This window comes from Ctenopharyngodon idella, chromosome 16 (genome assembly GCF_019924925.1).
Source record: "Ctenopharyngodon idella isolate HZGC_01 chromosome 16, HZGC01, whole genome shotgun sequence".
NCBI classification, from domain to species: Eukaryota; Metazoa; Chordata; class Actinopteri; order Cypriniformes; family Xenocyprididae; genus Ctenopharyngodon; species Ctenopharyngodon idella.
This window is the reverse complement of record NC_067235.1, coordinates 30,417,274-30,993,989: the sequence shown is the minus strand read 5'-3', so window position 1 is coordinate 30,993,989 and position 576,716 is coordinate 30,417,274. Positions and strand designations below refer to the sequence as shown.

General features: G+C 36.9%; 23 protein-coding genes, 8 long non-coding RNA genes and 2 pseudogenes across 47 annotated transcripts in view; 20 read left to right on the top strand and 13 right to left on the bottom strand.

Annotated features, from left to right (window-relative positions):
* Positions 1–11,832, top strand: part of xrcc1 (X-ray repair complementing defective repair in Chinese hamster cells 1) — a 23,881-nt gene extending 12,049 nt beyond the window's left edge. Inside the window, exons 12-18 of the mRNA XM_051865863.1 lie at positions 2,229–2,307; positions 2,556–2,649; positions 6,526–6,568; positions 7,717–7,856; positions 7,948–8,038; positions 8,197–8,272; positions 10,834–11,832. Of these exons, the coding sequence (XP_051721823.1) occupies positions 2,229–2,307; positions 2,556–2,649; positions 6,526–6,568; positions 7,717–7,856; positions 7,948–8,038; positions 8,197–8,272; positions 10,834–10,941 (631 nt within the window). The 3' untranslated portion in view covers positions 10,942–11,832. The remainder of the gene's footprint in view (positions 1–2,228; positions 2,308–2,555; positions 2,650–6,525; positions 6,569–7,716; positions 7,857–7,947; positions 8,039–8,196; positions 8,273–10,833) is intronic.
* A 1,549-nt stretch (positions 11,833–13,381) lies between these two features.
* Positions 13,382–34,952, top strand: drd2l (dopamine receptor D2 like). The gene is made up of 8 exons (XM_051866540.1): positions 13,382–13,524; positions 20,925–21,295; positions 23,030–23,139; positions 25,105–25,241; positions 30,755–30,960; positions 31,094–31,177; positions 31,280–31,616; positions 33,069–34,952. Exons 2-8 carry the CDS (start codon positions 20,945–20,947, stop codon positions 33,263–33,265), a joined length of 1,422 nt encoding a protein of 473 aa, XP_051722500.1. The 5' UTR covers positions 13,382–13,524; positions 20,925–20,944; the 3' UTR covers positions 33,266–34,952.
* A 417-nt stretch (positions 34,953–35,369) lies between these two features.
* Positions 35,370–49,800, top strand: LOC127497794 (transmembrane protease serine 11E-like). The gene is made up of 10 exons (XM_051866539.1): positions 35,370–36,458; positions 38,156–38,690; positions 39,111–39,215; positions 39,322–39,447; positions 39,552–39,726; positions 39,914–40,092; positions 41,816–41,911; positions 41,985–42,127; positions 44,369–44,546; positions 49,652–49,800. Exons 1-10 carry the CDS (start codon positions 36,444–36,446, stop codon positions 49,660–49,662), a joined length of 1,563 nt encoding a protein of 520 aa, XP_051722499.1. The 5' UTR covers positions 35,370–36,443; the 3' UTR covers positions 49,663–49,800.
* Positions 49,801–51,413: 1,613 nt separating this feature from the next.
* ethe1 (ETHE1 persulfide dioxygenase) lies at positions 51,414–57,313 on the top strand. The gene is made up of 7 exons (XM_051866372.1): positions 51,414–51,889; positions 53,148–53,292; positions 53,382–53,530; positions 53,952–54,081; positions 54,803–54,892; positions 55,124–55,240; positions 56,849–57,313. Exons 1-7 carry the CDS (start codon positions 51,716–51,718, stop codon positions 56,893–56,895), a joined length of 852 nt encoding a protein of 283 aa, XP_051722332.1. The 5' UTR covers positions 51,414–51,715; the 3' UTR covers positions 56,896–57,313.
* A 6,428-nt stretch (positions 57,314–63,741) lies between these two features.
* LOC127497677 (pleckstrin homology-like domain family B member 3) lies at positions 63,742–90,818 on the top strand. 3 transcript variants are annotated; one of them, XM_051866341.1, is made up of 16 exons: positions 63,742–63,975; positions 66,373–66,438; positions 70,128–70,276; positions 70,949–71,059; positions 71,138–71,275; positions 71,365–71,493; positions 72,269–72,436; positions 76,122–76,232; positions 79,780–79,881; positions 79,985–80,066; positions 82,349–82,520; positions 85,705–85,789; positions 86,923–87,060; positions 88,744–88,948; positions 90,026–90,111; positions 90,303–90,818. In XM_051866341.1, the coding sequence occupies exons 3-16, from the start codon at positions 70,130–70,132 to the stop codon at positions 90,435–90,437; spliced, it is 1,809 nt and encodes a 602-aa protein (XP_051722301.1). In that variant the 5' UTR covers positions 63,742–63,975; positions 66,373–66,438; positions 70,128–70,129; the 3' UTR covers positions 90,438–90,818. The 3 variants fall into 3 exon arrangements, with proteins under 3 accessions (XP_051722301.1, XP_051722300.1, XP_051722299.1); XM_051866340.1 differs by having other exon boundaries at positions 63,744–63,966; positions 88,741–88,948; XM_051866339.1 differs by having other exon boundaries at positions 63,744–63,975; positions 88,741–88,948.
* A 2,150-nt stretch (positions 90,819–92,968) lies between these two features.
* LOC127497197 (polyadenylate-binding protein 4-like) lies at positions 92,969–101,509 on the top strand. The gene is made up of 13 exons (XM_051865501.1): positions 92,969–93,226; positions 94,773–94,966; positions 95,050–95,165; positions 95,238–95,377; positions 95,457–95,551; positions 95,939–96,076; positions 97,289–97,384; positions 97,451–97,726; positions 97,810–97,888; positions 99,065–99,148; positions 100,333–100,463; positions 100,716–101,006; positions 101,077–101,509. The coding sequence occupies exons 1-13, from the start codon at positions 93,046–93,048 to the stop codon at positions 101,134–101,136; spliced, it is 1,881 nt and encodes a 626-aa protein (XP_051721461.1). The 5' UTR covers positions 92,969–93,045; the 3' UTR covers positions 101,137–101,509.
* An 8,010-nt stretch (positions 101,510–109,519) lies between these two features.
* On the top strand, positions 109,520–116,083 carry pabpc1a (poly(A) binding protein, cytoplasmic 1a). The gene is made up of 16 exons (XM_051865051.1): positions 109,520–109,850; positions 109,930–110,167; positions 110,977–111,170; positions 111,260–111,375; positions 111,683–111,822; positions 112,174–112,268; positions 112,346–112,483; positions 112,601–112,696; positions 112,917–113,189; positions 113,915–114,005; positions 114,095–114,208; positions 114,294–114,442; positions 114,789–114,873; positions 114,991–115,121; positions 115,549–115,644; positions 115,754–116,083. The coding sequence occupies exons 2-15, from the start codon at positions 109,975–109,977 to the stop codon at positions 115,636–115,638; spliced, it is 1,905 nt and encodes a 634-aa protein (XP_051721011.1). The 5' UTR covers positions 109,520–109,850; positions 109,930–109,974; the 3' UTR covers positions 115,639–115,644; positions 115,754–116,083.
* An 8,648-nt stretch (positions 116,084–124,731) lies between these two features.
* Positions 124,732–126,500, top strand: nr0b2a (nuclear receptor subfamily 0, group B, member 2a). Its single transcript, XM_051866251.1, has 2 exons — positions 124,732–125,455; positions 125,842–126,500. The coding sequence occupies exons 1-2, from the start codon at positions 124,930–124,932 to the stop codon at positions 126,081–126,083; spliced, it is 768 nt and encodes a 255-aa protein (XP_051722211.1). The 5' UTR covers positions 124,732–124,929; the 3' UTR covers positions 126,084–126,500.
* Positions 126,501–129,219: 2,719 nt separating this feature from the next.
* On the bottom strand, positions 129,220–135,194 carry kdf1a (keratinocyte differentiation factor 1a). Its single transcript, XM_051866250.1, has 4 exons — positions 134,891–135,194; positions 131,382–132,421; positions 131,215–131,292; positions 129,220–129,954 (listed from the first exon to the last, which is right to left on the bottom strand). The coding sequence occupies exons 2-4, from the start codon at positions 132,400–132,402 to the stop codon at positions 129,902–129,904; spliced, it is 1,152 nt and encodes a 383-aa protein (XP_051722210.1). The 5' UTR covers positions 132,403–132,421; positions 134,891–135,194; the 3' UTR covers positions 129,220–129,901.
* Positions 135,195–135,563: 369 nt separating this feature from the next.
* Positions 135,564–139,663, bottom strand: tpbgl (trophoblast glycoprotein-like). Of its 2 annotated transcripts, none has more exons than XM_051866594.1 (2): positions 139,242–139,663; positions 135,564–138,433 (listed from the first exon to the last, which is right to left on the bottom strand). In XM_051866594.1, exons 1-2 carry the CDS (start codon positions 139,532–139,534, stop codon positions 137,500–137,502), a joined length of 1,227 nt encoding a protein of 408 aa, XP_051722554.1. In that variant the 5' UTR covers positions 139,535–139,663; the 3' UTR covers positions 135,564–137,499. The 2 variants fall into 2 exon arrangements, with proteins under 2 accessions (XP_051722554.1, XP_051722555.1); XM_051866595.1 differs by having other exon boundaries at positions 139,227–139,657.
* Positions 139,664–142,060: 2,397 nt separating this feature from the next.
* On the bottom strand, positions 142,061–149,059 carry tmem222a (transmembrane protein 222a). Its single transcript, XM_051866598.1, has 6 exons — positions 148,893–149,059; positions 146,134–146,218; positions 146,021–146,052; positions 145,573–145,669; positions 144,531–144,661; positions 142,061–142,758 (listed from the first exon to the last, which is right to left on the bottom strand). Exons 1-6 carry the CDS (start codon positions 149,009–149,011, stop codon positions 142,671–142,673), a joined length of 552 nt encoding a protein of 183 aa, XP_051722558.1. The 5' UTR covers positions 149,012–149,059; the 3' UTR covers positions 142,061–142,670.
* Positions 149,060–155,191: 6,132 nt separating this feature from the next.
* wdtc1 (WD and tetratricopeptide repeats 1) lies at positions 155,192–168,924 on the bottom strand. The gene is made up of 16 exons (XM_051866590.1): positions 168,689–168,924; positions 167,365–167,515; positions 167,071–167,154; positions 164,902–164,948; positions 164,714–164,825; positions 164,439–164,626; positions 162,117–162,299; positions 161,113–161,207; positions 160,909–161,024; positions 160,724–160,799; positions 160,370–160,454; positions 159,420–159,593; positions 157,677–157,912; positions 157,412–157,580; positions 157,084–157,276; positions 155,192–156,272 (listed from the first exon to the last, which is right to left on the bottom strand). The coding sequence occupies exons 2-16, from the start codon at positions 167,428–167,430 to the stop codon at positions 156,075–156,077; spliced, it is 2,022 nt and encodes a 673-aa protein (XP_051722550.1). The 5' UTR covers positions 167,431–167,515; positions 168,689–168,924; the 3' UTR covers positions 155,192–156,074.
* LOC127497840 (uncharacterized) lies at positions 164,986–180,608 on the top strand. 2 transcript variants are annotated; one of them, XR_007925669.1, is made up of 5 exons: positions 164,986–165,554; positions 169,958–170,042; positions 170,191–170,322; positions 170,867–170,985; positions 172,284–172,423. It is a non-coding gene; the product is annotated as an uncharacterized LOC127497840 (long non-coding RNA). The 2 variants fall into 2 exon arrangements; XR_007925668.1 differs by lacking the exons at positions 164,986–165,554; positions 172,284–172,423 and adding an exon at positions 179,975–180,608 and having other exon boundaries at positions 169,904–170,042.
* cndp1 (carnosine dipeptidase 1) lies at positions 169,827–177,354 on the bottom strand. Its single transcript, XM_051866591.1, has 12 exons — positions 177,035–177,354; positions 176,819–176,926; positions 174,695–174,838; positions 174,433–174,595; positions 173,226–173,314; positions 172,930–173,127; positions 172,530–172,614; positions 172,278–172,436; positions 170,835–171,001; positions 170,617–170,758; positions 170,162–170,309; positions 169,827–170,082 (listed from the first exon to the last, which is right to left on the bottom strand). Exons 2-12 carry the CDS (start codon positions 176,924–176,926, stop codon positions 170,010–170,012), a joined length of 1,476 nt encoding a protein of 491 aa, XP_051722551.1. The 5' UTR covers positions 177,035–177,354; the 3' UTR covers positions 169,827–170,009.
* A 210-nt stretch (positions 180,609–180,818) lies between the features above and the next one.
* LOC127497838 (uncharacterized) lies at positions 180,819–182,586 on the bottom strand. The gene is made up of 3 exons (XR_007925665.1): positions 181,243–182,586; positions 181,051–181,107; positions 180,819–180,987 (listed from the first exon to the last, which is right to left on the bottom strand). It is a non-coding gene; the product is annotated as an uncharacterized LOC127497838 (long non-coding RNA).
* Positions 182,587–184,468: 1,882 nt separating this feature from the next.
* si:dkey-256h2.1 (uncharacterized protein LOC337520 homolog) lies at positions 184,469–249,229 on the top strand. Of its 3 annotated transcripts, none has more exons than XM_051866587.1 (12): positions 184,487–185,161; positions 186,414–186,553; positions 186,666–186,841; positions 186,925–187,085; positions 189,531–189,671; positions 189,900–190,021; positions 190,110–190,278; positions 190,388–190,533; positions 193,221–193,345; positions 193,872–193,998; positions 194,117–194,250; positions 249,122–249,229. In XM_051866587.1, the coding sequence occupies exons 1-12, from the start codon at positions 184,698–184,700 to the stop codon at positions 249,134–249,136; spliced, it is 1,920 nt and encodes a 639-aa protein (XP_051722547.1). In that variant the 5' UTR covers positions 184,487–184,697; the 3' UTR covers positions 249,137–249,229. The 3 variants fall into 3 exon arrangements, with proteins under 3 accessions (XP_051722548.1, XP_051722547.1, XP_051722546.1); XM_051866586.1 differs by lacking the exon at positions 249,122–249,229 and adding an exon at positions 195,295–195,758 and having other exon boundaries at positions 184,491–185,161; XM_051866588.1 differs by lacking the exons at positions 193,221–193,345; positions 193,872–193,998; positions 194,117–194,250 and adding an exon at positions 248,139–248,263 and having other exon boundaries at positions 184,469–185,161.
* On the bottom strand, positions 206,203–236,360 carry LOC127497836 (collagen alpha-1(XXVIII) chain-like; annotated as a pseudogene).
* On the top strand, positions 234,217–235,113 carry LOC127497837 (uncharacterized). The gene is made up of 2 exons (XR_007925664.1): positions 234,217–234,479; positions 234,625–235,113. It is a non-coding gene; the product is annotated as an uncharacterized LOC127497837 (long non-coding RNA).
* Positions 249,230–254,287: 5,058 nt separating the features above from the next.
* Positions 254,288–258,936, top strand: LOC127497833 (glycoprotein-N-acetylgalactosamine 3-beta-galactosyltransferase 1-like). Of its 2 annotated transcripts, XM_051866597.1 has the most exons (5): positions 254,288–254,437; positions 254,522–254,675; positions 255,313–255,962; positions 257,334–257,485; positions 258,353–258,500. In XM_051866597.1, exons 1-4 carry the CDS (start codon positions 254,435–254,437, stop codon positions 257,334–257,336), a joined length of 810 nt encoding a protein of 269 aa, XP_051722557.1. In that variant the 5' UTR covers positions 254,288–254,434; the 3' UTR covers positions 257,337–257,485; positions 258,353–258,500. The 2 variants fall into 2 exon arrangements, with proteins under 2 accessions (XP_051722557.1, XP_051722556.1); XM_051866596.1 differs by lacking the exon at positions 257,334–257,485 and having other exon boundaries at positions 254,289–254,437; positions 258,353–258,936.
* Positions 258,937–259,002: 66 nt separating this feature from the next.
* On the bottom strand, positions 259,003–282,856 carry LOC127497835 (collagen alpha-1(XXVIII) chain-like). Its single transcript, XM_051866599.1, has 35 exons — positions 282,719–282,856; positions 282,125–282,261; positions 276,538–277,103; positions 273,731–273,751; positions 273,126–273,182; positions 272,995–273,048; positions 272,864–272,908; positions 272,743–272,769; positions 272,550–272,594; positions 272,419–272,463; positions 270,180–270,233; positions 269,619–269,687; positions 268,369–268,437; positions 268,213–268,281; positions 267,594–267,662; positions 267,441–267,509; positions 267,129–267,197; positions 266,508–266,576; positions 266,335–266,406; positions 266,172–266,240; positions 266,019–266,090; positions 265,846–265,914; positions 264,417–264,485; positions 264,275–264,343; positions 264,078–264,146; positions 263,909–263,977; positions 263,059–263,127; positions 262,892–262,960; positions 262,542–262,622; positions 262,345–262,380; positions 261,590–261,626; positions 260,938–261,492; positions 260,025–260,080; positions 259,274–259,469; positions 259,003–259,180 (listed from the first exon to the last, which is right to left on the bottom strand). Exons 2-35 carry the CDS (start codon positions 282,252–282,254, stop codon positions 259,005–259,007), a joined length of 3,360 nt encoding a protein of 1,119 aa, XP_051722559.1. The 5' UTR covers positions 282,255–282,261; positions 282,719–282,856; the 3' UTR covers positions 259,003–259,004.
* LOC127497839 (uncharacterized) lies at positions 261,371–267,073 on the top strand. Of its 2 annotated transcripts, XR_007925667.1 has the most exons (4): positions 261,371–261,383; positions 262,633–262,650; positions 264,277–264,504; positions 266,472–267,073. It is a non-coding gene; the product is annotated as an uncharacterized LOC127497839 (long non-coding RNA). The 2 variants fall into 2 exon arrangements; XR_007925666.1 differs by lacking the exon at positions 261,371–261,383 and having other exon boundaries at positions 262,530–262,650.
* Positions 282,857–288,398: 5,542 nt separating the features above from the next.
* LOC127497831 (glycoprotein-N-acetylgalactosamine 3-beta-galactosyltransferase 1-B-like) lies at positions 288,399–300,752 on the top strand (annotated as a pseudogene).
* Positions 300,749–320,714, bottom strand: LOC127497829 (collagen alpha-1(XXVIII) chain-like). 4 transcript variants are annotated; one of them, XR_007925662.1, is made up of 23 exons: positions 319,618–320,713; positions 319,018–319,154; positions 312,134–312,193; positions 312,003–312,056; positions 311,872–311,916; positions 311,751–311,777; positions 311,551–311,595; positions 311,426–311,470; positions 309,644–309,697; positions 309,091–309,159; positions 307,195–307,245; positions 307,055–307,123; positions 306,867–306,926; positions 306,696–306,764; positions 305,875–305,943; positions 305,694–305,762; positions 305,338–305,418; positions 305,141–305,176; positions 303,461–303,497; positions 303,185–303,366; positions 302,263–302,339; positions 301,501–301,726; positions 300,749–301,401 (listed from the first exon to the last, which is right to left on the bottom strand). XR_007925662.1 is itself a non-coding variant. In XM_051866592.1 (22 exons), exons 2-22 carry the CDS (start codon positions 319,018–319,020, stop codon positions 301,621–301,623), a joined length of 1,308 nt encoding a protein of 435 aa, XP_051722552.1. In that variant the 5' UTR covers positions 319,021–319,154; positions 319,618–320,713; the 3' UTR covers positions 300,749–301,620. The 4 variants fall into 4 exon arrangements, 2 of the variants coding, with proteins under 2 accessions (XP_051722552.1, XP_051722553.1); XM_051866592.1 differs by having other exon boundaries at positions 300,749–301,726; XR_007925663.1 differs by lacking the exons at positions 303,185–303,366; positions 303,461–303,497 and having other exon boundaries at positions 319,618–320,714.
* An 820-nt stretch (positions 320,715–321,534) lies between these two features.
* On the top strand, positions 321,535–334,427 carry mios (missing oocyte, meiosis regulator, homolog (Drosophila)). The gene is made up of 11 exons (XM_051865696.1): positions 321,535–321,623; positions 322,505–323,841; positions 325,366–325,464; positions 325,636–325,890; positions 329,290–329,459; positions 329,565–329,630; positions 329,714–329,872; positions 330,632–330,784; positions 331,703–331,907; positions 332,004–332,127; positions 333,378–334,427. Exons 2-11 carry the CDS (start codon positions 322,536–322,538, stop codon positions 333,466–333,468), a joined length of 2,628 nt encoding a protein of 875 aa, XP_051721656.1. The 5' UTR covers positions 321,535–321,623; positions 322,505–322,535; the 3' UTR covers positions 333,469–334,427.
* Positions 334,428–336,182: 1,755 nt separating this feature from the next.
* LOC127497181 (glucocorticoid-induced transcript 1 protein) lies at positions 336,183–352,627 on the top strand. The gene is made up of 8 exons (XM_051865482.1): positions 336,183–336,596; positions 341,619–341,740; positions 346,842–346,928; positions 349,048–349,140; positions 349,587–349,727; positions 350,110–350,245; positions 350,404–350,524; positions 351,771–352,627. Exons 1-8 carry the CDS (start codon positions 336,332–336,334, stop codon positions 352,030–352,032), a joined length of 1,227 nt encoding a protein of 408 aa, XP_051721442.1. The 5' UTR covers positions 336,183–336,331; the 3' UTR covers positions 352,033–352,627.
* Positions 352,628–354,315: 1,688 nt separating this feature from the next.
* ica1 (islet cell autoantigen 1) lies at positions 354,316–364,139 on the bottom strand. The gene is made up of 13 exons (XM_051865480.1): positions 363,998–364,139; positions 363,552–363,581; positions 363,299–363,464; positions 363,136–363,208; positions 361,498–361,621; positions 360,994–361,192; positions 358,991–359,116; positions 358,556–358,654; positions 358,180–358,268; positions 358,050–358,099; positions 357,119–357,358; positions 356,213–356,293; positions 354,316–355,937 (listed from the first exon to the last, which is right to left on the bottom strand). The coding sequence occupies exons 2-13, from the start codon at positions 363,566–363,568 to the stop codon at positions 355,825–355,827; spliced, it is 1,377 nt and encodes a 458-aa protein (XP_051721440.1). The 5' UTR covers positions 363,569–363,581; positions 363,998–364,139; the 3' UTR covers positions 354,316–355,824.
* On the top strand, positions 364,068–376,124 carry LOC127497183 (uncharacterized). 3 transcript variants are annotated; one of them, XR_007925474.1, is made up of 5 exons: positions 364,068–364,157; positions 364,857–364,912; positions 372,573–372,656; positions 372,764–375,678; positions 375,978–376,124. It is a non-coding gene; the product is annotated as an uncharacterized LOC127497183 (long non-coding RNA). The 3 variants fall into 3 exon arrangements; XR_007925473.1 differs by lacking the exon at positions 375,978–376,124 and adding an exon at positions 375,826–375,959; XR_007925475.1 differs by lacking the exon at positions 375,978–376,124 and adding an exon at positions 375,826–375,952 and having other exon boundaries at positions 372,764–375,602.
* On the bottom strand, positions 365,597–372,815 carry LOC127497182 (neurexophilin-1). Its single transcript, XM_051865483.1, has 2 exons — positions 372,671–372,815; positions 365,597–366,343 (listed from the first exon to the last, which is right to left on the bottom strand). Exons 1-2 carry the CDS (start codon positions 372,725–372,727, stop codon positions 365,597–365,599), a joined length of 804 nt encoding a protein of 267 aa, XP_051721443.1. The 5' UTR covers positions 372,728–372,815.
* On the bottom strand, positions 373,552–512,916 carry LOC127497179 (thrombospondin type-1 domain-containing protein 7A). 4 transcript variants are annotated; one of them, XR_007925471.1, is made up of 29 exons: positions 512,485–512,916; positions 461,486–462,338; positions 454,315–454,563; positions 450,248–450,429; positions 446,133–446,201; positions 442,351–442,506; positions 439,897–440,100; positions 434,639–434,833; positions 423,974–424,205; positions 416,184–416,299; positions 415,205–415,340; positions 414,671–414,774; positions 412,545–412,739; positions 404,313–404,576; positions 397,018–397,202; positions 394,549–394,682; positions 394,305–394,458; positions 393,462–393,603; positions 392,770–392,885; positions 390,880–390,997; positions 388,925–389,070; positions 387,220–387,394; positions 385,829–386,002; positions 384,555–384,635; positions 383,517–383,599; positions 382,169–382,382; positions 381,198–381,285; positions 380,812–381,063; positions 373,552–378,245 (listed from the first exon to the last, which is right to left on the bottom strand). XR_007925471.1 is itself a non-coding variant. In XM_051865478.1 (28 exons), exons 1-28 carry the CDS (start codon positions 512,615–512,617, stop codon positions 378,158–378,160), a joined length of 4,986 nt encoding a protein of 1,661 aa, XP_051721438.1. In that variant the 5' UTR covers positions 512,618–512,915; the 3' UTR covers positions 373,552–378,157. The 4 variants fall into 4 exon arrangements, 2 of the variants coding, with proteins under 2 accessions (XP_051721438.1, XP_051721439.1); XR_007925472.1 differs by lacking the exon at positions 446,133–446,201; XM_051865478.1 differs by lacking the exon at positions 380,812–381,063 and having other exon boundaries at positions 512,485–512,915.
* A 23,409-nt stretch (positions 512,917–536,325) lies between these two features.
* zmp:0000000881 (uncharacterized) lies at positions 536,326–543,095 on the top strand. Its single transcript, XM_051866412.1, has 5 exons — positions 536,326–536,480; positions 539,600–539,754; positions 539,843–539,981; positions 540,523–540,630; positions 540,979–543,095. The coding sequence occupies exons 2-5, from the start codon at positions 539,609–539,611 to the stop codon at positions 541,828–541,830; spliced, it is 1,245 nt and encodes a 414-aa protein (XP_051722372.1). The 5' UTR covers positions 536,326–536,480; positions 539,600–539,608; the 3' UTR covers positions 541,831–543,095.
* A 5,234-nt stretch (positions 543,096–548,329) lies between these two features.
* On the top strand, positions 548,330–549,454 carry LOC127497807 (uncharacterized). The gene is made up of 3 exons (XR_007925656.1): positions 548,330–548,460; positions 548,659–548,724; positions 548,970–549,454. It is a non-coding gene; the product is annotated as an uncharacterized LOC127497807 (long non-coding RNA).
* A 7,597-nt stretch (positions 549,455–557,051) lies between these two features.
* LOC127497808 (uncharacterized) lies at positions 557,052–560,475 on the top strand. Its single transcript, XR_007925657.1, has 5 exons — positions 557,052–557,176; positions 558,071–558,155; positions 559,136–559,206; positions 559,335–559,380; positions 559,872–560,475. It is a non-coding gene; the product is annotated as an uncharacterized LOC127497808 (long non-coding RNA).
* A 4,569-nt stretch (positions 560,476–565,044) lies between these two features.
* Positions 565,045–573,148, bottom strand: LOC127497872 (uncharacterized). The gene is made up of 3 exons (XR_007925680.1): positions 572,728–573,148; positions 570,416–570,533; positions 565,045–565,628 (listed from the first exon to the last, which is right to left on the bottom strand). It is a non-coding gene; the product is annotated as an uncharacterized LOC127497872 (long non-coding RNA).
* Positions 573,149–576,716: the final 3,568 nt, after the last annotated feature.

The window sequence follows — 576,716 nt, the reverse complement described above, 5'->3', positions numbered from 1 at the left end:
AAAATACTTCCACTTGAGTGCAGATGCTAATTGTTCATGTTTTTAATGTACAGTTTAAAGGAATATTTCACCTAAAACTTAAAATTTGGTTGAATTTTTTTTCATTTTATCAAATTACTGTATCCTTTTCCGTGAAACATGATGTGACATAACAATAGTCCATATGACTCATATATGCTATAATAATTTTATTATGCTTTTTTTTTTTTTTTTGGAGATTGACAGACCAGTTTCCATTATCTTTTGATTGGAAAAGAGCACTCTGGACATTCTGCTAACTAGCTAACTAGGGATGTAACGATTCACCCAACTCACGATTCGATACAATTCATGAAACTGGTTTCACGGTTTGATTTTCTCACGATTTTTTTTTAACAAAATGAGATTTAAATGAGGAAGGGTCTTTTTGTTATTTCTCAGACAAAATGCTGCATATTTCTTTGTGAAATTGAAATATCTTTATAGCAAAACTAAATTGAAATCCTAAATCAAATAAATAAATAATACTAATAAAAGAAATCTCTTCATATGAGTACATGAACAAGATGTTTATTTGCTCTATTACAGGCTGAACTATCTGTAGCCATTTAAAATGAGTGGCAACCACTGCATTTTAATCACAATCCCAACAAAGATGCTACATACAGTTTTTAATTTAAATTAGACTGTATAATTTTTAACATTGAAGCAAAAACACAATGTTCAGACTTTAGCTTTGTGAAATTATGCTACATAAAACTTAATAACAGCAGACGGGCTGCATGAGAATGCAAATTCACTGTCTTGACAGCAGGTGGCGCTTATGGAACAGTGGCAACACAGCGCTTCAATGGTTACCGCTATAAACAAAGCAGCGCTGTGCACTAAAACTAGTTTAAAATGCATTGTACGGAAGTAAGATGAAAATACATCTAATACTTTTCTGAATGCATTCAGTTCCTCTCAGCTATACATTCATATAAACCCCCGCCCCCAAATGTATTGCGATTCATTTATCATCTCAACCGACTTGAATCGTCACATATTTTAACTGATTTTCAACCGGTTCTGGATGCATCGTTACATCCCTACTGCTAACAAATTGTCTGTTTACACTGAGTGCAAATAGCTCACCTTGTTGGCAGAGGCTATTTACACTAACTCCAATGTCTGGTTGGGCAAGACAAAAGTAAAAAAAAACGCCTGTGACCTGTCTGCAGCAGTGGTGTAGGGAGTAATGTGTGCACACCAACAGCAAAGCGAATATTCGCATTGCGTTACTCACTCTAGATTACTCGCTGGATTACTTGTTTTTCATGTCACTTGCGCAAATAAAAACATTGTGCGATGAGGAGTGTCTTCACGTGCATCATCAACAACAACAATTCTTTCTGCCATTTTTTTTTTCCATCATCAACCATGTAAAACTCATAGCTAGAATCAAGTAACAGGTGCATATTTTCATCACTTACCAGGTAGTCCAACTTCCTTGCTTACTTTTCTCCAAGCTATCTCCTTTTTTGTCCTGTCTCTGTATGAATGAGAAGTTGTTATAAATTTCGGGGTGCCCGCAGATGGCTACAGTAATGCTCTCCTCCATTTTCTGATACAACTGGACATGTCAATAAGCTCTTTGGTGATTGGCTTGTGCAATAACTCATGCGAATTTCCCGCTTGAGTTGAAATTTTTCAACTTGCGCGGAAGACGTGAGGTGAATATTGCGTGTTTGCGGCAATCGAGTCGCCCAATTCCTGTCAATCGCCTCGCCCGGCATGAATTCACGTCTATTCGCGTCTTTGCATTGATTTTGTATGTATTGTACTTGTACATTTATTTTCAATAAATATGAAGAAAAATATGTGAAAGTGGAATTAAAGCTGTTATTTGATAATAAAATGTTTATAGGGTAGGGTTAGGGGTAGGTGTAGGAAGTGCTTTATTGTCCCAATAAGGCGGCATTTATTTAATAAATAATAAATTTCACTCAATATGTTATTTCATAATGTTTTATAATGTACTAAAATACTGAGGTGCACATGTGCAAAATGTAAATGTACAGAATAAATAAATAAAAATACCAGGTCTGATTTGCTCTTGCATCCCTCTTTTAGTGATGTGATTGTTTCCCTAAATATATTCATCAATGCCTTCAAACTTAATTCAGCTTCTGTAATTGATGTTTGGACATCATACATTCTCATCCAGTTCCAGCAATACTCAGTCTGCTGTTTCTCATTGTGTTTTTCAGGTATCTCATGGATGGAGCCGAGTCCAGTTCGGAGAGTGAAGCAGAACAGGATGAGAGTGAGGAGGAAATGCAGAAAACGGTAATTGCTTTGTCTGTTTTAGGAATCATGTCTTAAGAAACATGAAAAACCCCCTTAATGCGGTCTACCCATTATGGTTTTCATGTGTGAATAAAAAGGCGACATAACCTTGGTGCAGCGTGCTGTTGCCATAGAGACATCCTCCTCAGATTTGTTGACTTCCCGACATGCATCATCGACTCGCAAGCAGGAAACACATAAGTGACATTAATCCGAAACCAAGCATCGTTTTTCTCATGCTTCCCTAGAAAACACCAGAAAAGAGGCATGTGACCCCAAAAAAGCAGCCGATTAAGGAAGAAGAGGAGGATTATGGTGGTTCAACAGATGCGGAAGGCCCAGGTAAAGACAGAATAAAATAGAGATAAAATGAAATCAAAAATGACAAATGCAGGGTCTTTTTTTTTTGTCCCGTGCTTACTTATTTCTTATTGAAAACATGAAGTCTACTGCATTCTAGTCAGATGAGAGGGGAGAGAGTTTTTGATTGGACAAAAATATGTGTAGTGCAGCATAAGCCACAACACATTGAATATCTTGTTACACTCAGAAGTGCGTCAGGGTCTGAAAGTAAGATGGGTTGTGAATGGCATTTCTTGTTGACTTTAATGCTGATGGAATTTGTTTCTACAACTTGTTTTACAGGATCAGTTAGGTTAGACGTGCTGTAGTGTGTGTGTCTGCTTTGATGGAGATTTCTTTGTTCATGTTCATGTCTTGCAGCTCAAGAGATTTCATACAAACCAGTAGAACTCTTCTAAATGGGCAGTCAAAAATTAATTTTAAATGTACTAGAAAATGTTGCTAAAAATCATATTTCAGCTCATGATGAACATTTTTGTGAAGGTTTACACCAGACTAATTTTATTATTATTTATATGCTATTATAGTATTTATTAATCATTTGAATGCTTTTTTTACATTTTCAGTTTTCATTATAAGTTTTAGTAAATTACTTTTTGTCATTTTTACTATTTTATTAATATTTCTATTTAGCTTTAATTTATATTTATTTTAGTTGTAGTCTGATATTTACTCTCCCTCATGTCGTTCCAAACCGTAAGACTTTTGCTCATCTTTGGAATACAAATGAAGATATTTTTAATGAAATCTGTGAGATTTCTGTCCCTCCATTGACAGTCCATGCAATGACCACTTCGATGCTTCAAGAAGTTCATAAAGAGATCATAAAACTAACCCATATGAATTGTGTAGTTTAGTCCAGATTTTCTGAAGAGATACCCGGCCACAAATCCGGCCCACCAATCATCTTCATCCGGCCCGAGGGCATCCCAACCTCCCTCCTCCTCTTTTCCTGACAGTGCGGCTAAATTTGGTTGGATACGTGGCCACAGTGGCGCCTGCAGCTGTACGGCTATATATGCACTGTTCGTACCATGCACGCTCCTCCGATTAACCTGAGAAACATTTTCCGTGCAAATATTTCAGCAGTTATTATGCGTGTCCCTTATTTCTGTCGACGGAACCAGCGAGCCCAATCATTCGTGAAATGAATCCTTCTTTTGTCTCGATTCTTTCTTTTCCGTGAATTGGCCAAACGCGCTTGCATAACGATCTGAAACGATTTGAATTTGTTCGGACCGCTCTGTCACTGAATCATCTGAAGTTATTTCTCGGTCAGTAACAACAAATAGCGCTGTTTTCAGGTTTTTCGCTAGTTTACTTTAAACTACGCAACACAGCCCAGTGGATTACGGAATGAAAGCTTAAAGGAGCTGCGTTTATTCCCGGTCACCATTATTAAACAGCATTGTGACATCCAGTGAGAAGCGTTTCAATTCGACACACACCTCTCGACACACACCACAAATCACTCGATGATTAAACTAGTTTTATATGAAACAGCCTCAACATTCCCAACAAGACTGATGAGGAAAAGAGGAGAAACGTGCCATGAATGAAGTTAGAAGACTTTTAAATCCCAAAATCACCACCCTTACAAACATTTTATCATGAATGAACTGTAATAATTTAGTAATTTACCACGGTTTCTGGAAATGTGGAATATTTATATTGAACACTATGTTAAAGCCATTTATATTGCAATATATTTATTAAGTGGGTAGGGGAATATATAATTAATTTCTTTGTGAAGGTGTGTATAGTTTTTACCTGTTTTAGGTGTTTTTTTTATAGGCCTATATAACATATCATAATATAATATCATTTGACAGTGTTAGTGAGTAGCCATGTATGGTTTTACCTGTGGTTACCAAGTCTCACTGAGAATATTTGCATTTAAGCCTAATAATTATAAATAAATAAATTATAAATAAATAATTCTTACCAATAAGAACCCCCCCCCGGCCCACCTCAACTTTTTGATTTGATAATCCAGCAATTGAATGAAACTACTTGAAGAGCCCTGCTTTACATGATGAACAGATTGAATTCAGGCTTTTATTCACATATAAACACTGATCAGCGAACATAAACAGAAGCTCAACCATAATTGCTTGATGCGTGAGAATAAACCTCATTGGTTCTTCCGGGAAAAAAATATCTACATTTGTGTTCCAAAGATGAACGAAAGTCTTACGGGTTTGGAACGACATGAGGAAGAGTAATTAATGACAGAATTGTCATTTTTGGATGACCTGACCCTATAACAACACTGGTTTACACACAAGTCAATAAAGCGGCACTATAGCAAAGCTGTTCTCCACTTTTGACATCAAAACCTAAACAGACATGCACAAGGCATTGAAAAAAAGCAGACATGACTTCAATAAAGTTGTTTACATGCAAAGCCAGGTCAGGGTAATGGGTGACAATGTAGTTGCTTCGATTTCACTTTGCTTAAATCGCTAAAGTCCTTTCACCCTGATAAATGAGTGGCCTTTCAACATCTACATGACCTACACTGTCGTCTTTTTAAGCAGAATCGGTGATTATGCAGGTAAACCTAGACAGTCATGTACGAGAGAAGGGGTTTGATTGTTCGTCCACAGCAATGATGTGTCACCGTTCTCCTCCATCAAAATCAATAATGGTAATTTTGAAAGATTTATTGATGCTGCCATCTACGTCACCTTCAGAAGCTCAGCTGCCTGAACACGGCAGAACAGGTAAGGCATGTCAACTACATGCATGCCTGGGGCTCATGCCCTCATCGAAAATCGTTAATATGTCAACCTTTTTGTCTTGGGGTCCCGTCACTTCGGGAGGGGGAGAGGCTGGTTTAATGAAGTGCGTGTAAAGCAGCACTCCAATCAATCAGAAAAAATAAAAAATGGAGGGCCAGAAGAGAGGGCAGTAGGATTGAAGAGGCTGGAAGTGCGTTACAGACACTTGCCCGGAGCATTCGCAGAGAGGAGACTTGGGCATGTTTCTCATTTCTATGTAAATTGAGGGGCCGCAAGAGCAGGCGTGAGCAAACCTCGCTCTCCTGAATGTGTTCATGCAACTTGAAACCATTGAGAAAGGAAAATGGTGAATCATTGTCCATGAACGCTGCTTCATGATCATCATTAGGGCTGAGCGGTTGGACGGCATACTGTGCAGTGGTAGAGATGTTTCAGCAGGTAGAGGTTTTGATCTAGCATTTATACCACAGGTGGATATATTAGCACAGTTGTGTTGCGAAAATACAGAGCTGCCCAAACAAGTCGGCGTGAGGAGATGCTTTTAGCCATAAAATAGTGCATTTTATAATATTTAAATCTCAAATGTTTCATGTGAATCTGTTTTTACACTGATATTCATGTTTTGCTTTGTCCTTCAATTTCTTAAAAAAAAAAGAGTGAAAATGGTAACACTTTACAATAATGTCCTATTAGTTAATGAGCTAACAATTAGCAATACATTTGTTACAGTGTTTATTTATCTTTGTTAAAAATACAACTGTTCATTGTTAGTTCATGTCCATTAAATAATATTAACAGATACAACTTTTGATTTTAATAATGTATGTATGCATAAATGTTGAAATTAACATTAACTAAGATGAATAAATGCTTAGAAGTATTTTTCATTGTTAGTTCATGTTAACTAATGTAGTTAACCAATTATGTTAACAAATAAAACCTTATTGTAAAGTGTTACGAAGAAAATAATCAAATGAGATGAAGCCCCTTTTATTTTCTGGACTGTCCAAAATAGGCTTACTGCATCATTATTAACAATAACATTTGACATAATGTCTACTACTACTGATTCATGTTTTTTGATGTTGTACGTCCCCTCATCCCCTCACAGATGATGACACGTCTGGCATGGATACTGAAGATGAGCTGAACAGGTAAGATATTTATTGCGTTACAAATACATTACCCAAATTTAGTCTAAAGGTTTTTAGAAAAAATTAATCTTTAAAATCTCATTTAGTTTTATTTTTGAGTAACTAAACCTGTCTCTCGCCATGAATATAGCCATAGATGCTGACATGGCTTTAAAAAGGAAAAAAGAAACAAACACGTTTCCATCATGTTTTAATCAAAGCTCATAATTGTCCTTGGACGTTCCCTGTTTGTGCTCCTTCTCCAATTGTCTTTAAATTGTCATTATTCAGGCTCTTGAATAATGTTGTCTAAATGCATCTGTGCTCCCCGGCGAGCTGAAGAAGAGTTATTGATCACAGCCAAAGAGCAAACCTGCATGATGGTTGTTTTCAGATTGCATTAGATGCATATATACAGTGCTGTCATTCTTTCAGTTTTACATACACGACATGTCAAAAGTTTGGGGTCAGTAAGATTTTTTTTAAAATGTTTTTGAAGGACGTCTCTTATGCTCACCAAGTCCGTATTTAATTTATAAAACATACAGCAAAAACTGTAATTTTGTGAAATTATTACAATTTAAAATAGCTGTTTTCTATCTGAATATGTTTTAAAATGTCATTTATTCCTGTGAGGCAAAGCTGAATTTTCATTACATCACATGATCCTTCAGAAATCCTTCTAACATGCTGATTTGCTGCTCAAGAAACATTTCTGATTATTATCAATGTTGAAAACAGTTGTGCTGCTTCATATTTTTGTGGAAACAGTGATACATTTACAGATGAATACAGATTAAACATACAGATTAATTTTTTGTGACATTATAAATCTTTACTGTCACTTTTGATCAATTGAATGCATCATTGCTGAATAAAAGTATTTCTTTTGCAAAAAAAAGTCATACTGACCATGCCTAAAGTTACCTAAAATATTTAATAAAAACAAATGCATGGGCCCACCCTGTGCATGCTTATTTATTTAATATTTTGACTAAATTAATGATGCATTATAATTGACAGCAGAATCTCTATTGGTTAAAACATTTCTACCGTTGTGCCGTATCATATCTGCCTCCTCTCAGCCCTACCAGACAAAAGACCTCACATTTACAACCTATGAATGTCATCTGACGTATAACACTCCTGTGTTTGTTCGGCTGTTTTAGGGTGGAGATGGAGAGCAGGAGGAAAAAAGCAGTGAAGGAAAGCGCAGGTGTGGTGAAAGATGAAGATCCGTACGGCGGCTCTACAGATGAGAACACGGATGCTGAGGAAGAGGAGGATAAACCCATCCCTGAACTGCCAGGTCTGACGCCTCCCAGTTCACCTTAATATGGAAGTCTTGAGTATCATCAAGAGCATCTCTTTATTGAATCATCTTTATTTTACTCCCTCAGACTTCCTAACAGGGAAGCGCTTCTATCTCTACGGCAAGTTCCCGGACAACCAAAAAAGGCAACTTCAGCGCTACATCATCGCCTTCAACGGGTATGAGACAGTCATGTATTCAGATAAGTGCAAGAGCGCGAAGCGCCTGTAATTGATTTGAAGCGGTTTAGATGCATGGCATTAGCGTCGGCAGCATTTCTGAGAGGCTGTAGGTGGAGCGTGACTGATGAAGTGATCTGATCTATTTGATTCCTCAGAGCTGTTGAAGACTATATGAGCGAGAAGGTCCAGTTTGTCATCACCAGTGAGGGATGGGATGAATCTTTTGAGGATGTGAGTCTTCCTTATTTTTTCTTGAAGCAGAACAACTTTTAGGTGGTGTCAAGTCACCTTTATTTCTATAGTTCTTTATACATGACATGGATGACATGAAGCGCTCCATATTTTTGATTGGGCCCCCCATTCACTACCATTATAAATCTTTGGAGAGCAAGGATATTTTTGAATATATTTCCGATTGTGTTCGTCTGAAAGAAGATAGTCATATACACCTAGGATGGCTTGAGGGTGAGTAAATCATGGGATAATTTTCATTTTTGGGTGAACTATCCCTTTAAAGTTTCAGACTGGTAACCCGAAGGTTGCAGATTTGAGTCTCAATACCAGCAGGAAATGACTGAGGTACCCTTGAGCAAGGCACCTAACCCCCAATCACTCCCCAGGCGCCACAGTAAAATGGCTGCACACTGCTCCGGGTGTGTGTCCACAGTTGCTCTGTGTGTGTGTTTACTACTCACTAGTACTCCTAATGTGTGTTCACTAATTGGATGGGTTAAATGCAGATGACAAATTCTGAGTATGGGTTACTATGGATGCACAATATATCGGCCACAATATCGGTATCGCCGATATATGTTAATTTTTAATGTTATCGTTATCAGGCCTGATAAGAACATTTTGCCGATATATATCTTCAGCTGAGACACTTTAGATGTGCACTGATCGCAGTGATGGTTTTGAATCGCTTGAAAAATGATTGAAATTAGTGTTGTTACGGTACCAAAATTCCAGTAGTCGGTACCAATACCATTAAAATGTTCCGGTTCTCGGTACCAATTTCGGTACCACAGGAAAATCTGTTGGAACTATTTTACGATTTTATTTAACTAGCCTATTTTAAAAACATATTAAATATGATGGTAATCATACATATAAATATTTGGAGCGTGTGTGTGTATATATACCTCAATTAAATAAATTATAAAAAAAATAAATAAACGCTCAAACATCCATTTTGAAACAGACGTGTGTGTTTATTTTAGCTATTCCTTCAGTGAAACGACACACTACAACCTGTAAAACTATGAAATAAATATCAGTAAATAATGGTAACCTAAATAATAAGCAAGTTAAATATTATTTTAAAAAACATTCGTTTTTTATTTCCACTCATAGATGCATCATATAGCCGCTCTGCGCTTTGAGAGGGATGAGGGACACGAGCAGGAAAGAGACCATTTCTCTTTAATAATATCTTCATGTTATCTGATGTTACAAGCAACTGACACTTGTTGAAAAGGTCTGAAGAGCGAGTTTTATCTTCAGACATTCAGGCTGTGTTTGATTTTGCCCTGCCAGAGAAAACGAAACTAAAAATCACCGGTGTGTGTGTGAAACCTGCTATACAAATACACTTGATGCACCTTATCGAGTCTAATAACAAGCACAAACTGTGTTAAATAGAAATTTACGTGCAAGCAAAAAGGTTTCTGTCCTACAGTGTTTTTTCTACTTTACCACAGTAAAGAATGCGAACGAAAGAAAGAAACGTTTATAATCCCTTGCGTGATTTGGGAAAATAAACAGAGATTCCATGTTCAATGGAATAACTAATGGAATATTGTTAAATTCTCTGCTAATCGGGTGACCAGATTCTTAAAACAGGATACAAAACCGACAAAGCTTAAATTTATGGACTCGTGTACCTCTCTCATTCGACATGAACCAAAATGTTTCCATGGCTGCGATGTCACATTTAATTGCTAACTTATTATTTATACTGTAGGCTAAACAAAGCTTTGTGCTTCACTCGTGTCATATTCACGTAAATACTGGCACAGCCCTATCAGTGGGTACTGAATATACCCGGATACTCGGTACTCCCGGTACTACAGAAATGCTGGTATTGTCACATTTTCTAAATTTCAGTACCGAGTACTTTTGACAACACTAATTGAAATCATTTCAAAAAGGAAAATACAGTTAAGTGCAAGTCTGTCATATAGGTTACATAAAATTATAATGAGAACATGCTTGGAACATGGCTTTTAATGGTGAGACTTTTGTTTTTGTAATCAGGCTCTCAAAAATTATATAAAATTGCACTTCGATTTATTGGCCAATATATCAGTTATCGGCTTTCAAATATAAATAATTACTGATTATCGGTATTGGACAAAATTTTCATATCGGTGCATCCCTATACTTGGCCATCAGTTGTTATTCAGCTTGAGTCATGTCAATGTTGATTCAGTTCAGTTCAATAACATACATAAAGTTGTCAAGAATGTGGTAATTTTCTATGGTGTAGGTACATTTTTATACATTTTCCAATATTTATAAAGGACTGGAAGCGTCCATTGCTTTTTTCTAAATTCATTGGTCTCTCTCTTTTTCATATCGTCATGCTTTAATAGACTACATTTAAAAGGCTTTGAGAAAGTCTTGAGCGACAGCACATGCAGATCTGTTTCTGTTCAACCCGAGTCATTCATGTGATGTGATGTTCTTGTAGTAATGAAAACTCTCTGCTCTCACAACCCTTTTGAACATCTCAAGTCAAGGTCCATTCTTCCTTTTCATCCTTTTTTACTGTCTGTTCTGTCTTTTTACAGGCCTTGATGGAAAATGGAAGTCTGAGCTTTGTGAAGCCTTCGTGGATTTTCGCCATCAATGACAGGCAGAAAATGTTGCCGTACCAGCCCTACACTGTAGTCCCTTAAGAGATTATTAAACGTCGTCTTGCTCTTTGAGAGGATATCCATCAATCCCAGCCTTGACCCTGAGCAGACCTTGCTCATCTTAGGGAAATAGTTCAACCCATAAATTGTTTACTCACCTTCATGTCGTTCCAAACCTCTGACTTTTCACTGTTGATCTTTTTTGTTTCGCAAAAAGCAGCTCAGACATTCTGTTAAACATCTTTTCTGTTCTACACAAGAAAGTCGTACGGGTTTGGAAGGACATATGAATGAGTAAATTATGAATTTTAATTTTTGGGGTTGAACATTAATAGGCTGTATCTGTCAGGTCTTTGTTCTGATGTTGAAAAAATGGACTAGATACCAACCTGCCAACCCAGAGATAAAAGACTCTGATCCATATTCATGATCTGTTTTACCAGCGATCCAAAAGCTGTTTATGAAGCTGTTAATTTTTAATTACTAAAGACTGAACCTGAATTCCCTTTTGAATCTGACTTATGCAGAACATACTCATTTAATATGTATGTTCACATATATGGTCAATTATTGATTAGATGATCCATATTCATTTTTGTTCAACATCTGTAGGTGTGGTCTTCAGAATTAATATTACAATAATATTGCTTATGTTTAGAGCTCTTTGATGAATATTCAAACAACCATATTTAAGAAAAAAGCACCTGAAATAAATATTGCTGTAAAAACACTGATTGGTTACATTTATTTTGGAGAACAGTTTATGATGTGAACTCTCATAGTTTTATTGTTTGTTTTTGTTTGTTTTTAAAACTTTTATTTTGGATTCCCTTTAATGTGTGTCTCAATTTCTATTTTGTTTTTTAATGTAATTAATATTTTGAAGTTCCTGTTTGAAGCAGTTGCAGAATAAAGTTGGAAAATAGTTGTTTATCTTGCTGACCACCACTGCCTTTTGTCTGTCTTGCTGTTTGGAAGAATTTTTTTCTAGTGTTTTATATGAGTGATTTCATATTTTTCTAGTTCTGCTCTGCTCTAAAGTATTTTACTAGTTAGATATTAATTTTTGTAAATAAGCCACTGTAAAACATCAGTTGAGGGTTTTATTGGAAACAATTGTGCACTAATGACTTAATTATTTGCGTCTAATAATTCAAAAGCTTGATATCACTCTTAAGAATAAAGGTTCTTTATTGGCATTGATGGTTCCATGAAGAACCTTTAACATTCATAGAACCTTTCCATTCTACAGAAGTTTCTTTATAGTGGAAAAGGGTTCTTTAAATTATTAAAATGTTCTTTTAAGAACTGTTTGCTGCTGATCTTAGCTGGTTTAAAACTATTGAAAAACTGAAAACCATCAACGTCCAAACTAGTTTGGTGTCTGTCCCAGAAAACCACCAATTAGGCTGTTTTACTTCAGCGGATCATCAAACAGAATTCTGAATTTGTACAGAATGTCTTGTTACTGTACTTGAGTCGTTTGAACCATTTCATTTCCTTTTTTTTTTTTTTTTTTACTGGAGTGTGTCTCATTTTTTGTCCCTCACTGAATAAAGCTGTCTGTCTCCATCTTTCACTTGTGTCCTGTCAACGTCTTCGCCAGACGGCGGAATTGCTGTCAGCAGGTTAACCGTGAATTTACTATCATTTTGTCCTTAGTATTTTTGTTGATTTTTGTTCCTTGGCCTTCACTCAAGTGTTCGTCTTTTCGAGCACATCTGTTTTGTCCCTGACTTATCAGCTCATCCTATTTCAAACACACTTCACTCATTTGAGTCCTGTTCTCCACTATAGGTCTCACATGAAAGTTGTACATAAAGTAGAAATATACACCTCTATGTCTTTTTATATCTGCCTATCCGCCATTTTATCTGTCCGTCCTCTTTCAACCGCTACTCTTCTTTTGGCGCGTTAATTTATAATATGAGGTCACGTGTCTGTTTTTCAACGGCTCTTACCGCAGTTAATCCAATCAAAAAATTTAAACAAACAAAATTAAAACTGTTTCATTTGATTTATACGGACAATCGAGGCAAATACATAAACGCTATTAGTTTATCGTTGCCGCTGTTCCCGTCGTAGGGAGAAATAAGCCGCTTGAGTTATTATGGCTCTTAAAGCGATTTATGGCGCGTTAACTTAAAATGTGCTGTCACGTGTGCGTTTATCAACGGCTCATATGATCAAAATTTTAAAACAAAGTTTAAACAGTTTCGTTTGATCTGAACTGACAATCACTGCAAATAAATAAACGCTATTAGTTTATCGCCGCTGTTCCCGTCATGAGGAGAAACAAGCCGCTTGAGTTATATGGCTCTTAACGCGCTTTATTTTAGACACGTCTTTTCACTGTTGATTTTATTAACCGTTAAAGTAAATGAATATAAATCGGATGAATAACAAGCAGGAGCGGTTTGCTGGGCGGGAGGAGGCGCGCGCCTGTGAGAAGCAGAGAGCGCGAAAATGAGCAGAGATCAGGTGCATCTGCTGCAATGTACAGGATTACTTCATCTGCTGCTTCTCAATCATATCTTTATTCTGATTCTCCATTAATATGAAAGCAATTTCTGTTGTTTCATTGTAGGACTGTTGAGATACGTGTGAAGCTCCTGCTGAATGACAGTAAGTCACTTTACCTCATTCATTCGTCGTATTTTGATCGTTCTGCGCGTTTTGAGTGCGGGGCAAGTTGTCACAAGGTATGTATCTCAGTAACTTTGGGTTTTGAAGTAGGCTTACTTGTTTTCTTTATAGTGCGGTTTTGTATGTTGGTTAAACTCTTCAATTAGAATGATTTCTGTCCTAAAAACTAAAAATCCGTATCATATTTTTTGTAAAAGCCTATCAGTATCAAGTGAACACAATAAAATACATTACAAATACATACAAAATACATACAAAAATCATTATATATAATGATGGTAGCTATGAACTAAAAGGTTCATGCTTCACAGGATATTTTTTCGTCTTTAAAAGGTCGGGGCAAGTTGTCACACGTGTCATGATGTAGGCTAATTTCAGTCAATAAATTAATTACAATATCATTTAGCGTAAACAATAGTTACTTTAACATGATGTTTAATGAATTGTTTTGTCTTTCATAGTTGTTTTACTTGCTCAATTTATCTGAAAAGTCTAATAAGCAGATTCTCACTGTGACAACTTGCCCCACTATTGGGGTCAGTGTACAGTAAACTGTATTTAAAAATAAATACCCTAAGAAATAGAGTGAAATAAAAAGTGATAACTTGCCCTTCTCTGCACAGGTGTTTGTTTCTCTGGATCTGTTTCAATTTCACTGATAAAAAGCGTCAAACCTCATAATTAATTTTGACACTTACACATGAATTATGCTTTCATTTTTGTCAGTGAATCAAAATTCTATATGTTTTTTTAATTTCTTGTTCATAGAAAAGTGATGTTCTGCAGAAAAATGATACGGTGGGGTCTAAAAGTCTGAGACCACTAGTGAAAATGCGTTTGCTTTAAATGTTTGTGATCAAGGTTTTCATTTGTAAGAAATAAGTAGAAAGTTTGTGAGATGAATGTACGAATCTCTCCAAAGGGGATCTTCCTTCAATGAATAAGGAAAATCTATACAAAGAGCCATCTGATCAATAAGACTCAATTGATTAGTCACATAAAAAATAGTGCAAAATCTAAAACATTGTGACCATTATGTTTATTAAATCCCTGTGTTTTTTTTAGTCTTTTGCACCCTACTTTACTCTTATATTTATTTTCTTTTTCTCCAATGCTCCAATTTGTTTCTTTTTTTTCTCCTTTTACAGTTTGTTTTGCATTAATATACATGATTCAAACTTCAATAGCTTTCCTAAGCAAAAAGAAAACACTTCCCTCTTTGGCTTTTGATCACTTGTCTGGTGCTCTGATCATTTTTGAGGAGGTTTGTGTGCATCCCAGCGGCCCTGATCGGATGAGTTGTCACAGAACAACAAAACAAAAGCTTGTCGCATTAAATGCAAACAGAGGGAGCGTTGCTTGAAAAGCTGCTCATTTTCAATTCAACAACGCCGCATCTATGGACAATCACTGACTCTCTAATGCTGCTAGGATTTCTATTGCGCACTCACTTCTGTTGTTCATGCATTATCTGGCTACTCGCATATGCACAGATGCAATAATGAGCTCTCTGCATATACATATTTATGTTTTTGTTTGTGGTTTCTATAGGAACTATTTCATGCACATTATGTGTCAAAGTTTATATAGTTACTTTCAACTACACACAATTCGTGTTTTCATTCATCTATTGAACTATATGAAAGATCTTTGTTGTTGAATAACTCCTAGAAGTGCTAAAATATGGATCTGAATTTGAGCTCTGCGGTGGTTAATGAAGCCGTCCAGGCATTGAAAGTGAGTGACACATTCCCCTGCAGCAGATGAGAATCCTTATTACTGGCCATCTCTGCACTGTAAAAGATTCATCTGAGCTTCACATGGGCCTCGAGCAACGGTACGCTCAAATGTGTGAAATCTTGTGCAACCTGTCAAGAACATGTGCATATCGCAGCCTGTTTTCATTACGGTCAACGTGAAATCACTGTTTGCTTTCTCCACATTCCTGGTCATAATGTCAATGATTGTCTTCACAAGTTTCATGCAAATGTAATAACTCTGAAACGACTTTCCAGCTGACGCCTGTCAGATAGAGACACGGTTCAACATCCAATAATCATCAATTATCCTGGATAAAATCAAGTCCTGACCTACGTTTTCTTTCTCAATGAATATCCCGTTTCACTCTGAAACACGTCAAATTTAGGAAGTGAAATGAGTTGTGAACTCTGTTTCATTGTAAGATGATTTTCATGTCAATTATGCACATTTTCCTCCTAATTGTCATTTTCTCATTACCTACTCATTACCACTTTTGGTCATGTGAACTGAATCAGGCATTTAATGACCAAAAGAGCAGTATGGAGGATTTTTGTTAGTTTTTCTCAGTATCATTATTATGCAAAAAAATTTCTCATTACTGTAATGTTTGAAAAATATTACACCTAAAAAAATGCTGGGTTAAAAACAACCCAAGTTGGGTTGAAAATGGACAAACCCAGCGGTTGGGTTAAATGTTTGCCCAACGTGCTGGGAAGTTTTATTTAACTCAACTATTGTTTAAAAATGACTATGGCTGGCTTAAAGTGAACCCAAAATAGGTTGGAAATTAAAAATCAGACACATAATTACTAGAGGCAACAATAATAATCAAAAGGTGAACATTTATTAATAAGCAATATAATAAATGTTTATTCATTAATTATTCTTCGTTAAACATTAATAAATGTTCATTTATTAAACATATTAATAAATGTTCATTTCCAACATATTTTGGGTTCATTTTAAGCAAGCAGGGTTAAAACAACCCATTCGCTGGGTTTGTCCATGTTCAACCCAAATTGGGTTGTTTTTAACCCAGCATTTTATATCGTTAATGATTTTAAGAGCCATAATAAAGTATTATGCTATGATTTCCACTAATGCAGTAAAATTTCTACACGCTCTAAAAAATGCTGAGTTAAAAACAACCCAAGTTGGGTTGAAAATGGACAAACCCAGCGATTGGGTTGTTTTAACCCAGCGGTTGGGTTAAATGTTTGCCCAATGTGCTGGGGAGTTTTATTTAACCCAACTATTGTTTAAAAATTACTATATGACTTATTTAAAATGAACCCATTCGCTGGGTTAAAACAACCCAATTCCTAGGTTTGTTCATTTTCAATCCAACTTGGGTTGTTTTTAACACAGGATTTTTTAGAGTGTAAAATGAATTTGTATGGACCCAGGATAAAGTCTGCTTAAATGTCATGGAAAATAATGTCACAATGCAAAAAACATATATGGTCCAATTAAAACAAATATATATGCTCCACTTCGTAAAGTGCAGTGTGACATGTATTCATGAGGAGACGGCTGTGAGATTGAGATGTAGCAATTAAAACTGATCATCAGCTGCAGACATTTTTAGGAGATGGAGGTGATTATTAGATTAGGAAGCAATTATTAGAATCAAACTGCACGCAGAGCTATTAATTTTTAGAGTGCATACATACATTAGCTAATACGTAATTATCACACAGGCATCATTTTCTCATCAGTGATCAGTGTTTGTGTCTCTGTAATGGCAGATTCATCAGCTCTCAGATTAAATACAGATACGAGAGCTCTCATCAGTGTGTATTGTCCTGAGTGATTCCTGATTAACAGGCATGAGAATGAGAACTGAAGCTAGGATAGAGATTCCCTTTTGGAAAGTGTGCTGAGTGCCTCTTTCTCTTTAATCAGGGTCGGACCGGTCCGCTTCACTGCCGCACAGCTGCAGCCTCGTTTGCATAATTCGTTTAAATGAACTGCTGCCCTCTGAAACATCGACATCATAATGTTGTGATGATGGTCTCAGTGAACCTGAAAAGATTTGTTGTGCTAAGCTGCATAAATAAAACATATTGCTCTTACTATTACTACTAATTACTGTTATTATTTATAGTATGATCTAATATGGGGGGGGGGTTTGATTTGAAGCCAAAAGAAAATGCATCCATCCATCAGAAATATAATCCATACGACTCCAGGGGGTTAATAAATGCCTTCTGAAACGTAGCAATGTGTTTTTGTAAGAAAAATAGAAGTATTTAAAACTTTATAAACTAAAATAAGTGGCTTCCAGCAGACAAATGAGTAAAGACCAAAGTGTACTTCACTTTTTACGCGTACGCGAGGGTCAGTATACAAGTGCACGTGACGCAAATTTTGTCATCAGAACACTTTGTATACTTTGTACGCGTCAGTTGTACATGCGCATTTAATTTTTTTTGCAATAATTAGTTTATCCACAAGTTGGCAGCCATGCCCTGAGGGCGTCGATTCACAAGGTAGTCAAAGAAAAACTGCATAAACAGAACAGACGGGAATGCATGCAAGCTACGACGACAGTGGAGACCTACATAGACGAGAGATTGTGCGAAGAGGTTAGAAAGTACCCTCATTTGTACAACTCTAGCATGAAACAATACAAAGATGTTTACATGGGTTGTAACTCGTGGCGAGAGATTGCTCAAAACTGTGCATGCATCGAATGCCTGCGTACTCTCACGAGTCAAATGAAGTATACTTTGCAAGGCTGTGCGTTCGACTGTGTGCGTAAAAAATGAAATATACCCACTTAACCCCTGTTGCGATGTATGACCCAGGATGTAGGAGTATCGTAAGCTTAGACGCCTCTCGCGGTTCAAACAAATAGAGCTGAGCAACAAACTCAAGCTCCTCTTCTCTTATATCGAAATCCTCCGACATTTCTCTTTAAAATTTCTCGTTTTTAGACTTCTAATTCATGACCAGTGTTCATGACCTCTGAGCCTCCGTGTTCGTCAATACGTCATCCGTCAAGTCAGGGGTTACTCTTCTGCCAGAAGCTAGTTATTATAGTTAATAAAGTTTTAAATATGGATATTTTTCTTACGAAGACCCATTGCTTCCCTTCAGAAGGTCTTTATTAACCCCCTGGAGCCGTATGGATTATATTTATGATGGATGGATGCATTTTTTTGGGGGGGGTGTCATATACACCTTGAGGGTGAGAAATCATGGGATGATTTTCATTTTTGGGTGAATATCCCTTTAAAGGTTGAATAGATATATGGAAACAATCGGTCATACCCTCAAAATAAATGTTTTATTAACGATGTGATCATTATGCCAGGCTAGCAAACAGAACATAAAATTACCTCAGGTATCCAGCGCTAGTTTCGAGAATATTGTCTTGCTTCCTTTGAAGTTGCAGTGAAAAAGACTAGGTGTTGTTTTTATTCCACTATATTGACTTCGTCAGCTAAATTCACTGTTAGATTAGATCGATTACACTAGCTATTCACTCGAAGCATAGCATGCTCAGGACATCTACTGGTTAAAGCCATAAATGCAACAAGAACAGCAAAAACATGTTGTACACACTTTGAAGCCGCAGCACTCGAGCTTAGAATAAACAGACCGTTATCATTCGTATTGTTATCATTCTTGGTGTATATTAATAATGAAGTGGATTAAATGGATTTTTGTGATACCCTAACAGCTTATTTACAAGGTGCTGATGTGATATGGATATGGATATTTTTCTTACAAAGACCCATCGCTTTGCTTCAGAAGGTCTTTATTAACCCCCTGGAGCCATATGGATTATATTTATGATGGATGGATGCATTTTTGGGGGGGCATTTTCAGTCTTTCTCACTGATTAGTCTACAGTTTGCCTGTAGACTTAGTGTTGTGACTGTGTCCATTGATCTACACTTCTTCAAAACCAATCAATGGAGCACAGCAGATCATTACTAATTGCTTTTCCTGTTTTTCATTGATTTTTCTTAATTGTGTGAATTTAATGTGATTGTGAAGCTTAAAATTCAGACTCATTTTAGAGCATTGTTGAAGTACGTTGTACTGTTTTCGAAGCAGATAAGAACTGTTACTTTGAAACTTTTTTACACTTTAGTTTTTACTGTGAGCTGAACGGTGGATGAACAACCTTCAAATGCGATTAAGTGCTTCCAAGGCAACTGTGTTTTTGTTCGATAGTTTCAATAGTCTATTAAATTAAAAACCTGCCGTTACGTGACGTGTGCGTGACTGTTCTGCGTGTAGCTGCAGTCGTGCTTGCTTTACCTCGCTGTAGCTTTACATTTATTCCCTTGAGCAAAGCTCTTGATGCCACAGAGCAGACCGCTGATGCAATTAGTCCCCGCGTTGGGCGCCACTTTCACTGAAGTGCTTGCAAAATGACAAGTAATGAGAAGTTACATTTTAATGCGCTGAAGGCCTGATCATGCATGTGTGTGTATGCTGGGAACAGGATTTAGCAGCAATTGCATTCAAAATTCATGCTTTAAATAAACTGTTGGAGCTTGAAAGAATGTTTTTGTTTGCTCTTGATTCAATGACATGCTATTCAACAGGCATTTAATCACTGGTATTAATAAGCAGAAAAAGCATCATTTTTTAGTGCTGTTGACTACAATTAACCAGTTCCTTAATATAAAAGAAACTAATAATATTGTTCACTCTTAGAAAAGTCATTAAAAATAGAGCACAATGTACTGTGTTGATATGTCTGTATTGATTTTCACAGCATTGCATTTTGTTGTTTTAGAGTTGAAGCAAATGTCCCTAATCTTTTTGGCAGTACATTTCCAGTACCTTTTATTTTTTTTTCCTAAGGCCTGTTCACACCAAGAACAATAACTATAAAGATAACAATAAAGATATAGTTCTAAAAATCGTTCTAAATATAAAAGAATAGCAGAGTCCACACCACAGCTATAACGATAACGATATAGAGGAACGATATAGTTGTGATCATTTTCTGAACTATTTTTTTCCAGCTGTTGAATGATAAAATACTGACAGCCAATCAGAATCCATTCTAATTGAAGGGATCGCACATTTAAAGTGGCAGACAACATTGCGGAGAAGTTAATCGCGCTAATCAAGCGCTAGTTTCGAGAACATTGTCTTGCTTCCTTTGAAGTTGCAGTGAAAAAGACTAGGTGTTGTTTTTATTCCACTATATTGTCTTCGTCAGCTATATTCACTGTTAGATTAGATCGATTACACTAGCTATTCACTCGAAGCATAGCATGCTCAGGACATCTACTGGTTAAAGCCGTAAATGCAACAAGAACAGCAAAAACATGTTGTACACACTTTGAAGCCGCAACACTCGAGCTTAGAATAAACAGACCGTTATCGTTCGTATAGTTATCATTATAGTTATCTTTATAGTTATCATTCTTGGTGTATATTAATAATGAAGTGGATCAAATGGATCTTTGTGTTTCGCTAACAGCTTATTGATAAGGTGCTGATGTAATAAACCAGTTACACCTGTGCTCATGGGAAATATCTGGTTGAGGAACGTTGCAAAATGGTTAATGAGTAAATAATGACAGATTGTAATTTTTGGCGAAACTATTCCTTGAATTATTTTTATGTCATTCATGTCTTCCCAGGTGCCCAGAGAAGCTGCATAATGCCTCTTCTCGACGTAATGGAAGACAACGACTCCATTGCCTCCCCAACCCCGAATTCATCTCCATCTCTTTCCTCCATGGCGTTTTCCTCCCTCCCTCCATCCCTGTCCTCGTTTCTCCCGCAGTCGAACTGCTCCGTGGCTCCGTCTCCCTCCTCACCGCCGTATAACTTCTACGCTGTGTTGTTGGTGTTGCTGATTTTTTGCGTGGTGTTCGGTAACGTGTTGGTGTGTGTGGCCGTGTCACGAGAGAAAGCGCTGCAGACCACCACCAATTACCTCATTGTGTCACTGGCCGTGTCGGACTTGCTCTTGGCCACACTGGTGATGCCCTGGGGCGTCTACCTGGAGGTTAGTAGATGTACTAATTGGTCAGTTTAATTGGTAGTTAAATGTACAGTAGTTGCAACCCTGATAAGCACATAAGAAGGGCCCTCTGAAATCTGTTTAAATTTTCCCAAATTTAGTTTATCTGGATTCCGTTTGTATAGAGACCCGTACATGACATGCAGGAAAAAAATAGTAGGCTAAATCGTGTGCACAATTTAGTAAAACAAGGGAACAAAATAGTAAATCATGCACACGATTTAGTAAATTGAGGGAAGAAAATAATAAATTGTGCGCACGATTTATAAATCGAGGGAACAAATTAGTTAATTGTGCGCACGATTTTGCAAATCGAGGGGACGAATAAGTAAATCGTGTGCACAATTTAGTAAATCGAGGGAACGAATAAGTAAATCTTGCGCATGTTTTAGTAAATTGAGGGAAGGAAATAATAAATTGTGCACACGATTTATAAATCGAGGGAACAAATTAGTTAATCTTGTGCAAGGCTCCATGCATTTTAGTTAAAACTTTAACAAAAACTATTTTTAGGGCCCTATGAATTCCATTTTATTTTTTCCAAAATTAATTTTTTCCATTTAAGTTTTTCTGGATTCCATTTAAATGGTTTAATTAGATTTTAATAATCAAAAAGCATGTCTAATCAATTTAATTCCTAAAACTATTATTAATTGAACTTAAAAAACTAAACAATTTAATAATGTATTACTTTTTTCTTTTTTACAATAATAGAGTCCTATGACATTTTTATTTTTTCAGAAATTCAGAGTTTTAATTTTTCTAGATTTATGATTTAATTTATTATCAAAAATGGTGGTAATCAAATAAAGGCATGAAACATTAACCATTTAAAGGTGCAATGTGTAAAATTTGGGAGGATCTATTGACAGAAATGGAATATAATATACATAACTATGTTTTCAGTGGTACATAAAGACCTTACATAATGAACCGTTATGTTTTTATTACCTTAGAATGAGCCATTTCTATCTCAAACACCGCAGGCATGTTTCTACAGCAGCCCTAAATGGACAAACACTCTACAGAGCGCATTTAGTCACTATGTTGTTGTTCTTCTAAATCGTTCGTGTTTTTAGAGGCAGCTTGCATCGTCACTATGTTGAATATGCACAAAGTAGTAATAGTAATTGTCTGGTTTATTAGAAGCAGAGATCGTTCTTTGTTAGAAGTAAGAAGAAACCTCATTGCTTCACACACGCTATTCTCTGCTTTCTCAGACGATGACATCTTTGTCTTGTGTGTCGGCCAGACAGCCACCGTAGCTTCTCCGAAAGGGAGGGATGCGAGGGGTGTGCGCCGTTAGTTGCAGTTCGCAACCTCACCTCTAGATGCCGCAAAAATTTACACATTGCACCTTTAATTAAACTTTTAAAATTTAATAAAATGAAAATTTAAAAAAAAGATCCTTTTATTTTCTGGCAAACAAAGTGCTGCACAACACGGAGGTTACAATAGTAATATATTTCTGTCACAATTTCTTCAAGTTAAACCAAACTTTTATTTTAACCGATTGTAGTGAAGTAGTTTTTATGACTGGATTCCATGATTCGTTTGCATTTTCCATATCACTGATATCATAGGGCCCTACAAAACAACATGTGATTGGTCACTTTACACGTTTTACAGACGGTCTCCTGCATTCTAAGTGGCATATGCAGATTTTATGCTGACATTTCAAAAAGCACACAAGCACTGATGTTTGATGTGTTTGTGTAGGTTGTGGGTGAGTGGAGATTCAGTCGGATCCACTGTGACATTCTGCTCACGCTGGACGTCATGATGTGCACCGCCAGCATCCTCAACTTATGTGCCATCAGCATCGATAGGTGACCCATCCATTCACCAACCCATTTTGCATCCCATTGACTAACAGCCAAAGCGATGCATGAATGTTCCTTTTTCAGAATAAAATTAAGAATGATTCTGATTAAAATTTTAGCAATTTCCTAATCTGTTTTGCCTCAGCGTTTGTTTGGAGCTTTGCTTGACCTGAATTTATCTTTGGTTTAAACGTACTCCAGGCAATTACATGCCGGCGAGGCAGAAGAGATTATGAATTATAAATCCTGCAGTGTGTTAGAGGCACTTTTTCCCCTTGCGGGGAATTTTAGTGAATGCTGCTCCTCATTAAACCAGCGCTGGAAATGTGCTGGAAAATTGGAAGTACGCATTAAAGTCGACGTGCATGAATAACTTATAGGCCTATAGAAACGAGCTGCAGGTAATGTGGTTCACTTCTTAGCATTGTGGGTGATTTTTGGTGTTATATAAGAGTAAATCATTATAGTACCTGAGAACACAGTAAAGAGAAACTGTCTCATCTTATTCAAATCCACTTTTTCAATTTCAACCAATTTTCTCATCTGATCTGAAATTGAGTTTTTATTTAAATTGTTTTTGACTAATCACAGTATTTCTACATGAAAAGTCTTAAATGGAGAGGACAGTGCTGCTGTTGGTACTCAAAAAAATAGCGCTTTAATTTGTTTCTGAAAGACTGTCATTCATGCTATGCACAACCTTTAGAACTCGTACTTTTTAATAAATGAATCTGATCGTGTTGTTAAAAGACATATTTCTCTAAAGTGTGTTTAGCAGACTTTCAGAGATATGCTCTGGTCGTTATCTCTCAGATAACCCCACTTAAAAAGAAACTCCGAGATGAATGACCCTTTGTGTGTTTCCTTCATTCTGATCAATGTTATTGATGTTTACAGATTGACAAATGCAATAGATGATTGCTCATGTTGATTGAAGCGCTGTCGCTGTGTTGAGAATAACATACTGCCTGTTCTTACTCCTCCTGCAATATTTAGCATGTGTATCGTGCATAGGGCTGGATGATATGACCTAAAATCAAAATCTCGATTAATTGAACATTTTACCTCGATTACGATTAATGAACAATTATTTTGTTTTTTGTATTGCTTTGTTTGTTTTTTGCCCTTATAGTTCACTGACAAGGTTTGTACTGTAAATATGCTTGACTATTAAAGGTGGGATATTTTTTCCTAATTAAAGATTGCTCCGACATAACTATGGTTTGTAACATTTCTTACAGATTGCTGCTTGTTCACAGGACAGCATTGACAATGAGTTTCTGCACTCCTGTCTGTGCACGCGATCTTCACGTGATGTGCTCGCCGCTCGCACGCTGTCTGTGTGTGTTGACTTGTCGTTTGAGTTCGCCTCTGTGTTGCTTCCATGCCACTGACTAGATGGGGCGTAGTCACATGACTACACGGGAGTATGTTTTTAAGGGGAAAGTATTAAAAGGATTAAAAAAACGAAATATCCGACATGGGAAAATTATGTCGGTTAGAGGTTCTGAATTTCGGTTTCGATTACTTTTCGATTAATCGTCCAGCCCTAATTCGTTCATAGAAATTGCTACATTTGCCAAAATGTGCAGCATACAACAGTGTACAGAATACTGTATCCCACAATGCAATGTGTTTGACCTGACCTTACATCTGGGTAATGAACCACAAGTAACGTCAACTGCTATTTTGACTAATTGCTTGATCAAAGTGGTTAAAAATAAATATTATTATAATTTTTTTTTTATTATAATTATTTATGTATTTGTTTATTTATTTATTTTTTACAAAATTGGATTAAAAATGCAAAAAAATGCAAATTGTTTAACTGGACGCCACTCACATATGACAGCAATGTAGAATGCTACTGCTTGCAATGTTGCATAAAAGGAACTATTATAATTTTTATTATAATTATAACAGCAGCATGTTTTGCAGATTCATCTAAATGCGTCATGTTTTGATGTGCAGGTACACAGCTGTGGCCATGCCGTTACTGTACAACACGCGCTACAGCTCCAGAAGAAGGGTCGCTCTGATGATCGCTGTCGTCTGGTTCCTGTCATTTGCCATTTCCTGTCCGCTGCTGTTTGGTCTCAACAACACAGGTACAAAACACTCATCTGGACATCATAACTAGTTTATGAGGAAACTGTATTGATAGAATTGCAGTGCTTTGTTTTCTTTTATATGTACGCTCAACATCAAAAGGATGTCCTTAAAATCACTCCAAACCCATATGATCCTTTGTAAAACTCAAAAGGAGAATATTCATGCAATTCTTTGACATACAGCAAGAGTTCACTCTTAAAAATGCTGGCTTAAAACAACTCAATTTTTTGGGTTTTGTCATTTTTGTCGTTTTGGCAACCCAGCGCCGGGACAAACTCAGCCTTGGATGTTTTGACTCAGAATTGGGTTAAATGTTTTATTTAACTCAACTATTGTTATTATAGTTATTATTATAGTTATAACTTTTACAGTATTGGTTGGTTAAAAATCACTCGCAGAAGGACTACTGTAACAACACAGGGAACAGTAATAATTAAAAACAAAAAAATGTATTAATAAGCAAGAAAACCCAAAAGTTGACAAAAATATTGTAGAGATGCACCAATTGCAATTTTCTTGGCCGTGACCTGCTGATACTGATTTTTACCAATTCCGATTTTCTTTCAAGGAAAGACAGCATAACAAACAAAAATCTACTTTTCTTCAATGCAATATTTTATTTTCATAAAAAAACAAGTAAAATTACTAATAAAGTAATAACAAATACATTTCAAACAACAGCACAAATAAATGCAATAGAATAAAGAGAGATATGAAATAAACATGGCTTTAAGTTTTTCAGGTGGGTATATGGTATATTCAGGTAAGAAATACTACAGAAATTAAAGCACTCAAATGTAAAATAACACTGGATAGTCTTGATTGTAAAAAGATAAATACAGATTAATGCTTACAATTAGTTACAAAACTTATTCAGTCAAGAGCAGAGGGTGATTTTCTTTGTCTTTTGTTCTTTGATTAACGTGACAGACAACAACAGGAATATTAGACTGCTGTCACTTTAAGAGTTTATGCACGGACCCAATATACTGTTACATAACTTGCGTAATCTTTCTCAACAAATTAGATTCCAAAACTGACTGTGTTTAGCTGGATACTCGCCAAGACGGGCATTTTGACATAATTTTGTGTGTTTGACCATTTAAGCACAGTAAGTCATTTTGGTACTTGCAACTCACAAGCTGCTTGAGACGGTGAGGCGGCTTATATGCGCACCACTTATACAGATCAGTGGTGCGCACGCTTTTGGTGTGAGCGCAGAACCTGTGGGAATTAGTACAATTTTGCGCAATACAGGGCCTATTTAACCGGAGCGAAAGAGATGAGTGAGTAAGAGGAGACGGTGTGTGTGTCACTTCACTGTCAGAGGGAAGAGAGCGAGAACACACAGCTGACATTATTGCCTATGCCGCTGGCAACAAAACGATGGACCGACCGGACAGTTACCAGTCGGGCCAATCATGTGGAAAATTGATCGATTCCGATCCCTGGCCAATTGATCGGTGCATCTCTAAAATATTGTTAAAAGTTAAAATGTACATATGTATGTGAGTGAGAAAAGACAGTTATACAGCTTATATAAGTGAAACAGGACAATGAAAGTCAACGCTGCTCAAAACCTGTCAAGCTTAATATAAAATTTCTCTTCCTCCAGCTCTCTAGTTCCTTCCTATGAGCCTGATCTCTATCTGAGCTTTTATGAACTTCATTGGTTGAAACAGCAGAGTGAACTTTTGTGCTGAATTCCATCCAAAGGGACATGGCTGGATTCATGCACTTGTAATGAGGTTTCCCTCCGTACATAATTATCATGTCCGCACTCCGGGCACTGTGTGCGTTTTCCTTTGTGTTAAAGCTCTAAAGATCAGCTGTCATACACAGTCATGTGACTGTGTATAATGTGATGTGATAAGCATTTGGGAATAAGAGCAAATCCCAATATCCCTCCAAAGCACACCTCCTCCGGGCAATATGTCTCTTTATCTCAGTGGGAATCATTACGGATAGGTCACAGGAGCTGTGAATTAATTATGCATTTATTGTTAGTCTTTTTTTTTCTTTTAGATTGCGTGCCAATGCAAAAGTCTCCATTTGCTCTAGATTTTGTTTCATTGGTGATATACATTGCACATCACCTCCTTTCTCACAATGTCTGAAACGGTTTGAACAAGGATCCGGTCTCTCTAAACCCCTCCTTTCTGAGAGCCTATTCTTCTCTGATTGGTCAGACGGGCCCGGTCTGTTGTGATTGGTCTACCACTTATAGCGTTTGTCAGAAACGAAATGCCCATTACCATATATGGATTTCAGCTCTGGAGGCTTCCTCTGCGTTTGATACACAGTGATACGAACAGTAACAATGGCGTCAGTTTTAGGGGCCGTTCACACAGAACGCATTTTTCCATTCCAATTTGCTACTTTTCCATTTTTTTTCTATGTAAACACGCGCTAGACGGATGTGCAAAACTGTTGCGCTTGCGTCTTGCGTCTTTTGCAGCCTCTTGCGCATGACATGGCGTTCTAAAAAACACGGCACTCAAGTTAAAATCAGTTGAACTTTTTTCCCTATTCCAATGCCCGCATCTCGCGTTTTTCAAAGCAAAAACGCATTCTGTGTGAATGAGCCCTTACTGTATCAAAGGCTACATTTCTCATTTTCCTTTAGTTTAGACCTGCAGTCCATAACTTTTTTTGTGCGGTGACTGACAGCAAACATCAGATTCATCCGCGCTGAGGAGCCGTGCCGATCCACAACCCACGTAAAGATGATAATTCTGCAAATAACTGTAATTGCAGGTTTCAAACAGAGATGGCGACAAAGAGGCAAAACTTATGGACTGCAGCTTTAAGTAGGCTACTAAAATAGCTAAAACCAAAATAAACTAAAACTAAAACTTAATAAAAACAATACAGACATAAAAACTAATAACGACAAGCACACAACAAAATTACTAAAACTTTAACTAAAATTAAAATATAAAAATGGAATGTAATTCAAAATATTAACAAAAACTATAATACTATATCAACTATACTAAAATAAAATTGGTCTACCCTCCAGCTCAACTGTTCAAGGAAATAAAGCAGAACTAACTAGTTGACCTCCATCAGTTCAGTTTAATTATTTTTAATGTCATGTATAGCAGTTGTAGTGCCTCAGTATTGAGAAGCCTCCACAGAAAGACCCTCTTCAGCTCAAGTGGCATTTGTGTTTGCATAGAGTCCTTCGCAGATTGTGCCAGCACGTGGATGAGGAGCTTAAACATTAAAAACAGCGTTCATCAAGCATGATGTTTCCACTGTAAGCGCTGTGAAATGATGTTAGCAGGAACCATTGAGTCAAGGTTTAAAAGTTTCTTTAAAGAGGACCTATTATGCTTTTTTACATTTTTTATTGTGTAATGTTGCTGTTTAAGCATGAAAAAGTTCTGCAAAGTCACAAAGCACAAGGTCACTCCAGCGGGAGTTATTCTCTATATCAGTGCGTGTGGTTTCTGAAGCGCCTCCATTATAGTCTTGAGTTTTAGTTTAGTTTATTTTCTTATAAAGCACATTTCTACTGCCACGAGTGCAGCCCAGCCAATCAAGAAAAGATGTAAAAGTGCTTCTTCAAAGCCATTTTGAAAGTGTTCAAAGTGGGGCAGAGTGGATGGAGAGCAGTAAATTATTCCATAACCTAGGGTCCAGCTATTGAAAAGGCACAATCGCCTTTTCGCTTGAGTCAAGACCGGTACCTGAAGCAAAAGTTTATCGGCCGATCTCAAATTCTTTATTGGCTGGTGTAGAACACTGTAAACCCTAACGGTCAAAATTCAAAGTTCAGTCAAATTAACTTTTATGAGTATTTAGCACTTTCTTTTTCTTTCAAGTTAACAGATCTGATATATTTTAAGTAAAGTGAATTGTTTCATTGTTTTGAGTTTTATGAACTTATTTCTTTTAATTAAGATGAACTTAAGTTTAACTGAAACTGGGCTTGGATTTCTATTTCCCAGCATACTTTGCCCATAGCACTCGAAATGGAGAGTAAATGCCTTTTTTGTGCAAGATTAATGTTAAGTGGGAGATTTAGTAGTGATTAATGTTTTGTTATGCTAATTTAGAAGAGTTTCTGTTAATGTGGGTTTTTGGAGAGTTACCATCATGATGACAAGTGGTGCATGCGGCTTGATTTGAGAGCAAGTATGTTAAATACTTTATATTGCTGTACTCATTTAGCAAGTGCTATACCATGCTATTGTTAACATGTTAGCAAATTAGCATTTTCTGAATTAGCTTGTTATAGCTAGCTAAAGGTGTGTCCCAATTCACGTACTTATGCACTATTCTATGACGTTTTTAAATACAAATAGTTCAAGTAGTGCGTTCACACAGAAAATTCCAAAAAGAAAAAGTGCACTTTAAATACAAGGATGATGCACTAAATTAACGGAAAAAATGAAGTGTGGAATGTTAGACACTTCATTCACTCAACCGTCGCAGCTTTAATTACGTGCGGAGGGAGAGGGGGTATCTGACTCTGTTGTTAAATGACAAAATAACCTTATACAATTCACGCACTACATGGATGAGTACATAGTGCATAAGTACATAGTGTATAAGTGCATAGTGTATAGTGCGTCATTTGGGACGCAACTTAAGTTTACACTAATAAAAATGTTTACATTGATGTTATATGATAATTTTAAGTTAAATGTATGAATTAGTGTACTTGGTAACACTTTATTTTTTAAAGTTAAGAACAATTAAAATGTATGAGTACAAAATAAAAATCTGCCAGTTCTGCTTACTTAAACCTTGAATTTCTTAACTTAAAATTTTTAAGGCAACTGATTGCCTCAAATTTTTTGAGTTTTGCCAACTTATTTGGGTTTACAGCAAATAACAAGATCTGACAGATGATAGGGAGCGAGACCAGTTAAAATTTAAAAAAATTATTAATAGGGCCTTGAAATCAATCTGATATCTGATTTTTTTCCGGGAACAAACACGTCACAATATTCCTCATTTAAATAATTGCCACCCAAGGCATACGCAAAATAAAGGGACGGGGCCTGGTTGATTTGAGTTAATAATGTGTTGAAACTCGCAATTATGGTAAGGGGTGTGACATTTCCCAAACACGCTCTAAGCGGTTGACCAGTCATAACACACTGGTCCAGTCGACCAATCAGAGCACGTTGAGCTTTTCAGAAGGAGGGCCTTCATAGAGACAGGAACTAAACAGATCATTACTGACAGACTGGGAAGAGAGGTGCTGCAACAATGACAAGCATAAAACATTTCAAGCATAAAAACCTATTCTAGCAGACCCCAAAAACAAAATCAAGACTTCGTAAAAGAGCATAATATGGCCTCTTTAACATTCCTAAAGAAGTTATTCACTCAGAAATGAACATTCTGTCATGTTTACTTGCCTTCATGTGATTCCAAACGTGTGTGACTTTCTTTATTCCATTAAATGCAAAATAGGACTGTCAAAGCAGTACAAAATTTACTTGATGTTATTGATTAGAATAATTTCAATCCTTTCTGTCTTTCATATCAGCCAGTCAAGAAGGGAGAGACTGCAGCTTTGCCGACCCTGCTTTCGTGGTCTACTCCTCTGTTGCTTCCTTTTACGTGCCCTTCATTGTGACCCTGATGGTGTATGTGCAGATCTGCGTGGTCCTGCGCAGACGGGGCAGACGCACCGCACCTTCACGCAGACACGGCCTGCATCCAGAGCCCAGAGATGGACAGAGATCTCACAAGGTGTGCTGGGAATCACACATTATCTTATTAATATTCAGATATAACATGCCTTTTGATTCTAATTACAATGATGAACTAGTGAAAGCAATCTGTCACATTGTTTCAATGTTTTCTCTCTCTTTTTGTTTGTCAGAATAAGTGTACTCATCCTGAAGATGTGAAATTGTGTACTTTAATAGTAAAGCCTCCTCCAGCCGCTCCACAACGCAAGAAAGTGGTAAAGCACTGTTGACTATTCATACTGTCCCTCTCATGTTCAGTCACTTCCTAAGCGTGAACGTCTGTGTGAATCAGCTGTGAATCATGTTCTCTGTGACAGACGCTGGTGAAAGAGGCCGTGGTTCATCCTCTGGACGTGGAACCCATGTGTTTTCTGAGTCAGGACAGAGAGCAGCCTCCACAGCAATCGCAGCAGCCTGGACATGCTAAAATCTCCCTGTCTGTGTCTGTGGCGCCCAGTCCCGCGCGGCCCTGCGCCACGCTCTCGGCCCCCGGCCTGCGCAGAGTTGCCCTGCAGGAAAACATGAACGGCCTCCACGGATGGAGGGAGAGAAACGCAGACAGAGAGAAAGGAGCCGCGGCGAAGGAGAGAGTGAGAGGAAGACTGTCACAGCAGAAGGAAAGAAAGGCGACACAGATGCTCGCCATCGTTTTAGGTAAGAAGATATAATTGAGTGATATAAAGTTGTAATTGCATGTTATAAAGTCAGAATTGTGAGATATAAACCCACAATTCTTCTCAGGAAAAAAAGTCAGTCTTTTCCTCAGAATTGGACTTTATAATTCGCAATTGTAAGTTTATTTCTCACAATTCTAAGAAAAGAAGTCAGAATTGCAAGATATAAACTCGCAATTGTGAGAAAAACGTAAATTGCAAGTAAAAAGTCAGAATTGCAAGATATAAACTCGCAAGATATAAACTCGCAATTCTGACTTTTTACTTGCAATTTACGTTTTTCTCACAATTGCGAGTTTATATCTCACTGTTCTGACTTAATTTCTCGCAATTGTGAGTTAATATTTCGCAATTCTGACCTTTTTCTCGCAGAATTGCGAGATGTAAACACAATTGTGAGAAAAAGTCAGAATTGTGAGATTAAAAAGTCTTAAAGTTAAAACATCCTTTAATTGGTGGAAACAAGCTTCCAGGTAGCAGGACACTTGGCATGTTTTTTTTATAGCCTTTTATTGTCCCTATCACATATTTTAGTTTTTATATATTTCCGTTTAGTAATTTTAAAGCTTCAACTCAGGTGTGAAGGCAACATTTCCAAGTTTCATTTAGTTTTTCCATCTAATATTTATTTTATTTCAGCTTTATTTCAATTAACTAAAATATTTTTAATAGTTTTTATTTTAGTTAATGATAATAACCGTGATTTAAGTCTACTTTCAAGTGCAGGGATGTCCACATTGAAATATCTCATGCTGGCAAAGAAAACTGGCTTCTTCTTTCTCTCAGATTGAAGCATCTTTCTATGGACTTCATTTGGAGTCAAGAAGGTTGTTTGTAGTTTCTGCACACGCTGGTGAACATGAGTGCTGCTTTGCTACGTAATTTTATGTCTCCTTGTTCTTTTAGTCTTGACATTAAAGCAGCAGCACATGTGACATTATAAATATTCATTATTCAGCAGATAGTTGGAGTCCTCTAATTTGATTGGACGAGCGGCATTCAAAGAGTGCTGATATTCAGTATTTCTTCAACAGCACTTCATCACGTACACCTTTAATATTCATATTTTCAGAGGCGTCATTAGACTTCAGATGAACCATGGTACAATTATTTGTATTTTTATAGGCACCTTTTCACTCCTACACTGTAAAAAAATATTTTTTAAAGTCGTAAATCAAATACGTAAATCAGTATGTTTTGCAAAAAAAAAAAAAAAATACTATTTCAGTCTTTCTACTTCAGTATTTCGCAAAATTGTTTCAAAGTAATTCCAAAACCTTTTTTTTTTTTCAGTGTTCACTAAAAAATTATTTTTCTTGGAGCATGTTTTACAAATAAAAAAAATATTATTTCAGTCTTTCTAATGCCTCTAAGTTGTTGAAGTAGTTTTCAATTGTTTTTCATCTTTCCTTGATGTTTGTGTTTTCTGCAGGTGTCTTCATAATATGCTGGCTTCCTTTCTTCCTGACGCACGTGCTGAAAGCTCACTGCGGCAGCTGCTGCATCTCGCCGTCGCTCTACAGCGCTGTCACATGGCTGGGTTACCTCAACAGCGCCGTCAACCCAGTCATCTACACCACCTTCAACATCGAGTTCCGCAAGGCCTTCATTAAAATCCTGCACTGCTGACAAGAACCAAAAGCACACGACAACAGGGGAATTTACTGAACAAAAGAAGCTTGTGACAGACAAGGGAAACATTTGAAGCTCAGTATGTAAAGATAACACAAATCAAGAAACACAGTGACAGCTAAGAAAAGACGAGCCATTTGAAAAAGCGAAGAGTCTTTGTTTGTGGAACTGATTCTCTGAAACTGTTGCAATCGGCAGAGGATGTGTTTTTATAGCAGTATGTCATACAAAAGTTAACATTTTGTCATCATTTGCTCACCCTTGCGTCCAAACCCATATTATTTTAGTTCTTCTGTGAAACACAAACAAAGACGTTGTGCTCAATGGGGATACGCTGACATCACGCCATGATTTTTTTAATTGAATACGATCATGCGATCTATGGAGGCAAATTAAATTTGGGTCTGTTCCTCAAACAAAGGATTTCAGGAGACCTGAGAAATAAGACATGATACAGACTCTTTTATGATAAATTAATGTTGTTTTGTGTCCTTTTTGGCAGTACATATCACTGTCCACTTCCATTATATCAAAAACAGAAGCTCAAATATTCTCCTAAATAATTTTATGTTACTAAATGGCGATAAAACCCAAATTATGCAATTTTGTCCAAATGAAGTCTCTAACGGAAATTATATCAATTTAGGCACCCTCACCCCATACCTTACCACCAATGTTAAAAATTCTTAAACTAGACAAACAAATCAATAGCATAGTTAGCGCCAGCTTTTACCACCTACGTCGGTTGGCCAAAGTCAAACCACTTTTAAGCAGGGACAGCTTTGAAACAGTTATTCACGCTTTTATTTCCACACGACTCGACCACTGTAACTCATTATATATCTGGCTACCTCTCTCCTCAATCTCCAAATCTCTAACCCCAATTCTACATTCTCTACACTGGTTGCCAGTCTGATACTGAATTGATTTTAACATTTTAGTATTCATTTATAAAGCCCTCTGCAATCAATCCACCAAATACCTCTCTGACTTAATTGTCACTCACAACCCTTCTAGATCACTTAGATCAAGCAAATGATGACAGAATGTTAATTTATGGATGAAATATCCCTTTAAATAATGTTTTTATCCATGGAGTAGGTAAATGATGCTGAAAATGAACACAAAATGCACAATTTAAAGCTACAGTTCATTGGATTTCAAATGATACTGAGATAATGACAGTTTGTTTTTAAACTCCAACCAGTTTAATCATCGTTAAATATTTAAACATGTTTTGAAATTAAATATTTCAGTGGAATCTGAGCTAAAATATGCTGATGCTCACTAATGCACCTAGTCCAGAAGAAATAAACACATTTTGCATTTTGTATCTAAGAGAATGTGCGATCTAACATAACATCATGCAGAAGATCTGAATCTGTATTGTATGCTGTAAATAACATGATATAAATATACAATATTGAGTCCACTGAGATTTTTGTCCACTACAACGTGATCTGATAATGTGCAAATATTTAAAAACCTACCAATTATACACACATCATCTCTTAAAGGGCTCATTCATAAAGAATTAAATCTGTTTTAGCTGAATTTGGCCAAAAATAAGGTATCTTAGAAGGCAGCATGATCATGCCACCTAGCTTTTGGAGCAAGCTTTGCCTACATAGGCAGTTCAATCTGAGTCAGAAGGTAGAAATAGGTTAAAAAAAAAAGGTGAAAAAGGTAGTTTTGGTGTTAAAAAAAAATCTTTCACAGTATGTAGCAGTTTTATTTTAGTAGTTTTTATCAATATTTTGAATTAATTTTTATATTTTTATTTTATTTTTTTAGTAAATTTGTTGTTTTTGTCATATTTATTAGTGTTTTTTAATATGTCAATATACTTATAGTATTTTAGTACATCGATTTAAACTAGAAGCTAAAGTTTGTAAACAAACTTTGATGTTGGCTTGAGAAAGCCTAAATGGGCAGACAAAAGAGCCAACGCACATGTCTGTTCGGTGTTCTGGAGCTGGCCCCGCCACAAAATAAATAAATTTTAAAAAAATTAGAGCTGTAACAAACGATTATTTTGATGATTGATTAATCTAATGATTTTTTTCTATTAAATGATCGATTAAAGTATCGATTATTTTTTGGCCCCACTTTATATTAGGTGTCTTTAAGTACTATGTACTAACATTTAAATTAATCTTTTAATTATTGTGTACATACATGTTTTTACTGAATTCATTTTATTTCAAATAACAAAAATGTTAAGTTTTAGTTTTATGATATGTGGATCTGCTACGGCCCTTTTAAAGGGTCCTGGGGACGTTTGAATCTCCTGTTTCTTACTTGTTTGCCTTCCCTTGACCTTTAGTGTAATCTGACGTCGTAACTGAGTTAGTTTAATCTTGTTTTCAATCTAACTGCTCCCATTACAGATTGCTGGTCTCCTGTTGACTTCCAGCACCTTACACGGTCGAATCCTGTAATGTGATCGGGCAGGTAAAATCCCTCCTGGGTTGAAACAGGATTCACAGCCTTAAACCGCACGAACACATACACTCATGTGCGCACATTTTCCATATGAGGTTGCATCATATGTGTCATGTTTTAAATCTGCATTATGCCTTTGTATACAAATATGCAAAGCCCTACAGGTAGATAAAACCAATGCATTAAGAATATAGATGATTGCTAACATGATTTTTTTTTTTTTTTACCCACAGTCGTCATGAACAGTAACCTGTGTAGGTATGTGCTGAGTCACTGGCTTTGTGTTGTTTTTGAGACTCATTGCTCACAGTATAATTTACCCTCAGTCGCTCAACTCTGACCCCGTCTAACAATAATCAGCATGCATTTTTCATCAGCCTTGGCAACTGCTATCCATTACAGCCGAACCGCTCTTCATAAACTTCCTGGGCACCGTTAGACACCAGCTGAAGGTTTACACTGAATACAAACAGATGCAATGCTGTTGAAATAGAGCAAGTGAAGGACAAGAGAGCAACACTGAGACACAATGAAACACGCCGAGCATCTCAGAGGAATGAATGGATGGTGGATGCAGCGAGCGGCACCTCTGCTGTTGTTCTTTTGACACTCCTCCAAGGTTTTTGGACTTTCATTATTGCTTGCGTTTCCAAGTGTCATCTATTGCTGGAGGCACTAGAAGAATGGCCTCATTTCTTTAAATGCATGAGCTGACACTGCTGACACAAATATGGCTTTTGCCCAGGTAAGAACAATTGTCTCTTAGCATTTCATCAATTGTCTCTTAGCAATTCATCAAAACGTCTTCAAGAAACTGGTGCTGTGAGTTTCCATTAGCTGAAAAGCAATGACATTTAATATGTGGAGCTGGAGTGTGTAATTGTTAAATAGACTTTCATGTCCTGCTTAATATACAGAGGAAACTGACATAGTGACATTTGCTCAGTAGTGACATTTCCTGAAACAGGATCATGATATTTTGTAACAGTGTTATTTCAGTATAATTGACAAACTTTTAAAGTTTGTATTATTCTTTTGAATTAGTTTTTTTATTTTTATATTTTCGGTTTTCATTTTAATTAATGCTGGGCAAAATTATACATAATTGTGTATAATTATGTATATATAAATACACATTTGTTTTATTTATATATAAAATATTTAGATATAATATAAATGATATAAATATATGTACAGTATATACATGCAAATATTTCTTAGATATATACATGTATGTGTGTGTATTTAAATATACAAAATAAGTATACACAGCACACACGCATATATTATGTAGACACAAACTTTTATTTTGGATGCGATTAATCGTTTGCCCAGCATTAATTTTCATTTTAGTTAAAGTTTTAGTAGTTCTGTTTTGTTTTTGTCAGTTTTTTTTAAATATGTCTATATAGTTTTTATTAATTTTTATTTCAGTTTTAGTTATTTTAGTACATCGAGTTAAAGTAAATGACAATGAGAAATGCTGCCTTGGCAACTAGCTGAAATAAAGTAAGTTTAATTTTTTTTTAAAAATATTTTACTTCAGTTAATGTTTATTTTACTTCAAGGAACGAAAATTGTTTTTATGGTTTTAGATTCAGTTAACTATAATAGCTATTTTTGTAGCTTTCTGAATGATCTTAAAATGTTAATTTAGTGTTGTCAAAAATACCTACCATGATACCAAGTCGGTACTGAAATTTTAAAAATGTGACACTTTGAGCGCTGTTGAGTGGATTCTTAAACACCTCTGATTGGCCATTGTGTTCACAGCGCTCATCAGATATGTCTGTGATTGGCTACAATGATCAACGCTTCAAAAACATGTTGTAAATAGACATCAATGACGCTCTTCACCGAGCGCTTGAAAGCAGGCGTCTATCAGCGGACCGGTCCGCTCCTGCTTTCAAAACGCTTTCAAATTCAAACACTTTTGTGTGCTTTCAAACGCTTCCGTGCGTTGATCATTGTAGCTAATCACAGACATATATGTTGAGTGCGTGAACACAATGACCAACAGTGCTCAAAGCGTCATATTTTTAAGATTTCAGTACCGACTTGGTATCGCTGTCGGTACTTTTGACAACTCTAGGTTAATTTTATGTTGCAGACATGATTGCATTCTTTTTGCTTTATATTTGATCTTTTCATTGTCTGGGTAACAAAATTGGCAAAAGTGCTGATAATCAGATGCACGTGAAACCAAATTGACCATCATGAGCAAAATCCCCCCCATGCATGTTTGTTTATTCAATATTTTGGCTTATTTGATGTTTTAGTTACTAATAAAAGTCTCTTACTAGTCCTTCTAATTTAATTTACTTTGTTTAAAGTCTTCTGGTAGAATTCTGTCAGCTCAAAACAATACAGAAAAAGTCTGTAGTCCTGTCCGGGCCTAATGATAACTGACATGATTGATCTTTGACATTTTCTTATGCTTAGGGTTTCTACAAAATCAGCCCGGCAAAAGACAACCAGGAGCCTCCGCAGCCCTTCCCAACATATCCTCATACGTCCACTGGGTTTCCTCCAGATCTGCTGTCCACCTGCCCGAAGCTTTTAAACACGGCTCTTCCTCTGCTCACAGTTCCAGTAATGACGGAAACGCCGCTCACCTTGATACCTGGAACTACACTGAAAGGCCCGGTTCCCCAGAATCTCACAGATGTGGCTCCTCAGCTGGCAGAGCTCCCTCTATACGGAACAGGAAGTGCCTCCATACCGTTTCCTCTCCATCCTGTTACGCTGTACACGTCCACACATCCACAGATCTCTCCTGGTTGTGTCCAGCTGCTGGGAATCTCTGAATTGGCTCCCTACACACTATCAACACTCATGCCACATCTGCCCCGATTATCACCTCCTGAGAGCGACTCCTCACCCCTCACAGACACTAAAGCCACCTCAAAAGAGATCACCTTACAAGAGGGAGGCATTAACATTAGTGTTTCTAAGAACTCCTCTACAGATGAGGCAGGTGAGGTGATGGATGAATGGATGGATGGATGGATGGATGGATGGACAGACTGATGGCTTGATAGATAGATAGATAGATAGATAGATAGATAGATAGATAGATAGAGATGGCTTGATTGATTGATTGATTGATTGATTGATTGACAGACAGATAAACAGACGGATAGATAGACAGATGGATAGACAGATAAACACACAGATGGCTTGATAGATAGATAGATAGATAGATAGATAGATAGACAGACAGACAGACAGACAGATTGATTGATTGATTGATTGATTGACAGACAGACGGATAGACAGACAGATGGATAGACAGAGATAAACAGACAGATGGCTTGATAGATAGATAGATAGATAGATAGATAGATAGATAGATATGTTTAGCATATTTTAATTCCCTTCTGTTTTCTTATCACAGATGTCTCTGGGTTCAGACTCTGTCCATCATGTCCGTCACGTCTGGCGTTAATTACAACCCTCATCCCCACCTTCATCATCCTCACCGTCTGCATTGCCATTATAGGTACATGTGCTCTCAGTAAAGACTGATCTGCTAGAATCAATATAAATATTTTTACAGTGATTAAATCATGAAAATAGTCAGATAACGCAATGCTTTTCCTCTTTAGTAAAGTTTGTGTGCTTCCCAACCAAAGTGCGAGACCCTGCTGGCGGCTCACAGAACTGCACCATCACACCAACACCCTTCTATTCGGTGAAATATCCAGCCAACTCCACCATCAGCATTCCCTCAAGTACAATCAGAGACATATTAAGAGAGCCTGCTGTGCAGATCTGATTTTATTGTGATGTCACATGGTCTTCTGCTGATGAAGTGAACTTTGTTTTTGTTGCTTAGATTGCTCCACCACAATGATTGCTGCGTCTCGTGGGATGCGTATTGTCGGGGGTACGGAGGCTGCAAAGGACCAGTGGGGGTGGCAGACCAGTTTACACTGGCGGGGCAAACACGTGTGTGGAGGAGCCATCATTACCCCTCACTGGGTCGTCACTGCCGCACATTGCTTTGTACAGTGAGTATGAGATGACAGAGTGAATGCTGGGAATTCTCATCTAGCTCTAATCTGCTAAATGCGACTATAAGGTATTAAAATGTTATAAACATTAACATCATGATTTTCTGTAAACCATGTGTATTGTGAAAAGCGCTATACAAATGCATTTTACTTTTTTCACTGCTGTGTTTGTGTTGTTTGTCAGATATGACATGATGCTGGAGTCTGATTGGATCGTGGTGGTTGATACTATCAGTGTCTCAGATTCGTCTCAGGGCAAACGCTACAACACACTGCAAATACACCCGCACCCACAATTCTCAGAGAGCAACAACGACTACGACCTGTGTCTGCTGCGCACGCAGACTGAGATGGAGATGGGAGGTATGCAAATTCAGTTGCAAAAATAATGTGCAAGTTTCCATGTAAATTGACTCGACTTTTTTTAATACACATTTCTGGTTCAAACGGGACACGTTTTTGCATTTGAAATGTATGCAGGTCAATGAATGTAAAAAGTGGTAACACCTTATAATAAGGTTTCATTTGTTAACATTAGTTAATTACATTTGTTAACAAACTAAGAATGATAAATATTTTTAAAGCATTTATTAATCTTAGTTAATGTTAAGGTCAACATTTACTAATGCATTATTAAAATCAGAAGTTGTTAATATTATTTAATGGACTTGAGCTAACAATGATTAATAAATTCTGTAAAAAAATGTATTGCTCATTGTTAGTTAATAATAGTTAATGCATTAACTAATGTTAACTAATTGACCTTATTGCAAAGTATTGCCAAAATGTCTTTTAACTTAAGCATGCTATAAAGAAAAATGCAAGGCGCAGTGTTCAAACATGTCCATCTAGCGCATGTTAACAGGAAAACAATGCAAAAGCAGTGCAGTAGAATGCAAAAAAAAAAGTGCTCTGTGTGAACAACCCTTATAGTGCACGTTATTCAGTATATAAGAATAATTTTGAATCTAAATACATGAACTTTATACCAATATAGAAGCATTTCACCAGCCAGTCAATTCTTGATGGATAAAATCAAGTCCCATCCTCCATTTTTTTAAATGAAATATCAGGAATTCACTCTTATTTGTTACATTAGGCAAAATATATAATAATAATAATAATAATAATAAACATTTAAAATGTATTAAAAACTAACCATTAGCATTTGGCCCTTGGTGCTCCTTTCCCATGATCCTGGTTTATTAATAAACAAAGCACACAAAAAAACCTATTTTCTTTTCCTTCCAGTTAGTAGTGATTGATTTTTTGTGTTTGTTTTTCTTTTTCTATTCACTCTTTCATCTCAGTGTTGTTTTAATTATTGTGTATTATTATTATTTACATGTGTATAAATAATATATGTATGTATGTGTATATATATATATATATATATATATATATATATATATATATACATTTTTAAATATTATTGTATTTGTTTATCTTCATGTAATCATGCATAATTGTATTTTGTGACTGATTCTGAGAACAAAAAATACTCTTTTCTGATCTTGATATCTGTTAAATGTTTAGTTCACCCAAAAATGAAAATTCTGTCATTAATTACTCACCCTCAAGTTGTTCCAAACCCGTAAGACTTTCGTTCATCTTCGGGATGCAAATGGAGATATTTTTGATGAAATCTGAGACTTCTGTCCCTCCGTTGACAGTCAACACAACTGACACTTTGACGCTTTGAAAAGTTCATAATGAGATCGTAAAAATAATCCATATGAATTAAGCGGTTTAATCCAAGTTTTCTGAAAAGACTCTATCGCTTTATATGATGAACAGATTGAATTCAGGCTTTTATTGACAAAAAATGTTTGGATTGACATGAGGGTGAGTAATTAATGACAGAATTTATATTTAGGTGAACTAACCCTTTAACATTTCAAAGCAAATGTTCATTTATTGTCTTTTCCCTTTTTTATCTCTCTAGTTGAAAAGCATCAATAAAAAGAGTTAAACTAAAATTTATTAAGAAACAAATAAGAATAAGGTGCAAATGTCATGTTAACTAATATTAATGCAGATGGTTTCTCCTCTGTAATTCAGATCAGATGTGTTGACTGTTGTTTAGATGGAGTGAGACCCGTGTGTTTACCGCGTCTGAGTGAGTCTTTTCCTCCTGATTCGCCCTGCTGGGTAACAGGTTGGGGTTACACTCATGAAGGAGGTGAGATCATGTTTCTGAAGCATTTACAGGCCTCCCGAACTCTTGTGAAGGTGTCTTTCACTCTCTCATACAGGGTCGGTGTCTTCACACTTGAGACAGGCTTTAGTTCAGGTGATCGATCAGTCCATATGCTTACGGCCCAACGTGTACGGCTCCCAACTCACTCCCAGAATGCTTTGTGCTGGCGTTATGGAGGGAGGAGTGGACTCCTGTCAGGTATACACATCCATTAACAGAAAGATTGCTCAAAAATGACAATTCTGTCATCATTTACTCAACCTTTATATCTGTATGACATTCTTTTTTTCTACCGTGGAACAAAAAAAGGTTTAGAAAAGACTATAAAATCCTCATGCACATTATTTTACGTCTTCTCAAGTCCTATAATAGTGAGAAAGAGATTCACTAAAAGTCAAATCAGATTCATATTGACCTGCAATAGTTGAGCTCATGAAGGAAAATGACATGAAACCTCATGAGAGTGGGTAAATAATGACAGAATTGTAATTTTTCTGTGAAATATTTTGATACACTGACTGAACAGTGAACACTTTACCATAAAGTCCCATTCGTTAACATTAGTAATGCATTACCATTAACTAACAATGAGCAATACACAGTATTTTCTTAATCATTGTCAGGGTTATTATTATCGTTAACTAAAACTATATTAAAAAAACATTGCAATTGCTTGAAATAAATTAAACATTAACTGAAATAAAACTTAAACTTATTTTATTTTTGCTAGATGCCAAGGCAACATTTCTCATATTAGGTTTAAGTTGAAGCACTAAAATAACTAAAACTAAATAAATTAGAACATAATAAAAACAATATAGACGTATTTAAAAAAAAAACAAAAAAAACTAAAACTTTAACTAAAATTCAAATGAAAGCAGAAAATATAAAAATCTATAAAATCTAATTCAGTTAACAAAAACTGATCAATGATAGTAAAACAACACTGATTTTTGTTAACAGTTAATAAAAATACAACATTGTTAGTGTCACAATTCTTGTCTTGTTTCCCTTGTTTTGTTTTTGTTTAAAAAATGTATTTTCTGTTCCCATTGTTCGTGTTTCACTTCCTGTGTTTGCCTTGTTTCCTTAGCTCCATTGTTTGTTTCCATAGTTACCCTTGTTTGTTGCTAGAGTGATTAATTACCCTCACCTGTCCCTTGTTATCTTGTGTATATATACCCCTGTGTTTCAATAGCACTGTTGCCAAGTGTTTTTCCCTGTGGAATTGGGCTACTTTTACACTGTTGCCGTGGGTGGTTTTTTTAGTACCCCGGAAAGCGAATTTTACTGGGGAACCCCCTGGAACGCGACTGGGCTAGTTTTGGCCGTGATTGACTGGATTTTGAATAGCAATTGGGCTGGCAGCCCTATTCAGTAGTCGGTTGTTGTCTTTACATTCCCTTGCTGTTGTGTTTTTCATCATTATCCCTGTTTGGCTTAATGTAGTGAAACGAAGCTTTTCAAAGCTTTGAATCAACTGAACCAGTTGCTTTACAAAATGATTCACTGTTTCAAAGCATTCGAAACGCCACACGCTGGTGACCCCTGCTGGTCAGAACAGTGTAAATGCAACAAAAACTCAGGCCAAACATGCCTAAAAACACCTTTTACAAACCCATTACAAATGATTTATTGAAAGTACAATCTTTCAAATGCAATTACCTGATCATCTAATAAGATTAATTATCAAGTGACTGTATAATACTTGTTCTTTTATCAATTTTCAGGTCTTGTTTTGTTTGTTCTATGGATGGCTCAGCTAAACAGGCCGATAAGAGACTAATAATACTAATGTTTATGAAGACGTCTACAAATGTATAAAACTGTTCAGTGATCAGGTAAAACCCAAACCCTTGTTCAATGGTTTGCCGCTGGGGGCGATGAACCAGCAGCGAACCACTGAAATTTCGAAACGTTTAGAAACAGTTATGACGCCTCGTTTACTGAAATCACGTGACTTTGGCAGTTTGATACATGCTCTGAACCACTGATTCGAAACAAAAGATTCGCAAAGCTTTCAAAGATTCATGAAGCAGTGTTTCAAAATCACCCATCACTCACTAGTTTTATGTTTCTTGCTTGGATTTAGTCATCTTCACCTCTGTTTTGGATCTTTTTTGGTGTGTTTTCTTCTATAAAACTGCTGCACTTAGATTTTCATCTCTCCTCTTTCCTTGCCCTTGTGTAATATGGCTCATGTCAGCTCAGATCCATTAAATAATAGTAACATACAACTTTTGATTTCAACAATGTATTAGTAAATGTTGAATTTAACTAAGATTAATAAACGCTTTAGAAGTATTTATCTTGTTATTACATGTTAACTAATGTAGTTGACTTATGTTAACAAATGGAGCCTTATTGTAAAATGTTATCAGTATTTCAGAAGCCTGTGTGTGTGTTTCTTATATGGGGTCTTGTGTAATTGTTCACCAGGGTGACAGCGGAGGTCCTCTAGTGTGTCAAACGGAAGCAGGTGATTGGAGGCTGGCTGGTGTGGTGAGTTGGGGAGAAGGATGTGGAAGACGCAATAAACCAGGCGTCTACACCAGAATCACTCCGCTTCTGCAGTGGCTGGATGAATACATCAGTGTAAATGCAAACAACACCAACGGTATTATTATTCTGTTCGAGGAATGTTACGGGTTCAAGTTAAACCCTATTCACCATATCCACAGGTTGATTGACCACAGTGAAATCATTTTGTGTAAAAACAAGATAATAATAATAATTACTTTAATGCACTTACAGTGGAAGTATATGGGGCAAAACATTGCATAATTCACAAAAGTAAAACCACAGGACTTTATGCATACAAAGAGCTGCTTTATAGCTGAATGGAATTGATGAACTTTGTAACACTGACACTAAATTAAATCAATACTGAGCAATCTGTACTGTATAAAGCACAATAGAAATAAAGGTGACATGACAATGGTAATTCTTTACAAGAGTGCAACAGTGCCCATCCACTTTTTCAGTGGTGTTGGTTCTGGTGTTGTGCCGAATTTCGACCCCCTGCCAGATTATTACCCCCCTAGTATTGGATGGTTTAGGAGTAGGTGTGGGGGAGGGGTTAGGATTAAGGGTGGGGTTGAGATTAGGCAATCAGGTAGCGACTTCAATGAGGGGGGTAATAATTTGGCAGGGGGTCGAAATTCGACACAACACCTGTTGTATTTATTCCATTCATTTCTCCCATAGGGATTTCTTCGTTAAAGCGTTATAAGCCATGAACCAAGCCAAGCAGCTATGAGGTGAATCATAACATCACAAACTTTGATTCGAAGAAAAAAAGAAGTATTTGAAAATCTGACAGAAATAGAAAGGTACAAGACTGTGTACTTAATGGTTTTAGTGAGGGAAAGAACTACAATCCTATGAATATAAACAATATAATTTAAGTTTATTGTAAAATATGCATATATATTGAAATATTTTGAGAGTGTAGAGAAATTGACTTGATTACATCATTCGCAGTGCTTCATGGGATTGGGCGGAGCTAAAGAGATCTTTTTGCGTGTTTAACTTGTTTTGACTTTTTGATTGGTGGATTTTTCTGTACAGCGTCATGGGTAATGTAGATTTTCACCACGATTATTTTAAAAGTAAAAATGTGGACTGATGGCTTCAATAGAAGCAAATACCACTGATTAAAAACCACTGACTATTTTCAAAAAAAGTGGAGTGTTCCTTTAAAGGTTTATAAATTATCGTTAAAAATCAATTTCCCTATGGAGAAAATTAATGGAGTTTTTACTTCTGGAACCCGAATGTTGCACTCCATACAATAAGGTTCCAATACACTGTAAATCTCGATAAATTCAGAATACTCAAAACATTTGAGGAAACTTATTACCTTAAAACATTTAAGTAAACTAACTCATTTTTTTTTAAGTTAGTAGAACTTAAAATTTTTGTTACAAGTGGGGTGGGGCCGAGAGCTGTGGAAGCAGAGCAAGGCCAGTGTGGTGCACAGGTGTGTCTCATTAACAATCACGTCACCGGCATCCCTTCACTCCCACAGTTCTCAGCTTCACCCAACTCATTATAATGTACATACAGTTCATTTACATAAACATCACATTCAGATCTTTATGGTTAAATGATAGATAGCAAATAACACATGCTATTATAACTATCAAAGAGACTATCATTATATACTTTTTTTTCTTTTTTTTCTCTCCTACAGGTCAGAAAGGATTCATTACAAGTCTTAGTAAATACGGAATATAATCACGTATTTTGAATCCATTCATCATGCTCTGTAACCTTTTTATTATAAATTAAAATTATTTAATTTTATCCTTCACACAATACATAATTATAACATCATAGAAACAAACAATAAGGGGACATAGCTCTCACAATTCACTCCCCCATATCATCCCAAAGGGTTAAAATCATAGAATTAGTCGGACATTTCCATTTCTGAAGTATTTCCTTAAAGGAAAGAGTTTTCTTGTCTCTTAACACATAGTCTCTAATTAAAGCAAGGCTTGAAGAGACCACTGTTTCCGCTGGTATGTCATATCCTTTAAAGCAAGAAATATTCCTTGCCTTCCATATCCCTTCTTTGATGACATTAATAACTACCCACCATCTAATCCATTCATCAGAATCCACTCTATTCAACTCACCATACAGAATATCTAGTTCAGTTGGAGACCTATACAAATCAACCATCCATTCTCGTACCAGGGACCATACCTCTCTAGCATATTTACAAGACCAAAATAAATGGCTGATAGACTCATCTTCTCCACACTTAGACTTAGGACATTGTGAACTCTTTGAACAATTCCTTTTTTTTCCAGAAAAACTCGAGTAGGCAAGCTTTGATGTGCCACTTGCCAAGCAATGTCTTTATGAGAATTAAACAAAAAAACATTGTTTACATTCTTCCAGACTATAATACAATCAGATTCAGTAAGTTTTCCCGCTGGGGTTATCCTCTGTAATCCTGGGCATAACATACCTTGAACTATTACTCAATTTATTTTCCCAATAGGGATATGCGAAACTTTAACTTTCCTTAAAAAGGATAACACCCTATCATAAATATTTGGGCTGTATTCAGTATGAGGAGTATTTTGTGGAAGTCTTATCCCCCAGGCATTAGCTACCTGTTGGCCTACCCAAAACTTAGCAAAACAATGCCATAAAATTTCTATTTGATTCTCTGACAAACAAACTTTAAAATTGAAATCAAAAACATAGATTCCAATTTTGATTCCAATTCTGGAACTGCTAGCCCTCCTTTATCCAATGGCTTATACAATATCTCTCGTCTCATTTTTTCATGTTGTGAACCCCAGAAAAACCTAAATAAGACCTTTCTGATAGATCTTATAAAATGTATTGGTGCTGGAAATGTTGACGCCAGAAAGGTAAGGGACGCCAAAATCTCAGCGTTTATTACCAACACTTTCCCTCTCAAAGTAAGATCTCGCTTCTCCCATTGTTTTAATTTCCATTTAATCTGATCAAGTCTCAAATCCCAATTCATCTTATCCATGTTTTTCCAAAAAAAAAGTCCTAGAATCCTTATGGATTCTTCCTGATTTTTAAAACCCAGTTTTAATTTTGGTTCTTTCCAGCAATAATACAAAACCTCTGTCTTTGTCTTATTGATTCTAGCACCAGTAGCCAAAGTAAACTTATCGCAAATTTGCAATGCTTTCTTTATAGAATTGTTATCAGTAAGGAAGAGGGTAAGATCATCCATATAAAGTGAAACTTTGGACTCTCTGCCTGAGCTACCCGGGATTGGAAAGCCTTTAATTTCAGGATTTTGCCTAAGTGCGCAAGCTAATGGCTCGATTGCTAAAATAAATAACAATGGAGACAAGCTACAACCTTGTCGTACACCAGAACAGATATCAAAAGGGGCTAACAGATAGTTATTTACCAATACTCTACTTTGGCAATCTGTATAGAGAAGATTAATCCATGCACAGATAGATGGGCTAAAGCCCAGACGTTTCAACAATATATGTAAATAACAATGGTCTATACTGTCATAGGCTTTTTCGAGATCAAGTCCCAAGATTGCCAAAGATAATTTACGATCTTGTGCAAACAAATAAATATCTCTTGCTAATGCCAAATTATCTTGTAAAGATCGCCCCTTAATACCACATGTTTGGTCGCGACCAATAAACTTAGGCATATCAGGCTGGAGCTTAAAAAAGAGTGCCTTAGACAATATTTTAACATCTACACCTAACAAAGTCAAAGGGCACCAATTTTTAAGCTCCTGTCTATCTCCCTTCTTAAACATCAAGGAGATAACACCTTCTCTTAAGGAAGATGGAAGTTTTCCTATACGTAGGCTCTCCATAAACATCATCAACAAGGAATCTTTCAAATCTTCCCAAAAGGTTATATAAAACTCTTTAGGTAGCTCATCCGCGCCTGGACACTTATTATTACTCATACTCTTTACTGCTCTAGTTAAATCATCGACGCATAGGTTTATATTGTCAATTCTGAGATCCTCTTCAGTGTTATCAGTCTCGGAAAGAAAATCAACAATATTGTTATTTTCTATATTTTTGGATCTATATAAATTCTTGTAAAAGGAATAAACGTGGGATACTATATTGTGCGTTCCCGTTATTACTTGGTCTTCCTGGACTTTTAAGGAATCCAAACTTTGGGAACTAATAATTTTCCTAAAAAAAAATTTGCATGTAAAATAAAATAAAAAAAAAATAATACTTGCATGTATATAATCATACAACATACAGTATATATGGTCTTAAAAGTTTTGCAGCCCATCCTCAACCTAACCACAGGCTCTACTCTTCACCACAATGGTAACCCTACAAAACTAACATAACAGAACCCCTGTAAATCCCAAAATAACACAATATTAAACACTAGCTATGTTAATCTATTTTAACCCTATGTTAATCTTGTGCAAAAACACACAAAATAACACTTAATTTCAGCATTTATTTATACAGTCTGACGCAAAGCATGCTGGGAATTAGAAATCTGCTGCAACTCAATCATATTAAGTTCAGCTTACTACAGTGAAATTTTGAGTTCACACAACTTTTTTCTATTAAGTACAACGAACTTTCATTATTATTTAATATAAACTTAAATTTAATTATTTTCAGTGTTCGGTTTTACAGTTATCTGCATTAGTAACGTACTAACAATAGAAAATATTTCTAAAGCACTTATTAATATTAATGTAAATTTAAACATTTAGTACATGCTTAAAATCGAAAGATGTATCTGTTAACATTATTTCATGGACGAGCTGACATGAGCTAACACTAGTTTTATTAACTAATGTTAACTAACTAACTAATGTTAAAGGTGATAAATGCTGTAAATGTGATAAATACTGTAACTTATTTAATACTGTAGCTATTGCTTATTTTATGTTAATATTAGTTTAATGCATTAACTAACATTGACTAATGGGCCCTCATTACGAAGTGCTGCCTTATACATTGCATGTATTAAAATGAAACTTGCGTTCATCACTGATGACCTTGACTGTGTAAAGTAAATCATATCCAATATACCAAACTCCTGACATGACTATAAAACCAGTAACTTTCATCTGATATGTGCAACAAAACCAAAAAAGACTGTTTACACAGACTTTCACTTATTTGAACCTGGAACATTCCTTTAAGTCAGTATGCATGTGTATAAAGTCCAAAAACCATTAACATTTACTTCGTTTTATTTCAGGACGAAAATGAAGAGGCATTCTCGATGGCCACCACAAAGGATAATAACTTTTGAAAATTTAGTATTGTTATACAATGTCTTAATCTTACAACAGATAATTGAAACTTTGACTTGAAGCGGATATCATCTGTAATATAGGCTGCAATAAAAGATCATCACATCCAGACCGGCTCATGCTGATTTAATATGCTGTGACTGGAGTCACATAAGCTCAGAAAGGGGCGTGTGAAGACAAAACATACATAATAATGATGTTGGGAGATATGAATGGAATGTGATATGTTGTACATTGAGCTGACTCACTCTGACAGTTCTCTCTCTTCATGATGATGATGTTGTTTCTGTAGTTTAAATCTGATCACGTACCTGCTGATTCACCCATACTAGAAACTGTGGACAGAGACTTGAAGCTTATTAATGAACTGGAACTTACACTCATTGTGGCTGATAAACATCTAATTTTTCTCATCTCATCTTTTAAACAGCTCATGAATATTAATTAGAGTGTGCTGTTGTTGCTAGGTATCCCACTGGAAGTGTCTTGTAATTGACCCTCAGAGACTCATTGATATTTTTGAGCCTACGTGACTCCAGACACTCTGTGTTTCATGATCATTGAATATTGTTGTACATCACCAACATCTCCACAAAGAACCTGAAAGTGCAGGTTTAGAGGCTGACGGCTTTGACTTTTACAAGCATCTTTTCTGGTAAGTTCAAAGCTATTCTCTGACGCTGATAGTCTATAAAGTTTTATTAGGCTACTTTATAAACCACTGTTAATGTATATGTCTGTGGTTCATTCACTCAGTGTTTATGTGAATAACATTAATTGTAGTCTACTATAATTGTAAATGTTTTGTCAAATGTTGCTTTGATGCCTTTCAGAGTGTGAGCTGCTTCCGGTGTATTTTTAACCCATAGTTAGTAGAAGATATATGGTGAATTCTGGTTGATATGGACACTTTTTCCAAGTCATCTCAATGGCAAAACGTGTCCCAATCACCCTGAATTCACTCCTAATTTAATTGATTGAAACATGTTACAATTTTCCTACTATTGAACGCCAGCAAACTCGAAACATTACCTTAACGTTAGCACATGGTTCCTGATTGGATATTTTTGGGAATCAGTTCATAAGATTCTAGGAACATCCTTTTAAAGGGATAGTCCACCCAAAAATATAAATTCTGTCATTATTTACACAAAAGATATTGAAGAATGTTGGTAACTAAACAGTTTTGGTAACACTCACAATATTTGACAAAAAAAAAGTTGCTAAAACAATAAATCTGCAATAGATATTGATAGTTAATGTGATTCTCTACACAAAAGAAGATATTTTAAAGAATGTTGGTAACAAAACTGTTTCAATTCCAATTGACTTCCATTTGTATGGACTAAATATACAATGTAAGTCAATGGGAACTGAAACTGTCTGGTTATCTTATCAACATTCTTCATAATATCTTCTTTTGTGCTCCACATAAGAAAGAAATGAATTCAGGTTTGGAAAGACATGAGGGTGAGTAAATGAAAACAGAATTTCCTTTTTTTTGGGGGGGGTGAACTAGGTTCTATTTCCTATCAGTGTTGTCAGAAAGTTGCAGGGAGGTTTTTGTGACAATTTAAAAAGAAGGTTCTTCAATGGTTATTTTTACGTTTTGTTTTTAAAACCAAAAATTAAGCCTTCTCAGCAGGAATCTTGAGTTCACTCTGCATCCCACCGCCAAGTGGCAGCGCCGCGCACACGAGCTTGCTGCGCATGCGCGGACACGTCAAAGTTCCTTGTCAGTGGTCACTTTAGAATATCATAAACATTGCGTGTGGACACTACTATCTATTTTGCATATTAACATATCTATAAGCGATTCCATGCATGAGCAAATCACATCTCAGGGGAAATAATACGTATTTAGCGCGTCCCCACTATCCCGGAAGGAGGCGTGCACTCGCTAGTTACAGTTTTACATGACGACCTTAAGTTCCTTCAGTGATCTGATCTGATCTGACACTCGCCATACCGGTTTAAGGTGGGGACTCCGACGTGCACACAGAAGTAAAATGAGTGCAGCTCTTTTAAACAGACTGAAGCCTGCAGTGAGCTCTGCGATCCGGCTGTGGAGCTGCAGGGCACCGGTGATCGATAACAGAAGCGCCGCACTCAGTCACCCCTGCCCGCCGTCAGTGAGATTCTACAGCGGACTGATGGAGTCCGGAGCGCCGCTCTTCAGACAGGTGAGAGCGCGCGGTGCTTTTGTGTCTTTAATGGTCTGTAAATTAGTTTAAGTCGTTTATTCATGAGACATGAGTAGAAACAAATGGTGCTCAGCTCACTGTGGATACGGAAGTGCTATAAATAACAAAGGAAAAAGGTCATTTTTTATAGGACACGATTTACAGTATAATAAAGTCAAAGTCAAATACAGACACATAAAAGACTTGTTGAAGAATGCAGAGGATTTTCTTGCAGCATTTGACCTAAAAGTTCGCAATAGATGTTGATAGTTAATGTGATTCTCTACACCTGACCTGTGTGAGAAGTATGAAAAACATATTTATAACTACTGTATATTCAGCATGACATGTCAGAACAAGTGAACATTGAAACGACTTTGAAGCAAACCCCCTGAAAAGCTTATTGACATCTTTAAATGACAGTCTATAGCTAATGCAAAGCAAATTGCAACATTCATTCTCCGCAGTAACCATACAGTTAAACCTACAGTTGTTGTTGCAATAAAAGGTTAGTTCACCCCAAAATAAAAATTCTGTCATTAATTACTCACCCTCATGTCGTTCCACACCTGTAAGACCTTACAGAACACAAATTAAGATATTTTTGATAAAATCCGATGGCTCAGTGAGGCCTGCATAGCCAGCAAGAAAATTAACACTTTCAAACACCCAGAAAGCTACGAAAGACATATTTAAAACAGTTCATGTGACTACAGTGGTTCAACGTTAATATTATAAAGTGACGAGAATACTTTTTGTGCGTCAAAAAAACAAAATAGCGACTTTATTCAACAATACCATTGATCAAAACACTGCTTCGAAGCTTCATGAATCTTTTGTTTCGAATCAGTGGTTCGGAGCGCCAAAGTCACGTGATTTCAGTAAACAAGGATTCGTTATGTCATAAGTGTTTCGAAATGTCAATAGTTCACATGACTTTGTCAGTTTGATACGCACTTTGAACCACTGATTCGAAACAAAAGATTCGTAAAGCTTCTTTTTTATTAACTAATTAACTTTCAGTTGCTTCCAGTTATTCTAAAAAGAATGTCATTTTAATTATTTTATAATGGAATTTGTCAGAAATAATAGTTGCCCTGGTGATTTTTGTGTGAGTGGCGTGTAGCGAGTAAACTGATACACTAAACAGTAGTCTGCAGATGAAGGCAGATATGAATGGAATGTTACTGTACACACATTCAGCTGATTCACTCTGACTGTCCTGCTAAGGATGTTGTTGTTGTCGTTGTTCCTGTAGTTGTTTGAATCTGAGAGCAGCACGTACACATACCTGCTGGCCGACACAGACACCAAAGAGGCCGTGCTGATCGACCCCGTGCTGGAAACAGTGGACAGAGACCTGCAGCTCATCAATGAACTGGGACTTAAACTCATAATGGCTGGTGAATATTTCTATCTATCTATTGTTCTATCGTTCTATCTATCATTTATGAAAGTTTCATGATGCCTGTCTGTGCTTGTTCTCCACCAGTGAACACTCACTGTCACGCGGATCACATCACTGGCACTGGACTGCTGAAGAAGAAGGTGTTTGGACTGAAGAGTTGCATCTCCAAACACAGCGGAGCCGCTGCGGACATACAGCTCTCCGAGGGAGATCAGATCACTTTCGGAAAACATGTATGAGTGACCAGGGCAATTCAGTGCATTTTAAAATCCATGCTGTTTCAAAAACAAAATTATGACTCGGTCATTTAGAGTAGGTTTATTTATATTAAATAATATATAATATCATCACCTGAATAATATAAATGTATAAATATAACATTTAATATTGCAAGTGATCAGGGCAATGCAATAAACCTTACAATCCACTCAGATTCAAAAACAAGATCATGAAAAGTTCACTTACAGTTAGTTTATTTATGATTGTTTCATCAATTTTAATGATAGTGTGAAGAATAACAAAGGCTGTTTTGATGTTTTACAGTGTTGTTATCGTGCTTATCATACTCAGTGAGAGTTTAACAGGTTATATAATCAATAAAGAGCTGATGGGATTATTACTCTTATCAGAACTTTGGCTTTTGGTCCGTTTCAGTGTCTAATGGTGCGAGAGACCCCGGGACACACGGATGGATGTGTGACGTACGTCACTGGAGATCAGAGTATGGCTTTCACTGGTGACGCCCTCCTCATCCGGGGCTGCGGACGGACAGACTTTCAGCAAGGTGACTTAGTGTTAGAATTACAGAAACACTTCGTATTTTTGACTGAGCGAATCTCCCATTGTGGATCTGTTAAAGAGGCCATATTATGGGCTTTAACAAAGTTTTTATTTTGTTTTTGCGATCTACTACAATAGGTTTTAATGCTTAAATATTCAAAAAACACATTATTTTCCTCATATTCTCCATTGTTGCAGCTCCTCTCTTTCTAGTCTGTCAGTAACGCTCTGTTTAGTTCCTGTCTCCATGAAGCCCCTCCTTCTGAAAAGCACAATGTGCTCTGATTGGTCGGCTGGAGCAGTGTGTTGTGATTGGTCAACCGCTTTGAGCGTGTTTGGGGAAATGTCATGCCCCTTTCCATAACCGGGAGTTTCAACACACTACTAACTACTGCCTTGTTCAGGAATTATTTAAATGAGGAATATTGTGACGTTTTTTCCCGGAATAGGACATAACAATAGGTTCATACTGTTTTTCACTAAATGAACATGCTGTTTAGAAAATGTTAATACCCCAATAATAAAATCAATGAAATTCATGAAATTCAAAAAAAAAAAAATTGTAACAATATTGTAAATATTTAGTGAATATTCAAGATATCATCTCTAGCCCTAATAGTTGTTTGTATATTTTTTCCATGTGCTCATTTTGCCTTTGTTTTTGTAGTACTTCAAATGGCCACATGATGGCGAGACAGTAAAGCTCTTCATCTGTCTTCACTCAGGTTGTCCTAAGAGGTTGTACGAGTCCATCCACAAGAAGATTTTCACCCTGCCTGGACATTGTTTCATCTACCCCGCACACGACTACAAGGGTACGTGATTTACAGCATTAAACTGAGACACTGGGTGTTTTTACCACAGGAAACTCAAGTCTAAAACCACTTTAACTGTGTGGAAAACAGCTTTTTGAGTAATCTGATAAAAGACACTAATGTTAAACAAATGAACAATTTACTAAGGTTAGCTGTAGTAGGGATATTTTACTTTCTCTTTGTTGTTTTGTGTATTATTTATTCTCTTGTTTGTTGTGATCTACTCTGAAGGTCAGACTGTGTCCACCGTGGATGAGGAAAAGAAGTTTAATCCACGGCTGACAAAGACGCTGGACGAGTTTGTGAACATCATGAACAACCTCAATCTCCCCAAACCTAAAAAAATAGGTAGAGTATCTGTTTATTTATACTGCATGTACAGTTACAATACACTGTTAGTAGCTACCACATATATATATATAAATAATGTAGAGAGAGAGCGAGAGTTTGGAAACTTTACTATTTTTAATGTTTTGAAAGAAGTCTCTTCAATAAACCTGCATTTATTTGATCAAAAATACAGAAAAAAACCTTCATATTGTGAAATATTATTACAATTTAAAATAATGGATTTCTATTTTAATATACTTTAAAATATAATTTCTTTCTGTGATGCAAATCTGAATACTGCAGTCTTCAGTGTCACATGATCCTTCAGAAATCATGCTAATATGCTGATTTATTATCAATGTTGGAAACAGTTGTGCTGCTATAACCTGTAATACTTTTTCTGGATTCTTTGATGAATAAAAAGTTAAAAATAACAGCATTTATTTAAAATATAAATCTTTTGTAACAATATACACTACTGTTCAAAAGTTTGGGGTCATTATTTTTTTCTTTCTTTCTGTTTTTGAAAGAAATTAATACTTTTATTCAGCAAGGATGTGTTAAATTGATATAAAGTGATAGTATAGACTTATATTGTTAGAGAAGATTTATATTTTGAATAAATGCTGTTCTTTTTAACTTTTTATTCATCAATGAATTCTGAAAAAAGTATCACAGGTTCCAAAAAATATTAAGCAGCACAACTATTTCCAACATTGATAATAACTGAGTATCAAATCAGCATATTAGAATGATTTCTGAAGGATCATGTGACACTGAAGACTGGAGTAATGATGCTGAAAATTCAGCTTTGATCACAGGAACAAATTACATTTTAAAATACTGTATATTACAATTGTAATAATGTTTCACAATATTACTGTTTTTACTGTGTTTTTTTTTATCAAACAAATGCAGCTTTGTTGAGCATAAGAGACTTATTTTAAAAACATTTAAAAAAAAACTTTTGAAACATCTCAGAGGAATAGTTCACTAGAAAACAACGATTCACCCACATGTCATTCCACACCTGTATGATGTTATTATTCTGTGTAACATGAAAGGAAATCTTTTAAAAAATCTCATGCAGATCTTAACAACTGTGACCACGACTGTCACTATATTCCAAGTCATATGATGGCGTGTGATGAACAGACCCAGATTTCAGTGCTCGTTCACACTTTCACATACTCAAAGTGGCATGTTGTTTTTGGCTACAACACGTGAGAACAAATGACATTTGCTGTCATGTTGTCAAACCCAATTCTTCTTTGTCTTCTACGGAAATAAAGTCATACAGATTTGAACGACATGTAAATGATGACAATTTATTTTCTGGGTGAACTATCCCTTTAAAGGTGTCGTAGGGTTCTGTTATAATTGCAGGATGAGTGATAACATGTTGTATCTATCAGTCATTAAAGTCATTATGACTAAGGTGGTTCAGTCAGGTTTGACAGGGTGTGTCGTTTTGCTCATATTGAGTGTGTTTGAAGCTTCGTTTGATGGGTAATGAGGACTAAAACTGTTCTTTTAACATTATTATAACATATCTTTTATTATTTGGCGTGCACCTTTAGACCTAAAAGGCCTCATGTTTTCACTGTTTTTGTTTTGAACCCACAGATATATCAGTGCCTGCGAACTTGGTGTGTGGACTTCATGATATTTGAATGTGAAAGCTGACATTAACTTTTTAGGTGTCTGATTTAAATTTTACGGTGCGTATAGATATAAACTACATGCAGTGAGATGATATTTGCATTAAATCATTCCTGTGATTCAGGGTAAGTTGACAGAGGTGAAAGAGTACAATGAAATATCAAACTTGACATTTTCATTCTGGTCAGTGTTTGTTCTTGTCGTTTTTTTATGGATTTCAAAAAATACTTTGACCTAACCTGTGTGCTGTATCATATAATATCATATCGGAGAAATGATGGTCTGCTTCTTTCAGCTTACTTAAATGCTTTAAATAATCAAGTGCTGCAGCTCTCATTTGTAATGTAAAATGTAATGATAAAAATCATATTTTGTAAGAAAAAAAAAACCATATATCTAATCTGTTTTAATAAATGTTTGGTGAAACCACAGCTGTGTCACAGTTTTTTGGGCTCTTTTGTCACTCATACAAACGTCCTGAATGTTGCATTTCCACAAATGCCTTTACCATCAGGACAGATGAGAAAAACGACATGATTTGCAAGTGAAATGGGCTGAAAGTTCATGCACAGCCTGAAACTCTCATCTTCAAAACACAAAGTTATTTGCATTAGTATATCAGTGGTGATGAGTCTTCGCACTCAGATTTCATTGATGCTGTTAGTTTGATCTTCTGACTCTCAGTATTTTCAGAGTGCTCAGGTGTAGGACGTTCAGACTGGTGATGTTTCTGGTCACCCACTAGGCGTCATTGACGTGTAAATGTGTTGTTTTGGGTTTCCAGGCTGTTTTAGCAGTGTATTTTCAATACATGCACAGTCTTAATTGTGCAATTTAAAAAGTTGCAATTACCTCATTTTATATTTTTATTTTGTGGTGAAAGCAAACTTTCTTTGGAAAGAAAAGAAAACTCTGAGGGGAAAAAAGTCAGAATTGTGAGATGTAAACACAATTATGAGTTCATAACTTGTGTTTGTGAGATTTAAACTTGCAATTGTGAGAAAGTCTTAATGGCGATTTAAAAAGTCGCATTTACCTCATTTTATACTTTTATTTTGTGGTAAAAGCAAGCTTTCTTTGGAAAGAAAAGAAAATTCTGAGGAAAAATGTCAGAACTGTGTGATGTTACCTCAGAATTCTGAGGGAAAAAAGTCAGAATTCGAGATGTAAACTTGGAATTCTGAGGAAAAAAGTGATAATTGCGAGATGTAAACAGACTTCTGAGGAATAAAGTCAGAACTGTGAGATATAAACTCGGAATTCTGAAGGGGGAAAAGTCAGAATTGTGAAAGGGAAAAACTCAAAATTGCAAGATGTAAACTCAAAATTCTTAGGAAAAAAGTCAGAATTGCGAGATGTAAAGTCAGAATTCTGAGGAATGAAAATCAGAATTGTGAGATGTACTGTAAACTCAGAATTCTAAAGGAAAAAATTCAGAATTGCGAGAGGAATCCCAGACTTCCGAGTAAAAAAAAGTCAGAATTGCGAGATATAAACTCGGAATTCCGAGGGAAAAAAAGTCAGAATTGCGAGATGTAAACTCAGAATTCTGAGGAAAAAAGTCTGAATTCGAGATGTAAACTCAGAATTCTGAGGAAAAAAGTTTGAATTGTGAGATTTAAACTCGGAATTCTGAGGAAAAAAGTGATAATTGCGAGATGTAAAGTCAGAATTCTAAGGAAAAAAGTCAGAATTGCGAGATGTAAAGTCAGAATTCTGAGGAAAGAAAATCAGAATTGTGAGATGTAAACTTGGAATTCTAAAGGAAAAAAGTCCGAATTGCGAGAGGAATCCCAGACTTCCGAGTAAAAAAAGTCAGAATTGCGAGATGTAAACTCGGACTTCAAAAGGGAAAAAAGTCAGAATTGCGAGATGTACACTCAGAATTCTGAGGAAAAAAGTCAGAATTTGAGATGTATACTCGGAATTTCGAGGAAAAAAGTTTGAATTGTGGGATGTAAACTTGCAATTCTGAGGAAAAAAGTGATAATTGCGAGATGTAAACAGACTTCTGTGGAAAAAAGTCAGAACTGCGAAATATAAACTTGGAATTCTGAGGGGGAAAAAGTCAGAATTGCGAGATGTAAAGTCAGAATTCTAAGGAAAAAAGTCAGAATTGCGAGATATAAAGTCAGAATTCTGAGGAAAAAAGTCTGAATTGTGAGATGTGAACTCGGAATTCTAAAAGAAAAAAGTCAGAATTGCGAGAGGAATCCCAGACTTCCGAGTAAAAAAAGTCAGAATTGCGAGATATAAACTCAGACTTCTGAGGGGACAAAAAGTCAGAATTGTGAGATGTAAACATGGAATTCCAAGGGAGAAAAAGTCAGAATTGCGAGATGTAAAGTCAGAATTCTGAGGAAAAAAAGTCAGAATTGCGAGATGTAAAGTCAGAATTCTGAGGAAAAAAGTCAGAATTGCGAGATGTAAAGTCAGAATTCTGAGGAAAAAAGTCAGAATTGCGAGATGTAAACAGACTTCTGAGGAAAAAAGTCAGAATTGCGAGATGTAAAGTCAGAATTCTGAGGAAAAAAGTCAGAATTGTGAGATTTAAACTCAAAATTCTGAGGGGAAAAGTCAGAATTGCGAGATGTAAAGTCAGAATTCTAAGGAAAAAAGTCAGAATTGCGAGATGTAAAGTCAGAATTCTGAGGAAAGAAAATCAGAATTGTGAGATGTAAACTTGGAATTCTAAAGGAAAAAAGTCCGAATTGCGAGAGGAATCCCAGACTTCCGAGTAAAAAAAGTCAGAATTGCGAGATGTAAACTCGGACTTCAAAAGGGAAAAAAGTCAGAATTGCGAGATGTAAACAGACTTCTGAGGAAAAAAGTCAGAATTGCGAGATGTAAAGTCAGAATTCTGAGGAAAAAAGTCAGAATTGTGAGATTTAAACTCAAAATTCTGAGGGGAAAAGTCAGAATTGCGAGATGTAAAGTCAGAATTCTAAGGAAAAAAGTCAGAATTGCGAGATGTAAAGTCAGAATTCTGAGGAAAGAAAATCAGAATTGTGAGATGTAAACTTGGAATTCTAAAGGAAAAAAGTCCGAATTGCGAGAGGAATCCCAGACTTCCGAGTAAAAAAAGTCAGAATTGCGAGATGTAAACTCGGACTTCAAAAGGGAAAAAAGTCAGAATTGCGAGATGTACACTCAGAATTCTGAGGAAAAAAGTCAGAATTCGAGATGTATACTCGGAATTTCGAGGAAAAAAGTTTGAATTGTGAGATGTAAACTTGGAATTCTGAGGAAAAAAGTGATAATTGCGAGATGTAAACAGACTTCTGTGGAAAAAAGTCAGAACTGCGAAATATAAACTTGGAATTCTGAGGGGGAAAAAGTCAGAATTGCGAGATGTAAAGTCAGAATTCTAAGGAAAAAAGTCAGAATTGCGAGATATAAAGTCAGAATTCTGAGGAAAAAAGTCTGAATTGTGAGATGTGAACTCGGAATTCTAAAAGAAAAAAGTCAGAATTGCGAGAGAAATCCCAGACTTCCGAGTAAAAAAAGTCAGAATTGCGAGATATAAACTCAGACTTCTGAGGGGACAAAAAGTCAGAATTGTGAGATGTAAACATGGAATTCCAAGGGAGAAAAAGTCAGAATTGCGAGATGTAAACTCGGACTTCAAAAGGGAAAAAAGTCAGAATTGCGAGATGTACACTCAGAATTCTGAGGAAAAAAGTCAGAATTCGAGATGTATACTCGGAATTTCGAGGAAAAAAGTTTGAATTGTGAGATGTAAACTTGGAATTCTGAGGAAAAAAGTGATAATTGCGAGATGTAAACAGACTTCTGTGGAAAAAAGTCAGAACTGCGAAATATAAACTTGGAATTCTGAGGGGGAAAAAGTCAGAATTGCGAGATGTAAAGTCAGAATTCTAAGGAAAAAAGTCAGAATTGCGAGATATAAAGTCAGAATTCTGAGGAAAAAAGTCTGAATTGTGAGATGTGAACTCGGAATTCTAAAAGAAAAAAGTCAGAATTGCGAGAGAAATCCCAGACTTCCGAGTAAAAAAAGTCAGAATTGCGAGATATAAACTCAGACTTCTGAGGGGACAAAAAGTCAGAATTGTGAGATGTAAACATGGAATTCCAAGGGAGAAAAAGTCAGAATTGCGAGATGTAAAGTCAGAATTCTGAGGAAAAAAAGTCAGAATTGCGAGATGTAAAGTCAGAATTCTGAGGAAAAAAGTCAGAATTGCGAGATGTAAACAGACTTCTGAGGAAAAAAGTCAGAATTGCGAGATGTAAAGTCAGAATTCTGAGGAAAAAAGTCAGAATTGCGAGATGTAAAGTCAGAATTCTGAGGAAAAAAGTCAGAATTGTGAGATTTAAACTCAAAATTCTGAGGGGAAAAGTCAGAATTGCGAGATGTAAAGTCAGAATTCTAAGGAAAAAAGTCAGAATTGTGAGATGTAAAGTCAGAATTCTAAGGAAAAAAGTCAGAATTGCGAGATGTAAAGTCAGAATTCTGAGGAAAGAAAATCAGAATTGTGAGATGTAAACTTGGAATTCTAAAGGAAAAAAGTCCGAATTGCGAGAGGAATCCCAGACTTCCGAGTAAAAAAAGTCAGAATTGCGAGATGTAAACTCGGACTTCAAAAGGGAAAAAAGTCAGAATTGCGAGATGTACACTCAGAATTCTGAGGAAAAAAGTCAGAATTCGAGATGTATACTCGGAATTTCGAGGAAAAAAGTTTGAATTGTGAGATGTAAACTTGGAATTCTGAGGAAAAAAGTGATATTTGCGAGATGTAAACAGACTTCTGTGGAAAAAAGTCAGAACTGCGAAATATAAACTTGGAATTCTGAGGGGGAAAAAGTCAGAATTGCGAGATGTAAAGTCAGAATTCTAAGGAAAAAAGTCAGAATTGCGAGATATAAACTCAGACTTCTGAGGGGACAAAAAGTCAGAATTGTGAGATGTAAACATGGAATTCCAAGGGAGAAAAAGTCAGAATTGCGAGATGTAAACTCAGACTTCTAAAGGGAAAAAAGTAAGAATTGCAAGATATAAACTCAGAATTCTGAGGAAAAAAGTCTGAATTGCGAGATGTAAACTCGCAATTTTGAGTTCATAACTTGCATTTATGAGATACAAACTTGCAATTGTGAGAAAAAAATCTTAATTGTGCGATTAAAAAGTCGCAATTACCTTTTTTTTTTATATTTTTATTTCGTGGTGTAAACAAGCTTCCATAGAATTGAAATCTGTTTCAGCATCCTGGGTGGGCGTGGCATAACACTGGCTCAACCAATAGTATCCATTTGGGGCAGGGCTCTCTGTGTGACTTGACTAATGACAGACGGGGACAGTGTTTTAACTCTGACAGCGATGACTATTTTTACAGTTACCTGCGTTAAATTACAGCACAAACGTTTCATCAGGCTAACAGCGCTCAACACTCTCAGTGCCCTTTACGCAGAAGCAGCTCAATGCCAGGAAGCCAACAGATGTGCTTCGGCAGGAAAATAACAAGCCTTTTATTGTGTGACAGTGGTGAGTGTGAATAGTGTGTGAGTGCACTAAACAAAAACTATGTCACATAAAGCCAGTCACTAAAGTCTTGACAGACTCGCCTGCATTTGCCAAATTAGGTTATTTTACTGCAAGCAGGTAGAAGATTTTAATGTCTCTGACAGTGTGAAGACGAATTAGTGCACAAAAGACCATTCAGTGTGAGTGACTTACTGCCCTCCATCTGTTCAGTGTTTTGTCTCGGGACTCTCGGCTCACTTTTATACCCGTCTCATTATCTGTCTTTCTGTCTGTGCGGCACTGAGACTAATATCATGCACACTTACCTCTTGAAATTTATGACCCCAACAGTCGCGACTGTCATGATGTGAAAGTCACACTGTCTTTGTCACGTCCCTCAGAAGTAAAATGTGCAACAATTAGGGGTCATTCCTCATATGCAGTACCTTTTGAGCAACTCAGACACATCATCCGTATGAATTAACTTCAAGTAACTTCATTGCCTCAACTTAATTTTCATATTTTAAGGCCAGTAAAACCATTTAGTATAATCTACTGCAAAAACACCTTGCATTTGCATAAGGATTGGAGTGTGGAAGATTGGAGCTGTGATAGATGCTGGCACTTTGAAAATGGACCAATACTTGGGAATCCTGCTGAGTGGAGGATCTGTTTGGAGATCAAATGTGTACTTTTTTAACATGATAACAGTCGCAAACACACCACGCATGCAACAAAGTTGTTCACGCTCAACATTTTGACGTCTTCAAGCGGCCTCCTCTGTCCCCTAAACTTAGAAAACCTTTGGGAAATTATAAACCGGAATTGTGATAAGTCATGCAGGTCTTCCAAGGATGCTCAACTTTGGGAATAAGTTTAGGAGGATTGAAAAGAAGTTAAGCATGTTTAGTGAGTCAACACCCAGGATAATGGCTGCTGTAATCAAAAACAAAGGAGAACCAACAAAATATTAATAAGTGATTACATTGTAGTCCATGTATGCTTTATTTCCTGTTAGCCTTTTGTCTTTTTTTGCATAACGTAATAGGCTAAAATTCATATTTAATAATTGATAATTAATAAATAATTAATATAGCCTAATAAATATTTGTCATTTTAATACCTTAACCAAGTTTAGTGTATACTTCTGATATAAATCATGTTTTGATTATTTAATAGAATCTGAAGTGCCATTAAAAACACTGTTGCTTCACCTGTTGACGGTCACATTCAGCTGACATTATGGGCTGTGCTTCAAACCCTAGTGAGGCGACTATATAGACAGCGGGACTGAGCGTGACGTGCACGTGCAGCCAGCGAGCTCCAGCGCGCCGCCCACACGCTGTTTACGTAGGCGTCACAGTAGGTTTTGAAACGCGGCCAGTGACTCGCTGAAACTAACTCTCTCTCTCTCTCTCTGCAACGGCTGAGTGAAAGTTGGAAATCCCGCTGGCCATATCGTTTCTTGTCGCTTCACATGTTACGGGAAAAGCCTGTTTAAATCCCCAGCACGGAGTTTATTTATCACTGTTGTCTCGTTATTTTGTCGGTATTTTTTATAAACAAGGACCGTTGAAGGATCTGAGGCGGAAGTTCTGGACAGGTATGATCGGTACGTATATCTGAATTTATCGATAAAATTGACGCGATTTACTTTCTCTCGAAATTACATAGTAAGTCATACTTAAGATTCAGAGATTTCATTTCTTGAGAGAAGGATTCTTGACAGGGATCTCATGTGAGTGGTTTAACTTGGGTCAAGTAGGCAGTGTCGGTTTGTAATATAGTGGAGAACCTGAATTACAGTTTTAGAAGAGGCTTGAAATATGAAATATACCATGAAATACAATGAAATATGGTACTACTATGGTAGTCTCTGAAATATTTAGGAGTAAATAAAAATAATATGATATAGTAATCATTCAACAGATTTGTATATATAAAACTACCATGGCATCATCTTCTGATTCCATCACTGAACCACAATAAGACTAGTTTACATGAAATATGTAACTTACAGGAAATATGTATTGGAAACCATAATGTGTTTTATTCACATGCATTATATTGTGAATACTGTAGCTAATTGTAAATATAAATATGTATGTTTACTGTGTCAGTTCTGCCTTAATGACGGATGTTTTCACATTGTAGTAAATTTAGAGTATATTATGTAACATAAGTGTTATTTATACAACTCATTTGCTGTCATTATTATATATAAACCAGCATTATATCAGCTGTCTAACAGCTGAGGATTTTAAACTGGATCACAGGAAAAAGTTTAGAGAAAAACAGTGTAAAATAAATAAATAATAAATTATTTGATTAAAACAAATAACAGTACAGGGTAACACTTTAGTTTAGGGTCCAATTCTCACTATTATCTAATTGCTTATTAGCATGCATATTACTAGGATATTGGCTGTTTATTAGTACATATTAATGCCATATTCTGCATGACCATATTCTACAACCCTTAATCCAATACCTAAACTTAACAACTACCTTACTAACTATTAATAAGCAGTAATTTCAAGAGTTTATTGAGGCTGCAAGTCGTAGTTAATAGTTAGTTAATAGTGAGAATTGGACCCTAATCTGTCACAATAGTGCTATAGTGAATAGGAAAAAATGTAATAATGTAATATAATAGAAACTAAATATTTTCCAAATAATATTTTAGGTATTTATTATATTATCATTATATTAATATTTCACAGTATAAGTTGGGACTTTTTACACATGAAAATATATAGCTGCCTTTTTAAATATTAAATATAATCACGAGGATGATCATATTTGAGGGTCCATGGCATCTAAAGATTGAAAACCAAATCAAACTCTCCAAATCAGTCTTCACTTCTCTTTCTTTGAATAACTAAATTAAAGGTAGGGTAGGCAATTTCGGAGAGGCTAGCAATAGCAAGCTAGCTTTGAAAGCATAAAATCCCACCCTGCCTTCAGAGCGTCTCCAAAGCCATGCCTCCTTTAAAACACATGAACACACACCGCAGAGTCTGACAAGCTTCACGGGAGATTGTTAAATTACCTCATGTCTCAAAGGACATAACCTTACAATAATAATGAACATAAACAACTTATAGAGCTCTTACTTGTACCACCTGACTACTGCAGATTTATTTCGGCAATGATAGTTTTGACATAGAAACGCATAAATCCGAGTCTGAGGACGTCACACAGGTTGTGACGGTGAGGAAATTTTCCCACCGGCTAATCGACATGTGAAAATACCAGTAATACCGGTATCACCGGGAGGGGGGCGTTCCCCTCTTTTGCACCTCACTTTTAAATCAATAATTTAAGATAAAGCGAAAGTAAAATGCCCATGGCCGCACAGGCATTCATAACGGTGTGGAGCGAGCGTTTTCAGTTAAGTTGAGCTTCCATAGGAGTGAACTGAAAACGCTCCGTGCCAATAGACTATGAATGCTGCGGATTTTACTTTCGCTTTCACATTAGCGCCAATTCGGGGGTGCATATTTTGACAGGCACCGAATGCAATGATTGGACAAACTTTTTTTGGTCCTGATACTTCCACAGAATATATATGTACATGCTTTAATATTTAGACCACTTCTATTATTGATTGCTATCAAGATGTGAAGAGAGTTTCAACAAGTATAACAAAAAGTGTTTATTAAAAAATTACCTACCCTACCTTTAACTAATCTCTTCATGCATATTCAGTGAGTCAGGGTTACTTTAGGGCCTGTGAGGTTAATCTCAATGAACACTGACCTCATCAGGTCTCATCTGTGCTCACTCAGTTATCTCATTGTTTATTTTATGATAAACTACAGAAACCTGTTACGCTCAGACTAAAGTGATGACAACCTATGCAGGGAAGACGGCTCACGTCTGAGAAAACATCTGGGCATCCTGCACCGTTCAACTGTATTTCATGAGCGTTTCACTGAAGAATGTTGTGTTGCACCTGTAATTATAACGAGGTGTGTTGAACGTATGTGTCTCATTTGTTGTTTAGTTTGAGCGGTCGGTGTGAGGAATGCTGTCCTGAGAAGAGCTTTACGCCAGAAACGGCTTTGTACAGGTAAGATATACCAAATACATATGCATCTATAATAATGATGAATGATGACGTTTTACAGCATTCCAGTTATACTGTAAAATTGATTTTGTAAAAATTAAGTAAATAAAACAAAGATTATTGAAGTATGCTTTACAAGAAAATACTATTTCAGTCTTTCAACTTCAACTATTCAATGCGGTACTCATTTCTTTGTAATTATCTATATTTACTAGCAGTTTTCAGAGTGTTTCAGAGTAAAAATTGTTTTGAAGTAAATCCCACACCAATTTTCTTTCAGTGTAACTGCAGAAAACGAACTTGTATTATCAAATTTTTTTGGCATAGTATTTTAGGTACCTCAGAGTACATTGTAAATGATCAATTGGACATGGTCATGCCATGTTATTTGGGCATTTACCATGGCAGTATTTGGGGTAAAAACATTTTTTGGACAAAAACCATGGTAATACATTAATATTTGGACATTAGCCATTTTAGTGCCACAATAGTCTTAAAGTACCAAGTAGAATTTCCATTTGTAAGTAGTAATTCAGTACCATGGTATTACACACTCTTAGAAAACAAGGTTTGTTGAGGTTCTATATAGAACTCTAGGGTTCTTGACTCAATTCTTATGCCAAAAAGTTTTTATATAAGGAGAAGTGTCTTAAATGATTGCATAATACTTTCATGTCTAACGGCTTATTTCAGTTGTTTACTAGTTATAAAGTTTGTTTATGAGCTGTTTAATTCATAAAATAATCAAAGTAAAAAAATCATTAATTAATTAATTAAAACCAAATCCATAAAATGAACCCAAATCCATAAAATGAACCCATATATATGAAGCGCCTGACAGAAGCCTTTAAGGTTCTATATAGCAGCTTTTCTTCTAAGTGTGCACCACAGTAAGGGTTTTTCTTCTGGGTTTTCATCTAAACTGGTTTTACAAGAAGATTTGGTGGAGTGAAACCAAGTCTTGTTGAATGAATAGTGGGTTTTGTGGCAGGATGTAGCAGAAATTTTGTTGACATACAGATTCTTCTGTCCGATGCCAAACACAATACGGACGGCGCAAACACAACACTGTTCCTATTTGCTGTATCGTTGAGAACCATGGAAGGAATGCTCATGGGTTAGTGGCGGGTTACTGCCGAGTCAAGGAGAAATGATTAGTAAGTCAGTGCGAACAGAGTTGGACTCGTCAGTCAGAGCCAGCGGTGGTTAGTAAATGACCAGGAGGGGCGCGTTATATAACAGGATGTTTATGCCACATTTTATCTCTACTGCCACTCCTCTGCAATTACAAATGATTATTCACTCATTAAACTCATTTGTTTCACCCATGCTGTTGTACCTGTGGCTCTTTTCTCTTACTTTCACTCTTGGGTTTCTTTTTGTTTCTTTTATTAGTGACTCAAAACTTTCACATCTGCATTTTCACTTTATCGGTTCTGGACTTCAGACCTTGCATGAATAGTGCTCACTCCTCTGAAACACAGTATGTTAGTTGGATTTTAGATAAAGAGCAGATAAGATTGTGTTGTTTAGGCTTGTAGGCGTCACATGTGGCCTAGTCTTAGTTAACCAAACTAGTCTTAACACATAGGACAGATATGGCTGCAGAACAACATCCTGGTTTTTATAACACCTAGTGAGCTGTCTACATAGGTAGCATTTTATGTTAAGATGTTTTATTTTAAAATAAAATGCCTTCTTTTAGCCCAAGGGCAGATAAGATTTTATATAATTTTATATTTATATTATGTGTGTATATTATGAATATTATTGTATATTGTATATACAATATGTATATTATTCTGCCTAATAAGATGCTTTCTTTTAGCAAAAAGCAGATAAAACTTTATTATATTATTTATATATTATTATTAGAAGTAGTAATAGTATTGTTATTATTTTATTAATTATGTATTATTATTTTATTTCTATATTTCTTCCTTTTAATATGCCGTCAAGTCAAAGAGTAGATCAGATTTTATATTATTTTTTATGTTTGTATTTTATATTATGCTGACTTCTAAAACACCCTTTAGCCAACTTTAAAAACATATATAAAACTTTATATAATATTTTTAATATATAATTATTTTATATTTCTATTTTATAATATCATGTTTTTTAATAATTTATTATATAATCTATAATATTATATATATTATATAATTTATTAAATTACATTGTATTTACTCTATTATTATTTTATTATTTATATATTATTTTATATTTATATGTTATATTATGCTGCCTTCTAAGATACCTTCTTGTAGCCAAATTATATTTTTTATATTATTTATATTATTTACTATATTATTTATATATGATTTTATATTTATATTTTATATTATGCTACCTTCTAAGATGCCTTCTTTTAGCCAAATTATATTTTTATATTATTTATATTTAATTATTTACTATATTATTTATATATTATTTATATTTAATTATTTACTCTATTGTTATTTTATTATTTATATATTGTTTTTTATTTATATTTTATATTATGCTGCCTTCTAAGATGCCTTCTTTTAGGCAAATTATATTTTTATATTATATTTTATTATTTACTATATTATTATTTTATATTTATATTTTATATTAGGCTGCCTTTTAAGATGCCTTCTTTTAGTCAAAGTGCAGATAAGACTTTATATGATTTTATTATTTTTTATTTTTTATTTTATTATTAAAATATATTTTATATTATGCTGCCTTCTAACACGCTTACTTTTAGTCAGATTGTAAGGCCGCATTGCAGAGAAGGCAGTCCTATAATGCATTGCAGCAAGTCTGTGTATTTATCATCGTCTAGTTTTGATCAACATGTAGTAAATATACATACTAAAACACCTGCTTTTGTCATGAAGGTCTAAGCTAAATTCCTGTTTAAACAAGCTATTGTGTGTGCCTGTTCAGTGGGGCTGTGGTTATTCTAGGACTCCAGTCTCTCTCTCTGTGGAAATATGAAACCGGCCTGTGACATTTTAGAGGCCACTTCCTTCTCCAGAACTCTCTGTGTGTCAGTCTGTGTTTGGAACTCCTCATATCGGAGTTTTATATTTATCCGTGTGGCTCCAGCACTCCGAATCCTAATAAGGCTTTGGCATTGGCAGGACTGATGGACAGGGCAGAGGGAGGGTGGGAAAGGGTTTGGACAATGGTGTACCGAGAGTCTGTTCCCACACTCAGTTTCGTCAGATGTGCCGTTAAGAGTGTAGGAGGGCGATACGGGGTGGAGAGAACTGAAGCTCACAGACTGGCAAATACAAAAGCTTCAATGAACACATAGAGTCCATTTACAGTGAACTGTGGCCTTGATGTACGGTATTGTGTAAAAAAACACCTGAACAAGCTACAGAAAAACCTGCTGTCGCTGTAATGTCTTTCATTTGTGCTTTCATCTTCAGCCTTTTCTGTGGTTTGTTGAAACGCATCTCACCTGAGGATTAAGAGCTGTTATGTAAAAAGTTTTGCTGATAAATCTAATTAAGAAACATCCAGAAGACAACATAAGCTGGTTACCAGTCATGTCTGAGAACAGGATTTCACTTTTACCATGTTCAGTGCATGTCAGCTTGAGCATCTGTCATTTGACACTTGTTTGCAGCCTCCCATGAGCCAGACTGAATTACTGTAATGTGTAAATGTTCCATACCTCCATACTTAACTAGTCTCCACTCCTGTTTAATTAGACATGCCCAGACACAATATGGATACACAGAGGAGCCAGTGGGAGCCTGTCCGAAGATCCCCGTGGATCATGCGAGTGGCTGTGGAGCAAAGCCCCGCCTCTTCGGGGGCGGAGTCAGACACAGAGGGTAGCAGCACAGAGAGCGAACAGGTAAATGTTATGTTGCCTTCTAAGATGCCTTCTTATAGCCAAAAAGCAGATAAAACTTTATATTATATTATATTATTTATTTATATTATTATTTTATTAGTATTATTTAAAATTTATATTTTGTATTATGCTGCCTCTTAAGCAGATAAAACATTATATTATCTTATTTTTATATATATATAATTTTATTATTTATATATTATATTTATATTTTATATTATGCTGCCTTCTAAGATGCCTTCTTTTAGCCAAAGGGCATATAAAACTTTATATAAATATATTTATAAATCTTTATATATATATTTATTTTATATATACTATTATTTTATATATTATTTTTTATATGTTTATTTTATGCTGCTTTCTAAGATGCATTATTTTAGCCATAGAGCAGATAAGATTTTATATTATTTTATATATTATTTTTATATTTGTATTTTATATTATGCTGCCTTCTTTTAGCCAAAGAGCAGATAAGATTTTATATTATTTTATATATGTATTTTATTTTATGCTGCCTTCTTTTACCCAAAGACCATATAATATTTTATTTCACATTTTATATATGATCATTATTCAGCATTGTTCAAACAGACATTTCCATCCTATAATCAGTCCTGAAACTTACCTTCCATTTCAACCGCATCGGTCTCTCATTCTTCATTTTCCCAGTATCGGGTCAAACAAGCAGACGGAGACTCAGCAAAGCACCTAGCGTCACCCTCGCTGCTGCAGCAGCGCATCACGGAGCTCGACCAGCAGAGGGAGGAGCTGAAAATAGAGGTGAGCAGAGAACAGGTGCGTTCTCACCAACAACTCACCCGTGCAGCAAAATTGACCCGTGTGTTTGCTCTTCTGCAGCTGCAGCTGGAGGTCGCCCTGCTGCGAGGGGAACTGCAGGCAGAGCAGGAGCGACTGCGCAGACACACAGATCAGCTGCAGGTGTTGCAAGAGAAGGACATGCAAAGAAAGAGCCAGCGCTTGGCCAACAGACAGAAGGTCTGTATTTGCTGTGTTCACAGCTTGATTTACACATGTTGCACAAAAAGCCTCATTTGTGTTTGAGCTGAAAACGTGCATTCCTTTAGGAGCGTGTTAAGCTGGAGGAGCAGCGTCTGAAGGTGGAGAAGATGAAGAGGAAGTGTGAGGAGATGGAGAAACAGATTTCCTCACAGCCAGAAGACCAGCGGGAGCAGATGCTGCTTCAGCTGCAACAGGTGATGACAAACTAAGGGTGGCTGATAACACAGCCTGAATTTTCAGCATCATTACTCCAGTCTTCAGAAATAATATGCTGCTGTTGTTAATTATTATTGTTGCTCAATTATTAAAGGTTTGGTAGGCAATTTTTTTTCATAAACACTTTTTGTTATACTGGTTGAAACTCTCCTCACATCCTGATAGCAATCTATAATAGAAGTGGTCTAAATATTAAAACATGTACATATATCTTCTGTGGAAGTCTCAGGACCAAAAAATGTTCGTCCAGTCATTGCATTCTGTCCTGTCCGCCTGTCAACATATGTATTTCCATACGCAGACATCAAGCAATACCCATCAGTAGGGCTGGTTATTGACACAAATTTCACGATTCGTTTTGATTTTGATTCACAAGCTTGCGATTCGATTCCGATTTGATTTGATTCGATATTGATTATTTGCTCTCTAATCACTCTCGTGGTACTTTGATGTTATATACCGATCGGTCTGCCCCACTTCAAGTCGAACACACCTCAAGATTTCGAGGATCATGTGACACTGACTTCTGACTCAACCAATCCCTTGAGTTTGGCGTCGGAAGTTGGGACTATCTGACTGACTGACCAATGACAGAGGGAAAGAGTGTTGTTTTGAAGCTACAAGTCATTATTTTTGCAATTACGTTTGGTGCAGAGAAACAAAAGCTTGACTGCATTGCGTTGTCATAAATGGTGAAAAAATTACTCCCTTATAATTTTATGAGAATTTTGTCTGTATGTGTTTTGTTTTCAGGACAAGGATGCGCTGGAAGCCACAGTGCGAACTTTTGAAGACATGGAGTTTCACATTCTCGAACTGGAAAGCGGAGTAGAAGATGAGCGAGAAGGAGAGAATGGAGAGAGCGAAACGGTCATAGAACGAGAGATAACCAGAGTACAGCACACACGTAACACATCTCAGGTGAGCTGAACAACTTTGTTTTAAGAAATGCAGTTTATCTAACTGAAGTTTCAGTCTAGTTTAACTAGATTACCAACAACTCGTCTTGAACATGATCATTTATACTCCTGTCTTGTGGAAACTATTGAATGGTTCTCATTTTATTTGCTTAAAAGTTCATGTTTATTACTATACAAGCACATCACCCTTAGTGGTGCACAGTTCATGCCAAATCAGGGTTGTGAGTCTGACTTCAAGTTGCAGTTTTCCAATTAGAATGCTAGACTTCCTGTTGAATGGAACATAGTGTATCTTTAGTACACATCAATGTTTTCCAAATTGGACACTCTGTTTGGCCTTTATGTCATCAGTAGAGGCAGACTGCCACACTGAGCATGGGCGTAAGCATTGCTTATGCTGACAGAGCAAACACAGTCACATGATGCAGTACACAAGGTAATTACGTCAGGGGCCAAAAAAGAGAGAGACTGGACTGACTGAGAGAGAGACATTGAATTGAGTCAGGTTACATGGAGCTCTATGGCAACTGTTTGCAGTGATGCTCATATAAGCTGCTTTAATTCATATTAAAATGTGTGTATATTTATAAAAATATAAAAATTAACAATATAAATTAAAATTAATATTTTAAAATATTGTTAATGTGCATTATGTATAATTATATTACACTATATTATAATATTGTTTGCCCTTTAAATTGTAATCAATCCAAATAAAATGTATATTTTTAAATAGAATAGTTTATAATTTTACTGTTTTTACTGTACTGTTGATGAAATGCAATTAAAACAATATTTTTAATATTTTAAACCCAATTTTATTTGTTTATATATGTATTTATTTCACACACATAAATGTTTCTTATGTTTTATATATATGGTTATGTGTGTGTATATAAAACATTTATGATATTCATACATAAAATCTTATTAATAATAGGTTTTTAATTAAATAATTTAGTGTTTGTAATTATTTAATAAACAGATAAAATTAATAGAACTACAATTTATAAATAATTTTAGTGCTGTTCATTTTATTTGTATATATATTAGGGGCGTGACGAGACGGGTAGCTCACGAGACGAGACGAGACACAAGATTGAGTTCACGAGAACGAGACGAGACGAGATTTTTACACAGTATTTTTAAGAAATCCTCAATGACGAAATACATGACTAAAAAATAGTCTGCAGGTGCATTTGAAATGTTTTACTAATCATCTTGTAATGAATGTCATTTCAGTTCTACTTTCTGAGTATGAATTATCATATGCAGTAAAAGACAACAATACTGAAGCACTGTAAAAGGTTTTGACAAACTCAACTGACTGGCTTCTCTCTTGTATGATTTCATATGAGTCTCTTCAGACCTTAGAACTGTACATGATTTATGAGCTTCTACAACCTTTGACCTCCTAAATGAACTCCTTTCCACAAGCTGATCATAGAAATAAAAATATAGAATATAAAAAATGGTAACACTTTACAATAAGGTTCATTTGTTAACATTAATGTATTAACTAACATGAACTAACAATGAGCAATACATTTGCTACATTATTAATCTTTGTTAATGTTAGTTAATAAAAATTGTCATTCATTGTTAGTTCATGTTAGTTCACAGTGCATTAACTAATGTTAACAAATGCAACTTTTGCATTTAACAGTAAGATTAATAAATGCTGTAGAAGTATTGTTCTTTCTTAGTTTATAACTAAAGTAGTTAACTAATGTTAAAGTTAACCTCATTTTAAAGTGTTACCATAAAAATGAATAACAGTTTTATCTTAGTCTTATTAAGAGCAAACAATAAGTGCAACTGTGCAACCATAATCAAAGTCCTCTCACAATATACAAAGTGCAAATAGAGACCATTTTTTTCTTCAATCATGATACAGAGCTGAGAGATGGTTACAACTACACAGCCCAGCCGGATATAGCTTTCATATTGGGAGATATTTGCATGCATCAGGGAGACGCTTTCAAAATGCGGGGTATTTAAATCGCATTTGAATGTGCGCTTGTGTTTACTTTCGATTTCGATTTTCGACATCCCATTCTTAATCCGTAGGGTTTAATATGGAGTTGGCCCACCCTTTGCAGCTATAACAGCCTCAACTCTTCTGGAAAGGCTTTCCACAAGGTTTAGAAGTGTGTATATGGGAATTTTTGACCATTCTTCTAGAAGCGCATTTGTGAGGTCAGGTAGTGATGTTGGACGAGATGGCCTGGCTCACAGTCTCCGCTCTAATTCATCCCAAAGGTGTTCTATCGGGTTGAGGTCAGGACTCTGTGCAGGACAGTCAAGTTCCTCCACACCAAACTCGCTCATCCATGTCTTTATGGACCTTGCTTTGTGCACTGGTGCGCAGTCATGTTGGAACAGGAAGGGGCCATCCCCAAACTGTTCTCACAAAGTTGGGAGCATGAAATTGTCCAAAATGTCTTGGTATGCTGAAGCATTAAAAGTTCCTTTCACTGGAACTAAGGGGCCAAGCCCAACCCCTGAAAAACAACCCCACACCATAATCCCCCCTCTACCAAACTTTACACTTGGCACAATGCAGTCAGGCAAGTACCGTTCTCCTGACAACCACCAAACCCAGACTCGTCCATCGGATTGCCAGACAGAGAAGCGTGATTCGTCACTCCAGAGAACACGTCTCTGGAGTTACGTGGCGGCGTGCTTTACACCACTGCATCCGACGCTTTGCATTGCACTTGGTGATGTAAGGCTTGGATGCAGCTGCTCGGCCATGGAAACTCATTCCATGAAGCTCTCTACGCACTGTTCTTGAGCTAATCTGAAGGCCACAAGAAGTTTGGAGGTCTGTAGCTATTGACTTTTTTGCGACTTCTGCGCACTGTGCGCCTCAGCATGCGCTGACCCCACTCTGTGATTTTACGTGGCCTACCACTTCGTGGCTGAGTTGCTGTTGTTCCCAATTGCTTCCACTTTGTTATGATACCACTAACAGTTGACCGTGGAATATTTAGTAGTGAGGAAATTTCACGAATGGACTTATTGAACAGGTGGCAACCTATCACGGTACCACGCTTGAATTCACTGAGCTCCTGAGAGCGACCCATTCTTTCACAAATGTTTGTAGAAGCAGTCTGCATGCCTAGGTGCTTGATTTTATACACCTGTGGCCATGGAAGTGATTGAAACATCTGAATTCAATGATTTGGAGGGGTGTCCCAATACTTTTGGCAATATAGTATATATATATATATATATATATACGTACATATATAAACAAATGAAAATAATAACACTAAAAGGATGTTTAAAATATTAAAAATATTCATTTTAATTGAATTTATTTTACTATATATATGTAGATGCCTCCATTGAGAATAATAGGAGTGATCTAGTTTTGTCACGTCATCCCACCGCAGAAGGTGAGAGCGTCAGAGCAGTGCATAGGTGCTCATTGACTCAGCTGCTCCCTTTGACAGATCTCTGACCCTGACCTGTCAGCTCAGTGTGCCGGGTGGGCGGCACCACACTGGCTTTCCTCTCTCTCTTTGAGCAGATTATTCCATCAGTGCCACACAAACCAAACCAAGAATTTCATGACTCCTTAACGCACCAGACCGAAGCTTATTGCTGAATGTGTAGTTTTCATATGAGGTTTCTGTTCATGCTGAAAACGTTTTAATGATCACGTCGCTGTCTTGCAGGAACGAGTCCAGCAACTAGAAAACCAACTAAAGGAAATGGAACAAGAAAAGGATAAATCTTTGAATTCCCTCAGGCAAGAGAGAAAAGAGCTGCTCCACAAGTCTCAGAGGGTAAGACGTCCTATACGCTTCTTCTTTAGTAAAGGTAGAAAACTAGGTTTTCACATTTTCTGAAAACGTGTGTGAAAACTTGTATCTCTGTGATCTTCTGGTCTGTGTCTCGGGTTCCTCCTTCAATGTGCGTCTGTGGGTTTTTTCACCTGTTTTATGGTGCGGCAGGTGGAAATTGTGCATCTGATCACTTAGTAAAGTACCAGAACACCTCTCATCAACCAGTGCTGTCATCATTAATAAAACTAAAAATACTAATTACGTTAGTTACAATAAATTAAATGTTTACAGAAAGAAAATAGAATATAACAAAAACATGTTTTATTTTAGTTGCGAAGTAAATTGTAATTTAGTTTAAGTTGTGAAATATTAAAATTGCTAAAGCTTAAACAGAATTAAAAAAATAATAAATAAATATTAGTTTTTCATTTAATATTAACATTTAATAAAAAAAACAGTAACACTTTACAATAAGGTCTCATTAATGCATTAACTAGCATGAACTAACAATGAGCAATACATTTGTTACAGTATTTAATAACCTTTGTTAATGTTAGTTAATAAAAATTTTCATGTTAGTTCATGATAGGGCTGCCCCCGACGAAAGATTTTTCTAGTCGACTTTTAGTCGTTCATTTATGCCATTAGTGGACTAATCGCACATTTATATTAATTTAATTACTTAATTTCTTACCAGCATACTGTAATTACCACAAGGGCCGGCCATTAACGTCCTGTACCTCACGGACTGCATGATTTCACCACTTCATGTGGAGTTAAGGTTAGTGTTAGTGTTAGGGTTAGTGTTTTTTCTGCGACTAACCAAATAATACATTTTGGTCAACTAAATCAACATTATTTTATAGTCAAGTCACCTGTATTTATAAAGCGCTTTATACAGTACAGATTGTTTCAAAGCAGCTTTGCAGTGAAAACAGGAACAGTGTTGTTCGGTGTTGATTCAGTTCTGTTGTAAAGATCATCAATTATTAAATGGGTTCATTTCATCTATAAAGCAGCTGTTATAGTGATTATAGATACACTAGAGTCAGGGAAAAAGTAGGTGGAGGAATGAATTACTGATAGGGAAGAGAGAGTCAGAGAGGGCAGGATTCCCAGAGAAGGGCAGGACCAGAGGAACTGTGAGAGAGGAGAGAGCGATAGAGAGCAGATATCCTACAAAACTCAACACACATCTGGTGAGTGTTTCTGTATGTACTTCAGGAGATGTATATCTGCTTTGTTACATCAAATTCTGGCACGTAGATGCAACATATCAGGAAAGACAGAGAGAATGTGGAGAAGGATTTTCACAGAAGACAGGATTGAGAATAAAGCAGTTGTTAACTGGTAACATGACGGACTGTCTAACTGAATTATGACTGATTTGTCTGCATGTGCGGTCTGCAGGAAAAAAAAGACGGGAATGTGTTCCTCGCAGTCGCTCATGTGTCTGTGAGTCAGAGGGAGGGATGCTTAACTTAAAGCTGCAGTACTGTTTAACTTCTGAACTACTCTGATTAGTGCTAAGTCAGTAATTACTAGTACAAGTACTTAAAGTTAAGCCTGCAGCGTTTGTGCTCCATGATTCCTCAAATCATGTGTCTTATTGAGGACAGTGTTCTTTTTGTGTCATTACTATATTATCTTAATGTTTATTAATATTTTGCATTGGTTTTTATTGTTATATTTTCCATTTTAATTTTAGTTAAAGGGGACCTATTATGCCCCTTTTTACAAGATGTAATATAAGTCTCTGTTGTCCCCAGAATGTGTCTGTGAAGTTTCAGCTCAAAATACCCCACAGATCATTTATTATAGTTTGTCAAATTTGCCCCTATTTGGGTGTGAGCAAAAACACACCAATTTTGTGTGTGTCCCTTTAAATGCAAATGAGCTGCTGCTCCCGGCCTGCTTTCCAGAAGAGGGCGGAGCTTTAACAGCAGCAACAACAAAGCTGGAGAATCTCACGCAACCAAAATGAGGATTGTCAGTAACGGTGGTTCAGCCTTACATTGTTCAAACCGGAGTCGACACTGATGGAGAGACTCAGGAAGAAGTTACAACTTTTAGAATGAAACTGGACGTTTCTGAATGGTTAGTGGATAAATTTATGAAGTTGCTGTGGAGTTGATTTAACTCATCGACTAGCATGTGCCGTCATGTTAATCTTTTGTGCAAATCCAGCGTTGAATTGACCCTCGTTTGTGAAGCAGTCCGGCGTAAAATGACGGCATGTCAACAACACTCTACTACAACAACTCTTCCTCTTCTCTAAAGCAGCCCAACATGGCCTCACCCCCTTTGTTGTGTGTTCTTGGGGGCGGGGTTTATGTACATTTTGGGGTTTGTGATGTCACTAACCCGGGAAGAAGCTCATTGTAGTCCCTACTAGCCGTTTGTTGTAGTCCTTAAAAAGCGATTTCTGTAAAAGAAAATATCTCCCTTTGCATGTTGTTTATGATCAAACAGCAACATTACACACTAACTAAAGTTAAAAAACTGAAATCATAATCAAGGACCCCTTTAAAGTTTTAGTAATTTTGTTGTTTTATTAGTTTTTTAAACATTTTTAGTAAATTAATTAATTGTAGTAAAAAATAAGTTTGCTTTTTATATTGTATTTAATTTCTGTTAACTTATTCTAATTAATGTGAATGTTTTTTAGTATTTTTATTTTTAACGATGACAGCACTGGTTGATGAGAGGTGACCTGGTACTTTATTAAGTGATCAGGCATACCATTTTCACCTGCTGCACCATTAAACAGGTGAAAAAATCCCACAGATGCACATTGAAGGAGGGATTTTCACACAAGAAGGGGAAGAAAACACCTGAAATCACCCAGAATGCCCTGACAACCATCCAGAACACCCCAATGTTTGTTTTTACTCATAAATAAAAAACGCTATTTTAATGAGACATAGGAAGTTCCCAAAATGCATGAGTTTTATGATTACAAACTGAACAACTGCCTTCTAAGATCCCTTATTTGCATGTATCCATTATGGAGAAGGACGTCCCATAATGCAGGGGTTCACAAACTTTTTTGTCAGCCGAACTCCTTTGACCTAAAATAATTTCTTGAAGCCACCTCTGAAATTTTAAGTTAATATCTAACAACACATTTGCATGTTCACGGTTCTCTGGTGGGGGTTATTGGTCACATGACATGCAGGTAAACAAATACAATACTTAATCATTTTTGTGCCACTCACCAAGTGTTTTTGTTTAAATTCATTCTAATTTTAAATTTTTAGAATTGAATGTGTATTTTTTGAGTTGATAAAAAGCTAAAAAAATAAAAATAAAGTACCTAAAAGTATCGATAAAAAAAATTAAATCTAATTTAAATGATAATTTTACCCAATATTTGTGTGTGCTTTATATTTTATGCTCATCACATTTACAACAGCAATATTCTAACGCCAAACTTTATTAAAATCTGTTGCAAATGCTCTATTTCTATGACTAACTAATATTACAACATCGGTAAGGATGTGTCTCTCACTCACATGCTAAACATTAAGGACATTTGCCTTTGTAGATTTTGAAAGAGAAGAAGCCGCTCACTGATTGGTCCAACGTCACTGGATCCACCCCCTGCATGATGTCACTCAGTCCTCTGACCATTCACAAAGCAGCACAGGTACGCTGTGAGTGTGCATTAGATGCTTTGACATCTAGACCTTTAGTGATTCATGAGTTTGCTGCTGTCAGCACATTGACTGTGTTTGAAACCATGTTCCTAGGAATCATTGAAGGAGGCGTCCAGTTTACCCCGCAGACGGAGCTCGCATAGGAAAGTCTCAGATAGACCTCTCTCTGCGCAAGGTGAGCAAACCAATGAGCTTTATTGCAATGATGCGTGTACACAAATATCTGGTGTGATGAAATGCAGTTTAACTGGCGCTCAGACGATAAGTAGGTCAAACAGCAACAAAAATTGTGCAAAACGATGAATGCACAAACAACAGGCAACATGCAAAACAACAAAACAGAAAATACAACAGCCAAACGGCATGACAGTCCTGCATGTCGTGGCTTATTAGTTGTGAAAAGCTTTTGTCAGTGTTTTCATTAAGGTGTGTCCGTGTTGCTGCAACATACTGGAAAAGCGAGTGGAGCCACTGCAATTGCACACAGTTTTGCTTTTTTGTCTCTAATAATCCTGGCAGTCTTTTATCTCATGAAGGAATCGATCAAACAAAGACAATCTTTGAAACAGTATCTGTGTGTGAAGGAGCATATGCTTCTTTACAGTAAGGATTCATTAGTTAACATTAGTTAACTACTTTAGTTAACATGAACTAAGAATGAACAATACTTATACAGCATTTATTAATCTTAATGTTAATTTCAGCATTTACTAATACATTATTAAAATCAAAAGTTGTATTTGTTAACATTAGTTAATGCACTGTGAACTAACATGAGCAAACAACTAAGGACTTTATTTTTATTAACATTAATTCAGATTAATAAGTACAGTAACAAATATATTGCTCGTTGTTATTTCATGTCAGTAAATACATTAACTGATGTTAACAAATGAGACCTTATTGTAAAGTGTTACCAATTCGTCTATAAGAAATCTTATGAGTTAATGATTGAATTATGGGACGTGACTTCATTTTATTGAACTTCCTGTTTGATACCACCTTTTATATGATGATGATGATGGGAAAAAGGATGGAAAAATACGTCCAGGACTATAAATGATGTTATAGAAAATTTATTTTGAAATATTGCAGTTGCCAAAGTTAACAGTGTGTGTGTGTGTGTGTGTGTGTGTGTGTGTGTGTGTGTGTGTATGTATGTGTGTGTGTGTGTGTTGCATACAGGTTGAGACACAGATGTGTTGCACAAACAACTAATCAATAAAACACCTATTAAGAGTGAATCAACCTCATTTCATAACTCATCATGCTGTTGCTTGATATATTGCTTGTGTTTCTCATCTCATGAAATCATGTGACCTCAAAAAATATTTTTTTATTTAGAATATAGAAAACCTTTCTTTTTAGGATTTTAAAAGATGGGTAAAATCTCATTGTCATTACTGTAAAGGCAACACTTTGAGTTTTATAATAGATCACATTATTTATTTTTTATATATAAACTTTTCTAATAAGGCGTAGACTTCAAACATGAGATCCAAAAATGAAAACAACAGTGCGGTACATTTTAAATATACAGAAATAACAAACAAAATAATGTAAAAGATCCCTGATATGTGAAATACAAGAAAGCTAGTTAAAGGGGAGCTATAATGCTCCTTTCACAAGATATAAGTCTCTGGTGTCCCCAGAATGTGTCTGTGAAGTTTCAGCTCAAAATACCCCACAGATAATTTATTATAGCTTGTCAAATTTGCCCCTATTTGGGCGTGAGCAAAAACACGCCGTTTTTTTTTGTGTGTGTGTCACTTTAAATGCAAATGAGCTGCTGCTCCCCGCCCCCTTTCCAGAAGAGGGCGGAGCTTTAACAGCTCGTGCTTCGGTTGCTCAACAACATCAAAGCTGGAGAATCTCACGCAGCCAAAATGAAGATTGTTAGTAACAGTGTTCAGTCTTACATTGCTCGGAGTTTTTGTTGTAGTCCTTAAACAGCAAATTCTGTTTAATATCTCCCTTTGCATGACCTTTGAGCGGTGTAACTTAACAGATGTTGTTTATGCTCTAACAGCAACATTACACACTAGCGAAAGTTAAAAAAGAGTGAAATCATAATCCCTTTAGGTCAAAAGATCACAGTGGTTACAACATGAAGACATAAAGATTAATAAACTAAATAAAAATAATAATAATAATAAATAAATTAAAAATTTACAGAAAAATGATACAGTGCATTCATACAGACCAGTATAAAGTGATCATGTTCCCAAATCCAAGTGATCTAATACATGTTTCTGTATTTTTTTAAATAAATCTAACTTTTGAACTAAGTCATTATTGGTAAGTCATAATCTTTCAATGTATAATGTTCACCAGCTTACTTAACCACACATTAAATGTTGGAACCACGTCCATTTTCCACCATCTCATTGCAACAACCCCATAGTACATAGATGATTGAATGTAAATGTAATGTGTCCCGTTGCTTTCATTTGTCAGTGTTAGTGCGAATGACTCCAGACAGACAAACCTCGGAGGCTCTGTCGCCTCGCCTTCCTCATCCCACCCACAGACTGAGTAATGGACATTGTAATGGGCTGAGATCAGCGCAGAGCGATGGGAACGGCTCTTACGCGCCATGCAACAGTGCCAACACCTCCCGCGCGCCCAGGTGAGTGGCACAAAACTGCAGCCAGGCTTTGTTTTTGAATTATAATACTAAATCATCTGTATGGGTTCTTGTAACAGGTGTGTAAGTTCTTGTAACAGGTGTGTGTATACATGGGTGTGTGAAACCTTTTATTTGAGGTGTATGAATCTGAGGTTTGTGAGTAAACATATTAAACTGATTGCATGTGGGTGAATTCTGTGAAATCAAAGGAACAGTTAAAAAGAAATTAACATTTTTCAGTCATTATTTCATTCAAACCTGTATGCTGTCATTGATACCCTGAAACATAATAGGGGAATTTTTACACAATTTTTGCACTTTTTATTGCAGTTTGTTTCCATACAACAGCAATTTCCAGGACTGTCAAATTTCAAAGGACAAAATACACCATAACAGTACCATAAAAATAGTCCAAATGACTTGTGTCTTCTAATCTTCTGTTCTGAGTCAAAGGATTTGTGTGAGAAATAGACCTAAACTAAGTAAATCAGATACTAGTGAGTCATGTTCGGTTATGACGCATGTACACCAATAAATCACATCAAACCTGGCACAAAATTTCATTGCTTGGCCAGAAGGGAAGATGTTTAGACAATAATGGCTTTAATTAAATTCAATTTCTCTATCTCTATATTATAATGTAGTATTATATTATACTATATTACGCCCAGCAATATATATGAAGTTGTATATTTAAGTATATCCAACTTTATTCAGATAGATACAGTACACTCACATAAAGCGATATATACTTTATATTAGGGGTTGAACGACTTCAGATTTTTTAAAGTTGACATTTATGTGATTAAAGTCGAGTCGACGTCGCGAGATCTTGCGTTTTTTCCCCGATTTCACTGCCCGCATCTTGCGTCTTTGAAAGCAAAAAAGCGTTCTGTGTGAACGAGCCCTAAGTCTGAACCTCGAGGCGAGCTGAGGTTGCCTTGTGCACAGCTATGGCATATGATATGACGCTGCCCACAAATATTTCTCCTACATAACAGCTTATTTTTATCAGTTCTTTTTCTAAATCAGATACAGATAATGTAGCACAGTAAAGATTACACTTATATGAATGCATAGTAAGAGAGCGAGTGTGTGAATTAATTCTACCTGGCAGCTTCTCTCTAGTGAAGCTGTGGGTTTTAGTTACTAACAAATATATGCTAGAACTTTTCAGTTTCTAAGCTATTTTATTGATAAATCACAGAACAGAGTTCACAATACATTTCTGCGCTACTAAATGATTCTGTGAGCACGCGCGATTTGCGCGCTACTGTCTATGTGTGTGTGCGTAATGTAACAGCGCAGTTTAGAATGGCAGTTAACTTAAGTGTACAATAAGCTGTTTAAAACAAGCATTCATCCGATCAATATTGAGAATCCAGATGGTATAATCAAATATATCTTGTGGAGCGCTATTGGAGTATGCATTTATTTGTCAGTAACTGTTGGATATGGAGCGAAAATGTGGACTTTATCCTGCTGCACCCTCTATAGGCTATGACCAGCGACTAGTCGACATCATGCTTAAAGGGTTAGTTCACCCAAAAATTAAAATAATGTCATTTATTACTCACCCTCATGGCGTTCCACACCCGTAAGACCTTCGTTAATCTTCGGAACGCAAATTAAGATATTTTTGTTGAAATCCGATGGCTCAGTGAGGCCTCCATAGCCAGCAATGACATTTCCTCTCTCAAGATCCATAAAGGTACTAAAAACATATTTAAATCAGTTCATGTGAGTACAGTGGTTCAATATTAATATTATAAAGCGGCGAGAATATTTTTGGTGCGCCAAAAAAACCCAAAATAACGACTTATATAGTGATGGCCGATTTCAAAACACTGCTTCAGGAAGCTTTGGAGCGTTAGGAATCCGCGTGTCGAATCAGTGGTTCGGAGCGCCAAAGTCACGTGATTTCAGCAGTTTGGCGGTTTGACACGCGATCCGAATCATGATTCGACACGCTGATTCATAACGCTCCGAAGCTTCCTGATGCAGTGTTTTTGAAATCGGCCATCACTATATAAGCCGTTATTTTGTTTTTTTTGGTGCACCAAAAATATTCTTGTCACTTTATAATATTAATATTGAGCCACTGTACGCACATGAACTGATTTAAATATGTTTTTAGTACATTAAAGGATCTTGAGAGAGGAAAAGTCATCGGATTTCAACAAAAATATCTTAATTTGTGTTCCGAAGATGAATGAAGGTCTTACGGGTTTGGAACGGCATGAGGGTGAGTAATAAATGACATTATTTTCATTTTTGGGTAAACTAACCCTTTAAAGCATCACGGCAGAGCATTAAAGTCGACTAGTCGATTAGTCGGTGCAACCCCTACTATATATACAATATATATATATATATATATATATATATATAGCAAATCTCAACTGCTTAATTGTTTGTATCATCACAAAATGTAACTACACTGAAACGATGGTAACCTAAAAATGGCTACATCTAAATTAACTAGTTCTATTCAAGTCAAAAATATTATTTAACATTCTAAATTTATTTTTTAAACCAGCAAAATTCATTTTTTTGTGTTAAATCAGGTAGAAATAGCTCTTTAAGGTAGCAGTTGCAGGTTGTCACTTTTTACAGTGCATATTATATTAAAACTGGATATAGAAGTAAATCCAACTTTATTCGCATACACAGAGTACACTCACGTAAAGCAATATATGCTATATAGCAAATCTCTACTGATCTGCTAAATGAAACTATAAGTCATGAAAATATTTAGATATATACATTAACACCATGATTTTCTGTAAAGTTGCTTTGAAACGATGTGTATTGTGACTCTTTTTGATCCACTGAATGACAGCATATGGTTTTGGTATGAAATAATTACCATTTTCATTGTTAGTTCATGTTAAGAAATGTAGTTAACTAATGTTAACAAATGGAACCTTATTATAAAGTGTTCTGTAAGTAATGATTGTGTTTGTTGATGTAATTATGAATGAGAGCTCTGGCTGGTTCTGCTGTGGGAACATTTTATTTTTTTATTAAAATCCACTTATTAACAAACAGAAATAAATATCAGAACCACCTCAAACTAGAGTGGAAAAGATAAATAAAATAATTAAAAGAAAATTAAAGTAAAATACAACAATAATAATAATGCAAAAAAAAAATCTGATCACGTGACCTTTCATCTTTGCAGCCCTCAGAGCCTCTTGGATTTGGTTGAGATCGAACGGAAACTCCGAGAGGCCAAAGCAGAGCGGGAACGTCTGCTGAAAGAGAGAGTGAGTTACTGACCCGACACAACCACAACAATACTGATCATAGTATCACTGAAAACTTACAAAACCATAAAATACAAGAAGAATTGACCCTTGGTCATCATCAGTGTTAAAGAGCTCACAAGAGACTTGTGTTTGTTTGTTCTTATAATATCATTTCAATGCTGACTCTTGTCTTCAGCTGTGATTCGGGTGCATATGATCATGTCTTATTTTTAGACCAGCCACACGATTTTTCATGCAGCAGTTCCATAAATAACATTTACCTTTGCATTTACTCATTTAACAGATACTTTAATCCAAAGTCACATAGAAAGATCGTCTGATCAAGGTTATTCGATCTAAACGCAATTATTTGAGATATCCGAAATAATTGTGCAGTTTAAAATTCTATCCCATTTTGCCAAAGAATATAAAAAACACAAAGAAAGTTAAAGGTCTTCCTTCATACGAAATGAAGGTTTGTGGGTTTAATCAGACTGCATTATATTATATTATATTATATTATATTATATTATATATTATAAACTAATTTTTATTTATATTTTATTTACATATTTTTAATTCATTTAACAATCTCTTTTTCTTTCTTTCATTTTTCTTCGTTTTTCATTTTTGTTTTGTAACTGCCATTTTGACTGTTTATGTTGCTCTTAATTAATTAAAAAATATATATTATTTTCACAGCATTAAATTAAATTATATGGGCCTATTTTTTATAGCTTTGTTATAGATTTTTTTTATTTATAGTTTTTATTATTATGTATGATTCCAAGTACAAAAATAACATATTAGGCTTAAACTGTAAGTGACATAAAAAAATTAAATCATTAATCGCATTTATTTGTATGAAAATTAATCATCTGCACAAAATTCATGATCGACACAGGCCTACTTTGAAATAAGGAGCATTGCAAGCAGTTTGCCATAAGAGTCAGCAATATCCTTAGACACAATCCCATGTTTCACATTAAATTAGGACACAAGCTAGAGATGAAGTGAAAGTTATTATTGAGCGCTGCTGACTAAATTTGGCCAGTTCATATGTTGTTTTTCCACCAATGAAAATATTTCCAAACGAATCCAATCTAACACAGACTGACGGCAGTTTCTCGTCTCCGTTTGTCTCGATGCAGGAGGAGCGTCAGCGGCTGTTGGCAGAGCAACACAGACAGAAGGAGCTGCAATCTTTAAAAATACAGACGGATGAATCAAAACTAGAGCCACATGCTGAGGAGCAGCTGCAAACAAACTCACCGCACAGGACGCTGGAGGTACGTCTGATGATTATGAGACTACTAAAATAAAATACACATTCTGACATCATTTAATCACCCTTAATTATTATTTTCTTACTTTCATGAAACACAAATGGAGACAGAAGGCAGAATGTCCGAGCTTCCGTTTTACATAAAATGAAAGTGGATGGTGATAAATACTGTCAAACTCAAAGTCCATATGACTCATACTTTATATTCCAACTCTTCTAAAGTCATATGATGCTTTGTCAAGTTAAGTCACATTTATTTATATAGCACAGATTGTTTCAAAGCAGCTTCACAGTAATAAACAGGAAGATAACAGTGTTAATGTTGCAAAATTAATTATGAAGCAAATTCAATTTCAGTAAAGCAGCTCTACAGAAAACAGTTTCATTATTTAGCTCAAGTCGGATTTAATGTTAATTCAGTTCAGTTCAATAATACCGTCAATGTTGCAAAGTCAATTTCAATTTTGCTGCAGTCAATTTTAATTTCAACTTTGCAACAAATTCAATTCAGCTATAAAGCAGCTCTACAGAAGACAATAGTTTCATGATTCAGCTCAGTTCAGATTTAGGCCCTGTTTCCACCTTGTATTAAGATGCATTTTCGTCAATCCGATCACAAGTGGACGACGCTAAACACAGGTGTAAACGGGGTCTAAAATGCTTTGAGCTTGTCCACTTTTGATCACTTCCAGAGGTAGATGAAAACACATTTGACCGGATTGCTTTCGTAGCGTAAACGCTTATGTGGTCAAATGTGATCGAACAGCCACTAAAAGACCACCTACTCTCCACCTACTGACTTCATGTGTAAACATTATGAGAAGTGCGCTAGACAGACAGGATTTAAACTTTGTCGGCTGAAGACCCAAGTTTGATTTGAAGACGAAATACATACCAAGCACAATGTTCTCTCACCATTCCTGATTTCTAACACACTCACAGCGTTCGGCCGGTCTTGCGGATATCAGAGCTGAAACTAAAGCTGCTGCTCTCCGTATGTTTTTACGTCATCTCCAGGCGCGTTCATATGTAAACTGTGTGAGCTTATTTCGATTAGATCGAAAGATCTGAAAAAGCTCATACATTTACCCGCCCATAAACCCTCCCCTCGAAGAGATCAGGACAGAAGTGGTTGAAAGTGGACAAAAGAGACGCATTTAAACACCAGGTGTAAACGGGAATGCGTCTCCCTCGTCTACTTGTGATTCGATCAGCCAAAACGCATCTTAATACCAGGTGTAAACAGTGCCATAATGTCAAATCAGTTCAGTTCAGTAACAGTGTCAATGTTGCAAAGGTCATTCAGTTAAAAAATTTTGATTCAGCTATAAAGCAGCTGTACAGAAGACAATAGTGTTGATATTCAGCTCAATTCAGTTCAAGTTTTGTTCTCATCTGATAGTGACAGTGCAGTCAAATTGATAATATTACTGAATATAAAGTGTCTTTTGTGTGACCTCAAAATCATTCCTTCTGCTATGGATCTCAAATCTAATTCATGCCTGTGCTCATTCAGATTTTCCCCTCATTAAATGTCATATATTTTACTATTTTTAACTCCATTCTGTAGAATCTGTTTGTCCCCCCAAAATCAGCACATAAAATGCTGCGTGTTTCCATCTGAGCATTTGTATTTTTATTTCGATTGTGCTTTAATTGTGTTTATTTCCTCTTGTTCGTGCAGCAGGGTGTCCCGCTTTCTCTGACGGCGAATTTTGACCTGCGCGCTCACGTGGAGTCTCTGGGTCACAACGTGACGGGGTGCATGGGAGTTAATTTGTCTCCCCGGCGGTGTGGCGGTTTTCTAACCAAGCGTGGAGGTCGAGTGAAGACGTGGAGGAGGAGGTGGTTTATCTTTGATCTGGACCACCAAAGACTGGCATACTACACCGGTGAGGAAAAGAGTGACACGTCACACAGAAATAGAGCAAGAGAACATATTAACACATCCATTAACACAGAGTTTACCAAACGCGGGTTCATGAGTTCATGAATAGCTAATAATTATTAAATCCAACCTAACAATGTAATAAACACATAGGGCTGCACAATTAATCAAAATAAAACTCAAATAATGATTATCAAATCAAAGGCTAAGATTTAATAATTAATTCTTTCCCCACCATTGATGAGTTATCTCGTCTTTTATGAGACAGCACTTCCCCACCAAAGATTTCATGTCTTTCCGTGTTTTCACTGTTATACGCTATGGGGCGCTATGACACACCTTCTGAAAGAGTACTGAATCTCTTGATCAAAACACAGGCGAACAAGGTGCAGAAACAAGTGATAGCATAAGTAAGCATATGCATATGTAAAATCATCAACATTAAACAGCATATAAATAGTTAAACAACTATGTTCAGATATTCATACAACAAAATATTCTGGGGTCCATGAAATTTTTGTGAAAATAATCAAAAACAGTGGCAGGGAATAAGTTAAAGAAGTATATAGTCTGTTGTTATGTGTGTTTCAGAGTTAAGAGCAGCATTATTCATTAAAATAGTGAACGTGACTACAGTGGTTCAACCTTAATGTCATGAAGCGACGAGAATACTTTTTGTGCGCAAAAAAAAAAAAAATAATGACTTTATTCATCAAACTCGTCTCTTCCCTGTCATTATCCTACGCAGTTTTCATTCAGAGACAGAAATTTAATTTTTGGGTGAACTAACACTTTAATAGTTTTAGTTAACTATCATAACCCTGAATGTGACCATTAACCAACATCAGAGAACCGTGAACATGCAAATTTGTACTTAAATTATTGAAATATTAACTAATCCTAGGAGGACTGCAAGAAAATATTTGAGATCTACTGGGTTCGGCTGACAAAAAGTTTGTGAATCGCTAGATTAACCTTTCACACAAAGTATTTAAAGTGTATCCTACACTTCAGCTGAAATCTGATGAATATCTGCTGCTTTCTCATTGAAATCTCAATGTTCTTCTTGTTGTTTTCTCAGAACTAGATGAGAAGAAACTCAAAGGGGTCATTTACTTTCAGGCCATCGAGGAGGTTTATTACGATCATCTACGAACAGCTACAACAGTGAGTTCATACGCCTCCTCATATGGAGGAAAAACAGACCACAATCTTAAACGACAGACACAAAACTGTAACCCTAACCCTAAAATCACATAGTTATTGTATAGCAGTATAAACAGTTTTTTGACACATTTCTGTATTTCCCACGCTGACTGTGTTTGTTGTAGTAACGTTTCTCATTTTGTCATTCTCAGTCTCCGCGGCCCAGTCTCACCTTCTGTGTGAAAACATACGAGCGGCTCTTTTTCCTCGTAGCCCACAGCGCTGAAGCCATGAGAATCTGGATGGACGTTATTGTGACTGCGACAGATGAGCACAGCAGATACTGATGAACACTAGAAATGATGCTGAACACATCCTGACACATGATGAGACCTGTAGATGAGATCGCTCAGGGACTTTAATGGATGCCACAACACAAGATGAAAGCGAAAGTCAGCGGAGTGGACCGTAGGAGCAAAGGACACTGCGATAAGGTGTATAAACACTCATAAACAGATGGTCAGTGCCGATACTGACCTTCAGTAGGTTTGTGTTCTGCTGCCATCTGCTGTTACACTAATAGAGCACATCACACACCTCATGGAGGGTGACTTTGTTTTATGTTTCTTGCACATTATTTATTATTGTTATATATTCATTTTTGTCATGTCTTTTGAAATTTTGGGGTAAAAATCCTGCAAAGTGTTAATAAACATTTACATTCCAAACAGTGTGTCAGAAGTACCTTATGTAATCTTATACAGTAGTTTCATCAACTACTAAACCATCAGCTCAGTTATTCTGTGTACAAGAAACAGCCAAGGAGAAATAAATACATAAATAAATTACATTAAATTAAATTTAAACCTAAAGGAAAAACAAGTTTGACAAGAAAAATATGAAAATGCATTTTCTAATAAGACTAAGATGGGGTTTATAAAATGTTTCAACAATAAAAATGAGTCCTCAAATATTTAGTTCACTTAAAATTAAACTTTTTTAAGTTGTTTAAATAAATATACCTAAGGAAAAAACAAGATTTATTTATATTGTAGCAACTCGCACATAATGTAAAAACTGCACATAATGTAATAAGTATTACATTATTATTGTAATAAAATGTCCACAATGTAATAATTTTCTCAAAACTTAATAAAATCTTGAGCTCATAATATAATAACAATTTTAACATTATGAGAAATGTATTACATTATGAACTCACCAAAAACATATTTTCATAATTGTAATAGCTTTTGCATAGAAGCCATGGAAACACCAAAGATGCTTTAATAAATTATGTATTTTATTAGACAGGTGATCGAGCAACTGTTTGGATACATTTATCAACAGAAAACAAATCATTGTTATATAGCTCAACACCATTAGTCTTATTGTTTGAATCGCTTGTTTTTTTATTTACCATGAATACCATGTTTTTACCATGCCTTAGAGACAACACTATGAATGCACAGAATAATGTTATAACTTCCAGCACACTCAAATGTATTTAGTATGATTGTTTTAACCATGTAAAACAGCGCTCCATTACCCCACATACACAACGAAAAGAGTGGAAGCGACCGACTGCAGCATAAGCATAATAAAAGCTCTCGGCCCGCACTGCTTCATACCACGGTATGAACTTTAAAACTTTAATACATTAGCTCATCCATGAACATGATTTCTGCCAGAGTCCTTCGGATTGCTTGGCTGTGGAGGTGAAGACGACAACTCCCATGATTGCACGCTCATCCACGCCATCATCAACCTACGCCTTAAATTTTAAATATAAGCGACGTCTAGCTGCAAAAATGACATATTGTGCCTTTAAGTAAAGTACAAATATCAAAAAGTTTTCAATCAAGCCAATATCAGCGATGGTTCTGGCGCTGGAGAAGTGTCACTGTCATCATCACGGACATTTAAAGATAAATTAGTGTCCTCCCCAAAAGAGGTCATCCATCCTCTGACCGCCCCCTTTAAAAAGGCCTGTTTTATGTGTTCTTCTCCGCAGTTGACGAGTTCCTCTCCTCTTGTCGTCATCCCTTTTCATCTACAGCAACATACTTCCTGCGTACTACTTATAAAGCTGCTCTAATACATGTTTTCTTCTCTACTTTGAGCATAAATAAGTCATCTGTAGAGTGATATGTAGATTGGTCTCATCTTTATCTCTTTGACCTTTGACCTCTAGCCGTTTCTGCACTTGTACACAATTATAACTCTGCAACACTCTCCAGCCTAACACTCACAGTACTACAGGGTGAATACTATAAGACATCATATAAATGTTATATTCATTGTATTATAAATAAAATACCTATGTAACAGTACATCATTGCCCATATAAGGCTTTTCCAGGAAATAAAATAATAAAGCATTAGGCATAATATATTAGCTAAATACATCAAATTATGAGGTAGGGTAATTGTATTCTTATGCATAATACACAACACACACACACACATATTATAAAAATGCAAAATGCATCTTTTAATAAGACTAAGGTGGGGCTTATAAAATGTTTCTACCAATTAAAATGAACCCTCTAATAAATAGTTAGAAACTTTTTCCATGATTTACTCTTTTGTGGAACACAAAAAAGTTATAATCAACTCGAGACTCTTTTCCATACAACAAAATAGTGACAAATAACACGCTAAAAGTTTCATAGAGGAGTCAATAAAGCATTTGCACTACAAACACTGAATATATTATAATAAATATATACAATCACGCAATGTCATGATGTGCATATTAAAGCACGACGATTATGATAAACGGAATGTTTATTTATGATTGCAGAATAAAGCACGATGATGGTAAACGGAATGTTTATTTATGATCTGACTGAATCTTTTAAATCCGATTCGTTGATCGTTATGAGCGTTTGGTAGATTGAATCTCGGCTGCTTTGAGTTCTGCATCGATCATTCATTGATATTTGTGTATCTGATGAAGATGAGGGTGAGCAGCTCTCTGTATGTGGGCGATCTGGAGCCGGACGTGACTGAAGCCATGCTGTTCGAGCGCTTCAGATCGGTCGGTTCGATTCAGTCCATCCGAGTCTGTCGAGACAAACTCACGAGCCGCTCGCTCGGATACGCGTATGTGAACTTCGAGCGACCCACTGATGGTAAGATGATTGACAAGATCGCCATTTAACACTAATAATCAACTGACTAGTGAGATTTCACAAGTTTTCTGTGAAATATTTTGTATAAGCCAAGAAGAGTGCTGTGACTGTCACTCCAGTGCATGTTAATTTCTGTATTTTCTTCGTCTTGTTTTCCAGTACAAATATCGGTAACACTTTACAATAATGTCTAATTTGTTAACATTAGTTAATGCATTAAGTTAGCTAACTATATTTATAACATTTAATAATCTTTGTTAATGTTATTTAAAAAATATATACAATTGTTTATGTTAGCTCAGTGCATTAACTAATGTTAACAAATACAACTTTTAATTTTAAAAATGTATAAATGTTGAAATTAACATTATATATATATATATATATATATATATACAGATTTGCTGTACATCATGGTTAATTCATGTTAAGTAAATGTTAACAAATGCAACCTTATTGTAAAGTGTTACCCAAATATCTAAACATACTTAAGTCATGATAAAGTTACATGAGAAGCAAAATGACTTGGTTTGTCTTGTTTTCTGGGGAAAAAAGTATCAGAAGGACGTGAGTTTATTCTTGAAACAAGAGCAAATATCTGCTAATGGGGTCAGAAAAATAAACTCAATTCAAAGGGAATTTTTCTGACCCCATTGGCAGATATTTACGCATAAACTTACTTAATTTTGATATAAAAATATCTAAACATTCTTAAATTAAGATGAAATGAAAAATGGCATAAGATAAGTCTTGTCTAAGAACAAATACTGCATCTGCTAATGGGGTCAGAAAAATAAACTTCAAAGAGAAAACAAGATCATTTTTTTTAAGCCTGGACTGGCAGATTTTTTTAAGCAACATTAAGTAGACATTAATGTATAATTTTATACATTAAGATTTCATTTTATGTCATTGTTCATCACAAGTAAATATGTGACCCTGGACCACAAAACCAGTCATAAGGGTCAAATGAATAATCTTTCCATTGATGTATGGTTTGTTAGGATAGGACAATATTTGGCCGAAATACAACTATTTGAAAATCTGGAATCTGAGGGTACAAAAAAATCAAAATATTGAGAAAATCGCCTTTAAAGTTGTCCAAATGAAGTCCTTAACAATGCATATCCACTCACAAAAATACATTTTTGATATATTTATGGTAGGAAATTTACAAAATATCTTCATGGAACATGATCTTTACTTAATATCCTAATGATTTTTGGCATAAAAGAAAAATCGATAATTTTGACCCTTACAATGTATTGTTGGCTATTGCTACAAATATACCTGTGCGACTTATGACCGGTTTTGTGGTCCAGGGTCACATATATCTTTATTTAAGAATGTTTAGATATTTATATATTTTTTGCAATGTATTTGGGACAACTTATTCACATTTCTGATTGACACTGTTTATTGATTTGGTGGGTATCAAAAAAAAAAAAAAAGCATTTAAAAATCTGCACTTAAAATAATCCAGTTAGTCAAGAAATTCCTAATCACATTTGCTTCATTGTAACATTGGTTCTCCTTCACATCCTAGCCGAACGTGCCTTGGATACCATGAACTTTGACCTCATGCAGGGTAAGCCGATGCGTCTAATGTGGTGTCAGCGAAACCCTTCACTGAGGAAGAGCGGTGTGGGAAACATCTTCATTAAGAATCTGCAGAAATCCATTAACAGCGAGGGCCTGTTTGACATCTTCTCATCATTTGGAAACATCTTGTCCTGTAAAGTAAGTAACGTTCTCCACCTTCTCTGTTATACAAGATAAATATTCAGTGCAGGAGACTCTGAAGCACATTTCTTGTTATTAAGGTGGCTTGCGATGAAAACGGATCGAAAGGCTTTGGATTTGTGCACTTTGAGACGCATGAAGCTGCTGAAAAAGCCATCAAGAAATTAAACGGCATGTTGATCAACGAGCTGAAAGTGTAAGTCATGACTAAACGCATCATGTTGAACTCGTGTTGAGTCTTGTAAGTTTCATATGTTGCACCTTTAAGGTTCGTCGGCCACTTCAAATCGCAAAAAGAGCGTGAAGCTGAAATGCAGACGAGAGCAAAAGAGTTTACAAACATTTACATCAAGAACTTTGGCACGGATGTGGATGCCAAGATGCTCACTGAGATATTCAGCAAATTCGGTGAGTATTTGTTATGTGGAAGTATACGTTTTTCTTTTGTTCTATTGCATCTTTGACACTTTTCTTCCTTTGATTTTAGGCCCAACCCTGAGCGTTCGGGTCATGACGGATGAGAGCGGAAACTCTAGAGGATTTGGTTTTGTCAGCTTCGAGAGTCACAGTGATGCGAAGCAGGTGAGTGATAAAACAGAGACTCAGTGTAGTGAACTAAACGAGTGAAAAGACTGATCTGTATGTTTGAGTGTTTGCTGATTTAACAATCCATCAGAAAACACTCCATATTCTTTCAATCAACAGCAAACCACATGGGATTATGAATATTATGGGCTGCAAAGGATCCTATAGGCAGCATTTGTGTGGTTCTGTGTTTTAAACTTCAATATCATTATATTATATTATATTATATTATAGCACTTCTTCTTGATGGAATTTTCATTATGAATTGAAGAGAGAGAGTGAAAATGATCGTTAAAAACTAATTTATAGCACCAAAAACAATACCATTATAAGTCGACCTCAGGAGAAAAATAAAATAAGAGAATTATGTGATATAACCCCAAGGCGGTGGACGAATTGAACAGGACGGAGCTGAACGGCAGGCAGGTGTTCGTGGGCCGTGCTCAGAAGAGACGAGAACGTCAGGTGGAGTTGAAGCGGCGCTTCGAGATGATAAAACAGGAGCGCATGATGCGCTATCAGGTACCAGTGACGGCTCTGAAACCCCCTGCTTTCATTACGCTGGTTAAAGGGCCATGCACACACACCAAGGACGATTTATAACGATAACTATACAGTTTTAACAATCGTTCTAATTCTAAGAGAAAAGGGAAATCCAGACAATGACGCTAACGATAACGACATAGAGGAACAAAATTGTTCGAATCACTTTCAGAACAATTTTTTTTTTAGTTGATAAATGATAAAAACATTGACAGCCAATCAGAATCCACCTAACTTTAAAGAGATCGAGCATTTAAAGCAGCAGACAACAAAAAACTGCAGTGCGTGCTTATATAAACAATGTTATCGTTGGCTGGTGTGGACACTAATATAGTTATAGTTATCATTATAGTTAAGGTTATAGTTATTGTCAAAGTTATAGTTAGCGTTATAAGTAAGCAATAAGGTATGAGAGGCTGTGCCGTATCGTGAATAAGTCACGGCTGAAGGGCGTTGTTAGCAACCCCTTCAGCTGTGACTTATTCACGATACAGCACTAGCCTCGAGTACCTTATTGCTTTTATAAAACAGTTACTGCACAATACAAATATTAAAGCCAAAAATATGTATCAATGCAACTTTCATGATGTAAACTTTCACTAAAAGCCTTCCTTCCGCCGGAAAAAATAGTCCCTGACCGTGAACAGCAACAGAAGTTACATTATTACGCCATTAGATGGCGGCAAAGACTGTCTTTATGAGTATGTCAGTCAGTAGCAAAGACTTTTACATTGAAAAGACTGAATTGTTGTGAACACGGAACAAGACGCAACTGACAAATGCTTTGACTAGCGACTGTCAGTCACGGGAAAACCCCTTAACTGTTAAAAGGACAAGATAATACATCGGACATTTAAACAGATTTTTTATTATGAACATAGAACTGACCTGAAAATGCTAAATCTGAATGCAGGTAATAAACTCGCTCACTCGATCAATATCAATTGAGAACATACAGTTTACGTTGCTAAGAGTGGATGCTAAGCGTGGATGCTAAGGGTTTTATCGTGAATAAAACATAGCTATTGACCAATCAGAATCAAGGACAGGAACTAACCGTTTTATAAATTGTGTTATAGTTATTGTTGTATTTATCATTATAGTTAACATTACAGTATTGTTACAGTTCTTATTATACTGTAGTTATCAGTCCTGTGAATGGGTTTTAACGCGCTTTGATCATCCTGACAGGGAGTGAATCTGTACGTCAAGAATCTGAGCGACAGCGTGGACAGCGAACTTCTCCTCAAAGAGTTCTCGCCATACGGGAACATCACCAGCGCTAAGGTAGGAATTCATTTTTTATGATTCATTAAGGTAAAAGAGAAGTTGTGTCATTATTTGATTGCTCAGGTGATGACAGACGGCAGCCGCAGCCGAGGCTTCGGATTCGTTTGCTTCTCCTCTGCTGAAGAGGCCACCAGAGCCATTACTGAGATGAACTGCCGTATCATCGGCTCCAAGCCCATATACGTCTCTCTCGCCCAGAGGAAGAAGGAGCGTCAGGCCCACCTCATCCACCAATACATGATGAGAAGGGCAAGCTTCCAAAGGCAGCAGCTGATGCTAAACCCGCTGGTGGAGCCGTTCCACCCGAAACCACACGCTGAGCACTTCATACCTCCACAGGTCGAGATTCACATCATCTACAGAGTGTGGAGAAAACCACATGTGACGGGCTTAATTACATGCTTGATCTGTATATTTCACAGGTTCAGAATCACTCTTCATACCACGTCACCCAACATCAACCCAGCACTCAATGGGACGCACAGAGCATCAGCCCTCAGTGTGAGCAGACCTTCTTAAATAATACACAACATATTTTATTTAGATTAGGGTTCATGAGCTGATCGTACAAATGTAAAATAAAAAATAAAATAAAATAAAAACAATCAAAATAAAACACAAAAATGTCATAAAATAAAAAAATACAAATCAATTAAACCATTCAAAATAAAACACTTAAAATTAAAAGGACACTATGTAACTTTTTTGTTCAAAATTAACAAAATTTAAATAATTATGAAAAAAATTAAAAAACAAAAATTACATAATTTAAAATTAAAAAACAAAACCAGTCAAAATAAACACTTACTAAAATTAATTAAATCATAAAAAATGTAAAATGAAAATAAACAGATAATTTGAAATAAAAACAATCAAAATAAAACAAAATACACAAAATGGGTATATAAAATATTTTACAATATTTTATTTATTTACGTGCATGTCATGTCAGCATTATGTAACATCAGAGAACTGTAAACATGTGAGTGTTTACAGTTCCAGTTACAGTTTAGCTCAAAGGGGTTCAGCTGATAAAGTTTGGGAATCCCTTATTTAGATAACGCTAGAACACATTTAACTGAAAATACATGGTAGTATTTGTAGTAAACGTGAATATGGTGCAGCATGTGTTGAGGCTGGTTTGACATCAATCTTTGATAGTTCTACCATATTTGTAATAGGGAGTCGGTTCTGCAGCCTTGGCTAAATGTAGTATACACAAGACTAGATAATGATTTGAGATGTCATCGCTCTGCTGCAGAATTTCAGTGTGACATTATTAGATGTAAAGTATGATTACGACAATAAGTGGGTCTTGACATGTGTTATCTAACTCCAATAGAGTTTAGAATGTCTGTAAATGTCAATCCCAATGCGTCTTTTTCATTATCTACATGGATAATGCCGATAACTCCGATAGAAAATTCACCAAAGTCTGTATGGTGCCCTGGTGGCCTGTATACAGTAGCCAGCACAAATGTCAACTTACATAACCTTACATAAAGCACCATCACTTTGAAGGAATTATATTTGAAACTAGACTTCTGACTAATATTACTATAAATTACAGCAACACCACCCCCTTTTTCTTTCAGACGAGGCTTGTGTTTATAATATTATAGTCTCATAACACACTGAAGGCTCACTTTGTTTTGTTTTTTTGTCTTGCAACTGCAGATGCCCAAAACGCCCCAAGAGCCGTTCAGTCCACAGTGAGTGACATCAGACCCAACACATCCATGATGAGCTGTCAGAGCGAAGGTGAGAGCTGAAAACAACCCCGGTCCTGGAGTACCACAACACTGCACATTTCTGATGTCTCTGGGCCTGTTTACACCTGGTCCCTTCATGCATTTTTACTGATCAGATAGCTATGCGATTTGTTAAAACTGTTCCACTTGGCCACATAAATTAGTCTCCATAAAACAAATATAAATCCAATCTTTAATTCCCTCCCACATTATATGCAAATTTAACAGAATTCACATCAACAAAAGCAAAAGACATGAGCTGCATTTTATTTATCATCAGCTAATTTCAAGATCAAATACCTCAATAGGAGAGAGAGCGGCATCAGCACTAGTAAGATAATTTAGTTTTTACGTCATTTACGTCAAAACTGAGCTAAGTTGTAGCTTACGCAAAGTGTGTAAACAGGCCCTCTCTAATCTGACACACACATTTAAGTTCTTGGGGCCCTATTTTAACGATCTAAGTGCATGGCGCAGGTGCAATTAGGCCGTGTCCGAATCCACTTTTGCTAGTTTAACAACAGAAAAAATGGTCGGGCACCAGGCGCATGTGCCAAAAGGGTTGTACCTAGTCTCTTAATGAGTCATGGGTGTGTTTTGGGGCGTAATGTGCAATAAACCAATCAGAGTGTCATCTCCCATTCCCTACGCTTGCACCATGTGGGATTGCTATTTACATGGCAGAATATAGACACCCTCAACCTGACGAGTCAGTTTAAATACATGTGTGTATTGCCACGATTGGTCAAATAATTAGCCAATTTCATTCGTCATTACTGCAAATAGGTAATTCTACTACATGCAATGACTATCCATTATGACATGAAGGCATTTTTATCTTTATGTACACAATAATAATCTTTTACATTGTAAAAGCCAACAATGCGTCTGAACACACCTTGTTTTCAGACCAGCACGCCTATGGGCGAACAGATGGGCACGAGTACATTTGCTATTTAAACAACTGGATGTGAAAATGATAACTTGCGTTAAAAAAACACTTGCGTCACGTCTGGCATCACATTGCGCCGGGTGTATGATAGGGCCCTTGGAGTCTTTACTAATGAGCTGATGACTTGAATCAGGTGTGTTTGATTTGGGAGACATCTAAAATGTGCAGTGCTAGGGGTCCTTCAGGACCAAGATTGGGAACCACTGAGGGATGGATTTCTTTACCATCTGTCTTCCTCACAGCTAGTCACACTCACTGGACGCCCGGCACAGCTGCACCAGTGAACGGAGCACTGCAACACATGTTCACACCTGAAGATCACAACTATCACAGGTTCACAAGCGCACCGCAGGAGCAATGGGCTGTGCAGCAGGTGAGCGATAGAGCGGAGCACACTGTCATACAGTGGAAGGGCACTTTGGCTCTGCTTTGCTCACTAAATTTTTTGTGAGATAATTTGCCTTACAGAACAGGATTAAGCACTGAAAGGTGAATTTAGCCATCAATAAAAGCCACCAAAAACTAAAAGCCACTAAATACTTACCAAAAACTAAGTCATACAAACATAATATTAAAACATTTTTTAAAATAAACACTTATTGTACATGTTCTCATCCACATTCAGGTCCAGGAGTCTCTGACCGCATCCATGTCCAGCTCACCAGAAAACCTCAAACAGATGCTGAGCAAGTTTATTTCTGTATTATTGTGGCTTGTCGATATTTTAAAACTCTTGTTCGATTTGTTTCCATTTCTTTTGAGCGCATCTCTCCATACTTCCACAGGTCACAGCCTCTTCCCACTCATCCAGGACATGGTAGGGCCATTGGCGAATAAGATCACTGAAATGCTGTTAGAGATTGATGAATCTGAACTGCTTCAATTGCTGCATTGTCATGAGGCTTTGTGCATGAAGGTTCGTTCCCGTTAGTTCAGCTTTTAATGTATGCTTTGTTTCTGTAGTGTGTAATTTTGTGTATGTTCAGGTGAATGAAGCGCTTGCTGTTTATCAGTCTTATCAGCCAGTGGAAGCGACACAGATATAATTCACCAACCCTGTCTGAGACAGTGTCCAAGACCACAGCTTATTTTTTCATTTTAAAAATGAATATACATTTGATTTTTTTTTTTTTTTTATTTCTTTTAATTCATTTAACAATTTAATGTTAATTACAAAAATTGTTCTGCATAAATATATTTGCATTTTTCAATATCAATTAAGAAAATTGTTAATCCACAATATAAATAAATATATTTTGCAGTTTTTGCTGGTTCCAGTGCATTTTTATTTTAAATGTTTTCAATTTTTTTAAGTTTTAAATAGCAATGCCACATTTAATTTTACATATTAGAGTCAAAGATGAGTCGAGGCACACTATAAAGCTATTATCACAAAATGTGTTCTAGTACAAAGCACTAATTCCCAGCTCATTCGTATTAAAAATAAATACAGTGTAAACAAAAATGATTGGCCACTCTTTTATTTGTTTAACAATTTTATTATTGTATTTTAACTGCCCACTATTCATGAGACAATCTTAGATAATATTGTTCATAAAAATACATATGTAATAGATGAACACACGATAAGCACTGTTGTTGTTTTACTCATGTTTCTTATTATTGTCATGGTTTAATGAAAAAATACTATAGTAATTTATAGTAAATACTATAGTGTTTTTGAATCATACTATAGTAAAGTACTTGAATTAATTTGTTGTGGTAATTCTATAGTTGCTGTGGTAATATAACAACTAGTAATATAAACAAATTACCCAAAGTTTTCTACATCTATAGGGTATATTATACTACAAATAAACTACAGTTTAAACTAAAGTATACTACAGTATTTATTACAGTTTATCAGTTAACTATAGTTAATACTACAGTATGCTGTAGCATTCATTAACAAAGTGTTGTAAATACTATAATATATCCAGTATCCTACAATTTACTATAAATTACTATAATATTTTTTCATGTGGGATAATGCATGCAGCTCAACTTTATTGAAACACGCCTGGGTTAGGCTAAGCTGCCTTCACGTGCTTTCGGAATTATCGTAAATATGAGTTTCCTATAGGTAAAAATTGCACATGAACGCCCTCTGATGTCGTGTTTACCACTGGGAAGTTTGGAAATAATTTTGAAAGAGATGGGCGTGCCATAAACTTTACACATGGTGGAGGGGAGAACTACTGCTGTGAGAGGTATGATTTATTAGCATTAATGACAAGCTAAATCGGTCTTGTCGTTAATGTAGTGCATATTTACGTATATGAATAATCATTTGAAGCGTGTTGTATGATTTATACACAGCGACAATAGCCTGCATTTGACCGAAATTGCAGAATCGTCAGCAAGCGGACTATATGGATAACATCGTGAATGTTTAACTTATATGGTTGTCAGTGTATAAGACATTAAATATAATTTTGGTTTTAAAAAGTTTTTTCCTATAAATAGGCAAGAATATACCTGGTGTCTTCTATGGTTCCTGTTTATTCCGACAACAAGGCACTTGAATGCAACAAACTAGCCAGCGCACAGCTGCTTTTTTTTTTTTTTTTCTTCTGCTCATCTGTTGTGATTTGTTCTGCGTCGATTTCTGCTCTGCTGTGATTTGTTCTGCGTCGATTTCTTCTGTTCTGCTGTGATTTGTTGTGTGGTAATTTCTTCTGCTCATTTGTTGTGATTTCTTCTGAAACAATGTGGGAAGACTCGTAAAACAACATATGGAGAAGGATAAGGAACGCAATTCAGAATAAGCTCGGGCTTGTTCAAGAATTTGCAAACAGAACAGAGGAAGAATGTACAGCATTCATTAACAGCCTGAAAAGGCCAAAGTCATCTATCTCATTGGGGCTTGAGGGACGATATTGTTTACAATAGTACTCGATTCCATGTGATTGGGCATAGGAGTATAAGGCATTGGAGGAACTTGAAAAGGGACTTGTTTAAAAAACGGAAGACGTTACAAGATTCCCCTCAATGTACCTCCAAAACAACCTCTGAGGTTAGACCTTGAAATTCCAATGGAGTGGCCGATAAGAAGACTGTTACCAGAGGAGCTCAAGGACCTTGTGACCAGGAACCTTGAAACTGCATTAGAGAATTGTGGCCTAATGGTTAGAGAGTCGGACTTGTAACCCAAAGATTGCAAGTTTGAGTCTCTGTATCGGCAGGAAATGTAGGTGGAGGGAGTGAATAAACAGCGCTCTCTTCCACCCTCATTATCCACAACTAAGATGCCCTTGATCAAGCCACCTAACCCCAATCGCTCCCTGGGCACCACACAACCCTAATTGCTCCCTGGGCACCACAAAACTGGGGCAGTTGTGGTTAGAGAGTCGGACTCGTAACCCAAAGGTTGCAAGTTCGAATCTCTGTACCAGCAGGAAATGTAGGTGGGGGGAGTGAATGAACAGCACTCTCTTCCACCCTCAATATCCACAACTGAGATGCCCTTGAGCAAGGCACCTAACCCCTAATTGCTCCCCAGTCACCACACAATTGGGGCAATTGTGGCCTAATGGTTAGAGAGTCAGACTTGTAACCCAAAGATTGCAAGTTCGAGTCTCTGTACCAGCAGGAAATGTTGGTGGGGGGAGTGAATGAACAGCGCTCTCTTCCAGCCTCATGATCCACAACTGAGATGCCCTTGATCAAGCCACCTAACCCCAATCACTCCCTGGGCACCACACAACCCTAATTGCTCCCTGGGCACCACAAAACTGGGGCAGTTGTGGTTAGAGAGTCGGACTCGTAACCCAAAGATTGCAAGTTCGAGTCTCTGTATCGGCAGGAAATGTAGGTGGAGGGAGTGAATAAACAGCGCTCTCTTCCACCCTCATTATCCACAACTGAGATGCCCTTGATCAAGCCACCTAACCCCAATCGCTCCCTGGGCACCACACAACCCTAATTGCTCCCTGGGCACCACAAAACTGGGGCAGTTGTGGTTAGAGAGTCGGAGGCTGCAGTGATAGCACTGATCATCAGGAGCTTGGCTGCAAGTGTCAGAATGGCAGAGCGGTCTAAGGCGCCAGCAATTAGGTGGAGCAATTAGGGCACCACACAACCCTAATTGCTCCCTGGGCACCACAAAACTGGGGCAGTTGTGGTTAGAGAGTCGGACTCGTAACCCAAAGGTTGCAAGTTCGAATCTCTGTACCAGCAGGAAATGTAGGTGGGGGGAGTGAATGAACAGCGCTCTCTTCCAGCCTCATGATCCACAACTGAGATGCCCTTGATCAAGCCACCTAACCCCAATCACTCCCTGGGCACCACACAACCCTAATTGCTCCCTGGGCACCACAAAACTGGGGCAGTTGTGGTTAGAGAGTCGGACTCGTAACCCAAAGATTGCAAGTTCGAGTCTCTGTATCGGCAGGAAATGTAGGTGGAGGGAGTGAATAAACAGCGCTCTCTTCCACCCTCATTATCCACAACTGAGATGCCCTTGATCAAGCCACCTAACCCCAATCGCTCCCTGGGCACCACACAACCCTAATTGCTCCCTGGGCACCACAAAACTGGGGCAGTTGTGGTTAGAGAGTCGGACTCGTAACCCAAAGGTTGCAAGTGAGATGCCCTTGATCAAGCCACCTAACCCCAATCACTCCCTGGGCACCACACAACCCTAATTGCTCCCTGGGCACCACAAAACTGGGGCAGTTGTGGTTAGAGAGTCGGACTCGTAACCCAAAGATTGCAAGTTCGAATCTCTGTACCAGCAGGAAATGTAGGTGGGGGGAGTGAATGAACAGCGCTCTCTTCCACCCTCATTATCCACAACTGAGTCACTCCCTGGGCACCACACAACCCTAATTGTTTCCCGGGCACCACACAACTGGGGCATTTGTGGCCTAATGGTTAGGAAGTCGGACTCGTAACCCAAAGGTTGCAAGTTCGTATCTCTGTACCAGCAGGAAATGTAGGTGGGGGGAGTGAATGAACAGCACTCTCTTCCACCCTCATTATCCACAACTGAGATGCCCTTGAGCAAGGCACCTAACCCCTAATTGCTCCCCAGTCACCACACAACTGGGGCAATTGTGGCCTAATGGTTAGAGAGTCAGACTTGTAACCCAAAGATTGCAAGTTCGAGTCTCTGTATTAGCAGGAAATGTAGGTGGAGGGAGTGAATGAACAGCGCTCTCTTCCACCCTCATTATCCACAACTGAGATGCCCTTGATCAAGCCACCTAACCCCAATCGCTTCCTGGGCACCACAAAACTGCATTTGTGGTTAGAGAGTCGGACTTGTAACCTAGTTTGCACGTTCGAATCTCTGTACCAGCAGGAAATGTAGGTGGGGGGAGTGAATGAACAGCGCTCTCTTCCACCCTCATTATCCACAACTGAGTCACTCCCTGGGCACCACACAACCCTAATTGTTTCCCGGGCACCACACAACTGGGGCATTTGTGGCCTAATGGTTAGGAAGTCGGACTCGTAACCCAAAGGTTGCAAGTTCGAATCTCTGTACCAGCAGGAAATGTAGGTGGGGGGAGTGAATGAACAGTGCTCTCTTCCACCCTCATTATCCATAACTGAGGTGCCCTTGAGCAGCAGTGATTTGTTCTGCTGTGCTGCGATTTCTTCTGCTCATCTGCTGTGATTTGTTCTGCGGTGATTTCTTCTGGTCATCGGTTGTGATTTGTTCTGCTGTGATTTCTTCTGCTCTGCTGTGATTTCTTCTGCGGTGATTTCTTCTGCTCATCGGTTGTGATTTGTTCTGCTGTGATTTCTTCTGCTCATTGGTTGTGATTTCTTCTGCGGTGATTTCTTCTGCTCTGCTGTGATTTGTTCTGCTGTGATTTCTTCTGCTCATCTGTTGTGATTTGTTCTGCGGTGATTTCTTCTGGTCATCGGTTGTGATTTGTTCTGCGGTGATTTCTTCTGCTCTGCTGTTATTTGTTCTGCTGTGATTTCTTCTGTTCGGGCTTGTTCAAGAATTTGCGAACAGAACAGAGGAAAAATGTACAGCATTCATTAACAGCCTGAAAAGACCAAAGTCATCTCACTGGCACTGGAGGGACGATATTATTTACGATAGTACTCGATTCATTTCGATGTGATTGGGCATAGGAATATAAGGCATTGGAGGAACTTGAAAAGGGACTTGTTTAAAAAACGGAAGACTTACAAGATTCCCCTCAATGTACCTCCAAAACAACCTCTGAGGTTAGACCTTGAAATTCCAACGGAGTGGCCAATAAGAAGACTGTTACCAGAGGAGCTCAAGGACCTGTGATGTGCTCAGCACCATGCAGGCCATGATGTGGGGCAGTTGTGGCCTAATGGTTAGAGAGTTGGACTTGTAACCCAAGAGTTGCAAATTCGAATCTCTGTACCAGCAGGGTGGTGGGGAGTGAATGAACAGCGCTCTCTTCCACCCTCATTATCCACAACTAAGGTGCCCTTGATTGAGCAAGGCACCTAACCCCTAATCGCTCCTCAGGCACCACAAAACTGGTGCAGTTGTGGTTAGAGAGTTGGACTTTTAACCCAAAGGTTGCAAGTTTGAATCTCTGTACCAGCAGGAAATGTAGGTGGGGGGAGTGAATGAACAGCTCTCTTTTCCACCCTCATTATTCACAACTGAGGTGCCCTTGAGCAAGGCACCTAACCCCCAATTGCTCCCTGGGCACCACACAACTGGGGCAGTTGTCGCCTAATGGTTAGGGACTCGGACTTGTAACCCAAAGGTTGCCTAATGGTCCTCTGTACCAGCAGGAAATGTAGGTGGGGGATTGAAACCACTAAATGTCATGTGTCAGTGTAAATTTTCTCTCTACAAGTCTTTCCCTATAAAACTAACTTTTATGCATTTCTGAGGAGGATTAAAATATGCACTTAATAAAAAATGATAAAAATGTTAAAAAAATCTTTCTTTATTGTACTACATATGCCACACACATGCACACATATAATGAACATGTTAAGCATGATTGAATTTAAAATCTAGCTCATCAAGCTATGACGACACTAAAACATGTACTGAAACATGTACTGACAGTTATAAGCTGTATGGGTGTTGTTTTGAATAAGCGACCTCTGGTGGCGAAAAATTACATAGTGTGCCTTTAAATTGGGAAGTTTATTTGTTACCTTTGCTTAAATAAGCTGATGCAATATTTAATATAATATTTAAGTTATGACAACAAAAAGTTAAGTTAAAAGTAATCTTTAAATTTTAGAACAAAATATTAGTTGGATCAACAAAGTGTCTGTCTTCGTGTTAACTCAAATTTTTAGTTTCCGTGAACTCAAAATTTTAAGGCAACCAGGTTACTTTAAATTGACACATAAATCATTTTATAGATTGTAGTTTATTCCAGAGATTTTCAGTATATATTACAGGCTTTCAGTCTGTGTTTTTCTTGGTGGCATTCAAAGCCTGATGCTTTAGTTATAATGGGACTATTTTCATTGGTGGTGGATTCCCTTTTATTTACATTCATATATATTCGTATTTTAATAATCGTTTATTTTAAACACTTGTTATACTACATCACATGAATTGGGTGCATCAGTTGCATTGCATGATCAAAAGCAACCTGTTCCCCAGTTTTTCTCTGTACAGGTACAACTATTTTACTTTGTTGCGAACTAAATCGTGAACAGTCTAAGTTTAATCTACAGGCAGCAGAGATGAGAATGATGTAAGTACAGAAATAAACAACATTATTTGCCCATGCACTGTAAAAAATATTGCCTTTGTTTTACTCAAAAAATTGAGGCAACTATTTGCAACACACTTCCTTGTATTTTGAACTCATCTAATTCGTGTTTGACCAAAATGACTGTACATGTCTGTTTGTATTTTCCCCTGCAGTTCTAATGTTAGAATTTCATGACTTGATTTGAAATCCCTGTAGTCAAACTCATGACATAGGCCTACTCAAGCAGGCATTTTGCCTGAAAACCACTTGAACCTATTCAAAATCTTACTTTGAAATTTAAGTTAAACTGTAATAGATGCCATCTGGAAAGATTATGTTTATTCACTCTAAATCCAAGTGACCATATAGCTTTCCTTTATCATTATCAAGCCCTTTTTAAATAAATCAGCACTGTGACAGAGATAAACTTTAAACTACTTAGTAATTTTAATAGCATTTTATAGCGTACATTGTATTGTCCACATAGTAGGCTTATTGCAGATTTGCAGAGATGCACTTTCACACACTGTCCAATGTTTCCATGTAAAAGCTTCGTTGATATATCGTGTTAAAAGAAGCTCATTCCGTGACAGTTCATGTTTTCACAACATTGTTTATCATGATCAATGATAAAGTCACTTCACATTTCACATCATAAACAGATATATTTTTAACTTAGCCTATGTATAGTCTCCAAATTCACGGTGCACTTTAACGCTGATGAATGCAATAAAATGCGTTTAATTTAGTTCTTGTAATTTAATATAAAATTTCCGTTGTCCGTCCGAATGGACTGGATATAATTTAAGCATCGTTTTTTTTACCAAGTTGGTCATTTTGCTACAGATCCGCCATGCTGTCTCGTGATGATGACGTCCCAGCTGTACTATTACCGTATGTCACGTTAGATGACAAGTGTCAAATAATAAAGATTATGGATATAGTGCAGTAAAGAAAGAAAAGAAATAGAAAAACTAAGTGATTGCAGATCATGAATGAGCTGAGTTTTTTTTTTTTTTTTTTTTTTTACTAAAAGAAAAGAGGTAAAAACAAGAAGGCTAGAAGCATATATCGTTTGGTAAATTGATATGACATTTAATGCATTTGGCATGATTGTTTTATCCAAAGTGACTTACGTCATCACTTCACACAATCCCTGGGAAACAAGCACATGGCCTAAAAAAAAAAAGAAAGAAAAAAACCATGACCTTCACCTCTTTCTTTCTTCTTTTTAATGGAAACAAATTTCGGTCACATAAGGGGGAAAATAATCATGCTTTGGTAAATTGTAGTTAAGATATAAAATTATGATATACTAAGTCATAATTATGAGATAGTCAATTATTACAAGGAGCCGAAATTATGACATAAAAATTATAATTTTGACATATAAAAGAATAATTTCGACTTTAATCTCATTATTATGACTTATGAGTGTGTCATAATTTTATTCATTTTATATTATATTATATTATTATTTTATTTTATTTATTCGTTACATTTATATAGTGCTTTTCTGGGTACTCAAAGCGGTTTATTTTGACTTTATATCATAAATATGTCATAACTATGACATAAAAAGTCTGAATTATGACTTAGTAGACCTTTTATTTAAGATTAATTTTTTTAAGAATTACCAAAGCATGAAATGGGCTTCAAAACTCTTATTCTATCAACCTTGACTCTTATTTTGCTCTTACGTAAAAAATATAAAAGAAGATCACGCAACATCCGGCGAGGACGCCTTCTTATCTGAGCCGTACTTCCGCTTCTCTCCCCCTACCTTGTGCGGTGCGAGAGAGAGCGCGTGTGCCACAGAGCCTCGGCACACACATCTTATATAAAAAATCAAAAATACAAAAAAAAATCACAAAACAAGAAAAAATTACAAACAAAAAATCTACTTTTATTGCCGAGTACCTCGGTGAAGCAGGATCCGCGGACAGATTTTGAGAAGTTTATTATTAAGGCAGCACCGCAGTAGGCCTGAGGAGATTTTAATCATCTTGTTATCATCGATACCGCGAACACGTCGACGCCAATTCGGTACCAAACGCATTTTAATTAGTCTTCAAGTCTGTTCTTTAAAGGTATTTGTCGTGTTAAAGCGATTTCGAGAGGTAAACCGATCTCGTCCGTCGCCATTACTAAACTCGTCAGTGTTTCCAGGTGTTCGTGCTTCGGTAGGTCGCTCTTTTGTCGTACGGAAGGAAGATGAACCCCAGCGCTCCCAGTTACCCAATGGCCTCCCTGTATGTGGGTGATCTACACCAGGATGTCACCGAGGCCATGCTGTACGAGAAGTTCAGCCCGGCTGGGCCCATTTTGTCCATTCGGGTGTGCAGGGACATGATGACCCGCCGCTCTCTCGGTTACGCCTACGTGAACTTCCAGCAACCCGCTGACGGTAAGCAAACGCTCCCGCTTCATTTCATCCACGACTGTTTATCAAATCTAGTTGGGCACCGCGGACACGTGCGGCATTTGTGGCCGTGTTCCGGAACACCATTTTAGTTTGATATTCTCGAACACACAATCGATGATCGTAGTTGCCGCCTGGTCGTCGTTACTGCGCACTAGATAAGTTTCTTCTCTCAGGACAGTCAACCTCACGAACATATATTTGTGTGTGTGGTTTGGAATATGGATTTGGTCCTTGTATTCATAGTACAATTTATTGACAACACAACCAATGTTCAAAATTGCTAAAATGAGTACTTGTTATACACGTTATGTATCAGACTAAGCTAAAACGCTAGAGGGCGCTACACACCACGTTTGTTAAAGGGTTAGTTCACCCAAAAATGAAATTTGTTCATAATTACTCATCCTCATGTCGTTCCAAACCCCTTCGTTCACCTTCAGAACACACTTTAAGATATTTTTGATGAAACACATGAGGTTTATTGACTAAATTACCACATTCAAGGTCCAGAAAAGTAGTAAAGACATCTTTAAATATAGTAAACGTGATTGTGGTAATTTTGTTGCTTTCTATGGGAGATAAAAAAACCTCTCGGATTTCATCTAAATTCATCTTAATTTGTGTTTTGTGGATGAACAGAGGACTTATGGGTTTTGGAATGACATGAGGGTTTTTGGGTAAACTAACCCTTTAATTAGTCCAATAATAGGGTACTGTGGTTTTATAGTATTATCAATAATTGTAATAGTTCACTATAACTTGATGCTAATGTTTTTAACTACCCATTTCAGCTGAGCGTGCCTTGGACACAATGAACTTTGATGTGATCAAGGGGCGACCCGTCCGCATCATGTGGTCCCAGCGAGACCCCTCACTGCGTAAGAGTGGCGTTGGCAACATCTTCATCAAGAACCTGGACAAGTCGATCGACAACAAGGCCCTTTATGACACATTCTCTGCCTTCGGAAACATCCTGTCCTGCAAGGTAATAAAACGCGTGTTTGCAGTGATGCGCATGTTTCCGGTGTCTGTCGTTTGGTGCTTGTGCTCAGTGCTGGTGTTCTCTTTCTGAAGGTGGTTTGCGATGAGAACGGCTCTAAAGGATACGGGTTTGTGCACTTTGAGACCCACGAGGCCGCAGAAAGAGCCATTGAGAAAATGAATGGCATGTTGCTCAATGACCGCAAAGTGTAAGTGTGCATTTGAATTAACTGCATTGTATTAAATTGTGTGTAAAGCATGGTAAATTTGTTTCAAGCATGATGTACTTCCTTAAATTCATACTAATAATTATAAATCATTTTTATAAGTTGCTCTTTAGAAGATATTAGTATTTATCATATAAAAAGGTTTTATAACTGTTCATTGAAGTATTAGTGTTATGGTTATTTAAAGTGTATTAAACTTGAGTTTGCCATGAAAATAGCCTCTGATATGGCATTAAATAATTCACTTTATTTATTCAGAATAATTATGGTAACTCGTTGCATCTTAAAGGTTCGTCGGTCGCTTCAAGTCTCGCAAGGAGCGTGAGGCTGAGATGGGCGCCCGTGCCAAAGAATTCACCAACGTTTACATCAAGAACTTTGGAGAGGATATGGATGACGAGAAGCTGAAGGAGATATTCAGCAAATATGGTGGGTGTTTTGCTGCTAGTAAAAGTCTGTTCAAACCAAGAACGATGGCTATAATAATCACTATATTAGCATCAACACCAGTGAATGATATCGTTCTGTTTTTTATAATCGTGCGCTGCAGTTATGTCGTCTTTATAGCAGGATGGATTCTGATTGGCTGTCAATGTCTGACTTTGTTTTTCTGTGCAGTTATATTTGTAGTTGTGGTCTTAAGTTTTTATTTTTTTTATTTTTTTTATTTTTTTAAGAACAATATCTTTATCATTATAGTTATCGTCTTTTGTGTTAATGGTCCTCCTTTTGACCTTATTGCATGAATCAGATCTTTGACGTCTTTGGCTGTCATTACAGGTCCAGCTCTGAGCATTCGCGTCATGACCGATGAGAGCGGCAAATCTAAAGGCTTTGGCTTTGTCAGCTTTGAGAGGCATGAGGACGCCCAGAGGGTGAGTAGAGACAGATGATATCATTTTATAATCGTCACTCAAGTGTTGTGTCCTGATGTGTTTCCTCTGATCATCAGGCTGTGGATGAGATGAATGGAAAAGAGATGAACGGGAAGCAGGTTTATGTGGGCCGTGCACAAAAGAAGGGCGAACGTCAGACGGAGCTCAAGCGCAAGTTTGAGCAAATGAAGCAGGACCGCATGACTCGCTACCAGGTATAAATGACCCGTGCTTGACTGATATGAACATTAGATGATGCAAATGTGGGTGGTGAAGTGCTTAATGGGTCATTGACACTAGTTTGTGAACTTTATTCATCTTGTTTTTAATAGGGAGTCAATCTCTACGTGAAAAATCTGGATGATGGTTTGGATGACGAGCGCCTGCGTAAAGAATTCTCACCATTCGGCACCATTACCAGTGCTAAGGTACGAACAAATCCAATAAATCGCAATTAGCTCTGTGCTTTACTTTTGGCATGAAACAAAGCTTTCAAATTCTGTCAATTTTAAATCAAATTGAATCATGAAATCGCTCTCAATTAGCCCTAGAACAAACATCTGTGGTTTTCCTCAAGGTTTGTTTGGACGATTGACGTTTAATCCCTTACAGGAATCACATTTAATGGCTGTTGTTTTTGTGATTCAGGTGATGATGGAAGGTGGCCGCAGTAAGGGTTTTGGGTTCGTCTGCTTCTCTTCCCCTGAAGAAGCCACTAAGGCTGTGACAGAAATGAACGGCCGCATCGTTGCCACGAAGCCCCTGTACGTCGCGCTGGCCCAGCGGAAAGAAGAACGCCAGGCGCACCTTACCAGCCAGTACATGCAGAGGATGGCCAGTGTCAGAGCCGTACCGAACCCCGTCCTCAACCCCTACCAGCCCGCACCACCATCTGGATACTTCATGGCAGCCATTCCACAGGTCAGATATCACTTTTCTATCAAATGTGCAGTCACATTCACCATTGTTCAGGTGAATTTTCGACAGCAAAAAGCAACAGGTTTGAGTTGGTCATGCGAATTCGCCATTTGAAAGTGTGAGCTGTGCAAATTCAAATTGTTTCAGCTAAGCAGCTCTAACCCTAACGCAATAGTGTCATTCAGCTCACATTCAGTTCCGTTTTGTTTTCATCCAATAGTGTCTGTGCGACCACAAATCCTGTGGTTGGTGGAAAGTGTACATTTTGAAAATCTGTGAACATTATCTACACTAGCTGTCGATTAGGCCACTCCAGACTAACCCATAAGTGTTAATGGGTGAAGATCCTCCTTTATGCCCCTCTTGCCAGGGTCCTTTATTGCTGAAGCATGTTTTGATGGGCTGAACTCCCATCAAATTTATTGTTTTAGTTGACTCTCATGAAAAGATTAATGAAGTAAGATCAGATTTAGTTTTAGAATGATCAAACTTGAACTTTAAAAGCCTTTTATAAACATGGCGCTAAACCATAAACAATGTGTGTGCAGTCAGATCGATATTACTGAATATATAAAGTGTCTTTTAATCCCTGACTGAGCAAGAAAATAGACAATTGAACTTTTTTGTCTGAAGTTTTGCTATTTACAGGAATCATGAAGTGATTATTCAGAACCTGTTCTGTTGTTCCTCATTGATTCATGTTCCCTTTTTTTGTGCGTGATTGACAGGCTCAGAATCGTGCCGCGTACTATCCCACCAGCCAGCTCGCACAGCTCCGCCCCAGTCCTCGCTGGGCCACTCAGGGTGTCCGCCCTCAGCGTGAGTAGCTCCGCCCACTTTGTCTTTCAGTACTTGCGTAGATCGTAACTGTTCGTTTCATTGGTTTTCGTTTCTCTTTTCCATTGCAGATTTCCAGAATATGCCCAACGCTATCAGGCCATCCGCACCCCGTCCACAAACCTTCGGTGCCGTGCGTCCCGCCTCTTCCCAGGTCCCCCGTATGATGGCCTCTCAGCGCATGGGTGAGTGATGAAACTTAGTTATACATGCTGCAAGTGCGTTGCTCCACATTTCATTGATCCTGAGTGTCCTCTTTCTTCCTGGCAGCGTCTCAGGCGATGGGTCCTCGTCCTACTGCCGCAGGTGCCGCCACGAGTACCGCTCAGGTGAGAGGAGTGCCACAGTACAAGTATGCTCCTGGAGTCCGCAACCCACAGCAGCACATGCCCACTCAGCCGCAGGTTCCCATGCAGCAGGTACTAGTTTTACATTTGTGGCACTTGTTGTTTACTCGCCAAAATAGCTTATGGCTGGATTTTAAAATCATTTGAGAAAACAAGTGAGTCCCAATTTGCGTACTTGCGCACTATTCTGTGCCATTTTGTAGTATAAATAGTGCGTGTTCACACTGAATTCATGATTTTTTTTTTTTGTTTTGTAAAGCTGCTTTGAAACAGTGTAATGTGAGCACTATATAAATAAATTTGACTTGCGTTTTCCTCCCAACTGTACAAGACGAACATCACCGAATGTTCGCATATTATCTTGCATTAAAATGTGTCTTCGGGTTCTCTAATGTTTCTATATCTGACTCCCATTCAGCCTGCTGTCCACGTTCAAGGTCAGGAGCCTCTGACCGCGTCCATGTTGGCTGCCGCCCCTCCGCAAGAACAGAAGCAGATGCTGGGTGAGTGGTTCGCTCCTGTTTTGGTTCCCTTAATTGATTTAGAAAAATTAAATGTTTAGGTTTATTTTTAAATGTTAATTTTAAATATCTCATACACGCTGCTTTCCCCTGCCACAGGTGAGCGTCTGTTCCCGCTCATCCAGAACATGCATCCCAGTCTGGCTGGAAAGATCACTGGTATGCTGTTGGAGATCGACAATTCTGAGCTGCTCCACATGCTGGAGTCTCCGGAGTCTCTGAGGTCAAAGGTCAGTGGTCATGTGATGCTGTTTTTGTTTTATTGGATTTGTCCTGATACCGGAGATGTCATTCTCACTGCTCCTAGTAAAAATATAATGAAAAACGATCAAGAGTTGTCTTTCATCCCTAAATCAATTTTTTTTTTTTTTTTTTTTTTTTTTTTTTTTTTAAATGACAGTACTTTGTAACAGATGAATATTCAGTCAACTAATGTATAAATGGATTTTTAAAAATATATAGTACTTCAGAAAGGTGATTTACTTCAAATAACAATTGTTGATTACAATGTTAAGCCACCAGGTGGCGACAAGTGACTTGGTTGTCTGCTCAGAATCGTGATCTGTTTGAAACAAAACAAAACAAAAAAATCATGATTCTCAGTTTATACACAGTTGTGCAGCTCTAGTGTGTAATTGGTCGTTACATGTATTCCAGGTGGATGAAGCAGTAGCGGTGCTGCAGGCTCATCAGGCCAAGGAAGCCGCCCAGAAATCAGTCACCAGCACTGCTGTGCCGGCTGTCTAACACAAGGTGAGAGGAGATGTGTCTTGCAAATTCATGAGTTTTGCATTCATTTTCTCTGCTTAACCTGGTTTGAAATACGTTTGAATTATTTTCCTGATTTTTTGTTTATTTTCAGAACGAACCTGTCTGGCCCTGACTTCACCAAGAGGGACGCATTAAAAAAAAGAGAATAAATATAGAAAAATCAGAAACTCAAACAGAAAAAAAACCTTACAGTGATTTACATCTAAATATTTTGCCAGGTTGAGATCTCTTGACCTTGATTATATTTAAAAATGTACAAAAAAAACTGAAAACTTTTAATTTTGAAAATTCCAAAACATTCCTTTCTTTTTATTCCTCTTAATGAATGCTCATTGTCAATTGTGTTCATGCAGTTGATAAGCTGAACATTTGGAAAAGTACATTGGATTGAACTGCTTGAATAAATAAAACTTTAAACATTTATTGTTCATGTTTTTATTTTAATAGTTTGACTCTCAGTTGTGTTCTAAAAACCTTTGTTAAAGCAGTTGTTTAAATGCTCTATTGCTCTTTAAAGGGCTGTGTAAGAAAAGTGTAGCTTGGCACACTGAATGCTGTTAGGAAAACCATTTCCTTGCTGAAATTCAGTGTTTTCAGAGTTCACCAACTGTAAGGTCTCTGCCACTGGAGATCACTGGGTTAATGCCCTGAAGGACGAGGTGGTGATAGTAGGTGAGACTGGGGTCAGTCGTAATGTTTTTAATGTCTTCAGTCACAAGCTTGTGTGATGACGCTTGGCACATGATCAAAGAGTTTTCTGAATGTTAGAGAACCGTTAAGGTTCTTGGGATAGTTAAATTCATCAACTGTTGCAGTGACTTATTGTATTGTGGTCTCTTCCTGAATGCACATTTATAAATGGTGGTTTACTTGAATTAATATATATTTGATTGTTTCCAAAGGGAAGTTTGTTTTGGACTCTGGTCCTGTAATTACAGTCACCCTTCAAATAATTACCATAATGGCAGTATTAATAGCATCTCACAATAAAAAATAAAATCACCTGTTTTCTGTCGCCAGCACAAGGCTTACAGAAAACCACTACTGCTGTAAATATTTCATCAGGCTTAATTCTAGCAGTCCTGTAAATCTGTGGCACTTTGTGAGTTTGCCTTTCTAAGTACACTAGATGGCGGCAGCAGTAAAAATGAATAAGCCATTTTGGGAGAATCAATGATTTTCTTTTTTTTTTTTTTTTAAACTTGGTGTCACTTTCATTAAAGAAAAAGTCATTAAAATTCTAACAAAATAAGGTTTAATGTTTTTGTGTGCCTATATGTATATGGCAAGCTGTTTTAACATTTAATCCTTAATGTCCTAGTATCTATTTTTTTTGCTAACAGTATTTATTTTATTAGATAATTAGTAGGCCGAATTTCATTAGGTACTAGTGTCTTTTTAAAAGATACTAGTACTTATTAGATACTGGTACCTATTAAACATACTAGTAGTACTTATTACTTAGATAATAGTGCTTATTTCGATAGTGACTATTCTATTGTTACTAGTAACACATTTCAGATTTTTGCCATTGACTTCTATGGGGATCTGTCCGATATCAACTATTAAGTTTTGGCTAGTATGTATTCCAATTGTGACTAATTCATATTTTTTTTGTATACTAGTAGTTATTCATTAGGTAGCCTACTAGTACTTGTACCACAGATCTATATAATATAGTTCAGCGACTACCTATTACTTAGTCTTTAGGTACCAGTACTTATTTATTAGCTAGGCCTACTTGTAATTTTTAGATATTGCAGCCTACTTCATTTCATAACCTACCTATTATAGATAGATAGATAGGCTTACTAAAACTTATTGATTTACTAGTACACATTTATTAGATACTAGTACTGATTCCAAATGTTACTGGTGAGACTTTTAATTGAACTATACAGTATAGCTATTCTGACTAGTCATTACATAAGACGAGTAAAAAAGCAGTCGTTATTAGTAAAATGTCATAATTTCGACTTTTTATGACAATTTATAATTTATCAAAAAATGAGTTTTGTCGTATGTGGCGGAAATGGGCTTCATAGGGAACCGCTTGTCAAGACGACCGTTAGGATCAGAGTGCAGTTAAGCGCGCGAACTTTGCGAGCGTCTGTTAAAGCCTCGACGACATCAACATCACACATCTTATTTGGTGAGTTGGAAACAATTGTTCTTTCTAAGTTGAATACAAGTTTGTTTTTATGTTTCTGAACGTTAATGTGAACTTTAGGTCAGCATTCTGGCTGAACGTTCTTCGTGGTCAAGTAACGCAGTTTTGTACGTTAGTCTAACAGCATAATTTAGCAAAACCACCATGTTTGACACATTACGCATTCGTTATATGAGTGTTGTGTTCTGTAGGATTATTAGGCCTGAAATAAAACATTTAATTGGATTTTTTTTTTTTTTTTTTTTTTTAACCTGATAATTACTCATCTGGAAAACGGGTTATTCGGGTTCACCAACCGAAGGAAAACTAAACGATCTCGACCTGGCCTTCAACTTTTCAGCTCAGTCATTCTTATGACCGTCATAAAAGTTGGAATATAAATAGATTCGAGGTGCTGTCACAGTGAAATATGAATCACGTCCTGTTGATAAGATAGATGTTGTGTAGAATATGAAGGTCATCTGTGTGTGAAGATGCAAAAATTGTGACATTTGACCTGAACTTTTACACACTTTTCTTGTGAGGCAGGGCTTGTTTTCTCGATTCTCGCTGTAAGGATGATGTTAAACCTCTTGTTCTGTTGCAATAGTTTTAGGTCAAGGTTACATAAAGTCATCCAGTAAATGTCATGTGAATTTAAGCATAGACGTCTTACTTTTAAAATGTACCGTAAGTTTATGCTGCTCTAAAGGTTTATTTGTGTTTCCAATAAATGTTTAAGGCCAAACGATCATGTCCATGTTCAGATAGTATGATAATATATGAGATGAGTTTTGATGTATATAAATTAACATCCACACAAAGAAAACACATCTTTATGGATCAGCATGTCCTGCACGTTCTCAGCAGGTTTGAATAGTTTTGCCATGTTTTGATTTACCCATGAGATCTTGCATGCATGGCCAACTAAATGATCTGATGAGATGAAATCATTCAGTTGGCCATGCAAGTTGTTGTCCATGAAGAAGAAGATCTTTATCTGGAACGCTTTGCAAATGTGTGTTCAAGTTGGCTCCGAAATATGTTCATGTCGTGTTGTTTACAGCAGTGTTTTCTAACCCTGTTCCTGGAGTTCCACCAACACTGCACATGTTGGACGTGTCCCTAATCAAACACACCTGAAACACATTCACACTGTGTACTATTGAGGACTTCCTGGAACACAGTTTTATATAATTTATATATTTATATGTTTCAAAATTTGTTAATTCAAAATTAACCAGTTTAGGGTGAGTTTTCACCCTAAACTCACATCAATAAACAAGCACTTTAGTCATTTCTAAAATGGATGCAGTGGTCAATAACAGCAGGAGTTGTTTTTTCTTGTCTCATTTGTCTGGCATGAGGAATTTATTTTTCTCTTTTACTATCATGCTGGTGATAAGATGGTGTCCTCAGTGTCTGTCTCAGACTGTCTCGACCTTCAATAAACATGGCCTTATCAAACACATTTACAACCCGTGATTCAATCACTATGATTCAGACACTCATTCGTGTGCTCTAGACTCTTTCCAATCAGGATGTTCTGATCGTGTTGAAGTGCATGTACACTGTGAAACACGAAACAACAGCATCAAGAGGTGGAATATATCTGCCATTTTGTTTAATTGCATAAGGAATATAGTAAATGACTTTGAATTATAACAGTTATAATTGATTTATCTAATGTTGTTTCTGCCATTAAACCATAAGAGAAATTTACATGAAGAGCAAACAAGATGAAACTATTTCCTGTAAGTGGCTTTGGTGAGTGTCTGTGGAAAACATAAATATTCATAATGGAAATATAAGTGGAATTTCACAAGTAGCTACTTGTTGATTTGATTGAAAGCAATATAGTAATTAGCTTATCTGGTTAAGTTCTGTGCTAGGCACTTGAGAGATAATAAACCAGGACAAGTCGCACATGATTATGATGTTACAGAAAAACATGTCAATGGTAGCGGGAATTTCTCAAAGTGACAAATGGTCTTTGGTGGAAAACAATTTTTTTTTTTAATCTGATTCTGATTGACAAATGTTCCACAGTGTTGATTAATTTTCTTTGTAGACTCAGCTTCATTGATCACATTACAGTTTGCATCATTACCTTGTTTGTGCATTCATTTACATATAATTCAAGACATTGATTACTTCAATTTTTCATTATTCAACAATCAGTCAAAAGTCAATCTGATTTTTAATGTTTTCTGCAGAGAGTCTGAAAACAGTAAAAAGCAAACAAATAAAATTGAGGTAGTGTAGATAGAAAAGGAGTAGATTCAATCAGCGCTAACAGAATCTCTGTTGTGCTTAAGAACACTCCTTACCATGGTAAAATCACTGTAACGCTTATTGCTTTCAGAAACCAGTGACAACATTGAGACACAAACGTTCAATAAATGTTGTAAAACATAATTGTAATTCTTAAGCCCAAAATATACTTCACTTTTTACTTTTGCGGGAGGGTCAGTGTACAGTGTGCGTGACGCGAATTTCTTCATCAGAAGAGTACACGTACCGCTTAGGGGTGTAAGAAAATATCGATACACGTGAATATCGCGATGTTATGTTTGGTGATACTGTATCGATTCTCAAAAACAATGCATCGATATTTATATATTTATTTATTTACATTCAAGATTTGTGGCTTCGTGTTCAATTTAAACCACAGACTGTATAAAACCCAACCGCTAGATGGCAGTGTTTGTTATCTCAGAACGTAAACTGACGCAGAGCCAGAGAAGCGCAAGGTGAAGGTGCGTGCATCGCTAGTGTTAGCATTAGCAAACCCAGCTCACAAGACGGTAGAATTATTCCGCTCCCGCGGTATACAGAGCTGAAGTGTGGACTCATTTTGGCTTTAGCTATAAAGAAGCCACTAAGGAAATCGACAAGAGTCATTTTTTTTGCAAAATAGGCCATGTTAAAATCCAAATAATCGGGAAACGCATTGAATCTGAGTGCTCGCTTAACATCCCGATGCCATCCACGCTGCTGAGAAGCGTTTTGATAGAATATTTGATATGTACTGCATGTTTTCCTCTTAGTAACAAAATAAACACACAACAAAATTGACAGCGGTGGCAGCAGAAAGAAAGCATCTGATCATAGCGATGTGGATATGGTTGCACCAGCTCTGCAGTTCAGTACTTTAAATAGCACTTTATACAATGGACTGCTTTAAAACAAACAGTCATTCAGTCATGGAATGGACTATGCACTTTCTGTTGTTAAATAGTTTAGAAATTAAAAACTGCTATACTGTGAACCTTTAAAACATAAAGAATCCTGCCGTCACTTTACTATATTCCCTTTATTTAGATTGCACAAAATAGTGATTAGTGATGTAAATGCAAATGATACTGTATTGATTAAATAAAATAAAGTTTCTTGTCAGGTTTTATGCATATGGTTGTGTTCTTTATGACCGTTTCTTCTAAAATTAGATCTTTCTAAAAAAAAAAACAAGAAATATCGCAATATATCGCCTTTTTTACAATATTGCAATATATCACAATATATCGTATCGTAACCCCTGTATCGTGATACGTATTGTATCGCCAGATTCTTGGCAATACACAGCCCTAGTACCGCTGGATTTTTTTAATCGCGTGTACATTGTACGTAGGGTTGGGTACCGAACTCTGTACTTTTAAGAGCACTGACCGAATTACGTCGTTACTACCGAGTACCGATTCACATTAAATCAATCGGTGCCACATTTCGGTACCTGAGAATGCATCTGGGCGCGAGAAGTATGTTAGAGAAAGAGAGAGAGAGACCATGCGACGTCACTCCTGCAACTTGTTCAAATACAACGTTCTGAAGTGTGGTTAAATTTCACAAAACTAGATGCAGACTGAGAGAATGCTATTTGCAATATGTCCATAAAAACTAAAAAAAACCCGTATTTGATTTATGATCCACGTTGCGAGCATTGTTAATCTCATCGCGGCGTTCCACGCAGAAACCGCTCTCGTGCACACTCCGCATGTTGTTACATACTAAATATTGTCACAGTCATTTTCCATGTGTTGTTAGTCAAACTCCAGCTCTGACAGCATCGTGGGGAACACTTTTGTGCTACTGTGCTGAGGAAACATCTATGTTACACTCACGGCACATGTCCGAATGCAGCGCTAAACAGCAGAGGTGAAGAACCTCTTTCGTGAGAGTCTTTCGTGACATTTGAATTCTCCGCTGTAATGCGATCTCATGCATACTACAGCGCACACATACGTTTATTTTGTCTAGTTTGTAAAATTTCTAAAATAAAAAAAAAATTAAATTGAGAGGTTTGGGCTTATTTTTTTCACTGAAATAAGTGTTTTTGTTATTACACAGAGAGTAAAGTACCGAAAAAAGACACCGTTGGGTACTGGCACTGAATTTCAGGTACTGTTGGGTACCGGCACCGAATTTCAGGGACCGATACTGGTACCCGTACCAGTTAAAATGTGAACGGTACCCAACCCTAATTGTACACACAGGTCGCACATTCCCACCGGTTAATCGACATGTGACAACACCGGTAATACTGGTGTCACCGGGGGGCGGGGCCTCTACCTCTCTTTTTTTTTTTTTTTTAAACAGCTTATGGGGCCGTTCACATATCACGTCTATAAACGCTTGGAAAGCAAGGCCACGTCGCTTTATCCTTGTTTTCAAAGCGCTTGCGCTCCCGTGGCGTCTGTCATTGCTATGCAACCATGAACTGCGCTCTTCGCGACGAGGAATGTTTTTGACATGAAAAATAAAAACCCACCCTGTACAGCTATGATCAGCTATTCAGCTGAGCTTTCGATGTTTTGTCACGGAAAGGCCGACTTTCACTTTCAAATTAACGGCAATTGCTTGAATGGTGGGTTACTCTCCCTGAAAAACACTCGACAAAATGGACATTTGGGCATAATTCGTGTGTGTTATGGTTCGTTAAGGGCAGAAGAGAACTCGATACTGGTGCGCGCGCGATGTGTGTGTGTGTCACATAGGCAGGACATTCATAGACTGCGCATTCTCTTTTGCCTTGTCGCGCTTGAATGGTTTAAAAGCATTAGCATGAATAAGAGCTTGATCATATAACGCAGAAAACGGATACTACGTTAATTGCATTACATGCAAATATTTTTAACACGTTAAAGTGGAAAAAAAAAATTAACCTCGGTGCCGCGGTGGGCAAGTGATGAAACCGGTGTTGCGACTGAACACCGGTAATACCGGTAACACCGACTACCATAGCAAGCCTATCGCACATGCACATTTCATTTTTTTGCAGTAATTTGTTTATCCACAAGGTGGCAACCATGCCCTGGGGGGCGTCGATTCAAGGTAGCCAAAGAAAAACTGCTTAAACAGAACAGACCAGAAGCTACAGCGACAATGCAGGCCTAAATAGATGAGAGATTGTGCGAAGAGGTTAGAAAGTACCCTCATTTGTACTTCTCTAGCATGAAAGAATACAAAGATTTTTACATGGGTTGTAACTCGTGGAGACAGATTGCTCAAATCTGCGCATGCGTCAAATGTCTATGTACGCGTACGAGTCGAATGAAGTATACTTTGCAAGGCTGTGCATTCAACTGTGCACGTACACTGGCGTACGCGTAAAAAAAAAGCAATATGGTTTTACAATGAATTTTTTTCTATTGATGGTCATCCAAAAATAGTGTTGTCAGAAGTACCGACTTCGATACCAAGTCTGTACTGAAATGTTAAAAATGTGACACTTTGAGCACTGTTGAGCAGATTCGTAAACACCTCTGATTGGCCATTGTGTTCATGCGCTCATCAGATATGTCTGTGATTGGCTACAATGATCACCGCTTCAAAAACATGTTGTAAATAGACATCAATGACGCTCTTCACCGAGCGCTTACACAGATACACACGGGAGCGCTTGAAAGCAGGCGTCTATCAGTGGACCGGTCCGCTGCTAGACGCCTGCTTTCAAACGCTCCCGCTTTCAAACACTTTTGTGTGCTTTCAAACGCTCCTGTGCGTTTATCATTGTAGCCAGTCACAGACATATATGTTGAGCGTGTGAACACTATGGCCAATCAGAGGTGTTTACGAATCTTCTCTCAGAAGCTCTCAAAGCATCACATTTTTAAAATTTCAGCACTGACTTAGTATTGAAGTCAGTTCTTTTGACAACACTATTTTTGAATGACCATCAATAGAGAAGAATGGTGTAGTTACATTATCTACCAGTAGGGCTAACCAACTCGATAGTACAAGGCCAGTATAATGAAAGAGAAAATCTCACACAGCTTGAAAATCTTTTTTATATAACTACAATTTGGTTAAAGACCTTCAGGCATTAGATTTTCTCCAATAAATTGTATGTTCACGGCATAGTTCACCCCAAAAAATATCATTCAAATGATCATTTATTCACCCTCATGTCATTCCAATTCCAAGCCTTTCTTTTTTCTGTGGAACACAAATGAAGATATTTTGAAGAACCTACGTTGGTGGACAAAAACAGACATTTTCCAAAATATCTTCTTTTTGTGTCCTACAGAAGAAAGAAAATGATGACAGAAAAGTCATTTTTCAGTGAACTGTCTCTTTAATGTCTGCATGAGCTTCTAATCTTCAGTAGTTTTCTGTACTGTGACTCACTCAGACAACACTTATTTGAGCTAACGATGAAGTAACAGTCACCCTTCCCATTCTCAAGGGTCATTAACCTTTTACTTCTCTCTGTTCTGGATTCGACTGTTTGTAGGTTTATAGGCTGTGTGTCTGTAATGATGGGGACCATATAACTTGAGGAGTCCTTGGTCGCTTGGTACAGCCTGGTGTAATGACTTCAGCCGAGATAATATTGCCTCACCTAGAGTATATCCCAGCCTACAGTGGGTTTGCATTTAAGAGGCCTTATCACCATTTACCCAATTGCTAAACAGCACAGGGCAGTTGTTTTGTTCACAGCAAATGTAGATTGACAGGTCAAGGTTCAGGAGTTTAACCACATGAATGCTTGTTATAAATAGGAGTCGTGTCAGTGACAGATGTGAGTCTCTCACAGCTTCAGTCTAGATGAGGTTCAAGTGTTAGACACTGTGCCTTTGAGTTATAGAAGATACCACACATCTCCGCCATCTGACAACATGGATTGCGTATGTGATTGTTCAGACTACAGTAACGGACAGGCGAACGCCATCCTCTTTAACATTCTCAGCCGAGGCGAGTCAACTCAGAACGAGATGAACTACAAGCGGGTTCCTCAGACGTGCCACTGCGAGAAACGCAGGAAAGTATGTCTGAAAACACCCAACGAGACGTGTCAGGTTGCTTCGGATGTGCTGGTCAAGACCATGCACTTCATGAAGAGTTTGCCAGCGTTCCAGCAACTACCGCCCAAAGACCAGCTGTCTTTGTTGCAGAACTCCTGGGCACCACTTTTCATTCTGGGTCTGGCCCAGGACAGAATTTGTTTCGAGGTTGATGACATTCCGGCACCCAGCATGCTGAAAAGAATTCTTCTCAACAACCAGGAGGCAATGAACTCCGATCGAGAGCAGCCCACGATGGCCGGTGTGCAAACCCTTAAAGCGTGCCTCAAGAAGTTCTGGAGTCTCGATTTAAGCCCCAAGGAGTACGCTTATCTGAAAGGCACCGTAATATTCAATCCAGGTACGTTTTCTGAAATCAAAACTGTGTTGCACAAACTATTTAAACATCTTTAGATCTACGTGATATATAGATTAAAAAATAATTACATAAAAATGAATTATTAAAAGTGATTTTATATATATATATATATATATAAATTTAATACATAATTGTTTATATAAATAATTTATAATTTATAAAGAATTTAGTTAAAAATAATTTTTTTAAATATTTAGAATAAAAACAACATATTTATATATAATTTATGATTTTAATAAAATATATTTAGTTATTAAAAAAAAATACTATGTCGTCATTTATGTTTTTTTAAAAACATTTTTTACCATAAAGTATTGCTTTTAGCCTCAGATTTTAAAATACACTAACCAAATATTTTCCATCTGCAGATGTACCAGGCCTGAAGGCATCTCTGTTCATTGAGGGTTTGCAATATGAAGCTCAGCATGCCCTGAAGGAGGTCCTGGTACCTCTTCATCCAGAGGATAGAGGGCGATTTGCTCGTATCCTCCTCACTGCATCCACTTTAAAGACCATCACTCCGAGCCTCATCACAGAGCTCTTCTTTCGGCCGGTCATCGGTCAGGCAGATCTTCTGGACTTGTTGATTGACATGCTTTTCTCAAGGTAGTGAACCAAGGACTCACAGACCGCTTGAATTCGGACTTTCAAAAGAACATTCTTTTCTCCTGGGTTTGGTGGGAAATCTGAGGTGCAAGCATTGGATGAAAATCACACTACGTTACGTCTGAAATATTTGAAAAGTTACAGACTTTATTGTTTACACAGTTAAATGAAATTACTGCACCTTTGTAATGGTATTTAGGTCACAACTATGTGATTTATGTCTTAGTACTGATTGTTTTTTGCCTTTTGATAAAAGCACCATTGTAGTTTTTGAATGGGATGGATTTTAAACCTACAAAGTATAAACCATCTCCGCGCCTAAGGGAGGTTCATGTATTGTCTCTGTGAGAAAGCTAGATTGAATCTGAGGAAAACATTTTTATATTCTTAAATATACTGCAATTAAATCTATTTTTACACATTTTGCATTATTACTCTGAGTCTAGTGTTTGCCATATACTTCTAAATCACTTTTATAATTTTTTTTTCTTTTACAAATTGGAACAATTCTCAGAATTATGTTTTCATGCATACAAGAGGAACCCTAAAACATTTTAATCACTGTGCATCAGCCCCAAAAAAGTATTCAGAGACTAAAATTATTTTTTAAATTGGAGAAAACATCATTATCAAAGCAAATACTAGAGCAAATGTCATGCACAAACACACTTGACAAAAAAAGAAGTTTGTTCAGTTTGAAATGCTAAAACAATAGATCTAATGTTGAAAATGTGTGTTTGTGAAATGTTAGTGGAACATGTTATTGTGATAAACTACTCCAGAATTCTCATATATGTATACTGTGCACAGTATGGAACACCCACATGACTCGCTACAGTTGCCAAAATATATACAACAAAGCACAATTCGCACAATACTGTATCCTACAAAGCAAATACAACTTGACCTTTTATTTCTGGTGAGATAAATGATAACTGAACGCCACTCTCTTAAGCAATGTGATGTGATTCAGTGATTAGTAACTAGTGTATCTATGTGATCACAAATTATAAATTGACTTTCTGCCCTTTTTGATAACGCATTTTCCGGTGGAGTAATCAAACTCGCATTACATGTTAACGTTTTGTCAGTGTGCGCTCTGTCTCCTCTATTAGGCTAGTATTTCATTCTAATTTTTAACCTGTCAAAAGCTTTGCTAACGATAGTTTCTGCAGCCTCATGCTTTGCTAGTGTTATACAGCTTTATTTCTGAAAATGGTCAAATTGCGTAATTGTAGTAGCCTCATAAAAAAAAGTTGTGTCTGCTGTTACGTGTACCCAGAGGAAGTCACATGGTGACTACAGGGTCAGTGGCACAAAGGTAGATGCAGCGTTTGCACAGCACGTACTTACACATTTGTTTTTATAGCAGATGATTGCTCAAGTGACAAGAAATTCCATTTCAATCGCTTTAGTGATGTCAGGATATAAATTGAGCTGCAATATAATATATATAAAAAACCAGGCCCTAACCAAGAGCACCACTCTAGTACCACTAACTATACTGCAAAGCACACATTACATATGCGTGGTTTTTTTTTTTAAAACATGTACAACTGTTTGTAATTCTAAAACATTTCAAACATTGCATGTTAGCAAATGAAAAAAGTGGTTAATTTGCATTTTTAATCCAAATTTGTGTTAGAATTTACATTGCATTGTAGGATAGTGTGACCTTAGCATGCATGGACAAAAGTTATGCACATTTTATGTATTTACATAGAGTATGCACACAATATGCAATATATATTGCAGAATTAGTACAAGAAGTATACTTTTTTGGATATGGTCTAAATGTAAAAGTTTGGACTTCTGGACATTTTCTTTACAAAAACTACACAATAGTACTCAATGTACAGATTTCCCTAACAAAACCAATGACAAAGAAAGAACTGAATAATCGTAACTTATGTCATGACCACACAGACAAACACGCACTCTCTCTCAGCTGTTCTTGAATCATCCAGTGCCTAGTGGCTCTAGGTTCAGGTTTCTTTGTCATGATCACATGATAGTGTGTACTATGGTGCCCTCTTGTGATGATTAAAGGGTTAGTTCACCCAAAAATGAAAATTCTGTCATTTACTCACCCTCACATTGTTCCAACCATGTATGAATTTCTCGCTTCTGCTGAACACCAAAGAAGATGTTTTGAAGAATGTTTGTAGCCAAACAGTTGATGGACCCTATTGACTTCCATAGTATGGAGGGGAAAAAATACATTGGAAGTCATTGGGGTCCATCAATTGTTTGGAACCACTTGAGGGTTAGTAAATGATGACCGAAATTTCATTTTGGGTGAACAATCCCTTTAAGGCCAACACAAACAAAAAAAGCTGTTTTACTTAAATTTCTACAATGTGGAATACTAGCCTATTGCCAACTCTTAAAAATATATAGTACATGCAACAATGCACTGTAGAATAAGAACCATTTGAAATAGTAGTCCACTACTATCTTGCATAAATATCTGAACTTGTGCCATTCTGACCAAACAATCAGCCAAGAAAGATGTTCATGCTAGATTCATTCATCTAATTCTATGTAATTGTATTTCATTTATCATGTATCTCACACATTCTTTTCATGCTATTAATTGGGTCTGAAACATTTTACAATCCAAAAGCAATACAACAAAATGTTAGCACACACATTTAGTTCCCATGTTTAAAAAAAAAAAAAAAAAAGTATTAGTAGTAATTTCTTCCCATTAATCTTTAAAAACTATTTCAGATATCAGAAAAGTAGCTTGACTAGTAAATCAGAAAAGTTGCTTTACAGTAGACGGCATAGTGTCAAAAAGAGGACAGTTGAAAGGGGAATTTTCTCTGGAGTTTGCCCCTCCTCCGCAATGTACAACTCTAACAAACACTAGGATTTTATTTCCTTTCTATTGTCAAACCAGCCAAACAAGTTCATAGCACAGTGACCTGAGGGAAACAGAGGGAGGAGGCGGACACCAATGCAATCTTCTGAGAAAAATGCTACACGGTAAAGAGAGAGAAATTTTCTGTGGTTAACACGTATGAGTGTAAATATGTTACACAGGACTAGATTTGTTTTCTAAAACAACACCGCTCACTTTAATAGACAAAATGGAGCATATAGTTTAAATTAATACAAGGAGTAAAAACAAAAAATGAGGGGAAATTCCCTTTTTATTTCAATACAAAAAAAGTTATGAAAAAACTACATCTATACAAGGTATTTCAAAACTGACATTTCACCATACAGATGTGGGTGTATCATCTGACCGTGAACAGTCCCAAAACAACATTAAATTGCATTCAATCGTTTAAACAAAGAACAGTTGTTCATCTAAGGCGACATTTGAAGGACGGGCTACCAGAGCAAAGCAGTCCGATGAACAGCAACTGATTGAAGTCTCATTGTTGCTATTAATCAGTGCTCAATACAGGCATATTAATAGATACATCACCACTTAGGACGACAGCAGTGACTCTTGTCTCCAAAAGTACAGTTAGATCCAATACTTAAATACCCTTTGATGCTGATGGTTTGGTGAGGGAACTTGTCCATTATGTTACTATCCGCATGGCTTCTGGCGAGGGTAGTAGGGAACCATCAAGTGCAACATTTTTTTTTTTTTTTGGCAAGAGCCTCCTTTGTTTAACATTACACTTTGTAGCAACATGACAGAAGCTGTGCCTAAATCTGAGTGGACAACAGCAGTCTTTGGGCATTCAAACAAACACAAACTGTCCTTAGCATAATAACTGCTTTCACTGAAATATGAGAGGAGCAAGGACAGTAAATGAACACTAGTTAGGCAGTAGTAATTAAGAGTGAACAGCTGGAGTGTTAGCGCAATAGCGGAGCCCCTGATGAATCTGTGGCCGAGCTTGAGTAGTAATCTGTGAAGGAAAAGAACATATTGATAATTATAAGTGGTTTGAAGTTCATGTATAAATTGCAGAGTGCAACTCTGCATGCAACAAATGTTGTGAATAAAGGTACAGTCACATGTAGGTACAGTCAAATGGCTCATGGAATTTTGTAGGTGAAATCCAGTCATTTCAATGGGAATCGGCACAATGATGGACTTCCTGTGGCAAAATTTCCCTACAAGAATCTTTAATCGGGTTCGAGTTCGGTGAACTTTGACACGTGAATTCAGTGTCGACCAACAGCAAGCCTCTTGATTTGGCTGTGACCTCTATGTGGGCGGAGATTCGTAACTTAACAACAAAGCAAAATGGTATTTTGTCACAGGTGGTACCGCTTTCTATCGCCTGCAAAATTTCGTGGAGCAACATTAAATGTGACTGCACCTTAATGCTTTTCTGCATAATCAATAGAACTGAACTACAATTTTAAGGAAAAAGATTTTTCAGTATATAGTTTTGTATAGTTTGTAAAGAGACACACCACATTTGTACATGTCTCTAGCATAGAAAGATTCCATTCCACAGAAAAGTGAGACCTCCAGACAGGTTACATAATGAGAGCACCACCATTATGTGAGGAATGGTAGATGTGATCCGATATGGAGGAATACAGGATGAACTGCTGGGAGGCAAGCTAAGGCCCCTCAAGAACATTTGTAAAGTGAGGTTAGAAGCTTCAGTGTTCAGCTTTTAGAGGCTTTAGGCCCAGCAAGTAGAGTTTGTGGAGAAGGGATGGGCAGGTGAGGGCATTATTCTTTGGGGGGTGAAGATCAAAGGCAGGAATGCCAATTTGAAAGTAGAGAATGAGAAATGTTTGGAAATGGAACCGTTACAATAGGGCATTGAGAAAAGAATACCCCATCCTCAGGGTGCAATTCCACCATGTTCATATCCTAACACAGGATTGACATGGCACCATGGGCTGGGAGTATCTTTTCACATCCAGCCACCTAAGGGCTAATTCAGTGACGCCGACCAACGGCGACAGTCACCAGATTACAGTATGTCACTTCTCAGACATTCCAAGACATGACAAACACAGATTCATCATGTTCAATCAGCAAAAACAAGCACTAACGAATGGAAACAGACACTGACATGGGTAACGCGTTGATCCGACAAAACATGGCGAAGGTGTCTGTTGCCTTTGGTCGGTATCTGCCTGTGCAGTGTGAAATGGCCTCAACATGGGGGCTGTACTTGAACAAAAAGAATGTTGACACTTACTTTTCCCACTGTGGCCTCTCATCTTTCGGGCAAGCTCATCTGACGGTGTCAATTCTGACACTAGCACCTCGGGATCCCCTGCAGGGAAAGAGAAATGTCATCAAAAGACATTCAAACATCATCGTTCCCTACTGACACTCTTACAAAACAGAAGTACCATCCCTTACCATCACTAAAGGTAAAGGTCATGGTCTCATTCCCACTGTCGGGCAGCGTTCCATCCCTCCTCCCGTTAGTATGCTGCATTGCATCATGCGATTTATAGTCTTTGCTTTTGTAACCTTTTGAGGACTTGTTGCGGGTGCTGATGCGTATGACGCCGTGCACCAGCCGACACTCTGCTTCCTGCTCCTCCAAGTTGTAGTCCTGAGCAATGCTGTTGATCAGATCGCTGATCTCATTGGTTTTACGTGAGAAGGACACATCAGACGTGCATTTTGCCAGCTGCTCAATCTGGTGCATTTTATAAAGTTCTAGAAGCTTTTTAGTGATTAGCGAGTCGATATCTGTGCCGCCATCATCCAGGTCATCTAGATCCAAATCCTCCCTAGAGTAGATACTTGTATTACTGATAGGCCGCTGGTTGTCACCCTTCCCTGCTGTCCTGGTCCGTCGTGGAGGTGCCTCTGAGTTGACAGGGTACTCCACCTTCTTGCCAGCAAAGTAGACGTCGCCATACCTGAAGCTGCCAGAGCTCGGTAGCTGCCTCGGCTTGCTGGGTTCAAGGCTTACACCACATGTAGGGTTGGACAGTGCCAATCCATTTGGCTTCCTGGTTTCTGGCTCAGGTTTTAAAGAGTTGTCAGTGGAGCTCTCATTGGGTGGCAAGCAAGGTTTCCGCGACCCATAAAGCCCACAGGTGAGAATGCAGCACAGCAGAGCTTTGCAACCACTCCAGCCGAGGGAAGCACATGAGCCACAGGCTTGAGTACCCTGAGGAGAATCTGCAGATCCTGGTATAAAGCCCAGGGTTTCCGAGCCTCGTCCATTGGCGTAGTGAGGATGGGTTTTACGGGGGAACTGCGAGTCTATGCTACGAGGTTGCTCGCTGTAGTTCTCCTTGTAGGTCTCCTGGCTCGTGCTGCTGTCCTTGGAGTATGTGCGGCTTTGCCTGTAGCCATCAGCCTTAGAACGGCTTGAGCTATGAGGACGCGTCTTGTGATGTGTTCCTGTGCTGTGGCCAGGCATAACTCACCACATTCAGGACCTGCAGGAATGTGGACATTAAAGGGTTAGTTCGCCCAAAAATTAATTACCCTCATGTTGTTCCAAACCTGTAGGAGTTTCGTTCATCTTCGGAACACAAACCAAGATATTTTTGATGAAATCTGAGAGCTTTCTGTCCCTCCATAGACAGCTACGCAACTACCACTTTGACACTTCAAAAAGTTCATAAAGAGATCGTAAAACTAATCCATATGAATTGAGTGGTTTAGTCCAAATTTTCTGAAGAGACTCGATCACTTTATATGATGAACAGATTGAATTTAGGCTTTTATTCACAGATAAACATTCATCAACTCACATATTAGTTGTGGTAAACGGAAGCTCAAGCATGTTTTCTTGATGTGTGCGAGAACCAATAAGGGTCATTCTCGTGTGTTACGCAGCATGTTTGGGCTTCCTCAAAAGGTTTGTTCTCGTTAGACAAGCAGGTTCAGTTGAGCTTCTGTTAACTGATCAATGTTTATATGTGAATAAAAATCCTAAATTCAATCTGTTCATAATATAAAGTGATCGAGTCTCGATCGAGAAAGCTCTCAGATTTCATCAAAAAGATCTTCATTTGTGTTCCGAAGATGAACGAAAGTCTTACGGGTTTGAAATGACATGAGGGTGAGCAATTAATGACAGAATTTTCATTTTTGGGTGAACTAACCCTTTAATGCAACAAAATTTATCAGAGCTGAGAAAGTTCACAAAACAGTGATTCTTAGGCATGTTTCAAACATCTCACTTAAAAGAGCCAATATTATCAGGTTGCAGAATTCACACTGCACACATAAACAGTGCAGCACAATCGTGGAATGGGCTCATGCATGTAAAGATGAGCTGAGCCCGTTGTTGCTGAACGTTGCATGCATGATTAAAATACAGAATTATCAACGTGTTTTGCAATTTAAAAAGACGCCTGTCTGGTTTGATAAACCCGAAAAGCAAACAGCACTTATTAATCAGAAAATCTGATTAAAACCAGGCAATTTAGGTAGTTTACAACACCACTTTCAGATTTGGCCATTTAATTACAACTTAGATATTAATGTGGTCTTTCTCCTCATGTAAAGTAAATTTCATAACCATTAAGATTGTAGTTCTCAATAGCCTAACCATTTTTGTCATTTATGGCTGTCATTAAAGTAAATACTTAAGTATGCTGTTGCAGTTACTCTGTAGATGAAAGATATGTGAAACAGGCCTTGTTATGCAGTATTTCAAAGAAATGTTTAAAGCAGAACAAAAAATAAATCACATTGACTGCAAAGAAAAATAACCAATGTTATTTAGTTAATATACATAAACATCAGTGTTAAACAGGCTTCGAAATTTTCATTCTAGATTCATTGCACAATGACTTCCTCAACCCTGGAGATATAACAGAAATACAACACAAGCGTGCAATGGCAGTGGTGAAATCAAATAATGAAATCACCAACATTGCACCAATATACTACTTCGCCCAACTGCGTCAAACTACCGCGCAGTGGACACCTTCATACTGTGTCTACAAGCGTTGTGCTCCAAAAGGCATTTCAATTATGTGACCAGCAAGCTGATCTGTATCTAGATAGCATAGAATGGTTGTTTATTTATACAAGCCTGGACAATGTGAATTATACAAGCCATGGTTTGGAGCTGTTATATCAGCACAACCATATCAAGATATTAATATTGCACATGAAAAAAGAGCAAATCTTGAGCTACATCTTATGTAGCTCTTGCTTAGCATGTTTAAATTTAGGAAAGAGGGTTTCCTTTGGTGGGCAGGAATTACTCGATCATCAAGTTATTCATTTTAAATACATTTTAAATACACTCCCTTGTGTCTTCACCTTTCATACAGTCAGTGTTTGACTTGAAGTTTGCGTTCTTTGTCATGAGTGATGTGTTTTCCCTGAATATGGTCATCGATTCTCAGAAAGAAACATGCCACCCAAACTGTGAATGCCAGATATAGATGATAAGTATTGTCATTTGTCATCAACCTTTGACAGATAGTCGATAAAGTGGATGGGAATGAATTGTATAGAAATGTCTGCTTATTTGTTTCTGGTCATTATCAGTATACATAGAGTTAAGCGGACATAAAGCAGGCCTGTAAAGTGCGCTCTGGCCAGTCCCAAACACTTTATTTGGATTTTTAACAGATGGAATAGCCTATATGAATTGCCTTTATTGCCAAAATGCAGTTTGTCTGTCAAGTACAATATTAAATGCTTTATTGTTTAGTCTTAAATGTCTCTAACTGTTCTCGTCTGTATGCCATGGCTGTAAAAGACAAACAATTATCGACTTCACAGATATATTAATGGCTATCATCATTTTAAAAATTCCCCTTACACCCAATGCAAGCGGCCAAACTAGAACGCGTCCACTAGGTTCCATTGATTGCGAGCGTTCTAGTGAGACGCTTCGCGTTGTTCGCAGAGCAGATGGTTTGTCAGTGTCAGACACTTACCGCATAGGCTCGGATGAAATCTTCAATTGTTTTGAACGCAACTTCTAGTCGTTCAAGATCGCGGAAGTAGCCGAGTGTGAAATATTTTCCCTTTTACTCTTTAAAACTTCCACTTCATCGAGCTTTGTTTTGATTCATTGACTAAAAATGGGTCAAACGTGTCGATTTCGTCGCGCAACACGCGCTTTCAGATTCTGCTCATACTAAAGCTTTTATCGGTAAGATTCGTTCCTTCACCCCGCCGTGCCGTATTTTACCTGCGGCTACAGGTAAATCCAACGCCCACTTACAGGTAAGCAGTGACGTCAGGGCTTTAAACGGATGTTGCTTAAACCTCCTAGATGTGTACTTTTTGTTCATTGACTTTTGCTTTCCTTTTAATCAAGCAAAAAACATATTGTCAGCGTTTATACAGCAAAGTGTGGAAAAGTATGTTCTTGGTTAATTTGTGTATGTTCTTATAATAATAAAAACAATTCAAACATTCACTTCATGATGTTACAGTTGTCATTCATTCTTGACTATAACTCTGAGGTATTTGTTATGTACCAAACTCAAAAATACATTTGTAACAGGTTATTTTTTTTAAGAAGTTCTCTTGATCTAAAATCCATTATTTGCATTGGGGTCATGCAGTGTTTATCTAAATGTGATGTTTTTACAGTATCTTAAATAAATGTAGCAGTCTATTCAAATAAAAATAAATATGCAATTTCAACAATATTAGAAAAGAAATGGAAAATGTGTTCCTGGGCGTTGAAACAGGTCCCGAATGAAAGAATTCCCATGGTCATTGAAATTCTGGAAATATCAGGAAATTTTAAAATCGTGATTCCCAGATCTAAAAAAAAAAAAAACCAAATAGAAATCTTAAAAAGTTATATAAATTTTGAGTTTCTGGTTATGCTCAGCTGTAAAGAATTCCCTCCTGAGAAGATGGCTTTTAAAAATCCTTGTCAAATAATCATGAATGACTAAAAATGTCATGGAAATTGATTGGTCAAAAGCAGTGGGAACTCCAAATAATAGTACATTTATGAAAAGTATAAAGTATTCTCTGTGGAATGATGCATATAGGCTATAATAAATGCTCTAAATGAGAACTACAGATTCACTGACACTGTTTCACATAGCAACAGAAGCATTTTAGTTTCCTTTGAGTGGACAACGTTTTAATATTATGCTATAACTGTGTATGCACACACACCAGGGGTGAAGTTTTTTCCCCCAAACATGCTGTAATATACTGCTTTGCCAAAAGTGGAGACACAGATTAATATGGGCTGTCTGGTCTTGATCAATTGCAGTCATTAGTTCCAAGCTCTAGCAAGCACACATGCACACGAAAGATTCACTATGTGCTCGCAGGGAACATTAGACTCCAAATCCTTCATTGTGCCCCATTTTCCCCCAATACACCCCTTCATTTCCCTCCTTTCCTCAACCGTAGCGAAATATTGAGGACGCAATCTAGCAGCGAATGCTGTGGGCCGCACCACATAATGTGATGGAGAGCAGCGTTTCAATCTGCTGCATAGGTTATGAAATATAATGGAGAGTATAATTCAGTCAGATAGGGTTAGATGCACATGAGAAGTCATTCAGTGCATCTTCAGGTCTCCTTATAAACCTTAGAAAGTTTGGAAAGACAACAATAGACTGATAAATCAGGTGGTGTTTTGAGCTCATTAAAACTGGCTGATAATCAACAGTCAATGGATAATACAGTTTTCAGATATTTTAGTAAATATTGTGAAAAAGTTATAATTTCAGCATATAGATGTACATGTGTTTTGTGGCTTTTAGTCCATGTCGGTTAATGCTAGTGAAATCCTACACATTCACAAATTCAGTCTCTAGTAGATAAAACATACACTCTAAAAAATGCTGGGTTTAAAACAACCCAAGTTGGGTTGAAATTGGACAAACCCAGTTGGGGCTTGGGTAGTTTTAACCCAGCAGTTGGGTTAAATGTTTGCCCAACCTCCTGGGTAGTTTTATTTAACTCATCTATTGTTTAAAAAATTACTGTATTGCTTGCTTAAAATGAACCCAAAGTATGTTGGAAATGAACATTAATATGCTTAATAAATGAACATTATTCAATAATAATGAAACAATAAACATTTATTAAATTGCTTATTAATAAATGTTTACCTTTTGATTATTATTGTTTAAACAGTACTTGGGTTAAATAAAACTGCCCAGCAGGTTGGGCAAACATTTTACCCAACCGCTGGGTTTGTCCATTTTCAACCCAACTTGTTTTTTTGTTTTTTTAACCCAGCATTTTTTGCAATTTTGCAATTTTTTACAATTTCTCCTGGTGGAAAACAGACCAAAAATTGCGCTGACTCATATTGCACTGGTCAAATATATATTGTATATAATAAATATATATTGTATTAGCCTACATCATGCATAAATTGGCATTACATAAGCCATCAGCCAGCCATCTCTCTAGTTAATAATATCTGCTGACCACTAGTCTCAATGACAAATGATTTTCCTTGATTTTTCCACTTTGCTACAGACTGAAATATCAGGACATAATACCTATAAACATTTCTATAAAAAATGGGTTCATTGTGCAGCAATTTGCAGTCCAGTTATAGAGTCACATCCGACGGCATCTGTGTGATACGGGCGTCAGAAGGGATGTGCCCCAAATGCGGGTCATTTCGAGGCCGACCCTGGTTAATGTTTGGAACACGCCCCAGTCGTGGGTCAGAGTCAATTTCATAACGGTAATGATACCCCTCCAGCACATCTCGGCATGCTTCATGTATGTCTGTGATCCATTTCTTGATACCCTTTCTGTTGAGGTAGACGACAAGTAGAAAGACCATGCCAACGAATCCCAGCACTAATCCAAGGAACACGTAGGAAGTATGTAGGGACAAGTCGATAATCTCTTCGTACGGCTTACCGTAACACCCCAATGCCTGTGCACTGAGAACGCGCAAAGACACGTCACGCAGCGCTGCGGGGAACTCGCAATACAGCTTGTCCGCATCGCCCACCCTGACCTTTGAACTATTTAGCCAGTTCGCAAACTCTTGCGCTTCACACGTGCACACGTAAGGATTCTGACCCAACAGCAGATGGACCCGACCGAGTCGCTCCAACTCGTGAAGACCCTCATCGTTGATAGTTCTAAACGCATTTCTGGTCAAGTCCAGCTCCAAAAGTTGATCAATACCAGAGAAAGTGCTGTTGTAGACGGCCACCAGAGAGTTGTTGTTTAGATGGAGATGCTGCAGGTTCGGCAGAGGAGCGAACATCCCCGGGGGTAAGAGGACAAGGCGGTTGCCCGACAGGTCGAGGCGCAGCAGATTTGTGAGCTCGCCCCAGCGCAGGGCGGTGATGAGGTCAGTCAGAGATGTGTAGTTGTAGAGAGACGAGCGGAGGATGAGCTCCTGCAGGGGGCTTCCAGGCACGGAGAACGCCTCTGGATGGATGAGCACCAGCTGGTTGTCGTTCAGGATTAGAGAACGCAGCATGTGCAGAGAAGAGAATGCATGCGATCCAACCTCCATAATGCTGACAAAGAATGGAAAAAGTTTTTCAATGGATTTTAATTTTTTTAATGCATTTTAAGAGGATTTTAAATGGTGGAATACACAAAAAAGAAAGAGCACATGACTAAATTACTGTCAGAATAGATAGATAAATAGAGAGATTGATCGAGAGACAAGTAGATAGATAGATAGATAGATAGATAGATAGATAGATAGTGTGACAGACAAGATGGACAGATAGAGCGACAGATAGATCGATCGACAGACAGATAGAGTGACAGACAAGATGGACAGACAGATGCATAGATAGATCGATCGACAGACAGAGAGTGACAGACAAGATGGACAGACAGATACATAGATAGAGTGACAGACAAGATGGACAGATAGATAGATAGAAAGACAGAGCGACAGATAGATCGATAGACAGACAAAGTAACAGACAGACAGATAGTCAGATAGATAGAGTGACAGACAAGATAGATAGATAGATAGATAGATAGTGTGACAGACAAGATGGACAGATAGATAGAGCGACAGATAGACAGATCGATGGACAGACAGATAGAGTGACAGACAAGATGGACAGATAGATAGAAAGACAGAGCGACAGATAGATCGATCGACAGACAGATAGACAGACAAGATGGACAGACAGACAGATAGTCAGATAGATAGAGCGACAGACAAGATGGACAGATAGATTGATCGACAGACAGATAGACAAAGTGACAGACAGACAGACAGACAGATAGACAGACAGACAGACAGACAGAGAGATAGATAGATAGATAGATAGATAGATATTTACTGACCATATTTTTTCTTACCCATTATTGCTTAGGTTTAGGTGGGTGACGTTTTGCAGTCCGTTGAACGCGCTGTGATCGAGTCTGGGAATCGTGTTTCCGGTGATGATTAGGCTGCTCGTGTCGCTCGGGATCGCGGCTGGGATACGGAAAAGCCCGGCAGACGCGCAGCGCACCGTATGTTGACTTTCAGAGCACTCGCAGCGCGGCGGACACAACGCGACGCATGTGGAGACGCACAGCATCGCGCAGACAAGCGTCAGCGGCACAGCCGGCGGCATCATCCAAACTCTCACACTCACAGTCCGGAGCATCTGATCACCGTCTTCACGGGCTGCGCTCTTCAGTGTCAGTGCACATGCTGTAGTAGGCAGCACGCGTGTAGTATGACACTGTCCTCCTCACTCTAGGAGCTCATTACTAACAGTTTTACCTAGAAACACCTCCTGATCTTGGCTGTATAAGCAGAGGTGGGTGGAGCTGCATATATTCCACAACACATCCATCCATTCAGAGTACTGAGGATAGTACCTATATAAAGTGTGATCATTAAGAACATTTTTAGAGCAGCTTTTTCTTTCTGATTATGTAAATTGCACTGATTTCTTTCTGTCCTTCGTCATGCATTTAATTCCCAATACACAAAAGTTCATTGCAAAAGAGGCTGGCTGTTCACAGAGCTCTGTGTCCAAGCACATTAATAGAGAGGCGAAGGGAAGGAAAAGATGTGGTAGAAAAAAGTGTACAAGCAATAGGGATAACCGCACCCTGGAAAGGATTGTGAAACAAAACCCATTCAAAAATGTGGGGGAGATTCACAAAGAGTGGACTGCAGCTGGAGTCAGTGCTTCAAGAACCACTACGCACAGACGTATGCAAGACATGGGTTTCAGCTGTCGCATTCCTTGTGTCAAGCCACTCTTGAACAACAGACAAGCGTCTCGCCCGGGCTAAAGACAAAAAGGACTGGACTGCTGCTGAGTGGTCCAAAGTTATGTTCTCTGATGAAAGTAAATTTTGCATTTCCTTTGGAAATCAGGGTCCCAGAGTCTGGAGGAAGAGAGGAGAGGCACACAATCCACATTGCTTGAGGTCCAGTGTAAAGTTTCCACAGTCAGTGATGGTTTGGGATGCCATGTCATCTGCTGGTGTTGGTCCACTGTGTTTTCTGAGGTCCAAGGTCAACGCAGTCGTATACCAGGAAGTTTTAGAGCACTTCATGCTTCCTGCTGCTGACCAACTTTATGGAGATGCAGATTTCATTTTCCAACAGGACTTGGCACCTGCACACAGTGCCAAAGCTACCAGTACCTGGTTTAAGGACCATGGTATCCCTGTTCTTAATTGGCCAGCAAACTTGCCTGACCTTAACCCCATAGAAAATCTATGGTGTATTGTGAAGAGGAAGATGCGATATGCCAGACCCAACAATGCAGAACAGCTGAAGGCCACTATCAGAGCAACCTGGGCTCTTATAACACCTGAGCAGTGCCACAGACTGATCGACTCCATGCCACGCAGCATTGCTGCAGTAATTCAGGCAAAAGGAGCCCCAACTAAGTATTGAGTGCTGTACATGCTCATACTTTTCATGTTCATACTTTTTAGTTGGCCAAGATTTCTAAAAATCCTTTCTTTGTTATAGCAGATGCACAAACGCACTTTACAATCAAAACATTTGACAGAAAAAAAGTTTGATTGCTTTGAAATGCTAAAATAACAGATGTTGTGTTGAAGATGAAAACAGTCTTGTGGTTGTTTGTGGTTAGTGGATCATGTTAATAGTTAATGTGGTTCCTCTATTTGAGGAGAACTGACTTCATACATCCAGTAAAAACACTTCAAACATCATGAAGGAAAATGACGCTAGTAAAAAGAAAAGATCCAGCACTAGATCTATTGTTTTGGCATTTCAAACCGGACAAACCTGTACTTGTGCTATCTTTCCTTACAACAATTGATCCTTGCTTTCATATTTGGATCAGTGTATCTTAAAGGGATAGTTCACCAAAAAATTTAAATTCTGTCATTAATCACTCACTCTCATGTCATTCCAAACCTGTTAGACCTTCGTTCATCTTCAGAACACAAATTAAGATATTTTTGATGAAATCCGAGCGCTCTCTGACTCCTCCATAGACAGCAATTTAATTACCACTGTCAAGGTCCAGAAAAGTAGTAAAGACATCGATAAAATAGTCAACGTGACTACAGTGGCTCAACCTTAATTTTATGAAGTGACGAGAATACTTTTTGTGCACAAAAACGACTTTATCCAACTTCCCTGTCATTCTCCTACGCTGTTTATTTTCAGCGCTTCCAGGTTCTATGTCAGAATGCAGACTCATTATTGGCTGGCTCTTGCGTCAGCATCACATGCATGTGTCATGCTGCTCGTGTGAACAGCGTCGGCCAATACTGAGCCGGCGTTCTGACGTACAACACAGAAGCGTTGCACTGTCTGTACAACGTAAACAGTGTAGGAGAATGACAGGGAAGAGACGAATTTGTTGAATAAAGTCATTATTTTTGTTTTGTTTTGCGCAAAAAAAATATTCTCGTCGCTTCATAACATTAAGGTTGAACCACTGTAGTCACGTGGAGTATTTTAACGATGTCTTTAGTACCTTTAATTACCTCAACAGTGGTAATTAAATTGCTGTCTATGAAGGAGTCAGAGAGCTCTCGGATTTCATCAAAAATATCTTAATTTGTGTTTGTGTATGGGTTTGAAACGACATGAGGGTGAGTAATTATTGACAGAATTTTCATTTTTGGGTGAACTAACCCAAAGTTCCAAAATACTTTTTGAGGTCATTGTATAAAAATGAGGACAAACATTATGGATATACAGTTGTATTTGGTCATATAATATAAATGAAGACATATAATCAAATATACAAACTCTCATTAGAGTAAAACAATATACGGCTGTAAACATCCTGGATCCATTAAAATAACTGAAAATTGACTTATTTTTGATGCACAATAAAATTCAAATAGTTCTAAGAATGAGGCAAAACAAAATTATGAGGGTTTATATGCTTAGATCTTAATTATCATATTCTTCCTGATTATAGGTTATGGAATCACTTTTCACAACAGTCTTGACAGGAAATTGTCGCCATGTTTCATTTAGACCCATCCATGTATGTGATATGATTATATTACAAATATATCAAATGCAAAAGCTTATGTAAGCAGTAATGGAAAATATCCCTGTAATTCACTTATTTACAATGGTACTAATAGTCTGCAAAGAGGTCTCTGTATTCCCAACCAGCCAGACTGAATCTCCTAACAGAAGCAATGTAGTGTCGTACAGTCGCATGATTAAAGTTCAGGTTCAGATTTGCTTCTTGTAGCCGAGGCTCGTAATGATCCTGAGGTGCCCTGCACGGCCGTCCAACATCTCTCTCCGTGTTTGATGCTCCTGTCATCCAACCTCCGTCATCGCAGGTTGACAGCAAGGGCGATGGTGACTATAACCCCACAAATCATCAGGAAAGGCAGCCAGGTCTTCAGGAACCCCACAAAGCTACAGGACAAGGAACAGAGACCTTCAAATGAGCATCATGTCACCTTTGGCTTGCTTAGTTGGGATTTAAAAGACATTTAATATTAAAACACACTTAATATTCAGCAATATTATCAATCTGACTGCACGGAAACTATCGGAACAATTTGAACTGAATTGAGCTGAATAATGACAGTATTGTCTTCTGCTTTATAGAGCTGCTTTATAGCTTCATATTTATTGAAATGTGCATCACTGATGGTTATTTTCCTGTTTATTACTGTGAAGCTGCTTAATCTATATTGTATAACGTGCTATATAAAGGTGACTCGACTCATGTAGATAAAAAAGAGAAACACGCAGCATTAGAGGGTTTAGTTTACCAAATATATAAATTATGTCATCATTTACTCATCCTCATGTCATTCCAAACCCATATATAAAGGCAGAATGTCAAAGCGTCACAGGTTTGAAGCAACACGAGGGTGAGTCATTTTCATTTTTGAGGATAATCTTACACAAAAACCTACAATCCACCTCTCTCCACAGAAACCCTTATTTTGTGTCCTGATGTCCTCTACATCACAACACTGAGAGCCCCAGTGGAGGACTGATGACATATAAGGGGAAACACGGCGGCCGACTGCGATAAATCATTCAGTCAAAGGTAAGGACACACTGACTTCTAAATTCTATGGCAGTGTTGCATGAATCCTTCACAGAGACGGCAATCAGAATGTATTGAGCTCAGTGAAACAATCCAACCAACACTGCAGATGCAACGTCACTGCATTTACTTATAAATACTTGCATGAGCAATGTGTTTGAGTATATTTAACTTAATAGCATGCTAAGATCAAACTATCACAATCAATTGTGAGTGTCCCGTGCGGTTTGTTTTAGAAGCGCTATGTATAGCATATTAAATCAGTCATCATGAGGTTTAGTCTCACAGAAGGCAATAAACAGCGACTAAGCATTTAGAACAGAGCCATTGTAATCTCATCAGCCGCTCTTCATCAGTACAGCGCTGTTTTAAATATCACAGATAACGTAAAAACTAAACTTTTCAGAAGCATCAGAAGAAATAAAAACTAGACCTAAAACGTTGTGACAGCTATGAATATAATAATGTATATTTTTACCATTATTAATACACAAATTAAAGTTGTGATGAAGTGGGAGTAGCGACAGATTTTTTGTAGGGCGGGACTTGGTTCTATGCATCGCTCGTTGACTGGGTGTTGAAATGTGGGTGTGGCACTCAAAAGTGGAGGCGGATCTGAATGCGAGTTTGCAGTGGATTGTAAGAAAGGGGCGGAGTTTAAGAGGACTAAATGATTGGAGAAGACCAGCATACGTTAATAGAGAGAAGACTGTCATTCAGTGTTGCCAAGTCCGCAGTTTTCCTTTGAAATTGTGCTACTTTAACACTGTTGCCACGGGTTGTTTTTCATGTCCGCATGTTGAACATGATATTTAGCCCCTGGAAAGCAAATTTTACCAGGGGAACTTGGCAAAAATGCGGATTTCAAACCCTGTAATGCGATTTTTACCGAGAGGACCCCCCCCAAAACAGGATTGGGCTAGTTTTGAGTAGCAATTGGGCAGGTTTTGTTGTGAAAATCTGGCAACCCTGCTGTCATTTCACTGGAAGATCCAGTTATGAGATTTTTTGAGTAAACAAAAACAAACAAACAAATAGATGAATTGTTCATATGCATTTAGAATGCATTTAGAAAACAGATAGGGTGAATTTACATTTCCCGCTGACTGAAAGTCCTGCATCTCACCTGACATGTTTGCTGTGGATGAAGGACAGTAAGCAGAGATTGACCATGTTCCACGAGGAGCAGTTGTCATAGCGCATGAGGTTCAGAGCCATGGCAACATGAGAGTGGCAGTTATCACAACACAGATTGTGCTGCAGTGCGGTGAAGACGTCACAAACAAACAAAATGGAAAAGAATGTCAAAACAGAGATTAGGAAGTCGCTATGTTTGTGTTATAAGTTAAACAGATGTTATATTAAACTTAGTCTTGTCAACATTTTGGAAATTGTTTTTATGTTCATTGAGATATTGTTTAAAATGTTACTTTTCAAAGGGGGTAAACTCATTTACGCTGAGCACTATATATATACACATATATATATATATAAAAGACACATTTTTGTAGGCCAAAACCTGGAAGTGAGTTAGCATTTCTGGTTCCGTTGTCCCAAAGTCAATGGGTTTTTTGAATGGGATTTTGATTAAATGACTGAAATAAGGTCCCTGGTGAACACGAGCTCAAGATATTTTCATGTTTTATTCTACGACATAAAATACATCAGTATTAACCTACTTGTGATTTTTTAAGCTGTTATATGTCTCGAAAATGATGGTTGCTAACAAGTGGCTAAATGGGACTACAGAGGCTGTCGGCGACATTAAACGTCATCACGCTGAACAGTTCGCTCAGTTCGATTTTACATCCTAGTTATGCACTCTTACAAACTATTCTAACTCAAACTTTCAGGGAAAATGTTTTTAGATAAAGACTGAAAGAGTTGTAGGAAGCTTAGTGTTGGTGACGTTGAACGTGTAAGTATCATAAACTTTTGTTGATCACAGAGCTTATTTTTTGAGATAATCGAGGGAACCAGCGTGATGCTAACTGCCGATTGGCCTACAAAGTGACGTCATAATTCCACCACTCTATTGAACAATAAGGGATTGTGTAAATAGGTTAATCTCATGAAAACAACTCCAGCTCACATTTGACCATAAAATCAGGTCTCAAATGACATGTCATTCACAACATAACAAGAATGTATTACAGTAGAGATCTGACCATTCTAGTTTTGTATTCCTCAGATGCCTCGTGCACGGCCACATCCCAGGCGTTTGCTCCACCGCCGTACACTTTATTCTTATCCAGCTTCCAGTACCTGAAAAAAACAAGTATCGAATCAGTAACACACTATTTTAACTTTTTTTTTTTTAATTAATGCAATAAATACAGATTTGGCATGTTTTTAATACACAGTTTTTGTGTATAATAATGTAACAATACACCAATTGTCAACATAATACAGAGGGGAAAAAATAGGTAACATTTTTTTGCTTATGACAGAAAAAAAATAAATAAGAAAAAAATAGGAGGAAAAATAATGTATTAATTAGTTTGAAAGATTTTTCTTTTACTTTATAAGGACCAAATCTTTTTCCAATGTTTATGTCTCATATGTGCAGATGATAATGACTCCTCTCTATCACATTCACTAGAGTTTTAAACTCACTTTGTTGGTTTTCCAAACGCCATGTTGTCCTCCTGTGTGAAATATAAATGAAAGTAATTAGTGCATCAGTGCAGTCATGCTAAAATCAGCTGAATCATCAGAAACAAACTCACTGAAACGAAGTAAGGGCCAGCAAAATCCCTGATCACACCAGTTGATGTACATATGCCCATGTGCCCAATGAATGGCAGAAACCAGCTGCAGAGACACAACAAAACCAACCAGTGGATCCTCACATCAACACAGAAATCCTCCTCGGACCAGTGTGTATATTTGCAGTTTTCTAGAATGTTTCTTTAATAAAATACAGATAAGTATGGAAGCCCATTTAAAAAATCATGCTATGGTAAATCATAATTGACATAAAAAGTCCAACTTATGAAGTCAAAATTATGAAATACTAACCATTTTGACTTTTTCATGCTATAATTATGAAATACCAAATAATAATGAGATAAAAATTATGACATACTAAGTCATAATTATAACATTTTAGACTTTTATGTGAGAATTTCGACTTTTTTAAATGTCATAATTCGATTTAGTGTATGTCATAATCAGTGCTGCTGGGTAGTCGGTTACTGATTCCAAATTACATGACAAAAAATGTAGTTAGTAGCATAATCCATTACTTTACACATTTATGGTAATATAGTCTGAATACTTTTTGATTACTTTTAGATTACTTTTGACCTAACTCGTGTATCACATTGATTTGAATTGGATAATCTTGTACCATTTTGATATAAAAATACAAAGAAAAAAGAAAATATACAACCCGAATTCTGGAAATGTTGGGACATTTTTTTATTATTTGAATAAAATGAAAACTAAAAGACTTTCAAATCACATGAGCTGATATTTTATTCACAATAGAACACAGATAACATAACAAATGTTTAAACTGAGAAATTGTACAATTTTATGCACAAAATGAGCTCATTTCAAATTTGATGCCTGCTACAGGTCTCAAAATAGTTGGGACGGGGGCATGTTTTGAGAGCTTGATAGAGCTTTAGTTGGCATCTGCAGATGGCACGGCGGATTGTGTTTATTGACAGTGGTTTCTGGAAGTATTCCTGGGCCCATTTAGTAATGTCATTGACACAATCATGCCGATGAGTGATGCAGTGTCGTCTGAGGGCCCGAAGACCACGGGCATCCAATAAAGGTCTTCGGCCTTGTCCCTTACGCACAGAGATTTCTCCAGTTTCTCTGAATCTTTTGATGATGTTATGCACTGTAGATGATGAGATTTGCAAAGCCTCTGCAGTTTGACGTTGAGGAACATTGTTTTTAAAGTATTCCACAATCTTATTACACACTCTTTCACAGCTCTGCCCATCTTTACTTCTGAGAGACTCTGCCTCTCTAAGACATCCCTTTTATAGCTGATCATGTTACAGACCTGATATCAATTAACTTAATTAGTTGCTAGATGTTCTCCCAGCTGAATCTTTTCAAAATTTCTTGCTTTTTCAGCCATTTGTTGCCCCCGTGCCAACTTTTTTGAGACCTGTAGCAGGCATTAAATTTGAAATAAGCTCATTTAGTGGATAAAAGTGTAAAATTTGTTATGTTATCTATGTTCTATTGTGAATAAAATATTGGCTCATGTGATTTGAAAGTCTTTTAGTTTTCATTTTATTCAAATTTAAAAAACTTCCCAACATTTCCGGAATTCGGGTTGTATTCCATTCTTTGTTATGAACAACATTAAGTGCATTAAATATTATATTACATCAGGATTTCCCGAACTGGTGATCGTGCATTATTATCCTGGTACCAGGATTATAGGAGCTCCATTCAGGGAGTTTGTGAGTTTAATGAAAAGCTATTAAGTAATTAATTAAAAAAAAAATCAAATTAATAATAATAATAATAATAATAATAATAAATTTAAAATAAAAACAATCAAAATAAAACACTTACTAAAAAGGATTTTATTTGTTTATCTGCATGTCATGTGACCATTAATGACATCAGAGAACCGTAAACTTAATTTTATTTATTATTATTGACCTAACATATTGACTTAAAATCTCAGGGTGTACTTCAAGTAAATATATAAGGTCAAAGAGGTTCAGCTGTCAAAAAAATTGGGGAATCCAGGAACTGCATGTAATTATGAAATGACGTGACTTTATAATTCAAATAATAATTAATGTGTTCGTCAGGAGTTGATTCGATATGCAATGTTTCAATGTTAAGAAAACACTTCTTAAAAGTGAAACGATTTCTGTAAATCCAGCGATCAAATGCCTGGGTCTCAGTTTTCAGTGATAGTCACATGACTAATGACTGGTCAGTGTGTGTAATTACACAAACCTGGAAGAGCTTCTGAATGTATACAAGCAGTAGGCTTTTATAGAAAGAAAAATGTAAAAGATAAAAAAAGAAGTAGGGAGAATCAATGAATTATGAATCATTTACTGCCATTGTGAGAATGTAATGTAATCATGTAATCAATAAAATAGTAACTGTAGTCTGATTACGAGTATATATAATCTTAATTCAAGTACTTACATTTTGGAATCAGATTACATGTAATCAGTTACTACCCAGCACTGGTCATAATTTCCACTTTTGATCTTATAATTTCGACTTTTTTAAACGAGGCATGACTGTGATTGACTTTTACAAAGGCAAGATTATTTCGTATGTGGCAGAAATGGGGTTCCATAGATATGTGAGGATTATAGGAGCTCAATTCAGGCTTTACACTTGCGTACTTAAAAGCACTGCAACACAACAGTCGAGAACAATATGACAGAACGCGCTGACAGCAATAATGACAGTAGCGCGCGCTTCCTGTCAGAATGTGTTTGTGTTCCGCACGTGATCCGTCAGAACATCTCCGGTCGCTACTCACGTCAGAACCGGAATGGGTGTCCAGACGATGCAGTGCGGATAACGGCTCATTTCTTTGTCGATTTTCTCAAAACCTCCATGGAAGTGCTTCATCGTGTCGATCTCGCCAACATCCGCCATCACAGTCTGCGCGGTGACGTCATCGTGACGTCGGAGCCGGACTGGTTCTCATTACTGTCATACATTAGGTGTCATATATAATATGAAATGTTGTTTGGGACATTAATACAAATTGAATTGTGTAATGTTATATTTGCTTTTGTACATGATACCATTGATACCTTTTTCTTATACAACTAATTATTTACATGAAAATATATTCATGTAAAGAAATGGGCTAAAGCTAAGCCAAATTGTGAACACTTTATAAAAGAAATTAAACGATACGGTGCTACTTTACACAATATTAAAAGCAAAAAAGACTTATGAGGCACTATGTCACTTTAATTTGGTTAATTAATTGTTTTATAATTTTTTTTTTTGTATATTTTCCTCCTTTTTATATTTGTTGTGAGGTGTATGTATTTGTACTAATTTTTTACATAATTGCATATATAATATCATATGTTGTTTGGAACATTAACACAAATTGAATTGTATAATGTTATATTTGCTTTTGTACATGATACCATTGATAACTTTTTCTTATACAACTAATTATTTACATGAAAATATATTCATGTAAAGAAATGGGCTAAAGCTAAGCCAAATTGTGAACACTTTATAAAAGAAATTAAACGATACGGTGCTACTTTACACAATATTAAAAGCAAAAAAGACTTATGAGGCACTATGTCACTTTAATTTGGTTAATTAATTGTTTTATAATTTTTTTTTTTGTATATTTTCCTCCTTTTTATATTTGTTGTGAGGTGTATGTATTTGTACTAATTTTTTACATAATTGCATATATAATATCATATGTTGTTTGGAACATTAACACAAATTGAATTGTATAATGTTATATTTGCTTTTGTACATGATACCATTGATAACTTTTTCTTATACAACTAATTATTTACATGAAAATATATTCATGTAAAGAAATGGGCTAAAGCTAAGCCAAATTGTGAACACTTTATAAAAGAAATTAAACGATACGGTGCTACTTTACACAATATTAAAAGCAAAAAAGACTTATGAGGCACTATGTCACTTTAATTTGGTTAATTAATTGTTTTATAATTTTTTTTTTTGTATATTTTCCTCCTTTTTATATTTGTTGTGAGGTGTATGTATTTGTACTAATTTTGTACATAATTGCATATATAATATCATATGTTGTTTGGGACATTAACACAAATTGAATTGTATAATGTTATATTTGCTTTTGTACATGATACCATTGATACCTTTTCTTATACAACTAATTATTTACATGAAAATATATTCATGCAAAGAAATGGGCTGAAGCTAAGCCAAATTGTGAACACTTTATAAAAGAAATTAAACGATACGGTGCTACTTTACACAATATTAAAAGCAAAAAAGACTTATGAGGCACTATGTCACTTTAATTTGGTTAATTAATTGTTTTATAATTTTTTTTTTGTATATTTTCCTCCTTTTTATATTTGTTGTGAGGTGTATGTATTTGTACTAATTTTGTACATAATTGCATATATATATATATATATAATATCATATGTATCATACTAATCATACTACAAAAAAGTTGGGACACTGTACAAATTGTGAATAAAAAAGGAATGCAATAATTTACAAATCTCATAAACTTATATTTTATTCACAATAGAATATAGATAACATATCAAATGCTGAAAGTGAGACATTTTGAAATGTCATGCCAAATATTGGCTCATTTTGGATTTCATGAGAGCTACACATTCCAAAAAAGTTGGGACAGGTAGCAATAAGAGGCCGGAAAAGTTAAATGTACATATAAGGAACAGCTGGAGGACCAATTTGCAACTTATTAGGTCAATTGGCAACATGATTGGGTATAAAAAGAGCCTCTCAGAGTGGCAGTGTCTCTCAGAAGTCAAGATGGGCTGAGGATCACCAATTCCCCCAATGCTGCGGTGAAAAATAGTGGAGCAATATCAGAAAGGAGTTTCTCAGAGAAAAATTGCAAGGAGTTTGAAGTTATCATCATCTACAGTGCATAATATCATCCAAAGATTCAGAGAATCTGGAACAATCTCTGTGCGTAAGGGTCAAGGCCGGAAAACCATACTGGATGCCCGTGATCTTCGGGCCCTTAGACGGCACTGCATCACATACAGGAATGCTACTGTAATGGAAATCACAACAGGGGCTCAGGAATACTTCCAGAAAACATTGTCGGTGAACACAATCCACCGTGCCATTCGCCGTTGCTGGCTAAAACTCTATAGGTCAAAAAAGTAGCCATATCTAAACATGATCCAGAAGCGCAGGCATTTTTTCTGGGCCAAGGCTCATTTAAAATGGACTGTGGCAAAGTGGAAAACTGTTCTGTGGTCAGACGAATCAAAATTTTAAGATCTTTTTGGAAAACTGGGACGCCATGTCATCCGGACTAAAGAGGACAAGGACAACCCAAGTTGTTATCAGCGCTCAGTTCAGAAGCCTGCATCTCTGATGGTATGGGGTTGCATGAGTGCGTGTGGCATGGGCAGCTTACACATCTGGAAAGGCACCATCAATGCTGAAAGGTATATCCAAGTTCTAGAACAACATATGCTCCCATCCAGACGTCGTCTCTTTCAGGGAAGACCTTGCATTTTCCCACATGACAATGCCAGACCACATACTGCATCAATTACAACATCATGGCTGCGTAGAAGAAGGATCCGGGTACTGAAATGGCCAGCCTGCAGTGCAGATCTTTCACCCATAGAAAACATTTGGTGCATCATAAAGAGGAAGATGCGACAAAGAAGACCTAAGACAGTTGAGCAACTAGAAGCCTGTATTAGACAAGAATGGGACAACATTCCTATTCCTAAACTTGAGCAACTTGTCTCCTCAGTCCCCAGACGTTTGCAGACTGTTATAAAAAGAAGAGGGGATGCCACACAGTGGTAAACATGGCCTTGTCCCAACTTTTTTGAGATGTGTTGATGCCATGAAATTTAAAATCAACTTATTTTTCCCTTAAAATGATACATTTTCTCAGTTTAAACATTTGATATGTCATCTATGTTGTATTCTGAATAAAATATTGAAATTTGAAACTTCCACATCATTGTATTCCTTTTTTATTCACAATTTGTACAGTGTCCCAACTTTTTTGGAATCGGGTTTGTAGTATACATATATTAATATAATAAAATATAATAGGTTTTTCGGTAACACTTAAAGTCTTTATATGTAATGCATTATAAAAGTATTTTTAATGCATTAATTATGCCTTGTAACGGACATTATAATGCATTATATGGTTTCATGAATAATTGTAACCACAGTTATAATACATTATAATGCTTATGTTACGCCTTTAGAAAGTATAATGCATTAAAACAGATGACAAACATACATTTTGAGAAGTCGCAAGGAATCTGCAAATAGTATAATGCATTTTTAACTTTGGTTACAATGATTTATGAAAAGATAATGCATAATGTACATTATGAATACCTATATAATGCATTATACATAAAGGCTTTACGTAAAGTGTTAATGTTTTTCTTTTTGTCAGAAAAAAGAAAAAGAAAAAGCAGTACAATAAATAATACCATGATGTACTTACAATATTTTTTCTTGTTTTGCTTTACAGGGGATAAAAAGTATTACGGTAATGAGATTTTTTTTGAGGGTGTATGCACTTAACTGTCACAAAAATGTCACAGTGCAAAAAATATATCGTCTTAAAAATAGGCTTTATAATTTCTTCTCATGTACAGATCTGTGTAAAGACAAACCCAGGGCTTCATGCATTAAATCACAGCAGTATAAGAACAGGTGTGGATACATCATTGTATTCATCCATATTGTAGTGTGACATCTGGGTTGCCATACGACTTGCTTTATCACCCTAATGGCACGGTTAACTGTACTCTGCTCACAGTGTAAAAAGTGGAGCACAGGTGCATTTTTCTGACAGGATACTGGCCAATATATGGGTTGGGATGTGTTCTAGATTATTCCAGTAAAGCAAGGCACATTTCTTGCATACAGCAATGTGGATTGTGTTACATACTACAACTTACTACACACTGTGTACTGCACAGGATGCACTGAGTGAACTGAATGAAACAGCACCCAATGATAGACGTTTTAAACATTATGTGATTGTTGCAACATGGCTTACTTTGCACACTGAAAATAAAATGGTAACATCGAAATTAACTGGTTTTAACTGGTTGCAAATACAAAAATGTTATTTAGTATTACTGAATCAACCTAAATATAAAAATGTATACATTTATATGAGTTAAGTCAAGTAACATTTGCAGGTTAACACTTTTTACAGTGCAAGATTCAGTAATCATTTTGGAAATACATATAGTTGTTGTGAATAGTTTTGTGTAAAAATGTTTTAATGATAACACTTTACAGTAAGGTCCATTTGTTAATGCATTAATTAACATTTACTAAAAATGAGCAATACATTTGTTACATTTTTTATTAATCTTTGTTTAGGTTAGTTAAAAACACAACCGTTCATATCAAATCAGGTGACATTTGACTTTAACAACTGATTAGTAAATGTTGAAATTAACATTAACTAAGATTAATAAATGCTTTAGAATTATTTTTCCTCGTTAGTTCATGTTAACTAATGTAGATAAGTAATGGAATTTGATCAAATGAGTCAAAATAGAAATGTCAAAATTGCAATGGAAGATTGCAAATGTAGTAGGTCATTTGGGTTGTATATGCACAGTATACATACTACACATGTATAGTAAAGTATATACTATAGTAGTATGCTATTCTGAACACATCCATGGCCTTGCAACCCATCTGGCCTAGATGCGTGCTACACCTTCCTCATTAGTGTATGTAGGTCAGGTGGCCTTTAGAGGACACGGGTTTTCTCCACTGTTTGTGGCACAACATGACAGGAAATGAATTACACTTTGGAAAAAAACTAACTATTCAGCAAAAAACAGACTTTGACTAATTGTGAGCAGGGAAAGTGAATGTAACAACTTTATCAAAGTAGCGCACAGGGATTTGCCGGCAAGCGTATTTGCGTCAATTCAAAGCGTCCAATCAGCTGCGAGAAGCAAGTCTGCACTGGAAGCTGCATCATGTGAACATTTAGTGATCACAAACAAATCAGCTTGAGCTTGAAGCTACACTTTATCCTTAGTGAAATGAAAATGTTCCTATGTTATTTCCAACAGAAATCCATCGGTTGCATGGGTTATTTTACGTGTAGGTCTATATATATATATATATATATATATATATATATATATATATATGATTAAAACAAAAGCAGGACAGAGACATCATGAGCTGGCTTTAATGTAACAATCAATAAACAATTAATAAAATCACACATATATTTGTAAATAAATTAATTTTATTTAAGACATGGATGTGCAGCGTTTGTCCAGTGTCATGAGAAATCGAGTCGCCCCCCCCCAGGAATCGGGTCTCCTTTAAGACCCAGGCAGTAATGCCTGATCAAAAGTCATTGTGATGTTTTTTAACTATTGATTTAACTATTGTTTGATGTTTATTACATTAAGTGCACAAACAACATGCTTGAAATATATTGCATAATAAAACAAACTGGATACACAACCATGCCTAAAAATGTATTTTTTATAAGGATAAGGATTGTTGCAACATACTATGTTCTGTAAAAGTAATTTAATATTAATTTTACACAATAATAGCAATGTGGTATAGTATATAATAATACTACAATACATTTTTAATAAATGACTTGTCATGCTAAGTACACACAAACATCATTAATTTGAAACTTCTAATTGGGAACTATATTGGAAGCAAAAAACATAATATAATATAAGCTAATATATAATATAAGCTAAGCTAGCAGGCCAATCAGGTACATAAGCTAACTAAAAAACCCAGTAAGAACTAGAAATGCTTGATTGAATCGCTTGAATCAGATGCTAAAAATACTACGTTGAACCAATGGGATCACTCAAGGTCCTAAAGGAGACTCGATTCCTGGGGGGACTCAATTTCTCAACACACCAGGTGCTTCCAGTGTCGACGGCTCCACTGACTCTAATGAGAGCGATCGAATTTATCTCCGTCACATTATTACTGTGTTTAAAAAGCCATACCGTTGATGATAAAGAGTACATTTAAGTCAAATAATATGTTTTCCTTTCCGGAAATTCCCCTACCAAGGATCATGACAGCAACAACAGAAATGTCATTTATTTTTTTTAAATGTTGCACTAAACTGTTCTGAAATCTCAAAAGATGAACACAGTGAAACAAAAACACACATATCCCAAAATAAACCCAATTCTGTTTCTTATAACTGCAATCTTGTCTTCTCATAGCAGGTTATAACCTTTGCGAAAAGTCCCTCTCCGCATCCTTATTTTTGTTTTATCATCTCTTTTCAGGTTCATCTATGAAGATGAAAGGGCAACAGTCAGACATCCTGCTTGTGCCGATGAAGAAAAAGGTAAAAAAATAACAAATCCTTCCAAAATATCTGACAATAAACATCATCATCAACAACAAAATTTTTCAGTCCCAGCAAACCACAACTTGATGAACATTCACAATGCAAGTCTGGGTCGAACATAAACACCATTTATTTTTCCAGAATATATTCCAAAAGAAAGTGCTGCAGACCTATAAACATACTTTTCTGAACAATAACACTTATTTTTTACTGTCCTCTGGCGCTCATAAAGATGATTAAGTTCATTTGGGAAAAGAAAGAAAATGAGAATATCATGGCCAACAGCGTCCAATAGCAAGCCCCGCATTAGAAAGACCCAAGCGCTTTGCGACTTTGGAAACAAGCTTTAATCTGACGGTACGCCAACACTCTTCTTAGCGCGCGCTTTTTAAAATGATTTTGCGGACATTAATCTCTAAGTGCTTTTGACTTGACTTGGATTGTGCGATTGTGTTTCCCACTTCTCCAAACTTCTGCATAGTGCGGAGCGGCAGCATTCATTCACTCAGCATCACGTTGAAGAACTGAAATTGCAAAAGTAAATATCTAAGGTGCTTTGCCCTCTTCTCAAACGTGGGACGGGTGCGTGTGGAGGTCCGTGACGGCGTTCTAGCTAGAGCGGCACTGAACCTGGCCCTCCGAGCTGTCGTCTTCATCCGAGCCCTCGGCTCCTCTGCTGCTCAGGCCTGTGATGCGGTAGCCCATGTTCAACAGCATCACCTCCAGCGGATCCGCATTCATGCGCCGTTGGTTGGCTTGGGCCGCACTCTCCATGTCCTCCACCACCCGACAGTTCTCATTCTCCGACTGATGGTCGGCCATGCAGGACAGACAGAAGAGAAAAGAAGTTTGGAAGTTACTTTTGGTGCAATCAACAGTCTGACATAGTTTGTGTCCCTTTAAATGCAAATGAGCTGCTGCTCCCGGCCCCCTTTCCAGAAGAGGGCGGAGCTTTAACAGCTCACGCTTCGGTTGCTCAACAACAACAAAGCTGGAGAATTTAAATCAAAACAAATTAAATCAAAACTGAATACTGAAATGAAAACCAATAAATTATGACTCAGATTGATTGTGCATCAATAATGTGATTATTTCCAATAATCAGAGTAAGGACTAAATCACAGTAAGATGTTTACATGACAAGCAAACTGCTTCACTCCAGTTTAAATGAATTTTTTTTATTCTGATTATTGACTAAGAACTGTGGTTATTTTCACCTCCATTATTCACATACGCCAACTCCTATGTGTGTATAATATATATATTATATATATATATATATATATATATATATATATATATATATACATACTGTATTATATTCATGTTGTGCATGTTCAACATTGTCAAACTGTTTTTTCAGCACCCCAAAAATGTGATGCTTTTCTTTAAAATCAGCATACGCCACATATTTTACTAAGATTATGAGCTTAATTGCATATATTTGATTAGTATTGTGTTTACATGAGGTAAAGTTTAATCACAATATTGCCTAAATCTCATTATAATCGCATTATGAGGGTGCATGTAAATGTAGTCACAGTTAGCATTAATTTATTCATCATTCATAATGACACACGCCACTGATGTGACGAGTGTCATTGCAGTCAGTTCGTACCTCCGGTCTTGGGTTCCACAGTCGCACCACGGGATCGATACCACTGGTGGCCAGGAAGCAGTAGCTGGGGTGCGGCTGTAGGCAGTTCACTATAGACTCGTCCCCCTGTAAGATCCGCACCAGGTTCGTTGTCTCTTTCTCCCAGATGAAAAATGACCCATCATCTGAACCGCTCACAATGTACTGTCCTTTACTGTAAAGCAACAAGCAAACAAGTCATGTGCTGTTGTCTCATATTCAGATCCTCGTTTAGCAGCAGATATGACATGCATTATAGGTGGAAACAGGAGATTTACATTAAAGCGGAATAATACATCAGTAAACTGACCTTCCAAAGAAGTTGGCTTCCTTAATGTCAGTGGTCGTATTGCAGTGGCCACAGTAGCGATGCTTGTAGTCGAAGCTTCGCTCTCTGAGAACGATCTCATCCTCCGGGATGGATTCTTTCCGGCTGAAATTATGCAAGCGGATGGAGCTGTTCCCCTTTTTGTCGTCAGCTAGATTAGATGCATGAAAAACATCCAGAGTCCTGATTATTAAAATGCATGCACAAACAAAATCCAAGATCCAAGACAGACAAGACAAGAACCTACAGGAGTCTGTTTTTGAGAAGAGGGCAGCCTTGATGTCTTTGTCGAGGGCGTCACAAGCGCTGCTGTGTGCCTGCTCTGGAAACTTGCCCTTGAAGTCATCTAGACACTCCAGAGCCTCAGCGATGTACTTGAGCTCAAAGAGGCAGCGCGCTAAACGGAAGTGCGCCTTCAGGTGGCCTGGGTTCAGGGACAAGGCCTTAAGACAGTCTCGCAGTGCGTCATAGTGATCACCATCCCTGCCAGAGACGAGTGCAAAGCCACATGATGCACTTCACATTCACACTTCACATGCAAACCACTAATTAAAATACTGACTATTAAGGCAAGACACTACAAGACAAACCCATTGTTTTTTTCATGCACAATTCAATTTAAGATTTTGGCCTGTTTTGCTTCCATAACATGTCTTCTTTCAGACTAGTGTAAAGAAAACTAACAAAATACACATTTAAATATTTTATTGCACTTTATCTATTTGCATCTGTAGATTTCAATGACAATACGTATCCTTAAAGGCGGTGAGTTTTTTTCTCAGAAATCTCCACTTCAGCAGCTTTACATACACCAAACTTTTGTTTTATTCCTATCTATATTCTTAAGGGTTTTACAAGGGATTTTCACACTTGAAAGTTAACCCTGGGTCATTCTAAACCCCGGGTAAATGGAATCCTGGGTTATCTTGCTTTACGTTTCACACTGCTCATAATTTACCCGGGGGTTAAACCCATGTAAACCCTGGGTTTACATGCTTATTTGCATATTTGCGGTGTCAGTGTCATTGATTGGATAAACGCAGCACGCGACCTGTTTACATAGCTCTGGCATTGCGCATCATCATATTGCTGACTGTACTATCGAGTTTATACTAAATGGACATTATAAAAGATAAGAATGAAACTCTTCTTCACTAAAAAATGGTCATGTTTTCTGTCAGCATTTGACATTTTTTCTCTCAAACGCTGAATTTACTGTTTATATACAATATGCAGTGTTTCCGTGACTGTCCAAAACAGGCAAATATGAGTACGCGATTGGTTGTCTGTTGCTAAGCGTCTAACACCGCATCATTTCACACTGTACAAGTTTGGCACCGCAATGCAGGGTTAACACCGCAAAAACGCTGCTAACCCTGCTCCAGAGCAAGGTTTCATAACCAGGGTAAAAAGTGGTGCGAACCCCGCTTCTAAATTACGAGTGTGAAACGTTCCTCTACCCGGGGTTAAAAGCAGTGTTTAGAACGAAGATAACCCAGGGTTAAGCGCAGTGTGAAAAGCCCTACAGAGGGGTTTGTTCATATAATTTGCCTGATTTATAGAACATTTTATTTCTAAATGTATTTTTTTCTGTCTGTTGACAGTATTTTCTTACATTTCTGTTCTGGAAATATATGCAAATTAGTGCATATTTAATTAGGTAATGTCTCATTTGCATATTTGAACATAACATTTTTAGAAAACTTGTAATACAAAACAATTGTCTTAAAATACTGTAATTAATCAACTGGGGAAAGTATGGTGATATCGACTAGTTAAAATTCTACCCTATTTACCTGTGGTGTCTTGCCTTAAAGCACAAAAGGCTGTGGATGTAATTAAACAAATATAAACTTGGCATGCGCTGTAAGCATTGTGCGGTGCATATCTTCAACATGAGATGTGCTGTTTCCAATGTCAAAATAATCACAATGTGATGTTTTTTAACCACATCATGCAGCCCTTATTGCATCAAAAGCATTTATCTTACCATTTTCGCTTCATGTATGCAGCAGCACGGTTTCCATACAGCATAGCATTTTGACTGGCTTCATGGAGGCCCAGACTGTAGAGCTGAATGGCTTGAGTCCACTGCTGCCGCGCGAACGCATCATTAGCCTGTTGCTTGATCCTCTCCAGATGAGGAGGAAGATCATTGGAGCCACTGACCCAGAGACACAAATACAGACAAGCAACAATTATTGCAACTCAAACTAGTCTATGACAAGTGAACAGGAAATAACATCATATAAACGGGACAGTGCCAGAATCAATAGCTATGTTTCCATCCACATATTTTTATGCAAATTTTGGGATATTGAATAAAAAAAAAAACACTAGATGGAAATGCCAAAATGTGCATAAAATCTAAAAAATGTATCATAAAAAAAAGGTACGCGCTCAATTGAGGTGGATATTTTTTTATTCCGATAAGAAGACGTGCATAAACTACTATGAAAACACATTTTTACCAAATAAATCCCTCGACGCACAACAAAAAACTCACATGATGTTGCCTCAACAGAGGAAGTGATTGGATAACTGGACTAACCAGTGGACCAAACGCTTTGCACAGCATCTCAAATGTTTGGTCATTTTGAAATGCCTGAGCCAAAGTCTGTTATTAAAATGATGTGGTTTAATTTCCTCCCGGAACTGTCTCACACGATTACATTCCCAAACAGCAAACATTCGAATGCAAAATAACATGACAGCATATATTGCGTTTTGTCTGCACTCTCTGAGCCACAGTTGCTTTGCCGATTACAGCTACTTTCCCAATTACATTTTTATTACACATTTTGCACCAATTTCCCAAGAAGCATCGCTTTTGTTCTTTTGAACACATGGGATGGAAATGGTGCAGAAGTTGAATTTGCAACTTTGGATGGAAACATAATTAAAGATGCAGTCGGCATAACACACATAAATCAATGTTACCTGGTAAATTTAGCCAGTTTAAGGCGGCTTGCAGGTAGATGAATCCCATTGGACACACCGTTGGTGGTTTTCCCATTTTGTACCTCTGCCAGAAGATGCCCATCATGAATGACAATCAAGAGCAGACCAGTACAACACAAGGTTATTTCATATTTTTTTATACATAAAATTGTTATAGATCCCAACAGTTGGTCTTAAGACTGTGTTCTTCCTCGAGATTCAATGTTTTAATAGCTTTTCTCATTTAAACTTCAGTTGTAAAAACTGTTTTAGAGCTGGTAAGTTTGATAAATTTCTGTAAAACAAATTCAATGAATCAATTTATTTGCTTCATCACTGCAAAATGTTTACTACCTGATGATGGATGGCACTTTTTGGGCAGCAGAAAAGTGTACGGTCTCTGTTTGAACGTCAGATCAAATAAATACACCTGCAAACAGAAAGCAGTAATGCGTAACTGCACATAAAACATCTTCAGTCCTGCATACTGGAAACGGAGAGTCAATAACTATCAGCAGCAAGCCTCACTAATTAATTACCTGTTCTCCACCCATGTTTACCAGCAGTTCAGTACCGTCGGGGCTGAATGTAACATAGGTTGCCACCAGAACTCGTAATCTGTTATTATAGTCAGGAAGCTTCACAGGTAAGTGACCTGCAAACAGAGATAAATATCTGTAAAAGCAGGTTTTTCCAACACAGAAGTTCCATCCGTGAGCAACGCAATGATCCGGACTACAAACCTGCGACATAGTACTGTCCAGCACCATCCGGTATCGATTTCCGTTTGTCGCAAAACGTATGAACACCAGCCGAGGTACTTTGACTCATAGACTTCCTAGAAGGTAGACAAGAGTGTAACGTTACACCCTAAAGAAAACATCCCTGAAAATAATAATAACAGGAACATGAATCTGTAACCAAGAATTCTATTTACCAAGTTTTCTGGAATATAAGTTGTTTTTTTATGATATGAAACATGCTTTGCCTTTTATTCCAAAGTGACTTATATAATGCCATTAACATCAAGTTAAAATCAGTTTCACTTTAAATAAATTCATTTCGGCCTGGTGTTTTGTAATGAATGCTAATATAATTTGTTTTATATTATAGTTTTCATTCCAGTTCAGTTCTGAATACCATTACATTTAAAGGATTTGTAGTGGAGTGAAGGGAACTAAAACACATGTTTAAAGTGTTTATAATAAATAATGTAAATATTTCACTTTACTTACCAGTATCTTACATAATTTCTGATTGTAATAGTAAAATGACTTATAAACCAATGTGTTTTTTCTCTCTCAAAAATGCAATTTTAAACCAGTGTGACTTATAGTCAGGTGCAACTTATTTTCTGGAAAATACAGTAATTTGAAATATTATTTCAAGCAATATTCCACCAAAAATAAAACTTTTGTCATCATTTACTCACCCTCATGTTGTTTTTGCGAAAAGCAATGATAATCTGACACATCTCAAATCGTATTTGTTGTCGCACTTTTTAAATTTTCAATCCTAATAACATCAAACCTCCTGCAATGAGTCTAATCTAAATGCTCCATTTTTTAATTGAACACAAGTGAATGAGATTTGAGAGGGGAAGATTAACAAATAATATCTGTCTGTTCCTTTTATCATTTTCGGAGTTAAACAATATTAATCACCATTAAGATTTTTTGTATGGACATTCTGCCTCACATCTTAGTTTATTTTCTAATTATTCTTTTAATAATACTAATAAAGTCACCTGTGATTGTGGATCATTCTAATGTCATAGAGCCGAACAAAAGGCCCGTTAGCTCCCACAGCCATGTAGTTGTTGTCACGGGGGTTGATCGCCAGACATTTTGCTTCCACAAGCTGCCCGCAATATTCCGTCAGATCAATTAAAACCTCCGAGCGTTTACTGCTCTCTCTCAGATCATACTGCCTGGGTAGAAGGGAAATAAAACAGTAACAGACTTTGAAATGTAAAGCGAGAACTGATTGGATGGTGAAAAGTGTCTGTATATGGCAGATGCTTGATTGGAAAAGGAAAGATTTTATTACAACAAAAGGAAATAATTATTACATTTTAATGTCAGATTACATTTTTTTCCTTTTGTAACAATTGTTTACAACAAGTGTAAGGGTCCATTCATACAGAATGTGTTTTAGCATTGCACTGTGCTACTTTTCCATAGTTTTTCTATGTAAACACGTTAGACGGATGTGTTTGACCGCTGCGCTCGCATGTTTTGCAGCGTCTCGTAAATATAATAAAAAATGTCCTCTACATGCAAAGTATTAAATACTGCGAGGCAGTCAGCTTTGGCATTAGCCAGGGACCTGCTGTGTTCTTTCATATCCAAACATCATTCATTGCCAGGGCATATATGCTCCCTGATGGGTGATACTACCTTGCAGCCAACACAACATCTGGAGAGGCCTGAAATGCAGTTTTCAAGGGCATATAAGCCGGTTCCTATGAGCCTAATTAACTTCAAGGAAAACATATGATTAAACTTCCACTGGAGGCTTGTGTCCATCCCCTCGAGACAGAGATTCAACACAGCTATCCAGACGTCAGCACTGTAGAACCGCCCACTTAAGAGTTAATGCAGGAAATCTGATTATAGCTTGAGATTTTTAAAAGTTTGTTCCCCTTTTCTGTGCAGTATTCATCAGGGTTATTATCGTTAACTGAAACTAACACAAAAAACATTTCCGTTACTTGAAATAAAATAAACGTTAACTAAAATAAAATCTAAAAAACACATTTTATTTCAGTTAGTTGCAAGGCAAAAAAAAAAAAAAAAAAACTAAATTCAGTATAATATGCAAAGACATATTTAAAAACACTAATAAAAAAAAAAAGACAAAACCACAACAAAATCACTAAAACTTTACAGGGGACCTATAATGCCCCTTTTCACAAGATTTCATATAAGTCTCTGGTGCCTCCAGAATGTGTCTGTGAAGTTTCAGCTCAAAATACCCCACAGATCATTTATTATAGCTTGTCAAATTTGCCCCATTTGGGTGTGAGCAAAAACACGGCGTTTTTGTGTGTGTCCCTTTAAATGCCAATGAGCTGCTGCTCCCGGCCCCCTTTCCAGAAGAGGGCGGAGCTTTAACAGCTCACGCTTCGGTTGCTCAACAACAACAAAGCAGGAGAATCTCACGCAGACAAAATGAGGATTGTCAGTAACGGTGTTCAGCCTTACATTGTTCCAACCGGAGTCGACACTGATGGTTACAACTTTTAAAATGCAACTTAGGGTGCTAATAGGGCAGATCATCACCAGTCATGGGCGGGGCTTCACCCTACTCTTACGTAAGAGTAGAGGGAAATCTGGAACCGAGCATTTGGAGAGACTGTTTATGATTTATGGGGATTATAAAAAAAAAAAAAAAAAGGAGTGGGTGGATTTTTACCATTAAAGGCTGGTTGTTTACACACATCTGTGTTCAAACACCTTATAAAAAGTGAATTTTGCATAATAGGTCCTAACTAAAGTTAAAATCTAAAAACATTCAAAATATTCATAAAAACTATAATAGTATATTAATGATACTAAAATAACACTGGGATGCATTAGACCTGGGATTCCCAAACTTTTTATCAGCCGAATCCCTTAGATGTAAAACATTTACCAAGTACCCCAAAAGATTAAGTTAATATTTCAATAATTTAACAACACAATCGCATGTTTACGGTTCTCTAATGTTGCTAATAATAATTATAATATATTATAATAAAATATTAGTAGTAATAGTATGGTTTAACTCTATAAAAATGAAGACAGAAATATAATACTATTGTGAATTGCAATTGTATTGTAAAATAAAAAATACTGATAATTATAATAATGAAATGCTTTGTGCTTCACTCTGAAACACGCAGCACATCAGATTATAGTTATTTAATCACATTGCAGCCTTTGATTTGACAATTGCACTGAGCTATATCCTGATTATCGTGCAGCTCCATTTATTTATTTTCATTTTTTTTATTCCATACAATTATTAGCTTTTATCAACTCACAAACTCAAGCACGTCTGAGGCAGAGACTTCAACTCGACCTACCTAATGACGCCGTCCTCAGCCGCGCTCCAGAAGGTGTTGGGCCACATGGGAGCCGTTGCAATCCGTTTGACGCGGTTAGTGTGGTCTGAGAACATGTGAATGGTCTCCTTCGCCGTCAAGTCGTGCACGTGCACCTTGGTATCGGCGGCTCCTGTGATCAAGATTCGGTCTTCGGAGTGAGGGAGGAACTGCAAACACACGTTCATTAAGAATACACATTTTGGCATATTTACTAGACGCTGACTGAAAAAGCAGAGACGTGACGTGGACTTCACCTTGACTGAGAAGATGTTAGCTGCATGTCCTGTGTGCATAGTGATGAGCTTTTTGTGCCGGAAGGGATCCCAGATGATGGCATGCTGATCATCTGAACCTGAGGCTAGGAGACTAGAAAAGAACAAGCCGAATGAGTTTATGAAGAGACACTGTGAAATGCAGCAAACTGGGATTCAATAGAACTTACTCTCCTTTCTCATTCCACTCCAGACAGTTGACACAGCCAGAGTGACCCTAAAAACAGAGACAGTAACTCAGTGATAAAATATATTAGCAGTCCTAATATATAATATTTCTCAAAACGTCTTCTCTATTCCAAAAAAACAAAACAAAAAAAAAACTACAAAAACAACATGGCTCATATGTAAGCGCAGCAAACTCGGCACCATCACTCATTTCACAAATGAAGGGGTGTTTGCATTGAATCTTAAAGATACAGCAGCAAAAACAGATTGTTGAGTTGTAAGGGTGTAAATAGTCATGAAATATCTAATTTTTTTTTATTTTTAGTGCAAAAAAAATTTACTGTTTTATTAAAGTCACCATTAAAACAAATTCGACAATTTTTTTTTTTTTTATAGGATATTGCAGTATTTATTAAAAATGAATCATTTGTGCACTTCATTATTTTTTAAATTCTTTAATCTTTAATCAAAATAACTCCCTCTCCTTCTTGCAGCGACATTTCTTCTATTCTCTGATGATGTCCAATCAATTCCCCATGGACAAAATCAAGCCCCGCCCTCTATTCTTGTTCCAGAAGCTGTTTCACTCGGATATACTTCACATTAGGCAAGAAAAGACTATCACATCTTTCATTTTATGACTTTAATAATCTGGGTGTGTACTGAATTTGGTCCTCCAACATCACTGTCTTTATGCATTAAAGGAACACTCCACTTTTTTTGAAAATAGGCTCATTTCCCAACTCCCCTAGAGTTAAACAGTTGAGTTTTACCATTTTCGAATCCATTCAGCCCGATCTCCGGGTCTGGCGGTAGCACTTTTAGCATAGCTTAGCATAGTTCATTGACTCTGATTAGACCGTTAGCATCTCGCTAAAAAAATAACCAAAGAGTTTCGATATTTTTCCTATTTAAAACTTAACTCTTCTGTAGTTACATTGTGTACTAAGACCGACGGAAAATGAAAAGTTGCGATTTTCTAGGCCGATATTGCTAGGAACTATACTCTCATTCCGGCGTAATAATCAAGGAACTTTGCTGTCGTACCATGGCTGCAGCCTATTAGCCTATTTTCAAAAAAAGTGGAGTGTTCCTTTAAAGGGATAGTTCACCCTAAACTGAAAATTAAGTCATTATTTACTCACCCTGGAGTTGTTCTAATGTCATATGCCCTTCTTTCTTTTTTGGACCAAAAAAGAGAATTTTTAAAAAAATGTCCCGCTCATGCTCATCCATACAATGGCAATAAATTAAATACAATGCTTAGAAATCCCAAAAAAGTATCCGTGTACATTCTTGTCAGATGATAGTCAGAATGACAGTTGACAGATGTGAAGTGAATGCGATATCTTCTTGTTACAACTAACAAAACAGATATATTCACCTCAGAGAAAAAGATACATGGGTTCTATTTCATGTCACGCTTTTGTTATTCCTGATTTCACAGGAGTTTTACGAATGCACATGTTGTGCAGCAGTTCATAGAAGACCAACGGCCATGGTCAAGATTTTCGTTAAATAAAAACTTACGTTTGTTTTTTTTACTAAACCCTATCATATATTCTGTGATACTTTTGCGTCTTTTTTAAAAAGCTTGATGCTGGTCGCTATTTACTGCCATTGTATGGATGAGTGTGATCAGGACATTTTTCTTTTTAAATTCTCCTTTTGAGGTCCATAAAAGAAAGAAGGGCAAATTATGACTTAATTTTCATTTTAGGGTGAACTATCCCTTTAAGCATTTTTTTATAATGGTTTTCTATGGGAAACGTTCAATTTAGTTTGGTTGTATTCATATTCTGGACACATTTTCTTGCCTGCATATAGTTTGCAATTTTTGCATTATCATTAAGGTGTATACTGAGTTTGGACTTGTGTCAGTACATTAGTACAAACCTGGTAAAAAATACCTGGCTTTGCGATTTTTAAAAGCTATTTCACTTTTGATTGCAGTATGCATCAGGTTTATTATCGTTAACTAAAAATAAAACAACCAAAAAACATTTTAGATGCTTAAAATAAAATAAAATAAAATAAAATAAAACAGAAAAAACCCCTGAAACTTATTTTATTTCAGAGGAAAGCCTTGCTTTTGTTTTGTCCTTCAGGTTGGCGCTGCGTGTGACGTCACATGAAAACTATAAATGAACACACAATCATTCATAAATCACCTGTAGTTCAGCCTCCAGCCCCAGACGCTTTATAAACGGGTCGGTCACATGATAGTGTCTCTGGAAGTCCAGCGCTCTCTTCTCCTGCACACACGGATCGACACACATTACAATAGCTCTAAGACATTTGTACTGCATATCTTAATACAGCAATACTAGTTTCAAACTGCCTCCTTTAGTGCTCCACATTAAAAAAATAACAGCATACAGGTTTGGAATGACATGACGGTGAGTAACAAGACATTCTGTGTCTAAACTCTACTACTTTTAAAAAAAATAAAGAGGTTTCCTCACCCTGATCTGCCTGTGCAGAAGATCACTAGTGACGTTCCGCAGCGACATGGTCTCACAGCACGTCATGGAGCGTCGACTCAGACTGTTGCATCCAGGTGCCAAAGATCTCTGATCATCTGTGCAATTCAAGCCTCTCGGAGAGGCAGAGCTTCTATAACGGTACACAAGACCAGAACGGCAGCTGGTAATGTCATTTTTCACTTTTATGGAGTCTTGGATCTACCTACTCATCAAGTTAGTTAGCGCTCGATAATTTAAACTGTCATTCTGTCACATCTCATTTATCGTCAATACATATACTATACCAGTCAAAAGTTTGGAATAATTACGATTTGTTAATGGTTTTGAAAGAAGTCTCTTATGCTCACCAAGGCTGCATTTATTTGAAAATACAGTAATATTGTGAAATGCATATTATTACAATTTAAAATAACTGTTTTCTATTTGAATATATTTTAAAATGTAATTTATTCCTTTGATGCAAAGCTGAATTTTCAGCATCATTACGCCAGATTACTTCAAAAATCATTCTATTATGTTGATTTGCTGCTCAGTTATTATTAATGCTCAGTTATTAATAATGGTTCTTTAATTATAATGTCTTTACTGACAATTTTGATCAATTATATATATCTTAGCCCCAACTTTTAAGTGTTATTGTTTTACAGTTTCCAATAAAATATGAAGTAGCACAACTGTTTTCAACATTAATAATAATAGAAAATGTTTCTTGAGCAACAAATTAGCATATTATAATGATTTCTGAAGGATCATGTGACACTGAAGACTGGAGTAATGATGCTGAAAATTTAGCTTTGATCACAGGAATACATTAAAATATAGTAAAATATAAACGTATTTCACGATATAATAAAACTTAATTATTCCAAATGTTTGACCAGTACTGTATGTTTAAAATCTGACCACTGCCTTTGTTACTTTTCTGCGTCAGATCTGCATTTAACGTCACTTTTAAGTAGTGCAATGCATTATTAAAGCATTCCAGAACATCTGTTTATAGTGATGATACGCTCTTTTACTGTGTAGTTTAACATCAGCCATAATAAATCAGTTTATGGCAAATAAATGTATTTTAACTGTTTACTTCGACTGTCAGCTGATGACGCTTTCACCAAAACATAAACAACAGTCAGTAGCATTAGCCGCCTAGCGACACCTTTAAAACTAAACATTTAAATAAAACCAAACACTTCTGGCAGCAGTGAAAATGCGTAGTGGTCATTCAATTACAGTTTGTTTACAACGAAATTTATTTTAAAACAGAAAAGAGCATTTAAGCCCCACATGTGTAATAGCGTCTTACCTGAGAGTCTATCTGGCCTTATTCTGCGCAGCTCGAGAAATCGATATTTACGCTAAAACGTGAACAATGCTTCTAGTAATTAACTTCAATACTTTAAATATTCGCTGAATAACACTGTCGGTTAATAAATGAGCAGTTGTGGTAAAGCATTGGTGAGATTTTGAAGCCACATTACTAACGAGTTCCTCAACTGAGCGCTGACAGCCCGGGTTGCCAGATCCACTGAAATGCAGCAAAACGCTCGTTTTATTTAGCGAAACGACATAACGGCACATTAGAGTTTGTTATTATACGTTGCAATTATATGCATTATTTTTTTAAATTCTTATTATTAGTATTGTTATTTAATTTACATTAATGTAATTGTTCTTGTGTTATATTCACCTGGATTGTTTTCAAAAATGTTCAAATACATTCAATTTTTTCTGAAAACTTTAAAAACGTGTCAAACAATAACATGCGCTGCAGATGATTTAATTCACAGCGATTGCATTAAAGTTTATGTTTTTAAAGTGAATAATGCTCAAATGTGGTTTATTCACATGATAGCATTATAAACTAATAAACATCTGGCAACTCTAAAAATGTTCTCAAAGCATTTCCTGTTTTAGCAGAACGTAAAATTACAAAATACAAGTCACCAGAAGTCACTAGATATTGTGGGTTGAATACATATCTTCATATTTTAAGAAAATATCTAGATGGGTTATGTGAAGTTTGTAGAATACCTGAAACTGCAGTTCATGTAGGGGTGAATTCAGGTTTATTGGGACACATTTCTCCAGTCATCTCAATGGCAAAAAGTGTCCCAATCAACCTGAACTCACCCCTGTTATTTGAATGTGTGAAATATTTTAATTCAAAGAAAGAATTATATGGAAACCTTTCCCGAGACACTCTTCTTGGACCGAAGGAGAAAATATCTGAAACATCAAAATATGTTCTGGAATTTTTAAAGACTTTGGGATTGTGTGCCAGGATTTGAGGATTTTATTTTTTTATTTTTCACCATAATATGTAGATTTAAAAGTCCTGTTAGTGGCGGTAATACGCCACATTCAATCTGCCATAAAATTCAATAAGAAGTAGCCTCATAAGTTCATTTTTAGATATCTTACACAAATAAAATCACTGCACATACGTTGCAGAACACTTTATTTGTTTAATTTAAATCTTTGTCAACAGGCATATATATGCATCAATTAAAAGGAATATATTTGTTAGTATGCGACTCAACCAACACATAATGGTAATATTTGTATGTTACAGAGAACAGCAGATGAAGCACAGTGGTATCAAGCAATCTTCCCACATAATCTGATCAGTACTTCTTGATCTGGGACACTTCATGCAGGTAGGCAATAAACAGCTTGGTTCCCTCGATGTAGTTGTATCTGAAAAATAAAAATAAAACAATAAATGAATCTGCATTAAAAAAAAAGCACTCCAGAAAACTAAAGAAGATCTAGTTACCTGCTTAACTTCTCATTCTGTGAATGAAGGCCGTCGTCAAAGCCTCCGATGGGAAGCATAATGATGCTCTTGCCTGTTACATCCTGAAAGGTTCTGGCAACGGGAATCGTGCCTCCCTCACGGATTAAGTCAGGCTCTACGTCAAAAACTGCAGGAGAGAGGTATGTTGTTTGATCATTTTATATTATTAAATGCACAACTATCATTGTGAATCTTGGTTCCAGAAGTATTTCTTTCCCATGCATTTTCTCCATAAAAATATTTAACAAGTTCTAAGTTGCTTATAACAGCAACACAGTATTTTGAAAATCCAAACAAAAGACAGCAATGCTTTTTGGGAGCAAATGGTCAATGCTTTACAATTTCTTTGCGGAGAAAACAAATAATATTTTTACACCCAGAATATCCTCTCATTCCCATCAGAATAGAAGTGAAATGATTGTACAGCACAGGACCTCTCTTGACCGCTGCTTTTCCAGCTTCAAATAATGGATGGGTGGGATCAGCCAGCCAAGGTTTGGCTCCAATAACCATGGTGACGTTGAGTTTATTGGGACTCTTGCGTTTAGCAAACACCGACTGTAAATACTCTGTCACCTAGGGTTGAAAAGATCCTGTTTAGCTCTTTGAACAGCTGTTTCTACATCTTAAAAAGAGATTTATGTTCTTTCACCTGTTTTTCAACCATGGCTGGATCCATATTAGGTACCTGGCGAATAGAGAACTTAGCTATAACTTTGGCCGGTATGACAGTCTTGGAGCCTGATGAAGAGAAAGCTCCCTCTATGCCATGGATAGACACGGTCGGGTAACGCCAACGATGGGTGAGTAAGTCAACCTGATGGGATTGAATAGCATGAATTTCTATGAATTTCTAAAATAAAACACAAAGAGCTACACAAGCTTTTCCTTGCACAAAGCTGGTGAAGAAAACTTGGAATATAGAGTAAATGAAGACATATTTTTTATTTTTGGGTGAACTATGTCTTAAAGGGTTAGTTCACCCAAAAATGAACATTCTGTCATTAATTACTCACCCTCATGTCATTCCAAAACCATAAGACTTTTGTTCATCTTCAGAACACAGATGAAGATCTTTTAATGAAATCTGAGAGCTTTCTATCCCTCCATTGACAGTCTACACAACTACCAGTTTCATGCCCAAGAAAGGTAGTAAAGACATCATTAAAGTGCTCCATGTGACTCCAGTGGTTTAACTTAAATTTTATGAAACAACAGTGCGCGTTGAAGATTAATATTTTGAAAATAAAGTGGTAAATTATGTTTTTTTTTTTCACAAACAAAGCACTCGTGTCGCTTCATAAAACTGAGGATAAACCACTAAAGTCACATGGATTCATTTAATGATGTCTTTACTACTTTTCTGGGGCTTGAAAGTAGTAGTTGCATAGGCTGTCAATGGAGGGACAGAAAGCTCTCAGATTTCATTAAAGATCTTCATTTGTGTTCTGAAGATGAACAGAAGTCTTATGGGTTTGGAACAACATGAGGGTGATTAAGTAATGACAGAAATTTCATTTTTGGGTGAACTAACCCTTTAAAGTTACCATGAAATCAAAATTGACTATTTGTATTTTTATTGGAATATTGCAGTGTTTATTATAAATGATTTATCAGTGCACATCATTTTTTTAGTTCATGTGCCCTCATAATCTATAATCAAAATAACTCCACCCTCTTGCAGTGACATCTCTTTTCTGATAATGAGTTTACTTGTGCGATGACGGGACAACCTGTCACTCACATGTGATCGACCAATAGTAAACCACAACCATCCAGTCAGTTCCCCACAGACAAAATCAAGTCCCGCCCTAGTACATTTGTTCTGGTTCGAGAAGCCCTTTCACTCAGATTTACATCACAATAGGAAAGTCTATTGTAACTTCCATTTCATGCCAACTTTAAAAACTGACATCAGTCGGTGCCAAAAGCCTATAGCGCAATTGCGCTTTGAGCGTCCTGAGTTCAAGTCCCAGCTTGTGGACCTTTCCCAATCCCGTCCCCCTCTTTCTCTCCAACTTTACTTCCGGTCAACTTACTGTTCTGTCATAATAAAGGCAAAAAAAAGACAAAAAATAAATCTTTTCCCTTTCCTTGTTAGAATACATCAGCTCGTCCACGCCGATCTCCTGCTTGTAGCTCTCCAAGTCAAACTCAATGTCTTGATACATCTTCCATTCCTCATCAGAAAGAGGTGCGACTGCTTCCCTAATGCCGGGAATGAGGATTTTCCCACTGGGGCTGATGAGTTTGTCTGTGTAAAAAATTGATAATGATTTTCGACAATTGATTAATTGATAATGAGCTAGTGGTGAAATACTAAAGAACCGAATGTTTTAATAAGCACCTAAGATGCCGATCAGGTCTGTCATTGGTTCTATTACTGTTCCTCCATAAACTCCAGAGTGCAAATCCTTCTTGGGTCCCTCCACCTACCATCATTAAAAAACAAACACATGTGTAAGGAGCATTGCTATTCATTTAAAATTAACCATTAATCAAAAATACTTCAAACTAATGAACCCTTGATCTTGGCGTTGCGAGTGGCGTTACTCACACCGCTCTGACCGGGATTCAAACGTGAATCAAATCTGCTTTTTGTTCTATTGTATTGAACGATCGTATCTAGATTTTTAACATTAAAGGCTTAAGCCACATACAAATGTGTATATGATGTTTGCCACTATAAAACCAAAAATATCTGGTAATAGCACATGAAGAGCATCTGAATGGTTTGATATCAGTACCTCGGCAAAGAAGTAGCAGTTGCCTCTGGTTCCGTAAGTCATAGCGGGACGTTTGCTGAGCCAAACACAGTCAGAGATGATGATATAATCAACATCTGAGAAGAATGTGTCTTTCTGGGCCACAATCATGTCATCTAAGCCGTTAGAACCAGTCTCTTCCATTCCCTCAATGATGAATTTAACATTCACCGGCAGCTCCTGTACGACACGCAGTTTGAACAAAAGGACAAAAAGTCAATAGCAGCATGTTGCATTTGAAGAATCATAACATTTCTTTTCATTTCAACCTGTCTTACAATGTTAAGGGCTTTGTAGACCTCCACCGTGTGGATCCAGGCCAACACTGGTCCTTTGTTATCAGATGCTCCTCTTCCATATAGATTTCCTAGGAGTAAAATAAATATATTATCATCTGATTTTCTTGCAGGTCAAAAACTTAAACTGTTGAAATCACCATGAAATCAAAATTGTCAATTCTTCTTCTTTTTTTATGAAATAAGTATTCATTATAAATAATTTATCCATGGACATCATTATATTTTTTAAATTCATGTGCCTCGTAATCTTTAAAGGGGACCTATAATGCCCCTTTCACAAGATGTAATATAAGTGTCTGGTGTCTCCAGAATGTGTCTGTGAAGTTTCAGCTCAAAATACCCCACAGATCATTTATTATAGCTTGTCAAATTTGCCCCTATTTGGGTGTGAGAAAAAACATGCCGTTTTTGTGTGTGTCCCTTTAAATGCAAATGAGCTGCTGCTCCCGGCCCCCTTTCCAGAAGAGGGCGGAGCTTTAACAGCTCGTGCTTCAGTTGCTCAACAACAACAAAGCTGGAGAATCTCACGCATCCAAAATGAGGATTGTCAGTAACGGTGTTCAGCCTTACATTGTTCGAACCGGAGTCGACACTAATGGAGAGACTCAGGAAGAAGTTACAACTTTTAGAATGAAACTGGACGTTTCTGAATAATTAGTGGATAAATTGATGTAGTTGCTGTGGAGTTGATTCAACATATTATTTAATTAATTTAATCTTTTGCGCAAATCCAGTGTTGAATTGACCCTCGTTTGTGAAGCAGTCTGGCGTAAAATGACGACATGTTAACAACACTTTACTACAACAACTCTTCCTCTTCCCTAAAGCAGCCCAACATGGCCTCACCCCCTTTGTTGCGTGTTCTCGGGGGCGGGGTTTATGTAAATTTTGGGGTTTGTGATGTCACCAACCCGGGAAGAAGCTTGTTGTAGCTCGGATATAGACCTCCTTCTCAATAGCGAACAAAAGATGTTCTCAACTTCCGTTTCATGACGACTTTAAAAGTAAAATTTTGATACAATTGCCAACGACACACAAACAGGCGAATATATGCTATTACTGGCAAACATTTGGCGAAATTTATCGCAGCTATGAAGCATAACAAGTGATTGTTTTAATTTTGAGAATGGAAGACATTTAAATGTCGAAGTTAAAAATTTCCAATTGAAGTAGGTGACAGGGTTACCATTGATTTCAGTCAGCTCATAAGGGTCTGTTGCCCATCCGTCTTCTTTCTTGGCTGGCTGGACGTCCACGTGACCGTATACGCAAACGGTGCGTTTACTGGGATCACTACCAAACTTAGCTGTGACCACTTTTGGCAAGGCAATTGTGCTTCCATTGGGCAACTGCACAAGAGGTGAAGTTAAGATTTTAGTAATGAATAGTTGAGCTGTTCTAACTGAAGACACTAAAGTTACAACATGAGTGTGGACGCATTATCTCACCGCCTGTGTTCCAACGTCGATCATTTCCACGCTTCCTCCAATGAGGCGGAGTTTCTCTGCAGTCATGTCCATCATTCTGTCTAAGTCGGATCGCTTTGTAACATCACTGGAGTCACTCTCCACAGCAATCCATGTTCTCAGTGTCTAAAATAGACAAAATAGAGTCCAAACATTCTCAATGTTGGGCAAAACTGTATGAGAATTAAAGAACCCTCTGTTTCAATTCATGAGTGTCGATCTAAATTGAATTGGGCACACAAGATGTTCCACAATGTGGAAGCTCCACAATGCTACTCAAGATGGCCGCCGGGTACAGGGGTGGTTTGTTAGGCTTCACACTCCACACATTTTTTCTACAGTCATTTTTGAACTTATTTGGTATTTTTCAACAATTTCTCATCAACACTAAAGAAATCTTCAGCAAGGATGGATTTTAAACATTGGGAAGAGGGATAAATAAAGCATCCCTACTATGGCTAAATTCGGATATCCATCAACTAATGAAAAAGAGAGATCTTGCTTTGAAAAAGTCTTTGCTTACAAAAACACAGACAGGTATTCTAAGCTTTAAATCGTTAAGAAATAAAGTAGTTAGTGAAACGAGAAAGGTTAAAACGGCATATTTTGAGCAAATGATTGCAGGAAATAGATCAACTCTTTGGAAGTGCATTAACAAACTTTCTAAACAAGAAGGAATTCAAAGTAAACCATTGTTGGAGCTGCACATAAATGGAAGACTTAGTACTGACGGCACTGAAATTGCTAATGAATTTAATAGATATTTTATCCAGTCTGTGGAAGAACTTGCAAAATGTTTTGAACCTGTACAATTACCTCAAAATGCAATAAAAGACACATTCTTTAATATCTCTGAGGTTGATGTAGATAAGATACTCCAAATTATTAACCAATTGAATAATTCAAGGGCTAATGATATATTTGGAATGGATAGCGCATTCGTAAAAAAATATAGTGCTTGTTTGCTAAAGCCCTTGGTAAATTTGATATATTTATCTATTAGAGAAAGTAAATTCCCCTCAAATTGGAAAACTTCTATTATAACCCCAATTTTTAAGGCAGGATCAGTTGACGAGGTTCAGAATTATAGAATTATAGAATTATAGAATTATAATTATATAATTATTTTACATTCTCAATTGAAATTTGATGTGCATGTAAAGAGACTGTGTAGAACAATCAGAACAAACTTGAATTGTTTTTATATGATTAGACCGTATATATCCTTAAAAGCAGCTACGTTATACATGCATGCGATGGTTTTCTCGCATTTATCTTATTGTTTGACTGTTTGGAGTCAGGTCTCTCAACTGACTATCGAACCTGTTAGATCTCTATATAAACAAACACTAAAGATTTTGGACAAGAAACCAATTAGATAGCATCATTGTAATATTTTACAAAAAATGTAGTTTGCTTAGTTTTGAAAATTTTATGAATTTGTCTCATTAAAATTGTTTTTAAATGTGTAAATAATCTTGCTCCAGATATATGCCAATTAATAACAGAGTAGTAAGGGGATCACTACGAGAGGTGCAACTAATCAGAATTGCACAGAACCTAAGAGAAAAACTAAATTTCACACAATCCACATTTTCAGTTCAAGGTACACTGCTCTTAGGAACAGCCTGCCAGCTGAACTGAAAATGCAAACAGAGTTGAATTTTTCAAACAACTCTAAAAACAAACAAAAGCAGGTTTGTGAACACTGATGGTCGTACACAGTCTCAGCTTTCTTTTATTATTGTTATATTTTTGCTTAGTTTTTTGTGTGATTATTGTTTAAATGTTCTTTAAAAAGCCTAACCAGGGACTGGGCTGCAAATTAGCCTTTGGCTAAGCCTGTATGTGGAGCATCGGCTGCTTGAAATTGTAGCAATGTTATACTGCATTGTCCCTGTTAAATAAACTAATAATAAATAAATGTTGAACTGAATTTGAATTGCAATGACAAGAAGAATTTATGAATTCATGTGGTTTGGCACTATTCTGGGTTTTTATTATTCAACATTCAACATTAAAGATTCAATTAAAGATATATATATATATATATATATATACATCTTTAATTGAATTAACAACAATAACATCCCAACCAAGAAATACCTTGATAAATTCCTCTTCATGGGTATTGACATATTGCACCAACTCCTCAAATTTAAAGGAAGACACTCCTGTCCACAGAAGGAGACAGAATAAACTAATGCTGTTCATCTGTTAAGAGCAAACAGAGTCATTAGCAGAAGAATGACATACTCGCAGAATATTCTTATTCTCAGAATAAGAAATGAATTGTTTTTTATAAGAAATGAATTGACTTACTGTCTCAAGACGATTTGGAGGTCCAAACAGCTCAGCGCAGTTCCAGTGTTTTCTCCAGATGAGGCGGTGTTAAATAGTTTTCATCACAGGGAACCTCCTGTAGAGATAAGGTCACTGAAGTCTCCCTGCATGGAAAAAAAACAGCTTATAACTGCCAATTTTTTTTTTTTTTTTTGCTGGCAAACACAATCCCTAAAGCAAGGCTGAGTAAATCCCTCATGCTGAGTTCAGTATGGAAGCAGATCAACTACATTCCAAAGCTCAAAGACTTATAGACCAGTGACTATGTTGAAAGGACAAACATCAGTACTTCACTAGATAACCTGACATCTCTTTGAATGCTATCTTGACAAAGTCGAGTTAAACTGGAAGATTAGTTGAAGTTAGGCCTTGTGTCATTTCAGTATGATTTGAAGTTAGAAGCTTATGCAGAAGAAGCCTTGTGGTTGAAATTAGTTATGCTTTGTGCTACATCACTAACAGGGAACATTCTCAGAACGTTCTGGCAAGGTTCTCTCAAAGTTATGATCTAATGTTCTTCCGGTAATGTTAATAGAACATTCACTCAGTGATTTGGTCTTTAATAAATTTCTCAAAACGTTAGCACAAAAACATTATTTATACATCGTTCATGGTACAATTTTTTCCTGAAACGTTTTAATTGGACGTTTGTCTACTACTTGTTTCAGAATGTTAAATATTAAAATGGAATGTTTCCTTAACGCTCACATAACTATGGAAGCTTGTTTCCACCACTCAACAACAAAAAAAGGTAATAAATGTGCTTTTTATCTTGCAATTCTGACTTGCAAGTTTATATCCCGCAATTGACTTTATAACTCGCATTTGGGAGTTTATATCTCTCAATTTTGAGAAAAAAGGCCACAATTGCGAGATATAAACTTGCAACTGTGAAAAAAAGGTCAGAATTGTGAGATAAAAAGTAGCAATTATCTTTTAATTTTTTTTTATTCTGTTGTGGAAACAAGCTTCCATACATTCCATTGACCCTCGTTTGTGAAGCAGTCCGGCATAAAATGACGGCATGGTAACAACACTTTACTACAACAACTCCTCCTCTTCTATAAAGCAGCCCAACATGGCCTCACCCCCTTTGTTGCGTGTTCTCGGGGGCGGGGTTTATGTAAATTTTGGAGTTTGTGGTGTCACCAACCCGGGAAGAAGCTTGTGGTAGTCCCTACCAGCCGTTTGTTGTAGTCCTTAAAAAGCGATTTCTGTAAAAGAAAATATCTCCCTTTGCAGTGAACTTTGAGCGTCATAACTTTGCAGATGTTGTTTATGCTCAAACAGCAACATTACACACTAACTAAAGTTAAAAAAGTGAAATCATAATCAAGTACCCCTTTAATAGGAACATTAGCAAAATGTTCTTTGTTTGCTGGGATGGTTGTTAGGGTGTTCTAGAGCACTGATAAATAAATTGCCAATGCATTATGTGGTTACTGAAAAGTTAAGTGATTTCTAGAGTTGTGACAGATCAACAGATAAGCAGCTTTTCTTGATAATCCTGGAAAAACCTTAAGCCTAATTAGTCAAGTAAGTCATAGAAAACCTTTGTCAAATTAACATAATGAGCATGCTGACCAGTGACATCTGGTCTTAATAGATTCCTTGGGTCATGCCAAGAACAGACGGTGCGTTCCAAACGGGATATATCGCCCTCCGAAGGGCACTTTGGAGTGAAAACAATCATGGCCGCCATATTGAAGGGTCGTTCCAAACCGAAGTGCTCAAAACTGGCCACTTCAAAGGGCCCTTCGGAACGAAGGATTTCAAAGGGTACAACTGAGGGACACTTCGGGCCCCCATGATCCTTTGCACAGGGAAGTTGTTTGGCGTCACAGAATGGGTACAGGAGGCTCGGAGATCATATAAATGTCTGCATAGTATTTTTCTATACTACTGTAATATTTATACGAGTTAGATTTGGTACATTATTATGGTCAAAACGACATTGTACTTCAACAAAAATACTTTACAGCTACCTTTATCAGTCCATTCAAATGTTTCAAATACATAGACACAATATACGATATGGTGCGATAAAACAATAATAAATAAATATATAAACTATTGTTAAACAAAAGGTGCAGCTTGCACAATCTACTCCTCCTTGATTGTCTTGTTAAGATGACGCAGAAGTGCGTTCCAAAAAAATAGTTTTTTGACCCCTACACCCTTCATGCCTTCAAAGTGCTCACTCCGTAGGGTAAACCCTTTGAAGGGATTAGGGCATAGGGATGAGCCCTTCCGAATGGAACGCAGGGATAGATATCAATTTTGCCACAGTCGGCCGAACTTCCTGTCCGCCATTTTGATTTTCTTTAAAAAACATTTTACGAACTCCTCTTTGTCCGATTTTCACTAAACTGGAGACAGATCATCTTCAGACCATGCCAGCAAAAAGTTATGGATTTCGAATTTATAGAACCGTTAATGCCAAACACGATCTGGGGTTGTATCTCAGAAAAGATTTCACATATTGACACCAAACTTTATGTGTGTAATAGAGGGGTGGAACTATGACACATTTTTGTAAGCCAAAACCCGGAAACGAGTTAGCCTTTTAGCACTTCCAGTTCCATCGTCCCAAAGTCAATGGGTTTTTGGTTAAATGGCTGAAATAAGGTCCCTGGTTAACACAACCTCAAGATACTTTCACGTTTTATTCTACGACATAAAACACATCATCAGTATTAACCTACCCATGATTTTTAAAATCTGTTACATGTCTTGGAAATGACCGTTGCTAAGAAGTTGCTAAATCGGACTACAGAGGCGGTCGGCGACATTAAAACGTCATCACGCCGAACAGTCCACTTTACTGTTTCAGCAGAATGATTTAAGCTGCTTGTTCTTTAAACACAGGGAGCCTAATTAGGGCATCAACAATGAACTTTTCTTTAATTGTGTTGACAGGTTCAACATGCAATTAATTCACAGAATGCAAAATATTTCCGTTCCTTTTAACTTGTGCATCGTCTGCCATCATGATAAATTAGATAAGTGAACGCGCCAGTGTGCAAAATATACACCAAAAATAACTTCCATTTTTACAAAAATATGCAGGCTGTACATCCTGCATGTGTTGCATATGATGCGAGATTAAATATGAGTAAATATGTTAGCTCAGTATTTCTGGAATTCTGACCTCTGAAAGTTGGATTAGCCAAGAAAGAGATTAACTTCATGGAGCAAATCTTTTAACATCAAAGTCCTTTAAAAACTTATGCAAAAGTTAGTTTCAGAGAAATACCACAAGATGGGGCCCTTGAAAGTGTGATTTTAGGCTTGAAGTTGTCTGATAATTATAATAATCTACAATCCAGCTTAGTTATGCCCTTTATATGCTACAATAAGGTTACATAGTGTATTTCTTTTATTTCTCATTATAATTCTTTTTTATTACAGTACAGATCAAAGGTTTGGAATAATTAAGATTTCTTAATGTTTTTAAAAGAAGCTTATGCTCACCAAGGCTGCATTTATAAGATGAAAAATACAGTTAAAACAGTAATATTGTAATATATTTTAAAATGTAATTTATTCCTGTGATGCAAAGCTGAATTTTCAGCATCATTACTCCAGTCTTCAGTGTCACATGATCCTTCAGAAATCATTCATACGTTGCACTATTCAGCACTAGGTGGCGATGTCGACACATTACCAATCCATCTTCATTATTTTTGGTTGAAACATTTCTTTAATGGAAAAGTTTACTAATACAACACTCATGTACAGACATTTTAAAGTGTGGCTTAAGTACTGTATACAGTATCATAAAACAAATGCAATGTCTCAACTAATTATTCATTTGTTATTAATTTGTTTTCCTTTATTTTTATTTTAAAAGAAGTTTCAGCCTGATGATTTGGGCCAAAAGTGGTTGCACGTTAAAAGCTTCCTCAAAGTCACAGCATCCTAGAAAGATCCTAGAAGAAAATATATGTCAGAATTTATATGGAAAAATTAAAATAAATAAAAAACAGCCTCACCTGGTTCAACTACATTCCGTTTCCCCATTAGTCCCACAAAAGTCTGGAATTTCTGCCCTGGAAGTAATTTGTTAAACATGATCAGATTTGATTCATACACGATTCAGTATGAGCAGTCACTTTTTCTTTAAAAAAAAACATTTAATAGGCACATTCATTTAAATGCAACTCGCCAAAATCCAACCTACTTACGTCTCCGTGTTATCTGTGATTTTGCTGTAAAGAGAGAGCAACATTTATATCAAACCTTGTCAGCATAATTATATATATATATATATATATATATATACACACACACATGCACACTCTCATACATACTCTTGCTGGCCACTTTATTAGGTACACCTGTTCAACTGCTTGTTAACGCAAATATCTAATCGGCCAGTCACATGGCAGCAACTCATTGCATTTAGGCATATAGACATGGTCATGATGATCTGCTGAAGTTTAAACTGAGCATCAGAATGGGGAAGAAAGGTGATTTAAGTGACTTTGAATGTGACATGGTTGTTGGTGCCCGATGGGCTGGTCTGAGTGTTTCAGAAACTGCTGATCTACTGGGATTTTCACACACAGCTATCTCTAGGGTTTACAGAGAATGGTCAGAAAAAGAGAAAATATCCAGTGAGCGTCAGTTCTGTGGGCGAAAATGCATTGTTGATGTCAGAGGAAAATGGCCAGACTGGTTCAGCTGATAGAAAAGCAACAGTAACTCAAATCGTTACAATCGAGGTCTGCAGAAGAGCATCTCTGAACAAACAACATGTCGAACCTTGAAGCAGATGAGCTACAGCAGCAGAAGACACACCGGTGACGCTCCTGTCAGCTAACAACAGGAAACTGAGGCTACAATTCACACGGGCTCACCAAAACTGGACAACAGAAGATTGGAAAAACATTGGTCTGATGAGTCTCGATTTCTGCTGCAACATTCAGATGGTAGGGTCAGAATTTGGCGTAAACAATATGAAAGCATGGATCCGTCCTGCCCTGTATCAACGGTTCAGGTGGTGCTGGTGGTGTTATGGTGTGAGGAATATTTTCTTGGCACACTTTGGGCCCCTTAGTACCAATTGAGCATCATTTAAACACAACAGCTGACCTGAGTATTGTTGCTACCATGTCCATCTCTTTATGACACAGTGTGTCCATCTTCTGATGGCTACTTCCAGCAGTATAACACGCCATGTCACAAATCTCAAATCAAACTGTGAACATGAAAATGAGTTCACTGTACCTCCACGGTCACCAGATCTCAATCCAGTAGAACAGCTTGGGATGTGGCTGAACTGGAGATTCACATCATGGATGTGCAGCCGACAAATCTGCAGCAACTGCGTGATGCTATCATGTCAGTATAGACCAAAATCTCTGAGGAATGTTTCCAGCACCTTGCTGACTCTGTGCCACGAAGAATTAAGGCAGTTCTGATTCTGAAGCTAAATGGGTGTTCAACCCAGCAAGGTCTACCTAATAAAGTGGCTAGTGACTGTAAGTGTATATAAGTGCAGAAATGAGAAGAAAAATAATCTGAACACAATAGAAATTAAAAATATTTTTACCAGATGATCTTTTCCCCATTAGACCAAAAACCTGTTGTAGTCCAGGTGTTCGGCTGACCCTTTCCAACAGTGTCTGTAGCTCCGACTCCAGCAAATTTACCTTCAGATGATATAAATACTTAAGCAATGCAACCAACTAATAATCTTTCATTAGATACTGTTGTTAAATAACCTTATATTAAATATTAATTTGATTTAATATTACATTTCTGTGCAGATGATATTACTTCTATATTCCATAACTAGAACAACAATAAACGCAAAACTGAAATCACTAACCTCATCTGGGTACCTGTCATTCATCCAGTTATCTTCATCAGGATTGAAGTTCTGGCACAAAATATCTGTCAAAGCAGACAACAGCAGAAGAATCAGCAGGAAGATCTTCATGATGCGCTGATGTCTTTGCAGTGAGTTTGATGGAGTTCAGTTGATGGATAACCAGTGACCAGACCAAATCACTCTGATGACAAACTCTTACGCAGTTCTACTCTGACAACAGAAACTGGAACTAAACAACCTGAGCATTGCCTGCGATGATCCCCTTACTCAGATGTGGTGTGAACAGGAGCTCTGTTTAAATAGGGCTGGTGAAATGGGCACATGATGGCAATTATGAATTATTAAAAGAAAATTGCTGCTTCACTGGATTATCCCTGTGAGATTCACCCACCATTGATTTCAGCTATTATTCTAATGATTCTGCGTTTGACCTCTGCATGATCGACTCCTGGTTCAGATCGTTTGAGATGCTTGATTATCTTGAAGGAGTCTCAGAATTAGACAGTAACTTTACTTCATGACTCTTTATGATTTTGTTCACTCATTCAGTTGACTGATGCTGCTGCGATTGTTTTCTGTAAATCAGTCTTGCCCATATGGTGCTTGTCTGCATGTGTCAGTGTTTGAACCACAAAATGGAGTCATGTAAAGGGACATTCTATTCTATTCTATTCTATTCTATTCTATTCTATTCTATTTTTCCTTAACAAATATTTTATATTTATATATTTATTTATATATTTTGTGCTGGTTGCTTATTTTAAAGTATTCTTCAGCAACTTCAAAGCTATTTTTTTTTTTTCATTTGTTGATTTATATACATTTAATATACTATTTACTAATATTAGCCTTATTAATAATTAGTGATATTTATTTTAATTTAATTTCTTAACTTAATTGGATATGATTATTTAGTATTAATGATAAATGGGATAATGTAATTTATTTAATAATTAATTAATAATTTATATTAATAATTATTAATATTACATTTGAAAGTGCAGGCTGCACAATAAGCAAAAAAGGAAAAGTATGATGTAAAAAAAAACATGATATGATGAAGAAAAAAAATCTAGGCTATATGATGAAATGTAAAACAGTGTCGTTTTTGTTGTTGTTAACTAAAATTAAAAACTATTAAATATAATTTTCATTAATACAAATAAAGCTAAAATAAAACATAAATATTAGATGAAAAACTTTAAAAATGTTGCCTGTGGAACTAAATTAAATAAGTTTAAGCTGAAGTACTAAAATTATTAAAACTAAAAATTAAATAAAAAATAAATGAATGCTAAATAGAAAAAAAAAACGAATAAAAATGACAAAAGCACAAAACTAAAACTTAAATTTGAAACATAAAATATAAAAATCAAAGCTAATTCAAAATATTAATAAATAGCCTACTTTAATGGTATATTAATAATTCTAAAATGACTCAATTAATTAAAAGAAACATAACATAAAAGTCCCTGAAATGGATATCCGATTAAATAAAATGAAACAGATTATAATAGTCGTTGCTGTTCTTTCCACTCCAGTATTGTTCTATGCATGATTCTATTTATTATTCTGCATAGTAATCTGCCACTTCTCGTCTCTTATTGGCCATTTGAACGTGTCACTCAAACCTGACAGGCCTCCGTAGGTCACGCCCCCGCGTTTATCCATATGAGGAAGAACTTGAATAAAAGTGAAACAATGTAGAGATAAACAGTTTCAGGACCAGATCCTTTTACGAACAGCTTAATAGTTCACGTACGTGTTTATGAACAAAGAAATGCCCATTTTTAATTAAGAATCATGTCTTATTGTCGATTACTGCTGATTAATTTTTATCTGTTATATTTCTGCGTTGCGTTTCGCGTAAATGCAACGACTCCTCCGAGAAATGCGAAATCGTTTGATAATCTGGAGCACATAGACTTTGTAGAGCAGAATACAGGTAACACCAGATCCAAAGGAAGGTCCAGTGAAGGTCTCGGGGGGTTTGAACCTGGTGATCCTGCTCCTGCCTTTCAGGTCCAAACTTTGGATGGAGTGTTTATTTACAATCCTCAGAATGACTCGAGGCGCGCGCTCATCATTCACGCGTTCACTAATAAATCCGCCTTTCTGGAGTGTCTGTGGACGTGGAGCGAGTCTCTGTCAGACCTGCTGGAATATCTGCCGTCCAACACTGAAATCCTGCTCCTGTCCCTGGATGACTCTGCGGTACAGGACGCCCTCTGGATGAGAGAACAGGTGTACAGAGCCGCTACCCACAGGTACTGACATGGATACACAGACCTGGTTATTGTTCAGTATCAGAGTACCATGATATTACCATCTGATACTATCACTGTAGATGCATGTATATATGTGCAGTATTTTTTTTATTTATTTCAAAAAGTACCAGATTTTATGATTTTGGACATCAAGATAATACTGAAGCATTCTATAGATTACTTTGGAAAAACATTTCAGTCATTACCATGGTTAAAGACAGACACAGACAGACCAGGCTTCTTTTTTTTTTTTAGTTCCTACATTTATTTATGTAATCATTCATTTATTAACTTCCATCCATCCATCCATCCATCCTTCATTCCATCCATTCATCCAAATTTCCACCCATCATCCATCATCTTTCCTTCCATCCCTCCCTCCTGCCATCCTTCCTTCCTTCCTTCCATTCATCCATCCATCCATCCATCCTTCCTTCCTTCCATTCATCCAAATGTCCGTCCGTCCATCCATCCATCCATCCATCCATCCATTTTTCCTTCTTTCCATCATTCCTCCTTCCATCCATCCATCCATTCATCCATCCATTTATCCAAATTTCCATCCATCATCCATCCATCCATCCTTCCTTCCATCCATTCATCCACATTTCTATCCATCCATATTCCTTCCATCCCTCCTTCCTGCCATCCATCCATCTTTCCTTCATTCCATTTATCAAAATTTCCATCCATCATCCATCCATCCTTCTTTCCATCATCCATCCTTCCTTCCATCCATTCATCCAAATTTCCATCCATCCATCTTCCTTCCATCCATCCATCCATCCATCCATCCATCCTTCATTCCTTCCACCCATTTATCCAAATTTCCATCCATTCATCCAGAATTCCATCCATCCGTCCATCCTTCATTCCAGATTTCCATTCATCCGTCCATCCATCCATCCATCCATCCATCCATCCATCCGTCCATCCATCCAGTATCATGTTTTATTATGAATTTAGGACATCATGGTAATACTGTAGTATTCTTTAAATTACCTTGGAGAACCATTTAAATAATTACCATGGTATATGAATATGTAAACAATATCGTAGTATATATCAAAGTACCCATGCTACTACTATCATGGTAAAACTATCTGATACCATCAACTGTATTGATAGATAGATAGATAGATAGATGGTATTACCAGGTGACACCATGTCTGTAGCACTGTACCACTACAGTACACAAAAGTTATATCATTAAGGCATTAATTAACATTAAGACACCATTTTGTCTTGTTAGAGGAAAAGAGATCTTGTCCAGACTGCATTTCTCTCCTACGCCTGTGTTTGCACTGGGAAACTGGATACCCAGAGTTCTGTACTCATGGGGGTGCGGTGGTCACAACTGCGGCCTCGCTCAGGTGGTTTTCTCCTCTCCAGGCGAGTATGAATGTCTTGATGGGATCACATGAATTGGTTGTACCATTTTATCATACTTGGGGTGTCATTTCTTAAATATTCATTAGATAACTGATGCATTCTGGAATTGCAGACTGGAGCATACCGGTGATCGCCAAGCGTCTGAATGCCCGATACGACTGGCTGAATGGTCGCTGGGGTGCAGATCCATACAGATTGCTTGATGCAGGTGATGGCTGTGAACCTGTGACATCTGTCAAAGGTACTGTCGCATGGGTGTCTGAGGGTGGATGCTCTTTCTTCACAAAGGTGAGCTACATGAGCAAGGCAACATGGATATTTGTTCAAGACGCTAGATATGGCCCGATTAACAATGTCTTTAAATGTTTAAGATAAAAAACATGGCTGAATCCAATGCTACTGGGGTTTTGGTGTATGCCTTGCCCGGGAATCCCATTCAGGACATGAACTGCTCAGGAGAAGAATGTTCCACCTCGCTCAACATACCTGCGTCTATGGTTCATATTGAACCCTCAGTCATGCAAGCCCTGCGGTGAGCAAATTGTTTCTAGCCCGTGACTGGGCACAGAGAAAGAGAGCTAGAGATGGATTTTTCACACTTGAAATTGTTTGTTCTTACCCCTGGGTTAACATAATCACAGATTTGTTGTATTCCATATTTTATTTGTTATTCTGGGTTTGTAATTATTTGTTGGTACTCAGATTTTGAGATTTCACTCTGTACATTTGTAATTTCAGGGTTAAAGGTGCAATATGTAAGATTGTTGTAGTAAAATATCCAAAAACCACTAGGCCAGTGTTATATATTTTGTTCACTTGAGTACTTACAATATCCCAAATGTTTCCAACTATTTGTAAATCGTGAGAAAATAGCAATTTTAACCAAGGCTCCGGGACGTGTGAGGAGTCCCCTGTCAATTGCGTCATACCCGCGTTACCCTCGGTTTCCGGTTTTATTTTGTAGAAACCATGGAAACACCAAACACGCATTAATATGTACATGTTTTAATAGGCAAGGGAACAACTGTTTTGATATATTTATAGACAGAAAACTAATTATTGTTATATAGCTCAACATGTTTAGTCTTATTGTTTAAATCTAATTTTCTTGATTTTTTGCGAGTACCATGCTTTACCATGCCTCAGAGAAAAACACTATTTGTCAAGTGGCTAACATAGCATAATCAGATGTAGCTTTATTTTTAGTAACAGTAATACAGCATTTTCTCCATCATACAATACGTTTTAAAATTAATGGCATGCCATTTATCAACACAAACCATCCAGTATTTAATATGATATTCTAAAATCGATCTAGCTTACTGCAGTGTGTAACAAGTGTCTCACAGCAGCCACCGAGCGAATGCACAGAGTAACGTTATAACATCATTTTCAACACACTCAAATGTATCTAATATGATAAACAGTGCTGCGTTACCTCATACTCATGGCCTGAAAAGCGGCAGCAGCGCCGGTGACTGGCATAATAAAAGTTCCGCTGCTCGTGATGCGTGTGTTGCGCAATCGCTCCAGCGGCCTCGTTCAGCTCCCACAACACTCGGTCCTGCTCTGTTTCATACTACAGTAACGTTAATAATCTCATCCATGAACATGATTTCTTCCCGAGTCCTATTCCTATTCTTTTGCACCGTCCGTTGAGGTGAAGACCACTTGTCCCAAGATTCCACGCTCAAACTTGGTGTCATCAAGCTACGCCTTTGTTTTGAATAGGCCTCTAGTGACCTCTAGCAGACAGAAAATATTACATATTGCACCTTTAATGTTCTTATCAGTGTTGTTATTGTTAACTAAAACTATTCAAATAGTTTTTTTTGTTAAGTGAAATAAAGCTGAAATAAAATATTAATTTTAGATGAAAAATGTGATAAAATAAGTTGGCAACTAACTAAAATAAAAAAGTTTAAGTACTAAAATTACTCAAATTAAAATTTAAATAAAACTAAAACTAAATAGAAATAGAAATATAAAAACCAAATAAAAATGACAAAACCATATAACAAAATTACTAAAACTTAATATAAATCTTAAAATAAAAACTGAAAATATAAAAATAAAAGCTAAATCAAAATATTAATAAATAAAAATACCAAAATAACACTGGTTCTTATTTGCATGTTTATGAAATTAATAGAATTGATTAGTCAACATGGAACAAACATGTTGCAAATGTTACAATATGCTTCAGCAAATAAATAAAACTCTTCATCACTCAAATTAACGCACTTGCCGTCATGTTACAATGTTTAAAGTAGTTTCCTTAAGATGCTGAAATCACATGTGAAAGTTTCAGTGATGGCACATATTGAATATTTTAATATTAACAATGAATATTAAATAAGATAAGCACTGAGGCAGTTTTTGATTGGTTGTGTGTTGTCGAAGAACCCATCGTAACACTCGAGCACTGCTTTATTTAACGTTTGCAGCCTCATGTTGGGTGTACACAGTGTGATTTTTTTTTTTTTTTTTTTTTTTTTTGCTGTCATACGAACTTGCAGGTTATTTTTTATTTATTTTTTTCTCTCTCAGGAGAAATCACGTGGAAATTGTTGATGCTCGTATGGTCACGGCACATGCCAAGCCGAGTATGTTACGAGCACCTCCCAACCTATTGCAGCAACATTGAAAGCTCCAGTCGCCATGTTTAGCGCAAAAGCACATGCTTTTTCCACTTGCTAGCCGTGCAGTACAGTCGTGCCATGTACCAGCTGCTTTAACATAATTATCAGGTTAACTGAGTCGTAACGTGTGCAATGGCTCACAACCTCCCTAGTGTCCGAACTCGTACAGTGTACACCTGCCTTTACTTGTGCTATTTACAATGCTGCATGATTTATCAAACTTCTTAAATGTTTTTAAATCAATCACAAATGTTTTAAAATCATGCAGTATTACGTTTGTATTAAAGTATTAAATGTTTTTAAATCATTTTTGACATGTGGATTGTTTTCAATAGAAAGGGGAGCCCAGTGAATGTCACATTCCAGATCACACCTTCACCAAACTTCTTCTTTGCGATCGACCAGAAGGGGGTGCTGTCTGAGATGGGGTGGTTTCTCTACCCAACCTTTAGATTCATGGCCTGGCAGGCTCAGTGGTAAGAACACTGGTATATACTGTATATTCTTATCCATTGAAAAGGCTATTAATACATTTTGGAGTTATCGGCTGATACTGATAATCTTAAAATCACTAAATATTATCCAATTATTTGGCCAGGCTGACATACCTGTCTATTAGTAGCTTAATGTATCGTAATTGTCCTTCTCTGTTATTTTATTTTCCTTTTTTCTAATATCCAGTTCACATTTATGTTATCCTGTAGGTTCACATTCAATGAGGCTTTGCAGGACCAACTGAGTCGGCCTGCCATTAAAGTACCAGTGTTTGACCGTCATCTGATGCACGGAGAGACGGGTGCTCAGGCAGTGGTGGATCTTCCTGGAGGTTTGAGCTTCACATTAGTAACATCTACTAATGCAGGCCTGTCATTCAAAGCTAGACATCAGGATTTTTATTCTGTTTTTCTATATAGACATTTTAAATTATGATGTTCTGGAGTTGGACGCCTCCCTGTCCTGTCCTGGCCGCAGGGACGAGACATGTGCTCACTGGGATCACACTGTACAGCTGTACGTATGCTGCGATCAAACCAGCCCGTACTGCAATCTGGAGCTCGGACGCTGGATAACGGCCTTCCGCAGGTACTTGATCGTACTTGATCTGTTCTTTCAACACTTAATTCTGGACCATTTTGGTATTAGCCTTAGTCAGTGTGCTACTACTTGTAACTGTTTGTGACCATCTTTACAGAGGCACAGGTCATTGGCTGACGGATGTGTCCCCTTTGATTCCCCTGCTAAATAACAATAAGTGTTCCTTTACCATGAAGACTGTGCCATGGGCGATGCCATGGATGACGTCTCTCAATCTACGCTTTAGTCACAGCAACCAGACAGGTCAGAACATTGTACTACAGGTCATAAAAGCACTCAGTGTGGCACCTTTGTGCAAAGCCTTTAAATCAACTGGTGTTTTGGTGATTTCTGGTGGATTTGGTGAAGTCAATTAATCACATAACTATTGTATCACAAAGTGATGCAATATCTTTTTTTTTGTCCTCATTGTGAACAGTATACTCTACTGTTCAAAGTTTGGGGTCAGTAAGATAATAGAAATAAGGTCAAGAGGAAATTAATACTTTTATTCAGATTGAGCTCATTAAATTAAATCAAAGTGGCAGTAAAGACATTTATTTGTATTTCAAATAAATGCTGTTCTTTTGAACTATCTATTCATCAAAGATTCTGTCAAAAATGTATCATTTTTTCCACAAAAATATGAAGCAGCACAACTGTTTTCAACATTGATAATAATGAGAAATGTTTCTTGAGCAGCAAATCAGCATATTAGAATGATTTCTGAAGGATCATGTGACACTAAAGACTGGGGTAATGATGCTCAAAATTCAGCTTTGATCACAGGAATAAATGACATTGTAAAATTCAAATAGAGAACAGTTCTTTTAAGTCATAATAATGTTTCAAAATACTTCTGTTTTTCCTGTATTTTTTAAAACTTTGGTGAGCATAAAGGCCCCGATATACTTCAAGCGAAATCGAAGAACGAACTGGTGTGACATCATTTTGAACAAAATCGGTTTGTTTTTTGTGTTCGTTTCGGGAGTTCGAAACAGTTTGCCAAAGCGAACTTTCCAGAAAAGTTTGCTCTGGCTGGTAAAGACCATCAATCTTCCATTGGTCCATGGTCGATTACGTAATAGGTAGGTGTGGCTCTGAGACTCCGCCTTCTCTGACGTGGAAATCATCTCTGGTTCATTTCCTCTGTTGAGTCCATCGAGGTCAGATGTCTGCGAATGAAAACATAAACACTGGAGAGCTGCTTTATAGTAGAAATTGAAGAGTAATTTAAAGCAGCACTGACACTGTTTTTCATGTTTAATATTGTAAAGCTGTTTGGTTTAAAGCGATCTATTGTATAAAGAGCTATATAAATAAATGTGACCTGACTTTACTTGACTGGAGTGCCGAATTGCACAGCTCGTGCAAACATCCACATCGCTATGATCAGATGGTTTCTTAAAGCTGCAGTCCGTACTTTTTTTTGGTAAAAAATTATCCAAAATCAATTTTTGAGCAAGTACATAACCAGCCAGTGTTCAAAACTATCTCCTTACCTTAGTTCAATTCACAACGGTAAGCTTGTAATAATGTGTTCTAATTCAAGTGGTACTGGTTGGTTTCCGTGGGAAATTCGAGCATGCCGCCGTTCGTCATTATGTCACGTATGTTTACATTAAGGAGTCCCAGCTAGTAGGCTATATTGCATGTGAGGATGCTGCAGGTGGCGGATCATTTATAGCCTTTTCTCACAGCAGCTGGAATAATTAAACGTATCATTTTGATGGCGGATTGTATGGTATGACAAATTAACGTTAGAGATTAGACTGTACAGAAATTGAAATCTACAGGTCATGCTAATACACACTAAATACACATAGTCAACGCAATGCTGATGTTGTTAACATTAACAATTTGAGAACAAAGTATAACAATAATAATTTGCACAATATGATATATGAGCTAAGCGATCGTTAGATTTAATCACCATTGGTAGCGTGATTTATTGTAATGCTTTTTTTTTCTCAGTTGGTCAGAACAAAAGTGGCAGGTTTGTTACTTACTTGTTCAGGTGACATTTTCCTGTGAAAATTCTTATTTTGGTCATACTTCCAAGACTACAATCTGTGATTGTGAAGTACAGTATCCACTGGTGCGATAACTGACAGCCACACATTCTCCTCAGAACATTAGATTAATTTGCTGAGGAGCCGTGCTGATGCACAACCCACATAAAGATGATAATTTTGCAAATAACTGCATTTGCAGGTTTTAAACAGAGATGGTGACAAAGAGGCAAAACTTACGGACTGCAGCTTTAACTGTTGCTTTCTCACTGCTGGCATGTTTGTTGTGTGTTTATTTTGTTATTGAGTGGAAAATGCACAGCACATATTTAAATATTCATCACAACATCCCTCCCAGCAGCGTGGACAGTGTCGCTATGTTAGTTAAAAATATACCGCTGCAAAGGTATTTCTAACTTCTGTTTACCCCTAAACGAAGAATGAAAAAGAAGTTCGCTGTGAGTATATCGGAGCCTTTAATATGTTTAAATATTAAAAAAATCTTACTGACCCCAAACTTTTGAACATTAGATGACTATTTTTTTATCTACTGTAATGACATTCAGTAATTTTATGCATTACAATGCATGTCCAGGTACTGTACTGTATATGCAAGTAACGTTTGAGTGTTTTATAAAAGCTTGTAAATATTGTGCAAAAGTTTTTTCATGTCAAGTACTTTTTTTTGTAGTTTGTACAATCAGCTTAAATAAGCCTATAAGTATTTAAATGTTTACAATAAGTTATATATTATCGTTTACTCTATTTCTAGTGCACTTGCAGTAAATCATAAATACTTTATTCTTGGAAGCTGCATTTAGGGGCTTGGCTGTTTCACAAAATGCGTGAATGCAGCTTCAGTTACTGTAGTAATAAGTCAAATAGTTTGCAGTGGGATGAGGACATCTGTTATGAATATTGACATAATCTGTCTCGTAGGTAATTACTCGGAGAGATTGTACCCTTTCAAGGTAACGTCACTCTTCAGTGGTGGGACGTTTGACAAGGACTATAACAGCAGATACCAAGAGATCAAGTTCAGTCTTCCGGCTTCAACAAAGAAGGTGATAAATCCCCCCCCCCCACACACACAAATTATTATTATTATTTATAATAATAACATCAATAACATTTTGTAAAATAAAACACATTTTAACATTTATTATATTATATTACATTTTATATTACATTATATTACATTACACTACATTATATTATATTATATTATATTATATTATATTATATTATTATGAAGTTTTTTCTTATACAAAATATGTATATAATATATATATATATATATATATATCTCACAGGACAAATATGATATAGTAAATGTTAAAATTATTGTAATGTAAATGTAAAAAAATATTATTGAGGTTGTTGTTATTATAAATAATATAAAAAAAATGAATAATATATATTAAAGCAAAAATCTTTCCATGAATTATCATTGTTATATTAATAATAATAGTCATAATAATAATAATAATTTTATAATAAAAATGTTTTAAATGCTTTATATATATATATATATATATATATATTAGTAAAATTTTCCATGAGTTGAATGTGTATTTTTATGAATGGCAGGTGGAGTTATACGCCGTTATCACGGCTCACGGGTCTGACGAGAACTTCTGCGGTGAATTTTGTGTGACATCACACCACTTCCTGATCAACAGAGCCATCAATAACACACTCATATTTGAGTCAGCTGGTTAGTAGGACTAGGGTGACAGGATGGTTAAAGTGTGACACCTGAAAACATTTTATCACAGCAATTAAAGTGATGTGCTCACACTGTGCCAGCGAGTAAAACGTGCATTTCCCGGTAGGATCACCCCTGGGCTGTGCCATGCGGGTACCTGAAGGGGCAGTGCCCAATGAACATGGTACCTGGCTGTACGGCCGTGGAGGCTGGTGCGACGGGCTCCAGGTGGATCCGTGGAGGACCGACATCACTTCCCAGGTACAATAAAATTGGAGCAGAACAGAAACATGAAATATGATGAGGTCATGTAACGACAATGACTACGTTTACATGTGCACCAATAATGTAAGAGTAAGGACTTAATCACTGTAAGATGTTTACATGACAAGCAAACCTCTTCACCCCTGTTTACAAGAAATTTTTATTATTCTGATTATTCGCTAATTGTGGTTATTTTTACCTTTACCATTTTTCACATACCCCGATGCACAGCACAATTGATGAACTCACATACAGGAGGTGTGTTACTGACCACTGTTTTAATCCACTTACGTCAAATGCGAAACATATAGGGCTAGATTTACTAACAGCTTGTGCCAGCGCAAACCCTGTTTTGGTGTTAAAAACTACTGTCAGGATTTACTAAAGACACACAGTGAAAAATTAGTGATGAAAAGGCATTGACATTGATTATTTTTTGTGGCTTACCTTATTGCATATGCATTTGTAGGAGTTCAGACACAAAATTTATGGGAGGAGAGTATTTAAATGAATCATGCGAGGTGATTTACTAAGGTTTGCGCTAGTCAATTTACTGTTATTTGCGCCATTATTTACCGCCCAAAAAAGCATGTCTTAAATTTGCATTGCTCTTAGTAGATTGCATTGGTCATTATGGAAATGATACGACTGCGTCTGTGTTCTTTTAATTCCAAAAAAGCGCAGTTGGGAGTGGAAAGTTCTGAGCATGATCTACTGAACTTTCCACTCCCATCTGCACTATTTTGGAATTGCGCTCTCACGCCAATTTGCCCTGTTTAGTAAATCTGGCCCATAGACTATTGGATATTTTTTTTACTTAATCACATCAATTTGATCAAAGTATTGTGTTTACATGAGGTAAAATTGAATCGCAATATTGCCTAAATGTCATTGTAGTCACATTATTAGGGTGCATGTAAACGTAGTCAGTGGAACGTGTTACAGTTTATTCATTTCTTAGTGCATCTATAAAACAGGTCAGGCTTTCTGATTGTGTTTATGATGTGTTAATGATTTAAAAACATTTTGTTCCTCTCACAGCTGGACATGAGTGGAACCAATTCTGTCCTTTACTTTGGACTCTATGAGGGACGCAACCCAGATCCAAAGACTGAGCCGGGGTACATTATTATGTACTCCTTTCTAGTGTTTTATAAATGATTTTACAGATCTGCAAAAATATTCTTTTTTTTTTTTTTTAATTCTCACTTGAATCTTTTAAAGTATTGACCGCATTAAAGGGATAGTTCACCCAAAAATGAAAATCCCTTTAATCATTCATTTTCCTACATTTACAATCATTCATTTTTGTTTTAATGATTTAAGTTCATTTTAGTATTTCCTTATGCTGCTTTTTTTTTTTTTTTTTTTAAACCAAAAAGTTGTTTATAATTGTAATCTGACAATATTAAAAGTATCAAAGTTTTACAACAATGTTGTATGATTTTAAAAAACACATAAATTGACAGATATTTGCAAATAAATTGTATGCCTTAAGAGACACACATCACTCTCACTGAGGTCATTTATTTGTATTACTAGCCAGACTTGTCCAAAACCTAGTGAGCTGCCTATGTAGGCAGCATTGTAAGGCATCATAGTTGCTCCCAATGCAAAGGCTGTTCCAAAAGTTTGATTATGCTGTTTTCTAAAATACTGTATCTTCTTTTGGCCCTCCGTTGTGAAGAAACAAAAATCCCATAATGCATTCCAAAGAGCTCAGAGACAAATGCTGAGAAGTTAAAAGTTAAATCTAAAAGTATCAAGCTTTTCAAGCGAGTTGCTGCCTATGTAAAGTGTTCCAAATGTATGATGTTCCATTCCGGTTAGAATGTTGCCTTAGAAGGAAGTTGTCTTTGTAGTCAGCAGACATCAGGGCAACTTACTAGGTTTTGGAACAGTGTTTCACATAATGTTTAGTAAAATAACTGGATTTGCCCTCTGTCATTCTTCTAAAGTCTTGGTAATCTCTGTAATGCCCGGCATACATTGTACGATTTTGGGCTGTCCCAGATGAAAGATGGTCAACATGAAACAATTGTAACCTCATATCAATCACAGAGAATCCCACCAGCAAAAAGAATACAACAGTTTATGATAGGAGCATGGTAAAGCATTCTACAATATGATTGTTCTTCATATTTTAAACCCTTCTGTTACTAGGTAAAGCAAGATCTCCTCAAATCTTGTTTATTAGTTCGCTGGTTACTCAATATCATGGGGCTATTATATTTAGATGGTTGTCTAACTGTCTCTAAATTTCATTTCCCCTTTTCTTATATTTGGACATGATTCAGACACACACTGACTTAGGCCCATGCAAGGTTTGAGGCATTTAGGTTTCAAAAGCATATAAATGTTATTCCTGCAAGGAAAAAGAAATGTTAGTTATGACTAATTAAAAAATTCCATCACACTGCTGACTAGCCAATGAAAATGCAACATAAAATGACGTATTGATCATTGCAACATGTCGCTAAAACTTAAATACCGTGGAGGTGAAAAGAGCTAAAAGGAACAGTGGCACATAAAAACCACAAGTGCCAATGCTTGATTCATCTTGCTCTATTTGTTTGTCACTGGTGCATGCTGATTTTCATTTTATTCTTCTACAACCCAAATTCCGGAAATGTTTTTTTTTTTTTTTTTTTTTAATTTGAATAAAATGAAAACTAAAAGACTTTCAAATCGCATGAGCCAATATTTTATTCACAGTAGTACATAGATAACATAACAAATGTTTAAACAGAGAAATTTTACACTTTTATCCACTAAATGAGCTCATTTCAAATTTGATGCCTGCTACAGGTCTCAAAAAAGTTGGCACGGGGGCAACAAATGGCTGAAAAAAGCAAGAAATTTTGAAAAGATTCAGCTGGGAGAACATCTAGCAACTAATTAAGTTAATTGATATCAGGTCTGTAACATGATTAGCTATAAAAGGGATGTCTTAGAGAGGCAGAGTCTCTCAGAAGTAAAGCTGAGCAGAGGCTCTCCAATCTGTGAAAGAGTGTAAAAAGATTGTGGAATACTTTAAAAACAGTGGTGGACGAAGTACACAAATCAACTACTTGAGTAAAAGTACAGATACGTATCATAAAATATTACTCAAGTGAAAGTATTTAGTGCTCCTTTTCAATTTTACTTGAGTGAAAGTACAGTACTTTTTTTAAGTAAAAAAGTACTAATTGATGAATGTTTATTTTGTATTTTATATAGGCCACTTATATAATTTAATTTTATATTATATATTTTATATAATCCTTTTGCTCAAAATAATTATGAATGATTATGAATTGTCAAATAGCCAGCACTAGTCAGTATGGATGGAAGATTAGTGGATGCAGATACATAATATGTAATGTGTGTTGACAAACAATATAAAAACAGACGAAACATATAGGGCTAAATACATACCATTTTAAAAAATTGCTGGGGAAGATGAACGTGCATGTGTTATTTTAATTTGTGTTAGAGTTGCACGATTCTGGATAAAATGAGAATCAAGATTTTTTTGTTTCTTTCAAATAGAAATCATGATTCTCCCATGATTCTGAATAGACAACTAAACAAAATTGTGCATAATTATTTACTAGAGGACAAAATATTAATTGCTGCAGTCTATTTAAAAATATTTAATTAATTAATTTAATAAAATGGGTTTGAATGAATGATTTAATGACTCACTCATAACTACTTCACTTGTTTCATTACTGGATGCATCAATGTTTTTGAACAAATCTTTTGAATGAATCATTCAATGTCAAATACATTTTAACAGTCACTTGTCGCCTCCTAGTGGCGTAACGATGTAATCAATGCAACCATTATTTGAAGCGGCAAGTTAGTTTTAAAATGTGATTTGATCTGTTTGAATCGAGATTTCGATCTGTAGACACATTGATGTGGACGTGTCGCATTAAAGCATTTCAGTGGGCTTAAACAGATCGCCCTTTACAGCAGATTTTGTTCAAAAACAACTGACCTAAATATAATTTTCAGTTTCAATAATTCATCCTAAAATTCAACATTAGTAGGCTGACACACTTTTCACCATCAGTTGTGCGCACACTCGAGAATCCCCCAGTTCTTGGCTAATTTTCAGTTAGACTTGTAAATTCAATCACTGGAGACTCGCTCTGAACGGATCATTGAATCAGTGATTTGTTGACTCGAGAACAGCTGCAATATGATCAGTCCAATTCGCGAATGAATTGTTGATGTGATTTGTGAACCGATTTAACAGGATGATTGAAAAGAATCAGTTCGTGCACGAATCGGACGCCGCTTTTGCGACTCTGAGCATGTGACGATTTCTGCATTTTAAGATAAGGAGTAACGATATGTTTTATGAAATGTAGTGGAGTAAAAAGTACGATCTTATGCTTTGGAATGTAGTAAAGTAAAAGTAAAAGTTGCTCAAAATAAAAATCAAGTAAAGTACAGATACTTGAAAAATGTACTTAAGTACAGTAACGAAGTAAAAATACTTCGTTACTGTCCACCACTGTTTAAAAACAATGTTCCTCAACGTCAAATTGCAAAGGATTTGCAAATTTCATCATCTACAGTGCATAACATCATCAAAAGATTCAGAGAAGCTGGAGAAAAAATGTGCATAAGGGACAAGGCCGAAGACCTTTATTGGATGCCCGTGGTCTTCGGGCCCTCAGACGACACTGCATCACTCATCGGCATGATTGTGTCAATGACATTACTAAATGGGCCCAGGAATACTTCCAGAAACCACTGTCGGTAAACACAATCCGCTGTGCCATCTGCAGATGCCAACTAAAGCTCTGTCACGCAAAAAGGAAGCCATATGTGAACATGGTCCAGAAGCGCCGTCGTGTCCTGTGGGCCAAGGCTCATTTAAAATGGACTGTTTCAAAGTGGAAAAGTGTGCTATGGTCAGACGAGTCCAAATTTGACATTCTTGTTGGAAATCATGGATGCCGTGTCCTCTGGGCTAAAGGAGGGAGACCTTCCAGCATTCAGTTCAAAAGCCAGCATCTCTGATGGTATGGGGATGCATAAGTGAATAATGTATGGGCATGTTTTGGAAGGCACTATGAATGCTGAAAGGTATATAAAGGTTTTAGAGCAACATATGCTCCCCTTCAGATGACGTTTCAGCTCGACAATGCAAAACCACATACTGCAGCTATTACAACAGCATGGCTTCGTCGTAGAAGAGTTCGGGGTGCTGAATTGGCCTGCATGCAGTCCAGATCTTTCACCTATAGAGAACATTTGGCGCATCGTTAAACGAAAAATACGTCAAAGATGACCACGAACTCTTCAGCAGCTGGAAACCTATATCAGGCAAGAATGGGACCAAATTCCAACACCAAAACTTTTCCGGAATTCGGGATGCTAACTAACGATTCAATAGGTGTCATCATTGTACAGTCTACATACATGTTGTACCCAAGTTTATTAGATACATGTCGCACAGTGTGATTTGTAATCATCTTATAAGATTGCTAAAATCGCACAGTCTGTAGAAGGCATAAAGAGATTCTTCATAAAATGGTTTCTACTGAAGTTTGACAATTATGTGCAATTAGATAAGTCTCCAGTAGCTTCTTAAATTTAAAGTGGAAGGAAGACCAGGAAATCTTGATCTTCATTCTTGAGAAAATTGCTTTTTACTTTCAAGGAGCTTTTAAGTACCTGATTCTGAGGACTGACACATTGTGACACAGTATCTGAGTCACAGAGGTCGTCCTTGCTCAACTAGTTTCCACACTTCTTATGTGTTCTGTAATTGAAATGTTGTACTTCTAATGCTGGTTGCACATAAATTAGAACAGGACAGAAAATACACTTTATTATGTTATAGACATATTTATGTGCGCTACAGTAGCCATTTTTTTTAAAAGCCATATGTAATATTTGAGAGAAAAAAGATTGGGAATGATTATATTCTTGTTTTGAGGCAAACAGAATTTTTTTTAATGACTGATTTAATAACTCAAGGTATGTGCAACCATTATCAATACAGGATAAGAGACCCGTGACGTCAAGGATAGCTAATAAAAGTTTTATGTGGCGACAGATGGTAATCACAATGTTTTGAGACAAACAGTTGAACCTCAGCAGAGAGCAAGAATTCATTTTAAATATGCAGAAAACAATAAAAATGTGACCTAAACTGCACCGATATGGTAAGTCTTTTTTTTTTTTTGTAGCCAAACATGCAGTGGGTACGGAAAGTATTCAGACCCCCTTAAATTTTTCACTCTTTGTTATATTGCAGCCATATGCTAAAATCATTTAAGTTAATTTTTTTTCCTCATTAATGTACACACAGCACCCCATATTGACAGAAAAACACAGAATTGTTGACATTTTTGCAGATTTATTAAAAAAGAAAAACTGAAATATCACATGGTCCTAAGTATTCAGACCCTTTGCTGTGACACTCATATATTTAACTCAGGTGCTGTCCATTTCTTCTGATCATCCTTGAGATGGTTCTACACCTTCATTTGAGTCCAGCTGTGTTTGATTATACTGATTGGACTTGATTAGGAAAGCCACACACCTGTCTATATAAGACCTTACAGCTCACAGTGCATTTTAGAGCAAATGAGAATCATGAGGTCAAAGGAACTGCCTGAAGAGCTCAGAGACAGAATTGTGGCAAGGCACAGATCTGGCCAAGGTTACAAAAAAATTTCTGCTGCACTTAAGGTTCCTAAGAGCACAGTGGCCTCCATAATCCTTAAATGGAAGACGTTTGAGATGACCAGAACCCTTCCTAGAGCTGGCCGTCCGGCCAAACTGAGCTATCGGGGGAGAAGAGCCTTGGTGAGAGAGGTAAAGAAGAACCCAAAGATCACTGTGGCTGAGCTCCAGAGATGCAGTCGGGAGATGGGAGAAAGTTGTAGAAAGTCAACCATCACTGCAGCCCTCCACCAGTCGGGGCTTTATGGCAGAGTGGCCCGACGGAAGCCTCTCCTCAGTGCAAGACACATGAAAAAACACCTGAAGGACTCCAAGATGGTGAGAAATAAGATTCTCTGGTCTGATGAGACCAAGATAGAACTTTTTGGCCTTAATTCTAAGCGGTATGTGTGGAGAAAACCAGGCACTGCTCATCACCTGTCCAATACAGTCCCAACAGTGACAATGACCCTAAGCACACAGCTAAAATAACGAAGGAGTGGCTTCACAACAACTCCGTGACTGTTCTTGAATGGCCCAGCCAGAGCCCTGACTTAAACCCAATTGAGCATCTCTGGAGAGACCTAAAAATGGCCGTCCATGAACGTTTACCATCCAACCTGACAGAACTGGAGAGGATCTGCAAGGAGGAATGGCAGAGGATCCCCAAATCCAGGTGTGAAAAACCTGTTGCATCTTTCCCAAAAAGACTCATGGCTGTATTAGATCAAAAGGGTGCTTCTACTAAATACTGAGCAAAGGGTCTGAATACTTAGGACCATGTGATATTTCAGTTTTTCTTTTTTAATAAATCTGCAAAAATGTCAACAGTTCTGTGTTTTTCTGTCAATATGGGGTGCTGTGTGTACATTGAGGAAAAAAAATGAACTTAAATGATTTTAGCAAATGGCTGCAATATAACAAAGAGTGAAAAAATTAAGGGGGTCTGAATACTTTCCGTACCCACTGTATATATTTATATGTATATAATGGTTATGTTGCTTGTTTTGCAAATATTTTTTCTTGGTTTTTTTTTTTTCTTCAGATTTCTCAGCACATATTACTATTTGTGGGATATTCATTGTTTTTTTTTCTTGGTTCAGCAACTCATAAGTGTTAGATCTGACCTTCTAGCCAGAGCACTTCCATCTCCACATACTCTTTCCTCTCGAGCCAAAAGCATGCATGGAAAAAGAATGGTATGTTTCTTATCACTTACTTCTTGTAACTCATATTTGCTTTGTGTTTACAATACCGGTCTGGACATACAGTCTAAATTTTTATTAACTTTATTTACTTATTTATTTTTTTCTTTTATGTTGCAACTTTAAGAAAACAAAAAAAAAAAGTTCTAATTTTGTAAAAAAAAAAAAAAAAATTATAAAAAGAAATTTCAAGCATTTAAGCAGAAGCCTTTGGATCAAAATATTTGTAATTTCACGAGCAACACTACCATTTAAAAGTTTGGGGTTGGTAAGATTTTGTAATGTTTTTGAAAGAAGTCTCTTCTGCTCCCAAAGGCTGCATTTATTTAATCAAAAATACAGCAAAACAGTAATCATGTGATATATTATTGCACAACTGTTTTCTATTGTAATATATTTTAAAATGTAATTTATTCCTGTGATCAAAGCTGTATTTTCAGCATCATTACTCCAGTCTTCAGTGTCACATGATCCTTCAGAAATCATTCTAATATACTGATTTGCTGCTCAAGAAACATTTCTGATTATCAATGTTGAAAACAGTTGTGCTGTTTATAGAAAATTAAATTTTTGTAACATTGTAAAAGTCTTTACTGTCACTTTTGATCAAATTAATTCAAACTTCTGCTTGAATTTCCCAGATGAGCGGGCACAGTCCCTCTATTCCCATGTGCGTGTGTTGTGTTGGGTCATGACGAGGCCTGAAAATCTGCAGAAAAAGCTCCAGCACATTCGTGCCACCTGGGCTAAACACTGTAACCAGGTGCTGTACATGAGCTCGCAGAGCTCCGACTTCCCCACCGTGGGGCTCAATGTCAGCGAGGGCCGATCTCAGCTGTACTGGAAGACCATCCGTGCCTTTCAGTACCTCCATGCCCACCACCTCCAGCATGCCGACTGGTTCCTCAAAGCAGATGATGACACATTTGTGGTGGTTGAAATCCTGAGATACCTACTTTCCCATCATGACACTGAGGAGCCTGTATTTTTCGGCCACAAGTTCCGGCCGTTCGTATGTCAGGGTTACATGAGCGGAGGCGCCGGATACGTTCTGAGCCGAGAGGCTCTCAGGAGATTTGTGCAAGGTTTCAGCACGGGACGCTGCAAGCATTTCAGCTCCGTGGAGGACATGGCCTTGGGAAGGTGCATGGAGACCATGGGTGTGAAGGCCGGGGATTCAAGAGATCCAAACAAACGTGAAACATTTAATCCTTTTAGACCGGAAAACCATCTCATTCCCCCAGAGAATGGAAAACAGACCTGGGGCTACAGTTACTACAAAACCAGATGGGTGAGTGCAGCTGGCAGTTTTTCATTGAAAATATTTGTGAGTCATTCTACAGTTAAACATAAGCTCTACTTTATTCAACAATTTCTTCTCTTCCCTGTCATTCTCTTACACTGTTTACGTTGTAAACACAGTGCAGCGCTTCCGGGTTCTACGCCAGAACACCGACTCTGAGATTTGCTGATAATGTACAGTCACATTCAGACATTTTAAGTGTGACAAAACAGAACTTGTATTAGCCTTTTATCTTTAAAGAATTTAAGTTACACTGGAACGTGATTTAAAAACTGCATATACTGTGAATCAGAATCGAGGCAAATAGGTTTTACCATATTTTTGAATATTTATTGTTAAATTCAGTTTAAACCTACCAAACATAGAGACAGACTTGCATTATAAAACATGTTTATCCACCATTTTTTTCTTGTTGAATATCCTGTTTCACTCAGATACACATCAGATCGCAGAAAATAATTTCAGTTTGTCACTAGTTACTAGTGTTTTTTTTCTACTTTTACTATTTTTAAATGGTAAAAATGTCTCTTTACTCAGCATCATAATAATAGAGCAGTATTTTTATGCTCAAAAAAAATGTTAACTGTAAAGTGTAAAAATACAAGTAACTAAAAAAATGTAACTAATAAAACTATAGTTAAAATGTGTTTTAAAACAAATATAGATTTCTATAGGACTTGTGTACTTTGAAGTTTAACTTTTGCATAATGACCCTTTTGCATTGTCCAAGATTAGTCAAAAATGAATGATTTTTCTCTTCTTCCAGGGCCCTGACTGCTGTGCAGATTTTGTACAAGTACAGATTCAACACTATTCCACAAAAACAGCACCAGTGAATTTAAACCACATTACAAATACAATAGATGAAAATAAAAAACACAAAGATGTTTAATGTGACCAAAAGAACATTTGATGGAAGAAGACAGATTACTGATTGTTTTTCTGCATGAATATTTGTTCATTGCCCATGAAGAAAGAGTTTTTTGTTGGTTTGCTCAAAATAATGTCTGAATGTCACTGCATTAGATGACAACATATCAAACTACTTTTAATTTTTCTATATTTCTTTAAAATGAAAGACACTGTTTGATATTTTGCTTTATAATGCAGTCTCAATTCAAAATTTTAGGTGTGCCAAATATTTTTAGTGGCCATTATATACAGGTGCTGGTCATATAATTAGAATATCATCAAAAAGTTGATTTATTTCACTAATTCCATTTAAAAAGTGAAACTTGCATATTATATTCATACATTACACACAGACTGATATATTTCAAATGTTTATTTCTTTTAATTCTGATGATTATAACTGACAACTAAGGAAAATCCCAAATTCAGTATCTCAGAAAATTAGAATATTACGTAAGACCAATACAAAGAAAGGATTTTTAGAAATCTTGGCCAACTGAAAAGTATGAACATGAAAAGTATGAGCATGTACAGCACTCAATACTTAGTTGGGGCTCCTTTTGCCTGAATTACTGCTGCAATGCGGCGTGGCATGGAGTCGATCAGTCTGTGGCACTGCTCAGGTGTTATAAGAGCCCAGGTTGCTCTGATAGTGGCCTTCAGCTCTTCTGCATTGTTGGGTCTGGCATATCGTATCTTCCTCTTCACAATACCGCATAGATTTTCTATGGGGTTAAGGTCAGGCGAGTTTGCTGGCCAATTAAGAACAGGGATACCATGGTCCTTAAACCAGGTACTGGTAGCTTTGGCACTGTGTGCAGGTGCCAAGTCCTGTTGGAAAATGAAATCTGCATCTCCATAAAGTTGGTCAGCAGCAGGAAGCATGAAGTGCTCTAAAACTTCCTGGTATACGGCTGCGTTGACCTTGGACCTCAGAAAACACAGTGGACCAACACCAGCAGATGACATGGCACCCCAAACCATCACTGACTGTGGAAACTTTACACTGGACCTCAAGCAATGTGGATTGTGTGCCTCTCCTCTCTTCCTCCAGACTCTGGGACCCTGTTTTCCAAAGGAAATGCAAAATTTACTTTCATCAGAGAACATAACTTTGGACCACTCAGCAGCAGTCCTTTTTGTCTTTAGCCCAGGCGAGACGCTTCTGACGTTGTCTGTTGTTCAAGAGTGGCTTGACACAAGGAATGTGACAGCTGAAACCCATGTCTTGCGTACGTCTGTGCGTAGTGGTTCTTGAAGCACTGACTCCAGCTGCAGTCCACTCTTTGTGAATCTCCCCCACATTTTTGAATGGGTTTTGTTTCACAATCCTCTCCAGGGTGCGGTTATCCCTATTGCTTGTACACTTTTTTTCTACCACATCTTTTCCTTCCCTTCGCCTCTCTATTAATGTGCTTGGACACAGAGCTCTGTGAACAGCCAGCCTCTTTTGCAATGACCTTTTGTGTCTTGCCCTCCTTGTGCAAAGTGTCAATGGTCGTCTTTTGGACAACTGTCAAGTCGGCAGTCTTCCCCATGATTGTGTAGCCTACAGAACTAGACTGAGAGACCATTTAAAGGCCTTTGCAGGTGTTTTGAGTTAATTAGCTGATTAGAGTGTGGCACCAGGTGTCTTCAATATTGAACCTTTTCACAATATTCTAATTTTCTGAGATACTGAATTTGGGATTTTCCTTAGTTGTCAGTTATAGTCATCAAAATTAAAAGAAATAAACATTTGAAATATATCAGTCTGTGTGTAATGAATGAATATAATATACAAGTTTCACTTTTTGAATGGAATTAGTGAAATAAATCAACTTTTCGATGATTCTAATTATATGACCAGCACCTGTATGCAAATACATGCATTTATTCAGTTTCAGTGCTCTAATGATAAGACACACAGGATTTTCTGCAGGTCTGTTCACTATCAAATCGGTTTTTGTTGCCATTGCAACCTCCAAACCAGAACTGAGCACATGAATTGGTCTTAGGATCAAAATACCATTTAACAACATACTCTCGACATGGACCGGGATCCAGAGACTCTAGGCACCCCTCCTCTGAGAGAGAGAAAATAGAAAGATTAAGGTAGTTCTTTTGTTTACAGAATTATTTATATTGTATCACTTTTGAGCGGCTGAATGGGCATTTACCTGTGGTAAAATGATTCTGTACGAGCAGCGACGAGTCAGTTGGTCTTTGTTTCGGGGGAGTCCTGTATGTGTCCTGATCTGGGAGAAGGTTCAGGTCATCTCTTCCCAAATATGGTGTAATGGTGCTGATAATGTCCAGTGTCGTCTGGTTTAGGATCGTAGTAGGTGAACACGCCAAACTCTCCAGGGTCATCTGGCTGATTGATTTAGTGTAATATTAATATCTCTTCATAGCTAGAGTACTTAGATAATAATAGTGATCATCAAAAATCAAACAGTTTTGATTGTAGCCTCAAGATTTTTTTTGAATTTTCAATCTCTTTTTTTTGTCTACTACAACAGTCCTGCAGTTTAACAAATTATTTTTTAAAATACAAATATTCCAAAAGTTGTAATCTCTTCATTAATATGAAGTCATAAAAATTGCATGAATAATAATAATTAGATAAATTAAATAAATAAAATATAATAATAAATAAATACATTTATAATGTATAGATGTCACACTGATGGAATTTTATGCAATTTATTTACTGTTTCATTAAAAAATTCTGCTATTTAAAATTATAATAATAATATAACATTAAAATAAAAATACATAATAAATACATTTATTGTAATAAAGTCACATTGCAGGACATTTATTATGTAATTTCAAGAGAAGAGCAGAAATAACATAAGAGAAATAACATAATAAATGTCCTGCAGTGTGACATTTTTGTTAATTTTATTTTTTATCAAACACAGTGTATATTTCAGACCGAATATGCCAGCATTTAGTTGCATATTTTTTTAATTAATTGAAGTATGTGTGTTTCTCAATTAACATGAAGTCATAACTGCATGTGTGATAATTAGATTTTTTTTTAAATAATAATAAAAAATGATAAATGTCACACTGCTGGAATTTTATGTCAATTTTAAAAATACATTTCTAGTTTTATTTAGAAATTCTGCACTGCAGTTCAGCAATGAAAAGGCCTCAAACAGCAGCTCTTAAATCAAATATGGCAGCTTTAGATGCATCATGAGTTTTTAACTAATGGTCTTGTTGACTGAAGTGTGTGTCACTTTACCTTGAAGCTGGAGGTAGCGCCATCAGTGTTCTCACAGACCTTTTGGAGCAATTTACTTTCCAATTCTAGACCACAGAGACAGAAAACATGAATTTAATTAATGTAGATGATCCTGTAGCTCTGATGAGGTCAAAGTCTAGGGTTTGATTCCCAGGGAACTCGAAGTTGATTTGGATAAACACATCAGATAAATGTGTAATTTAAGGCATTCTTTTTATATTTGTATAGAATGTTTGATGGTTTTTAAAGGTGAAGTGTATTATTTTTGTTGATGCTAAAATACTTTCTTCTGTCCCAGTTCAATGTCCAAATATAAAGCCCTTTAATGGGATTGTTCAAAATAAAAATTCTGCCAGCATTTACTCTCCCACACAGATTTATATACATATACACAGTCATGGTGATTTTGCCAAGTAAGACATGTTCCTGGATCAACATATTTGGAACAACATTTCTGTCCGAAAATTTAGTCCAATACCTAGCCCTAAACCTAACCCTACCCATAAGTTATCCCTAAAATCAGAGGGAAAAGACAGGTGAATAACACTGATGTAGAAGCACCTAATCCTGGCTGTAAACCTAAACTTGACATAAACTGTAAACTTCTGATTGGTTGATTGGAATGTTGTTGTTGGAAGACGTTGATCAAGGAACATGTTGTACTTGGTGAAATCACATTCACCACATATACACCTACCCCTAACCCTACCTGATAAACATTTTATTCCTAGTAAATACCCTTTAGCCACTTTATTTCCACATTTTTATTTAAAAATAAAGGCTACTCTGAGCTGATATGTGATGGGAAAAGGGAGAAGAATGAGAATGAGAAGAAAAGGCAGATTCCAACTCGAGTCAATCATGTCAAAAGTTACCGCTTTCTTTTGTAAGTCTGTCTGGCCCAACCAGACATTGGTGGGCAGAGTTAGTGTAAATAGTCTTTGCCAACAAGGCGGGCACTTAGGCCCTGTTTCCACCTGATGTTAAGATGTGTTTTGGTCGATCGGATCACAAGTGGACGAGGGAGACACACCCATTTACAACTGGTATTTTAATCTGTCTCTTTTATCCACTTTCAACCACTTCTGTCCTGATTTCTTCAAGGGGAGGGTCTATGGGTGGGTAAATGTATGGGCTTTTTCAGATATTTCGATGTAATGGACAAAATAACGTTGCACAATCTACATATGAACGCGCTCATGATGACGGAAAAACATACGGAGAGCAGCATCTTTCGTTTCTAATCTAAAAGTTCCAAGACCACGCCGAATGCTGTGAGTGTGTGTTAGAAATCAGTAATAGTGAACATTGTGCTTGGTACGCTTTTCATCTTCAAACCGAACTTGGGTCTTTAACCGACAAAGTTTAAATCCCATCTTTCTAGCGCACTTTCCATAATGTTTATGCATTAGGTCAGTAGGCTCCTTTAGTAGCTGTTCGATCACATTCGACCACATGAGTGTCTACACTGTGAAACCAATCCGGTGGAATGCATTTTTGACTACCTCTGGAAGTGGTCGAAAGTGGACAAGCTCAAAACGTTTTACACCCTGTTTACACTTGTATTTAGAGTCGTCCACTTGTGATCCGATCGACCAAATCGCATCTTAATACCAGGTGGAAACAGGCCCTTAGTGTAAACAGACACTCCATTCCATTTAATTGTGTGAAATGAATGCATTCCGACATACCAGGAAGCGTTCTGAAGTCTTCTATGGAAAACACATGCTCCTCAGTGGGCGGGGACGCTATTGACTTCAGCTCCTCCTTAAAATCATCATAGATCGGGTCACTTTGATTCACCACCCCTATAGCGAACATGGTGATATTGGCTGAATGAGCCTCTTTGACCGCATCTTCCAGCTTCACCGTGTCACGATGATCCGTCTGGCCATCCGTAATAACCACCGCCACTTTCTCCACACCAGGGCGAGCAAAGTGGAAGATCTCATTGGCCTTTCTGATGGCACTTCCTATGTAAGTGCCCTCTCCAATATAGGGCATCTTGCGCACAGCTTCTTTCACTTTTTCACGAGTTAAACTCTCGTTTATTCTTGCTATCACCCGGTTAATGTTGCTGTAGAGAACGACCCCTACATGCGTCACATTCGGACTGACTGACACGCGGTCGATCAAGGTATTCACAAAGTCTTTAATGATTTCAAAGTTTTCCGGGCCGATACTCTCAGAGCTGTCAATCACAAACACCAGCTCAAGAGGTTTTACTCTGCATATCCAGGCCACAACCTGAGAATCCAGAATAAATCATCCACTTCAGTTTTGGTGTAATTCATCACAAAGCACTCAAATTTAGAAATAGATCTGCAATTTGATTACTTACCACAAATAGATCTGATTAGAGTGATTATTTCCTCTCTCTGCGAAATACATAAATCTTTTTACTGAGGTGCTCAATTTCCATTTTAGGGTTATTACTCAGCATTATTTTAGTATTATTTATATACTATGATGATATTAATATTTTGAATTAGCTTTTTTATATGTACAGTTTTCACTTTAATTTCAAGTTAAGATTTAGTCATTTTGTTAATTGCTTTTGTCATTTGATATATTTTGTTTTTTAAAATCTCCTTTTATCTTTAAATAATAATAAGTGTCTTTCTACTTAAAAATGTCACATTTCATTGAATGTATATACTGTATCCCTCAATGCAACGCACTGTACTTGACCAAGTCATTTTTACCAAAAATTGGGCTACAAATGCAAAATAGTTTTTTATTTTCGAACAGTCACATGATGGTGAGGTCATGCAACAACAGCGTAATATATTGCAGTTTAAAACTGTCATTTCTTTAGGTGCAAAACCTTTTTACATTGGAATAAATTGGACCTTTATTGACAAGGTAGAAAATTAATTCTTTCATCTGTGCACATACCGTGAGACCAGGATCTCCTTTTGTTCCTGAATTACCCTGCGATTGAAAGAAGGCATAATGTTGTGTTAAATGTAGTTATATATATAGATGTTGATTATAGTGTTGTCAGTGATCATAATTCTCAACAATTAAAAAGTATAGCATGAGGAGTTTTTCAACTAATCAAAATTTCCCTTCTCAGTTCTTCTCACCGGTGGTCCTGTAAATCCTGGTTCTCCCGGGCTTCCTCTGTCCCCTTTGCGTCCTTGTGCTCCTGGTAACCCACGATCCCCCTACAAACAGAGCAATTACATCACATTTGTGGTCATGTTTTTTTCAACATGATGTGATTTTTTGGAGTTAAATCACCATCTTTTTAGTTCTGTGGAAAAAAGCATTTTGTGTTTGACAAAAGAAAAGTCATGCAGTTTGGAACAGCATGAGGGTGAGTAAATTATGACTTTTTTATTTTTGGGTGAAGGATTCCTTTAATGCTAGCTGTACAAAATATGAATGCATGACAGTGGCTATAAGAGTCTCCTCACCTTCTGTCCCGGCAGACCCTCTCCAGGGAACCCTTTTGGCCCCTGTATACCCTGATATCCAGGATCACCCTGTACAAAACAGAGTAAAGTGCATGTGATTTAAACATTTCGTACTGTATCCTGTTGATATGCCTCAGATTCCTGTTACCTTTGGTCCTTGTATGCCCTCTCCTGGTAATCCTGGAGGACCAGCTGGACCAGTCTGACCAATGGAGCCCTACAGACCACAAAACACTTTGAGCAAACCTGAACAGGGCTGTGTTTCCCAAAAGCATATTATATATATATATATATATATATATATATATATTATATATACAGTGCTCAGCGTAAATGAGTACACCCCCTTTGAAAAGTAACATTTTAAACAATATCTCAATGAACACAAAAACAATTTCCAAAATGTTGCCAAGACTAAGTTTTATATAACATCAGTTTAACTTATAACATGAAAGTAAGGTTAACTTAGATTGCACATTTTTCAGTTTTACTCAAATTAGGGTGATGCAAAAATGAGTACACCCCACTGAAAGTCTCTGGAGAAAAGCTAAATTTTAGACTACAAATGTCTAATTTAACAAGAATTCAACCCCAGGTGAGTCTAATTATTCATTATACAGGTGTCCAGCAGACAGCTGACTATAAAAGGGTGTTAAAACCCTTTCCCATTTCATGCTGTCAGCAATGGCACCACATGGAAGAGAAATGTCATAAGACCTGAGAAAGAAAATTTCTTTACACCAGAAAGGTGAAGGCTACAAGAAGATCAGCAAAGCTTTACTTAGTCAGAATACTGTAGCAAAAGTGGTACAAAAATTTAAAAAAGATGGAACTGCAACCATCTCACAGAGACGTCTAGGTCGTCCACGGAAGCTAATACCTTGACAGGAGCGTCTTCTGATGAGAAGGGTGGAAGAAAATTGGCATGCAAGTTCACTGCAGTTATCTAAAGAAGTAGAAAGCCAAACTGGGGTGACTATTTCCCGTGACACAATACGGCGTACACTGCAGAGGAATGGCATGCATGGGTGCCGTCCACTAAAGAAGCCTTTCCTAAAGCCCAGGCACAAAAAAGCCCGCCTATGGTTTGCCAGGGCCCATGCTGACAAAGATGAAGACTACTGGGACTCTATACTCTGGAGTGATGAGACCAAGATAAATGTTTTTGGAACTGATGGCTTCAAAACTGTATGGTGTCGCAAAGGTGAGGAATACAAAGAAAAATGCATGGTGCCTACAGTGAAACATGGTGGTGGCAGTGTCCTTATGTGGGGCTGCATTTCATTGATGGCATCATGAATTCACAGATGTACTGCTCTATACTGAAAGAGAAGATGCTACCATCACTCCGTGCCCTTGGGCGTCGTGCACTTTTCCAACATGACAATGATCCTAAACACACATCTAAGGCCACTGTTGGATTTCTGAAGAAGAACAGGGTGAAAGTGATTCATTGGCTCCTGATCGGAACCCAATCGCACACCTATGGGGAATTCTGAAGAGACAAGTTGAGCATCACTCTCCATCCAGCATCCAGTCTCTAAAAGAGGTAATTCTTGAAGAATGGAAAAAGATAGATGTTGCAAAATGTTGCCAACTTGTTCATTCCATGCCTAGAAGACTTGGTGCTGTCATTAAAAATCATGGAGGTCATACAAAGTACTAGATGTAGTAGTTTTTGTTGTGGGGTGTACTCATTTTTGCATCACCCTAATTTAAAACTGAAAAATGTGTAATCTAAGTTATATTATTAACCTTACTTTCATGTTATAAGTTAAACAGATGTTATATTAAACTTAGTCTTGTCAACACTTTGGAAATTGTTTTTGTGTTCATTGAGATATTGTTTAAAATGTTACTTTTGAAAGGTAAAATAATAATAATAATAATAATAATAATAATAATAATATCTATACACCATTCTTGTTTTGGGGGTCGTCTCATTGTGAACTAGTGAACCTGTTGTTAATTAAAAGCAGCTGAAACTGATTAACAAGCGCCTCTGCTACTTACCTGACCAAATCAATATCCATAGAGTTTAACTGACTTGATGCTATTCTCTGATTTAAAAACTGTTCCTTTAATTTTTTTTGAGCAGTGTATATTCATATTCCTTAAACATTCCTTCATTTTTAATGCAGTTATTTAAGCAATTTCTTTTTTTTTTTTTTCACGGGGGTTGAAAAGTTTGAAATTCATTTGAACATATCTACAAAAACAAATGTAAATATAGCTGTAAGCAGCAATAACGGGGCAAGGCACAACAAGCCAGCCAACATGGCTGTGAGCATCAGACCAGCTGCAACAGTGAGCAATTAAAGACCTATTAAGATCATTTTAGGCAAAAGAGCTGAAAAATCACAAATACAGTCAATAATAAAGATTTACTGGTTTTTCACTTTCGACCAATAGGTGGCACTGTGATCAAATTAATGAGGTATGGTCAGAGTGAGGTGACAATGACACTCGCAAAGTTTGGTGTCAATATGTCAAAGCATTGCAGAGATACAGCCTCGAGTCATTTTGGCATCAAGCCTCTACATTGTTGATGTGGTATATGAATACGGTGACGTCTATCAACAGAAATCCATAAGTTTTTACCGCCATGGTCTGAAGATGATACGATTCGATTTTGGTGAAAATTGGACCAACAGTCTAGGAGTAGTTCGAAAAAGTATGTTTTTAAATGAGCAATGAGCACTTATCAGGTTCAGCTAAACGTTAGATTTTCAAGAGTGTGTGAAGTTCACAGCACCATTGTTGTGCCATTATTGCAGTAAACTTGCATGATATTCTTGAAAGAAATGGATGCTGGTTTATATAAATTTACATTTTCATGCACCTAAACATTATGCTGAACAAAGCAAAGTGTGACTGGTTGCTTTGCTTTACATGTCAGTCAGACGTCCTCTTGGGACTGCTATAGAATCTAGATCTTCTACCGTCAGTCTGAAGGTCTGGCTATGTGAGACTAATATGTATTCTACATGCAATATATGTAGTTTGAAATATATTTCCCACCTTTGGGCCCATCTGCCCAAGACCTGGTGCTCCAGCAGGCCCTAGGGGACCTGGAGGGCCTCGATCCCCCTGAGACAGAAAATATCAATGAATCAAACGCTCTAAGAGAATAATATTTTTTAAATGATTCAAATTTTTACATTTTCTGAAGAAAATGGGAGGGATGCAGTCAAATTACCTTTGGTCCAGGTAAACCAGTACCCTCTGGCCCAGTCTCTCCTGGAAGACCTGGTGGCCCCTATAGATCACATGAGCAACACATATCTAGTCTGTTATAATTCCATTTGGCATATTAGATTAAATACAGACTATACAAATGTAACTATTATTAGCATGAACAATGTTCTTTGTAATGTTAATATTTACAGGTAGGCCGGGATAGCCTTCTCCCTTCAGCCCTGGTGGTCCAATGGGTCCTTGTAACCCCATTTCACCCTAAAGAAAGACAAAATGGATTATCTCAATCACAAAAGCACAGTGTAGCTTTCTGCTGGGACGTCACTCTTACCTTCGGCCCTGCAATGCCTATCCCTGGTTCTCCAGCAGGTCCTGGTGGACCAATTGACCCTGGATCTCCCTACAGCAAGATGAACATGGTATGAGATCTCCTGATGTGGGTACACATACACATACAGTGGCTCCAAAAAAATTAAGCTACATTAAAAATGTATCAATTAATCTTTATTCTCTTTTTTTTAAGCAAGAACTTTGAATGGTTCCAGTAGGTTTAAAAGCAGAAATGTGAAAAGAAACTTTGTTTATTTTCATGAATTATTCAGTAATTGCAATTGTTTATTATTAAGTCGATCTTTCTGGGGTTGAACAATTATCTAGGTGTTTTAATGTTTACTGCCTGACCATGTGTCCGTCTTTTGTAGGTCACAGTGTTTTTGCCATGTTCCTGATTCAACATCTTTTGTTGATCCTGGAGCAACATTCATGTCCAAAAACAGTACTACCCCTAAACCTAACCCTACCCATAAATTATTCCTAAAATCAGAGGGAAATGATTGGTGAATAAGAATGATATAGAAGCCTCTAACCCTGGCTGTAAGCCTAAACTTGACATAAACTGTAAACCTATCAAAGATGTTGATCCAGGAACATGTTCTACTTGGTGAAATCACATTCACCATCCATTGGAAGTGTCTTACTATGACCATAATTTTTGCTTTTTATGTAATTTTATTTTACTGATAAAGCTTGTGTTGAACCAGGAACATTTCTTTAACGTACTTTAGCTCCTGGTATGCCTCTTCCTGGAGGCCCAGGAAGACCTGGTAGTCCATCATTCCCTGGTTTTCCCTATTTTAAATGAAAGAAACTGTTAGCAGCAGTGACAGAGACATTGGGGCTTTTCTTGAAATAGTATTTTGTGTTTGTTAATATGAATGAATGAGTTGTTTTCACCTTTGGCCCTATTGGCCCAACTGGTCCCATTGCTCCTGGTCGGCCTCTGGAGCCCCTCTCCCCCATATCCCCCTATTGAAGGAAGGTACATCCCATTTAACCCTCTGGTACTGTTCATTTGGGAGTCACACTTGTGTTGTTCATGGTCAAGTGACCGAACACCTGAAATCAGGGCTCTGAACTGGTTCAAGGAACGAAAACAAAAACTGTTAGTTACATAGCGACCACTGAACAGACATTTAGAAGTGTATTTTAAAATGCAAAGTATTGAAAATAATAATTAAAAAAATAAATAAATAAAACTCTGTAAACGCTTGCATTTTTTGCAAGTGTGTCCCATCGGGTAATCAAAAGTTCTACACACACTTGCAGTCTTCATTCCCACTTGAACACTTGAGCCAAATACAGGAAATACGTCATGTAAGTAGACAAGTGGTCAAGTGCAAAGACCGCAAGTGTGGGTATTTGGACAGGGCACAAATTCTCTGTATTTTTGTATTTTTGCCTATTTTCCATTCATTTCCTATGGCGGTCATTTTTGACAGCGAACAAAACGAGTGTGACTATTTTTTTTTTAAGATCATTTAGCTTTTTCGAATCAAGTCCACTAATTTATTTATTTATTTTGTGGTCACATAGCCATTGCCGCAAAAGTCGATTTTTAAAATTTCAAAACACTTTATTTTTTGGTCTAAAATGACTGAACAACACCAGAGGGTTAATACATACTGTTCTATATCATTTTTAATATAATAATTTTAGTAGGTGTGACACCTTCTCTCCTGGTAGGCCTCTTCCAGGAGGTCCGTCTTGTCCTTTTGGCCCTGGTAGGCCAATATCACCCTAAAATAAACAAGATATCATGCAGTATATTATAAGATATGTCAAATGAATGTTTTGGATGCAAAGTTATACATCACTAACATGCTGTTAAGAGCACCTTTGGTCCCATGGCTCCATCTTCTCCTGGTTCACCTTGTTCACCTGGTAAACCTTGGAATCCAGGTTCACCCTTTGATGATTTAAATTATGATTTAATGATTTCATTATTTGATACTTTATTCTGTTCTTTCAGGTCCTATCATAAAAGTTTAATTGAAACAACAACCTACTTTGGGTCCTGGTTCTCCAATTCCTCTTTCTCCAGTGGCCCCTGGATCTCCAGGGAGACCCTGTTCTCCCTGAAAGCAAACAAAAAGAAAACACAGTGGGCCTCATTTATAAAATGTTGCACAGAAACCATCCTAAATTTGATCTTACAATCATTTCTCAGATGTGCGTACGTGTGATTCATAGAATGAACGTACACACAGAAAACGAGATTACGACTCTCTTTCAGATGTGAAATCTGTAAATCACAAACGATCTTGAACTTGCACGCAGCTGAATGGTTTCAGTTCTCCGCGTTGTAAACGACACCTAATTAATGTCATTTACTTATAAAAGATCACCAGTCATCGTCCAAATCCTTGGCGAGCTGCAAGAATAGCTTAGATTTCCAAAAACCTGCAGTAATTTGACCAGGAAAGTGTGTACGTCTGCTCAGACCCAGCACTTTTCCACGTCAAAGACCATTTTTATATATATGAGCGCTGGCGTGGATTTAAGCGTACACACACTCTAACGGTAGATGTCCACTGGCGCGGAGTGGGCGGAGCAGAGCGAGTGTTTTCAATTCATTCCTATGGAAGTTGAGCTTCACGCTCGCGCTGTGCATTGTGAGATTGACAGCGGACCGGAGAAAGCTTTGAGAGCGGCTGAGAGCGTCAAAAAGGTTGGGCAGTTCTCGACTTCATGCAAATGGCAAGTGGAAAACGCAGGCGGCAGCCAATCTCTGTGAGGTTCAGGTGGTGACGTCTGTTTTGAGCATTTAAAAATATGCAGACGTGTTGGAGTTTATGCTGATTTAGTGCGTAAATCATAGTGTTTACACAGTGGAGGTTTTGCAGTTGTTATATATATGGTAAATATTGCCGTTTGGATGCTTTCATTGTGATTATACTGGCTGGGTTTATAAAAGTTTACAAAATTGACAGGATATCCTTACTTGGGACATTTGGAAACAAAGCTTGCCTATTTCCAAATGTAATCGTGTGCATCTCTGATGTGCGTGCTTTGAAAAAAACATAGATTAAACACACTCGCTACAGACACGCCAAAGCGGAGGTGTTATAGCGTTGCCAGCATCATTACTCCAGTCTTTAGAGTCAAAATTATAATCAATGTTGAAAACATGATGTTGCTTCATATTTTTGTAAAAATCTTTTACATTTTTTTTTTTTAGGATTCTTTTAAGACTCAAAAGAACAGCATTTATTTGAAATAAAATTTTTGTAACAATGTAAATGTCTTTACTCTCACTTTTGATCAATTTAATGCATCCTTGTTGAATAAAACTATCAATTTCTTAAAAAAAAAAATATTATACAGAAGTGCAGTCTTACCTTTGGACCCATGAGTCCTATCCCAGGATTCCCTCTCTGACCAGGAGGACCAGCTGGTCCCTGATTCCCCTTTAGATATTAAGATGAAGGCAACAATTGAATGTTTCCAATTGTTTCAAAAAGTAATAGCACACTCCTCAACAAGCTGCATGATTTGAGGAATCATATTGTATATGAATATAGCACAAACAGTGTTTATTACTTAGGGTTAGGGATTTGTTTAAATCACTAACACTATGAGCATGTATTGAGAACATGAAGCTTGCCTTAACTAGCAACACTAGTACAGAAATATTTGTATAAAAATGCTAAACCAGAAAAATAACATAAAATACTTTCTCTCCTTGAATTCCCCTGCCAGGCATTCCAGGAGGTCCCACGTTGCCCTAAAAGGATTGATACAGGGGTTAAATTTAATGCAAAACGGCCATTCATATGGCCAACTAAAATCTCACACAACTGCAACATACCTTTTCACCTTTGACTCCATAACCTGGGGGTCCACGTCCACCAGTAGGGCCGACATAGCCACGGTCACCCTAAGACACAAACACAAAACAGATTAAAAAGTGATATTTCACTTAAAAAGTGATATTTCAATGTCCACACAACCATTAAAGGGAAAGAATAACAGAAATTTGTGCATTGATTTTAGATGATTTTCAATGTGCACTCTTAAAAATAAAGGTTCTTTATTGGAGTCTAAGTTTCCATGAAGAACCTTTAACATCCATGGAATCTTTCCCCCTGCACCCTTCCACGCTAAGGAAAATGGTTCTTTTAATAACTGTTCTCTGAAAGGTTCTATGAGGAACCCAAAATGGTTCTTCTATGGTTTCATGTGAAAATGAACCTTTATTTGGAACCTTTACTTTTTTTAAGAGTGTATATTTTATTGACATAACTATCTTTATTCACTTTCACTGTATCAAAAAGAGCAGGACAGGACATTCTGCTAAACATCTCCATTTGTTTTTCACAGAAGAAAAAATGATGGGTTTGGAACAATGAGAGTAAATTTCATAAGTTTTCTATCAGAAAAGGACAAAGAGCCCATTGAAAAGGGAAAGACCTAAAAAAAAAAAAAAGGAACAGCAGCTGTATCTGCTCACCTTTTGACCAGGAAGTCCCTCGCCTGGAGCTCCTGGGTTCCCCTGTGATCCTGGTAAACCTGGAGGACCCTTCATTGATGCATGTATCATTATCTCATTATCTTTAGATGCATGTTTTAAAGTCATACAAGACGCTAAAACAGCAACAGTAAAAAATGGCTGCCTCGGTTTTGAGCTCTGCAGTACTTTTTCTATTTTTGTTTGTTTGTCCTGTTTTAAGTAACTTTTTTTCCGATTAGCTTTTTAGGAACAAACTCCTAGACGTCAGAAACAGCACACCAAACCACTTTTTGCCGACTTTTGAACATTCAGACTTTTTACTGGACATTCACAGAAACCTGGTTGAATGGAGCCATTCAAAGAAGTTAAAAAAGTGCAAGTTAGTCTACTGGAGGCAAGCTTGAAGAACCCAAGTGCAGTTTTATTTACAACAAACATAAACAAATTACAAAACAAAGAAAGACTTGGCTTGACTGGACTTGGTACAAAACTAAAACATGGAACTCACCAACACTGGTTACACGGACAATACTTGACAAAGAACAAGGCAAACATGAGGGCTTAAACGCACAAGGACTAATCACTAGACGAGACACTTGTGCACACTCAACCAATGAACCAATGAAAACATAACACATGAAAACAAGGGAATCACATGACATGATCACGTGGGGACAAAGGAACACATGATAACAGGGAGCACATGGCAAACAATAGCAATGGAAACATAAACTTGAAAATAAACCATGGAACATGAACATGACACCAAAACAAGACATGACAGAATCCCCCCCTCTAAGGGCGGCTCCAGACGCTCAACATAAACCAAAATATGACATAGTCCCAGAGTGTGGTGGAGCGGAGGCGGTCTTGGGGGAGGGATGTAGGGCCAGGCCCGTGCAGGGGGACAGGACCTGGACCACGGCATGTCAATGGCAGGCCTGAGTCATGGAGCAGATGCGGACCAGGTCTATGGAACATAAGTGGACCTGGCAGCTGGAGCCATCTCTGGATGCTGGTCAGGGGCTGGAGCAATCTCTGGATGCTGGTCAGGGGCTGGAGCCATCTCTGGATGCTGGTCAGGGGCTGAAGCCATCTCTGGATGCTGGTCAGGGGCTGGAGCCATCTCTGGTCGCTGGTCAGGGACTGGAGCCATCACTGGACTCTGGTCAGGGGCTGGAGAGGATGCATGCGTGGCCCAAACACACATGACAGCCGTGGCCATAATGGTCAGTGCTGCACAATCTGGAGACTCTGGCATGGTGGCCGTCTTGGCAAGAGGCTCTGGTGTGGTGGCTGAGACGTGAAGAAGCTCAGGCTTGGCAGGCGTGAAGTGAAGAGATTCAGACTTGGCAAGTGTAACGTGAAGAGACTCTGGCTGGGCAGGCATGACATGAAGAGTCTCTGGCTGGGCAGGCATGACGTGAACAGTCTCTGGCTGGGCAGGCATGACGTGAACAGTCTCTGGCTGGGCAGGCATGACGTGAACAGTCTCTGGATGGGCAGGCATGATGTGAAGAGACTCTGGCTTGGTGGCCATGACGTAAAGAAACTCTGGCTTGCTAGACATGATGTGAACAGGCACTGACCTGGCTGGCATGACGTGAACGGGCTCTGGCTTAGTAGGCATGACGTGAAGAAACTCTGGCTTGGCAGGCATAACATGAAGAGGCTCAGGCGTGGCGTGAATAAATCCCGACATGACAGTCGGCCTCCTTGATGATGAGCCGCTCAACATAAGGTCCAAGTCAATATATTCCTCAAGGGTTTCTGAGCTGTTACTGTCAGGCATTAGATAACTCAAAAACTCATTAAGTTTATTGAGAAAAATGCCTTTTAGGGGCAGCATCATTAAAGCCTGCCTGGAAACAAAGTCCACAAAAGTCCTCAACATACTCTTCAATGGTATGATTACTTTGTCGAAGCTGCAAGAGGCAAACTGCTGGGTTCATTGTTTTGGTCAAGTATTCTGTAAGTTAGTTAGTCCACTGGAGGCAAGCTTAAAGAAGTGCAGTTTTATTTACAACAAACATAAACAAAATACAAAACAAAAAAAGACTTCACTTGGCTTGACTTGACTTGGTACAAAACTAAAACACAGAACTCACCAACAGTGGTTACACGGACAATACTTGACAAAGAACAAGGCAAACATGAGGGCTAAAATGCACAAGGACTAATCACTAGACAAGAGACACTTGTGCACACTCAACCAATGAACCAATGAAGACATAACACATGAGAACACGGGAATCACATGACAAGATCACATGGGGACAAAGGAACACATGATAACAGGGAGCACATGGCAAACAATAGCAAACATAGCAATGGAAAAATAAACTTGAAAATAAACCATGGAACATGAACATGATACCAAAACAAGACATGACAAGAAGATGTGCTTAAATGCCAACTTGTATCCGATGCACACTTTTTAAATTGCATCGCATCGTTAACTTTTCTGCCGATGCACCGATGCGAATCTGTGAATCTTACCATCCCTAATATTTATGTATATATGTGTAAGTGCTGATGTAGATGTTCTGTGCATTTGGTTTATAATTAATTTATAATCATGTATTCATCTATTTGAGGTACAATTTAAAAATGTAAATGTGATGTAATGTGATGTAAATTCATTTGTGGCTCTTTAAAACATAAGGCGTGAGAATGCGTCACTTTAGCGGAAATGACGAACTACTGTTTTCAATGTGTTTAGCTAGAAGTTTTGCTAGAAAATGCATTTTAATTGAGTGGATTCATTCTCGACCCCCATCACTTTCACTCTGGTATCGAGAGATCTTCAGAATTTTGCCTATGGAAAGACTAACTGCAGTGGTTAGGAGAGATGCTGCTGTGTTTGAGCAGTTGTGGAGGCCAGTTATAGAGCATTTGCCAACCAACTTAAAAGAGATAATATTTAAGGGAAGGTTTATATTTGAATAACCACTAATTTTTAGATTTTTATTTGTGTACTCTAAAGTTCAATTGTATTTTGGGTTGATGAACAAGTAATTGCATTAAGAGAGGCATGATGGGCTGAGACTTCTACCCTGGGCTTTAGAAGATAATCTTTTACTGTTTCGGTTTAGTGTAAATTTGATAGCATTTTACTGTCTTTACATGGGATATTAGGCTCAGGGCTGGTGGAATATTTTATTTATTTATTTATTTTTCCTTCTTTTGTATGTATGCATGTATGTATATGTGTGTATATATGTAAGTAAATGTATATATGTATATGTGTGTGCATATATATTTATATTTGATTTTGTTTATTTTTGTTAATTAATAAGTGAAATTCAAAAAAAGAAAAAAAAAGAAAAGAAAGAAAAACTAGGATCAAGGATCTTTTTTCATAACAAGCAGCCAATGAGATATTTGTTTAGCTTGTTTAATGTATTGAAAGCATCATTTCGTATCTCTTTTCCTCTAAGACTATGTATTGTATAATCTGTTGATGTGTTTGTACTATGCTCATTTATGAATACAGTTCTTACAGCGTAAACAAGACGAGCCTAGGAATTAAATGCCTGTTTCAAGGAACCGACCTGTGCCTGTGTTGTGAAAAGAGCTACAATATGTATGTATGTACCCAGAGCTCCTAAAAAACCACAACAAATTCATTGTGTGTTTGCGCACACTTGGCGAATAAAGCTCATTCATTCATTCTGATTCAGGCTGTTTATACTTACAGGTAGACCTGGCTGACCTATGCCAACCTCACCTCGAAGACCTGGTCTTCCTGGGTTTCCTTTGTCACCCTAAAACAATCACATCTCAAATAACTTTAAAATGAAATAAAATACACCGCATGTAGGCGTTTACATTGTGATGGACAAGAACATCAACATACTAAAACCTCTGGAACAAGAAAGTACCTCATTGTAACTTATTTTGGCTATTGATTAAAGCCTACAGATCACAGCATCCAAGAGCAATAGAAAAGAAAAACCACAAATGAAATCACTTTTATAAATCTCAGTCATTTCTGTTTCAGCAGCAATGAGATTAAATCGAAAGCAAATTACTTTAATTTTCCTTTGAAAACATTGACACCAGTAATCTTACAAGGTCTCCTCAAATCTGTGCCAAGACACTGAAGTCTTCAGTCAAATGTAAGAGATCTTAAATTAAACTCAAACATTTCTCTTTAAAGTCTAAATCTTACTTTATTATAAAAATCACCTCATTTGTTTCCATTTTTATTTCTCCTCTAATTTTAGAAGAACCATCCAAAACTTAAAGTCTAAAATTAAGTGTTGATACTTGAATGAAATATAAGTGAGCTATGAAAGAGCAACATCTGAGCAATAAAATGCTTTTCAGCATTACTGTGTAGAACTAACAGTAATGTCAGTAAATGTTTACACTACCGTTCAAAAGTTTGGGGTCAGTAAGATTTTTAAAAAACATTTTTAACGATCTCTTCTGCTCATCAAGGCGGCATTTATTTGATCAAAAATACAGTAAAAACAATAATATTGTGAAATATTATTACAATTTAAAATAACTGTTTTTAATTTGAATATATCTTAAAATGTAATTTATTCAAAGCTGAATTTTCAGCATCATTACTCCAGTCTTCAGTGTCACATGATCCTTCAGAAATCATTCTAACATGCTGATTTGATGCTCAAGAAACATTTCTGATTATTATCAATGTTGAAAACAGTTGTGCTGCTTAAAATTTTTTTTTGTGGAAACTGTGATGCATTTATTTTCAGGATTCTTTAAAGAAAAGAAAGTTCAGAAGAACAGCATTTACTTGAAATAGAAATCCTTTGTAACATTATAAATGTCTTTACTGTTTCTTTTGATCATTTTAATGTGTCCTTGCTGAATAAAAGAAAAAAATCTTTAAAAAACATTTTACTGACCCTGCACTTTTGAACGGTAGTATATGTTTTCACTGCTTTAAACATTTTTTTTTTTTTAAATATGAACTGAGAGAAGTCCCGTTGAGAACAACCAGCTGAAAAGTTTACCTTTGGACCAGGGAATCCAATTCCAATATCTCCCGGAGGGCCAGATGCACCAACTGGCCCTCGATCACCCTAGGAACAACCCGGAGGTCAGCGATTCATTTGGACATCATCTCCACATAAATTTAAAGTTCACATAAATTTAAAGCTGATATATTTGCTTCTAAATGCCGTAAACCTCAGTCATCTTTGATACATGTCACATTGCAACTTTTGTTGTAGTATTAACAACATCCTACTATTAGCGTGAGGTATGGTGAAAGGGTTTAATACACATTTTGATCCCCCAACGCATTTTCTCATGTATGTTCCAAATGACATTTACAGAGCATAAAGGCACCCCTTGTGTCTGGCAGTTCAGGGTTTTTTTGCATTTGAACGTGCTATTATATATTTGACAGATTTTGAAGGCACTCTTTATTAAAACTTCCTGACCAAACGTGAGAGGTAAAATCTGCATTTAAACATGGAAAGAAGAGTTACAGACGTTTCACTGCCAAAGAAATGGAAGATATGATCATACTTTTGGTCCTGCTTGACCCTCATGCCCCTGGTCCCCCGGAGGCCCTTTCAGACCCTGGTAAAATAATGAAGAAATATAATAAAATTAGTCTTGCATTCTCATGAATTCATTTTTTAATATTTAAATTTTTTTAACAATTAATCAGCCATATCTATCTATCTATCTATCTATCTATCTATTTATCTATCTATCACGTTCAGTTCAATTTATTTTTAGTTTTCATGGACTTTCAGTTTGTTTTCATTTGTCACATGTTCCTTTGTTTAGTTTCCCGCCACTAGTCTGTCTCCTTGGTTACCGTCATTATTAGTTCCTATGTTTCAGCTGTGTTCTATTAATTATCCTCATTTGTGTTTGCTTTACAAGTTGGTTCCCTGTCCGATCACTGTTACGACAGTCACAAGTGTGAGATGATCGGATGGTTGATAGGGCTAAGTTTATCATTCTGGCTTAGGAGAGCCCTGATTATTTTTCTTTTATAAAGAATTTTTATTTTTTGGCCAGCAACTGCCTTCTGGATGACGAAACCCTTAAGACCCTGTTCTGGATCGGGGCAAACTTCCACAATCACATCCACCTTCCAGACACCACCGGACTGAGTTGGAGGGAGGCTGTCATGAGGTGTCTGGAGAGCGTACGGCCCCGATCCAGAACCCGGCCAGACCTAGAGCCCAGCCTGCCACCACCCCGATTGATAATGCCTGAGCCCCCCACAGACTGGAAGCTTCCGCCTGCCGTGATGAGTGAGCCTATGCATGAGGATGTGAAGGCGAAGCACAACATCGCCCCGGAGCCGAAGCCCCACGGAGAGTCTGACCAGGGGTGTGAGCAGGCGACACCGTCCATCCTCCTGCCACTGAGAGCGAGCGCTGGCTGGACCTGTTGAACAGTTTAGTTGAGTGTGGTGAGTCCAATTCCCTGTATCCCTGAAACTCATCTGAATCTGAATCTTCTTCGCCAGACCTGTTATCCCCACCCAGCCTCCCTCTCCCACCACCTCTATTCACTGCTATCAGGAAGGCTCTATTTTTTGTCGGATTTTGTGCCACTCTCCTTTTTCAGACCTCCGCCAAGCCTGCCACCCAGTCATCATCATCTCCCATCAGTCCCGCCGTTTCACCACATCCTCCTCTTAGTGGCGAGGTCACCCATGGACCTGCTGGGAGCCTACTCCTCCTGGGCGATATGAGCCCGTGGCTCCGCCTCCAGCCTCGCTTCGCTCTGTCCCACCTTGACCTGTTGACCTGGCTCCTGCGCTGACGCTCCTTCCTCCCTCGACTTCAGCGTCGACCCTGACTTTGCTGTCCTTCCTTGAACCGTTGGCTCCACCTGGGTTGGACTTCGCTAAGCCTCAGCTGCAGACTTGCGGACTGTCTGTTGCTCTCTGGCCCTCCACCCCTTCGGCTTTGGCAAGCTTCCTTAGGCTCCACCTCTGTCCTCGGTCACACCAGCTCGCCCTCTGCTCTCCGGATCTCCACTTCCGCCTCAGGGGGTCATCGCTGCGGCTCCGTCGTGGCCGCCCAGGTTATCGGCGTACCATCACTGCCTCAGACTTTCATCTGCGTGGTGGGCTCCATCTCCCAAGGCTCCGTCGCCATCGGTCGTCCCCCAGTGTTCATCAACATCATGGCTCCTACTGCCGTCAACTCCACCTTGGGCTATCGGCATAGCAGAGCTCTGGGTCACATCCACCTGGCCCCTCCTACCTTCTCCACCATGGATGCTACCTCCTTCTACCCCTCACTGGTCGTCGTCCTCTGTTGGTCTGCCTTCCCCTTTCACTAGCCCTTCACAACGTCTTCGTCCTTCTCTTTATCTTCTGCACTCTTCTACAGCGTGAGGACGTATCTATCTATCTATCTATCTATCTATCTATTCGATTTTGTATTCCAGTTTGTTCTTTTTTTGTACTCTTTGTATTTTTATGTCTTTTTTTCTTTTTTTTTATTGTGTAAAGTGCATTGAGAAAATTAAGTTTATTAATATTATTATTTATCTGTCTATCTCATTTTATATTTTTATTTATTTTATATTTTTCAAAAATAGCATTATAGTACTGCTATATAAATGTTATTTTTTTTTATGTGTTCATAGTAATATAGTTGTATGTATGGATAAAATACATAATTATCATTTGTTTCAAAAATAACATTCTGCAGGCTAAGATGAGTAAAAGTGGCCAACTATTGATGATGTGTATTTATACATAATAGTTCCATGTATACATGTATTAATTAATAAAATAATTGGAGGAATTTTTAAGAATGTATTTTTTCCAAACATTTTCGCAAAGGTGTTTTCTTTTCTTGTTTTCTTGAGCTTTTTGTGTGTGTGTGAAAATATAATAAGATTAATAAATGTAATTTGATTCACAGAATCAAAATAAATAATCAGTTATTAAATAATTATCATTATCAAGTAATAAAGAATACAAATACAGTTAATGTTATGCATCATGAATTCAGCTGAAACATGAATTGTGGCATATAATATGTCATGTAAAGAGGTATACTATGCCTGCTCTCCTCTGGGGCCCCTCAGCCCTGGAGGCCCTTCAGTGCCCTGTGAAATGAAACATAAAATTTAATCAATCATATGTGAAAAATTCCAGAACAATAGTAAATTGAACAGTAGAGAAGACTTACCTTATGTCCGTTTTGCCCTGGTCGTCCACAATTACCTTTATCCCCCTAAAACATGACTCAAGACTTCAGTTATTGTATTGAGGAATAGAATGTGTGAGAACAGTGACAGTAGTATTAATGATGCTGGGTGGTTGCTATGTGGTTGCTAGGTGTTCTAAGTAGTTACTCTGTCCAGTCAAGCCACAAGTACACTCTTAAAATATAGGTTCAAAAAGGAAGTTTTCACAGTGATGCCATAGAAGAAGGCTTCCCCAAATAACCTTTCAGTGAATAGTTCATAAAGGAAGAACTAATATAAAATATATATAAAATCTTAATAATCTAAAGGAACCTTTTTCCACTTTAAAGAACCTTTTAATGGAAAGGGTTCCATGGATGTTAAAGGTTCTTCATTAAACTATCAAAGCCAATGAAGAACCTTTATTTTTAAGAGTGCATTCTAACATTGGCTTTTCGTTAATATTAATTTGCATACTATTGATTTTGCTTGTGTGTATGTATATATATATATATATATATATATATATATATATACCGTTTGTATCACTCTGCTTGAAGCGACTGTCATGGCGGCCAAGCAAATTCACTGTATTTTTTACAAATACTACACTTGTTGTAGCACGAACTGTAGTTTTAAGAGTTTTTTTAGGTGAGAATGTAGTTGTTTAGACCTTAAATGTAATCATAGCGGCCATTTTACAATTTGTTTAGACATTTTCGGAGAGAGATGCAAGCTCCAGGCCGTCAGCGGCCGTTCAGTGCTCGTGTACCCGCCGAGAACAGCTTCATCTTGGCCAGTGCTTTGGGGATTTGCCGCTGGCTCTTATAGTGGTTAAACATGAGATATAATTAATTTCGGGTACATTAAACGGTAAATCTTTGGTCTTATTAATCTGTTACTTGTTCCTGAGCAAATCGAATTTGGCGATGTTAAATTTATTAATTTAATATTAAGGCTATATTTAACTTACATCCTGTAGAGCACTGCTTTTGTATGTTTGACTGAATTGTACACCTGTGTTTATTTCTTGTTGTCATTTATAATCGCTATTGTTGTTAATTTAAATATTGTATTTCAATAAATATTATGTTTTATATAAATAATATGTTGTATTTTCCATTAGTGTGTAACATGGATTGAGTGAAAGTTACATTAATAAGCCATTAGATGGCGGCAAATCTTTACGAGTGAATGAGACTCATTCAATGAGTCAGTTGCAAGAGACTTTAAAATTGAAAGGGACTTTAGTCAACAAAGAATGTTGTTTTAGTGCTGTTATGGAAAACTCCCTTAACTGTAAACAGGGAAAAATACAAAGATCGCTTTCCTCAGCTGACATTTAGATGGATTTTTATAATGGATATAATATGTTAATCGACCTGAAGAATGAATGTTATATCAGACACAGGTAATGCTTGCTCAGGCGATCTCTCTCTCTCTCAATAATACTGTACAAAATACAGTGAGTTTCAATGGAAGGACTCAACATTCCTTTGTTACTAATTCTAAAGTGACCATTTTAGAATTAGTAACGGAGGCTTGGTCAAACTGTCAACTTGAGATTTGAATCCATGGCGGAAGGAAGTAGTTCTGCACAAAAGAGGATTTTAAAGACACTTTGTTGTTATTTCTTATTTATTTACACACTCATGCCATCGAACTGTTGTATAAACGCAATTTCACATTCATAGCCATTCAATATGGCTGTATATCAGCACGCTGTGATTATCTACGGCCGAATCACAACCGTGCTGATATACAGCCATATCGCACGGCTACTTGTATGATATTGCTCATATATCAGCACGGCTGTGATTCGGCCGTAGGCACGAGGCCGCAGGTAATCACAGCGTGCTGATATACAGCCATATCTCATGGCTATGAGTTTGATATTGCCTTTATACAAAAGTTAGACGGCACAAGTGTGTAAATAAATAAGAAACAACAACGGATTGTCTTTAAAAACCCTCTTTTGTGAGGAACTACTTCCTTCCGCCACGGATTCAAATCTCAAGTTGACAGTTTAACAGTTGAGCCCAAGCCTCTGTTACTAATTCTAAAACGTCACTTTAGAGCTAGTAACGAAGGAACGCTGAGTCGCTTCATTGAAACTCATTGTAATACATAGAGTATTATGAGAGAGAGATCATCTGAGCGAGTGTATTACCTGCATCTAGCTGATATTCTTCAGGTCACTTCATCTTATATTCATAATCACAAAATCAGTTTAAATGTCCACTGATGAACGCGATCTTTGTCTTTGTCCTTTTAACATCAGGCTGTCATCACTCCCATAACAGCGCTAGTCAATGCATTTGTCAGTTGCGTCTCGTAAGATGTTGTTTAAAGTAAAAACAACTTCCTTGTTTCAGTCCATTTCAATATGATTTTATTTATATAAAATATTATTTATTGAACAATAATATTTAAATGAACAACAATAGCCATTATAACAGTATAAGAAGTAAAATAGGAAATAAACACAAACAAACAGTTCAGTCAAACGTACAAAAGCAGCACTCTAGTTGGTACAGGATTTAATTTCAACGTAAATATAAAGTTATGAAACTTAATATAGCCATTAAGCCAAATCTATTAGCTCTGGAACAAGTAATAAATTAATAAGACCAAAGATTGTCCGTTTGATTTACCCCAAACCAACTGTACCTCATGTTTAAACACTATCTACATAAGAGCCAGTGGCAAATTCCCGAAGGACTGGCCGAGATGGAGCTGTTCTCTGCAGGTAGATGAGCGTTGAACGGTCACTGTCGGCCTGGAGCTCACATCTCCGAAAACACCTAAACAAATTTTCAAATAGGCACTACATTTACATATAAATCACAAAACAACGTTACGTTTCAAAATAACAGTATCTATAAAAATATGACACTCGCTGTGAGAATGCTGACAGCGGAGAGATTCAAACGGTGAAACGGTTACCGTGCGATACTGGAAGAATATCGCATGGCTAGAAAGATCTTTCAGCCAATCAGATTCGAGAACCAGAAAGCGTTGTGTGTATATACAGTTGCAAGAAAAAGTATGTGAACCACTTGCAGAATCTGTGAAAATGTTAATAATTTTAACAAAATAAGGGAGATAATACAAAATGCATGTTATTTTTTATTCAGTACTGTCCTGAGTAAGATATTTTACATAAAAGATGTTTACATATAATCCATAAGACAAAAAAAAAATAGCTGAATTTATTAAAATAACCCCATTCATAAGTATGTGAACCATTGATTCTTAATACTGTGTGTGGTTACCTGGATGATCTACGGCTGTTTTTTTGTTTTGTGATGGTTGTTCACGAGTCCCTTGTTTGCTCTGAGCAGTTAAACTGAGCTCTGTTCTCCAGAAAAAATCTCCAAGTCTTGCAGATTCTTCAGTTTTCCAGCATTTTTTTGCATATTTGAACCCTTTCCAGCAGTGACTGAATGATTTTGAGATCCATCTTTTCACACTGAGGACAACTGAGGGACTCAAACACAACTATTAAAAAAGGTTCAAACATTCACTGATGCTTCAGAAGGAAACACGATGCATTAATAGATGGGGGGTGAAAAGATTTGGAATTTGAAGATCAAGGTAAATTGTATTTAATTTGTCTTCCAGGAAACATGCAAGTATCTTCTGTTGCTTCCAAAGGGCAGTACTAAATGAAAAAAAATTATATTCAAGCGAAATAAGAAAAATTTGGACCTCTTCATCCTGTTCAAAGGTTTTCACCCCCTGGCTCTTAATGCATCGTGTTTCCTTCTGAAGCATCAGTGAATGTTTGAACCATTTTTAATAGATGTGTTTGAGTCCCTCAGTTGTCCTCCATGTGAAAAGATGGATCTCAAAATCATTCAGTCACTGTTGTAAAGGGTTCAAATATGCAAAAGATGGTGGAAAACTGAAGAATATTTGGGACCTGGAGATTTTTTCTGAAGAACAGAGCTCAGTTTAACTGCTCAGAATAAACAAGGGACTCATGAACAACCATCACACAACAAAAAAACAGCCGTAGATCATCCAGGTAACCACACACAGTATTAAGAATCAATGGTTCACAAACTTTTGAACTGGATCATTTTAATAAATTCAGCTTTTATTTGTCTTATGGATTATATGTAAACATCTTTTATGTAAAATATCTTACTCAGGACAGTACTAAATAAAAAATAACATGCATTTTGTATGATCTCTCTTATTTTGTTAAAATTTTGGTGGTTCACATACTTTTTCTTGCATATATATATATATATATATATATATATATATTATGTAGAGAGAGAGAGAGAGAGAGAGAGAGATATCCAATCTTAATATAGTCTTGCGGCTTGTTAAGACAATATATTGAAATGTTAACAAATTAATTGCAATAACCCAAATGCATATGCAAAAGATAAAACTTGGATGTTTCACCTTATCCCCTTTGATCCCAGGTCTTCCCTGTGGATGAGGGAACAGGAACAAGAACCGTGTTGGTCAGAGAGTCAGTAGTAAGGCAAAATGTATAAACTGACCATATGAAGATGTGATGTACCCCTGGACCATTGATTCCTGGAAAACCAGGTGCTCCTGTTTCCCCCTGTAAAATAGTCATAGCCATAGTCAGACCAAGGAGACAACAACAATAAACTACAGATCTAATCATCATAATTCCTTTAAACAAATATGGTAATTATTTTCACTCTCACCCTTGAGCCTTTTGGACCAGGCATTCCATCATAACCTTGATCTCCTTTTTTACCCTAAACAAAACAGAGTTTTCCTCATAAATGACACCAGTGAGGGAAAATGGCCTCAATTCCTTCTCAGCGATACTCACAGGAGCTCCTGGAGGACCCTGTTCACCTTTCTCACACAAACACACCGGTGGTTGTGGGCACTGGCAAGAGAAATACAACCATCAGGTAGTTTGCAATCAGCATTGTTCAAGAGTTATCATTTTTGGTGTGATATGCTTTGCTTAATTAAATCAGGTCAAATGTATTTGTATAGCGCTTTTCACAGTACACATTGTTGCAAATCATGATGTTAATGTTTATAATACCTTAATATTTTCATGCCATATTTTCACATTAAGCAGATTAGAGCTGGACAATAATATAGTATACATTTTGCTCAAGCAGTTGAGAATTGTGGCTTGTTTGCTTGTATATGGGTATGTACTGTATGTGGATAAAGTTGGACACACTTATACAGGTGTTGGACAATGAAACTGAATCACTGGCCAATATAGTGTTGGAGGTGTCACGCCTATATTTGCGCATCCTGGTGGCCAATCTTCATTGATTCTACATTCCATCAGTGAGAGCAGAGTGTGAAGATTCAATTAGCAGAGCTGTACATAAAATATTGCAATCCACACAACATAATGGGGGATAAATCAGAGTTCAAGAGAGGACAGATTGTTGGTGCGCATCTCGCTGGCTCATCTGTGATCAGAACAGCAAGTCTTTGTGGTACTAGCGTAATATCGGCATACCACCACGTAGGAAAGCACCATATCCAACAGAAGTAACTGTGGACGAAAGAGGAAGCTGTCCAAAAGGGATGTCCAGGAACTAACCCGCATTAAAACCACAGCTGCCCAACTCACTGCAGAATTAAATGTACACCTTGACTCTCCTGTTTCCACTAAAACTGTTCATCTGGAGCTTCACAGAGTCAATATTCATGGCCGCGCTGCTATAGCCAAACCTTTGGTCACTTGTGCCAGTGCTAAATGTTGGTTTCATTGCTGCCAACAGTGCAAATCTTGGGCAGTGGACAATGTGAAACATGTATTGTTCTTTGATGAGTCCACCTTCACTGTCTTTCCCACATCTATGGCAGTTACGGTGTGGAGAAGCTCCAAAGAAGCTGAACACCTGACTGTTGCTGCCCAGAGTGAAGCACGGCGGTGGATCAGTGATGGTTTGGGCTGCAATGTCATGACATTCCCTACTGTGCTTGTCACTGCCAAGGACTACCGAACAATTCTGGATGACCATGAGCACCTAATGGTTCAAACGTTGTACCCTGAATGGAGTGCCGTGTATCAGCATAATAATGCACCAATGCACACAGCAAGACTTGTGACAGAATGCTTCAATGAACATGAAAGTGAAGTTGAACATTTCCCATGGCTTGCACTGTCATATAAACATTTTTAAGCCACTTTGGGGTATTTTGGAGGAGCGAGTCAGAAAACGTTTCAGAAAACGAGTCAAAAAATCCCTCTGGCCACTGTGAAGGACTTGTATCTGTCATTCTCAAGATGAACTGATGCTGTATTGGCCGCAAAAGGAGGCTCTACACCATACTAATAAATTATTGTGGTTTCAGTTTCATTGTCCAACCCCTGTATTTATATAAAGAGCTGGGCAATAATATATTTACATTTTGAGACAAAAAAAAAAAATAAAAAAAAAAATAAATCAGGCAGTTGAGATTTGCTATATTGCTATATATCACTTTAAGTGAGTGCCTTGAGTTTACTGCATGCATGCAGATAAAGTTGGATATAATATTTATCCATCTTTATATAGAGAGCTGTATGATTATATAATTTACATTTTTGCGTCAGTATAAACAATCAAGCAGCTGAGATTTGCTATATAGTATATTTTGCTTTACATAAATCTACTGTATCCGCATAAGGTTGGATATACTTATAGTACTGTAGTTGTATAATTTATTATTAATTATTAATTTAATTAATTTGAGTTATTAATTCATTATCTGAGAATTATTAAATTTGTGTGGTTTTGTAGCTTAATGCCAAGTGTCCTTTGAGAGCCACTCTTCACGATAGTTCAGTACTTACTTCATTCTTTATGATTATTTCCTGAAAAAAAGAAAAAAAAAAATTAAAAGAGAAATAAGTGTAACAGGTATAAAAATTATACTGTTAAAATATATGTACTGTTTAGTAGAATTCACACAAAATTGTTCATTTATACACCTGATGTGGCTGCCTGATCAAAATGGGTGCTTTCCCTTTAATTGTTGTGATGTCACGAGTCAACATAACTTCCTGTTCTGTCTCCTCCTCTTCCCTTTTGCATTGTAACTGCATGGAAGAGGTAGGTTTCTTTTGACTTCCTGATAATCTTATTTAATCTTTATTGTAATTATTGCTTTTATATCTCTATTTTCACTCCAATTCATGTGTATAATGTAATTTTACTTACCTGTGTGATTATTTTTGTCATTTTACCCTATTTGAGTTATATTTTGTCTTTTGCCTTAATATGTGGAATTTAGAGCACATGGTGATCAGTGTACATATTTATTTTATGGAGAACAAGGACAATTCATTCTAAAGAAACTGCTTGTTTGTGTTTTGTATCAGGTATGTTTTCTCTGTTGTACTATTTCCTTGTTTACTGTGATTTCTCTTTACTCTGGTTCATGCTCCTTTTTGTATTGTAATCTTATGGGAGAGAGAACAAGGGCAATTCTCTCTAAAGAGTCTGCTTGTTTGTGTTTTGTATAAGGACTAAAAGATCCAGCGAAACTGATGTCTACTGTTCCGTGTCTAACAACTTCACAAAGCTACACAATGCAGAATGTAAGTGTTTTATAACTGATGTCTGAGGCTGCACATCATGCTTGGCATCGCAAGCCACCAGTTACAAAAGAATTAGGACACAAATCTATGACAATGCCAAAACAAGTCCAATTTATTGCCAAATTCTGTGCATGACCTGGGAAGCTTTATTATGCATTTCTAAGAGACCCATATTGTGTGATCACAGACAGTGCTTGGCATTTCACAACCGGCAGACCCTTTCTGCCTATATAATAGCTTAATATATATAATAGATCAAGATGGCGCTGCGAATGGCAGCCTCGATATGGATCTCTCCAATTCTTTTTTTAGTCATTCTTTTCCTATGAGTTTCACCAGAGATGAACTACTGGACATAAGGCAAGACACACCAGACAACATGTTTTACTGCAGGTTTTTTTTTTTTTTTTTTTTTGCATCACAGCTAAATGAATGGGTAGCATTTCAGCTGGAGTCCATTTACAACTAAAGCTCTGTGAAATGTCGTGTCGAAACAGAAGAGTGTAAGTGGCGTGCCAAGATTTTTTGAGCGGTTATTAACATGTTGCACCCCACATATGCATTAGAATATTGGTTGCTGATGTATTCTGGGTGGTTGCTAGGTTATTTCTTATTGACCCAAGTCACAGGTGTGTGTTTATCAGCATTTTACATCATCTTCAAACATGGCTATTCATAATTTAGAATTAAGAATTATCTGAAACTGTTCTGTTTAATATAGGTTTTAATTTACATGGTTTTAAATGCACAGTGAACACTGCAGTGCACTGAACCCAGAACTGAGTGACCACGAGCAAAGATGGCTGCATGCAGATCACATACTAGTTAGCTAGTTAGCATTACCTGGTAGTATTCTATATATACTCCTACTATATATAGAAGTGCTGATACCTGCAGTATCTCAATTCACTATTGTTTTTGTTTATTGGTTAATTTAATTGTGCTATTTGTATGCATCTTTCGCCTCCATTTTTTAATCAATCGTTTATTTGCATTTATAATATGGGGGATTATGATGTCTGATCTTGCTATATCTAGCGAAGCTGACAGATGAACTGAATGTCTCACGAGCTGCTGCAGGAGCCGTTCTTCCAGTTTGGGGTCAGTGAGGCTGTGGGAGTACTGATGGGCTGGGCTGCTCGCTATGTCCCGCAGTTTGGCACTGTTCACGTTGTTCTTTGCCAGGTTTGATAAGCTTATTGTGAAGATCTTAATGTTGTGGCCTTTGGCCTTGGCGACCGCCCTCATGATGTCAGGATTCTGCGGATGGTCGCTGCCGTCGGTCATGAGCAGGGCCACCCGAACACTCTGCTCCTTGGTCTCGTTGATGAAGAGCTGAGTGGCGTTGGATATGGCATATGTTGTATATGTCCCCTGACCGATGTACATGACATCTTTCAGTCTGCTCAGGAAGACATCAAGGTCCTGCCAGTTTTTGAAGTGTTGGCTGATATGCACTAAATTGCTGTAGTAGATGAGCGCCAAACGAGTCTTCAGATGCCAGTCAGATACCTGCATCTGCACCACCTGCCTGCTGAAGGAGTGCACGAATTCTTTCTCTCGAACAAACAGAAAGCTCTTCACACTCTCTGAGCTGTCCAGGACGAATGTGATCTCTAGTGGACATTCTAACTCTGAAATGAGAGAAGAAACTATAGCTCTTTACACATACCATATGTATACCGTATATACATAAATAAAGGTTCATATTGACATCGATGGATCCTTTAATATCCATGGAGCCTTTCCATGACACAAAGGTGTTGTTTGAAGGGGTGGATTCTGGAATCCACTGCCGTTTCAATATATATCTTTTGAGTGATTTATAATCAAGTTATTAATCAACATTTATCCTTCTAAATATTAAATTATTTGAATGATTTCTTCAACTTATGTTGAAGCATTTATTTTCCTTTTCATCTTCAAACACTAGAGAATTATGATAAATATTGTCTGTACCTCTTGCTGAGAGAAAAGTACAACTTATCAGTATGTTTTGGGGAAGTTCGGCCAACTTCAACCTTGAAGAAGCTGACAATCCTTTGTATCTGTGTATGTGCACTATTATTCTGTGTTACAGGTCAGTATTATTCAACCTGAATTAATGACTTAGTTAGTGGACTCTGTTAGAGTATAATTGCTGTGGAAATGTTAATGTACAGAGAGTGGCCTACGAACTCCTTGTAAGACTTGAAGCTGGCTTCTGCTGATAAAACTGCAAATTATTCTTAAGTAAAAATTTCTTCAATTTATTTCTTTGGGTCTTTAACTGTAAATTAGTCTCTCAAACTGTAAAACCTACACTTTATAGTGGAAAAGGTTCTTGAATGGAGGAGTTTTATTCAGAGACACAAACTGAGCAAAAATATGCAATTTGGCATAGATTCTGATATTTATATGGGCAAAAAGTAAGATTTAATTTGATAGCTTGTACTGTAAATCAATGAGATCTTTATAACTGTATAACAGACTATTACATAAAATGCATTGTCTAAGATGATATTTCAATGCTTAGTTTTATGATCAAAGCTCTGTAGTGTTTATTGTGGGGGCAAAACATATATTGCAATGCAATACAATGATGATTGAAAGATGAACAGATGTTCAACTTTTAACAAAAGTTAAAGGGATAGTTCACCCAAAAATAAAAATTAATGTCGTTCCAAACCCGTAAGACTTTCGTTCATCTTCGGAACACAAATGAAAATCTTTTTGATGAAATCTGAGAGCTTTCTGTCCCTCCATAGACAGCCTATGCAACTGACACTGTGACACTTCAAAAAGTTCATAAAGAGATCGTAAAACTAATCCATATGAATTGAGCTGTTTAGTTCAATTTTTCTGAAGAGACTCGATCACTTTATATGATGAACAGATTGAATTTAGGCTTTTATTCACATATAAACATTCATCAACTCACACATCAGTTGTGGTAAACAGAAGCGCAAGCATGTTTGCTTGACTCGTGCGAGAACCAATCAGTTTCATTCTCGTGTTACGCAGTACGTTTGAGCTTCTGCAAAAGGTTTGTTCTCGTGCGTCAAGCAGGTTCGGGTGAGCTTCTGTTTATGTTCGCTGATCAATGTTGTGAATATGTGAATAAAAGCCTCAATTAAATCTGTTCATCATATAAAGCGATTAAGTCTCTTACGGAAAACTTGGACTAAACCACTCAATTCATATAGTTTAGTTTTACAATCTTTTTATGAACTTTTTGAAGCATCAAAGTCAGTTGTGTAGCTGTCTATGGAGGGAAAGAAATCTCTCAGATTTCATCAAAAAGATCTTTATTTGTGTTCTGAAGATGAACGAAAGTTGGTAACACTTTAATATACTGATCCTTCATTAATGAATAACTACACAGGAACAAATGAGTAAATCATTATTAACACTCTAGTAACTACTATTAACTAACAAGAAACTCTGATTAATGAATTTATAAGTAATAGTGCTCAGTTGAAGGTGGTAGTTCACTATTAGCTAATCAATAACTACCTTTTCTTTCATACCTCCTAGAGAACTACTAAGAACTACTATATACGGGTTCATAATTAATGTGAATAATCCGTAATGTATAATTAATTCTAAACTGAAGATCATGGTAACCCACTAGTAATGACTGAAGTATTACCAAATCCTTCAGAAGGAATTAATAAAAATTTGGATCAGTATTCTAAAGTGAGAAACATGATAACTCTCTAGTAAATACTGAAGTCATTGTAAACTTTTGAGGTTTTTGTAAAGTACTGGATAGTAATAACTCAAGAGTTACATAATTCTAAAGGAACTACTACTTATTTGGATCAGTATTCTAAAGTGAAGATCATGGTAACCCACTTGTAATTACTTAAGTGTTACTACATCCTTCTAAAGGAACTACTAATTATTTGGATCAGTATTCTAAAGTGAAGATCATGGTAACCCACTAGTAATTTCTTAAGTGTTAATAAATACATCAGAAGGAATTACTGTACAAAAATGTACAAAAACCTCAAAAGTTTACAATGACTTCAGTAGTTACTAGAGAGTTATTATGTTTTTCACTTTAGAATACTGATCCAAATAATTAGTAATTCCTTTTGAAGGATTTGGTAATACTTCAGTCATTACTAGTGGGTTACCATGACCTTTAGAATTAATTATATATTATGCATCATTCATGTTAATTATGAACCTGTATATAGTAGTTCTTAGTAGTTCTCGGGGAGGTATGAAAAAAACAGTAGTTACTGATTAGCTAATAGTGAACTACCACCTTCAACTGAGCACTATTACTTATTAATTCATTAATCAGAGTTTCTCTGAGAGTTACAAGAGTGTTAATAATGCATTACTCATTTGTTCCTGTGTAGTTATTCAGTAACGAAAGATCAGTATTCTAAAGTGTTACCCGAAAGTCTTACGGGTTTGGAACAAGATAAGGGTGAGAAATTAATGACAGAATTTACATTTTTGGGCGATTTATCCCTTTTGATTAACTTTTGTACATGCAAGACTAAGTCAACACAATAAATGATGCACTGAAGAAAACGCTAATGCATTTACCATTGTCCAGTTTTGTGGTGAGGTTGTTCGGTGTTTCTCCAGACTGTCTTCTGTTCTGGCATCTGGCCGCAGGTAAAGGCAGCCAAAGCAACTGGCACAGAAAAAACACTTTGGCCATGCTTTCATTCATGTCTAACCTTAAAGATAATTGAATAAAAATCTTTCAGACTTTCTGTGCATCTTACAAATGTGTTTGTTGCATGCATTACAAAGACGAAGTGGCTAAAAAATAAAAAACATACAAAGAGTGTCCCTTTCTTGCTGTTTGAATACACACTTTTTAGATGTTTAAACACAGCTGAACATGGTCCTTGGATATTTCTAAACAAATATAATAATGTTTAATAAATCAAGTGTAATGGAACTTATGCATCAAAACACATTTTAAACAAAGTCCAAATCAAATCCACAAATACATCATGCAATAATGTTAAATCCGTTCAATAGTATTTTAACATTAATGCTCAATTCTATGTTTAGTTTTGTCATTTAATGCTGAAATGTTTTTTAAGCAGGAACAAATATCAGAACAGTAATACAAGAAAGGATAAAGTGCTTACCTTGCCTGTTATGCAAATACAGAGAGTATCCACACGTCTCCTGTATGGAGCACTTTCTGTTCTGACTGACTTCAGTTCTGTGCTGAACAAAGATTCGGCCTGATTGAAACACACACACACACACACACACACACACACACACACACACACACACACAAACACACACACAGAGGTCTCCATGTTTTATGGGGACATCTAATAGACATAATGATTTTTATACTGTACAACTGTATATTCTATCCCCTTACACTAACCCTACCCCTAAACCTACCTATCACAGAAAACTTTCTGCTATTTTAGATTTTCAAAAAAAGATAATTCTGTATGGTTTATAAGCTTGTTTCCTCATGGGGACCAAAAAATGTCATTGACCAAATGACCAAAAAACAAACAAACAAACATTTGGCCCCCATTACGTAGGAAAAACCAGGACCACACACACACACACACACACTACAGTACAGAACAGGGCAACAATCTAACCTGTGAAATTGTTTATTTATATAATTATAACACTACACTAATATAATTATAAATATTTATAGAATACCTGTTGTATTATGGTATAAAATATGAAAAATAAACTTTTTTTTGTGATTTAATGTGGTGTTAAACAGGAATTAAGCTCTCCAGTATTTTCTATTGTTTAGATCTGTTTTGGAGATGATTGCTGAGATTGTTTGGAGGACAATAACATTTTCCCCAAAAGCTTCTGATTCCTTGACAACAATTCACATAAACGGTGCCCCCGTGAAATCTGAAAAACATGCAGGAACCTCCTGTTGTTAAATAATCTTATATTAAATATTAATATAATTGAATATTACATTTCTGTACAAATGATATCACTTGTGCATTCCATAACTAGAACAACAATGCAAGACTGAAATCATGAACATGAAGTCATTCATCCAGTTATCTCCATATCTCTGTTATCTCAATTCATCCATATCTGTTAAAACAGACAACAGCAGAAGAATCAGCAGGAAGATCTTCATGATGCGCTGATGTCTTTGCAGTGAGTTTGATGGAGTTCAGTTGATGGATAACCAGTGACCAGACCAAATCACTCTTACGCAGTTCTACTCTGACAACAGAAACTGGAACTAAACAACCTGAGCATTGCCTGCGATGATCCCCTTACTCAGATGTGGTGTGAACAGGAGCTCTGTGGCTGGTGAAATGGGCACATGATGGCAATTATGAATTATTAAAAGAAAATTGCTGCTTCACTGGATTATCCCTGTGAGATTCACCCACCATTGATTTCTTTAGCGTTGTGGCCCAAAGGCTCTCAGCTTTCTTGCAGAATAACTGTTTCATCGACACCTCAGTGCAAAAAGCAGGGATTGGTGGTTCTTCACGATGCTTGAAATAAGCCAACATCATCTGGCACCAGTTACCGACAGCCAAAAACGGAAAGAAAGATCTGCATGTGGTTTTGCTAGATCTTGCCAATGCCCTTGGGTCAGTGCTGCATGAGATGTTGTGGGCAGCATTCAATTTTTTTCATGTGCCAGAGAGCATAACACAGCTGGTCAAAGAGTACTTCCAGGATCTTCAGTTCGGTATCACAACACAGGACAGTACCACCGTCTGGCAGCAGCTTGAGATAATGGCGGGTTGCACCATTTCTCCACTTGCTTTTACGATGGCAATGGAGCTTATTATTCAAGCATCACGGTGGGTGGTTGGAGGAGAACGGTTGAGGAATGGGCTGTGTGTCCCTCCAGTAAGGGTGCACATGGATGACATGACAACAATCACAAAAACAAAAGCATGTACCAAACACCAGCTGGAAAAAATCCAGAGAAACATCCAATGTATGAATGCAACTCAAAACTAGCAAATGCTGCAGTATATCCATTGTCAAAGGCCGGCTTACCAACAAGAGATTCTGCATAAACGATGAGACAGTACCAACTGTCCTAGAGAAACCAATCAAAAGCCTTAGACGTTGGTACACTGCGGATCTCAAAGACTCTGAATAGGTGGAACAACTTAGGCAGGAGACAAATAGTGGCCTCAAGAAAATTAACAGCACTGCTCTCCCTGGAAAGTTGTAGCTGTGGTGCTTTCCAATTTGGATTTATGCCTCATCTCACATGGTCAATTGCCATCAATGGTCACATTTTGTGGCTGGAGAGGCTGGTGAGCACACAAGCGAGGAAGTGGCTCGGGCTACCAAGATGCCTTAGCACCATATGGCCTCTATGGGAACGGAGCCCTCTCTCTGCCTATATCAAGCCTTGTGGAGGAGTATAAATGCACCAAAACTAGCCTAGAGATGATACTTAAGGAGTCTCGTGACCCTTTATAAGACACGCTGCACCGACCCTAGCAACTGGGAGGAAATGGGATCCAGCTTCGGCAGTAGCAGAAGCGAAGGCGGCCCTCAGACACCAGGACATTGTGGGGCAAGTCCACGACTTGGTTTGGGAACAACAACACCCACATGGCAAAAGGCGACACCATATGAATGCCGGCACCTGGTGTTGGAGGAGGTGTGCCACCAGGAGGAAGCAGCCAGATGTGCTAGAGCTGTCTCATAAGCCCAGTCTGATTAGGTGGGATGGCCTAGAGCAGTGGTCGGCAATAGGCAAAACTAGGTAAGAACGCATAGTTGTCTTTCCATTCTTCTTTGTATGCCCTATTTTCACTGTCAACTTTCCTCTTTAGACTCTTTGATAGTACTATTTTCTCTCACCAGCTAGCTTAAATGTTAACATCACTCTGCACAAGACGTAATAGTGTACCTCCAGCACGCAAACAACTTAAAATAAGTGCAGAGTATGTGAGGATGCCAAAGAATAATCCTGAGTGTAAAAGTAGGCTACGTCAAATAATTATTACAATAAGTTAGGCTCCATTGTGTAACAAGCAAATTAAAATGATACATTTATTATTCACAATATGGACAGAGGAAATAAAACATAGTTTGTTAAGAGCATGACTCAAGCATGCCATTAATGGGCAGTTCAAGTCCTCTTTTATTTTTTTATCCATTCCACATCTCCCACATATGTGTGTTTTAGCAAGGCGGTCTGTGTTGCAAGTTGGTGAATGAAGATACTTGCCAGGTCACTACTCTGCTTTATTAATTTATCCAGTGTAAAACCCGGACACCGCCACACAAATGTGGCTTTTTGTTAATGACTGTCCTACTACAGGATTTAACACAGAGTAACAGCTCACTACCAATTACAAAAGACACTAACAGTTTGTCACAGGCAATTCTAGTTGCATTTTTCATCAATTAATTTCATTCATCATTTGACTATGTTCTTAAACATCTAGTGGCGAAAATTTTTTTTGGCCCGATGCCACACTTAATTGCCGACCCCTGGCCTAGAACATGGCCGTAGCTAGCTATGAGGTCACCGAGGTCCGGACCTCTGTAATTTTCTGAGGTGTATTTAATAAACTTTGTGAAATAACTGCCTAATAAAGTATTAACTCTAATTATGTGCTACAAAGATATTGCACAGCAATTAGATAATAACCAAACTTCTCATCTGAGCTGCCTTAGCAGTGAGGTCTGTCACCGCTCATCAATGTCAAAATATTTGAGATGACCAATCAAATTAAAGTAGGCGGGCTTTATGTTGACAGAAGCCCGCAAATTCCAGCACAACGCAGTCATAAAGTGTGAGATAAGATGTAAGTAGCTAAACTAAACATTTCATATTTGACAGCTGTTTTACGCTAGAAATGTTAAACGTCCACCATCTTTTGTATATTTGAACCCTTTCCAGCAGTGACTGAATGATTTTGAGATCCATCTTTTCACATGGAGGACAACTGAGGGACTCAAACACAACTATTAAAAAAGGTTCAAACATTCACTGATGCTTCAGAAGGAAACATGATGCATTAAGAGTCGGGGGGTGAAAACTTTTGAACAGGATGAAGAGGTCCAAATTTTTCTTATTTCGCTTGAATATCATTTTTTTTTCAGTATTAATGATAAACGAATTAATGTAATTTGTTTGTTTATTAAAAAAGGAAATAAAAAAGGAAAAGTATGTGATATAATGAAGAAACAAATCTATATTATGAAATGTAAAATAGTTGTTGTTACTAAAAATAAATTTCGTTAATGGATTAATTAAATAAAATGAAATAGATTTTCAAGTCGTTGCTGTTCTTTTCACTCCAGTATTTAAATGTATTGATTTATTTATTACGTTTGATTCTAATTATTATTCTGCATAGTAATCTGCCACTTCTTGTCTCTTATTGGCCATTTGAACGTGTCACTCAAACCTGACAGGCCTCTGTAGGTCACGCCCCCGCGTTTATCCATATGAGGAAGAACTTGAATAAAAGTGAAACAATTAAACAGTTACAGGACCGGATACTTTTACGAACAGCTTAATAGTTCACGTACGTGTTTATGAACAAAGAAATGCAAGCTTTGAATTAAGAATCATGTCTTATTGTCGATTACTGCTGATTTATTTTTATCTGTTATATTTCTGCGTTGTGTTTCGCGTAAATGCAACGACTCCTCCGAGAAATGCGAAATCGTTTATTAATCTGAAGCACTGTCCAACACTGAAATCCTGCTCTTGTCCCTGGATGACTCTGCGGTACAGGACACCCTCTGGATGATTTTTAAAAAAAATAAAAATAAAAATGTATATACTTTTTAACCACAAATGCTTGTCTTGCACTAGCTCTGAGATGCGCCACGCATTACATTGAAAGGTCACACGTGACGTAGGCGGAAGTACCGCGGTAGGGGGAAAAACTTCATCTAATTTTCTCCTCCAACTTTAAAATCGTCCGATATCATTGTTTTACCTTTTTTTTTCTTTTTTTTTTTGTAAAGGCCGTTTGGCTTAGTCTTTGCACATTTGCTTTGTAGACACTGGATCAGTACTTTCGCCTACGTCACGCATGGGATCAATTTGGACCTTCAACCCGTTGAACCCCAGTGAAGTCCACTAATGGAGAAAAATCCTGGAATGTTTTCCTCAAAAACCTTAATTTCTTTTCGACTGAAGAAAGAAAGACATTAACATCTTGGATAACATGGGGGTGAGTAAATTAGCAGGAAATTTTCACTAGAAGTGAACTAATCCTTTCATTTATATGAATCTGAAATAAAATAAAATTAGATTAAATTTTAGATGAAAAACTTAAACAAAAATTAGAAATGTTGCCTTGACAGCTAACTAAAATAAAAAAAGTTTAATTGTGTCATTTGTCTTTTTTTGTTTGTTTGTTTTTTTGACATTGTTTGGGATAGAAAGGGGCGTCCTGTGAATGCAACATTAAAGATCACACCTTCTCCAAACTTCTTCTTTGCGATCGACCAGAAGGGGGCGCTGTCTGAGATGGGCTGGTTTCTCTACCCAACCTTTAGATTCATGGCTTGACAGGCTCAGTGGTAAGAACACTGATATCTGTTTGGTGAATGTTTCATCTACTTTACAGCTAATACATAACATGTTTAAAACAATTTGTCTTCACGTTTAGTGCATATGTGGAAACCGGGGCTAGTCGTCACAATTTGAATCCAGTGAAATGTAATGTTTAATGTATTGATTGACTGATGGACAATATATATATATATATATATATATATATATCAATCCAAATCACCCTGTAGCCCAAGACTGGTTCCCCACTGAAACTAAGCAGGGTTAGTTTCAGAGACCTCCTGGGAAAACTAGGTTGCTGCTGGAAGAGGTGTTAATGAGGCCAGCAGGTCTGTGTGGGTCCTAACGCCCCAGTATGGCAACGGGGACGCTATACTGTGACAAGCACCGTCCTTCGGATGAGACGGAGGTCATGACTCTGTGTGGTCATTAAATCCCCTCTGGAGGTTTGAGCTTTATATTAGTAACATCTACCAATGCAGGCTTGTCATTCAAAGCTAGAAATCAGGATTTTTTTTACTGTTTTTCTATATAGACATTTTAAATTCTGATGTTCTGGAGTTGGACGCCTCCCTGTCCTGTCCTGGCCGCAGAGATGAGACATATGCTCACTGGGATCATACTGTACAGCTGTACGTATGCTGCGATCAAACCAGCCCGTACTGCAATCTGGAGCTCGGACGCTGGATAACGGCCTTCCGCAGGTACTTGATCATCCGGTTTTTGCCGAAACTAAATTGTTGCTGTTCTTTCAACACCATAATTTTGGACCATTTTAGAATTAGCCTTAGTCAGTGTGCTACTACTTGAAACTGTTTGTGACAATCTTTACAGAGGCACAGGTCATTGGCTGACGGATGTGTCCCCTTTGATTCTCCTGGTAAATAACAATACCTTTACCATGAAGACTGTGCCATGGGCGATGCCATGGATGATATCTCCCAATCTACGCTTTAGTCACAGCAACCAGACAGGTCAGAACATTGTACTACAGGTCATAAAAGCACTCAGTGTGGGACCTTTGTACAAGGTCTTTAAATCAACTGGTGTTTTAGTGATTTTGGTGAATGTATAAGTCAGTTATCCTCAAGTCCTAGCAGAGAAACCACAGGTGAAGTTAATCACATTAACTATGAACATGTTTAAAGTGTTACTATTCTCTACTATTCTCATTTGTAAGTCGCTTTGGAGAAAAGCATCTGCTAAATGACTAAATGTAAATGTAATGTAAATGTGACGCAATATTTTTTTGTACTCACTGTGAACGGTATACATTATGGTTCAAAGTTTGGGCAAAGTCCCTTTCAAGGAAAGTCTGTTCGCCATATTTGCAATGCCTGTTTCGAGCATCCAAGACTAAGTCCTATCTACTTGAATGGGGGAATCCTGAAATCTCAAAAACTGCTTGCCGAACTCACAATTAAATAACATATTTCAAATCGGCAACAAAATCTGACATCAACTGTCCCATAAATGTTGTTTATTACGCTCAAATAGGGTTAAAAAGCTTATATAGACCAGCCACTGCACATGTGCAGTCATAAGAACGAGTCACAGAACACTGACTAAACCAACCAGCGATTGGCTCTTTTATACAGAAGGCGGGACTTATTCCGCCATATTGGGCATTGCATGTTCTACCATTCATAAGTAATATGAGTGCACCATCTTTCTATACCATATATTAAGGTCAGACGTCTGCGAATGAAAACATAAACACTGGAGAGCTGCTTTACAGTAGAAATTGAAGTGTAATTTAAAGCAGCATTGACACTGTTTTTCATGTTTAATATTGTAAAGCTGTTTGGTTTAAAGCGATTTATTATATAAAGAGCTATATAAATAAATGTGACCTGACTTTACTTGACTGGAGTGCCGAATTGCAGAGCTGGTGCAAACGTCCACATTGCTATGATCAGATGCTTTCTTAACTGCTGTTTTCTTACCGCTGTCATTTTTGTGTTTATTTTGTTATTGAGAGGAAAGTGTGCAGCACATATTTACATATTCATCTAAACGTTGCTCCCAGCAGTGTGGGCGGCATCAGGATGTTCGCTAACAGTATACCACTGCAAAGGTATTTCTAACTTCTTTTTACCCCTAAACGAAAAACAAAAAAGAACTTCGCTGTGAGTATATCAGGGCCTTAAGAGACTTCTTTCAAAATTATATTAAAAAATATTAAATATTAAAAAATCTTACTGACCCCAAACTTTTGAACATTAGATAACATATTTTGTTATCTAATGTAATGATGTTCAGGCATTTTATGCATTGATTAAGTGTCCAAGTACTGTACTGTATATGCAAGCTTGTAAATATTGTTCAAAAGGTTTTTAATGTTAAGTACTTTTAGGTGTGGTTTTAAAGTGTCCAAATGGCTTTTGGGGTACATGAGCACTACAGTATTTGAATGACACAAACAGTTGCTGCCTATATAGTGTGTTCTAAATTAATTACATGAGGTTCCATATCAGTTAGGATGCTGCTTTAGAAGGGACCTGCATGTAGGCAGAGGACACTAGGTTTTGAAACTACGATTAAATATTTGCATACACAGCCAATGTTTTCCTGGAAAAAAAGATCTCAAAGACTAATTTACTGTTTGCAGCTGTAAAAGCCATTGCTCACCCACACATGTTCTATCTAGTGAGTCATCCTCAAAGAAACAATGTAACTTACAGAGAACTTCGAGTCCTGTAAAGTGCAGTCTGTTACTCCAGTTTATTGCGCACTTGTAGTTTGTACAGTCATCTTAAATAAGCATATAAATATTTAAATGTTTACAATAAGTCATATTTTATTTTCTATTTCTAGTGCACTTGCAGGAAATCATAAATACTTAATTCTTGGAAGCTGCAATTAGGGGCTTGGTCAAGTCAAATAGTTTGCAGTGCGATGAGGACATCTGTTATGAATATTGACATAATCTGAGAATGTCTTCGCAGGTAATTACTCGGAGAGATTGTACCCTTTCAAGGTAACATCACTCTTCAGTGGTGGGACATTTAACAAGGACTATAACAGCAGATACCAAGAGATCAAGTTCAGTCTCCCAGCTTAAACAAAGAAGGTGATTAACCCTCCTTATCACGGCTCATGGGTCTGACAAGAACTTGCGGTGAATTTTGTGTGACATCACACCTCTTCCTGATCAACAGAGCCATCAATAACACACTCATATTTGAGTCAGCTGGTTAGTAGGACCAGGGTGACAGGATGGTTAGAGTGTGACACCTGATAACATTTTATCACAACCTGAAGGGGCAGTGCCCAATGAACATGGTACCTGTAGATCACTTGCAGAACTTTCCACTCCAATCTGCGCTTTTTTGGAATTGCACTCTCACACTAATTTGCCTTGTTTAGTAAATCTGGCTCATAGACTATTGGATTTTTTTCAGTGATGTGCCTAAAATTACTCCATTTTGATGTTTTCGACCATCAATATACTGCATTATATTCATGTTGTGGAACGATGGCAACATGAACTCAGTTTCTTCAGCACCCCAAAAATGTGATGCCTTCTTTTACCCCCATACTTCAAATCTGCGCATGACACCCTCATCTGTGTACGTCACAAGCACATGCACACATTCGTCAGAGTGTCTGCATACCTGTACCTGTTTATTGTGATTTTAATCAGCATACGCCACATATTTTACTACAATTACGGTTGCTACGATTTTGAGATTAATCACATCAATTTGATCAAAATATTGTTTACATGAGGTGAAGTTTAATCGCAATATTACCTAAATGTCATTGTAGTCACATTATTAGGGTGCATGTAAACGTAGTCAGTGTAACATGTGTTAAAGAGGTCATGAGGTAAAATAGGTCAGGCTTTCTGAATGTGTTTATGATGTGTTAATGATTAATGTGATGCATGATGTGTTAATGTTTTAAAAACATTTTGTTCCTCTCGCAGCTGGACATGAGTTGAACCAATTCTGTCCTTTACTTTGGACTCTATGAGGGACGCAACCCAGATCCAAAGACTGAGCCGGGGTACATTATTATGTACTCCTTTCTAGTGTTTTATAAATGATTTTACAGATCTGCAAAAATATTCTTTTTTTCTTTTTTTTAAATTCTCACTTGAATCTTTTAAAGTTTTGACAGCATTAATCATTCATTTTCCTACATTCACAATCATTTATTTTTGTTTTAATGATTTATGTTAGTTTTAGTATTTCCTCATGCTGCTCTTTTTTTTTTTTTAAACCAAAAAGTAATTTTTGTTTATAAGTGCAATCTGTCATCTGTCAAATATCAAACTTTTACAATAGTTGACTACTGAGATGTTTAAAAAACATAAATTGAGATATTTTCAAATAAATTGTATGTCTTAAGAGACTCACATCACTCTCACTGAGGTCATTTATTTGTATTACTAGCCAGACTTGTCCAAAACCTAGTGAGCTGCCTATGTAGGCATTATTTTAAGGCATCATACTTGCTCCCAATGCAAAGGCTGTTCTAAAATGTAGGAAGTATGATTATGCTGTTTTCTAAAATACTGTACCTTCTTTTGGCCCTCTTTGTGAAGAAACAAAAAAGTGAAAAGTTAAATCTAAAAGTATCAAGCTTTTCAAGCAAGTTGCTGCCTGTGTAAAGTGTTCCAAACTTATGATGTTCCATTCCGGTTAGAATGTTGCCTTAGAAGGAAGTTGTCTTTGTAGTCAGCAGACATCAGGGCAACTTACTAGGTTTTGGAACAGTGTTTCACATAATGTTTAGTAAAATAGCTGGATTTGCCCTCTGTCATTCTTCTAAAGTCTTGGTAATCTCTGTAATGCCCGGCATACATTGTACGATTTTGGGCTTTCCCAGACGAAAGATGATCAACATGAAACAATCGTGGAGATTTCTTTGGTCTTGACTCCTAAACAGTTGTCGTATTGTGATACAGGTTCAAAGACAGACTAGCCAATAAAAATGCAACATGAACTGACATATTGATCATTGCGACATGTCTCTAAAACTTAAATACCGTGGAGGTGAAAAGAGCTAAAAGGAATAGTGGCACATAAAAACCACAAGTGCCAATGCTTGATTCATCTTGCTCTATTTGTTTGTCACTGGCGCATGCTGATGACATTTTATTCTTCTACTAACTAATGATTCAATAGGTGTCATCATTGTACAGTCTAGATACATGTCGTACCCGAGTTTATTAGATACATGTCGCACAGTGTGATTTGTAATGATCTTATAAGATGATGTGCAATTAGACAAGTCTCCAGTACCTTCTTAAACCTAAAGTGGAAGAAAGACCAGGAAATCTTGATCTTCATTCTTGAGAAAATTGCTTTTTACTTTCAAGGAGCTTTTAAGTGCCTGATTCTGAGGACTGACCCATTGTGACACAGTATCTGAGTCACAGAGGTCGTCCTTGCTCAATTAGTTTCCACACTTCTTATGTGTTCTGTAATTGAAATGTTGTACTTCTAATGCTGGTTGCACATAAATTAGAACAGAATATGGACATATTTATGTGCACTACAGTAGCCGCTTTTTTTAAAAGCCATATGTAATATTTGAGGAAAAAAAGATTGGGAATGATTATATTCTTGTTTTGAGGCAAATAGAGCTTTTTTAATGACTGATTTAAAGGGATAGTTCACCCAAAAATGAAAACTATCCCATGATTTACTCACCCTCAAGCCATCCTAGGTGTATTTGACTATTTAAAAATATCCTGGCTTTAAGATGATAGTGAATGGGGGGCGTGTTTTGAAGTCCCCAAAAATGCATCCATCCATCATAAATATAATCCATACGGCTCTAGGGGGTTAATAAAGGCTTTCTGAAGTGAAGCGATGGGTTTTTGTAAGAAAAATATACATATTTAAAACTTTAGAATCTAAAATAACTAGCTTCCACCAGACGACCGTACGCATACTGTGCAAGTCGACTTGCGCCACAAGAGTAACCCCCTGTTGCGATGTATGACGCAGGATGTAGGAGTAGCGTAGTTTAGACGCCTCTCACGGTTTAAACAAATAGGGCTGGGCAACACACTGAAGCTCCCCTTCTCTTATATTGAAATCCTCTGACATTTCTCTTTAAGACTTTTCGTTTTAGACTTCTAATTCATGACTGGTGTTTTGTTTTGCTCTGTCCTCTGAGCTTCACGTTTGTCATTGCGTCGGTTCAGAGTTCACTCTTCCAACGCAAATCGATGTGTACGGCCATCTTACGGAAGCTAGTCATTAAATATGTTTTAGTTTTAAATATGGATATTTGTCTTACAAAAACCCATTGCTTCACTTCAGAAGGCCTTTATTAACCACTGGAGCTGTATGGATTACAACCCGAATTCCGGAAATGTTGGGATGTTTTTTTAATTTGAATAAAATGAAAACTAAAAGACTTTCAAATCACATGAGCCAATATTTTATTCACAATAGAACATAGATAACATAAGAAATGTTTAAACTGAGAAATTTTACACTTTTATCCACTAAATGAGCTCATTTCAAATTTGATGCCTGCTACAGGTCTCAAAAAAGTTGGCACGGGGGCAACAAATGGCTGAAAAAGCAAGAAATTTTGAAAAGATTCAGCTGGGAGAACATCTAGCAACTAATTAAGTTAGTTGATATCAGGTTTGTAACATGATTAGCTATAAAAGGAATGTCTTAGAGAGGCAGAGTCTCTCAGAAGTAAAGATGGGCAGAGCTGTGAAAGAGTGCGTAAAAAGATTGTGGAATACTTTAAAAACAATGTTCCTCAACGTCAAATTGCAAAGGCTTTGCAAATCTCATCATCTACAGTGCATAACATCATCAAAAGATTCAGAGAAACTGGAGAAATCTCTGTGCGTAAGGGACAAGGCCGAAGACCTTTATTGGATGCCCGTGGTCTTCAGTCCCTCAGATGACACTGCATCACTCATCGGCATGATTGTGTCAATGACATTACTAAATGGGCCCAGGGGCCTGTACCATGAAGCCGGATTAGCTGGCAAGCCAGGTAAGTTTCAGATTAGTTTGCGCCAATCCTGGGTTTTAGGTACCATGAAAGTGACTTGGCTTTTAAGCGGTGTTCATCACCATAGTAACTTACGCTCCACGGCAAACCTGCTCAAGGGCAGGTTATGTTCTGGTTCAGAGATCTCAAACCGAAACTGGACCAATCGGATGTGAGCTAAATGAACTGACACATCCAACGCAATAAAGTCATGCCCAGTTTCTCGTCCTCCAAAAAAAAAAAAAAAAAAAAATTAACAATGAAATTGTCTGGTTTTAATGATAATTACTTAGAATTATTTTATGATTTATATCATTATTATATGATATATATTATTATTAATCCAATACATACAAGCAATTTTAGTTTAGCAGTTATTATTAAGCATTTAGTTTCAATGAATATTAATATATACAGATCATATGTAATATAAATAAGCTGTAAATAAACTTTAATATGACGTGACCTTACATTTATGAGTCTCTATCGCTATATATTATCAACTAAATAAACTAACTTCACAAGTTTCACTTGCACTGATAGAGCAAGATAATTTCTTTTATTTGTCCTCAAGTATTTTCATTAGTGAAAATGAGTTTAAATACTTAATTTTCTTCAATCTCTTAACCTTCAGCAAAAGAGTTTTGAATCGCGCTGGCTCTCTCGTGAGAAGTGAATCATAGTTTCTCTCTGTTGCAAAGCATGTGATTGGCTGTCCACCACTGATGTCATGGATTCATGTGCACGCGCTCCACAAACTCAGGATCAAAGCCTGAGTTGACAAAGAAAGTTGATGATAAGCATCATGGTACCAACAAAGCCAGATTGGAGTGGTTTGGTTTTGTCAACTCAAAACTAATCCTATAACCCTGAGTTTGTTCAACTATCATCATGGTACAGGCCCCTGGAATACTTCCAGAAACCACTGTCGGTAAACACAATCCGCCGTGCCATCTGCAGATGCCAACTAAAGCTCTATCATGCAAAAAGGAAGCCATATGTGAACATGGTCCAGAAGCGCCGTTGTGTCCTGTGAGCCAAGGCTCATTTAAAATGGACTGTTTCAAATTGGAAAAGTGTTCTATGGTCAGACGAGTCCAAATTTGACATTCTTGTTGGGAGGGAGACCTTCTAGCGTGTTATCAGCGTTTAGTTCAAAAGCCAGCATCTCTGATGGTATGGGGGTGCATAAGTGCATACGGTATTGGCAGCTTGCATGTTTTGGAAGGCACTATGAATGCTGAAAGGTATATAAAGGTTTTAGAGCAACATGTGCTCCCCTTCAGATGACGTCTATGTCAGGGAAGGCCTTGTGTATTTCAGCAGGACAATGCAAAACCACATACTGCAGGTATTACAACAGCATGGCTTCGTCGTAGAAGAATCCGGGTGATGAATTGGCCTGCCTGCAGTCCAGATCTTTCACCTATAGAGCACATTTGGTGCATCATTAAACGAAAGATGACCACGAACTCTTCAGCAGCTGGAAACCTATATCAGGCAAGAATGGGACCAAATTCCAACACCAAAACTCCAGAAACTCATAACCTCAAAGCCCAGACGTCTTCAAACTGTTTTAAAAAAGAAGAGGAGATGCTACACTATGGTAAACATGCCCCCGTCCCAACTATTTTGAGACCTGTAGCAGGCATCAAATTTGAAATGAGCTCATTTTGTGCATAAAACTGTAAAATTTTAAACATTTGTTATTTTATCTATGTTCTATTGTGAATAAAATATTGGCTCATGTGATTTTTTGAAGTCTTTTAGTTTTCATTTTATTCAAATTCAAAAAAAATTCCCAACATTCCCGGAATTCAGGTTGCATATTTATGATGGATGGATGCATTTTTGGGGGGCTTCAAAACACGCCCCCCATTCACTACCATCATAAAGCCAGGATATTTTTAAATATATCTCCGATTGTATTCGTCTGAAAGAAGATAGTCATATACACCTAGGAAGGCTTAAGGATGAGTAAATGATTGGTTAAATTTAAATTTTTGGGTGAACTATCTCTTTAATAACTATAGCTATATATGCAACCTTTGTCAATACAGGGTAAGAGAAATGTGACGTCAAGGTTAGCTAATAAAAGTTTTATGTGGTGAGTTACAATAAAAAAAAGGTGTGACATGACAATCACAATGTTTTGAGACAAACAACTGAACCTCAGCAGAGAGCAGTCGCCCTCCTTGATTTAAAATTTAAGAAGTCATTTTAAATAGGCAGAAAATAATAAAAATGTGACCTAAGCTGCACCGATATGGTAAGTCATATTTTTCTGTAGCAGAATTATATACAGTGGTTATATTGCTTGTTTTCAAACATTTTTCTTTTCTTTCTTTTTCAGATTTCTCAGCACATATTGCTATTTTGTGGGATATGCATTGGTTTTCTCTTTGTTCAACAACTCATAAGTGTTAGATTTGACCTTCTAGCCAGAGCACTTCCATCTCCACATACTCTTTCCTTTCAAGCCAAAAGTCATGCATGGACAAAGAATGGTATGTTTCTTAAGATTTACTTGTAATTCATATTTCGAGTCATATTGGCTTTGTGTTTACAATACCGGTCTAGATATACAGTCTCAATTTTTATCAACTTTATTTACTTATTTTTTTCTTATATGCTGCAACTTTAAGAAGAAAAAAAAGTTAAAGTTAAAAAAAAAAAAAGTGCAAATTTCAAGCATTTAAGCAGAAGCATTTGGATCAAAATATTTGTAATATTATGAGCAACACTACTGTTCAAAAGTTTGGGGTTGGTAAGATTTTGTAATGTTTTTGAAAGAAGTCTCTTCTGCTCCCAAAGGCTGCATTTATTTAATCAAAAATTCAGCAAAACAGTAATCATGTGATATATTATTGCACAACTGTTTTCTATTGTAATATATTTTAAAATGTAATTTATTCCTGTGATCAAAGCTGTATTTTCAGCATCATTACTCCAGTCTTCAGTGTCACATGATCCTTCAGAAATTATTCTAATATACTGATTTGCTGCTCAAGAAACATTTCTGATTATCAATGTTGAAAACAGTTGTGCTGTTTATAGAAAATTTGATTTTTGTAACATTACTTTACTGTCACTTTTGATCAAATTAATTCAAACCCAATTCAAACTTCTGTTTGAATTTCCCAGATGAGCAGGCACAGTCCCTGTATTCCCATGTGCGTGTGTTGTGTTGGGTCATGACGAGGCCTGAAAATCTGCAGAAAAAGCTCCAGCACATTCGTGCCACCTGGGCTAAACACTGTAACCAGGTGCTGTACATGAGCTCGCAGAGCTCCGACTTCCCCACCGTGGGGCTCAATGTCAGCGAGGGCCGATCTCAGCTGTACTGGAAGACCATCCGTGCCTTTCAGTACCTCCATGCCCACCACCTCCAGCATGCCGACTGGTTCCTCAAAGCAGACGACGACACATTTGTGGTGGTTGAAAACCTGAGATACCTACTTTCCCATCATGACACTGAGGAGCCTGTTTATTTCGGCCACAAGTTCCGGCCGTTCGTACGTCAGGGTTACATGAGCGGAGGTGCCGGATACGTTCTGAGCCGAGAGGCTCTCAGGAGATTTGTGCAAGGTTTCAGCACAGGACGCTGCAAGCATTTCAGCTCCGTGGAGGACATGGCCTTAGGAAGGTGCATGGAGACCATGGGAGTGAAGGCCGGGGATTCAAGAGATCCAAACAAACGAGAAACATTTAATCCTTTTAGACCGGAAAACCACCTTATTCCCCCAGAGAATGGAAAACAGACCTGGGGCTACAGTTACTACAAAACCAGACGGGTGAGTGCAGCTGGCAGTTTTTCACTGAAAATATTTGTGAGTTAAACCTAAGCTCTGCTCTCCTTGTCGTTACTGTTGCTAACACTGCATAACACCAGGTGTGACGCAACAAAAGACAATATAGTTCAACAGCCCACCCTCTTTTTCAGCGGCGCTGGGTCAATTCATTTCTCCCATAGGGATTTAAAAAAAGTCTTCATTACAGCATTATAAGCCATGAACCAAGCCAATCAGCTATGAGGTGAATAATAACATTACAAACTTTGATTTGAAGCAAAACAATTTTTAAAATCGGACAAAAATACTAAGATACAAGACTGTACTTAACGTTTTTAGTGAGGGAAAAAACTACAATCCCATGAAGCATTGAGAACAGCATAATCAAATTAAAAATGTTGATTAATCTATAAACTGAAAATATATATTTTAAGTTTATATATATTAAAGTTTATTGCAAAATATGCATATATATATTAAAATATTGAAATATTTTGAGAGTATAGAAAGATTAGCTGCGTCCGAAATCGAATACTTCCCTACTGTATAGAATGCGAAAAACAGTTTGCCAACAGAGTAGTATGTCCGGATACATAGTATCCGAAAAACAGTTGGCGAAAAGTCCCCGGATGACCTACTACATCTGGCGAGATTCTGAAGTGCACATATGATGGACACTTTAGTATCCCATGAGGCCACGGGAGGGGATTTATAAATAGAGTACCTCAGGGATGACGTGTTTTTGTAGGCAAAACCCGGAAGCGAGTTAGCACTTTAGGACTTCCGGTTCCATTGCCCCGAAGTCAATGGGTTTTCTGAATAGGTTTTTGCTAAATCGCCTAAAATAAGGTCTGTGGTTAACAAAGCCTCTAAATATTTTCACGTTTTGATTAATGACATAAAAAACACACCAGTTATAACCCGCTTGTGATTTTTTAAACCTTTATTGTGTCTTAAAAACGGCGGTTGCTAACAAGTTGCTAAAAGGGACTACTTCCTTTGGCGGGGACTTTAGACGTCATCATGACAAACAGGACATTTGGACAGCATTTCTCATGAAAAAGTGGATAAGTATTCATATACAGCACAGATCATAATCAGCGAGCATGTTTTTCAATAAAGTTGTTTTCTAAGTAAAGTTTGAGGAAGCTTGGTGGTGGTGACGTTGATCCACGACCATGGTGTGCTGTAGTCCGTTTATAGCCTACTGTTAGCTTTTTATATCTGATCTGACGACTTTATTTAGGCTTCAAAATGTATAAATGTTGTGTTAACTTGTAAAGATTTTTGTAGCCGCGTGTACTTGTACGCGTAGGTCTCACGTGCGCATTTATTTATTTATTTATTTATTTATTTATTTATTTTTTGTTGCAGTAATTAGTTTATCCACAAGGTGGCAACGATGCCCTGGGGGCATCTATTCACAAGGTAGTCAAAGAAAAAGTGCATAAACACAGACCGGCGCGCAGTGCAATGCATGCCAGCTACAGCATCAATGGAGGCCTACATAGAGATTGTGTGAAGAGGTTAGAAAATACCCCATTTGTACAACTCTAGCATGAAAGAATACAAAGATGTTTACATGGGCTGTAACAAAGACTATAGAATAACAGGAAAGGGATAACTTAAAGGGACTTTGGTTGTAACTCGTGACTGCTCAAAACTGCGCATGCGTCGAACGCCTGTGTGAGTCAAATGAAGTATACTTTCCAAGGCTACTATGTGTATACACATTTCCCTATGGAGAAAATGAATGGAGTTTTTACTTCTGGAACCCGAATTTTGCACTGAACTGCAGATACTGTGAATCAGAATCGAGGCAAAAAGGTTTTACCATATTTTTTGAATATTTAATGTTAAATTCAATTTAAACCCAAACACAGAGACAGAATTGGATTAGAAAACATGCTTTATCCACCATTTTTTTCTTGTTGAATATCCTGTTTCACTCAGATTTACATTAGATTGCAGAAAATAAAAGTTCTTTTGGTTTTTAGATATAGCATAAACACTTACTGAGATTAAAATCACAGATTTTTTTTAATGTAAATAATTCTGACAAAATATTTTGTTATTTTAACTTTATAATTTCAGTTTGTCACTACAGTTACAATTACTGTACAACAAATGTTCCTTTTATACTTTTACTATTTTTAAACTGTAAAAATGTCTCTTTACTCAGCATCATAATAGAGTGGTATTGTCATGCTCAAAGAAAATGTTAAAATTAAAGTAATTGTAAATATTAATGATTCCCACTATAGTTAAAATGTGTTTTAAAACAAATATGGATTTCTGTAGGACTTGTGTATATTGAAGTTTAACTTTTGCATAATGACTTTTTTGCATTGTCCAAGATTAGTCAAAAATGAATGATTTTTCTCTTCTTCCAGGGCCCTGACTGCTGTGCGGATTTTGCGATATCGTTTCATTATGTGAAACCTGCAGACATGTACATGCTGGAGTATTTTGCACATCACCTCCGACCATTTGGATACAAGTACAGATTCAACACTATTCAACAAAACAGCACCAGTGAACTTAAACCACATTACAAATACAATAGACAAGAATAAAAAACACAAAGATGTTTTCATTAGAACATTTGATGGAAGAAGACAGATTACTGATTGTTTTTCTGCATGAATATTTGTTCATTGCCCATGAAGAAAGAGTTTTTTGTTGGTTTGCTCAAAATAATGTCTGAATGTCACTGCATTAGATGACAACATATCAAACTACTTTTAATTTTTCTGAGCCATGTCTTCTATATTTCTTTCAAATGAAAGCTGCTGTTTGATATTTTGCTATATAATGCAGTCTCAATTCGACATTTTAAGTGTACCAAATACTTTTAGTGGCCATTATTTATGCAAATACATCCATTTATTTAATTGTTCAAGTTCTTCTGAGCAGTTTAGTTATTTAAAATGTTCATAGTTAAATATTAAAAGTTAAAATATTTTTAAATACTAAATGGTCCATTAGCTTTATTTCTTTCTCTCTTTTTTTAGTATCCCGTCCTTTTGCATCAGTTTCAGCGCTCTAATGATAAGACACACAGGATTTTCTGCAGGTCTGTTCACTATCAAATCGGTTTTTGTTGCCATTGCAACCTCCAAACCAGAACTGAGCACATGAATTAGCGTTAGGATCAAAATACCATTTAACAACATACTCTCGACATGGACCGGGATCCAAAGGCTCTAGGCACCCCTCCTCTGAGAGAGAGAAAATAGAAAGATTAAGGTAGTTCTTTTGTTTACAGAATTATTTATATTGTATCACTTTTGAGCGGCTGAATGGGCATTTACCTGCGGTAAAATGATTCAGTACGAGCAGCGACGAGTCAGTTGGTCTTTGTTTCGGGGGAGTCCTGTATGTGCCCTGATCTGGGAGGAGGTTCAGGTCTTCTCTTCCCAAATATGGTGTAATGGTGCTGATAATGTCCGTGTCATCTGGTTTAGGATCGTAGTAGGGGAACACGCCAAACTCTCCAAGGTCATCTGGCTGATTGATTTAGTGTAATATTAATATCTCTTCATAGCTAGAGTACTTAGATAATAATAGTGATCATCAAAAATCAAACAGTTTTGATTGTAGCCTCAAGATTTTATTTTTGAAATTTCAGTCTCCTTTTTTGTCTACTAATACTGTCCTACAGTTTAACAAATAAATTAAATATTCCAGTAGTCTCTTAATTAATATGAAGTCATAAAAATTGCATGCATTATAATAATAAGAAGAAAATATAATAAATACATTTATAAAAAAAAATTCATACTCATGGAATTTTATGTATTTTTTCACAGTTTAATTTAAAAATTCTGCTATTTCCGATTTAATAATAATAATTCCGAAATAATAATAATATAACATTATAATAAAAATATGTAAATAGCATAATAAATGTCCTGCAGTGTGACATTTTTGTTAACATTTTATTTCTCATCAAACAGTTTATCTTTCAGATCAAATGTGCTGCTCTCGAATCAAATATGGCAGCTTTAGATGCATCATGAGTTTAACTAATGGCCTTTTAGACTGAAGTGTGTGTCACTTTACCTTGAAGCTGGAGGTAATGTTCTCACAGACCTGTTGGAGCAATTTACTTTCCACTTCTAGACACAGAGAAAGAAAACATGAATTTAATTAATGTAGATGATCCTGTAGCTCTGATGAGGTCAAGGATTTGATTCCCAGGGAACTCAAAGTTGCTTTGGATAAACACAAATATAAAGCCCTTTAATAGGAATGTTCACAAAAAAAAAAAAAAAAAATTCTGTCAGCATCACAGACGAGGAATAAGGGTCTTTTCTAGCTAAATGATTGGTCATTTTCTAAAAAAATAAAAATTTATATACTTTTTAACCACAAATGTTCATCTTGCTCTGCTCTGCGATGTGCCACGCATTACGTAATCACGTTGGAAAGGTCACACGTGACATAGGCAGAGGTACAGCAGTAGGGCGAAAAACTCCATCTCATTTTCTCCTCCAACTTCAAAATCGTCTGACATCATTGTTTTACCTTTTTTTTTTTGTAAAGGCCATTTAACTTAGTCTTTGCACGTTCTCTTTATAAACACTTGCTCGGTACTTCCGCCTACGTCACATGTTACCTTTCCAACGTGATTATGTAATGTACGTCGCATCGCAGAGCTAGTGCAAGACGAGCATTTGTGGTTAAAAAGTATATAAATTCTTTTTTTAGAAAATTACCAATCGTTTCGCTAGACAAGACCCTTATTTTCCTTGTCTGGGATCATGTAGAGCCCTTTGAAGCTGCAATAAAACTGCAATTTGGACCTTCAACCCGAGTGTTTTCCTCAAAAACCTAAATTTCGATTGGGTCAGAGGTTACCGCCTTTCTTTTGTAAGAAGTTAGAAGTTACCGCTTTTTTTGTCTGGCCCAACCAGACAAAAAATGTGTCTGGGTGAACTATCCATTTAATTGTGTGAAATGCATTGCGACATACCAGGAAGTGTTCTGAAGTCTTCTATGGAAAACACATGCTCCTCAGTGGGCGGGGACGCTATTGACTTCAGCTCCTCCTTAAAATCATTATAGATCGGGTCACTTTGATTCACCACCCCTATAGCGAACATGGTGATATTGGCTGAATGAGCCTCTTTGACCGCATCTTCCAGCTTCACCGTGTCACGATGATCCGTCTGACCATCCGTAATAACCACCGCCACTTTCCCCACACCAGGGCGAGCAAAGTGGAAGATCTCATTGGCCTTTCTGATGCCACTTCCTGTGTAAGTGCCCTCCCCAATATAAGGCATCCTGCGCACAGCTGCTTTCACTTCTTCACGAGTTAAACTCTCGTTTATGCTTGCTATCACCAGGTTAATGTGGCTGTAGAGAACGACCCCTACATGCGTCACCTTCGGACTGACTGACACGCGGTCGATCAAGGTATTCACAAAGTCTTTAATGATTTCAAAGTTTTCCGGGCCGACGCTCTCAGAGCTGTCAATCACAAACACCAGCTCAAGAGGTTTTACTCTGCATATCCGGCCACAACCTGAGAATCCAGAATAAATCATCCACTTCAGTTTTGATGTAATTCATCACAAAGCACTAAAATTTAGAAATAGAAGATCTGCAATTTGATTACTTACCACAAATAGATCTGATTAGAGTGATTATTTCCTCTCTCTGCAAAATACATAAATCTTTTAAAGTTAATTTTTTAGGGGTTCAAGTGCATAGCGCTGAAACCTTATTGTAATTGTTAAAATTTCCCCTAAAAGTATTCAGGTAGACCAAACCGTAAGTCGTAGAGACTTAAAACTTTGAGGGCTGGTAGTACTCACACCATCACCAAGGCTTGCCCCTATCGGCCTGACGGAGGCGCTACAGCAGTAAAAAGTATGAAATCGCTTATAACTCCTAAACCGTTAGGTGTAGGCTCAAGCGAAATTTTCAAGCAAAATTTTCGGGTATTTTGGATTTTTTTGAAAAACCTACTTTTGCGAACTAGTCCTAGGTTTTTGGCCCGATCGGAACCAAACCAATGCAGCAAGATTCTCTGAACTGGGGGTTCAGAGTAAATCCATTTTTTTTTTAGTGCAAAAGACCAAAGTGAGCAGTATACACTGTGTGACATACTGTATCCCACAATGCAACGCACATGACTTGACCAGACTGTTAAAAGTCAAGTTATTTTTACACAAAATTGGGTTACAAATGCAAAATTGGTTTTTATTTTCCAACAATCACATAATGATGAGGTCATGCAACAACAGCATAACATATTGCAGTTTAAAACTGTCATTTCTTTAGGTTCAAAACCTTTTTACATTGGAATAAATTACATAAAAAAGTTTTGGACCTTTAATGACAAGAAAATTAATTCTTTTATCTGTGCACATACCGTGAGACCAGGATCTCCTTTTGTTCCTGAATTACCCTGTGAATGTAAGAAGACGCAATGTTCAGTTTGTTAATGTAGTTAAATATAGAGATGTTGATTATAGTGTTGTCAACTATCATAATGCTCAACGATTAAAAAGCAAGTATAGCATGAGGAGTTTTTCAACTAATCTAAATTTCCTTCTCCGTTCTTCTCACCGGCGGTCCTGTAAATCCTGGTTCTCCCGGGCTTCCAACGTCCCCTTTGCGTCCTTGTGCTCCTGGAAACCCACGATCCCCCTACAAACAGAGCAGTTACATCACAAAGGTGAAGCTCACATTTGTGGTCATGTTTTTCAAGCATGACTTGATGTACCTTTTTTTTTTTTTAATTATGTTAAGTGTGATTTTTGGAGTTTGTGGAAAAAAGTATTTTGTGTTTGACAAGAAAAGTCATTCAGGTTTGGAACAACCTGAGGGTGAGTAAATCATAACATTTTTATTTTTGGGTGAAGGATTCCTTTAATGCTAACTAAAATGCATGACAGTGGCTATAAGAGTCTCCTCACCTTCTGTCCCGGCAGACCCTCTCCAGGTGACCCTCTTGGCCCCTGTATACCCTGATATCCAGGATCACCCTGTGCAAAACAGAATAAAATGCATGTGAATTAAACAGTACTGTACAGCACACTGTAATAAAATGGTATCCTGTTGATATGCCTCAGATTCCTGTTACCTTTGGTCCTTGTATGCCCTCTCCTGGTAATCCTGGAGGACCAGCTGGACCAGTCTGACCAATGGAGCCCTGCAGACCACAAAAACACTTCTGAGCAAACCTGAACAGGCCAATCTGAACAGAATCACATTTTGCTATATATATCTCATTGCACAGCATCTGAAATGCTGTTTTGGTCATTCTGTAATGCCTGAGCAAAGTCTGTTGTAAAGTGGTTTGGTATAATTCCCTCCCAGAAGTGCCTCACACGATTGCATTCACAAACACCAGGCATCTGAATGCAAGATAACATGACATTGCGTTTCGTCTGCGCGCTCTGAGGCGCAAAAAATGTATTATATAACTAAATTATTATATACAGTGGCTTCTACTGCAGCAACTTCCATTTCTCTTAGTGATATTTAGCACCAGTTTATCAGGACGATTTTGTTCTCTTTGACTCACTGGATGGAATCAGTGCTTCATTCGCAAATGTTATATACGTATTCCAATTTTGCGCACATGTTAAATTCACAACTTTGGATGGAAAAATAGCTAGTGAGCCCTTACCATGATCAGCTAAATTCTGGAATTTCAAAAAGTGTGAAGTTCACAGCACCATTGTTGCAGTAAACTTGCACAACATTCTTGAATGAATTGCATGTCTGTATAAAACTGTACATTTTCACACCCCTAAACATGACGCTGAACTGCACGACGTGTGATTGGTTGCTTTATATGTCAGTCAGATGTCCTCTTGGGCAATCCTTGGCCAATGAAAACTGCTATGGAGTCCAGACTTTCTGCTGTAAGTCTGAAGCGAGACTAATGTATTCTACATACAATATAAAGTTTGAAATATATTTCCCACCTTTGGGCCCATCTGCCCAAGACCTGGTGCTCCAGCAGGCCCTGGGGGACCTGGAGTTCCTCGATCCCCCTGTGACAGAAAATATCTATGCTCTAATAGAATAATATTTTTTTAATAATTCAAATTTGTACATTTTCTGAAGAAATTGATAGGGATGCAGTCGCCTTACCTTTGGTCCAGGTAAACCAATACCCTCTGGCCCAATCTCTCCTGTAAGACCTGGAAGACCTGGTGGCCCCTATAGATCACATGAGCAACACATATGTAGTCTGTTATAATTCCATTTGGTATGTCAGATTAAATACAGACTATACAAATGTAACTATGATTAGCATGAACAATGTTCTTTGTAATGTTAATATTTACAGGTAGGCCGGGATAGCCTTCTCCCTTCAGCCCTGGTGGTCCAATGGGTCCTCGTAACCCCATTTCACCCTAAAGACAGACAAAATGGATTATCTTAGTCACAAAAGCACAGTGTAGCTTTCTGCTGGGACGTCACTCTTACCTTCGGCCCTGCAATGCCTATCCCTGGTTCTCCAGCAAGTCCTGGTGGACCAACTGGCCCTGGATCTCCCTACAGCAAGATGAACATGGTATGAGATCTCCTGATGTGGGTACACATACACATACAGTGGCTCCAACAAATTTAAGCCACAATAAAAGTGTATCAATGAATCTTTTTTAAGCAAGAACTTAGAATGGAAGTAAATTGACCTTTGTTCCAGAGGGTTTAAAAGCAGAAATGTGAAACTAACATTTTTGTTTATTTTCATGAATTATTCAGTAATTGTTTTTATTAATTTTAATGCAATTGTTTATTATTAAGTTGATCTGTCTGGGGTTGTACAATTGTCTAGGTGTTTTAATGTTTACTGCCTGACCATGTGTACGTCTGTTGTAGGTCACCTTGATTTTGCCAAGTAAGACGCGTTCCTGGATCAACATCGTTTGTTGATCCTGGAACAACATTCCTGTCCAAAAACAGTCCTAACCCAATCCCTAAAATCATAATTAAAGTAATAACTTATCTCTAAAATCAGAGGGAAATGATAGGTGAATAACACTGATGTAGAAGCACCTAACCCTGGTTGTAAGCCTAAACTTGACATAAACTGTAAACCTGTCAAATCTCATTGGTTGATTGAAATGTTGTTCCAGGATCAACAGGGATATTGATCCAGGCACATGTTCTACTTGGTGAAATCACATTCACCGTCCATTAGTAAGTGTCTTACTAGCTGCGTTTTCATTATCCTTCAAATTGCGCAAATTGAAATTGCGAATTGGAATCTCCCATATATCGCAAAACGTCTTTACTCTTGCATGAGGTGGTTTTTCAGGCAATTCGAAAAAGGAAAATTTTGCAAAACTGCAATAGAAACAGTTTTTTTGCATTTACAGGTCACCTGGCGTACCTAAAAGTCAATCGTTCTTTAAAGATAGTGCGGAATGTTTGGACAGAAGACAAGACAGAGTTCTTTATTAAACTCATAAAAGACAAAAGAAATGGGAATACTGGAATGCCACACTTTATCAAGACCTCAAAGCAGATATGAGGGAGAAACACCCAGAAACACCTCCGCTCCCAAGTATAGGGGTCTTTCCTTGCCATTAATGCTTGGATAACACGCCTACGTCTCCTTCAATTTAAAAATAATGGCTAGTGCAGTGGCTGCGATATACTTAAACCTACTAACATCAATTGCCATGATTTTTGGAATTACTTATTGCGCAAGGAAAAAATGATGTTTAAGTTGCAAAACGTCGGTTAATGGAAACGCCGTCATTTCGCAATAGTTTTTTATTGACATTTAGAAAATATTGCAAAAAGTTTTGAGCAAATCTGTAATGGAAACACGGCTAGTGTGACCATGATTTTTGCTTTTTATTTAATTGATAAAGCTTGTGTTGAATCCAGAACATTTTTAATGTACCTTAGCTCCAGGTATGCCTCTTCCTGAAGGCCCAGGAACACCTGGAAGTCCAACATTCCCTGGGTTTCCCTGTTTTAAATGAAAGACACTGTTAGCAGCAGTGACAGAGACATAGGGCTTTTCTTGACATAGTATTTTGTGTTTGTTAAGATGAATGAATGAGTTGTTTTCACCTTTGCCCCTATTGGCCCAGCTGGTCCCATTGGTCCTGGATGGCCTTTGGAGCCCCTCTCACCTCGATCCCCCTATTGAAGGAAGATACAACCTTTTTAATACATACTGTTCTATATATATTTTTAATATAATAATTTTAGTAGGCATGGCACCTTCTCTCCTGGTAGGCCTTTTCCAGGAGCTCCATCTTGTCCTTTGGACCCTGGTAGGCCTAAATCACCCTAAAATCAACAAGATATTATATAGTTTATTATAATATATGCCTAAATATTTTGGATGTAATGCTATCCATCACTAATATGCTATTAAGAGCACCTTTGGTCCATTGGCTCCATCTTCTCCTGGTACACCTCGTACACCTGGTAAACCTTGGAATCCAGGTTCACCCTACGGCATCAACCCATAAACACAACTCTGATTTCGTTATTTGATACTTTATTCTGTTCTTTCAGGTCATGTCTAACAGTTTAGTTGAAACTACAACCTACTTTTGGTCCTGGTTCTCCAATTCCTCTTTCTCCAGTGGCTCCAGGATCTCCAGGGTATCCCTGTTCTCCCTGAGAGCAAACAAAACGAAAACACACTGTTTAGATATCATTCAAAAGTTAGCGATTGGTAATATTTTTTGTTGTTGTTGTTTTTGACAGAAGTCTCTTCTGCTCACCAACGCTGCATTTATTTGATCAAAAATACAGTAAAAACAGTAATAATGTGAAATATTATTAAAATTTCAAATAACGGTTTTCTATTTGAATATATTTTAACATGTAATTTATTAATACTCCAGTCTTCAGTGTCACATGATCTTTCAGAAATCATTCTAATATGCTGATTTGCTGCTCAAGAAATATTTCTAGTTATTATCAATGTTAAAAACAGTTGTGCTGCTTCATATTTTTTTTTGTAAAAATCATGATACATTTTTTTTTTAGGATTCTTCAAAGAATCAAAAGAACAGTATTTATTTGAAATAGATTTTTTTTTTTTTTTTGTAACAATGTAAATGTCTTTACTCTCACTTTTTACCAATTTAATGCATCCTTGCTGAATAAAACTCAATTTCTTAAAAAAAAAAAAAAAAAAGAAGTCGTATAGAAGTGCAGTCTTACCTTTGTACCCATGAGTCCTATCCCAGGATTCCCTCTCTGACCAGGAGGACCAGCTGGTCCCTGATTCCCCTTTAAATATTAAGATGAAGGTAACAATTGAATGTTTCCAATTGTTTAGAAAAATAATAGCACACTTCTTAACACACTGCATGATTTGAGGAATCATATATGAATATAGCACAAACAGTGTTTATTACTTAGAGTTAGGGATTTGTTTAAATCGCTAACACTATAAGCATGTATTGAGAACATGAAGCTTGCCTTAACTAGCATATAAATATTGGTATAAAAAACAGAAAAATAGCAAAATACTTTCTCTCCTTGAATTCCCCTGCCAGGCATTCCTAATAGTCCAGGTGATCCAGGAGGTCCCATGTTGCCCTAAGAGGATAGATATAGGGGCTAAATTTAATGCAAAATGGCTCTTTATATGGGCAACTAAAATCTCACACAACTGCATCATACCTTTTCACCTTTGCCTCCATAACCTGGGGGTCCACGTCCACCAGTAGGGCCGACATAGCCACGGTCACCCTAAGACACAAACACAAAACAGATTAAAAAGTGATATTACAATGTCTTTATTCAGATGACCATTAAAGGGAAACAATTACAAAGAGGAATTTCATATGATTTTAAATGTACACTCTTAAATAAAGGTTCTTTATTGGAGTCTAAGGTTCTATGAAGAACCTTTAACATCCATGGAATCTTTCCTTTTAACCAAAGGTTCTTTATAGTGAAAAAAGGTTCTTTAGATTATTAAAGTTCTTCAGGCTAAGAAAAAATGGTTCTATTAAAAACTGTTCTCTGAAAGGTTCTTTGAGGAACCCAAAATGTTTCTTCTATGGCATCACTGTGAAAACCCAATTTTGGAACCTTTATTTTCAAGAGTGTATGTTACTGACATAATTAACTTAATTCACTTTCACTGTATCGAAAAGAGCAGGACATCCTGCTAAACATCTGCATTTCACAAAAGAAAGAACGACTTACGGGTTTGGAACAATGCGAGGGTGAGAGAGCCCATTGAATAGGGAATGACCTAAAAAAAGAAGCAAGAACCGCAACTGTATCTACTCACCTTTGGGCCAGGAAGTCCTTCGCCTGGAGCTCCTGGTTTCCCCTGTGATCCTGGTAAACCTGGAGGACCCTTCATTGATGCATGTATCATTATCTCATTATAGTCTGTACAGTAGATGGATGTTTTAAAGTCATACAAGAGGCTGTTTATACTTACAGGTAGACCTGGCTGACCTACGCCAACCTGACCTGGAGGACCTGGTCTTCCTGGGATTCCTCTGTCACCCTAAAACAATCACACCTCAAATAACTTTAAGGCACTTAGTTTGTGATGGACAAGAACATACTAAAACCTCTGGAACAAGAAAGTTGTAACATTGTAACTTATTTTGGTTATTGAATAAAGCCTTTAAATCACAGCATCCAATAGCAATAAAAAAGAAAATCCACAAATGAGATCTATTTTATATTTCTCAATGATTTCTCTTTTGGCAGCAATGAGATTAAATTGAAAGCAAATGGAGACTTTAATTTGATCTAAATACACCAGTAATCTCACTTGTGCCTCCTCTAGAGTTAAAAATCTGTGCAAGATACTGAAGTCTTCAGTCTAATGTAAGAGATCTTCAATTAAACTCAAACATTTCTCATTAAAGTCTAAATTTTACTGTATTTCAATAACTGTCTTATTTGTTTCCATTTTTCTTCTCTAATTTTAGAAGAAACATCCAAAACTTAGTCTAATTTCTGAGACTTGAGTGTTGATACTTAATTGAAACAAGTGAGAACCCCATTAAATCTAGTTATGAAAAAGCAACATCTGAACAATAAAATGTTCCTCTGGGATTGTATAGAAACAACAGTAATGTCTGTAATGTTTACACTACCTTTCAAAAGTTTGGGATTGGTATGATTTTTAAATGTTTTTGAAAAGTGTCTTGTGCTTACACCGGGGCTGCATTTATTTGATCAAAAATACAGTACTTTGAAATATTACAATTTAAAAGAACAGTTTTCGATGTAAATATATCTTAAAATGTAATTTATTCCTGTGATCAAAGCTGAATTTTCAGCATCATTACTCCAGTCTTCAGTGTCACATGATCCTTCAGAAATCATCTAATACACTCATTTGCTGTTCAAGAAACATTTCTTATTATTATCAGTGTTGAAAACAGTTGTGTTGCTTCATATTTTTGTGGATTTTCAGGATTATTTGGTGAATAGAAAGTTAAAATGAACAGCATTTACTTGAAATAGAAATCCTTTGCAACATTATAAATGTCTTTCCTGTTCCTTTTGATCAATTTAATGTGTCCCTGCTGAATAAAAGTATTAATTTCTTTCAAAAGCTTGTTACTGACCCTAAACTTTTGAACGATAGTTTGTTTCCACTGCTTTAAACTTTTTTTTTTCATGTATAATATGAACTAAGTCTTGTTGAGAACAACCAGCTGAAAAGTTTACCTTTGGACCTGGGAATCCAATTCCAATATCTCCTGGCGGGCCAGACGCACCATCCGGCCCTCGATCCCCCTAGGAGTAAAATGTAGGTCAGTGATTCATTTGGACATCATCTCCACATAAATTTAAAATTCCCATTAATTTAAAGATGTTATATTTGCTGTTAAATACCATAAACCTTATTCATCTGGGATGCATGTCACGTTTTTGAGTATTAACAACATCCTACTATTAGCGTAAGGGTTTAGTGCACATTTTGATCCCCCAACGCATTTTCTCATGTATGTTCCAAATGACATTTACAGAGCATAAAGGCACCCCTTGTGTCTGGCAGTTCAGGGTTTTTTGCATTTTAAAGTGCTATTATATATTTGACAGATTTTCAAAGCACTCTTTGTTAAAACTTCCTGATTAAACATGAGAGGCAAAATCTGCATTTAAACTGACATGGAAACATCCCTAAAATGTCAGTTCTTTACCACCCAGACATCTGTCTCTATTTAAAATATAAAAATATCAGTTACAGACATTTCACTGGCAAAGAAATGGATGATATGATCATACTTTGGGTCCTGCTTGACCCTCATGCCCCTGGTCTCCTGGAGGCCCTTTCAGACCCTGGTAAAATGAAGAAGAAACATGTTAAAATTGGTCTTGCACTTTTATGAATTAATTTTTTAATTATTTAATTTTTTTAACAACTAATCAGCCATATGCCTATAATAAACCATAGGCTGATATGGCACTTTTAGGCAGCTGTAGATGCCTGTTAAACTGTGCTAATGTGGGTTCTGAATGACCTGACCCAGTCAATCTGAACTATTCAGTCTCTTCACTAATCCCACTGTACAAAGTCGCCCTCGGAAAAAGAAAAATATCCTGCAAGCTTGGATTCACTGCTTACATGTGTACATTAGCTTAGGATTACGAGCGATCTGCCGATCACATTCCATAAGTGCAGAGCGGGAAACAGCCATGGCCTGCCATGATCACCACATTTATGTGATGAGACAATGGGCCCTATCATACACCCGGTGCAACGCAACGGCAGGCGCGACGCAAGTGTTTTTTGCTAGTTTCAGCCCCGACGCAGTTATCATTTTTTGTATAGCGCCCACATTGTTTAAATGGCAAATGCACTTGCGCCCATCTGTTCGCCCATCTGTTCGCCCATGGGTGTGCTGGTCTGAAAGCGAGATGTGTTCAGGCGCATTGTTGGCGTGTTGCTATTTTGAGGCAACTGAAAATGACTGTGCCATTGACCAACAAAAACCTGGTCTAAAGTCAATGGCGCAGTATTTCGTTTTTGTTATTTAAAGGGCGCGTTAGTAATATGCGGGTGCACAACACGTGTACACTCTGCTTATTACACACACAGGGACACGCAGCAGCAAATAAAAGGATTACTATGTAAAAGATTATTATTGTGTACATAAAGATAAAACATGCAAATAGAAAAAACACCAGCAAATTAACAAAACATCTTCATCAGTTTGACAACCCATGTGCTGCAATACTCACAGTGCAACCAAATACAGAAACGCATTTATTTTGACCTGGTTTTAATCATAAATTAAGCATTGCGGAACTTATTTCCGTGAACCTTGAACATCACAGTTGTGAAAGTATGTTAGCCAGCTTGCAGAACATTTCACAGTTAATTGTGTATTTCCTCAGATTATTTAGGCAAATAATATCCAAAAGGCCAAGGACCATCGTATGATCAGGATGTTAAAATAAACAAAATACTCACCTTTCAGGTCATCAACAACAACATTGTACGAGTAGACATTGAACAATAAGCATGTCCCAGCCAGATTCTTCACCTGTTGGAGTCCCCTTGAAACATTTCCGTTGTGGTCTGTGCTATTTGCAACGTGTTTCTATATTTGTTTGCGTTGTGATTATTTGCAGATTGTTTCTGTATTTGGTTGCATTGTGAGTATTTGTACTGGATTTCTGTATTTGGTTGCATTATGAGTATTTGCAGCACGTTTTGTTGTTGTGAGTATTTGCATTTCTGTTTTTGGTTGTGTTGTGTGTGTTTGCAGCGGGTTTCTGTATTTGGTTGCGTTGTTAGTATTTGCAGCACGTTTCTGTATTTGGTTGTGTTGTGAGTATTTGCAGCAGTTTCTGTATTTGGTTGTGTTGTGTGTGCTTGCAGCAGGTTTCTGTATTTGGTTGCGTTGTTAGTATTTGCAGCACGTTTCTGTATTTGGTTGCGTTGTGAGTATTTGCAGCACGTTTCTGTATTTGGTTGCGTTTTGAGTATTTGCAGCAGTTTCTGTATTTGGTTGTGTTGTGTGTGCTTGCAGCAGGTTTCTGTATTTGGTTGCGTTGTGAGTATTTGCAGCACGTTTCTGTATTTGGTTGTGTTCTGAGTATTTGCAGCAGTTTCTGTATTTAGTTGTGTTGTGAGTATTTGCAGTGGGCTTTTGTATTTGGTTGCGTTGTGAGTATTTACCGTGGGTTTCTGTATTTGGTTACGTTGTGAGTATTTGCAGCACACGTGTTGTCAAACTGTTTTCTTAATTTACTGGTGTTTTTTCTATTTGCATGTGTTTTCTTCAGTTGCAGCTCGTTGAGCTCTCTCGGCAACCATACATAAAGGAATATAGACAATCTTAAGGCCTACTTAAGACTCATACACAGATTATTCACAAAATCAAATTAAATAATCAGTTATTAAATAATTATCATTATCAAGTGATAAAGAATACAAATACAGTTGCTGTTATGCATCATGAAACCTGAAATGTGGCATATAATATGTCATGTAAAGAGGTAAATGTTTATACTGTGCCTGCTCTCCTCTGGGGCCCCTCAGCCCTGGAGGCCCTTCAACGCCCTGTGAAATGAAACATAAAATTGAATCAATCATATGTGACATATTTCAGAACAATAGTAAATTGTAGAACAGTAGAGAAGTCTTACCTTATGTCCCTTTTGCCCTGGTGGTCCACAATTACCTTGATCCCCCTAAAACACAACTTAAGACTTTAGTTATTGTATATATATATATATATATATATATATATATATATAATTAGGACAATACATGGGAAAAATTAACCAATTAATTGCAATAACCCAAATGCATGTGCAAATGAAAACTCGGATGTTTCACCTTATCACCTTTGAACCCAGGTCTTCCCTGTGGATGAGGAACCAGGAACAAGAACCAAGTTGGTCAGAGAGTAAGTAGTAAGACAAAATGTATAAAGTGACCATATGAATATGTGATGTACCTCTGGACCGTTGATTCCTGGTAGACCAGGTGCTCCTGTTTCCCCCTGTACCAATGTGTCAACAACAATAAACTACAGATCTAATTATCATAATTCCTTTAAACAAATATGATAATTATTTTTACTCTCACCCTTGAGCCTTTTTGACCAGGTGCTCCTTCATAACCTCGATCTCCTTTTTTACCCTAAACAAAACAGAGTTTTCCTCATAAATGACACAAGTGAAATAAAATGGCCTCAATTCCATGCCAGCGATACTCACAGGAGCTCCTGGAGGACCCTGTTCACCTCTCTCACACAAACACGGTGGTCGTGGGCACTGGCAAGAGAAATACAACCAACAGGTAGTTTGCAATCAGCATTGTTCAAGTTGAGTTATCATTTTTGGTGTGATATGCTCGAGAGTGGATACGCTTTGGATAAAGTTGGGCACATTTATACAGGGGTTGGACAATAAAACTGAAACACTGGCCATTATAGTGTTGGAGGTTTCATGCCTATATATGCGTGGCCAATCTTCATTGATTTTACATTCCATCAGTAAGAGCAGAGTGTGAGTTGAGATTTGCTATATTGTATATATCGCTTTGAGTAAGTGCCTTGAGTTTACTGCATGTATGCGGATAAAGTTGGATATCATATATATCCATCTTTATGTAGATCTGTACAGTTATACAGTTTACATTTTTACATCAATAAAAATAATCATGCAGCTGAGATTTGCTATATATAGTATATATTGCTTTACATAAGTGTACTGTATCTGGGTACAGTTGGATATACTTGATATACTTGAAATTCAGACATTTTATGACTAAAGTGTCTAAATACTTTGAGGGCCACTCTTCTTGATAGTTGAGTACTTACTTCATTCTTTGCAATTATTTCCTGGTAAACAAAAATGAAAGAAAAATAAGAATTAGGACACAAATATATGACAGTACCAAAACAAGTCCAATGTATTGCCAAATAGCTTTATTATGCATTTCTAAGAGACCCGTATTGTGTGATCACAGACAGCGCTTGACATTTTGTGAGCGGCAAACCCTTTCTTCTGTGGTCATATGGAAAATCCCTCACACACATATTTGATTCACCCACTGATGTGTGAACCATGCTTCATGACAGCAGACCAAACACTAGTTGCTGTATTTGGATCTAAAACCCTCACAAATAGAAACTTTTAGAGCATCCATTTTCTGACCCAAAATAACAGCTAGGCTGTTAAAAAGAAAAGAAACTTTGTTGTGCAGAAACAGAAAAGTGTGGGTGGCGTGTTTCCTTGTGTATGCCAAGATATTTTGAGGGATTATTTGCATGTTGCAGCCCACATGCATAAGAATTAGTGCTTTCAAGTCGATTAATCACGATTAATCGCATCTAACGTAAAAGTTTTTACATAATATATGTGTGTGTAGTATTATATATATATATATATATATATATATATATATATATATATATGTGCGTATGTATATACACACACATAATATATATAATACACACACATATACATTATATTGCCAAAATTTTTGGGACGCCTGCCTTTACCTGCACATGAACTTTAATGACATCCCATTCTTAATCCGTAAGGTTTAATATGGAGTTGGCCCACCCTTTGCAGCTATAACAGCCTCAACTCTTCTGGGAAGGCTTTCCGCAAGGTTTAGCAGTGTGTTTATGGGAACTTTTGACCATTCTTCTAGAAGCGCATTTGTGAGGTCAGGCACTGATGTTGGATGAGAAGGCCTGTCTCGCAGTCTCCGCTCTAATTCATCCCAAAGGTGTTCTATCGGGTTGAGTGTGCAGGCCAGTCAAGTTTCTCCACACCAAACTCACTCATCCATGTCTTTATGGACCTTGCTTTGTGCACTGGTGCGCAGTCATGTTGGAACAGGAAGGGGCCATCCCCAAACTGTTCTCACAAAGTTGGGAGCATGAAATTGTCCAAAATGTCTTGGTATGCTGAAGCATTAAGAGTTCCTTTCACTGGAACTAAGGGGCCAAGCCCAACCCCTGAAAAACAACCCCACACCATAATCCCCTCTCTACCGAACGTGATTCATCACTCCAGAGAACACGTCTCCACTGCTCTAGAGTCCAGTGGCGGCGTGCTTTACACCACTGCATCCAACGCTTTGCATTGCACTTAGTGATGTAAGGCTTGGATGCAGCTGCTCGGCCATGGAAACCCATTCCATGAAGCTCTCTACACACTGTTCTTGAGCTAATCTGAAGGCCACACAAACTTTGGAGGTCTGTAGCTAATGACTCTGCAGAAAGTTGGCGACTTCTGTGCACTGTGAGCCTCAGCATGCGCTGACCCCGCTCTGTGATTTTATGTGGCCTACCACTTCGTGGCTGAGTTGCTGTTGTTCCCAACTGCTTCCACTTTGTTATGAAACCACTAACAGTTGACCGTGGAATATTTAGTAGTGAGGAAATTTCACGAATGGACTTATTGAACAGGTGGCAACCTATCACGGTACCACGCTTGAATTCACTGAGCTCCTGAGAGCGACCCATTCATTCACAAATGTTTGTAGAAGCAGTCTGCATGCCTAGGTGCTTGATTTTATACACCTGTGGCCATGGAAGTGATTGAAACATCTGAATTCAATGATTTGGAGGGGTGTCCCAATACTTTTGGCAATATAGTGTATTATGTAAACACAAACTTTTATGTTAGATGCGATGAATCGTGATTAATCAATTTGACAGCACTAATTAGAATATTGGTTGCTAATGTATTCTGGGTAGTTGCTAGGTGATTTCCTATTGACCCAAGTCACAGGTGTGTGTTTATCAGCATTTTACATCATCTTCAAACATGGCTTTTCATAATTTAGAATTAGAAATATCCGAAACCAGAACTGAGTGACCACGAGCAAAGATGACAGCATGCAGCTCACATACTAGTTAGCTAGTTAGCATTACCTGGTAGTACATAGTTAGCAAAATCGGTTCGAAAAAAGCTAGCAAAATCATTGAAAAATAATAAGTCTTCATAATTGATGAAAATAAAATTGAAATAAAAAAAATATATTACTAATAGTTAGTAATATACAGTAAAATACTACTTATAAAACGGATAGTTTCGGTCCTTGATTCTGATTGGTTGAGCCACGTTCGAAGCTGTTGTAAATTGCTCTATAAACAAACACCTGTGACCTCATTAAAATAAATACTACTCGTTTTATAAAAGCAATAAGCCCCAAGAAGTGGTTTACCTAAATGGTGTTATTAAGCATGATATATATATATATATATATATTTTTTTTTTTTTTTTTTTTTTTTTTTTTTTTAAATTATAATAATATTTTCATACTTTGTTCTGTTGCAAAAGGTGATTTTGTGTGTTTGCACTGAAGCCTATGGAATCATGATTTAATTTGATTCAAAATGCAAAATGCTGTATGTCAATAGTAACTGAAGTGGCGTGCAGGTATAAAATTGAAAAGCTCTGGAAAAATGTATTTTAAAAATATTCAGTTAGATGTGCTGATACCTGCAGTTTCTCAATACACTATTGATTGTTTTTGTTTATTGTAAAATGTAATTGTGCTATTTGTATGCATCTTTCACTTCACTTTCACTTTTGCATTTATAATATGGGGGATTATGTCTGATCTTGCTAAATCTAACGAAGCTGACAGATGAACTGAATGCCTCACGAGCTGCTGCAGGAGCCGTTCTTCCAGTTTGGGGTCAGTGAGGCTGTGGGAGAACTGATGGGCTGGGCTGCTCGCTATGTCCCGCAGTTTGGCACTGTTCACGTTGTTCTTTGCCAGGTATGATAAGCTTATTGTGAAGATCTTAATGTTGTGGCCTTTGGCCTCTGCGACCGCCCTCATGATGTCAGGATTCCGCGGATGGTCGATGCCGTCGGTCATGAGCAGGGCCACCCGAACACTCTGCTCCTTGGTCTCGCTGGTGAAGAGCTGAGTGGCGTTGGATATGGCATATGTTGAATATGTCCCCTGACCGATGTACATGGCGTCTGTTAATCTGCTCAGAAAGACGTCAAGGTCCTGCCAGTCTTTGAAGCGTTGGTCGATATGCACTGAACTGCTGTAGTAGATGAGCGCCAAACGAGTCTTCAGATGCCAGTCAGACACCTGCATCTGCACCACCTGCCTGCTGAAGGAGCGCACAAATACTTTCTCTTGATCAAACAGAAAGCTCTTTGCACTCTCTGAGCTGTCCAGGATGAATGCGATCTCTAGTGGACATTCTAACTCTGAAATGAGAGAAGAAACTATAGCCATAAACTCTTTACACATACCACATGTATACCGTATATACAAAAATAAAGGTTCTTATTGGCATGGAAGGATCCTTTAAAGGATTAGTTCACTTTCAAATAAAAATTACCCCAAGCTTTACTCACCCACAAGCCATCCTAGGTGTATATGACTTTCTTCTTTCTGATGAACACAATCGGAGATATATTAATAAATATCCTGACGCATCCGAGCTTTATAATGGCAGTGAACGGGATCAACAAGTATGAGCTGAAGAAAGTGCCTCCATCCACATCCATCCATCATAAACATATTCCACACAGCGCCGGGGGGTTAATAAAGGCCTTCTGAAGTGAAGCAATGCATTTGTGTAAAACAAAATATGCATATTTATACAAGTTATGAAGTAAAATATCTAGCTTCCGCCAGAACGTTTTCCGTATTCAACTTACGAAAGAAAGTATAAAACTCTCGCAGTTCAAAACATTTACGCTACGTCCTACGCCTTCCCTATTCAGCTTACGGAAAAAGCTTAAAGGGTTAGTTCACCCAAAAATGAAAATAATGTCATTTATTACTCACCCTCATGTCGTTCCACACCTGTAAGACCTTCGTTAATCTTCAGAACGCAAATTAAGATGTTTTTGTTGAAATCCGATGGCTCAGTGAGGCCTGCATAGCCAGCAATGACATTTCCTCTCTCAAGATCCATTAATGTACTAAAAACATATTTAATCAGTTCATGTGAGTACAGTGGTTGAATATTAATATTGTAAAGCGATGACAATATATTTTTGGTGCGCCAAAAAATCAAAATAACGACTTCTATAGTGATGGCCGATTTCAAAACACTACTGCTTCATGAAGCTTCGTAGCGTTATGAATCTTTTGAGTCGAATCAGCGGTTCGGAGCGCCAACGTCACGTGATTTCAGCAGTTTGGCGGTTTCACACGCGATCCGAATCATGATTCGACACAAAAGATTCATAACGCTCGAAGCTTCCTGAAGCAGTGTTTTGAAATCGGCCATCACTATATAAGTCGTTATTTTGTTTTTTTTTGGCGCACCAAAAATATTTTCGCCGCTTTATAATATTAATATTGAACCACATGAACTGATTTAAATATGTTTTTAGTACATTAATGGATCTTGAGAGAGGAAATGTCATTGCTGGCTATGGAGGCCTCACTGAGCCATCGGATTTCAAAAAAAAATATCTAAATTTGTGTTCCGAAGATTAACGAAGGTCTTACGGGTGTGGAACGGCATGAGGGTGAGTAATAAATGACATTATTTTCATTTTTGGGTGAACTGAAGGCTTTTATTAACCCCCCGGAGCCATGTGGAATATGTTTATGATGGATGGATGTGGATGGAAGCACTTTCTTCAGCTCATACTCGTGATCCCTGTTCACTGCCATTATAAAGCTCAGATGTGTCAGGATATTTATTAATATAACTTTTAATTAAATATAACGATTGTGTTCATCTGAAAGAAGAAAGTCATATACACCTAGGATGGCTTGAGGGTGAGTAAATCATGGGGTAATTTTCATTTAAAAGTGAACTAATCCTTTACCATCCATAGAGCCTTTCTGTTACACAAAAGTTTCTTTATAGTGGAAAAGGTTCTTTAGATTATTAAAATGCAGTTCATACTGACAAAAAAAAAAAAGGTTCTTTTAAGAAAAATAAGAAAAAATAAAAAAGGTAATTGCGACCTTTTATCTCACATTTCTGACTTTTTTCTCGCAAATTGCTAGTTTTAAAGTCAGAATTGTGAGACATCTCTTTTTCCCCTTAGAACTGGACTTTATAACTCATAATTGCAAAAGTTTTTATCTCAGTATTCTGATAAAAGAAGTCATAATTGCAAGATATAAACTCACAGTTGCAAGTTATAAAGTCAGAATTGCAAGAAAAAAAGTCAGATATGTAAGATAAAAAGTCGCAATTTTATTCCATGGTGGAAACAAGCTTCCATAGTTTATTGAACCTTTTTAGACAAAATATAAAAATTGTTTTTTTTGTTGAGTATCATATTTCATGCATCAGATACGGCTCATAAAGGTGGAGACCCGGGGATGGTTGTAGTAACACGGGTTAATTGTAACACTTCTAATCGCTACAATCAGAAACAAGTTACAAATCACCTGATTCACTTCACACATGCTCGGTTTAATCTTTATCCCATATGTGAGAAAGTAGAGCGCTGTGGCAGACAGCAGATTTAAGAGCAGAAAAACTAATTTTGATATAAGAAAGTAACTTTACTTAAACTTCATTTATTTTTGTTATGGCAATTCCTGCTTTGTAGTTAAACTCATCAAAGTTAAATTATGTTTATTGTGTGTTTGTGTAGACACTTTTCGTGCAAGTTGTTAGTGTTAGTGTTTTGGCTGTTAGCTGTAAGGTGAGCTAGTTCATGGCTACAAGACTCTGGGTTAGTTGTAACATCAATGAAGCATGCTATCCCAAGTAAATGTTTAGTTGTATTTATATATTTTCTTTGAATTTCAGTATGCAGGTCAGGGGTGTCCAAACTCGGTCCTATAGGGCCACTGTCCTGCATTATTTGCTCATTTTATTTATTTTTGTTACATACATGCACATAATTATGTAAAAAAAAAAAAGTCTGTGTTGAATAAAAAGCTTTCAAAATCTTTTTTTTTTTTTTTTTATCATAATCTTTATTTCATAATGTCACATATAAAGTTACATCTCACCCCATCTAACCGGACTATGGGATGAATTGTAACATTTCACTCCTCATGTTTGAAACTAAACCACACATTTTCTGTTTGTGCTGCAAAGATAACAACTGTCATTTAATAGCTGACACTAGTAACTAGTTTAAATCACATTTTGAACATGCAGGCTTAAAAGAACTTTAACATACAGACAGAAATGTCAAAAACGTTACAACCATCCCCGGTGTCCCCCTAGTATGAGATTATTGAGCTCATTCTCTAGGAAGAAAAAAACACCTCAGTTTTATTCAAAGACACAAACTGAGCAAAAATATGCAGTTTGGAGCAGATGCTGATATTTAAATGGCCAAAAAGTAATATGTAATTTGATAGCTTGTAATGTAAATCAGTGAGATTTATAACAGTACAACAGACTATTAAAAAATGCATAAAATATGTCTTAGTAAGATGAAATTTCAATGCTTAGTTTTCACAGCTCTGTAGTTTTTATTGTGGGGGCAAAACGTATAATACAATGAAATACAATGATGACTGCGAGTTGAATAAATGTTCCTCAAAAGCCTGATGGATCATATTTGATACTTAATAAAATTTTTCTACAAAAACCTAAGTTTATGTGTTTATCTTGAAATATTACTAATATAAAAGTTATTCTTATATTTACTTTATAAAAAGTAGTAAAGATTTCACAGGAAAAAGACACATGAACAACGAGCTGAAGGGGGATGTTTTTACAGCCTGGTCTCATTGTGACAAAATGACAATTTTAGTAAAAAATATAACATTAAAACGATATTTTGAGCCACTAATCCTACACCTACCCCTAAATCTACCCATAGCCATTTATTTAAACTACCTACTGTTATAAATAAAAGAATGACAGACAAACAAGCGTAATCACAATAATTTATTTTTTGCGAAAATGTCAAAAGTATTAGGCTACCAAAAGTAGTTCAAATGATGATGAGTGAGTTTCAGTCACAGTCCTCTCTGGCGGCAATAGTTTTTTTATAGGGTACAGAGCAGAATTTAACTTATCAATCCATGAAAATATGATAAATCCGGCTTCTCTCCGTGAAGGCGCGCACTCATTTCAAATGTCAATCCACTGAAACACGGCATGTCGCAAATTGTGATGAAGCAGGTGAGAACCAATGAGCGTTCGATATCAGTGCCGTAAACCATATCTCGTAACGCTTCTCGAGGGTGGCGCTACTTTCAAATTTGAATCATAACGAGCGCGAGCTTTGAGTGTGACCGTCGCTGTTGCTGAGAATGAAGATCGATGGATAAAGGGCTGAATTTGGATCTGCTCCTTACAAACATATGGATTCTAAAGATTTGGAGTACAGCGAACATATAAAATGGATGTGATTTGTGAATTTATGTTGTGCTTTGGTGTATCTTATGGATGTATTGTCAGTCGCTGCATAGGAGAAAACGCCTTCTGTGTCTCACAGCAAACAAACTAAATATTACAAAATGGTTAAACAATTACAGAAATGTTATTCATAAGGTTACAAATTGTAGTCTTGTTTAACATTATGTAATCCTCCGAAACGAGCAGCACAAGTCAAGAACAGAGATGTTATTTCATATTAAGTAGATGAGTAAACTGCTTTCAATAAATTCGACTAAAAACAACGGTGAATCATTAAAGCCACGATTTTAATATTAATACATGGGAATTCATATACATGCACACTTTACGTTACATGATTTACGTTTTTATTGCTGTTAATACGTAAGTATTTTTACGTTTTAGTGCTATAAATACATCAATGTACGTTTTTGTGTGTATGAAAACGTAAGTAAATGTACGTGTGGTAGAACCACAATTTACATAAAAATACACACGTTTTCTCATGAGATCACGATTTACAATGATACTAAAAGGACGTTTACTTGCTAAAAATGTATAAACTATCATTCGGCGACAGAAGGCAAGTAGTGCAACAGGTTTTTCAGCTCTTTTGATCATTCTGATAATTTAGAGAACTTAGAAATTTGTGAATCAAATATGATTCATTGGGCTTTTAGAGTTAAGAGTGATATAGGGTCCAAACTCCTGAGTCCACTAGTGAAAATGATTTTATTTGGCCTGTTTTCTAATTGAATCTTACAATTGTTATTACAAATTAAAGCCTATTATCCGCATAACAATTTTGAGTGAAAATCTCATCTCATAATCTCATTGCTGTCTTTGAGAAACACTTGAGATAGAAAAGATATCTATCTTTCACTTTTGTACATGCAAGACTAAGTCAACACAATGTTGCGCTGAAGAAAACGCTAATGCATTTACCATTGTCCAGTTTTGTGGTGAGGTTTATCGGTGTTTCTCCAGACTGTCTTCTGTTCTGGCATCTGGCCGCAGGTAAAGGCAGCCAAAGCAACAGGCACAGAAAAAACACTCTGGCCATGCTTTCATTCATGTCTAACCTTAAAAAGTAATCAAATAAAACATTTTTCAGACCTTCTGTGCATCTTAAAAATGTGTTAATAGTGGATATTTATTGCATGCACTACAAAGACCAACACAAGTGGCTAAAAAATAATAAATGTACAGAAAGGGCAGTGTCCCTTTCTTGTTGTTTGAATACATACTTTTTATGTTCAAACACAGCTGAACATGGTCCTAGGATATTTCTAAACAAGTAATAATGTTTAATAAATCAAGTGTAATGAATCTGGGCTTATGCATCAAAACACATTTTAAACAAAGACCAAATCAAATCCACAAATACATCATGCAATAATGTTAAATGTGTTCAATAGTAGGCTATTTTTAACATTAATGATAAATTTTATGTTCATTTTTGTCATTTAATACTGAAATGTTGTTTTAAACAGGAAAAAATATCAGAACAATAATATGAAGGAAGGATAAAGCGCTTACCTTGCCTGTTATGCAAATATAGAGAGTATCCACATGTCTCCTGTATGGAGCACTTTCTGTACTGACTTCAGTTGTGCACTGAACATCAGCTCAACATCACAGACCCAGTCAGATTCAGACTGACTGAACACACACACACACTGGCCCCCTCTTTCTGTCACACACTTAGGAGACTCAGATATATTGCCTTTTTCATTTCTCTCTCTCTCTCTCTCTGTTACTCTACAAAGTTGCTTTGAGAAACAACTTGTGAATTATGTCTCCTTCTTCAGTCGAGGTCAGTATGCCTGGGAAAAGTCTCAGGGAGTCAGATAAAATGTTTCCAAAAAAAAATATTTATGTAAGTCAGGTCATATTATATGTAAGGGCATATTATGGGATGTTGAGGAAGACCAAGGTGGATGAAGATGAACCGGAAAATGTACATATATGCTAAAAGTAAGAGAGGCCGTATGATAATCTGTTCATTTGCATATCCAACCAACTTTGAAAGTTTTTGTTCAGTCTTTGTTCAATAAATACTCTGTTTTGCTTAGAACTCATTTTGTAGCTCTCTGGAGATTGTTTTGGTTAAGAGACTGCAGAAAAATCCTAGAATATTTTCCTCAAAAACTTTAATTTCTTTTAAGAAAGAAAGACATAAACATCTTGGAATACATGGGGCTGAGTAAATTATCAGGAAATTTTGATTCAGAACTGAACTAATCCTTTAATATAAATTAATCTGAAATAAAATATACAAAATTTAGAAATGTTGCCTTGACAGCTAACTAAAATAAAAAAAAGTTTAAGAACTAAAGTTACTAAAAATTAAAACAGAAATAAAACTAAATGGAAATATTTAAAACAAAAAATAAAAAATGGCAAAAGCGTTTAACAAAATTTCTAAATCTTAAACTAAAATGAAAACTGAAAATATGAAAATAAAAGCTCATTCAAAATATTAATATGTATTGTAATTGTAAAAAACAAAAAAAACAAAAAACACTGGTCCTTATTTGCATATTGCAAATGCTGTAATATACTTCCACCAATAAATAATATTGTTTCTTCTTAACTGCAATTAATTCATTTGCCATCATGTACATAATTTTAAGTAGTTTGCTTTAGATACTGAAACCAAAGAGTGTGTTAAAGTTTCTGTGACTTTAACTCAGGTTAACCTATGGTTAAAAAAAAAAAAAAAAAAAAAAATACAATATCAAGCATAGTTTGAAAAGTTTTATACATGTGAATTTGCAGCCTCTACTATGCATTAATTGTGTCATTTAAAGTTTAATCAGCATTTTTTTTTTTTTTTAATGACATGGATTGTTTGGGATAGAAAGGGGCGCCCAGTGAATGTCACATTCCAGATCACACCTTCACCAAACTTCTTCTTTACGATCGACCAGAAGGGGGCGCTGTCTGAGAAGGGCTGGTTTCTTTACCAAACCTTTAGAATCATGGCCTGGCAGGCTCAATGGTAAGAACACTGATATCTGTTTGCCGAATGTTTCATCCACTTTACAGCTAATACTTAACATTTTTAAAACAATTTGTCTTCACGTTTAGTGCATATGTGGAAACTGGGGCTAGTTGTCACAATTTGAATCCAGTGAAATGAAATGCACCAAGTCTTCTAGGCACAGAATGAACAAGTTGGCAACATTTTGCAACATCTATTATTTTCCATTCCCCATAGGTGTTCGATTGGGTTCAGATCAGGAGCCACTGAATCACTTTCACCCTGTTCTTCTTCAGAAATCCAACAGTGGCCTTAGATGTGTGTTTAGGATCATTGTCATGTTGGAAAAGTGCACGACGCCCAAGGGCACGGAGTGATGGTAGCATCTTCTCTTTCAGTATAGAGCAGTACATCTGTGAATTCATGATGCCATCAATGAAATGCAGCTCCCCGACACCAGCAGCACTCATGCAGCCCCACATAAGGACACTGACACCACCATGTTTCACTGTAGGCACCATGCATTTTTCTTTGTATTCCTCACCTTTGCGACACCATACAGTTTTGAAGCCATCAGCTCCAAAAACATTTATCTTGGTCTCATCACTCCATAGTATAGAGTCCCAGTAGTCTTCATCTTTGTCAGCATGGGCCCTGGCAAACTCTAGGCGGGCATTTTTGTGCCTGGGCTTTAGGAGAGGCTTCTTTTGTGGACCGCACTCATGCATGCCATTCCTCTGCAGTGTACGCCGTATTGTGTCACGGGAAATAGTCACCTCAGTTTGGCTTTCTACTTCTTTAGATAACTGCAGTGAACTTGCATGCCGATTTTCTTCCACCCTTCTCATCAGAAGACGCTCCTGTCGAGGTGTTAACTTCCGTGGACGACCTGGACGTCTCTGTGAGATGGTTGCAGTTCCATCTTTTTAAAATTTTTGTACCACTTTTGCTACAGTATTCTGACTGATAAGTAAAACTTTGCTGATCTTCTTGTAGCCTTCACCTTTCTGGTGTAAAGAAATTATTTTCATTCTCAGGTCTTGTGACATTTCTCTTCCATGTGGCGCCATTGCTGACAGCATGAAATGGGAAGGGGTTTTAACACCCTTTTATAGTCAGCTGTCTGCTGGACACCAGTGTAATGAATAATTAGACTCACCTGTGGTTGAATTCTTGTTAAATTAGACATTTGTAGTCTGAAATTTAGCTTTTCTCCAGAGACTTTCAGTGGGATGTACTCATTTTTGCATCACCCTAATTTGAGTAAAACTAAAAATGTTGTTCCCTAAGTTATATTATTATATTGTTAAGCAGGGTTGAGCCTGGTTAGTACCTGGATGGGAGACCTCCTGGGAAAACTAGGTTGCTGCTGGAAGAGGTATTAGTGAGGCCAGCAGGTCTGTGTGGGTCCTAACGCCCCAGTATGGCAACGGGGACGCTATACTGTAACAAGCACCGTCCTTCGGATGAGACGGAGGTCATGGCTCTGTGTGGTCATTAAATCCCCTCTGGAGGTTTGAGCTTTATAGTAACATCTACCAATGCAGGCCTGTCATTCAAAGCTAGAAATCAGGATTTTTTTTACTGTTTTTCTATATAGACATTTTAAATTATGATGTTCTGGAGTTGGACGCCTCCCTGTCCTGTCCCTGCCGCAGAGACGATACATGTGCTCACTGGGATCACACTGTACAGCTGTATGTATGCTGCGATCAAACCAGCCCGTACTGCAATCTGGAGCTCGGACGCTGGATAACGGCCTTCCGCAGGTACTTGATCGTCCGGTTTTTGCAGAACTGAATTGTTGCTGTTCTTTCAACACCATAATTCTGGACCATTTTGGAATTAGCCTTAGTCAGTGTGCTACTACTTAAAATGGTTTGTGACTATCTTTACAGAGGCTCAGGTCATTGGCGGATGATGGATGACGGCTGACGGATGTGTCCCCTTTGATTCCCCTGCTAAATAACAATAAGTGTTCCTTTACCATGAAGACTGTGCCATGGGCGATGCCATGGATGATATCTCCCAATCTACGCTTTAGTCACAGCAACCAGACAGGTCAGAACATTGTACTACAGGTCATAAAAGCACTGTGTGGCAACTTTGTGCAAGGTCTTTAAATCAACTGGTGTTTTGGTGATTTTGGTGAATGTATAAAGTTATCCTCAAGTCCTAGCAGAGAAACCACAGGTGAAGTTAATCACATTAACTATGAACATGTTCAAAGTGACACAATATTTTTTTTGTACTCACTGTGAACAGTATACATTATGGTTCAAAGTTTGGGCAAAGTCCTTTTCAAGGAAAGTCTGTTCACTCGGCGGCCATATTTGCAATGCCTGTTTCGGGCATCCAAGACTAAGTCCTATCTACTTGAATCGGGGAATCCTGAAATCTCAAAAACTGCTTGCCGAACTCACAATTAAATAACATATTTCAAATCAGCAACAAAATCTGACATGAACTGTCCCATAAATGTTTTTTCTTATGCTTAAATAGGGTTAAAAAGCTTATTTTTCAGGCTAGACCAGCCACTGCACATGTGCAGTCATAAGAACGAGTCACAGAACACTGACTAAACCAACCAGCGATTGGCTCTTTTATACAGAAGGCGGGACTTATTCCGCCATATTGGGCATTGCATGTTCTCCCATTCATAAGTAATATGAGTGCACCGTCTTTGATAAAGTCTTTGGTTTGGGGTCCATAAGATTGGTTTTTTTTTTTGTTTTGTTTTTTTAAAGGAAATTAATACTTTTATTCAGCATGAGCACATTAAATTAAATCAAAGTGACAATAACACATTTATAATATTACAAAGCATTTGTATTTCAAATAAATGCAGTAAAAATAATGCAATAAAAATAAATGCAATAAAAATAAATGCATAAAAGAAACCTTCTATTCAAGAATCCTGACAAAAATGTATCATGGTTTCCACAAAAATATGAAACAGCACAACTGTTTTCAACATTGATAATAATAAGAAATGTTTCTTGAGCAGCAAATCAGCATATTAGAATGATTTCTGAAGGATCATGTGACACTGAAGACTGGAGTAATGATGCTGAAAATACAGCTTTGATCACAGGGATAAATTACATTTTAAAATTCAAATAGAGAACAGTTCTTTTAAATCGTAATACTGTTTTAAAATATTACTGTTTTTTCCCCTCTGTATTTTTAATTAAATAAAGGCAGCCTTGGTGAGCATAAAGGTCCTGATATACTTCAACCAAAATTGAAGAACGAACTGGTGTGACATCATTTCAAACAAAATCAGGCCAAAACGAAGTTCATTTTGTGTTAGTTTTAGGAGTTTGAAGCAGTTTGCCAGAGCGAACTCTCCAGAAAATAACATCGAACTACTATTGGTCCGTGGTGATAATGTAATAGGTAGGTGTTGCTCTGAGACTCCGCCTTCTTTGACTTGGAAATCTTCTCCGGTTCATTTCCTCTGTTGAGTCCATCGAGGTCAGACGTCTGCGAATGAAAACAAACACTGGAGAGCTGCATTTTAGTAGAAATTGAAGAGTAATTTAAAGCAACACTGACACTGTTTTCCATGTAAATATTGTAAAGCTGCTTGGTTTAAAGCGATCTATTGTATAAAGAGCTATATAATTAAATGTGATGTGACTTTACTTGACTGGAGTGCTGAATTGCACAGCATGTGCAAACATTCACATCGCTACAATCAGATGCTTTCTTAACTGCTGTTTTCTTACCACTGTCATTTGTTGTGTGTTTATTTTGTTATTGAGAGGAAAGTGCGCATGCAGATATGTACATATTTATGGAAGTAAATTAATGCCAAATGTTTTTGAAATAAAAAGCTTGTTGAATTGCACTAATTGAAAAAAATATGCATTGCATTAACTGTGCATTCATTTTGATGCATTGTATTTTTTAAGACTTGCATTTTTATGGTCTGAAATTCAACATGGTTGCATATTTAAGTTGTGAATATTTCAATTCAAAACATTTCACACACATTTTCATTATTAAAAATTCAATAATTTATATTCACCTTTCAGATTTCACTTCCAAAATATTCATTCTGTTTAAAAATACAACCTATAATATTCGACTGGCAATTTTCGGTCCATTTTATTTCGCTTTACAAATTCAGTGGTTCAAATTCGGCAGAAAATTCAACATTTCACATCCGGGAACTGCAGGAAAAGCAGTAGAGTGCCGATGCATGATCTCCATCTGCTGTTAGTCATCCTCACCAGCAGGTGCCGCTAGCGGCTGATTACGAAGACCAGAGCAACGGCTAGTCATCATTCATTCATTAAAAAGGATTTACAGAAATGGAGCAAGCGGTAAGTGAATGTGTGATGATTATCAGGGACAGAATAAATGCAGATCTAGCTGATAAAGACACAAAAGCTGCATTTATGTTTAATTCAGTGTCTTCACTGTTGCTTTCTCTGTGTAGGCTACATGTATGCAGTTGTCTCTCCAGTGAACGAGATTATAACGTTATTGCCCGATGCTGATGTACAGATCAAAGTTAAATCTGAGGTAGACATATATTTCTCTCTGTTGTTTAGTTTCCTTAACTTTATATCGCGGCGCTGTGTTGTAATACTAGGGTTTCCCTCATACGTCATTGGATTCCCCTGCCATCAGGACATATAAAACTCTTAACACAGCTTAATGTACTAGTACAGTGATATAAAAGACCAAACTCGCACCTTATTGGTGATGTACGTTGTACTATGTAGGCTCCAAGAAAGCAGATATTGGCATAAAGTTGATTTGACGTTGAACTTTTGATATTCGCAAATTTAGGGACCGTCTCTAAAGTTACGACATTGGTATTCACGTTTCTACCTTCAATAGCGTTTAAAGACAATGATTTACAGTCACAAAACCAACTCTAAAGTGTTCATCTAGGTGTCAGGTCGAACAGTGATGCGCCCTACTCTCTCTCACACACACAAACACGTGAACTCACACAAACTCTTGTACACGCACATGCACACACATATTCAAACACACCCAACTCACAGTACATACACACTTTTTTTTTTTTTTTTTTTTTTTTTTTTAACACGTTCATCACACAATTCGTTCTACTTTGTTCATTTTTATTTTTCCTGCTCAGCTAACAGTATACCACTGCAAAGGTATTCTAACTTCTTTTTACCCCTAAACGGAGAACAAAAAAGAACTTCGCTGTGAGTATATCAGGGCCTTAAGAGACTTCTTTCAAAATTATATTAAAAAAAATTAAAAAATCTTACTGACCCCAAACTTTTGAACATTATAACATATTTTGTTATTTAATGTAATGATGTTCAGGCATTTTATGCATTGATTAAGTGTCCAAACATGCAAGTTTGTAAATATTGTTCAAAAGTTTTTTCATGTTAAGTACTTTTAGGTGTGGTTTTAAAGTGTCCAAATGGCTTTTGGGGTACATGAGCACTACAGTATTTGAATGACACACAGTTGCTGCCTATATAGTGTGTTCTAAATTGATCGCTTGAGTGATCAGTCATTTCAGTTAAGGATGCTGCTTTAAAAGGGACCTGCATGTAGGCAGAGGACACTATGTTTTGAAACTAAGATTAAATATTTGCATACACGGCCAATATTTTCCTGGAAAAAAAATCTCAAATACTAATTTACTGTTTGCAGCTGTAAAAGCCATTGCTCACCCACACATGTTCTATCTAGTGAGTCATCCTCAAAGGAACAATGTAACTTACAGAGAACTTCGAGTCCTGTAAAGTGCAGTCTGTTACTCCAGCTTCTTGCGCACTTGTAGTTTGTACAGTCAGCTTAAATAAGCGTATAAGTATTTAAATGTTTACAGTAAGTCATATATTATTGTTTGCTTTATTTTTAGTGCAGGAAATCGTAAATACCTTACTGTCAGGGTTACATCTGTTTTGGACTGTGTTTGTTTTTGTCATTTGTCACATGTCCTCCTTTTGTTCAGTTTTTCCCGCCATCATTTAGTTCCCTTGGTTACAGATTGAGTTTAGGTGTTTCTTATTAATTATCTTGTTAAGTTCCCTTTGTTTGCTGTGCATTTATACCCTGTGTTTCCTTCAGTTCTCTGTCTGTCCTCGTCATTGTAATGTTTGGTTGTTCTGTTCCCAGTAGTTGGAGTTTTTGAGTTTGTTTAAATAAAGAACACTGCTGCATCAAGATCCTGATTATATTCGTTTGTGCTGCAACCAGCAACTGTGACAGAAGGACAGACCTAAAGGATATGGATCTTGCAGCTGAAAACACCATCCTGGCTGAGGACCGTCTGTGGGGATTGAGACAGAGTGGTCATCCTTTGGAGAGGTATGTGGAGGAGTTTCTCGAGCTCTCTCATCGGGTGAGCTGGCCTGACGCCTCTCTCCTTGTGTGTTTTTGCTTGGGTCTGGATGAGGATATTATTCGCTATAGCGAACCTGCTTGTTATTTCTCTCTAGTTGAGTCTATTAATCTTATTCTCTATTTAAATGGTTCTAATTTTGAAGTTGAAGAAGTTAAGAAAGAAAAGTATCTTCCTCATCCAGCCCCATCAAAAACACACGTGGCCTCACCAGCTCACCCCAAGCCGGTACCCTCCACATACCGCTCCAATGGATCGGTCCATTTCTGTCCTGTGTTTCCCAGAACACGTAAATTGGTCTCTAACAGCGTTGAAGTCAGCCTGTCCCTGTCCATCTGCAGGACCCAAAACCATCCACGTCCTCAGTCCAGAGATAAAGATGGCCGCCACTTCAGAGCCTCGTTGCAAGATGGCCGCCACTTCAGAGCCTCGTCGCAAGATGGCTGCTACTTCAGAGCCTCGTTGCAAGGTGGCCGCCGCCACGCCTGAGCCCTCGGTCAAGATGACCGCCACCACGGCTGAGCCTTCAGCCAAAATGGCCACCGCCGAAAATGAGCCCTCAGCCAAAATGGCCGCCATGCCTAAGCCCTCTATAGAGCTAATGGAGGACTTCTGGCTAATCGACTTCTGCTCAGAGCCAAGTACTGTCCCTTACCAGAGTCCATATTCCGCTCCAGTCCCCGAGTCCGCTCCAGACTCCGCTTCAGTCCCCGAGTCCGCTTCAGACTCCGCTCCAGTCCCTGAGTCTGCTCCAGACTCTGCTCCAGCCCACGGGCCCGCTCCAGACTCAGCACCAGAGCCCGCTCCAGCCCACGAGCCAGCTCCAGACTCAGCCCACGAGCCCGCTCCAGCCCACGAGTCAGCTCCAGACTCAGCCCACGAGCCCGCTCCAGCCCACGAGCCCGCTCCAGCCCACAAGTCAGCTCCAGACTCAGCACCAGAGCCCGCTCCAGCCCGCGAGTCAGCTCCAGACTCAGCCCACGAGCCCGCTCCAGACTCAGCCCACGAGCCCGCTCCAGCCCGCGAGTCAGCTCCAGACTCAGCCCACAAGCCCGCTCCAGCCCGCGAGTCAGCTCCAGGCTCAGCCCACGAGCCCGCTCCAGCCCGCGAGCCAGCTCCAGGCTCAGCCCACGAGCCCGCTCCAGGCTCAGCCCACGAGCCCGCTCCAGGCTCAGCCCACGAGTCAGCTCCAGGCTCAGCCCACGAGTCAGCTCCAGGCTCAGCCCACGAGTCAGCTCCAGGCTCAGCCCACGAGTCAGCTCCAGGCTCAGCCCACGAGTCAGCTCCCGACTCAGCCCACGAGCCCGCTCCAGCCCACGAGCCCACTGATCCTCCCAAAGAAATTTTGGGGGGGGCCATATACCGGTGACCCTGCCATGGCTCCCCGAGGCGCCCGACCCGCCATGGCGCCCCGTATAGCTTGTATGTTTTGGAAGGCACTATGAATGCTGAAAGGTATATAAAGGTTTTAGAGCAACATATTCTCCCCTCCAGACGACGTCTATTTCAGGGAAGGCCTTGTGTATTTCAGCAGGACAATGCAAAACCACATACTGCAGCTATTATAACAGCATGGCTTCGTCATAGAAGAGTCCGGGTGCTGAATTGGCCTGCATGCAGTCCAGATCTTTCACCTATAGAGAACATTTGGCGCATCATTAAATGAAAAATGACCACAAACTCTTCAGCAGCTGGAAACCTATATCAGGCAAGAATGGGACCAAATTCCAACACCAAAACTCCAGAAACCATAACCTCGACGTCTTTAAACTGTTTTGAAAAGAAGAGGAGATGCTACACCATGGTAAACATGCGCTCGTCTCAACTATAGCTGCTTTTCCACCATCGGGCCGAACGGTTCTCATTGCGTAACCGTTCCATTCCGTGCCGATCCGGACCAGCCGGTACGGTTACGGTTTTGTTTTCCACTGTGGAGTTGATAACAGCCGCTCTTTGGAATATAATATAAAAGCGTCAGTCGTTGCCTGGTTAACGCAACGGTTTACTCATGATATGAGATGTAATAACGACCACATTAGTGCGGATTATTAGATATTTCTTTTAATTTTATTATTAATTTGTGTTTACGTCGCTCAAATAGAGTGCTTAGCCAGCTACGGAGAAACTAGTAGCCAGGCAACAGACAAGTGACAAATCCTGTGTGTTGACATCACTTCACAGATTCTACCAGCATGATTCAGCACAGTTAGACAACCGTGCCGAGAAATCCGGGCCAAGAACGGTTTGTAATCATGCCGTGTCGTACCAGGCTCCAGTGGAAACACAACTGGAACCATTCCTTAACATTCTAAGATCCGTTCGGCCCGACGGTGGAAAAGTGGCTTATTTTAAGAACTGTAGCAGGCATCAAATTTGAAATGAGCTCATTTTGTGCACAAAATTTGTTATCATCTATGTTCTATTGTGAATAAAATATTGGCTCAAGTGATTTGAAAGTCTTTTAGTTTTCATTTTATTTAAATTTAAAAAACGTCCCAACATTCCCGGAATTCAGGTTGTATATTTATGATGGATGGATGCATTTTTTGGGGACTTCAAAACACGCCCCCCATTCACTACCATCATAAAGCCAGGGTATTTTTTTTAAATATATCTCAGATTGTGTTCGTCTGAAAGAAGATAGTCATATACACCTAGGATGGCTTGAGGGTGAGTAAATCATGGGATAATTTTCATTTTTGGGTGAACTATCTCTTTAATAACTCAAGCTATATATGCAACCTTTGTCAATACAGGGTAAGAGAAATGTGACGTCAAGGATAGCTAATAAAAGTTTTGTGGGGTGAGTTACAATAAAAAAAGGTGTGACATGACAATCACAATGTTTTGAGACAAACAACTGAACCTCAGCAGAGAGCAGTCGCCCTCCTTGATTTAAAATTTAAGAAGTCATTTTAAATATGCAGAAAATAATAAAAATGTGACCTAAGCTGCACTAATATGGTACGTAATATTTTTCTGTAGCAGAATTATATACAGTGGTTATATTGCTTGTTTTCAAATATTTTTCTCTTGTTTTCTTTCAGATTACTCAGCACATAATGCTATTTTGTGGGATGTTCATTGGTTTTCTCTTTGTTCAGCAGCTCATAAGTGTTAGATTTGACCTTCTAGCCAGAGCACTTCCATCTCCACATACTCTTTCCTCTCAAGCCAAAAGTCATGCATGGAAAAAGAATGGTATGTTTCTTAAGATTTACTTGTAACTCATATTTCGAGTCATATTGGCTTTGTGTTTACAATACTGGTCTAGACACACAGTCTCAATTTTTATCAACTTTATTTACTTATTTTTTTCTTATATGCTGCAACTTTAAGAAAACAAAAATAGTTAAAGTTAAAAAAAAAAAAAAAAAAGTGCAAATTTTCAAGCATTTAAGCAGAAGCATTTGGATCAAAATATTTGTAATATCATGAGCAACACTACCATTTAAAAGTTTGGGGTTGGTAAGATTTTGTAATGTTTTTGAAAGAAGTCTCTTCTGCTCCCAAAGGCTGCATTTATTTAATCAAAAATCCAGTAAAACAGTAATAATGTGATATATTATTGCACAACTGTTTTCTATTGTAATATATTTTAAAATGTAATTTATTCCTGTGGTCAAAGCTGAATTTTAAGCGTCATTGCTCCAGTCTTCAGTGTCACATGATCCTTCAGAAATCATTCTAATATGATTTGCTGCTCAAGAAATATTTCTGATTATTAATGTTGAAAACTGTTGTGCTGTTTATAGAAAATTTGATTTCCTTGCGATACTACAGGAGTACTGTATCGTTTAACTTATTAATCAATATAGATTATTAATAAGACAAGACGCTATGGGGAAAACTCCTTTTTCTCAGATTCTGAAGCCTTTATACAATCATGCAGTGTTAACTGCTTGTGCGTTGGTTCGTAAAGTTTAAGAAAACGAATCAATGACGGCGCGGAATGCGCAAGCCAATGGTGAGCGAGCCTGCTCGAGCCCGCCAAAAGGGGCGGGGTCTCGGGCTATATAAGCGGCCGTCTCATCATGGCAAATCGATTCATTCTCCTTCAGTGGCACAGATATCATCTCTTCGCTTGATCTACGAGACTTGAAGCCGCCTTCACCTGCAAGCAGTTGGATTCGCCGCTCTGCAGTAGTTTGATATGCTCGCCGCTCTCTATTCTGCTCGCCGCTCTGAAGCAGCTCGCCATTCTCTAGCAGCCGCTGCCTCAAGCAGCCTGCAGCTCTCTCGCCGCTCAGATCGCTCCTGTGCAGCGCTGATCGCCCGCCGCTTCGCAGCAGCAAGATCAGCTTGCCGCTCTCAAGCAGCCCTGTTCCCACGCCGCTCCCAAGCAGCCTGGTCAGCGTTTCGCCCCCGAGCCGCCTGCAGCATCGAGCGAGTGCACTTCGGTGTATCCTTTTGCAACGCAATTGCGTCTTAAAATAAAGACCTTCAAAAGAGCAAATTTCTGCGACGTTGTTGCAAATGTCGCGCCACGACTATGGCATGTGCAGAGCCTCTCTGCACCCTGATGACCGGCACAGTGAGTGCGTGCGATGTCTGGGTAAGTCCCACGCAGAAGCCGCGCTCGCTGTGTTTTCACGAAGCCCAGACTTTCCAGATGGATAGTCAACGCTATAGCACTCGCTTACTCCTCCTTAAGCCTTCAGTGCCCCTTGGGTGTGAGAGGGCATTCCACGAGAGATATGGCCTCCTCATGGGCGTGGTCCTGTGGCATTTCCATTGCCAACATCTGTGCGGCGGCCAGCTGGGCCTCACTGTCCACATTTGTCAGGTTTTATAATCTGGATGTCCCTGCGCTTCAGTCGCAGGTCCTTTCTGCATGAGCTCTGCTGTGTCCAGTTTATGGTTTTCCATTACGACCCCGACCACATCTGCGCGTAACTATGTTCTGTGCCCTCTATATATGTACCCTAAGCCCCTCAGGTGCCTTAGTTATGGGATTGAGTGGATGACTAAAAGTATTTCAGTACCCCGTTGCCTGGGCTACCCTGGGCTACCCTCGTGTCTGTTACGCGCCCTTTTTTTCAAGTGCTCTGCTCTGATGCTCGGTCGTCCCCCTACGTAGCACGGCGTGATTATACTGTCCCCATAGCATCTTGTCTTATTAATAATCTCTATTAATTAATAAGATGAACGACACAGTACTCGTGTAGTATCGCAAGGGAACGTACTCGGTTACTAACGTAACCTCGGTTCCCTTAGATACGGAACGAATACTGCGTTCCTTGCCGCGCTACACGCGAGACGCCTCATGCCGTCGCTTCAGTCGAATATAATCGATTTGCCATGGTGAGACAGCCGCTTATAGCCTGAGACCCCGCCCCTTTTGGCGGGCTCGAGTGGGCTCGCTCACCATTGGCTTGTGCGTTCCGCGCCGTCATTGGTTCATTTTCTTAATTTTTACGAACCAATGCACGAGCAGTTAACACTGCGTGATTGTATAAAGGCTTCAGAATCGGAGAAAAATAAGTTTTCCCCATAGCGTCTTGTTTTATTAATAATCTGTATTAATTAAGACGAACGACGTAGTACTCGTTCTGTATCTAAAGGAAACGAGGTTACGTTGGTAACCGAGTACGTTTTTGTAACATTTTAAAAGTCTTTACTGTCACTTTTAATCAAATTAATTCAAACTTCTGCTTGAATTTCCCAGATGAGCGGGCACAGTCCCTGTATTCCCATGTGCGTGTGTTGTGTTGGGTCATGACGAGGCCTGAAAATCTGCAGAAAAAGCTCCAGCACATTCGTGCCACCTGGGCTAAACACTGTAACCAGGTGCTGTACATGAGCTCGCAGAGCTCCGACTTCCCCACCGTGGGGCTCAACGTCAGCGAGGGCCGATCTCAGCTGTACTGGAAGACCATGCCAGCATGCCGACTGGTTCCTCAAAGCAGATGATGACACATTTGTGGTGGTTGAAAACCTGAGATACCTACTTTCCCATCATGACACTGAGGAGCCTGTTTATTTTTCAGCCACAAGTTCCGGCCGTTCGTACATCAGGGTTACATGAGCGGAGGTGCCGGATACGTTCTGAGCCGAGAGGCTCTCAGGAGATTTGTGCAAGGTTTCAGCCTGGGACGCTGCAAGCATTTCAGCTCCGTGGAGGACATGGCCTTGGGAAGGTGCATGGAGACCATGGGAGTGAAGGCTGGGGATTCAAGAGACCCAAACAAACGAGAAACATTTAATCCTTTTAGACCGGAAAACCATCTCATTCCCCCAAAGAATGGAAAACAGACCTGGGGCTACAGTTACTACAAAACCAGACGGATGAATGCAGCTGGCAGTTTTTCATTGAAAATATTTGTGAGTCATTCTACAGTTAAACCTAAGCTCTGCCCTCCTTGATTACTGTTGCTAATACTGTGTAACACTGGGTAAGACGCAACAAAAGACAATAGAGTGCAACAGCCCGCCCTCTTTTTCAGCGGCATTGGTTCCTTTCATTTCTCCCATAGGGATTTCAAAAAAGTCTTCATTACTGCATTATAAGCCATGAACCAAGCTAATCAGCCATGAGATGAATAATAACATTACAAACTTTGATTTGAAGCAAAACAGTTTTTAAAATTAGACAAAGGTACAAGACTGTACTTAACGTTTTTAGTGAGGGAGAAAAAACTACAATCCCATGAAGCATTGAGAAAAGCATAATCAAATTAAAAATGTTGATTAATATATATAAACTTAAAGGCCCGCTGAAGTGTCTTGGAACGCGCAGAATTATTCAATGTGTTGACGTAATTTCAACTGTAACAGGAAGACAGACTGTGCTCGCGCTGCGGCGGTTCACGATATACTAATGCGAAAACGGACTTCATTCGCGTCAATGGAAACCATATTTACACTGTCTGAATCGTTCTCTATCCCCTATATAGTGCACTATGTGCCATTCACCATGTAGAAACTAGTAAACGTGTGAACAAATGACCAATTTCAGCCACAGCTTCAGTGTCTGTTGATAGTGTAGGAGGGGCGAAACTTCAGATTCCAGAGAGAATTTGATTGGACAGAAGATTTGATGAGAAGCTGAAGTACGATGTGATGTCATGAAAATCCGTGATCCATTTTAGCGGAAGTGAGAGACTAAGTTTTGAATGCTAATATCTCCTAAATTCGAATTTTGTCATTGTTTTGGAACTTACCAGCTTATTCATAATATTAAGGCTAACATATTCATACTAAAATCTAAAAAACTTACATTTGATTTCAGGGGGACTTGAAAATTTAATTATAATCCTTGACAAAGAAGTTGTAACAATGATGTATTACTACTTTTATGTCAAATAAACTCAACTCAACTTATTAATTAATAAATTATGGAGTGCCGCAAGACTCAGACTCGCTCACCCAGTTTAAATCTAGATTAAAGAGGCATCTCTTTAGCCAAGCATTCACATAATGCATCTCATATCAGATCAATTGCACATAACCATCTTTGCTTAATGTTATGAACAGCAGCTATGCTAATTGTGACTAAAGAGTACATCAGCTTCAGTTTGGATCCAGCCTCTTAAGAAGACCTCAGATGACCAACACCCGTGAAGAGACGGCGCCAACTCCTGCGAGGAATTCAGATGATGCAACATCTGGATCAGCATGCACATTCCCAAATTTCTATATATCCTAATTATTGTTAATATGTAATTCATTATTTCCAGGAGCTCATTGCTTCTACCTTCAATTAAACTGCTAACAGTGATTGCAAATGAATTGCCTAAATTATTACATTATTAGCTGATTAGCTAGCTGTAATGTTGACATGCATTCTCTGTAAAGCTGCTTTGAAACGATATGTATTGTGAAAAGCGCTATACAAATAAATGTGAATTGAATATTAATTATTAATAACTATTAATAGCTGCGTCCAAAATCGAATACTTATGCGAAAAACAGTATGCCAACAGAGTAGTATGTCCGGATAGCATTCGAAAAACAGTTCCTGAAAAGTGACCTACTATGTCCGGCGAGATTCTGAAGTGCACGTATGATGGACACTTTACTATCCCATGAGGCCACAGAAGGGGATTTATGAATGGAGGTGAAGCGGTAGGTCACATGATAATGACAACATGGTGGATATAGTACATCCGGATTACATTTCTACAATGTAGAGCATACTTTTTTTTAACAATGACAAAGTAAATTCAAATTCAAATGTAGTACCTACTCAGACAGTAGCTACACGATTTTGGACACACGATTGACTTGATTCGCAGTGCTTCATGGAAGTGGGTGGGGCTAAAGAGCTCTTTTGGTGCGTTTTGCTTGTTTTGACTCAATTTTCTGTACAGCATCATGGGTAATGTAGTTTTTCCGCTGTTACATGATTATTTTAGAACTAAGTTGAAATAATGTGGGCTGACAGCTTCAACAGAAGCAAATACTATCAATTAACAACCTCGCAGCTTAGGCTGTCTTTAAAGGTTTTTAAGTGAAGCCCAAAGTATACTTCACATTTTACGCGTACGCGAAGGTCAGTGTACAGTGCGCGTGATGTGAATTTCTTCATCAGAAGAGTACGTGTGTACTGTACGCGAACCGGCGGATTTTTGTAACTGCGCGTAGGTCTCACGTGCACATTTATTTATTTTTTATTTTTTGCAGTAATTAGTTTATCCACAAGGTGGCAACCATGACCTGGGGGCATCTATTCACAAGGTAGTCAAAGAAAAACTGCATAAACAGAACAGACTGGCGCGCAGTGCAACGCATGCCAGTTACAGCGACAATGGAGGCCTACATAGACGAGAGATTGCGTGAAGAGGTTAGAAAGTACCCCATTTGTACAACTCTAGCATGAAAGAATATATGTTTACATGGGTTGTAACTTGTGGCGAGAAATTTCTCAAAACTGTGCATGCGTCGAATGCCTGTGCGTATACGTACGAGTCAAATGAAGTATACTTTCCAAGGCTGTCCATTCGACTGTGTGTATACACTAGCGTACGCGTAAAAAACGAAATATACCCAGGGCTTTATCGTTAAAAGTCATTTTCCCTATGGAGAAAATGAATGGTGTTTTTACTTTTTGCGATCCTGTCGGACTTATAATAGCTACCTGAATCGTAACAAAGCACTGTTGGCCAGAGGAGAACTGGCCCCCCGACTAAGCCTGGTTTCTCCCAAAGTTTTTTTCTCCATTTAAACACCTATTTGCCACTTGTCTGCCACCTGATGTCACCTGATGGAGTTTGGGTTCCTTGCCGCTGTCGCCTTTGGCTTGCTTAGTTGGGGACACTTGACATTTGACTTGACATTTGATATTCAACAGTGCTTTGATCTGCCTGCATTGACACTATTCTTTAAGAGCTGCTGTGCAGCCAAACAATGTACCAGTTATCAATGTAAAGCTGCTTTGACACAATCTACATTGTAAAAAGCGCTATATAAATAAAGGTGACTTGATTTGACTTGACTTCTGGAACCCGAATTTTGCACTGAACTGCAGATACTGTGAATCAGAATCGAGGCAAAAAGGTTTTACCATATTTTTGAATATTTAATGTTAAATTCAGTTTAAACCCAAACACAGAGACAGACTTGGATTAGAAAACATGCTTTATCCACCATTTTTTCTTGTTGAATATCCTGTTTCACTCAGATTTACATTAGATTGCAGAAAATAAAAGTCCTTTTGGTTTTCAGATATAGCATAAACACTTACTGAGATTAAAATCACAGATTTTTTTTTTTAAATGTAAATAATTGACAAAATATTTTGTCATTTTAACTTTATAATTTCAGTTTGTCACTACAGTTACAATTACTGTACAACAAATGTTCCTTTTATATTTTTACTATGTTTAAACTGTAAAAATGTCTCTTTACTCAACATCATAATAGAGCGGTATTGTCATGCTCAAAGAAAATGTTAAAATTAAAGTAATTGTAAATATTAATAAGATTCCCACTATAGTTAAAATGTGTTTTAAAACAAATATGGATTTCTGTAGGACTTGTGTATATTGAAGTTTAACTTTTGCATAATGACTGTTTTGCAAGATAAAAATTAATGATTTTTCTCTTCTTCCAGGGCCCTGATTGCTGTGCGGATTTTGCGATATCGTTTCATTATGTGAAATCTGCAGACATGTACATGCTGGAGTATTTTGCACATCACCTCCGACCATTTGGATACAAGTACAGATTCAACACTATTCAACAAAACAGCACCAGTGAACTTAAACCACATTACAAATACAATAGACAAAAATAAAATACACAAAGATGTTTAATGTGACCAAAAAAACAGTTTTCATGAGAACATTTGATGGAAGAAGACAGATTACTGATTGTTTTTCTGTATGAATATTTGTTCATTGCCCATGAAGAAAGAGTTTTTTGTTGGTTTGCTCAAAATAATGTCTTAATGTCACTGCATTAGATAACAACATATCAAACTACTTTTAATTTTTCTGAGCCATGTCTTCTATATTTCTTTAAAATGAAAGACACTGTTTGATATTATGCTATATAATGCAGTCTCAGTTCAATTTAAGTGTGACAAATACTTTTAGTGGCCATTATTTATGCAAATGCATCCATTTATTTAATTGTTCAAGTTCTTCTGAGCAGTTTAGTTATTTAAAATGTTCATAGTTAAATATTAAAATGGTCCATTAGCTTTATTTCTTTTTCTCTTTTTTTAGTATCCCGTCCTTTTGCATCAGTTTCAGCGCTCTAATGATAAGACTTACATTTTCACACAGGATTTTCTGCAGGTCTGTTCACTATCAAATCGGTTTTTGTTGCCATTGCAACCTCCAAACCAGAACTGAGCACATGAATTGGCGTTAGGATCAAAATACCATTTAACAACATACTGTCGACATGGACCGGGATCCAGAGGCTCTAGGCACCCCTCCTCTGAGAGAGAGAAAATAGAAAGATTAAGGTAGTTCTTTTGTTTACAGAATTGCTATTATTTATATTGTATCACTTTTGAATGGCTGAATGGGCATTTACCTGCGGTAAAATGATTCTGTACAAGCAGCAGTGGGTCAGTTGGTCTGCGTTTCGGGGCAGTCCTGTATGTGCCCCGATTCAGCCGGTCCAAAGGCGTAAAAGAGAAACCTGGGAGGAGGTTCAGGTCATCTCTTTCCAAATATGGTGTAATGGTGCTGATAATGTCCGTGTCGTCTGGTTTAGGATCGTAGTAGGGGAACACGCCAAACTCTCCAGGGTCATCTGGCTGATTGATTTAGTGTAATATTAATATCTCTTCATAACTATAGAACTAATAGATAATAATAGTGATCATCAAAAATCACACTGTTTTGATTTTAGCCTGAAGATTTAATTTTTGAAATTTCAGTCTCCTTTTTTGTCTACTAATACTGTCCTACAGTTTAACAAATAATTTAAATATTCCAAATATTGTCTCTTAATTAATATGAAGCCATAAAAATTGCATGCATTATAGTAATAAGAAAATATAATTAATAAATTAATACATTTATAATGTCATACTGATGGAATTGTTTTTTTTCACAGTTTAATTTAAAAATTCTGCTATTTCCAATTTTAATAATAATATAACATTATGATAAAAATACGTAAATAGCATAATAAATGTCCTGCAGTGTGACATTTTTGTTAACATTTTATTTCTTATCAAACAGTGTATCTTTCAGATCAAATATGCTGCTCTCGAATCAAATATGGCGGCTTTAGATGCATCATGAGTTTAACTAATGGCCTTTTAGACTGAAGTGTGTGTCACTTTACCTTGAAGCTGGAGGTAGTGCTGAATATTGATCCATCAGTGTTCTCACAGACCTGTTGGAGCAATTTACTTTCCACTTCTAGACACAGAGACAGAAAACATGAATTTAATTAATGTAGATGATCCTGTAGCTCTGATGAGGTCAAGGATTTGATTCCCAGGGAACTCAAAGTTGCTTTGGATAAACATAAACACAAATATAAAGCCCTTTAATGGGATTGTCCACAAAAAAAAAAAAATCTGTCAGCATCCCAGACAAGAAATAAGGGTCTTGTCTAGCTAAACAATCGGTCATTTTCTAAAAAAAATGAAAATTTATATACTTTTAACCACAAATGCTCGTCTTGCACTGCTCTGCAATGCACCACGCATTACGTAATCACGTTGGAAAGGTCACGCGTGACATAGGCAGAAGTACAGCAGTAGGGCGAAAATCTAATTTTCTCCTCCAACTTCAAAATCGTCCGACTTCATTGTTTTACCTTTTTTTGTAAAGGGTGTCTGACTTAATCTTTGCACGTTCACTTTGTAAACACTGGATCTGTACTTCCACCTACGTCACGTGTGACCTTTGTAACGTGATTATGTAATGCACATCGCAGAGCAGTGCAAGATGAGCATTTGTGGTTAAAAAGTATATAAATTGGTAATTTTCTAAAAAAAAAATTACAATCGTTTCGCTAGATAAGACCCTTATTCCTCGGCTGGGATCATGTAGAGCCCTTTGAAGCTGCACTGAAACTGCAATTTGGACCTTCAACCTATTGGCAACTGTTGAAGTCCACTATATGGAGAAAAATCCTGAAATGTTTTCCTCAAAAACCTTAATTTCTTTTCGACTGAAGAAAGAAAGACATAAACATCTTGGATGACATGGGGGTGAGTGAATTATCAGGAAATTTTTATTATTTTAAGTGAACTAACCAGGTTAATGTGGCTGTAGAGAACAACCCCTACATGCGTCACCTTCGAACTGACTGACACGCGGTCGATCAAGGTATTCACAAAGTCTTTAATGACTTCAAAGTTTTCCAGGCCGACGCTCTCAGAGCTGTCAATCACAAACACCAGCTCAAGAGGTTTTACTCTGCATATCCGGCCACAACCTGAGAATCCAGAATAAATCATCCACTTCAGTTTTGGTGTAATTCATCACAAAGCACTCAAATTTAGAAATAGATCTGCAATTTGATTACTTACCACAAATAGATCTGATTAGAGTGATTATTTCCTCTCTCTGCAAAATACATAAATCTTTTAAAGTTAATTTTTTAGGGGTTCAAGTGCATAGCGCTGAAACCTTATTGTAATTGTTAAAATTTCCCCTAAAAGTATTCAGGCAGACCAAACCGTAAGTCGTAGAGACTTAAAACTTTGAGGGACAGCAGTAAAAAGTATGAAATCGCTCATAACTCCTAAACCGTTAGGTGTAGACTCAAGCGAAATTTTCAAGCAAAATTTTCGGGTATTTTGGATTGTTTTTGAAAAACCTACTTTTGCGAACTGGGCCTAGGTTTTTGGCCCGATTGGAACCAAACCAATGCAGCAAGATTCTCTGAACTCTGGTTGTCAATAATTATCAAAAACCGTCCCTAAGGGCCGCCAAAACGTTTGAAGTAGGCGGAGCCACCTTTACTAAAATGGCTTTAACTCGTTAATGAAATTAGATATTTTCACCAAACTCAGCAAACGTACTTAATCTGTGAATGTGTGAAAAAGGACACGGCGACTGGCCGTTTGGTGGTACTACAACAGGAAAAAAAACATGAAAATGGCTATAACTACTTCACTATTAGTCCGACTGACATGGAAATTGGCATGCAGTGTCTTTGTCCGAGGTGCCATGATTGTCTTTTTTTGACTCACGGCCCTAGAGGCCTGTTAGAAATTTGAAAGAAATTGGCCACCGGTGGGCGCCTTCGCATCATTTTTCTCCTGCGTAAGGGATTGTGTATCGCACGATTTTGCACACACGCCCAAGACATTCGTACCACGTGGTAGCACTCCTCATTCTGAGCAACTTTGCTTCTAGGACCGTCGCTGTCCATCGTATCGTTCATTAAATATTGGAGATTATTTCAAACACCTACTTTGGCGAACTAGTCCTTGGTTTTTGGCTCAACCTCAATATCTGTTAAAAAGGTTATATTTCTTTTAGTTATTTGGTTGTTTGGTCCTTTTCATCTATGATTGAGTTGGTTACAGGCTTTCTAATTAAAACATAATAGCTTTTTATTTCTTAAAGCGCTTGAACCCTGATAATTGCTGCTTGTGGCTATATTCATTTATGTTTTTTCATTTAAGTTTTATCCAATAGTGTAATTTCAGCTTTATTTCAAATATATAGACATGCGTACCATGCACAATATTAAAATGTTCTGTATGCTGTACATTAAATACACGCTGTAAAAAACGTTTTTTTTTTTTTCACGAAGTTGTAAATAAAACATTATTATTAGAGTATGTTTTACAAGAAAATATTTGTTACTTGTCATTTTTTTGTAACTATTTGTGAAATTTACTAGCAATTTGGGTGAAAATTGTTTCAGAGTAAATCCATTTTTTTTTAGTGCAGAAGACCAAAGTGAGCAGTATACACTGTGTGACATACTGTATCCCACAATGCAACGCACATGACTTGACCAGACTGTTAAAAGTCAAGTTATTTTTACACAAAATTGGGTTACAAATGCAAAATTGGTTTTTATTTTCCAACAATCACATAATGATGAGGTCATGCAGCAACAGCATAACATATTGCAGTTTAAAACTGTCATTTCTTAAGGTTCAAAACCTTTTTACATTGGAATAAATTACTTAAAAAAGTTTTGGACCTTTAATGACAAGGTAGAAAAATAATTATTTTATCTGTGCACATACCGTGAGACCAGGTTCTCCTTTTGTTCCTGAATTACCCTGTGAATGTAAGAAGACGCAATGTTCAGTTTGTTAATGTAGTTAAATATAGAGATGTTGATTATAGTGTTGTCAACTATCATAATGCTCAACGATTAAAAAGTAAGTATAGCATGAGGAGTTTTTCAACTAATCTAAATTTCCTTCTCCGTTCTTCTCACCGGCGGTCCTGTAAATCCTGGTTCTCCCGGGCTTCCAACGTCCCCTTTGCGTCCTTGTGCTCCTGGTAACCCACGATCCCCCTACAAACAGAGCAGTTACATCACAAAGGTGAAGCTCACATTTGTGGTCACGTTTTTCAAACATGACTTGATCTACCAATTTTTTTAATTGCATGTTAAGTGTGATTTTTGGAGTTTGTGGAAAAGAGTATTTTGTGTTTGACAGAAGAAAAGTCATTCAGGTTTGGAACAACCTGAGGGTGAGTAAATGATAACATTTTTATTTTTGGGTGAAGGATTCCTTTAATGCTAACTAAAATATGAATGCATGACAGAGGCTATAAGAGTCTCCTCACCTTCTGTCCCGGCAGACCCTCTCCAGGGGACCCTCTTGGCCCCTGTATACCCTGATATCCAGGATCACCCTGTACAAAACAGAGTAAAATGCATGTGAATTAAACATTACTGTACAGCACACTGTAATACTGTATGTTCAGGAAAACAGTATCCTGTTGATATGCCTCAGATTCCTGTTACCTTTGGTCCTTGTATGCCCTCTCCTGGTAATCCTGGAGGACCAGCTGGACCAGTCTGACCATTGGAGCCCTACAGACCACAAAAACACTTCTGAGCAAACCTGAACAGGCCAATCTGAACAGAATCACATTTTGCTATATATATCTCGTTGCACAGCATCTGAAATGCTGTTTTGGTCATTCTGTAATGCCTGAGAAAAGTGGTTTGGTTCGCCTCACACGATTGCATTCACAAACACCAGGCATCTGAATACAAGATAACATGACATTGCATTTCGTCTGCGCGCTCTGAGGCACAAATAATTTATTATATAATTAAATTATTATATACAGTGGCTTCTACTGCAGCAACTTCCATTTTTCTTAGTGATATTTAGCACCGGTTTATCAGGAAGTGACGATTTTGTTCTCTTTGACTCACTGGATGGAAACAGTGCTTTATTCGCAAATGTTTTATGCGTATTCCAAATTTGCGCACATGTTAAATTCACAACTTTGGATGGAAAAATAGCTAGTGAGCCCTTACCATGATCAGCTAAATGCTGGATTTTCAAAAAGTGTGAAGTTCACAGCACCATTGTTGCAGTAAACTTGCACAACATTCTTGAACGAATTGCATGTCTGTATAAAACTGTACATTTTCATGCCCCTAAACATGACGCTGAACTGCACGACGTGTGATTGGTTGCTTTATATGTCAGTCAGATGTCCTCTTGAGAAATCCTTGGCCAATGAAAACTGCTATGGAGTCCAGACTTCTGCCGTAAGTCTGAAGACTAATGTATTCTACATACAATATAAAGTTTGAAATATATTTCCCACCTTTGGGCCCATCTGCCCAAGACCTGGTGCTCCAGCAGGCCCTGGGGGACCTGGAGGGCCTCGATCCCCCTGTGACAGAAAATATCAATGCTCTAATAGAATAATATTGTTTTTTATTAATTCAAATTTGTACATTTTCTGAAGAAATTGAGAGGGATGCAGTCGCCTTACCTTTGGTCCAGGTAAACCTGGACCCTCTGGCCCAATCTCTCCTGGAAGACCTGGTGGCCCCTATAGATCACATAAGCAACACATATGTAGTCTGTTATAATTCCATTTGGTATGTCAGATTAAATACAGACTATACAAATGTAACTATGATTAGCATGAACAATGTTCTTTGTAATGTTAATATTCACAGGTAGGCCGGGATAGCCTTCTCCCTTCAGCCCTGGTGGTCCAATGGGTCCTCGTAACCCCATTTCACCCTAAAGACAGACAAAATGGATTATCTTAGTCACAAAAGCAGTGTAGGTTTCTGCTGTTACGTCACTCTTACCTTCGGCCCTGCAATGCCTATCCCTGGTTCTCCAACTGGCCCTGGATCTCCCTACAGCAAGATGAACATGGTATGAGATCTCCTGATGTGGGTACACATACACATACTGTGGCTCCAACAAATTTAAGCCACAATAAAAATGTATCAATTAATCTTTTTTAAGCAAGAACTTAGAATGGAAGTAAACTGACTTTTGTTCCAGAGGGTTTAAAAGCAGAAATTTGAAACTAACATTTTTGTTTATTTTTCAGTAATTATTCAGCAATTTTTTTTTTATTAAGTCAATCTTTCTGGGGTTGAACAATTTCAACTTCTGTCTGTCTTTTGTAGGTCATTGTGATTTTGCCAAGACATGTTGTTTCTGGATCAACATCGTTTGTTGATCCTGGAACAACATTCCTGTCCAAAAACAGTCCTAACCCTATCCCTGCCACTAAACCTAACCCTACCCATAACTTATCCCTAAGGTAAATGATAGGTGAATAACATGGATGTAGAAGTACCTTGTTGTAAACCTAAACTTGACATAAACTGTAAACCTATCAAATCTCATTGGTTGATTGAAAAGTTTCTCCAGAATCAACAAGGATGTTGATCCAGGAACATGTTTTACTTGGTGAAATTACATTCACCGTCGATTGCTGCGTTTCCATAACCCTTCAAATTGCGCAATGTAAAACTGCGAATTGAAAATGCGCCCGATGGAATTGTGTAAATTAATCCAAAACACCCATATATCGCAAAAACCTTTTTACTCTTGCATGAGGTGGTTTTTCAGGGAATTCGAAAAAGGAAAATCTTGCAAAACTGCAATATAAACAGTTTTTTCGCATTTACAGGTCACCTGGCGTACGTAAAAGTCGATCATTCTTTAAAGATGGTGTGGTATGTTTAGATAGAAGATGAGAGTTCTTTATTAAACTCATAAATGGCAAAATAAATGGGAATGCTGGAATGCCACCTCATAGCAGATATAAGCAAGAAATGCCCAGAAACACCTCATATGTGGCCGCTTATACTTAAACCTACTAACATCAGTTGCCATGATTTTTGGAATGTCCCCTCAAATCTGTGCCAAGACACTGAAGTCTTTAGTTAAATGTAAGCGATCTTCAATTAAACTCAAACATTTCTCATTAAAGTCTAAATCTTACTGTATTTCAATAACTGTCTTATTTGTTTCCATTTTTTGTTTTCCTCTAATTTTAGAAGAAACATCCAAAACTGAGTGTTGATACTTAATTGAAACAAGTAAGAACCCCATTAAATCTCCTGAGTTATGAAAGAGCAACATCTGAATGATAAAATGTTCCTCTGGGATTGTATAGAAACAACAGTAATGTCTGTAATGTTTACACTACCGTTCAAAAGTTTGGGATTTGTAAGATTTTTTTAATGTTTTTGAAAAGTGTCTTATACTTACACCAGGGCTGCACTTATTTGATCAAAAATACAGTACTTTGAAATATTATTACAATTTAAAAGAACAGTTTTCGATGTAAATATATCTTAAAATGTAATTTATTCCTGTGATCAAAGCTGAATTTTCAGCATCATTAGTCCAGTCTTCAGTGTCACATGATCCTTCAGAAATCATTCTAATACACTTATTTGCAGCTCAAGAAACATTTTGTTGTGCTGATTAATATTTTTGTGGATTTTCAGGATTATTTTGCATTTACTTGAAATAGAAATCCTTTGCAACATTATAAATGTCTTTCCTGTTCCTTTTGATCAATTTAATGCGTCCCTGCTGAATAAAAGTATTAATTTCTTTCAAAAGCTTGTTACTGACCCTAAACTTTTGAACGATTTATGTTTCCACTGCTTTAAACTTTTTTTTTTCTGTATAATATGAACTAAGTCTTGTTGAGAACAACCAGCTGAAAAGTTTACCTTTGGACCAGGGAATCCAATTCCAATATCTCCTGGCGGGCCAGACGCACCAACCGGCCCTCGATCCCCCTAGGAGTAAAATGTAGGTCAGTGATTCATTTGGACATCATCTCCACATAATTTTAAAATTCACATAAATATAAAGATGATATATTTGTTGTTAAATACCGTAAACCTCATTCATCTTGGATGCATGTCGCAATGCAACTTCTAGTATTAACAACATCCTACTATTAACGTGAGGTATAGTGAAAGGGTTCAGTACATATTTTGATCCCCCATTCTCTCATGTATGTTCCAAATGACATTTACAGAGCATAAAGGCACCCCTTGTGTCTGGCAGTTCAGGGTTTTTTTGCATTTTAAAGTGCTATTATATATTTGACAGATTTTCAAAGCACTCTTTGTTAAAACTTCCTGATTAAACATGAGAGGCAAAATCTGCATTTAAACTGACATGGAAACATCCCTAAAATGTCAGTTCTTTACCATCTGTCTCATCATATCAGTTACAGACATTTCACTGGCAAAGAAATGGATGATATGCTCATACTTTGGGTCCTGCTTGACCCTCATGCCCCTGGTCTCCTGGAGGCCCTTTCAGACCCTGGTAAAATAAAGAAGAAACATGTTAACATTGGTCTTGCACTTTCATGCATTATTTTTTTAATCATTTAAATTTTTTTAATAATTAATCAGCCATATGCCTATAATAAACCATAGGCTGATATGGCACTTTAGGCAGCTGTAGATGCCTGTTAAACTGTGCTAATGTGGGTTCTGAATGACCTGATCCAGTCAATCTGAACTATTCATTCTCTTCACTAATCCCACTGTACAAAGTCACCCTCGGAAAAAGAAAAATATCCTGCAAGCTTGGATTCACTGCTTAACATGTGTACATTAGTTTAGGATTACGAGCAATCTGCCGATCACATTCCATAAGTGCAGAGCGGGAAACAGCCATGGCCTGCCATGATCACCACATTTATGTGATGAGACAGTGGGCCCTATCATACACCCGGTGCAATGCTACGGCAGGCGCAACGCAAGTGTTTTTTTGTAACATTACGCAGTAATCATTTTTTGTCTAGCACCCACGTTGTTTAAATGGCAAATGCACTTGCGCCCATCTGTTCGCCCATGGGTGTGCTGGTCTGAAAGCGAGATGTGTTCAGGCGCATTGTTGGCGTGTACTAATTAATTAATAATAATTAATTGGAGGAATTCTTAAGAATTAATTTTTTCCAAACATTTTTGTGAGTGAAAATCTAATTAGAAAAATGTTCTACTGTTTAAAAAATATGCATACGGTGGTCCAGAGAGCTCAACACGCTGCCAGAGACATTAATGCACTGCAACTAAAGAAAACACATGCAAATAGAAAAAACACCAGCAAATTAACAAAACATCTTCATTAACACATGTGCTGCAAATACTCACAGTGCAACCAAATACAACCAAAAAACGCATTTATTTTGACCTGGTTTTAACCATAAATTAAGCATTACAGAACTTATTTCTGTGAACCTTGAACATCACAGTTGTGAAAGTATGTTAGCCAGCTTACAGAACATTTCACAATTAACTGTGTATTTTCTCAAATTATTTAGGCTAGTAATATCCAAAAGGCCAAGGAATCATATGATCAGGATGTTAAAATAAACAAAAAACTCACCTTTCAGGTCATCAACAACACCACTGTACGAGTAGACATTGAACAATAAGCATGTCCCAGCCAGGTTCTTCACCTGTTGGAGTCCCCTTGAAACATTTCCATTGTGGTCTGTGCTATTTGCAACGTGTTTCTGTATTTGGTTATTTGCAGCGGGTTTCTGTATTTGGTTGCATTGTGAGTATTTGCAGCACGTATCTGTATTTGGTTGCATTGTGAGTATTTGCAACATGTTTCTCTATTTGGTTGTTGTGAGTATTTGCATTTCTGTATTTGGTTGTGTTGAGAGTATTTGCAGCGGGTTTCTGTATTTGGTTGCGTTGTGAGTCTTTGCAGCACACGTGTTGGCAAACTGTTTTCTTAATTTTCTTAATTTTTCTTAATTTGCTTAATTTGCTTAATTTGCATGTGTTTTCTTCAGTTGCAGCTCGTTGAGCTCTCTCGGCAACCATACATAAAGGAATATACGCAATCTTTAGGCCTACTTAAGACTCATACACAGATTATTCACAAAATCAAATGAAATAATCAGTTTTTAAATAATTATCATCAAATGATAAAGAATGAAAATACAGTTGCTGTTATGCATCATGAATTTAGTTGAAACCTGAAATGTGGCATATAATATGTCATGTAAAGAGGTAAATGTTTATACTGTGCCTGCTCTCCTCTGGGGCCCCTCAGCCCTGGAGGCCCTTCAGCGCCCTGTGAATAAAACATAAAATTGAATCAATTTTTGTGACATATTTCAGAACAATAACTGCACAACAGTAGAGAAGACTTACCTTATGTCCATTTTGCCCTGGTGGTCCACAATTACCTTGATCCCCCTAAAACATGATTCAAGACTTTAGTTTGTGTATATATATATATATATATATATATATATATATATATATAAAATTAGGACAATACATGGAAATATTAACCAATTAATTGCAATAACCCAAATGCATATGCAGATGATAAAACTAGGATGTTTTACCTTATCACCTCTGAACCCAGGTCTTCCCTGTGGATAAGGAACCAGGAACAAGAACAGTGTTGGTCAGAGAGTAAGTAGTAAGACAAAATGTATAAAATGTCCATATGAAGATGTGATGTACCTCTGCACCGTTGATTCCTGGAAGACCAGGTGCTCCTGTTTCCCCCTGTACCAAGGAGTCAACAACAATAAACTACAGATCTAATCATCATAATTCCTTTAAACAAATATGATAATTATTTTTACTCTCACCCTTGAGCCTTTTTGACCAGGTGCTCCTTCATAACCTCGATCTCCTTTTTTACCCTAAACACAATAGAGTTTTCCTCATAAATGACACCAGTGAGGGAAAATTGCCTCAATTCCATGCGAGTGATACTCACAGGAGCTCCTGGAGGACCCTGTTCACCTTTCTCACACAAACACACCGGTGGTCGTGGGCACTGGCAAGAGAAATACAACCATCAGGTAGTTTGCAATCAGCATTGTTCAAGTTGAGTTATCATTTTTGGTGTGATATGCTTTGAGAGTGGATATGCTTTGGATAAAGTTGGGCACATTCATACAGGGGTTGGACAATGAAACTGAAACACTGGCCATTATAGTGTTGGAAGTTTCACACCTATATATGCGTGGCCTCGGGGCCAATCTTCATTGATTTTACGTTCCATCAGTAAGAGCAGAGTGTGAAGGCTGAATTAGCAGAGCAATAGCACAGCTGTACATAAAATATTGCAATTCACCCAACATAATGGGAGACATATCAGAGTTCAAAAGAGGACCAACTAATGGTGCATGTCTCGCTGGCTCATCTGTGACTAGGACAGCAAGTCATTTTGGTGTATTGAGAGCTATGGTATCCAGGGTAATGTCGGCATACCACCATGTACTGTCGGATGAAAAACATTCAACAGGAGTAACTGTCGACGCAAGTGGAAGCTGTCTGAAAGGGATGTCCAGGTACTAACCCGGATTGTATCCAAAAAACATAAAACCACAGCTTGCAGAATTAAATGTGCACCTCCTGTTTCCACCAAAACTGTTCATCTGGAGCTCCACTGAGTCAATATTCATGGTCGGACTGCTATAGCCAAATCCTTGGTCACTCGTGCCAGTGCCAAATGTCAGTTTCATTGGCGCAAACAGTGCAAATCTTGGGCAGTGGACAATGTGAAACATGTATTGTTCTCTGATGAGTCCATCTTCACTGTCTTTCCCACATCCATGGGAGTTATGGTGTGTAGAAGCCCCAAAGAGGCTGAACACTCGACTGTTGCTGCCCAGAGTGAAGCATGGTGGATCAGTGATGGTTTGGTCTGCAATATCATGACATTCCCTACTGTGCTTGATAAGCATCACTGCCAAGGACTACCGAACCATTCTAGGTGACCATGTGCACCTAATGATTCAAACATTGTACCCTGAAGGGAGTGCCATGTATCAGAATGATAATACACCAATACACACAGCAAGATAGAATGCTTTGATGAACATGAAAGTGAAGTTGAACATCTCCCATGGCCTGCACAGTCACCAGATCTAAATATTTCTAAGCCACTTTGGAGTATATTGGAGAAGCAATTCAGAAAACATTTTCCTCCACCAGCATCACACAGTGACCTAGACTCTGTTCTGGAAGAGGAATAGCTCAAAATCCCTCTGGCCACTGAAGGACTCGTACAGTGTCTGTCATTCCCAAGATGAATTACTGCTGTATTGGCCACGAAAGGAGGCTCTACACCATACTAATAAATTATTGTGGTCTAAAACCAGGTGTTTCAGTTTCATTGTCCAACCTGTGTATATAACTTTATATAAAGAACTGGGCAATAATATATTTACATTTTGAGACAAAAAAAAATCAGGCGGTTGAGATTTGCTATATTGTATATATTGCTTTGAGTAAGTGCCTTGAGTTTACTGCATGTATGCGGATAAAATTGGATACAATATATAGCCATCTTTATGTAGATCTGTACGATTATATAAGAATTAGGACACAAATCTATGACTACCAAAACAAGTCCAATTTATTACCAAATTCTGTGCATGACATGTGGGAAGCTTTATTATGCATTTCTAAGAGACCCGTATTGTGTGATCACAGACAGCGCTTGACATTTTGTGAGCGGCAAACCCTTTCTTCTGTGTTCATATGGAAAATCCCTCACACACAGATTTGATTCACTCACTGATGTGTGAACCACGCATACCAAACGCTAGTTACTGTATTTGGATCTCAAACCCTCACAAATAAAAACTTTTAGAGCATCCATAAATAACAGCTAGGCTGTAAAAAAGAAAATAAATTTTATTGTGCAGAAACAGAAAAGTGAGAATGGCATGTTTCTTTGTGTTTGGCAAGATGTTTTGAGCAATTATTAGCATGTTGCAGCCCACATGCATTAGAGTCAAATCGATTTATCGCGATTAATCACAACTAACATAAAAGTTTTTACATAATATATGTGTGTATTATTATTTTAATATATATGTATATATATATAAACACACACATATATATTATATGTAAACACAAACTTTTATGTTAGATGCAATTAATTGCAATAAATCTGTAACGAGGCGTCACTCGAAGTGGGATCCATAAGCAGGCTTTTATTAAATCGTGGTCAAACAGGCAATGGTCAGACACCAACAAACACAGTAACAGAGCAGAGACAGTCGTAGTCGATAAACAGGCAGTAGATCAGGGCAGGCAGAGAACGATCACAGATCAGAAACAAAGCAACCAGTCCAAAAGGCAGGTAGCAGAGAATCATAAACGGGGAACAAACTGGGTCACAACAGGCAGGCAATACAGGAATAAACGCTCAGAAATGCAAACCGTAGTAATACAAGACCTCGCAAAGAGGAATGGTGAGGAGTCAGTTGCCAGTGAATGCGCTGCAGCTGAGCAACATAATGCCAGGTACGGGGCTGATGGGAAATGTAGTGTGTATGTGTAAGGGTCAATATTCGGGTGAGGGAGCCCTCTGATGGCCATAGGAGGGAATCACGGAGTTTGTCTCGATTTGACAGCACTAATTAGAATATTGGTTGCTAAAGTATTCTGGGTAGTTGCTAGGTGATTTCTTATTGACCCAAGTCACAGGTGTGTGTTTATCAGCATTTTACATCATCTTCAAACATGGCTATTCATAATTTAAAATTAGAATTATCCGAAACTCTATTTAATATGTTTTTTTAATTTACATGGTTTTAAATGCACAGTGAACACTGCAGTGCACTGAACCCAGAACTGAGTGACCACGAGCAAAGATCACATATGATTTTGCTACCAGGTAATGCTAATTAGCAAAATCATTAAAAAATAATTTTCCCAAATGCATTTTTATTTTTAATGTGTCATCATTTACTTTATTAAAAGTATGTGTTCGAGAATGCAAAATTTTTTACTTCAGAGTATTAAAATAATTTACTGAGTTTGTTGTTGTTGTTATTGTTGTTGTCTGTTTTAACATTTCCCTCTTTAGGTCTAAGTCTAAGTCTGATCAAAATAAAATTTAAATAAAAAATATATTACTAATTGTTAGTAATATGGTAAAATATAGTTCCGGTACTTGATTCTGATTGGCTGAGCCGCGTTCGAAGCTGTTGTAGATTATTCTACAAACTAACACCTGTGTCCTCATTAAAGTAAATACTTTTATGGACTAACCGTTTTATAAAAGCAATAAGCCCCAAGAAGTGGCTTGCATTAAATTTTGAAGAGCTAAATGGTGTTATTAGGCACGATACATATATAAATATAAAAAATAAATAATAATTAATTATAATAATATTTTCATACTTTGCTCTGTTGCACAAGGTAATCATGATTTAATTTTAATCAAAATGCAAAATGCTGATGTATCTCAGCATAGCTGGGCTGGGCTGCTCGCTATGTCCCGCAGTTTGGCACTGTTCACGTTGTTCTTTGCCAGGTATGATAAGCTTATTGTGAAGATCTTAATGTTGTGGCCTTTGGCCTCTGCGACCGCCCTCATGATGTCAGGATGAGCAGGGCCACCCGAACACTCTGCTCCTTGGTCTCACTGGTGAAGAGCTAAGAGCTATATGTCCCCTGACCGATGTACATGACATCTGTCAATCTACTCAGGAACATGTCAAGGTCCTGCCAGTCTTTGAAGCGTTGGTTGATATGCGCTGAGCTGCTGTAGTAGATGAGCGCCAAACGAGTCTTCAGATGCCAGTCAGACACCTGCATCTGCACCACCTGCCTGCTGAAGGAGTGCACGAATTCTTTGTCTTGATCAAACAGAAAGCTCTTTGCACTCTCTGAGCTGTCTAGGATGAATGCGATCTCTAGTGGACATACTAACTCTGAAATGAAAGAATTCCATAAACTCTTTACACATACCATATTAGGCTATATATACAAAAATGAAGGTTCTTAGAGGGATAGTTCACCGAAAAATAAAAATTCTGTCATCATTTACTCACCCTCAAGTTGGTCCAAACCTGTATACATTTCTTTGTTCAGCTGTACACAAAGGAAGATATTTGGAAGAATGTTTGTGTGACGAGCAGGGCGGGCGAGAGCCGTGAGGGAACGGCGCGAAGACGGTGGCGCGAGTGTAAACGAGCGTCAGCTGCGCGTTTCACCGGTCTCGAATCTCTCACGGAGGAGCTCCGGAAGCATAAAAGGGGAACGACGACAGTGAAGGACGAGAGAGGACCAGGCCTGTTTTATTATGTTTGTGTGGCATTACTTTCGTTTTGTTCTTTGTTTATTTTATACAATAAATTTGTTTAAACGTTCGCCGGTTCCCGCCTCCTTCTTCCCGTACATACGAACTATGTTACAGTTTGTAACCAAGCAGATCTCTCCCGCCATTTACTATCATAGTAGGGGAAAAAATACTATAGTGTAATATACTATAGTGTACTATAATTGTGTACTATAGTAATGGGGGGCGAGATCTGCTTGGTTACAAATATTCTTCCAAATATCTTGTGTGTAGAGCAGAACAAAGACATAAAAGTTTCTTTATAGTGGAAATGGTTCTTTAGATTATTAAAATGTAGTTCATTCTGACAAAAAAAGTTTCTTTAAAAACTGTTCACTGAAAGGTTCTGTGGGAAAATGGTTCTTCAGTGGCATCACTGGGAAAACCGCCTTTTGGAACCTTTATTTTTAACCCATTATAGCCTGACATATGAAATAATAGTGGAACAGTTTATTATGAAAGCTTGTTTCTGCTACTGAATTAAAAAAAAAAGGTCTTTGCGACTTTTTATATCACATTTCTACTTTTTTTTCTCTCGCAATTGCGAGTTATAAAGTCAGAATTGCAAAAATAAAAGTCAGAATTGTGAGATAAAAAGTCGCAATTACCTTTTTAAATTGTTTTATTCCTTGGCAGAAACAATCTTCCATAGTATATTGAACCTTTTTAGACCAAATCCAAAATAAATTGCATATGTTTTTTTTTGTTGAGTATCATATTTGATGCATCAGGCTTTTACGGCTCATAAAGGGACAGAACAGGGATGGTTGTAACATGGGTTAACAGTTTTTAAATCACCTGATTCACTTCACACATGCTAGGTTTAGTCTTTATTCACATTTGTGAGTAAGTAGAGCGCTGTGGCAGACAGCAGATTTTAGAGCAGAAAAACTAATTTGATATAAGAAAGTAACTTTTTTTAAAAACTTCATTTATTTTTGTTATGGCAATTCCTGCTTTGTAGTTAAACTCATCAAAGTTAAATTATGTTTATTGTGTGTTTATATAGATATTTTTTTAATGCAAGTTGTTAGTGTTTTGGCTGTTAGCTGTAAGGTGAGCTATTCATGGCTACAAGACTCTGGGTTAGTTGTAACATCAATGAAGCATGCTATCCCAAGTAAATGTTTAGTTGTATTTATATGTTTTCTTTGCATTTCAGTATGCAGGTCAGGGGTGTCCAAACTCAGTCCTAGAGGGCCACTGTCCTGCAGTAAATCATTTTTTTTTATCATAATCCTTATTTCATAATGTCACATATCACCCCGTTGGATATCACAGTGTTACCCCATCTAACCCAGACTGTGGGGTGAATTGTAACATTTCACTCCTCATGTTTGAAACTAAACCACACATTTTCTGTTTGTGCTGCAAAGATAACAGCTGTCATTTAATAGCTGACACTAGTAACTAGTTTGAATCACATTTTGAACACGCAGGCTTAAAAGAACTCCAAGATGACAGAAATGTCAAAAACGTTACAACCATCCCCGGTGTCCCCCTAGTATGAGATTATTGAGCTCTTTCTCTAGGAAGAAAAAAACACCTCAGTTTTATTCAAAGACACAAACTGAGCAAAAATATGCAATTTGGAGCAGATGCTGATATTTAAATGGCCAAAAAGTAATATGTAATTTGATAGCTTGTAATGTAAATCAGTGAGATTTATAACAGTACAACAGACTATTAATAAAATGCATATAATATGCCTTAAGATGATATTTCAATGCTTAGTTTTCAAAGCTCTGTAGTTTTTATTGTGGGGGCAAAATGTCTAATGCAATGCAAAATGATGATTGAGAGTTAAATAAATGTTCCTCAAAAGCCTGATATTTGCTGATATTTGATACTTAATAAAATTTTTCTACAAAATGACATGAATAGTCAAGTAAACCTAAGTTGCTTTAAGTGTTTATCTTGAAATATTACTAATATAAAAGTTATTCTTACATTTACTTTATAAAAGTCAGTAAAGATTTCACAGGAAAAAGACACATGAACAACGAGCGGAAGGGGGACGCTTTTACAATGATACTAAAAAGACGTTTACTTGCTAAAAAAGCATAAACTATCATTCGGCGACAGAAGGCAAGTAGATTGTGTGCAACAGGTTTTTCAGCACTTTTGATCATGCTGATAATTTAGAGAACTTAATCATGCTGATAATTTAGGGAACTTAGAAATTTGTGAATCAGATATGATACATTGGGCTTTTTTAGAGTGATATAGGGTCCAAACTCCTGAGACCACTAGTGAAAATGATTTTATTTGGCCTGTTTTCTTCTTGAATCTAAAAATTCTTATTACAAATTAAAGCCTATTATCCGCATAACAATTTTGAGTGAAAAGTTAATTGACTTCTGGACCCACACAGGAGAACAGTCTCCATTGCTTAATCTCATTGTTGTCTTGGAGAAACAATCGAAATAGTAAAGATATCTAACTTTCACTTTTGTACATGCAAGACTAAGTCAACACAATAAATGATGCACTGAAGAAAACGCTAATGCATTTACCATTGTCCAGTTTTGTGGTGAGGTTTATCGGTGTTTCTCCAGACTGTCTTCTGTTCTGGCATCTGGCCGCAGGTAAAGGCAGCCAAAGCAACAGGCACAGAAAAAACACTCTGGCCATGCTTTTATTCATGTCTAACCTTAAAGATAATCGAATAAAACATCTTTCAGACCTTCTGTGCATCTTAAAAATGGTGCATATTTATTGCATGCATTAGATTACATTTGCATTGCATGCAAAGACCAACACAAGTGGCTAAAACATAAATGTACAGAAAGGTATAGTGTCCCTTTCTTGTTGTTTGAATACACACTTTTTATGTTCAAACACAGCTGAACATGGTCCTAGGATATTTCTAAACAAGTAATAATGTTTAATAAATCAAGTGTAATAAATCCAAGCTTATGCATCAAAACACATTTTAAACAAAGACCAAATCAAAGCCACAAATACATCATGCAATAATGTTAAATGTGTTCAGTAGGCTATTTTTAACATTAATGATAAATTTTATGTTCATTTTTGTCATTTAATACTGAAATGTTGTTTTAAACAGGAACAAATATCAGAACAATAATATGAAGAAAGGATAAAGTGCTTACCTTGTCTGTTATGCAATAGAGAGTATCCACATGTCTCCTGTGTGGAGCACTTTCTGTACTGAACATCAGCTCATCATCACAAACCCAACAATCTGATGCCTGACTGAACACACACACACACACACACACACACACACACACACACACACACACACACACACACAGGCCCCCTCTTTCTGTCACACACACTCCATTGTTTAGATCTGTTTTGGAGATGAATGCTGAGAGATTGTTTGGAGGTCAATAACATTTTCCCCAAAGGTTTCTGATTCCTTGACAAAAATTCATATAAACAGCACCCCCGTGAAATCTGGAAAACATGCAGGAACCTCCTGAGATCTGACTCATCTCAAGGATTCTTAGACTTTTAAAGGGATAGTTCGCCTTCACTAATTATTCATCCTCATATAGTTCCAAACCTGTTTGCATTTATTTTTGTGGAACACAAAAATTAGGTTTATTTTTTATTTCTTTCTTTATTATTTTATTTTAAAGGGACCTCTTCTCATGTGGTGTGCATGAAGTACTAGCTATAACATAGGCTATCTCTACAACTACATAATAAACATTCTAAGAACAAGGAGATTGGGACGAGATGACAATACAGCATTAAGAAGTCATATAAAAAGCTTCCATTATAATTAAATGCAAATCAGCTGTTTATGTTTGTGATTTTTATTGTCTCTTTTACATTAAATGCTTCAGAGTTTTTACAAAATTAACATTATTAATAAATTTTCACTTTTCATGAATAAACCAGAGGGAATAAACCTTTTTTTTTTTTTTTTTCAACTGTAGAGGGCAGTAAAGTTTTCACATCAAAATTGTTCCAAACCTTATGGAAGCCCATTTCTGCCACTTAAAGGGTTAGTTCACCCCAAAATGAAAATTCTGTCATTAATTACTCACCCTCATGTCATTCCACACCCGTAAGACCTTCGTTTATCTTCGGAACACAAATTAAGATATTTTTGATCAAATCAGATGGCTCAGTGAGGCCTGCATCGCCAGCAATGACACTCCCTTTCTCAATGCCCAGAAAGCTAAAAACATATTTAAAACAGTTCATGTGACTACAGTGTTTCAACCTTAATATTATAAAGCAACGAGAATACTTTTTGTGCTCCAAAAATAACAAAATAGCGACTTTATTCCACAATATCTAGTGAAGGGCCATTTCAAAACACTGCTTCATGAAGCTTCGAATCTTTACAAATCATTTGTTTCGAATCAGTGGTTCAGAGCAACGAAACAAATGATTCGTAAAGATTCGAATCTTCATGAAGCAGTGTTTTGAAATTGCCCTTCACTAGATATTGTGGAATAAAGTCGCTATTTTGTTATTTTTGGCGCACAAAAAATATTTTCGTCGCTTTATAATATTAAGGTTGAACAACTTTTGTCACATGAACTGTTTAAAAATGTTTTTAGTAGCTTTCTGGGCATTGAAAAGGGAGTGTTATTGCTGTCCTCACTGGGCCATTGGATTTCATTAGAAATATTTTTATTTGTGTTCAGAAGATGAACGAAGGTCTCACGGGTGTGGAACGACATGAGGGTGAGTAATTAATGACATTATTTTCATTTTTGGGTGAACTAACCCTTTAAGGAAACAATTATGCGTTCGTAAATCATAATTATGAGATCAAAATTCATTATTATGACACAAAAAGTCTAAATTATAAGATACTATCTACTATGCCATAATTATAAGATTAAATAGTCATCTAAAATCTATTTTTCATTTCATAATGACTTTTTATATCTTAATTTCCACATATTATATCACAATTTAGACTTTTATCTTATACTTATTACTTTTTATGTCACTTTTTTTTTCTTTATGTGTCGGAAATGAGCTTCCACATTTTTCACCGTTGAAGATGTTTGTTATATCCATTAGACGCAGTAGGACTTTTATTTTGTGTGCTTCTGTCTGTTTACAATCTGCACTGCTTCCGACTTCCCGCTACTTAAACAAACTTCAGCATGTTTGCGCGTCAAATGTGAGTTTATATATATCAAACCCTGTCATTTATTTATATCTCAAAGCATGGTTTATTCTGTCTTTATAAGGTGGCTGGCGTCTGTCATTACTTGTTTCCGGTTTAGAAAAGGTTGAATGGTTAATTTAGCAGTAGCTGACCGGCTAACTCGTAGTTATTGAAGTCTAGTCATAAGAACATTAAATCACGCTCAACTGTTTACTTGTTTATCAAATAAGTTTAATATTTTTATCTTTAATTATATCATATTTACATCTTAACTTGAAGAGCTAGAATCATGAGATGTACCTTATGATTTTTTTTAAATTTTATTTATTGTTTATTTTAACACATTAAAACGTATTTACTGTGGCTTTAACAACCCACCTGAGCTTTAATGTCTTGGTAACATTTGTTTTAATTATCTTTAGTTTCATGTGCAACTTTACTCTCGTTTATTTTAAACCTTTGATGTATGAATTATTAAATCACAAAGGGAAACAAATTCTTAATGTATATTTTTACAAGAGTGTAAACCATTACGTCTATAATAATAATAACAAAAGTATTATTATTATTATTATATGATTTATTTTAATATGATGTTTGATTAAATAACATTTATAAATATATATTTATATAATTTAAAATATAATTAATATGATACAATAATAATTATTATAAATTTATTATTATGATTATGTAAGCAAGTTACATTGCACTTCAAGCAATGATATAGACTAACTCTCACTCTCTCTCTATTTATATATATATGTGTGTGTGTGTGTGTGTGTGTGTGTTGTGTGTGTGTAATGTCTTTAAATATATTAATTAATCCAAGTATTTCTGAAATAGATGAGGTGTATAAGTGCTGTATAAATTAAATGCTTAATCATTTACAGGAATCTGCACTGAAGAAACCACTGTCCTGCCATGTCGAGTGGCTATAAGCCAGATATCCTGTGGTCCCCCCATCACGCAGACCGCTATGTGATCTGTGACAATGAACTCAGTCTGTATCGGATCGGACATGCAGGAAGCTCAGAAACCAAAGCTGGTGCCCTTCCGTTATCCGAGGAGACGGCGGCCACTCTGCTGGCCATCAACTCTGACACCCCGTACATGAAATGTGTGGCCTGGTATCCTAAACATGAGCCGGAGTGTTTGCTGGCAGTGGGACAGGCCAATGGCCGAGTCGTCCTGACCAGTCTGGGACAGAGCCACAACTCTAAATGTAAGGAGCTTATGGGTAAGGAGTTTGTGCCCAAGCACGCCCGACAATGCAATACGCTTGCGTGGAACCCGGTGGACAGTAATTGGCTGGCGGCTGGTTTGGATAAGCATCGAGCTGATTTTTCTGTTCTGATATGGGACATCAGTAGTAAGTTTTCCCCTGAAGCAGTTCCTGCCGAGAAGGTTCGCATGTCTGGGGATGCAGACTCTGGGCTAGTGGTGACCAAACCGCTGTACGAGCTGGGTCAGAACGACGCCTGTCTTTCTCTTTGTTGGCTCCCTCGTGACCATCAGAAGTTGCTCTTGGCCGGGATGCACAGGAATCTGGCCATCTTTGACCTGCGCAACACCAGCCAGAAGACGTTTGTGAACACCAAGGCTATCCAGGGTGTGACGGTGGACCCTCACTTTCAGGATCGCGTGGCATCCTTCTTCGAAGGCCAGGTGGCCATCTGGGATTTGCGCAAATTCGAAAAACCAGTCTTCACTTTGACTGAGCAGCCCAAACCTTTGACTAAAGTGGCTTGGTGTCCCACTCGTATGGGCCTGCTGGCCACGCTCACGCGGGACAGCAACATCATCCGGCTGTATGACATGCAGCACACGCCCATGCCATTCGGCGACGAGGTCGAACCCACCATCATCGAGCGCAGTGTGCAGCCTTGCAGCGAGAGCATCATCAGCAGCTTCGCCTGGCATCCTTCTGCACAGAACCGCATGGTGGTGGTGTCGCCCAACCGGGTCATGAATGACTTCACCGTCTTTGAGCGCATTTCACTGGCTTGGAGCTCCACCACTTCGCTGATGTGGGCGTGTGGGCGGCACCTCTACGAGTGTGCAGAGGACGCCGGCCAGGGGGCAGCCGCTGCTGAAAAGGACATCGCCACTAAGATGAGGGAGAGAGCGCAGTCACGCTATGGCCACGACACCGTCCAGGTGTGGCGGAACCACGTGCTGGCTGGAGGAGACGACCCGCAGCTGAGGTCGCTCTGGTACACACTACACTATATCCTTCACTGCAGCACTGTGGCATTACAGGGGCATTACAGTCATTGTTGAATGTCATGTTAAATTCTGGCTTAAAGGGTTAGTTCTGTCATTAATTACTCACGCTCATGTCGTTCCAAACCCATAAGACTTTCGTTCATCTTCGGAAAACAAATGAAGATCTTTTTGATGAAATCTGAGTATATAAACATTGAAATCTGACATTTAAACATTCTTCAACTCAGATATCAGTTATGGTAAACAGAAGCTCAAGCATGTTTGCTTGATGCATGCAAGAACCAATCAGGTTCATTCTCGTGTTATGCAGTACGTTTGAGCTTCCGCAAGAGGTTTGTTCTTACGTGTGAAGCAGGTTTGGTTGAGCTTCTGTTTATGTTCGCTGATCAATGTTTATATGTGAATAAAATACTAAATTCAATCTGTTCATCATATAATATTGAGTCTTTTCAGAAAATTTGGACTAAACCACTCAATTCATTTGAATTCGTTTTACAGTCTTTTTATGAACTTTTTGAAGTTCAAAATGGTAGTTGCGTAGCTGGCAATGGATGGACAGAAATCGCTCAGATTTTATTAAAAATATTTTCATTTGTGTTATGAAGATGAACAAAAGTCTTACGGGTTTGGAATGACATGAGGGTGAGTAATTAATGACAGAATTTTCATTTTTGGGTTTTACTCATATGGTTTATTTTATTATGATTTATTGCATATAGTAATATGTTTTACATATATAATACACATTATACTACATATAATGATTATAATTATTTATATATATATATATATATATATATACACACACACATTTTATTACATTAATTACATAAAATAATAATAATAACAATAATATTCTTTTGTTATTATTATTGTGTAATCAAGAAGTACATATCTGTCCACTACAATAGATGATATAGCCTAACACTATATACTCCAGGGGAGCTTGATAAATTACCATTATATATAAATATATGAAATAAATATTTATATAATATATACATATATTTTAATACATATTAATATTGCAGAAGATTTTTTTTATTTGTTTTAATTATAATGTAATTTCACTTTCAGCAACAAAGAATATATCATTCTGCTTATGTATCTTATTTACTTGCTTCAAATAAAATGATATATATCTTCAATGGTTTGATGCCACTAAACTAGCTCCAATCTACTGATCATTTCTTTCTCAAACATGCTCATTGTATCACTCTAATATATCTTAAACAAAACTAAACGAAATGGAGACTGGTGCTCATTGTCTCCCAGAAGTTGACTGATGTAGATTTTTCAGTCATTCTTTCTGTGGCATCTGAGATTGACACTTGGCATTATTAAACAACAAGAAATCAGTTTTAATGACTGAATTAACATGAAATTCTTTTGACAACTGTGTTTTATATATTTACACTTCTTATGAATTCCTTATTTGTTAATCCCTTGAGTGGTTAATTTTTGTTGTCATATTCTTGTTCATATGGTCTTGTTCTATTTGATATATTTCCTATGCAAGTTTTACTTATGAAGCAGTACACTGAAAATGTGGAACAGAAACAACAGAGCAATAAACAGTCGCTCATCTACTCAGGCATCAAAAACATTGTCAAGTCCAGCTCTGGTAAGTGTAAAAGACACAATAGTCAATCAGATTTTCTTTGAACATAATGGTGATTGTTGTACAGTACAAGTATTTCTCATAGACATCTGCTAAATGCCTCAGTCACCCTTCTTGTTATCTGTCAGTGGAGGCCCTCTGAAGAAATGTCACCTCCTCCCTTTCCTCTCTCAGGCACTACAGAGACACGGCGGTGCTGGTCGGGTTCAGACAGGCAGACCGATGTCCCGCGGTACCACAGCGAGGAGCGCAGTTTGGCCCTGCAGTTGTGTGGCTGGATTAGCCGAGGGCCTGACATCGATGTTGAACCCTTCCTGAAGTCTCTGGAGCAGGAGGGCGAGTGGGAGAGAGCGGCTGCCGTCGCCCTCTTTAACCTTGACATCCGCCGGGCGATTCAGATTCTTCATAAAGGGGCTTCCACAGAGAAAGGTACACGACTGGACTGGAGGAACATTGTCCAGCCAGTGACTGGGGTCCTTCACATGGGCCCCCTGTAACCCCTATTCATAGTTTTCAGTCACGTGACTGGCCCGGAGCCCTGAAGGGCAAAACATCCATAGAACTGCAGCACAGGCCTGTCATTTTTCTATGAATATTTAGATTACGAGAAAGAAAAACTAAAATGTGAAACAAAATGCAAGTATATACTCATATACAGCAACTGCTGCAGTATTTCAATAACTAAAAACAGAGGGAAATTCTAAAACGCTTGGCATGAAAAACACTTAAAGTGCTCTAATGTATTAAAACAGTGGTATTAAAAGATATCAGAATTCATTATACACTTTATTGGTGATGCATGCATACTATATACAAGCAAGCAGATGAGCCCAGAATTTGAACGCAACATGCCAACTGGTTAAGCCTTTTCTTTATAATGGAAAAATGCTTAATAAGAAACTGTGCTTTGCATTTATATTCTGGGTTCATCTGCTTGCGTGTACATAGAGTTCATCATAACTAAGGTGTGTATTAAATTTGGAATTTTATTGTCACTGTCTTACTACATTAGTACAAACTTGGTAAAAATGACTGGCGAGCAATGGAGGAAATCCTTGTTTGCCCTCTAGGTGGGCGTTCCTATAAGGGTGTGACATCAAGTGAAAACTATGAATAAGGAAGCCCAAAATCAAAACATGAACAGAAAAAGAAATTAACCCTATTTTTAAGATTTTTTTTTTTTTTTGTACTGTGACATTAAATTCATTACTGTAAAAGTGAAAGAAAAAAAATTATATATATATATATATATATATATATAATTTGTAGTAATTACAGTAATCAAATATGCTTCATTTCTGTTGTACAGAATATAATTAGTTTTTTTTTTTGTCCTCTTAATTTTGGGTAGAAATGTGACCTGGACATGTTAGTGCCACTTCCAGAAGATTTAGCAATTTTGACTGATGCCATATATGATGTTTTTTAATGATATGATGATGACCAATATTACAAATGTGTGTGATTTTGCAACTGTTTTTACTTCTTTAATGTTCACACTAACACTCCAGTCTGTAACTTTACATACATCAAAATATAATGCACAGTAAAAAGATGCATAACTATATACAAAGTAAGAGTATACTGTTTGAATTGGAGAAAATGCCTCTGTTGACTGTTAACAATATATAATTAATCTTTATTATGGAGCAGTGTTGAGTAGGATACTCTAAAAAAGTAATTACTAACTACTAACTACTAATTACATCTTCAACAGGGTAATTAGATTACTGTACTAATTACTCTCTCTAAAAAGTATTACATTACTTATTAATAATTACTTTCTGAATCTCATATCAACCTGATGTTAAATCCACTATTGTTTTATACAGAATTGTTCTATAGTTTATACAGTATTTAATGGAAATTGCATCAGATATAACTGTAATTAAATTACAGAAAAATTAAGAGTAATGCCTTACGTTACTCATATAGAAAGAGAGATGATAATGTTTCCCTGAGGGATTCACAGGAAGTCTGTCCTCTCCTTTGTGCTCGAATGAATGTTGTCAAGTTATTATAAGGACTATGTGAAATCCAGGCTAGTGAGAAATGGTGAACACCATCAGCTGCCTGTTTGCTATCGAAAGCGTTTCTTATATACTTGATAAAATGACAAAGCATGGCTTACATTACACAATGATGGTTCTTTAATATTAAATGCTCTTAAGCCGCAGATGCATACAGCATATGGGGCTGTTTGCTTAACATTCATAATTGCCTGTTGTTTGGGTTTTAAGCATAATTTGTTTTGGCTCAGAGGTTTTAGAAAACAAAAATGATCTTTATAAAGGGTGTGGTTTTTCACACCTACTACCACCATTTTTGTCTTTTGTCTTTACAGTGTGCTTTGTTTGCACTCATGCAAACAGCATATGATGCTCTTTTTTCCTTGGAACACAAAAGGAGATGTTGGCAGAATGTCCAGTCACAGTGAAAGCATATATTGACCAGTGGGCTAAAAAGCTGTCTGTATGTCTTGAATATGTGCAAGTACAAAGAGGAGGTGGAGAGGAAGAATTTAAGCAAACAATGACTTAAATTTCAGTCTATCATATATCAGGGTTATTATCTTTAACTAAAACTATTAAAAGCATTCTGTAAATTTAAATAAATCTGATATAAAATAAAATAAAAATATTAGTAAACTAAACAGAAATTTGAAATGTTGCCTTGGCAATAAACTGAAATAAGTGAAAGTTGAAGCACTAAAATTAATAACTGGAAATACATAACATTATCACTACAAGCAATATAAAAAAAAAAAAAAAAAAAAAAAAAAAAAATGAAATGACTAAACTAAAATTAACAGGAAAACTAAACATATAAAAATTAAAATGATAATTCAAAATATTAATAAAACTATAGTAAAACCAAAATAAAAAACTAAAATAACTCTGTATCATATAAAGCTATCATATGGTTTCAGAAAAAGTGCACAAGCCAGATGTGGACTATTTTTGATGTTGCTTTAAAGGATTAGTTCACTTTCAAATAAAAATTTCCTGATAATTTACTCACCCCCATGTCATCCAAGATGTCCATGTCCTTCTTCCTTCAGTCGAAAAGAAATGAAGGTTTTTGATGAAAACATTCCAGGATTATTTATAGTGGACTTCAATTGGCCCCAAACAGTTGAAGGTCAAAATTACAGTTTCAGTGCAGCTTCAAAGGGCTTTAAACGATACCAGACGAGGAATAAGGGTCTTATCTAGTGAAACGATCTGTCATTTTCAGAAAAAAAAAAAAATGTATATGCTTTATAAACACAAATGATCGCCTTACAAGTGCTTCCGCCAGACTGCCTTCCGTATTCTTCAAAAAGCTTGCGCTGTATGTCCATGCCTTCCCTATTCAACTTACGGAACAAACGTGGCGCCAGTTCTGTTTTTTCCGTAAGTTGAATTTCGTTTCGCTAGATAAGACCCTTATTCCTCATCTGGTATCGTTTAAAGCCCTTTGAAGCTGCACTGAAACTGTAATTTTGACCTTCAACCATTTGGGGCCAATTGAAGTCAATTGAAATTGAATAAGGAGAATAATCCTGGAATGTTTTCATCAAAAACCTTAATTTCTTTTCGACTGAAGAAAGAAGGACATGGAGGTCTTGGAAGACATGGGGGTGAGTAAATTATCAGGAAATTTTTATTTGAAAGTGAACTAATTCTTTAATGGTGTTTTTGTAAATTATTTTTGGACCTTGGCAAGCCCATGCTTTTGTTGTATGGAAGATCAGTTTGGAGATTCATCATTCATCATCATGGATGCACTTAAGAAAGAAATTAATTTGGAATGTTTTCAGTATTGTTCCTTTTATGCTCTGATTAGGTGATCTGAATCTGAACGTGGTGGCCATGGCTCTGTCGGGCTACACCGATGAGAAGAACTCCCTATGGAGAGAAATGTGCAGCTCTCTCAGACTCCAGCTGAAGAAGCCGTACCTGTGCATCATGTTTGCCTTCCTCACTAGTGAACCTGGCGCGTATGATGGGGTCTTGGTATGTTAAAAGAAAAACTATTATGCTTAAATGAATATTCAAAGTTGCTCTGAATTTTATCACATTGTTTTGAATTGCTGAATATTCAGGCTCTTTATTTTACAGTACGAGAGTCGTGTGGCTGTCAGGGACAGGGTGGCCTTTGCATGCATGTTTCTCAATGACGCTCAGGTAAGGCCCGTTCACACCTCCATTTATCCAAGTCTGATTGATGTGCAGTATGAAATATACAGTCATTTTTTTCCTCCCTTAAGTTGCCACGTTACATAGAAAAGCTGACCAATGAGATGAAGGATGCTGGTAACCTGGAGGGAATCCTGCTTACAGGACTAACCAAAGATGGAGTAGATCTCATGGAAAGTTATGTAGACCGAACTGGAGACGTGCAGACAGCCAGTTTCTGCATGCTCAAGGTAACCGAACAATAGATGATAAAGACGGTCACATAAGAGAATGATATGCTCTCAGATGGATGTTTGGTATTACATATACTGCCATTCAAAGTTTGGGATCTGTAAGCTTTTTATGTTTTTGAAAGAAGTCTCTTATAATCACCAATGCTGCATTTGTTTGATCAAAATACTGTAAAAACAATTTAAAATAACTGTTTTAATACATTTTAAAATGTAATTTATTTCAGTGATCAAAGCTATTGGAAGACTGAAGACTGGCTGAAAATTCCAGCATCATTATTCCAGTCTTCAGTGTCACATGATGCTTCAGAAATCATTCTAATATGCTGATTTGATACTCAAGAAACATTTCTTATTATTATCAATGTTGAAAACAGTTGTGCTGCTTCATATTTTTGTGGAAACCATGATTTTTTTTTTTTTAAGATTGTTTAATTAATTAAGAGTTCAAAAGAACAATTTATTTGAATTTAGCATTTTTTTTTTTACATAAATGTAGGTACTGCCACATTTGATCAATTTATTGCATCCTTATTAATTATTGTCTAAAAATATCTTCCCTTAAACTTTTGAGTGGTAGTAAAGTTTACAACAGAAACAAAAAGTTAAATGCTAAAAAATTAAGATGTTCATTAGATGGCGGCACAGACTGAATGTAACTGTTGTAAAACCAGGACAATCGGTGTGCATTCAGGTCAACTTGACACAAGTCCAGATGAGTGGAATAAATGTTTGTGTATGTGGTGTTTGATGTGGTAGGGCTCTCCAGGAGAAGTGCTGAAGGACCCTCGGGTGCAGTGCTGGATCGAGAACTATCGAAATCTGTTGGACGCCTGGAGGTTTTGGCATAAACGGGCTGAATTTGACATTCATAGGAGCAAATTGGATCCCAGCTCAAAACCACTTGCACAGGCTAGAAACATGTTTTTTTTCTACCAGTTGTTAAGTTTTGATTATGCATCTAAAAAGTAATTCAGGGGACCTGTTGCCACAACTTAAATAAATGCATGGTTGCAAGTTAAACATTTTAATTTATTTTAATTAAACCTTTTAAGTTGCAAACATTATTTTGTTCGGTTAACATAATAATGTTGATCATTACGTCAATTTAATATCGTCTGTAATTTAAACTCAAATTTCTGCATTAATTGCCTTTTTTAACAAAATAAATTGTAGTAACGTAAAGAAATTGTCTTGATAATTTCGGAAATTAGGCAGTGAATTTCTAGTTCCCAGCATGCTTTGCATAGGACTGGATCATTAAATGTATGTTAAATAAGCTATGTTAGCATGTGCTATGATAGCTGTAGATTTGAACTGAAATAGATAAGATTAATTGGTTCCAGGGCTACTAATTTTTTTGAGTAATCAACTTAACAATTTGTGTTCATGCTACAAATTATTAAGTTCCTCTAACTCAATGTAGCTTGTTGGTGGAATGTAAATTCACTCAAAGTTGTCATAACTCAAAAACATTGATGCAAACTGTTGCGTTAATTTTTTTGTTGTTGAGCCAACACATTTTTTAGAGTGTATAATCACTGACCAATTTGTATAAGTCAATGTTTTTTTATTATCAATCTGATTTAGCTAATGCTATTATTTTTGTCATATTATTTTACTGTTATTAAATAAAATTCTAGATTGCTTTTTTTTATATATATATATTGAAGCGATTTATAGTTTATAATGTTGTTTATGAGCCATAACTTAATTATCAGTGCATCCCTATCATTCTCTATCATGAATTAATATCATTTTGGTAGCATCCTTCATCTTACATTTTGTCTATGCTGGCTATTTCTGATTTTCTTCATATGATCTGTGCAGGTGTTTGTGAGCTGTAACTTCTGTGGTAAGTCTATATCATACAGCTGTTCGACGATACCACATCAGGGCCGTGGATTCAGTCAGTATGGGGTCAGCGGTTCGCCCACCAAGTCAAAGGTCACCAGTTGCCCTGGCTGTCGTAAACCACTTCCACGCTGTGCCCTCTGCTTAATGAACATGGGCACCCCTGTGTCTAGCTGCCCAGGTAACAGATGGATCATTTAAAGATCTTCTTGATAAATGATATCATAATGCCCATGTGTTCAGTTCATTGTGATACTCATCTAATACATCTTATCAGCAAAAGCAGATGAGAAAGCCGATCTCACACGAGACAAAAAACTTGCACAGTTCAATAACTGGTTTACCTGGTGCCACAACTGCCGGCATGGTGGTCACGCGGGTCACATGCTCAGCTGGTTCAGGTAAGTGTCATATTCACCCATATTGTGCCATTTATTTGATGGCCTTATAAATACAAATATACTATAGTATGAAGTAGAGCTGCATGATTCTGGATAATTTGAGCAGTGTTGGGGGAAGTTACAAAGTAATGCATTACAATATTGTGTTACTGCCTAAAAAAGTAACTAATTGCGTTACTTTTTATGAAAAGTAATGCGTTACATTACTTTTGTGTTACTTTTTCTCACCTGGGCTGGGCTTGCTTGTTTGTTTTTTAATACAAAACAAAAAAAGTTATATTTTTGGCAAATGTAAAAGCCCTTTCACACCAAAAGTGAAATGAATAAGCCTCAGGCTGAAGGAAATGCATATTCACGCACACAACACCTCTGCACTTTATTTCTCTCAACATGGGGACAGGAGTGCTAAATGTGAAAAAGTAACTTGCGTTACTTATTTGAAAAAGTAACTTTACAACTTATTTTGTTGTAAATTGAAAAAGTAATGTGTTACTTTACTAGTTACTTGAAAAAGTAATCTGATTACGTAACTCGTTACTTGTAATGTGTTACCCCCAACACTGAAATTGAGAATCACAATTTTTTTGTTTCAAACAGAGATCACAATTCTCCCATGATTCTGAACAGACAACTAAACAAAATAACATGTAATTTAGTAGAGGTTCTGACAAAATGTTAATTGCTGCAGTCTATTTAAAATGTTTAATCTGAATGAATTAAAAACGGTTTGAATGAATGATTCAATGACTCAATCATAAATACTTTGTTTCATTACTGGATGAATTAGAGTTTCTGATTCAATGAATGATTCAATGACAAATACATTTTTAACAGTGACTTATTGTAACGATGTAATCGATACAATCGTTATTTGAAGCGCCAAGTTACTTTCAAAAGGTAATTCGCTCTTTTGATCACTAACATAGACATCGGTGTTTATATCTAAACTATAAACTATTGTCTATTAACTATTATATTAGTATCGTTATTTCTGTGTTACAATGTGGTTGAAAACACTTTGTGAAGCTGTTTCATACTTATGCTGTACATGAAAACTGCTCTCTCTGGCTCGGTGGTTCAACAGATTTGAATGTGTGTCAAAGGTTTAACAGAAACAGGTGAATCATTGTCATTTAGGAATGAGATCTCATGGGTGTTTGGATCGAGATCACAATCTTTTAACGATTAATTGTGCAGCTCTAGTGTAAAGTACAGTATTTTAAATGTAATTATATATTCTTTCCTTTCAGAGATCACAGTGAGTGTCCTGTGTCGGCCTGCACCTGTAAATGCATGCAGCTGGACACCACAGGCAACCTGGTGCCTTGTGATAGTGTATAAAGGCCTTTCTGCCGTAGTTTTCCAAGTTAAATCTCCCATGTTACTAGAAACCAGCTACCAACACTAGTACTGTAAGTGACGGTTTCAGGAGTCAAAGGCGAACATATGTCTTTCTGAAGTGATCTGTACACCTTACTTGTATTTATGTCAACGACAGGTGCTCTTTTGTCACAGGAACTAAAGCAGTTAGACTGTTAGGATTATGTTACCCATGATTAACTCACCCACCCATGGGCAGTTGTGTTTCCTGAGAAAGTATCCATGTGATTGTCTGACCAAAGCATTTGTGGTCCAGTAGCAGGAATTTCTATGAATAAAACTATTTCAGTATTGAGTTTAGAGACAGGAAAAGAGATATTACAATCATTTCAACATGAGGAGTTTGAATGCATGCAAGAAATGTTTTGTTTATGTCTTAGAAAGTGCTTTCATGTGGTCCACTACTTCCATTACTTGCCTTTGAGTTAAGCGAATCGTATCGTTTTATTATTCTGTATTTATTGCATATTAATCCATACCACACTGAACCTCAGTCAGATGTTTAAAAATTGATTTGTCAGAGATCATATTTCTTTGAAAAAAAAAAAAAAAAAAGGAACCACCATTGTAGAGGTGTTGTACAACAGGTTAAGGGAATTCCAGGTCAAGAGAAAAGATCTTCACTGGAAAGTAGTAAAAATAAAATTGTGCCTGTTCGGTTTGTTTTAAAAATTGCTTTTAACAAATAACACAGTGATTGTTGTTTAAAACGTGTAGGTTTAACATTAGTTCTGGCCAAGTGTTGCATTTTTGGATCTGAAGGTAATATAAGATGCTGTTTTGTAGTGCTTACCTTAATTTATTGCACAATCAATGCAACAACTTAACATCCTGACTATTTAAATGATTGTCTTTATTTTTGGAAAAACAAAAAAGTACTTCCATTGAGGACTAATGTTATTAAAACACTTTTTTGAAGACGTTTTGAATGAAGTATCTTTTTTTGTGTGTGTGCAACAAAATGAGACCTTTTGTTTGCTGCAGTGTGATTAAAGGCACAATATGTAAGATTTTTGGATTTAAAATATCCAAAAACCACTAGAACGGTGTTATATGTTTTGTTGACTTGTGTACTTACAATATCCCAAATGTTTCCAAGTATGTTTAAATCCAGAGAAATAAGCAATTTTACGGATCGTGTCCGTGCGTCGCCTATTAATGACATCATACCCGTGTTATCCTCGATTTACGGTTTTATTTGTAGAAGCCATGGAAACACCAAAGACGCTTTAATATATTATGTGTTTTATTAGACAGGTGAGCAACTGTTTGGATACATTCATCGGCAGAAAACAATGCTGCGTTACTACACATACACTTGACTGGAAGAAGCGGAAGCGCTCGTCTGCAGCATAATAAAAGCTCCACTGCTCTCGAGCCGTGTTTCGTGCTCGTCTCTCATTATCAGTCGCTCCAGCGGCCTCGTTTAACTCCAATGGCTTTCAGCCACACCCTGAAAAACATTACCTCATCCATGAATATGATTTCTGCTCGAGTCCCGTTGGATTCTTTTCCGCAGGTTGTAGATGTGAAGACAACACCTCCCATGATTCCACGAAATCAAGGCGCCATCAAGCTAAGCCTTTGTTTTGAATAAGTGACCTCTAGTGGTGAAAAACTACATATTGTGCCTTTAATACATGTTTTCAGTTTAATGAACCATGATGAAGATGCAATAGCAGTAATCAAGAAATAAACTGTTCAGATCAAGTACCAAATCTTTACTTACTGTTAGAATCTGTGATGAACATGTCTGAGTCGTAGCTCACCCCAAAATAAGCCTATTTTAAAGACTTTTCCAGTTTTATAGGATGACATTTTCAAGACAATAAAGCCATTGAGCTTTTAGTCCTAAGACCAGAAATACAATTTGCATTTTCGAGACATGGACTCCTATTGTTTTTATGCATAGATTTTTTTTAAATGCATGTGTAATAAATGGTAAAATATGGTCTGTGGTTAACACTGGCCTACTTGTCGAGACTTTCACGCTTTGTTCTGCAACATAAATTGCAGTAATACCTCTAATTTATGGTGTAGAACAAAACAAAAAGAAATTCTTGGAGGAACCCATGACAACAGCCTTCCCTTGGAGACTTTGGATAGAAAATGTGCTTTGTCATGAAAACTAATAGCATTTTGCTATCAATGCCATCAAACTTAGCATCAAACCCATTGCTGTTTTGAGTCTGAACAAGAACTCAAATGAGATTTGAGCTTAGGAAGAGGTGTTCGGTAAATAATGATTAATTAATTTTTTCCCGTTTCTCTCACAATTTACATTCAACAAATTCATCCTCGTTTTTGGAGCTGAACAGATGGAGTCACTTCGATCAGCATACGCGTAAATTATGAGTAAATAATGAAACTATTCCTTTAAGATCATCTCTAGATATCTCATTCTCAAATAATGATTCCCAGAATGTAAACAAGACTCCCACACTTTCTCTGTTCAGAAAATGAGGCAACATAAAAAAAACAAAACATTCCTCATCTCCAAAGCAGAGTGCTTATTTTTCCATGCAACGCTTAACTCCGCCCCCCGCAGGAAATGCAGTGATCTCATTGGCTCTTTGCGGTAAGAAGGAACGTATAACCCAATAATGATCGAACATCGCTGAGCTCCAATCAGATGCAGCACGCACGCGTCTTCCGCCCGCCCACTGCCTTTACTGCAACATCTGTCAGCGCAGGAGAACTACAGTTTAGTCTTGCTTCTGAACTTTGTGTCAACTTTGATTCAGAGTTTTACAGGGAATGACAAGCTAGTACGCGCACAATAGATTAAGAGGAAGCAAAGTTTTAAAATAGCCCAGCTTTTCGCATGAACGCGTTTTCAGTTCTCGTTCTGGAGTTTATTGTGTCCCGTGCACATTTACGCACCAAGAGCAATAGTAACTCTAGACTTCAGCCTGCCTCTGCCAGTGTCCCTCTGAGATGGAGTGATGAGAGATCTCCTTCGTTCTTCTCTTCAAGACACAGCAGAAGCCCTTCATCATCATCATCATCATCACATGCTGTAAATATGAAGCAGATCACTAAGCCCATCCGGATCCCATCAGAGAATCACTTTATAACAGCAGGGAAAGGTAAGTTTTATTTTTGTAAGTTTTGAAAACTGTAACAGCAATATCTTATTTTGTAAATGCATAATGCATTTTTAGGTTTAACCTCCTTTAATTTTAGTTTGTAACGCTTTACAATGAGTTTTCATTTGTTAACATTAGTTAATGCTTGAACAATATAGTCCATGTTACAGCATTTATTATTTGTTAATGTTACAGTAGTTAATAAAAATGATAACGTTATGTTAGTTCAGAGTGTATTAACTAATGTCAACAGATTTGACATTAAAGTGTTTTAGTAAATATTTAAATTAACTATCTAATTTTAATAAAGGCTGTAGAAGTATTGTTTATTGTTAGTTCATGTTAACTAACTAATGTAGTTAAGTAATGTTAACAAATGAAGTAAGTGTTATTTTTCAGTTAATGAGTTTATTTGTTCTTAAACCCTTTGCATGTGATCTATAATTCACTCATATTTAACATGAGCTTGAATTAAAGGGTTAGTTCACCTAAAAATGAAATTTCTGTCATTAATGTCGTTCCAAACCCATAAGATCTTTGTTCAAGATCCAGAAAAGTAGTAAAGACATCATTAAAATAGTCAACGTGACTACAGTGGTTCAACCTTAATGTTATGAAGCGACGAGAATACTTTTTGTGCGCAAAAACAAAAATAACAACTTTATTCAACACTTTCCTCTCTACCCTGTCATTCTCCTACGCAGTTTATATTGAAGAGCCGGTGTTCGGATGTAAACACAGAAGCGCTGCACTGCATCAACTGCGTAGGAGACTGGCAGAGTAGAGAAGAAATTGTTGAATAAAGTTGTTGTTTTTGTTTTGTCACTTCATAACATTAAGGTTGATCCACTGTTGTCACGTTGACTATTTTAACGATGCCTTTACTACTTTTCTGGATCTTGAATGTGGTACTTTTGTTGCTCTCTATGGGAGATAAAAAACCTCTCTGATTTCATCAAAAACATCTTAATTTGTGTTCCGAAGAAGAAACGTCTTATGGGTTTGGAACGACATGAGGGTGAGTAATTAATGACAGAATTTTCATTTTTTGGGGGTGAGCTAACCCTTTAACTTCATCCAAATCATCCACATTTGATATTTTTTGAAGATGCTTTCCTCCATCATTTATATTTACTGAAAAGGTCTGTTTTAAGTGCAAATGGGTTTAAATCACCAAATAAAACAACATTGTTGTTTGTTATAGTCTTTGTGTAAATAAAATGTAGCTCATCTTTCAAATCCTACAAAGAAAATAATTAATGATCAGAAAAAATGAAAGCCATTGTGTTAATGCAAAATAAGACCCAGACCAAGATTAGACCACTTGAGAGTTGAGACCCAGACCAACGGCACATTTCTGTGGTCATCACAGATCTCAAGACAGATCTCTTAATACATCAAGATTGCAAATTTATGCGTGTGTTATTAATGTAGTGTTTTGTTTGTTTGTTTGTTTGTTTTCTTTTAACGTTTTATGGTAATTCTTGTATTTCAAGTTCATGTTTTTATCATCCAGCCACAAATTCTGGGTAGTTCAAAATTATATAAAATGATTATTGTGGATCACTTTATCACACCATTTTGTGAAGTATCATATATTTTAATTTCATTCCACTGCTCCCTGAAGATGATTCTGATCAACTGTGGCATTCAGCACTGAGGCATTTTCATAATAATGACACTAAACTGCACAATTGATCATCCCAGTCAATCATTTTCCTTCATACCTGTTTAATTTTCAAGTTTTTGTATTTCATGTTCATTTATTTGTTTAATTTGACAAGTAGCCATATAAATAAGTGGGATATTATACAATCAGATGATTATCATCACAAAATAAATCAGTATTCTGGTGGGGTGCTAATGCAGATACATAAAAACTGTGGTCTCTAAAAAAGTTTTATTTTGCGATAATGGTTTATTTTTCAATAATAACCAGCTGATGGCACATTACCCACAATGCACCTCAGGTGACGTGCACGTCTTGTCGCATTTACTATGTTCATAATAGCATACTACCATACTACTCTGGTATTCAGTATATATAATTTGCACAGTTTTTTCTGCATGGATGAAATACCCAAATAACCTACAATGTTTGCCGAAATGTATGGGAATTCTGTATCCCACAATGCAATGTTCTAATTTTGATCTTCCGTTTCGAGTATGATGGCTGAACACGAAGTGACTTCAGTCTTGACTTTTACAGCTAATCGATTTCTTGATTTCTTATTTTATCAGTCTGACAAATGTACATCTTTTTTATTTTACAATATTGACATTTTTTGTTCCAAGATAATAACTCCACATCACTCGCTGTATTAAACATGAAACATCATGTGACAACAATTCTATTCACTATTCAGTGAAACATTTATCATTGCTTTGTGTTTTACAGTACATACTAATAGTTGGTAATACACAGTAGTTAGTAAGCTAGAATTCCATTCTGACCATGGCCATATCTGCTTGTGTTTCAAATGTTCACAAGTGTTGTGCAAGTTCACATTGTAAGCAAAGAAATTTCAAAAAACAACGTTCTGACATTCGTTCTCATTTTGACGTCCCGTTCTTATACGAATAAACTACTATTGTCTTAACCGTTCTGGCCTGGCAGGCTGTACTTATTAAGTCCGACAGCTCTCTATCTCCCATCCTCATGGAGTGCCTGATGCTTGTGTAGATTTGCATTTGAAATGCTTCTCTTCCACACAAAGACCTTGCAGCTGCCTCGCTGCAATCTGCAAGTGAATGTAGTGTAGCCGTCCCCCAACAAGTGCATTGAGAAAAGGTGTGTGTACTGGGCTGAAAATGTTTCATAGCTGATGTTATCATTCGGAACGCTTCAGTGTTTGAGGCCTGTACTGTAACCAGCCGTGCCACAACACGTCTTCTCATGAGTTTTGCTTGCAATGTTGTTTTCTTTCTGTACATTGTTGTAAAACAATGAGGAGAGGGTAAACTGTCAGTGCCATTTTGTTGGCTCTTTTGCATAGGCTTTGACATTTGTGTTTGCAGAGCTGGAGCAGAGAGCAAACATACGCAGGAATCGCTCTGTGGGCTGCATGCAAGCGGGTTGTTTTGAATTTCAGCTGTTGGTGCATGTGTGTACATGCATGTGGGTTTCACTGTGAGCAGTTTCACTTTGTTTCATTTCCTCCTGAGTGTCCTCGAAGTGTAACCTTTTATGTGAGAACAATCAATTATATGTTATACATTATATATATATATATATATATACAGTCAAACCAAAATTTATTCAGACACCTTGAACATTTCATTCATTATTACAGTTTATTCACTATAGTTTAAAAAAATGGTAATAAAATATGACAAGATCTCAGAGTTAAACTGTGTCAGAAAACATTAATCTTAATTATGTCAGATAACACACAAAACATGGTCAGGTCAAAGTGTCTGAATAATTTTTGGTTCCAAATTTTTATCAATTTTACTGGTAGTGACTGTATGAAGAATTTTTGGGTATAATTTGTCACAGTTTACTTTATTTTGCTATCCTCACTTACATAAATGAACTATAGTGTCCTGCACCCACTAGTAAAAAGTTATATCTAAATTTGATCTAGTGTCTGAATAATTTTTGGTTTGACTGTATATATATATATAGTATATATATAATGTAATATGTGCATGAAAATTTTTATACAAAAAAGTTCTATAATCAGTAAATAAAGTCATCTATTGACAGTGTTAAGTGTATTCAGTTCTGCATCGCAAATGTGAAGTTTATTATGTTATAGATTAAAATTATCATTATATTATATATTTTTATATATATATAATCAGTGTTGAGGTAACGCATTACAAGTAACTTGAGTTACAAAATATCTAAGTTACTTTTTCAAATAAGTAACGCAAGTTACTTTTTCACATTTATTGACTGACAGCTCTCCTGTCCCCATGTTGAGAGAATTGTAAAAAAAAAGTGAAATGCAATCTCAGAATTTTACGCAAACCTTTAATAACTAACTATATTAAATTACACAAATATACTTTATGTATTTAATCTCACTTTATTAACCAATATCTTTGCTGCTGACCTTCAGTGATCCAATTCAACCAAGCAAAAATTACTTTAGATTAGATTTAGAAATAAGAGTGTTGAACTTCCTTCTCCTGTATCCAATTCTTCTTTAATCCATAATGGCAGCACAGCTGTTTGTTTGAGCTGCGCCCTCTACTGTACAGGAGTAAATATGCATTTCCTTCAGCCTGAGGCTTATTCATTTCACTTTTGGTGTGAAAGGGCCTTTACATTTGCCAAAAAATAGAACTTTTTAGTTGTTATTAAAAAACAAACAAGCAAGCTCAGCCCAGGTGAGAAAAAGTAATGCAAAAGTAATGTAACGCATTACTTTTCATAAAAAGTAACTAAGCAATCCAATTAGTTACTTTTTTTAGGGAGTAACGCAATATTGTAATGCATTACTTTTAAAAGTAACTTTCCCTAACACCGTGTATAATATTCTTTACATTAATAATATTTAATAACATAATAATAAATAGTTTAATTATTATTTTATAATATTTATATTATTATTGTTATTATGTTTATTATCAGTTTTGTTTATTAAACTCCCTGCAACTATAGTTTCATTTATGTTTGTGCCATAGAATCAGACAGATTTTTGGCTAATGGACCATAAAATGGGCAAAAAAAAAAATTCCCATAGACTTACACTGAAGGAGGGACCAGAGCCATATCTAGAAATCAGAATATCTTTTAGGCCTGTAGGAAAACACTAGCAAATGCAAGCAAGCAAATTTTGCATGGTCAAATTTTCTTCAGAAAATGTAAATATCAAGTTTCTGTTACTTCCTTTCCATCATAAATACAGTCTGTTTTTGTTCTGTTTCAGTACCGTTATGACATTGCAGGCAAATGCTCATCAGTTTCCAGTGACACCCACCAACTTCCTCTCTGTCACTGTTGTGCAGTAATGTCTTTTAAAACTGTCCACTGCATACATAATCAAAAACACCTCTGTCTTTTCTCACAAGCACGATCAGCCAGTCGACAGCCGCCCTCATTGGACAAGCTGCCTGAGCAATACCTGATTGGACAGTGGCCGCGAGAGCCGTACCAACCCCAGCCGTCCTGCATGAGTGATAAAGCCACGCAGGTCAGTCAATGCTACATGCAATTTGCTTCACAGTATAGTAACCCCTAAAATAAATTTACACTTACACTAACACTTACAATGCCTGAAAACCATTGTATTAGGCAACAAAATATCAAACAAGTTGCATCTGCAAACCATTGATATGCTGCCTATTTTTATGAAATGTTTTGCTAGAAAAGTGATATTTAGATATTGTATGGCTTGAAGTCAGCATGAAATGGTGTTCACAACCAATTTCACATCCAAAAACAGATGCATTTCCAAATTAAATAGGATATTAAACAAGAAAACATGTTGATTTTATCCATCGGGAATTCATCAGGATTCATTTGAAAAAAGTGGACGTTGCATAACAAAATGGAGCCAGGTGGTTAGGAGAGATGAAAAATAAGAGCCCAGTGACAAATAGAAAAGGAAAGTCATTGCAGAGATGGTGCAAATCAGTCAGTTTTTTAATGAAAGATTAAAAAGACAATTTGTGTATTTTTTGGAATATTGTGCACCGATGACTCATGTTCATGATGATTCATCTCACTTAAACATAACACTTAAACTAAGATGTCTGAATGTCATTACATTAGATAACAACATATCATTATAATATCATTGATACAAGGACTTTTCTCAGAACTACTTTTTTCATAATGTTTGCTTGGTGACATAATTATACTAATGTCATACTATTGTTTTACAAACACAAAGTGACCCCAGACTAATTTTGAATACACACTGATGAGCCAAAACATTCTGACCAGTCACAGGTGAAGCGAATATCATTGATCATTTCCTAACAAGGCCACATATAGGGTAGATTAGACGGTAAGCAAACAATCAGTTCTCGTAATCAACGTGTTGGATGCAGGAGAAATGGGCAGGAATAAAGATCTGAGAGACTTTGATAAGGGCTAAACTGTTATGGCAAGGCGAGTATCTCTAAAACGACAAGGCTTGAGGGTTGCACCTGGTCAGCAGTGGTGGGAATTTAGTGGTCTGAGGAGGGACAAACCACAAACCAGCGACACACTGTTGGGCGCCCATTGATGCACGAGGGCAATGAAGGCTATCCTGTCTGGTCCAAGCCAACAAAAGGTCTACTGTGGCACAAGTCACACAAAATTTTAATGATGGTAATGGGAGGAATGTGTCACAGCAAACAGTGCATCGTACTCTGCTGCGTATGGGGCTGTGTAGCCGCTGACCAATCAGAGTGCCTATGATAAACTCTGTCCACCATCGAAAACGCCTACAATGGGCGTGCGAGCTTCGGGACTGGACTTTGGAGCAGTGGAAGAAGGTCGCCTGGTCCTATGAGTCCCGTTTTCTTTTACATCACCTGGGCGCGCGTGTATGTCTGATCCGTTTACCTGGGGAAGTGATGCAACAGGATCCACTGTGGGATGACGACAAGCTGGTAGAGGGAGTGTGAAGCTCTGAGCAATGTTCTCCTGGGAAAACCTGTGTCCGGCCATTGATGTATGTAAATTTGACACGTGCCACCTACCTAAACATTGTTGCAGACCAGGTACACCCCTTCAATGGAGTTCCCTGGTGGAAGTGGCCTCTTTCAGCAGGATAATGCACCCTGCCACACTGCACACATTGTTCAGGAATGGTTTGAGGAACATGAAGAGGAGTTCTTGGCTAGATCTCAATCCAGTTGAGCATCTGTGGGATGTGCTGGACCAACAAGTTTAATCTACGGCGGCTCCACCTCGCAACCTACGGGACTTGAAGGACCTGCTGTTAATGTCTTGGTGCCAGATATATTCTATCAATACTACCAATTGTCCTATAAACGTATTATAATAATAACATAGTATTTACATTTACATTTGCAGGGAGAAATATATTTATTTATAGAGGCAATTTCAATACATTCAATCTTTGACATTAAACAAAATGGAAAAGGGTTGAAAAAGCAATCACTGTCAGTCACTGTAGAGGCGACACAAATTATTAAATTTGCACTGAATACCATTTTTTGTAATATTTAAAATAATGTGCACCAATAAATAATTCACAATAAAGGCGTTTCACACCAAGAACTATAACTGTAAAGATAACGATAACTATATTAGTGTCCACACCATCACAAGATATAGTTTTGTTTATTCTAAGCGCACACTGCAGTTTTGTCGATTGTCACTTTAAATTCTCGAAAGCAAGATGGATTCTGATTGGCTGTCAATGTTTTTATCGTTCATCAGCTGGAAAAAATCGTTCTAAAAGTGATTGCAACGATATAGTTTCTCTGTGCTGTTGTTGTTATAGTTGTTGTGTGGAATCTGCAGTTCTTTTATATTTAGAATGATTTTTAGAACTTTATTGTTAATATTGTCCTTGGTGCAAATGAGCCTTAAGACCAGAAACGTCTATTAAGGAAGTACATTTTATTGTTATTTTGACTTTAAGTGTCCAAATACCTCTTAGAGCCACTGTCTATTGAAAAATGTGGTTTTGCTCGTTTGCTCGTGCTGTTTTTGACTGGTCCATATAGTCATCTGTGTGTAACAAAGTTTATTCTTGCTCTGTTTTGTTTCCTTTATTCATTAGTATCATGAAGTCTTTGAGAGCTCAGTGGTTTAGCTCCGCTGAGACCCCTCGCCTCCCCTAAAACAAAACCGTCACAAAGGCCCGATGCTTCGTGGCAGTCTGTCGCTATAGAAAGTTCTCTCTGGCGTTGTGTGGAGTGAATTCTTTCTGGAGGTGCAGCAGTTTGCACCTGTCGCTCTGTGTGTGCATGTGTGTATTTGTGTGTAGGTGTGTGCACGCGCTACCTAAGGGTTGAGAGCACATGGCTGTGTGTCTCTGCACCACCTGGTGCTCTCCGACAGCTCTTTGTGTGCCTGCGCTGAGCTGCCTGCAGTGAGATCCATACATATGCTAATGTCTGATCCGGCTCGCGGAGGCCTCGCGCTCCCAGAGCGGCCGGGAATGTCAAAATCATCCCGTTTTTCTCAACATCTCTCTTCACGCCGCAGAACCATGCGGAGGCTCTTTGTTGACAGTAGCAGCTTTTGCCATTGTTTAAAGCACTTGGTGAATTAATGATTAGTGTTTAAAAACTTCTCGTGGACTGTTTTCTTGGTCAACATGAAATCAGAATTGACCCTGTTTGCTTCCTGAAACGGATCATTCACCCAAAAAATGAAAATTCTGCCATCATTTACTCACCCTCCCTTTGTGAAAAAGAAGTATGCTTAAATGTATTGAATGCTCACTTGTAGTGTACTTCAAAGTATATTTTTAAAAACTGTACTTATAGATAACTTTCATGACTGTTTTTTAACGCACTTAAAGGCACAATATGTAAGATTTTTGGATTAAAATATCCAAAAACCACTAGAACAGTGTTATATATTTTGTTGACTTGTGTACTTACATTATCCCAAATGTTTCTAAGAATGTTTAAATCCAGAAAGATAAGCAATTTTAACCAGGACATGGATCGTGTCCGTGCGTCGCCTATCAATGACATCATACCCACGTTACCCTCGCTTTAATATATTATGTTTTATTAGACATGTGAGCAACTGTTTAGATACATTCATCAACAGAAAACGAATCATGTTATATAGCTCAACACAGTAAGTCTATTGTTTAAATCTCATTTTCTTGATTTACCGCGAGTACCATGGTTTACCATGCCTAATATCGATCTAGCTTACTGCAGTGTACAAGTGTCTCATAGCAGCCGCCGAGCGAACGCAGAGTAGCACTATAACAACTTTCAACACACAAATGTATCTAATATGATAAAACAGCGCTGCGTTATCCCACATATGCTTGACCGGAAGAAGCGGAAGCAGCGACTGCAGCATAATAAAAGCTCCACTGCTCTCGAGACGTGTGTCATGTTTGTCTCTCATTAGCAATCACTCCAGTGGCCTCATTTCTGCTCGAACAGCACTCTGCTCTGTTTCATACTACAGTAACGTTAATAATCTCATCCATGAACATGATTTCTGCCCGAGTCCCATCCCGATTCTTTTCCACCTGCTGTAGACGTAAAGACAACACCTCCCATGATTCCGCGAAATCAAGGCGTCATCAAGCTACGCCTTTGATTTGAATAAGCGACCTCTAGTGGCGAAAAATTACATATTGTGCCTTTAAGTACATTTTTAAAAAGTGCACTTTACTTTAAAATGCATATTAAATCATTGTTTCAATAATGTTTTGTCATGCTTTATAGAAGTACGCTTATTTTTATGTGTTAACTGACATACTTAAGCACATGTAAAGTACTTTATAATTTTAACTGTAGTGTTAATTCATATTACATTTAAAGGTAATGTATTTTAAATCATTACAAATGTGTAATTGCAAATATATTTAAATGCATTACATACAATTATATTCAAATACAATAGAAGTAATTATGAAAGTAAGTAAGTCCTTCTTAAGTGGGTCAAAAAAAGCACTCTTAAGTTCAACTTTTATATAAATTTAAACTATAATACATTTTCATTCATTTGAACATATGCAATTAAGTGTCTGAAAACATTTATATTCTTTTCAAGTATATTATTTCCATAATAAGAAATCTTTTTAAAAGTATGCCAAAGCCATTCCAAACCAGTATGACTTGCTTTCTTCTGTTTTTTTTTTTCTTTTCCATAAAATAAAAGTCAGTGAGGCCCAATGTTGTTTTCGAGCCCCACTGACTTTTATTATATGGAACAAAACAGTTGAAACATTCATAAATATTCCTTCACCCTTCATCTTCTCAGACTTTCTTAGAAGTTTATCAGCTGGCACCACAAAACAAAACACATTCAAGACAGCCTGGAAGTTCAAGTCATAACACGACACGTGCAGGTTCATTTGAAAATGAGTCTCTGGAAAAAGATGCACCTATTTGGGGTGCTTGTTGTCCATTATTTGTGGCTGTTTTTTTTGTTCATCTCTTTGTTGTGGTTTTGGTCATAGCGGCACATGTGTTGTTTGCCAACCACAAACATCCTGTTGTTTTATGAGAAATTTACATTTCTAGGTCACATGATTTCAAGAATATATTCTGCATAGGATATAAGTTAAAGTCAGCATGATAATTTAGCCAGCGGTTGCATGGTGACCATATTTTAATTGTTTATTGCAGACGCCTGGATTTTGGACTGAGGAAGGAGGAGAGGTTAACGTACACAAGCGCTCGGCATCGTGGGGCAGCGCTGACCATCTCATAGAGGTATGCATGAAAATACTTACACAGAGACAGTTTTTACACTTGAAAAATGCCTTTCAGGGTGTGTTCACACTTGGCAGGTTTAGTTTGATTAAAACAAGCTCTGGTGCGATTGCTCTGTTAGTGCAGTTCATTTGAATAAGTGTAAACACTGCCATTTGAATCCTGTTCGACTGAAATATGGACACAACACAGACCAAAGACATCTAAATGAACCAAAAACAGGATGTGATGTAAGATGTGACCCTAAAAAGGACAGAATGCCCAAGCATACCTGTTTTTTCTCGTCATAGGAGCTATGTTGGCCATTACAGTTCGGTACATGTGTCTCCTTGCAGCAGATCTTTGTGTGTGTGTGTAATGGAGAAATTCCTGGCACTGTTTTGACTCCTTTACACATTTTTTAAACTTTTTGTGAGTTCTTAGCTGGTAAAAATACTATCATACTGTATGTACGCACTTACAACAAGCGCATTTATCCCAGTACACAGCATTGGATGTTCGGTAAGTTCTGTCACAAAATATACATCATAAAAGCCATTTTTTTTGTTTTGTATCTTTATGTTCGGTGTTAAAAATGACAGTGTAAATGCTAAGTGAACCAGGACCAAAGGTACCAAAATTTTCTGTTTTGGTCTGGGTCAAAAGAACCAAGAGAACCGAAACTACATGTGTGAACGCACCCTAAATCGGTGGTCGGGAACTTGTGTCTTTGTGTTTTAGTCTTTGACAAATCATGTGGCTCGCCATGTTTCTCACCCTTCACCAGCAGATGATCATTAAAAACTCACACATCACTAGAGATCAGTTTCCTGCAGAAAACGCAAAGTCATTTACAGATTCCTTTGTTGTATTTACAATAATATTTTAAGTTGTTCCGACCAATATGCGTATGCAGTGCTGTGCACAACTCCGAACAATGGAAAACCACTTACATTGCTGTCTGCACTTACACTGTTTGCAAATGACAACAGCATTTTCTTCCAGATCTGATTCTCAAAATGTTCTGTTCACACAGCAGCTTACAGTAGCGTCTCAAAAGTCACCAGCCCGTATTCTATTATCGCGCTTGCCATGAATATCACCTTTTAACCATAGTGACAGTGATCAAAGTAAATACCAAAGACATCCATAAATCTAGAAATTACTATCACAGTCGACACAGTACAAGTTCATCAGTTAAATCTTTAAAGCTTTTATCCCTGAGTAGAGAGCGAGCATTTGAGTCATACACAGACCACACAAATATGCAGCTCCAATGAAAGACAGAGACTGAATCTGAAACATTGACATGACACACAGCTCATATCTCCGTCTTTGTAAGAAACCACACGTGAAAATGCCACACATGAGACACGCTTGTGTGCAGCGCAGAGTGATTCTTTCGCACTGAATGATGTGACAGACAGCTAGTTGTCCAGTTCAGTTCACACAGCAGGGGTTTGCAGAGTCGTGAAAATGTACAGGTGTGAGTTTAGTGATAGAATGCAGTTGTCACTCCCATAAACTGTGTAAATACAGCCATATAAAGGAGTTAAATACAGAACTCACAACCATATTCTGTTGCTGTGTGAACATAGCCATTGTAACCTCTGGGTTATGATGGGTGGTAGTGTGTTTATAAACATACTTTGGGCGTATAATTGGCCTCTTTTCCCATAATTATTCTTAAACTTACCCACACATTGTGTCTTGACTTGCCAGTATTGGCTCTCGTACACTTGCAAAGTCAGTTTAGGAATTCCAAGATGTGGCAACATAACAAACATCTATTCAGAAACATAAATTAGCAGAGAAACCTGTGTGGTTTCATTTATAATACTGTGTAAAAGTCTTAGGCAACCACTAGCTTTTTTTTTATAAATGTTTTAATGACTATCCTATTGAGATACAAACAGAAAATACAGGAAATATGTAAAAAAAAAAGAAAAAAAAAAAAAAAAAGGCTTCTTTAAGCAAATCTCCTGATCTCCTGGACTTATTCCAGTATATATATAGTAGGGCAAGTCATCTAGTATTCAATAGTTATCTGGTGTAGGGCTGTATGGCATGAGCTTATATTTTGTGTCACCAAATGTTCTTTACTTCCAGCCATTACTAATGATAAGTATGTGATTTCTAGATTGCTAAACTCCGGCAGCAGCTCCAGCGCAGTTTGCAGTGCAGTCGCAGTATCAAGGAGAAAGAAGAAGTGACGCCGCTGAATCAGATCCAGGTACTTTAGATCGACTTCATCATGTGTTTTATGAAGACTATGGAGAGTAGTGCTTGCTTGTCTGCCTTTTTAGGGTCTTTAACCCTAAGTATTAACCATAACTTTTTAAAGCAATTTTGGGGTTTTATAATCAGAATATTGGGCTCTTTTAATTTTTGAATGGTAGTGTGCATGTGTGTGAATACAGTGTATATATATATATATTCCCCTATTTTTTCCTATTATGATTTTAATTTCTTATTAGAATTTAATGTCTTATTTTTCTTTTAAATATTTTTTTTTTCTTATTCTTAAGTTTTACATTTTGTTATATTTGATACTGTCCATTTTTGAGAGGTTAACTCATATTTATAGAGGCAATTTCAGACATTAATCAGGTGACTGACATTAATTAGGTTACTAGTCTAAATTGTCTGTTTAATGAAGATGTGCTTTTTGTTTTTCAGACAAAGCGACTCTCGGCATCTTCATCTAATATGGTCCATTCAAGACCCCTCATATGTAGAATGCCCAGCTATAGTGACTGTATTAACCAGGAGCTGGAGAGCGTCTTCATCTGTGAGGACTGGGGGAGGGAGGAGGAGAAGGTACAAACACACACACACACACACACACACACACACACACACACACGTTTTGGGTTTCTATGTTTTACGGGGGAAATTCCATAGACGTAATTGTTTTTATACTGTACAAACTGTATATTTTCTCCCCATACACTAACCCTACCCCTAAACCTAGTCATCATAGAAAACTTTCTGCTATTTTAGATTTTCAAAAAACATCATTATGTATGATTTATGAGCTTGTTTCCTCATGGGGACCAAAAATGTCTATAACCTCCTTGTGGGGACATTTGGTCCCCATAACAGGGAATACCAGGACACACACACACAGATTTCATTGGAACATTTCAACTTTGTAACACTCTGATTTGTAATTATAGCATGCTTGTCCTGGTGTTTTCAGGCTTTGGAGGTGCGAGACGGTGGCCGTGCACCTGTGCCTCCTCTTCATCACGGTGACCTTCACACTCACAACGCTGAGATGCAGATCTGCTGCAGTCCTTGTTACTCCTGCTCTCCTACTCCGGACACTGAGAAAGGTAGCACTCAGTATGGTACTTATTCAGTCCTATGCTATGGCATATGACAAATTACCATGGTATTGCCATCTGATACCATCACTGTGCTGTGGTACTTCCACAGTATTTTTTATAAGGGAAGGTTTGCTTATATAAACAGCTTCATTTTGTCCTCTTAGATTACAGGAACGGTTCACCTCTGCCTCAGTTTTCCAGCTCTCCCAAACCCAACAACAGTTATACGTTTAAACGTGAGCCTCCTGAGGGCTGCGAGAAAGTCAAAGTGTTTGAAGATCTCATGTAAGTACCATCGACTGCACTACTGTGAATTCTCATTAAACACTTTTACCCTCTGGTATTGTTTACATGACAGTCAAAAATTACCGAATTTTTTTATTTTATCTTAATGAAATGATTGTACTATATTTTAGTTCGATAATGTTTTTCATTTAATATTTTGTATTTTTTTAGGGGATTCTAAATTATATTTATGCAGTAGTTACAATCCATTTATTCACTTTTAGACCTGAAAATGAAATATCCAACTTAAAGTGTCATATATCTTGAATGCTTTGGAGCACAGACTTAAGTTTGGTCTCTTTTTAAAGAGGACACTTGGCCGATTATTGCTGAAATGAATAAAGTTTAAAAAATTGAACTTGAAAAAAGTTATAAAATTATAGTTAAGTTATAGAATACATTTATTGTTATGAAAATGCACAAAAATACCATTTTCAATTTGTATATGAAATATATATTTTCCAAAACATGTTTTGCTTGTTTCAACTGTGAAAAAAATCAGAGCCATAAATCTAAACAAGTTATGTTCCAAATCTGAGGTTGAAATCTAAAAAAAATGAGCTTTCAGTAAGATTTTGTGTGGTCGCAGTACCAAATGTTTAGAATAGATGAAATTCGTCTTGACTGCGAACAATACAAGCGTGACTATTTTTCTCAGGACCATTTAACCTTTTCGAATCATGTCCATGATTTGTTTTTCTGCTCACATAGCAAGTGCCAAAACCTTTACCTTTACAAATGTAAAATTTTGTAAAAACAGCACCAGAGGGTTAAAACCATATTATCGTACACATCCAGAGAGCATGCTTTTATTCTTTTTTTTTTTTTTTTGTTATAAGGTTTTGATTGACGTTTGCTGGTAAAACTGCTCAGTGAGCTTCAGTTTAGCACATAAAGCATCATGTTATACTTGTTAGACGTGTTTTTTGGTTCTATAGTAATGCCATGTTTGTGGAAGAAAACATGACTGTTCCAGTCATTTGTTATTTAAAAAAATAAAAAATATAAAAAAGTATTTCATAGAGATTGCTCTCACAAAGAACAATTTCTAAAGTGTGTAATTTTATGATATTAAAAAAATCATTGTAATTGTAATTTATGTGATATAAACTGATTTGTATTTGCATATATATTATAATAAATCAGTTATATACACAAAGAATTTTAATGGCCACCAACCTTGTTATTTGCTTGTTCTCTGACTATTCTTCTTGATCTTCTGATATTTTTTTTTTTTTTCTCATAGCACTTGTAGGACACAAGGCTTTCCCATCTTTTCCTGCCCCGACAGAAACAAGGTGAACTTCACTCCAAGTGGTTCTGCCTTCTGTCCTGTAAAGCTGCTGTGTTCGTCCCTATTCCCATCAGATGCTGCTGCTCGTCCCAGTCCGCTGGATAATCAAACTTCAGGACAGACGTCTGGTCCATTTACAGAGACCACTGTACAAAACAGCTTCCCGCTGCCCTCTGAATGCTGCAGTATTAGGAAGTGCCTGCTGCTCAGTTAGCCAATCAGAGCTCAGATCTGAAACAGCTGTCTGAATCAACTTTCTAGGAAGTTTCTTACTTGCTAATGGTTGTACAACAGGACCATTATGCTGTACATTGAACTTTGTCTTATGGTTTCATGTAATTCTGCTGGAATGCACAAATCTTTACTTAATCTTACAGCACATCCTACTAACCAGGTTAAACACATTAGATATGACAGTAACTGCTGCTGTAATCCAACAGCCAAAAATCTTATTTCATGCCTTAACACTTAACTCAGGTTTAGCTTCCATTGGGGCTGGATGATATAGCTATAACTAATTATATCTCAATATTATTTTGCATTCTTTTAATGAAACATATATATTTTTTCATTAAAGGAACCATCATTTCACCCCAACAGTCATTGTACTGCCAGCAAAATAATTGCAAATATATTGTGCATATTCAAAATACTGCCCAGCCCTAACATCCATACTTCCCTATTTGAGTAATAATGCCAGTAATAATGGTTTTGTCATTTTAGTGTCTTCCTGTTTTATTCATGTGACACTGTTATGGTGTATAAATATAACTGCTGGATGCTCACATTAAAGTGACATTTATAAAGTATGATATTTGCATGTATTTCCATGTGTTTTACTTCAGCTATGTGCTATATTTTTTGGTTGAATTGGGAATTAAGGAGTTTTTATTTTTACATTAGTACTGAGACTATATATATAGGCTGTGCTGTATCGTGAATAAGTTACGCCGGAAGGGCGTTGTTAGCACAATACAAATATTAAAGCCAAAAATATGTATCAATTCAACTTTCATGACGTAAACTTTCACTAAAACATTCCTTCCGCCTGAAAAAATAATCCCTGACCGTGAACAGCAACAGAAGTTACATTATTATGCCATTAGATGGCGGCAAAGACTCTTTATGAGTGTGTCAGTCAGTAGCAAAGACTTTTACATTGAAAAGACTGAATTGTTGTGAACACGGAACAAGACGCAACTGACAAATGCTTTGACTAGCTGTCAGTCACAGGAAAACCCCTTAACTGTTAAAAGGACAGGATAATGCATTGGACATTTAAACAGATTTTTTATTATGAACATAGGACTGACCTGAAGGAAAATGCTAAATCTGAATGCAGGTAACAAACTTGCTCACTCGATCTCTTTCTCACAATACTCTTCTACATAATACAGTAAGTTTCAATGAACAATATCAATTGAGAACATAAAGTTTACGTTGCTAAGAGTGGTTGCTAAGGGTGTTGTGTAGTGATACACAGAACCGTTGGGTGAAGTGGACATAGCCGTGTTTTATCGTGAATAAAACACAGCTATTGACCAATCAGAATCAAGGACAGGAACTAACTTTTATAAATATATATATATATATATATACACACACACATTTGAAGTGGATCAAAACCTTTCATCAAAGTTGTCCTAAAACCTTTGGACAACTTAGTTCTTAGGACAACTTTGATGAACTTTTTGGATCCACTTCTACTATATATGACTACTATATATATGTATATATACATATATGTGTGTGTGTGTGTGTATACCAGGGGGGCAAGGGAGGCAGTGCCTCCTCAAAAAACTGGGAGAAAAAAAACTGAGAAAATAATCGATATTACAAAAATAAAACAACGCAAATGTTACAAAATTTGACATTAAAAAGTGTAAAAGTCACTTGTTTTTCTAAAGAAACACTGTCAAACAGCGACACCCGGAGGTGAAGTAGAGCCCGCAGAGCCCCCAAACCCCCAAAGCGTGCGGTGGGTTTAGTGGGGGGTAATTGAGAATTAATGGGGGAAAGTCACGTGAGAGGAGGCAGTGCCTCCATCGCGCTATGATTGGATATGATCGGTTACGATTGGACATGATTGGTTTGTGCGATAAATCCCGCCTCTTCGTTTTCGTGCGCGTTCTCGTCGAATCGGCCTGAATGAAGACAGTGATGGCTTTAATGGGAAGACTAATTAAAAAGTAAGTATACAACTGTCACTTAGATATCACCTCTTTATTTCATGTCAAAATCAAACTCGAAATGGCCTGAAAACATGATGACTGCGGGGTTTTTTAGTGAACAATAAGCGTGGTGAAATCAAAGGTACATCTTTGTGTCTGTGAGTGAGTTACCGTGTGTACAAGCTTGATGGCTGCTGAAAATAAATTGACTGTTAAAAATAAAAGCTGAATATTGGTTTATAAATAATGTATATTGTTTAAATTGTTACTGCCTTTAGTTATTATTTTGGAATAAATGTAAAAATGCGAAAAAAACACTAACTTGATGAAATTTATACTTGGTTTTAATAAATAGAACATTACATAGTGTAAAAATACAAAACAGATTTGTATTTGGTCTCTCTTTTTTTGTAATGTTAACTTAACCAGGAAAATTGTGTAACAGGGACATAAATGAGGACGTTGCCTCCTCATTTTAAAACACCACCGCACACCACTGATATACACATATATATTATTGTATAATATCTATCTATCTATCCACAAAAGGTATAGCTGCACTATTAGATTCAAATTACACATCATTTATTAATTAATTTCATGCCATCCGGTTACATATTAATGGTAAAAATGTAAACAATAATACAGCACAAAATATTGAAAATTATATGGCATTATTTGGTGTAGCAGTTACTGATTTATGATGCATTTATTTTTTTTTGTCTAAGAACTGACTTCAGTAAGGCCATTTGGTCCCACTGGGTATTAGGTGATATGTGGATTCACATTTACAAAAATGCATTTTTATTACATTTTATTGCACTTACATGTTTGCAGGTTAACAATGTGTAGTGAAAGGGAATACCCAGGTAATCGTATTTAAAATGCTCGAGGATATTTGTAGTACATGGGACCCAGTTTTCAGGCACACACGTACAATCAGCACAAATACAATTAATCAACATATACATAAATGCTTATTTCATAGGACCTGATTTGTCCAAGCTTTTTGCCAATGTTTGATTGGCATTCCGGACAAAAATAGAGTACAATAGTCAGGTTCTGGAAAAAAAAAAAAAAAATCTCTCAATGTTTAAATCTCTCAAAACAGACCTACCATGAGCGCTGAGGTTTTTATTATTTGTTATATACACTTTTAGGGGGCAAAATACTTCCAGGAAAAATAACTTCCAGAACCAAGACTGTAAAAAGTGAGTGGTTACAGTTGCATTCTATAACTTAACCATACATCTTAAAAATATATACACCTTGTAACAGCTGCTTTCACATCAGCTATAGTTTCCAATAGATAATATACAGTACGACTTTCATTAAAATAAATTAATTCAAGGACTGTCCTAAACCCCTCTCATATTTAAGGCTTTTGAAATGCAGCATTAGTTTTAGTGGTCGGCACTAAAGTAAGACTAAACACATTTTTAAACTATAGTTATCCAGTTTAAGGAAATTTGCAACATTTGCAAAAAATATTTTAACTGATCAAGGCTGAACATCTACAATAAATAATGATTTAAAAAAACATGCAATATCACAATATACAAACCAAGACTACTTACTGTTGCTGATGTTGAGAAATGTTAATATATACATTTGTGTAAAATCAATGTTATGGCAAATCAAACTGCCTTGACAATACTAGCAATAGAAAAGGAATCAAGGCCAGAGTGATTATTATTAATTTCCTTTGGCAGCAAATATTTCTTCATTAAATAATAGGTTAACTGCTATGGCATGAAGAAATCACTGTTGATATCTGTCCAGATCACTGCCGTTTGTGCGACAAGAGCGATAAAGTGCATCTGTTACAGGGCAGATCAAGCGTTCATTAGCTCATGCTCCTCACTGGTTCGGCCGATTGCATCCGGGTTTGACAGCGGATCAAGATCGGCAAACAGATTGAACCAAGCAGAGAGATCTTTTGAGGTATCTGTAATTGGGAAAAAAAAAAATTAGAAGTGATGCATTTTATTTTTAAAGAAGCATTACAATGTATCCAACAATTTGGTTTCTCAATATGATGAATTTCTTTTTTTAAGGAGAGGGGGAATGATTCATACTTTTACTACTGAAAATATATCAATTATGTTTTGGATAAGAAATGAACACAATTTTTTTTTTTTTTTTTTTTTTTTTTAACACTGGATCATTGCATGTTTACACAATTTTGAGTCGGACACATTATAAAAGGCTCTGATCATTTACCTTTCACTGCAGATTTGGAAGAGATTTGACTCGCTACAGATGAGCGTTCAGGGATATTCTGTGGAATGGCTGTTGCCCAACCTGGAATACAGACGATATTAAAGAAAATTTACAGTAGATGTATACTACTATTCAAAAGTAGATATATACTATATTTAAAAGAAACTAATACTTTTATTGCTAGGATGCATTAAACTGATCACAATTGACAGTAAAGACATTTATAATGTTACAAAATATTTCTTTTTCAAATCAGAGCTGTTCTTTTGGACTTTTTACTCAAAGAATACTGGAAAAAAATGTATCATGGTTTCCATAAAAATATGAGGTAGCACGACGGTTTTCAACATTTATAATGAAAACGTTAATAGTCAGCATATTAGAATGATTTCTGAAGGATCATGTGACACTGAAGACTGCAGTAATGATGCTGAAAATTCAGCTTTGACCACAGGAATAAATTACACTTTAAAATATAATTAAATAGAAAACAGTTATTTTTAAATTGTAATAATATTTCACATTATGCAAACACATGAGGAGAGTTCTGCACATGAAAGACCCACGACTGGCAGATCAGCATGCTACTTCTTTTCTCTCCAATATGGTAGGAAATTGAATTAAATGAAATGTGGAGGATTTTAACGGTGATAAGATGATTGACAGGCCAGTTTACAGTGACAGGAGCGTCCCTTAAAAGACGCAATTTATTGACGTCATAGTATGTCCCAAAGCTTGTCTACTCCTTTGCTACACACTCAAAATGATGAACTTTTTCTTCATAAAGACAGTACATACTTTAGGGCGTAGTATAAGAAGTTGAATTAGGATGCGGCATAAGAGTCTGTTCTTGTCCACAATAAACTGCAACATGAAGCAGACTTTATTGCAAATATCTCTGTTCACCTGAGACTGTGGACTGTAGGTCATTCATGTTCTGGTCGAGCAGTTTGGAAGGCAGAAAGAAGGCGGGCTCCTCCTCAGGCAGCTGGGTCTCTGTTCTGCTACTGCCGGCTATTTCATCCTCCCCAAACACCTCACGCCACTCCTGCGAGAAACCCCTGTCCTCCAGAGAACTGCTGCCCAGAATCTCATCCAACAAACTCAAGCCATCCTTCTCCTGACCGCCAGAGAAACACTCATTTCCTGTAAATGCAGTGTACAGAGAGAAAAAAAGTTATTGTTGATAATGTTTAAAGGGGTCCTATTGGGCTTTTTAACATTTTCTTTAGTGTATAATTTTGGTATTTGAACATGAAAAAGGTCTGCAAAGGTCACTCCAGCGGGAGTTATTCTCTATATCAGTGTCACTGTTTCTGAACTCCCTGAAACGCCTCCATTGTAGTCTTGAGTTTTCTTCTGGGAATAAACACGTCACAATATTCCTCATTTAAAAAATTCCCGCCCAAGGCATATGCAAAATAAAGGGGTGGGGCCTGGTTGAGTTGAGTTAGTATTGTGTTGAAACTCATGGTTATAGTAAGGTGTGTGACATTTCCCGAACGCACTTAAAGCACTTGACCAATCACAACACACTGATCCAGCCAACCAATTAGAGCACATTGTGCTTTTCGGAAGGAGGGGCTTCACAGAGACAGGAACTAAACAGAGCGTTACTGACAGACTGGAAAGAGAGGAGCTGCAACAATGGAGAATATGTGAAAAATAATGTTTATTGAACATTCAAGCATGAAAACCTATTCTAGTAGACCCAAAAAGAAAACCAAGACTTTGAAAAAGGGCATAATAGGTCCTCTTTAAGGATGAACATTAGTTATTGTGTTTTTCCTGTGTGGATAATACTCGTGTATAACAAATGTATGTATGAAAGCTTTACCTGTTTGTATGGAGTTACTGCTCAGAGTTTCTTCTTCAATTGAAATAAGCCTGAAACAGAAGAACGAGCGATTAGAGGTTTATATCACATATTAGACTAAAAGAAATGAGGACTCTTATGAAACTCTTACATTTCATCTGTATTCTGACTCGTCTCCTCGTCTTCTGCTTTTGCCTTCGTTTTCTTCTTCACCTTTTTCTTTGAAGCTTGATCTGAACCCTGGAGGATCAGACACAACAGATGAACATATCTGTTGGACACGCATCACAATATCACAGCCTGTTTGTCCAAACAATGAAAGATGGGAACAGTAAAATCATCTTCCTTTAAACTAAATAAAAATGTTGAAATCAAGCATCAAAATATCACTGGAAAACAAAAACTTATTTTATAGTTTTAACACCAAATGAGAGCTATGGAAGTAAATATACACATCCATCCCCCAAAATATTAATATAAAACATCTGCATAATGAGATAATTTTCATTTCATTTGAAAGCTCTCACCCCCAGTGCTGAAGCCTCGTGTGTCTGGCAGCCTTTGAAGCTCTCATGAATAGCAGCCATAGTGTGAGAGGTTTTCTCCCAGAAATGTAGCAGTGTGGTCTGAAGCACAGAAAAGACAGATATTTATCTTTATGATACGACTCTCAGCAAGACTTGATTAAATTGTCAGAGATAACTGCCTTTATTAACAATTCATTTAGATAAAGTAATAATAATTTAAAATAATAAAAGTAATAATAAAATAACTCAAGGCTTAATGACTAATAATTGCATTAATTTTCATGTCAATTTCAAAATAAAATATTCCTGCTACATTAAAGTTAAATGCAATATACTTTCATATTATTATAATATATAGTTGCATACATCACATTTACAATGCTCACAACTCAGATAAAATAATAATAAAAATAACAAATCTAGAAGAAGCAGCACCTGATAGGTTGTCAGGACGTGTGAGAGCAGATTACAGCGACTGGCTCCGAGCAGATCAACCTTCTGACACACATCATTCTTCAGTTTGTCAAAACTTGTCTTGGTATGACGCACCTGAGTTTGAACCTGAGGGAAATAAAGAGATGAAAACAACTGCTAGATGATGTTGATCTGATGAACCCATGGACGAGTGTCTAATGGTTCTTAACTGATCTCAGGTCAGTTTTAGAATGTAGGTTCATTTTTAATTCATTTAAATAACTTTAATATGTATACATATATGTATATATAATACAAAAAAGAGAATAATACTTAATTGCTTCTAATTAACCTAGTTTGCAAACGCCCTGCCTAACAGCACACAAAACAAGGACTGCAAATTAATAAAACATAAATTTTACAGAAACTTCATATTTAGTCGTATATAATTATTTGTAGATTCCATTTAATAGATTAAACTTTCATGAAAACATTTGTATTTGGTTTGTAAAAGGTTTCTTCTTACATGCTTGGGCTGAGTTTTCGTTGCACTTACAAGGCTTTGACCAGCAGGTGCCGCCAGCTTGAGGTGTTTAGAGAACGTCGAAACAGTGATTCATTTTACGAAGGAATTAGTTCAGTTGATTCAGAGCTTCGAAAAGCTTAGTTTCTCCCATCACACTGGCTGCGTCCCAGATTGCATACTCTCTTGAGTAGGTACTTACTTTGTGAACGCTAAAAACATATGTTCTATAGTATGAATGTGTGTAGTATGTAATTTAGACGTACTACATTTGTCATGTTGTCATTATCACGTGACCTACTAGCGTCAGTTGTGTCGCTTCGCTGACATTCACAAATCCTCGCCCGTGGCCTCATGGGATAGTAAAGTGTCCATCTTATGCACACTTCAGAATCTCACCAGACGTAGTAGGTCATCTGGCCTGCTCTTTTATGAGTACTGTGAATTTAGACATATTTCTTTTGTCACATACTGTTTTTTGCCTACTATGTAGTAGGGAAGTATGCGAGTTTGGATGCAGCCTATCTCATCCCACTGCAGATGAGAATAATTAGAAGACAAGTTACTCCTCCTGCTGGTGAAAAGGTTTCACTGCAGTAACAATGCCGCTGCAGGGTTGCCAGGTCACAGAAAAATTTCCAGCCTAAAGCAGACGCAAAACTTGTACAAAAGGAATGAAAACTAGCCCAATTTTTATTCTATTTCAATTATTAATTCAATTTAATTATTATTTTAGAACTTTTTAAAAAAAAATTTTTTTTAATTTTCAGCACTTTGCATGATAAATTCTTTCAAATGTGAGCTATAAATATGAATAACACTGTCACAATGTGATATGCGGACATAGCCATTCATAATTTTTTTTTTCATTAAAAATCTAGCTTTGATATACACGTATTGGCCTTCCACTTCCCCAATGCTTTTAACACATTGTTTTAACACATCTTTATACAATTAATTAAAAACAGATATTCTGATCTCAGATCACAAGCATCAATGTGCAATTATTCTACAAAGCTAAACTCAGTTAAAATTCCTGGTGTGGTCATAACTCACATAATCTCTAGTTTGTACGTGACATCAAACATGCCTCCATACGTCTCTCCCTCACTTGCCCTGCATCCCAATGTGCATACTATCCACCCTATCTGCCCTGTATTGAATATTACTAATTTACTAATTACTAATTATATATATTACTAATATTACTAATTTCACATACTATTTAGGATGGATAGTATGCACATTGAGATGCAGGCATGCTCTTTTAGTGGTCCTTAGGTTGCCAGGTATTCATTCCAAGAAGCAATACACTTCATTACAAGTGTCCCTTTTCAATTTTGCCTACAGATAATCTTTTTGGTAGCTGCAGTACACTATAAAAGTATAGCCCAAATAAACCCATGGCTCTGTAATTTTCCCCCGAGTGCATCTTCAAAGTAGCCAAATTGTGTGGGAAAACTGCAAACTTGGCAACACCGTGGCTCTGGAAGAGACTGACCTTACGGAACTTCTCCATCTGCTTGTGTGTGTCCGGGTCAAGCTCCTGAGAAACGTCCTTCATCCAGAGCAGAGCTCCTCTGTACTCTGTCCGTGACTGTTCCATCCTGTTCACCGTCAGCCACGTGTCGGAGATTGCTCGGTAACGGAAGGTCTCCACCTCCTGGTACAGGCGACCCAGTGGACCTCGCAGCGCCAATCTGCAGTGAGAGACCAATGAATGAGAAGAATTCTCAAACCAATGACAGAAGATGATATAGAATATTCCCTGCTGAAGAATCCAGCATGAATTCAATGTTGGTCTAGGCTGGTTTATGCTGGTATAGTGCTGGTCTAGCTAGTGGATCAGCATAGTCAAAACTGAGCGTAGCTTGTCTACCTGCACTCTCGGTTCACATGCCAGTGACCAGAGGAATCCAGCATGCAAAAATACCTTATACTGATGACCAGCAATGCTGGATTTCACAGCAGGGTTGTTTTTAAAACTACGAATAAATGGAGAGACCTTTGCTGTGAAGAGAAGCAGAGTGCTTTCCCAGTAGCTTGCATGATTTTTCCAGCACGACTCTTGTCTTGTGAGCCCTGCGAACGCAGGAACCGACCCAATTCATTCTCCTCCTCAGACAAAACTGAAAAGAGCATCAGAAAATTAGCCACATATACTAATTATTTTCTTTGAATAATAAATTATGACTAAAAAAACACCTTTAAGTTTAGAATGAACAGTTATTCATTGTGAAAAAGACGTACACTTTAACATATAAAAGAGTAATTATTACGGAAATAATATACTTAAAGGGATAGTTCACCCAAAAATGAAAATTCTGTCATCATTTACTCACCCTCAAGTTGTTCCAAACCTGTATGAATTTCTTTCTTCTGCTGAACATAAAAGAAGATATTTTGAAGAATGTTGGTAACCAAACAATTGATGGACCACATAGTATCCATAATAAAGAAGTCAATGGGGTCCATCAAGTGTTTGGTTACCGACATCCTTCAAAATATTTTCTTTTATGTTCAACAGAAGAAAGAAATTTTTTATATTTCATTTTTGGGTGAACTATCCCTTTAAGTGCAAACTGAATGTAATGTTTTCAGACCCTTAAAGGGTTAGTTCACCCAAAAATGAAAATTCTGTCATTAATTACTCACCCTCGTGCCGTTCCACACCCATAAGACCTTCGTTGATCTTCGGAACACAAATTAAGATATTTTTGTTTAAATCCGATGGCTCAGTGAGGCCTACATAGGGAGCAATGACATTTCCTCTCTCAAGATCCATAAAGGTACTAAAAACATATTTAAATCAGTTCATGTGAGTACAGTGGTTCAATATTAATATTATAAAGCGACGAGAATATTTTTGGTGCGCCAAAAAAACCAAAATAACGACTTATTTAGTGATGGCCGATTTCAAAACACTGCTTCAGGAAGATTACCTTTATGGATCTTGAGAGAGGAAATGTCATTGCTCCCTATGTTGGCCTCACGGAGCCATTGGATTTAAACAAAAATATCTCAATTTGCGTTCCGAAGATGAACGAAGGTCTTACGGGTGTGGAACGGCATGATGGTGAGTAATAAATGACAGAATTTTCATTTTTGGGTGAACTAACCCTTTAAATGCTTATTGTTTACAATGAACTGAAAATAATAGTTTCAAATGATATTAAATGCAATTAGTTGAACTTAAGTTAGTTAATGATATTGCTGTAATGATGAAGTTGCAGTTTAGTACATTTAAAATATATTAACTTTAACTGTTATATCAAATGACTACAGTTAAAATTATAATCAAGAACTTTGCACAAGCTGTAGTATTTTACAAACTGTTATTTTTTTTAAAGAATGAACAGATTATTAAAACAATGGATTAAGATGTAGGCTACTTTAAAGAAAAACTTTTAATTTGACATTATTACAAAGTGCACTTTAAAAGTGTACTTAAGTGTAACATATTGATGAAAGTGGACTCTCTTTCACTGCTATTATATTATCTGCAAGTACAGTTTTTCTAAATATACTTTTAAGATTAGAATTACATTACAAGAGGTGCACACTCAATACAATTAAGTGTACTTTTTTTCACTAGGGATCAAGGATATGAGGATATGAATGTATGAATTTGAGGTCTACTTACAGCTGATCCTCCTTTGATACTGTTCAATCATCTTAAGGAGCTCCATGCATGTTCTCTGTACTGAATGAAACACCTGAGGGGAAGCATGCGAAACCAAGTCCATCACATGACCACTTGATTCGTTCAGATTCAGAGAAAAGTCTGAATTCTCTCCATTCCTCACCTCCAGTTTAGCATCCAGGTCGGCATCGGAAGCAACAACATGTTCATCCTCCTTCTTTCCTGTGACTTTGATCAGTGTTTGTTTGGTTTTCCAGTATTTCTGCTGGAACTTGTTCACCACAGATGATTCTTGACTTTGGAGAAATTGATCAAAATGAGAATAACCTCTGCAAAGAGATGACAAACCAGTTATGAAAGCATCTCATTTTTTTAAGTCTACAATCATGAATGTCTGCAAATGAATGCATACTCACTGGTTCCCTTTCTCCATGTTTATCAATTATCTGAAATAAACATGAAAAATAACTGATGTACTGTCACGTTTATCATTTTTAGCACATTGTTTTAATTTATAGAAGATAACTGGCTATTGTGTCATTGAAAATGTTTCATCAGTGCACCAGAAACATAACTGACTGAACATACAGGCCTCTTTTCTTTATCTTCACGTGCATTTCTCGACTAAAAGGTATTATCGCTGTTAATAAACCTAATTAATAATATCTGAGCTACAGTACACGCGTCACTCACAATATTCATCCTGCATGTGATTTTCTCACATCCGGATTACATTCTCTGCCGCACCAAAACAAACAGCTACTATATTATTCTGTCATTATGCAACAGCTACAGTAAATGCAGGAAATGATCTACTTATAATAATAGGCCTAATAATGAATTGAATTAGTGTGAGACTCACCTTATGAGTTTGGATCCCGGCTGCAGATGTTTAAGACATTCTGTAATAAGAAAATGAAACGCTATATGTGTATCACTGCGTGTTTTTGGGTGCGCGTCCTTGCAGAAGGAGTGATGACGCCATGCGCGCTACTGCACGAGCGCACTGCGAAGAAGAATGGGTGGGTTGAATGACAATTATCTTGAAACAGGGGACTGTAATGATTCTGAATGATTTGATGATATTAATATGATATTTTAAGTTTTTGTAGTGTTTAAATAACTATTAAAGTTTCTTTGTATCATTATTCAGTTATTATTCTCAAGAATTCAACAGAAGTAGCGCACAGGCGATATCATGTGGTACCTGTTACTTTTCTCACCGCTTAGTAGAATAGACTAATCACAGCCGTTTGCGATTCTTTAGAGATACTCGGGTCGAAATGAGAAAGGAAAGACAAAAGAAAGAAATTATATTTTGCACTAAGAAACTGAAGCCTATTTTTTATTAAGACTTGCTGTAAAAAATAAAGGCAGTGCAAAAATACTTTCATGACGTACACATGTGACATACTTCACGATAAAAACGCATTTTTTTCCCCGCATTACTGTATGGGAATTGAAGCTCTGAAAGGATTACTTTTAGGAATGTAGAAGATTTAAGAAACATTAAAGTAAACATGCATTTTACATTCATTTTCAATGTGATAAGTAGTTGCCTTCAACAGCGTGTGGCATCAGATTGTATTCAAAAATGAAATTATATTCACTTTCACAGCAATTTCATTAATTCACCAGAGAAATGACAAAACCGTTGACACATGATCTCAGCAAAGAAAAATCAATTACAGGAACTCATTAAGTTTTGCTCTGTCTGTCAGATATCATGACACATTCACCAGCACCTGCCACTGAGATCAACTTCTTATGTTCATATGTGAGTATAGAGACATTTACTAGAGACTTTTTACAATTAAAAAAAAAAAAAAGAAAAGAAATTTATATTATTATAATATGAGTTGGTTTTGGGTTACAATACCACATAACTTGCTTTCTTTTTTGATATATATATATTAGTGCTGTCAAATCGATTAATCATGATTAATCACATCTAACATAGACGTTTGTATGTGTGTATATATATTATATATGTGTACACACACACACACACACACATATATTATATATATATATATATATATATATAAATGTAATAACATATATACACACATATTATGTAAACACAAACTTTTATGTTAGATGCAATTAATCTATTCGACGGCCCTAATACATACATGCATATATATATATATATATATATATATATATATATATATATATATATATTGTTTTTCTTTTTTCCCCTCTTTTTTGCTCAGAATAATGTATCTGTAAAGGGAAGGGATTGTGTTGAATTTGTATAATAAATGAAAAATAATGGATAATAGATTTGTCATAGGTTTTTGTATCCTAATTTAAAGTTGCAGAAAAATGAGAAAATAATAACAGAATGTTCATTTGGTGAACTATTCATATTCAGTTCAAAATGGAAACCTGCCAAAAAAAATTTTTCAAATAAATACATGTTCTAATTCCATTTCTATCATTATGAGGTAAAAGATCATCCAGAAGGTGAGTACGGAGACTCACTGTGATAGTTATAGTCCGGACAGACTTTCTGCACCAGTTTATAGTCCAGGCTGTAGAAGTATATGTAGACACAAATGACTTTGAATGGTTTTGAGCAGAGCCACGAGACATGGCTGTGAGTCTGGTCCTGGTCGCAGCTATGAGACGGGTCATACCAGCAGCGTGCGCTTTTGGTACCTCTCTCCACCTTCTCATGCTCCACCTTGCAGTTAAACATCCTCGACTCCACCGAGTGCAGAACAGTTTGTTGAGCTGTTGCATCAAATTCCACCGCTTTGCTTGGAGGAACCAGCCCTATGGAGACATTTCCACCTCCGGTTGTGTTGTATCGGAAAAAAACGCTAAACGTTCCGTTTCCGTGATCCACAATCTTCCCTGTAATGAACAGGTTGAGGCTTGCGGACTTCACTTTGCACTGAAAATCTCCCCAGCCAAACATTTTCTTAGCTTTTCCTCTTTTCAACGTGAGCCGTTTCCTTGATTGTTGGCCGGACGGGTGTGTCTCCGTCAGGTTAGGGGCCCAATCCCAGAGCTCCTGCTCGGGACATGGGCGGAGTTTGTCTGACAGGAGGCCTAGGATGGGGTCAGCGTCACGGACATCAGGACTTGACTCGGGCAGAGGGTCAGAATCAGCACATGGATGCTTCATTGTCGGCTTTGGCCTCTCCATATGTAGAGACCTTGGGGTCAGAGGACTATTTCCTTTGGCATATCTGATCTGAGACAAACAAAGTGAGACTTTTAGACTATAGAGAATGAGTTTTAGACAAAAGAGAGACACTGAATGAAAAAAAAAAAAAAAAAGACAATATCTCCTTGACTTCACCTGAAATGATTTGACAGCAAATCTGTCATACAAGAGAACTTTTATTAGTGAGCTCTTGGATCAATGACCCAAATGTTACAGTTTGTTACAGTATGTCACTTATCAAAGAACGGTTCACATCCAGCGCTGGGGTCAGTCCTGAAACAAATATGGAGAATCAAAAGGTGTCAAGGAGGGGCATGTAATTGAATTTTGGCCATCAATATCAGATCAAAATGACCTAGAGGAGCATCAGGGAAACATGGTCTGACTTACAAAGTGTAAAAGAGACGGTGTTAAAAGAGACACTTTTGACTGCAATATTCTGTCATTTATTTACAGATTAGTGTGTTATTCACTGAAAATCTCTTACATCTCATTTGCATATCTAAAATGCCGCACCAAGACAGATCTAAACAGACAGACAGACAGATAGATAGATGATAGATAGATAGATGGATGGATAGAACGTTTTTTTAAATTTGAATAAAATAAAAACTAAAAGACTTTCAAATCACATGAGCAATTCACAATAGAATATAGATAACATAACAAATGTTTAAACGAAGAAATTTTACAGTTTTATCCACTAAATGAGCTCATTTCAAATTTGATGCCTGCTACAGGTCTCAAAAAAGTTGGCACGGGGGCAACAAATGGCTGAAAAAGCAAGAAATTTTGAAAAGATTCAGCTGGGAGAACATCTAGCAACTAATTAATTTAATTGATATCAGGTCTGTAACATGATTAGCTATAAAAGGGATGTCTTAGAGAGGCAGAGTCTCTCCAATCTGTGAAAGAGTGCGTAAAAAGATTGTGGAAAACAAAGTTTCTCAACATCAAATTGCAAAGGCTTTGCAAATCTCATCATCTACAGTGCATAACATCATCAAAAGATTCACAGAAACTGGAGAAATCTCTGTGCATAAGGGACAAGGCCAAAGACCTTTATTGGATGCCCGTGGTCTTCGGGCCCTCAGACGACACTGCATCACTCATCGGCATGATTGTGTCAATGACATTACTAAATGGGCCCAGGAATACTTCCAGAAACCACTGTCGGTAAACACAATCCGCCGTGCCATCTGCAGATGCCAACTAAAGCTCTATCATGCAAAAAGGAAGTCATATGTGAACATGGTCCAGAAGCGCCGTCGTGTCCTGTGGGCCAAGGCTCATTTAAAATGGACTGTTTCAAAGTGGAAAAGTATTCTATGGTCAGACGAGTCCAAATTTGACATTTTTTTGGAAATCACCATTGTACATCTATCTACATGTCCTCCGGGCTAAAGAGGAGGGAGACCTTCCAGCGTGTTATCAGCATTCAGTTCAAAAGCCAGCATCTCTGATGGTATGGGGGTGCATAAGTGCATACGGTATGGGCAGCTTGCATGTTTTGGAAGGCACTATGAATGCTGAAAGGTATATAAAGGTTTTAGAGCAACATATGCTCCCCTTCCGATGATGTCTATGTCAGGGAAGGCCTTGTGTATTTCAGCAGGACAAAACCACATACTGCAGCTATTACAACAGCATGGTTTCGTTGAAGAAGAGTCCGGGTGCTGAATTGGTCTGCCTGCAGTCCAGATCTTTCACCTATAGAGAACATTTAGCGCATCATTAAAAGAAAAATGCGTCAAAGACGACCACAAACTCGAATTCTAACACCAAAGCTCCAGAAACTCATAACCTCGATGCCCAGACGTCTTCAACATTTGTTATGTTATCTGTGTTCTATTGTGAATAAAATATTGGCTCATGTGATTTGAAAATCTTTTAGCTTTCATTTTTTTCAAATTTAAAAAACATCCCAACATTTCTGGAATTCGGGTTGTAGACTGACGGATGGACGGACAGATAGATAGATAGATAGATGGACAGACAGACAGATAGAGACAGATAAACAGATGATAGATAATTATCATGACAAAAAATATTCCACAGAGGTGACAGTACAGAAAAAAAAAAAACAGACATTGTCAATTTCCAGCCCCCTGCAGCGATAAGTTAATGGGATAATTTACGAAGATATAACAAAAACCTTTCATCTCGTTCCCCTCATTTACATTTCAGAATTACTTTTTTATGATACACAATACAGTCAGACATGCTGCTTTACCGCCAGAATGCTGTGAAACATAATTAACTTCATTTGAAGACTGACAGTTTTCCCAAACAGCTCTGGGCAGGATTACGGCTTTCCGATGGCAGATTTAGAGGAAGCTGATTTAATGGATTAGGTCTCCAGCAGTTATACACTGCCATCACACTCCAGCTATAAATAAGATCAAGGTATTCCCAACTTAGAGTTCATTTTCCAAAATGGAAATTTATGGAGTTGTAACATTCGTAAACATGATTCAGGGCACCCAGACGAGGTAATGCCAGTGAACAACAGCATCTTCATCTGGGATTAAAGCATGATGATGGATGATGGAATCCAAGCAAACAGAATGGAACTTGAGCAGAGATCATTTGAATGATTCTTCTTATGACAAGCTTGAAAACAAGCAATTTTCTTGTTTGAAAACTGCCTTGAAAACAGATTTGAAATTTCAGTGTTTAATGTCTTGTGTTCTTGCATTACTAAGCTGTTCTGGTTGATTGCTAGGCAGATTCTTTTTCTTTACAGGATTTAGGGATCTATCTATCTATCTATCTATCTATCTATACACATATCCATCTATCTATACACATATCTATCTATACACATATCCATCCATCCATCTATCTATCTATACACATATCTATCTATCTATCTATCTATCTATCCACACATCCATCTATACACATATCTATCTATCTATCTATCTATCTATCTATCTATCTATCTATCTATCTATCTATCTATCTATCTATCTATCTATCTATCTATCCACACATCCATCTATACACATATCTATCTATCTATAGACATATCATCTATCTATACACATATCTATCTATCTATCTATCTATCTATCTATCTATCTATCTATCTATCTATCTATCTATCTATCCACACATCCATCTATACACATATCTATCTATCTTTCTATCTATCCATCCATCCATCTATCTATACACATATCCATCCATCCATCTATACACACATCTATCTATCTATCTATCTATCTATCTATCTATCTATCTATCTATCTATCTATCTATCTATCCACACATCCATCTATCCACACATCCATCTATACACATATCTATCTATCTATCTATCTATCTATCTATCTATCTATCTATCTATCTATCTATCCACACATCCATCTATACACATATCTATCTTTCTATCTATCCATCCATCCATCCATCTATACACATATCCATCCATCCATCTATACACACATCTATCTGTCTATCTATCTATCTGTCTATCTATCTATCTATCTATCTATCTATCTATCTATCTATCTATCTATCTATCTATCTATCTATCTATCCACACATCCATCTATACACATATCTATCTATCTATCTATCTATCTATCTATCTATCTATACACATATCTATCTATCTATACACATATCTATCTATCTATCTATCTATCTATACACATATCTATCTATCTATCTATACACATATCTATCTATCTATCTATCTATCTATCTATCCATCCATCCATCCATCCATCTATCTATCTATCTATCTATCTATCTATCTATCTATCTATCTATCTATCTATCTATCTAACCTAATATATAACCTAAATCCTGTACAGAGAAAATTTTATATACATATATATATATATATATATATATATATATATATACACAAATATATAAATTATATTAAAGTCATATGCTGTTTATAAAATACTATGATTACATTTTACATTAGGCTATACCTTTGAAGGTATTTCTAAGGCTCAGACAAGGTAAAAGACATGTACAGTGCAGTCAGTCAAAAGAGGGTTGAAATTCACCTGCAAAGATGAAATCATGACATACTGTAAGTCATCTGAAACATTCCCAGAGGGAGATACTACCTCTGAAACCTGCATCCGCCTAAAGATGAAAAAGAATCTGTGATTGCGTTGAGAATATTAGTGAATAAATCAGTAAGCCATGATTTAACTCCATGGATCATGGGTAAAAACATAAACAGCATGCCGTAATCAGATGAAGGCAAAGTTAACACTGGAGCAATTCCATTGAACACGTCCAGGTGAAAAAAAAGGAAACCCCAAAAATCGAAACTTATGATATCAACTCAATAGCTCTTTTCACAGAATTCGTATATTGGATCTTTATCTCCAGGGGTCAGACACTTACAGTCACACTTATATATTTATATAAAAAAGCAATAATCCTTTTGAGGCTCAAGCACCACGTTGCCTCTTATTTCAATTAGAGACAAATCGATCTTCAGTCTGATGTGTGAGCTGGACCGAGTGGGTAAAGAGAGGAGGAGGAGGCAAGAATGGAGAGACAGAGAGAGACAGACATCAACACAAAATACTACTTCTATTTCTTCAGCTTACAATGATGTTGCATTATTAAAGGTATCCGATGAGAACTCCTGGTCTGATGAATACTGGAAAACACTTCTAAAACAATGATAAACTGCAATTGGAAATACAATAGATGAGACAAAATTGGATGCAAAAACGGTTACATTTGTTCATTCTTTCTCATGTGTTTCATCTGAAAACATGATGGATAAAATTGCTGACTTTTCTGTGCAGTATTGATCACCAAGACCATTGATGACCAATACTGTGTTCATTCACATGATATTCTTAACCAACCATTAAATTAGAATTCCACCCACTAAAGTATTGCTGACAGAAAGGAAACTAGGAGTAGAATCCATCATTAATGATTATCATAAAAAGGGGAAGGAAGTTGATAGTTTCAGTTAAAGAAAAGTGGTTAGTTGGTCTTAGCTGGCTTCTACAGGTCTGATTTGATTGTTTCAGGGTTTTTTGGGCACTTCAGCTGGTCAGAAGACCAGTGGAACCAGGTTATTGAGGTTATTTTCTGGTCTTAGCTGGTTTAAAGGATTAGTTGACTTCAGAATTAAAATTTCCTGATAATTTACTCACCCCCATGTCATCCAAGATGTTTATGTCTTTCTTCAGTCGAAAAGAAATTAAGGATTTTGAGGAAAACATTCCAGGATTTTTCTCCATATAGTGGACTTTACTGGGGTTCAACGGGTTGAAGGTCCAAATTTCAGTTTCAGTGCAGCTTCAAAGGACTCTACATGATCTCAGAAAAGGAATAAGGGTCTTATCTAGCGAAATGATCGGTCATTTTCTAAAAAAAAAAAATTATATACTTTTTAACCATAAATGCTCGTCTGCGATGCGCCACGCATTTCCACACATCCATCTATTACATAATGCGCGGCGCATCACAGAGCAGTGCAAGACGACCACATTTGTTTTTAAAAGTGAATATATATATATATATATATATATATATGTACCCCAGTGAAGTCCACTATATGGAGAAAAATCCTGGAATGTTTTCCTCGAAAACCTTAATTTCTTTTTGACTGAAGAAAGAAAGACATAAACATCTTGGATGACATGGGGGTGAGTAAATTATCAGGAAATTTGAATTCTGAAGTGAACTAATCCTTTAAACTAGCTAAGACCAGAAAATAACCTCAAACTGGTATTTGTTGTCAAAAAGATCAATAATGCTTATAATTTAATGTTTAAATTCTTGTCAGAATTTCTTTCATAATTTAGAATCAGAGGATCCTAAAGAGACTTTTGTAAACATCTCATAACACAAAAACTATGTATTTAAATAAATATTCAATGAATGTTACATTTATTAATAATAATCAAAGCTTGCAAGTAATATAGTTCTAACTATAAAACATATGGTCATTGATCACAGAATTTAAAGTCTGAAAAAATGGATTTACCAAGGAATTTTTTCCTTTAATATCAAGAAATTCTGTGGAAATTTCAGGTTCAATTTCAGCATTTGATATTGATAATAATACCAGCGTCCACATACTTCCAGTCCTTCCTTCATAAAGCTCTCACAAACTATGTTTCAGTCTTTGATCTTACATGATTCGTAATTGATCCCTTTTAGGATCGGCTCTAAATTCTGACAGAAATTCCTATAGAAATCATGTACAGTATGTATTCCTTTAGGATTTGAGTTGACTGCCTGTCTCTGTCTGCAGCGCTGAACCTCAAGACAGCCAAATACATCAAAGAACAGGATCAACACCCGCAGCGAAGACGAGTATAAGAATTAGTGATAAAATGTAAATGTACTTACATCATATATAGAGAAAAGCATCATAAGATGCATCAAACTGCTTGCAGTCATCATCATTTAGATGGGTTTCTGACTCTTGAACTTTCCTTACAGCCGTTCTGATCCCTGTGAGATTCTCAATGGGATTTAATGAACTTCACACGGGAAGCTGATCTTCCTGAATCAAGGCTCTTCTCTGCCGAGGTGTTGTGCGCTGTGAACACATGGTCACTCAGCTCCATCTGACACCGATAGATTCTCGCATGAGGGAGGAACGCCTGTGAATGTTGAGTCAACCAATCCAGCTTCAGATACACTTTATGACTTTCATTAATACAGTCATTCTTACAACGCAGTATATTTGTCATGTGCCCATCATATCTGTCTTCATATAGTGGGTAAAAGGTTATGCATATATGGAATGAGAATTCTTCAGCATTCATATTATATTATAGGCATTATAATACAATATATTTCTGGGTTCAGCCTGTTAATTTTATTATTTTTACCCAGGTGCTACATAATTTACAAAATAATTAGTGCTGTCAAATGATTAACCGATTAAATCGCATCCAAATTAAAAGTTGATGTTTACCTAATATGTGTGTGTGTACTGTGTATATTTATTATGTATATATAAATACACACACATGCATGTATATATTTAACAAAATATATTATATTTAAATATAAAAAAATATATATTAGGTAAACACCAACTTTTATTTTGGATGTGATTAATCACGATTAATCGTTTGACAGCACTAAAAATAATACATTTCACTCACTCACACACACACACACACACACACATATATATATATATATATATATATATATATATAGACATAAATATAGACAAAAATAATGAAATGAAATGATGTCAAGAAATATCCTTCATACATGTTTAATACACCAGTATTTATTACCTGTAGGTCATCAGAAAACATAAGCTGTACAAAAAAAGACTTTACAACATGACCATAATCAACAAAGATCAGCGAGACCACTTTGCAATGTACTAAACATTTCTGTGCAATATAAAAGATATGATTTAATACTCATTATTATTTACAAATTATACTAAACATTCATTTCACCAGCTGCTAGCAGGACGGCCAGGTGAAACGACTCTAATGTAGCAGCGTAAATGAATGAGGGGAAATGAGGAAAGTTGACCAATAAAAAGCATCTTCTATAACTACTATCTGAATGGAAGATTTCAGCAGGATTCATAGACTAATACATCTTAGGAATATCATATTCACGCTGTTGTTTCCATACAATATGTTAAATTCAAAATAAATCAATTTTCATGAATGCTTAAGATTTTATACACTATTTTCTTTTCACTGCATTTTAGGGGAATTAATAATAATTCATGGATATGTAAATTGATTACTATTTAAAAATCGGCTGAATAATAAAACATCAAAAACCGTACCCGAATGATTTGATGGCTTTGTATATTTTTTTGCAAGTGTGAAGAGACAGCTCAAATTGTGACTATATTTATGATGCCATAATATTATACAATAAAATATATATCAGATCCAAGAAAAGTGCTACACATGTACAGTGACCCCAGAAAGTATTTGCACATTTAAGCCACACTTAATGTACAGACGCATTTGCTCAAATGCGTCACTCAGGAATTGGACTATACAGGTTCATAAAAGTCAATAGTTCATGAATCGGACTACAACGGACTGGTTGTATGTTTTTGATTCACTAAAAAGTACTTGTTCATAAGAGTCAATCATTTGGGAATTAGACTACACTGGTCGTGCAGTATGTTTTTGATTCAGTATGAAATACAGGTTCAAAAGAGTCAATAGTTCAGGAATCAGACTACACCGGAAAGGTCCTATGTTTTGGATTCACTATAAAGAACTTGTTCATTAGAGTCAATCATTCAGGAATCGCACTACACTTGTCGAGCTGTATGTTTTTGATTCACTAAAAAGAACTGGTTCATAAGAGTCAATCATTTGGGAATCAGACTACACTGGTCACGCAGTATGTTTATGATTCAGCATAAAATACAGGTTCAAAAGAGTCAATAGTTCATGAATCAGACTAGACTTCAGTGGTTGTATGATTTGATTCACTAAAAAGAACTGGTTCATAAGAGTCAATCATTTGGGAATCAGACTACACTGGTCATGCAGTATGTTTATGATTCAGCATAAAATACAGGTTCAAAAGAGTCAATAGCTCATGAATCGGACTAGACTTGAGTGGTTGTATGATTTGATTCACTAAAAAGAACTGGTTCATAAGAGTCAATCATTTGGGAGTCAGACTACACTGGTCATGCAGTATGTTTTTAAATCAGTATAAAATACAGGTTCATAAGAGTCAATAGTTTGGGAATCGGACTACACCGGACAGGTTATATATTTTTGATTCAGTTTAAAATACAGGTTCATAAGAGTCAATAGTTTGGGATTCAGACTACACCGGACAGGTTGTATATTTTTGATTCAGTTTAAAATACAGGTTCGTAAGAGTCAATAGTTTGGGATTCGGACTACGCTGGACTGGTCGTATGTTTCTGATTCAGTATAAAATACAGGTTCAGAAGAGTCAATAGTTCATGAATCGGACTACACCGGACTGGTTGTATATTTTTGATTCACTAAAAAGAACTGGCTCCTATAATCATTTAGGAATCAGAATACACTGGTCGTGCAGTATGTTTTTGATTTAGTATAAAATACAGGTTCATAAGAGTCAATAGTTTGGGAATCGGACTACACCGGACAGGTTGTATATTTTTGATTCAGTATAAAATACAGGTTCATAAGAGTCAATAGTTTGGGAATCGGACTGCACCGGACAGGTTGTATATTTTTGATTCAGTTTAAAATACAGGTTCATAAGAGTCAATAGTTTGGGAATTGGACTACACCGGACAGGTTGTATATTTTTGATTCAGTTTAAAATACAGGTTCATAAGAGTCAATAGTTTGGGATTCGGACTACGCTGGACTGGTCGTATGTTTCTGATTCAGTATAAAATACAGGTTCAGAAGAGTCAACCATTTGGGAATTGGACTACACAGGACTGGTTGTATATTTTTGATTCACTAAAAAGAACTGGCTCCTATAATCATTTAGGAATCAGAATACACTGGTCGTGCAGTATGTTTTTGATTCAGTATAAAATACAGGTTCATAAGAGTCAATAGTTTGGGAATCGGACTGCACCGGACAGGTTGTATATTTTAGATTCAGTTTAAAATACAGGTTCATAAGAGTCAATAGTTTGGGATTCGGACTACGCTGGACTGGTTGTATGTTTCTGATTCAGTGTAAAATACAGGTTCATAAGAGTCAATAGTTTGGGAATTAGACTACACCGGACAGGTTGTATGTTTTTGATTCACCTCATAAAATTTCTGACATTGGTGGTGTAAAATAATATTGTCAGAAACACCATCAGAATATTTTAGTCTGTTCTTTAGCTGCAACTTGTTTCCGAAATGCAACCGGTTATATCTAATGCAATTACATTCAGACATTTTAAAGTTTCTCAAGTGTCCAAATACTTTGTAGAGCCACTGTATTTTGCATGACCACTGTCCTGTGAGAATTGGCAACAATTAGTAACAAAACTTCCACATTTTTTAATCAATAATAAGGCAGAAACTATCGGTCTTCCCATGAGACCCATTTTCTTGACACGTACATCATTCATGTAATCAGATACTAGACACTAAAGATGGGGCACAATCCCCCAATCAAAAGTCATAATACTGTCACAACCACTTTTCCCCAACAACTGTATACCAACTAATTATTATATAAAAATGCCTGAATGGAAAACTATAACAAAAAATACATATTTAAAGTCTGTTGAGCAGAAAAGACACATCATACAGTAGAAACTATACAATGCACAAATGAGTGAAAATAAAAGGACGTGAGGTCTTTAAAGAGTCCCACTCTGAGATTTATTTTTACACTTTCCCAGTTATCCCGCTTCATTGATGTGCTCCAGATTCATTGTTCAATGGCGAATGCCTTCCTTGCTGCACTAATATAGTGCAAAATAACACCTGGAATCAGAGTGGGACTTCCAGGAGAACATGATTTGTCTTGTTTTCACCTTCCATAGAAAGGCTGCATCTTCTGTGAGCAAATGTTGTCCATGATGTAGGTGATATCTGAAGTTCTCTACTGTGTGTTTGTACTGTATGTTTTGGCATTGTCTATTAAATAACTCCCTCCAAAAAAATGAATCCTCTCAGCTGGGAAGCACAAGTCGGAAGAACGTTGTTCCGATAAGGTCCTAGAGAGAAGTCCGACCAGTCGTAGAAGACCACTAGCTTGACCGCAGTTGCATAATTGACAAATACTTTCTAAGGAACTGAAGATAAACAAAGGCATGATCTCACAGCATATGCAGATAAAGGCTCTTCCAGAACAACAATGGGAAGTACAAACAAAGTACGAAGGTTTTCTTTTGCGGCTCTTGGATGTTTCTTCTTCCAAGTTGGATTCAAGCAATGAGAGTCCAGTATTTGTCATGGTTAGGCATTTCTCATTTGGAGGAGTATTTTGGTGTATCTCATAAAACATGACGAGGTCATACGTCACCCCAAAAACAAACGGTAATAAAAATAAGAAATTATATTTTTCATAAACAAATAATGAAGCCTTATTTTAGGACTATTTAGGACTTTTTTGACACTATCGAATAACGACAGTAGAGCCGCTTCACAGCAAAACTGAACTTGTTTCATAATGAATGAACTTTACACAGTTATTGAACTGAATTGAATCAACACTGAACTGAACTGAGCTCAATAATGAATGACTCTATTATCCTGGTACAGCTGCTTTACAGCAGAATTTGAATCGGTCATATTTGATGAAGTTTGCATCATTAATTCTGTTACTTTCCTGTTTATTACTGTGGAGCTGCTTTGAAATGTAGTTCTACTGAATAATAGAACTACAATAGAATAGTTCTATTGTATAAAGCACTATAAAATTAAAGGTGACTTGACTATAAAGACTGTTTGCATTGTGACATTATTTTCTTAACAATTAAGCACATTTACCCCAAATTCTTATTATTGTAATGTAAAAACTCTCATATATTTATGATATTTCAATAAATAAGTATTAATACATCATGGTAATATTAGTTATATTGCCTTTAACTTGTTCTGATTTAAATAAAAAGAAGATTAATTAGAATATTGACAATACTAAGAATTACAATTGTAATTCAATTGTTTACAGTAAAAAAACAATTTAGGAAGTAATGTGCTTCATTGTCATGAATAATGCAATAATCTCATTTTCATAATATCACGATGTACAAAATCTTAAAGATGCTAAAATAGCCTTAGTTTCTTTTCATCAAAAATATCATTACTTACTTTTTTTTTCTTTTAATATTGGGGTATAATGTGACCTGGGCATGTTTTAGTGAGATTCAGCCATTTTCAGAATGTTGATGACGTTTTCATGATGTTAGTTCTCCGGGAAAGGCTACATGTCCGCGTCGCCATCATACGCCAGGGTCAGGGGTTTCAGTCGATTATTGTTTTGTCTTCGCTGAGGTTTCTTTGGCTTTTTGCTGAGGACAAAAGAATGATTTCAAAATTCTATAATAACAATATGCCTGGTTTAAGAATTACTTTAGAGGTGCCATTTTTTTTGTTGAAGAGAATTAAGTTGCTGCAGTGTGTATACAGCCACATACACACTGCAGCAACTTAATTTTCTTCAACAAAAAAATGGCACCTCTGTTGAGAGCAATTTAATAAAAACTAAAAAAAATCCAGCAGCCATAAAACACAAAAAAATATTTTAGCAATCACTATGCTAGTTTATTACAAAGTTTAGGGAACTGTAATTTAGGCGATTTAATGCTGCATTTAAAGGGTTAGTTCACCCAAAAATGAAAATAATGTCATTTATTACTCACCTTCATGCCGTTCCACACCCGTAAGACCTTCGTTAATCTTCGGAACACAAATTAAGATGTTTTAGTTGAAATCCGATGCCTCCATAGTGAGGCCTCCATAGCCAGCAATGACATTTCCTCTCTCAAGATCCATTAATGTACTAAAAACATATTTAAATCAGTTCATGTGAGTACAGTGGCTCAATATTAATATTATAAAGTGACGAGAATATTTTTGGTGCGCCAAAAAAACAAAATAACGACTTATATAGTGATGGCCGATTTCAAAACACTGCTTCAGGAAGCTTCGGAGCGTAATGAATCAGTGTGTCGAATCATGATTCGGATCGCGTGTCAAACTGCCAAACTGCTGAAATCACGTGACTTTGGCGCTCCGAACCGCTGATTCGACACAAAAGATTCATAACGCTCCGAAGCTTCATGAAGCAGTGTTTTGAAATCGGCCATCACTATATAAGTCGTTATTTTGTTTTTTTGGCACACCAAAAATATTCTTTTTTTATAATATTAATATTGAACCACTGTACTCACATGAACTGATTTAAATATGTTTTTAGCACATTAATGGATCTTGAGAGAGGAAATGTCATTGCTGGCTATGCAGGCCTCACTGAGCCATCGGATTTCAACAAAAATATATTAATTTGCATTCCGAAGATGAATGGAGGTCTTATGGGTGTGGAACGGCATGACGGTGAGTAATTAATGACAGAATTTTCATTTTTGGGTGAACTAACCCTTTAAATGAGATTGTCACTCTCAAATTTGGTGTGTACATTGCCTGTGTATACTTTATCTAATGTGAAAACACATGATATATATTATAAATACAGTATAAATTATATATGCATTTGCATTTTATGGCATATGATACAAAAATGAAATGAAAAAACAATGACTGATGATGAAAAATCATGATGATGAGGAATGATTCAGTTATGACTTATGATGAAATATAACAGGTGCCCTGATAGGTGCAAAATTATGTGTCAAGCAGGATAACGCTGTTTAATTAAATTCATTAAAGACCATATTGGCCTAATTCATTTTCAGCATTACTGCAACATATGATCATAAAAAGTCACCGTTCCAAAACCTAGTGAATTGCCCTAATAGGCAGCATTGTCAGGCATAATAGATGCAAGTCTGTTTCAAAAGGTAGGAAACATCATTATGCTGTCTACTGGAATACCTAATCTGAGCATAATTCTAAGGCAGAATCACATATACCCAGAAAAGGCAATCCCAAAATGCATTATGACAAATCAGAGAAAACATTAATTGATGATGGACAAAGTGAGAGAAATGTTAATTATAAATATACTTTTAATTTATTCAACACTGAAAAGTATTGATAAAAATAGTTTAATAGAATTAACCCTATAAAGCCTACTGTATTATATTCAATATAGCAAACTTCTAAGGCAAATTATCAACACGATCAAAACCTTGCTGAAAAACCTGTTGCACACAATCTACTACATGCCTTTTGTCGGCGGATTGATAGTTTATACTCTTTAGCAAGTAAAAGGCCTTTTAGTATCATTTTAAAAATGTCCACCTTTAGCTCGGGGTTCACGTGTCTTTTTGCTGTGAAATCTTTACTGATTTTTAAAGTAAACGTAACTTTAACTTTTATATTGTTAGTAATATTTCAAGATAAACACTTACTGGACTGAAGCAACTTAGGTTTACTTGATTATCCATACATCATTATTTATTTATTTTTTATTTTTTTTTTAGAAAAATTGTGTTAAAAAGTATCAAATATGATCCATCAGGCTTTTGAGGAAGGTTTATTTGTTCATCTCTCAGTATTGCATTTAATTATATGTTTTAAACTACAGAGCTTTGATCATAAAACTAACATTTCAAAATCATCTTACTAAGACATATTATTGGCAGGTATAGAGTGACAACTGATATTTATATGCATTTTATGTAAGTAGTCTGTTATACTGTTACAAAGATCTCATTGATATAAATTACAAGCTTTACTGGGTTTAAAAATTGACCATTTTACCCAGTACATGTGTGTAGTATGGATTATTAGGATTTTAAAACTCACTTATGAGGTTATTTTTCACTTCATCCTTCAGTTAAGATTATCAATGCTGTTTTAGTTAGTAGGCACCAAGGCAGCTCACTAGGTTTTGCAACAGAGTTAGTTTCTTTATCTTTTTCTAATCTAATAAACCATAGATAGGCAGTCTACCCGGGCAGCTCGATGCTTTGAGCATCAGAACGTAAGGCACAGACTGAGGCCGAGGCACTAGGCAGAGGGGGCTGAGATGTCAGGAGATCAGGAGCCTGTTTCTCCGGCCTTTAACTGGCTCTTGACTCTTGACTTGGCTGCTGGCACTCAGGGCAGGTGTACGTCAGTTCATGGGCGTCTTGGCCCATCCATACCACCGTACCATTGGCAGAATCTGGCGTCCCGAGCGACCGCCGGATGGCACAGTAACTGCTGCTCATGACAGCGAGAGAGGCATGGATGGTGGGATGTGAGTTAAAGAAAAACACAAGCAAACGAATGCATGGAGTAAATGAGAAAATAAAATGAGCAATGACGAATCAGATGGAAAGTGGCGTTGTTCTTACCATGCGAGGTAAATCATTGACACTATAAATACCAGGAGGACAAAAACACCTGCCGCCACTCCGTACACCCACGTCTTCAGCGTTCCGTCTAAAGAGGCAAAATGTTTATTTTTTTTAGCAGAAGCAAAATGCAAAATTACACTCTAAAAATGCTGGGTTAAAAACAACCCAAGTTGGGTTGAAAATGGATAAACCCAACGGTTGGGTTAAATGTTTGCCAAACGTGCTGGGCAGTTTTATTTAATGCAACTATTGCTTAAAATTACTATATGGAAATGAACCCAAAATAGGTTGGAAATTAAAAATCAGACACATAATTACTACACTCTAAAAAATGCTGGGTTAAAAACAACCCAAGTTGGGTTGAAAATGGACAAAACCAGCAAATGGGTTGTTTTAACCCCGCGGTTTAACAATAAACATTTATTAAATTGCTTATTAATAAATGTTCACTTTTTTATTATTATTGTTGCCTCTAGTAATTATGTGCCTGATTTTTAATTTCCAACCTATTTGGGTTCATTTTAAGCCAGCCATATAGTCATTTTAAAAAAATAGTTGGGTTAAATAAAACTGCCCAGCACAATGGGCAAACATTTAACCCAACCGCTGGGTTAAAACAACCCAATCGCTGGGTTTGTCCATTTTCAACCCAACTTGGGTTGTTTTTAACAGAGTATTTTTGTAGAGGCAACAATAATAATCAAAAGGTGAATTTAATAAATGTTTATTGTTTAATTATTATTCATTAAAATGATTAATAAATGTTCATTTATTGAATATATTAATAAATGTTCATTTCCAACATATTTTGGGTTCACTTTAAGCAAGCAGGCTGGGCAAACATTTAACCCAACCGCTGGGTTAAAACAACCCAATCAATGGGTTTGTCCATTTTCAACACAACTTGGGTTGTTTTTAACCCAGCATTTTTTAGAGCGTACATAAAGAAACTGAAATTGAACATTTACCTGGTCCAAAGGGTTGCAAGTACCATGTACGTCCCACACGGCCAGGCTGCACCGTGGTGGGCAGGGTGGGGTTGATGGCCCGGCTGGTCTTCACATCGGCTTTTTTGTCCCCTGCGGTAGGGATTTCGAGCACAGGGATGGGTGTACATTGCTCCAGCATCCCCTCGGCCGTCAGGACCTCGGTATAGCCCTCCTCGCACATACATACGCCCTCCTGCAGGGGGCAGCAAAAGTACACAAATACTGTATAATCATGCTTTTTGCTTCCTCTCAGAGCTTGACCCAATTCACACCTACAGAGTGCTGTAGGAACGCATCCTAAAACCCACTTCCAGTTCCATCTTTGCAAATTCAACAGTTTTTGGTGAAATGCTTGAAATAAAGTCTGTGGTTGAATTCTCACACTTTATTCCACAACATGAAATATATCAGTAATATGCCGTGAAAGGCGGCTGCTAACAAGTGGCTAAATGTGACTACAGAGGTTGTTGGGGACATTAAAGGTCATCATGCTGAAGAGATAAACTAGCCTCATTGTGTTTATAATCGCACTCTGGCAAACTAATGTCAAACTTTCCAAATTGTAGATTTTAGGTAAAGACTGCAAGAGTTGTTGAAAGCTTAGCAGTGGTGATGTTGAAGGTGTGAAACTGCGGTGTAGTTCATTTATAGCCTAATTTTAGCTTTTTACTTCTGGACATTATATTTAGTCTTCAAAATTAATAATAGTTGGGTTAATTTTTGAATATTATCTTTAAGAACAAAATGTGCATAAATCATACAGTTTTGTTGGTCACAGAGCTTATTTTTCTGCAATACTCCAAAAGCTAATGAAAAAAAAAAAAAAACCCTATTATAAAAAAACCTATTATTTAAAAAATATTATAAATATAAAAAATCTATTATAAACTACTATAAAAATCCATTCCTGCAGCACTCTATAGACTAAGGGAAACAAATGTTATCGTCCATCTATAGAGGAAACATTCAACAAACATTCACAAACTTTCACTTCTTCTCTTCCTTTGTGTAAGGGATTGTGGGTAAAATTAGCCCAAATAACTGGAAGTATTATATTATTTGTGCAGCCATTATTCAGTATCCACTAATTCTAAACTCAATATGATTAAAAATTGGTCTTGTAAACTTGTAAAAGAAAAAAAAAAAAAAGCTCATTGAGCAAGTTTCAGAAATATAAATCAACTGCACCCCCAAAAATCAAAAGTACAGCTTATGACTATGATTTTCTGTTATGTCCATTATAATAATTACAGCTGGAGCAACTGTCTGCAGTTACAGACACCCAGGCTGAGAATTACAGTAATCCCACAATCCTCTTGTGTCTTACCTCTGAGCAGAATGACTGTGGTTTGTCACAAAGTGGATCACATGACTGGTCCGCCCCTGGCAGTAGTGCTGGAGGGCATCCACCTGGAAGAAATTACAGGGTAGAGATATTTTTCAAGTTTTTGACAACAACTAGATTTGAGTTGATCAAACACCGTCAAAAAAAGTTATGTGCATCTACCAACCAAAGACGTAACTATAACGTCACTCTACCTCATTTCAAAGTAGAATTTTCTATTACATCACATACGTGCAGTCAACTTTAAGTCAACATGAAATCAAAATAGACAATTCTTATTTTTTTATGGAATATTGAAGTGTATACTACAGGGCTGTTGAATGCTTGAATCTGATTGGTTGACGGACGTTCTAAAGTGTGCAATTATTTTCAGGGTAACGCATGGCTAAAGTAGTTCCAGGCAGGTCTTGACCGCATTACAGTTCCATATCACTTCGTCAAATGATTTCAGTTATTTCAAAGGTCCTTACAGCCTACAACCACAAAAGAACCAAAACCCACAACGACACTGACCAAGCAAATAAATTTATATATATATATATATATATATATATATATATAAATAAGGATAAAAATTACAAATTACTTCCAAGTTTCCAAAATTACGTTTTATTGTGTACGGAAAGCACATACTCTGTTTCTCCCGCCCTCTCTCTCCCACTCAAACGCACACACATACAGCACGGAAACACACTCGCACAGAAACGTGTTGTCAGCGCTGCTCTTTCAGTAAAATAGTTTAGCAACATAAAAGCTATATGACATTTCTCATCATCGAGGTAATAACTGTGCGGTAGATAAACTTAGTTTCACTATTAGTTGAAATACTGCTGCCGAACACTGTTGATTACTCAGGCAATTCACACACGCTCAACCCCTTGTTGGACTTCTTGTAAAAAAGTCCACAGACACATTATGCGTCAGCTATTATCAAATGTCCAAAAATGCTCTGTAAAAACCTCACTGGCTGCTCATTCATGTGGCTTAAAGAGACAGATGTAAAGTGGTGTTGTACAGCACCTGTGACGTTTATTCCATCCGAGCGCTGACACCAGATCAGCTGAGGACCGCCCATCCACTGGTACTCATAACATTCACCATCTATGCGGAAATCAGAAGAATAAATATACATACTGCAGATGTTGGACAGTTGTAGAGAGACTCATTAAGGGTGTTGTCACACTCGCATCCTGTTTAAAAGTATTTTAACAAAATTATTAACCTAATATTTTTGATGCGCAAACTTCTAAGGCCTCTAGATGATCAAAACTTTGCTAAAAAACCTGTTGCACACAATCTACTACATGCCTTCCGTCGTCTGATTTATACTGTTTAGCAAGTAAAAGGCCTTTTAGTATCATTGTAAAAATGGTCAAGGTTCACATGTCTTTTTGCTCTGCAAATTTTTATCAAGTAAATGTAAGAATAAATTTTATATTATTAGTAATATTTCAAGATGAACACTTACTGGACTGAATGAACTTAGGTTTACTTGATTATCCATACATAATATTTTAGAAAAATCATATTAAAATATGAGTGTCAAATATGGGACGTTTATTTGTTCATCTCTCAGTCATTGTACTAAACTGCATTATCTGATTTGCCCACACAATAAAAACTGCAGAGCTTTGATCACAAAAAAAACCCCCCAATTAAATATCATTTTACTAAGACATTATTGGCAGATATATAGAGTGCCGACTGATATTTATATGCATTTTATTAAAGTAGACTGTTATACTGTCATAAAGATCTCATTCATTAGAATTTACTTACTATTTACTACATATAAAGATCAGCTTCTGCACCAAACTGCATATTTTTTTGGGCCTATGAATAAAACTGAGGTGTTTTTTTCCTCCTCAAGTGTGAACTCCATATTCTTACTACAGTACATAATACTATATGCTTGATGATTTTTATTTATTTATTTATTTTTTAATATTTTATCTAAATAATCTCAAACTGTTCCAATTCAAAATGTAAACATTTCTTCTTGTTATTTAATATGTCAATCTTTACAGGGTTAAATTGGAACAAAATGTGAGCCAGCTGAAAAAGAGCCCAATTCCCATTGCATTCACACTATTCCTGGCACTTATTTTGGTCTCAGTTCACTTTTCAATCACTGTTGTAATGAATCAAGCCATAGACATCCAACTGCATTTCATGTAAAATACTTGTTAAATCAGGTGATGTGAGAGGTGTTTATTCTAGCAATCATCCATGTGGAATGAAATCAAAGCAAAGCCGTGTCTTTATGCAAACGAGAGAGGAGGAGCGTGTCTCACTGCTGCAGGGGCGGGACTGCCACTCCTGATCCGGACACTGAGCGATGTTTTCCGGTTCTTGCGCGATGACGGCACGTGAGCGGACCTGAACCGGAGTGAAGTCCAAACGCTGACCCTTCACACACACTCTCTGACACTGGCTCCAGTCGGACCACTCCATCAGGTAACAGTCACCTGAACAGATCAACAGGAGAGTTGTCTATAGTAGCTGTCCACTAACCAACTCAACACAACCTGATAACAGCGGAAGTGTTGGGGAAGCTGTGAAACTATGATTAGACATGCAACAATTCACTTAAAATTTAAAGTAGTTCAAATATAGCCAATATTTACAACCTGTTTAAGAAAGTTAGCTATATTATAACATATTAAAAAACTATATTAAAGCTATTTAAAGGGATATTATTTTTAGATGACATATTTTAATTATCTAATTATCAGATTATATAGATTTAAAACACATTTATGTGACACAAAAACAATGAAGATCTCAAACAGGGTGTCAGCATCAAACCTAAACCAAAACTTTTATATTACATCTAATAAAACAAAACAAACAAAAAACAAACAAACAAACAAAAACACCCAAATTACATAACTACACTGAAAGCAGTGAAGGAATTTATTTTTATTTTTTGAAGGAGTTTACTGAATTTATTTATTTTTTAACCAGTTATTTTCAACTAAATTAGGCAGGGTTTGCATGTTTATGGAAATGTTTTAAGACACTGCAATAATTTTTAATGCAAATATTAAAAATAATTTAATATTGATTTTGATAAAATAACAGAAAATAAAATAAAATAAAATAAAGTAAATAGAGAGGTTTTAACATCATATCAGTATGTGTAAATGGAGATTAGGGTTGGACATACAGGTAAAAAAAATGAAATAATATATTTTTTAGTTGTTTATGTTCTATATATATAATATTAATATACATGTATATAGATTTTGTAGTATATAAATTACTACAAATATTTATTGAACATGTTCTGATTTAAATATTTATATAACATTTATTTATATATTATATACTAAAATTATTTGCTAATATTTTACAAAAAAACAAAACAAATAAAAACAGTGTGTTTGTGTGTGTATATATATATACATATATATATATACAATTTTGAAATTATATACTTTTTTTGTCAATTATAAGATGGCTTAAAAGGGTGATTTTCAAATCTCAATGCCATTTGCCATTTAAAATCAGAATGAAACAAAAAAATCTGTACTGATGTCATGCTATGCTTGGCTTGCAGGGTTGTTTTAATCACAGTATTTTTTTTTTTTTTTTGCTGCTGAAGATAGTTTGTCCCAATAACAGTTTGCATGCAATGACAACACTCATAAATCAACAGTCCTGTGTGAATTTAATCTGTTACCAGGGCAGGGTAAGGTGCAGGTCTCCTCCAGAACAATCTTCTTATCTCCGTCGACGGCCTGCTCCAATCCAGCACAGAGATCTTCCTCTACAATGCTGCTCTTCCCATCACTGGAGCCGTCTGATACAAAGCACGACAGGTTCCGGAAACGCAGGCCCACCCCGCACACCACCTCCTACAACACACATACACACACAGAGGTTTGAGATGTGAGCGCTGAGCAGTCATAAACACTTCCTAAATCCAAAGATCAAAAGGGGGATTGAAATGGAGGAGGATCAGAGAGAATAACAGAAGAGAAGACGACGGTTGACGGCGAGACTGGAAAACAAGGTGCTGGAAGAGCGAGTTCCAGTGAGGGTCGTTAATGTATTCAGAGTGCATGCCACTGGGCGATTGAAGTGTTTAGCTTCAACTATTGCTCCGTTGTACAATATGGTTCAATAAACACTAAATTGTTTGATTTTCATGAGTAACAATGGAGCTCAGCAGAAAAAAAAAGAACAAAGAGCAACAGATTAGATTATAAACTTTCAGAATGCTGTGAAGTATGGAAGCTTGTTTCCGCCACTAAATAAAAAAAATAAAAATGGTAATTGCGACTTTTTAATTCAAAATTCTGACTTTTTTTCTCTCGCAAGTGTGAGTTATAAAGTCAGAATTGCATGATATAAAGTCAGAATTGCGAGATATATCGAAATTAGCTTTTTGATATTTTTTATTTCATGGCGAAATCAAGCTCCCATAGTAAGAGATAAACACTACCATTCAAAAGTAAAAATAACTAAAAATTTTATTCAACAATGCATTAAATTGTGCAAAAAGGACACCATTTATAATGTAACAAAAGATTTTTATTTCAAATAAATGTTGTTCTGTTGAACTGTCTATTCAAAGATTCCTGAAAAAAGTATCACGCTTTCCAAAAAGATTAAGCAACACTGATAATAATAATAATACTTGTTTCTTAAGCAGCAAATCAGCATATTAGAATGATTTCTGGAGGATCATGCTATCAAAATGCAGCAGAAAAATATATAAAAAAATTCAAATAGAAAAAAAGTTTGTTAAATTGTAATAATATTTCACAATATTACTGTTTTGACAGTAGATAAATACAATGAAATGCAGTCTTGGTGAACATAAGGGAATTCTTTCAAAAAACATAAAAAAATCCAACCGACTAGAGTTGTCAAAAATACCGACTTCGTTCATTGTAGCCAATCACAGACATATCCGATGAGCACGTAAACACATTGGCCAATCAGAGGTGTTTACGAATCCGCTCAACAGTGCTCAAAGCATCACATTTTTATTTCAGTACCGACTTGGTATGAAAGTCGGTACTTTTGACAACTCTACAACCGACACCAAACTCTGGAACGGTAGAGTATGTACAGTCTATTGAATCGATTGTACTTTTGTGTACCTTAGTGTGGATAGTTTCACATGTCTTTTGAAAACATTTCCAGTGACAAAAACTATGAAAAACATGGATTGTGAAAAATAAACTTGACCTAGAACCTTCAAGAGTCCGAGTTCACCAAACTTGAGCAGAAAGACTTCTTTGAATGTACTTGCGATTCTGTGAAAAAGTTTCTTCTTGCAGTGCTTAAGTTCAAGTTTGATGAACTCTGATCTGTGAACTTACATTCAGCCATTTGATCAATAAGAGAATGCAATATAAAAAGATGAAATGAGAAACCTCAACACGGCACTCTGACCACGGGCCGTACTGCCATCTGTAGCAGGGTCGCACAGGACACGGTTTCCACTGCTCCATCTGAGACGGACACGGCCTGCCGTCCCCTTGAGACGCCTGAACCACAGTCCGTCTCCGCCACATCTTCCCTGAAGAATTAAGACACGCGACAGAGAAATGAGTTTGAGCTTCGGTTCCACAGAGAACAAGACCATTTAAAGGAATAGTTCGCCCAAAAATAATTGTTCTGTATTAGAGTAAAAAACGATAATGGGATTGTATTTAGAATGTATTATCAATACTTCATATTTATATATTATGCAATGCATTTAAAAGAGATTTTTTACTTACACTACAGTGCAAAGGGTTAGGGTCAGTAAAAGTCTCTTATGCTCACCAAAGCTGCATTTATTTATTTTAAAATGCAGTAAAAACAGTAGCAACGCGAAATATTATTGCAATTTTAAAAGAACTGTTTTCGATTGCAATATATTTTAAAATGTAATATATTTCTGTGATATCAAAGATGAATTTTCAGCATCATTAATCCAGTGTTCAGTGTCACATGATCCTTCAGAAATCATTCTAATATGCTGATTTGATGCCATTATTAATGTTGAAAATAGTTGTGCTGCTTCATATTTTTGTGGGAACCATGATAGATTTTTTTCAGGATCCTTTGATAAATTGTAAGTTCAAAAGAACAGTGTTTACTGTCACATTTGATCAATTTAATGCATCCTTATGAGAATGAAAATAAAGTCAAAAAACTTTTATTTTGGAGTGAAATATGACCTGAACCTGTTTTTGACAGATTTCATGAGCTGCCTGCATACACACATCTCTACACACACACACTCATCTTTCAGTTTCCAGCTCAAGACACGGCTGTCTCAGATAACTCGCTAGCTCATCCCACACGTGTTTAGCATAAAACTGCACACAATGCGCCGCCTTCTCTCTCGCTCTTCTTTTTCTACCTTATCTTGGAAGTGTTTGGCAGGCCGACTGTCATTTTCTATCTAGAGCTGCTTCCATCTTTTTTTCAGTTTAACAGTCCATCATTTCATCTCGTATTTCAGAGTTCTAGCTCCCTTCTCCTATGCTATCTTTTTGTTCTCTCTTTGCATGCACAATGTTACAGCCTACATGCATACCTAGTCACAAACAGTTATGCATGACACTAGCAATGCCAAGATCACTGAGTTTAAAAGTTGCATTTAAATCAGGAAATTTGCTTGGAGCTTTTTATTTTCACGTGTTTTCCAATATATTGTACACTATTATTCATAATTTAGGGGTCGGTAAGATTTGTTTTTTATAACAAATTAACACTTTTATTCAGCAAGGATGCACTAAATTGATCAAAAGTGACAGTAACAACATTTATAATGTTACTAAACATTATAATGTATAAAAAGTTCTTTTGAACTTTCATTGATTCATGATTTTCATGATTTCTGAAGGATCATGTGACAATTAAGAAATTCAGCTTTGCCATCACAGGAATAAATTACAGTTTAAATATATTAAAATATACAAACCAAAATTTATTCAGACACCTTTCATTTCATTCATTAATAGAGTTTATTCACTATGGTTTAAAAAAATGGTAATAAAATATGACAAGATCTCAGAGTTAAACCGTGTCAGAAAAAAATCTTAATTATGTCAGATAAAACTTAAGCAAAACATGGTCAGGTCAAAGTGTCTGAATAATTTTTGGTCCTAAATTTTTATCAATTATACTGATAGTCCACTGTATGAAGAATTTTTGGGTATAATATGTCAAAGTTTATTTTGATATCCTCACTTACATAAATGAACTATAGTGTCCTGCACCCACTAGTAAAAATATATCAAAAATATCAAAAATGTCTGAATAATTTTTGGTTTGACTGTAGATGTGGGTATGCGGGCAGCAAAGAGGCGTGCATTTCTCCATTCTTTGGCTTTACCTTCAAGGCCACAGGTCTGGGAGCAGTCTGACCATGCTGACCAATCAGAGAGCTGGCAGTTGATTGGACACTCCACTGTGCAGGAAGCATTCATCTGCCATTTCTTCTCTAAGCGCAGCTGTGCAAGGAAATAAGACACATTGATTCTTTAGCATTCATGAAAAAAGCATCTGAGAAGCAGAAGTATACATATATACTCTATGTTTAATCACATTTCTGTTTAGTAGAAACAACTGAGATATTAAAAAAGTCTAAGCTCTCATTTCTTTCTTTCTTTTTTTTTTTCTTTTTTTAATTATGGGTAGTTGTGTTTTACACTTGAAAGGTTTTTAACTCTGATACAAAGTGGGCTGGTTGAAAACTGGGTTACAGGGTTAATATGATGTGCATATGACTTCTCGCTTTTTTTTTTTGAATGAATACTTTTCTTAAGCAAGGATGCATTAAATTGATAAAAGTGACAGTAAAGACCTTTATAATGTTACAAAATAATAAATGTTTCCACAGCAACATTAAGCAGCACAACTGTTTCAACACTGATAAGAAATGTTTGCTTGAGCAGCAAATCAGTATGATTTCTGAAGGATCATGTGACACTGAAGCCTGGAGAAATGATGCTGAAAATTCAGCTTTCCATCACAGGAATAAATTACATTATATATTCAAAATATATTCAAAAGGAAAAAAAATATTTTTTTTTATCAAATAAATGCACCCTTGGTGAGAGGCTTACAAAAAAAAAAATCTTACTGACCCCAAACACACACACTTAGATAAATAATTCAAATATAACCAACAGTCCTCATATTATTGTAATAATGCAACACTGTGTAACATTGTGCATTTATTTTTGTGCACTTAAAATTAGACACACTTTAAGTGTCATGAGAATGGCAAAGAGGTGCTGATGCAGCATTTCATTTTCACAGAATCAAAGTGTAAAACCCAAAACTTTAAAGGATTAGTTCACTTCAGAATTAAAATTTCCTGATAATTTACTCACCCCCATGTCATCCAAGGTGTTTATGTCTTTCTTTCTTCAGAAATTAAGGTTTTTGAGGAAAACATTCCAGGATTTCTGGACTTCCAGGATAGTGGACTTCACTGGCATTCAATGGGTTGAAAGGTCCAAATGTCAGTTTCAGTGCAGCTTCAAAGAGCTCTACACGATCCCCGCTGAGGAATAAAAGTCTTATCTAGTGAAACGATCGGTCATTTTATTAAAAAAAAAATATATATATATATACTGTTTAACCACAAATGCTCGTCTTGCACTAGCTCTCCGATGTGCCACGCATGTAATCATGTAGGCGGAAGTACCGATCTAGTGTCTACATTGTCTACAAGTCAAATGGCCTTTACAAAAAAAAAAAAAAAAGGTAAAACAAAGATGTCGGACGATTTTCGCCCTACCCCGCGGTACTTCCACCTACGTCACGTGTGACCTTTCTAACGTGACTATGTAATGCATGGCGCATCGCAGAGCTAGTGCAAGATGAGCATTTGTGGTTAAAAAGTATATACATTTTTTTTAGAAAATGACCGATCGTTTCACTAGACAAGACCCTTATTCCTCGTCTGGGATCGTGTAGAGCTCTTTGAAGCTGCACTGAAACTGACATTTGGACCTTCATTGGTAGTCGTTAAAGTCCACTATATGGAGAAAAATCCTGGAATGTTTTCCTCAAAAAACCTTAATTTCTTTTCAACTGAAGAAAGAAAGACATAAACATCTTGGATGGCATGGGGGTGAGTAAATTATCAGGAAATTTTAATTCTGAAGTGAACTAATGATTTAACACTGTTTTCTTCTGGAAAAGCAGCTCTAGTTACATTTTCTAGGCCCAGAATATACAGCAGTTTAAAGGGTCTGTAAGTAAACGCACAAACCTCTTCGCAGTACTTCAGGTCAACTGATTTTCTGTCACTTCTAACGCAGTCCAGCATCCTCGTCTTGAGACCGATTCCACACACAGCATTGGCACTTAATTGGCATGTGCTCCAGTCTAAGTGAACACACACAGATATCACCCTGCGGGTTCTCATTAAACTACACGTCTAGGTCAGAGGTTGCTTGCGTCCTCCAGAGTGGATGGTTTGAGGACACAGTTTCAGCTCCATCAACTGACACTACCGCAGCGCTTCGCTTTGACGCTCTTGGAGGGGAATCATGAATAAAGTCTGAGCAGATGGAGGAAGTAGTTCCAATAATGATCCAAACTCTTGAAAGACTCATTCATGTAACTCAAATCAATAAGAGAAAAGTGCTTTGTGGGTAATGCCCAGACTAGAAGGACTCAAAAACTACAGGAAGTCACAGCGCAGGACAAAATAATAAAGTCAACAAGAAATGGCATTCACAACCAATTTTACTGCAGTACTATTATGCACTTTAGAGAAAAACTAGATGCTCTATGAGGAAAAAATATAGGGTTTATCCATTGTGTATTTAATGGATCATCAATGTCATAATGACTTTAAAAAGAACACCATTTGGCAAACCAAAGTGATTTTTTTACCCAAATCACGCAGCCCTAGTTGGGAAAGCTGTTTGGAAACACTTTGCAATTTCGTATACTCACCGGTGATGTTGTAACTGTAGTGAAAGCAGTTGCGGTTCAGGAGGCAGGGCTCGGTCTGCATGCTAACCGGACAGTCCTCTCCTTCTTTAGGCAGACGCAGGGCAAACGCCGTCCTCTCCCGATCTCCTCTTCCAGAACACGGCTTTAAGAGGCCGATAAAACATGGTCGTCTTTTACACACCGCAGTACATTCTTTAGTGAGCTCATAATTCTCTCATATTTCTCCTCAAGCTGTTCATTTACTGTCTAACAAATGCATCGTAATGACCTGCTTTGATTTTTTATGCCACAATTTATGCCTCACTGTCTGTTGGCTCTCACTGAGGTCATATAATCCGAGGATAAAATTATGTCCCTGTTGGAATAACCCCAAAATGGTATTGCTCAGATGTTTCTTATAGAAGATTGAAGAGATTTCTCATTTATTAAGGCATGAAGTTAGACATGTCTCAGATGCTTAGGATAATTAAAATGGACACAAATGAGACAACTGTTGTCATTAGTGTTGTTATTTTTATATAAACTAAAACTATGAGTCGGTACTGAAATTTAAAAAATGTGACGCTTTGAGCGCTGTTGAACGAAGTTCGTAAACACCTGATTGGTCATTGTGTTCACGCGCTCAACAGATGTTGGCTACAATCACAGACATATCTTTGAGACATATCTTTTGAGACTTTGCTGACTAAGATCTCTAAAAAACATGACATTACTAGGGTGTTTTTGATGAAACCTCTGAAAAGTAGTAGACTTGAGCAAAGAATCTTTTTCCTTTCACTACAGCAATCAAATCAGTGCCTATATGCAACCCTCGGGTTTAAATGGATTAGCGATAATCCTGACCAGGTCACATGGGGTCCAGGGACTCCAGTCAGACAGCACACAGTCCTCCGGGCAGGGCAGTCGGCTCTCCCTCGTGCCCTGTGGCATCTCCTCTGGATCACACAGATAGTCTTCAACCGCGTCAGTGGGACCGTCCACTGTGTTCAACATACACCTGCAGGACCATCAAAGATGAGCACAGTACGATATCAGGGTATTGTGGATGGAATAACAGTAAAATAAATATGAGGAAAAGGCATCTCACCTGACTCTTCTTGTTTGCACGCCCTCGCCACAGTTCTCCTTCAGATCCACGTTACTTACTTTCCACACGCTCCAGGGTTCAGCTACCCAAATATACTGACTGCAGTCACTGACGCACGGGACCACCTCATAGACCTGAAACATGAGCCCACCAACCACTCGTAACAGCATCAATACTACTAAACTAATCATACACATCCAACTACTATAACTGAGGTAGATAACAACAGGATAAAATCGAATCAGTGTGAAAAAGAAATGATCAGTGCAAGGTCAAACTAAATACTAAATAATAATTTTCTATTCAATATAAATGCACTGAAATTAATATGAAAAATTGCAATTTTTGCATGTCTAGAAGCAGTTTAAAGTTCTGATTCTGTGACTTAATTTTTGGTTAGACTTTATTTTAAGGTGATGTAGTTGCAGTGTACTTACTCAAATTAGTACTGAGTAATATTAATTAACCTCATGTACTTACTATAGAGCAGCGGTTAGGGTTTGGTTTAGGGTTAGTTACTTGTAATTATGCATAATTTACTGTTATTACTATAGTAAGTACATGTAGTAACGTGTAACTACGTCACCTTAAAATAAAGTGTTACCTAATTTTTTTCTACAGAATACACATTAAAGAAAAAAAATTAAAAAAATTAAATAAACAAAATTTTTTTTAAAATAAATAAATAAAAATTAAATAAAACAACAGACTATTAATTCAACAGATTGTAATAAATAAATACACATTAAAGAAATCAAAAATATATACATTAAATAAATTTAAATAAATACATACAATGTATATATACGATGTTGCTTGGGCAATTTCCCATTGAGAATGGGCAACAAATTTCGATCTAAAGTATCCAGATAAAAATTTGTTGCCCATTCTCAATGGGAAAGTGCAACATTGCTCAGCAAAAATAGAAATAGCACACCAAAGTGAACCCTATTCAAAGAAAAACACAACAACATAAACCCCATAAGAGAATTTTAAATCAACTCTGGAATGTGAAATCTAAAAAAAGAAATTCCAATTAAGAGGAGAAAGTGTTTTTACCTGTGCCTGTGGCCGAGCAGCATTATTGGAGAGTTAGAGAAAAATGTCATTAGAACATCTGCGTCTAGAGACCAAAGTACCATAAAACACCATGTTCAGTTAAGAATGGTCCTTATTAATCGTTCTTTTTAAGAAACAGCATTGCTTAATCTCAACATGAAATACAGTTTGAAAGACCAGAACTATCTATTAAGAAAATAAATAGGTTCAATTTTGATTTCACATTGTCAAAGTATACGTAGAAGACTGTGTCATTTCTTGCTCGTCATGTTTAATTTTGCCAAAATGTAAAACGACATGACCTTTAACCACCCTGATAATCTGTTAATTAATAAAAGGAGAGTATTTAATCTTGATAAATTAAATTAAATCCAAGAACATATATTAGTCAGGAGCAGAGATCTCAAAAGCGCTTTGATGTGGTGTGATTTATTTCTAGCAAATCTCAGCAAAGAAAATAGAGATGAAAAGCAAGCATTTCTGAATAATTTGAGGTTCACTTGTCAACCTATTTTTGGATCTTAAGCATTTGATTTTCAAAAATTCTAGAAGTTGAGGGAAACTTTTGAACTATGCTCCAAAGCATAGTGAACTGCCTATGTAGGCAATATTTTAAGATATCATAGATGCGCTCCTATGCCTTAAGGAATGACTAATCAGCATAAGATACCTTCTTTGGGACAAATTGTAAGGCAGCACTTCATGTGTCCTTTTACAATGCCATAATGCATTGCAATACACTCTCTATCCATCCAAAATGGGAGATAAGGCAAGATAAATGATTTTAAGTAAACTTATAATTTATTTTATCAAAAAGTAGCAATAAAATAGTTTAATCCAAATAAAAATGCACTACTGAACATAATATTTGAGTATTGCTTTATGTTAGCAGCATACTAATACCGAATTCCATTGTAATTGGAGCAGTGTTGGGGTAACACATTACAAATAATGTGAGTTATACGTAATCAGATTACTTTTTTCAATTAACCAGTAAAGTAACGCATTACTTTTAAATTTACAACAAAATATCTGATTTACTTTTTCAAATAAGCAACACAAGTTACTTTGTTTTCACATTTATTGACTGACACTTCTCCATCTCAAAAAATACAAGCAAACCCAGCCCAGGTAAGAAAAAGCAATGCAAAAGTAATGTAACGCATTACTTCCCATAAAAAGTAACATATTTAGTTACTTTTTTAGGGAGTAATTCAATAATGTAACGCTTTACTTTTAAAAGTAACTTTCCCTGACACTGATTGTGAGACTGTAATGCGTAACTGTAATTGTATTGCACTATTTGTACTGTATGTTTTACTTCAGTTAGTATGTTGCCTACTGTAAAACAATGTGCTTTAACATCTAATGTACTTATAATCCTTTCCTCCGTGCAAATGGTAGGGTGACGTTTACCTGGTTAAGGTGGTCCAGTTTTGGGCAGGGTCTTCCTCCATTGTAAGGCTTTTCTCTGAGCCATTTTGAGCGAACTTTGACCCCACTGCCACAGGATTTGCTGCAGCGCGACCAGTTGGACCATTCACTGAGTTTACAATCAGAAGGGCAAGGGACGATGCAGGCCTCCTCGATATACCCTGAAAAAAAGAGCATGCATGGTCAGAATTTACAGTACATCAAAAATGCACATAAAAACAAATTACATGTGATTCAGATGGTCTCTTCCAGTTTTTCTTCCCAACTAATAATGACTATAAATAACCATCCAGCAAGCATGTAAAACAAACTACCATCAGATGCTGGTTTTAACTGGATTTTCCTGCAGGGTAATCACAAATCTAACAGACTTACTGATTAAACAGGCCGTTTTGAAGTGGTTTAAATCTTGATTAAAAATAAAAAGCAAGCTTGTACCTTGCAGAAAACATTATGAGGTGCACAAAAAGTGTAAAAGCAATTGGTATAAATAGGCATGTTTTGAGATGCAGTACTTTTGTGGAGAGTTGGCTGCAGGGTCAGGGAATGTGATATGCTTTAACAGCTAATGCTGAATTTTATTACTGCTGTTTACTCATGCCTTGTGTACTGCCTACTCTTTTGGCTCAAGAGGATCAGCCTTTTCCAAGTACATACTGCTGGCCCAACAAACACACACACACACATTATGTTGTCCCTGAACGCCATATCCTTCACAGCAGCCTTTCAAGAGCAGCCAACACTTGGCTAAGAACAAGTCAAATGCAGAAATTGCTGCTTTCAAAATACTGTGGTAAATAATACATTATAAAATGGATGGTTCTGGTGCTGGAAGCTGATTGGTCAGTGTTCCAGGCATTCACAAACACACGATTAAAACAGCTATGATGTCAAACATATGTTCACCATATCACTGCACAACACCCACCGAGATTATTAACCTCAGCTCACATGACGTACTGAATCTTTAAGCGCAGTGTTTTTAATTAATACACTTCTAATGCGGCAATGAACATTTGTTTCCTTAATATTTAAATTATAAACTAGCCATGCTGTATATCTTGCTGTATTGTGAACACAGTCATGGATGGTTTGCAAGCAGCGTATTGCCCTCATATGCATGCATATACAGTATACAGTATTGTTTTTTATTGTTTTTGCAGCAAATAGGACATTTTGTCACTTGCCACCTATCACATTTTGCTCCTCAGGTGTCGATAGTGGTGTGTTAACAATGAAAATCCTTAACACTGTTTGTTCTGATATGAAAATTAAAGAAAAACTTGGACAGGGGTCAAGCTGACGGTTTTCAACCTTGTATTTGTTTCCTAAAGCAACCAACTGGCCAGTTTTATTTGTTTTATTCCTTGCCAAAACCAATTATTACAAGCATTTGGCACTTGGTGAGTGTTAATTTTGGACTCAGCATGAAATTGTGTGCAACTACGGTGTTAATGACGGAATCAGTGGAATGCGTCAGAACAATTTAATGAGGACACTCAGTGTTATAAATGAATCTCACAAAATATTCATCCTGAAAAAAATAAAGATAAAAATGATTTTGTCTATAGAAAATGAATTATATACTAGACAATTAATATTATTAATAAAAACTATTATAAAATTACATATATAAAACATATTTGTTTTTCATATTGTAACCAGCCTTTGTGACATTGTCAAGAATATTTAAAAAAATAAAAGTACATTTTCATTTTGTTTAAATAAAATTGTTCAAAAATAGTAACAAAACATTTTTAATATTAAATATTTAGGTCACACTTTAGTTCAGGGTCCAACTCCAGTTCTCACTATTAAAGCTGCAGTCCGTAAGTTTTGCCTCTTTGTCGCCATCTCTGTTCGCCATTACCGTTATTTGCGGAATTATCATCTTTATGTGGGTTGTGCTTTGGCACGGCTCCTCAGCGTGGATGAATCTAATGTTTTGAGGAGAATATGTGGCTGTCAGTCACCGCACCAGTGGATACTGTACTTCGGAATCACAGATTGTAGTCTTGGAAGTATGACCAAAGTAAGAATTTGCCACCTGAACAAGTTACAAATCTGCCACTTTTGTTCTGACCAACTGAGGGAAAAAAAGCATTACAATAAATCGCACTACCAATGGTGATTAAATCTAACAATTGCTTAGCTCATATCATGCTCAAATTTCCTGTGGAAACCTACCAGTACCACTCAAATTAGAACACATTATTACAAGCTTACCCTTGTGAATTGAACTAAGTTAAGGAGATAGTTTTGAACACTGGCTGGTTATGTACTTGCTCAAAAATTGATTTTGGATAATTTTGAACCAAAAAAAGTAAAGAACTGCAGCTTTAACTAACGATTAACTATGACTATTGCCTCAAACTCCTAGTTAGTAAGGTAGTTGCTAAGTTCAGGTATTGGGTAGGATTATGGGATGTACTGTAGAATATGGTCATGTAGAAAAGGCATTAATATGTGCTTTATAAGTACTAATAAACAGCCAATATCCTAGTAATATGCATGCTAATAAGCAACTAGTTAATAGTGAGAATTGGAGCCTAAACTAAAGTGTTACCAATATTTATATTAAATATATAATATATTAATATATTATATAATAATAATAGAATAACATATATTTAATGAAAAGTAATTAAAAAGATTCACTCAAATTCTTGAGACCAAAATGTATCTGAATACTAAAAAAAAAGAACAACGTCACTTCTCTACCCGACATTCAAAACTTGGCACATCTTGTGCTGCTAAAAAGCAGTTCGAACACAAGCCATGAAACATGCACCTAGAGGAGCTTCTGATTGAAAAATCAAAGCAATTAATCAGAGAGGTCTAGGGTGAGTTTCACAGTCTCTTCTCCCTTGTGGTCGCCTGCCCGAAAGATTAACCAGGATCTGACACGGCCGTGACGGGCAGGAGGAGAGTCGGTTCCCGAGGGGGGGGGGATACTGCAGCGACCCGAAATACCCTGTGCAGTCACAATGCATCTGTATAAAACAGCTCTCCCATCTCCTCTGCCCTTCAGTGTTAAGACATGTTGGTCCTGTTACACTGTTAACACAGAGTAAACGCCCTCTAGGAGGAGAAAAACAAGCCCCCATTGGCCATGCGCTGACCACTCGACCCAACATGCAACGCTCTCTGTCCCTACAGCCAGTTCAGAGGTGGCAGGACGCCACTGGCCTTCACCAAACATGGCAGCCCTCGTGTTATTCTTTTGTGCCCGTAGTGACCCCATTCCTTCAACACAATCCACATCCTGTCCAAGTCCTGACGCTGGGCAACATTAAATGGCAACACTCACAAACTAAAGGGTCATAAAAGAAAAACAAGCAAGTTTCACAGTTACTTACTCTGAAAGCTTTAAGGAACAGTTCAAATTCTGTCAAAAAAAAAAAAAATGCAATATAGCACACGAGTCATACAATATGGACAAGTTTTATGGTCTAGTCATGCTTTAATTGCATGGAAAGAAACTACGTTTTTGGGCTTGATAGGCATGATGTTAATATTTTTGTGAACTAGTCCTTAATTTGAATCAGGCTGTTAAGGCAAAGCATGAACATCAGAATCCCATCAGAAATGCAATAGTCTTTGAAGCTTGTAAATACAACATTAAACATTCATGTTAAAAACTTGTTAACATTTCATTCCTGATCAATTTCAGGACCGTTTAAAAGTTTGGGATTGGTAAGGCTTTATATATATATTATATATTTGTATTATATATAATATAAACAGCAAGTATATATTATATATTTAGAAAATTATATATAATAGTATTATTAATATTTATAATATAAATATATATTATATATTTAAATATAGAAAATTACATTAAAAATATAAATAATGAATATATAAACAAACACACATTTGCTTTTGAAAATACTATGCTTTTGAAAGAAGGCTCTTATGCATTTATTTGATCAAAAATACAGTGAAAAATACAGTTTTCTATGTGAATATATTTTAAAATGTCATTTATTCCTGTGATGTCAAAGCTGAATTTTCAGCATCATTACTCCAGTCTTCAGTGTCACATGATCCTTCAGAAATCATTCTAATATGCTAACATTCTAATATTTGCTGCTCAAGAAACATTTCTTATTATTATCATCAATTAAAAACAGATGTGCTGCTTAAGATTTTTGTGGAAACTGTAATAATGTTCTTTCCATGTTCAAAAGAACAGTTTATTTGTAAATAGAAATCACTGTAACATTATAAATGTCTTTACTGTCACTTTTGACCAATTTAATGCATCCTTGTTCAATAAAATATTAATTTCTGTTAAAAAAAAACAGTGACCCCAAACTTTTGAACAGTAATGTATGTACAAATGGAAGTAAACGCTATGCGTTACTGCTGTATCTGCTGCGTTCAAGTTAATCGTCCAAAAGCATTCAGAAATAAACATGCATTTATGTTAAGCTCTCGTTTAGAGAAGAGATATAAGAGTATTTAATAAATTCTTCAGTAGCCCAAGGCAGCATGTAAGACAGAGCCTTCTATTATGAGGAACTGTAGTGATTAACCCAGTGAAAGAGAGCGAATGGCTCCGTTCCGAAATCTAGTGAGCTGCCTTCTAAGATAGTATCTTAACTAAGATGGAATGTCACATGTGACCGATTTGGAATGATCTACATTACGTTTTACTCTAATAAGCATAAAAACACACAGCACAAACACATACTGGGTAGTCAATTTTTAATTGGATTTCATTGTCTTTATCAGTATTTGTGTGGTATTTCATGAATTACATCACTATACTTAGAATCAACATTCAACTGTATCATCCACATATTGGATTTTTTTCACTCAGGCTGTCGCAATGCACTATGGGATTGTGCTTTACATGAAGGATATATGCGGTGCTGCCTTTGGCGATACCTTAAAATGCAGCCTACATAGCAGCTCACTGGATTTTGGAACAAAGAGAGAGTAATGCGATTGAGGAAAAAAAAGATAATGAAAGATGATGAGGGATTTGCTGATGACATCACCAATCTGAGGAGCTTTAAGAGACGCCACATGGAGATCCACGAAGCCCATGAAGTGGTGAAATGTCATCTGATTCCATGTGAATGTCTCTGAGAGCATTTTCAGGCAAATAATTTGACTTAAATCAGTTGTGGAGTTCAATTCTCAAGCACTTTGAACTCCTGGGAAATAAAGCAGAGGAAGTAACTGAATAATACAACATTTGAGCCTTTTGCCAAGATTATTTTAAGCTCATGGCAACTCTTACTTCATTATCATTTGACAACTCTCATTTCAGTTTTTAAACATGGGCTGCTGATCAACCTGTTTCACATCAAATCATCATTATTATCGGTATTTATTATTGTTGTTTCCCTAGTCAAGCGTCATTATTTAAATAACTTAGCAGCATAAGGTTCAACAGATTTTCTTTACTAGATGATTTCTGTTTATAATAGTTACTAAAATGAATGTCAGACTGTCATTATTAGAGTTCAAATTAAAAAGCTAATTTTTAAGATTTTACACATTTTTACATATAATCATTTATATAAATATTTATATTTATTCTTTATACAATGAAGGCGATTGGTTTAATCAACAGAAACTCAAAAAATTGTTATTTGAACCAATTATTGAAGTTGATTTGACAAAAGAAAAAATGTTGTGATAACAAATCATGAAAATAATTGTTTACTGTGTGTGTGTGTGTGTGTGTGTGTGTATATATATATATATATATATATATATATATATATATATATATATAATTATAAATATAGATAATAAATGTATAAATATAATATATAAAAATATGTATATTATAAATATAAAGATTAAATACATAAATATTTAGAAAATGCACAGTATAAATATAAATAATAAATATTTAAATATAGAAAATTAAATTAAAAATAGATATAATAAATATAAAAATATTTACATTATACATATAAATATTATTTATATTACAGTGTTTATTTATGAAAATGTCATGAAAATCATTCGTGCATTTTTTTGAAAAATGGATTCGGACCTCATTTCCCAACCCCACGTGGGCTGTGTGCTGTAAAAGCGAGAGTATCTGTCAGTGGTTAATGTCAGCTCTGATTAGGCCCAGTCCCGCCGACAGCATGCGGTCTTTAATGAGGGCCGAGATTTATACCTGGAGATCAGCAGGGTGAAACAGCCACTCGGGCAGAGGGCAAAGTCAACCGAGCAGCGCCTGGCACTCTTACCAGCCTGCTCGTCATCCAAATAACAAGATTAAGAGAGCAATGCACCAAAAGTTTCACTAACAGAGAGAGGAAAGGTCACTAGAGAGAGGAAGCTGTAGAAAATGACGAATGAACAGGGATGAAACAACACATGATCAAATGAAGGTGTGACTCAGATGCCCCTGAATGTCGTATAAAATAACTGCCCTGTTCCTGTCTAAGTGGGCTGTTATTAACCAAAATAAGACGCAATTTGGACTTGACTTAAAAATGAACTGAGGATGAGTAGATGACTGAATTTTCAGTATAAAGCAAATCATCTGTGGTACTTATTTTTATCATAATTTTTTGTATACAAACATCTTTTTTTAATTATTATTATTTTTACACACAATAATTATACTTTAAAAGTTTATTTGTTCCCATTTTAATAGATTTAGTTTTTTTCCATTTCATTCACCTCCAGGCATAAAAATTGCAATTTTATTTTGTTTGGGTTGTCCATGACTGTGTAAACATAATAATTAAAAATATTCAAAAAGCAGCTTATTTTATTAAAATTAAATAAATAAAATTATGTTAATCATTATGTACAGTTATAAAATAAAACACATTTCTAAAGCTCGTTTTAAATGCTTCGAGCACTCATATTATTAGCTTTAAAAACATATTTAAAAAATACTATATTAAGACTGTCTGGTAATAAAATAAAATAAAATAAAATAATTATTCTAAATTATTAAAAATGTCTTTTAATAATTGATAATAATTAAAAATGTCTTTTAATAATTATTCAAAGCCATTTTTAAAGACAAGTTGCATTTTAAAAATCTACTTGGCTCAAAAATCTGAGGGGGGAACGTGCCTAGTCTGCAAGGACATACAACTTAAGTGCCAATTCTTCACAGGATGGGAGTTTATACCAGGCTTGGCTTAGCTAATGAATATAAATTAGTTTAGCGCAGTCCAGGAAGGTTACTTAGCAATGTTGGCTAACTTTAATGGCGCCCTAATGCTTGTCATGACGTCAACTCTATGGTGAGAGTTACATGATGAACTTCTTACCATGACTGTTACAGCGTGAAGTCTCCACGAGTCTGTTATCCTGGTCGTAGCACACCATGGCCTGGAACCGGTAGCCCTGCCCACACTCCTTAATGTCTCCCTGGACCTTCATGCCCACAGCGCTTTCCACACGGCCCTCGGGCAAGATGCAGTCAGACCAGTTGCCCACCGGCTGGGCGTTGTATTTGTCGCAGGGGCAGTACTGGGTCTCGCTCAGCGGGTACATCTGGCTGTTCTTACACTTATCCTTCTTCTTGCTTTTTCCTGTAATCAGAGGAAGTAAGTGTTGATTGCAGCACTAATTAAGCTCACTAATGAATGAGTCATGAGCACTGAGGTCACCTCCAAACCTCTTGCCAGACTCGCCGTGTCTTGCAGCTGCACGACCGGCTGGACTAATATTTACAAAAGGTACAATGGTATTACCATGATTTTTGGACATGATATGAGGCAAAAGCATGCTGTGCAGGTAATATATATAAACTGGGTGATATATCTAATATTCATGATATATTAGTGAGCTTTTTTCTGGTAATATATAAGTAATTAATTATTTTTCATATTTTAAATGTACGATTCAAAAGTTTGAGGTAAGAGATTTTGTTAAGAAATAAATGCACACATTAAATTGATCACCAGTTACAGTAAAGTTGCACTATATATATATTAGGGGTGTAACGGTACATGTATTCGTCCCGAACCGTCACGTTACGGATGTCATGGTTCGGTTCATGCAGTATGACGACGACTACAGGCGATCCACACTCCAATCCAAAAGGGGGCAGGCACAGTAATGCTTTTTAGCCTAACCTATTTTAAACAGCATTAACCACCAATAATCGTAATAAGCTCTGTGTTTTGTTACTTTCGATAAGAAACAAAGTGCCATCTTTAAAATTCTGTTCATTTTATCATGAAATTCAAACAATAAATACCGTTTTGAAGCTTTTTGATGTGGCGTTACTGATCGCAGTTCAAACGGCAGAGTGCGAGTGAACGCGATCATTACTTCCTCTTCACATTGAACATGAAGGTATGTTGAAAGATACAGTACAACTTAGTGTTTCAACCACGGAAAGATGTCAGTAAAACAGTTTGTAAACAATATGTCACATAGTAGGCTATTACATTTACCTCAGAAAAGCCATTCAGTGTCAACAGCTTGTTAGTTCGCTAGAGAAATGAACTGTTTCGCTAAATAAATGCACTATATTAGCCTATATATTAATTATATTTAACGTAACCTGTTAATGTAAGGCCTAAATAAATCCGTCATGAAAACAAGTTATGACAGCCACTGTGTAAATGATTAACAGTATCCTTTCAGTCGGTCACGTTCGACGTACGTCAGTAGTGACCGACGAATTGGGATATCGCTAGAGAGCCCTATCAGCTTCGAGTGAACTACAACAGGCCAATGGAGTTGGCGTGCGATATTTGCATAATGCGCACCGCCCCCGCCAGGTGGTATAAATAGGGGAGCAGATGCAATCGCACTCTGTCTTTCGTTTCGGAGCCAACCTGTGTGTTCCTGCTATTAGTCTGAGAGTGACTTCGCAAGCCTTTGAAGAGCTTTTGTTCTACAGTGCTGGCTTTATGGCACCTTACAGCGAGGCCGCGAGCTTTCCCAGAGTGAGCTTCTCGAGCTGTTATACAGCTCTCAACTGCTGTTTTCACAGCATTATTTGCCCCGTTGGTTTGCGATTTGGGCCGGTTCCTCTGTGTGTGTGACTCAGGGAGTGAAAAGTGTACCTGCAGTCACATCGCGGCTGTTCCCTGTGTGCTTCGGCACAAAGAACAAGAGCTTCTAAAAGAGCTTCACAGACAGACACTGCGTCTTTTTCAAGACGTCATGCTGTCTGTGCGTTTCTGGAGGCGGTCGTTTCCTATCCTCACTGACGGCCACAATCATTTTCTCTCATGTCTGCTTAGCGTGCTGAGACTGTGTTTGTGGGTGGTTCATATTCTCTTGTAAACAAAAAAAAGAGAGCATGCCCACGTTGTTCGTCTTGCCTTTCTCGTAAGGGCTTGAGCGCTCAGCGCGCCGTGTGCCGTCGAGCTGCCGGCTGACAGCGCGCGTTGCCATGGCAACCCAGCGCGTTGTTCGGCGCTCTAGATGCGTGGTCGAGACTCGAGTGCCTCAAATGAGGTGGAGTCCCCTCACCTATTCCCCGATCTAGTTTCTCTTTCTGAATCAGAAAAGTACTACTTTTGGTGAATAAGCCAGGGTGACCAGAGGATCACAGTGGGGCAATACCTGCCGAGCCAATCTCCGTGGGCCCCCCACTCCTCCTAATGCATCGCAAACATGTTGTGACTGTGTTCGTGGGTGGTTTATGTTTGGTAAAAACATGGCCACGTCAGCGCTCAGCGCCGTGTGTCGTTCAGTTAGACGACCATGTTCACTCTCCCACATGGCTGGTAGCTTCTGGGTGGATTGCTGGTCCTTCTCATGGGGGACCTAGCATCTTAGCAGGGCTCCAGCAGAGGATCAGATGTCGACTGCTACATTGGAGAGAGGGTTGTTGGGCTCTGGACATGAAGATGAGGCTGAGCGTCCCACGGTTGTGATGTGCTCATGCTGAATCAGATTCAGAGTTAACGACCATGCTTCCCGGGCCCCTGGGGGTGTGGTGCGACGCATACTCGCCTTGCCCCGCCCCCTGTCTTAGCCCGGACGTGCATTAAAAACTTGGCAGTTTGGAAGCCTTTTTTGGTGCCAAATATGGAATGCCAAAAGGGTCATAATCTGCATTAAAAGTTTTTTCTCTCTCACTACCCTCTGTGGTGGGGTGGCAGTGCTACGGGCATACCACCTCTGCCCTGCATGGGTCTTGGCCCCCGGCAAGTCTGTGGAAGGCCAAAGCACTCATTGCATATGGGTAGTTCTGAGTCGGGGTTGAGCTACGCATGATGCAAGTCATAGCGCAGGCCCCTGGCCAGACAATGTCCACCATGGTGGTCCGGAAACACCCCTGGCTAGCCTTGCAGAGGTGTGTCATCGTCTAAGTACGCTTTCTCGATGCTATCATCTCACAAGCTGGCCTAAATTCCAGCCCGCTCAGCCGCAGACAAGCCACTTGGCTAGCGAGAAGCGGTCCTGGAGAAACGGGTGACCTGGAGCTGAGGTAAACAGTTCTTCGGGAGACGATGCCCACATCGCTCCCTCCCCGGAGGAGGGCCGGGTGGAGAATTTTGGTTTGTTCCGCCGCTGGCTCTCCGGAGACCAGCGGTGCCCACGGAGTAGAACTGTTTTCTAACCCTCCAGGTCCCAAGAGGGCGCGGCTGGCAGTGCGCGAGGCCCCACCTCGCCACTCTCAGCCCCCTCTCACTTCGCCAGCAGGTCCCAGTGTGTTGGTCAAGGCCGCCTCCCATGTGCCGTCTCCCATTCACACTGCCACCTTGCAGAGTCTGACCACACTACGGGCCGCTATGCCGTCCGAGTCGGGTCCCAGCACTCTACCTCGCTGCCCCACGCCCGGTACGTCTGTGGTGCATTTGGTCCCGCTGGTTCGGTGTCTGGAAGCCTGGCTAGCGCTTTCCAGCCCGTCCCGCTGGCTCATTTGTACCATCAGACTCGGCTATGCGATTTAGTTCGCCCGGCGTCCCCCGGTGTTCAGGGGTGTCCATTACACTCGTGTGTCCCTGGACAATGCACCTGTTCTCTGGGCGGAGATTGCTGTCCTCCTGGCGAAGGATGCAGTCGAGCCGGTCCCTCCAGCCGATATGGAGTCAGGGTTCTCCAGCCCCTACTTCATTGTACCCAAGAAGGGCGGTGGGCTACGGCCAATCCTGGATCTGCGTGTCCTGAATCGGTCCCTTCACAGGCTGCCGTTCAAGATGCTTACGCAGAAGTGCATTTTCAAATGCATCCGTCCCCAGGATTGGTTTGCAGCGATCGACCTGAAGGACGCGTACTTTCATGTCTCGATTCTGCCTCGTCACAGACTCCTACGGTTTGCGTTCGAGGGTCGGGCATATCAGTACAAAGTCCTACCCTTCGGGCTGGCCCTGTCGCCCCGCGTCTTTTCGAAGGTTGCGGAGGCGGCCATTGTTCCGCTCAAGGAACAGGGCGTTCACATCTCAACTACCTCGACGACTGGCTCATCCTGGCCAGCTCGCGGGAGCAGTTGTGCGAACACAGGGACATGGTGTTAGCTCACCTCAGTCGGTTGGGTCTTCGGGTCAACTGGGACAAGAGCAAACTCTCCCCTGGGCAGAGGATCTCTTATCTCAGTAGGGAACTGGATTCGGTCGCCTGGACCGCGCGCCTCTCCGAGGAGCGAGTCCAGTCAGTGTTGACCTGCCTGAGTACGCTCAAGCGCAGGACGGCGGCCCCACTGAAACTCTTTCAGAGGCTCCTGGGGCATATGGCATCCGCAGCCGCAGTCACGCCGCTCGGATTGCTTCATATGAGGCCGCTTCAACACTGGCTCCGCGGCCGGGTCCCGAGATGGGCGTGGCAGCGCGGTACGTTCCGTGTCCCTGTGACAACGAACTGCCGTCGCACCCTCACCAAGTGGTCGGACCCTTCGTTCCTGCGGGCTGGAGTTCCCCTTCGAACAAGTGTCCAGGCATGCTGTGGTCCACACAGATGCCTCTGCCACGGGGTGGGGGGCCACGTACAACGGGCATGCAGCATCGGGTCTGTGGACGGGGCCCCAACTGCATTGGCATATCAATTGCCTTGAGTTGTTAGCAGTACGTCTTGCACTGGGCCGCTTCCAGGAGCTGTTGACAGACAAGCACGTACTGGTCCGCTCAGACAGCACTGCGGCCGTTACGTACATCAACCATCAGGGTGGTCTACGCTCCCGCCGTATGTCGCAACTCGCCCGCCATCTCTTGCTATGGAGTCAGAAGCATCTGAGGTCGCTTCGTGCCATTCACGTCCCAGGCGTGCTCAACCGTGCAGCCGATGAGCTCTCACGGCAGCCTCCACTTCCGGGCGAATGGCGACTCCATCCCCAGGTGGTCCAGCTGATCTGGCAGCGCTTCGACGAGGCACAGATAGATCTGTTCGCCTCCCCGGAGACTGCCCTCTGCCAGTTGTTCTATTCCCTGACCGGCGGCACGCTCGGCACGGATGCCCTGGCAAACAGCTGCCCTCCTCTCACCAAGAGGACCCCCGATCATGTTCGGTCAGAACCGTGCTTTCCTTTCTGCAAGAGGGCCTGGAGCGAAGGCTGTCTCCCTCCACCCTCAAGGTGTATGTTGCCGCTATCGCCGCACATCACTATGCAGTTGATGGTAAATCGCTAGGGAAGCACGATCTGATCGTCAGGTTCTTGAGGGGGGCGAGGAGACTGAATCCTCCCCGGCCCCCCTCTGTACCCTCTTGGGATCTGACCCTGGTTCTTACATCTCTCCGGGGTCGTCCCTTCGAGCCTTTGCAATCAGCTGAGTTAAAAGTACTGTCCCTAGAGACCGTCCTCCTGGTTGCATTGGCCTCGCTCAAGAGGGTAGGGGACCTGCACGCATTTTCGGTTGACGAATCGTGCCTGGAATTCGGGCCCGGTGACTCTCACGTTATCCTGAGACCCCGGCCTGGATATGTGCCCAAGGTTCCTACCACTCCCTTTCGAGATCAGGTAGTGAACCTGCAAGCGCTGCCTTCGGAGGAGGCAGACCCAGCCCTAGCTTTGCTCTGTCCCGTCCGCGCTCTGCGCCTGTACGTGGACAGAACGCGAAGCTTCAGGACCTCAGATCAGCTCTTTGTCTGTTACGGAGGCCAGCAGAAGGGAAAGGCTGTCTCCAAGCAGAGGATGGCCCACTGGATAGTGGACGCCATCGCCCTGGCGTATGAGTCCCAGGGCGTGCCTTGCCCGCTCAGGTTGAGAGCCCACTACACCAGAGGAGTGGCCTCTTCCTGGGCGCTGGTGCACGGCGCCTCGCTGACAGATATCTGTAGAGCTGTGGGCTGGGCGACATCTAACACGTTCGCTAGATTCTATAGCCTTCGTGTAGAACCGGTATCTTCCTGTGTACTCGCTTCCACCAGCCGGTAGACGCGAAGAGCCCGTTCTAGTGTCGGCTTGCAATGCCACTCCCGCCCCCTGGGCCGGATACGTCCTTTTTGCTCCAGTCGAGTTCCCCGCTTGGCGAACCCTGTCGAGTTCCTCCACCTCCCCCTTCGGCTCGGACATTGCGGAGTGTCTGATGCCAGGCCAAACCTCCGTCACCGACGTTGACGTTTGGCTGGGTTCCACATGTCGTGACCCCTCCACGTGAGTGGTCCCATGTGTGTATTTGTCCACGGTCAACTCCCTACGGCGAGCCCGTGTCTTTCCCTAGCAGAGCCAGCTCTGCTGTCACCTGTCAGATGAGTCTCTCCCTACCCAGGTGGAGCCATCCCAGGGACTCCATATGCGTACTGCCCATGGCCAGTCCATATGTGTACTCTCCACGTAAATTCCTCCCCTACGGGTGGGTAGTGGTCTCCGCAGCGTCCCCTACGGGTTCGCTTCCCCAGTGTAGTCTAGTTTACTTAGTGGGTATATATCAGAACAGCAGTAGACTCACTCGGCGTAAGCTCGCCCCCTTCCCCGTCCCACTGGTGCGCCGGGTGGCTAGAGCTTGCGCTGGGCACTGGAAGGGGTTCATACTGTGGCGCTTTATTTGGGATCCCAATTTGTTGGTCACTACTGACGTACGTCGAACATGACCGACTGAAAGGGAACGTCTCGGTTACGTATGTAACCCTCGTTCCCTGAAGGAGGGAACGGAGACGTACGTCCCGTTGCCACAGTTGCTGTACCCTCGCTGTAGTGCAGACTAGGTTGTCTCCTCAGCGAAAAACAGAGTGCGATTGCATCTGCTCCCCTATTTATACCACCTGGCGGGGGCGGTGCGCATTATGCAAATATCGCACGCCAACTTCATTGGCCTGTTGTAGTTCACTCGAAGCTGATAGGGCTCTCTAGCGATATCCCAATTCGTCGGTCACTACTGACGTACGTCTCCGTTCCCTCCTTCAGGGAACGAGGGTTACATACGTAACCGAGACGTTTTATTTCAACAACGAATTGGAGAAAACAGAAGTTAATGCAAAAACTGCCTTATGTGTAATTTACATGCTTACAATACGTACATTTTTTATTATTATTATTTGAGTGTTGATGATTATGTCTAAAAATAAATAGCAACTGAATTTAATTATTTGGGCTCTGTTGTTAACTGTAACCTTTAATAGGGCTCCCTAATAGTTTACAGCATTATCAGAGATAGATTTTTTATCCTTAAGAAAATTTTAATTATAATTGAATAAATTTAAAGACAGAGACACAGTTGGTTCAGTAAAACATTATTTAAAATAAAAAAGAGAAAACATTGTTTTATTTTCTCACTCTGCTGTACCGAACCCGTACTGAACCGTGACTTCTAAACCGAGGTACGTACCGAACCGTCATGTTTGTGTACCATTACACCCCTAATATATATGCATGATAACTGTGAGTAAAAAAACGGGTTTGTATACCAAAAAAAAGGTTAAAAAAAATCATGCATTCACATGTAATTAACAATTATTTTATTTTAATTATTTTATTTTATTTTAGATAACTGTTCATAATGACTAACAATTTTATTTATTTAATTTTAATCAAATAAGCTGCTTTTTAAAGATATATATACACACACAGTCAAACCAAAAATTATTCAGACATTTTTTATATTTTTGATATATTTTTACTAGTGGTTGTAGGACACTATATATATTCAGGAATAAATTACATTTTCAAATATATTACAATAGTTCTTTTAAATTGTAATTATTTCACAATTTCATTACTGTTTTTTATTGTATTTTTGATCAAATAACTGCAGTCTTGGTGAGAAGATACTTCTTTCAAAAACAAACAAACAGAAAATCTCACTGACCCCAAACTTTTAAATGTTAAACTGTATTTTACTCACAATTTTATAAATATTAAGATTAATCTGAATATTGTAAAAAAAAAAAAAAAATTGTATTGCCCAGAAATGCATAATAAAATAAATAAATTGGACCATGATAATGTGGTGTATATCAAAGTATATACATCATAGTATAATATATCATCCCATAATCCCTTGAATCTTGTGCTAAAAGTCATTTAGCATTTACATTTCCTCTGGTTCAGTGCTTTGCTCATGGAAACAAATGATACAGTAATACCTCAATCCTTCCAGGGATCGAACCAGCAACCTCCTGAGTTCAAACCACAGTGTTAATGATGCATATGTCCTAATTACCCACGAGAGCTCTCCTTCGTGTACGGACCCCTACGCAGTCCGAGCTGCAAGGAGAGAACTTGGACCAGTTGGAGAGCTGGCAGTCGTCTCGGCACGGTAACTGGCAGGGCTGGCTCATAACAGGCATACTGCTGGCAAACTTCAGACACTGCACAACATCAGCCACTGTACCATCCAGCTGCCTACATGAGATAGCTGCAGATCACACACAGAAACACAGCGGTGAGACTCCTGCTGATTACAGAGAGGATGTGGCACAGCACCAGACACTGAGAGAAAAGGTGCAGGTGAACAGAAGATGGTTATTTATAGAACAGCCAAGCAAGAGAGAGAAGAGAGAAAGAGAGAGAGAGAGAGAGAGTCATGCTGTTCACTTTGATCAGAAACCAGTTTAAATTATGCATTATATTTCTGTAATTTTTATACAATTCAATTATTTTGCCCCAGTTGTTCTTAATTATTATTAAGATTTATATATAGAGATTTTGGGGGGCTTTTCTATGTAATTATACTAATCCTAATAAGATCCAATAAGACATTGCATATAGGAATATCTGAAATATTATATCAGAGCATAACTAAAAACCATTTATATTCACTGTAGAATTTAAAATATATAATAAATGCATATAATATATAATGTATATAATATATGATTTTAAAAAAAGTAGGGTGTAGGGGGTTCTGTGTAATTATACTTATTAATGCCCAATAGGACAATATCTGAAATATTATATAGTGGAACATAACTAAAAAACAATTATATTCACTATCGAAATTGCCATGACTTTTTCCCTAGGTGTAAAAAAAAAAAAAAAAAATCCATCTGCAAACCTGATAATTAACATTTTTGAAAATAAAAAGCACATTAAATGCATGATAGACATGATAGACAATGTAAGCATGTTAAACATTATGTATGTATGTAAAATAAAAAAATATCCAGTTTTAAATGCTTCAAGCACTAAAATTATCAGCTTTAAAAGAAGGCTTATTTTTAATTTTTTTTTTTTTAAATCATACATTATATTAAAATATTTTTTAAATAATAAAAATTAAATAAAAAGCATTACTTAAAAATATAATAAGCTAGAATCCAATAATGATATGGTCCATATTCATATCATATAATATATGCACCACAATTAAGACTGTCACCGTAAGGTTAATCTATTAATAAACAACTGTAATAGCTCACTAATGAGTCCAAAATGAGCAGTTCAGAGAGTTACTACATCTGTAAAGACAGGCCTGTTAAGCCGTTGTCACTCCGGTGAGGCTGTGTAATCTATTAAGACGCACAGTCACGTTGGAAGTGACGTGAGGACGAGTAAACAGGAACCATTAGGCCAAACTTTGGGGCACTACAGAGTTCAATAGAATGATGACGGCAACACAAAGACGCCCTTCCGTACTGTCGACAGCAATCAGATTAAGAGTTTGAAGGATTGCTTCTGCTCTTGACATGCACTGAAGGGCAAATGTGAAGTCTAGTTTGATGGAAGCATTTGTCAGACCAATATCTATACCAGTATAATACATAATAAAGTCTTCCACTGCCTTATGAGTGATAGGAATGTCTAAAAGAGTTAAGAGAGAAAAGAGGTAACAAAAAGGCATGAAAAGAACCTAAAACAACTGTGGATAAAAACGATTATGAAAACACTTTGCTGACTTCAACTGGAAAACTGCAAATAATAACGCAACAAACTCTGAGGAATAAAGTAGAACGCAAATTAGCCGTTCTGAAAGAAAGCAATAAAAATTCACAGATTCAAGAGGAGATCTTAGATCAGATAATGTACCAAAATTATGGTTATTGCATAAGATTGCACAGCTACAGAAACAGTATCTGGACAGTGTGGGGGAATTGAATAAGAACGAATTGTGCGCACATTGTCTGAGTTGTTGAGCATCTGATTAAAGGAATTATGCAAATATGCACAAAATCTGTGCTGAACACAATCTGCATGATGCAATTCTCGATTGCGGATGTTTAGTTAATGAGCAGGAATGCTGTGTGCCAAACACTGTTTGGTGAATGTGCCCATGTGAGTGCATAAGTGTCAGGTTAGGTGAAAAGTCAGAGGTCAGGAGATTAATGTTGTACATGACAGTTGACGTACCTCTAGTTTGGACTCCAGCTCCACAGTTCTCCTGAGCTCCTTTACTGTCTCTGCGGATGCTCCATGGGACCAGCTGACATTTACGCCACTTGTGTGTTTTCCACCTGCAATTTCAAAGCGATATCATTATAATTATCAGCAGAGGTTGATCAGTTAGCACACTGCAAATCCTAATTAGCTGACTTAACTTTAAAAAATATCAGGAAACCCACTGCCTTAGAAAATGAACTCATTTGAATTAAGCTGTCCACAATCTGATAGCAGTTTTACTTGACTTCATTCTTTTCATCAGAATGAACCATTTTGCTTTTGAGAACTGAGAAAAAGAACTGCATACAGGTTTTGAATGATGAGAGGTTGAATAAATAATGACAGAATATTTCTGGGTAGACTATTCCTATAGGTGTACATATCTTCATTTACTCAAGAAGGTCAATTTGAGCAAAAATCTATACTGAATGTCAACAATAAATGTCAAACAGAGCTCAGAATAACTGATAAGTGTAGACGGAGTGCTTGTGGGTAAAGGTGTACCTGTAACCCGGACAGACAGATGGAGTTGCACAGTCTTTCTCTTCATAAAGGACGTCCGGACACTCCTGACCTCCATTAGCTGGCATCTGGATGACCACTCGATATCGAAACTGTTTATTCTTCTGCCCGTTCACACCTGCAAAGATAGAACAATAGATAAATAGACAGAATGAAAGATAGATAGAATGAGAGAAAAAACGACAGACAGACAGACAGACAGACAGACAGATAGACAGACAGACATGTAGATAGATAGATAGATAGATAGACAGACATGTAGATAGATAGATAGATAGATAGATAGATAGATAGATAGATAGAATGACGGACGGACGGATAGATAGATAGAATAACAGACAGACGGACGGACAGACAGATAGATAGAACAACAGACAGACGGACGGACGGACGGACAGACAGACAGACCAGTAAATAGATAGACAGATAAATAGAACAGACGGACGGACGGACAGACAGACAGACAGACAGACAGACAGACAGACAGACAGACAGATAGATAGATAGATAGATGGACAAACGGATGGATGGACGGATGGACAGATAGATAGACAGAACAACAGACGGACGGACAGACAGAGACAGACAGACAGACAGACAGTCAGATAGATAAATAGATAGACAGACAGACGGACGGACAGATAGACAAAATGATAGATAAACAGAAAGAATGGTAGACAGAACAGTAAATAGACGGACGGACGGACGGATGGACAGATAGGCAAAATGATAAATAAACAGAAAGAACGATAGACAGAACAGTAAATAGACGGACGGACGGACAGATAGATAGAACAACAGACAGACAGACGGACGGACGGACAGACAGAGACAGACAGACAAACAGACCAGTAAATAGACAGATAGATAAATAGAACGAACGGACGGATGGACAGACAGACAGACAGACAGACAGATAGATAGATAGAACAACAGACAGACAGACGGAATGATAGAATACCTGCTTCACAGGATGTGGGACACTCTGTCCATTCACTGAAGGGTGTCACTATACAGTCTCTCTTACAGGGCAGCAGACAGGGTCGTACTGACTCTGGCCGAGGGGCTTCAGGACATCTAAGACAACAAACACACACAGGGATTTATTACCAGGACACTCAGTGCAAGAAAATGTGACTCGCATGTTATTTGATCACATAAAGCAGGTGGACGAAGAGCCCAGGAATACACTGAGATCTCTGTGTCGCACTTTCACCAAAGACCCAATCGTCTAAATAAGATTTATATATCAGGCTTAACTACTGCAGGTCACACAAGGATTCAAACTTTCACTTTACATTTCTCTGCTGCCTGTGCCAAAAAAATAAATAAATAAATAAATAAATAAATAGAATTCTTATATGGGATGTTTTCTACACTTTTGTAGCATTTTATCTTTCCTCTGAGTATCACTGACTGTTTTAGTCTAGGCTTTAACAGGATTTTCCACTATCTCTGACCCTTCAAATGAAACAGTCCATTTATACAGCTGTGCCTGTAAGATTTCTGAGAACACACTATCTTTGCATGTGAAATGAGTAACAGTGCTTTGTTTTACACAAGCTGGAGTTTTGCTGTTGAGTCCAATATAGTTTTCAACAGCTCCATCCTTCAATAACACCTCTTTATAAAGCTGCATTACACTGACTGGTTCACAAAACAATCTGGACCGCAACTGCATTTGCAAAACAGCATTAGAATTAGAAGTGTGTGCCATTTTTTTGTATCGGTTCAAATGAAATCAATTCAAACCTCTTCTGAAGAGGGCCAAATTTACAAAAAAAAAAGTGGGAGTGGAAAGTTCTGCACATGATCTACTGACAATGCTCAAATTAAAGAACACAGACGCAGCCAGATCATTTCCATAATGACCAACGCAATCTACCAAGACTAGCGCAAGTTACCGTCTGGTTTAAGACGTGCTTTTTTGGGCGGTAAATAATGGCGCAAATACCAGTAAACTGACTAGCGCAAACCTTAGTAAATCACCTTGCATGATTCTTTTAAATACTCATTTAAATAAATACATATGCAATAAGATCAGCCGCAAAAATAACCGTGTCCATGCCTTTTCAGTGTTAATTTTTCACTGCGTGTCTTTAGTTAAACCTGACAGTAGTTTTTGCGCTGGCGACAATACACAGTCTGAAATAATTTGACTATAATGGTATACAGGTACCACCCACCTTTTTAAAGGTATAGTGCACCTAAAAAAATTCATAATTTACTCATACTTATGTCAATCCAAACCCATATGACTGACTTTCTACACAAAAGAAGACTTTTTGAACAACACTGGGGTTCAAACAACATTAGACCACATTGACTTTCATTGTATGGACAAATAATACAAAAAACAGGTATTTTTCAAAATATCTTGTTTATGGTGTTAATTGTTGGGTGAACTTTGCCTTTAAGCCATTTCAAAGCAAATGCATTAAGTAAATATGAAGATACTGTATATGTATCATCAGAAGGCTAAAAAATATCAAGATTGTTTTAGCTATATTACTCAGCCCTACTCCGTACAATGGATTACATCAGAATCCTTGTTGAGCAAGGCTCAGCAGCATCTGTAGCACAACAATGCCTCTTTTTTTTCCAATCATATTTTCCCTGCTCCATGGTTGCATTATGTACCAGCCAGACGAGGCAGATAAGGCCTCACATCCTGTTACAGTAGTCAGTCACTCGGTAATACTCTTCTTTTATCACTGTTACAGCTCCTCAATTTAAGATCAGGGGTTAGTTTTAATCTGCTTCTGTATTTTAAGCACTGCTCCGGCTCGGTCGAATTCCCACGGATAAAGATAAACAGGGATGCAACAGTCCACCAGAGGGGCATTCAGTAATCTGATCTCTGATCAAATCCTCCACTGTGAAGGGAGTCGCCATGTGCTCCATGTTTCATGAGGGTTGCAAAGCTGCCACAATATAATAAAGCAACAGATATATAAGGCCGATTTATTCGTAATACCAATAGCAGAAGCGGTAAATCCTGCCAGGGAAACAAATCCAGTTTGGGTGTGCAGGGCTCTCCTGGAGATTGGGTAAATTTCTGACAGCGCATTAGCAATACTTCAAGACAGGCAATGGCTCATTCTCAACTATTTGAATGGCTAAAATGACTATTCTGATCTGCTACAGTTTTTAAGAGTGCAAATTGTTAAACTGCAATATCATATACGGAAATGACTTACTAAAAATTAAACTAAATTGTTGCGAACTGTTATTGTTACAAACAGAAAGGATTAAATTGCAAAAGGGCTTGGTAATGTTCGAGTAGCATAATTTAAAAATAAAAACAGTTCATACATTTAACGGTGAGGAAGAACAAATGCATCGTTCCCTTGCCCTCTCTAAGTTGTCATTTTTTTCAATTAGGATTAACTGTCATAACCGGCAGCATCAAGTGAGGGATCACATTTCCTTGAAGGTTTCACTGAAGTAGCTCATTAGAGTTTCTGGAAAAACTATTATAACACTGTTTGCGCTTCTGTTAATCACTTCTAATAGGATATTCCTTTAAAGTACAACATTTTTGACCTGACAAGTAGTGTGGGCAGAATAAATCATCCAGAAGCTAGTCATGCAAGGACAACTTCTTCTACTTAAATGGAGAAACAAACAAAATATTCAAAATTTTTTCTTCAGCAATTATATTTTGACAACAAAGATTTTTCAAGCAGATCCAGATAATGCATTTGCTCATTCTAGTGTTAGCATTATCTTTATACTATTATTATATAGTATTTATTAATATTTTGAATTAGCTTTTATTTTTATAATTTCAGTTTTGTTTTTTGATTTAGTTTTCAATCAGTTCCCTGTTTTGGTTTGCCTGAGTTCTGTTTGCATGTTTGTTTCCATGGTTTCTGATTAGTTACGCACCTGTTTCTGTTCCAGTTAATTATCTTACCCTGTGTATTTAAGCCCTTACTTTCCTCTGTTCATGGTTCAGTCATGTTTATTTTTGTTATATGTGGTTATGTATACTAATTTCCAGTTATTCTCCTGTGTGTTTGTGTTTGAATCTATTACTAAAGTGGTGGTTGATTATGATTTCACTTAACTTCATTTAACTTTAGTTAGTGTGTATTGTTGCTGTTTGAGCATAAACAACATCTGCGAAGTTACAATGCTCAAAGTTCAATGCAAAGGGAGATATTTTCTTTTAAAGAATTCGCTATTTAACAACAAACAGCTGGTAGGGACTACAACAAGCTTCTTCTGGGTTAGTGACATCACTAACCCTAAAATTTACGTCAACCCTGCCCCCGAGAACATGCAACAAGTGGGGTGAGGCCATGTTGGGCTGCTTTAGAGAAGAGGAAGAGTTGTTGTAGTAGAGTGTTTTTGCCATGCCGTCATTTTATGCCGGACTGCTTCACAAACGAGGGTCAATTCAACGCTGGATTTGCACAAAAGATTAACATGACGCCACATGCTAGTCGATGAGCTGAATCAACTCCACTACATAAATTTATCCACTAACCATTCAGAAACGTCCAGCTGTATTCTAAAAGTTGTAACTTCTTCCTGAGTCTCTTCATCAGTGTCCGACTCCGGTTTGAACACTGTTACTGACAGTCGTCATTTTGGCTGCGTGAGATTCTTCAGCTTTGTTGTTGTTTCTTTTGGAAAGGGGGCCGGGAGCAGCAGCTCATTTGCATTTAAAGGAACACACACAAAAACTGTGTGTTTTTGCTCACACCCAAATAGGGACAAATTTGACAAGCTATAATAAGTGATCTGTGGGGTATTTTGAGCTGAAACTTCACAGACACATTCTGGGGACACCAGAGACTTATATTACATCTTGTAAAAGGAACATTATAGGTCTCATTTAAAGACTGTTGTGTTTACACTCCTTGTGCGCTCATTACAGCCACTAGATACGTTACAACAATAACATCACTGTCTCATTTTAGGGCTGCACGAGTCCAAATGAAATGCACACCTAAAATCAATCAAGTCTAAAAGAACAAAAAGGCATCTGATAGAAACCAAAGCTCTCATGCTGAATAGCGTGTGAAAACTATGCATGTAATATTGAGTGTTATGAAGTCTCCTCCTTCTTGTACCATCACAGTCGTGACACAGTGGCAGCGCACATGCTCTTGACATTTGTTTCCGGCTCATTCTTCACTATATTGTCTAGATAAGTATCATAAAAAGCCTAAAAAAACAACTAACACTGCAGCAGCAGTTGTCAGTTTCTATGAGGCGCATCAAAGGTCCGGGCCCTGAGCTTTAACATCGCTGTCTGTGTGATTGTGAGTTTTTTCTCAATCTGACGCTGTGAGTGACACAAAGTGGCTCAGGGCAGGAAAACCTGCGTAAGCTCTTCCTGCCCCAGACCTGGGCAAAAACACGACATCTGAGCGCAAGTCTAAACAAGATATTCAAAATGAAATGCAGGTCTGAGTGAGGATGTGAATTTTGATTTTGTTATGAGTCACATCAAATGCCTCTAAAGCCACATAAACACTACAACGTTTTGGCATTGACAACTGTCGAAATTTAATTCATTATAACTCATCATTTTATTGCACACTACTCCAAGGTATAGATATGCTTGTCATCATAATCTTTCATCAAAATGTAACAATGGCACCTCTGAATCTCTTACTTTTTCAACTCCAGATTCAACCACATGACTACAATCTGATATATAATGTTCATTTTTCACTATACAAAAATCACATAACAGAAGCCTAAAGGGCCGTTCACACCAAGAATGATAACTATAAAGATAACGATACATTTCTAAAAATCATTCTAAATATACAGTAAAAGAATAGCACCGTCCTCACCACAGTTATAACGATAACGATATAGAAGAACGATATCATGGGATCACTTTCAGAATTACTTTTTTTTTCTAGCTGTTGAACGATAAAACACTGACAGCCAATCAGAATCCATTCTAATTGAAGGGCTCGCACATTTAAAATGGCAGATGACATTGTGGAGAACATTAAATTACCTCAGGTATCCAGTGCTAGTTTCGACAACATTGTCTTTTTTTCTTTGAAGTTGCAGTGAAAAAGACTAGGTGTTGTTTTTATTCCACTATATTGACTAGGTCAGCTAAATTCACTGTTAGATTAGATCGATTACACTAGCTAGATTCACTCGAAACATAGCATGCTGAGGACATCTGCTGGTTAAAGCTGTGTAAATGCAACATGTTCAATGACATGTTGTACATACTTTGAAACTGCAGCGTGCGAGCTTAAAGGGGTCATATAATGCCGCTTTTACAAGCTGTAAAATAAGTCTCTGATGTCCCCAGAATGTGTATGTGAAGTTTTAGCTAAAAAATACCCCACAGATCATTTTTTATAGCATGTTATATTTGTCACTTTTTGAGGATGAGCAAAAACGCTCCGTTTTGTGTGTATCCCTTTAAATGCAAATGAGCTGCTTCTCCTATGAAGAGGGCGGAGTTTCAAGAGCTGGTGTTAGCAGCGCCGATTACCTCACGTAGACTCACTGAAAATGTCAGAAACTGTTCAGCCTTTTATGTTCAAACTGGAGTTGGACAATGATGGAGAGACTCAAGAAGAAGTGACAACATGTAGAATGCAACAGGACGTTTCTGAACGGTTAGTTGATGAATTTATGTAGCTGATGTGGAGTTAACTATCTTAAAGTCATTGATTAGCATATTCTGTCATGATAATCTATAAATCGCTCGTGTGGATCTATTGTAAGATCGTACAGAGCCAGAGAATATATGCTGCATGAAGATAGAACAGGTATAGTTTAGTTTCATTACGGCTATAACTTGTCATGTTGTCATACTGCTTTTATGACATGCTATTGCATTTGTGTTAAGTACTGTATTGCAATAACATGGCCTCACCCACTTTGTTGTGTGTTCTCGGGGGCAGGGTTTATGTAAATTTTAGGGTTAGTGATGTCACCAACCCAGGAAGAAGCTCGTTCTAGTTACTACCAGCCGTTTGGTGTAGTCCTTAAACAGAGATTTCTGTAAAAGAAAATATCTCCCTTTGCATTGAACTTTGAGCGTCGTAACTTTGCAGACGTTGTTTATGCTCGAACAGCAACATTACACACTAACTAAAGTTAAAAAAGTGAAATCGCAATGAACCACCCCTTTAAAATAAACAGTTATCGTTCGTTAGTGTGGACGCAAATATAGTTATCTTTATAGTTATCGTTCTTGGAGTGAACGGGCCTTAACCATAACATTTACAGAGAACAAATGCAATTTCTACCCCATTCTGAACAACAAAAAATGGCTGGAATGTTTAAAGAAAGTATTATTATTAATTTTTTGTAATCCTAAAATTCAACACTATATCAGATTGCACTTTTCACCCTATGCAGTCTAGACTTAAAACACAACGGTCTTTGAAAATTATTATTATTATTATTATTATTATTTGTTGCAATCCTTAAATTCAACACTACATCACATTGCACTTTTCATCATATGCAGTCTAGACTAAAACACAACGGTCTACTCCTTTAAGTGGTTAAAAGCAAGTGGAAAATGCTATATAATAGCTAAGCCACAATTTGTCTTTGCCAAAAACCCTATGCTATTGTTTCCACAAAGGACTGTCAGGAGGACATTGTCTAAGTGGATCAATGATGTATTTTTAGGGGGTTTGTTTGTGCTAAGCCTCAAGAGGCCCCTCATCTAGTGGTGATTAAATTGCATTAAAGAATCAAGCCCTCTTAATTACTGCTATTATCATCAATAGGAAATTAGGCAGTCTGAAAATGACTGTGCTAATTAGCCTGTTTGTGACTCCATGTTTATTCAGCTTTCCGCAGCCTCGTCTGTCTGCAGTGGAATGATAGGGTTTGTGAGCACGCAGACATCTGTAGAGCAATTACAATCTGCCACTCAAACACAAGCAACGCATCTTCTTCTGACGAATCCTCCATCACCACCAACTTGAGGTAAGATCCACTCCATATGTGCTTACATCATTATAAAAGATGTTAATATTGCAACATAAAATGGCCAAAATTAAGATTACATTTATGTCATGAATTGTCTCATGAATATGTCCATGTCAAATTTCACCCCAAGTCAAAAGTAGTACAGCAAAAGAAATTATACTATTTTTAGGACCATTCCAGGACCAAGATTTCTTGCATTGTGAAATGTAAATGTATAAATTAATATATATATATATATTATGGTACTACTGAATATTATTGCACTGCCTTTAAGCTGATTTAAAATTTAGAAAAAAAATTTATGTTATATTTTATGCTACTGTATTATTTTATGGGAATCACAAAAAAAAGTAAAATGTCAATAATGGGAATTTGGAAGTAAATGTATCATAAAAGCAATGGCACAAAAATATACCATACATACACACACGTATATATACACGTGTATATATGATATGTGTATATATGTATATATATATATATATATATATATATATATACACACACACATACACACACACACACTGTATATATATATTATGAGCCATTATGAGCACATTAACATATGACTGCCCATTTTTACATATCAACAGCATTCAGTATTCTGAAACTTAGCCCATCTATTACAACAACTTTGCAAAAAGGAAGTTGCTGAAGGATCGTGCAATGCCAACTATACTGGACCCAACAGCAAATCACACCTGTAAGCATTGTCACTCATTTCAAATGCAAACAGGTGAGCCAATCATATAAGAGGTCATTTACACACAGAATTCTTCAGAGAATGGAAAACAAAAAAAATCTTACTTTTTGGGTGGCACCTGTCCGACATTGACCTTTACGCAGATGACCTTGCGCGTTTGCACGCCCATTGTGCAGGTGGACTTGTCTGCGCTGGAGGAGGTATTGAGGGTGGATGTGGTGGTGTCCTCCACGCACTGTCCCCAGGGGCCCGTCTGCCAGTGATACACGATGCAAGGATGCTCATTACAGTTCCGCACCTCCTGTAGGGCGCTGGTGTTCGGACAGCTGGAACCTCCTGCAAGAGTGTGAAGACATGCATTAGGTCTGACACGTGTCTACACCAGACGTGTCGGGCGTCTTGTCACGCTACGACAGCTTGAGGTTCTTCACACTAGAAGCGTTGAAGCAGCATGTCAACTCAGGAGAAGACTTCAGCTACAGTAAAATGAAAGTGAAGTCCATTGAAAATAACAAAAAAACAACCAGACATACACCATCCTTCTATAAGATAAATCTCTTATGCTCATCAATGCATTTATTTGATCAAAAATACAGTTAAAACAGCAATATTGTGAAATATTAATACAATTTCTAAATAACAGCTACAGCAGCTACATAAATTTATCCACTAACCATTCAGAGACGTCTAGATTCATTCTAAAAGTTGTAACTTCTTCCTGAGTCTCTCCATCAGTGTCGACTCCGGTTTGAACAATGTAAGGCTGAACACCGTTACTGACAATCATCATTTTGGCTGTGTGAGATTTTCCAGCTTTGTTGTTGTTGAGCAACCGAAGCATGAGCTGTTAAAGCTCCACCCTCTTCTTGAGAGCAGCAGCTCATTTGCATTTAAAGGGACACACACAAAAACTGTTTTTTCTCACACCCAAATAGGGGCAAATTTGACAAGCTTTAATAAATTATCTTTGGGGTATTTTGAGCTGAAACTTCACAGGCACATTCTGGGGACACCAGAGACTTATATTAAATCTTGTAAAAGGGGCATAATAGGTCCCTTTAAAAAAGTGAAATGTTTTCAGTTCAAATATTCACAGCTTAAATATACAGTACAATCATGTTGAATTTCAGCCCCCTAAAAATGCAAGCCCTGAAAATACAATGTATTAAAATGCAAGCACTGTTAATGCAATGCATTTTTTATATTAGTGCAATTCAACATGCTTTTTTGACCCCAAACCGTGAACAATAGTGTATATTAAAATCTTTGCATAGGTTATTTTAGTACAGCAAATGCATACGAAGACCTTATTTATTACATGTTTTTTTTTTCTTTCTAGCTTGCATCCTTTGGAGCGAGACAGGTCAAGTGTTCATTTTCTCAAATCTCAACATAACAGCAACGTCTCCAGTTGCTTAAACTTGTTCTAAATTGATTTAGACGAAACACTCCACATAATTGCCGCCTCCTAATTCCTCACAAGTGGCAGAAAGTCGATGCAGTCGGTGGAGAGCGGCGCGGTGTGTCTAAATAATTGCTGACATTTACAGGTTTGCAGATGACAGAGCAGCCCAGTGGGCCTGTGAATCAAAGCAAGAGCGTTACGAGAGGAAGTGAGCGCATACGACTGCCTGCTTTAACTTTATAACATGCACAGTATTAAAGTTATTGGCTTTGACTGTCAGATCCATTACATTGGTGATTATTATGTTTCCATTGGGCAAGGGTAATAATAGGGTTTTTCACACTATGGGCCAGATTTACGAACAGCTTAACCTCTTTTGGCATTGAAAAACTACTAAAAAAAATGGCCTGTCAGGATTTACTAAAAACACACAGTGAGAAATTAGCACTGAAAAGGCATGGACACAGTTATTTTTGTGGTTGACCACAAATTATTGCATTTGCAGGAGTTTCCCTTTCAGACGCAATATTTATGGGAGGAGAGTATTTACAGTAAATGAATAAAGCAACATGATTTACTAAGGTTTGAACTAGTCAGTTTACTAGTATTTGCGGCATTATTTAACACCCCAAAAAAGCATGTCTTTAAGCCACTTTGCGCCTAAGTTGTTAGATCACACGCACCTGATTATCATCGGCTTTGCTTGTTTGTGACTCTACAAAAATTTGCGCTGCTCTTTGCTATTTTGGAAATTATCTGGCTGTGATCTTTAAAGGATTAGATCCCTTCAGAATGAAAATTTCCTGATAATTTATTTACCCCATGTCATCCAAGATGTTTATGTCTTTCTTTCTTCAGTCGAAAAGGAATTAAGGTTTTTGAGGAAAACATTCCAGGATTTTGGACTTCACTGGGGTTCAACGGGTTTAAGGTCCAAATTGCAGTTGCAAAGAGCTCTACACGATCCCAGACGAGGAATAAGGGTCTTATCTAGTGAAACAATCGGTCATTTTCTAAAAAAAATAAAAGTTTATATACTTTTTAACCACAAAAGCTCGTCTTGCACTGCTCTGTGATGTGCCACGCATTACATAATCACGTTGGAAAGGTCACGCTTGACGTAGGCGGAAGTACCGCGGTAGGGCGAAAAATTCCATCTCATTTTCTCCTCCAACTTCAAAATCGTCTGACATCGTTGTTTTACCTTTTTTTTTGTAAAGGCCGGCTTAGTTTTTGCAAGTTCACTTTGTAAACACTTGCTCGGTACTTCCGCCTACGTCACGCGTAACCTTTCCCACGTGATTACGTAATGCCTGGCACATCGCAGAGCTAGTGCAAGATGAGCATTTGTGGTTAAAAATGATATAAATATGTATTATTTTTTTAGAATATGACCAATCGTTTGGCTAGACAAGACTTGTTCCCCGTCTGGGATCATGTAGAGCCCTTTGAAGCTGCACTGAAACTGACATTTGGACCTTCAACCCGTTGAACCCCAGTGAAGTCCACTATATGGAGAAAAATCCTGGAATGTTTTCCTCAAAAACCTGAATTCCTTTACACATCATGGATGGCATGGGGGTGAGTAAATTATCAGGAAATTTGAATTCTGAAGTGAACTAATCCTTAAATGTCCGCATTGTCAGTAAATCACCTGTAGAACTTTATGGGATTGTTGGCTCATGCTAATTTGCCCTATTTAGTAAATCTGGCTCTATTTTTACTGTTTAACCCTGGGTAAGCAATGTTTCTTGTCATCCTGAACCCTGAATTGTGATGGCAAAAGTTACATGGGTGATTCTTCAGTTCAAGGCACGTTTGACACTTTAAAAAAATTCATATTTCTTCAAATGATGTTTAATCTGTGTTAAAACATTTATCACGTCCTGGAATAAAGATCTGATAGTGGCTTTGATGAGCTTTCAAGAATAATGTGGTATCATATGAGATTGTCTGTGATCGTGATGACATTTCTCACATTTTGGAGAAAAAGTTACAGTATGTAAGCTTTAAACTTTCTAAAATAGCAAAAGAGATAGCAGTCAATAACTTTTAATTTGTTAAAACAGTTTCTCTAAATTATAATTCTCTAAGCGGTTTTGTAATGACACCTAATTTTTAATGTCACGAAAAAGGAGTCACTTCTCATTTTCATCATAACTAAATATAACCTTCTTTGGAAAAACAAGTTTGTTTTCTGAGACAGTAAAGGATTGAAAGTATGTATTTTTCTTATAAAAGCATTTAGAAAAAGTATAAAAATAAAGATGATAGAGGCTAATTTAACCTTTCAAAAGCAGGAAAACTTTATTAGAGTGAATAAAACTAAATACTTTCAGAGATACTATAATCTAGAATGCAAAAAAGAGTATTTTTCTGCAATAATAATAATAATAATTTTAATGGACTGAAGAATCACCCACACAAGCTATGGAATCAATGCAGTTTAGAAACAGACAACCAATCATAAACTGCCTCAGTGGTTAGCTCATAAAATATTCATGAACTCCTTATAGCTGCAGTAAGTAAAACTGTTCAGCATCCGAAGTAAACTCCTAAATCAATGATATTAAACTCATAAATATGCAAATAAGAATGTAAGCCAGGGTTTACAAATGTACAGCGTGAAACCTTGTTGACTGCTACCGTTAATTATAACCCAAGGTAAAGTATAAACAAAAACCCAGGGTTAAGAATGAACAAACTGAAGTGTGAAAAGCTCAAATTAATTTTTGTGGTCTTCCCACAGGAACACGTTTGTGTCTCTATGAAGCTTGACTATGCAGCGTTGTGAACGCCTCCACAGAATCTTGATGTTGAGCCCTTTAGAAGATGTTCTGCAATCAAAGAAAGCACACTCACTGGTTTATTTCTGTGGGTGTTTCTAATGAATTGATTTCCTGAAATGACATCTCATGATCAGGTTTTAAGCCAGAAACATACACAACGTAAAGTACATAGAGTAATGCTGGTACATAATATGCATTTTTGTGCTACTTTGGCACTAACCTCAAAGCAAACACAGAACAGAAATAAAACACTAGTTAGTAATGGTCTGAAAAGAAGGTAACAAATTATAGAATTTTGAATATATGTTAAAATGCTTAAACATTTGATTGTTGATAAAAAATAATATAAAAGGGATAGTTCACCCAAAAATGACAATTCTGTCATCATTTACTCAAGAATGTGTGTAACCAAACAGTTGATGGGCCTCAATGACTTCCATAGTATTTTTTTTTTTTTCCATACTATGGAAGTCAATGGGGTCTATTAACTGTTTGGTTACTCATATTCTTCAAAATATCTTCTTTTGTCTTCAACAGAAGAAAGAAAACTCCTACAGGATTGGAACAATTTGAGGGCGAGTAAATGACAGAATTTTTATTTTTGTTTGTTTTAGTTTACATGTGTTTAAATGGCTCGTATAAAATAAAATAAATCAAAATAAAATAAAACAAAACCCAAAGAAGGAATTTTGTCCACCTTACAGCACTGCTTCAAATGCCTTGACCATTAAATTGGGTATGTAATTATTCAAGTAGCTAGATAAAAACATGTCAACTTCAACTAACTCACTAACTTAAAGGGTTAGCGAGTTAGTTGAAAATTTTGTCATTATTTACTCACTTTCATGTTGTTCTAAACCTGTAAGACTTTCATCTTTGGAACGCAAATGAGTATCTTTTTGATAAAATTGTAGCAATTTCTGTCACTCCATTGACAGCTACACAACTACCACTTTGACACTACAAAAAGTTCATAAAGAGATCATAAAACTAATCCATATGAATTGAGCGGTTTAGTCCAAATTTTCTGAAGAGATATAATCGCTTTATATGATGAACAGATTTAATTTAGGCTTTTATTCACATATAAACATTTATCAGCGAACATAAACAGAAGCTCAACCGAACCTGCTTAATTCACGAGAACAAACCTCTTGCAGAAGCTCAAATGTACTGCGTAACATGAGAATGAACCTCATTGGTTCTTGCTGAAGTTCAAACGTGCTGCGTAACATGAGAATGAACCTCATTGGTTCTTGCTGAAGTTCAAACGTGCTGCGTAACACAAGAATGAACCTCATTGGTTCTTTCAGAAGCTCAAACGTGCTGCGTAACATGAGAATGAACCTCATTGGTTCTTTCAGAAGCTCAAACGTGCTGCGTAACACGAGAATGAACCTCATTGGTTCTTGCTGAAGTTCAAACGTGCTGCGTAACACGAGAATGAACCTCATTGGTTCTTTCAGAAGCTCAAACGTGCTGCGTAACATGAGAATGAACCTCATTGGTTCTTTCAGAAGCTCAAACGTGCTGCGTAACACGAGAATAAACCTCACTGGTTCTTGCAGAAGCTCAAACGTGCTGCATAACACGAGAATGAACCTCAATGGTTCTTGCAGAAGCACAAACATGCTGCGTAACAAGAGAATGAACCTCACTGGTTCTCACACGTCAAGCAAACATGCTTGAGCTTCTATTTACCACAACTGATGTGTAAGTTGATCAATGTTTATATGTGAATAAAAGCCTAAATTCAATCTGTTCATCATATAAAGTGATCGAGTCTCTTCAGAAAACTAAACTAAGCTGCTCAATTCATATGGATTAGTTTTATAATCTCTTTAAGAACTTTTTGAAGTGTCACAGTGGTGGTTATGTAGCTGTCAATGGAGGGACAGAAAGCTCTCAGATTTTATCAAAAATATCTTAATTTGTGTTCCGAAGATGAATGAAAGTCTTACGGGTTTGGAACGACATAGGGTGAGTAAATACTGAGAGAATTTTCAATTTTGGGTGAACTAACCCTGTAAGATAAAAATGTTGCTCCACCATGACGGTTTTTGACCTGAAAAACTGGCCATAGAAGAAAGCAGTTTACACTAATGTAGTAATGCAGTGTGGCAACACTGAGAATATGATGTGTACACTGCGCTAGGAACTGCATTGTGAATGCTCTGAATTTTAGAACTCAACAATGTGTAAGTTTGCATAAGTGTTTGCATTCATGTACTTCTGTAGAGTATGTTTCAGGCCTTTTGCAATGTGCTACAGCAGTTTCATAAGAGACCCAGAGGACTATATTTTGTTTTCCTGTTTACAGTATGAGTTTCATCACTATGCTGACTTCACAAATGGACTCTCAAGGACATGCATTATGTATAAGGTCTTGCTGCATGAACTGCTGCATTTGGCATCTCACGTCAGACGTCAAGCAGATGTCTTGAACAGAAAACATGGTGAATATACTCATCGTCAGATAAATCTATCTGCCTCCCAAAGGCCATCGCTCAACTGAAAGCAGTTACTTTAGTGGAAAATGGTGCTCAAAGCAAATTCATTCAAGTGAAAGATATCACTTTCTTCATTTATATTCTTTGGGGGTGTAACATTAAACTTGTGAAAACAAGACTAAGAATTTAAGGGCTCTTTCTAGCTCTATAACACAATCTCCGAAAACACATCTAAATCTACTGTACACACTGCACTCTACAGATGAAAAGAAATCAAATGTACCATAGAGTTCAGGAAACTTTGGAACCCTCGTAAGACCTTGAGATGAAGCAAAAGTTATGAGCATCTTTGTATTTTTCTTTAAGGGAGTAAATATTTCAGGAACTACTCGACTAGTACAAAGTAAATGTTTTAACATTACACACATTTGAGTGATGGTAAAACAATCAACAGAGACTCAGAGTTCACTTCAAACCATGCAAACAAATCTAAGATGACTTCTACAGGAAACTACTATACAGGCCATAAAAACATGAGGTGTTTTGACGTGTTACCCTCCATAACTGTAATCCATGCCACTACCATTGACGTCACTGTAGAGAAAGCATAGCGATAATTGGATATAGACTGAAATGACAAATGAGAGGAAAACAGAAAAAAATGCATAATTTTTAACTCTATAAAGTCTGCTGTATCATATTTAATACTCAAATCTATAAGGACTCTAAATGATCAACATGATCAATATTTTGCTAAAATCATGTTACAATGTATCAAATATGATCCTTTTGAGGAGTGTTTATTTGTTCATCTCTCAATCATCATTGCTTTCCATTGTATTACTGTATATGTAAAAACTACAGAGCTTTGATCATAAAATGAAGCATTTAATATCATCTTATTAAGACATATTAATGGCAGACATAGAGTGATGACTGATATTTATATGCAGTTTACTGAAGTTGTCTCTCATACTGTTATAAAAATCTCATTGACATTAAAGCTATCAAATTATATTTTTTTTCCCATATCTCCAAACTGAGGTGTTTTTTCCTCCTCAAGTGTGAGCTCCATATTCTCACTATATCATACTATATAAACCTTAAAAGTATTAATAAACTGTTCCATTTAAAAAAAAAGGCCTTTTTGACTGTATCTTAAGTCAGATTTTACAGGGTTAAAAACATTCAATCAAATATTCAGAACCTTTTTTTTTTTTAACCCTTCCTCCTCCATTCTGGCATATAACTCCTGCTTAAATCATTAGTTCACTTCAGAATTAAAATTTCCGGTAACACTTTAGTATAGGGAACACATACAAACTATTAACTACAACTTTTCCCTCAATAAACTGCTAATTTACTGCTTATTAATAGTTAGTAAGATAGTTGTTAAGTTTAGGTATTGGGTAGGATTAAGAATGTAGAATAAGGTCATGCAGAATAAGGCATTAATATGTGCTTTATAAGTACTAATAAATACCCAATATTCTAGTAATATGCATGCTAATAAGCAGCTAGTTAAAAGACCCTAAAATAAAGTGTTACCAAATTTCCTCATAATTTACTCACCCCCATGTTATCCAAGATATTTATGTCTTTCTTTCTTCAGTTGAAAAGAAATTAAGGTTTTTGAGGAAAACATTCCAGGATTTTCTCCATATAGTGGACTTCACTGGGGTTCAACGGGTTGAAGGTCCAAATGTCAGTTTCAGTGCAGCTTCAAAGAGCTCTACACGATCCCAGATGAGGAATAAGGGTCTTATCTAGCAAACGATCGGTCATTTTCTAAAAAAAATTAAAATGTATATACAGTACTTTTTAAACAAAAATGATGGTCTTGCAGTGCTCTGCGATGCGCCACGCATTACGTAATCACATTGGAAAGGTCACGTAGGCGGAAGTACCGATCCAGTGTTTACAAAGTGAACATGCAAAGACTAAGTCAAACGTCCTTTACAAAAAAAGGTAAAACAACAATGTCAGATGATTTTAAAGTTGGAGGAGAAAATGAGATGGAGTTTTTCGCCATACCGCGGTACTTCCGCCTATGATGTGATTACGCAATGCGTGGCGCATCGCAGAGCAGTGCAAGATGAGCATTTGTAGTTAAAAAGTATATATATATATATATTTTTTTTTTTGTGAAAATGACCGATCGTTTCTCTAGATAAGACCCTTATTCCTCGTTTGGGATCGTGTAGAGCTCTTTGAAGCTGCACTGAAACTGACATTTGGACCTTCAACCCGTTGTACTCCAGTAATCTATAGAGAAAAATCCTGGAATGTTTTCCTCAAAAACTTTAATTTCTTTGTGACTGAAGAAAGAAAGACATAAACATCTTGGATGACATGGGGATGAGAAAATTATCAGGAAATTTTAATTCTGAAGTGAACTAATCCTTTAAGCAATCAGATTTGTTGAATTTTATTCTGAAATACATCAGATTACAGAAGTAAAATGGGTTGTAAACTGTGTTTGACTGACTTGAACACCATCTACCTCAGTGGCTCACTCATGTAAACTGACACTAAACCTTGCTGGAACAGATAAAGTGGATTTAAGAGTTTTGGAACACTGATTCGCGGTGATGTCACAGCACATCGCTGCGAGAGCGAGGAGCCATCCATCAGAATCTCAGACGGTTTTAGGTTGAGAAATTCTGCCCTTGTGTGAGTCTTTCCTTGACAGTCTCCTGTCAGCTTTTTAAGGCTAATCTCATGCACTACAGACCATAGAAAATCACAAGTTTTTTGCATGTCATCTTGTCACAGTGGCCCAGAAAAGTAATTAGACACTTAAGTCACACTTTAAAATGTATGAAGGTCATTGTATCAGATACAAAATATCCCTGAACATGGCATACGCAAATATATAATGCTGGGACTTTACTCAGAACTAACTTCACTTTTCTGAGCCATATTTGCATGTTCAACTAATATTCCATTTACCATATACTTTTTGTCTTCTTTATTTATGATTTCAAACCTATTAAACATCTTTTGTGAAATATTTAGCTTGTAAAGTTTCATTACGATAAATGCTGTTTACTCTAATGTAAATGACATTTTTATAGCATTACTTAAGTGTCCAAATACTTTTTGGAGCCACTGTATATTAAGCCTTAATATTAAGTTTCTCTTTAAGTATAATTAAAACAAAAACAAATGCTCTGTTCCTAACGATAGTGAACTGTCTATTTAGACAGTATTTTATAGCATCATAGGGATCATTTAGCTGGCTTCAAAGATAAATTTTGGCCAAATTTAAAGATACAATGTGTAAATTTTAGCGGCATCTAGCGGTGAGGTTGTGAACTGCAACTAACGGCGCGCACCCCTCCCTTTCGGAGAAGCTACGGTGGCCGTCTGGCCGACACAAGACAAAGATGTCGTCATCTGAGACAGCAGAGAATAGCCTGTGTGAAGCAATGAGTTTTCTTCTTACTTCTAACAAAGAACGATCTCTGCTTCTAATAAACCAGACGACTACTACTACTACTTTGTGCGTATTCAACGTAGTGACGATGCAAGCTGCCTCTAAAAACACGAACGATTTAGAAGAACAACAACATAGTGACTAAACACGCTCTGTAGAGTGTCCATTTAGGGCTGCTGTAGAAACATGTCGGCGCATAATGGCGACTTGACATGGAGGGGGGACCCGCGGTGTTTGAGATAGAAATGGCTCATTCTAAGGTAATAAAAACATAACGGTTCATTGTGTAAGGTCTTTATACACCACTGAAAACATAGTTATGTATATTATATTGCATTTCTGTCAATAGATCCTCCTAAAATTTTACACATTGCACCTTTAAGGCATTATTGCACATATCCTTTGTGGTGAAGGCAATAAATAATAGGCAATAAATCAAATTTGGTGGAGAAAGCAAGAAAATCAATTTTTATCAATTTTACTGGGTATAATATGGGTATAATATGTCACAGTTTACTTTATTTTGCTATCCTCACTTACATAAATGAACTATAGTGTACTAGTAAAAATATATAAAAAATATCTGAGTAATTTTTGGTTTGACTGTATATATATATATATTTATTGAGTGAGTTTAGCACTGCTGAAATGAGAACATGCAAGTACCCATGTAATATCTTCTGTACCTTCTCCTGCATTGTAAGCCAGAATGGCTCTGGTTCTCATCTGCTTGCCCTCGGCGGTTTTGCTGGAGCAGGTCTGGGAGCAGGTGGACCATTCAGTCCAGAGACTGAGAGCACAGTCTTTAGGGCAGGGAACCATACAGGGCACAGATGCAGGGTAGACCTCATCCGCACACATCTCCCTCTCCACCTCTGTACCTGAAGCACAAAACATGGTATCATAAACGTGGGGTTACAATATGTTTCAAATTCATTAAGTACCATTCATCTAGTGCCTCCAGTTAATAGTTGACCTTTGCACGGGTGAAAATGTTTTTTAACATTACTGTATTGTAGATTTCAGCACGGCTGCAATCTTGTATTGGCAAATCATTATCCAGAAATAGTTCAATGACATTATGGTATTAAATTGGCTTCATGACATTACCTTGAATATTTTTACTGTGGATGCTGTAAAAACTATACAGTTTTGAAACTATACAGGAATTTAAGCTAAATTGTTAAACAGTATTTAAAAATAAATACAGTTTTCCAGGGGGTCTTGACCAATTTCCACTTCCACAAATTCATAATTTATGTTATCGTAACATCTGGTGTAAGTGGATTTGACCTCACACATAGGTTTCATACAGCAGAAGCACAAGTAACATGTCAAGCACAAGAAAATCAAGCCTATTTTTAAACCTTTTTAGATTTAGATTTAGATTAGACATTTCCCCCCATGATACCCATTGTAATGCAATTAAATCTGATTACTGTAATGCAAAAAAATAAAAAGATATTATTTAATTTGGTAACACTTTAGTATAGGGAACACATATAAACTATTAACTACGACTTTTCCCTCAATAAACTCCTAATTTACTGCTTATTAATAGTTAGTAAGGTAGTTGTTAAGTTTAGGTATTGGGTAGGATTAAGAATGTAGAATATGGTCATGCAGAATAAGACATTAATATGTGCTTAATAATTACTAATAAATAGCCAATATTCTAGTAATATGCATGCTAATAAGCAACAAGTTAAAATGCCCTAAAATAAAGTGTTACCTTTAATTCTTATTTATTCATTCATCAAGGTAGTATTTGTTGTATTACCTTTAATTCATGCTTATTAAAATACTAAGTAATAATGAATTATTATAATGAAATATTAAATTAAATTGATTTTAAAAATATTAAAATATTAAATTGAACATTAATTACACTAATACAAATATATTCAATATTAAAAATATAAAAATATCATATACTGGAGTATATAATATAATAATATTGTCACATAATACAGTAAATAAAAACACCAATGAGAATCACCATCGAGAATAACGGGAGCTACAAAAAACATCCAGATGCATTATGGTAATGAAAATTTGGGCATAAAATGTACTTAACTGTCATTAAAAGGCAAATTATGTTAATGTACCTAAAATTAGGCAACATTTTCTTTATGCAAAATATGATTCACTCAAACAAGCTTTTAATGCATTTCAAAACAATCTGTTGTCCTATTTTGAAACCGTGCCATCCTAAAAACAGTAGAAAGCAATCATACAGATGGTTCTGAGGGACAGGCAAAAACAAAACATGTGCAATTGTCAGCATGTTCGTGTTTGGCAGCATTCATTACCACGCACAGGCTCTCTCAAGGGTTCTTATCATATCTTTTACTTTGAGCCAAATATGATGAGTATCAGCTTGGTTTTGGCTTTAGCTCAGTGACACGTTAGGGAGAAAAAACACACTCTCTGCTTGAGTACTGAACCACAAACACGCAATAAATATTTCTATCAAAAGCAGGGACACTCCAAGTTTTCCTTGTAGCAGATAGAGATACAATATTTACATCGATCTGTGTCAGAACTGTGGCCATTTGTGAGGCAATATTGTACGCGTCACTCTCCGACTGTCGGAGTGAAGCAGATGCCAAGTCTGCCTGTAAAAAACAACTAGCAGATCAATTTTAATCAGTGCATGATGGAATCAATCTGCCACAGCGTGCGGCTACAGTGAGGCAGGTTATGGCGGGACGGGGGGCTTTCGATTGCTCACGCGGCAGATGCTAGAGAACATTATTGCACATTATTATTTCATAGACGTTATATCACACGGCCACACAGCAGATTCTGAATGACAGTGGTCACGTGACAGTGGGATTTCTTGAAAACAACAGATGGTTCCTTGTCGAGTCTGTGATGGTTCTGTCTTTTTCAGATTCTTCAGCATTTGCTCAATAAACATACCGAGCCTTAATGTGGTAGAATTGCAATAAAAAAATTCCATGAAATTCCATCTGCAATTACTGGAAGCATCCACTGTTATTAACTTCAAACATCCATTATGGTCCTCAGATATTTTTAGTCTGACAACAAAGAAACAAAGGATTTGCAAAACATTAGATTGCTATGAACACTTTAGAGGAAGAAATAATGGATTAGCCAAATTTTACCAGGTTATAAACAATGAGTATTTGAAAGAGACTAAATATGTCTGTTTCTTTGATATCCACTATTTCAGATAAATCTGCCACATAAAAACAAAATCAAGTTGTAAATGGTCATTTTACACATCAGTCGGACAGTTCTTGGCCACAAAAAAAACTATAAAAATGCTTTGTTAAGACCACAGACAATTTGACTTGGCATGAAAACTATCAAACATTATTTTCCTCCAAATTCATGACCGTTTTCCCAGATCATTTGCACTGTAGTTAAAATGAGCAACAACAAAAATGCAAGAAGCTGTCAACATTTTGAGAACATGGAGTATTTAACAAAACTAACAAGATGTTTTAGACTTGCAATACAGGGGTGACAACTTGTCAGACTTGTCAGAACACTGTCTGAACACTGTGACTCATGATGTTTTATTAACAAAGTTCGGGAGGAACACGTTGAAATTGCCTATCCAATCAGTACGAGAGGAGGCCTATAGCCAACTGATCTATGTTCCTTGACAGTTTTCTTCCTTCCACCACCCCGTCTCCTCACACTCGCCTGGTTACTATCCTAACCAGAGATACGTGGGGAGTACTCTGGGTTCGGGCCAAATTCCGAGCTCAGAGCCTCCCCTCGGTCAGCACACCAAATATGCATACTTTTTACTCTGATTATTGTAAGTGTGAACTCGTGAACTTGCCTATCAAAACATTTCTCTGTTTGTTTTAGCATTCTGACACAGCAACACTAGCATAACCAATGGTGTGAGTCCATCTGTTCACCCATTATTTCATATGAGTCTTTATTGTGGTACAGAAATTACACACTTCACCTTTGACTTTGTGCTGTCAGGTAAACAAGTAATAAGATTGATTTAAATTTCACTAATCTTACAAAGTAGCATTTTTGAAGTTACTTTTTAAAAAGTACACAGGTACTTCAGGATTATTTTGGACATAATAACCTCTGGTTCAGTGATCAAAAGAGCCATTCAATCCAATCAAAGAGGAAGTGAGTCATCTAAGCAAGTCAGACTCCTGAGACTGATTCAAACTGATTTGCCAATCGGTTCAACCGATCCATTAAAAAGAAGCACACCAATCAAATCAGACAGCACACTGTGAATTCCACTACATTAGATAAAATACCAAAAGCGTTGACCTTTTCTTAGAACACTTTTTGGAGACTTTTTTGCATGAACCATCAGTTCGCTGATATAAACTATCATTCAAAAGTTTGGGTCTGTTTTCTAATGTTATACAAATGTCTACTTCAAATAAATCCTCAAAAAAAGGATCAAATCTACCAAATACAAATGTATCCACAAAAATATTAAGCAGCTCAACTGTTTTCAACACTGAAAATAATAAGAAATATTACTTGAGCAGCAAATCAGCATATTAGAATGATTTCTGAAAGACCATGTGACACTGAAGACTGGAGTAATGAAACTGGAAAATGGTGAGCATTGGAGACGTCTTTCAAAAATCGTACCTACCCCAAACCTTTGAAGGGTGTACAGTATATTCCTAAATATTGGTGCAGGAAACACTGTATCTCCTTAGGGTATACTGTTGTTGAAGAGAATGACAGTTTATGAGTGAGTTTAAGTCTTTAGCCGGTCAAATATACAAGTGTCTCTCCAGTCATCTGAGATTGTCTTAATTGAGCAGCTGAGCTGGAGGAGGACACGATCACCATTAGCATCATGTTTACACTCCTCTGCTCTCTGCAGCATTAACCCTGTAAATAGCTCCAGCTGAGAAGGGAAATGTTCCGGACATGCCAGCTGAGAGACTAGATACGGATGCCCTCCTCCAGGATAGAGCTTGAATTCCCACAGGCTAATTACCGGATTTAAAATCAATCCTACTTTTGATTTCTGCCACAGAAGCCGTCTGAACACAAGTGAGAATCTACTGGCGGTATAATCACCTGGCAAGCTTCACGCAAGAGATTATTTTTGCATTTTTGCAATTAGAACCAGTTGCTCCAGTTACAGTTTTCTTAAGCTCTATTCATATGGGACTAGTTATACTGTAGTTTCACAGACATGTGTATTTGATACGTGACTGAACACGTTTCCTGATGCATGTATACACATGATGTTCGATTCTTGAACTAATCATTCTTATAAGCCAGTAACCAGACGAGCTGGTTCACAGAATCTAACTGAATTGAACTTTGGTTCTGGGTTGATGATATAAGACGAACATCTGTTGTAGCACGCATGCTTCTTGTGCAGCACCAAATGAGCCAATTAGCATGTCCAGATGGGTTACTGAACCAAAAAGGGTTCGAAATTAATGAATAAAAAAAGAACAAACACAAAAAGAACTCAATATACAGGAAGAGGATAATAGGAATTAATAGGAGTACCTCAGAAAACTTTGACAGTTAGAACCATCACATTTGGTTGCTTTTTGAGTCAGACATGATCGAAAAGCTGACTTTTAACTCTTCCTGTAGATTTGATTTGTTCATTTCGAACTGGTTCTATGGTTTAATAACCCATTTGGACATGCTTATTGGCTAATTCGGTGCTGCACAATGAGTGTGTGTTTTGCTTCATCATCAACCCGGAACTAAAGTTCGATTCAGTTTGATTCGTTATTATTCGATTCCATGAACCAGCTCGACCAGTTACCAGGTTAAAAGAATGATTTGTTCAAGAATCGAACATCACTACTACAGAGATCCCAATCCCCAATGACAGATATCCTGTGATAATAATTATAACTCAAATGTTGTTTAGGAAGGTAATCTCGTCTTAATAGCGCTTCAGTAAACCTGGCATTTTGCAAAAGACAACAGTGTTTAATACCTTCATTGTTGACGCAGCGGACCTGTGGAATCTGAGTTCCCTCTCCGCAGTCCATGTCTTCTTCAGGGATACACTCCTCTAGCTTGACCAGCTGCCAGTTAAAACAGCTGGGATCATCGCACGGGATGGCCTCCACCAGGTGAGGACAGCTCCCCTCACCACCCGTGGGGTCATTAGTTATTGTACGTCGTCTGAACTTGAAACCTGCAAATAAACATGATGGAAAAAGACTATTAAATGCCTCAATCCCTAGTGGTATTTGGACACTTTAGCCCATACTTTAAAATGTCACTGAATTAGGACAAAATTTCAAACTATGTCATTTTTTCTGAGACATTTTCCCCAGTTCATTTGAACCAACTCATCCTAAAAGGTGATTTTTGGTGGATATGTGATCTTTCAGTAAATTGATTTTTTAGGGTGGTTCCTACAAAACTCTCAAGAATGTATCCACTGGGTTTCGAATTATGGGATGCACTTCCGGTTTGGGGAACTTCTTTAAAAAGACTGAAACGAATCGTTTCAAATCATAAGGTTGCTCTACAAATAAAGCTTATCCGTCAGTTTGACTGAATGAGCTGTCAATTTTTCTTTCATGTTTTATTTTCAGATATCACGAGAATAACGGAACGCTTGGTATTTTAAGGTAACATGTTATAACAAGAATATCTATGGCAAGAGCTCTTTTCAGTCACTGCTTTCAATCCTCGTGATTATTTTCTTTTGTCCCTTTGCATACCGCTGTAAAAGTATGAAAAAGGACAACATATACTACACATTTGTGGTCTGTTCTCCCAATATAATTTATGATATATATCCCATTAATAATTCACTGGAATACACGAAGAATCTCTCGTTTTTCTCCTCAAAGCCTCACGTCTCTTTCCAGGTTTGTTTTCACAGGTAAATACAATTTATTATCTGTAAAAATGATGGAAATCACTTTGAAATAGTATCACGCAATGCTGAAGTTCATGAAAAATTTTTATTAAGGCAATGTATATCACATTATACAGATATATATCACTATAGTTATATTTAACCCGTCCGTTATTGCTGTGGAAAGAATCGCGCTTTTTCATGGCCTGTTGAAAGTACCTTGTTGATGCTTTTACACTTTTAAATATCCTTTTAATGTTCGTTGGTTGAAGGGTGAGTATAATAATGTCATCTCATTGTACCCAGTTTTTATAAAAAACATATTATTGCGTTCATAGTGCGAGCCTTTCACTGACTGTTTACAGCTTAACGGAAGTTACACCCATTTTTTTTTTTTTTGTTTATTGGTTTTGGGTGAAATATTATCTGGACATGTTCTTTTGTGAGATTTACTTAGATTAATAGAGGCAAAGTTCAGTAAATTCAAACTTTAATAGTCTTAGGTCTATATGGTTTTTGTTTTTCAGCCAAAGTGACTTTTATCTACAGTCAAACCAAAATGTATTCAGACACCTCAAACACTTTATTAATACAGTTTATTCACTATAGTTTAAAAAAATGGTAATAAAATATGACAAGATCTCAGAGTTAAACTGTGTTAGAAAAAAATAATCTTAATTATGTCAGATAACACAAACAAAACATGGTCAGGTCAAAGTCTGAATAATTTTTGGTTCCAAATTTTTATCAATTTTAGTCCACTGTATGAAGAATTTTTGGGTATAATATGTCACAGTTTACTTTATTTTGCTATCCTCACTTACATAAATTAACTATAGTGTCCTGCACCCACTAGTAAAAACATATCAAAAATATCAAAAACGTCTGAATAATTTTTGGTTTGACTGTATGTTACACTTTATTTTGATGGTCCACTTTAGACATTCTACTAACTATAAGTAACTTTGCTACTATATGTCAACTAACTCTCATTAGAGTATTAGTAGACTAGTAGACTGTTAGGTGTTAGGGTTCGGGTTTGACATGTTGACATGTAGTTGCAAAGTTACTTAAAGTCAGTAGAATGTGTGTTGGGGAGCATCAAAATAACATGTTAACAGATATAAAGCAGACAGTCTACTAATACTCTAATGAAAGTTAGTTGAAATGGAGTTGCAAAGTTACTTATAGTTGGTAGAATGTCTAAAGCGGACCATCGAAATAAGTGTTACCTTCATCTATTATGGTTTTGTGAGATTCACATGTTAGCTCTTGTACTGAGGTCTACCTTTTGTGTTTAGACTCAAACTGTGTGCATTGGGTATGTACTGTTATAATCGAAATTGTAAGACATTTATGTTGCATGATTGCTGCTGATATGCTGCAATGCAGCATCCTGGACCAATAATTTAAGATAATGGTGAAATCAAAAGGAAATATTGTATCTGAGTCTCCCAGTCAGACGATATTCAGCAAAACATAAACTGCAAAATAGCTCTTTAAAAATATTGTGTCTCAGTATTTGACAAGTAAACTCTTTTTCAGTGAATATATTATTGTTTTAGTCATGTTTACCTTTCTTCACAACCCGTTCATCACAATTCTCAAAGGTGCAGGGCCCCCAGGCGCCCCACGGGGACAGTTCACACTCCACAGGGCACGGGATGTGACACAGCTGCGTGGTACTTGGAGACGTTCCCTTGCAGAGCCGAATGTCTACGGGTTGTGATGCTATAATGCAAACACACGCATTAAAACACTTCAATAAGACTCGCACATGGGGACGACACATGGCGGACAATTAGGTTTATGTAACTGCAGGAAACAACAAATGGCCACATTTAACACGCTCCAAAGAACATCCATTCCCAGCTGTATCTCAGCTAAGGAAAAACAGGAGAAAACCAGAATCTCCACAGATTTGATCACAATTTAAATGCACTTTTTTTTGTTTGTTTATTTTGACTAATTTGATCATGTTTCCAGTTATCAACAATTCTAAAAATGAATGAAAAAATTAAATAAAATAATTCTGAAAAATAAAATAATAACAATACTGCAATTTATCTATTCACATCAGTAGATTGCAAAGACAATACATATCTTCAAATGCTGTTTTCTCAAAATGAGTTTTTTTCTCCTGTACTGAGCCAGAAATCGCCACTTCAGTAGTATTATGTCAACAAAATGAAACAATTTTGAACCTGGCTTTATCCAATGGATGGATGGATGGATGGATAGATAGATGGATATGTGTATATGTGATAGATAGATAGATAGATAGATAGATAGATAGATAGATAGATAGATAGATAGATAGATAGATAGATAATCAATCAATCGATCAATCAATCAATAAATCCATGGGTGAAATGTGGTTATATCTATTCATTTTTAACCCTATTCACCTGGGATATCACCTGGGATAATCAATGTGAACCAAATCCGTAAATCCTGTCTGGACTCAGTGTGAAACTATAAAATCCAAACTCAAAACATAAACAACAGTGATGCATTAATGTTTTAACACAGGATTTTCCTGTCGGCTTGATGGGTGACAGGTGACATGACTGCTGCATTGGTATCAAAGTGGGGTAAACTCTTCTCGTGGAGCTTTCACATACTGATATGTGGTGAGTTCTGCTCTCTAGAGATTTCCAAAATGAAATGTTCTCCACATGCACAGATTGTGAGCTAAAAAGTACAAGAAGATTGACTGCGCCACAGACCTTCAAAAAAAAAAAAAAACTGATTGAACTCTGGAAAACGAGCATGGGGAATAACAGTTCACCCCATTCAACTGTTCTAGTGCTGCATGTTCCCGAAATTAATAGAGAGGCAGATTTCAGTGTAATGCGGCATCATCTAAGTTAGCATAACACTGCACAGGTTGTCCTTGTTTATGTGCCAGATGGTCTAGACCTTCTGCACAAACTTTCTGTCTAATCAAAGTTTGCAGTCTGTGCCTGCTTTGACAAACCCAGGTGGACAGGCTTAGCTTCAAGCAGCAGAATGATTTGGTATTTGGTAGCTGTTTGAAAATAGATGAAAAACCTGAGGTGGCCTTGCGATTTATTGATACCCTACAAAAGTTTGAGGTTGGTAAGATTAAAAAAAAAAAAAAAAAAAAAAAGTTTTTAAAAGAAGTCTCTTATGCTCACCAATGCTGCATTTATTTGATCAATAATACAGTAAAAACAGTAATAGTGTGAAATATTATTACCATTTAAAATAATTGTTTTCTATTCAAATATATTTTAAAATGCAATTTATTCCTGTGACGCAAAGCTGAATTTTCAGCATCATTAGTCCAGTCTTCAGTGTCATATGATTCTTCAGAAATCATTCTAATATGCAGATTTGCTGCTCAAGAAACATTTCTTATTATTATGAATGTTGAAAACCTTGTGCTGCTTCCTATTTTTGACACATTTGTAAGAATTCTTTGAATAGAAAGGTCAAAAGAACAGTATACACCGATCAGGCGTTATATTATGACCACCTTCCTAATATTGTGTTGGTCCCACTTTTGCTGCTAAAACAGCCCTGACCCGTCGAGGCATGGACTCCACTAGACCCCTGAAGGTGTGCTGTGGTATCTGGCACCAAGATGTTAGCAGCAGATCCTTTAAGTCCTGTAAGTTGTGAGGTGGGGCCTCCATGGATCGGACTTGTTTGTTCAGCACATCCCACAGATGCTCGATTGGATTGAGATCTGGGGAATTTGGAGGCCAAGTCAACACCTCAAACTCGTTGTTGTGCTCCTCAAACCACTGAACCACTTTTGCTTTATGGCAGGGCACATTAACCTGCTGAAAGAGGCCACAACCATCAGGGAATACCATTTCCATGAAAGGGTGTACATGGTCTGCAACAATGCTTAGGTACTGTAGGTGGTAAGTGTAAAAGTAACATCCACATGGATGGCAGGACCCAAGGTTTCCCAGCAGAACATTTCCCAAAGCATCACACTGCCTCCGCCGGCTTGCCTTCTTCACATAGTGCATCCTGGTGTCATGTGTTCCCCAGGTAAACGATGCACACATCCCCGGCCATCCACGTGATGTAAAAGAAAGCAGACCAGACCACCTTCTTCCATTGCTCCGTGGTCCAGTTCTGATGCTCACGTGCCCACTGTTGGAGCTTTCGGTGGTGGACAGGGGTCAGCATTGGCACCCTGACTGGTCTGCGGCTATGCAGCCCCATACGCAACAACATGTGATGCACTGTGTGTATTCTGACACCTTTCTATTAGAACCAGCATTAACTTCTTGAGCAATCTGAGCTACAGTAGCTTGTCTGTTGGATCGAATCACATGGGCCAGCCTTCGCTCCCCATGTGCATCAATGAGCCTTGCCGCCCATGACCCTGTCGCCGGTTCACCACTGTTACTTCCTTGGACCACTTTTGATAGATACTGACCACTGCAGACCAGAAACACCCCACAAGAGCTGCAGTTTTGGAGACTGCCCATTTTTCCTGCTTCTAACACATCAACTTTGAGGACAAAATGTTCACTTGCTGCCTAATGTATCCCACCCACTAACAGGTGTCGTGATGAGATAATCACTGTTATAATCACCTGTCAGTGGTCATAATGTTATGCCTGATCAGTAAATATTTAAAATGGAAATGTTGATTAATCTTTAATGTCACTGTTGATTAATTTAATGTGTTCTTGCTGAATAAAAGTATTAATTCTTTAAAAAAAATCTTACTGATCCCAAACTTTTGAACGGTATTGTACATATCGATATATGCAAGATTAGTAACATAACTGCAGTCTGGCTTCGCCCCATGTTATAAAGCCCATGAAACCTAAGGTAGAATGGTCTAGTTTAAAAGGCCCTATTGCACTTACAAATACAAACAAAACGCTTCTTCATTTCTTTTGAGGAAGAGCGTACAGTAAGGAGCTGTCAGCAGGACAGTCATTGGCAATCAATCTCTGTCACTTCTCTGGTGCCCAGAGGAGAGCGTTGACTACAACACAGGCTGTTGCATCAGTACATACGCTTGTAATGAGCTCTCTATGGACACAAACACTTACAAAAATACAGAAAGTAAACAGACTAAGCAAACAAAATATGTAAACATGCCTCAGGCAAAGAGATTTGATCAAACAAAGACCATCATTTCAGATACAGAAAGGAAAGGAAAAAGACTAAAAATAAAATTTTATTGAATTTATTTTTTTCAACTAAATGTCCATGTACTTCATCTGTGGCATGCTTTTTTATAATCACAGTCACTCATTGGGCTTAAGAGTTGGTTATACTTTCAAAATAATATTGGTATATTTACATTCAGTTGAAAGATACCCAAAATATTATTTTAAAAGTGTTAAATATCTTACCTGAGATCTCAAAGGTGATAGACAGGAGAGGAGGGACACTAGGCGTCTGGCCATTTGGAGACTGACCTTCTACAAAACACACAAACACCAACTCTAGCGAACTACTGCTAATAAGCATCATTCAAGAGACAAATACAAATACTATCACTACGAGCTCTATACTGTGACTATTTACAGGATATGACAGCTCTAAAGGGATAATGCAAGGCATAAGCTGGTTAGCTTTAACTATCCTGAGCTGTGACATCAAATTCAGCAGATAAGGGAAAATATAAGCCCATTCAACCTTTTGAGAGCCCTTGAAAAAATACAATACAAATAAAATGATATCCATTTAATCACAATGCACAGCCACTTTTGAATGATCATCAAAAATATACTTTTTAGCAGCATTAAGGCATGGTTATGCTCAGGGGTTGCATTAGATGCATGCTCTACTCTTACCTGTCAGTAGAATATTGAACACTCTTGTTTCTCTCCTTAAATCTTCACTTACACCTCTCCGATTTTTACCTTTTATTTTCTCAATTTTTTTTATGAAATGCAATCGACCAGACAACTTATTTTTATATCTGTCAAAACAACAGAAAGCATTGTCTATTATCCGTCAACTCCGGTTATGCCATTTACCAGAAGTGCCAAACAGTCCATGCCAAACTTTTTGGTTTTTGTCACATTTGGTTGAGTTCCCTTATAAAACAGACATTTTTTCAAAGTAGACTCCAAATCCAATCCAATGCCATGGCAATTTATCCAGGGTACTAAGGCATCGCCTCCACTGACTTTCATTCAGACAGTAATGTGATAATGTTAGTTATAAGCCGGTTAGCTTTTACTTGTGCCCAAATCTCAGACAGTCAAAAGCCACAAGATTCCTCCTACACTCTCAAAAATCAAGCTTCTTCAATGGATTTTTGTAGCACCTAGCAAGGAATTCTCTTCTCATCAAGAACTATTTTCATTTTCTGCATTATATGGAACTCAAGGATTCTCTTATGACATTATATTAAAATTAAATATTCTCCTATAGCATCATATAGCACTTAAAACCAATTATACTGTGAAATCAAATGGAACTTTTAAAGATTCTCTTATGAAGATTATTAAGGTTCATTTATGGCATCATAAGGAACTTACAACTATTATCTTATAGCTTCATATGGATCTTATAAAGATTCTCTTATGGAATCAAATGGAACGTATAAAGATTTACTAATGGCATAAAATAAAGCTTAAAGTAATGATTCCCTTATAGCATCAAATGAAACTTATAAAGATTCAAATGAAACTTATAAAGACATGCTATCATATGAAACTGAAAGCTCTAGCGTAAGTTCTGCCAGGAAGACTCAATGTTACGTCACCTATTAGTTTAGATCTACCCAATCATTATCTTACACTTGGAGTATAAAAGATCACTGACACACAGATGCTGACGCCAACCTTCACCTCCATACTCCCCACCACCACCAGGATGGTCCCTGTCCATACCTCCCAGGGGGTCGGCTACGCCCCTGCCTTAATCTTCAGGCAGGAAATGCAGTCTTCAAACCTTTAGGATGTGAGCTAGGGACGGGGCCATCGCCAAAGAACTTTATCTTACAATATTTTGCTTGCTGATTGTTACTAAATATTGTTGTTACGTTATCTTGCCTCCCGAGTCTTTCTGGTAGAACTTACAGTATAAATATTCTGTTATAGAATCAAATGGAACTTATAAAGATTCGCTTACAGCATCATGTGAAATGTATAAAGATTATCCTATGGAATCAAATATAACTTCTAAAGATTCTCTTAGGGATTCAACTAGAACTTAAAAAGATTTACGTATGGCATCAAATGAAACAAAGATTTTCTTATGGAACCAAAAGGAACATAATTATTCTCTTTTGGAATCAAATTGAAGTAATAAAAAGTCACTTATGGCATCATATGAATCTTATAAAGATTCTCTTATGGTTTCAAATGGAACTGATAAAGATTCTAATATGGAATCAAATGGAACTTAGAAATATTTGCTTTTGGTATCAATTGAAACTTTTAAGGGTTCCTTTATGGAATCAAATTGTAAGAAAAGTTATCCTATGTCATTTGTTTTAAAATCCTTTTGGAAACTCTTGATTTTAAGACAGTGAGGCCACCTGTGGGAAATAACGTTCTGTTCGTGCTACGAGTGCAATGTTGTATTCTTAGAAGAAAATGTAAATGAGCATCACTTCCAGATAGATTTGATGAAGGTTTCATCACATCAAAGAATCTTGAGGCTGACAACATCCTCCCAGGGAGAGAACATCATGACTCCATCAGTTGACTAACGCTCCAGCACATTTTCCCTTCAACTTTCTGCACCGTCTGCGTTCATGTATCTGCTGTCAGCGGTGCAGATTACCCCCTAGTGAAGCGAGGCATCTCCTGCACCACGCTGATAAGGACACAGATTTCCCACCATACGCAGCTCCACCAGTGGCCTGTTTTAATAGCGGTTCTTTAACCAGAGCTTTTCATGCAGTCAGCGCTCATCTGCTCTAATGTGCAGGGACATGTGCGTTACGATAAGTTTCAATGTGCTCACCATACAGTTCTGAGCATCAAAAGAGCGAGCAGGAGGGAGAGAGATAAAAAAGGTATTTTCTATGAAGATGGGTGGGCCACTAATCAAGTGATGGTGTGTGTGTGTGTGGAGCATGCAAAGAAATGCTGATGCAATATATACAACAGAGTAAGAGATTTACAAGCATATGTGCATGAGGGTGACGGACAGAGAAGGCAGGGAAAGAAGACGAAGAACATAAGAGATAGATCCATGTACTCTATTCTAGTATTTACATTGTTTTAGTGGTATAAACATTTCTGCAAAGCAACAAATACATCACAAAATTCCATGTTTTTATAGTAATTTTACTAGTGACCTATTTTTTGAAGGACGGATGGAAGGAAGGAAGGTAGGAAAGTCAGAAGGAAGGAATGAAAGAAGGAACAAGGGAAGGAAGGAAGGAAGGAAGGCAGGCAGGCAGGCAGGAAGGAAGGAAATCAATGGAGGAAGGCAGGGAAAGAGAAAGAACATAAGAGATAGATCCATGTACTGTATTCTAGTAATTACATTGTTCTTAGAGGTTAGACAAACATTTTTGCAAAGCAACATGTAAATTACAAAATTTAATGTTTTTATAGTAAATTTTCTAGTGACCTATTTTTTGGAGGGAGGAAGGAAGGAAGGAAAGAAAGAAAGAAAGAAAGAAAGAAAGAAAGAAAGAAAGAAAGAAAGAAAGAAAGAAAGAAAGAAAAACTGGTAAGAAGGAAGGAGGAAAGAAGAAAGGAAGGAAGGTAGGAAGGAAAGATGGTACGAAGGAAGGAAGAAAGAAAGGAATGTAGGAAGGATGGACGGAATGAAGGAAAGACGGTAGGTAGGAAGGAAGGAAAGAAGGAAGGAAGGAAAGACGGTAAGAAGGAAGGAAAGAGAATGAAGGAAGGAAGAAAGAAAGAAAGAAAGAAAGAAAGAAAGAAAGGAAGGAAGGAAGGATGGATGGATGGAAGGAAGGAAGGAAGGAAGGAAGGAAGGAAGGAAGGAAAGACAGTAGGAAGGAAGGAAGGAAGGAAGGAAGGAAGGAAGCAAGCAAGGAAGGAAGGAAGGAAGGAAGGAAGGAAGTCTATAGATTTTTGGCAGCACTTTAGCAAAAGCTTCTCTTCTCATGAAGAACCATTTACATTATCAGCACCATATGAAATTTATGGAATTCCCTTATGGAATCAAATGGAAATTATAAAGATTCTCTAATGGATTCATAAAAACTTAGAAAGATTTGTTCATGGCATCAAATAAAACAAAAATTATTTTCTTTTTTTTTTGCAAAGTAACAAATAAAACACAAAATTGAATGTTATTATAGTAGATGTTTTGCTAGTGATCAATTTTTGGATCAGTCAATCAATCAATATTATTATTATTATTTATCACAGCTCAGGATAGTCAGTTTTCACGGTTTGGGACTGAACACATTCTTGTTGTGCCATCAGCCAATCACAGATTTGTTCAGGTGACTGGCTCAAAAAAAAACCTTTTGCATGTAAAAATGGCATACTTGTGTAATTTTACACTGTCAAATAGAAGCCTGTACCTTGTTTGTCTTTGTTGTTATTGATGTAACTGAGAAGTTCTGCATTGGCCTGGACACAGTACACTTCCCTGCTCTGCACACCTCCACCACACAGTCCAGTCTGATTCCCACGCCGCCGGTCCTGCTGGCTGAGGAGCGCGTCAACGCGACATTCACTCCATTCTGTGGTCCTCCAGGCATAACTAAAATTAACATAAAACACATTAGACAGCCTATTATGTCCTAAATCTGTGCTTTGGGTCACACATACTGTAGCTGTAATAAATCTTCACCAAAAAAAAACAACTTTTGAGTTATGCGTCACTGTCATGTACTGTAGCAAGAGACATTACAAATGATAAACAAAGAGCCTCCAAACAAATGGTTGAATGCTTAAAAAAATGGATCTTGGAAGAGTTTGATAAGACTTGCAGCAGTGTTAAGTAAAGTAAACACTTTACTTAACTTTTAGCAGTTAAGTTCATTTTCAGTAATTGAAATAAAACAGAAATAAAATATAAATATCAGATGAAAAACCTGAATTAAAAAAAAAAATTAATTCAGGAATTTAACTGGAATATAAAAGCATTTGGAAAGGCACACAACAATTGAAATCTCTTCTAAACATACAGTATTATACTGTAACTAGGCTCTTTCATAATCTGAGAAGCAGAAGACTTCAGAATCTCAGTTCGACCTCTATTTAATACTATTGCTGTCTTGGAGAAAGAAATTGAGATATTAAACAGATGTCATTTGTGGTTTCTCTTTCCTACTTTCGTAATAGTGCGAAACAGAACTGCAAAACATTATCTTTTCGAGCTACCTATTCACAATACGTGGGAGACTCAGAAAGCGCTGTGTGTCCTGTGACGATGTGCCAGTGTGGGCCATCTGTAAGAGAACGAGATTAGAGCAGCGTCACCGAGCTCTTAAGATCACTTCCATTTGTCAGTGCATTTCTCTTGGCTCGGGACCACAGACCAGCCCGATCCGTCTCACCCCGTTTCCATATGCTCATGTGCTGACTCTCATTGGCACTGCCGCTCACGCAGAGCAGGGGTCAACCGCCTCCCGACAGGGCCTCCTGCTCCACGCCGGCATTTCTCCATTAAGAGCATGAAAGCATTACAGTTGGCCATGCTGAGAAGTGACTGCTGTTTTTAGTGCTTGTTTCATGTACATGCCCGTAGGATAGGAAAATCCCACATGAGATCTATTTAATATCTCAATTGCGTCTCCTTGACGGCAAAGATTAAATTGATTGCAAATTAGCTTAAAATAATATTATTCAGTTACACAATTCTCCTGCTTCTCAGATTCTCCTCCAGAGAAAAAGACTATATTCCTCTAGAGAACTGTGCTCAGATTTGCCAAGATGCCAAAGTCAAAGATTTTAATGTGAGCTCAAACATTTCTCATCAAATTCTAACAGACCAAATGATCTGTGCTTCTATTCACATTCATTCTCAACCCAAGCTCATTGGAAAAATGTGCCTGTGGCGACATTTCTGCATAATGATGTTATGGGCGAATTCCAATCAGAAGTGAGCATCCCTATGAAGAGCACTTGAAGTGGGGACTTTGGAGGGAGCAGGGCACTTGCGTGTCATAATTGAACAATGAAAGGCAACGTAATTTCCTCATTATCTTCAACTGAAATGCTACCATGACAATGCAGCGTGGCATCCATCACATCATTAGATGTGCTTTTGCATTATATATGCGTGTGTGAATGCATTCCTCTCTTTAGCCGTCTCTTCTTTGGACGCTGCATGTTGTTATACACTGCCCGGCCAAAAAAAAAGTCTGTTTGGATTTTTAATAGGCAAATACTTAAGAGTCTATGGATGGATCATTATTACAGTGATTATTATTTTTCTAGCATGTTATATGTTTGGCAACGGTTCTTTTAACCCTAAAAGATGGAGTGTGTAGCTTTTCATTTCTTAAACAACCATGTATTAAGACGTATCATGGCCATATTCCAGGATGACAATGTCAAGATTCATCAGGCTCAAATTGTGAAAGAATTGTTGGGAGGGAGCATGAAGAATCATTTTCACACATGAATTGGCACTGACCTTAACCTCAATGTAAGTTTTTGGGATGTGCTGGAGGAGACTTTACAGAGTGCTCACCTCTTGCATTGTCAATACAAGATCTTGACCAAAAAATGATGCAACTCTCGATGGAAATAAATGTTATGATGTTATTTCCATCGAGAGGTGCATCAATTTTTGGTCAAGATCTTGTATTGACAATGCAAGAGGTGAGCACTCTGTAAAGTCTCCTCCAGCACATCCCAACGACTTTCAATGAAATGAAGGTCTGGGCTCAGAGGTGCCAATTCATGTGTGAAAATGATTCTTCATGCTCTCTGAACCATTCTTTCACAATTTTAACCCTGGTGAATCTGACATTGTCATCCTTGAATATGGCCATGATGTGTCTTTCTACATTAAGAAATGAAAAGCGACACACTCCATCTTTAAGGGTTAAAAGAACCGTTGCCAAACATATAACATGCTAGAAACACAATAAACATAATAATCACTGTAATAATGATACATCCATAGATTCTTAAGTATTTGCCTATTAAAATCTAAACAGTGACTTTTTTTTTTTTTTGTTGGCCGGGCAGTGTTTCTAACATATGAAGAGTTCAGATGCAAAAGCTGTTAAACGCCACCTCAATCAAAAAAAAGATAATGAGATTTAGCGAATGCTCTCTACACATATTATACGTTCATCAATTTTGAAATGTTCAGAAATGTTGCCACAGGCATGTTTTGCAACAAGTCTGGGTTGCAAACGTGAGATAAAAATGCATTTTCTGAAGCGGCCGAGCCATTTTTGCTTGCTTCAACAAGTCTTTGAGTTCTTTTATCATGCTCATGTCAGAGAGCGCTGCATCACAAGTGCACTGCTGTACCAGGTGAGCTACTGAGTAAGTTGACTACGTTAGAAAAGCCATACATATGGAGCTGGTTATGTGATGCCAACGTCAAAATGTATTCATTTACAAATCATGCACTGGTAAAAGTATATATCATAATTTGTGTGAATAAGAATACAAGTTATTGGTGTTTTTCTGCCACTCGTGTTCATTCCAGCTGTAAACTGCAGTGAATTGTATAAAAGGTTTTCAGAGTTTTGCAAAAATGTACGCCAATAATTGTCTCATTTGTTACTACTCTGATTTCTCCGAAGGAGAAACCTCGTGAAACTTCAATGACAGACTAGGAACCACATTAAATCTTTTTGAGCTACGAAATAGCAACTCTAGCAACAATGTTTCTTTTTTGTTGACACATAATGAGATATGACAAGATGACATCAATTTGTTGCCGTATATCACATCATATCATCACTCCAATGATGCGATGCATTTTCACAGACACAAAACCATCTAAATGAAAACCTTTGATCCCAAGCAGTGATAGGAGAGTACACTGATGCTGGCTGTCATGTCTAAATAAGGAAGTGTTATATCTGCAATTCAAAAGCACTCATACTGACTGTTGCATACAGATATCACAGGATCAACAATATGGATTTTTTTCCTGCTGACCCTGTTGAGCCAGGAGTACTAGCAGTTTTTTACATGCCCTGCCAACGTTTTTACTGGCCCGCGGCAGTAATGAATAACAAAATAGCATATAAATGTTTTTATATCAGTCCATCTCTGCATATGCTTTAAGTTTCTAGCAAAAGTTGACAAGTTGTGTGTGTGTGTGGGGAGGGGGTGTAAAAAAGCTAGTCGACTAACTGCTTTTGCTGGAGACTGCAGACATATGCAAAGATGGACAGGTGCAAAACATTATACACTGACAGCTATTATTGTAAATCCACTGAATTATGCGTTGTCAACAGTCTGTAATGAAAACTGAGGAGAAAAAAATAGTATGAGATCTATGGTGTCACATCACTTCTTACAGAATACAGTATCATCGCTCAATTATGTATATACACTATCGTTCAAAAGTTTGGGGTTAGTAACATTTTTAAAGTGTTGTATACAGGGAAAAGGACTATAAAATAAAGTGCTACCGAGAACACAGTACTAGCATGTCCATTGTACTTACGCAGCGCAGGGTGGCACCCCGTTTCCTTCAGGTTCACAGGTCTGACTTTCCTCCAGGTTGGGGCATTCGGACCCTCCTCCAGTAGGAAGCCGTAGCAGCTGTCTGCTGCGGGAGCGTGTGCCCTGAGGAACACTGGGGTCCGAGCAGGTCTTGGTGCAGGAGCCCCACATGCTCCATTCACTGACCACACAGTCTTTAGGCATCAGGCAGGACTGGTAAGTCTCCGGAAGACTCCAGTGGGGACACTGGCTGATACAGGACAGAGGGGTAGAAAGACTGGTCAGTCAAAATGATAAGATAATAATTATTTTACAGTTAAGAAGTACACATTTCAATGCAATTAAAACCTTTATACTCAAATTAGAAAAAAAAAAAGAAATATTTGTTTCGTAGAAATAGAATAAATCTTTTTATGAACTCTTTTATGAGTGATATGAGAATTAAAAAGTCCTGAACCCCTGATATCATCACTGTACAATAGTTCCACAACAGCACTTTATCTTTCAATACTTTAATAGCATGTTTTTGTTAACTTAACTTAACTCAGTTTGCAGTTGAACAGCTTTTGTAACTTTCAGTGGCCTGTAACTTAATGCTGAGCAGTGTAAATGCAGCAATTTCTCCTGGTCTCTTATTTTCTCAGTAAGCAATGCAGCTGACGAGCTATTACAGCTAATTACAGGCTGCTTCCTTTCCAGCGTAGCTTCATTTAGCAACCGCTCATTTAGGTGCCGCGGCTGCCAAACTCACCTCAGGGCAGCACGGACTCTTAAACACATAAACTTCAAAGCTGGCACTGTTTTCCACCCACTTTAAACCCAGATTAAGATGTCTCGAAATCATTTAAAAATCTGGCAACATAATGACACCATATTGCAGCACAATAACTTCCTGAGGTATAAAGCCGATAGTAGCCGTAGGTAAACTGTATTTGGCAGAAATGGAGAGTATGCCAGTCTGTGGCTGGAATAGCGATTGTGTGCTATAAAATAAACAAGGCTACTGTCAAAATTGTGACTAGGGTTGGGCAAAAATGTATTAATAATTAATTAACAAGGAAGAATGATAGTTAATAAGTTTAATCTCTATTCACCAATTCAACAATAATGCCTGAAATTATGGAAGCTTGTTTTCGCCACTAAATAAAAAAATAAAAAAGGTAACTGTGACTTTTTTTCTCAGAATTGCAAGATTTAAACTCGCAATTGCGAGTTATAAAGTCAGAATTGTGAGATATAAACTCGTAATTGCATCTTATAAAGTTAGAATTGTGAGATATAAACTCGCAATTCTGAGGAAAAAAAGTCACAATTAACTTTTTTTTTAATTTTTTATTCTGACTTTATAACATGCAATTCTGACTTTATATTTCACAATTCTGACTTTATATCACGCAATTCTGACTTTGTAACTCACAATTCTGACGTTATATCAAGCAATTCTGACTTTATATCACACAATTCTGATGTTATATCAAGCAATTCTGACTTTATATCACACAATTCTGACGTTATATCAAGCAATTCTGACTTTATATCACACAATTCTGACTTTATATCACACAATTCTGACTTTATATCACACAATTCTGACTTTATACCTCGTAATTCTGACTTTATAACTCCCAATTCTGACTTTATAACTCGTAATTCTGACTTTATAACTCGCAATTCTGACTTTATATCACGCAATTCTGACTTTATATCACGCAATTCTGACTTTATATCACAATTCTGACTTTATATCACACAATTCTGACTTTATATCACAATTCTGACTTTATAACTCGTAATTCTGACTATATAACTCCCAATTCTGACTTTATAACTCGTAATTCTGACTTTATAACTCCCAATTCTGACTTTATAACTCGCAATTCTGACTTTATATCACAATTCTGACTTTATAACTCGTAATTCTGACTTTATAACTCCCAATTCTGACTTTGTAACTCACAATTCTGACGTTATATCAAGCAATTCTGACTTTATATCACACAATTCTGATGTTATATCAAGCAATTCTGACTTTATATCACACAATTCTGACGTTATATCAAGCAATTCTGACTTTATATCACACAATTCTGACTTTATATCACACAATTCTGACTTTATAACTCGTAATTCTGACTTTATAACTCCCAATTCTGACTTTATAACTCGTAATTCTGACTTTATAACTCGCAATTCTGACTTTATATCACGCAATTCTGACTTTATATCACGCAATTCTGACTTTATATCACAATTCTGACTTTATATCACACAATTCTGACTTTATATCACAATTCTGACTTTATAACTCGTAATTCTGACTATATAACTCCCAATTCTGACTTTATAACTCGCAATTCTGACTTTATATCACAATTCTGACTTTATAACTCGTAATTCTGACTTTATAACTCCCAATTCTGACTTTGTAACTCACAATTCTGACGTTATATCAAGCAATTCTGACTTTATATCACAATTCTGACTTTATAACTCGTAATTCTGACTATATAACTCCCAATTCTGACTTTATAACTCGTAATTCTGACTTTATAACTCCCAATTCTGACTATATAACTCCCAATTCTGACTTTATATCAAGCAATTCTGACTTTATATCACACAATTCTGATGTTATATCAAGCAATTCTGACTTTATATCACACAATTCTGACGTTATATCAAGCAATTCTGACTTTATAACTCGTAATTCTGACTTTATAACTCCCAATTCTGACTTTATAACTCGTAATTCTGACTTTATAACTCGCAATTCTGACTTTATATCACGCAATTCTGACTTTATATCACGCAATTCTGACTTTATATCACAATTCTGACTTTATATCACACAATTCTGACTTTATATCACAATTCTGACTTTATAACTCGTAATTCTGACTATATAACTCCCAATTCTGACTTTATAACTCGTAATTCTGACTTTATAACTCCCAATTCTGACTATATAACTCCCAATTCTGACTTTATAACTCGTAATTCTGACTTTATAACTCCCAATTCTGACTTTATAACTCCCAATTCTGACTTTATAACTCGTAATTCTGACTTTATAATTTGCAAATCTGACTTTATATCACACAATTCTGACTTTATATCATGCAATTCGGACTTTATAACTCGCAATTGTGACTTTATATCTCGTAATTCTAAGGAAGAAGTCAGAATTGTGAGATAAAAAGTCACAATTACCTTTTTTATTTTTTATTTCATGGTGAAAACAAGCTTCCATATGAAATAAACAGCCTAAATAGGTTGATAAAATATAGTTATATTCTACAACTTTTAATTGTTATAATATAAGAAATACAGCACACAGAGACTTCTGATCTGAGAATATTTTTGAGTAATGATGCAAATGAATCACTGAATCAGTCTCGAATCATCTCTGAAATTGACAGTTTGAACTGATGAACGGAAATGAATCAAACAACACCATGTCTGCTAAAGAAGTTCAAATTAATAAAGCTTGCAAACCATTTTATCTTCATAAATGTATAACAAGATATTCAACAAGAAAAAGAGGGCTGTATTCGAGTTTTCTTGAGCGTCAAATTGGTATCAATCAAACTGTGTTGATCTGCTAAAATGCGCATTGCTGCACTTCCCAATATTACTAACATGCATTGTTTATAAACACAGGGTAGCACATTTTTGGTGAGCTGTTGTTTATAGCTTGTTGATGGAATGAGGACACCATCATTTCCATTTAAATGAGAATGATGTTTCTCCTTTAATGTAAGAATAACTCAATTGTGGGAATACAGGAGAACCTCGGTGCAGCAGCAGGAGTATTATGAAGAAGTCCATCAAATCCTAAATAAAATTTGCAGGAAATTCTAAATTGAACAATGCGAGTGTATGCATAACATATTGGCAACATTGAGCAAAGGTATATGATGTACAGTCTTAGAGTGTTTGTGTAAAGTCACACACACAAAGAGCTAGTACAACACATGAGATGTATTGCAAGATATTACACCAAGAACGGTTGTGTTTACTATACTGACAAAAGCAATGTAATGAATTGCTTTATCCTCGATGTTGGCTATTCAGTTGTTTCCGTAAACTTAACATTACCTGGAGAAACCTCAGGCTGGAACACTCTGAATGTTTTTCTTTCAACTCTTCCCTTGTTCCTGAGCTTGAACAAATATCAAAGGCCAAACACTGTACGCCTGAGATACACAACCTATAAGGCTGCACCAAAACTTTTTAAATAACTACAAAACTCTTGAACATTTAATACTCGGTTGAAAGTGCTGGCATAGACTCCTGCCGTGTCACACAATCTGCTGCTGGGGAATATACAGTTGTCATTTCCACAGTTGAAAATAGACATCAAGCGTGGGAGTGCTTTGACAGCACAGCGGAGACCCAGACGAGTCACGCAGCCATCATCCTCTTACTGTCAGCGGCTGACGGAGTGCTGAAATACGCCGGAATCCCGAGTTTTAGGACTCATTTAACTGCTATTAGCCAGAGAACTATTAGCACTACAACAAAAGAGATGCAGCTCAAGAGAAAGTGATGCGTAATGGATTCCCTTTTCATGTAGACATAAAAATGACCTGTGCTTGCTTAATATTAATGGACATGCTGTAGATTGAGAGAGCCTCAAGCATAAAATAAGCACATAAGTTGCTTATAAGAATCGACCACCCTTATTAGACACCATATAAAAATTGATGTCAGGGACAATGACATAAGAGTGTGTCCATGGAAAACTAAATTGTGGTGTAACCATCAAATAATATTTTCTAACACCTTGGATACAGGTGAGTATGAAAATATCTATAATATAAATATCTATTCAAATCTAATCAAACAATTATCCATTAATTATTAAAAAAAACATTTAGAAAATAAATAAAAAATAATTAATATTAATTAATATCAAATCAATTATATTGAGTTGCACCACAAGACATTTTACAACATGAACTAATGAATAAAATATTTAAATAAATATTAATAATTAAGAAATTGCAAACATGTTCATCATAGAAAATGTGTTTTGTGCTAAGTCATTGTACAAATTGCATTTTTAATGTATTCTGAATACATTAATATGAATGACAATTATTATTATTAATATTAATAATTAAAATAAGGTATTAATACACTGTAAAACAGAACAGTGAACTTAATTAAATGAAATGAGTTTGTTTCACTCAAATAATAATGAAAGGTCATTGTACTTAATAGAAAAAAGTTGCGTAAACTCAAAAGTTGATTGTATTAAGCTGAACTTAATATGATTGAGTTGCAGCAGATTTCTAATTCCCAGCATGCGTTGTGTCTGTATAAGGAAAATAAATGTTGCAATTAAGTGTTATTTTGTGTGTTTCTGCACAAGATTAACATAGGGAGACATGAGTTAGTGTTTAATGTTGTGTTATGTTGGGATTTAGAGGGGGTTCTGTTATGTTAGTTTTGTAGGGTTACCATTGTGATGAAGAGTAAAGCCTGTGGTTAGGTTGAGGATGGGCTGCAAAACTTTTAAGACCATATCATTAAGATTTGGGGGAGTCCCACCATGAGACATTTTACAACCTGAACTAATGAAAAATATTTTAAAAAATGAATATAAATAATTCAGAAATTAAAAACATGCTCATCATAAAAGAATTATTGTACAAATTAAACATTACATGTTTTTTTAATAAATGAATATTAATGTTGTTCAATTAGTTATTTATTAATTAAATTATATTAACTTTATTTATTTATTATAATCAAGTTTTTGAGGAGTTACACCACAATATATTTACAATCAATTAAAGAATCAATTAAATATATTTACAATATATAAAAAATTCAGTAATTCAGAAATAATAAAAAAATTCACCAAAAGTCATTCATTGTACGAATTGCATTATAATGTTTTTTTTCTTTTATTTACCAATAAATAGGGCATAAAATATCATAAAGTTGTTGACCCATGAGCAAAAAGTGAGGCAGTTAATTTTACTGCATTCCCTGACTGCATTAACTTAACTCTTATATACCAAATTGTCAGTTTTTCAGACAATTTATATATATATATATATATATATATATATAGGTCATTGTCAAAAGGTTTTTAAAAGTGTAAAAAAAAACATAATGGAGATATAACTAATTTTAAAGTTTTATTAAGTGTTAACAATGAGATTATGTGGTTTTTATAATCAATTAACAGCTTTTGTCATTTTTTACAAGATGGACAAAATTTGTCACCAAAAAAGTCATTCGGTTTAACCAAAATTTCGGTTTTACAGAATGACAACTTTAGTTATACCGAATGACGATATTTTCAAACAATGCTAACAAGCTGATATCTAGCTAGCTAGCAAAAGGACAATCAAAAATGTTATATTTAGTACAAGTTTTTAAAATATTACAACATTTTCCATGTTTTATAACGGTTGTACCAAATGACTTGGGACATGCCTATGAGCAAGTGAAAACATGAATTTTTCAAACAGTTAAGAGAGAGTTAGTTACTTCGCTTCATGACCATGTGGTCCTTTGCAGGTGTCTGAATGATGTCACATCCTGTCACATGATACTGACTGCATGACTTTGATCCAAAATGGTCCCTTTATATTGGTTACTCCGAATGACGTCAATGAAATTCAATTTTCCGGACATTATTTCTCATAACAAAGCAATGACTTCTACACATAATTTTAATACTATTTTGCACTATGTTGATATATGATGATATAAAATCATGCCAGAATAAAAAAATATACATTTATTACATTTTCACAAATGAAATGGCTGTATTTGCCTTTGGATGGTTAAACCGAATGACCTTTTGATACTTCAAAATCTTTACAATACTTTTATATGTAGCAAAATATCATTAAAACCTTTTGGATTCAATAAAAGAGATCTAGTTTTACTACCTTACATACTTTGGATGTCATATCTTTGTTTTTTATTATTATTAAGGCCTTTGGACAAAAAAAAAAAAAAAAAATACCCGTCACGTCATTGACCCATATATAGAAAAAAATATTAAAAAATTGGGTTACTTGGTCATTTCCTTACTTTACGATCAAATGGTACTGAACGGATTGCACTTCAATCCCACACAACCTCATTTTTATTCATGTCAAAATGAGTCTACTAGATCTTTAATTCTAATGGGAAAAGTCACTAACCTGAGTGATACCGTACTTCCATTCCGATGTACACAAACCACTTGCCGAGACTGGTAGCCTACTTCGATATTCCAGAGGTCGTTCTCTAGTCGATTCAGCCTGTTGCGGTTCCTTTTGTTCTTGATAAGCTCACGCATCTCCGGGTCTCTGTTTCCTTTCCTCTCTTTGCCTTTCCGCCGCCGGGCTTGGCGTATAGTGCGTGCGGGGGCGGCAGAGGAGGTCGGCTCCGGTGGTGGTGGTGGTAAAGAAGGCAGCTTGCACTCGCTCCAGCCGCCCACTCTCAGACTGAACACTGTCTCTCTGCCCTCGCAGGCCCTTGGCGCACACGTCTGGAACTCCGTCAGATTGGGGCAAGGAAGCCCACCGAAAAGTGGTGGCGCCACTACGGAGCGGACACGGTTCTGCAGGCCCAGCCCGCAGGTCTTGGAGCACGTGGTCCAGGGGGTGAACTCGGTCACCACACAGTCTTGAGGGCAGGGGATGAGACAGGCCTGTTCCTGCCGGGGTTTGGGCTCAAAGTACTCACAGATGGCGTCGTCGGCCGCCGAGCCATCCGCCCTGAGAGCACAGTTCACCTCCCGCGTCTGGATGCCCTCTTCGCCCTGCAAGCAAACACCTGTGCGGCCAGTCCGCAGTGATATGGGAACGCACTGGTTCCACGCGCCTAGTCGCCAGTCGTACAGGTCCTTGTGCCAGTCGCAGACGCGGAAACAGCTCTGCTGGTTGGCTGGCCGTGTGGCCTGAAGGCAGTTTGTGTGAAGGGTCGTCCAGCCTTCCACATGAGCGCACCACACCGCTCGACTCTGACTCCCGCCTGGACCACACTCGCTGCCCATACATCTTCCCCATGGACCTGAGAAAAACACCATATGAATTAGTGGAAATTATAAAGCAAATGCAACATAATTATGCCACCTCATAATATACCTTTAAAGTCCCCCTGTAGTTAATCATTTTATCCCTTAAAACTCATCTTTGATCACCAAAATTACATTTTTAAAAGTTTTTTTCCTTGAAAAAAAATTCTTCATGCCTTCATGATTTAAAATAGCTTGAATGTAACTCTACACCCTTGCCTCATTTAGTATACATGGTTCTATGAATATGCAAATTAGCCCATCTCCTCTCACTCACACCAGTTCAGAGATCCACTCGTTGATTATCACACATTGACGTGATTGGTCACAAGGTAGTTTGTGACATCAGAAACACCGCCGATTTCAAACCGCATTTTTGAAACTGTCTATAGTTCACTGCAGTTTTAAGGAGAAAATACTCAGTAATGGTGTTGACTTATGAATTTGCACATGGTTTGTCTTAAAGCACATTAAAAACACCACATAGACATATAAACAACATTAAAAGCTTGATTTTAACCACAGGGGGTCTTTAAGATAATGCACTGTGAAGTCGATTTTATATATTCTGTATTATTGTAAATTCTTATTGTAATTTCTGTAATTTATAAATTATTAATGTAAATTCTGTATTTTTTGGTTTTTGAAAGAAGTTTCGGCTACACTATTTTAAGGTGACATAGTTATATTGTACTCAAATAAGTACTGAGTAATATTAATTAACCTCATGTACTTACTATAGAGTTGCAGTTAGGGTTAGGTTTAGGGTTAGTTACTTGTAATTATGCATAATTTACTGTTATTACTAGAGTAAGTACATGTAGTAACGTGTAACTACGTCACCTTAAAATAAAGTGTTAATGAAGTTTCTTATGTTCACTAAGGCAGCATTTATTAGATCAAAAATACTGTAAAAACAGAAATATCGTGAAATATTATAATATAGAAGAACTGTTTTATATTTGAATATATTTTAAATTAATTTATTCCTGTGATCAAAGCTGAATTTTCAGCATCATTACTCCAATCTTCAGTGTCACATGATCCTTCAGAAATCATTCTAATATGCTGATTTGCTGCTCAAGAAACATTTCTGATTATCAGTGTTGAAAACAGTTGCTTAATATTTTTTTGTGGAAATCATACATTTCTTTCAGGATTTTTTCTATTTTTATTTATTCATTCATTTCAATATGCCCATTTACATAAGTAAAAATATTAGGGCTGCAACTAACGATTATTTTGATAATCGATTGGTTGGTTGATTATTTCTTCAATTAAACAGATAAAAAGGCAAATTTTCTTTATTTTATTGACAAAACACACTATTCCACATCCTAATGCTGTCCTTCAAACAAATGTGCCAAATGAATGCTATGAAAACATATATAGTGAATATATCTATCTATGCTATATGCAAAAGAGCTATAAAGCAAAAACAAAGATACCTACATTAAAAGATATATGAAGATAATAATAAAGATAATAAAGAAAAACAAAAACACAAACTCAAGGTTAGCAGATAAGAGGAACACAGACATTCACTCTGGACACATTAACCTGTTACTGTCATTTTGTTATCCTGTAAATGTAAGAAACGTCTTACATTTATATTAAAGTACACACAGTTATCCCTTTACAGTTACCACTTTCACAAAATGCTTGAAAAACATGACTTTTAAACCCAAATTTTAAGTCCAACAACAGATATTTCAGCAAAATGGATATTTATTTCACTGAATATTAATTGTCTCCCTCTCTAATGCGTCTGTTTGATTTCAGTAAAGTTTGAAGTTTAACACAGACTGTCAGGACGAGCCTTCATGCAAAATGGAATTTGTAACACTTACAGATAAGGATGTAACGGTAAAATTAAAGTTTTGCGCTGAGGAAACTTATCACACATTAAAGTCCCCATGAAATCAAAATTTAAGTTTTTTAGCTTTCAGTATGAATATGTTAGCCTTATGGTGCGTTCACACCAGACGCGAATGAAGCGTTAAGCGTGAGTGATTTACATGTTAAGTCAATGCAAAGACGCAAATAGACATCCTGCGGCACGATTTGCGTGAATGAGGCAGCGCGAATGACGTGGCGCGAATAGAGCATTTCAGGCGTTTGACGTGCGTAACGCGTGATTCGCGCGAGTTGAAATATCTGAACTTTGCCGAAAATTCGCGCCGCGGTGACCAATCAGGAGCTTGCTCTAGTAGTGACGTGATTACGACGTAGTGAGAGGAGGCAGAAAACCGAAACAACAATGGAGGACAAAATCATCGTCGCTGTACGATACATCTTCATAGAAACAGAAATAAAAAGGATCTTGCTTGGAAGAAAGTGAGTGAGGAGGTCGGACAATCTGGTAAGTTGTAAAAAACGCTCTTTATTCAATTTGAGCTATATATATATAAATATTGAGTTAGCTAAAGCCGGTAAATTGAGCTTATTCGCCATATTTTACAACTACTTTCCCGCTGACGAGTTGATGTGTTTATTCAGAGGAAGTGTGCAGAAACGAGACGCCTGGCATAAGCCCCTCTCATGACGCAAATTTGCGTCTGTTGTGAATTTCACGCGCGAAAGCGAGTAAACTCAAATTGTTCAAGCATCCAACTACGCGCGAATAGCGCGATTTATTCACGCAAGTCGCGTCTGGTGTGAACGCCCCATTAGAGTTATGAATAAGCTGGTGTGTTCCAAAACAATGACAAAATTCGCATTTAAGAGACATAAGCATTCAAAACTTACAGTATTAGTCTCTCACTTCCGCTAAAACGGATCACGGATTTTCATGACATCACATCGCACTTCAGCTTCTCATCAAATCTTCTGTCCAATCAAATGCTCTCTAGAATCTGAAGTCCCGCCCCCTCCTACACTCTTACAGACACTGAAGCTGCGGCCGAAATCGGTCATTTGTTCACATTTACTAGTTTCTACATGGTAAAGTGCACTATATAGGGGTTAGGGAACGATTCAGACAGTGTAAATATGCTTTTCATTGACGCGAATGAAGTCCGTTTTCGCGTTAGTATAGTGTAAACCGACGCAGCGCGTGCACAGTCTGCTATGGCCCAGGGACACGAGAGCACAGAGCGGATCATATCCGTGAGTCGGCTCAGACCACGAAAGGTATCGGACCCATTTAAATTCTGCACAGAATGCTGTAAAGTGATATAGAGGAGATTAGTAGGATAAACGGATAGATATTAAAAGGAAACAGAGGTTTTACTGAGTTTAACAGCTCTGGCCGAGCTGTGATATAAACGAAACGCTATTGGCTATTTTAAAAAAAAGGGGCGGGGCTGTTCGATATATCGCCCTGTCTTCCTGTTTCAGTTGAAATTACGTCAACATATTGAATAATGCTGCGCGTTCCAAGACACTTCAGCGGGCCTTTAAACAGCACACGCAACTGTCAAAGCGCCTGACAGAGCAAGCCATATCAAACATTTCGCTAATGCATTAGCTTGAAGCTTAAAATAAAGAATTCTCATGTTTTGGGCAGCTTGGATCACGTACCTTTCCCGCAGCATCTCATTCTGTTTCCTCCACTATTTTAGATGCATTTTCCACAGAAATGCGTTATTCAGTGCTGTAATTTGACGCGACTGGCGGAAGCTTTCCACGTACAGTTGGCAGACGCGACTAATCGATAATGACATTAGTTGTCGACGATTTTCATTATCGATTATTATAGATTTTATCGCTTAGTTGTTGCAGCCCTAAAAAGTATACATTAAAATAGATTGATTAATAAAAAAAATCTATATTTATGTGTTATAGTTTTTATGCTTATTAGACTGCCACTTTGTTAGCTTAGCAACATGCTAATGCCAAACTATGTAGCTGCGTCCGAAATCGCATACTGTTGAGTAGGTACTACATTTGAATTTAAATTTACTTCACAACCGTTGAAAAAGTATGTTCTATATAGTATGAATGCGTGTAGTATGAATGAATTCGGATGTACTACATCCGCCATGTTGTTACTGTCACATGACCTACCAGCGTCAGTTACGTCCCTTTAACTCCATTCACAAATCCTCTCCCGTGGCCTCATGGGATAGTAAATCCAAGTACTTTTCGCCTACTGTTTTTCGAATACTATGAATTCGGACATCCTACTCTGTTCACATACTGTTTTTCATGTACTATATAGTAGAGTAGTATTCGATTTCGGACGCAGCATGTGTGAAGTGCTATTTGTGAGTTGCTGCCTATCTGTGCAACTTTCCAAATCATTGGTATCTCACGTATGAGGTATCAAACTGGGTTTAGATGTATAAAGTATAAAGTGACATGTGAAGGACAAGTATGGTAACTGTGGTAAGTTAGTGCACACACATTAGGGCACACACATTAGGACACACACACACACACACAAACCCGGAGACACACCCAGAGCAGTGGGCAGCCATTTTGCAGCCAAGGGCACCACAGTCATTTCCTGCCAGAATTGAGACTCGAACCCACAACCTTCTACGACTGCCCCCATGCTGCCTTAGAAGCAACAGGCAGGTGGCCCATGAGGGTTGGAATGTAGCCACTGTGTCAGGTTTACACACTTTGAAATTTGAATAGGTTAACTTTTGTACCTGACTGATCCTTAAGGTGATAATCTAAATGTTTTGGCCTAATTAAACTATTTGACTGTGAAGCAATTAGACAGTCAAAATTAGTTAATCAGTACCTACTGCTACTGCTGACAGCACGGCAGTAATGAACATCAAACTCTAAATGGAGAATGAGAAGAGAAGCAGCAGCAAGAGCCTTCTAGGCTCTAATTTTTGGATAACAACAAACACAACTAAGTGATGGAATTATTTCCAAACATACTAAACAGAATGTGATCTTAAACAATAAATGCTAACCATCAGGCAAAAATAGATCCAATGGGTTATGCATCAAGGAATTATTTTGGATTGATATTTTTAACATGCTCAAGTTCACATTTGAGGCTGGACTATTAATTTTAGAATGTATAGTAATGTTAGACCTTAATTAAGAAAATATTCAAGAATTGATGTAGCTGTAAGAATAGGTAAGTCTGAAGTCAAAGTGAATCCCTTAATTTTATCATGGCAACCACAGTTGAAAACAAACCTAAGTTAGTGCAATTAAAGTGTAATTAAATGAATTTTCCCTCCAAAAGCTTTCAGAATTTACAGACTAATATCAATTTACCAGTTTTATTGCTGTGATAATAAATGGAATGAAAGCAAATAGTTTTGGCCCATGTCTCAAGATTTTTTTTTTTTCAGCTTAAACCAAAAATTCAGCAAACAGACAGCAAAGCATGATAAATAGAGATCTGTAAAGACAAGAAGAACTGTGATTGTGCTTCAGGGGCTCAGTCTCACAGCCACATTAGAAAATGAGGCTTTATTACCATTAATTTTCACTGTATTACATTAGCTGTGTCACTATAACCGAGTTTCCATCTCACATTCCCCACATTCAGCACCTCCTGCATGACAAATAGTCGCCCCTGTAATGAGGGCCAATAATAATCCATCTGAGAGGGTTTTTGCTGCAAACGCGGCCCATCAGACCTCATCGTGTTAAACAAGAGCAGGGAAAAGGGAGCTTTTGTACACTGTCAGAAAAAAGGGTATGGTTGGGGTACAATTGTGAGCACTCTGGGTACAAATGCTTTGGTTGTACCCTCAATGGGTCATATTTACACCTTAAGGAACTAATATGTACCATTTTGGGGGAAATAAGGTACAAATTTGTTTCTAACGGTCAAAGGGCCCTTGTTTGTACCATTTAATCAACAAACAAAGGTACAATCACTTGACTGAAAGGTTGACAGGGGGTGGGTGGTTCAAGACTGCCAAACCATGCAAGTGCATTAAATTCGTGCACCTGAGCATTATTTCAAGCTAGACAAATGTTTATATACTCATCTTTTTAAGCAAGAAACAACGTGGGCGATTTTTAAAAAAATAATTATTTCACGCAGTCAGTCAGCCTCTCAAATTCAAATGTAGCCCGCGCGAGCAGCACAGACGACGGTTAACCGATTGGACTGCCCGAGGGTTTCTCAGATCAGACACTGACGACGGATCTTCTGCTAAAGATGAGAGAAGCTGGGATATAATTCACCGAAGACGAAGAATTACAGAAATTGAGAGGTATGTAATTCTTGTTAAATCAGTTGTTATTTATATTTGTATGAAACACCCCGCGATATATTTTGTGTATTTGCCCAACTTTGTCGTGTCCTCCCGCCAAAAAAATACGTGACTTGGTAATAAAACCAACATATTGTTTGCCTGTTTAAGATTGTTAATGTTATTAGAGCAGAATTGTTTGAGGTTAGCTTATAGTTTTAACCTATAGGCCTAACTCTAGCTATTCTTCCGTCTTAACGTGCCGCACGACCGTATAGAAGCCAGTCAGACTCGACTGAACGAAAGGTGTTCATCTATATATTTACATAGGACAAAAATGGGTAAAAACCAGCGTATTTTGTGCGAACCGGCACTTATATTAACGACAACTTCAAGCGACACGGTGGTGTAAACTATAGAAGCAGTGCCACGAATGCTATCAGCAGCCTTTGACTACAGAAATGTAAGTATAATATTAAGGTTTTTTTTACTTAATATGTACCTTAGTAACAATGTGAATATGTCACTGCCTGCTGTTGTTGTCATTCCCCATTTCACAGAGATCTTCAGACCAGACTCGACAAAGAAACATGTCAGTAATCCTCCTAGGTTACAATGTAAGTCAGTTATGTTCCATAATGTGTAAAGTGTTCACCACTGCTTCACCTATACAGTACATTTAAAGTATTTATGGTGCTTTATAAGTAATGAAAGTAAATTATTTTGTTTTACACCTCAGGGGTTAGGGCCAACTGTTTTAATTCAACTTTCAGGTATCCTTTCCTTTTATTCTTTCAGATACCCTTTCCATAAGGATCTGGAAGATGGCTATGTAAGTTACTTGTACAGACTTTATATTATGTGAAAAGTCCAGATCAGTGTATAGAGGACATCTCATAAGTTCTAATGAACAGAAGTTGATGGATCCTGTTTACATAAAAGAAGAAGAAGGGGGGTTTACATTTTGATCTGACTTGTTTTTACCCTCTGTGTTTGCAATCTTGGCACCAGTCCCTCAGACATAAACTCAGTGGAGCTTGCACCTCTGGTTCTTGAAGATGAGGTCAGGAAAAGCAAGGATAGTGAGGCTGTCTGAAGAAACTCCAGGAGCCTGTCACAGGTGTGTATTCTTATAGTTTAAAGGGTTAGTTCACCCAAAAATTAATGTCATTAATTACTCAGTCATGTTGTTCCAAAACTGTACATCTTCATAACACAAATGTAGATATTTTTAATCTGAGTGATTTCTGTCCCTCCATTGACAGCTATGCAACTACCACTTTGATGCTTCAAAATGTTCATAAAGAGATCGTAAAAATAATCCATATGAATCTAGCAGTTTAGTCCAAATTTTCTGAAGAGACTTGATCACTTTATATGATAGATTTAATTTAGGCTTTTATTCACATATAAACATTCATCAACACACACATCAGTTGTGGTAAACGGAAGCTCAAGCATGTTTGTTTGACGTGCGAGAACCAATGAGGTTCATTCTTGTGTGTTACACATCAAGTTTAAGCTTCGTTTGAGCTTGTTTATGTTTGCTGATCAATGTTTAATTAAAAGCCTAAATAAAATCTGTACATCATATCAATTGAGTCTCTTCATTAAATTTGGACTAAACTGCTCAATTAATATGGAATAGATTTACAATCTCTTTATGAACTCTTTTAGTTCTGTAGCTGTCAATTTTTATCCTATTGTGGTTACAAAAATGGAAGGTTAAAAAAAAAGTAATTGTGCATTTGAGGTTGTACTAATTTTTAATTTGTCTCCAACAGGAGTTTGCAGTCGTTGGTCAGGATGTATCCTCGATTGAAGGTCATGTGAATGGATATTCATAAGATGCAACCAAACACCTTGGTTTTCAAACTCTTTTGGCTTCTGTGTGGTGAGCTTTTAAACCCAATGTCTTATGCTTCACACTTCCATGCATACCTGAATGGAGTATAATTTAACCAGGGCAAAAGATGGACTTTCAGACCCTTGAAACATACTAAGTCTATGATAAATTGTGATTCACAAGAATGTTTAAAATGTACAGTTAAAATGAAATGTGTAGTACTGTTTAATGTTTTAAAGAGTTACAGATAATGTGTGTACTGTTTTTGGAAATTTTGGAAATTGATCAATATGTAAATGCATCATGCAATATTGATGACGCACTGTGATACAATGTTTAAAATGTTTTTTTCTTTGAAATCTGTGCATGAAATTGTGAGATTGTAATATTTTTAATGTTATTTAATAAATGTGGTAAAACAGCATTATGGCCTTTTTAATATGTTGTGTGGGGTACAAATGTGCCATCATGAGGTACACAGGGCTTGTCACTGGGGCAGTACTCTTAAAAGGACAAATTTGTACCATTTTTAGGGGTACATTATGGTACCATAGCACTACAAGGTACAATTTGGTCACCAAAGGTACATATTTGCCTTTGAAAGGTACAAACTGTAAGGGTACTAATATGTACCCATTATAAAGGGTACAACAGGTGTACCCTTGAGGGTACTGCCCCAGTGACAAGCCATTGGACCCCTAAAGGTACAAATTTTGCACATTTTTTTCTGACAGTGTAAAGCACAGTATAAAAAGTATTTGACAAGATTTTCCAATACCAGTGTACTGCTATGCGGTTACTTACTAGCCCAAGTCATAGTCTCTGGTTATCTGTTTTTTGACAGCTTTATCACCTGTCAGGTCAAATTTGTCCATCGTCTCCGCAATGCAATTTGACAGTATCATTAGTTCCCATTGGAAAAATTAATAGATGAAAAAGACTGTCTTAACAAACACCACTAATAACATTTCTTTATGGATTTGAAAGGCAAGGAGAACATCACAACAGTTAACTAAAACTATTGAAAAAAATATGAAGTTGAAATAAAATAAAATAAATCAAATGAGTGAAATAAAATGAAAAACTTAAATTACTAAAATTGCTAAATCTGAAATAAAAAATAAATTAAAGCTATATAGAAATCTAAAAAACTAAAACAAATAATGTGAAATGTAGCTACATAAAATTACTAAAACTTACTTTAAAAATGTAGTTAAATTAAAATAAAAACTGACAATATAAAAGTATTATTTTAATATCGTAAAAAAAATAATAATATTAATTATTCATATTATTATCTAAAAATATTAATAAATGCTATAATAGATAATAAATAAATACTATTTAATATGCTAGATAATAAATGCTGTATATAAATAATACTAACAAACCTAGTGAGTTGCCTATATAGATAGCATTGGCATTACAAGAGCACTATAAGCAACAAATTATGTTGCCTTCAAAGACACCTTGATCTGATCTTGATCTTGATTTGAGGGTAATTTGATCCCAGAATGCACTGCAACAAGCACCATGAAATCATTTAATGTGTTGGAGTCAAAAGAAATGCATTTAACACTGAGAAATACTGAAAACAGTTAAATGTAATAAAAAATGTAATATTTTATTCAATATTTGTGTGACTAGAGCAAAACAGGGTTCTGGTGGTAAAAAATCCCACTTATTTTCTCCATAGAGAAATTAACAATAACATCTAAACTTTCAAAGAAAGTCCAATCATGAACTCCAGTTGCCAGTTCTGTATGAAGTAAATTGGGCAGTCACTGTTGTGTGTATTGTAATCTACAGCGAGATGAGTTTCTCAGAGTGCTATTTGTGCTGCGTCTGAAAGTTTCTCTAATCATGTAGAGCGTTTCAAATCGGTCAATATGTGGTTTCACTACAGTTTGCACGTTGCCTTAGAAGGTAGCCGTCTCTAAACAGCAAGGTAGCTCACTAGGTTTAGGAAGAGAACTACAGCGGTGTATGCAGTCTCAAAATGAACATTTAATAAAATTTATTGCAAATATACCAGCAAACACTGTTCATAAAGCTACAGAGAGAGATATATCGCAGCATACATTTCTCCATTTATGCCACAGACTTAATGACTGCGTGATGTGCTTCCTCCAACGGTGGGAGGGAGCAGAACTGCTGTGGCTTCCTAAGGCTAATCGTCTTTGGGAAAAGCAAGAATAAACACAATCCCTATACAATTGTTTCCTGAAAACAACAAAAGATTTCTCCTTTATGTCTCTCAACTCCCCCACAGGTTTATAAAGAGGATTTCGAGACTGGTGGTCTGCTAACGGGAAGAGGTGTGAGATGAAAAGCTCTCTGAAATATGCAAAATTAAAGGTGCAGTAAGCAATTTTTAAAAATAGCATGCATAAAATGTTTGTTCAACCCGAAATTGGTGTCTTGTGAAAACCCTTCTACGTGACTGATCTAGACTCCACAAAACATAAAGAGTTGGGGGGGAAAAAAATGGGTATTGGTCTAAAAAAAGCAGGTGTAATTCAATTAGCAAAATGTCTGGGAGCATTTAAAGCACCTTTAACCCTTTAAAGCCTGACATATGAAATAATAGTCAGATATATATATATATAGATATATATATACACACATATTAATGGTAATTTTTTTTAGGTATATCAGTTTATTGTACCTTTAGACAAAATTTTAAAAAAGTTTGCACTTTATATATATATATATATATATATTTTTTTTTTTTTTTTTTTATTATCATATATTTGATGCATCAGGCCTCAATTTATTTTTCTGAAATTCTGATGGCTTGCCATGTAAATCAGTGAAATCTTTATAATAGTATAACAGACTACTTACATAAAATGCATCTAAATATCAGTTGTCACTCTGGCAATAATATGTATATATATTTAAATGCTTAGTTAGGTTTAGGGGTAGGGATAAGGTTAGGACTAAATGTTCGGACAGGAATGTTGTTCCAGGATCAACAAAACATGTTGATTCCGGAAGCATTTCTTGGCAAAATGATTGCGAGATCTACAAATAAATCCTCAAAAGCCTGATGTATCATATTTCATACTCTCATTTGATGTATGGTTAATCAAGTAAACTATAATAATCAGTAAACTATGGATAATCAAGTTGCTTCGGTAAGTGTTCATCTTGAAATATTACTAATATAAAAGTAATTCTTAAGTATACTTGAAAATCATTAAAGATTTCACAGCAAAAAGACACGTGGACCACGAACTGAAGGTGGACAATCAGAAAAGCAGGTAAAAGATTGTTTACAAGTTTTGAATTGGGGTATCAAATATGAAACAGTAGGCTTTATAGGGTTAATGGTGATGTGCTTTTTCATTACTATAAAGGAAATTCAATGAAGTTGAATTAGATTCTAAATCTTTTTTCCCTTGAATTTCAAAAAAACAACTAATTTGTGATATATTTGTGATGAGATTTTGGTCATGCACACTGGGGATCATTGCTAGAGGATCAGGCCTGCGGCAGGTCAGGATTGATCAGTATCTCACACATCATTATCTCCTGTGCTCAGAGGAGATGCCAGCTGCCATGATAAAAGGTAATTCTGGCTGACAAAGTGCTGGTCCATCAGCGTCTGACAGGTGTGTGAGAAACAGAGTGCAGACAATTCAGACTGTCAGTCAACCAGACCCACAGTCCAGTTCATAGGGAGAAATATTCGGTGGCAATTCATCACTGCTTTTAACAGTAATAACATGCATTTCACTGATGGGATAGAGATTGTTAAAAACAACAAAATAACCTAGTTTTAATGGTGCTGCAAAAGTTAGCACAAAAGAGTCAAATAAGAGGCACAGAAGAGAGACTTGCTCTTTTTTAGCCAATCAGAAACACTCTCTGCCAGTCAATCACTGGGTTTGGAGGGCTGGGTTTTGAAGAGAGTGCAAGTGAAATGGTTAAAATCCATTGCACCATTGATAATGGTTCAACTATTTCAGCAATTACAGAAAACAAGAGCTGTTAGATTCCACAAGTACATCTGGTTGATTATCTACTGCAGAAGTGTTGACCCTCTAGAGACAAAAAATCAAAATGAACTCTCTTTAATATCTCAAATGTGTCTCCTAAACTACAAAGAGATGAAATTTAGAGCAAATGCAGACATTTTTTTCTAAATGACCCTAGTAAGCCTTGTATGTTTCTCTTCTAAAGTTTCAAGAGAAACTAGATATAGACAGATATATAGATCTTTCTCTTCTAATTCTCCCAAGTTCAAATGATCTGAGCTATGCTATCCACAATAATTTTATATCTCTAGACTTTTATACTCTACAGTCAACAATTCAAACATTTAGATTTTCGTTCCTTTCAGAAAGGAATCTGTGACGAAGTTAATGCATAAATTAACCACAACTGAGAACTCCATGAAATCTCCTGAGCTCAGAATCTCTGATCAGTCTGTTGAATAAGAACAGGCCTTCATTAACAGCTCTGTGATGTGATGCTTTTGTATGATGCATCAAAAAAAGATAGTGTGTTTCATTGCAATGAATCACTATTTCAAAGACACTCAAAAAAAAAAAAACAGCATGCGATTAATGTTAAAGATGAGCATCCTTCATCAAAAAAACCCACTTGATTTGTATAATGCACTTGCACTTGCACTAGACCCTTCTGATAAAGTCAAATCACTTTACATGAATATATTCCCCAGATCAGCTGCTTTTTTGCATGTCGAAATGAAAAAGATACAGACGTTTATTCTTCCCTGTTCCAGTCAGCTTCAGAAGTGAGTCAATCAAATGCGAGAAAACTGACCCCAGGCAAAGACCATTAAATTCATAAGCAAACTGTGAACTTCTTAGGACGTTCTGAAGATAAATCCAGTCAGCCATGTGCCTTCAGCCTTTCAACATCTCTGCTTTTGCAGATTTTAGAGTTAATTTCCACCAGAATAGTCCGATAGTGATGCACCAAAGGCTCCAAAGGCTCTCACACAAGATGCGACAAGCCATGAAAGCTCTCTTCCATGTTCATTTAACATGAGTTTTTAGCAACAACATGCAACATTTTGTACTTCTGTTGTGTCACATCACACCCATCCATCTCATAACTGCATTAAACATCAACACATTACTAGTCACACAAACGTTTTTGAGTCACTCAATGCCAATAAAGTTCTTTGTTGGAACCTTTCCAATGCACAAAAGTGTCTTTACTGCAGGAAAAGTTTCTTTAGATTTTTAAAATATTCTTCACACTAAGAAAAATGGTTCTTGATTATGATTTCACTTTTTTAACTTTAGTTAGTGTGTAATGTTGCTGTTTGAGCATAAACAACATCTGCAAATTTACAATGCTCAAAGTTCAATGCAAAGGCAGATATTTTCTTTTACAGAAATCGCTTTTTAAGGACTACACCAAATGGCTAGTAGGAACTACAACAAGCTTCTTCGTGACATCACAAACCCCAAAATGTACATAAACCCTGCCCCCGGGAACATGCAACAAAGGGGGTGAGGCCATGTTGGGCTGCTTTAGAGAAGAGGAAGAGTTGTTGTAGTAGAGTTTTGTTGACATGCCGTCATTTTACGCCGGACTGCTTCACAAACGATGGTCAATTCAACGCTGGATTTGCACAAAAGATGAACATGACGGCACATGCTCGTCGATGAGTTGAATCAACTCCACAGCGACTACATAAATTTATCCACTAACCATTCAGAAACGTTCAGTTGCATTCCTGAGTCTCTCCATCAGTGTCGACTCTGGTTTGAACAATATAAGGCTGAACACTGTTACTGACAATTCTCATTTTGGCTGTGTGAGATTTTCCAGCTTTGTTGTTGTTGAGCAACCGAATCGTGAGCTGTTAAAGCTCCACCCTCTTCTGGAAAGGGGGCCGGGAGCAGCAGCTCATTTGCATTTAAAGGGACACACACAAAAACGGTGTGTTTTTGCTCACACCCAAATAGGGGCAAATTTGACAAGCTATAATAAATTATCTGTGGGGTATTTTAAGCTGAAACTTCACATTCTGGGGACACCAGAGACTTATATTACATCTTGTAAAAGGGGCATAATAGGTGCCCTTTAGGAACTATTCACTGAAAGGTTGTTTGGGGAACCTAAAATGTTTTTTCTATTGCATCACTATGAAAACCCCCTTTTAGAAACGTTATTTTTTAAAGTGTAGGATACTATGTTCCCATTCAATTTTACAATGTGACTATTTTTAGGCACTAAATATCTCTAAAAACACTTACCTGCAAGGAAAAAAAAGAGAGAAAAAGCTCAGGGGCAAGGCTGATAATTTATATTAGGAAGTCTGTATTTTTCACACTTTCACATACAATATTTCCTGATCGGCACTCCAGCAGTGAAATATCAAAAGGTCAGCGAATAACATTTTGTCTCTGTGCACTCGGCAGGGTTGTAAAGCAAGTTCCCAGGAAGTGCGCACCATGGGAGAACATCATAACATAATTTCACTACTCTGAACAAAGTCCTTCAATAAACAAGGGCTTTCAAACTTTTTCTACAATATAAAGCAGCTATACATATTCATATACTGTATTGGTTATTTTAAAAATCTTTTTTCTACTCAATATTACAGTAAATATATTTCAATTAAATTAAAATTTATTTATAGCTTTTCACAATAAATAATATTTTAAAGTAGCTTTATAGAAAATAAGGCTTTATAACCAGCAAGCACTATGAATACAGTAGTGAGGAGTGAGGAAAACTCCCTATAAGCCTAAATGTATACCGTGCAAAAGTTTTAGAGTCGGTAAATGTTATATATATATATATATATATATATATATATATATAATTTTCAGCATCATTACTCCAGTATTCAGTGTCATTTTAATATGCTGATTTGATGCTCAAGAAACATTTTATTAATATCATCAATGTTGAAAACAGTTGTGCTGCTTAATTGTTGAAAACTGTTATTACTTGATTAATAAAAACTTATTTGACAACTTTTGTAACATTATAAATGTCTTTACTTTTACTTTTAAACAATTGCATCCTTGCTGAAATATTATTATTATTATTATTATTTTAAACCTTACTGACCTAAATGTTTGCAAACTAATATTAAACACATTTTGTAATATTTTCTCTCAAACTGTCCCACTTGTGAACCCCAGTTTGAACCCCCCTGTTATGAACTATTGAGCCACACAGACTTCAACAATCTAGGTCACTACATTATAACAGCTGCATTCCTGGCCCCATATTGTAAGTGCTGCTTTCATCAGCAATCAAGATCAGATTGTACTACTCAGGGCAGCAAGCAAATATTACGGTTTTGACAGATGATAGTATAATATGCCACATTGATGTATCTAGTTAACACTGTGAGCAGCACAAACCTTCACCACATCTCTCCGGTCTCAATGAAAGATTTATACAAGCCAATGTGTTCTACAGCACATGTTGTGATGAAACTGAAGCTGGGGATGTAGAGGCAAAGTGTCTGCTGGATTTAGATAGAAAAAAAAAAATAGCTACAAATCACCATTTAAAATCTGACTGGTTGGCTTAATGCTACTGGAAAAAAGGTCTGCCTGGTTACATTGTAAAAAATACAAAGTTCTGTCATGAAACTCTAGATGGCAAAGGCTAAAAGGTACTTTAACTCAACCTGCTCGTAATCACATCGTTATCTAAAAGGGCACAGCTGATTGGTTCCTGCTGTATCAGCAGCCAATGTGCTTGCGTGCTCAACCTTCAAATACTTTAGCATTTGCCTTAGCAGTGCAGCGCTTTTTCATAAACCCTCCACCTTTCCCAGCTCCACCTGTATAGATCTGCTACGGGTAAATTATTTTAGCTATGTTGTACAGCAGCAGCATGTCTTACTTGCTCACAGCAACGTGTTGTGTATGTATTGGCAGTAGCAAGTCCCGTACTTGCTCTGCAGCCGCAGCACCAATAATTATAATTTAATCACCAAGAATAAGCTGTAAAGTGGACCAGACTTTATGTTGCAAGTCAAAAGATTTGCAGTAATAAGCATTAGGGTAGCGGGACACCTTCTACAACACCTGTCCTGAGAAACATCTAATTTCTTTTATTATTCACTCAGCTTCAGCCTTAAACGGAAATTACAAAAGGAGAAAGGATGAAGCAAGTATATCATGTCCATGTGGGAAAGTCAGCAAAGAGGAGATCAGTTCCTTCAGGCTCTGCCAAAGCTCTCTGAGGAAAATTCCATTATTCAGCATGGCTACGAATCCATACTCAGCAGGTGAAAATCTACGCTCATTTTTGCTCTTTGATGAGTAGAAATGCTCAATAACAAGAAACATTAAAACAACATCAAAGAGGCCCTCTGTTCTTGAGGCTGTAGATCAATATGGAGGAACATGAGCAGTGCAATTGAAGCATGACCCATGTTGAGAACATGAATCATAGCTTGTGGAAAAAAATCACATTAATAGCAAAAACGAATATTAGAGTTTAATTCGTTTCAGGCATAAACATTTTAATGCTGTTTTTCTTTATTTTCCCCACAGGCAGAGATGAGAAGTCACAGCAGGACCACACACCCCTCCGTACAGCTGTAAATATTAATACGGAGCCCGTGTGCAGCGCTTTGTTGATGCCGATCTGACATGCCACCTTCATGAGGAACCTCCCTTGAGGCGGCTGGGAAGCGAAAAGAGGTTTTACTGCCACAGAAGAGCCAGACTCGAGCAATGTGCCCTTTAGATAAAAGACATTAAGTCTGGGGTCTGGACCATGAGTGGCTTTGGGTTGTAAACTGTGAGATGTTGTTCTGGGGGGAGAATGTTGCATCTACTGTATATAAAGAAAAACCTGCAGCTATGTAAGGACAAGATGGCAGAAACTTTACCGGGCGCTGAACATGATGACTGTGAGTACTGATGAAGCATTCAGAAAGACTAAATTCTAACTTCAAAAATGTTGGATTTACTTAAATATGAAATTGAAAAAAAATGGTTCCAGCTATATTAAGTACTCATTCACATACTTTAAATAAACAAAGTAGTTAAACAAAGAACAAAAATATAATAATACTAATAATAAGCTGCATCAAATGTATTTTTTAAATTTATTTTTAATACAGTTTATTTAATTTATTTTCAATAAATAGGATGCAGTCATATTTGTTTAACATATACGTATTATATTTCGTAAACGTATTATTAACCTATCAATTAACATAAAATTAATAGTCATGCACAGAAATTCTGGTTGATGCAAAGCAGTTAAGTTTATATATATATGTGTGTTTTATATATATATATATATATATATATATATATTACACACACAGACACTATTAAAATTCAAAATAAAACAAAAATAAATCAATATTTTAAATGCTGGAATTAGTGCATTTTAGCATTGCATTATAATTAAAATTATGAAAGATAAATATTGATTTAGAGATTTGCAACAGATTCCATTTAACAATGTTTAAAATTATTTGTATTAAAGGGGTGGTTGATTATGATTTCACTTTTTTAACTTTAGTTAGTGTGTAATGTTGCTGTTTGAGCATAAACAAAGTTATGACGCTCAAAGTTCAATAATGGGGGAGAGATATTATCTTTTAAAGAATTCTGTTTAAGGACTACAACGAACAGCTGGTAGGAACTACAACGAGCTTCTTCCGGGGTTGGTGACATCACTAACCCTAAAATTTACATAAACCCTGCCCCCGAGAACACGCAACAAAGGGGGTGAGGCCATGTTATTGCAATACAGTACTTAACACAAATGCAATAGCATGTCATAAAAGCAGTATGACAACATGACAAGTTATAACCGTAATTAAACTGAACTATACCTGTTCTATCTTCATGCAGCATATGAGCATCTCTAGTTCTGTAGGCATCTTATAATAGATCCACACGAGCGATTTATAGATTATCATAACGAATATGCTAATTAATGACTTTAAAGATTGTTAACTCCACATCAGCTACATAAATTCATCAACTAACCATTCAGAAACGTCCTGTTGCATTCTACATGTTGACACTTCTTCTTGAGTCTCTCCATCATTGTCCAACTCCAGTTTGAACATAGAAGGCTGAACAGTTTCTGACATTTTCAGTGAGTCTGCGTGAGGTAACGTTAATAGGAGTTGTTAACACCAGCTCTTGAAACTCCGCCCTCTTCTTGAGAGCAGCAGCTCATTTGCATTTAAAGGGACACACAAAAATGGAGCGTTTTTGCTCACCCTCAAAAAATGACAAATTTAACATGCTATAATAAATGATCTGTGGGGTATTTTGAGCTAAAACTTCACATACACACTCTGGGGACATCAGAGACTTATTTTACATCTTGTAAAAGTGGCATTATATGACCCCTTTAACTTTAACTTCAAAGACAGTAAACTACATGTAAAAATTAAAATAAATAACAGTCAGTGCATATCCACTCAATATCCATACTCATAAATTCAAGTGAATAAAATAAAAATAAAATATCGCTTTATCATCTATCCCTTAAAAATGAATCTTGTGTAATATATTTATCAAAATCTAAATGTCTTTTTTTTTCAAGGATAATATAAATAAGGTTGATTTCCCCAAAAAGTGTAAAGACTGAGGCTTTAGTTTGTTTACCATCCGACTATGCTGGCACATCAACACTCGCTCAACTAATGGAGTGAGTTTGTTCAAGAGACCTGTTTGAAAATGTCATTATTTTTCCAATTCCATCTGGTGACGCAAGTGGTTCACCTTAAAGCTCAATCCAGAGCTCAAGAGGAAAACAAAACCTGATTTAACACTTGACATCAAACACACAATAAAACCAACAGATCACCAGCTACCTCTTCTCCAGCACCTGTTATAAAGATTAAAACCAGCCATTTCACCTGCTAGCCTGATTTACGTATTCCCGATGTGCCTTCAAGAGGTTAAAGCAAGGATAAAGCAGTCAAGCATATGGAGGTCTCCTGTCTGCTCAGGTTATTCACCTCAAAGACCACATGACAGCTGGTAAAAGCAGCTTTGGGGTTGTCTAAATAAGAAGAGAGAATTCCCTCTGGAGACATTACCATGGACCTCTTAAGGACAACCATAACACACCAAACACACAGAGCAGGTATACTTTCAGGTAATTTAGTATACTTACAGAGCGTAACTGACAGATGTCAGGAAACCTTTCTTCATTAAAATTCCTGACATTCCAGCATAATGCTCAAATTCTGAGGTCTAACACCTAATCAAAGGTCATGCAGGACGGTGGCTTATGATTCAGAGCTAATTAGAGCTGACATAAACACTAAGGACAGAGGGGTCTACAGCACATACAGATTACAACAGGCCCAAAACACACTCTACACAAGTACATCAACACAACCTAGATATCATACTTCATACTTGAATGCTGAAATGTTTTAGACCGGCATCATCTATGTATGTACTTTGATCAATATTTTGGGTGAACAGACTTTCAATGGAGGGACAGAAATCTCTCGAAGATGAAGAAAAGTCATGAAGGTGAGTAACTGATTACAGAATTTTCATTTTTAAGTGAACTATCCCTCTAAAAAGCAAAAATCAAGTGTTTATCTATTAAAAAACTTGGCCAAATGAAGTATCTGTGTATTTCTAGTTGTGCAAAGTATGTTTCTGACCTAAAATATATGACAAAAGATTGTGTAATTCACTCCGACCTGCTTTTACTGAGATCACACACAATTTTTTAGCATCAATGTGATTCCCTTCTCAGCATAAACACATTGCTGACTTATAGTATGCACGCACACACCCTGGCATTTGCAAATAATCTTGAATAATGCTGCCATTTTTATTACAGAGCAATAAAACGTACCTCAGTAATTTAAGTCTAATATATTCCATGGCATTTGCAAATATTCTTAATCCTGCTTTTTTCTGTAACAATACAGCACACCGCAATAAACGAGAAAAATACACAACCTCAGTGACAGTGTCTGTAAATAGGGCACTGCTGACTAAGAATGAGACTCGCAGGGTTTGTGCTGCAGTCTTCAGGCCAGCGGGGAAATCTGCTCGGCTGCAATGCAGAACCACCGACAGGGATGTGAGAATGGATGGAAGTTGAGAAACACCCCAGGACTGGTGTAGTGTTCTCACACTGTCGGGACATAAAGCCAGAGGCGCAATGTGGGTCAAGATGGAGGGGCCGATCGCATCCGATTAGACCGAAACAATCACAGCTGCAGGCTGAACTTCTCTGATCGACTGACACTTCACATCAGCCACTGTTTGATTTTCAGTGCGGATGTAACATGACATTTTGGGGGAAGATCATTCATAAACCAGACCAGAAATGTGAATCTCGACACGCAGTGGCCCCCAAAAATGGATTTCGTGAAATTTTTTCTTGAAAAGTGTGCTTGTGCTACCTTTCTTTAAAATAAATGCCAATTGCAACTTTAATAAGTTTTGAAGTGTGACTTATATGTCTAAAAATTTGCAATTTAATATGCAGCATTGCTGTAAAAACAGCACATGGAGACATTTCTAAGCTGCTTGTTAATGATTTCCAAATTCTTTTTTGGGACCATACAAGTTTAATACAAGTTAAGCTCAATGGACAGCATTTGCAGCATAATGTTAATAATTTTTCGACTCGTCCCTTCTTCGCTTTAAAAAAAATCTGGATTCTAATACCATTAAATATTAAGTGTCTGTGTAATATGTGTTCTTTTATTTCCAGGGCTTTTTGTTTGCTCTATGGATGGCTCAGCTAAACAGGCCAATAAGAGACTATTAAAACGTCTATCAGAGATCAGGTAAAAAACATAGACACTTGTTCAATGGATCTCAGTAAATCAGCATGATTGATACACCCCCCAGCAGTGAACCATAGAAATTTTGAAACATTTCGAAACAGATATGACATAACAAAGCCTCGTTTACTGAAATCATGTGACTTTGGAAACAAAAGATTCATAAAGGTTTCGAAAGCGCCCATCTCTAGATGAGACATGCACGGGTGAGAGATGTATGTACACAATTTCCCGCGAAAACCATCCCGACAGGTCTAAAATATAAATACTTATAGACTTAACATAGTGAATTAGGGTAAGACAAAAACACGTTTTGGAAGGATTGATGACATATCGACTCATTATTTAAAGGGGACCTATTATGCCCCTTTTTTCAAGATGTAATTTCAATTTTGTCTCAGGTGTCCCCAGAATGTGTCTATGAAGTTTCAGCTCAAAACACCCCACAGATCATTTATTATACCATGTTGTAAATGCCCATTTTTGAGTGCTTTTTAAAACATGCTATTTTCGTGCATGTGCCTTTAAATGCAAATGAGCTGCTGCTCCCCGCCCCCTTTCTAAGAAAGCGCTTCCTTCAACAGCTCCTGCCTACAATCGGATCTGCTTGCATCTGCTTGGTTTTGATTATCATCTATATAAAATGAATGCCTTTGTAATGCATAATAAAACAAACTGGAAACACAACCATGCCTAAATTATTATTTTTTTTTTTATAAGAATAAGGATTGTTGTAACATACTATGCCCTGTAAAAGTAATATCAATATTAATTTTACACAAAAATAGCAAAGTGGTATGTATGTAATATTACTATTATACATTTTTAATAAATTAATTGTTATGCTAAGTATACACAAACATCATTAATTTGAAACATGTAATTGGGAACTATTGGAAGCAAAAACACCCAATATGATATAAGCTAAGCTAGCAGGCTAATCGGGTAGATGTATGCTATGCTAGTACATAAGCTAGGACAGCAGTTGTGGGCGGGGCCTGTATAATGTGACATCACATTTTACAGAAAATGAAAACGGCTTGTTCTATGAGACTTCAGAGGTTTTATGAGGATTAAAAATAGTAGTGGGTGGATTTTTATCATTATAGGGTGGTTGTGTACACACACTACAAACACACATTTATGTTCAAACACCACGTAAAAGTGAATTTTACATAATAGGTCACCTTTAAATTTTGTTAATTTTGAACTAAAAAAAAGGGTTACATAATTCATACAATGAGACACAAAGACAAAAACACTCCATGTTAGATTTCTGAAAAGTCTAAATAGCTTTGCAAAAATGTATTTATGTGAAATATTTTACTTTTATCACTTCAAATAGTCTAAATTATAAGGGAAATTACAGTAATTTAAGGATTAGTCACTCATCAGTGAGATAAGGCAACATTTCCCAAGCTTTCCCACTCAAACAGAGACAATCACACCGGCAGTAATAGAGGCTCACAGGGATTACTGAAGACACTTTGTGCCTTTGAGCAACACATTTAAAGGTTATGCATTTCAGTCTGTGACTTTACATTTACATCTACATAATATTGTAAACAAAATCCCACATCATGTCATATTGGCCCACTAGCTGTGTGAATATGATTATATAAACGTATGCCATACAGTGCATCATTCACATACTAAGACAATCGTTTATAAATTCATACTGAGATATAGACCATGTCTTCTTGCATCGGTGCAATCATTAGTCACACTTGCTTTGAAGAAAAACATTCTTTGAATGCATTTTCTTTCTATTCTAACTAGACTATTATGTTCATCATGAAGTACTAGCATAGTGCTTACTTTATCCTGTCTATTATTTTTTTTTAAATAATTTGTGAAACTGTATATGCAGTGTTGAACAATAAATGTATAAAGCACTAGTATGCTACACTGCTGGCCTCACTACATTGTATTTATATGCGAGACAACTCACATGCAGTTATTTGGCATCTTAATGCAATTTTATAAAAAATGGCTCCCATAATACTCATACTTCTTCTGCAGTTTACAGTGCATGGTTCACAAATTTCTGTATGCATCTACTGAATGATCTAATACTTTTCTCAAAAAATAAAAAATAAAAAACGCAGTACCCAACAGAGCACATTGTGAGGAATCCCATGATGCAATGCAATAAACTTAACCTTCCATTTCCAGTTCTTGATTCATCATTTGATTGGTCGAATTAAAGGGATAGTTCACCCAAAAATAAAAATTCTGTCATCATTTACTCACCCTCATGTCGTTACAAACCCGTAAGACTTTCGTTCATCTTCAGAACACAAATGAAGATATTTTTAATGAAATCTGAGAGCTTTCTGTCCCTCCATAGACAGTCTACACAACTGACACTTTGATGCTTTAAAAAGTTCATAAAGAGATTGTAAAACTAATCCATATGAATTGAGTGGTTTAGTCCAAATTTTCTGAAGAGACTCGATCGCTTTATATGATGAACAGATTGAATTTAGGCTTTTGTTCACATAATAATATGCATCTCACACATCAGTTGTGGTAAACGGAAGCTCAAGCATGTTTGCTTGACATGCAAGAACCAATCAGGTTCATTCTCGTGTTACGCAGCATGTTTGAGCTTCTGCAAGAGTTTGTTCTTGCACGTCAATCATATTCGGTTGAGCTTCTGTTTATGTTCGCTGATCAATGTTTATATGTGAATAAAAGCCTAAATTCAATCTGTTCATCATGTAAAGCGATCGAGACTCTTCAGAAAATTTGGATTAAACCGCTCAATTCATATAGATTCGTTTTACGTAGCTGTCAATGGAGGGACAGAAATCGCTCAGATTTCATCAAAAATATCTTCATTTGTGTTCCGAAGATGAATTAAAGTCTTACGGGTTTGGAATGACATGAGGGTGAGTAATTACTGACAGAACTTTCATTTTTGGGTGAACTTTAAGGTATTTTTACACAAAACTGGATTTAAAATGCCAAGTATATTCAACTGGATGTCACTCACTGATTTGAAAATGCATGCAATGAGGTCATGTGACAATGATGTATACTACTAAGTGAGTTCACGCCATGTTGTGATTACCATAATTACGAAATTTCAACTTGAAAAAAGTGTTCACGTCCTTGTAGAGCTCGTAATTAACTTGTAAGCTGGGGATTTTCTGAGAGCTCTACTTGTATCACCTGACCGCTGCAGATTTATTTAGACGTTGATAGTATTGCCAGAGAAATGCAATAATTCCCAGGCCAAAGAGGACGTGAACAGCTCCGAGTAGGTGTTGTCATCTCGAAATTATGGTAATTACGACATGGTGCGAAAGCAGCAACTGATTGAAATGTTTGTTGCTGCATAATGCATTCTGTTTCACGTACTATTTTCAAAGAAGGCAATGCACAGTATATAGCAATGCATTGTGGGAATCCAGTGTGCTCAGTTATATATTGAACCTTTTTGTATTTGTAGTAGGTCATATTCCCTGCAAACAGATAAATTGCATTCTGTACAAAGTGCATATTGCAAGAAAAGTATGAGAACTATGCGTAATCTCTCACATTGTGGGAAGAAATAAACCAACCACCAACCTGCACAGAGTTTGTTATTCTGAACAGCATCAGTAACAGGAGACACAGAGGACCATGGTGCAATAAATTCATGTCAAACACTGAAACTGAACACAATGGGTGAATAATTCATAATTGAGAGCTGCCGTTTCTATAGCTCATGAGTTCTGGGATGACGAGTAAAACTATGGCAGAAAGTGCAAACAATGTTTAGATACATAAAGAGGACAGAAGGTTTAAAGACAACATGTTGTTTAACTCCTGTAATATGTTGTATTTATGAATAAAGTAGAACATTCAAAAGAAATAAAGTATTTAATTATTGATTTTATTTATCAAAAAAAAAAATGACTGGATCATAAAAAAGTGGGCATTAAATACAAGAATTAAGCTTATTTTTTTCTTTTCAAATAAAGTGCACTAATAAATCATGTATAATAAGACAAGAAACATGCATTCATAAAGTAAATGTTTCTACTATACTGCTCTACTATTTCTGCAGTATGCACATTGTGCATAGAATGCAAATTTTCTATATGCACAGAATGGATGATCTACTACATTAGCCAAGATATGAGTCACATACTGTATCCCACAATGCAATGCGCTCTATGTAACTTTCCATTCCTGGTGTGACGAATGCAATTGCAAGTAATATCAGTCACAATTTTTAACATCCTTTTATTGACTCATTATTTCATAGAACTCAAGAGTTTAAAACAATTTATCATTAAAACGAGAAATAAAAATGAAACATTTTGAAAGTCCATACTAAGGGTCAGTTTTTATTTCATGTTGACTTTAAGCTTGTTTGAAACAGATTTACCACCCTCACATCTAGATCAACTAGATTAAAAAAAAAATCAATCACTTAAGCTTAGAAGAGCGTGAGCATAAACGAACATTGATTTGTTTATGCTCACGCTCACCAAGAAATAATAAAAGAAAACACCAAAAAATGCCATGAAATACAGCTTGTTCCTTGCAGGAATGAAATGTTAAATGCTCCCGCTAATTTAAATCCAGAACGTGTTTATGTGTCAAATGAAACTGCGAACTTCGAACGCAGCGCATCTGGTGATCTGAGCTAAATTAAGACAAGCGTCATGCTCAAAAAAATCCCCACACGCACGTTTCTTTTATCTTTGGGGAGCTCAGTAGAAATTAGATTGAAGTGCATGACAGGCCTGTGATAAGCAGAGCAGATAAAAATAGCCTCTCTGGGGAGCGTCTGGTGTTAAGACAGCAAGGTGGAGATCTGGAGTGTCTTTAGCCCTGTCCTCACCTCCTCTCTTCTAATGGGACTGAAGGGCTGATCAGAAACGCTGACAGACGCTCGCAGAGCGCTTTCAGTTAACGCACAAACCTATTCATTTGTCTCCTATGTATCCTCCTTATTTTTCAAGATGGAAGTAAGCTATATCTTCTGTGAATGTGCAAGACTTTCTATAGGGAAATAACTAAGAATAACAAAGTGCAGTAAATCTATTTATGCTACAAACCAGTGTGGTTATAATTACGACAATAAATAATATGGTAAGAAATACCAGTTTGCAATATCAAGCAGCATAACAAGCTTTTATGTACAGCTTAAAATAACTGGAAGCAGATGACACCGGAAGACAGACACATTCAATTTACAAATGGCTGAACAAGTACAACATGTTCCAGGATCAACATCTTTGTTGAACCTGGAACAACATTCCAATCAGATTTGAGGGACAAGTTCACAATTTATGTCAACAAGCAGGGTTAGGTGCTTCTACAACAGTGTTATTCACCTATCATTTCCCTCTGATTTTAGGGATAAGTTATGGGTGGGGTTAGGTTTAGGGATAGGGATAGGACTACATTTTCAGACAGGGATGTTGTTCCAGGATCAACAAAATATGCTGATCCAGGAACATGTCTTACTTGGCGAAATCATGGTGTGCCCACCGGCTCTTATGTGAAAAATAAGGTGGATAGAGCTGGAAATATACGTTTATGATCATCTGACCACCTAATGCTAATTCTGATTGGTTGCTCGGCCTGGAAGAACTACATTTCGGGACATTTAACATTTGCGGGGGGGAATGCACTTGTAATTATATACAAATTGATTCAGTGGCACCTATTTAATTATATGCACTTTTGAAAAAGGCATGACATTCAGTTATAGTATTATGCTATAGAAATTGTAGTCACAATGTGTGTATATATATATATATATATATGGTGGGGGGGGGGGGGGGGGGGGGGGGGGGGCAACCATGTGACGGGTCAATTTATTGTCTAATGGCCTTAATAATAATAAAAAACAAAGATATGACATCCAACTTATGTAAGGTAGTACAACTAGATCTCTTTTATCAAATCCAAAAGGTTTTAATTATATTTTGCTACATATAAAAGGTATTTTAAAGATTTTGAAGTGTCAAAAAGTCATTCGGTTTAATCTTCCAAAGGCAAATACAGCCATTTCATTTGTGATTAAAATATCTAAAAATGTAATAAATGTATTTTTTTTTTTTTCTGGCATTTATAGCATCATATATCAACATTGTGCAAAATGGCATTAAAATTATGTGTCGAAGTCATTGCTTTATTATGAGAAAGAATGTCCGGAAAAATTAATTTCATTGATGTCATTCGGAGTAACCAATATAAAGGGACCATTTTGGATCAAGTCATGCGGTGACAGGATGAAGTCATGCATGTGACAGGATGTGACATCATTCAGACACCTGCAAAGGACCACATGGTCGTGAAGCAAAGTAACTAACTCTCTCTTAAGTATTTGAAAAATTAATGTTTTCACTCGCTCATACACCCGAAACATCAGGTCATTCGGTACAAATGTTATAAAACATGGAAAATGTTGTAATATTTTAAAAACTTGTACTAAATATAAAATGTTTAAAAACTAGCTAGATATCACCCTGTTAGCATTTTTTGTAAATATCATCATTCGGTATAACCAAAAGTGTCATTCGGTAAAACTGAAATTTTAGTTAAACCGAATGACTTTTTTGGTGAAAAATTTCGTCCATCTTGTAAAAAATGACAAAAACAGTGTTACAGTAATTGATTATAAAAACCACATAATCTCATTGATAACACTTAATAAAATTTCAAAAATAATTATATCTCCATTATGTTTTTTTTTTTAAACTTAAAAACCTTATTCGTCAATGACCCATATACACACACACACACACACACAGTAAATATGATTATGTATAAAGTCAACATATCCTTACTGGGTTAAAATATCCTGAAAGGTTTTCAATGACCATTGTAATCCAGTAAGGACAAAGTCAAAGGGTAAATGCATATAGTTACATCCTGCTTTGAAACTGATACTCCAAAAAATACAATATATCCAGGAAAAGAAAGATACTGGAACTCTAAAACAGACTGTGTTCACGGTAGACTGACGCAGCGCTTCAAATCGAGCACAACTCGAGTCACTGTAGCTGAAACACACTAATGGACGCGTCAGCCTTTCAAGTGCTGCGAGGGAACAACTTAAAAGAGAGAACAGACATGTTGTGGGAGATCTCAGGTTCATAAAATGCACGCCTTCAAATGTGTTCGTTCACATCAAATGATTTATATGCAACTTTCAAGTTGATGATTTACATTTGAAAAGGGTCAGTATAGGGATGTTTCTCATGCACAGAAGTTTCACACGATCATAAACAAAGCACTTTGTTTTTCCACTTCGCTGCACTAAAACGAATCTTGCATTAGATAATGAGATTATTACATCAGAAGGAGGCTCATAATCACTTGTGCATCTTCATTATATTTTGGCTGCACCATCAAACTCCTCCTCCTGACTTCCTTTGATTCTACGAGCTTCAGTCATTAGATTGGATTAGATTTTGTCCCATTCATCATCTTGTCTTGTCTCAGATCATGTTCAACGTGGGTGTGACAAATTGAAGGAATATTCCAGATTATGTACAACAAAGTCAACATGAAATGCCGTAAGCAACCTATATTAATAATCTGATATATTTCAAAGTGAAAAAAGGTGCAAGAGGCAAGGCGGGATCTTGAAAAAATATGCAGTTTACCAACAAATGTGCGGTATACAACAGGGTCCATAAAATGTTTAACATTATTTTGACCCTTATTCAGAATTTTGTTGACTTGTTTTAGTAAATTGTGGCCATGTTGAACTAATTTGTTCCCTCGTTTTGGTTTAACTTTAGCCAAGATTTAGTAAAACGAGGGAGCAAATTATTATATCGTGCACACGATTTACTTAAAACGAGGGAAATAATTAGTAAAACGTGCTGACGTATTGTTAATTTCGTGGCTACAATATAATTTTTTTTTCTTTGTAGAGTCCCACCCCTTTTGACTATATTTTAGTTAAACAACATTTTTTTAACTGCAGGGTTTTTTTGAATGTCAAATGATAAAATGGGCAAAAAACTGTAGGTAGGCCTTTTTTTTTTTTTTTTTTTTTTTTTAGCAGAAAACAGCCACCTAATAATCGTTCAAAACACCCTAGCAACCGCATAGCAACCTGCTAAAAACCACTCAAAACACTTTAGCGACCGAATAGCAATGCTCTGGCAATTACCCACAACACCACTCACACATTTTCTTCAGACATCCTAGCTTTAAAGTCAAATGTCCTGAGCTCCAAAGAGACACGTGTGCGGCTCGCCTGGAGCCCAGAGTGAAGCGCAACCCTCCTCTGAGATGACACGGCCACTGGGCTCTGATCACAGCAGGCGGGGGCACAATGAAGACTGCCGTTTTCTATTAGCAGGAGGGCAAGATGAATGATCACACTTCTCTTTTTTCCCCCTGCCCTGTGATTGCTCTTCTCTCTGAGCCTGGGCAAACATGTATGATGAAAATAAAGACAGAGTTGGAGCACATAACAGGCCAGTTTGTTGCATATGGAATCACTGGTTTGGTAAATTATTTATGCCCTGAAGTGAGCAGAAGATAATTACACTAAAAAGAAAAATACTACAAGCTTAAAAAAATTGTGATTCGGCACACTGTACTGCACATGCAGCTCTTCTGCAAGAAAACTGAGGCAATAATCCCACGCTTTTATAAAATGTCTCTTATTTGCTCTCATATTTTGCATTGGGAAGTCCAATTCATTTTATTGAACGGTTCATGTAAATGAAGGAGCTCAGAAACACAACTGACTGATTAATTTTTAGCTTGACTCTAATTTTCCACCATGCTTTCCACCAATTTATCGTATATTTTTTCAGGATTCTTTGATGAATAGAAAGTTCAAAAGAAATATCAAGGGTAGCGTTAGTTCTGGCAGGTCATGTCAGTCAAGCTCGCATCAGCTGACTTTCAGCTGATCCAAATCTACCTAGAGGAATACAACGCCTATCACAGCATCCATTGTCCATCAGTATTATCAGCAGCTATCACGTTGCTCAAGAGCTAACTATCCTACTCCATCCCAAGCTCCTCCTCTCGTCCAGTAAGGATTTGGCCTTCTGCTTCCCCTTTGAATCAGACAAATTCCTCGAATTATGTTGTACATTAAATTATTGAACATTAATGATATCTGCAATACATTTATGTTCTGTTGTGTTTACCCTAAGGGGGGTTATTGCTGCTCTCCCTGCTCTTATCCATGCTAGGCTGCATGGAAATCATCTTTGATTGTTCTGTCATGAAACTCTAGACGGCACAGGCTCATAAGTCCTTAACCCAATCTGCTTGCAATGACATCATTCTCTACAGGGCACAGCTGATTGGTTCCCAATGTATTGGCAGCCATTGAGCTTGTTGTTAAACATTCAAATTCTTGCCTATTGTTTGCAGCACACTTTCAGAAACCCTCCACCTTCCCCAACCTGGAAGCTCTGCACTGTCTACAATGTCAACTGCGTAGAAGACTGACAGGGAAGAGAAGAAATTTGTTTTTGGGCACAGAAAGTATTCTCGTCACTTCATAACATTAAGTTTGAACCACTGTAGTCACATGAACTTTTAACAATGTCTTTAGTACCTTTTTGGGCCTTGAAAGGTGGAATGACATTGCTGTCTATGTGTGGTTCAGAAACCCTCAGATTTCATCAAAAATATCTTAATTTGTGTTCTGAAGATGAACAAAGGTCTTACGGTTTTGGAATGAGCAATTAATGACAGAATATTCATTTTTGGGTGAACTAACCCTTTAAGGTTCAGTGTGTGACTCATGAACCACTCCAAATGATTAGGTAAGTCTTTTTGACAGATTCATTAAAAAAGATTTGACTCATTAGAGTCATTTGTTCATGAATCAGACTACATTGGTTTTCTAACAGACAATTCCTTTTTTATATATATAAAATGATACTGGTTCAAAATAAGTATCGAGTCTCAGTTCCCAACACACTTTAAATAATCTAAACCGGCCCTAAAATAAATCAACGGGATTGTGATACTTCCCGCAGATTAAATTCAATCCAGGAGCCTCGTAAAAATTCTGGACTCGAATGCTGCGAGTTGCCTGTGATCAAACAAGGTAATCTGACCCAGCACATCGAGCAAGCAGAGAGAGAAAGAGGCAATCAATGAAGCTCAGTGGTGGAAAAACAGGGATTTATCTCAACAAACACACACCTCACTTCCTCTACAGCCCTCCCAACATCTGGACCTTTCCGTCATTTTTCCCATTTAATCACGCTTAAAGGTTGAATGAGTATTCGCTGAATCCACCCTGGTGGGATTAGAGCTGTAATCGCAATAGGAGGGGCTCTGAGATGGGTAGGAAGACACAAATCAGGTAAAAGACAAATCTTTTCAAGAAAACTCATATTGTGTCACTGTCCTTAAACTGTCTCAAATTTTGCTTGGATTTGCCAAGATACAATCCTGCAATCAAAAGTCAAAGATTAAAGAGCTCTAACATTTTTCATTAAATTCTCCCAAGACCAAATTATCTCAATAATTGTCTCATTTGTTTCTAAATGCCTAAAATAGTCTCAGTTGTGTCTAAATACCAAATTAAAAATCTTATTAAGTCTTCTGGACTTTGAAAGAACAAGCAAAAACATTAGAAAGGAAAAGCATAAATGAAACGAATGCCTCAGTTGCTTCTCGAAGACATAAATCGAAGACTTTTGCTTAAAATATACAAAGTCAAGGATCATATTATGATATTTCTCATCAAATTCTTCAAAGAACAAGTTAGCCGTGCTAATACCCACATCCATTTTATCTTTATACTCTGTGTATACCAATTGTGTTTTTTTTTTTTCTGAGGAATTTTAAAAGAAACGCTGCAGATAAAGATGTTTTGTGAAAATATGTAACAGCTTGGAGTGTAATTACCAGACTAAAACAATGAAAGTGAAACATGTCTACCCATTTGAAGCCTGAAGATCCTGCAGACGATTATGGAGTATTAGCTATTGCCAGGACAGTTTATCTGCAGCAGGAGATGGAGCTCATCCATTCTGTCACTGGAATTGCTCAGACACAGTTTGTGGAGTTTATCTCTAAAGCGAGACGGACTGGTGGATGCGGCCTCGGCTCTGACGGGTCAGCAGACTTAAATCCAAAGAGCTTGTGTTCAAAGACCACCACAGCAGGAAGCGCATCAAAAGGACTCAACCGCCGCCCCTGTTCCAAATGTTTTCTCCAGATCAGACACTGACGGACCCTCTAGTCAAAACAAGGTGAATTGGAAAAACATAAAGCTTTTTTATTCTTTTGGTCTGATGTAGATTCAGTGATCATCATGTAATGTGAGCAATTGATGACATTTTGAAAATTTTGCTTATATAATTTGCCTTTACACCAACGGAACTGCTAAAATTGTTTCCAGAAAAAAGTTTCCATCACAGAAATGCATTGGGCCATACAATAATTGTACATATTTAATTATAAATTATACAGGCATTTAAGACATTGCTTGTGTATTGTAATAAATAATGTATATTTTTTCAAACTTCTGTAATTTTTACAGAGGCTTCCAAAATAAAATAAAATAAAATAAAATAAAATAAAATAAAATAAAATAAAATAAAATAAAATAAAATAAAATAAAATAAAATAAAATAAAATAAAATAAAATAAAATAAAATAAAATAAAATAAAAATAAAATACTGTAGCCTATAAATTTAACTATAAAGATTTGGGTCAGATTATAAAAATGTTTTTGAAAGAAAGAAGTCTCTTGTGCTCAAAAATACAGTAAAAACTGTAATACTCTGAAATATTATAATAGAATTTTTTTTTTAAATGTAATTTATTCCTGTGAATTTACTCCAGTCTTCAGAGTCACATGATCCTTCAGAAATCATTAATTTGCTGATTATAGCTGCACATTTATTATTATTATCATCAATGTTGAAAACAGTTGAGCTGCTCAATATTTTTGTGAAAATCATCATACATTTTTTTTTCAGGGTTCTTTGATGAACATAAAGTTCAAAATAACAGTATTTATATAAAATAGAAATCTTTTGTAACATTATAAATGTCTTTACTGTCACTTTTGATCAATTTAATGCATCCCGGCTGAATAAATGCATTAATTTCCTTCAAAAACAAAATGTCTCATTTGAACAGTAGTGTATCTAATTTGTCAATGTCAGGTACTAGAGGCTGCTATATTTTAACAAAGCCAAATTGTTGGCATTTACAACAAAGCCAACAAAGTCTTCAAATATGCGTCATAGTCCCATAAAACTTTATAGACAAACTTTTCTTCACGCGTGATTGCGGTCTGACAGCAAGCTCAAGCTGAATGGACGGATTGAAATAAAAATAAAAAAATTCACTCCTGTCTTGTCCCTCCACATGGTCTCTGCTGGCCAATCTGTGATCATGTAAATACCAGCTGCCTAGGTTCTCGGAGCCATGGCAATACACACCCACACACTCCACGGCAGTCACATGATGGCAAATTCAAAGCTTTAATGATATTAATCATTCAAAAACTGTCAATGCATAGCCTTTTTTCCACAAGTTACACTGGCCAGCAGAGATAGCACAAGGCGAGTGATGCCGAGGTTTATCAGAGATCGTACTGACCTACATACAGTACAAGCATACACACTCTCTCACACTCAGGCACATGGCTCCACTACTGCAAATACTCCACGCATTAAAAAAAAAAAACACATAGAGCCATGTGGTTTCATGTATGAGCTACAGCATGTTGTCAGGGAAAAACGGAGAGGCCTGGAGCGAACGAGAACAGCAGCCACATTGTTTTCAGCATAACAATGTGATTCCTCCATGTACTGTAAGGAAACTTTAACAGGCTCAGTTTAACAAGAGCTTGTGTCAGGATGCACTAGTGCAGTACGGATGGCCGGTTTGGTACAGTACAATCAGTGGTAGAAATGTGTCAGACAGGTAGATTTCCCTGTAACCTTAATGCCAAAGTTTGCACAGCTATTCATTTATATTATCATGCATGTAAGAAACAGTGTTGGTGGTAACGCATTACAGGTAACGCGAGTTATGTAATCAGATTACTTTTTTCAAGTAACTAGTAAAGTAACGCATTACTTTTAAATTTACAACAAAATATCTGAGTTACTTCAAATAAGTAACGCAAGTTACCATTTATTGACTGACACCTCTCCTGTCCACATGTTGCGAGAAATCGGGAGTAAGTGTCTAGAGGTTGTGTGTGCTGTGTAAACATGATGGTTATTCTAGACTAGTTCTAGACTAACAGTGCGTTCCAAACGGGATATATTGCCCTCAGAAGGGCACTTCAGAGTGAAAACAATCATGGCCGCCATATTGAAGGGTCGTTCCAAACTGAAGTGCTTAAAACTGGCCACTTCAAAGGGCCCTTCGGAATGAAGGATTTTGAAGGGTACAACTGATGGACACTTCGGGCCCGCATAGGGAAGTTGTTTTGCGTCACAGGATGGGTACAGGAGGCGATTTTACCTATAAATGTATGTATAGTATTTTTCTATATTACTGTAATATTTAGATTTGGTACATTATTATGGTCAAAACGACATTGTACTTCAACAAAAAAACTTTACAGCTACCTTTATCAGTCCATTCAAATACATAGACACAATATACAATATATTTAACATAAAAGACCTTGGTGCGATTAACCAAAAAATAAATAGTTAAAAAATTAAACTAATGTTAAACAAAAGGCGCAGCTTGCACAATCTACTCATCGTTCAGAGCCTGTTTTCTGGGGGGTCAACCAGCGTACAAAATGTGCGAAGGCGGCGCCTCCTTGATTGTCTCGTTAAGATGACGCAGAAGTGCGTTCCAAAAAAAAAATAGTTTTTTTGACCCTTACACCCTTCATCCCTTCGAAGCTCTCACTCCGGAGGGTAAACCTTTTGAAGGGATTAGGGCATAGGGATGAGCCCTTCCGAATGGAACTCAGGCTAAATGTGAACATACATTTACTTCTTCTCTTCTGTAATCCAGAATGGCAGCACAGCCGAAAGAATTGTTTGTTTGAGCTGCGCCCTCTACTGTACAGGAGTGAATTTACATTTCCTTCAGCCTGAGGCTTATTCATTTCACTTTTGGTGTGAAAGGGCCTTTACATTTGCCAAAAATAGAACTTTTTTGGTGGTGTAAAACAAACAAACAGCCCAGCCCAGATGAGAAAAAGTATCGCAAAAATAACATAACACATTACTTTCATTACATTACTTGGTGAGCAGAAGAGACTTCTTTCAAAAACATTCAACTTTTGGACGATATCTGCAAAGCAATATAAAATTCAGAATTTATGTTTTATATTATATAATATCACATTATGAATATATACATTATATATACATATACAATATATTCATAAAGTGAATCTATTTTTAAATGTATTTAATCTGTAACACTTTAGTTTAAGGTCCAATTCTCACTATTAACTAGTTGCTTATTAGCATGCATATTATTACTAGGATATTGGCTAATTATTAGTACTTATAAAGCAGATATTAATGCCTTATTCTGCATGATCATATTCTACATCCCACAATCCTACCCTATACCTAAACTTAAATGCTACAACAACTATCTTACTAACTTTTAATAAGCAGTAATTAGGAGAATATTGAAACAAAAGTTGAAGTTAATAGTTAATTAATAGTGAGAATTGGATCCTAATCTAAAGTGTGACCTTTTAGTAATATCTTTTGGTTTACATCCATCAAGTTCCAAATAAAAAGGGAAAATTATTAAATTTGATTAAACACCTTTCATTTTCACACTTTCATTGTATTCAATTCATAAACTTAATTAATCCATGCATTCTTTGAGAATCAAACCCATGACTTTGCTGTTGCTATAGCACCACATACTCTGCTGTGGAATGATTTGTATATCACCAGAAAGTGCTATAGATATAAAACAACTCTGTTGTGATATATACTGTTACAGTGACTCACACAAGATTTTAGTCATGCCGCCCATAATAACAATGTGCTTCCTCCACATAAGGAAACTGTGTGACACTCTCAGTTTAACAGAAGCTCGTGTCAGGATACACTGTGGAAACACACTCAAAGAAAGCAGATGCAGGGTACCAGAAGAAAGAAGCTCAAAACGATGCTATGCTTAATATAAGACCGTCGTCACGGCGTGGTTGCTATGGCTGCAGTTGTCAGCATGGCACAGAGGGCTCGTGCCATGACTGACAGCTGTGACAACGATGTAATCCAATCCCCTCACTGCAAAACACAGTCTTCATAGGAGCCCGACTGCACAGAGATCTCGACGTGAACTGAGTGGGAGAGGAGCGCGTGGGCACCACAGTGGAACGACGCCAGTTGCATGGAATAATACTCTGACAGAGGAGAAATTCACACTCAAATCCTGTATCATCTTCAAGATGATTAGACAGAGAGGGAATGAACTGGTGGGAAGGTGAGGGACAGTGTGATGGGGCAAAGTATCCAGCTCACCAATATTTCTATGGCATGGCTGTCGAACAGTAATTAGCTGGTGAAGTGGATTTACTTATTGTTGGGTTAAAGGATTAGTTCACTTCAGAATTAAAATTTGCTGATAATTTACTCACCCCCACCATGTCATCCAAGAAGTTTATGTCTTTCTTTCTTCAGTCGAAAAGAAATTAAGGATTTTGAGGAAAACATTCCAGGATTTTTCTCCATATAGTGGACTTTACTGGGGTACAACAGGTTTTCATTTTTTTTAGAAAATGACCGATCGTTTCGCTAGAAAAGACCCTTATTCCTCGTCTGGGATCGTGTAGAGCTCTTTGAAGCTGCACTGAAACTGACATTTGGACCTTCAACCCGTTGAACCCCAGTGAAGACCACTATATTACAAAAACATGTTGTAAATAGACATCTTTGATGCTCTTCATTGAGCGCTTACACAGATACACATGGGCGAGTTTGAAAGCAGGCGTCTATTAGCGGATCCCTAATATTCCCGCTGATAGACGCCTGCTTTCAAATCCTCCCATGTGTATCTGTGTAAGCGTTCGGTGAAGAGCGTCAAACATTTACAACAATTTTTGAAGCGTTGATTGTAGCCAATCACAGACATATCTGTTGAGCACGTGAACACAATGGCCAATCAGAAGTGTTTAAGAATCCTACTGGTATCGTCACATTTTTAAAATTTTAGTCAGTACTTTTGACAGAAATATTTTATTTGTTTACTTGTATGTCGTGTGACCATTATCCAACATCAGAGAATTTGTAATATGTTAACTTAAAATCTCAGACGTACAGTACCTTAAATAATTATTTTAGGTCAAAAGGTTTCGGTTGACAAAAAAGTTTGGGAATCCCTACTTTAAAACAAAGAACAATTAACAAATCATATTTTCCTCACTAATCGTCTTCAGAAGACGTGATTTTTTTTTTTTTTTTTACTTTAATATTCAATTTTAATCCATCTACAGAGTAAATTAAAAAGTGGAAGTGGGTGATTTTCAAAACAAGAAACAACACTACGGTCCATAATTATTTGATCTCTTACCCCTGAACTTTCACCTGTCCAAAATACCTGAGAGCTCAAGCTATATTCAAAATAAAAGTCCCCAACTAAAGTAAGTTATTGTATAATAATACAATATTGTATAACAGTATACCAGTTATTGTAAATTGCACTGCACACTTAGTGAAATGGCATTTTGTTCCACTCTATATGACTGGAATGACAATAAACTTATCTAATCATATCAAATCTAACAGGGTTTCCCAAACTGGGGTTCGTGAGTTGATGAAAAACAAATTACTAAATCATACAATGTACAATTAAAATAAATAAAGTAAAAACAAATAAAAAAAACCTGACTAAAAAAGGATGAAATATTTTGTTTGCATGTCATGTGACCATTAACTGATATCAAAATAAAAGGAAATATATTTACTTAGAACATAAGTGTCACGGGCGCATAAGGATGAATCAAAGTGAGAATCCAAATGCAAGCACAACCATTTATTAAAGAAAACAAACACAAAATAATCCCAGAACATGAGTAATTCAAAGAGAGCCGGTAGGAGCACAACATCAAGAACACACATACAGGAGTAATGACCGACAAACAACAACTGAAGCACAGAGGTTAAATAGACAGGTTAACAATGGACTGACGAGGGACAGATGTAGGTGATTTGATGTAATGGAAGCTAATGAGGGTAACTATGGTGACAAACAAGGTACAAGGCAAAACAGGAACCAAACACAGGAAGTGAACACTGAAACAATAGGAACTGAGAAAAACTTCAACATAAAAGTCCCACAGAACACAAGACACAGAAACGGATGTGACAATAAGTAAAAATTTATGTCAAAGGGGCTCAACTCACAAAAAGTCTGGGAACCCCTCACAATACTGCACACAAGTTTTAAGGTTCTTTAATGTTGTTTTGTATTCCATTTTGGAGTGTTACAGACTTGAATCGCTATGAAGCGTCATTGTCTGAAAAAGAGCTGCATGAAAATTTTCCTTTTATGTTCCAAGGAAAAACATAACAGCATATGGGTTTGGAATGACATAATGAGTGAGTAAATAATGACAGAATTTTCATTCTTGGAAGCTAGAATATGAAGCATATGCCCACACATATGGGTCACATAGATAATAGCCCACAACCCACTGCACTCGAAAATATCAATAGCTCATCAGCACAAAGTCAGCGCACTCCTCTGGTGCTTGTGGAACTGTAAGCAGGGAGGCAGGTATCGAGTAATGAAGTTGAGTAATTAGAGAAGATGAAAGACATATTATTATTGGAATCGTGTCAGTAGATGAAGTGAACTGTAATGGGAGGTGCGACAGAGATGAAGCTCATCCCGCTGAGCCTTTATAAAGGATCCGAAGGCGTCAGTGCCTGGGTGTAAATGTGGAGGTGCTGCCACAGTGAGAACTGGCACTACAAACAACACCCACATCAGAGAGGAGAGAAGGATGGAGAGAAAAGATACTGTAAAAATCAAGTTTTACACAATGGTACAAAAATTGGAAAGGAGAAAAAAAAGGAATCCATGTGAAAAATCACAAATGAATTCCAACAGGAAATTCACAAATGAGATCTGTTTACAATAGTCTCAAATACACAGTCAAAAGATTAAGTGGAGATGTTTAAGAATCAAGACTTTCTTGCTGAGAAACCTAAAAAAAAAGCTCATAAAAGTTTGGTTAAAGGGACAGTTCACCTAAAAATGGACATTCTGTAATTAATTACTCAGCCTCATGTCGTTCCAAACCTGTAAGAACTTCATTCATCATCTGAACACAAATTAAGATATTTTTGATGAAATCCTTGAGGTATATGACTTGTCCATAGACAGCAATTTAACCACCACTTTCAAAGTCCAGAAAGGTACTAAAGACATCGTTAAAATAGTCAACGTGACTACAGTGGTTCAACCTTAATCTTACGAAGCGATAAGAATATGTTTTGTGCGCAAAAACAAAACAAAAATAACGACTTTGTTCAACAATATCTTCCCTTCTGTCATTCTCTTACGCTGATTACGTTCAGCGCTTCCAGGTTCAATTGCTGTCTATGAGGGATAAAAAAAAAAAACTCTAATTTCATCAAAAATATCTTAATTTGTGTTCTGAAGATAAACAAATGTCTTACGGGTTTGGAACGACATGAGGGTGAGTAATTAATGACAGAAATTTCATGTTTGGGTGAACTAACCCTTTAATGTTTTACTGTATATTTGATCAGATAAATGCAGCATTTGTGAGCATATAAGAGACTTCTTTCTTTACTTTTTTTAAAGATTTATTTTTGGTGATTTTTGCCTTTATTGTGGTAGGATAGTATAGAGTGGACAGGAAGCGAGGTGGGAAAGAGAGGGGGGTACGGGATCGGAAAAGGTCTACGAGTCGGGACTCAAACTCGGGTCACCCAAAGTGCAATGTCGGGGCTATCGGCACTGAATAATTTTTTATTTATATATATATATATATATATCTCATTTAAATGAAACACAAATTAACTCCATTAAAGGGATAGTTCACCCAAAAATGAAATGTCTGTCATTAAGTACTCACCCTCATGTCGTCCCAAACCTGTAAGACCTTCGTTCATCTTCTGAACACAAATGAAGATATTTTTGATGAAATCTGAGGGTTTCTGATCCACACATAGGCAGCAACGTCATTGCACATTTTGAGGTCCAGAAAGGTACTAAAGACATCATTAAAACCACTGATGTGACTTCAGTGGTTCAACCTTAATGTTATGAAGTGACGAGAATACTTTTTGTGCAAAAAAACAAAACAAAACAAAACAAAACAAAACCATCCAACACTGAGCGAAACAATGAAAATAGCGTAGCAGTATGACAGGGGTCAGACGAATTTGTTGAATAAAGTCGTTATTTTTGTTTTGTTTTTTTGTTTTTTTTGCACAAAAAGTATTCTCGTCGCTTCATAATATTAAGATTGAACCACTGTAGTCACGTCGACGGTTTTAACAATGGCTTTAGCGCCTTTCTGGACCTCAAAATGTTCAATGTCGTTGCTGCCTATGTGTGGATCAGATCAGATACCCTCGGATTTCATCAAAAATATCTTCATTTGTGTTCCGAAGACAAACAAAGGTCTTACGGGTTTGGGACGACATGAGGGTGAGTAATTAATGACAGAAATTTCATTTTTGGGTGAACCAACCCTTTAAGTCTCTGAAAGAGCAACCTCTGAGCAATAAAATGTTCCTCTGTAAAATATGAATGAATGGATGGTTTGATATTGTACACCAAAGACTAGAAAAGCTCAGAAGGGTAAAGGAGATGGCCTGACCACCTGCCTGTTCTCTCACATCCAAGAGCCTGTCAAACATGATTATCTGTAGTGAGAGACAAACTGAACACATTTGGGGGAAAGTTCTGCCGAGTGTGTTTACTGAAGCAATCTGGGCACAAAGCACTTTATGTGAAATCACATCAAATCAGCTCCTGGAACAATACAACCCAATAATCCAAACCCTGTACCTAACCCTAACCATTAGCTAACCCAGAGGAAGAAAGCAAAGACATAGTACACTACCATTCAAAAGTTTGGGTTTGGTAGGATTATTGTGCTCACCAAGGCTTTATTTCTTTGATCAGAAATACAGTTAAAACAGTAATATTGTGAAATATTATAACAATTTTAAATAATTGTTTTCTATTGTAATATATTTTAAAATATAATTTATTCTTGTGATGAAAAAGCTGAATTTTTGGCATCATTACTTCAGTCTTCAGTGTCACATGATCCTTCAGAAATCCTAATGCTGATTTGCTGCTCAAAAAACATTTCTTATTATTATCAATGTTGAAAACAGTTGTGCTGCTTCATGTTTTTGTGGAAACCGTAACACATTGTTGTCAGGGAATCATTCATGAATATAAAGCATTATTGTATTTTATGAATTTCCAACACCAGAGTTTTCCAAACTGCAGGAGAATTCACAGCTTTACATTCTTTGCTCAATTATCCACAGGAACAATGGCTATCGGCCAACTAAATGTCACTGCACTTACAAACACAGAGTCCATTTCATTCAATTCTCTGAGTGTTGCTTCACAAAGATGAAAGAAGACCTCTCGAATGTGTATTGTTGAGGTGCTCAGGGCCTGTTTTCTCTAGGTGAACACCGCCGGTCTCTTTCATTCTGCTCTAGAGGGTTCAGAAAGACATCCACAGCAGGGATGTGAAGTTAGCTGACCTCTTTCAGTTGGTATTGTCAGAGTATTAATATTTTCATCCTCTTGCTGAAGAGACGCCTGAAAAGATTTGAGGTCATTCTGTTCAGCCTTAAGTATACAAAGCACAGTATATCTAATATATCTAATATATATATTTTCATCATGTAAAGCACACAACAGAATTGACTCACAATTGATTTTAATAAAGTTTGGTGTTATAAAGTTGCTAAATATTGGTAATATGCAAACATGGCATTGTATATTATGAATATTGTTGGTAGGGGTGGGCGATATGACCAAAATGTTATATCACGATATGAGTAATTTTATTTCACGATAACAATATGCTGTATATCACAATATAGTTTTGCTTTAAATAAGATTTTTATGATATAAACATTTTGATATTTTGAAATTTCATAATTCCTGTCAACATTTTGAATATCACAAAAAACTAATAGCCTACTTAAAAAAAAAAAAAAAAAACTCTCAACCTTACCAAAGACAAGTACAGTGAAAAAGAAAGAACAAAGAAACTAATTACAAGCATATTGGAAAACAAACTACAATAGAAAGAAAACAAATGAAATAGACCTACTTGAAAAACTTAAGAGAAATTAGAAATAAGAAATACTACATAAATTGTATAAAGTAATCAAATGTATAAAAAATACTGCATAGTCTTCTCTGTGTAAATTAAATATTTATTCTTATTAAAGTTACAAAAGTGATTCAGTCAAGAGCACTGAGAGATTTTCTCTTTTTTGTTGTTTGATTCACATTAATGACACAGACGACGGCTGCTGTCACTATAAGACCGACTGCACGGATCCAACATACACATGCATTTTCTTTTTCAACTGTTTACGTTCACTTAAGACATAAATGAGTGTGTTTACTTGCAAAGACATGGTCACTTTGACAAATAAGTATGTGTATTTAACCTTTCAAGTTCAATTAGGTGGCAAAAAGAACTCAGTTCAGTACTTGCACGCTCTATAGCAGCGACATCATGTGCGCGTGTTTCTCAGACAGCGCTCAGAAACCATCTCTCTGACAATGCGCACACATAGTAGCGAAATGAGTTGTCATTCACTGCTTACTGTGCTTCAACTGTTGTTTTTAAACCGCAATGCTTAAAAACGCATGCTGATAAGCTCGTGTGAATGCTGAACGCAGCAATGTCACATGAGCGTAACCGATATCAAAATCTCTATCGGTTGACAAATTTCTACCAGTTAATCGTGTCTACCAGTATATTGCCCACCCCTAGTTGTTGGCTATTTGATTAATTGCTTTTTTCATTCCTCTTTTGGATAAAACCATCTGCTAAATGCATAAATGTAAGCTAACAACACAAAATTCTAATAAGTAGACATGCAGGAAGTAAGACAATTACTGATGACTCATTTCAGACAGTTCAGAATTGGTTCTTTCTTTTGGAAGACAATAACTCCATTTATCGTGCACTTTGATATTTGAAACTTTGCAGACCTTTTACATTCACAAACAGCTACACAGGTATTAAAGGTATTATCCGAAAAAGCAAATAATAGGAGCACTTTAAAATGCCGCCTATATAGGCAGCTTACTAGCCATACACATCCATACAACTATCAGATTTACTCTATAAAGCTTTGTGCAGAATAAATCTCAGTTTTAGACTTTCTTTCTTATAATTCTTCTCAAACCATTTTCTCCAAAAGGATCCTTATGGGTTTTTCATGCAAGATGCTTTGTAAAGTAATAATCATATGTGGTCGGCACGAAGACATTGTGGAACATGGTGTAAAGGACTAATCCTCTTATGCCACACTAAATAAACTTTATGGATCTAGAATAATCTTTAATCCACACAACAGCGCCATATTAGAGATGCTTTGGTCTTAGCATAAGCCCTGCCATTTAGATTAAACAAACACCATTTTCCCAGCAGGACCGAGACCACCAATGTACGTCCAATAAAGGGCGACCTATTTCATAAAACACAGATTTTTTTTAAAGAAACTATTATTCTGTAACACATTCACTGACCTTTTGAGGCAAAAAAGATCTGGATTATGTAACAACTGCATGCCTTCACTATAATGTAACAAACAAGGCAAGGTGTAGCTCTTCCTTTGATGAAATAGAGGGATTAAAAAGCAATATTCCTCGAAAGGCTGGTCTGTTCATGCTCTACCAGCGTTGATGTTTGGGTTTTACAAAAATGCTGTTGTTTTTTAATACTGGAATTTGGTCTGAATGATACATAAAATATTCGCAATAGGTTTACGTTTTTTAAACATGTAATATAAAATTAAGTAATGTCATGAATATCACATTTATTTTAACATGCTCTTTATTTGTCATTAAGTTTCCTAAAGATCATGACACTAATGTATTACTAATTTGACAGTATTAAAACTCAAAACTTAGATGCAGTCCCCATCTGACATTTTACAACTGTTTTAGTTAAAAAATATGACTGTTAATATTGCTTGCTTATTTCTAATATTTGCTGTTTTTTCCAAAAGAAATATAATTATTTCAAATTGAAATTTCATTTTCTTAGTAGTGTTGTCAAAAGTACCGACTTCGCTACAAAGTCAGTACTACTACTGAAATTTTAAAAATGTGACGCTTTGAGCACTGTTGAGCAGATTCGTAAACACCTCTGATTGGCCATTGTGTTCAGGTGCTCAACAGATATGTCTGTGATTGGCTACAATGATCAAAGCTTCAAAAACATGTTGTAAATAGACATCAATGACGCTCTTCACCGAACGCTTACACAGACACACACGGGAGTGCTTGAAAGCAGATGTCTATCAGTGGACCGATCCGCTGCCTGCTTTCAAACGGTCCCGCTTTCAAATCGCTTTCAAATTCAAACACTTCTGTGTGCTTTCAAACGCTCCCGTGCATTGATTATTGTAGCCAATCACAGACATATCTGTTGAGCATGTAAACACAATGGCCAATCAGAGGTGTTTACGAATCTGCTCAACAGAGCTCAAAGTGTTACATTTTTAAAATTTCAGCTCCTAAGGCCCTGTTTACACTAGTGCATTTTCGTTTTAAAACAGCGTTTTAAAATGAAAACGATCCTCGTCTACACTAGCGTTTCCACTGCGTTTTAGAAACGACCTCTGTCTACACTACACGACCAAAAGGATACACAGAGCGAACGTGGGCAGCCACGCCATCATTTTCGAAAGTCTCCATTTTGGTCCGTTTACACTGAAACACAACCCCAGCGTTTTCAAACTAAAACGGGCTCTGCAGCATTTTCAAAAGTCTCCATTTTCGAGGGTCGAAAACCGTGGAGTAGTGTAAACGACAGGTGTAACCGTAGTAAAAGTTATGCGTTTTAAAACAAAACCACACTAGTGTAAACGGGGCCTAAGTGTTGATGTCTCCATTTAACCAGTGTACAGTGACTATTCTGAATGTATAGAACACATCATCATCACATGGCCACAAAGAGCTTACAGTTTTATGAGACTTGCACAAATATCACAGAATCTTACTCATTATTCCCTGTGGGAATCTATGAGTAATCGGTGAAGAAAGTAAAATGTGACAGCGAGTGGAAATTATGTAATAAACATAATGAAAACGCTTTAGTTTTATACCCACTGTACATCTGCAGCACTTAAGATCATGCATCCAGGGTCACATTTCATCCCAAAGGAATATGTGCTATAATTCAGTGGTTAAAGCGTGCAGAGAATAGGATGCGCTCCATTTAGTGAATATGAGAATGATCAAACTGCTTCTGGGGAGTTCACACTCTTAATGCGCAGTGCAATTAGGACTGCAGCTTTTTTAAATTAGAGCCAAATTTAGGTGCTTCAAAATAAGCAGAAATAAAAATCAATCACACAAGGGAAATGTATTTTCCAAACTGTTGAAATGCCATTAAACATTCCGTGAGAATAACATATTCATAGAAAACTGGCCTCGTTTGTATGCACGTCCTAAATTTGAAGCCCTTTAACAGGGGTCTGGAGTATTTTTTAACCAATTATAGTAGGAGAGTTCGCTTGCCTGTAGGTCCGTATGAAAATCAGGGTCACTCGGGGTGACATTAAAATGCATTCCCTGAAATGAGTTCGAAATTTCACCCGGCACATTCCCTTATCTGCCTCTCAGAATGAAGGTGACAATTAAGTCACCTACATTTTTTCCCCCCATTTAATTTTCTTGAAATAACACTTCTGTCTTTAACACACACTCCACTTTCAATAAAGCCTCATATTTTGAGATGAGGAATCTTCAAACACCTACAAAACCTCTTAAAACAGCAATTATTTGGAATATAAGTGACCTTTGATCCCATGCCCTTAGTCTGAACTCGATAAACTTCAAAGCATTTGGAAAACCACAAAGTCTATGTGGACATACCAGACGTAAAGCATGTACAATGAGCCAATGTGGGTGTGTGTGTTTGGAGGAGTGAAGCTCTTAACAGAATGCAACCTGCATGCTCCTGCTTCATTAACAAGCCTTATTATAGAGGCAACGTGGTGTGAAGTGTGAGTAGCTCTGACAGCACAACTTTGTTCTCGAGGGATTGTGTGATCAAGAGACAAAAGGAGAATCCTGCGTAATCTGGGTAATCTCTGCTCTAAGAGTGGATAAACCCTGCTGGGCCACACACAAGAGTTCAGCCATTAACCATTCCTATTGGTTGTGAGTATAGCCAATATGTTAGCCTATACCATGTCATAAATAAACATGAACCAGTACAAGCAAAATATTATATAATATTAAACATTAAATATGTAAACTTGCCAAAAAAAAAAAAATAAAATAAAAAAATTAAAACACCAGCGAATGCCACCTTCTTTATGTAAAAGAGTACCAATCATTTCATAATAGCATAGCTTAGATGTTACTTATGACTCATAGAACATGGGTATTATGCTCAAGGATTCATTACGAAACCAGGAGAACGTTGCTGCTTTTAAGCAGAATACACTGTATGTGGTCTCTAAGTTTGGCCACGTAATGCGTGTCCTAATGTGCACTTTGGATCTTTTGGAATCACATGGGAAAACATGGCTAGAGCTGTGAGCAATGCCTTCAGCAAGTAAAGGAAAGTGCTGCTTTTCTAACAGAAAGAGTAGATCTTCTTCACTGGTATCAAGGTGTCCCTTTAAAGGGATAGTTGACCCAAAAAGGAAAATACTGACATTTTTACACTCAGGTTGATTCAAAACTGTATATTCTGAGAAGTCTCAGTGTTTTTGTCGATACAAGTTAATGGGAAATGTTGTTTGGTTACCAACATTCTTTAAAATACCTTCTTTTGTGCTCCACAGAAGAAAGTAAATGCATACAGATTTGAAACGACAGATTTTCATGTTTGGGTGGAGTATCCCTATATATATGGGTATATAGGTAAGGAATAATTGACGACGGGCTGTTGAATTCTTAGAAAATAATGCACACCCGAGGTGGTAATGCGGCCACGATGCGAAGCGGAGTTACACCTCGGGTGTGCATTATTTTTTAAGAATTCAACGGCCCATCATCAATTATTCCGCTTATACTACGGTTACCACACCTCAAAAAACTGTTCCAATGTTGTATTTCAAGAAATTTTCAGGTTTTTGTCCTAAAAAAATACTCTTGTGTCCTGGGACTAATTTCTTATGCATCTCATCCCAAGCCTCCGTTGATAATTCCAAAATGTCATTTCAGAATTAGTAACATAGGCTTGAGCCATTGATAGCAGAATAATACCTTTGATACAGTTATTAATGCACTTGAGAGAGAGAGAGAGAGAGAGAAAAGAGAGAGAGAGAGCGAGAGAGATTAACTTCTTGCATTAATTTTTTAACAACTAGACTGTCACCTTATTGTAAGTTGGTGTAGTTAGCAACATGCACGAACAAGGAATACTACAGTTTTTTATTATAAATCCAGGAGATTGTTAGAACACATTACGCATAGACAATAACCAACAAAAGACTAAACTGAATAGGGAGTATATATACAGGGGATATCAAGGAGCTAAATAAGAATCAACTGATTTCAATTAACTATAGAAACAAAGGACATAATCAGAAACCAAGGAAACCAAAACTAAACAGAGCAGGGAAACAGGAACTAAGGGAAACAAGACTGTGACACTTATTATGTCTCTGAGTAAAAACTTGGCATTATTTCTTCATCCTAAACAAACTACAAAAACTATTCAAGATAGTAAAAGATAATTCAGACTCTGAATTCTGATTGGATGAGCTGCTTTTCAAATTCACATACCTGTGATGTCAAATTCTATGCTAGCACAGTTTCATGAAAACAATAATCCAGTTCTCCCTACTTCATGCCTAAAATTTCTCCTTGTTTGCGGAAAAATCACAGTAATTGACAGCCTCTCATGGTTTCTTGCATTAGTAACAACACATTGACATCCAGAACTCGAAAAATAATCCCTCTACAAATCGAATGATGCGTTATTCCTCCTAATTTCTTATGCTACTCACTATTTAACCAAGAATACAAGTCAAGGTTGCTGTAACCCAAACAGTCAATTTAGGCCAGTAAATACCCTCATTAATTAATAATCAATATTAGCCGAGTCAATATTAGCCTGGTTTGAAACACATGGGAGCTGCAGCTGAGATCTGGAGCAGTGGGGGTCAGCACCACAATACTGTATATCGATAAAATAAGAAAAGACTTCCTCTAATTGGAGGCTGAGGCACGGGGAGATAAGGACAAAATTGCTCCGGTCTTTTCTAGGGATATTTGAACATCAAACCCGCGTTTAGATGGCAAACAGGGAGTGAAATGTACAGAGACCAGCGTGCCATTTAATCCAGCCTGCTTATTAGAAATAAAAGCACCAAGTATGCCAGCGGTATCGATTGCAACAAGAAAAACACAGCCATTAAGAATCACTTAAAGAAAAGCGTGTAGGTTTTAACCATCATTTCGAGGCACGCTGCTTTATTCGCTTCTAGAGCACTCGTGTTTCCAGGCCTGTTATATGAACATCTCCATCATGGGGGATATCAGCCCTAGACAGCAGATTTATTGCTCTTCTGTGAAGCCAATAAACAGCAGAGATGTGAGCCAATTCCCCACAGGTTGAAGCCCGAGCTCTTCTACGGTCAGATTCATTATGCATACAGTACATCATACATCAAAACTAAATTTCCCTCCCCTTGAGCGCTCTAGAAAGCGCAATAACATTATCACACCCGAGCGATATCACCGTCACACGGCACAGATATGCTACTATCATGCATCTGCCCATCCAAGATAGACTCTCAACATTTCCACCAGATGTTTTTCAATGAAATGAGCCAATGATCTGTAATTACTGTGACCTACAGGAGAGAGATATGTAGGTTAAGTTTGCCTGCCGCTCCGCTTCTCTGCACGCATATACTAGGGATGTTTTCACAGTATAAATCCCAGCAGCTCCTTTAATCTCCTTACGTTGTTACATCCTCTTTAAAAATTCACTAACATAGTGACAACTGCACATTGACTCGGGACGTCGCTCTGGCCAATAGGAAAATCCAAACTGCCCATTTAGACTTGTGCTGATCAGATACTAGGTAAATGAAGATTTGATTTGAATGTTTTGTACGAACTGTAATGAAAGTATATGAACTTTTTATGGGATTACTGATTCTCATTACTGTACTACAAAAAATACGATTTAAATTACAAAAATGTAATCATGACTGTATTTATTGTACTGAAATTAATGCATACTGTATATATTTTTTATTTGAAACAAAACACTGTCCCGATAGAATGATTTTCATTATTGTATTACAGTAATGAAAATGTGATTGATTTTTTTTTTTTTTTTTTTTTTTGCATAACAGTAATGATATTGTTTTTGCATTACAGTAATGAGAATTATGGGGGGGGGAGAGATTGTGTTTTATTGTCATGTAATATCACAATGTAAAAATATTATGGTATTATTTAAATGAGTTTTTTTCCTTTATTTAAAATATAATTAAAGCACATTATTAAATTTAAAATTTAAAACAAAAAGGTATATATAATATTTAATATATTCATAAATACTCATAATATATAATTAAATATATAATATTATATTTTAGACTTTTTTTTTTACTATAACAGATGGTTTTGTGAACAGAAGAGCACTGTAAAAAATATTTTCATGATTTACTATCAACTTTTTTTCTTTTGTCAAATTAACTTCAAATAATTAATGTGGTTCAGATAACATAATATTTTGAGTTTCTGTTGATTAAACCAATCGCCTTCATTGTATTAACTCAAATTTTTAATTTCAATAAACTCAAAATTGTAAGGCAACCAGGTAACTTACTTTTTTAAGTTAAACCAACAATTCTTTTTTTACAGTGAGGTGACCGTGAAACGGCCAAATTCGCAATCAAAAGTCAAATAACTTCCATTACTTGTACCTCGGAGCTCCTTCCATTATATTGTCAGATTTCATTATAATAATGATATGGCTGTTATCTAGCACAAGAAATCGAACAATCAGCCTGGGAAAATGGAGACAGCCTACTGCGCGGAAACGGGGACACATTCTCTACTGTGCAGACTTTGAGAATCAGAAATTAGGATGATGAGAAATAATTCAAACATTCTTTGCAGAGCTGTTTTGAAGTCAGAGTGAAGACCTCTACTTGTCCTTTTTCATCACACCAGATAATAAATAAATTACAATGCAACTTTGTACAGACAGAGGACGCCTGGAACCTTCATATCCCAATTGATATCCATCAAGGTACTTATGGAAATAGCCATATACCTGTTTCCCAGAAGTACAGCGACTTCCCGTCTCCTGTCGTTTGGGAGCAAACGGTCCAGATTCCACAGAGCAGTAAAAATAACCTCCGTAAACACAGGAACGCTGTCCTTGCACCCCTAACCCCAAGTCCCATGGCTCCCCTGAATCGGGTAAAATCCACTTGGTCGGGAGGAAGAGAAACCCCAATGAGAGCAGAGAAAGAACTTCAGTCGCACAGACTGAAAGAGTTTGCGTGCCTCTTCAGTTAGTGTTCCCCGAAGGAACAGTGCATGTGGCGGATCTCCTCGTCTTCTGCTCCTCTGGTTGGCTGGAGTGAAAAGCAGAAAGCTTTGGCTGAACAATAGAGAACGGCAGCCACAGTTACCGGCACTGCTGCTCACTGCTGCCGCTGTCCTCTGCCTACTGCAGCTGACTGACGCCGCATCTCCCCTCCCTCTGCCTCACACTCTCTCGCTCACTCACTCTCTCTCTCTCTCTCTCTCTCTCTTCCGAGCTTAGGGCACAAGGACGCTCCTTCGCCATGCTCCTGTGACGCTAAAGAAGACAAGATAAGAGGGGAGTGCTGTCGCTAAGGGAGGGAGGGAGAAAGAGGGAGATTTATGAACTGCATATTGCACATTTTCTGTGTCTGCGTGTAAGATTATTTTTATTTTTCCTGTGCCTCATTCTCAGTTTGTCTTTTTCACTCATTGAATGACATAGGCCTATGGGAAAAGAGTCATGAACATGAAGCCAATCCGTTCACAAAACCTTCTCAACTTTTACTTCTATACTTGGCTTTTATCCATGTTCAGGGGGTGGTGTAGCAACTGTAACAACTGTCCAATGAGAATAAACATTACATTATTACAGAATGTGAGAAACAGAATAATACGTCTGTACATGGTCAGTTTCCGGCCGAAGGCACCGTTCGTCCTGGAGCAGCCTTTCGGGCCCTTTCTCCTAGACAAAGAAAGAGGGACCCTTTCTAGACTGCTTTCCAAGAAACACACACACACACATAGATAGAGTGGACATTACAACAGATGTGCGATAAAACAAGAACAACTCTTCTCCCCTCTCACCCTTGCAGCCTTAAAGACCAGGAGAGAGAAAACAGGGAGAAACAGAGAAAGAAAAGTCAGGCTGATAAGATTTATCTTTCACTGCGTAACTGGAGTTGAATGAAGCGAGATGATATATACAGTATTAATGAAAGATATTAAGATGTTTCGAGACGCCTAAAAAGTGTCAAGTCGCATTGAATGCTCTGGCTGAAAGCATTTCAAAATTGACACTATTTACATTCTTAAAGAATTAGTTCACTTCAGAATTAAAATTTCCTGATTATTTACTCACCCCCATGTCATCCAAGATGTTTATGTCTTTCTTTTCATCAGTCGAAAAGACATTAATATTTTTCTCCATGTAGTGGACTTCAACAGTTACCAACGGGTTGAAGGTCCAAATTGGAGTTTCAATGCAGCTTCAAAGGGCTCTACATGATCTACACGAAGGAATAAGGGTCTTATCTAGTGAAACGATCGTTCATTTTTTTTTTTTTACGTAGTGCGTGGCGCATCGCAGAGCTAGTGCAAGATGAGCATTTGTGGTTAAAAAGTATATAATTTTTTTTTTTTGGCCGATCGTTTTGCTAGATAAGACCTAGATAAGTCCTTTGAAACTGCAGTTTGGACCTTCAACCCGCTGGTAACTGTTAAAGTCCACTATATGGAGAAAAATCCTGGAAAGTTTTCCTCAAAAACCTTCATTTCTTTTCGACTGAAGAAAGACATAAACATCTTGGATGACATGGGGGTGATTCAATTATCAGGAAATTTGAATTCTGAAGTGAACTAATTCTATAATAGATGTTCCTGGATGTTTTGTGAACAATGTGCATGCTACTTTGAAGAAGTTTCATTCAAAATGCAATACTTCAGATATACTCTGCCTCTTCAAATATGTTGCTTTTTGGATAACTTTAGCAAAAAATCAATGTATTCACAATGTGAATTGTGCCATCTTTGCTCATGTACATTTAAATTAGAATAAAATTATTCTTAAACCAATCACCTGAGCCATAATTGCCATTTGGCTAATTACTCTGGAGCCACAGGGAAATGAAAGAAATGATTTTGATGATTTGATTTTAAACCACACAATTTAACTGTACTCAACATACTCAATCCATTCTCAGCATATCGACAAACTACGGCTTGTGATGTCATTCCGCCGGCAGAGATCACTAAATCTTAATGACTGTCTTGTTAATCCACTTTTCTAAGCTCAATAGCTCAGGTCGTGATCTTGAGTGGCACATACTGGCATTAAAGCAGACTAAACATCAGTTTGTGAGGCTCAGGAGTCAAGACACTTTCACACTAAAGATTCTGGTGTGGACCCAAGTCCAACTGAAACTAGAATTCGGTTTGTATGGTTGTTAAAGTGATTATCGGAACTTAGATGTGAACCAGAGAAGTAAATCAGAATCTGCTTGGAAAAAGCATGTAACAAATTTGACTACATCAAAAGTTACTGAAGAAATTCAGACACTGTTTTTAGATGCTTCTTTGATCTAGATCAATCACATATTTGCTGTTGTACACAAACAACTGAACAGCAAAAATAGCAAGCAAGTCTTCAATCACTCCTTACATATAAGGTGCAAAAATAGTCACCAAATGCCAAAAAAATGGATGAGTCTCTAAAAAAATAAAGATATTGCCTTTATAGCAAAAAAAAGTCCTACCAGTTTGTCAAAAATTAATCCACTACACAACTATTGAACAAAAAGAGTTGTAAATCTTAGGTCATGTTATCATTTTGTCCATTTTTTTTTAAAAAAAAGTAAATGTTTAACAAAAAGAGTCATGATATCAACATGATAGCACTATTTAGAATAAAAAAGCATTGCTTTAAAAAACTAGTTCACTCAAAAATTATGTAATTCTGAAGTCATATAATAAAAATTACATCATTATTCTCTGATAATCTTTCCTTATGAGACATTCAAGAACAAATTATGTCTGACATATTTGGTGTAAAGGTAAATAATGACCGAATTGTCATTTTTGGGTGAACTATTCCTTCAAACATATCAACCAGAAGAGCTATTCTTTATGCTCAAATCTTTGTAAATGTTGTGAAAAAAACTGCAACATACACTCTAAAAAATTCTGGGTTAAAAACAACCCAAGTTGGGTTGAAAATGGACCAACCCAGCGGTTGAGTTAAATGTTTGCCCAACGTGCTGGGCAGTTTTATTTAACCCAACTATTATTTAAAAATTACTATATGACTGCCTTAAAGTGAACCCAAAATAGGTTGGAAATTAAAAATCAGACACATAATTACTAGAGGCAACAGTAATAATCAAAAGGTGAACATTTATTAATAAGCAATTTAAAAAAAGCTTATTGTTTAATTATTATTCATTAAAAACTTATTACTAAATGTTCATTTATTAAACATATTAATAAATATTAATTGCCAACCTATTTTTGGTTCATTTAAGCAAGCAATATAGTAATTTTTAAACAATAGTTGAGTTAAATAAAACTACCCAGCAGGTTGGACAAACATTTAACCCATTTAACATTTAATAATCACTGGGTTTGTCCATTTTCAACCCAACTTGGGTTGTTTTTACCCAGAATGTTTTAGAGTGTAGCAAAAACCAGCATACTAATATATAATCCAAGTAGTATACCAAAATTCATGCAAACACAAAAAGGCAAATACCTCTAATACATAGAAAAATTCATCTCATTCATTAAAAATGTGTCTGGGAGTATGTAGTAGTACCAGTGCTCGGTAGTTTTATGAATGACAGTTGAACCCTGCAGGAGATCTTCTCTTCCACTCCAGTGGTCAGAGTGAATCCACTCAAGCAGAACCTGCCCGGTCAGTGCTAATGTTCACTCAACACTGCTGTGAACCTCCCTGAGCAGAGGCACAGCCCGTGCCAACATGGAGATGGACTACAACACTAATCACTTTGTTAGGGAGTTTAGCCGTTGTTTGTATTTAAAGGAGATTGTGGTCTGTTTGTCATTAGCTATGTTTCCATACACTTATTTTTATGCAAATTTTGGGATATCACATACAAAAAGCTGGATAGAAATGCTGAGCTCCGCTTAAAATCTTCAAGGGATAGTTCACCCAAAAATGAAAATTCTGTCATCATTTTCTCGCCCTCATGTTGTTCCAAACCTGTATGAGTTTCTTTCTTCTGTTGAACACAAAAGACGATATTTTGAAGAATGTTGGTAACCTGACAGTTGACTTCCATAGTGTTTTTTTTCCTACTATGGAAGTCAATGGTTACAGTGTTTGATTACCAACATTCTTTGAAAGATTGTGTTCAGCAGAAGTAAGAAACTCATACAGGTTTGGAACAACTATTTTTTTTTTTCTTAAAATGAGCATAAACTATGGTGGAAACATTTAACGTTTAAATTAATTCCTGTATGCCCAACAAAATAACTCACATGACTTTGCCTCAACAGATCATGTGACTGGATAACTGGACTAATCACTATACCAATCACATTGCACACCAGCTAAAATATTGTGAAATGCCTGAAACGAAGCTTGTCATTAAAATGATTTGGTAGAATTACCTCCCAGGACTTTCTCACACGATTGCATTCCCAAACATCAGGCATTCGCCATTGATCACAAGATAACATAACAGCTTTTCTTACTGCGTTTCATCTGTGCGCTCTGAGGTGCAAATAATTTATTTTACTTGGAAGAAAGAGTCACAGGCTTCCCCGATTGCAGCAACTTTTTACTATTTTATTACTACCTGGGTTTCCATCCAAACGTGAAGCGAATCTCTTCCAAGTTTGCACAAAAAGAAGAAGAAAAAAACAAACAAATGCAAATTAGGTGCGTTTCCATCAAGTTGTTCAATCAGATGACGGTGGTATTGATAACCTAGTAACCAACAGTACAACAGAACTATCCCTTTAAGCGCAATACAATGTCTCTTGGACATGTCTCCTGCAACACAACTAATGCCGAAATCTATAAGTATAATTTCACAGAGCTGTGGATGCATGACGTTACAAGAACACGGTGCCACGCCAAAAGATTAATCAACACAATTGATAATGACTTTTTAAGCAAAAAAAAAAAGGGGCACCAATTAGCCAAACTTCCTACAATACAAGATGATAAAACTCTTTCGACAAACAGATGTGTAAAAAAACAAAACAATAAATGGTTTATTTATGTCATCTGTCGCTGTATGGTTGAAAATCTGAGATATAAAGTAGGAATATCCAACATTTGAATGAACTTTGAATGGATTTGCAGCATTAAAATCAGGACTGTACAGTTTATGCATATTGTGGACAAATCCATCTTTTATGAGTCTGTTCTTTCAGTGAATCTCCATGATTCAGGTTCTAATCCAGGTCTAATCATCCTTGCGGTGTTCACATTGTGTTCCGCATCATTGCTTATAGCATTCTAAAGGGAACATAAATAAAGCCATCAATTTAACCTTATCAAACCTAATGCATCACAACTGAGCTGAAGTCAAAGGTCATGTATGAGGAGATGATTGTGCTGAAAAAACATGCATGCAAACAAGTTATCTTCCCTACCTTCACCATGAAGTCACCACATTTTTTGTGGCTTTAAGGTTTAAGTAAACAAAATAGTGAAGAAAAAAAAACTCAAGTGATAAATGGCTGTTCCCTGAATTTGTTGCCAAGTCTAAATCCGCATGGGCTGAGAAGCACAGAACACTGCCAGAGGAGGATGACAGTTTGTCTGGCCGCAGTGACAGGCCTGCGATAGATTAGACTGCTGTCCGTGAGTCACAAGGCAAATGCGATGACAGCAGTGGCAAAGTCTTGCAGGACTGACAGTCCTTAAGTCGCCATAGTGATGCCTAAAGCCAGTGACTCATGTTCACAGAGGAAGATGAAGGAAGAGTCCAAAATAGACAGCCAATGCTAATGGTTCAAATGACTGAACAATCAGAACACTGATCCTGCTGCACAGCAAACACAACCTGATTACCATATATTAATGTAAAAATGGTATTTAAGTGGTATTTAAACGTGCATGCCCCCCAAAACTGTACTTTTCGTGTACTCTCCGAAAATTTCTTCACCTGTCATTCTGTGTCAATTAAAAGCAGAATTTGCGAGTGTAATGACGTAGGTGTACCCAAGTATGTGATGATGAGGCTTTCAAAATGGTTGCAGGAAAAATAGAAGTGTATCATCTGTCTCTCTAAATAAGTGCCCTGTTGAGTCGCAATGCAGAACTGGAGACTGGTATATGTATACATGTATGAATGTATGAATACTTACGGCATTTCTGTCACTGGTTTTGACGTTGTCCTTAAGTGTCACGTTAACAGTGATGCAAGAGACCGATTAGAGCAGACTGAGCATCCATACTGAGATGCATCTGTAAAAATCGGATTGGAATTGCATTTCAAACCACCTCCAAATGTGGTTTGAAAAAAAAAAAGTGAAAAAAAAAAATCTGATTTTATGTGTTTTTTGTTTGTTTGTTTTTGCTGTCTGGATGAAATCTGGATATGCAAAAAAATCTTTTTGCTGGCAGTCTGATCATAGCCTTCGTCAAACTGCTTGATCAGTGCATGGAAAATAACCGAACCAAAGGAGAGATTCATGCACGAATCAAGCATCGTTACTTCTGATTCTAAACAGATGACAGAAAATTCATGACACATCACACAACATGATTGCAGAAATATTGTGAGGGAAAATTACTCAGATCGGTAAATGGTAATCTCCTTCACCAGAGAAGTTTTACTGAAATTGCCCACATTTACTTTTTGATGGATTTCTAAATACATATTGCTCAAAATTATCCTGAAAAAAAAAAAAATTCAAGGTCATGGATATTCAGTCCCACCACCACTGGATGGATGGATGGAATATTCTATTCCATAGTTCCACCACTGGAATGAATAGAATAGAATAGAATAGAATAGAATAGAATAGAATAGATAGAATAGAATATTTCATAGTCCCACCACTGGAATGAATGAATGAATAGAATAGAATAGAATAGAATAGAATAGAATATTCCATAGTCCCACCACTGGAATGAATGAATGAATAATTGAATGAATGAATGAATGAATGAATGAATGCCACTGGAATGAATGAATGAATGAATGATATTCAATTTAAATAAATAAATAAATATTACATTCTGTGGTCCCACAACTGAAATGAATGAATGAATGAATGAATGGATGGATATTCTATTCCATAGTCCCACCACTGGAATGAATGAATGAATGAATGAATGAATGAATAGAATAGAATAGAATAGAATAGAATAGTCCCACCACTGGAATGAATGAATGAATGAATAGAATAGAATATTCCATAGTCCCACCACTGGAATGAATGAATGAATGAATAGAATAGAATATTCCATAGTCCCACCACTGGAATGAATGAATGAATGAATGAACACCACTGGAATGAATGAATGAATGAATGACATTCAATTTAAATAAATAAATAAATATTCTATTCTGTGGTCCCACAACTGAATGAATGAATGAATGAATGAACGTTCTATCCCATAGTCCCACCACTGGAATGAATGAATGAATGAATGACATTCAATTTAAATAAATAAATAAATATTCTATTCTGTGGTCCCACAACTGAAATGAATGAATGAATGAATGAATGAATGTTCTATCCCATAGTCCCACCACTGGAATTAATGAATGAATGAATGACATTCTATTTAAATAAATAAATATTCTATAAATATTCTATTCTGTGGTCCCACAACTGGAAAGAATGAGTGAATGAATGAATGAATGAATGAATGATTGAACGTCACTGGAATTAATGAATTAATGAATATTCTATTGCATAGTCCCACCACTGGAATAAAGAAATGAATGAATGAATGAATGAATGAACATCACTGGAATGAATGAATGAATGAATGAATGACATTCTATTTAAATAAATAAATATTCTATTCTGTGGTCCCACAACTGGAATGAATGAATGAATGAACGAACGAACGAACATCACTGAAATGAATGAATGAATGAATGACATTCTATTTAAATAAATTACTATTCTATTCTATGGTCCCACAACTGGAATATATGAAGGAAGGAAGGAAGGAAGGAAGGAAGGAAAAAAGGAAGGAATACGATTCTGTTATTTTAGTCCTAACTTAAATTCTCAGGATCAACAATCTTAACATTAATTCAGAAGTGCCAGTATGGAGAGTTTGTGAAAAAGAGAGCTAATATGATAAATTTGAACCCCCTACTTTTAGACCAGTGTTCAAGTGGGTCACATTTATGTGCATGTATCTAAAGGTAGGTGTGTGTGTGTGTGTGTGTGTGTGTGTGTGTGTGTGTGTGTGTGTGTGTAGGGTCTGTGCTGGATTATGAGCTTAAATCATCCAGTTACCTCTCTCTGTTGACCTACTCTGAGCTCATAGAGGGGAAAAACCAATTAATCTGATGAGATTCTTCAAACGCGTTTCTTCTTCAAAAGAGTATTCTCTTAACTGATGAGCAGCAATGCTATAAAATACTAACCTTCTTCACAAACTCCTACTGTCATCTACACATCTACAAAACCAACAGCTTCATGAATCCAGCTTAAGTGTTCTAATACACGTGCTTATCTCGATCTTTACACAAATCCACCAATGCTATCAATGCAGTAATTCCAGTGAAAGCTTAACAGAGCACAATGGCAATGTGCCCTTGTTCAGACAACTGTTGATCAAACACAGACACAAACAGTGTTTTGCTTCCAGCTTTGCATGGCTCAAAATGTGAAAAGTATCTTTCCTATTCAGCAACACAAACACAAGTCACTCATAACTGAAGTCAAGCTACCCTTTTTAAAAAGTAGTTAGCTGCGAGCTACTAACAAAAAGTCAATTTTAGATTTTGCCCTCAATGTATATGCTAATATATAAAGAGCTGCATTTTTCTTCCACAAAATGCATTTTTTAATTACAAAATGAGAGCAGAAAACAACATGCATCATTACAGTCTATAAAGAATGCGGTGATAGACAGCTTTAGTTTAGTGATAAGAGCTTATTACTGGAAAAGCTACTGTACATTATTATGCAAGTAGCTGAGTTACAGTCATACTACTGAAAAATGTTAGTTAGTGTCACTAAATCACAAAGTTACTCCTTAAAAACTGACCTTATGATTGAATCAAACATTGGACTTCAAACTTAAAGGGATAGTTCAACCCAAAATGAAAATTACCCCATGATTTACTCAGCCTCAAGCCATCCTAGGTGTATATATGACTTTCTTTTTTCAGACGAATACAATCAGAGATATATTTAAAAATATCCTGGCTCTTCCAAGCTTTATAATGGCAGTGAATGGGGGGCCTGATTTTGAAGCGAAAAAAGAAAGTGCATCTATCCATCTTAAAAGTACTCTACAAAGCTCAGAGGGGGTTAATAGCTTACAGTAGATGGCCATACACATCGATTTGCGGTGGAAGAGTAAGGGCTCGTTCACACAGAATGCAATTGGGAAAAAACGCGAGGTCTTGAGACACGTTTTATAAAAGCTGAACTGATTTTAACTTGAGCGCCACGTTTTTAGAACGCCACGTCATGTGCGAAACGCTGTAAAAGATGCAATAAGCTTCTTGCGCAGAGGATAGATCAAAACAAAACACCGGCCATGAATTAGAAGTCTAAAACGAGAAATTTTAAAGAGAAATGTCGGAGGATTTCGATATAAGAGACCGTCTGTCGGAAGGTAGTTATTTTAGATCATAAAGTTTTAAATATGGATATTTTTCTTACAAAAACCCATCGCTTCACTTTAGAAGGTCTTTGTTAAACCCTCCAGAGTCGAGTGGAGTACTTTTATGATGGATGAAGAAAGTCATATACACCTTGGATGGCTTGAGGGTGAGTAAATCATGGAGTAATTTTCATTTTTGGGTGAACTATCCCTTTAAGTTCACTATAAATGAAGTTGTGGTTGACACTGAAGAACTTAGAGAGTAAAGCTGCTTCCCATGAAGGGATTGTTTGCATCTGTTGATTTTACACATTTGCCATTTGGAAAAAAAGATTAACCACTGTTCTCTGTGGTTGAAAATTCCAGATTATTATACCAAACGCACAGCTAAAATTCATTTTCTGAATTTCATTTCCAGCATTTTTGTTTTGTTTTCCATAATAAACATCTAAATACGCTTAGAACATTGTGTAAAATAAGACTTGCTTTCAGTATCTTGATTTGTTTTTCTGTTATTTTTAACTTATTTTAAGAAAAAGACAAAAATGTTGATTAAAATTATTTCTTGCCATGTTGTAGAACATTTGCATTTCCATAAAGATATTTTATCATGTCCAGGTTCAATACAAGTCTATATAAGTCAAAACACTATATCGTATGTGACAGAAATCGCATTTTAGTTAAAGCACTTATATTAATTCCTTTGATAAAATGTGTTATTTGTGTTGCTTTTTTAGGTGAATCAACTTCTGATTACTGAAGTAATTTATATATATATATATATATATATATATATATCAACAAAAGGCTGGAAAATAGCAAGAGGATTTTGTTATATTGTTATATCCTCCAACTAATTAGCTAGTTGCTTAATTAAATATAATGGTGATAATTAGCTATTATAAAGAAAGAAGTGGCATTGTTTAAAAAATGGTTGGTTATTAAGCAGTACAGCTGCATGTAAATAACATGCAACTTCATTGAAAAACATCTTGCCGTGTCTGAGGGTGCAGAGAAGCTTGAGTTCACTGAGAGTATCAGAGTAATGTGGGTCGACAGTATTAAAGCAAACCGAGAAAGAAACAGGTCAAATTGAACTCTGCAGTCCTTAAGATTAATCTGTCAAATTAACAGTCAAAGATCCAGCTGCCGATTCTTGTTTTAACTACATTTAACACAGGCTTTCAAAGACAGTCAATTCTGGTTTGTCGAACAACAAAAGCGATTGTCGAGATACACGAACCGTGACCAGAAGAGCCTGTGTTTCTTTCTGACTCACATCTATTTAAATGACAAAGAAAGGAAGAAAAATGAATACATATATGACTCATTTTGTCCTTGATGTTCATTTGTTCCGTATAAGATTAATTTACAAGGTCTATCTGGGGATGTGATGAAATTACAGACAACAACGCTCTGACCTCTACTGTAACTCGCTCATTAGGAGATCTCACTAGCAGTGCGACACGCCATTTATTCCTTGCCATCATTGCCATGGTAACAAACACTGATGGCTCATGACAGGCAGTCATGTGTCATTCATCAAAAGCTTGCTGTCACTCATGGCACTTCAATCAAGGATACAATATCAAATGCTTAATGTTAGCAGAAGGCACTTTCCATGAATATACTTTATCAGAGGCATTTTTTTTTTCTTTTTTTGTTGTTGTTGTTGTGAGAACATTAGATGTGTTAGATAAACTATTATCTAACATACAATGTATCTAACAATTAAAATCATACAACGATGTCATAATTTTGAGAATATTTTGAAGTGAAATTAATTTATGTAAATAACAATTTTAAGTATAAATTCATTTTAATAACTAAAAATATTATATATATATATATATATATATATATATATATATATATTTATATTATTTTATATATACAGTACCTGTCAAAAGTTTGGAAACATTACAGTTTTTTTTTTTTTTTTTTAAAAGAGGTCTCTTATACTCACCAAATCTGCAATTATCTTGTCAAAAATATAGTAAAAACAGTAATATTGCAAAATATTATTACAAATTAAAAGAACTGCTTTCTATGTGAATACATTTAAAAATGTAATATATTCCTGTGATCAAAGCTGAATTTTCAGCATCATTACTCCAGTCTTCAGTGTCACATCCTTCAAAAATCATTCTAATATGATGATTTGATGCTCAGGGAACTTCTTTTTTTAAAGACACTGAAATCTTTTGTAACATTATAAATGTCTTTACTGTCACTTTTGATCAATTTAATGCATCCTTGATGAAGAAAAGTATTAATTTCTCTCTCTTTTTTAATCTTACCCCTAATGTTTGAATGGTATTATTGTTTCCACAAAAAACATGAAGCAGCACAACTGTTTTCAATATTGATAATAATAATAATAATGTTTCTTGAGCAGCAAATCATCATATTACAATGGTTTCAGAAGGATCATGTGACACTGAAGACTGGAGTAATGATGCTGAAAATTTAATGAAAATGAAAGCTTTGCGTCACAGGAATAAATAACATTTTAAAATATATTCAAATAGAAAACAATTATTTCTAAAACATAAGATTACTTCACATTACTGTTTATACTGTATTTTTGATTAAATATATGCAGCCTTGGTGAGCAATAGAGACTTTTTTTTAAAAAACATAAAAAAAGTTTCCAAACTTTTGACAGGTACTATATATATTATTTTAATACATATTAATATAAATAATATAACCTATATAATAATAATAATATATAATAATATATTATATATAGGCCCACACACACACACACACACACACACACACACACACAAACATATATATTTTAATTTTATCTACTTTGCTTAAGTAGTTTATTGCTTTAACATTAAAAAAAAAAAATCGTAACCACGGTTTTAAACTGTATTTAGACTTGCCCAAAACTATGGAAAATTTGTTGCAAAACTGGCAAACATCATAAAAAATGAATAGAAAATAAATGACTCATACAGTATTCAATCTGACCTCCTGAGTTCGACATTTAACATTATATGAATGTTAAATTAAACAAGTGGTTCTTTCACCAAGAAAGAAAACTGACTTCATTTTTCAGGCCCAATTTGGTACACTATTCATGGAAAGTGCCAGAAACAATCTACAATCAAAGAAGAATAATTAAGTACCATCTAGTCACATGTTATCTTCAAATTTTTAATGTCAATATTCCTTTTTTTTTTGAGTGCAAGTTAAAAGACTGTGAACAACATGAAGTCATCTTTTGATTAATACCAATATATGTATAAAAAAAAAAAAAAAAAAAGCTGTACGTGAATTGTAATTGAAATTTCCAGAGTCATACTGGATACTTCCTGCACTCTCAGGGAAAAAAAAAAAAAGGTACAAAAACTGTCAGTGGGGTGGTACTCTTTCAGAATTTACAGCTTTATACCTTATTTACCCCTTTATGGCGCATATAAGTACCTTAAAGATACATTTTAGTAACAAAATTGTACATCTTAACACCTTTTGAAAGGTACTTCCCCAGTGACAGCTTTTGTACCCTTTTTCTGGTGGGGTGGCCTTATGCACACCAATGCTTTAGTCTCAATTAAAATGTATAAAAGCAGTTTGAGTTCTGATTGGTCCTAAAGCCCTTTAGCTAAAATGTGAGCTCATACTGGACACTACAGTGTATGCAGTCAGTCTACAAGACCACCAACACAGCGGATGCCGTGTCTGCCTCCAACAATCTGACCTACAAGCAGCCACTGCTTTACATGCCTGCCAGCTCAATGTCCCTCGTCACCATCAAGCCACAGACCAATCTGATAAATTAAAGGGTTATTTTGGAGATCAGAGTGGGTAGACCGTAATTCAATCAGATTTCCTCTCATGCTTTGGCTACTGCCATGGGAAAACAAGGCATAAATGAGAAATGTACACTTCATAAATGACAACTAAACTGAAATGTGTTTGAGGCTGCATTAGCATAATGGCAGCTTGCATATCTGGCCCAGAAGTTCTACACAAAAAGATGTTCTTCCATTAATTTACAAATAATACAAACAAAAAGACAATTACATCATTCAGTCTGTGGACTTCTTTTTAGAATTGCTGACATAAAACTGAACAAGCAAACAGGCATAACTCACTATCAACAAGCCACCAGTTACTTTTGTGTCATATCTGTTATGAATAGGCCTATACATAATCAGCACAACAAAAACCTAACCTTAAACCTGCACAACAACATGGTATGTTCTCTGACACTGCCTATACAAAGCGATTTATTCCCCACCATTATTTATCTGTAATATTAAAATATTTGTTGTCATTTACTCACCCTCATATAGGTGAACAAATCATAACAGAAGCTTGACAGGTGAGCAATTCTTTTAACAATGTGCTTCAGATTAATGAAAAGCCTATATGAGACACAGTACAAGACAAGCATATTATAATATTGCTATTAATTACTAATCCAGTAGCTCAAGCTATCGAAGCTACGATTCAAAATTAAAACGAGTTTCATATAAGCAAATCTCAATCAATTTGACTTCAGTACAACACTGCCATCTGTTGGTTTCAATAGGCTCAACAAACACAACCCGAGGGTTTTTCTGTGTTTGTGAGCAAATTATAAAACAAAGTCTTTTGTTTCTTTCGGGAAAACGGAATTGAAAAAATGAACAAAGCAAATAAAACAAAGCATTGGCCTACATATCATTCCTGTTATCTTCTAAAGGATGCAGGGTGGGAATACATTATTGAGAGTTAGCTTAAAGGATTAGATCACTTTTAAATGAAAAAAATTAATTACTTACCCTCAAGCCATCTTAGGTGTATATGACTTTCTTCTTTCAGGTGAACACAATCAGAGTTATATTAATAAATATCCTGACGCATCTAAGCTTTATAATGGCAGTGACAACAAGTATAGCTCAAGAAAGTTCATCCATCCAAAGCAAAACGTATTCCACACAGCTCCGGGGGGTTTATAAAGGCCTTCTGAAGCGAAGCGATTCGTTTGTGTAAGAAAAATATTCATATTTAACAAGTTATATAGTAAAATATCTAGCTTCCGCCAGACCGCCTTCCGTATTCAACTTAGGAAGAAAGCGTAACTGACGTCGCGTCAGTTAAGCTTTTTTCGTAAGTTGAATACGGAAGCTAGGAATTTTACTTTATAACTTGTTAAATTGATATCATTTATAACAATTTTTGAATGTATTTGTAGTATACTTAAAAAGAGAATATTGCTATCATGAGAATATTTCCAAGAGTATTGCCACAGTATAGACTCCCAAATGATCTGAAGTTGGCTTTACCCTTATGGAAAGAAAATATATTTCCCTATATATGAATGATCAATATGTTACATGATTTAACAGTATATTTGAAAATATACAGAAAAATATATTGCATAAATATATTGAATAATACATAAGGATTTGCCGCTTTTCATATATTGAAAAATGTGATAATATATTTACTAATATATCATAATGTATGTAATTTTCTATTCAGTAATATACTTCATAATATATAGATTTATATGTGATCAGATATGGTACTGCATGCATAATATATTGCAGATATATTTACTCATGCAGTATAAACACATATATGGTAAAATATATTATGTAACACATTTCTTATATTTTATAATTATTAACATTTTAAATGTTTCATATTTTCAAGTTAGTTAACAAAAGCACATCTGCGTGTACTAAAGTTTCTACCAAAGAGACTATTACTGTGCTATAACGTGCACAGCCTTTACTTTTTAAATAAAGTTATTATAGTCTTAATGGTGTTCAGCCAATCATAAACCTAACCACAGGCTCTACCCTTCAGCACAATGATAACCCCAAAAACTCACACATACCAGAAAACCTTTTAAATTCCAAAATAATACAACTTTAAACACTTACAGATCTACCCCTATATCAATATTGAGCAAAACACATGAAATAACACTTAATTTTAACATTTACTCTCCTTTAACAGTCAGAAGCAAAGCATGCTGGGAACTAGAAGTCTGTTGTAATCACTGATTGTAACTCATTCCATGAATGTGTGTATATATGTCTGTACAATACATTCACATTTATATGGGAACATGTATGTGCAATATATGTACACAATAAAGGATAAAACTTATGAATGTAAAGCTATTGTCTTCATTTATAAATATTTTATATTCATCAATATATAGCCATACATGTTCAATGCATATATTGCAGTATATTGAAAAATATAAGCACTAGTTTCCCATATATGGAAATGTATTATGTAATATATCGCATTATATTTTGCAGTATATTCTCATATATTTTTGTTTAAGGGTATTCCACTGAATGATCCACTGATTTCCACTGTCTGGAACTAAAAAAGTTGTCTGACGCTCTGGATCTTTTGAGCCGTCTACTTGTATATACTGGGGATATTGAGCTCTGACATATACTGAAAATGCAGATGACAAGTCTACCTCTCTTCTTTATTGACTTCCAACAGATGCAGATCTACCTGAGGTGTGACATAAACCCTGGTTCATATTCCGGATTTACAACTGTTGAACTCACCCAAAAGCTTATTCTGCACCTTTTATTTTGTTCCCAGCACTCTTGTAAGACCATTTTTGTAGGATGTTCATCTTAATGCCCCTTGAGGTTAGCCCAGTAGTAGATCATTAATTGTTTCCTAATAATTTCTATAGTGGCATCTCTTAATACGACTTGTAAAGCTGAAATGGGTGTCGTCTTTACTGCTCCACAACACGGTCTCCTAGCTTGAGCTTGGTTTTTGTGGCTAAACCGCATACCTGTTATGGGTGGTTGCAGGGAGACAGATGAAGATGATAAATAAAGTTCCAACAACAACTTCTAATAATAATATTCCGACGAACAGGCAAACAGGCAGAGCAACACACAGTAATGAGTGGCGGGAACTCAAACAAAGGAAAACATGTGATGAATGAAAACAAACTAAATGTCCATGAAAACTAAAACAAACTGAACATGACAATACCACACTGCCATAATCAAATACAGACCAGATCAGTGCCACTAAATTGGTTTTTATTGAAGAAAAATTTGTCCCCCATTCCACTCCACTTACACATCTCATGATGTTTAACACATTTCTCAACTATTTTGTTTATATGTTCACCCCATGCAAGTTTCGAATCAAAATAAATACCTAAAAATTTAAATACCTTCACCCTCTCCAACAATCTTTCATACATCTTCAAACTCACTTTTGGATGAATCAAGAAAATTACTGTCTTAGTTTTCTTCTCTGAGAATTTAAATCATATGCCCATTCTTCTACCTTTCTAATTGCTTCTTGCATCTTCCTATTAATATACAAAATATTCCTTCCCCTTTTCCAGACAGCCCCATCATCTGCAAAAAGAGATCTATATCTTGTTGTAGTTGATTAAAAACATCATTGATCATTATAGAAAAAATGGACTTATTACACGCCCTTGTGGAGTTCCATTTTTTATCTAGAATATATTTGACACTTCATTCCCTATTACTGTTTATTTCTGTTTGCCATAAAATCTTTTATCTATCTTTTATATATTCTTCCACTTATAGTCATCATTTTTAGTTTTATCAGAAGTCCCTCTCTCCACATCATATCATAAGCCTTCTCAACATCGAAAAATACTAATACTGATTCTTTATTTTATCTGCACTTTTCGAATTTAATTTTCCAAACTTACAATAGCATTGTTCCTCTTCCTTTTCTAAAACCACTTTGTTATTTAGATATTATTCCTCTCTTTTCCGATAAATATGTCAACCTTCCGTAATCATCATTTCCATAATTTTTACAAACATTCAATGTAAGAGCTATTGTTCTATAATTAAAGGCTTTTGAAGGGTCTTTCACCTGCTTTCTTATATGAATTATTATAGCTTCTTTCCAAGCTTTTGGTAGTCTTCCTTCCTCCCACACTCTATTATATAATTCTAAAATTTTTCACACAGCCCCGTCTTTAAGATCTGATCCTTTCCTAAAGACGAACATATTTTATTTGAATTACAAATTGCTCCTTTCAACTCATCTATGGTGAATTGAAGGTAATTGGCTGGTCTTCCATTCCCCCACTCCTTTCCAACTCTTCAAAATTTTGTCTCTTTGTTATTTCTCTCCTCCTCCTTCCTTCCTCACTTAAGTTCCCTGACCCATGTATCTGTACAAATGTTTTTACCAACATTTCTGCTTTGTCCTTATCCAATACTGCTATTTCTCCTTCTGACTCTAGTACTGGATATTCCCACTCTTTCTTATTACCTTCCATTCTCTTTATCATACTCCAGACTTCACCTACTGGAGTTGTTCTTCCAATTCCATTGCAAAATCTGCTTAGCTTGCCTTATGGTTCTCCTCACCACTACTTGAGCTTTCTTGTATAATATTAGATGGTTATAAGTATGTGTTCTCTTAAGAAGTTTAAAAGCCTTATTTCTGTTTCTGACAGCTTTACTACACTTGTCTGCCCACCAAGGAACAGCTTTTTTCCTTTACTTTTCGGAATTGATTCTGACGCTGCTGCTATTATGGCACAATTTTTTTCATTTAGGATGTCAGTTTCTTGATTTGAATTAATTGCTACCATTCTTTCCTCACAAATTTCCTCAAATTTAGACCAATTTGCTTTTTCTAATACCCATCTTCCTCTTCCCTGATTCTATCTGTCTCATTATCCAACATTGTAACAATTGGGTGATCACTCCCAATGCTAGATTCCCCCAATACTTTACCAATTACACTACTAGCCAAATTGTTAGAAACTATAGTGTCAAATCCAACACAGACTCTATTCCTGTATGAACATCTATCCTTGTCCCATCATTTAAACAAACCAGCTCCCTTTCCTCTATTAAATCATCTACTTGTCCATTAGCATTTATGTATCTCCCTCCATATAGTGTATTATGTGCATTTAAGTCCCCACACCATATTACTCTATGACTATACTTCCTTTAACTTAACTCCAATTTTTTTTTTTACATGTGTTATAATAATTTATGATAACTATATCCTGTCCTCTACCCCATATCTCCACAGCAATATATTCTTGATCTATGTGGTATTAAATGTTGCACAACCACCACCATTCCCTTCTTCCCTATCGTTTCATACTATACTATACCCAACAAAATATAAACAAAGTTTCATCCAAGTTTCTTGAACACACATTATGTCCAGTTTTATATTTAATCCTTCAGTAAAATGCTTGAACTCCTGACCATTTGCTATCAGAGAACTTGAATTCCACTGAAGTATTGTTATATCATATGTATTACCCACGTTTCGTGACTTGATCTTATATGAAGTTCATCTCTAACTTCTTCCCAAGTCCGGCCTTTCAATCCAAGATAACATATTGCTGCTAAATTAATCTTTTAAATTTTTGACTCAATCCCAGCTGTCCTATTAATAACTCCAGCAATAAATGGCCCCATTTTTTTTCTTTTCAACCATAATTCGCATGACGTATTGATGAACGCTGAAGGGCAGAGAGCAAAACAAAACAACAGTCACTAATTAGAAGTCTAAAATGAGAATTTTTAAAGAGAAATGTCAGAGGATTTCAATATAAGAGGAGCTTAAGTTTGTTGCCCAGTCCTGTTTGTTTGAACAGCGAGGGGCGTCAAAGCTTATGATACTCCTACATCACGTCAGAGGTTATTCTTTTGGCGTAAGTGGACGTGCGTACAGCCGGAAGCCAGTTATTTAAGTTTTTAAAGTTTTAAATATGGATATTTTTCTTACACAAACACATCGCTTCACTTCAGAAGGCCTTTATTAACCCCCCAGAGCCGTGTGGTTATCTTTAATGATGGATGGTTGCACAAATTTGGGCTTCAAATTCTCATCCTCTATTCACTGCCATTATAAACATAAATACCGTTTTGGCGCTCTTTAATGTGAAGCGACAGATCGCTGTAGCGCCTCAGTTCAAGAGAAGCGGCAGCGTGAAGCCGTGTGATCTGATCCTCTCCTCCGCTTTAATACCAGTTACAGTGCGAAATAAACATGAATGATCATCTAAAGGTAAAAGATACAGTACAACTTACCAAAATCTGTATCGTGTCTCTTGTAATCGCTCAATCAGTGTTTTAACCGCGGTAAGACGTCAATAAAACAGCTTGTAAACAATGTCACATTTACCTCAGAACAAACATATTCAGGCCCGGTTTCACAGACATGGCTTAGCCTAAGCCAGGATTAGGCCTTAGTTCAATTAGAGTAATTAAGTAGCTTTTATAAACGTTCACTAGAAAAAAAAACATTACTGGTGTGCATCTTGAGACAAAACAATGGCACTGACATATTTTAAGATATGTCAGTGCAAGTTACTTTCAGTTAAAACAGCTCAAACATGCAATTTAGTCTAGGACTAGCTTAAGCCTTGTCTGCGAAACTCGTTAGTCAGCTAGAAAAATGACTCTAGAGAGGAGCATTTGGCTAAATATATGCACCATATTACATATTAATTATAATTTTTTAATGTTCTTCTATAGCCTATATAATGCGTGTTTGAATAAATCCATCAAGTTGACAGCCAATAAATCTGTCAAAGGAATTAGAGTAGAGATCATTTTAAAGTTAGTAGGCCTATTAAACTTTATTATTATAATATAAAAATTTCCATAAGTTTGTATACAAATTAGTTCATTTTAACTGTTTCCCATATATTTTACAGCATTAGTTAAGATTTTTTTCTTGAGAAAATTTGCCATGTACTGTAGCTGATATACAGGATATCCAAAATGACTGATACCAAATCGAATTGCAAGCTTGTGAATCGAAATGTATAACTATGATGACTTAAATGTGCATTGAAAATTGCCAGATGATAAAACCTATTATCCAGGGACCATATTCATATAACATCTAAGGCTAAAATGTAGATCTTAACTGGCTGAGTTAGATGGTGATTGACATTAAACAGTAGAAAATCAGTCCAGTCTCTCTAGCTGTAAATGTCATTGGCTGTTAAAGTCTTGTGTTGCTTATAATAAATTGACATGTTGATAACACACACATAAGCAGTCTTTCAGAATGCTCTCAATTACATGTAACTTAGATCAGATGCATACTATATGCGTTAGTGAGTGTTGTGGTGCTTATGTGGTGCTCTGGGATGAGTGAGTATGAGGCTGGAAGGGAAAAATCACAGTATACTCACTACAAAAAACTAGACTACACCACTGCTCCAATTGTATTCGCCTGAAAGAAGAAAATCATATACACCTAGAATGGCTTGAAGGTGAGTAAATCATGGGGTAATTTTTAATCTTTGGGTGAACTAATGCTTTAAATAGACTGACAAAACAAGGTAATTAATGGCAATAAATAGCACAAATTGTTTTCATATATTCTTCTGAAACTTCATTGTTTACTTAAGCTGGAAGCCCTGACTGAACTCTTTGATCTTTGTCCTCTAACCTGTTTTGCTGCCTCAGCATATGTTAGCTTCTTCTCCACTCTCCTATTCTGAATCTCCATTTCCATTTTTAATACTTCATATCCTCTGAAGGCTGTAATGTGAGCATCTTCACAATTACAAAACTTCGTTTGAACTCCCTCCTCACACTTGCCATATTCATGGTTTCCTCCACAATGAGCACATATACACTGTTCCCTACATCTTGTAGCAACATGCCCAAACCTTTGCCCAAAACATCATTCTTTTTGGAATTTCCTCCCCTTGAAATTCTATTAGTAGTTTCAGTGTCTCTCCTGTTTCCATCTACACCTGACTTTATCCTTTGAGCATTCACTATCTTCCCTCCCTTTAAGTTACCTTTAAATTCTTCCATGCCTATGTTAACATGGATCCTAAAGTGCTTGCCCAGTCATAAACCTTCATTCCAGTGATATTCTTTTGAGCTCTTTTGTATTGTGTCTCATCTCTCTTTCTGCTGTCTTCCTTCAAATATCCCTCTTGCTCGTTCTCTCTCCTCGACCGTCATACGCCCGCTAAAGCTGATTGGTTACACGTTTGTTGTTGGTGTCAGCCCAACTAACTTCCAAACAGTGATACAACTTATACAACTTAAATACAACTTACCCCACCTTTAAGAGGAATGCCAAAAATGATCAATTTTCGTTTGTGCTGACAACTTTAATCCCTTCTATCTCCTTTAATTTGAGAGCTTTATTTACCTGTTCTTCTTTATTACAGGCAACTAGCAAATGTCCATCAGAGAGCACTTTAGCTAAATCAATATTGCCTATCTACTTATGATCTTTGTTAGTTTTAATGGATTAATTTTGCTTAGCCCAAGCTGATCTCCAAACATTACGATGCACTTAAAACTTTACCGACTCGATTACTCCTTACTTCTTTCCGGTTACCTAAAGATCTATCATTCTCCTCTTCACTTCCATCCATACTTCCTTCACTATCCCCCCACTCAAACCACTCTGTTCCATTCACGGGAGCTAATCAAATCCATTGCAGATACTCACTTATTTTTGTGCTGTTGTTGTTTTCCTTCCAAAATGATGTCACTTCCTGTAGGATGATGTCATTGAGGAACTGTCTAGATTTAAAGGGATTTTACAAAAGACTAACAGGATGGAAAGGGCTATTGAGGACGCAGTGGAAAACCTATAAATTGATGACCAATTAAAATATGTTTTGTTTTAAACGGTTAATGGGGGAAATATGAAGAAACACCTGGAATACCAAGCTCATATACTTGTACTTGTACTTGTAAAAATACCCCCGATACCAAAGACCGATACCTCACGTGTCGTAACTGAGAATTTTCCGTGCACAAAGACACCGGCGGCGGCAGCAGAAACAATGTCAGCCTCAGAGGTGTGGAAATACTTCAAAATTAATGATGACAACCCACACTTTGCGAACTGCATGCTTTCAATCACAATTCGTTATTGATTAGTGAAGGCGGGATAGGCGGAATCGCGCTGAATGACACAGACTCCCTCTCGCGCGCGCTCTTTCTCTCTCTTTCTTGCGCGCGATCCCAGTTCTCTCAGACAGCGCGCGATCAGTTCTCCTTTCGCCTGAATGGTCAAATGCACACATAGTTGTCAAAATGTCCATCGTGTGGAGTATCTCACGTAAATACAGTCGGTTATGGCTTAAGTGGACGTAAACAGGTGGGTGAAAACAGGATATGTGTCAGATATTGCATCCATGGATTCGGTCTTAAAGGGACAGTAGCCTATTAATGTTTAAAAAACAACAAAAGATGTTAATAATAAATGTATACATGGTAAATAAACATACTGTATCTGAAAAATAAGTTTATTTAATTTGTATCTCTATAGTATTTGTTGTATTGTTAATAATTTGTTTGTAAATTTCTTTTTATATAACAATTGGTAATTATGCCCTTTTAAGGTTATTGGACACTGCGAAATTTTTATTCTTTAAGTTTGTGACAAGCACATAAAATGTATTACTTTTTTTCATTGGAGTAATAATAAAGAAGCTGTCCTACATTCATTAGTCTCACTGTGTTGTGCCTGGAAAACTGCCACATCACCAAAAAAAAAAAGAAAAAAAAAGAAATTAATAAATGTATAGGCATCGGTATCGACGAGTACCAGAAAAAAAATATCAGTACTCGTACTCGGTCCTTAAAAAATGGTATCGGTGCATCCCTACTATACATATATAACAACAAAATCCTTTATATGTCCATACAAAATAATACGATTCCCTGCTGTTTTAGTCCTAATGTCACAGAAACAGAACAGGTTCAAAATGATCTTTGAGAACATTCTTGCTTAACACTGTCTTGTTCTGACTTGACTGAACATGAGTCTACTTTCATGAGAGTGTAATTTTTAGTTCAACCATAAAACCTATTGTAATCTATTTACGCACATCTCCTCTGGACACATTGTGAAATTAGGAAATAGAAGAGGAGATATTGCAGTCATGTTTTTTTTTCCCCTCTTCGTCTTACTTGAAGTCACTATAGTTTTAAAGAAGATCTCTCCTAAATATATTGTCATAAACAGGCATTTTATTTGAATGGACCCATGTAGCCTATACATCTCACATAACTTATTGACATTTCTTAGTACAGTCTCAGCTTTTTGTTGTCTGTTAACCCTCAACACTGTTTTTTCCCTTATCTGACTGGTTGTCATACTCAGGTGTCTTTCCAATGTTGAAACATGAGGGTGTGGTTATAGCAGGAAGATAATTAACAAGAACTGTGCCTGTTTTATTTGAGCACATTCAACGCCATCAGCCACAGGACCTGCTGATACAGGTAAGAGATTTCAATGAGCGGTGAAGCAAACTATTATTATGTTGTGTTATTATTATGAAGGACAGTGAAGGACAGCTGTTTCATTACAATTATATTAATGACATTGTTTATGTTACAGTTTCTTCTGGTTTATAGTTATCAAGGAACCATGTATTTTGTCTGTGTAATTGCTAAAATGTATTTGTGATGAACATGAACATAACTCTGAGGGTATGGGTGGAAACATGCTGAAACTATTTTGTTTCCAGGGGGTGGGGGTGGTTAGGAGGTAATCTAGGCCACCAAATATTCGGCCATACAAGAAATGATGACTTGATTTTATCCTGCATATGAAAGACTTCTTTTTCAATCCAGATCCAGTTTGACAGCATTTTCCCAGCAGCATGTACAGGCTCAATACAAGCAGGTTTTGCCCAAAGGCATTCCAGCAAAACTCCCTGTGTAAATGGATGTGTGCTAAATGAGTCTTTTAGCTGTAAAATCAAGTTTTTCTACGACATATGTGAAGGTTTTCATTCATCTTGATAATTAAAATGTCACGTAGTTTAGAAAAGCTATGTGACTTTATGGCTTTACAACTATGTAGACATTTCGAAACTTATCCATGTGATTATATAAGTTGGCTAATGGTGGGGATTTCCTGCAAACATACCAGGTGACCCATATTACATTTTATGTGCTGCTGGTAATGTCTATTTCAAGACACTCCTGTTTTGAATACATTTCACATGCATTTATCGATATAAAAACAAACAAAATGACTGGCAATGACATTTCTGCCAGATTTGATGGCAAACACATAGTTTAGGTTAGGTAATTCTACATCAGTGTTATTCACCTATCATTTCCCTCTGATTTTAGAGATAACTTATGGATGGGGACCGGGGTTAGGTTTAGGGGTAGGGATATGGTTAGACCGGAATGTTGTTCCAGGATCAACAAAATATGTTGACCCAGGGACACATCTAACTTGGCAAAGGCTTGTAGGCCAAAGTCTTGTGGGAATGTGATAATATGTCTTGGTCACAAGATCATTTTGTTGACTGTAACAACATCCTTATGTTGTGGCCACGTGATGTGAAGTTGTGGCCTCGAGATCGAGAGAATATAGGCCTACGAGAAAACATTTTTATCCATTCCACCCCACAGCCTTTTCAATCCATTCACTAAGCTTGTCTTTTTTAATGTAATATTTTATTAATATTATGCATACAATGCCCTCCATAAGTATTGGAACAGTAAAGACAAAATTGCCTTGTGTTAAAGGGTTAGTTCACCCAAAAATTAAAATTCTGTCATTAATTACTCACCTTCATGTCGTTCCACACCCGTAAGACCTTCATTCATCTCCGTAACACAAATTAAGATATTTTTGATAAAATCCGATGGCTCGGTGAGGCCTGCGTCGCCGGCAATAACACTCTAAGCTACTAAAAACATATTTAAAACAGTTCATGTGACTATAGTGGTTCAACTTTAATGTTATAAAGCGACGAGAATACTTTTTGTGCGCCAAAAATAACAAAATATCAACTTTATTCAACAATATCTAGTGATGGGCGATTTCAAAACACTGCTTCATGAAGCTTCGAAGCTTTAAGAATCATTTGTTTTGAATCAGTGTTTCAAAATCACATGATTTCAGTAAACAAAGCTTCCTTATGTCATAAGTGTTTTGAAACTTCAATAGTTCACTTGACTTTGGCAGTTTGATACACACTCCAAACCACTGATTTGAAACAAAAGATTCTTAATGCTTTGAAGCTTCATGAAGCAGTGTTTTGAAAACGGCCATCACTAGGTATTGTTGAATAAAGTCGCTATTTTGTTATTTTTGGTGCACAAAAAGTATTCTCATCGCTTTATAATATTAAAGTTGAACCACTGTACTCACATGAACTGTTTTAAATATGTTTTTAGTAGCTTTCTGGGCATTGAAAAAGGGAGTGTTACTGCTGGCGGTGTAGGCCTCACTGAGCCATCGGATTTTATCAAAAATATCTTAATTTGTGTTCTGAAGATGAATGAAGGTCTTATGGGTGTGGAATCATGAGGGTGAGTAATTAATGACAGAATTTTCATTTTTGGGTGAACTAACCCTTTAAACAGCCAATAATAAAAAGTGACATTCTGTACTTCTGCCTCATATTATAAAATGAAATATAAATTCCCGTAAAACTCCCGTAAGTGCACTTACAGGAAGAGTCTATATGGTACTGCACATAGGCCTATTAGATAATACAGAATGTTAATTAAGTAAAGACCTAATGAGATCAAGCTGAAACTAAAATAAATATACTCAGCAAAAACATAGGATCTCGAGGCAAAATAAAAATTACATCGTCAAAATGATCTTGACAAAACTGGCTGTGTCCGAAAGCTTAAAACTGCTGCCTTCGGAGGACGTATTCCAAGGTAGGAAGGCATCAAGGCATGTTTGAATTCAATGTTAGCATCACTTCCTGTCTCCTGAGATACCTTCATTTGATCAATTTCTTAAGGCAGCATAGATGTATACTTCACTGCCTTTGACAGGCTATCCCACAATAATGTGTGTTCCAATAAAGATGGCATCTGAAAATTGCGGTTGGTGAACATTTTTGACCAACATTTTCCACTTTTGATTTCTAGCAAGAAATAACTATTGTAGTATTCAAATATTTGCTTCGTTATCACCAAAGCTCGCTCTGCTTTGTTAAACTGTCACGCTTCTTTAGAAGTCTGTCTGAAATCAGTTTCAGCAGGTACCTTCTTGCGCAAACGCTATCTGCAAAATCATTGCCTGATAAGACAGTGAGGCAACAAGTCAGCTGTCTAAGCTTTCCGACGCAGCCAGTCAACCAAATATGTCCCTTCTGGTCACTGTAGGAAACATTTGAGTTTGGAGGGTTTACAGCAGGGGTGCCCAGCCCTGTTCCTGGAGATCTACCTTCCTGCAGAGTTCAGCTCCAGCCCTGCTCAACACACCTGTCTGTAATTATCAAGTGCTCCTGAAGATCTTAATTAGCTGATTCAGGTGTTTATCAGGGTTGGAGCTAAACTTTGCAGGTAGGTAGATCTCCAGGAACAGGGTTGGGCACCCCTGGTTTACAGTTTCTCATACTGCTATGTACTAACAGCATCACTAGATGGCGTACTCCACACAAACACTAGCTGCAGGCTGCTTTGGGAAAGTATACAAGGAGAAGTATGGAGACACATGGGCTGCTGTGAAGAGAGTTCCTCTTAGCCACATCAGCAGACAACAGCTGGAGAGAGAATGCAAAGTCTATCAGTATGTATATTTAATATTTCTTAATTTTAAACTATTGAGCTTGTAATTGTAAACATGAAACACACTTTTTTTTTTTTTTCAACCCCAGTAACGCTCGGCATCACAATGTGGTAAAGCTTCTCGGTGATCCTTGGCTAAAAGACTCCAAGTGGAATATTCCTTTGGAGTTCATCTTTGGGGAGGATCTTGAGACGACCATCTTCAAAGTTCAGCTTTCTAAAATACAGGTAAAGATGTGTGAAACAGCTCAGAAATTCAAATTCTCTCATACTTTTATTCATCCTAAGTGAAAGTGACATGTGAAGGCCAAGTATGGTAACCCATACTTGGAATTTGTTAGTGTTCCAGTTAGTGCACACACATCAGGAGTAGTGAACAAACACACACATGTAAACCGTGGACACACACACACAGAGCAGTGGGCAGCCAACCATGCTGTGGTGCCCGGGGAGCGACTGGGGGTTAGGGCATCTCAGTCATTTCTTGCCAGTATTGAGACTCAAACCTGCAACCTTCAGGTTACCAGTTTGACTCTCTAACAATTAGGCCATGACTGCCCCTACGTATATCAGGAGTTGTACTGGGGTCTTTGTATATTTGCTCATTATTTTATGAGGATGAAATGAGTGGCATGAGGAGGAGTAATTGATGACAAAATTTGCATTGTTGGCTGAACTATTCCTTTAATAAAATAGCATTATTGTATATTAAATAGTTTATGCATTATTGGTGCAAAAATTCAACAATGTCTTTTTGCGTGTTCTTCAGCTGACGCCAGCAGTGAGAGCCATAATCATCACTGGTATGTGTGAAGGTTTACTTTATCTGCACAGTAAAGACATCGTCCACCAAGACCTCAAACCTGACAACATCATGGTGAGCACAAACATTCATCAGTGGGCCAAGAAAATTAGTTTTTATTTGCTACTGGTCAGAGGTTACGTTTTCTTTTTAAAACATAGTGAAGTTCTCAACTAGGTTTCATTTATGTATCAACTTTGTCTTGAATGATGCTCTGAAAGTCCCATTAAAGAATTCAGTGAGCAATGATATTGAAATCTGTGACTTTTGATTACAGACTTTGTGCTCAAAAGTCTCAAATTTTTCTGCATTTGGTCTCATAAACATTGTGATATACAGACCAAGTAGTTAAATAGGTTTCATTTGATCAGTTTCTTTAATAGAACATAAGCAAAGAAACTGACTTCTCTCATCCCATTCCAGGTGGAGCATCAAACCCATCGTGCCGTGATCATTGATTTGGGACTGGCTAAATTCTTTAGAAATGGACTCAGCTCTGCAGTAAACTTGGGCAATGAAGCGTACTCGGCTCCAGAGATCCTGCAGATGAGTGGAGTTCGTGACAAGCGATCAGACGTTTGGGCCATGGGTAAAATCATAGCTGAACTCTGCGCCAGGGTCAGGTTACCCACCCAATCTGTGTCTGCCATCAAGATTCGTGAAACTCTCAAAGACCAGCCGTACTCTATTGCAGTGTCCAAGATGGTGGAAGTCAATCCCAATAACAGAACTACAATGGCTGGAGTCATCGCAGACATCAGGAGAGCTGGTTCAGCTCAACAGACAGACATCAGACCAAGAGACATCCAGAGAGACATTACAAGAGACCTACCAAGAGACATCCCAAGAGACTTCCATAGAGACCTCCCAAGAGACTTCCAAAGAGACATCCCAAGAGACTTCCCAAGAGACTTCCAAAGGGACATTACAAGAGACATCACAGTGGCACATGGAAATGAAATCAGGCCAAATCAAATGTTGTGTCCACCAGCAGCTCCTGTTAATAAGATGGAGGGGAGAAGATCTCCTTTGTTATATTATCGACAGGATCCACCTCCACAAAGAGAGATGGGAAAGGCATTAGTCCCGGTTAAAGGTCAGGCTTTAAACAATCAGCTGTCTCTGATGTCATTTCCTTGCCCTCTCCCAGAAACCGGAAAAGTGACGCAGGAACGCTACATCGAGGGGAAAGGAGCTCTAGAATATAAAGAGATCATCACGAAGGGAGGGAGAATCGTTAAATATGAGAAAGTGCAAATAACCAAAGAGTCTTAAAAATAACACTTGTGTTAGGAAAAAAAAAATGTTGTGTTGTTACATTGATTTTACATTGGTGATGTTTTTTTAAAGAAAGCACTGGCTGGTGACACTATCAAATTTTTATTTTAGGTTTTTGTCATTGTTAATATCCTGTTTATGTTCATTCATTATGGCCATTGATGTAAAGTACAAACACTTAAAATATAAAAAAAATCTGTTTTTTTTGTACTTTTTCCTATGTCTAATAATTTGTAGTATATCACACAGTGTATTGAGGATGCTGAAATTAGTGTGTTAATTGACGAATACACTACTCAAAATCTACCAATACTGACAAGACTTTGAAAAGTTGTGAAAACGCATGTGTTATATTTATAGAACCAAACAGCAGGTATGAACTAGAGGCCTGTTGCATGAAGCTAGTTGAACAAATTCTGAGTTTCAGAGTAGGTTTAGAGTTGACAGATCCATATAAATCCAACCTGGTTTAGATCAGGATCAGCAGTCTCACAACGCTCGGTATAAACTTTCCCTATCAACTCAGGTTTAATCCAGAGTTTGCAATTAATTCTGAGGCAGTTTGATTCACTTCTTGCGAGAGCCAGCTGCTGAAGATTAAGAGATCATTATGAAAAATAACATGAAATTAAACACATCTACAAGGAAGGAATAAACTGCTGTTGCATCGAAAGTTTGAGAAGGCAGCTGAAAGAAAATATGACTATATTACAAAGTTTAATATTAATTGTAAACTAATATAATTATTGTATAAATATATATCAATTATACATAATTACAATTTATATAATATAAATATAAATAATTTGCAGCAAAAGAGCAATTTTGTCTCTGACTTTCTTTCACTCTAAACTTTAATTTGGAGCAAGAGATACAGGGGGAGTAGCTTTATTGCATCAGATATGTGTCACTTCACTCGCAGCTGGTCCAGTTTGGGTTTGCGATCTCTAACCCAGAATAAAATCTGCTCCAGAGCAGGTTAGCCATGTAGCGTAAGTTGGTGATAAAACCCACTAAAAGCCAATCCACCTTCTTGAGCCTGAAAAAACAGAGCTTCCTCAAACTAATTTTGAACTTACCTGGAGTGCTTTTTCTTAGTGTCTGTTTCCATAGTAAATCATTGATTTGTCGCTCTGTTCAGAACAGTGGCAGCTCATCAGGGGAGGCAAGGGAGGCACAGCCTACCCAAAATTGAGGAGAAAATGGGAGAAAGATTGTTATTGTTGATTGAATGTTAATAAAATTCCCAGTTATTCGTTTCATTTCATGTCTCAGAATGTGTGTTTTTGTTTGTAATTTCACCGCTGTGTAACACCATAACATGTTATTGAAAATCGAAAGCAACACTGTGTGGAGGTGAAGTTAAGACCTCCCATAATTCCAAACTCATTCACGGCATCATCAAGCCCCGCCTTTGTGAATCAACAGCTGAAATGCATTATTTTCCAGTTTTCCTGTTATCACTGTAAAGCTGCTTTGAAACCATCTGTATTGTATAAAGTGCTATATAAATAAACTTTACTCCTTTATTATTTCGAAAAAGTGACCTCTAGCGGCGAAACTTACATACCGTGCCTTTGAAGAAAAAAAATGAGGATTGTAAATTGATTCCATGGTGACTTTAAGACATTAAAACAGTTTTAATATGATCTTATAATAAAACTATAGGAATAACAAAAACATTTACATAAAAGTGCCCATAGTTGAAGAAAGTGGGTTTTTATTATGCCGGAAAAATCTTGGAACAATAAGGAGCCCTGCACATCACATGCAAGAAAAAAAAAATTAAATCGTGCGCACGATTTACTATTTCGTTCCCTCGATTTATAAATCATGCGCATGATTTATAAATCGAGGAACTAAATAGTAAATCGTAAGCACGTGCGTAAATCATGCGCACGTTTTAGTAAATCGAGGGAACGAATGAATAAATCGTGCGCACGATTTAGCCTACTATTTTTTTTCTGCATGTCATGTCTGGGGCTCCGTAGAACAAAACATCAGCTTGTGCTGTGTTCGAAATCGCCCCCTATACCCTCATTCACTATTCCCTACATCACTCCACTAATATAGTCCACTGAAGGAGTGAATGAAAACGAGTGAGTGAATTCGGACACTGAGTGCACCGGAGGGGCTGCCGCTTTTGCATAGTTTGTGCCTGCTGTTTAACATTTTAGCAAACTGGCAGCCCCAGTAGTAAGATGAAAAGATTAATGTTGAACTCTGTCATGGAAACTAGCATGCATAATCCGTAATTAAACAATTTAATAATCAATTAAAAAGGAATTTATACCTGTATAAATATCATTCTGTAGCCACATTGGATCAGCGGTTTGGAAAATGTATGCGGGCGCCATCTTCAGGCGAGACGCGGGAATTCATCCAAGTTCAACACGCGACTCTCACAGTACATTATGGGTATTCTCTAGCCGTTGAGCGCATAGACACTACAGGTGCTGGTCATATAATTAGAATATCATCAAAAAGTTCATTTTTTTATTATAAATTATTTTTAAAAATGAAACTGTCATATATTCTAGATTCCCTACATGTAAAGTAAAACATTTCAAAAGTTTTTTTTTTTAATTTTGATGATTAGAGCGTACAGCTCATGAAAGTCCAAAATCCAGTATTTCAAAATATTAGAATATTTCCTAAAATCAATCAAAAAAATGGATTTGCAAAACAGAAAAGTTAAAGTTCTTTAAAGTATGTTCTTTTGTGCACTCAATACTTGATCGGCAGGACATATTACAGCAAATGACTTGCTCCTAGCCCAAATTACTGCATCAGTGAAGTGTGGCATGGAAGTGATCAGCCTGTGGCACTGCTGAGGCACTATTGAGCCTTCAGATCATCTGTATATTGTTGGATCGACTGTTTCTCATCTTTCTCTTGAAAATATCCCATAGATTCAGGTCAGGCATATTGGCTGGCCAATAAAGCACAGTAATATCATGGTCAGCAAACCACTTGGAAGTGGTTTTTGCACTGTGGGCAGGTGCTAAAGTCCTGCTGGAAAAGGAAATCAGCATCTCCATAAAGCTTGTCAGCAGATGGAAGCATAAAGTGCTCCAAAATCTCCTGGAAGATGGCTGCATTGACTTTGCACTTGATAAAACACAATGGACCAACACCAGCAGACGTCACGGCCCCCCCAAATCATTATTGACTTCAGAAACTTCACACTAGACTTCAAGCAGCTTGGATTCTGTGCCTCTCCAGTCTTCCTTCATACTCTGGGACCATGATTTCAACATGAAATGCAAAATTTACTTTTATCTGAAAAGAGGACTTTCGACCACTGTTCACTGTCCAGTTCTTTTTCTCCTTAGCCCAGGTAAGATGCTTCTGACGTTGTCTCTGGTTCAGAAGTGGCTTGGTAGTCCTTTTCCTGAAGATGTCTGAGTGTGGTGACTCTTGATGCGCTGACTCCGGCTTCATTCTACTCATTGTGAAGCTCTCCCAAGTGTTTGAATCAGCTTTACTTGACAGTATTCTCAAGCTTGCGGTCATCCCTGTTGCTTGTGCACCTTTGCCTACCCAATTTCTTCCTTCCAGTCAACTTTGCATTTAATATGCTTTGATACATCACTCTGTAAACAGCCACCCCATTCAGTAATGACCTTCTGTGACTTACTCTCTTTGTGGAGGGTGTCAATGATTGTCTCCTGGACCATTGCCAAGTCAGCAGTCTTCCCCATTAGTGTGGTTTCAAAAAACAAAAGATACCCGGATTTTATACTGTAGGGATGGTCATTTAATGAAACTCAAATGTAAATATTCTAATATTTTGAGATACTGGATTTTGGACTTTCATTAGCTGTACGCTCTAATCAACAAATTTACAAAAAAAAAACTTTTGAAATGTTTTACTTTACATGTAGGGAATCTAGAATATATGAAAGTTTCATTTTCTAAAATAATTTACAATAAAAAAATGAACTTTTTCACGATATTCTAATTATATGACCAGCACCTGTATAATAAACACTAGACTGTTGATGCGAGTCCGCCATATTGTGCGGGGCAAGACTGCGCTGTTAACAAATGCAAGTAAACGAGCGAGCTGCGGTTTTTCTGGATAAAAACAAAAATAACGTTTACATTTATCAAACGATTTCAGTGGTTTATAATGTACGTGGTGTACAAAAAGTTCTAGTTCATTAAAATCTCTATAGTTAGATATAAAATATTTATTTTAATAAGAAATTGTCAAAGCTCAGGCTTGTCATGTATTTGGCTGCTTTATTCTTGCATAAGAATTGTGAAAACACCCATACTGAGATATAATTAAATTTTCACATTAAATGAAATAAAGTTTTCTTATTGTGGAAAATGCATTTTCTGTCTTAAACCCAATTTTAGCTTTTCTTGAGCTTAGAATTGACCACCATTGATAAAATGAAAAAAATCATAAAATGCAAATCACAGGCTGCTTTCTGTATTTTTATAGCACTAAGAAAATAAAGATGCATATTTAAACTTCAGGAAATGTAGTTTATAAAATAAGATATAATATAACCTAAAACTATATTAGAAATCATGTAAACTCATGTTTCAACTTTCACAGCTAATTAGCGACATTGCTAGCTATTTTAGTCAGACTGACTCCGGTGGCCAACTACTATCAATATAATGATATAATGACCAAATACAACCAGAAACAAATGTTAAGTCTTACCTGTGAAAGGTCATTCCCCGAGACCTGTTTTCAATTGTGCAGCGATTTGTACAGCCCCAAGCAGCACACGAAGCAGGCATTTTTCTCAGTTCCAGTTATGAGCATTATGGGAACGTTGCCCCGCACAATATGGCGGCGCCGTTGACGTACGGTCCAGCGGCTAATAGGGCGTCTAGTGTTTATTATAATGTCTATGGTTGAGCGTACATCAGTTGTACACTCGTTATTGCAGTGCATTGTGGGATTGAATGAGTGCACTCAATAACGTCCATTATGGTTTCGGAGACCACTACAAATGGCTGTCCCCTCAAATAGTGCCCTATTTAAGGGCATAGGGGGCGATTTCGGACACAGCCTTGGAAAAAAGTTGGTTATATAGGCAGAAACTAACAAACTAATGAGCAACAGCTTTAATGCAATCAGTGGTGAAACCAGGCAGAAGATAATAGGAGATGAAATCCTTGAGGGAGTGACAACAGTCTGTGATGGAGTGCCCTCTTGTGTCAATCACCTAGCTGGTGACTGTGACACACACACACACACACACACACACACACACACACACACACACACACACACACACACCTGTTCCCTGTACAAATACAAACACACATATATTTACATTAATGCTTGTTGCTTGAAGCAAATTAAAACATCATTAAAAAAATGAATGTTTTTAAATGATTAAACAAACTAAAGTAAACATCACTTGTGCTCAAGTAAAAAGTCCCCCTGTAGTTTTATCTCTTAAAACTTATCTTTGATCACCAAAATTTCATATTTAAAAGTTTTTTTCCTGTAAAAAAAAAAGGCTTGAATATAACTCGACACCCTTGCCTCATTTATTATATGCGTATCTATGAATATGCTAATTAGTCCTGCCTCCACTTACTCGCACAAGCTCAGAGATCCACTCGGTCAACTTACCAAGGTAAACGTTGCACAATGGTATCGCTTTTTACGTCGGAAACAAATAAAGGTAATTAATATGATTAGTCTTTTGCTTGACTATGTTATCAAACAGCTAATAATGTGTTGCTAATGTTACACAAACCATGTTCCCGTTCACGAGTCAGCTGTCTTCTAAAAATCAGTATCCTTAGAAATGCTTTGAACAGCTCAGGACGTCAGTGGAGATAGGCATATATTTCATCATAACATTGTAATATACATCATACACCCGCTATATAGCTAAATGTACCCGTTTCTTTTTTTTTTTTTTAATCAACAGATAAATACTGGGATAACCTTCTCTTGAGACTGCTTCAGAGTGGTCATAGTTAATGATATGCTAAAGCCCGCCAGCACGTTGACGTGATTGGTTACAAGGTAGTTTGTGACGTCAGAAACACCAGCGATTTCAAACCGTGTTTTTTAAACTGGCTTTGGATCACTGCAGTTTTAAAGAGAAAATACTCAGCAATTGTGCACATGTTTGTCTTAAAGCATATTAAAAACACCACATAGACATATAAACAACATTAAAAACTTTCACCACGGGGGACTTTAACTTAACCTTCAACAGAAAACAACATATAACCTGCCTTTAAATTTAAACGTGTCAATTTGTAACTACTGCAACATTTTGCAATACATTCGAATGTTGAAGCCTCCCTAAAAAGAGCCTAGTAATCTTTCAGCCTCTCTCATTTACATAAAAGATCCTCTTACAATTACATATTTTGCTGGTCATGCAAACACCTCAGCCTGTTTGGATTATGTAGAAAAAAATCCCAGAACACTTTTCTGTCCCAGACCTCATTAATTTCAGCAGCAGCCTTGCATGTCTGTACTTTCAGTTTCATTCTGAATGCATTTACTTGGATATTATTGATAGTGGGTGGAGATGTTATTCCTTGAGACTTAACATTTCAGTCTCTGTTGAAGGTAATTCAGTTAGCTTCCACGGGTTTGAAGAGGTGCTTGAGGACTGGACAAAGACTGTGAGTAAATAAATATAGTATAAATAAATAAATATAGAGTAAATATAATGTTCATAAAACATGTCTTGTTATAAATAAATGTAAATAGGCTACTTGAGTTTCTTTTTTTTTATCTTTAATGAAATTAAACTAGATGATATATATCTATGTCTATATACAAATACATAAATAAAGAAAACCAATGTATCATCATTACAGACATCTCCAATAATGAACCATCAGCCAAGCAAATGTTATGTCAAGAATGAAGAACCTCATTTACAGGTAAGGGTGTCTGAAATATGTTAAAATGTTTATTTACAAACAGTGAATTTAATGAACTGAAATAAATCACAAATGAATGGCAAGGAGATAGTAGAAAGGTCTCAAAAATTACTCCAGCCGTCATGTTAATATAGATGCTCAGTATCTGTATCTAAAATCCAATAATGCCATAAGACTTACTTACCAAACATATATATGTAGATGGTGTATGAACCCATCACCTATTTCTCTCATCCTCCTTTTAGATGAGCAACGCATTGCTTCCATCACACCAAACCAATAATGTCCAGATAACCATGCACAAGCCAAGAAATGGTGTAATGACTCACTACCGCAACAATATGCAGAATGGCATTCAAACATATTCTATGGAAATCCGGAAGAATGGCAGAACTGTTGCCCGTGAAGAAGTCAATATTTATTCAACAAATTAAAAGTTCGATTTTGTTTTGGAACTAGATTACAGTATTCCATCTGAAATACAAAGAATATTCATTTTGATGGGTCTCTTTTAATATAACCTAGATGATTTTTGTTATCAATATGAATCATTAATATAGGATGTAAAATGTAACATCTAAGATTTAAAAGAAAAAATTATGTAAGAAACGCTGAACTGCTTCAAGAGTATACAGTGTTAGCAGATAAAACATGCTGTTAATCTTCAATAATTTTGCCTATTTTGTGAACAATTTGAAGTGAAACTGAATAAATGGCCAAATCAAACTAATTTGTGTGTATGTTTATTTTAAATCCTGAATGAAAGACTTGCACCATTTATAGATCCCACTTTACATGTCAAACATTTAAATTATATGGGTTTGGTCTCTATAATGCAGCTAACATAGTTGTAACTTAATTTAACACTCTGCAACAGCCGAGTTGGGAGGTTCCCACTCAGGCCCGACCTGCTGAATCAGGCCCGGGGCATGATTTGGCATCCCCGTCTGGATTTATGGAAACTGTGGGTGTTGCCCCTGAGCGGAGCGCGTTAATGTGTTCTGGTCTTTCGGCTGAGATTACTGACACTATTCTTAACTCTAGGGGCCCCTCTACAAGGTGTTTAACACATTGACGTGTAAAAATTGTCTGATATGTCACCTGAATGCATTACACACAGTTAAACGTGCTGAGAAGATGCTACCATTTTATGCGATCACAGATAACTCGTGCATCGCAGCACACAAGAGCTTTGAGGCAGTCTGTCTCAATCGAGATGTGTTATGGGCTGCCCTCGTCAGGCTCCACGACAGGTGCAGCATTTGGTTAAAGCCTACGCTTATATCCATCGCCAACTGTAAGCTCTTTCAGTAACTGTGGTCTACTAAAAGCCTCAAAGGCAACAGGTCTAAAGTGAAGAGGACAAAGACGCGGGTCTTTAAGAAGTTTTATTCAACCACATTCTTCACAACTTCCCATTCTTTTCTCCTCTTACCGCTAGTAAAGCAGTAAAGACTAACACCACTTCTTTTGTTGCCCACCGACTGAAAATTACAACCAAAAGCTGCACAATGTGGCATCGTATATTATATTCCGAGTTGTGTTGCTGTAGAAATAGCAACAGGGCAGCGTCAGTTGCCACCATTGTCCAAATATGTCATGGATTTTTTGAATAACGTAAATCTTTCTTGGGTTTTCTACTACATATGTCAATAAAAAACATAATTTACGTTATATTAAGCCATACAAGTCCAAATACCAGGGGTTCCCTTTAAGAAAATAGAGGACCTGCAGGCTCTTTCAATCAGCCCTTCTTGTATGGACTTTGCCTCAGGGCTGGTTAAAGTCTTGCTGCGACCTAGGCCTGGGTATATTCCTAAAAAGGTCGGGTTGACCCCATTTGGCTTCCAGCAGGTGGTCTTCGAGGCTTTTTCCTCTGCTGATTCAGGGACTGGGAGTGATGTATGACCTCTTAAGCCGCAGTCAATACTTTGAAGGTGCGAAATTTCATCGGATGCTGCAACGGTCGTGATATGACGTCACGGCCTACAGCGTCTTTTTTATCAACGTGAATTCAACATATAACCATAGACTGTAAAAATAACATATTGTAATACATTCAAAATGTTAAAATATATAACCTCAACTTTACTGCAAAAATGTAATTCTTTTAATGCAGCCAAGAGGTCATGACCTGACGAATCGATCTTCTACATGATGCGAATTCGCAGGTCAGAGTTCACCAAACATGAACTTTGGAACGCAGCGAAATGCAAAACTTTTCGCACAAGCTTGTGTTTCCTGTTCGACGCATTCGCATTCATATGAATGGAAGTCAATGGGACGAAAAGTGCAGTGAGAACGCTGAAGATCTATGTCGGCCACACAGTCCAGTGGCGTAGATCTGACCAACTGTTTGTGTCCTTTGGCGGTAAAAACAAAAAAGCTGCTGTCACCGAGCAGAGAATGTCTCGTTGGGTTATCAAGGCTATCTCTGCAGCCTATGAGGTGTGTGGCATGACTTCGCCTCTAGGTGTGCATGCTCATTCCACCAGAGAAATGGCTTCTTCTCAGGCTCTCTTTAAAGGCTCTTCGTTGGAAGATATTTGTGTTGCGGCAGGATGGTCCTCTCCGAACACCTTTATCAAGTTCTATAGTCTGGACGTGAGAATGGCTCCTGGCTCCGAGGTTTTATCTGCTTGAGCAGACTCTTTCCCCAGTCTTCCAGCTATCTTCAGGTACATGAAGGTGTTAGGGTATGTAACCTTGGTTCCCTGAACGGGGAACTAGACGCTCAGTCTTTCCCATACCTTTTAATAAGTTGTTCTGATGGAAATCTGATGAAATTTTGCATAGCACACTGATCGTGAGCATACTCTGAGCATATTTCTCAGGGTGGTGCTAAGCGCACCTGGTCAATAAAATGGCATGATGGTATAAGGGCTTCAGACATTCATGACACCGAAGGTGTTCCCATAGCAACGGTATGCAGTGTCTCGTTCCCTATTAAGGGAACCAAGGTTACATACGTAAAAGGATGCTTCTATGAAAGTAAAACTGGAAATCGAGGGTAACACGGATATGATATTGACAGACAATGAAATGACACGGTCCATGTCCTGGTAAAAATTGCTGAATTCTCTGGATTTAAACATTGTTGGAAATGTTTGGGATAATGTAAGTACACAAGTCAACAAAATATATAGGGCCTAACATTGTTCTAGTGGTTTTAGATATTGTGCCTTTAAATCTTAAATCAAAGTGCAATTAGGGGTTGTCAGGGTATGCTGTTTATCCTGTGTTTTTTTCTTTTTTGTCAATAATATTATTATCATGCATTGCCTATTGGTAAGTAAATAAGTAAAGCTTTATTTATATGGCACCTTTTAAAAACAGTGTTTACAAATGTATGGTTTCACAAAAAAATAAACCGGCGAACAAAAACATACATACATAATAATATATAATATAATAATAAATGAAAATAATATAATAAAATGAAAAAAAAAAACAATACAATTAAAGATAAATAAAATAAAATCCTCAAAGAAAGGCCCTAGTTAAAAAATGTGCTTTGATATGCTTTATAAAAATGAATACTGAGTAGGGCGACAAGAAGATCACGTTCAAATATGATTCCAAAGTTCTTAACCTGATTATTGACTTGATAAACAGTCAAGATATGGAGCTATAGAGGTTATCTGTGCATCATTACCAGTAAAAAGTAATTCAGTCTTATCTTTATTAAGCTGTATAACATTTTAAAACTATCTATGCAGACCAGTTGTCAGGGTTATGTTAAGTTTAGTTTTTATTTCCTTTCAGTTTTTTTCTTAACCAAACCTTGCTATTTGCATTAGTTACTAATTAGTTTCACCTGTGTCTAGTTTAGTTGCCTTTGTTTGTCCCCTGATTATATAACCCTGTTTTTCTGTTAACCCTGTTGGTTCTTGTCTTTGTTTTTGTGTGTGGTTTTTCTTGAATGGCCTCCTGCATATTTGATTTGTTTATTAAAGATAATAGTTGTATTCTTCTTCACGCGTGTTTGATTACCACAGCAATTGTGACACCAGCAGGGTGGAAACTAGTGATGGGAAGTCCGATTAATTTCAGTGAATCGGTTCTTTTGGACAGTTTGTTTCAATTAAGCGGTGTGGTGACGAATTGGGTCCTCCACGAAATCGGGTCTCCAATAGGATCCCAAGCTCAAATTACTTTTATTAGGCACTCTCTTTAGCGTCTGTTTACAATACAAAATCATGTTATGATAAATGCTGTTGAACTATGTTATAATAACCATTAATGTCTGTATTGGTTAGCTTATGTACTAGCAGATACCCGATTAGCCTGATAGATTAGTTTACACACGCATATCCAGGTTAAAAAAAAAAAAAGTGCTTTATTTCAGTACTGTCACAGTCTCCGTCTGTCCTGGACTCCATCTCCCATCATCCTCCCTGGCCCTCACCTGCACTCACTCCACCATCAGCTGATCACACACACCTGTTCCCTGTCTGCACCTCATCACACAGGACTTTTGAGCACATCACTCACCTCCCTCAGTTGTCCAGTCACTGTTCTATGTTGGATGTGTTAATCTGCTGTTTGTATTTTGGATGTTACCTGCCTGTTTTGATTTATCATTAAACCTTTGAGTTCTTTTGAAACCTGCTTCTCCTGCCCACTTCCTCCTGTGGTCACATACTGTGACAAGTACACTTAGTACACTTCCATAATTTACTTAAGGTGCTCTATTTTCGTGCACTAATTTTGTACTTAATATACAAAAAAATCTTCTTTAGTACTTCTTAAGATAATCTTAAGAACATCTAAGTGTTTTGAGACACCCTGAATATGAACTAAAATGTGCTTTTAACATACTATCTCTGTATTAAATTTACTTAGGTACCATTTGTATTACACTTGAACCCATCTTTCATACACTTTTAAATATAGAAGTTCTGTGATTAACAAAAGTTTATGGTAACTACATATAGGTTTTGTCTATCAATTTCATTCTTACAAATTAGCACAACTTTTATGAATTTTGCTTATTTTTTCTTAAAGAGCGTGATGGATTGTAGGGCGATAGAAGATTGGTTAAATGCACAGGAGCTAAACCATTTAGGGCCTTATAGGTCAGTAGAGCTTCCGATAACTCTTTCAGTTTTTATCTACAAAACATTTTCCCTGAAAGTTTGTGTTAGAATAGTTTACAAGACTGCAATAAAATGAGGCTGTAAAAGTGAAGTGCTGTTGTTATTTTTTTAAATGGTATTCAGATTGCAGTCATTAGTTTACAATTGTTTTAGAGCGTGTGCTATGTTACAATTTTACCTGTTTCATTTCTCGGAAAGAAACCCTTTAATTTAAGCCGTTCAGTGTTATAAGCACATAAAATCTTATTTTATCGCTTGCCAATGGTTAAAATGTAACATTAATGACAGATGCACAAGATTTCATTTCTGTGAGGAGCATCCTTGTATGTTACTGCATTAATCATTTACAATATACTTACATGAAACTGTCTGCCATTGTCAAAAATAATAATTGAAACTAGAAAATATAGTTTGTAAAAAAAAAAAATAAATAAATCTAAAAATAATGTATTGCATTGTTAAGTTCATGGTTTAAGTTCAAGTCTCACAGTTACAGAGACAGTAACAGACTGTTTCTGTAAATGCTTTCAGTTTCTTTCTCAGCACCAGGAACATTGTATGCTGACAGATGAGTGGAGATATTGTCATTTTAGGCTTACAGAGATCTCTGTGCAACACAAGTAAAGTCAGTTTGCCTTTACTTCCTTAATCTTCTTTAAGCGCAAAGGACCAACTGTGTATGTGCTGGAAAAAAGAGAGTCAATAGTTTCTGTTGTAACACTGAGTTCTTCTAAGATATTTGGTATGCTAAGGAGATGAAACTGTTCCGGAAGATTATTTATAAAACAATCTTTAGAGGTAGAAGTGATAGTTCTACCATATTTGTAACAAATGGGCTCAAATGCATTTGCTATTTAAACAACGTGGCGCAAGATGTGAAAATGATAACTGTGTTGGGTTGAAACTAGCAAAAAACACTTGCGTCGCGCCATTGTGCTCAGTGTATGATAGGGCCCTCAATGTTTAAGGAATTATGGGAACAAACAGGATAACAGAGGCCTCTGGTGGTGGAAAAGCAAATTAATGAGAGAGTATGATTGTGTTACTACTTTAGGCTCAGGAATCACTTCTTTGTAATTTATTCAGTATTGTATAATGCATGATATGATAGTCACCGATAATACTGAGGATAACTATGAACACAAACACCAGCAATCCGAAAAAAAAAGTTTGATGAAACAATGAGGGTGGAGGATCCTTGAAGATAATTGGCCTGAGGACTTTGCAAGTCATAATCCACCCCTGCCTGGTTGATCCAGCCAATAATATGTGCTTGTGCTGCATAACATGAGAATGAACTTAAGCGGTTCTCGCATGTCAAGCAAACATGCTTGAGCTTCCATTTACCACAACTGATGTGTGAGTTGATGAATGTTTATATGTGAATAAAAGCCTAAATTCAATCTGGCTTCTGGTAGTTTTGTCTATGGAGGGACAGAAAGCTCTCAGATTTTCGTTCGTGTTCCAAAGATGAAAGAAAGACTTACTGGGTTTGGAACGACATGAGAGTGAATAACTAATGACAGAATTTTGGGTGAACTAACCCTTTATAAGCTTTTCTCTTACAAGACTCACCATTCTTCCAAAAAATAACTAGAAGTTGTCTGTCCTCCTGTAGCTTTCTTTCCCCCTCTCACTTCTGCTGTTTTTGATAACCCGATTAACCCTTCTTTACACGCAGCACTCCACATGCTGAATTTGACCGACAGCGCTGGACTACAAGACCAAACCACTTTCCCTTTTGATACAGGGGACCGCTAACATGGGAGGGCACACACCGCCAGTAAAATAAAGAACATTTCTATTTTTTACGGACTGAAAATGAGTCTTGCAAAATTTTATTCCTACAGATAGCATGTTATTATAACAATGTTATGTTGTCATAATAATATTGTAGATTATCAATATATCTTTGTGGGCCCACCTCTATTAGGGCCCCTGTTACTCAGTTCCACTATTTCCACTTGCCTGTCCGACTCCCCTGCTTGTCCCAATAAGCCACGCAGGCGCACATGGCTGATACAGAAACTGAAACTCAGCAGGAATGAGCGAATAGATGTAGCCTATCAACTCTTTCAATAGATGACTTCACAGCCCTAATTAAAATAATTTGTATGGTTGATTATTTCACTCTTTGTTTATATTATATAATATTTTATGACTTTTCATATTTTACTGTTGATAGTCTAGAAAAGGGGGTAATTAAAGGAACACTCCACTTTTTTTGAAAATAGGCTCATTTTCCAACTCCCCTAGAGTTAAACAGTTGAGTTTTACCGTTTTCGAATCCATTCAGCTGATCTCCGGGTCTGGCGGTAGCACTTTTAGCATAGCTTAGCATAGTTCATTGAATCTGATTAGACCGTTAGCATCTCGCTAAAAATTGACCAAAGAGTTTCAATATTTTTCCTATTTAAAACTTGACTCTTCTGTAGTTACATCGTGTACTAAGACCGTCGGAAAATGAAAAGTTGTGATTTTCTAGGCCGATATGTCTAGGAACTATACTCTCATTCCGGCGTAATAATCAAGGAACTTTGCTGTCGTACCATGGGTGCAGCAGGCGCAATGATATTACGCAGCGCCTGTGACCCCCTGCTTGCACAGGGAGCATGCCTTGCAACCATGGAGACATTTGTGAGAGATGCTGCGTAATATCATTGCGCCTGCTGCACCCATGGTATTTTTTTTGAAAATGAGCCTATTTTTTAAAAAAGTGGAGTGCTCCTTTAACTTTGCAAAAAAAGGCACTTGTCCACAGTTAAAGAAACTAAGAGATGGGTTTTGTTGTCTATTACTTTTCGATTATGGGTGTCTCTGTAAATGATCTCTTTAAAACCTTGTAACTTCTTTTCTTTTCTTTTCACATTGTTAATAAAGTAACACTTGTAACACTCAACACAGCTAAATAATTAAGAACATCTTCTTAGGGAAGTAAGAAAGGAAGTGGTAAAAATTGTTTAAATTAAATTAATTAGATAATATGCAGATGATTCAAAATATTAAACATATTTGCTATGAAATCCCATTAAAAAATGCTCTTAATTACATACTTTGCTGGTCATGCAAGTGGTTCAGCCTGTTTAAATTATGCATTTAAAAAAACCTTGTTACCTAACAACAACCAGTTGAAAAAATGTCCTGGGGACCACTTCTCTGTCCCAGACCTCATTAATTTCAGCAGCAGCCTTGCATGTCTGTACTTTCAGTTTCATTCTGAATGCATTTACTTGGATATTATTGATAGTGGGTGGAGATGTTATTCCTTGAGACTTAACATTTCAGTCTCTGTTGAAGGTAATTCAGTTAGCTTCCACGGGTTTGAAGAGGTGCTTGAGGACTGGACAAAGACTGTGAGTAAATATAATGTTCATAAAACATGTTTTGTTATAAATAAATGTAAACAAATAAATAATATAATAATATAAACAAACATGCTTTCTTAAAGTTAGATTTTTTCTTTAATGAAATCAAACTAGGTAATCTCTAAATGATGAACGTTATTAAACTATATCTTTTAAAATAAATTGTATTAACCATGATTTTTAAACTATATTAAAAATCAATCCAAAGATAATGATAAACATGAAAAATGGATGCAAACTCATGCTAAAATGGAATACAACAGACATTTATTAATTTGTTTAGTCATTTAATAAAGTATTTTATGTTTTTACTATCACTTTATGTATTGAAAGATTTTTTTTTTTTAAATATTTAATTATTTAATTTGTAGTAATTCGTTCAAAATACCATTTATGCCCTTTTATGTTGTTAATACAAAGAACAGCCTACTATTGTAAGTCGTGGGGTTCAGGTGACCAAGAATGCATGAGTTCTACTATAACTTTGTTAAAAAAAAAAAAAAAGGATGACAATGAATATCGATGATGACTGTTAACTTTTTATTGGGCTCAGAGTGCAAACTAGCGAGAGAAGCATCTCTCTACATTCACACACTCTACTACTTCTCGCTTCAGACTCCACCCACATTAATCACACAATATCCTCTCTCTAAGGTATCAACAGCAAAAATAAGTTCCTTAATAAAATATGAAAAAATTAATATAAAACAAAATCAATTTCACATTATATTATCGTATGTGGGTGACAGACAATATGTTACCATACACACGTTTATCGTTACATGAGTTTGTCATTTTTGCACTGCGTTTCATTGTCTTTCATGCTTGCCCCAACAATAGTAATGCAGACAGATGGTTAACATACCGATTTTGTTATGTAAGGCTTACGGACCCCTCTGCTGAGATCTCTGGAACACAAAGTCAGTTTGTTTTCACAGTTTAGAAGAGGAGCATTGCAAGGAAAATGGTGAGTCATGAAATACAGTTATATTTACTACAGTATACTGTCCTGCATGTGGGTTAAAATGAATTTGTCTTTAATCGTGTGAATTTTCTTTTTTTTAACCTTTAATATTTTTAAGTATCCATTTTAGTTACACATTAATTACTCACCCTCATGTCGTTCCAAACCCGTAAGACCTTCATTCATCTTCAGAAGACAAATTAAGATATTTTTCATAAAATCCCATGACTCAGTGAGGCCTGCATTGCCAGCAAGATACGCCAAAGTCACGTGATTTCAGTAAACGAGGCTTCGTTGCGTCATAAGTGTTTTGAAATTTCAATGGTTCACCACTGGGGGGCGTGACTTTGGCAGTTAGATACACGCTTCGAACCACTGATTCAAAACAAAAGATTCGTAAAGCTTCGAAGCTTCATGAAGCAGTGTTTTGAAATCGCCCATCACTAGATATTGTTGAATAAAGTCGTTATTTTGTTTTTTTGGCAAACAAAAAGTATTCTTGTCGCTTCATAACATTAAGGTTGAACCACTGTAGTCACATGAACTGTTTTAAATACGTCTTTAGTAGCTTTCTGGGCATTAAAAGTGTTAATTGTCTTGCTGGCAATGTAGGCCTCACTGAGCCATTGGATTTAATCAAAAATATCTTAATTTGTGTTCCCTTACGGGTTTGGAACGACATGAGGGTAAGTAATTAATGATAGAATTTTCATTTTTGGGTGAACAAACCCTTAAGCATTTTAAAGTTCTACTCAACAAGATTTCTCAATCAAATACTACCAAGTTCTTATAGTTACTGCTTACTGATGCCAAAAATTACAGGGATAATATAAATTTCATTTTTGTTAGTATTATAATGTGTTGGAGATCTAAAATAAAGACAGATAGACAAAAGTCAAAGAGAAATACATGAAAATGTGATAAAGGGCATTAGTTGGAGAGATTTCTCATGTCATCTGTGATCTCTACTTCCACACCATTAGGGATCACCTCACTCAAAGCGCAAGTCTAAATCACAACATAGATCGCATGAATCATCCAAGTCAGTTTCCAGGTCAGTGGGGTTATGTGTGGATTTTTTTTTTTTTTTTTTTACTTCTGAAATATAATTTATATTCTGAGTTTCAACATAGCTCCATTATAATGCATAACTTCTGACATGACCAAATTTTTTAACTTAAGGCATGTGCTTGACCCTGTGGAAATTGCTGGCATTCCTACTTATTCGGTAAGAGTGTGTCAAACATCTCAAAATATTTCTTTACAAGCCGAGTTTGAAATTAACTGAAAGGAGACCTCTTTATAGGAAGTTTTTTTCCAAGGACCCAGTTTGCTATCTAAACCCACTAGACTAAAAAGTTTCAGTCAGTAAGCTGAAACATGTAAATGGTTATGAACATGAAACCATTTGTTGCATTTCCTCAAATTTTCTTATAAAAGAAAGAGCAATGTAGTGGTTCTATAAAACAGCATCCGAGGTATGTAGCAGGAAATGTCACATTGACACCGATAGGGCCATATGGATGATAGTGTTTACACAGAGTATCAGACAAACTCCAAAATATTTCTTTACAAGCAATGATGTTCAAATGAGCTGAAAGGAGAACATTTTCTCGAGAGTCAGTTTTTACTAAATCCAATAACACAAAGGTTCAGTCAATAATTGCAACAAGATGTTTATGATCATAAAACCACTTTTTTTCTCATATTTTATTTTAGGTGAGCAATGCGTTGGTTCCGTCACATAGTAACAACAGCATCCAGAGGTCTATGAATGTACCAAGAAATGGGGCAATGACTCGACATTACAACAACTTTGATCAAGGTGTTGAAACATATCAACGTATAGTCATGAAGAACGGCCGGCCTGTTGAAACTGAAGAATACAGGATTTATTCAACTGATTAAAGCCTACTTGAAACTATGTCATGTCATCACATTAATTTAGATATGTAATTGCTTATGTAATGAAAATATGTGTACTAATGATGGCATCCAGCCAGCATCCAGAGGTCTATGGATATTCCAAGAAATGAGACTGAAGAATTCATGTTTTATTGGCTGCTTAAAAATAGGGAAAATATTTTTAATATATATATATATAGTTTTTTTTTCACAGCCCTAAATGAGGGTTGATAAGATATCTGCTGTGTATTCTTACTTCTCAGTTATTTCTTTTGTCAATAAACTGATTTGGAAGTTCATAATGTGTACTTTTAGAAAAAAAAAAAAATGCAATTTAGCATCTTTAAATTTTCATGTCCTTCATTTCCCCAAAACCAGAATAAATCACTTAATTGATCACTGCAACATTTCCCATCAGTTATTAATATCAAATCCATCCATTTTGGGCTTACATTTTTTATACAGGTAAGTATGACTGATTAATGGAAACAGACTGAATAAGTTGCCCTATAATATATTGTTCATTCGAAAGTATGGTTTTTATAATTATGGTATTGTCATACCATACCATTGTTGTTCCAGGATCAATAAAATATGTTGACCCAGGAACACGTCTAACTTGGCAAAATCAGGACGTGCGTCCTTCCTAGTCCTGTCCTTCGGAGGCTTGTACAGTCAAACCAAAATGTATTCAGACACCTTGAACATTTCATTCATTAATACAGTTCATTAATACAGTCTAGAGTTTTGTGGGAATGTGATAATATGTCTTGGTCAGAAGATAATTTTGTTGAATGTAACAACAGCCTTATGTTGTGGCCTTGAGATCCTATTTTGAGGGAACAACATATTTTTCTTGTGGGCACGAGTTTAAGGCGTAAAACAAACCTGTGTGACCATTGCAACCTTAAAAATGGATATTATTAATAAATTAATATTTTATTTTAAATTAAGGATGACAAAAAAGTGCAGAACTAAGAAATGATTATATTATCCTATATAATAGGCCTATTGTTATATTAGGCCTATATTATATTGCGTGCAATGTTGCCTATAGACAGCATTTAAATTAAGGTTATTATCAATAAATGTTAAGAATAAAAGATTATGTAAGAACATAAAATAATATAGGCCTACAAGAAAACATTTGTATCCATTCCACCCCACAGCCTTTTAAATCCATTCACTGAGCTTGTCTTTTTTATGTAATATTTATATATATATATATATATATTATTAATTACTAGCCAAATAGAATGAAATAAATAGCCTACTAGCCTGTTAAATTCCCGTAAATTGCGTTAGTTACTTTTTATGAAAAGTAATGTGTTACATCACTTTTTCTTACCTGGGCTGGGATGGGCTTGCATGTTTGTTTTTAATAACAACAAAAACGTTCTATTTTTGGCAAATGTACAGGCCCTTTCACACAAAAAGTGAAATGAATAAGCTTCAGGCTGATCAAAAATGTGATGTTTATCTAAAGTCAGCAGCAAAGATCTTGGTTAATAAAGTGAGATTAAACACATAAAAAGTATATTTTATGTAAAGTATACTCTGTTTTTGTGCAATTGAGATGAGTAAATGCTCACATTTAGTCTAGAACTACAACAACCATCATGTTTACACAGCACATAGGCACTTACTTCTGATTTCTCTCAACATGAGGACAGGAGAAGTGTCAGTCAATAATGGGAAAACAATAATGGGAAAAAGTGTCTTGCGTTACTTATTTGAAAAGTAACTCAGATATTTTGTTGTAAATTTAAAAGTAATGCGTTACTTTACTAGTTACTTGAAAAAGTAATCGGATTACATAACTCAAGTTAGTTGTAACGCGTCACCACCAACACTGGTAGTGTATAGTTAACAAACACACACTGCAAATTGTGGACACACACACATACACACACACACACACAGAGCAGTGGGCAGCCATTTTTGCTGTGGTGCCCAGGGAGTGATTGGGGCTTAGGTGCCTTGCTCAAGGGCACCTCAGTCATTTCCTGCTGGTATTGATACTCAAACCCGCAACCTTCAGGTTACCAGTCTGACTCTCTAACCATTAGACCACGACTGCCTCTACATATATGTATCAGGAGATGTACTAGGGTTTTTGTACATACGCTCATTATTTCATGAGGAGGAAATGAGTGGCATGAGGATGAGTAATTGATGACAAAATTTGCATTGTTGGCTGAACTATTATAAAAACTGCATGCTTGACAAGTTGTGCAAGTGCATGTGCTGTATTTGAACCAATCAGGAGGCATGAATGCTGCTGTGGATCAAACGCTTGATCTGGAGTAATATTTAGGAAATGGCTCCCTCTGGTGCGCTGGAAAAGGAACTGCAACCTCAGATGTCATATTTGTTTCATTAATTCTTTCATTCATTCATTCAGAGTATTTTATCTTTGAAGAGTATATTTAATGGTCTTCCAGTTTTGTATCATTATAACTTATTCTCTATTTACCAAGGAAGAGGCAAAAGTCATTTTTAGCTAATATTAGTAACACTAGTAACATTCTATTCTTCAATTCATTCAATTCTACCTTTGTCAGTACACTCTAAAATTTCTTTGATTATTTATTTTACTTTAATTGCTTTATTTGAAAGAATATGAATAAATTAATAAAACAAACTATGATTAGTTAAATTATTAATAAAAATGATTATTTCACTCTTTGTTTAGATTATGTATGATGGCTGTTAATATTTTACTATTATAAAAAGACATTATAAAAAGTTTTAATATGACTGTATAACCATAAAACAGTAGTTTAACAAAAAATTTGACATGAAAGTTGAAGAAACACCCAGCTGGGTTTTGTTTATGACTTCTTGCTTGATTATGCTGTGGGTGTCTGTAACTGATCTCGGTATTGTGACCTCTCTTGGTCGCCATATCTCTAATTATAGTCTTACAACATGAAATCTCTTATTTGAGATATTAAGAATGATCAATTCCTAAGGCAATGTTATTGTCACTGACAGCAAGGAGGAGGCAAAAAAAGTCCTCAAAATTTATAAATGCCTGAAGTATAACATAGACATTAAGATGCCACTTAAAAATGTACATGCATTAAGAATGTAGACATTTATAAAAGTGAGCTATGATTGTAAAGTCCCTGTTATGCAAACATTCAAAGATGGCCTACACACATACACAATTTTTTTTTTTTTTTTTAGTAAAACAGATGCCAGATAGATAATAGACCTGTCTGCAACTTCAAGTCCTGCATTTTGAAACATGTTTTGACTGAAAATGACTCTTGTGACGACAGACACGGTGTAGTGTGAAAAGAACACATAACTTTGTAAGTGTGGGCGACATATTTGAATAGATCCGAAAGGACTAAGTAGACTAAGTAAAGCTGCACATAACTAAAATTATTTAGTGTAAATGCTGATTTAGTGTAAATGATAATGATATCCATTCAAAGAGCTGACATCTGTCTGTCATCTTGTCATCGCTGATGTACTTTCCAGGCAAAACATATTTCATGCTGCAGGTCCAGATATTTTACCGGTATTGAGTAAGTGTTGTATTGAGTATAAACTGTAGCCTATCATAACCCCCCAATGCATGCAATGCATTACTTTTCCCTTGAAAAAGTAAAATAACAGATTACACTTAAGATTTTTTTTGCAATTTAAATAGTTATTTCTGATGTAATTGCATTAAAAATACTGTTTAGACTAGAACAATTCTATATAAAACAATAGTAAATTTAACATCAAAATTTTACATCTTATGTTAAAATGTAATGTAAACTTCCATTTAAATACTTTGGTCAGTTCAAGAATAATTTATGCAATTTTTACATTATTTATTTGTTCAACTGGTCGAGGTTGATATGGGATTTAGAAAATAATAAGTAAATACTTTTTAGAGAGAGCAGTTAGTACAGTAATTTACTTACCCTGTTGAAGATGTAATTATCAGCTAGTAATTAATTACTTTTTTAGAGTAACTTCCCCAACACTGGCTGTGATCTCTGCTTACCACATCACTACACTATAAAAAATTATTTTCATAATTTGTTATCACAACATTTTTTTCTTTTGTCAAATCAACTTCAATAATTAATGTAGTTCAGATAACATAATATTTTGAGCTTCTGTTGATTAAACCAATCGCCTTCATTGTGTTAACTCAAATTTTTAATTTCAATGAACTCAAAATTTTAAGGCAACCAGGTAACTTACTTTTTAAAGTTAAACCAACAATTCTTTTTTACAGTGTAGGGATCATCTCAGTTTAAGTGTCAGATTCATATTGTCGATCGTATGGATCATTCACATCAGTAGAGGTATGTGAGGATTTTTTCATAATTCATCTGAAACAATATGCATAATTTACAGATGTTTAAACATAGTATGCTTCATTAATGCATAAATATCTCTTGGGAATCTGTTTTTACAGTTGATAACAATAGCATAACCTCACCCACACAACAACACAGTTGAGGGAAACTTTTGCACTGTTTGTAAATACTTTTTGTTTCTTTCTTGCAGGAACATTCCTGTTGACAATTGGGTTGAGATTTTGTCATTCGAGGCTGACAGAGATCTCTGTGTGACACAAATAAAGTCAGTTTGCTTTCACAACTTTGAAGAGCATTAGTAAAGAAATGGAAAGAATTTGAGGAAAGAATTTATTACATTTATATGAAACACCTTTAAGTTTTCTGTCTTTTATGTTGCTTAAAATTAATTTGTCTTAAATCTAATGTCTTTTATTTAATCATTAACAAGACAGTTCAGTTTCAATGTTAAATTAAAGCTGCAAGCATGCAGTGATGAAAGTTATACTTAAAAGTATACTTTTATACATAAAAAAGTGGGCCAATTTAGTCCAAAGTACTATTGAAACAGTAAACTTAGAAGTATACTTCTAGACTAGTACATTGATATTTGTATACTTGCTACATAAAGTATACTTAAACTTTACTTAAAGGGATAGTTCACCCAAAAATGGCTATTCCATAATTTACTCACCCTCAAGCCATCCTAGGTGTATATGACTATCTTCTTTCAGATGAACACAATCAGAGATGAATCCATAGGACTCCAGGGGTTAATAAAGGCCTTCCGAAGTGAATCGATGCATTTGTGTAAAACAAATATCCTTATTTAAAACTTTATAAAGTAAAATAACGAGCTTCCGGCGCGACAGCCATACGCATTTGACGTATGTCCAAAAAGCGTTAGCTTCCGCGATGTAGTACACAATGACATGACGTTCTACACAATGACATGATGTACTACGCGTTGTGCTACTTCATTTTTTATGGATGAATGCATTTTTTCTGTCTTCAGAAATTGGGCTACCATTCACAACCATTACAAACCTTGGAGGAATAAGGATATTTTTAAAGAAAGAAGACATCGCTGAAGTCATATACACCTAGGATACACCAAATGAAAATTTGATGCTTATCTGCTTACCCCCAGGGCATCCAAGATGTAGGTGACTTTGTTTCTTCAGTAGAACACAAATGATGATTTTTAACTCCAACCTTTGCAGTCTGTCAGTCATATAATGCATGTCAATGGTAACAAAATCTATGAGAGTAGAAAAAACATGCACAGACAAATCCAAATTAAACATTTGGTTTGTGCGAGAAACCGAATAGTATTTATATAATTTTTTACCTCTAATACCCCATTTTAAGGTTAATAACATTCATGCCAGTCAGTCCTAGGTACAATGATCCAATTGAGTCTTTAACAATCAACACTCCTCTTTTTGGTATGACTTTCCCACATATATTCAAATCCATCTCAATGTATCCAATATATGGATTAACTAAGTAAGTAAGTTCTGTACTCCTTCACGAACTTCATTCATCATTCCAGCACCCATTTCCATTATTTCTCCTTTTAATTGAATAAAGACCTCCTGTTGATCTCCTCTACCAATTTTGTTGTATCTGGGGCTGGTTTTAACTGTACCGTTGCAGTTACTGCTTGCCTTACCTCCCCAAACTCCTCTGCTCGTAGAATCGCTTCTTGTTTAACTTCTACAAAAGAACTATCAGGAGATGCTCTAACCATACCCTGAAGTTCCCTACGCAATCCTGCCTCACAGGATCCTAAAATATATTGATCGCATAATACATTACCCGTAATGGTGCCATCCCTCCATTCTCCAACTGATTAATCAATTCTTAAAGGTGGACTCAGTAGAATTTCAAATACTGTTTGGAAGTTAGTTAGGCCGACACCAACAACAAAAGCGTAACCAATCAGCATTAGGGTGCGTATGACGGTCGAGGAGAGAGAACGAGCAAGAGGGAGATTTGAAAATAAGAAAGAAAAAAAAAAACTGCAGAACGAGAGATGGGACACAATACAAAAAAGCTCAAAAGAATATCACTGGAATGAAGGTTTATGACTGGGCAAGCGCTTTAGGACCCGCATTTATATTAGAAAAGCTTTCCAGCGCTGGAGAGAGCTAAGTGGGAAGGCCTGAAAACAGACGCTGAGACTGCTTTGATCCCGCTTCTCATGTGATTAACACGGTTTTGATTGTCTGGAGCTGCTGTGCTGTTTGCGACTAACAACGAACGCTTTGTATTTACTCTTGTGTACTGTATGTTCATTTTTTGTGCTTCCTTGTCATTCGTTCATCAACTGTGCTTTATTTTTCGTGAAGCATTTTGTTGCGCGTCAGTTGAGTTAAACAGACATCCACTCACATTGTGTGTGTAACAGAGGCCAGATAGTGAGAGTTTTGCACACTGACGGCCGCTAGAAAGTGCACTGTTTAGCGTCATTGTTCATTCGCATCGCCTGCCAGCAGCTATCGGGTCGGGGTTCGGGAGACCGACTCGGAGCAGGGTGGTTGGGATTGGAGTGTGAGTTTTTTGAGGCGGAGCAATGAAGAGAGGGGTGGCTTTGTTTGGGTTTGTTTCAAATATCAACAATGTCCAACAGCGTTGTTCAAAATCTACTTACCGCACCTTTAAAGTGCCAAGGCCATCTGCCTAACATTCTCATCTGTCCTTTGTTTACGAGTAAAAAGATTTAGATTTTTTTAAAGATTTTATGTGGGCTCAATAACCAAGAAAACACTCAAGTACCCAAAATTAGTCAAATACAAATGTAACAATTGTAAAATGTAAAAAGATGGAGGGGAAAAAATCTCCTTTGTTATAATATCGACAGGATCCACCTCCACAAAGAGAGATGGGAACGGCATTAGTCCCCTGTTAAATCATCAGCTGTCCCTGATGTCATTTCCTTGCCCTCTCCCAGAAACCGGAAAAGTAACCCAGGAATGCTACATCGAGGGGAAAGGAGCTCTAGAATATAAAGAGATCATCACGAAGAGAGGAAGAATCGTTAAATATGACAAAGTGCAAATAACCAAAATATTCTTAAAAATAACACTTGTGTTCTGAAAAATGTTGAGTTGTTGAACATACTTTCATTTTACATGAGTGATGTGTTTTAAAAAAAAATAAAGCACAGGTTGGTGACACTATCATGTTTTTATTTTACCACACATCAGTTGTGGGAAACGGAAGCTCATGCATGTTCGCTTGACGTGCGAATTTTCATTTTTGGGTGAACTATCCCTTCAAACAATCAGCTGACTCATGAATGCTACATCAAGAAAATGAATAAATACATATATATATATATATATAAGTTGATATGAAAGTTGAAGAAACACCTAGCTGGGCTTTATTGTCTATTACTTCTTGCTTGCTTATGTTGGATGTGTCTGTAACTGATCTATTGTGAGATCTCTTATTTGAGATATTTGATCCATGCCTTAGCATTGTGACTGTCACAGACTGTACTAATTTCAGCCAATATCTCTGACATTTTCAAAATGTATTGAAATTAGGCCATTGTCAACATTTTGGGTGGCAACTTCATCCACAAGAGTCAATAACAGATGTTCAGCTATAGTTAAAATAAAAAAGACTAGAAGAAAACTAAGGCCAAAGAAATCTAGTTGAAAAGGTGACAGTTGAGTGACATGCCGACAAATAAATTGACGCAAGCCTGTTTTTAAATAAAAATCAATTCAAAGATGATAAAAATGCAAGATGACTGCAAACTAATGGTAAAATGAAATACAACAGAACTTTATTAATTTGTTTGGTGATTTAATAAATAAATTATTTTTTATTAACAATTTAATTGTTTTAATTTAATCAAATGATCTGTTACTAATTAAAATAAAGTAAAGATCTATTAGAGACATTTGTAAAATACAAAGTAATACATGTAAATTAAATTTAGTCATTTATAAGAAGTTATGTTTGTTAAATGTTCTCCTGAAAACTTTATCCTGTAATCACTACTGGAAATGTGAGATTCACTGGTCAAAAATGAGAATCCTAAAAAACTGTAGATGATTAAAGTGTATTAAGACCATCACAAGGCATTTTGCAGTATTTGTCGTGACATAATAAATGTTGTGATATTAATGGTATAGGTCAGAACCCATTTTTCTAGTTCAGTTTCTTCCATTTTAACAGATTTTTATTAATCAGACGCTACTTTAAATGTTCTGTTTGAACTAGACATTAATAGACGTCGAATAAATGCACTGATACTGTAAGCTGTCCTTGTATCATGGAGCCTTTGATGCAAAATATTTACAGTAGGTACTTTTAGTGTCTTAAAGATGACAATTTTTACAGCACCACTAATGCTTATTTCAAAAGTTACTTGTCAGAGGGGCTAATGAAAGTAAAAATCACATCAGTGAGTATGTACATCATGTACAGAATCTTAAGACGTCTCACATGCTGACAGGAATTCAAGAACAATAGGGCCGATATTTTTACACTTCTACTGTAACTAGTGCTTGATGTTTAACATTAAGATAATCTGGAAACCAGAGGGATCAAAAACTAAACAATATGGGATGCCACTTAAAAATGTAAAGCAAGCATAATAAGAATGTAGACATTTCTAACAGTGAGATATGATTGTATAAAGTCTCTGCTGATAACCATTTTAAATAGTCCTGCACTGTGAAACATGTTTCGACTGAAAAGGACCATTGTGATGCTGTGTAGTGTGAAAAGAACAGACTTTGTAAGTGTGGGTAGCATCAAAGTGAGAGTGATTAGAGAGCAGATGACTCCATATGCTTTCTTATCTCTCTGTACTTTTTATGTCATACACCGATTGGTCTCCGCAGCACTGCTTTAAGTCCAACGCACCTAATATTTTACTGTTTGCAAGACATGTTGGTCAGTATAAGCATCAAAGAAGTGAAATAATTCATATTTAATATTTGGATTGGAAGTAATTATTATTTATAGAACATTATTCCCAAATGTAGTTTTAATTTCTATAAATATTTCATTTTGTACTGAGCCCAAATATCCTTTTAACTTGTATGATTAATCTTTTTTTAACTAAAGGCACGGATGTTATTCTTATAAGTCAGAATGTATGCATGACTGGAAGAACGAGGAACCTTATGAGAAACCTACCTTACAGGTAATAGTTTCAGAAACATCCCTTTACTAACAAAGGAGCATAAATGAACCGAAGCCCTCAAGTTATGTTAATTCCATCAGCACAATGTCTAGACCTAAAACCCAACAAAAATTTTAATGCTTTTGAAAATGAAACCACTCTTGATTTTCTCATCCATCTTTTAGGTGAACAATGCAGTGGTTCCATCACACAGTAACGTGCTTGTATTTAAATGCATTGTATTTTGGGGGCTTGCATTTTTATGGGCTGAAATTCAACATGGTTGTATATTTAAGCTGTGAATATTTCAATTAAAAACAGTTCACACACATTTACAATAATCCATATTCACCTTTCAGATTTCACTTCCAAAATATTCATTCTGTTTAAAAATACAACCTATAATATTCAGCAGGCAATTTTTGGTCCATTTTATTTCGCGTCCATAAATTCAGTGGTTAAAATTTCAACATTTCACATCCGGGAACTGCAGGAATAGCAGTAAGAGTACCGAGCATAATCGCCATCTGCTGTTAGTCGACCTCACCAGCAGGTGGTGCAAGCGTGTGTTGACGAAGAACAGAGCAACAGTTATTCATTCATTAAAACAGATTTACATTAAGCGAGCAAGCTATAAGTGCATGTGTGATGATTATAAGGGCCAGTATGCAGAAAAGCTGATAAAGACACAAAAGTTATGTTTACATTTAATTCAATATCTTCACAGTTACTTTCCCTGTGTAGCCTACATGTAAGCAGCTTTCTCTACAGTGAACAAGATTATAACGTTATTCCCCAATGCTGATGTACAGTTCAAACGTTAAATCTGAGGTAGACATATAACTTTCCTTAAAGGGATAGTTCACCCAAAAATGAAAATTTGATGTTTATCTGCTTACCCCCCAGGGCATCCAAGATGTAGGTGACTTTGTTTCTTCAGTAGAACACAAATGATGATTTTTAACTCCAACCGTTGTGGTCTGTCAGTCGTATAATGCATGTCAATGGGAACTCCATCTATAAGAGTCAAAAAAACATGCACAGACAAATTGAAATTAAACCCGGTGACTCGTGATGACACATTGATGTCCTAAGACATGAAACGATCAGTTTGTGCGAGAAACCGAACTGAGCATCAAGATCGCAGCACATCTCAATTCTTAAATGATGCGTTCTGTGTCCTCGCATCCTTCCGAGTTCGTTCTTTCAAGTTCGCCTGGCAAGACCGGACTCCACGAGAATGCAAGTCCGTTCTCGGCATTCTTGGAATTGAGAAACAGCCTATGTCAATGAGTGGGAGTGATCACTTCCGGCATCAGAGTGCATTCAGACCTCACACATCGGATGCCGTGCGTGCGCTCAAGGCAGTTGGTCATAGTGGTGTATTAGAGGTAAAAAATTATATAATTACTAGATGATATAAATATTAGAGACGGACCCTAAATTTGCAAATATCGACCGTCCAATGTCAAGCCAACTTTATGCCAGTATTTCACTGGGAAACGCTTAGCATCAAACTTTGCGCATTACGTCCATATTCTCCATATTGGTGGTCTTTCACCAGTGTTGTAATGTAACGAAGTAATTTGGGAGAATCTGTACTTTAGCCTACTTGAGTTTTTATATTTCTGTCAACTTTTACTGCACTACATTTCCTAAATAAAATGTATACTTTTACTCCGATACATTTTCCCAAAGCATTTACGTTACTTACTACAAAATAAAGTCGGAAGAACACAGACTGCAAGAAAGCGTGTGCAAACAAGTGCTTGCACAACCGTGGTTGATTTCATTTTCTGGGTTGTGTCCATAGAGTACCTCAGGGATGACGTGTTTTTGTAGGCAAAACCCGGAAGCGAGTTAGCATTTTAGGACTTCCGGTTCCATCGCCCCAAAGTCCATGGGTTTTTTGAACGGGTTTTTGCTAAATCGCCTGAAATAAGGTCTGTGGTTAACAAAGCCTCTAAATATTTTCACGTTTTGATCTATGACATAAAACACACCTATAACACTCTTGTGATTTTTTAAACCTTTATTGTGTCTTAAAAATGGCGGTAACAAATTGCTAAAAGGGACTACTTCCTTTGGCGGGGACTTTAGACGTCATCATGACAAACAGGACATTTGGACAGCATTTCTCATGAAAAAGTGGATACAGCGCAGAACAGCGCAGATCATAATCAGCGAGCATGTTTTTAAATAAAGTTGTTTTCTAAATAAAGTTTGAGGAAGCTTGGTGGTGGTGACGTTGATCCGCGACCATGGTGTGCTGTAGTCCGTTTATAGCCTACTGTTAGCTTTTTATATCTGACAACTTTATTTAGGCTTCAAAATGTATAAATGTTGTGCTAACTTGTAAAGATTATCTTGATAGACAAAACGTGTAAGTGTCATAACCCTTTGTTAAACACAGAACTTATTTTTTGCGATTTTCCAAAAGTCTATGGAGAAAATGCATTGGCTTTCGATCGAGGGAACCCGTGCGCCGCTAACTTCCGGGTTGGCCTACAAAAACATGTCATCCGGCTGAGAAGAGTGCGCTGTCATTATACATAATGAGAGCAGCCTCAAGAGGCGAAATAAAAACTATCACTGATGCCTCGTAGAGTTTGTTTTGACACGTGATGTGAGGCTGCGCGCCGCACAGAGCAGGACACTTCAAAAACGGTTTTAAAACATAGACAACAAAACGGTAGGCCTATGTTATACAGTGTACACTACAGTACATGATTTCGTACCATTATAAAGTAATTAGTTTGTTGACTAGATGCTGCATTAGTGGAGAACAGTATTATGTTTGCCGTCGAGGCTGAGAGGATGCTAACATTATTAGTACCTCAAGCGGTTAAAACAATGTGACAGTTTATATCCATTTGTTCACTGTTATGCATTTGTTATCCAGCGAAGTTGCATATTTAAACTGTATCCTCATCATGCAGCGACAGAAACATAAATCAGAAATGTATTCGATTTCAGTTCTTTTTTTTTTTTTTAATCGGCACTGTAACGCATATTTTGATTAGATAATCAAGTTTTCTAAAATAGATGCAAATAATGTGTAAAAGTATACATATAATAGACCTATGCTATGCCTTTGTGTGTAAAGATGGCAATTTTTAAGTATGACTGTGTAGTGATGGGTCAACAGCGTGTAGATCCATAAGCAGCTTTATTACACACAGCAGCAGTACAGAAAAGGGCAGAGCAATACCGTAGTCAGGGACAGGCAGGGGTCGAGGCAGGCAGCGAGAATCAGAGACGGGTCACAGGCAGAGATCAAGACAGGCAGCAAACAATCACAGTCCAAGGTACAGGCAAAGTTCAAGGCAGGCGGCAGAGGTTCACAGATAACAAACGGTCCGGGTAATAACAAGATATCAGTCCACAGAAATAACGCTCAGAAATGACTACCGTAGCAAATCAAGACTTCGCAAAGATGTGGTGTGCGTGTGAGGCTTAAATAGTGTGTGTGTGTGATGTGGTGCAGGTGAAAGTGCAATCAGTCCCAGGAATGAGGGCCTATGGGAAATGGAGTCCGAATGGCAAAGAGTCAATATTCCGGAGATGGCTCCCTCCGACGGTCCGGAGGATGAGCCGTGGGAGCCATATTCACGACAGAGCCCCCACCCTGCGAGCGGCTCCAGACGCGAGGAGGCGGACGCCGGGGTCTGCCACGTGGTCGGGGGGCCGGTCTCTCCGGGTGCGTCCGATGGAATTCTTCCATGAGTGCAGGGTCCAGGATATGACCCGCGTCGACCCAGGATCGCTCCTCCGGGCCGTACCCCTCCCAGTCGACCAGATATTGCAGTCTCCGACCCCGGCGCCTTGAATCGAGCAGTTCTCGGACTTGATAGGCCTCCTCGCCCTCAATCATCAGTGGTGGTAGATGACGGCCCTCGGCTCCCTCCGGCTCCCCTCTCAGCCCTCCGGAGGGTTTCAGCAGCGAAACATGGAAAGTGGGAGAGATACGATAATTAGCAGGTAAATTTAACCGAAAAGAAACAGGAGTAATTTGTCTGGTAATTTGGAAAGGCCCTACAAACCTGGGACTGAGTTTCTTGCAGGGAAGTCTCAGCCGTAAGTCCCTGGTGGACAGCCAGACCCATTGCCCCACAATGTACGGGGGGTTCGGTCGTCGGTGTCGGTTGGCCTGGACCTCTTGTCTCCTGATGGCTCATCACCATCTGCAACGCGCTAGGTCCCACGTCTCCTCACTCCTTCGCATCCATTCGTTGACTGACGGGAGTTCAGAGGGTTCACCTGACCATGGGAACAGGGGAGGTTGATAGCCTAGGACGCACTGGAAGGGGGTAATCCCTGTGGCTGGTTTTCTGAGGGAATTTTGAGCGTATTCGGCCCACATCAAGTATCGACTCCATTCTAGCTGGTCTCTTTGGCAGTAGGTGCGGAGGAAGCGGGTAAGTTCTTGATTCATTCGTTCCGTCTGCCCGTTGGATTCGGGGTGGTAGCCAGACGTGAGGCTGACGTTGACATTTAGGTTCTTGAAGAATGCTGACCAGACTCGAGAAGTAAACTGGGGACCTCTGTCTGACACTATGTCCTCAGGTAATTCATAAAACCTGAAGACGAAATTGCAGAGCAATTCAGCGGTCTCGAAAGCAGTGGGGAGCTTGGGCAGAGGAATGAGGCGGCAGGCCTTTGAGAATCGGTCAATAACAGTGAGGATGGTGGTGTTGCCCTGTGAAGCAGGAAGGTCGGTGACAAAGTCTATGGCGATGTGTGACCAGGGGCGTTGTGGAATGGGCAGTGGCTGAAGCAGGCCAGCTGGGGACTGGTGAGGGGTCTTGGATGTTTGTCAGGCTGTGCAGTTGTGGACAAACTGAGTGACGTCTTGGAGCATGGAGTCCCACCAGAATTGATTTTGGAGAAGGCTGTGAGTGGCGGTGATGCCTGGGTGACCAGAACTGGGGAGGTCATGAACGTGGTGCAAAAGTTTGTCTCTTAGGGGAGCTGGTACGAATGTGCGGCCCGGCGGACATGCAGTGGGTGGTGCGGACTGTTCGTTGGCCTGCGTTATCTCTGACATTATATCCCACAGGATTGGAGCTAGGAGGAGTGAGGTGGGAATGATATGTTCTTCGGTGTCCGCTCTCTCTACCTGGTCTGTCTGACGGGATAGGGCGTCGGCTTTAGTGTTCTTGGATCCAGGTCTATAAGTCACTTTAAACTGGAAGCGGGTGAAGAACATGGCCCATCGAGCCTGGCGGGGATTCAAGCGCTTGGCGGAGCGGAGGTACTCTAAGTTTTTATGGTCGGTGAGCACGGTGAATGGATGTTGGGCTCCCTCCAACCAATGGCGCCATTCCTCCAGCGCCGCTTTCTTCGCCAGTAACTCACGGTCACCCACGTCATAATTTCGCTCTGCCGTAGATAACTTTCTGGAGTAGAAGGCGCAGGGAAACATTTTCTCAGGGGTACCCTGGCGCTGGGACAGAATGGCTCCAATGCCGGTGTTAGAGGCGTCTACTTCCACTATGAAGGGTCGATCAGGGTCTGGGTGACGAAGAATGGGTGCCGTGGTGAACCGTTCCTTTAGCTCGGTGAACGCTTTATCAGCCTCTGAGGACCAGTGCAAGCGAGATGTCTGACGTTTAGTCATGGTGGTTAACGGAGCTGCAACGCTGCTGAAATTGCGGATGAACCGCCTGTAGAAGTTTGCAAAGCCCAGAAACCTCTGTAGTTCTTTGAGTGTATGTGGTTTGGGCCAATCAAGTACCGCTTTGACCTTGCTATCATCCATAGCGACCCCGTCTCGGCTGATGACATACCCCAGAAAGGAGGTGGAGGTTTGATGGAACTCGCACTTTTCTGCTTTGGCGTATAATTGATGCTGGATAAGTCTTTGTAGGACGGCTCGGACGTGCTGGACGTGCTCCTCCAATGACCGGGAGTATATGAGGATGTCATCAATGTAAACAATGACCCAGCGGTTCAGCATGTCTCTGAACACGTCGTTGATGTAGGACTGGAACACTGACGGACTGTTGGAAAGCCCGAACGGCATGACGAGGGTCTCGTAGTGGCCGGTGGTCGTGGAGAAAGCAGTCTTCCATTCGTCTCCCTCCCTTATACGAATGAGGTTATAAGCACAGCGGAGGTCCAGCTTGGTGAAGTACTCAGCCTGTCGTAATTGTTCAAGAGCAGCGGGCACCAGAGGCAGGGGATAACGGAACTTGACGGTGATGTCATTCAAACCTCGATAATCTATGCAGGGTCGTAGTCCTCCATCTTTCTTTTTCACGAAGAAGAAGCCTGACGAGGCGGGTGACGTGGATGGTCGAATGAACCCCTTGGCTAACTCCTCCTCAATGTACGTCTTCATAGCAGCGGATTCGGGCTGTGACAAAGGGAAGATTCTGCCCTTGGGAGGTGTGGTACCTGGTAGCAGTTCGATGGCGCAATCCCCAGGGCGATGAGGTGGTAATTCAGTCGACTTCTGTTTGCTGAATGCCACAGCCAAATCGGCGTATTCAGCCGGGATGTTAAGCTTTTCGGGGTTGGTGTCGTTCAGCTGGGCCGTTTGGATTGACAGGGGGATGACAGGCTGTAAGCAGTTATGGCAAGCGCCGTCCCACTGCAATATTTGTCCCTCCTTCCATGAAATATGTGGATCATGGGTTCGAAACCACGGCAGACCAAGGATAATGGGGTTGTTGGGTGAATGAATGACATAGAACTGTATGCGTTCATGGTGAAGGATTCCGATCTGCAGTCCGAGTTCCTCGGTGATATATGCCACTCTTCCTCCTCCGATCGGCTTTCCATCTAGCGCCTCCACTGTTAACGGAAAATGGCAGTCTGTTAAGGGTATATTGTGTTCTTTAACGAAAGTGTCAGACATGAAATTCCCAGCTGCACCAGAGTCCAGAAGGGCTTGTGCGGAGACAATTTGTTCATTAACACTGACTTGAACGGGAATCTTGAGGCAGGTGGGTGAGTAATCAGATAGGACAGAGGAACTCACCGCTTTGGATCTGGTTGGCGCGGGACGCACTGGGCAGTTAATCTTGAAGTGGCCGGCCTGACCACAATACAAACAAAGGTGCCTTTGAAGTCTCCACTCTCGCTCCTCGGGTTGAAGCGGAGAATAGCCCAGCTGCATGGGTTCTGGGTTTGCGCTGGTAGCACTGGCGGCTCGCGTGGGGCGTCGTGAGCGGATGAGATTATCAATGTGAATGG

Bases quoted from the DNA above. Each gene is read 5' to 3' on its own strand.
- tmem222a (XM_051866598.1), bottom strand. From the start codon at position 149,011: ATGGCGGATGTTGGCGAGATCGACACGATGAAGCACTTCCATGGAGGT. The intron at 146,219-148,892 runs GTGAGTAGCGAC...GTGTCTCTGCAG, and splicing joins ACACCCATTCCGGTTCTGAC to CTGGTTTCTGCCATTCATTG. The intron at 145,670-146,020 runs GTGAGTTTAAAA...TGTTTTTTTCAG, and splicing joins GCGTTTGGAAAACCAACAAA to GTACTGGAAGCTGGATAAGA.
- tpbgl (XM_051866594.1), bottom strand. From the start codon at position 139,534: ATGCTCCGGACTGTGAGTGTGAGAGTTTGGATGATGCCGCCGGCTGTG. The intron at 138,434-139,241 runs GTAAGAAAAAAT...ATTCTTTGTCAG, and splicing joins CTAAACCTAAGCAATAATGG to CATTATGGAGGTTGGATCGC.
- LOC127497182 (XM_051865483.1), bottom strand. From the start codon at position 372,727: ATGATGATGACTGCAAGCAGTTTGATGCATCTTATGATGCTTTTCTCT. The intron at 366,344-372,670 runs GTAAGTACATTT...TGTTTGTCTCAG, and splicing joins TGCTTTTCTCTATATATGAT to ATCAGATATGCCAAAGGAAA.
- cndp1 (XM_051866591.1), bottom strand. From the start codon at position 176,926: ATGAACAGCATTAGTTTATTCTGTCTCCTTCTGTGGACAGGAGTGTCT. The intron at 172,615-172,929 runs GTACTGATATCA...TAATGATGGTAG, and splicing joins ACTGCTACTTCTTTGCCGAG to GTGGAGGGACCCAAGAAGGA. The intron at 171,002-172,277 runs AGGAAAGGGAAA...TTCAATCCCATC, and splicing joins CGAGCTGATGTATTCTAACA to AGGTTGACTTACTCACCCAT.
- LOC127497829 (XM_051866592.1), bottom strand. The intron at 305,763-305,874 runs GTAACAGGAATC...TGTTTTGTACAG, and splicing joins AGGGCATACAAGGACCAAAG to GGTGATCCTGGATATCAGGG. The intron at 303,498-305,140 runs GTATGTGCACAG...TGTATTTTGCAG, and splicing joins AAGGAGAACCTGGTCTCACG to AGAGAGGAAATAATCACTCT.
- kdf1a (XM_051866250.1), bottom strand. From the start codon at position 132,402: ATGCCTGGCCACAGCACAGGAACACATCACAAGACGCGTCCTCATAGC. The intron at 131,293-131,381 runs GTAAGGGATGGT...CTTTCCCTGCAG, and splicing joins GACCTTTACCTTTAGTGATG to GGGATCCCGAGGTGCTAGTG. The intron at 129,955-131,214 runs GTAAGTGTCAAC...TTTCCTTCACAG, and splicing joins GAGAGGCCACAGTGGGAAAA to ATTACTACTCAAGCTCGGCC.
- ica1 (XM_051865480.1), bottom strand. The intron at 358,100-358,179 runs GTAAGAGTTTCA...CTTCTGTTTCAG, and splicing joins AGTCAGAATACAGATGAAAT to GCTTATTTCAATTGAAGAAG. The intron at 357,359-358,049 runs GTAAAGCTTTCA...CTGCATTTACAG, and splicing joins CAGTAACTCCATACAAACAG to GAAATGAGTGTTTCTCTGGC.
- mios (XM_051865696.1), top strand. From the start codon at position 322,536: ATGTCGAGTGGCTATAAGCCAGATATCCTGTGGTCCCCCCATCACGCA. The intron at 323,842-325,365 runs ATATCCTTCACT...TGCAAGTTTTAC, and splicing joins GCTCTGGTACACACTACACT to TTATGAAGCAGTACACTGAA. The intron at 325,465-325,635 runs GTAAGTGTAAAA...TTCCTCTCTCAG, and splicing joins CATTGTCAAGTCCAGCTCTG to GCACTACAGAGACACGGCGG.
- ethe1 (XM_051866372.1), top strand. From the start codon at position 51,716: ATGAGTGCAGCTCTTTTAAACAGACTGAAGCCTGCAGTGAGCTCTGCG. The intron at 51,890-53,147 runs GTGAGAGCGCGC...TTGTTCCTGTAG, and splicing joins GAGCGCCGCTCTTCAGACAG to TTGTTTGAATCTGAGAGCAG. The intron at 53,293-53,381 runs GTGAATATTTCT...GTTCTCCACCAG, and splicing joins ACTTAAACTCATAATGGCTG to TGAACACTCACTGTCACGCG.
- drd2l (XM_051866540.1), top strand. From the start codon at position 20,945: ATGCCTCTTCTCGACGTAATGGAAGACAACGACTCCATTGCCTCCCCA. The intron at 30,961-31,093 runs GTGTGCTGGGAA...TTTGTTTGTCAG, and splicing joins ATGGACAGAGATCTCACAAG to AATAAGTGTACTCATCCTGA. The intron at 31,178-31,279 runs GTAAAGCACTGT...TCTCTGTGACAG, and splicing joins CTCCACAACGCAAGAAAGTG to ACGCTGGTGAAAGAGGCCGT.
- LOC127497179 (XM_051865478.1), bottom strand. From the start codon at position 512,617: ATGGGACTTGGGGTTAGGGGTGCAAGGACAGCGTTCCTGTGTTTACGG. The intron at 442,507-446,132 runs GTAAGATATTTA...TTTGCATTATAG, and splicing joins TATCACCTTTGAGATCTCAG to CATCACAACCCGTAGACATT. The intron at 434,834-439,896 runs GTATTAAACACT...TTTGTGCTTCAG, and splicing joins CCGCTGCGTCAACAATGAAG to GTACAGAGGTGGAGAGGGAG.
- LOC127497833 (XM_051866596.1), top strand. The intron at 254,676-255,312 runs GTATGTTTCTTA...TGAATTTCCCAG, and splicing joins TCATGCATGGACAAAGAATG to ATGAGCAGGCACAGTCCCTG. The intron at 255,963-258,352 runs GTGAGTGCAGCT...CTCTTCTTCCAG, and splicing joins GTTACTACAAAACCAGACGG to GGCCCTGACTGCTGTGCGGA.
- nr0b2a (XM_051866251.1), top strand. From the start codon at position 124,930: ATGGATTGCGTATGTGATTGTTCAGACTACAGTAACGGACAGGCGAAC. The intron at 125,456-125,841 runs GTACGTTTTCTG...TTCCATCTGCAG, and splicing joins CACCGTAATATTCAATCCAG to ATGTACCAGGCCTGAAGGCA.
- LOC127497677 (XM_051866340.1), top strand. From the start codon at position 70,130: ATGCCCAGACACAATATGGATACACAGAGGAGCCAGTGGGAGCCTGTC. The intron at 71,494-72,268 runs GTGATGACAAAC...TTTTGTTTTCAG, and splicing joins TGCTGCTTCAGCTGCAACAG to GACAAGGATGCGCTGGAAGC. The intron at 80,067-82,348 runs GTGAGCAAACCA...TTCATTTGTCAG, and splicing joins TAGACCTCTCTCTGCGCAAG to TGTTAGTGCGAATGACTCCA.
- zmp:0000000881 (XM_051866412.1), top strand. From the start codon at position 539,609: ATGGCGTACTCCACACAAACACTAGCTGCAGGCTGCTTTGGGAAAGTA. The intron at 539,755-539,842 runs GTATGTATATTT...TTTCAACCCCAG, and splicing joins AGAGAATGCAAAGTCTATCA to TAACGCTCGGCATCACAATG. The intron at 540,631-540,978 runs GTGAGCACAAAC...ATCCCATTCCAG, and splicing joins TCAAACCTGACAACATCATG to GTGGAGCATCAAACCCATCG.
- si:dkey-256h2.1 (XM_051866586.1), top strand. From the start codon at position 184,698: ATGTCTTATTGTCGATTACTGCTGATTAATTTTTATCTGTTATATTTC. The intron at 189,672-189,899 runs GTAAGAACACTG...GTTATCCTGTAG, and splicing joins ATGGCCTGGCAGGCTCAGTG to GTTCACATTCAATGAGGCTT. The intron at 190,534-193,220 runs GTCAGAACATTG...TCTGTCTCGTAG, and splicing joins TAGTCACAGCAACCAGACAG to GTAATTACTCGGAGAGATTG.
- LOC127497181 (XM_051865482.1), top strand. From the start codon at position 336,332: ATGAACGCGTTTTCAGTTCTCGTTCTGGAGTTTATTGTGTCCCGTGCA. The intron at 346,929-349,047 runs GTATGCATGAAA...TGTGATTTCTAG, and splicing joins GCGCTGACCATCTCATAGAG to ATTGCTAAACTCCGGCAGCA. The intron at 349,141-349,586 runs GTACTTTAGATC...TTTGTTTTTCAG, and splicing joins CGCCGCTGAATCAGATCCAG to ACAAAGCGACTCTCGGCATC.
- wdtc1 (XM_051866590.1), bottom strand. From the start codon at position 167,430: ATGACGTGCTGTGAGACCATGTCGCTGCGGAACGTCACTAGTGATCTT. The intron at 157,581-157,676 runs GTAGGTTCTTGT...CATCTAATCTAG, and splicing joins CTTCTCAAAAACAGACTCCT to CTGACGACAAAAAGGGGAAC. The intron at 156,273-157,083 runs GTACGAACTGAC...GCCGACCATCAG, and splicing joins TGTGGAACCCAAGACCGGAG to TCGGAGAATGAGAACTGTCG.
- LOC127497835 (XM_051866599.1), bottom strand. From the start codon at position 282,254: ATGAATGAAAGCATGGCCAGAGTGTTTTTTCTGTGCCTGTTGCTTTGG. The intron at 266,577-267,128 runs GTAAGACTGCAC...GTTTGCTCTCAG, and splicing joins TAGGACTCATGGGTACAAAG to GGAGAACAGGGATACCCTGG. The intron at 260,081-260,937 runs GTATGTCGCAAT...CTCTGTGTCTAG, and splicing joins AGACTTCAGAACACTTCCTG to AAGTGGAAAGTAAATTGCTC.
- pabpc1a (XM_051865051.1), top strand. From the start codon at position 109,975: ATGAACCCCAGCGCTCCCAGTTACCCAATGGCCTCCCTGTATGTGGGT. The intron at 113,190-113,914 runs GTCAGATATCAC...CGTGATTGACAG, and splicing joins TCATGGCAGCCATTCCACAG to GCTCAGAATCGTGCCGCGTA. The intron at 114,209-114,293 runs GTGAGTGATGAA...TCTTCCTGGCAG, and splicing joins GATGGCCTCTCAGCGCATGG to CGTCTCAGGCGATGGGTCCT.
- LOC127497197 (XM_051865501.1), top strand. From the start codon at position 93,046: ATGAAGATGAGGGTGAGCAGCTCTCTGTATGTGGGCGATCTGGAGCCG. The intron at 95,166-95,237 runs GTAAGTCATGAC...TGCACCTTTAAG, and splicing joins TTGATCAACGAGCTGAAAGT to GTTCGTCGGCCACTTCAAAT. The intron at 101,007-101,076 runs GTTCGTTCCCGT...GTGTATGTTCAG, and splicing joins ATGAGGCTTTGTGCATGAAG to GTGAATGAAGCGCTTGCTGT.
- LOC127497794 (XM_051866539.1), top strand. The intron at 38,691-39,110 runs GTGAGGTGATGG...TTCTTATCACAG, and splicing joins CTCCTCTACAGATGAGGCAG to ATGTCTCTGGGTTCAGACTC. The intron at 42,128-44,368 runs GTATACACATCC...ATTGTTCACCAG, and splicing joins GAGGAGTGGACTCCTGTCAG to GGTGACAGCGGAGGTCCTCT.